At 41.4% G+C, this 453,825-nt stretch overlaps 10 protein-coding genes across 31 annotated transcripts; 3 read left to right on the plus strand and 7 right to left on the minus strand.

Moving 5' to 3' along the window:
* Nucleotides 1–418: 418 nt before the first annotated feature.
* Nucleotides 419–28,695, minus strand: NDNF (neuron derived neurotrophic factor). Of its 3 annotated transcripts, none has more exons than XM_064651432.1 (5): nucleotides 25,361–28,695; nucleotides 21,658–21,811; nucleotides 4,378–4,566; nucleotides 3,308–3,432; nucleotides 419–2,479 (listed from the first exon to the last, which is right to left on the minus strand). In XM_064651432.1, exons 2-5 carry the CDS (start codon nucleotides 21,675–21,677, stop codon nucleotides 1,089–1,091), a joined length of 1,725 nt encoding a protein of 574 aa, XP_064507502.1. In that variant the 5' UTR covers nucleotides 21,678–21,811; nucleotides 25,361–28,695; the 3' UTR covers nucleotides 419–1,088. The 3 variants fall into 3 exon arrangements, with proteins under 3 accessions (XP_064507502.1, XP_064507503.1, XP_064507504.1); XM_064651433.1 differs by lacking the exon at nucleotides 25,361–28,695 and adding an exon at nucleotides 21,935–22,080; XM_064651434.1 differs by lacking the exons at nucleotides 21,658–21,811; nucleotides 25,361–28,695 and adding an exon at nucleotides 20,021–20,398.
* Nucleotides 28,696–36,591: 7,896 nt separating this feature from the next.
* TNIP3 (TNFAIP3 interacting protein 3) lies at nucleotides 36,592–72,281 on the minus strand. The gene is made up of 14 exons (XM_064652475.1): nucleotides 72,277–72,281; nucleotides 71,800–71,869; nucleotides 70,504–70,589; nucleotides 62,793–62,925; nucleotides 57,129–57,215; nucleotides 55,547–55,636; nucleotides 54,533–54,598; nucleotides 53,654–53,785; nucleotides 50,968–51,096; nucleotides 48,632–48,748; nucleotides 46,398–46,523; nucleotides 44,681–44,839; nucleotides 42,075–42,135; nucleotides 36,592–37,404 (listed from the first exon to the last, which is right to left on the minus strand). Exons 1-14 carry the CDS (start codon nucleotides 72,279–72,281, stop codon nucleotides 37,373–37,375), a joined length of 1,293 nt encoding a protein of 430 aa, XP_064508545.1. The 3' UTR covers nucleotides 36,592–37,372.
* Nucleotides 58,249–414,114, plus strand: BLTP1 (bridge-like lipid transfer protein family member 1). Of its 13 annotated transcripts, none has more exons than XM_064651438.1 (87): nucleotides 322,443–322,546; nucleotides 329,849–329,978; nucleotides 332,679–332,795; nucleotides 334,199–334,277; nucleotides 334,955–335,019; nucleotides 338,389–338,575; nucleotides 339,615–339,696; nucleotides 340,230–340,423; nucleotides 342,800–342,879; nucleotides 343,368–343,518; nucleotides 345,116–345,272; nucleotides 346,071–346,149; nucleotides 346,448–346,539; nucleotides 347,369–347,486; nucleotides 347,911–348,066; nucleotides 348,634–348,731; nucleotides 349,709–349,887; nucleotides 350,033–350,139; nucleotides 351,697–351,905; nucleotides 354,248–354,475; nucleotides 355,014–355,151; nucleotides 355,432–355,608; nucleotides 357,330–357,458; nucleotides 357,849–357,968; nucleotides 359,976–360,253; nucleotides 360,366–360,616; nucleotides 361,040–361,298; nucleotides 361,682–362,525; nucleotides 363,339–363,409; nucleotides 363,879–364,052; nucleotides 364,341–364,461; nucleotides 365,299–365,445; nucleotides 365,629–365,756; nucleotides 365,869–366,071; nucleotides 367,711–367,908; nucleotides 368,552–368,763; nucleotides 368,959–369,110; nucleotides 369,954–370,104; nucleotides 370,923–371,075; nucleotides 372,324–372,564; nucleotides 373,623–373,771; nucleotides 374,206–374,425; nucleotides 375,329–375,487; nucleotides 376,352–376,527; nucleotides 376,619–376,794; nucleotides 377,362–378,068; nucleotides 378,822–379,049; nucleotides 379,431–379,524; nucleotides 380,545–380,595; nucleotides 383,223–383,429; nucleotides 383,565–383,803; nucleotides 384,400–384,644; nucleotides 385,643–385,748; nucleotides 387,766–387,863; nucleotides 388,150–388,335; nucleotides 389,095–389,263; nucleotides 389,727–389,938; nucleotides 391,185–391,383; nucleotides 391,971–392,030; nucleotides 393,268–393,494; nucleotides 394,005–394,208; nucleotides 394,414–394,544; nucleotides 395,036–395,159; nucleotides 395,614–395,723; nucleotides 396,536–396,626; nucleotides 397,027–397,089; nucleotides 398,678–398,922; nucleotides 399,573–399,788; nucleotides 400,076–400,256; nucleotides 401,146–401,338; nucleotides 403,326–403,487; nucleotides 403,598–403,737; nucleotides 404,590–404,791; nucleotides 404,976–405,179; nucleotides 405,296–405,475; nucleotides 406,210–406,347; nucleotides 406,831–407,091; nucleotides 407,529–407,679; nucleotides 407,957–408,114; nucleotides 408,630–408,822; nucleotides 408,974–409,191; nucleotides 409,383–409,634; nucleotides 410,191–410,394; nucleotides 411,229–411,423; nucleotides 411,923–412,057; nucleotides 412,512–412,677; nucleotides 413,401–414,114. In XM_064651438.1, exons 2-87 carry the CDS (start codon nucleotides 329,882–329,884, stop codon nucleotides 413,615–413,617), a joined length of 15,264 nt encoding a protein of 5,087 aa, XP_064507508.1. In that variant the 5' UTR covers nucleotides 322,443–322,546; nucleotides 329,849–329,881; the 3' UTR covers nucleotides 413,618–414,114. The 13 variants fall into 13 exon arrangements, with proteins under 13 accessions (XP_064507522.1, XP_064507508.1, XP_064507509.1 ...); XM_064651439.1 differs by having other exon boundaries at nucleotides 406,834–407,091; XM_064651445.1 differs by having other exon boundaries at nucleotides 401,146–401,242.
* On the minus strand, nucleotides 86,626–109,779 carry QRFPR (pyroglutamylated RFamide peptide receptor). Its single transcript, XM_064651464.1, has 6 exons — nucleotides 109,250–109,779; nucleotides 101,580–101,738; nucleotides 100,946–101,007; nucleotides 99,951–100,186; nucleotides 98,398–98,495; nucleotides 86,626–96,523 (listed from the first exon to the last, which is right to left on the minus strand). The coding sequence occupies exons 1-6, from the start codon at nucleotides 109,587–109,589 to the stop codon at nucleotides 96,120–96,122; spliced, it is 1,299 nt and encodes a 432-aa protein (XP_064507534.1). The 5' UTR covers nucleotides 109,590–109,779; the 3' UTR covers nucleotides 86,626–96,119.
* ANXA5 (annexin A5) lies at nucleotides 181,565–212,805 on the minus strand. 2 transcript variants are annotated; one of them, XM_064651466.1, is made up of 14 exons: nucleotides 212,698–212,805; nucleotides 204,031–204,111; nucleotides 200,661–200,702; nucleotides 193,950–194,034; nucleotides 192,833–192,927; nucleotides 192,340–192,453; nucleotides 190,154–190,244; nucleotides 189,137–189,216; nucleotides 188,673–188,729; nucleotides 186,363–186,456; nucleotides 185,936–186,031; nucleotides 185,385–185,443; nucleotides 183,186–183,308; nucleotides 181,565–182,091 (listed from the first exon to the last, which is right to left on the minus strand). In XM_064651466.1, exons 3-14 carry the CDS (start codon nucleotides 200,667–200,669, stop codon nucleotides 182,029–182,031), a joined length of 966 nt encoding a protein of 321 aa, XP_064507536.1. In that variant the 5' UTR covers nucleotides 200,670–200,702; nucleotides 204,031–204,111; nucleotides 212,698–212,805; the 3' UTR covers nucleotides 181,565–182,028. The 2 variants fall into 2 exon arrangements, with proteins under 2 accessions (XP_064507536.1, XP_064507535.1); XM_064651465.1 differs by lacking the exons at nucleotides 204,031–204,111; nucleotides 212,698–212,805 and adding an exon at nucleotides 200,806–200,929.
* On the plus strand, nucleotides 224,209–229,426 carry EXOSC9 (exosome component 9). 3 transcript variants are annotated; one of them, XM_064651462.1, is made up of 13 exons: nucleotides 224,237–224,372; nucleotides 224,649–224,743; nucleotides 225,354–225,473; nucleotides 225,566–225,668; nucleotides 226,107–226,244; nucleotides 226,347–226,429; nucleotides 226,742–226,874; nucleotides 227,325–227,413; nucleotides 227,602–227,748; nucleotides 228,107–228,297; nucleotides 228,602–228,680; nucleotides 228,974–229,075; nucleotides 229,174–229,314. In XM_064651462.1, exons 1-12 carry the CDS (start codon nucleotides 224,307–224,309, stop codon nucleotides 229,050–229,052), a joined length of 1,323 nt encoding a protein of 440 aa, XP_064507532.1. In that variant the 5' UTR covers nucleotides 224,237–224,306; the 3' UTR covers nucleotides 229,053–229,075; nucleotides 229,174–229,314. The 3 variants fall into 3 exon arrangements, with proteins under 3 accessions (XP_064507531.1, XP_064507532.1, XP_064507533.1); XM_064651461.1 differs by lacking the exon at nucleotides 228,974–229,075 and having other exon boundaries at nucleotides 224,209–224,372; nucleotides 229,174–229,426; XM_064651463.1 differs by lacking the exons at nucleotides 224,237–224,372; nucleotides 228,974–229,075 and adding an exon at nucleotides 225,171–225,270 and having other exon boundaries at nucleotides 229,174–229,426.
* On the minus strand, nucleotides 229,791–238,296 carry CCNA2 (cyclin A2). Its single transcript, XM_064651467.1, has 8 exons — nucleotides 237,097–238,296; nucleotides 236,789–237,002; nucleotides 235,761–235,876; nucleotides 235,205–235,428; nucleotides 234,471–234,675; nucleotides 233,630–233,743; nucleotides 233,231–233,364; nucleotides 229,791–232,810 (listed from the first exon to the last, which is right to left on the minus strand). The coding sequence occupies exons 1-8, from the start codon at nucleotides 237,223–237,225 to the stop codon at nucleotides 232,759–232,761; spliced, it is 1,188 nt and encodes a 395-aa protein (XP_064507537.1). The 5' UTR covers nucleotides 237,226–238,296; the 3' UTR covers nucleotides 229,791–232,758.
* On the minus strand, nucleotides 238,394–256,157 carry BBS7 (Bardet-Biedl syndrome 7). Its single transcript, XM_064651456.1, has 19 exons — nucleotides 255,806–256,157; nucleotides 255,589–255,654; nucleotides 254,353–254,415; nucleotides 253,351–253,526; nucleotides 252,608–252,794; nucleotides 251,866–251,938; nucleotides 250,857–250,973; nucleotides 249,802–249,932; nucleotides 248,993–249,077; nucleotides 247,496–247,598; nucleotides 246,745–246,937; nucleotides 245,792–245,866; nucleotides 244,679–244,744; nucleotides 243,293–243,432; nucleotides 242,265–242,429; nucleotides 241,715–241,824; nucleotides 241,507–241,610; nucleotides 239,917–240,040; nucleotides 238,394–239,088 (listed from the first exon to the last, which is right to left on the minus strand). The coding sequence occupies exons 1-19, from the start codon at nucleotides 256,067–256,069 to the stop codon at nucleotides 238,952–238,954; spliced, it is 2,379 nt and encodes a 792-aa protein (XP_064507526.1). The 5' UTR covers nucleotides 256,070–256,157; the 3' UTR covers nucleotides 238,394–238,951.
* On the minus strand, nucleotides 256,533–293,359 carry TRPC3 (transient receptor potential cation channel subfamily C member 3). 2 transcript variants are annotated; one of them, XM_064651453.1, is made up of 12 exons: nucleotides 293,276–293,359; nucleotides 283,252–284,023; nucleotides 273,601–273,786; nucleotides 268,958–269,122; nucleotides 266,680–266,896; nucleotides 265,783–266,016; nucleotides 264,182–264,446; nucleotides 263,270–263,465; nucleotides 261,272–261,481; nucleotides 259,932–260,015; nucleotides 259,387–259,462; nucleotides 256,533–257,095 (listed from the first exon to the last, which is right to left on the minus strand). In XM_064651453.1, the coding sequence occupies exons 2-12, from the start codon at nucleotides 283,990–283,992 to the stop codon at nucleotides 256,953–256,955; spliced, it is 2,517 nt and encodes an 838-aa protein (XP_064507523.1). In that variant the 5' UTR covers nucleotides 283,993–284,023; nucleotides 293,276–293,359; the 3' UTR covers nucleotides 256,533–256,952. The 2 variants fall into 2 exon arrangements, with proteins under 2 accessions (XP_064507523.1, XP_064507524.1); XM_064651454.1 differs by lacking the exon at nucleotides 293,276–293,359 and adding an exon at nucleotides 292,215–292,750.
* A 578-nt stretch (nucleotides 414,115–414,692) lies between the features above and the next one.
* On the plus strand, nucleotides 414,693–424,390 carry ADAD1 (adenosine deaminase domain containing 1). Of its 4 annotated transcripts, none has more exons than XM_064651457.1 (12): nucleotides 414,693–415,304; nucleotides 415,645–415,856; nucleotides 416,766–416,924; nucleotides 417,356–417,523; nucleotides 418,052–418,120; nucleotides 418,630–418,752; nucleotides 418,871–418,994; nucleotides 419,178–419,348; nucleotides 420,297–420,523; nucleotides 421,404–421,641; nucleotides 422,095–422,227; nucleotides 422,786–424,390. In XM_064651457.1, exons 2-12 carry the CDS (start codon nucleotides 415,664–415,666, stop codon nucleotides 422,897–422,899), a joined length of 1,719 nt encoding a protein of 572 aa, XP_064507527.1. In that variant the 5' UTR covers nucleotides 414,693–415,304; nucleotides 415,645–415,663; the 3' UTR covers nucleotides 422,900–424,390. The 4 variants fall into 4 exon arrangements, with proteins under 4 accessions (XP_064507527.1, XP_064507529.1, XP_064507530.1 ...); XM_064651459.1 differs by having other exon boundaries at nucleotides 414,693–415,269; XM_064651460.1 differs by having other exon boundaries at nucleotides 414,693–415,091.
* The last annotated feature ends 29,435 nt before the right edge of the window (nucleotides 424,391–453,825 follow it).

The raw sequence follows: 453,825 nt of genomic DNA on the forward strand, positions 1-453,825 counted from the left end.
GGGGATGTAAGCGCTAAAGCCACAGCAGTGAGATGTTTTAGGGACAGGCACCTAAGGAAGAAACAGAGACCCCCTTTGAATAAAGCCCTGACATGCACTGCCTGGGTGCTGCAGACTGACACATATGATGGGAGCAAGGGAAAAAGTCTGTTACCTGTCCTGAGGCCCTGACCTGTACCTTAATTCTGGGACTGGGGCAGTGTGTATCCTGCTCTGAGCTTCTTGAAATGGGGCTGGGCTAGTTCCTTCTCTGAAGTGTGTTTTCCATTAAGCAGCTCCCTACAAGCTCTTGAGTCAACGAAGGTGGCATGGAAAAACAAACGAGAAAATTCAGAAAATCTGAGATCCAGAAACACAGTATCTTATAGAAATCTACACAAGGGAAATACCAATAGAAAAGGAAAGGAAAGAAACAATATATAATCTAATATTTTTAATTTTATGTACAGGAATATAACGTTATGGCAACTTTGTACATGAAATACATACAGTATTTAAACATGGAAATCAGCTAGGTAAGAATTTACATTAGCAATGAAACTGCTTCATGTGCAGCCCAGTTAATACTTAGTTTAGATCTGTATTTTATTGGGGGGGAGATTTTAATAGTTTACAATCATAGAAACATAAACATTTAAAACAAGACTCTATAAAATAATTTACAGAAACCCTACCGCCTACACTGAGAGAAAGGGTGTACGTCTGTGAGTTCTGTGTGTGAGTAACAGGGTGGACAGATGATGGATCTCAGCCTTATTAAGTATAAAATAATTTAGAAGCAGTTCATGCAATATGGAAGCAAAGGCGTGCCAGTTCCTCCGAGGTCTCCTGCTACCTTGGACATCTACTGAGCATCACATGTGGGCCACTGGACACATGATAATACCCTTGCCAGGTGCTGCCAGAGAGCACCAGCCTCAGTTCCTCCCAACAATTACTTACGTAAACATAAATATACAAGTTGATATCTTTTCTACACAGTACAAATACAGCTCACAACTTCTCAGCTGTGCAAGTAGTCGATCCGTATACTTGGAAGTAGGATAACGCTCAGTCCGGAGTTCCATATATTTCTATGTACAGGGGCACTAACAGAACTTCCTTGTTTTCACCAATTTGCTCTGGTATTTCACAGAGTGCCCCCCGTGCCCTATCACGTAAACATCCAGCAGGTAGGACTTGCCAGGCTGCAGGCCCCTGATTGTCTCTGTGGTCACTGCTTTCTGGATGTTCTGGCTGTGGAAGTATTTACAGAGAACCTTGTCCGATTTCTTCCTCGTGTCTGGACCCAAGCACTGGTTCTGCTCCCTTTTCTTCTGCTCTTCGTTGTAGTTGTCATCCACTTCCCTCTTGTAGATGCAGAACTTGTTCCTCTCCTGCGTGCCCAGCCAGGCCACCGTGACCGACGAGCACGTGCGGAGCTTGTCGAAGGCTTTGATCCGCGTGTCTTCTGGGAGAGAAGGAAAAGACTGCTTGTTGGGCCTCGTTGTAGCCAGGATCTTCAGCATGGAAGCACCTTTCTTGCTCCCTTTCAGCCTAACGAGATACTTCGCTTTCGCTTTTCCCCGAAGCTGGAACTGCCGCACGCCCTCCACGCTTTGAGACAAGAGAAGTTTTCCATCTCTTCTCACTTGGATCTGAACAGCATCCAGGCACGAATGAACGGAGAAGGTGACTTTTTGGTGGGATGAAACGGGGGCAAACCGCAGGAATTTGGCTCCCTTTCTCTTGATGAAAACATCTGTAACTTTGCCGTCCTTCAGCTCAACTGTTTTCTGCTTGGCCTCCTCCTTGGTCCTGGCGAAGGTGCCGACGTACGCGGTGCTCATGTTGGTGTTGGTGTTCACCGCAAACATGTCAAAGTAGTACTGCGTGTCGGGCTTCAGGTCAGACACAGTGAAGATGTTCTTGTTCCCGATACAAACCTTATGCAGGTCAACCCTGGGCTTTGAGGACGTTTGCCGCCCAAACTTGGATGGTTTCAGGAAACCCCGCTCTTTGCCGGAGTTGTTGTCCGCAGGGAAGCCAAAATGGGCAAAGTCAAACGGACTGAAATCCAGGCCTGGTTTTGGAGCCATCATGAAGGCGTCGTCAGAACTGAGCTTGGCTTCCACAGCGCAGAGGCTTTTGAAGTTGTGCTCTTTGTTGATGACTATGCAGTACTGGATTGGCTGTTTCAGTAGGGAGGCAGTGGGACTTGGCTTCCACGCCAGGGTCACCGTTGTACGTCCCAGGGAGGTGACATCGATTCTGGGATCATAAGGTAATTCCGGATAAGGCTGGTCTGACTCTGGAGTGGTGGTTGCATACACCTTAAAATGGGTGTCCTTCTCTGTGGACAGCAGATCTAGTTGGTACAGCCCAGATGGGGAACTAGAGGACACAAAGTACTCCACGTCGTTGCCTTTGTAAGAGAAGAGCTCTGTGCCTTCCTCACTGGTAATCTGCTGTTTCTGTTGCTCAAGAGGCTCTGGGTCACCTGCATTACAAGCAAAGAAAAACATCTGTGTGAATATGAGAAAATGAAACTCTAACAGACACCTACATTTTGCTACATACAATACAAACGTGAGATGAAAAGGAAGGTTTTGTCTTCTGAGGAAGATGTAATCAACACTTCTGTCAAATCAGAGGGGAAAATTGGTTTGGCACCCAGGTTAAAACCAAATGCAACAGAAATTCTACCTGGCCAGTATTAGCAGAGTCTCATGAATGGTAGCTAACACCTTCCATGGGAATATCAGGCACCCCACCTGGAGATGCCCCAGGAAGAACTGACTCACTTGCCTGTTCCTGGACATGGGGCCTTGACTTTGACCCTTTAAGTCAGGCTAAAATTTTGTTGCTAAATACAGTGGGGACCAAGGGTGTGTGTACCCTCCCATGTGGTGTGTATGACAGCTTAGCACTCGTGTTGAGAGGCTCTGGAAGCCGAAGCCCTTTTCTCTCCTGAGCAGCAGTTACACAGCTCCAGGTCTACCCCCTCAAAGGGGTGAGCTCAGCCCTGCTGGAACTCCAGCCCTGTCTCTCCAGTTCTTACCTTGTGTACACAGCTCACAGCAAAGCCCCCAGGAAACCCAGTGCCCTCTGTGACCTCAGCTTTTCCTTTTATTTTTTGTAGCCCTTTTCCCTTTCGTGTTGCTGCCTCCTGCCCGTTTCCTGCACAACAGCAGGACTGGGGCTGAAGATCCAAACAGCAGGAGACCATAAAGTTGGGCCTGCTGCGAGACTCAGTGTTTGAGGAACCTCAAATCCAGGAGAAAAGCAGGTCTGTGTGGCACAGGGAAAATCGTTCGTGGTTTGTTACCTGAACCTTCTCCACTGGCTTCCTCTGGGAGCTCTTGCACACTCAGTTTCCACTCCAGGGGGGCATCACATGGTGTCACAGTCACTGCTAAGGGAGTGTTGTCCTCTTCAACCACAAAGAAATACCTAGAGGAAGGTTAGCAGACCACATGTCAGTAACTCCTGATGGCAGCCAACTGGCAGGGACTGACCTGACGTGATTGAGGATGGTCCTGGCGGGACAATGGAGTCAAAAGTGTTACTGACAGGCAAGTGTGTGCAGAGGGAATGTGGGAAGGCCGGTGGGCGAGAGCTAAGGAGGTGAGGGGAGTCCTCCCACTCAGACACCGGGATACAGTTCACACTTCCTTGTCAAGACACATTTTTTACCTGTACACTAACTGTGTGCACTGTGAATAGTCACAAAGGTATAAATGAGGGAAATGGGATCTCCCACGGAATTTAGGGATATGCTCTTCAAGGCAGGACACACATTTATGCTATGTCCAGGTAAGGGCCCTAGAAGCACATATAGATACAGACACATCCAGCTGCCCTCCCACATCACCACAAGCTCTAAACATCATCTATTGTAAAGTATTTCTCACCGATGAAGGCTGGAGGAGAAATGTGATATGACGGCAATGCTGCTCTTCCCTGAAGTCTTTGGAGCCTCAGGTTCTTCCCCAGTCTAAACTCAGTTTTTTCTGGAAGTGGGGAGTTCAGATCAGACTGCCTTACACTGCTACTTTAAAGTTCAATATGAAATAATGAAGAGAGACAAGTGTGGTCGGCTAAGCCTGTAGTTTCTAATTTCCTTCCCTCTCCCTTTGCCTCCAGACATGGTTAGTGGCCCCACTTCAGGGAAATTCTGTGGTCTGTGGGAGCTCTGGGCTTATCCCAGAAATCAAATAAATTGGACAGGCCCTCAGCTGGGGAGGCCAGATTGGAATGGAAACTCGCATAGTTAGTTACTTCACCAAACAGAACACTGGCATTTGTATTTCTCTGGTTTGGGTCCAACTTTTATTTCAGCAAACAGAGCTACTATCTCCAAAGTACGACCTCCTCCCTTGAGCCAGGCAGAGGTACCTTTTAGGGGTGTCTCGGAACAGGTAGCTGCTGATTTCCGCTCCATCCGGGATGACGGACGTATCGTGAAAAAACGCTTTGTCCCGGATCTGCATTTGGAACAGCTCCTCATCCCTGGTCGGGAACTTCTGGGGCATGGAGCCCAGTGGCAGCAGCAGCAACAGCAGCGGGCAGTGCAGCAGGAGCATCCTATAGCAAAGACAGGGAATCCCACCTCAGGAGGGGGCACCACGTGCAGCTGATTCCCTGCTGAAACGTGGGCGATCCTGTAACAACATCATATGCACTTTTGCAGGCACCTTCCACCTTGAACTGCAGCTGAAAGCAAGCCCATGCACTGCTTTCAAATGTTTATCTCTCCCTGTCACTACCAAAAGCCTTCCACATACTTGGGTAGAGCCACAGCTTGGTGTTTTGCCACAGCAGAGACAGAGCTGGCTGGACTTGGGAGCTAAAGCCAGCACAGAGCAGACGGAGGGGACATCAGCCTCGCTCTCCTTAGGAGATTTCATTTGGGCTTCCAGCAATCCTTTGGAGAGTAAATACTTCCAGGGAAGTTGTTCTTTACAAAAATAGTGAATTAGGAAAACATGTGATATAAACCCACACATATTCAAAGCACATTGGTATTAGCATGCAATTCAGCAGGCCTTAATCCTCAAGCCTGATGGGAATTGCAAAACACAAAAGCGGAGAATCCTTTACAAATTAGGCACAATAATTCATAATCTCAGCCTTTCATTATTATGTCTACAAGTAGGTCAGTAATGACTACCCGAGCACATACAGTGGGACAGGCTGGAAATCTCCTTTCAGTACAGTAGATGATCTCATATATAATGGTTCTGGTATGGGGGGAGTAGGGGGGGGAAACAGTCCATTTTTGGTATGAGTATATCAAGTTTAAATTGCTAAATGATAACTTTTTTTTCAAATTAGGGGGGGGAAAACAAAGGAGGTTTAGGTCTTTACCTCAACTGTGTTAGCACTGGCTTTGGGGAGAAACATGGTAAAAAGCTGAGCTGGCAGGAACAGTTTTATCTTGTCCCTTGGCTGAATGTGCAGTCAAACACTGCTCCTGTAAGGTAACTGTGACTTTATAACAAACCCTTTCTTTTTAACTTTAAGATCAAATCTACTCTTGAGATTGGGGTTTACACACACACACACACACACTTGACCCTTCTCTAATATTTTATGCAAAAATAGCAAACATAAAGCTCCTTGTTCCTTCCATCAATGCCCAGGTCCCCTCAGCTCACCCCTCCTACACACTCCCCTCTCCTGCCCTCCACTGTCTCTGGCCCCATTATCTCAGATGATTCTTGCCCTGCTTTCTACTGTTTTTTCCAGCTCCTGCTGTCCAGCTCAGTCCCTGCCCTCCATCTATTTTCCTATTGAAACTGGTGATGCAAGAGGGAAGAGAAAACATGGAGCAAATTCCAAAGCATCCGTCAGCCATGAATGACGCATCCTAAACATTCCCTCACAGGATGCAATTTTATCTTCCCCTCTTTTCACTCATGCCCTCCTCAGCCTTCTCCCTGCCTGGTCTGACACATATTCCTGTATCTGCAGCCAGATCCTCCCCTCCCTGAGTGGAACACCATGGGAAGATAAAAGCAAAAGCTTTTCCCAGCATCATGTCCCAGGTGGGCAGGGAGAGCCCCCTGCAAGCCCCCGAGTGGTGAGCTACTTATACTTAAATCCAGATTTAGCTTTCCCAGCATTTGTCAGATTTTATCCCAACCAGCTTTTGATGGCAACAGACATATTTCCTCGAATTCAGACTGAAGTGTTGATACTTATCAGAAAACTCAATGGCATTTGACCTTTTGGAGCAAAGACCCAAAATACTTGCTGACTCGAGTCACCAGAGTCAGCAGAAACCTCCTCTCACACAAAGCAGGATGAGTTTCGTGTGCTCTAACATGCTGTTTATTGATTTTTCGAGTGTTATCGTTGGCCAACAGGGAAGAAATTCTTTCCAACTTAATCACAACAGTTAGAGCAGATTATTTGGTTAGGTAAGAAACTCTGACGCTTTCTGCAGACAGCGTCCTCCACGTGAACCCCCTGAAATTGCAACCTTGTGTATTCCCATAGTCAGTCCCACTGCAATGTAACCTCTGTTAAAATAAACCATTCTGATTATAGGCTAAGCTTCACTTCTTAAATAATTTCACCAGTTAATGTGCTTAAAAAACTCCCATAAACAGTGTTTCTGTCCCCATTACCAACCACAGAGCAGCGGTGAGGTACAAATTTGCCTCTGATTCCTTTATCTAATTGTAACAGCATTTTGGCTTAAAAGTAACTGCAAGGAGACACATCAAGGTTAGTTCTGTGATCCCTGCCCATCCCATACCGAAATACCTGGAAATACCCCAGAAAATGCACTTGCTAGATGTGAGCCTGTGAATTCTTGCTCTACCCCCAAGCCCACAGAAACTTCCATCAAATGATTTTCTTGCCTTGGATTTGTTTTTAGAAGCCAGGTACAAGCTGAGGCCCAAGCACTGCACTGCTAAGCCATACAAATTATGTGAAATACGTTGTGTGATTTTTTTTTGCCCTCTAGACTGTGCCACCTCCTTAAATGCCTTTTATTCCCTTTTCTACAAGTTCATCTTGTTTCCTTTTCTTTTAAACTCCGAGTCAATATTTTATTGATATATTCCTGCTGACTGGAGGGATTTGCCTGCTGTTTATCACTGAATTTAAGAGAGTGCCAAAATAAACAGTCCTAAGTGAAATAATAAGCACCGTTTTCCTTCTCCAGGATTGCAAAAGTGCCCTCTAATGGCCCATCTTTACCTCTCGCTTTTTTCCCAAACTCTCTCTCTAAACTGAGCTTTAACTCCAGAGGGAAAAGTCCCACGGATTGACCCACTCTGGGGAGCCAGACTGTGAGCAGGGAGCATCCAGGGGGTCCCCATCTCCTCTCCCAGTGGACAAGGCCACCCAGTGTTGCCTGTAGGCCACTGGGACACGGAACCCAGGGCAGGTGGCCAGGGTTTCCTTGGATTTTCACCTGGAATGCGGCAGTCCTGTCTCCAGGTGAGCAGCTCCTGGGCTACACAAACACTCCAGCAGCAACAGCCACACCTCAGGAGAGGTTTGCTTAATAAACCTGGATGTATTTACCTAAGTAGATCAACAGATGATGAAAAATACATGCTGTACATTGGGATATGAGTTATTTTAAACACTTCAGAATTTACCACCTTGGCAGAGGCTTGTGTTTTTTTTCTTCCTCCCACAAAGAATCAGCCTGGACATTTTATAAATTCCAGTTAGAGGCACATACACATGAAAGTTATTGCTAAATCAGATCACAGGGTTTATGATGATTACAATGAATTCCTATTTTTTAAAAATTTCCACTCAGGCAGTGAGCCTTACCCGACTTTTCCAAAATCCCACCTCCACAAGCCCTACACAGCCCTCTGTCCTGCCTTTAAGACCTCTGCCATAACAAACTTCATCTGCACAAAAGGCCTGCAAATCTCTAGGTAAACTGCAATTATAAGCAGAAGAGGAAGGGATAACGGGATTTGCAGCTGGCTCAGGTTCTGAGTGGAGGGACAAATTAGCCAGAGCCATGGCAGCACCTCACAGGCTTTTCCCACAGGCTGCAGGATCACTGGGGTGGGCACATCCTCAACCAAAGCCAGAAACAGGAGGCCTGGGGGCAAGATTAAATCACCCCATTTTTGATTTCACTGCTCAAGACTACAGTATTTTCTGACTGCCCCAAGCACGACTGTCCCTGAATATACCCACGCTCCATAAAAAGGGAGCAAGAGTACTGGATTCACCACATGCATGACAGTCATCTTCAACTGCCTTGATCTGTGGAAATCATTTGCTTTACCCCTCCACTGTCTGTAGTTCACAGAGACCTGTAAAGGATTTACAACAGCAAAACAAAAAAGATCTGGGTTTACCTGAAGCAAATTCGTCTGGAATAACCAAACCCTCATGTTTAATTACAGAGAGTGGAAAGTGCATGGCTGTAATTTAGTGAGGATAATTTCAAGGCACTGCCTGACACAGTGCTTTTGTGTTGCATTTCTTCTCTTTTTTATTATACGGATGGTTGACTTTTTTCCTCCTTACATCCTATTTTTAAACTCTGGCGTGCTGGGGTGCTGGGTTTTTTTGCTGTTTACATTACCCATGCTGCATCTCATAATAAGCCTGCAGATTTATTGACACCATTTAAGTCCAGCTTTGGAAATAAAAGGGCACTGTGTGACTTCTTTGACTTATTATAGGAATGCTGCAAGTAAAGAGGCAGTGAGCTTTTCCATTATACACTTCATTTCCAGTGATATATAACACAAATACACGCGCCTCAGCACACACAGTTATCACCTGAGAAACAGAGGGGCTGAAAAGCACCTACCAATTTCGATTGTAATACAATTAGTTATTTTTAAAAGTGCAAACAAGAAAAAACAATGCCTTTGCAACCAAAGTATTTACTGGGAGCTGCGCCATTTGTTTGCTTAGGGGGAGACCAGAGGGGAAAAGTGAAGGGCTGCCATTTAATGCTCACTGTTCCCTGAAGGATCTGGAAAACGTTTGGTACGCTTTTCATTTGGGCTTTTTTGTGGTTTGTTTTTTTTTTTTTAAAGCAGCACTTTTGAAAACTTGTTGTCTGGTCCTGCCTCGTGCCTGGGGGAAATCACGGGCCAGGTAGGGCTGTGGGACCTCTCCTGGAGCTCGGGACAAGGAATGCAGCCCTGACAGGGACGCAGGGGTGTATCGCTGTCTCTGTGGATTTTAAAGGCAAATATTTTTGTGAAGTGCCACAGCCAGCTTGACATGGCAGCTCCCGTTGGCAGGACCAGCTGTAACTGGGAGGGCAGGAGCATTTATGGACCTGTAATCCGTGGATTAAAGCTCCCTAAGTCCGCACGGACACGATGGACTATAATGGTGCCTTTGAAGCATTTAGGGTCCACCGTGTCAATAATCTGTGGATTATCCGACTGCCTCTTGCAATTCCAATTCAACCCACGATTTTCCTTTGCTGGGAGTATTGTTTTAGCAAAGCAATCACAGTAGCACAGGAAAAAAAAATCCAAGCACGTGAAAATAAGAAGGTATGAAGAAATAAGGGTACATTTCCACCAAATCTTAATGAACAACAGTGGCAGGGAGCTACAGCTTGGGGGAGAGGTTAACTCAGAAGGGCTATCATTGTAAAATGCAGAGCTGTCTCAAATTAGACATGTTGAAAAGCAAACATACTCAGGGAGATACGGTATCAAAAAATCAAATTTTACATGGACTATTTTGTTTCTAAACCGAGCCTTATTTATTTTTCCACTTTTAGTGGAAACAGATCCAACTCTGATTACATCAAAATCATCACCCTGGAGCTGGTGGTGGCTGGATGCTTCAAACACCAGCTGAGCCAGGAGATACCATTTGGGAGGCTCGAGGAAATGCCTCATAGTTTTCCTTTTTTCAGTCGGAGACCACATACCAGCACTTCTCCCCTTCACAGCCACCTCGACCCAAGGGAGTGTCAAAGGCAAACAAACAGCAGTCCCCGGCAGCCTCTGGTACAATGCTCAGTTGTTCTGTCCCTGCGAGGGATGGCAGTGGCTTGGGAAGAAGGGATGTGCTGGAGCACTGGGTGGCAGCCAGCTGGCAGCCCTCCCCCTGCCCAAATTATACTTCCCTTGGCCACTCCTGTGTCCTTACTGTCATACCTGCTCACCCTCCCAAACCTCTAAGTGGCTGGATGTTGCTCCTGGAGAGGGCAAGCGTCACGGGATGGGTCACTGGTCCCAGCTCTTCCAGAGGAAAATCTCGTGTCAGAGTCAGAGGAATTTTTTCCATAGTCTCAGCAGGGGTTGAACCCAGTTGGAGAAACAAGGCAGAGAAATCTTAGTTTGCACAACTCCAGGCTGTTTAAGATAACCAACCCGGAATGCCACGCAGCCCTACCACAAATCTTTCATCGCAAGAGCTGGAGGTGTTTTATAATGGAGAGTAATTATTATCCCCTTGTTACAAGCAATAAAAGTAGGGCAGAGACTTTCCTTGTTCAAGGAAATCCCAATATAATCCCTTCCTTTAATCATAAAACAATAGCTACTTTCCCCGGCCAAGTCATTCCGCCTTCAGCACAGCTCTCCGGGTGTACGTTGCTCTGTCTCCGTAATGAATTTCAGCAAGGGGATTAGCAGGGAGGAACATACGAACAATTACAAATTACAACCAACACCAGCACATTGGGATTTGGGACAGAGTTTCCCACTGCTTATTTGGAATACTTCAGAACGACACTATGAGCAAGAGCCCTTGCCAAAACCCACGAGGGGCGGGGATGACTGAAATGTCAGGGTGTGACAAAGAGCAGGGACAGAAGTGGTGTCCGTGCATCCCGCTGTCGCATCCTCACACCGCCGGGGCTTACAGCCGGAAATCAGAAGGGCTTTTGGAAAGAGCTTAAAACATAAACCCCAAGTCATTACTGCATTAACTACCGGAGGAGTTAAAGTGGTTTGAGCCATTCCTAGGGCCTGGGGAATGCCACTCGCCTGGAGGCTGCTCATGGACAACAAGGTGTTGGATAAAGTAGAGAAAACAAGGGGCTGGTGCAGGGCAGGGAGCTGTGGGAGAGGCAGGGAGCTGCAGGTCACCAGAGTGACTTGCAGAGCAGGAGCAGGGGGAAGCCAAGCCTCAGGCAGCTCCAGCAACAACCAGAGCACTCACACTTTGTGGAAAGCTGCGCCATGAGCACACTGGAATCACTTGAGCACTTCTTCCCTTCCACTTTTTGGTAGGTGATTAAAAAAGAGGATACTGATGACTACTCTGAAACCCTGTTAAGTGCACAGAGGCTGATTCCCAGAGCTTCCATCAGATACGCAGTTTTCTTCAGGGTCAGGAACACCACCACACACATCCATAGGATTACAAGCCATAGCCAGCCCCAGGGCATTAGTATTCACACCCACCTCCCACCCCTACACACACAGTCTTCCTGCAAGAGCTACTCAGAAATTCTCACTTGCAATGTTGCCATACCTCCCGTTTTAGCACCGAGGATTTCTCAGCGCTCCCGGGCTCACCAGTAACAACCAGCAATGTCTGTGCAACAGTGTGGAGCACAGCAGCAGCAGCTCTCCAGAAAACCCTCTGGCAGCTGGAAGAGCAGAGCAAGGCAGCAGCAGCAACAACCCATGGTGCTCATGCCCAGGAGACAATTCCCCAATCCCTGCAGTAACAGTCGATATCCTGGGGCAAAGACACAGCAATGGGAACTCAAACAGAGACCATAACAGGCATCTGGCACCAAATGCAACTGTAAGGTTGGATTCTGGGTTTTTTCAGTCCAGGAACATTCCTAGTTAACTAAATATGGGACAGGAGAAAATACAATTTATTCTGTTTTCTCCTATATTTTTTCGGTCTTATCCCTGTGTCACTTTCAGTTACACCCGAATCCTGCAATCCAGATCCCCAGCTGACTTCTAAGGAATGATGACTTTTTCCACTGAATTCAGAGTCTAACCCATATGGGAATTAGGTTGGAAAAGCCCCCTAAGACCATTGAGTCCAACCACCAACCCAGCACTGCCACTTAAGCCATGTCCCTTAGCACCACATTGACACATCTTTTAAGTACCCCCAGGGATGGTGACTTCACCGCTGCCCTGGGCAGCTCGTTCCAGTGCTTGACAACCCTTTCCATGAAGAAATTTTTCCTGCTGTCCAATATAAACCTTCTCTGGCACCACTCGAGGCTGTTTCCATTCGTCCTATCAGTTGTTACTTGGGAGGAGAGACCAACACATATTAATTATGACCACAGTAATACATGTTACATTGATAGGCGATCCCTAATCATCATCAGAGTCCAAATTTTTCTGATTGAACTTACTATCCAAAATTTAATTCAGTTTTAATATTATCTGCCTTCAGCTTTCAAGGTATGCAAAGGAAATATTAGGCCCTACAAGTCCTTAATGAACCATTAAGGTGCTCTCTCATGATGATTTGTTACATACACCCGTAATTCACAGATGCTGTGTCTCATTTTCCCTAGTTGGAAAAGGGCTGCTGGAAATATGTAAACATTTGCCAAGTGTTTGGAAATGGAAAGTATCAAATGCGGTGCTGCAGCTATTGATATTTACATAGTTCTACCAGCACGCTGGGTGTTGGAGCTGGCAGATCTCAGCCACAGTTACAGCAGCAAGGACTTGCCGAGATCCAGCACGGATCACTTCCCACCGCCCCCAGAGAAAATCCCAGCCTCCCCCAGCTGCTCGCACAGCATCCCTCAACCTCTCCAGCACTAAGAAGCCATGTGATTGAGCAAGGATTTGCCTCCAAAGGGCAAAATGGACAGGAGGTGGAGAGGCACAAGCATTGGAACTGCTGCCACATGTGAGCCTTGGTCAGAGCTGACACACAGACCTGTCTGGAGAGCTGTAAGACACCACAGCTCGCCAGCCACCAGCCCGTCATACCAAAGCAGGACAGGAGCTTGTTTGGGAGCTGCCAGTCTTCAGCCTTCTTTCTAGCACTTTTTTGGCTTTCTAAGCAGAGGACCTCTGCATGACCCAGCTGGAAAGTCTTTCCCAAGTGCAAAAAGATGAGTGCTCCAAAGGGATGTGCTGCCAGAGCTTCAAACCTGCCAGGGTCAGCTGCAGAGCTGTGGTACGGGATGTGAAAAATCTGTTTTTCAAAAGGGTTGGTTTCAGCTCCACTCCACTGCTGGGCCAGTGTTTATTTGTCCAGGCTGGCAGGCGAAAGGTTAGTCCTTCATCTGGTTACTGCCAACAAAAGCCCGGGGAACACATACGGTGGGGAGGTCACACTGTCATGGGTGAGTGAACATCCAAACAGCCCCAAAACCTTCAGGCCTTCTTATGGCAACCATACATCCTCACTTGACAGCAGGGGAAAGAAGGGGGGAAAAAGAGGAATTTTTGCATTCAGAGATGACTGAAATGCGTGCCAAGGGCATTTCCTTTCCCAAAGGGGGTAAACGTGGTGAGAGCTGTGGCACAGGATCCAGCACTGCCTTCTGGGCACCCTTTTCTGGGAGTGTCCCTTCACTGGGGACTGGAAGCGGCTTACACCAATCTTGGATGAAAGTTACTGCTAACGGACAAAGTGTCATTTCAGCATCACGGTTACTACCTATTGTAAAACCCAAAAAGCTGTACATTCAAAAAAGTATCTGCTCTTTGGTGCTTTTTCACCAAGGCCCACAAACTGGGGTCTGCTCAGCCCCTGGTTGGAGAAAGCCATGATAAGCCCATAGTTCCAGGTGGGACTGGTCACGAACCCCATGAGCAACAGGTCAAGCCAGAGCGTGTTTTGGGCTACTGAAAGTGCATCTCACTAAGATGCATTTTCGAGTTAAAGGCCTAATTGCCTGGGTTTTCTTATAAACACCTTGCAACTGCTTTTTCTTAGATGAGTGGGAATTAGAATGCACTCTGTAAATTACACAGCACATTTCTTTCCCTGAGCCTGCCACTCTGCTATCACACACTTGCAGGAGACGTCTCAGACTCTTGCTTTAAAATTCAAACATTAAATTAAGTTAGACTTGTTCACGTGATGCGAGAGGGTCTTAAAACCTACTTATTTTTCCTTGTATTATTTTTTCCCAACCATTGTACTATAACAGGATTATAAAAGTTTTAATCGACTGACATTAAATCTTCCCTGCAAAATTGTAACTTTAATACCCCCTAGGACTATTAGATTTTTATTCATTATTTCTCATTACTGAAAAATCAGTTTGAGAGCGCCCCTGGGGTCTTCCCCAAATAAGGATAAGATCCTATTAGCCCTACAAATCATACTCAAGTAAGTAATACTTACCCAGGAGAGAAAGCCCCTGGGGAATTAAACACAGATTTAGTAGCCAAAGGAAGGGAAGGAATGGGGACTAGAAACTGTTAGCGCTGCTCACTGATGTTTTCCTTCACATCCAGAGACCAGCTGGCAGCTCCAAGACACTTGGCTTTCCTGCACCACCATCATCCCAATCTGTAAACTGCTTAATTTGCATCAGGTTTCTGGGTTTCAGAACGCTGAGACACGTTTAGACTGTTTGACTATAAACAAATTAGCAGCAAATCTGCTGCAGCTAAACAAAGCAGCAAGTAGGAGAGAGAGCAGGCTCGTTTCTCCACGATATTCTGGCTGCTTTGTAAAAACCTTCCACCCTGTTTAATCATCCCTGCAAACGTGTGTGAAGAACCTGTGATCCCTTTGCAGCAGGAGCAGTGGCTGGTCTAGCACTGCTCCATTTTGGTACTGAGCAGGTCAGAAGGGAGAAAGGTGAAAAGCACCGTTTTTCTCACTCCCCAATAAAGTTTCAACTCCTTCAAACTTACATTTTCTTAAATAATAATAATAATAATAAAAAATAAATTTGCTTAATTAGGCAAACAATGCTTTTCCCCTGGACGTCCCAGGGGAGGTGTGGGCCTTGGAGGTGTGTCCCGCTGTGAGCGTGCGAGGGTCACGCTGGAGGGGCGCTCATATCCTCATATCCGGACCCACCAAGGGGGGGAATGAAGTAGGAAAGATAAATTATTGCCTTCTGGTTTCCAGTTTTCCAGGTGCTCGCAGTAAGTACCCACTGCTTCTTATCTCAGCTGTCACACCAGCAACAAACATCTCTGCAACTACTGAATTTAATTACCCTGAAGCCAGAGCAGCCCCAGTTCAGGCCAAACCCGAACAACCTCGCGTGCTCTGGAGAAATCTGTGAGAAATGCTGCACATGCTGCCATTACCTGCCCAGGTGGGAGGACAGAGCCCACTGAAAGATGCTCAGCACAGGATTTGCCTGCATCCTTCTGGTTAATCAGGTATATTTTTGTTCATTGAAACAGTCATGTACTGGGGCTGGGTTCTCAAACAACTCGTGTTGCTGATTACTCGAAGGGCATTTAAAACCTGCCCTCTAAAATGTCCCCCACCACGTTTTTGGTGAAATCAGAGTATCAGCTACCTCACATATGAACTGAGACCACACTCTGCCTGTTTCTGATGTGTCCTGCACGACCGACACACTCCCTGGGATGCAATCAAAGCCATCTACACAGTCATGGGATTTTCGACTGGTTCCTGTTACAGCTCCATGTTAACATTTATCTTTCTCCTGTTCCAAGAGTGTCCTTGCATACAGCAAATGAGAAAACTAATTTTGAAAGAACAAATTTCTTTTTAATATTTACTCTCTCTCTCTCCTGCTCTTAACGTATTTCTAGCTTTAAGCACATTCTCCTGGAGTTATGATTTATTATCCTGACCTCTTTCCCGATCTAAGGGCAAATACTTCCTCTCCTAATGACATCTTGTTAAAGTTTTCAAACATAACATCTCCTCGGTCTTCAAAGCTCCTTCCATCCATCCATAAGCATTAGGCTTATTTGAGTCATTTTCTCAGGCAGAAACTATCCTTGCTTGATCTAATGAGGATTTTTGTTAAAGTACATCTCAGTCACGATGTAAAACAGAGTGGGGAACGTGGCTTCTGCGCTCTGCCTTTTCTCCAAGGCATTGCTCGCTCACTCACTGCTCCACTCGTGATGTAGCAGAGCTCAAGTAGTACTTAAGTCCCTTCTCACTGTTCTTACCTATGATATTTGACATAATCCTGACTTCTCCTAGTTTATTCCTGCCCATACAGTCAGTGATACCAGCGGCATTCGGTATCACACCAGGTGCTCTGTAAGCAAGGTAAACATCAGTCTCATGGCCTGTCAATACACTCTCACACAAAACTTATATTCCAGACATTTATGTTATTAGCTGAGGTTATCACCCCTGGAGTTGGGCATTCCCACCAGTACATGCACCCTTTCGTAAGGGCTTGAAAACTTGTTTTCTTACATGAAGGAGGAGGCCCTTCCCTCCTTCAGTCAGGTTCACCCTTCTCCTCTGCATTTTATAATCAAACAGGAAAAGAAAGCAAAACCTCCCCCGTTATTTTAGCTCTCACAAGTGGCTGAACTGGTAGCCCAGAGCAGCTCTATCGTCCTCCACATGAACAACATCAGCCCCTCCGAATGCTCTGCACAAGGAATGTGCAGTTTTCATTAGGCTGCCCCTAATGCAGAAAACGTGCACGTTCTGCGGGGTGGGATGGAAACCCGCCGTCCCTGGTGTGTCCATTGGTACAAATTAGTAAATCAGCCTCCTGCCAGAGCAGGCCAGGGGCTGAAAAGGTAAATACCCACTTAGCAAGGCAAAATAAAACCAGCTCTAGAAAGATGCGAGACCCCGAAGGAGGGCTGAAACAGCCCCTTGAAAATAGTGAAGTAATGGGCTTACAGTTTTATTATTCACATAAAGTTTAGTGACTTCAAAATGAACGCGAAGCCAAACAAGACTTGTTATCCCACTAAAATCTGGGCTGTAACTGAAGCCAGTACCCAGATGTTCTGTGGTAAAATCCGCCGCCTCGCTGCATAAAAGCACCACATACCCTGACGTACAGTCCTGGCTTGCCTTTATCCAAACCTACTTAGATTCTGGATTATTTTTCTAGCAATCTTTTAAACTGCCACGGGAAGCATAAAAGGTGGTCTCCTACAAAACCGTTCGGTACCAGCTTGAAATGTAACCATTTGCAGAAATAAATCAGGATTTCTTTTTAATAAACTGTTTATCACCAGCCTCTTGGGATATAAATTGTAGAAGAAAAAGCGGGGTCTGAGTTTAATAAACATCTTGACTTTTTATATATATTAAGGCAGAAGACCCTGGCACACTTCAGAGTGAAACATCCGGCAAACAGGCTCAATCCAGCCCTACTGAAGGCACGGGACAGGGAGCAGAAGGCCACAGCATGGCTGGAGCTACCAGGAAGGGCTTTACCCCTTCATTTTCAGGGAACTTCTAAGGTGGGCAAACCTTCTAAGGAGGACGAAGGGGACTCGAAGACGGTGTTTCTGCCCATACGTGTAGTTTGGATGCATGAGCCAGGATGATCCAGGGGCAGCTTGGGCTCTTGCCAAGCTGGCCAGGAGTAGTGTGGCACTGAAGGATGCTCAGGACTCCCAAGGTGGAGCTACAGCACCAACTGTGTCCCCAGCCCAGCTCACAGGAGCTGGAGAGGGGTGCTGGAAAAGCCGTGGCAGATGGGCCGGAGCTGTGTGCCGGGAGCTTTAAGCGTCAGATGAACACGGAGTACGTGGTGAAGGCATTCGAGCTGAACAGGGAAGGCAGCACAGGCGCTATGTGATTTTGAACAGCTTGCTTGACAGTTTGCACCATATTGTATTTATAAACATTGGGGGAAACCTAAAAGCTTTTCCTCGGCGTTTCCGAAGTCGCCGTCCACAACAACACAGGCGTGCGGGGCGATCCTGCACAGCTCTGCCTCACCTCTGTGACAGCCTTCCTACAATTAAATAAAGGGGCCCATATGAATCTCTGTGGGATCAGCATCCCACACAGTGTTCAAATTCCCTCTGGAACTGTGATATGATCACCAAACCCTGACCTTCCCCGGGGTGACCGGGGCGGGAGGTGACCCGCTGGTCGGCAACACCAGCAGCAAGTTACAGGCGTGCCACCTCCTTCCAGGTGTGGCTCACACCAGGGAGCAGCTGGCTCTGCTCGGGGGTGCCACAAAGCATGGCATGTCCCCACGTGTGTTGTGTCATCTCACTAGCAGGGCTGCCATGACACGCTGAGGTGCCCACCCTACACAGCAGAAACATCAATGGGGTTTCTGTGCAGGGCCGTGCAGGCACAAAGCGTGACGCGCCCGCAACCTCATCACGAAAAGGTGACAAGGCAGAAGGAATTTTTCAGATGTATTACCAAGCCCTTTCAAAATGAAGAGGAGCTCTTTCTGCTGGCACAGAAAGCACACGAGGTATCTCTCTTCTCACCACAGGACAAAACACAGGCACAGGAGCCTGAATACACCCACACAGTCCCCACGCATGATGCACTGCTGCACATTTCAGCTTCATCACATTTTTAATGGTCAGAGTAGAACGTAAAAAGTCCTCTCCTCCTTCAACTATTAATAGGTTTTAAATTCTAAACATTAGGTACTCACAGAGATTTGTAGTGGTACTAGAAAGCTGACTGCAGCAGCTCTCCTCTTCCAGGTACGTATGTGTTTAACTATGAGGTAGGAGAGCGAGGCCGGCAGGATGAGGCATTCCCGACAAGGAGCGATCTGAAATGCCATTCCTAAAATAGCTAAGAATCAGCGATTTTCAAAGTAGGCTGAGCAGAAGCACAAAGTTTTTTCCCCTGCTCTCTCTTACAGCCCAGCCAAGGGTGCTGATGATGTCTAACGCCCGAGCGCTATTTTTACGGAAACCAGGTTATGGACAAGCCAGCAGTGCCTTGCCAGGGTCACTAATGTGATAAATCACTCGCTGTCAACCACCCAGGGAGGAATTCACCCTCCAATCGCTCTCACCTCTTCCAGTTTTACACAGATACAACTCCATCATCTCGACCAAGCACGAAATCAGTGCATCAAGGCTGGAAGCCCATCGTAAGACAGTGCCAGATGGGGCTGCCAGTACTGCCTGACGGTAGGATGCTCCAGTGGAAGCACAGTGCCACACCGGTGTTACTGAATGTCTCCTGACATCTGCTCACAAACAGCCAGCCGGGCCAGGGAGATCCGTGTAATTACGGCAGGGATCCTGCCTCCCCGCTTAGCTCGCCCCATGCAGCTCAGTCAAGGCACCAGAACAACGATACTGTTTAAGTGCTTTAATTAACGATTGTAACTAGATGCTAACCAGATCCTTTGGCGGGGAGGGAAAATCCAAGGGAAGCTACAAGCTTCACAATCCGCTCTCTGAAACCAGCCTTGCAGAGGCTGCCTAAGTCCACGTCGATGTCCACCGGGATGATTTCCAGAACAGCCCTGGGCAGCATGGCACAGACAAGATCACGCTCATCCCTGGCACCAAGCTAACCCATCTGAGGAACCAGGGCACATTACTGCTCAAGTGTTAAATACATCCAGAAAAAAAAAGTCACAGAATCACAGCTTTTCAAAAATCCGCGCCAGCCTTTAACTGTGAAGGTTCAGATACATAAAAGTTATATCTGCAAGTGATTAAACAACGCTTTGTAGCCATTGTCTCTGCTGTCGAAATAAAAGCGCAACCCAGGCTGCACGTAGCAAATCTCCGCACTTACATCCCACCGTAGAGTCTTCTGTCTACTTTTTTTTTTTTTTTTTGGTAGCCACTTTTTTTCCCCCGAAAACAGCGTACGATGCTGGCGAAGCCGGAGCCTCTGCCTGCCTGGCACACACCCGCCCAGCGGCAGCAAGGACGAGCCGGGGGTTCCCGGCAGCCGCCCGGGTTGTGGGGCACCGGCCGCCGCCGGCTGTAAGAGGGCAAAAGCGGGGGGGAAAACCCCAAAGCTCCAAGGCGAGGCGGGGACCCGGGAGGACGCCGAGGTCCCCCCGGCAGCATCCCGCGGCGGAGCGGTGCCGGGACGCGGGGCTCGGCGCTGCCGCCGCAGCGGGAGGGACGGCGCCGGGGTGGCCGCGTCCCGCTCTGGCCGAAGGGTCCCGCACCGGGGTGGGGGCACCGCGACCCCCGCCCGCCCCGGCGGCAGTCGGAGGGGGCTCGCCCGCCCGGTGCCTTACCTTGCGACGTCCGGTCCCGTCCCGTCCCTCCCGCGGAGGGGAGAGGCTTTTTTCTTTTCGGGGGGCGGGTGTTTACCTACTCCCCCCCGCTCTGGCGGGGACGGGCTGCAGCAGCGGGGACTGTGTCACGCACGTCCCTTCGCGCTTTATAGCCCCTTCTCTTCCCCACCCCTCCCAGCGGGGGAAAGGGGGGAAAAAAAAAAAAAAAAAAAAAGAAGAAAAACAATAAAACGCAGGGAAAAGGAGCCGGGAGCTCCCCGGGCACCCGCCGCCGCCCGGGGCGAGGGCACGGCCCCGGCTTCTCCTCCTCCTCCTCCTTCTTCCCGGGAGGAACGGCGGGGCGGCCGGCAAAAGTTTTGGCGGAGGGGCGCGGAGCGGCGGCGCCCGGCGTGTCTCTCGCAGCTGCCGCCGGGCCGGGCCGGGCCGGGCGGGCAGGGGGTGCCCCGGGGCGCGGCCGCCCCGCCCCGACACCGCTCGGCGCAGGGGCGGGCCCGGGGGCAGCCCCGGCACCGGGGGGAGCCCGGCCCGCAGCCCCCCGGCAGAGCCGCGCAGCGCTTTGTGCCGCGCCGCCGGGGGCTACTCAAACATCCATCTTGGAGGGTTGTATCCTGCCCGCAAGCCGGGACGGCGGAATGCGGGGCCGCCTGGCGCGCAGCGCTCTCCCACTCCTCTTTTTCACGCAGCCGCTGCTTGGAGGGGTCGGGGCTGCGGGAGCGCTGCGGAACATCCCGACAGCGATGGAGGCGGGAGAGAGGGCTGGGGAGACCGTCAGGGATGCGTGAGAAATGGGATTTATTAAACCCTCCTGCAATTTAGCAAACGGGTCTTGAAGCTCTACATTCAACCTCTCACCTTCTCCCTCATTACGTTTTTGTCAGAGGCAGCTTTCAGGTTTGGGGAGTCAGGGGCAGTTTTCTTACAATTACCTGGGAGCAGAAGCTATCCTTTGCCATTTAAAAACAAACCTCTCTGGTTTTGTTTCCTTTTTGGCACATCAGTCATAAAACCGTCAAGTGCTACATAAGCATTAAACAAGTTATTACTAATAGCAGCTGATGGGTGATTTCCCTGAAGGTAATCATTCCTTCCTTACTACTTCAACAGATTTGGGAAGCACAAATAAAATAAATTAAAATCTCCTTTTTTTTTTTTTTTTTTTTTTTGCAAGGCAGCTGGGCAAATCCTACAGCAAATCCTCGGCGCGGAGGGATGCAGATTATCACTTTCTGCAGGGTGACAAACAGCTTCACTTTGTGAAGACACAATCCCCAGAGGAGCTCATGTCTTCAGGGACACATAGCTGTCCAGACCTCTGCTAATTGCCATTAGTTACTGCCACTTACCTCCCACACTGTCAACTCACAGAGCAGCCGGGTCGCTCCAGGCAAGGCAGCGAGCACTCTGCCCAAGGGGCTGCTCAAAAGCACAAGTTCACCAAAAGAAACCCAGGATTAAGGAAAAGAGCCCCCCGGGAGCCACTATCCAGTTATCCTTCTGTTTTCATGTCCCTGTTTTGACGTCTTTTACAACTATCCTTATCGTTTTCAAATAAGTTTCAAGGGTGGGAGTTTGGGGAAGGGAGGAAAGGCACAAGTTTAAAATTAAATTAGGCACGTTTAAGGGGAACCAAAAAATACCTGGTGTAGGCACACAGCATCCCGACTTCTCCCTTTCCAGAGGATTGTTCCAACTGCAGCACCTCAACAAAATAATCTCAGCAAAATACACGTGGCTCCTCTTTCTGATGCAGAAGGCGCAGAGGTTTGATCGTCCAAAAATGGGAGAATCTGACTAAATAAGAAAGCCAAAATTAGTAAAGAAAACCCGGTACGTTCCGAGCAGATTTTCCCCAAGCCTTCGGAGTGTGCAGGAGGCAGCAGAGAGGGATGTGCTCAGGTGAAGGCAGGCAGCTACCTTCGGGTCCGATTCATGGCACACCAGGATTTTGTAGAGCCTGCAGAAATGGCTGGCTCGGGTTTGAGGTCATTAGAGGTAAAATATTGCTACCCAGCCAAAGAGCTCTCGAGGCTGCGCTTCACACACAGGCAAAGCGATTATTTTCAACCTGAGGACAGCTTTAGTGCTATTGTTCTTAGGGGGTATTACTGTTTGTGATTTCAGGGGGAGCAGGAAGACATCCCCGGGATATTATTTACAGAGGTATGTGAACACTGCACAGATAACTCTCGTTTTGGATGCCTGCAGCTCCACCTCTATCGCAACTGTAAATCTCTGTCGTGATTTAAAGCTCAGCACGGAGCGACTCCCAGCCAGGGGCACATTAAAAAAACACCTCCACAACTAGATTTGCCGCTCTCAAAAATTTATAAGGTACAAAAAACGTTAAACACAGATACCAGAGGCAGATTTGGGATTCACATGCTGGAAGGTACATGTATGTCTGGAAGGTACTAGGGCAGCCAGTTAAATGGATACCAAATAAACGAAAGCCCCAAATACAGAAAATTCTCCTGTGTAGGTGATTCCTTTAAACCATTAAATAGGGGACTATCCCAGGTATTATCCCAGCACGTAGCAAATTGGCATTGAAGTGCTCCCTCTGAAACCAGAGATGACTCAGGTTTGTACAATCTTTACAGGAACAGGTCCCGGGCATGGAGAGGTGCAACACCCAGGGCAAGAAGTCCTGACTGTAAAGTGCTGTTCCTTATGTTTGTGTGGCAAAACTGAGGAACCAAAGGGGCAGGAGATCAGCAAACCTTCAAATGACTTCTCCCTGGGCATTCATCTTCTCCTCCCACCCTCTCAAAGGCTTCCAAGGAACCGAGCAACATGGCACTAAATACTGATGAGAACCAAATTATTCATTCACGCGCAGTCGCAATCTCTGTCTGTAACTGCGGATCGTTCGCTTGGGGGCTGGAACTGTTTTGATTTCAGTGAGAAAATAAACATCCAAAATTTGGAACATCTGTAATTGGTTCACAAAGAGGACTGTAAACTGTCTGGGTAAAAATGGCACTGCTCACGGTGTCACCACACTGTGAGACCCCGTTGGAGCGGATGGATAGGTGCTACCAGGAAACGAGATGTGTGTTATTATGTGTTACGGAGAGAAAGAGCAGGAAATGTTTAGTAAGATATCCAGTGAATAAATCCTGAATAATAAATCTCTGCGAAACAAAAATGGAAACAGGCAATTGGATATTCTAGGAGGGGAGGAAAGAGGGATAATTCATCATATAAATAATTCATTGCAAATTTTAGCACCCGGCGCTGCTGCGCATTTGGTGTGGAGGACAGATGACACTGTGTGTGCTTGAATGTGTGTTTAATTGCATGTATATATAATTTTTTTGCCCAATTATATGGTTCTCATTGTGGTGCAGATCTGAAGATCTGCTCTCAGTAATCCATTGATTAGCACTTGTCACTAGGGGAAGGGTACTGTTATTTATTAACATCAGAAACTGAGGTGCTAAACCAGACTCGTCAATCGATTATGCCCAATAAACCAGGCTGTGAGGGGTTTTAGTTATGCAGCATCACACAGTGCTCACTGTCTCAGAAGAGGAATGGGCTGGACAGCAGGGGCCTCAGGAGGCATCCAGGAAGCATCTGGCTTGGTAGCTGCTGCTGCCTCCCCCAGAGGAGCAACACATGACTGCCCAGGTGGAGCCCAAGCAGCGACAGCGCGCAGGTAAGCGATAAAACCGAACGGTGTGAGCATAGAGATGATGCTCCTGCTTCCAGCAGGAATGCTGATGTTGCTCACTGGGTCTTGCTTGCCTGCAGCTGAGCCACAGGTTCCACCTGAGGAAGAGGTTTTCCTTCTGCCCACTGGGTTGCTTGAAGCAGAGTGACCTGTGTGAGAGGTGACGGCCCTGTAGGGCTGGGCAGAGCATGACCCTGGGAGAACACCTTCCCCCAGTGCTGCTGCTTCCCTGAGCACAGCCCAGGCAGGCAGGGAGGGAGCACCATACCCTACACACATCGCTGGCTCCCTGCTAGCCCCAATTACGGCTTCTTTTTTCTAATAAGAGCCATTTTCTCTACCCTCTCCTGGGAAAAATCAAAAGCACGTGCAGCAGTTGCTGCTGCATCACTTGAAAGTGCTGGTGGGAGAAGGCTGAAACAACACATCTCAACAGCAGAGCAGTGTTCATACAATTTCATGACACCCCATTACATGCCCTCTAGGCTTTACCCAGATGCAGTGTAGGCTGATGCATTGCCACTGACCCCAAGAAATTACACACTGGGGCTGCCCTCAACTCATTACTCGCCTATTTTATCCAATTATGTTTTATTTATTAAGCTAATCTTGGAACTCTCTTGGCGTTGACTGTTTTACACCTCCAGTGCATTCTTTTTAATCCTACTGTTTTATGAACTGATTAACAAGATGTATTGCTCCAACAGCACAAAAATACAACACAAATTGAAAAGATGGTCCAACTGAATCAAGTCTCCGGCACTGGCGTTTCCCACATCGCCACTGGAAAACACCTGCTGTTAGACACTACTGCAGCACTGGTTTCATTTTGCAAAATTTGATGTAATATCATAAAATCAGATTAAAGATGAATGATTTCACTCTAAAATCCCAGATCTGAAGGTGAAAAATAATGACAAGCAGAGCTTTCATGCGCCAAGTGTTATTTCCTAATCATAACCTTATTCTACTGAGAAAGAAAAATGATGCTACTTTGCATAATTTAAATAATCGAATCTACTTTCCAGATAAAATTGTTAATAAACCATTGATTTAATCTCAAGTGCCCAACAGACCCCTTAAACGCTGATGCAAAGTATCCATTCCTTTAATTAAAACAAGTGAATTTAATAAAGATGAATGGTATGATAATGAGACGTATTAGGAAGTATGGGCTACTTTGATCTAGAACATGCACCCTTTGATTCTTATGTGACTAGGTGTTCCCACAGACACAGCCCAGACCCAGGTTCTTGTAATATTCCTGTCTTCAAAGAATAATTGCTTTAGACACGTCACTGCAAAGTGTTGATACAAGCCACTATTTTTCAACCACACTGTTACATGCTCACACACAATGGAGTGACAAACTCTTTCCTTCCAACAAGAATAGTACTTGAAACTAAGCACTAACTCTTTTTTCTTTTTGCATGTAGTGCTTTTGCTTGTAGTGCCCTAAACTTCAGCTTTACATACAGTTTCATTCTGCTCCTCATAAATCCTCAGTGCAACAGTAGTAAATGCAAATTTTAGGGCATATTTGAGGGGTCCATAAGTACCTCCCTGTGAAACACAAAAGACTGGGACCTATTAGGCAGAAAACTACAACAGATTTAAAAAACAGATTTGGGGTTTATTTTGGCAACTGATTGAGAAGGATTTACCTTTGCACAGGACAGACAAGGGGAGTCTGTAGTGTTCTAGTTCCTTCCAGGCCACTGAAAAATCCATGGCATCAACCTCTTCTACTTCTTCCTCCCTCCAGGTGAAGACCACCCTTTGGTATCCTAAGCTCTCATTCCAAGGCTGAGGCTTCTTCCCTTCTGGTTAACCAGTGATAAGAAGAAAACATAAAATTACAAACTCTACTCAGCAGAAGCACCCAAGTCACCATGATGACAACATTCTTCCCTTTGGGCTTTCCCAGAAGATCCCAAGCTGGGTGTAACACGAGTTCTGAGCATTTTTGTACATCTGTACCACATAACACTGCTGTGTGCAGTAGGTGTGGGCCCTCTCTGGACAGAACAGCCCTGGGTGAGCAGTGACCCATGTCACTGAGTGCATTTAACGAGCAGACACCCAGAGCACTCCTTGGAAATCAGAACATGCCATTTTCTTAACAGACAGAAAACACCAAGAAAGAAAGAGCAAGAGGAAAATTGTCAGTCACTGACCAGTGACAGCATTGCTGGGAGAATCTGAAATACAGCAGCACCAAGATTTGATTCTCTGTAATTACTGATAGGGAGCAATGAGGAAAAGAACGTGTCTCCTCTGTGGAGTCCCAGGTTTCAACTTTATCCATTTTCAAAGTCTGCACTACAGGCTGTAACGACACAAAAAGAGATTAAATTAAGCATGGTGCAACATCTGGCTACTGCAAAACTGCAACTAGCTGCCACGGAGCGCTTAAAGTATACATCCAGCTATGTTAATGCACATATGCTCCTTTTTTCTTCCCCAAGTGTATCCAACAGCACTTGGCAATTAGCAGTGATGTTTTGTGTGCTGGCATGCACATAGACACAGGGGAGGAGAGCTCCAGGCAATCACTGAGTGGGATGGCGAGCTGTGGAATGGTTCTTCTAAAGGCATTACTGAAGGGAAGCTCATCCCGTATGATTTAGAATAAAAGATCATCTGACTGTTTTTTGTCAGAAATCCCATAGTATGAGGCAGTTGGCCTGCTGCATGTTGGCTGAAACCACAGGCTGTTCACTAAGAGCACATTTTTTGGTTGGTTGGTGCAGCTTAGAAATAAATCTGGTAGCAAGTGTGTCACATTCAGCTTTCTGTAACCCCCAGGACACCCCCAGTGCCACCGGGATGGCTTCGTTACAGAGAACACAGGTGGGTTGTGATGACTTTCCTGTCTCATTAGGAGGTGAAATTAGTGATATCCATTTGCTTTGCTTTCCATGAAGAACATGACTTGTCACCACCTCAGGGCCTGAATCTCCTCAGTGCTTGTACCACCCATGTGGAAGATAAGCACGATGTCCTCACAGCCAGAGTGTTTACACTGCTCTCTGATGTATTACTGCAGCAGCTTGGTTACATGAATTACAAATGTGTTTCTAAAAACGTGTTTTTAAAGGCTTTTGAAGCGCAAATCTGAGAGGTGACGTGCACACCAAAACTAGCATGGTCCTGGTGGCAATGACATGGAGCTGCACCTCTGAATCCACAGATTATGTCTTTCAGAAAACTTTGCAGACTAAGACACACTTAATTCTACTTTCTTTGCCACACTCCAAAGTTTTATTAGCTGTCTTTTAGGTAACTAAATTCAAGGTTGAACACTTTCCCTTCTCACTCCCCAAATGTGTATTTTTTTTCCTCTAAACCATTAAGCAAGTTTTCCAGTGCTTTGATTTTATATGGATTTAATAGCTAAGGGGTGTATTTATTATAATCAAATATGGGAAGCATACTAAGGGACAGAGGGAGGGAGTGCTAAAACAGTTCTGCAAAGTCAGACAGCCACAAGAAAATGGAAACATCAATGGAAGCTTCAAGCACTTCTAGCTGCAAAAATACATTTCCTTTTCTGCATCTTTAGCATGGAACATTTCCTCTTACAAGCAAGCACTTGGGAAGCCAGGCTTGCTCAATTCAACTCTGTTGCTGGAACAATCCAATAGAAACAAGGACTATGTCCTATTTTCCCAGCTTCTGCAGCAGCCCGCTGGAGCTTTATCCCTCAAGCACGAGCTCCATCTGGTGGGCTTTCCCAAAACGTCGAAGCATCCTTCCAGTCGTCCTGGAGCCAAATACAGGTGCCCCAACCTGGGAATTTTAGACACAGCTTGGTTCAGGGGATTGGTTTTGGTCCTCAGGGTCAAAGCCAGAGTTACAAAACACCCCAAGGAGAACTGACAGCAATCCAGCACCAGCACTTTGCCGCAGAGTTGGTCTTGCTTTGGTCTGAGCTCAAAGGACAACAAAGTGAAAGCTCCCCCTGCCTGGCTGGTCAGCTCTCGCGGAGGGAAGTCACCGCCACATCTGTGTCCGGGAGGCTCTGAATTCCCGTGCTTTGGAAACAATCAACGCAGCAGTCTTAAATGCATTTTCCAGTGTCAAGCCTTACAATATCCCCGTGCAACCAGTACCATGCTCTTTACTGACGAGAAAACAGGGAAAACGAAAGCTACTTCAAGAAGAGAAGCACCTAAGGCAAACTGAGTCCGGTCACACGGCAAAGCAGTGACAGGAGCCCCAATCCCTCAGCATCTTCTCCAGCTGCTGCACGCAGCCTCATCCATGGGAGACAGCACAGCTCAAGAACGGCAAAGTTCCCAAGTTTGCACTCTAGGGTGTTATCACAATTTTGAATCCTCTCTTATAAAACACAGGGTCCTGCGAAAGACATTTTGCTGTGCCTAAGTAGGACATCTATTTCAAAGATCTATAATTGCTTCCTGTCTCAAGTGTACAGATGATAAAGGCCAAAGCAGAAGATTACAAGTTAACTGTAATAAATTGCATTGGCCAGGAGAGCAGAATCTGAACACACACGAGATCGAAATGATAGAGAACACAATTATGCAAAGCTTAAAAACCCACATCTTATGTAAGAGCAGAAGTTTGTCTCTGCCTCAAGAGCACAGCATGTGGGAACGCACGTAACTTGTTCGCCTTCAGTCCTGGTAGGAGCCTCCCCAAATTGGGCAGGGCAGCAGGATTCATATGGATATGTGGATGGCTCACACACAGCCTCAGACGTGCGTGTGCAGCCAACAAGCCCCAAGTTTGTCTGTTTTTTCATTGTGTTCATGTTGTCAGGAGCAAAAGGCACAACAGAGACGCCTCTATTTACCATCCCCTTGCAGCCATTCAAAAGGAGTTACTGGGGACCCTTGATAAGAGCAAGGACTGCTTGTTAGAAGGTGGGCAATTAACAGGGAAATGCCAGAAGAGAGCTGAATGTCTGTGTGTGGTCCTCAGGGAAGTCCACGGGAGAGTTTGCCTCAAGACATTAGGAAATCTGTGTAGATAAGCTATAAGGACCAAGGAGGAATTGACTGGATACATTTACTTAATTTTTCCTCTCCTTTTCACAACAACAGCTGGAGGAACGCAGGGAATCAACCAAATCTGAGGGTGTGGAAAGAGCCCCCCTGAACTAAGTGGCTGGAAATGCTTCTAGGTATTGCTATTCCAAGTGGAACTGTTTGCTTAAAGATAATTATTTTTCTCAGCACCAGCTTTAAGGTTTTTCATACAAACTGATGAAATATTTTGCAGCCCCAGTTACTTCTCCCACTCCTCCACACAGAACTGGCATTTATTGTCTGTGAACACCCTAGCCTGCTATGCTGGAAGGCTCTGAGGAATGTTATTAGGATCACTGCTTAAAAAACACACTTAATACAAGAAACATGCAAGCAAAAAAACTCACAAGCCCCAAATTTCTTACAGGAATCTGCTTTCTCCTGGGTTCCATGGGTAGCTCTTCTCTTTTAATTCCTCTTTTGCTAATCTTTCTGGGGATAATCAGAATCCAAACTTGGAAAGGGTGGCAAACGTATCCCCCAGGGAGAGGGAAGTGCCCCATCACACCATATAGACAGTGTTTCCACAGTGCTGATCAGCTAACACAGGCAGAGAGGGCAAACTCATGCAATGCCTTCATGTGCAACCAACAGCTGATGATAATAACTGTCCCAAGGACAAGCCCCAAAAAATAAGGCCATCCCCTACATGCCAATATCCCCAATGTTGCTGAGAAAACAGGTCATTCAAAGGGTCAAGGTTCCCTTCTAGGATTTGCAAGTGTTGGCTTAGTAAAGAGAAAGAGAAAGGTAATAGCATTTTAAAACCAGGCAAAAGCAAAATAGGAAACGTGCAGCTTGGAAGTCACTCATTTTCCCCATCACCATCATAATCTTTGAAAGCAGGATAAGATGCAGTACATTTGTTTTCAAATATTTTACTCCTGTTAAGCAAGAAATGGGATGATGGAGAATTAGAGAGAGAGGAGGCATTAGCACCAGCTACAGCTTAGTCACAGCAAGGCAATCCTGCTTCAGTAAAGGTCTGGCACTACGCAGACAAGGCAGTTCCTCAGGTGCTTCCTTAATACATCCCACTTTTCCAGAAAAGATAGTGTGGTTTCTCTGTGAAGCCATCACGATGATAATAGTGACCGTGTCCACAAAAATCCTGTCACCAGATCAAGGGAAGACCAGCATCAAAGCACTTCAGCCTGGCATCAGTAAGGACATTTCAGTGTATTGACTGGATCACCTGCCAGCCCATCACCTCATTTGTCATGCACTAATTCATAACCTTCTCCTGCTTTATTGACAGTATTACAGATTTCCTTGGAATTGGCCTGGATCTGCACTACAAACGTTCTGTAGCTTACACACCCATTCCCTCCAGAGCCAATAGCCAGGCACTGTGGCCCTGGGTCACTGAAGCTGGATCTCCTAGGGACAGGTCTCACCTGCCTGAGGTCCTGTGTGGATTCTCTATCTTATAAGCCCAGAGCACATGCTGAGATTTCCTTGAGATAAAAGGTTCCCCTACCTTCTACCTGCCCACCCTTGAGACCTGCTGGCTTTCTACCAAATTGACTGAAGCTGGCAAATGTGACATTTCGTGGATGATACAGTCACCAGGAAGGTCTGGCAGACAGATGCATGGGCACAGCCAGCACAGCTTCATGAACACTGCTCCATAGGAAACCAGGCAAAAAGCATGGACCACTTCTGCCTGGGTCCCTTCCCCTCCATGCAAGAGAAAGGCTGGGTCATACCTCTGTTTGGGAACTCTGAAAATTAACCTGCTCCCTCTAACAAAGAGCCTGTGCCTTGGGCAACGGAAACCAGCTCCCGTGAGGTGAGGGAATGGCCCGGGAAGCCTTTGGAGAAGTCAGGTATTTTTACTGTACTTTGTCACTCCAAAGGAAATGTGTTTAAATTGCCAGGAATGGTTTTTCATGCTGGTCTAAAATCGTGTAATTTTGGGCAAATGCAGCCTTGCTCTCAGCTATGAGCACTGACCTTCTCCCTCCTGCTGGAACACCACACTGAGGGGTGAAGGAGGCCGAGGACAGGAAGGGTGTCCATTGTCCATTGCCATTCCAGCTCATGGAGGTGCACCACGGGCCTTTCCACATCCTGTGGGCAGAGAGGAGACAGTGGTTTAGCTCAGGAGGGCCTTCATCACGACAGGAAAAACAGCAGCAGAACAACAGTGTGCTTTTGTGAGCAGGACAGAACGCTTTGGAGCCCAATTAAAATCCTCTAGTAAACTTGGAGCACTCTTATAAAAGAGTAAATAAAAACCCATGGAAACACACTTCTCCCTCAGCAATGTGTAAACATAAAGCTGGCACTGATAAAGCAAAGCAGGGTGGCAGGGAGTGGGCTCTGCCAGCCCGGAGTGCAGCATTCCATTAACACAGGCAAAGCTGCTCAGCCTGGGAAGACTGCAAAAATTAGACCCTGGTGAAGGCTGAACTCTGGGTTAAAACGAAATCTTAATTTTCTCTTACTGCTCTGCTCTTCCTGGGGACACAGTATGTTATGTGGCTTGGTTTAAAGTGTTACCAGCCTTGCTAGATTTCTTTCCTAGAAGGACGAGGATGTATATTTATCGTATTTAGCTCTTACACTCCGACCTCCATAGCTGAACACTTATTTTCTGTAACAGAAATACGCAAGTACACGCAGGAGCACCTGCACATACAGTCCCCAGACCATCTGGAAGAACCTGAGTTTTCCACACATGTTTTTTCTATAGAGCAAGGAAAATCTGGGCATTTTAGCAAAGCCAGACTCGGCCTGGGCTCTGCAGAGCCCCACCGGGTTTCTGGGGACTTCAGAGGCAGAATGTCTGCAGAGTTTCAGGGACTAATATGTCAAAGTTTAAAGTAGCCTAAAGAATTTAGTGCAGATTTAGATGCCTGCAACTGAAATGTAATAATTTTGAGAACAATTAACTGAGATGAATGGCATCTGCTTGGTAGCCATGAAACACTGAGCCAGTGTTACACCCACCAGCACACATAAATCGAGGTGCAGTGCCTGGATCATTTTCTTCCCAGATGAAGAAAGGCTTACAGTCTTCATATGATTAAGCTGGTCCAAATAAAACGAAATGAAATACTGCTCATAAACAATAGTGATGTTTACATACAGAAACTAAACAAATTTGGGCAGAATAGGCTGAAAGAATAAGAACAAACAGGAAACTCATAAGGGATATTCCTTCCTTATTAATGTCCTCCCCCTTCCCGGTACTGCTCAGAGGTTTTTTTTGTTTGCATTTCCCACATCCCTTATCTGTGCTTTCAGATACAGAAAGCCACGCAACATGCTATAGCTTGAATGTTTGCATTCATCAAAGTGAAAACTTCTATTAGTAAGAACTCAATTATTTGGAAAAGGTTTCCTGGCGGCACAGCACCACCTTTTTAAGTTCTCTTCCAATGGGAATTTTGCTTTCTGCAAACCTCATCTGACTCGAAAGAAAAAAACAACCAAACAAGTAAATGGTTTGCTGTGACTCCAAAGTAAAGGACTGCAAAGGAATGAGCGTGGAAAGTGGAGCCTGTCACAAGCACCTGTGGAACAGTAGGAAGTTATGGTCAGCTTGTGAATAGTAGCACTAAGACTCCACGTGGGAATACTATTAAATTAACAGCACATTCAGATTAATTGTCCTCTTTTTTTTTTCTTCTGGGGACTTTTTTTTGTTTCAGTTGCCCAACAGGTATCTGGTAATGCAGAACTGTGGTGCTCAGAGGTCACCCTGCAAACGCAGTGGGTTTGATTTGGCGGGGAGGTTTTCTGGTTTTGCAGCTCTTTCTTAGATGTGCTTCAAAGTGCTGCCTTATTAATTTATCAGACAGGGGTAGAAAAGCAGCCCCAGCATTCTGACTCCACCACACCCCAATCCTCAGGGAAGTCAGGTGTCTCTTCATGAGCAGTGAGATGACAACATCACACACAGGCTTTGAATTTTAACTATCACCAGTAAGGATTAGGAGCAATCCCTGTGAACAACCAATTTTGCTGGCGTTACTAAGCCAGACTCGAGGCTGCTTTTAGTTAACTCTAATGCAATATTCATGCCTCAAACCTGATTTTAGCAAGTTCCCTTCCCTTCTAGAGAAAGCACATCACTGGAGGCTCCAAGTCCCCTGTTTGACATCCCCACACTCACTTAACTCTTGACCACAGGAGAATTTTAACAGGGAATAAAGTAATCCCTCTCTTTCTACTGCCAGCATAAGAGAGTATTGTTATCCCAGTTCATAAGAAATCAGCTTTTCTCCTGTACGGCTTTTCTTTCCTACAAGAACCCTGAAAATAAGGGGTGATTCACTGCCCCTCCAAAGCTGTTTTGGTGTCTGAACAGGTCACTTATGCAGAAAGGACTTCATTTGAAATATCCTGCTCTTTGGTGCTGATGACTGTGTTTTTCTGGTATCCTTGCTAATCCCTTCCATTTGGCATAACTAGGATTGTTTCTTCTGACATTATTTCCACAGATTCCATGCTGGGTCATGACTATACAGGATAGGCTGCAAATTTGGCACTGGGGAGAGAAAGGGGAAAAGAATAGGAATTACAAAAAGACCAGCTCTGATTTCAGTCTTCAGAAAAGGGCAGTTTTTCCTAACTTTTAGCACAGGGACATAATCTGACTGGTGCTTTGTGCCTAACTTTGAGTAATAAGTTATAAGTGACTGCTATATTTAGTCACAGATGGCTGGTTTTGTGAACAACTTGCAAAGAAGCAATGCATGTGCCAGCCCTACAGGATAATGCCATTGCCTTAAATGGACTAACTTGGGATTAAGACAACTAAGAGATGAGACACAGGAAGCCTGAACGCAGGAAGGCACAAAATGAAAACTTCCTCCAAGAAAATTAAAACATCTCCCTCTCTTCTCTCAGCTAAAGCAAATAACTCAATGAAAGAAACCAACCAGATGGCAAAAAAAGCAACAAAGGAGTTCTACCATTGGTCAAAGCTGTAACTTTTTTCTTCAGCAGGTCATGCCATACAAACATCCTGCTGTCGCTCCACGAGACTTCCCTTCTCCAAATCCTTTCCCTTGGCCATGGGAAGAGCCTCAGACCCCCCTTGGTCTGGTGTCTCCCCTTAGACCAAGAAAGTTGCAATCCACAGGCTCAGTCTTGCAAGGTCTGAGCTCCTGCAGTGATCACCAGACTGCACGTGGCACTGTGCCCCATCACATTCCTGCCTGCCCTCCTTGCCTCAGCCCTGCTCCCATCACCTCCAGCCCATGGCATGTTTGGAGGCCAGCGTGGACCTTCTGCTCTCCCACCAGCAGCCCTTGGACAGGAAGCACCTGGGTGTTTCCCTTTTATAGGGCAGGTGGAAGCGGGGCTGTTGCTGCTATGAGTGAAAACACAGCATTAACCAGCATCCTGGCTCCTGGTGGGAAAGGGTTTTATTAATCAAAAAAATATTTTCCACCCCCGTGGTGTCTTGCAGGCCTTTAAACTTGCATCTGCACAGATCAGGGGAATTCTTCTGTCATTCTCACAGCGAAGTTAAAATACAGAAACCATTTTTAAATGTCAGGATTTTATTTTTTTTTAAATAAGAGTGAGAACTTCAACCTGATTAGAAATATTCTCTCAGCTCAGCACAGGGTGCTCTGGGCAAGGTAGAATTTTCCATCTCATTACATTTCCAACTCATTGGAGTGGGAAGAATAGGGAGAGCTGGAGCAGCTGAGATTGCTTGAGCAAAATGTATCACCATACACCACCTGCTTTTTCTCATTCTAGACTACAGAAGGAGAGAGAGGGGGATAAGACCAGAAATTTTGGGAATCTCATAATCCTAATTACCCAGAAACGTGTTGTTGCTGTGTTATCCAGCCTTCCCACCACAGGATAGTGTAGGTATTTGGGGCACCCCACGTGCTTTGCCTGCAGCATTGCCATGAACCCAGCTCCTCTTGTACACAGAGTTTCTCAGGCCATTAAAGCAGCTCCCAACTTTATCAGCAACGTCAAAGTAACAATTGTTCCTTCCTAAACCAAATGACAGCCTGAGACCAAGGAGGGATGGTATTCAGTGATTTATAAAGACAGGCAACTCACTTATCACCAATGAAATCTTCCCATCATGCCACACATTATCTAAGAGTGGAAAGAAATAGCTATAAATATAGAATGGAATAAGCATTGACTTGGCTGTCATCAGTAGACCTTCAGGCCTTCAGAAGAAAAAGACAATTTTAAAACAACAAATTTTTGGCAAGGCACAGAACTTAAAATACCTGGGAAGTAAAATAGTGGTCAGTCAAAACAAAAAACTTTAAGTCATGGATATGTTGGTGTCACATCATCACGGAAAAAAAAAAAAAAGGGACAAAACCTCCCAAAAGACACCAGACTTTTAAGGAAGATCTAGGAGTGTTGATATCCATTTTTGGCAAAGCTCAGGGAAGGAAAAAGGCCTGCTAAGAACACGATGGTTGATTTTAACTAAAATAACTCACCCCCTCAAAGCTGCCTGGGTCACTGCAGAAAGCGTATCCTTTGGGGCAGCACCTGCATTTGGGAAACATACATCACTCCAAGAAAACCAAGAGGAAAAGCAACTTACAGGCATTTTATATGCATTTTAAAATATACAAATTATCTGGCATAATAAAAAAAAAAAGGAATCCCCCACACTAAGAGGGGTTAGGATTTGTGTGAGTCGGAGTTTAGTCCTGTGCCCAAGCCTGACAAACATTAAAAGCCTGTGACTGAGCAGAGAAAAAAAAAAAGATAGCCCTGCAAACAAACTATTTTCTTCCTGTGAATAGCCCGTGTTGAATCGTCTGCTCGGGGCAGACAACGCTTGCACAAGCTGTCAGATGATGAGTTAAGCACCACAAACGGCAGGAGCAAACCTGCCTGGTTAGTTGGGGGAAACAGTGGAACTGAATGAACTCCGAGGTTGCTGCCTCCCCCCAGGCACACACAGAAGCTCGTCTGTTCGGGGGATTCACGGCGTCTCTGAGTGTGGGGTGCTCTGCCCACAGCACTGGTCACCTGCTGAGACCTCCCATTGAATTGGGTTACATTATAATTGGATTTTCCGAAGGCACCTCATTAGCATTTTCCATGATCTCACCCTTATTAGCCAAAGCACTAATCAGGAGTAGCGCAGTTACATTGTTTGCTGGTTAAATTATCTGCTGCTGTGGTGTCTGCAGGCCAGCTCCAAAGTCAGGCACGGATAAAAACTCCTCTCTCTCTTACAGAGACCCGGGAGTTTATTCTGTAGCCAGTGTTGCAGTCAAACTCCTAATTTTCAATAGTTCATGGAAAAGCAATTTCCCTCCGGAGTCTGTTCTGCTCAGTGCTTTGCTTGTATTCTCCCCGAGTCCGTACTGTGGGTTAGGAATGTCATTGCTTGGATCCGTGTCGGGGTCGCTCTACAGTGTAAAAGCAGAAAAATCCTTTCCCAGGGACTGTTCCCCATTGAGCCCAAAATCAAATGCTGAACATGTTTAACCCCGTAAGGTTCTTATTTCAGTGCACAGGCTTTTGTACACGGAAGGGAATGGCAATACCTGTTCTAAAAGCAGAAATGACACAGGCAGGCAATCTTGTAGCTGACGACTCTGCACAGCTCCAAAAGCTCTTTGTGTGGGAACTTCAATCGACATTAACTACTCCTGAGCTATCAGGAAAGCAGGCAGGACTCTCATGTGGCTTCACGGTGCAAAAATCTGATGCTTCTTTCAGGTGGGGTCCCAGCAGGTTCAGGTACCTGTCTCCCAGCAGCTGCCTTCTTAAAAGCCTGAAGGGAAGAGGCAATCTTGCAAGTAGATTGTGAAGCAATATTTGCTGAACACCCACACGCCATAGTTTTCTGAAAAAATTTAATCATCTAAATACAATTCCACTTAAAAAGCCACGTTTTATTCTTGGGTTAGAGGGTACACGACGATGTTCAGACTCGTTACAAGAACCATTTGGAAATATAAAGCCATATTCACTGAGAAATTAAACCCATTAAATATTTCTACTAAAATTCTTCTGATACGAATAAGTGCACACAGAAAAAAACCTGTGGTTACTTTTCTCCATGTAATTCTAGAGCCAAAACAAAATGAGAGCTGACCTGGACTCAGAAAGGGGCACCTTTTACTCAGCCTGGCATCACTGGTACCCTGTTTACAGTTCCACAAATGTGTTCAAACAGTGAAGCAGATTTCCTTTTTACCAACCAAGAAAAAGAATTCGAGATGATATATCAACAAATCATTCCCTGGAATCAAGTAAGCCCTCTCTATAATTCTCAAACAACAACAACAAAAATCACAACACTATTGGGTTTATAAGCTCTCGGATTCAAAACAGATGTGACAGTCTGAATCCCCAGCAAGGGCTGCATCTTTTCTCATAAGGCTCTTTAACAGATTCTCAAAGGCAGCATAAACAGCATCTTCAGAACAAAGGGCAGTAACGCTTCCCAGCAGAGTTTAACTGGATCCTGAGGATCACCAGCCTGGATGATCTGCTTTTCTATTGTCCTCGCAGGGATTTCACCACACATAAATCACATGCACTGAAGAGATAAGGAGCTGAGGGCAAAAAAAAACCCAGAAGAAAACAGAATAATGAAGTTGCAAGACTTGCTTGCAGCCTCTGGTTTACACTTCTCCAGGTCTCGGGCTGTCAGTGCTGGGCTCCCTTCTCCGGGGATGAATCTGCATGAGTAAATCCACAGGAATTATTTTGAGACTGAGAAAAACAACTCACTTGTGATTAATTTCCCTCTGTTTTGTAACACTTTCACAGACACACCCCTAAAGCCAGTTCTGTACATCCCTACAAGACTGTAATCAATTCACTACAAGGGGCAGTAGGAGTGAAGAGGCAAAAGAGGGTAGAGATGTCAGAGTGCACTGGTAGTTTCTCTTGACTTTCATCTAGTCCTGATGGTTTATAGAGAGCAAACATCAGGGTCTAATGATCTAAAACTCCCTGTAAAACCTTTGTAGACTTCTAAAAAGCTCAGCTGACATTCAGCAGGGCTCATAGGTGTACCTGGGCACCCAGCAGAGTAGGTAAGTATGACAGAGGGAACAATTAGGTAGCAGTACCTATGGCTAAGCAGGTGTCTGTGGCTCAAAAACCTGTTTGAGAGTAACTCACTCAAGGTAGGAAAAAACAAAACTGAAGAAAGGAAAGATGCTATTGCTGGTGTAACACAAGCTTCCTGAAGTTTCAAAAGATTTTGGAAATGCTGTAACACATCTCTAGTAACACACATGCAAGTGTACACACAGTATTTCACTTACACAAGAAACATTAAGAGCAAAATATTTCCAGCAGGGTTTTGAATTCGCCTGGGAGAGTTGCCCTGCAGCTCTCCCTCACTCACTCACTTCAAACCCACAGGGCTGATGAGATCCAAATGCACACGACAGAAAACCTGGTCCAAAAGGGCCACATTTGTGCAAGGTAGATAAAGCTGATTTTTAAAAGCAATGCCTTTCCAAAACAGGCAACTCGACAGGTTCTGCAGTTAGAAACCACAGGTGTGCTAATGGCCTTTCTGTTACATTGCAGTAGCAGAAATCAAGCTGTACTAGTAAAAATCCTGACAATAATCACATTTTCATTCCCAATGGGGATGGCAAAGCTGCTAATTAAATCTGTCTCGACTACTTGGGAGCACTGGTAATTTCTCATGTAACATATGCACTGAGAACTGGCTAATACCAAAAATGTTTTGGGTCTGTGATTTTTTTTCCAGGAAAATTAAGATGTCAATTAATTGACTTTTTTTTTTTCCCTGTCTGGTTTTCACTGAAGACCTCCACAAATCCATTTTTCAGTTTTTTCATTTTTTTCTCCCTCTCCCTACAGATGTCATTATTTTCAGTGGAAAAACCCCTCCTCTTCTTCCAATTAGCTGTAATTATAACAACATTAGCAGCAAATTAGGTACCTCGAGGGCAAAAATCTGGAAAGCAGCAGAGTGTGGAAAGGGAACAGGAGATGAGATTATAATGAAAGTAAGTGGGCACATCCTGCTGCTTCATGTGCTCATCTGGGCATCCTTAGGGCTTTGCAGGTTGATTTCTGTTTTCCCAAATTATGCCAAGATTAAGCAAAGGGCTATATTTTGGTTTGTCCCTGTGCCTGGCATGACTGGATCCAACATAAAACATACAGCTCAGGTCACAGAAATCCATTACTTATATCTGATGTTCTGAAGGGGTGACTGGGGTCCTTGAATACATGTGCTGTGAATCTTTCTGCCAGGAAAACAAATGCAGTAAGATTAATTTTGAAAGAGGAAAAGGCAGTACATGCCAGCAGTTGTGGCATGCAAAAGGGTTCTTGCTCTGAGTAGGCTTCTGAGCAATAAACCTCTTTCCCAGAGAATTTTGCATTTAAAAATTGGGTTCAGGGAAAATCTCCATAATCAATCTTTTTTTTTTTTTTTCAACTGTCTTTTCAATTTTGCACAGTTGGATAAGGAAGGAAGTCGACACTCCTTGCCAAATGAAGTGACATTGAGTACATTTGCTGGAAGTCTTTCTGCCTTGCTCCTTAAAAATTAAACTCGAATCACTCAAAAAGCCCAAACAGAACCACCCAACCAAGAACAAAAAAGCTCAGGAGCCAGTTCCAGGAACACTGAGCGAGCACGGAGAGACTCGGGAGCTCATGTCCCTCCAAAGGCAGCACTGCTGGTTGAACAAGGATAAGCTGGAAGGATTCAGGCACAGTTTAGGACTAGGCTTCCTGCACAGCAAAGTACCTGGGGAGGGACCAGCCCAGAGGTGGGGAAGAAGAATTATTCTATTGGAAATACATTGTTAATGCAGTAGGAAAATATCTCATTGTCTTCTTCCTTAATCTCTTCCTGTCTCCTATCACTTGCCTTTCCCTCTTTGTTGGGACCTCCAAGGAAACACCTTTGGTTTTTTGGATGATTTCCCCTAATCCTGCTTTGCAGGTGGTTGCCCTGTGAGGACTCCCCGAGGGGTCTTTACCTGGCAGCCCACGGCAGCCCACAGCAGCCCACCTATGGAGCATGGCTGGACACAAAATGTTCTTATCCATCTTTCCCCTGCCTGCTTTCAGATGGAATATTTAATGTTTAGGAAGATATGGAGAAGAAATACTTATGTTCACAGAGAAGATGAACTCTGGTGTGCGTTATCTGAGTTTTTAACCAGTTTTTTGAGGGCAGTTTTTCTTTCTTTTTTCACCCCATTCCTCTCATCCTTCCTATATTCTGATGAAGTTATTTCCAGCTAATTAGAAAGGGCTCAAATCAAAAAGTGCCAGATCCAAACCATCACACCACCCTGAGAGTTCAGTGCTGGACACAACATTGCTCCACAGGCTTGTGCTTAAGTGATCCTCTGCCAACTACCAAAACACATCTCTGGGGACAACAGCAGTCTGGAGAACAAACTTATAAAAAATATGAGTTTCCCAATTAATTTCACTTCTGTTCAGCTCTGAAGTTACAACCTGTGATCTGTATTTTATAATTACTACTTAAGAAAAGATGCCCAGTGTCAAAGAAAAATTTGTTAAGGAAAACTTAAGGCTTTTCCTTAGAAACATCAATCTACTGAAATAGCATTCCTGAAGGAAACTGCTTCATGCCTAAAAGTTGCTGCACTGCTGATTTGTTTTTCTATAATGAAGTCCTAGCTCAGCAGAGATAAGATTTATTGGTCAGTTTATCATCTAATGAGAAAATGAAGGATGAGAAAATGAGATTCAGGAATGCTGCTGCACATACTGGCTCATTTAAACCCCCCCATTGTAATTAGCACTTGCACAAAATAGAACAAAGAAATTGGAACACTGGGATACTTTGTCATCACATATTCTTGGGGTTTCTATCTTTGAAACCTTTCTCAAAATACTTACATGCAGATTTAATAGAGACCTCTATATATAATATATGCACCTATATATAATATATTTAACTGATAGAAGCTGGACTTCTGTGTGATCAATGGCTAATAAAATCATCTTTGTTTTGTCAGCCAAGATAAAACGAGCCCTAAAGATGTTAAAGCAGACATCCAGTGCTATGATGGGACTCATTAAGAAATGAAGGACTGAAGGAAAAAAGGGCAGGGAAAGTCTCCAAGTGTCCTACTCACTGTCCCATTGACAAAGGAGGTATTCGGATGTTCTGGGCAAGGAACAGTAATAGAAAGACAGGGCATGGATTTTTAAAAGGTTTTTTTTTTTTTCAGGGAGCCAAAAGTCAAGTCATAGTCAAGCAGGATAAGAGAAGAACTCTCTTTCCTCAGATCCCCTAAGTGCACTGTCCTGGCCCACGGCTGCAGTTGGTGGCCTTGTTTCATTCCCTGTTACAAATAACCTCCCTGTATCCTCTGGTGCAATAAATCACTTCAAGTCTAAGTGGGAGGAACAGCAAAATTAATCTCCTGTTCTCTCCTGCAGTCACAGCTCTACTTTCCCTGTGACCACATCAGAGCCCTCCACACAGTTGCCATGTAACTCCGGGAAGCTCATCAGCCATTTTGGCAAGCTCCCTTCCCACCCTACCCTCTCTTCTGGGCAAATGTGGACAACAATAAATAACAGAATAGTTCCTCTGTAGCCATCTTCTTCTTCTGGATGTTGCAAAACAGCTTCTGGACTCACCAGTCCCTGCCACCCCATATGGTACCCACTCGCACCATGGAATGGCAGCCTCCCATCCAGAAGAGATTCCTAGTGCTCCCTGGCATCCATCTTTTGAGTGGTCTGAAACAAGTACTTCAAAACAACCAGGAATGGTTTCAAGTCCAGGTACAAATATTAAATACTCCTCCTGGTTTCCAAAAAAAAATTAGTTTGTACTGACACTGTTGCAACTATTTAACTCTGTTCATTTACATGGCTTTTTTTTCAGACCTGGCACCCTGAACTATCAGAGCAGATCAAGAACAGCAATGGGCATTTTGCCCTTAAGGTGAAACGACATCCTAAAGCCTGTACTTTGCTAGCAAGGACTTCTAAACCTATGCTGGCCCCCGGGTTCAGCACATCATCAAATTCAGTCTTAGCTGGAGCAACAGAAGCTCTAAGGAGAATTCTGAGAATATCTTTTCTTTAGGACTATTACCAGGTGTTTAATGGGGCAAATGTGTGATCCTATAACGTGTAATGGAGACGTTTTATGAATTGCAGTGAAGCTGAAAGCTGTAGCATAGGTGGTGTTACATTAGAAACCTCGCCTGTGTTGTTCTTACCCCAACCTCTCCAAGGCAAAGCTGTCACATAAGCACTCGATAGATAAATAGGAAAGTTTGCTCTGCATCCCTCAAAGGCCTCCATTTAAAATAAAAGTACATTTAATATGTGCTCTGAACAGCTGCTGTCTTACCATCTGCCTTGTGCTGCACATCTGGCGGAAGCTGGTCGGGAACATACCACTGATAGTCTGGCTGCACAGAACAATAAAACATTATTGCTGCAATATGGCCTTCACACACACTTCAAACAGAAGAATAGGGACATGATAAAAACATAATTGTGCTGTGAAGCTTTTCATTAGTCTTACAAAAGTAATTTACCAAAAAAATCTTATATTTAGCTTTATGTTTCCACTGATCCAAGTCCCTCAGCTTGCTTCCTTTTCTATGGCACAGGGTTTAGATGCTGCACCTATCAGAAATGTTGGTGTAAACCTTTCTAGATCCCACAAATCAAAAGAAACACTCACAGAACCAAATCAGATTTTAAAAGAGCTGGGGATTGAAGTGTAGAAGATACTAGCAGGCATCTCTGTACTAAAACATCTCAGAGAAACCTGGTACACCTGCCAGGTGAAGCTGCTCCAGTTCAAATACACCTGTAACATGCTTCAGTGGGACAGGAATTAGTCATGGAATGAAGTTCCCTCCTCCCCTCCCTTTCCTCATGCCACTAGCTGTTATCAAATAACTTATTGAAAATATTATGAGGTAGAAAAAATTCCATCTTTCTTATAAGAGGAAGTATTGGGAAGGTTATGTCCATGCAAATACAGTTTTGTCCAGGGAAATCTTGCAAGAAAGAAATAGTGCATTATAGTTTACACCACACACTGTGGTAAATGAGCTGCAAACTACCACTAGAGAAAACAATTTTGGGACCAGACATTTCAGGTTAGGCTGTCTGTGGTGTAAGTAGTACATGCAAGCTTGTCAAATTCCAGGAAATTGCTGCTTCAGATCAGCTAAACTGGAAAAATAATTCTTGTTTTGCAGAAATTACTCTGACAAAATCCTGAGCCATGCCAAGGGGAATCTTACAGATTCCAATCTGTAGGCAACAAATTTCAGAGAATTCTAAAGAAGTTTTGCCTAAATTAAGATGGCAGGATGAAGCTGTAGATACAGAAAACAGATTTAACTTTTCTGTTTTGCTGTCATCCGCACCTGCAGAGCAGTGATCACTCTCATCCTTCAGGAAAGAAGGAGCTGTTGTATTTTCACACCAGTTGTACCATTCATAGGAATTGGTAACTAATTCCGTGCTTATGGGCAAACAACACAGGCTTTGATACAAAGCAAGGCTGCATTGTTTTTAGCACAGGTAGTTTTCCCACCAGTGGCTCAAATTACATTTATTTGCATTGGTTTTTTTGAGTTTCTGGTGGATTTTCTGTTCTCTGGTCAACTCTTCTCTTTCATAACTACTCACACCACACAAACTTGAATGAATTTCAGAAACAAGACTAAACAAAATGTTTCCACTACCAATGTAAAGAGGAAAGAAAAAGTGCAAGATATAAAAAGACCGAAAAAGCAAAAGCACAGACTAAACACCCAGGATTAAGTATCAGGACACTCATTAAATTCTAACACCTTCCTTCATTGCTAACAAATTGCTCGGGGACGTTCCCAAAGCTCAGAGCAGCAAGGCTGCACTGGCCCAGGCACAGCATTTCAAACAAGGGTCAGCATGAAACGGGGAGTTACAAAGCAGCCAGGCAAAGTGACCCCGGCGCTCCGGCAGGAATGGCAGAGCCATAAACCCGGTGATCCCTCACAGAACTAGAAACCCAGATGATGGAAGTTCAGGGAGAAGAGCCAAAATAATCTGGGCCAGTGTCCAAATTGCAGTGAAAAACATTCTGCAATACTTCCAACTTTGATAAATAGGCAGATAAGCACACTCCCGAAGCACAGAAATTACTTGTCCCACCGCAGCCTTTCCATTGGATTTCTGCAGCCTGAAAGCCTTACATGCATTTTTCAAAAGGCTGTAACTTCCCAAATAATGAGCATCTTTCCATATGTGACAGCTTTACAGCCAGAAACAGGCATTGAGTATTTAAAATGACATTCACCATGTTTAAACGCATTCTCACTAGATTGGAACAAGCACAGCCCACTTAGATAATCTGGAGCACTTCGAAAATACCTTTCTTTGAAGCAGTAGATAGATAACTCCCCCTCACATAACCTGCTCCAGTGCAAAGCTATTCTTCCTCGTGCTGAGGAAGACAGGACCCTGTTGTGTGCCAGGAAAAGAGGCACATTTCCCATGGTGTTAGCGACACTCAGACACACCTTCCACTCCTGCTGATTTGTTTTTTATTATCGTATTATTTTATTACTGTAGGTTGAAGGGTCAGAACTGGGCTCCAGAGAGCAGACCCATAATGCTGAATGTGGGTAGCTATACAGTAAGAAAGGGCTCTGAATGAGTGTTGTAAATTTACCTAAGGAATCAGCAAGACTCCAATCCAACAACTTTAATTTTCTAATTAAGGTACAAATGTTCCTTACCACAGAACAACCCCATTTTTCTTCTGAGTGGCATTATAGATAGATAGTGTTTGATGAAGTAAATTTGATATTGATCTGGAACTAACAACAAACTGTGAAACCACAAATTCAGTTGCTGGTGTTGAGGGCACTGTGATAGCACCAGTTACTCTGTGGTCACCATGCTGAGAGAAAAACAGTGTCCTTGACACATGGGAAGTAGTGGGAATCTTACCAAGTGCTGCTGCTGCTCATGTGCCCTGCAAGGCCCTGGTTGTACTCGAGGATCTGCATAGTGAAGAACCATCCCACACCTCCCATAATTCACACAGGGTGAGAGGAAGAGTGGAGGTGGGTAACTGGGCCTCTCAGGTTGTACTGGGAGGTCTTTCGTCTGTCACAAAAATAAAAAGAAATGCATCAGCAGCAGGATACAATGACCAACGGAATAGTCAAGTACAAATTCATCAATGAAAAGCAACGGGGAAGAAACACTCCTCTCTCAGCCCTGGGTCACAATGCTGCTGGTTTAGCCCCTCCTGACCACTTATTGTTTAAAAATTATTTAGGAAAGCACCACAGCAGAGTCCTGGCACTTTTTATGTGAGAAAAATATTGGTTTCAAGATATGACAAGAGCGTTTCTGGGTGTGTTCTATATTCAAGTATTCTATATCTTCATTACACGCAGTTGCTTTTGATAATTTGAAGCAGAACTACATGGACACTTGCATGACAAGAAAAGTAAATAATTTTGGTATAGGACCAAAGTCAATGGCCTCAAGGTTTAGGCCTGCCTTTTCTTTAGGCCCTCTGCATTACAGTAAAGTCAACAGGAATTTGCTTCAGGACAGAGGAAGGAGGGGTAAAAGATGATTAACATTCTGTGATTCTATGAGTCACAACTAAATGTTTCAACTTAAGAAAACAAACTAATAAATATTTTGTATGGCTGCTCTCATCTTTAAAGTCCTTCACAAGCTTTGTTTAACCAAATCCCGAGGCAGGAAGAGACAAACAAGAAGATCTCCAGTGTGAACTGTGGATGCACTGCAGGGACAGACAAGTTGTACATACATGTTACACAGCACCTGTACAGCCCTTCAGGTGTTGGCACTTCTCTTGATCCTACTGGGGAGGAGTGGGAAAGGCCTTTTAGCTCTGTTTTTAGACACCCCCCCTACTCACTGCCTCTGATACTACAGCAAGACCTTACTAGTACTGATGCTTGGGCTGGTTGAGAATAAGTCAATAGTGAAGTTTCTGTTTCACAACAATGTCGGGGAGGACAATAAATCATCACAGAGCATGCTGGTAACTGGCCATTCTTTTAAAACATTGCACAACTTCGTCAAGACAGGAAACCTCGAAATTTCGTCATTTTTTTTAATGGGGATTGAGAAAGCTCAGAGTTTTGCATGCCATGATTTTACTATGGCTTCCTACTGACACTACTTTGAAGAGATAAAAAGGATGTTGCAAGAAAAAATTATTGCGGCGGCTGCTCAGCTCATTTGTATGGAGCCCATTTTGTTCCTCAGTGATATTACCAGCCCTGTAATTCAATTGCAGAGGTCAGGGTTAACTAGAGTAGCTCTTTATTTCAAAAGTTTGTTTGATGTTATAACTCTTATATCAAGTGCCAGTGAAACAATCAAAGTCCTCTGGACTTGTTTTTGGCAATTCCCCCCCCCCCGCCACCATTTTAAGATAAGTTTGAAAAGTTTTTTGCAATAAATACTCCCTTCATCTACTCGTTTTGGAAGCCTTCTCTAATCGTTTCTCATCTTCTTATACTGCATTACTTCAGAATGATTTCATCCCAGGTGGTGACCTCATATAAAATCCAATGTCAATTAATGGAAGCCAGAAAGCTTTGAGTTGCGTGGAAAGTGAGAAAACAAAAATAAAGTGCACATGTGCTGGCAGTGGGAGCTTTCTTTTGCCTCATACCTGAGAGCTGAGTTTATTCAGTTGAGACTGCAGTCTCTCGTTAGCTTTCTGCAGTGCTTCTTTCTCCTCGTTGAGTCTTTCTCGGTCAGATCTCTCCTTTCTGAAGTCTTCCTCATATATTTGAACCTGCAATTGTTAATACCAAGGATGGGAATCTCAGCAGAGCCACTTCATCCACTTTGGTTGTCTGGTGGCTTTTTAAACACTGCCCAAGCCACAGAGTGCATTCCACAGGGATCCCCTCCTCTGGACAATCCTACAGCCAGAAGTTTGCCTTGTCTTTTTTTATGACCAATACAAAATGACAAGTAATGACTGTTCTCCAATGGCACCCGTCAATCAAAACAGTCCACAGCTTCAGTATTTGTAGACCCTTGAAATTTAAAAGGCTGACTGGCAAATATCAGCTTTAAATATTATAAACCAGACAGCAAACACTACTATCAAGCTTTTTAAGGGATTAACAGTAGCAGGACAAAGATTTTACCAACACTTTTTCCAGTTTTCTCTTCCCTCCTGTAGCTCAGGTGCAAGCAATTGGGGAAGAACCTCCCTGCTCCAGTGAAGAAGCAGAGGGGAATGCAACGTACACGATTCAAAATGCAAATACAGATGTTTGACCTGGTTCCTAGAAGATAAGCTTCTGCTGAGGCCTGGAATGGTTTAGCTGTTTTTGTGTCCCCAGGAATCAAAGTGCTTCATCCCACTAAACAAATGTCTGACCACCCCGGGCTCAGGCAGCAAGAAGCGAAGCACAGATCTGTCAATTATTTGGTGTTAAGCTGACTGGCTGAATTCTCCAGCTAATGAATGGGCAGGAATTCACCCGGTGAGGAGCTGGAGGTTGGTGGCACTTCTACTGACAAATAACAGCAAAGGCATGTCTGGGTGGGAACCACCACAAGAACTTTCAGAAGTCCTTTCATGTCCTCTTGGTTGCTCCCTAAAGCTGCTGACAGTCTGTTTCCAAAGGCCTTTCTCACTGTGGCTCATGCCCTGCCCATCAGATAGATCCAGTTTTCCTTTTGCTGGCAGCAGGACTATGACTTCACAGAAGGACTAAAGAAATGTTAATACCTCAGGGGAAGAAAAAAGTCAACACAGGGCGCTATAAATTATTTTCACAACTTGCCTGTTGCAGTTAATTTTTGCAAGGGTTTTTTTGGACCTGGTGGTCCCCACTAGATAGAACCTCCTTCCTGAATAACACCGTGGAAAAGGAACAAAGGCTTTCTGTGTGGCTGTGGGGGGACTCCACTCCACAGCCCATGTGTGGAGAAGGCCTGCACACCCCTGACCCTCCAAGGCAGAGGCAAAGCTGCAATCCCTGTGTCCCTTGTCCAGCTACACACTTCCCCCCTCAGCATTTCTTCACTTCTTCTCTCCCGATTCTGTCCCACCTCCCTCCCTCTCACTCCCCAGCCGCACAACCTGCTGAGGCTGCAAGGGAACCCCTTTGGTACAGAGGGGGACACCTCCCAAGGAAAGAATGCCTTCATCTCTCCTGTCATGACCAGGGATGGGTTGATGACAACCAGGCTCTGGTGAGACCCTACCACCTCACTGGTTGTCCCAGGAGTCCCTTCTCTATACACTTACAGCCTCCTGCTCCACTTTGTGTACGAGCAACTCTGGGCTCACTGTACTGATTTATACAACTAGAAAAATACATTCATAACACGGATACCCCATGAGAATTCTGGAAAAAAAAAATTGGTTTACTCTATTTTATTGTGTAGAATGAAATAAGTTATTACTGTACAATCAAGTGCAGGATTTTGTTCTCCAGCATGTGGCAAGCATTACATTAGAGAGCAAAATCTGGCTCTGCTGTCAAACGTGACAGAAACAAGTATTTTATTCCCATTGAATAAAATTCACATTCTGATCACATCCATTTGTGTGTCAATAACATTAACCCTAACACTGTCCAGACCCAAAATGTAAAATTATCAGAAAACTATAACGTTTTTTAAACAGGTTCTTTCATAAGGAAAGAAAGGCAGTGCGCAAAGCACTTGAGTTGTTCAGAACAAAGATTTAAAAAGAAATAAATATGCCTCTAAAGAGGTTGGGATGTAGGTTATGGATGCAAATGCAACACCAACGTTCTAGTTTTCCAAGACTTCCTTTCAAAAACTCTGTGTAGCAAGTCTGCCAGGCACAATTCTTGGGAGATAAGGCAAAATTATGCTGTGTGAAGTCCATCCAGCCTTAATTCCAGCTGCTCTTACCTGCTGCCTCAGCACTTCAAGTTGGGTTCTCATCTCCTCAATGCTGTTCCTGTCACCCTTTCCCGGGGGAGTCCCAAGGACAGGCGAGTGCTGCTTTTTCAACACATCCAGAAGGGCCTGTAACATCAAACAGCAAAAATACTAAGTAGAGATTCACTACATGAAAAGGAAAAAAATATCCTTTTAAATTCTTAGAAAGAGGTTTTCCCTTCACTTGCATTTGCCTCCGTTATGTACCCTGGATATAAACCCCATGAATAACATATATCCATGACTAGGTCCACACTTTCAAAGATACCACACTACATCCATGAATTTGAGTCAATTTAGGGGACTGTGCTTTTACTTATAACCATATACAATATTTACTTACAGAAATCACAGCTGCAAATCTCATCCATAAACACCATTTCCCTGTGCAAGTTGGAATTTGGGAAAACAGATAGGTGTCTAAACTTAGCTGAGGCCAAAAGCAAGCAAACAGAAAAACCCCAAGAAAATAAAAGCAATATTTTAAATTAAAAATGTGACTAATGGAAAGTCGGACTGAAACATTTTTTGCACTTAAAGTACAGATTTCTTCAACTGGAAGGGAGTAAACTCTCCCGTTTGAGAGGACGTTGTGTAGTCTCGATAGCTTGTCACTAGAGGGAGTTAGGAATACACACAACATTGTACCGCTCTTGCTCAGCTTTATAGTGAAATTCTGCCACAGCTCTTTGTAGATTTTGATTATTTTTAACAGCATTACGTTACACAGCTCTCCCTGGGACTGGAATAATTTTTAATTAATTATCAAAAGGCCAATCAAAACCAAGCCCTTTCCATGGAAGGCATAGAAAAGGAAGGCTTTTTACCTGATGAGCTGCTGTCCCTAAGGATTGTGCAGAAGAGAAATTGCTATAATAATGGCAAAGCTTGTGTTCCATGTCAACACATAAATAAGGCTGAACTTCAACATGGGAGTTTGAAGATACAGATACCTGACCGATTCACTTACTTTTTGTTCCTTTTTAAGACACTTTTTAATATCTTTTTGAGGAGGTTCTACATCTCAGGATTATGGAGGGGAAAAAAAAATAAATATCCAGAAAATTCAATACTCAAGAGGTTAACAGCAGAGAAAAATAAGGTGAAGATTATTTTAAACTGCATTTGAAAGCAATACTGTGATACTTTGTTTTATCATTTCAAATAAAAGAAGAAGAAGTTGTTTGATTTGTCATAACATCAAGTGGCTGAACCTGCAATAGCAGGGGACTAGACTTAGAAAGGTCCCTTCCAGTCTTATGTGCATTCCTGACATGAGATTTGAAGGATGCAGATACACAGATAATCAGTAAATTACTGTTGGGAAAGTGTGCTACATGAATCGATGCTTCATTTAAAACAATCTTCTATTTACCCATCTGTCTTATTCCAAGCACATCATAAGGCAGCAAAAGAAAACATTGAAATAAGTTGTTTCACAAAACAGTGTGAATGAACCTTGAATAAAAGTTACACTGAGGCTTTGAGCAAGTCCTGTCAATGCATTTCAAAAAGAGCTAGAGATCATATGTTCTGACATAATTTTTTTATTATGGCAAACATTATGTTTTTTGGCCTGACTTTTGCACATCATGGCCCTTTAGCTTGTTAAAGCGCTTAAAGTTACACAGCAATGGTTACTGCAGTGCATTTCCTCAGGAAGTGTTTGTGGTTCACCATGAAATAAAAAATTGTTAGAAAACACCCACTGCTTTATGTGATCTTTTGATTAAACAAAATTACATTTATTACTTTCCCTCAGTTAAAAAAAAAAAAAATCCCATTTAGCTATTTAATGGCAATTTCCTCAGTGAGACCTAAGTACACATAATACTTATATGCATGAATATATGTATGTATGGGTACAAACAGTAAGACAGGACTGTGTCTTGTGAAGAGGAGCCATTATTCTCAAACACAGAATACAAGTAAAACAACAGTTTTAAAACTGTGTGACTTCTTTTTAACCACGGTGCACATAAAGTCATCTTTGTGCCATTTCCCTTTTGTTCTAAGGAGGGAGGATGTAGAAGGAGCTTAGAAATGACATGTAGACGGGTTTCACAGGAGAAGCCAAAGATTCCATTAACCTTCCTCTTTGCAACGCAGCCCTACTACCTGCCAGGAACACCTATTAGCTCAGGTTGGGTCTTGCTTGTTTCCCCAATTCCCAAAAGCTGATCATGGTCTGCTACCTTGTTCACCCAGGATTGAAAAGATGGGCATCTGGTAGTGTCACTGCCTGACAAGGGAGCTCCTGCAATCAAAAGAACAGCTCCTGGTCAGCAGCTCACTCCTGCTCCTACCTTGTTGAGACGGCTTATCTCCCCCTCATAGTGCTCTTTCTTTCTAGCCATGGAGGCGTTCTTCTGCTTCAGCAGCTTGTTCTCCTCCCTCATCTCCTGGAGGGCTTCACTGAGGACTTTTGTTTCTTTCTGGGGTGCAAAAACACAGAGAGGTGCTACTGAAGTGCAGATGGAAACGGTTTTCAAGAACAATTTTCAGAGTATCTTCTGCCTGACAGATGTGCTGCATTTTTTGTTGTCCCAAGCACAGCTGGGAAGGGAGGCAACAGGAAGGCAGATCGTTGGAAGCCCAGATATGATAAAGTCCGAAGACATTGTTTTAACCACTCACCACATGATGGGACAGAGACAACACAGCGGACTAAATCCCTGCTCTCTGCAGTCACACAAAGGCATGAGAAAGCTGGCAGGCCAAGCAGGGCAGAATCATACAGACAATTATCCCAGACTTGCACTTCTCTTATGTATCCACAGTACAAGGCCAAGGCTAAATGCTGGAGGAGTCCCAGCCATTCCCAGTGCCATGCAACACTAAAGACAAAACCAGATCTCAGTGTCACGCAGTCTTAAGGCTTTACTCACTACAGGAGAGATAAGACAGGTCTCAGCCCACTCTAGATTCACCATGCAGCCAATCAAGGCTTAAAAATCTACTTTTTTTTGAGCCCATCACAGTTGTTGAATTTCAATCTGACCATTCCTAGTGCATATGCCTGCACTGTTGCCTTCCCAGCAAACTACCAGGAAGATGTCCCTACTTGCAACATGAGCCTTCCAAGATGGTACTATAAGAATTATTAAGGCATGTTTGCCAACCTGTAAGTTTGACTCTCTTATTCTATGGCTTTCACAGTGGCTATTTTCAATTTACAGCAAAGGGAGCTGAGATCCAAATCAGACCCTGAAGCAAATGGCATCCCATAAGCTTCCTTTGCAGGGTAACACATTCCTCACTAGCCCACTCTTGCCAGACTGGTCTTGGAACAAAGCTGTTTGGACATATGAAACACAACAGCTTTTTTACAAAAGAAAAAGAAAGTATTTCAAATATTCTTCTGCAGCTGCTTTATGTGAATAAAAAAATCGAGATCAAACAATCACATACACAGGACACCATATGAATGGTATCTTTTCCCAGCTCCTAGCACACATTCTCCTTCTCAAAGGCTGGCACCTCCAGGAACATGAACATTTACAACAAAGTATCTCCAGTTTCTTCAGGTTTTTGAACCATCTGAATTCTTACACCTTATTGCCCCTTATTCAACACTGAATCTTAGGTGTTCTAACACTGAGATTTTCCAGTGATTAGGCCGGTCTTTAATTCCTGTCTGTGGGCACATAGGGATGCCCAGGGAGAAGAAAAATAAATAATTTTTAAAGAAATTGGTGATCTAAGGCTGAAATTCCATGCAGGTTAACCTGTCCCCATAAGAAATTTTTGGATTACATTGTCATTTATTTCATTTTTCATGTATGTAGTAAAAAATTTTGCAGAGTGTATTCTCATCCTTGTCTTTATAAAAAGACAGTTAGGGGTATTTTTCCCAGATATGGTATATTAAAAGGCAGGCAGTAATATGAAGAGGAAGATGGATTGTCTTACACTGAATCCACACTCAGAGCAAATATAGGAAGTGATTCAGCGAGTACATAATGACTTAGTTTGCTTTAAAACATGTACAGAGTCCCCTTGGTTGGAAATCAAGTACATGCTTGGCTAGCACTAGTTGATAAGCAGGTAGGATGAATGTTCAGCTCATGCAGATACAAGCTGAGGGCTTTGCACTTCTTTTCCTGCAGCAGGTAACTCACATCTCATCTGAGCCTGGCAGTGACACGCTTGCCACTTGTTTGCAGGTTTGCTTCAAGTTACCAAGTGAACAGAGAAGCTCAACCTCAGCCATCAGATCACCATCCAGAAACTCTCATGAGAGGTCACCAAGTACATCATCCCACGGAGCAGAATGAGAACAGGAAGTACCTCTCTGTGGGGCTTGGAAAACGGAGCACAAGGTTTTGTGTGTTTGTCAGGCATAAACATGCTGATCACTCTGACTGGTGGTTTTATTGAGGTGGGAATTCAGCTTAGGAATTTAATTTTAGATGCAAAAGAATACGTAAGAGCCAGTGCCCGAGGAGTCTTGAGAGAGGAGCCCAGCCACTGTCGGGGTGAGGTGAACAGCACTCTAGAGCGGCTGACCAGGCCTAATAACTGCAGTGACTGTACTACTAACATCTGCAGGGAGCTGAAACAGCCTGTATTGCCAACACCAAAATCTGGGTGTCTGGAGATGAATTGTATTTATTGCCAAGCACTGTGTGTAACACCTGCAGTGATGCTCCCGTTCCATTTGAAATAGCTGCAGCATTTTTGTTCACAAAGCACTTCCCCCTGAACTGCACAGCGAGGAGGGAAATCTCTGCAGCGCTTCTATCAATCTGCTCTTTACGCCCCCCACGCACACACTGATGCTGTGCTGTCTGCCAGGTTCTATTGAAATGACTCTCCCTCTGTGCACAGCTCTCTGATGAGGCACATCAGCAGCCACTGACTTGGCTACAACACTCAGCACCACATCTCATCTCGCAGCCCACGCTCGGCCCTGCATGAGCAGAGAACGATGAAAGGCAAGAAAGTGTTGAGCACAGAGCACAAAGGAGGTGACAGAGTGCACCCTCCTACCTTTTCCTGCCACAGCTTCTCTCTGCCCAGCACTCCCGACCTCTCATCCCCTGGCTGCTGCCGATGTCTCTCCTGCTCCAGCTCGCTCACTCTCCTCTCTGACACATCCAGCCTTGCTTTCATCTCTGCCAGCTGAAAAGCAAGGGACAGACCATGGTGGGCTGACTGGAGATTCCCAAAGGCACACCATCTCCAAGGTGCCTACCCAGGGGCATAAAACAGCTCCATTTTAAATGAGGAAGAGCCATTTGAATTCCTCTTCTCTTTGAAGAAAGAAAGAAAAAAAAAGAGACAGTAAATGATTCAGATCTCGGTAAAGCTTGTCAGAAAACGCTGGAGAGAAAATCTTCCTGAGGAGCACATGAGATCATCCTGTAAACTTCCTCCTCATAGCAGGAAGCAATAGATGAGAACTGTCAGTCAATGAACCAACTTGGGTTTGGGAATACCAGGCAAAGTTGTGAGCAGTCAGCTTCCCTAGGCAGCTGATGATAATGGCTGCAGCAGTGATGTCACACAGCCATAAGCAAGGAACAAAAGCTACGTCAACCGGATCTTGGGAGAAAAAAAAAATAAAAAAGAAAGAAAGAAAAAGTATTTCTCTAGAATTCATCTCGACAGTCCCTGCTTACGGGGGGCAACGTTCACAGAGGATTTACCTGAGAGCTCCACCATTACAGCAAGGCCCCAGGGAGCTCCCAGGTTTCCCAAGCCAGGCACGAGAGATGGGACAAGAACCAACAGATATGTGAGGAGGAGGAGCAGGGGCTGGGCACAGTAGGCACTGCAGGCTGATTTTACCATGGCTGTGGCTGGGTGGTATTTGAACACAGACTTAGGTGACATACATATTCCAATAGAAGTCATCAACAGTGTTACCTGCTTTTCATAGAGCTGCTTCATGTTTCTAAATTGATGATCCCATTGCTTGTTCACCTCCAGAAGCTGTAATTACCAGGAAGTCACAGTTAATAACCCTTATTTCAACATTGTCAATAAATCAAAAATAGATTGGCATTCTAATCCTCCAGCTATGATTGTTCACTACCTCCTCATCATCTGGCCAGTTCATTCCAGAAAAAGCAAGTTTAAGGTCTGGCAAGCTTTCCAGCCCATCTGCCAGTGCTTTGGTATTCCAGCTAAAGCACAGGAACACTCAGGAAGCAACATCCAGCAAACATGCAAAGCACCATAAGCTGCAGGTGAATCATTGGCAGCGCTGCACCGATCCCAAGCTGCAGCTCCTAAATGGCCAAGGACTTCCCTGCTAGTTTGCTTTCAGTTCCATAAATAGGGTTCCAATTAGAATTTCTTTGATTCCAAACAAATGAACTGAAGGATATAGGGTCACTCTTTAGGATGCTCAGGAAAAGACCAGCTTCCAGTTTGCTACTACCTGTGACCAAGACACAACTGGCTGCTACTCGCAGTTGTTCCTTGGCCTTTTTAACGGTGATAATTAATAAAATTTGCCCTTTGCACCCCATAAATCTCTGCTCTTCTACATTCATAGCCACGGTACAATAAGTCATCCTCTGTTTTTAGCAACAGTTCTCTAAATATAACTGCCAAGTGTGGTACAGAGAACTAGGAACTCGTTTTAAATGTAATTTTAAACGTAATTTTAAATGTAATTTAAGTGCTTGCACACTTCAAGCTGTGAAGAAACGCAAAGCAGCAAGCATCCACATAGAAATTATCTGACAAGAGCACAGGATGAGACTCTCAGAGGAAGAACACAGGCCTTGCTGGACTGGTGGATAAAACAAACAGCTGCTTAAATACAGTGTAATTAACAGTGATAACACATTCAGTGATTTCCTGCTTCCATTACTGATATTGCAAGGTCTGTCTTGGTCTATCTGTAAAGGTCAGGGGTATATCTAAGGTTACCTCTCGTCTCTGTCTTTCCAGTGAGAGGATGTGTTGTTCCAGAGAACTGGGTGATGAAGTCTTCTTTTTGGTCAGTAACGTGTGCCTTGACTGGAGAAAAGAAATGTTCAAAAATTCATGCTTTTGGCATGATTATTGTGTAAAGCTCCATCCACTCTGGCAGGTGCACGTAAAGGAACTGAAACAGAAACTTTTTCCTGCATTGCATTTGTATTTTGGTACCTTCACACCTACTGAGAGCAGATTCTGAAGTGTACATCTGCCTTAACCTTGCTTAGTCTGTGTTTTAATTGAAGCATTATGCAAACAGCCACTGAAATAAACAAAATCACATCTATTTGTACCATCTGAGACACAGAACACAAAATTGGATTTTAATTATCTTACAGATGGTAATTTAAACAATTAGTACAAGCCACAAAAGTTGAGCATAACTTGAAGTGGGCGTAATTCCCTTCATTTACAAGAACCAGAGTAATTAGTAGCATTGCCCCTGGTAAGTGCTTGCAGGCCCAAGGTAATAAACTTTAGCACAGTGGGCTCAAAGCAAGCAATCCAGAAAACAAATAGGCCATTTGGAGAAATTAGGAAATCAGTCTGCAGTTGTTTTTTGAAGCATGGAGGTTGGCCCATGCAGGACAACAGCAACAACCCTCATTTTTATAATGGCAGTGTCACAGATCATAATTTCCAAGAAGTTTCTGTGGATTGCCATGAAAACAAACATGTGATCTATTAGAGAGGGAGAACTGCACTGGAAAAAAGAGGCATGCTCATAAAAAAAGAACATGCTATGTACAAATGACTGTTCAGGGAGTTGTGTTTCCCTCCCTAAATCCTCAACCAACACATGAAAAACCAGAATAAAAGTGTGATCGCTTTTGAGGGCTTGAATCTCCTGACATAAATTTTCTTCAGCTAGAGAATTTAATGCCAAATACCAATGAGGATCAAAGAAGAGTTTTGTTGTGTCTTTTCACAGGCAAAAATCCTGCCCACATATTTGCCCTGCGGCCAGTCCTGCTGAGCTCAAATGTGGAACCCTTGACTTCCAAGGCAGGAAACATTTAATCCCTCTTCTTGTAGCTCATAGACATGTTTAACTTAAACTATCTGAAGTGATACCTGGCAGCCAAAGGAGTTATTCAGATGCTGAATTGCTTAGGCATATATTTAATTGCATGTTTAAGATTAATATTGATATGAATAAGACAACTCACATGTCTCACAACTATATATACACTTGGCACCAACCAGCCTGAATATTGCTCAAAGAAGTTTTTGGGTTACTAAAACGAATTACTTTGCACCTTTTGTGCAACAACAAATTAAAATGACCAAATACTTCTGGGGGGGTAAAAAAAAAAAATGCTAGGGGAGGTTTTTCTTTCTAAGAATGCCATATCCAAAAATATTTCTATCTGATCTTAAACATTGTAAATCATTCAGAAGAGTCCACTGGAACACAAAAGTGAACCCACAAGTGTCAGTCTACAAAGTCACACACATGATACCTGCACCAGCTCAAGGAGCTCCTGACAATCAGAAAACTCTTCAGAGAACAGCTAAAAAAGTCACTTACTTCCAGAGGGTCTGCTGGGGCTTCCATGTCACTCCCATCTGCCCACGTGCATCCAAGATGGCCTTGAGTGGCTGTCTCACTGTGGACCTTTGGAAGAAGAAGAGCAATGGAACAGAGGTTTTCTGCTGGCTAAAGGAGCAGGGGAATGGCTTTAAGACCCAGGAGATCCACGAGTGCTCCCCGTGGAAGCAGCCAAGGTTCAGAAATAAGGGGTGGAATTCTGATTTTAACCTTTTCCTCCTTCCTGGCTGGGGCTTTCCAGAAAGGATGAAGCACACTGCTTGTGACTAATATGCCGGGCAAGGCAGTTCTTTCTCTGCTCAGAGTGAGTGTAAATCACAGTGGACTGGCCAGATCTCCCCAGAGAGGAAGTTGCAAGGATAAGGGAAGGAAGGGGATATGCTTTTTCAGTAAATAAGAGCACAGGCTTTTCTATCCCTACTTCCAGTTGTGAAAAAGGACTTATGTAAGTACCATTATGAAGTGACACTAGGACAGAGTGTGCCCTGCTCATAAAGGAGCAATAGCCAAGTCTGTTAACAGCCCCATACAAACCTCAAAACGTCTAGGGGAAAACCGTAATTGGAAAATTGATTTATTTCCCTCAAGAAAAGCTGCACAAAGATGAAGAATGACAGGGTTGCTATTCCTCTCCTAGGGACATCTTATCTTCAGTTCTGCTACTTGTCTTACACTTAAGCCAGATCTAAGCTTCAAGCTACTCAAGACTTGAGTACTCAAGGTATCCAATACTCCAAACTTGTGCCTTAGTTTCCCATTTGGGAAAAGAGGTTAACCTTACCAAGTTAAACTTACAGGAGAGGTCAACAAAGAAAAGGCTTCCACAGACTTCACATATGAAGTCAGAACAAAATAGAAAAGTGCAAAATATTGTCACCTTCAGTCTTCTGAATAATAATGGAATTGAGAAGGAAGCATGAAAGAAAAATCATATTCCTTATTGTGCAAAGACCTCTATGTCTAGAGCTTTTTCAGTGGCAGCAGAGGTTGCTTATTTAATTTTCAAGGAATGCAATGAATGCTAGCCTGTGAAATATGACATAAAATAATATAAATCCTTCCTTCTGTTTCCAGAAAAGGATTTAGATAAAGTAAAGCAATCCTGTGAAATGCTGGAATTTAACAACCACATTCCAGATTTCTGGTTCACAATGCATGACTAAGCAACTCCTCTTTTGCAAGATACAAACCCCAATTTGGAAGAAAGCTACTGCTTTATGATATTTGCATATGATATAAATCCTCCTTACCCTGACGCTCTTTTTGGTTTTTCCTGGTTTATGGAGTAACTGGAAAACTTGCGGGTTTTTTAATGTTATTTTAAGGCTATTCTAATGAAGACATTTCAGATTCTCCATAGGAGTCATCCTAGCCATCAAAAAACAAATTAATTTTGTCTGTGCCTATACGAAAACTAGTTTTGGAGCACGTCCCTCCCCGGTGACAACATTGCAGACTATAAACTAAATGCCAGTGAGTAGGGAACAAAAGCTCAAGCTCTTCAGAGGTGGTGGTGTTCTTCCAGCAAAAACTGGGAATGGTTGAAGCAAAATCATTGTCTGTCTTTATAGAAACAGTTAATAGCAATGTAAAGAAACAGAAGGAGGTGACAACATTCATTTTTGTTGGTATTGCAGAGATAAAGACACCACGTTCGTTTAGGTCTATGGCAATACAGTTGAGGACGACTCAGTTGTCCAACAGCACTTCAGAAACCTGAGATATATAAGAAATCCTTGAAAGAGGGGCTCTTGACAACTATCAGACTTCAAAAGTCAAAAAGACAAAAACATTCTAGGGTATTTCTACTTGGTTTGAAGCCATTGAGCCACATACACAGTTTTAAATTGCTCTGACAATTCCGGTTGACCACCAGACTGTAAATGCAGTTGCAAACCTAAATGTCTGCCAGATATGGAAAAAGCTTCCCAGGAAGCAAATGGGACCAGGCAAGATTTGCTGCCCTCTGAAACTCCCTGAGTTAACTCCCAAGTGGCAGCATAAACCCTGCCTCCAAGGGCAAGGGGAGATGAACTGATTAGAAGCCTTTTATTAATTTCTCTTCTATTTCTATAATATTCTGTAATTTCTTTTAGTAGCAGCTTTGACACTGGGCTTTTTTTTACTACTCTGTTTAAAAGTGAGAAATATTTTACTTTGTATTCTAGGAAGAACTGAGCTTTCTGAGAGTAAAAGCCTTTTAGCCATGTTTGGAAAGCTTGCAATGGGACAAAAATGAAAGCCTTGGAGCTGTGGCCAACACTGAATCCTCCAAGCATTGGCACCACAAGAAGATAAAAGCTCTTATTTTCAGAGTGCTGGATTTTAATCTTAATTCTGGAATGCCTTCTGTTACAGTATTACAAAATATCACTCATAAATTAAGATAATGAAAGCCATTTGTCACTTCTGAAAATTTAGTCTGCTCAGTGCAGTGAAACAAAGACCCATTAAAAGGCTTGATGCAAGTAAATGTGAACTTCCCTTGATGATGATAAAATGGCAAAGTAATTTTTTTCCCTGTTTTTTCCCCCTAGCTGATTGTGTATCCACTGTAAGGTTTGTTGGGGAATTTTTTTTTTTAATTTTTATTTTTTACTTATTGTACTCTTCAGTTGCATAATTGGAGAAATTAGATTAACTCTGAGATTACTTGGGTTAAAATTTGATGGCTTCTGGAGAACCTTTTCTTTTGCTTATGTGCTGGCTGAGCTTTGGTTTTGGCTCTGTTCCTGAAGCTGCTGTTACGCCAGCAGTGCTTGCCACAGTATCCATCACAACCCCTTTTCCCATCCTGGTGCACGTGGTGAAATGGTAAGAAGTGAGAGATTCTGGCTGAGGAATAAAATTAGCTCCTAAACCAGAGGAAGAATGTACCTCCTCCTGTCCCAGCCTGGTCCATGTGCTTCACCACAGAAGTGTGCTGGGAAGGGATTGTCCCTTCAGCAACAGTGTCAGCCTCAGCCTTCCGTGCTGCTCAGTTACAAACTCTCCCTGACACGCAAACGTGTGTCTTGATAGGTGGGAACCAACCAGATCAAATTAGAGCAAGATGTGGTTTCTGAGTAAGTAAAACGTAGCACAGCGTTTCCTTTGTTTCAGGAACACGTTTCAGCATTTCCTTTATCCACTGGTTTGCACCAGTGCCAAGGAGACCAGCCACAAGGGCATGGCTACTCAAGCACCCAAGGGTTTGCAAACTCGGGCCTGATGATGAAAATCCCAGTTTCATGGAACAATAACTGGGTGATCATTTGGAACTGGAGCAAACAGGCTATTTCCTAGTTTATAACACAGTGGTTGTGAGCACAGATAGCCCTTGAACGAATTTTTTTTTCTCTCACTTCACACCCAAAACAGTTTAGGTGCTTGAAAGTTTATTGTAGCCTTTTTTTTTTTTTTACCAATGGATCCTATGAAATATGGTATCTCTGCCAATTTACTTTATGTTCACACACTGCCAGTTATCCCTTCCTATTTGACACCTTTATCCACCCTCACCTCCCCCAGAAAACATCCCTCCTGAATTCAAAATCTTAATCAGGCACTAGATATACTCAATACATTCTGCATTAGTACTTTTGGGTAATATTTGTCTTTTGATGCAAATCTTTTCCCTCTCCCAGAGTGGAGAATGCAACATCCTGACAAGCTGCAGTTAAAGTAGTACAGCTGAAGGAATCATAGGCTGAAGGATGTGCTGAGAATGGGTTCATTTTGCAGACCTACATTTTATCTCTCTCAAATATTTGCATTTAAAACCACACTAATATCATAAATTCCTATGAAAAAAATCCTAGTCAGAAGGAGAATCTATTTACAGACATTTTCAGGTAAGTCTTGAAAGTAATTTAAGCCCAGATGGAAATGCCATTTTGCAGAGTGCAATTTGTACTCTTCCCTCCTGGAAAAAGTTAAAGAATGAAAACAACTTGCTGGCTCTGCCAAAAAACTTCCTGATGAATGACCAATGCTACATGGAAGGTCACGATTTGTTTCATTATTAACTTTTACCTACCTCCTAAATATATTATTTTCCCTTTATTTTACGTCCGAATCAGCACCTAATTTCACAAACTGACATTTTCTGGTGTGGTTTTTTTTTTTTTTTTTCAAATACTATTTCATAACCTTCATAACTGAAAGTCTGCTAGGTGTTAAAAATATGACCTCCTTTTCCAAACCACACAGTCTGAGACATGTGCTCCTTAACATCTTATATTGAGGTTGTTGAAGACCATCACTGTTGTCAAGCTGTCACTCACTTGAAGTCCAGCTCAGCAACCAGCCGAGTGAAAAGCTCCTTGACTTAAAAGTATAAATAAAAAATACCCAGCACGTTTCTAGTGCAGAAATATCATAAACCATCCTCCTTTAAGCTGTGAAAACCACACATCTTTCACAGGCAAAAAAAAGTGCCATAAATGTAAAGAGAAAGGCACGACAGATCAAATACTGCCACGGTGTTCTGGGTGAGCACTGAAGCACCCCAGAGAAACAGCTGAGGTAAATCACATCCCTTCTTTTTCCTCCTCAAATCCTTTCCTATTCTCCTTCTGTTGGAGGGAGCCTAACATGGGGAAGCAGGTGTTTCCACAGGTTTCCAAGCTGGATGCTCCTTGACTCTGGGCTGGCTTCTGTTTCACCATGCTAATTCCTCCCCCTGCATCCGGGAATCCCCATCCCTCCCTGTGGCTTCCCTCTCACTGTTTCTAGTCCCACTAGTCTGACCCTGGGGTGTCTCCTTAGGCTCAGCTCGGTTTCGTGCCCCGAGGTCATGACTCATTTTGGAGCTGGCGGTTTGCATGTGAAAGGAGCCCTGTGTAATTTCGGATTTCATCGAAGAGAGTCATCTATCTCTCTTTTACCTCCTCCCCGATTTCCTGCATCATGCCTTGGGGCACAGCCTTCAGAGGTTTCCTTCCCCCAGCCCGTGGGAGTGTCACACAGGCAGGTAAGTGTGTCACCCCTTGCAGGTGGATGGCATTCAGGGCTTAATCACTCCTCCTGCTTCCCAGTTCCAGGAAACAGGGAAATTCATTTTGTCCTTCTACCACATTCACTATTTCAGGGGAGAGGAGAGAAACTGAGAGGGAAACCTGAGAACAAGTTTCTGTCATGCTTGTTAACCGCTGCTTCACTGCAAGCAAAGACAGGGGCCTTGGCAGGTGGCTGACAATTCTCTGTCTGCAATACCACAGGAGTGTGGGTTTGAATCATCAGCATCTTCCTTCTTCTTCCTTCCTATTCACCTAAAAGCCTTTCTGACACTTCCAAAGATCTCTCTCCCACACACCTCTGCTCGTTCTCAGTTAAACCAGAACTACCAAACAACCTAAAGAAATGACAGTGGTTTTGGGGTTATGTAGTTTCAGGGCTCTGTGTTATCCCAAAGGCACATGTGGCTGCAGAGTGGATCATCAGAGTGGTTTAGCTGACCTTTTAAAGCACTGTAAAACGTAACTTCTCAGCCAGTCTTCCTCCTAACAGAAAGTAGCTATATCAGGGAAAAATAAATGTGTAGCAAGTTCATTGCATCATTTCAGAAATCCCAAAGTTTCATGCATAACCAAGTCACCCAGGGAACATCCCCTGAATGCTCCTTCCTGGCAGATAAACATTGCAAAAGCACAGTGCCTTTACCTTAAGGGAACACGAAGTTCTCTGAGGGTTCAGACTGTCTTGTGCAATAGGTTTGGGGTCCTCACACGACTGAGAAGTGTTACTCTTCCCTATCAGGTTCCTTATTTCAACATCCAGCTCTTTACTTTCACACCTGCTTAGAAAGAAAAAGCAACGTTAAACTTGACACCAAAACTTGGAGTAAAGAACAGGTCAATTTTTCAGCTCCCTCCTGACTGTGAGCACATAGACAGCAGAGCTGCTCCTGCACTGAGCTCCTGCTCCCTTCCTTCCTGCTGTGCAAGCAGAGAGCACTAAAACACTGTCACACAAGCACTGTCTCAGTGCTTTTGGGGCAGAAATTAATTTAAAATAGTTACACGAGCTGTCTTTATGAATTTTACTACATTGCACCTACAAAATCCAAAGCGACCGTTTTGAGGATTCTATGAAGACTGCCACGTGTCCTCAACCCCACCCACTCACATGCAGTTCCAAGAATTTTAAATTCAACTTTAAATAAATTGTGATCAAAATAGTTCGATTGGTTTGGAACTGCAAAACTAGTTACTCAGTTATTAACAACAAAATGGTGTTTATTTGGTGGTAAAATTCATTTCTTTCATTGCTCCCTGCTAAGGACATACAGGACTTATGGGCACGTGAGGGCTCCAAATTCAGGGAACTGTCAACTGGGGCTGATTCACTTGGTACAATGTAATGGGGGAATGTGACTTTCAGGAAATGGACTGAGGCATAATTAAAAGGAACCCCCAAATGTCCTAGCTCAACCCAAGTTATCAAGAAATATTCAGCCCTTTTGAAAGCCCAGACCTTCATTTCCTAATCAGCTTAATCCAGTTCTAAATGTAACTAATGCGTGACCTGAAAGCAAACTGCAAGTCTCGAAAGTATCACTAACCTGTTAGAGCAAGATTACTTCTTTATTTAGGCAGAAAATACTCAATTATTCAATTAAGCTACCAGAAAAACTGAAAGCAGTAAGAATTTATTAGTTATGCTGCTTGCAGTTTAGACAAGGATTGCACTGTAGGTTCTGAGGAAACTCTTGAAGCAAAATTGATAAAATTACCCAATACCAATACCAAAACCAAAATTACCCAAACAAACCAATCTATCCTAATGATATGAGTAAATAAGTGTGGTGAATTTCATGCTGGTAGCATAGCAGGATTCATTTTATTCTCAATATTTAAAACACAGAGACTCTAACAGAAATATGTCTACACTAGGCATGGATGCAAAAATCATTTGCAGAGGTTCTACAATGAAACACCAACAGTAGCAAGTAAGGACCAGAAAAACTCAAAAGCTGGGAGGTTTTTTGACTTGCCACTTAGTAGCTGGACAAGCTGGAATTTCATGGCCATAACTGCCTTTCAAAGCCATGAGGATGAAGAGAAAGACCTTCTCCAAGCACATTTCCATGGACTCCATGGTGGTGAAGCTGCTCGGGAGGCTTGTGGTGGTTTCCAAAGCCCCAGCAGTACGTGGGTGGCAGGTGAGCATTGGAAGAAAACTACAGAGGGAAAACAACAAACCTCAGGAAAGGAACCCAGCCCTTCTGTGTCTCGCTAAATATTGCAGAATCTGGATAAACCACGGCAAGTGGTGCTTTTCTTTTCCCAAGCAACTCTGTGCTGAGCTTCCTGGACCTCAGGCAGCAGCAGGACCAAGCACTCCAGTGCACTTACCCGGAAAACAGCATCTCCAGCCCATCCAGGCTCCCATGCCTGACCCAGTGTGAGATTGCTCTGTGTAACAATCAGATATATAACAGTGCAGAGCTCTCAGTGCTTTTGAAGCTGCCCAGAAGAACTGAAAAGCCACAGCACAGAAGCAGTGACTCTCTCCTGCAGTCACCATCCCCAGCTGGCAGCACAACCCGGCTTGGTCAAAGGAAACAACGTTTCATAAACTCTTTTAGGTCAAATAAAACTGCCTAGCCTAAAATAAATATTCAAAATAAAGGAGCAACACCGAGGATAAGACAGTAAAGCTGGGCAGCAATCTGGTAGGAGTGCAGCAGGAAGTATTTAGGCAGGCTGCACTCATCTCTGCTGCTGGCTCAGCCACAGTGAGCGAAGATGAGTGACCACAATCTCCTGAGAGCATGAATCAAGATGAGAAGTACCCCATAAAGATGGAGGTTGGCTTTAGGTATTTCTTTTCAGCCAGAAAAGGTTCATTCTTCTGCTCTCCTCCCCAGAGTTTGATGTTGTGGCTGTAAATGCTGTTCACCTCTGGCTGCTCCCAGCCTGTCTCTCTGCAGTCTCCTTTCTGCACTCAGAAGTGCCTGGGTGAGAGCAGGACCCAGCTGTGCCAGGGTAAAAGAAAGGGAACCACAAAAGGCTCCAATCCCTACAAACCCATTGCTGCTCCATAATATCCACGTGTTTCAAGACCATCACTTCATTGACTGGATTTCTTGGTGCATTTGGTTTCCCCTCAGTTCTTAGACTGAGAAACTGTTACTCCATTTATCTGCATTTTAACATTAGCCCCTTTGATAGCTGGCAGGATATTTATTTGTTGCTAATCTACCCATCTGGTGTGTAGATCCAATTTAGAATCCGGACTTTCAAGCACACAGGTGCTTTGAGTGCTGGAACTCCTGATTAGGAGCTACCCCAGACCAAGACAGTTCCTGCTGATTACCAGAGCTTCCCCCGATGGGCTCTAGAGGGCACACAGGATTCAGCTTCTGCAGAAAACTATTGCCAAAACTGCTTTTGGTTTTGTGAAGTTCACAGGTGCACTTCTGTACCGTTAAAACCTTTCCTGTTCTGTGCTGTTGCCAACATTTTCTAAATATGGGGTGTTTCGGGTTTTAATAATTAAATTATGCAAATAGGCAATATGTTAGAAAAAAAAAACCCTTACAAACGGAAAAGGAAATAATTTCAAATTCGGGAGATACATTTTTTTTAATATTTTGTAAAATCGACCATCAGAGAATATTAAAAGCATTTTCATGTGGTCATATGGGATAAAGTATATCCCTTCTATGTGCAAAAGCTTTCTAAAGAATAGGAAGATATAAAATCTACACAACCCATCCTACTTACATAGCATGGTGTGATTAATGCAGGAGCCAACAAAAGATTAGAATATTACTCCTCTTTGTAACCTTCGAGTTAGTTGCTAAATTTCCTTTTATTTTGGGAAAATTAGGACATTTTATATGGAAGCAGAATTTATAGGTGTATTGAAGAAGGCTGGTCTCCCAGAATAAGTTTTAGCAACTTGCAGGAAAAGGGAAGAGTCCAACCTCACTTGTGATTTCCGTGTCCTATCTGAAAAGTAGCAGCCAATATCCTTCCCCCCATGTCCTCCCAGTGTAAGACATTCCCTTTGGTTTGCCGCTTGCCATATCCATGCAGAACTTGACTATGCACCCCATTAAAGGTGTTTTCATTTCTCCCATGTGTTAATTTCTTCCAGCTGCCTTTAAAGTAGTTTTCACTTTTTTCCGTATGGGACATCTTTGTGCCACTTCAATTTCTAGGCTCCATTGGCCTATTTATAACTATTAACATTATTTATAACATTATAATACATATAATGCTCTAAATAATTAATTTTTTTTAATTTATTAATGGTTGCATACTTTTTTACAGCAATTCCACTTTTAAGCTGGGAGCCAGAACACGATGAGCCAAATATTTTGGGCTTGTAGCAGCACAGATTGAAGGCTGAGAAATATAAGTTTACCAAATAACCAGGTCCAAGCCCTTAAGAGTCTCAGCTTTGCTGCTGGTACCATCTGTGAGCTCTTGGCTCCCCCTGGTTTCCATTGGAAATTGGCATTATTCCTCACTCATAGAAGTAACGAGGTGACAATGGACATACTTACAACACATCCCAAGGCATTTATTGCACAGTATTAATACCCAGGGCATGTAATTCTATTTGAAATATTAATTTCAAGGCTGGTGTGCCCGGGCCATTCTCTTGTGATTGGTGAAAGCACAAATACACACCATAAACAATCGTGAAAAAGGGGTTTAAGCCAGGATTTACAGCCAGACTCCACCACCACAGAGTCAGATTTTGACAGGAAATGAATTCCAGAATCTAAGGGTTAAACATGTGCTTCGTCCCCTTGGGTGGGCACTTGGGATGTAGAAGTCTTGCTTGGCTAAGCCTGGGGAGCAGATTCATGGAAAGAAATAAATTTCTGCATTGAATTATGGAGGATGAACTGGTCTGGGTAAATTAAAAAATGGCAAATTTCAAGACCAACTGTTTCAGCTCATACTTCCCCTATTTATGATAATGCACTTCAGTTCAGAAAAGGGCCTGTAGAATATGGGAGAGTATGAGACTGAATTACAGAATATTTAATCTAACTTGGACTAGAAATAGCAATAAAATTAGGGATATAATTCTTAAAAATGATGGTATATCTATAGAACTAGTCTATTCTCTGAAGTTCCATATGATTTGAAAGGATTTTTACTCTCTTCAAATTCAGTTTTATAGATTTTTTTTTCATGTAAATACATTGGGATTTTTATATTAAAAACTTATCCAGTTAAGACTAAAGAATTTCCGGTTTAATAAGCAATGGGAAGGACAAAATTCTGCCAAGAAGACAGAGAGACTTTTGTTACAGAAAAAAAATTCTACAGCCTCATAATCTCTTAGAGTTTAGCAGATTCTGAGCTGATAAAGAATAGTTACAATGTGGTGCAATTCCCTAAGGGTCAGTGGTGTTATTCCAGTACTCAACACCCAGCAAGAGGGTCTCCATCAAAGTTTAGGCCTGGGAATTTGAGCCAGAACTCTTGAAATTGAGCTCCATGAGTTCTGTATTCCACCTCACATGTACCACTACAAAAAGATTTTATTGGGTTTAAAGCATACCGTGCTGGTACAGACACAGAAAGAACACCAGCCTTTGAGGATTTTGAGTATATACTTAAAAGGAAAGTTGGGGGGGGGGGGAACAAAAAGGCAACACATTATTTCAAATTATTTCCAACCTAAATTTTTAACCTAAGTTTCACCCCCAAAAATTTACCCAGTATTTCAAGGGCATAGGTGGAAAGCCAGCCAGGCAGCAACTGAGATCTCCCTGGCAGAACTGCAGTGTGAGGTGTTCCAGATGCTGCAAAAAAAGCGCTGTTGCTTCGGAGGTAAGCGTGAGATCAGAAACAATCCCACTGCAGCCTCAAGGAGAGAGCTCCAGAAGACAAGGTGTATGATAGGGGTTAAAACATGTACTCACTGTGACTCTAACAGAGAAACCACTTAAACTCTCACTCCAGTCTGATGTAGCCAAAACATCTGCCTATCACCCCATAAACGTCCCTACACTCCTGCTCCCTTTACGACAAAGGAATGGGGCTTTTAAGGCACATTTAATAGCCAGCAGCTGCTTGGCTGTCAAATGCCACATCTGGAGAAGCTGTGGGCTGTTAATGTGAACAGAAACAATTATTCTTTAATAGTTTTGCCTAATTTTAAGAATTATACAAATGACAACCAAAGAGGTGCGTATTCTTAATGAAAACACATCTGGTTTCTCTGAAAATAAGCCAAAAAAAAACCAACACAAAGGGCTCAGTGATTAAGTGAAGCTGCACATCCTGAGTCAGTGAAGAGAGAAGGAAAGGTACTGATATGTAGGCACTCAGTGCCTCTCAGTGTTTGATAACCCCCCTCAGTAACCTGCAACGTGCAAGAAGACCATGAGTAGTTGGTTTGCATTAAATGACATGTTACTGATCCCAGGGTGCTGCTCCCCTCCCTGCCTGGAGGTTCCTGCCCTTTGGGACTGGGTTTCCATGCCACTGCCTCACTTCTGCACCCTGAACAGCTTGTACATCAGGAAAATAGCATCATTCCCTTTTCACTTGGATCTTCTCCTTAATTATCCTACCAACACTGTAACTGAATGTCTTCCTGATGGACAGCATTTGGGCCGAGTTCAAACCTCAGGAAAGCCAATTAATTTATTTCCACCAACTTTCTGAGGCTTTAAATGAGCCATGGGTGAGTTGCAGATGCCTGTTTCTCTGAAGAAGCAGTGAGTGGAGCACTGTCACCCAGACTCATCACCCAGGGCTCACGTAGCTGCGCGTGGATCACCAGTGAAAGGGAACCGAAGTTTTGCCATGAAAATCAGTCATGGAAAGCTGGGCCAGGCAGGGCCACCAAGCAGCATGTGCTTTGTGAGCAGATGGGCTCCCCCACTGAAAAACCACACGCGCAGAAAGCTGGGGAGAGGTGGCAGGAAAGCATTGGAAGAACTGAAAACTGAGAGTTAAAAGACGGAGAAGGAGGACAGATCTATATGTTTTCAAGTGCTGGCTCTTTTTTCTGTGAAGATCAATATCTAGAAAAGCTTGCACCCATTTCAGGACACTTTCCTATCCTCAGTATGTGCTTTTCTGAACTGGTCTCCCTCCCACAGCCCTTTCTGGACTGGCTGTTTGCCCTACACACACAGCTTAAGTACCACAGGTCCATTCATATCTTGTGTGCACTTGTTTCTGCGGAAAACTATGATTCTGATGCACTGCAGTTGCATGGCTGGCATTTTTAACTGGTCTTTTACATCACTACTCTTTCTTTTCGAATCAGGCATCACCACAAACAGCCCATTTCTGCCTCCCACTTCAGCCTTGGCCAGGATGTGGATGCTTCACCAAGGCCTTACTGACCTGGGCTCACAGCTGGGCTGAACCTTTGGAGGAAAACAAGTCCATGATTCATTTTAGGTCTGTGTCTCCCACGCAGACCTGAGATACCTTCAGTGACCTACTGCCAGCGCCAGCAGAATGAACAGATGAAACCATTTGGGAAGACAGCCAGGCAATGTAACACACAGTAGCTGAGGGAGGACAAGCCGCTCTGTTAAGTCAGGCCAACTCCTGGCCCGTGGCAGCTGTGAGGCAGCCGAGCTGTGTGGCAGGGGATGCTGAGAGGCAGAGGAATCTCCCTGCGTGGCTGGCGGTGTCACAGTTCCAGGGCTCGGACTGCCAGCCACCGGCACACGGTTTCACCAGGGATGTCATCAACAGATGGGAACCTGGTGCCCCCCTCCCTTCACAGAAACAGGCTGGAGGCAAACTACACTGGCAACAGCTCACAGTGTCTTGAATAAATGGGAAGTCCCAAGGGATTTTCAATTCAGTTATTTCACAATAAACTAACCTGAGACAAAATGTTTCTTTACAGGAGGAAAGAAGGGTAGGATATTATTCCTTAAGCTTCTCCAAACAATCTGCAGTTACCTTAAAGAAATTTTTCTTTTTCCTCTCTTTCCCAAATCCACACACTGCCCTTAATACTTAGTATCAGTATTATGAATAGAAATATTATTGCTTTGTGAAGCAGCAGGTGCCCAAAGAAGTTGTGAAATCTCCATACTTGGAAGTATTCAAAACTCAGCCAGGCAGGCCCTGAGTTACCTGACCTAACCAGCCCTGCTGGAAGCAGCAGATCAGTCCAGACAATCTCCAAGCTATTCCCTGTAATTTTGCCCGTCTGAGTACAGAAAATTTCCACATTTCACACATTTAAACAGATCTCCACAGTACAGATTAAAGCAGAAAAGAAAAAGCATTAACCTGTGTCTCTGGAAGATACATGGACACACAGGGAACACTCAACTACAGATTTCCAGTAATGCAAAGTAAATTACCTTTCAAGGAATAAAAATAAAAGAAGTCTCTCCATGTAACATTAAGACAGTTAATACCTTTCTATCTCAACACACTGATGGAGGCACAACTCCAGACGATCCTCTGCATCCTTATTCTTCCTTTTGAGCTGCTCACAGTGAATCTATTAAGAACAGGGAGGGAAAAAATCAGACTTTAAGGGGGAAATAAAAAGATTAACAAGCTAAGAAGAAACAGATATCCAGCTACAATGAGAAGAGATAATGGTGTCTCATCGGTATCTCTATTTTATTCTTTATTCATAAATGGTTGTCAAAAAGCCAGGAATATACTTCTTCCTTCCCAGCATCATCCTCTCTTCCATCCAACCACAGTTCTGCAAGGGCAGGAGCAATAACAGTCTCTGTGGGGGCAAATATCTACCCAAGGAACAAACTGCCAGCAGTTGCAGGAACACTGCAAGTGTTGCAAAAAGAGCTTTCATTATTCATCCTAAAAGAATCCATTATCTTAAATACTCTAGAGTTCAAGCATGTCCTCGTATTTTCCAGAATATTCATGGAAGCATCTGGTAAAAGTACTCCAAAATGAAGGGAATTTGAGTAAGGACTCTGATCTAAATCACTTGGAGAGGAAAACAAAGGAGCCATGTGTAAGTTATTGAGCATGAGAGTGTTGTTCAAGCCCTCTACAAGCTCCTAACAAGCTTCCCTCTGGTCAGGACCAGTTACTGTCCAGCACCGAATTTCCAAAGAGAAGGGAGAGAAGGAAAAAAAACCCCAAAAAACAGCCCTCCAATAGAGAAGGACATACATCAGGGTAAGAGCAAACAGTCCACACCAAGATAATCCTTTAGAATGGAGGTTTTGGATTGAAACTCCAAACATGACAAAAGCAGCACCTCTCCATAACAAGTGGGAGAACAGATGGTACCAAGAATGAGCCTCATCCAGAGGAGTCATTTGCTCCCGTGCTGCAGTCTGGGCACAGCCCCGGGGATGTTCCTTCAGGCTGTGTGGGACACCTCTAGTTCATCACAAAAGGAGCCCAGAAGCCTCATTCTTCTCTTTAGATCCAAGTGACAAACAGTATCATTATGACAGTCGCTAGAATTAGAAAACCAACCTCTGGTAAGGGCAGCAACGTGACCACTGAAACAAACTGGGGAGCCATCAAGAGCTAAACCTGCTATTTATTTTTAAGCAAATAAGTTTTCAGCTACAAGTCATTCCTTTATTGGTAACATCAGCTTAATGTGAAACCACAGCTGAACATTTTACAGAAATCATGCCTCCTCATCTATGTGCAGAGCAGAAATCTGAAATGAAAGGTTGCCAGCAGAAGATCTGAGGTGTTTGGCATCCCTCCCCCACTCTTAATTCCAATTCCTGCAGGCATTTCACACGTTTTAAACGCATCTGGTAATCACTAATTACAAGGCTCCTATTAAGGAAAAAAAATGTCCATTCAGTTTCATGTGAAACTTGATTCCAGCTTGTCCAAGTTTTATGAGTGTCTGTTTAATCATAACAAAATCTCGTTGAAGTATGGAAAGCTGTATTTGATTGATTTCAATGGGAGCTGCACACACTGGGGACTAATGAGGATTAAGCCTTATTTTGGAGTGCCTAAACTTGGCTTTCAGGTGTCTAGCTTCAAAATATTAAATTTGAAAAATGTTGCCTTAGAATGAACACTCTGTGCCACCACTGAAACAACAAAAAAAACAAAACAGAACAAAATGACTAAAGAAAATATGGCCATAATTTTTTGAAATAAACAAAAGCAGAAACAAACAAACCAACCAAAAAACACCACAGAATTCATATTCTACTCCAGCTCTGATTTACCCCATCGAGGTTTGACATGTCAGCAGTTTCAGATGGATTTGCCAGGCTGGGCACAGCGCTGCAGCCCCCGTGCCGAAAACCAGGCCACGATAAAGGGATGCAGGTTGGATGTCACTGAAAACGTGACACCAGTGTTGGTAAAAGTCATATAAGAAGAAAATAACATTCTGAAAAACTGGGGAAAAAAATAAATAAATAAAAAAGAAAGCAGTGAAAAACACGGAAAAAAAATATTGATGTGTTAACCATGTCCCTTCTTGGTTCTGGAGAGGCAGTTTCAGGTGCTCTCCCTGGGCCCACACAGTGGCTGCTCCAGGTTTTTCCGTGGCCCTGCTGTGCCGAGCCGGGGAAAAGCACAGAGAGGAGCTGCCAGGGCTGCCAAGTCCCAGAGCCCTGCGTGGCCCACCTGCACAGCCAGCCAGTGTGAACAAGCAGTTCTCCAGAAGCCCTGCTGCTCACACTGCTGGGGTGGGGGATGTTGGACACATCTCCTGACTCTTAGTCATATGCAGATTTTGCAGCTAAATCCAAACCTCCCCTTCTGAACCTGAATAAAGGAGATGCAGCTCAGTTACGGTGCCACGTGCAAGTGTTTGCTATTAGAGCAGCCATAAGTTTTTACAACGACAATATGCAATATAACGCTGTAGGGTTTTATTAGATCAGGCAGATTGAGGCCAAGATGGATAAAATTCAGCTACTTCAAAGAATTAAGGCTGTGTAAAGGAGGGGGTTGTAATGGTCATGTAAAGGATTGCTCAGAATTACATAAATTTTCTGCTTTCTGTCAAGGTTTTTAGGAACAGGAACACCCTGAAGTAAAACAGATTCAGTTCTGCTCACAGATTTATGGGGTTTTGCAATAATTGAAAATGTTTGGTAAAAAGCATGCAAAATTTCCTTGGTGCTTAACCACCAAATTTGTCAGGGCTCCAAGCCCTAATTACTCCCTAGATATACCCAGACAAAGCACTTTCTGGTTGGAGTATTAATTTGCATTAAAAACAAGTTTACCACATAGAAGAAAAAAAGAAAACAGACCACATTTGGAGAGAGAAAAACACATAGTTCAAGAAAGACAACAAGACTTACTAATTCTAATGAAATCTTAATTGTAAAAACAAGCACAGCCAGATAGGCCCTCAGCACACTGGTGTTTCAAAATGTTATGCAAAATGGATTTCACAAGCATGTCTATTGTTAATGTTAAATCCTGCACTGCTCTTGCCCCATTCTCTTTTTCTTTCTCCAAGTCCAGTTCCAGCTTAAGAGCATCCAGTGTTTGCAAACCTTTGCTCATTTTCCCCAAACCTGCTCAGTAATTCACTTGTTCTTCAGCTGTACCAAAGCAATATTTTGTGGGAATGCAACGTAAAATGAATGCCAGAAATGATCCAGCCTAAGGGAGGCAGAGAAGGGAAAGGAGATTTTTGCCTTGGTTGGGTTTTCCTGCCTAGATCAACTCAATGATTCAATTTGACAGACCACCACCATAACCAGACATATCATCCCAGTGGAGGGAGCAGAAAGCACAGCATTCCAAACAGATGGAAGCACGTGCCAACAAATTATACATAAGGAATAAACCCATTAATAAGCTACCTTTTCAGTGATACCCAGCTTTGTATTGTGAAAGATCCAGGGCCTGTCACAGCCAGGCTGAGTAAATCCACCTCGTTTAGGTATTACCCCATATTGCAAAATAGCTCCAAAACAAAGTGGAACATTTATCACCGTCAATGCTGTTGATAAACAAGCCAGCAGGTCAGAAATTATCTGTGTGTGGCTGTTGAGTAGGAGGAGTGGGAGGGAGAAATGCATTATTACTGTAAATGTGATCAAAATGGAACAACCAGAGAAATAAAAGAACATTTGATGAAGGAAAGCCTAAGCAACACTCGCTAAAACTGACCTAAAACAGGAAGAAAGCCCTCAAGACTTTTTTTTTGCTCTGAAGAAATCAAACATATAACATTTCTGTGATGTCCTCCTATCTAAACAGACCCAGGCTTGGTTCTCAGAGCAGCACTGGTGTGCAGTGCCAGCCTTGAACCAGCCTTTGCATTACATGTCTCTCTGCTCTCTGCTGAAAATGCAGCTCCAGTCAGGCAAATGCTGCCCAGAAAGAGCCACAAACATAGCAAGCCCTGCCAGTTCTCTCCTCCCCCTGCTATTTCCTGGTTAAAGCACTGAAAATTCAATCTGAGACATTTTCTAACCAAAACTTAGAATCTGAAGCTTGCTTTTTGCCAAAAATAAAGAGTAGTCGGGCTCCTCAGTTCCGCTGTGCCTAATTTGGTTAAGATAAAACAAAACCAGTACCTGCCCTGTGTGATGCAGGAAGATTTAACACTGAATACTTAAAATTGATCTCATCATTAAGAACAATTCTCCTTGGTCGGGGTAACTGTAGATTCAGAGCAGCAATCACCCCAAAAAAACTTAATTCCCAGATGCCCTCCCACAGAGCTGTGATATCCACAGCTTGATAAACAGCCCAGTCTATGAGTGCTGCTCCTCCACACCAAGTGTGTGAAAGTGCTGCCACTGACACACACAAATCTGTGCAAGTGCTGAGTACAAAACACTGCTTTAGACTACATGACCTTATTCAAAATCAATCCAACACTTTTTTCTTGAATTGAAACTGGGAGAAAATTGTCCCATTTAACAGCTTCTAAACATTGAAGATCTCGAGAATATCCAAAAGTGAGAAAGTTAATCCTTCATAAGTATAAATCCCTTTTTCAAGTAGAAATCAATGGCACAAGTGTTACCAAAAAGCAACCACAGTCATGCTCAGGCTTGGGTGACAGACATAAGTGACCAGAGGAAATCAGAAACATCATCTCATCAAGCCATGACATTCACACACAACATAACTCAAAACACTCTCTGTGCTCCTCTCATTAAAAATGACACTCCTCATTTTTAATGCATTTAGAAGAAATCTTTTCTTCATGGGAAAATGTTTAGTTCAGCTGAAGCCTATTAGTGCACACAGGTCTGGGTGCAAAGTCCATGATACACCATGAACTGTGCACAATCTCCATGGAAGCAAACTCTTGTTGATAGAATACAATTCCAAAAAAAAGTATAAAACATGCTGATAAAATAAAGCCCTCAAAAAATAGTATATTTGATTTGTTTAAAATTCATTTATCAAGCAACCACAGATCTGTCAAATATACAGAAATCTGTACAAATCTACACAAAACCACTTGTAAGACAGGTATATTTTATGGAATAGCACTGCATAAGCTTTTCCAATGGTATTCTCATTATCTGTATCCAACTTTAATTATTTGGAGGTAGGCAAAATGGGAAGGAAGTACTTATATATTTCTTGAATGCCAGCCCTAAATTATGCAGCAAAAAAATCATTCTTTATTATTATTCACTGCCAAAATAGGGATAGGGAACTTTCCAAGAGATAAAATACAGAAATGAAAAGAGAAAATACTGCAGGGTAAAAGATTAATAACTATGATATTCATTGACAGTGCCCAAGATGTTTTTGCTGAACAATTTTTAATAGAGATGTCACTACATGGAAACTGTGACAGGAAAGAAAAAGGACAGAATTTCTTGTGCAATCCAAGCCAAGAGATAAAAGTTAGGATCCATCAGCTCCAATGACTTTGGAATTGAGTCTCTGCAGGATAACAGGGTAGAACAGTAGCAAAAAGATTGCTCCAAGTACAGGGCCCACGCGGCTGGGAAGGAAGCCAGGCTGTGAGAAAAGAATTCAAGCCACAGGCAGACCTACCTACAAAAATCTGTGCACCTACAAGAAGGGCAGAAGGATTGATTTAGATGAGGAATGCAGCTCTGTTCTACTTAAATTTCATGCTCCCCAGCCAAGCTTCAAAATTTAAAAAAAAAAAAAAAAAAGAGAAAGAACCCAAAAAAAGTAGGAAGAACCCAACTAGCCAGTTGCAGAAAAACATTGGCATTGTTTGGCTGGCAGGAACACCAACTCTAAACAACTTGGAAATATATATTACTTTCCATATGTTCCAGTACTCCCACGTTCATGGAAATGTGGCACTGCTACCACTGGAAATTAGGACTGTGCCAGCAGTGTGTCACAGTGTGCTGAGGATCCAGAAGCAAGCCAAGGGAAGATGACCCTTTAAGAAGCTCTCTTTCTCCAGGCTTTGCTGGAAGTATTTTGGAATCCTCACTGGCAATTTGAGAGGAGAGAGGGAGCAGTCTGGAGCTCCTACTGGCTGCCCTGGCACAGTGGCCATGTGCCCTCTGGCAGCAAAAAACACCAGTCCTGAAAAAAGGTTTTAATACTGTGGCTCCAAGTATTCCTTACTCAAGGTGGGAATGTATCAAACCCACTCCTGAGACACAGCATTAACACCAGTTTACAGCAACAAGGCAAGGTGTCACCCAGCCCAGAGACACAGCCCAGCCTCAGATGCCACAGGGATCATAGAGAACAATTTGTAGCAAATGTTCTAATGACAGATCCAGCTAAGGGAATCCTGTGCCTGCTCCAGGCAGGATCAGTAGCACAGGGAACATCTCAGACCCTACAGAACAGGTGAAACCTCCAAAGGTCTCAGAGGAAGCGTAATCCAAGAAAGGAATGTGGGACAAACCCAGTACAGGTGCACTGAATCTTTGTATCATTACACTTAACATCAAAGTAACTGTGTGACAGAGTCCTAATGCTCTGTATGTCAACAAGCCTTTATTACTGCTGTACCTTTTTTTGTCCAAGTTCATGCAGGAAAACCAGGTAAAAGCAAATTCCTGTAGGTATTCTATACAAACAATATGATGAAATAAAAAAGCTATTTAGGAAAAAAAAAGCACACCTTTGAAGTATCAGGTTTTGGATTTGAGGTTTTTTTGGTAGATAAGCAAGGAAAAGAGGTACATGACTTCATTGTGAGGCTGCAAAGAGACCCACTGACACAAGCTCCAAATGAATGCATAGGTTACTCACCATATTTAGGGAAGGTGTCTGCCTCTGTGCTGCTGGGCTAGGACATACTAGTCTCAAATAAAGGCTCTCTGAATCAAATGAGAACTAAGTGGTTTGGAGGCCAAAGTATACGTGTGTATTTATATATATATCTCAAGGTTTAACCTACACCCCAGGCTTAGGGAAACCCCTTTCTTAAAGTCGTTCTACCATTGAGAGCATATTCATCTCTCTCAAACAAACACAGCCCACACAGATATACTTGAAAGCACTGCTTGTAAGAGACCACAGAGGATTCCCTCTCGTTCTTCAGCTCACCATGGAACGGTGACACAACGTCCCGCCCACGGCCCGGCCCGAGCTGCGCGGTGGGAACAGCGGTGCTCTAAGCACGGTGGAAAAGCTGCATCAACCCAAAAGGTAGAGAACACAAATATCAATCCAGAAGTAGAATAATTTACTGTAAGGGGCAAGTAGGTCAGGGACCCATTTCTAGGAATGCTTTTTGATTTGAGTTTATTCTAAAGGTTTCCCTTGCACAATCAGCGCTCGGTTCGAGCAGCTCCAGCCTCCTCATCAGCAGTGACATTCAGCTCTGCCCCGACCAGAAACACTCCAACATCAGATCTGATTTTTGTTCTGAGGAAGAGAGCACAGAGAGGTGAAGCTGCAGAAACGTCGCCCCTTCACCCACACAAGAAGTGATGCAGCATTTTCAAGAGCATGTTGTTCATTTCAGGCTACAGGCCACCGCTCACAGGAGTTGATTAATCAAGTTTCACAGCTGATAAAAATTAACATTAGCATGCTGTCACCTAAAAATGAAAGAGTCATGACAGGCAAGTTCAGAAAATCGTTCATCTCTAAGCCTGACTCTGGTATCAGTTTCGGTTTTGACGACAACAAAACCTGTGCAGTTCTGTACTAAGGAGTAAAAACCACTCTGAGATTTTTAGGAGATTCCTATGGTCTTCTGGGTTGGAAAAACTAGTGATCTAACTGTCCTGGGAGCATTCTCCTCCTCCCAGCAGAGATAATACAGCTGCTCAGTAGAGCAAGGTGGACCTTTTTCTGTCAAAGCATTTACACTCAGCTTCTCAGATGCACACAGAGAGCAATCATTTGCAAATTCGTGTTCAATTCACTGCAGTTTTGTTAAAACAAAATTATTTTGGAGACATTTGCAATTATAACAGAGGAAACAATAGGCCAGGGTCAGGATGTGGGAGACCAAGGTCTAATTCTTTCCCCTGCCTTTCCCTGAAGGGGTGTTTGCACCTCCTGGACAAATGTTTTAGCTGCTGGAGTTGCAGGGTGATTTCCACTACATATGAAGCATTTACTGTCACTTTGTTGGAGAAAATGTCCATGATTTCAGTTTGATGGTTCAGACATCTACCAACAGAGTTCAGATTTACAGGCTGCCTAGTTAAAATAAATTTTTAAAAAAGGTCCCATGGCACCAGCATCTTCCACTCCTCAGAACAGTGTCCTATTCACTCAGCTGCACCTCAGTCACTTTTCCTTACCCTGACCTCCAGTATAATTTTATCTAAGCATTTATAAAAAGCAGAACAGCCTCCACAGGGGAGGTTTGAAACTCACCACCACCAGCCCAGCAGCAAACTGCTGGAGCACTGTCTGGGAGGTGACACAGACTCAAATCCTTCCAGGCAGCAAAGGAAATCAAAGCCCAAAGACACCCCTCTGAGGAGAAACACTGTTCCCACTGGATGATTGAGAAGAGAATAGCATTAAATCTTACTCAGCAATGAGTTCACACAGAGTAGAGCAAATTCAGCCTTCCATGTTTTTGGCTTTCACTGGACTCAAACACAGGTTCAGACTTTGGGCTGACCAATATGCTTAATTTCTGTGGGACTGCAAATAGTTCAGGGAGTGGTTGCTGTTGTTATTTTGTCATCATCTGTCAGCTCTACAATGATGGGGCTAAATTAAAACCTTCCCTGTGTGCAGTTCCTGGCTTTAATTTCCATCACCTGTTCAACTGACCCACCGTGGTTTCTGCCAAGAAGGCCAGGAATCCTCAGTGTCCTCCTCATGGAGGATGAGGCAAAGCCAGGTGCCTTCTTCCCTGGAAGGCTGTGTGCCATCCCAGGAGTCAAGAGAGGGGATGGAAACACGGGCTCTTCCCTTCCTGTTAACAGCAGCTTCACAGCCAGCCTGACTTAAACAATTACAGTGTTTCTTTCCTGACTCCTCCTAATATCGCTGATACAAAACATCGACATTTTCATCACAGCAAAGCAGGCACAACCAAATGTTTTGTGGAGGCAGAGAAAAGCAGTCAATGGAAAAATTGAAGGGGGAACCCCTTCTCTTAAACCTCCAGTGGAAAATTGTGGGGGTACAGCAGAAATCACATGCACCTTTTTACCTGACCTCCCCATTCCCCTCACTCAGAAGAGGAAAATCCCTTTGGCTACTCCACAAACAACTGAATAATAAAAATTTTGTTGTTTCTTAGGCATAGCCAAGCCACTTATCTAGAGAAAGGCCATGCTGGATGGCTGCCATTCAAACTATTTTATTGTCCACTGAAGGACTGCTTGTTTAGGGGCTTTCCATAGGGGAAAAATAAGGAAATGGGTTAGAGAAAATTTAATATAATGCAAGGACAACAGCTTGAAGTACCGGATCCTTGGTGACTTGTAAAGGGCTTAATTGCCATGTAAGTATTATTCAGGAGAGAAAAGACCACTACAAGGAAGTAAAGAGACTGGGGGGGGGGGGGGAAATACAGTTTCAGAAGTGCTCAAAACAGTTTGGGACTCCAATACTCTGGAGAGGAAGCTGAAAACAGATTTGCTGTCCAGAAATTTTCTGAGATTTGGGTTTAATTTATACTTTGATTAGGGCATTAGGGCATTCACTCCGCAGCAACAAGCAGCCTGCTGCTCTCCACACGGGCGTTACTCCCTGGCTGTGTGCAGCTGCCCCCCTCTCTTTGGTGCATAAATGAGAACTGCTCCCACACACTTTGGTTTGTCTCAAGCTGAAACACTCTCCTCTGCTTCACTCAGAAACAGATTGGCTGCTATATTTCCTAAACAGGTTCCCATGTCCCAGGTCAATGGGACTGCCAGTCCCAGCTGTCATGTTTTTGAGGCAAACTAAAGTGAGGGTACATCTATCCACATTTCAGACAGAATTAAAACACACTTTTGTGCTCACAGAAGGAGTGACTTTCTGAGGGAGGAAGATGCTGCCCCCTAGTTCTACCCTCAATTTTAATGAACTGCTTTCATTTTAGTTTGGACTTCCAAAGATTTTGTCTGAGATGTATTAAAAAGTCAAGGCACTTCCCATTCATTTTGTTCCTGCTCCCTGGGTGGCTTTAGTGCTTAGCCGTGAGTGGAAGACCACCCACAACAAATTCTCCTTTCCTCATGGAAAAATTGGAAATGTCACAGCTCCTTTATGAGGTCTTAGATGGCAATTCAATGAATATTGTTACTCACACATACTCTTCTGGTATTTCACTGGATTTCCCTGAAGATGTTCATGAAGTTGATACGACAGCAAGCATGAAAAGAGGTTTTACAGCAGCAGGTTCCAGCAGAACATCACTTCCATCACATTTGTCCATTCCATAAACTTCAAGCACACAGCTTAGTGCCAAAGAAGTTTGACTACAAACCCATTTTTCTGGGCAATAAGACCACCTTGTCCCCCAGGTTTCTACCACTGGTTTCCACCCACTGGTTTCTACCACTACATTTTTGACTGAAACATTGAAGTGTTTAACTCCTGGTCCAAACTGGAATTAAACCTGATTTTAAGTAATGTCTGAATCCTCCAAGAAAGTATTTCTGCACTGACTCCAGAAAGATTTCTTTCCTACCCATACATATTTTCACCTGCTTGCCAATTAACGAGAAAATCAACCCTAAAGCTTTACTAAATTTACTACTCCCTACGTCAGTGAAATCTTAAAGCAGCATTTAGTGGTTTGACAGAAAAGTGACCTTTACCTCATGGAGACAGGGTATTTTTGGATGAGGCAAAGCATTTTCACCCAGGTTCAGTGACTGGCACGAACTGCAAGCTGTAGACACTTTTCTGCCTTGGCTGCTTCTTGGCTGAGCTACAAAAAATAAAATCAGACACAAAGCCCTGAGGACTTACAGAAAATTTTCTCAACAGGATGATCTACCACAAAACTGAGTTCCTGGTCTGTGATTTTGTTCTCTGCAGCAAGGAGTGCAGTGAGCTACTGTGTTCCCCTGGAACAGAGGACAGCTCCACAGAAAGGGCCAAGAACAGAACAAGGTGATACCCAACAACATAAAACACTGTTGTACAGAAAAGCCTCTGCCTTGGACAGTAAAGTTTTGTCAGCTCCCACCACTGTTACAGGTTGACAAGGTACAACTGGGCACAGGAGCTACACAAGTCTGGGTTAAAAATGAAAGGAAAAGGGGAATATTGTAAGTAAGGAAGAAAAGAAGGAATTCTGCTGTACCCCGTGAGAGCTGGTGTTTGCCATCAGTACAGGGGGCTGAATAGAGGATGCCTTCACCTGGGTTTGCAGCTGACCAAAAGGGCAAAGAGGAATGAAGGTATTCCATGGGAGGTATCCTGGTTATTGGCAGACAGGAGGAAAGGCACTTTGGAGGAGAGGAAGGGGGTGAGAGGTGACACGTCTGTGACATTTCAGATGAGAATTGCACTCTTTGCCAGCTTCTCTAGAGGATCTGATGACCTTTTCACAACCACAAGTGTTCATCATAACACTGAAGCAGAAGCTGTTCCCCACCACCATAAAGCATTTGAATCTAATTTTACCTTTTTGTGAAATCAAGAGTAATATCTGCTCACAACTGTGCTATATTGCTGTCCAAGTGTGTGGTAAAGCTAATAACCACACTAGAGAGAGCTCTCCTGTTGTTAGAAGCCAGATCCAAATATTTCTAGGGCAGTTCTCCATCATATAAGATGCAGACACAATCAAATTTATGAAGGCAAAACCTCCTATACATTGTCCCAAAGCAAACAGCCTCAGAGTTGTTTCCTGTTACCAAAAGAAAAGACTATAAAAGTGAAGGAACTCCTGATCTTAGGCTGCTATTTCCACCTCACATGACCTTAATTTTATGGAAACTGTACCCTTGTGTTATTTAGATTTTACTCATAAAACATAGACAGAGGCAGTGTTTAGGCATTGGGGAACAATCAAGAAAAATGTAAAAGGTCTTTGAACAGTAAAGCAAAAAGTTGTTAAAATGATTAATTTTTATAAATGATGTCAGGAAAAGCCATTTGCTGTAGTGGAGATAAGGTCCTTTTTCTTTCTTTTACTTTTTCCATTAAAAAGAAAAAGAAAAAGAAAAAAATGAAAAAAGATAAGTTCTTGGAGTACTGAGATGCTGTAGCAGACAAAGTTTGACCTCTCTTATGTATTTCCCCAGCAATTACAACCTAGAAAAGACATTAAACACTGAGGATTATTTTATAAAGGAGGGATATATATCCACCTATTAATTATAACCCTACTCTAAACTTTTGCAGTATTTCTCTCTGCATCCTACTTTGAAGGAAGCTTTAAACCACAGCAGAGTGCCAGGGAGTTTGATAAATATTCCATGACTACCTTTAGGTCTTCCAAATGTTGGTAAGCATTCAAGTTGAGTTCAACCTAATATCCTAAAAAGCACTTTCAGCATTTGCAAAGTGAAGGTGGACATTAAAGAGTAACTGAATATACACAAGAGGATTATTCAGATGAGATGTTCTACCACGGGAGAAAAATAGTAATGGTCATAGAAATAAATATTAAAAAAAATAATATTAGCAGCTCACAGTTTAATCAAAGTGTCGAGGTGATCTTAATTGACTCTGTAGAGATCTCACTACAAACATCAGGCAATTTAGGGCATTGATACAGGGTTCTAAGTCTTTAGCATTAAATACCTTTAGACACGAAGCCAAAAGGATTTTGGGGGTTGATAGATGGAGTTATCTGTGTCCTCCCATTCAGCACAGACACTTCTGTTAGGAAGTCAGGAAATGATGCCTCCTGAAGTCCCCAGTTCGGAGCAAGGCCCCTTCCAAGCATTCTTCCTAAGGAAATCCCCTCACCTTCAGCTTAGAGTGGTTTTTTAGCTGTTCTTTTACTTACAGCATTAGTCAAAGGCTATGGGAAATCGTACATCTTTGTGGCTTTTATTAACTTGTTTCCTTTACAGCAATATGCTGCAAAACCAGTAGTGAGACTCTTTCTAAACTCGAGTGTTACTGTGGTGCTTTCAGCAACCTCATGGTCCTTTTCAGTGCTCAATAGCCACCATATCAGTATATAACCACAGACCTCCAGATCTAAATATTAAAGACATTGATACAAAAATTGCCTTTAAATGGTGCCTTCTGTGGTTTTGGGGTTTGGTTTGTTGTAGCCTGTAGAACCTCTCAGGTGAACTCTGAAAATAAGAATGGAAATCCAGAGCTGAAAGAGGCTGCAAAGGAAGCGTTCAGGGGATAGACCTGGATTACCTGCATGACCCTGCAGAGGTGAGAAGGCAGGACCAAAGCCTACTTCAAATTGCAACCCCCATGTCCTGTGTGCACACCCACAGATTTGGGAATCCACAAAAACTCCAGCACGAGGGAGAGCTGCAGCAGTTACTTCAGACAAAAGAAAGTGCCAGACGATGGATTCAGAAAACTGCAGCTTAAAGCACCAGGGCTAAACCAACAGCAACACAGAGACGAGGGCAGTCAGATGTATAATGAAAGAAGAAAATTGAAAGCAACCTTCCATGGCCAAAATAAACAGTTTTAAAGCAACTGAATTTTGAATCCATAATGAATATACACAGACATAGACACACACACACACACACACACACAAGAAGAGCTTGAACCAAGCTGTGCTTCTTGCTGAACCAATCTTAATATTCATTGCTGGAAGCACAAACTAGTATGGTTTGAGGGGAGTTTTTTTTGGTTCTTAATGTACAGAACTTGATACACAACTGCTTTTCAGTTAGAGGTCGGTTTTGATCTACCAAACTTCTAAGCTGCTCGCTTGTTACTGGAATTACCATTAATCCCCAATTTCATAAACCAAACCAGCAGCAACACTGCTTGCTTACCCTCCAACTCCCCCAAACTTTTCTCTGTTTTAAGCTACAACCTACGCAATGGAACAGGGTTCTATTTTAGCAATAATACAATTTTATAGTTGGAATCCCCTTCAGTTTGAAGCAAACAGCAGCAGTGACTCATCACAAGGCATTGAAAGAAAGGGGATTTCCTCCTGAAGTAAGGCACCAATGAACATCACAGCAAACAAAAATCAGCTAAGATGACAGCAAAGAGGGAGCCCAAGGATTCACCAGGGAGGTGATATGGTTACAGAAAAAAGAGCCATGCTTCTTATTTCAGCAAGAGGTTCATGATCCAAACTGGATTTTTTATTCTAAAACCGAAACTAGATGAGAGGCCGAAATGTGAGGCTTGGCTCTGAAACCCAGCTGAGCCAAGGCAGGGCTGCTTTCATCAGCCAGCAGTGGGTTTGCAGTTTGCAATTCACTCTAGATTCTGGCAGGGACAGAACCATCATACACACTGCCTACAGTATTGTCCCTGCCACAGAACCAGGCTTTGGTTTAACTGTTGCACAAGACAGTAGAGAAATGTGTTATCAAGCAGCAAGCCCCTCCCCAATACCTGGGCTCCCTCCATGAGTCAGTGCAAAGCCCTCTACTGTTTTCAGTAAATCTGAAGGTCATTTTTGCAATTACTGTTTCTAGTAAGGACAAACTCCCCCACAGAGTGAAAGCAGGAGGGTGGTTACACACTCCGTGGGTTGTTTCATACGTAGGCTGTACATAGGAAGGGGACACATCCTGCCTTGAATACAAATGCCAGCAACTGGGATTTTTAGTAACTGGGATTTTTAGTAACTGGGATTTTTAGTAACTGGGATTTTTAGTAACTGGGATTGCCCAGTGCATGAGGGTCTCACAGAACACTGGCACACCAGTAAGTCTGCAGTGGCATCATGGTATTGAGGGGAAGCTCAGCAGGCAGAGCCTAAAGCTGGGGTGGTTGTGCCACTGAACCACAGTGCTGCCTCAAAGTCACACCATCAGTCTGCTTCCACCCGGGAGCCATATAAAAACTGCACAGCTGGATGGTCCTGCAGTCCCCCAACAAAAGGTGTTACTGCTGACTGAGGAGAGCAGCTTTAGGTGTCATCTCTGTACTGGGTTTGGCTACAGAAGTTCTACTTCTACCAGAAAATCAATCTGTCTTCTGCCTCTGCCCGTGTTATCAGCACGAAAACAAAACCCCACGAAACTGAGCAGCAAGTCGAATATGTCACCTCCAAATGCCAGGCATAGAAACAGAGAGGTAAGCAGGCAGTATCTATGTGCATTAATTAAAAAGAAAGCATATGAGGGGTATCAAACAGCTTCGTTTCTCCACAGCAGCTGCTGGAGGAGAACTGGCCAACACTTCATCACTCTGTTTGTGTAATCTTAGTGACTTTATAAATTAGAAGAGGTCAAACTCACCTCTTTGTAAAACTGTTATTCTTTCATATTGGAAGGTTTTTTTAATAGGACGGGTCCTCTGGATTAACTTCTAGATTCAGGGATTAGAGACCTCTTTTTACTTTCCCCAGGCTCAGGTGGCCCAGTGCTTGCATCTAGACAAGAGACATGGAAACAAGGAAAACTATCAATGGAATCAGGGGCATCAGTTAAAGGATGGTGAAATATTGACTTAAGTTCTCAAAATACCCAGTTTCGAACAGAAAAAAAAAAATTGTTTGAGCTTTTTTTCCCTTCCAGTTTTTCCTCAGAACAGCAAAACTTTACCAAGCAGGGCAATGACCCATGTAGTGAGTCTATCTAAATTGTGGCAGCTGCAACTGATCCACAGCATTCCCATTTCGGAATGTTTCCCTCTAAGGTGAATCAATATATTTATTTTTAAAAGTTAAATTTTATTTCTAGATAATACCATATGTACATCCACACAGGGTGAAGTGTGTAACACTTCAATGGATAAAGGAGGAACAATTTCAACAGTGAGAAAGTATATCTCTATAGCTTATTTTTAACTTCAGGCAAGTGCAGAGATTTAAGTGTATCCCATGTGGAGCATTTGGCAACTTTTTTTCCCAACATTCCTGTTTCTTCCTCAAAAAAAGTTATAGACTATTCTATGAAACTTCCCACAAGGTGTCACTAGAGATGCACCAGCCAAAATACTCCTCAAGCACCCTCCCCTACAGATGCTTCCCCTTCCTAGGAAGCACGTTGAAAACATGAACGGAATGAGTTAGTGCCTGAGCAGGAGCATCCTAGTGCAGCGCCGGCCTTTGAGTGTGCTAAGCAGTAATTTGAACGGTAAATGAACCGAGTACACACAGATCAGTGGGAAATGCAAACGACTTTAGGCATCAACATTTAATGGACTAGCTCGAAAAACTGGTAATGGGTTTTACAAAGTAGATGTGCTGCCCCACTTTTCAGACTACTAATACAGAAAAAGGAACAAAATCAACCATCAGCTCTGCCTCAGCTCCATGCTAATACCAGGAAGGCTGTTTTGTCTCATTTTGGTTTGACCATTCACAGTTTTATACCCACCTTTCACACCCGTCCCTAAGAGACACACAGATGTTTTGCAAATATCTGTTATCAGATATAATGGTGTGGTTATTGCTTAAGGCCCCTTCTATTGAACACAGCATGAATTCAAAACTACCACGTTGGATTAAACAAAATACCTCACAAACCTCCCTTTCTTGAAAAAAATCACATATAACTTAAGGGTTAGTTAACATTTGAAAACCATGCTTGACACAGAACTCACATTCTAATTTCTCACATTCTCTGAAAACTCAGTGTGATTCACAGCCTTAGAAGATGACATATTTACTCCCAGGTGAGCAGTGCAGAGGCACATCACTGCCCCAGCACTCACCTGCTCCAAAAACTCAGGTGCTCCAGGTGTAATGACTGCCTTTGGCTGTTGCCTTGCAGCCAGTGCTGCAGAAATCAGTCAACTCACCCCTGTGCTACACGTCAGCTTCCAAAGAATTCCCTGTGCGATGGCAGCGGCCAAGTCCTTCCTGTGACCCACAGGACTGACCTAAATTGATTCACTTTTAGCTGTTGGGCACTGGCCCTTATTTGACAGAACCCCTTGAATAACCCTTTCCCCTTTATTTCATCATAAGGGTTCTTGTATTTTATGCAGAGGTAATTTCTCAACAGCTCACGTGTCAGACGTGAGTGAGCCAGACTCCAACAACTGCAGCACAGCCTCCAGGAACAAAAGTTTCAGGAGCATTTGGCACCTCTAAAAGGTATTAAAACCCAGGAAGGAATAAGGTGGGTACTGCAAAAGCAGCAGAAGCAAAACAGCATTGCCCATAACCACTGGAACAAGCAACTGTGACAAACTGAAGTATCACTGCTTTCCAAGAATATCTGACCCAAATCCATAACAAAACAAACTCGTGAAACTAAAACTTCCCTTGCTGCTGGCTGTGTTTTGGATCCTCTTCACAGCTGCTGAATGGATTACTTAGGTAATGGATTAATTAATTCAGTTAATTGAAAAAATGGATATATTTTTCTCTTTAATCTCAAAACTCTGTGAGGTTACTTTGGAAAGGAAAATACCACATGCTAAGAAAAGTAATATTTCTTTAGTATGCTCCTTCAAAAAAAAAAAGAAAAAGAATACCAGTGTTTGCCTTGTATTTCACATGATTATCAACTACTTCCATTCAAAATAGATGATTACTATAAACTCAGCAAATTCAGGTCACTTTGCAAACAAACCAACCACTTTTGTGGCTATGGCCTTCTGAGCTCCTCCCACTCATTAGAAAAGTGGGTTTATTCCACTGCAGACTTCATGAACACGCATCAATAACTCATCAAAAAACTTTAGTATTTCATGAGCACAGAGCAAATTTATGACAAAGGATTCTTATGCTCCATTTCCATTCTTCAGTTCAAATAATAATTTGTTCATTTGTCCTTGTATTTGTGGAGCTTTCACTTACATCACTATGGCAAGGCTTGTATTTTACAGCTGACCCTGACAGGTTGCTAATCTTGTTTCCCTGTACAAGGCTATTCTTTGCTTTTTTTAAACTTGAATAGCAATGTTCTTTCACTCCCTTTGAGATTTTAGAGGCTTTTTTTTTCTGGTGCATTAAATGTTTAAATAAGTATCTCTGAAGACTGTAATAAAAACAGATCATTTTTTGAGAACCTTTACATTTTTGAGTTCGCCATTTAGGAACTAAGATTTCTTCTGACTGCTAATAAATAACCCTTTATTGTCTCCCCTTCCCTTTGGCTTCCCTCCATTATATCACCAGATTTGGGAAGCAGGATTCCTACAGCTATGGGCCTTTTAGCACACTCTGGGGAGTCTGGAAATGAGCTGTCTGAAGGATTTCAGAGAGCCTTGGTCTCTTTTTATTTTTTTATGTAGATCCATTTACTAATTTCTGTTTCAAATGCTCAGCTTCAAAACCAGGATAGACCTAAGTGTGGTATTTGTTTATTTTGGAAAACAGAAGTTTTGAAAAGCAAATGGGATGAATTTTAGATGAAAACTTAAAACATCTAAGGAAAGCCTCAAAAAAACCCAAACCAACAAAACCAATTTCCATTGGATTGTTTATACTCTTGATCCTTGGTCACTCATGAGCTCCAGCTCCTTAGCACAGGTTTTCATTCTTTCACTGTGTGAGGCCATGGCCAAGTCCAGTGGACCTCATATTGCACCCTCTCTCCTATCAGAGCAGATCCATTCCCTCTCCTGCCAGGAACATCCTCTTTCTGCAGGGAAAAACATAATTTTAAAAGTTCCAAGAGCAGATTTCAATGTTTAAGCCAATAAAATCAGAAAAGTGTAGGCTTTCAACCTCAGTATCCCCCAAAACACACCATGGCTATAGCAGCTTTGTGAGCAGTATCCCAGAAAACAGCACAGAAACACCAAAGATGAAAACACGGAAATGCTGCAAGAAATTCCTTGTCACATGCAGCTCCCTCTGAGAACCGAAGAGACCCAGTGTTTATTAGCACTGTCAGAGGAAAAGAGCTGTGTAACCAGTGCTTTCCAAAGCACCACCTCACAAAGAAAAAAAATTAAACAATCCAGCACCTCTCTCCTTGTTTCTTCGTGGTGCTAATCCTAGGGAAAGAGGAACTCTTAGCAAACCCGTACCAAACCCTCCCATCAAACACGTGCTTCCAGAAGCCTGCAGGATAACAATTCTCCTCCGAGGGCCGGGAAGGGCGCGGATTTTCCTGTGCAGCAACGATGCCACCTACAGCCTGAGCGAGGCCACAACAACGCACCGAGCCGCAGAGGGTAAAGAGATTTTCTCAGATGTTTTTGCCGCAAATCCGCTCTTCAAAATTCAAGGCTGAGCGAGGAGGCAGCTTTAATAGGATGTTTAGTAGGATATATTTTATGCTCTACCCACGAAGGTGCTATATATCTTCTATTTGTTCTCAGACTGCATGGTCTTTAAGACTCTTTAGCTCTGAAGCCACTAAATAGCTAAACTGGGTGCTTGACAGATGTATCTGTGGAAAACATATGGTAGAGGTAAGAAGCAGAAGAACGTTCCATTTCTGTTGTCCCACACACAAAAGACACCAGACAGTGTGTGTCTTACAGACTCCCAGAAGAAAGTTACTGGACCTTTTTATAAGCTGTCATCTCTACAATGAGGACAGGCATCTGCACTTGTTATTTGTAGCAAGAAAAATCAACTCTCCCAGTGCAGCTTTCTTTCTCTTTTCTTCTCTTTCCTCTTCTCTCTACTTTTCTTTCTTACCAAAAGCAAGCCAAATGTAGCCAGTGGAGTGGGCAAGGTCTTTCCAAGTGTGCCTGAAATAAGGGCTGGAAATGCAGTTCACAGATCTGATAGCCAGCCCTGATGGAATACTAATTCTGAACCAGAGGACTGCTTCACTTCAGCATTAAAATTCATTGCCTGGTTATTGTGATCTGTATAAAAGAGATAAGGGCACAGGGAACTCAAGGAGTTGCTTGAGGAAAAGCAATAGGATTAAAAATAAAGACAAAGTGAAAAAATAAAACAAACTGATGAGATGAGAAAAGAAAAGGAGCGAGGCAAAAGGCAGAAGTCAAAGTTTGACTTCTCACTGAACAAAGTTTGTTTTTAGGAAAGACTGATCTTAAACAAAGCCAACTGCAGAGGTCAGGGATGCTATGAAAGCAGGAGGTTCCCAGGGATGGCAGTGGAATACTGACAAGCAGAGTACAGAAAGTAGCCCTCATACAAATGGAGAACTATAAGCCAGCCTCTTCACTGAGTGCATCCCACAGGCCAGTCAGCAGCTTTTCCACTCTTCACAGCACAGCCTGGGCATGAGGGAAAGACACCTAAAAAAGGTGAGTAAGAAAAAAGCTTTAAAAAAAATAAAATACGTTGACCACCTTTTTTTATAAACAGAAATCTTATTTAGGAAAAAAATATTTTTTTTTCCAAGAATAATTGAACTCTTTTTCCCCTGCAGTGGGATGGATGTGTAGGTCAATGCACTTCTGCTTTATTTAGTCAGTCAACAATTCATTCTTCAGCAGTGGAAAGTACAGGTCAATCCTGAGTAATCTTTGCTTGAGCAAACTTTTGAAGCAGAAAATGAAATTAAAAGATTACTGGAAGATTATGTCTCATGCTGCAACAGTTATATGTACAGACATTGGAATATTTATCAAGGTGGCATAAATCACAAGGAGCAAGGACACCTATTTCAGATGGGAAAATAAAATGGATTTACAAATCAGCTACAAGTGCACGGAAAAAGCCTGAAATCCTCCTATGTATTTCCAAGATATAAAAAGAGAATTACAGAGACCTTGCCTTAAATTTTAAATCATTTAATTAAGGCTTTTCTCAGGAGCAGGGGGGAAAGATGGTGGAAATAAGAGATTGATTTTGATTAAAGCTGTAAGTTTAAGATGTAGGAAAAATCACTTCAAGTCTGTAAACCAGATTTTCCAGTTTATAAGGAGGAATGAAAGTACAAGTTTTCAGTCATACATTGTGAATTCTGTACAAGGAGAAAGTTAAGCATCTGAAGGCACTTTTATTTTGGCAAACAGAGCAAAGATACAGATGCCAGGAAGGATAAATTTTTATTCCATAAGGAATACAAACTGTTAAAGCCTCAGCTGAAAAGCTGCACACAATTTGATCATGTGTGTTTGGAAAAGATGAGAGGAGAAAAGGACCATGTCCAAGGGAACAGTAAACTCACCTGAGGAGAGAGAGCCCAGAGGAACCTTGGTGTGATTAATTTAGAAAAAATGAGTGTTACTATTGAAACAAGCAAATAAAAACTAGAGAGCTCCAAAGAGATTTCAAGCAGAAGCTTAGAAAAAGAGATTTTTTTTTTCCTCCAAGAAAGGAGTGCTGACCTAAAGAAGTCTTTCAAGCACAATATTATGTCATTCTAGGACAGAGTCCCTTTCACAAACTGACCATATGCCACAATATGTTTGGGGCAAGGGGTTTACAATTATTTCTCCAAAGAATAAGAAATAAGCAGAAGTTTCTGCTTTGAGGAAAAAAATGGAAAATATAAGGAAATCAGAGCTTTTCATAGAAGGCTTTGTATTACTCCACAGGAGGTTGATCAGCAAAATTCAACATTTTTCAGGCAGCAGACATTTCTCAAGACTTGGTTTGAGTTTTAAGCACCCTACAGGGCACAGATGCATTTCCAGAAGTTTGTTTGTAACTCCACTAAATTTCTAAGATGCCTTTTACATGTTACAGGTAAATACCCTTAAACCTTCTCAAAACCAACCATGGCTTGTAGGGCAGCCCTTCTACAGCAAAACAGATGGGATCTCAACTTGACTCTCAGGACTGTTAGTCTGTATTTACAGGAGTAACAGGAGCCAGGTTTTACTGCTTTTCTCTGACCATGTTTTGTTTTCTGATGTGGCTGAAGAGTGTGTGGGGGGTTAAACTCTCATAATAAAACAGTCTGTGACCCTTATTCCTCCAGCTGTAGAGGGTTACAGATCAGCTGCTGAATCCAAGGAAAGCACCTGCTTTGTTGTTCAGCCCAATCTGAGGAAACACATAAGCTTCACCTACAGTTGCATCAGGTCAAGGAAGGCCTTAAACACCAGTTTACCCCAATGTGATTTTTTTTTTCCAATGCAAACATCATAAATATTTCAGGATCATTTTTTAAAACAGACATATTCATACCTCTGTAAAATGAAATCTGGATGAGGCAGTTCTGATCACGGCAGCTGCTTACAGATAAGTCAGTAAGACAAAAATTGCCACTTTCGCCCAGACAGAGCAAAACCCAGAAATCCCAGAACAGGAAACAATGTAGGCAGCAGTAACCAAAAGCTGGTAAAGGTAGTACCACATGCTGATAGTAGCACGGAAAATAGTAATTGAAATCAGAATTTATTACAGGGTCAGAGAAATTCTGCCTAACATTTGACCAGGACACATCTTGAGAGTTTTGAGGAACTAGAGCCACTTGTAATGAACTAAATATTAATAACATGGATTCTTTTTCATCTCAAATCACCAGACCTTGTAAAATAACTTCATAATGTACCAAACTTCACTGGAGCTTCGACAGAAGCAGCTAATGATAGCTTGAGTTTCCAGCAATACCCCTGGAAGCCAGTTTTGAGGTGTCAAAGTAGGATTTTGAGTATAGACAGAAATAAACAGTTTATGTGAATGCCTCTGAAGGAGTTTATGCAATTCAAAGTCCTGGGTTTCTGCATTAAATCCACATTTACCTGTCTCCTTCTCAGCTCGGCGAAGCTCCTCCTCCATTCCACTGCTCCCACTTGGAGAGGCACCAAAAGGGCAGCTTTTGCCCTTCCCAGCCTTTGCCCTGTGCATGGAGATGCTGTTCTGTTCCCCAGACTGCTCTCTACACAGTTTCTAAGCTTTCCCAACTTCTGTAACACTCTGATCATCCCATATAGCTATATAAAAACATAGCTTGCCATGATTATCTTCCTATCCCATCTCTTTATGTCAACAGCTCTACCAAATCCTTTCACCTACTTACTCCTTTTCTTTTTTTCCTGAGCAACAATAATCTGGGCCTCATCTTCAATGCTCTTTGTGTAATTTCTCTCATCTCTCAGGTATCCCTTCCCCAGTCCTGGATCCCTTGATTTAACAGCTTCTGCCACACTCAGACACTGCAGGCAGCACATACAACCACTATACTTACATTCCCTTCTACTCACTGTGTTCCTTGTTAATACTCTCTGCTATCAGTTGAGTAAGCTCACACATCTGACACTTGTTCCTGGTCCTTTCAAATTTCCAGTCTCTGCTCAGTTGAATGTGTCCTTTCATTGTCCTGTCTCCATCAGCATGCCAGTTCCTGGCATCATCTCATTGGAACTTTGAGGCTTAGCCCCTTACAGCTGAGAACAAAAGAAGTTTCTCTTTAAACCAAAGAAATTACAAGTAATTCATAACTAAGACAATTTTTCCTCCCAGATCACAAGAGTTTCGATAAATATTCTCATTTTAGGGGAACGAGCGCGGTTATTTTTTCTGTTCTCCAGTAAAATCATCAGCCAGAAATTTTTGTGACCACATGCTCCATGTAATTCTGTTGCTGTAAGATGGGAACAGGTACAGGTAGGCTGGGGGACAGCAGGGCTGTTCCTCCCACAGCAGTGCCAGCTTTCCCTGGCTTGGAGCTCCAAGTTACAGCCACACACATGGGACCAGGAAGAGACAGGCTGCTAGTCTGGACTAACAACTGCCCCAGTTCAACAGACCAACTGGGTTTGTTAGTTAATCAAAGCTGAGGCCCTGACAGATTTAAAAAACAAAAAAACATGGGCAAAATCTTGGTTGTGCTTCAATCAATAATGGTTCTTTTATTCCCTGTGGCTCTGAATTCTCAAAAGATTACGTGGCTCCAAGAAAACCACTGTGTTAGTATTAAGAACAGCACGAGAACTGTCTTCTGTATTTTGGTTTATATTTGATCTAATCATAGCCACATATATCTGTGCTGAAACATTCAGCATGCCCCTTCTACCAAGAGACTGGAAGTTTTTTTCCCCTTTCTCACCTTATTCTGCAAAGCCCTTTAAATCACAGCTCTAAGGGTCACAGTAACAGCTGGCACCTGTAACAGCACTGGAATTTAATCCCTAAAGAGGCACATATAAGCTTACATGAATCTTTAAACAAAGAGAAACTCAAAGAGTGAAGTTTGCAGCAGGTGCTCCCTAGTGCAAAACAGCACCAACAAACCCAAAAAGGAATTTTAATGAAAAAAAAAATTAATACAATACTGAAACAATTATTCATTGACAAAACATTTCATGAGACAAAAGAAGAAACAGGTAAGACAAAACAAAAATATAAAATACCTGGAAGTTTTTGTAAAATACTTGTTAAAACTTGTCACTGAAATTAGCAGTGCAAATAAACAAAAAGCTTAAAATAAATTGATTTTCCATCACAGATTCTGTCCAAGCACATAGTTCTCACTACCAATCAGTTAAATTTTACATCTGCTGAGGAAAACTATGATAAACCACTGTTAAGCCCTATTCTCCAGGGCAGAAAGCCCCAAAAGAATCTTAAATTACTGCAAGGGAGCACCAAGGTCTCATAGGTGAGGCAAGAGATGACAGAGAGCACTGACATTTCACAGGCTGTTAAAGGATCCAACCTAACCTCAGCAGCAGTGGCAAATTCAGTATTTCAAAACTTCGTTTATGGGATTAGATCCAGTGTATGATTCTAGACCACACTTTCCCCCCAGCCCCACACCTTTTACAATTATTCAGTTTGGCCCACAGAGGAAAAATTACCAGAATTTATATGGATTTCAACCCTGTAATTTACTGTGAAGTCTAAAAATAACAGAACACTGGCCCTGTTCTTTGACAGCAATTAATTCCCTTTGAAGATGATGGAGAGACAGAAAGATTTGTGCACGTCTTCAGAGAAGTGTTTGGTCAAAAGAATGAGATATTCAATTCAAAGTCTTCTGTGAAGTCCCAAAAGGATCTGGATCTGACCCTTTTATGCCTCCAAAAAATGGCAACACCACACTTTCAAGCCAACAGCCACATATCCAAGCAAGACTGTGAGTTAAACTCAGTGTTTACAGACCACACCTCCAGCACCTGCACACTCTTGTGCAGCCCTTTTTCCACCACTCCATTTTTCAGCAGAACAGGGAAGTTTCCAGGGCAGTACCCAAGAATTAACCTGTAAAAACAGCACATTAATTTTGCATGCATTGTTAATTACTAATATGCTTCCTATTAATAAAATATGAACATGCATGCAGTGGTTAAATCTCAGTCTCTTCAGAGTCAAATTCTGGCTGTTGGCTCTTTCATATCCCCTTTTTCATTTTTCTGAAACAGAATTGCATCTCAGTCTGCATCTTCCCTGAACTCCCATCTGAAGCTCCCCTGTCCTCACAGTTGCAGAGAGCAGATCTTACAATGTCAGACTCACATCAGATTTCCAGATTGTCCAAATAAAGTGCACACTCTTTCCATAGTTCCTGCCTTCTGGCATGCAGCTGTGTATGGTGCAGACACAGAATAAACAGAGCAAGCAATAGCAGTTTAGGGCAAACAAGTCCCCAACTAGCTTAGGAAAAACAATTTTTATCCCCCACAGGAAATCATACAGCAATATTGTCTTCTGAAGTTTTACTCCTCATCCTTATAAAATAAATATTACATTTTTCTCCACCAGCATTATGATAGTCCACAAAATATTTTCTGCCTTACTTCAGCATGCAAAGTAGAAAAGTGTTCTAAATGGCTTATTGAAAGTTCCCTAAGTTCTGTTCTCAACCCCCCTGTCACGCTACTGTCCGTTTCCCAGCGCAGAGTGCACAGTGAGCTCCGAGCTGAACAAGACCAGGTGCCTTCTCAAATTCCTTTTGGAAGCTGGCTGCTCACAGAACTTCACTTCGATGTTGCCCTCGCTGAACGCCTCCCTCCTGCCTTCATCCGAGTCTGTGGCCTCTCTCTGGGAAACACTTGGCTTTTGCCTCCTCATAGTGATCCCCGAGTTCCCAAGCTGCCTGGCTGGGGAGGCCTTTTCTTTCACAATGCAGAAGCAGATGGCAGACAGAAAATTCTTCTTGAAGTTCTCGTTCATGAAAGCATAAACGATGGGGTTGCAAATGGAGTTGAAGAACCCTATGATCTGGACAATGGCAAAGATCATTTTGACTGTCACATCATCATACTCCTTTTCAAAGTTACCTGGAAAGGAGGAAAGAAATAAGCTGTAAGCACGTAATGGCATAAATGCTTACTACTTAGCCCATTTATATCCTGTCTGGCATTAGAAGCTTTTGTTTAAAATCAACAAAAGACCTTGCTGGAAGCTCTCAATATTAGCAAAAGGGTTTCATCAAGGAGGAAAAATCAAGATGTATCACACAGTCCTGCTTTGTACGTGTAATAACAGAATCAATTGAAAGAGGCAATTTATGAGCCAGAAAACCTGCCCCATGGCCATGCAACATTAAGCCTCCAATTTGCTAAGTGCAGGGTTTGTTCATTCCAGCTACTCTTTTTTGCTCCAAGATTCATGTCCTATTAAATGTGTAAGTACTAGAACACCACTCCCTGTCTTGTCACTGACCACACACAGCTTCTTTCTCTGTGCTGACACAGATCAGTTCAAAGAGGTAAAAATGCATCATCTTGGTCACATCTCCCACTTCTTAATCATTGAGATCACAGAGGACTCAGAATTTCTTGAGTTCAAATACTCAGGGACCAGACTCTGGATAAATACTGCAGAGGTTTATATGGCAAGTAAAACAAAGGCCTTGCAGCACCTGAAATAAATTCCTGAAATTAGCAACAAAAAGAGAGTAAACAGCGTTTATGGAGTGTTATGAACAACCTTAACAGGGGACAATCCAATTTTAATAACCGGAGCTTGTGCAGGTCTGATTCTGCTCAGCCAAACATCATTTAGTTCAGCTGACTGGCTGAACTACTGATTTATCTGCTACCATCTTATTTGGGATAGAAGACACAGAAGCAGCTGCTGCCTTTGGCAAGTAGAGTACAATAACTACTGAAAACTTCCTCTTGCTCCTTACACATAGCCTGCTGCACAGTCCCACATGTCAGCCCAGCATCCATGGAGGACATGGGAGGTGAAGGGAGAACAGGGCAAATAGCAGAAAGCAACCATAACAAGCATTGAGGGCATTTCCAAGATAATTTTCAGTCAAGACCACTGAAAAAGTTCAACTGCATTCATTGGGTATTATCACTACGATGTCCAGAATTTATATTTCCAATATGCCTACCCCATTAAAACCAGGGCAAGTGAAGGCACAAATATTTCATCAGTTTAACTCAAAGCAGTTAAATTAAATTTAAATGAAAGCAGTACTTCAAGAAGGTTTATGCTCAGAAGTAACTTTTACCTTCCAGCCAGGTACTTTTGACCTTTCAGCAAATGAGGGCAGCATAAAAGACATAAAAAACAAAAACAATATGCAGAGATATGCTCACCACCCCAATGGTCTTGGGGTTTTTTTAAGTCTTGTAAGGCCTAGCAAACCTCCTTTTCAGAACTGGATTATTTGCTGCACAAATTCAATGACAACCTCCTTTCTAAAGAGCTTACCTTCTAAAAGAGCAGGTGGAGAGCTTGGGTTCCCTCCCAGCCACCCACCCTGAAAAAAAAGCTCAATGCAAGACAAAGATTGTATTTGTGGTTTGTTTTCTTTTGTTTTTTTGTTTAATTCACAGAGCAAGGAAGAAGAAGCATGACTGAAGCAAGTATACCTCATATAAAAGGGATCTCCCAAAAATATATAAGGTCCTTCCCAACCTAAATGATTTTATGATTCAGTAACAATAGGTTTTTTGAAATACACTCATTTTCCATGAGCACTGCAGGTATGTCTATCACCCACAGGCTTCAGAGTAATTCCTCTGTCACTGGCTATGTATCTCTATTCCAAGAGAGTGATCCAGGATTTATAACCACATCAGCTGAATACTACAGCAGCACTAGCTTGTCACAACCTGTATTTCCATCATAAAAAAAAAAACAACCCAAAAAAACTAAGAAGGCCTTTCTTGTATGACACATGGCAGGTACTCACTGTATTCTATCAGCATGTGAATCACGTGGAAAGGGGCCCAACAGACTGCAAAGAGAAACACCACTGTCACCATCATAACAATTGCCCGTTTCTTCTTCCTGAAATTGCACCAAGACATTCCACACTGAGTCACCAGGCACTGACTGCCAGTTCAGATGTGTCTCCTCAACTTACAGCTGTAACTGTGCTCTGATGGCTGCAGACGCAAACAAACCCCTCGAAGAATGCTCAAAACTCCCTTGGAAACAAAAAATGCAACATCATATAAATCTGGTACATCAATGAGCACCTTTCATTTCTCCCTTTGAGGAAAGCAGTGCACTTTGCAGCTGCAGCAAGACATGACTCGAGTATATCTTGCAAGGCAGTTTAAACTCTATTCAAGCAGATGCAAATAATTCCAAGAGTAAGAGATGGGGGGAAACACACGAAATTCCATTAATTGCACAAGAAACAAGAGTCCCTTCCTAGATCTGGGAGCACTGCAGGAGCTGATCACTCAGAGAATTTGACAGAGAGTGAGTGCAACTGCATTCAGCCTTTGCTGGTAGGTGAAGTTCTAGGAAAAAAAAGCAAGAAACACACTCCCTGCCTCAACTGTAATATTTCACAAACTCAGGGAATACATAACTTTATCCTCATATATAAGCCATACAACTGCATTTAGAGATTCCAAGATGGCTCTCTCACTTGAGCCAGAGGAGCAGCACTTCACTGGTAGCAGTTACAGGTTCTTGGGCCACTGTGTGAAATTAAACTGAGGAGTGACCTGAAGAACCTGTCACCTTAACTCCTGTGAGATTGCACCCTCCTCCAGTTCTCATGTGCAGGTGTCTGCCTCCTTATGCACTTTGTTAAACAAATATCTAAGGAAATCATTTATCTTTAATCTGCTTGTCAGGATTCTCCTTGCAGTCAATACTTAATGCTCAATGAACAGAACTGCTGGGGCTTTGTAGCACATTAGGCAGATCAATTTGCCAAGTGAAAGATAAAAAACATGAGGCCATATTAAAGGCAGCCCATATTTAGTGCTAAACAGCAAAGTTGATAACTATTGATTTTGGTAGCTTTTCACACAGAGCACTCTCATCTGGGCAGTCTCCCATAAACACATCTGAGAACATGCAAACACTTTAGAAACTCTATCAAGTTAAGACGTTGTTCAGAGTCTGAGAATTGTATAAAGAACTTTCCACAGAACACACAGAAATAATGTAGCAGCATTTTCCCCAAATCATCCTCTAACTGATGGCCTCCATCTTTTAAAAACAAGCACTTCACAAAGTATAAATATACTGAGATTTAAGGAAAGGACTTCAGTCCCAAAGTGTGGCTGCACCATGCTTCGAAGAAAACAATCTGGTCAGATTGCCTTGAATTGGGCATCTAAGTGTTAAATGGCTGGTTTTGAAAAACTGGTCTGTACTTGTAGACTTCCCAACAGATAAGGAGATACAGTTTTTGGGTTTTCTGCAGTGGTTTTAGAGAACTTCCAGGAAAGAAAAAGCCTTTCTAGAAGTCAAAGTTCCATGTGTATTTTGCTTACCAACCTTGATATTTTGGACATTTCACTCCCGTGAATGGTTTGAAGAACTGAAGCATCTCCCACTCGTTTCTTAATCCAGAGTTCATAGCCAATTTTTGTGTACAGAAAAAGCATCAACATCAGTGGAAGAAGGAAGAGTATAACGAGAATAAAGGTCGTGTATATCTTCTGATAGATTGGACTGGCCCATTCTTCCAAGCAACAAACATACACTTTTTCATACAGAAAGTCATATTTAACCTGTAACAAGTGCAAAGAAGATGAGTCACTGAAGTGTTTACCCCAAGTGTAAAAGCCAAGCACCTTCAAATATTCCTCGCTCTTAACAGAACAACCACAATTCAAGAGACTTTTCAAAGTGGCAAAAATTCTTCCAAACGCTTTTCCACACCAAGTGTTGGGTCGATCCAAGTTGGCAAAAAAAAAGGTCAGGACATGCTCTGATTTGCACTTCAAAGGAGACCTTGCCTATGCATTTTACAGGTAAAGATGGCATAGAAACCTCAAATATTAGTAACTTAAAAGAAAGACAATCGTTAATGTTCAGACTCACAAGCAGCAGAATCTGCTAAGCCTTTCTTTTAATCTCCAAAAATGTACGGTAACTCATCAGCTATAATGAGTGGCTAACTAACTTTGAACTAAGCATGGGTTTTCCAGATCTTGGGGAACATTTTGCAATTCTGAAACAGTAATCTAAGTCCTACATTGCTGTGTGCCAGTGCACCTGTAAACCAAGAGGAAGCCACAGTGAAAGTCATAGATGTGATTAGAGCTCTTTGACATAACTAGGGAGGGTGGACATGACTAGTCCCTATTCGTATTCCTTCTTCCAGTGCACACAAGTTCTAATCCTCAGCGTTTCTCATGCTAGCACACAAAACAGAAGCTCCATGTCTCTTATTCCCCTCTAATTTCATTGGAGTTGACTCAATTTCATTGCTAAAGGTCCAAAAAGATGCAGTGTAAGACGCAAATTCCCATCTCAAACTGCCATACCTCGAGCCGTTGCACGTGCCACATGGGTGACCCGACAATAAGAGCCAGCAACCAGACTATGCCTGTAAACAAACACAGCTTTTAGTGCTTTGTACAACAAGCAGGGTAAGGTTTGGTATGAACAGTTCTACAGCTTCATCTTTGAAAAGTCAGGTAAGGCAGACAACTGTAATAAAGAAAATCTGTCAGCATCCAGAACAACATCTCTTTTGTTCTCGTGTTTCTGTTTCTCAAACCACCTTCAACTCTTGGCATTCAAGTGGAAAAGCCACTTAATTTGCTTGAGACACGTTGTGTAAGTTCTCTGTGTAACACTGGAAGGACCATTTAGCTGTGACATTGCTTCAGCAGGGTTTGTACATTTTGAAACTTTCCTTAAAAAAAAAAAAAAAAGGAAAAAGAAAAGGCTGCTAAAGGTTTATCAGAGGCTTTGTTAAGGACATTTTTGGTTACAGATGCTAGGCCTGTTGAGAGGGGTTTGGCTTGTTATTACTATACATATAAGCACTATTCTTGAGCTATTTTATAAACATCACAACTTATTAACTGGTCCTGTCAGTGCCTTCTGCCATGCCCTCCACGCTGAAGAATATTTCTTTACATACATGAATACTGGAGATGCTTAAAATCTTACCAAGCATCGTGAAAGCTCTTTTATTGGTGTACTGCCACTTCATTTTTAGTGGATGCACAATTCCCTGGTGCCTTTCCACAGCAATGCAGGTCATTGTAAGAATCTCAGTGACAATGGCAGTGGACTGAACAAATGGTACCATCTTGCAAGCGAAGGCCCCTGCAATGAGCAGAAAGTCAGGTATGCAACTGCTGCACTTCATGAAACAGCTGTTGATACTGAACTCCATGGCTAGAAAGAGCAGACTAAGATTCTCAGATTTATTTTAACATCTAAACTGCTAACTCACCTATTTAAGCTATTCATCAAATGCAGCTTTCAGCAGTCATTCTGTGTTGCTCACACTACACCTGATAAAACCAAGAGTTCTAAGGACATATTCACTGGCTCTGTAGCAGTTGGACATTTATTCCCATTTAGCTTTTGACCACATCTTCCATCAGCTGTTTTCAAACATGCCAAGTTACAGGGATATTCATTAATTTTTTTTTATCTTGGCAGATAACTCTCCAGTTCTATGAAGGCAGAACAGTTTACCCTTTCTGCTGTTGCAAATACATTCCTTATGCTCTTTTAAATAGCACTCTATTTGCACACTTTGGCACTTAATGCATCATCCTGCCAAGTGAGATATGTAGAGGAGTCCTCTAAGAGGCATAACACGAGAGGAAAAATTCAACCTCCTCATCATCTTTCTGTTCTCCCTCTTCCCTAATTAACACATTATGTTAATGACACTGTCCAAATCAAATGCAGCTTCCTGCCTGCATTTTCAAAGTTGCACAGGTTCCCATTGTATTTCTGTATCTTCAGGTTTTATTGCTGCTACAGCTTCCCAAAAGCACATGTTCAATTCTCAACATATTAGTGATCCTCCATCACTCACCCTCAAGTCCCTACCTTCCCAGAAACTGGTATAAATTATTCTCTCAAGAATCTTATGTTAACGCCCTTCCCAATCTGCTTCTCATTTACTCATTTTCTGACCCCGAGATAATTTTTATGTCCACATTCTCACAGTTCCCTCACACTCTTACACTTCAGTATCAGCTACTCATTTCACCAACAGTTATTTTCCTTACCTGATCATCAGCTATACCTTACTCACATATAATCCATAAACTCAAAATAGCCAAGGGAATATCTGATCCAATTTTAAGTCAAGCTTTAGGATGCTACAGACACCTTAAGCAGATGTTAATGAAATGTTTAAGTTCCTATTTCACTAAAGAAAGGAGCTCAAGTTTGAGTGCTGGAGCAGTGGCAAAATCAAAAACAAACAAAAAACCACAAAAGAACCCCCCCCAAAGTTTCACCATATGTTATTTCTTACAGTTTGAAAAAGGTAAGATTAAACAAAGTTATACTGCATTATAAGGATTTTCCTGTGATGCACTGCAGTCCCAGCATTCCCAGATATTCTTAGGAAGCAAAGAAGTATCACTTTATTACTCTACTTAAGTAATAACACAAGACAGTGACTTTCACTGAAGTCACATCAGTCTGGTGAAATTTCCAGTTTGTGCCCAACTATTCAAGGAACAAAGAGAATACCCGAGTTCAGAAGGCAGCAACTCCCCAAACTCCCAGATTTTCACTGCCTTTTACTGGTGTCCCCTCATTTTCTTCCCAGTAACTCCACTGTCAAGGAGCACAGACTACCACTATGCCTTTAGCTGAACTCCCAGGAGGAAAGGCTGCAAAAAGCCCTATTTCATCTCTTCGAAAACAAGCAAACATAAAGTGATCATATATATATATATATATATATATATATATATACTTTTACATATATAAAAGTAACTGTTAAAAAGTAGCAAAAGGAAAAGTCAATTTATCACCTGCAGATTGACCCGACTGAGCTGGACAAGGAGGGACAGAAATGGGAAACAAAAGGATGTTTTTCATTAGACAGAGTTGGCTGAAATATAACATAACTCTTCTTAGCTTTCAAAACTTTCATTGTTTTATTCAAAAATATGTTTATTTATAAATATACACCAGCCACTCCAAACTGCTTAGATAGTTACTAAAGGCTTCCTCCAAGTCTTTTAATACTCTAAAGTATGTTTTCAAACTACAAACATTATCAGCTTTTGTACACATGGAAAAGGAAATATATTGTTAAATAAGGTAACTATAAGAATGATGTGTCAAAGGCACATATTAAAAACACGTCAAGCTATTTTTCACGTTTCACATATTTCTGTTTTTAACACAGAGTAATGGAAGATTTTAAAGGAATATACTGGCTAACATCTTTTTTCTAACCAAGCTGGTAAAAGTGTAGCAGTTTAGAACATTGTTTGGAGATTATGTGGTTGAACAGATAGTATTATTCAAGTCTTCTTTGTGTGCACTAACAGGACTGCTACATATTGTACTTATTTGTATCACGTACTGTGCCCTCGTCATGATACACTCAGCTACAATAAATCAATACTAGATTAAGAATACAGTGAAGTTCCGTATCTCCCAACCAATCTGAAAATAAAAATGGGTTTGCTTTCCTATCTTCATGATAAAGGCACTTGAATTACTTTACTATTTAAGTCTTTTTAAGCAACCCATTGTTCAAAACTTAATTTCAGATCCAACCTAAAGAGGACAATTTGTGATAGAATAACACACAAACATAAAGAACAAAAGTCTGCTTCAGTTGAGTTTCAGTCAGGATTATTTTAAGTTTTCCCATTGCCTAGTTTTAGCACAAAAGGCATCTCAAAATGCTTAATGCACTGGAACTGTGTTCATTTCTGCATTGGAGGCAGTATAGAAAAGTGTTGACTTTTCTGAATAATTTAAATAATAATAATACTTTAATTAATATCCAATATATGTATCAAAATGTTTAACTTTCTACCAGGTAAGCAAACACTTTCAATAGACTGTCAGTCAAGACAGCACTGCAGCATTTAATACTGATCATTTCCAGCTGGGAAAGAAAATTATTTGCAGCAGATTATTGGGAAAGGAAATAACTAATTGCTTTTCTTCTTCAAGAATCTGAGAGGTTCCCAAAAGCATTCCTCATGCACTGCTAAAACTTGCATAGATTATTCAGGCAATGATTAGTTTTCCCCAATGATAACACATTCAGAAGACTGAAAACACAAATGTTACTCCCTTAAACAATGCTTCATGCCTTCATTATAGCATGTTGTGCCTGCAACTGTGATTTATCCATTTCAACAGCCATTTAAAAGATCAGGTTTTTCTTTTATTAGGGTAACAAGGGCAAAATCCTGAAACCATCCTCTGATAAAAGTAGTACAGACAACAAGTAGAACAAGTGTGGGTTTTTTGACAAAGATCTAGATCTCAAGGCAGACTCACTAACAGGGAGCAAAGCAGGACATGGCAAACACATCCCTGAGTCACTTGATGCAAGGCAGAGAATGCCACGTATTTCCACCAAGAAAAAGGACATAATAACCACTCCATATGAAACACTAATCAATCTATCTGCATCCTAAAACTTGTTTTATTTCTTTGTCCGATTAATGCAACAGTAAATATTTCACATCAGTGTGCTTCGTATTTATGCTAGTTACTGATCTGCACAACTTGCAGTAAGAAATTCCCTATGCTCAATATGCAAGTTTCCTTTTGTCAGCATTCTTTTGCTAAAACAAAACACCCTGCCAATATATTACACGTAGAAAAGCCTATTATTTCCTTTACTGAGGCCTTCACTGTATAACCCTTTCTCAAACCACCTTCATACAGAATTTTACTCCTGTCTCTATGCATGAGCAAGTACCCCATAATACACAATATCAGGACATGGAGAAAGGAGGATAAGGTAAATTTCACCGACACAGATAGAACTACAAAAATCACCCTGCTCTTAACAGCAGCAGATCAATCCCAGGGTATAACCTCTTGCAGTGCAGAAGGCAAATGAGGAGTGTTGTTGTGTCCCTGATCTGACTTACAGCAACTCTTAAGACAACTGAAATTGGGAAGTTTGAAAAAAGAAGATTCAAGTAACTCCATGTCTCATGTCCAGCTTCCCTGTCTAGTACTGACCCCTGTGGCATGACAGCAGTTTTGAGTATTTGGAAACTATTCAGCATCAAAGAACACTCCAGAAAACAGAGTGAAGAAGTTTCTAATGTTCCATTGAAGAATACTGAAGTATCCCAGGATATCAGATACAAAAGGCCCAGTGATTTCCATTGCTAAGATGCAGCTCTCATCCCTCAGAAAGGAATGTTTACATGTTACAACACGGGAAAGTTGTAAGTAAGGTAACACACTGCTTGACACAAGACATTTGGCAAAGAGCAGAAAGCACTTCAAAGACTGCACTGGGTAAAAGATGCCACTTATTTTTCAACCAAGTCTTTAGAGAAGAGGGAACTGTCATCTCAAGGAGCACCAGATATGACAGATCCCTACAGAATATCCATCCCTCTGAGTGCCAGCTGGAGGGCAGAAAAGATACAGGAGGGCATCTCAAATGCCCTGTGTTCAGGAGTGCCTCAGGTGACTCACCGCTCCCCAGGAGACAGGGAAAGTCACCCTCTGACACCTGTCAGGAGAATACATATTCTACTTGATAAGACACAAAATCCACAAGAAAGATGGAGCACAGCACCAGCTGTACTATAACCTCAAGTTCTGCCCTTATCTTCTGCCAGGGCTGTTCTGTTATACAACCCCAAAGTGACTCTGCAGTCGCCCCAGACAGTTCTGTAAGGATAGCACTACTGTTCAGATAACTAAGCAGTGTCAGAAAATAAAGCAACTCCCATCATATTTGACCCAGAGACAAAAGCCCAAATTTATCTTTGATAGTGCTGCCACCAGCGTGACGAGACCACTGCTGCTGCCTCCCACCTATGACCATATGAGGGTAAATCCTCAACTGCTCCAGCTTGCACCAAGACATACCATTGCTGAAAGCATCCATCTCCTCTCACTCGAGTTCCCATTTTACCTTTCTTACCCGGTGATCATTTATACCAAAGCCACAATTTTCATTTTCTTCCACACTACAGAGATTAGCTTGCAGGATTTTCATTAAAAGTTCCCCTAGAAATTACAGCCATTTTAGTTGCAGAGTTTAAATTTGGAAATTAAATCATGTACTGCCACGATTACAGTCTCGCACAGCTACAGAGATTATTAAGAGTTCAGAGAGTCAAAAGTAAGGCCAATTCACCTTAGTCAATATGGTGCTGCTTCCAGTTGCTGCCTATATAGAGCTAAAGGGACTGTGTTAATGCTGCATAATAGCCAGGCACAGTGAGGTACACACTCAGTTTTTTAACTGTAGGTGAAGTTAGGGCGCAAATAAATCAAGATATAAAGTGATTGGCTGCTCAGAATCCCAAATATATTTCTAGCATCAACTGTCTCAGGATGCACCACTTCTTTCAGCAAGGATATATTACAAGTCAAATCCCCTTATCTATAACAGAGTTGGAGCTTGCACTACTCAGCAGTGCTGCATTAAGGTGGACGAGAATAAGATTTTTCAGACTACGAAATGAAAGGCAGAAAGCAAAATAAACCAGCAAATCTAGCAAGGACAAGACTCCTCTGGGACTGGCAGGCTCTGATTTGCAGTATAACTGTAATCACCAGTCACGCTTCACAGTGTAAGGCTTGGAATCAGACACCCTTGGGATACCATCAGTTCACGACTCATTTATTTTCCTGAATTTTACATCATCCCCCCTGCCCCCAACAGTGCAAGATTAACACCCATCAATGATGGTACTTATTATGTCCTCCCAATGTCCTCTGTTAGTTAATTATCTTACCAGGACCATCAGTGTCAAAGGGACCTAGGGATTCACTTGGACTGAAGATGCTCTAGCACAGCAAAGAGGGAAGGCAAAAAGCACAGTAAACCCCACAGAGCAATATTTTTTAAGATATTTGTTGCAACTGTGCTACACCTTTTACACTTACTACTGCTAGAGTTTTGTCAAGCATCCTCACGAACAGAAGGGAAATGTAAACACACCTATTTTCTCCATACTCTTCCACCTGCCTGTGCTCTAATCTGCTGTAATTCACCCCACATGGGGGCTTCATCCCACCCAGCTTTACTTGATCCTGGTCAGATGTGTGGTCAAGCTGACAGACCAGAGCTTTCCTTAAGAGAGAGAAGAATCACACTTCTTATTAAGGAAAGCTACTTAATTCAGTCCTCTCTCCCCTGGATGTGAGATCACTTGATGTCATCAGTAATTACTGTGTTCTCCTGGGAGGAAGGAGAACTGGAACTACAGTAGTCACAAGTAAGGCACAGCAGTACAGCTGTCAGTTTATCCCATGATTTTTAGTTACACGTGCTAATTAGTTTTGGGGCTCAACATCTGTACTGTCTTAAACCAAGGTTTACCTCCCCCAAAGAAGCTCATAAGAAAGCAGCACAGCTGTCCTTACTAGCAGTAGCCCCAGGAGTGCTGTATTCATCGCTTCTCTCAGAAAGTTCCTGTTTTTCAGATAAAAATAAAGCCCATTTCTCCCTGGGATAGGTATCAGAGTGCTTCTCAAGTCTCCTCTGACCTGTCAATTCCCATCCTGCATTCCAGTCTGTGGGAGGTACTGGAAGTAAATCTCCATGTTCTGAAGGTAACCTTCACTGTCTCCCAACAACAGGAGCACAGGAAGCCTTGGAAACTGAACCATAAATGTATCACTTTATCAACATCTTTTCTGTTCATGTTGAAATATTCTGAAAAATTTGTGGTTGTGCATGATATTGTCTGCTACTTGCTGCAAAACCATCCCTTTTATTTTTCCACTTATAATTGTCCAATGCTATTTCAAGAAGAAGAAAAAGAAGATAAATACAACGTGCAGTCTTACTGCACCTTTGTTCTTTACTACTTTGGAAATGGGATACGTAGAAGAGAAAAACAAACAAACAAACAAAACACTCTTTCTGGGCATCAGGGAAGCCTTGGCCAAAGGTCCTTCACATCAACAGGAATACAACATATTTCCCAAAAAATAAGAATTGAAAAAAAAAAAAGAAAATAATTATTTCAACAGAAATTCTGCACGTTCTGTCACTCCCCTGTTTCTCCAGGGGCATTCTTTTTCCTCAGAAAAGGTTATGGAGGTCTGTCTCCAAGCTGAGAAACTTGAGCTGAATAAAGACTGATATTTCACTTGCCAGGCAGATTTCATTACTTAGAAAAGACAAAAAGAGACAGCATGGCAAGACCTCCCCGTCAGCACCACACAACGAACCGTTTGCCAAACACACATCGCAACTTTTAAGGAATACAAGCAGGAGAACGCGCTGGGTTTAACATAACGTGAGGGAGGGAAGGAGCGGGGATCCCTCACGGGGGGGGCGGGAATAAGAGGGGATCCCTCACAGACGGTGGGAAGGGGAAGGGGATCCGTCAGGGAAGGAGGGAAGGAGAAGGGGCTCACTCAGGGAAGGAGGGAAGGAGGGAAGGAGAAGTGGGTCCCTCACAGAAGGCGGGAAAGAGAAGGGGATCCGTCAGGGAAGGAGGGAAGGAGAAGGGGCTCACTCAGGGAAGGAGGGAAGGAGAAGTGGGTCCCTCACAGACAGCGGGAACGGCGGTCTCGGTGGTGGCGCTGCCACAAGCGCTGCCCCCTCATCGCCCGCCCCGCCGCCACCTCCCCGCAGCCCGGCCCGGCCCGGGACCGCCCGGCCCGGCCCCGGCACCCACCGCCGAGCCAGTTGGAGGAGATGTTCTGCAGCATGGTGAAGGGGACGCAGAAGAAGGCGATGAGGAGGTCGCTGAGCGCCAGGGAGCAGATGAAGATGTTGGTGACGGTCCTCATGGCTTTGCTGCGGGTCACCACGTAGAGCACCAGGCAGTTGCCGAAGAGCGCCAGGGCGAAGATGAGCACGCAGATGAGGACGAAGGCCACCTTGGTGCGCCCCGGCAGCTCCGGGATGTACACCAGCGGTTGCAGCCCGTAGAGGGTGATGAACTGCTCCCGCGTCACGTTGTTGTCCCGCAGGAGCTGCGCGAACTGCTCCGGGGTGATGTTCAGGGACCGCATCGCGCCCGCTCGGGGACCGACTCCCTCCTCAGCCGCCTCAGCGCCGCCGCCCGCGCCTCGACATCGCCGGACCGCCGCCCTCCGGCGCTCAGCCTGCCCGAACCCGGTGGTGTGCAGGGGAGGTAGGGGCGCGCAGAGCCGGGATCAGCCTGCGGGCGATGGGGCGGCGGCGGCACCGCCGCGGCCACAAACTTCGAGCGGCGCCGCCCGCGGCCACGGCCAGGGCGGGCGGGAGGGGGGCGGCAGCCAATCAGCGCCGAGCGCGCGCCTGCCCCGGCCCCGCCGCCGTGCAGCGAAGACGGGCGCGAGGCGGCTCCGCGCGTGAGGGAGCGCGCGGGGACCCCCTCAAACTGCTCCCTCACGGGGCTGGGACCCACTCAAACTGTTCCCTCACACGGATGGGACCCCACTTACAGGGCGGGGACCCCCTCGCAGAGCTGGGACCCATTCAAACTGTTCCCTCACAGAGCTGGGACCCATTCAAACTGTTCCCTCACGGGGCTGAGACCCCTCTCACAGGGCTGGGACCCCCTCAAGCTGTTCCCTCACAGAGCTGGGACCCCCTCAAACTGTTCCCTCACGGGGCTGAGACCCCTCTCACAGGGCAGGGACCCCCTCACAGGGCTGAGACCCCCTCACAGCGCAGCCCCTCATAGCTGTTCCCTCACAGAGCTGGGACCCTCTCACAGAACTGCCCCTCACAGCTATTCCCTCACAGCGCAGCCCCTCACAGGGCGGGGATCCCCTCACATCGCTGCCCGTCACAGCGCTGCCCCCTCGGCGCCGCTCCCCGCTGGCAGCTGTTCCCTCACAGCGCTGTCCCTCACAGGTGTCTCCCCATCGCAGGCTCGAAACGCCCGAGGGGGGAGCTAAAACTCCCGACCCGGCCTCTCGTCTCACGTTTTGATCAGGCTGAGAGGCAAATGAAGGAGGTTGTTCGGTAGGTACACGGCTCCCTGCGTGAGGGAGGGCTCATGCCACCCCGCAGCAGGTCGCGCTGCGGCTGGTCCGTGCCCAGCCCAAAAGAGGCAGCGCGGGGATTTTATCCGCCCTTCCAGCTCCCTTTGTGCCAAAGCCGCTGCAGGTCCTCGCACGACGACGAGCCAAAGCGCAAATAAAATAGTAATTTTCCGGGCTTTGGCCGCTGAGCTCACTGTGATCACAGGAGGGTCCTGAAGATCCCTTTGCCAGCAGGATAACCACTCTTGCCAGAGGAGATAGGACAGAACCCCACCCCCACACAGCCTGTCTAGGCTACTTAGGTAAGGTTATGTAGGCTACTGAGATGCACTCAGCAAACTGGCTGCAACAGGAGTCAAGATAATGCCACTGCAGCTTAAATGTGGATAATAATGACAGTTAAGGTCTAACAGAAGGATCAAGTTGAAAACATGCATTAATTTGTCTTCTAATCTGATTAAATTGCCCACTATGGCTTTCTCACGCAGGTATATCCCCTTTGTACTGTATAATAATACATTTAATAGCAACAACTGATCAGTCACATAGTGAATTATCAAAAAGAATCCAGAGAAGGCAACAATAACATGGAAAACTGTTCTGACAACACTTACCACCTCCCACAGAGGTACGTGTTCGATAAGGAAAAAACATCACCGGGGAAAATGCTGCAAAATTAGATTTTGTACAGAAGGATGCTCCCTGCCCTAGGTATGTCTTGACCTGCACCAAGAAAATACAGAAAAGAATGAAAAGTCTAGCAAAAGCTGTCTATTTATAAGGTATTTACAAGGTTTCAAGGTTGCCGAGGAAAACTGGGGAGGTAAGAGTTCACCACCAAGTCATTCTCAGCAAAATGAACACGCCCAGCAAGACCAAAGCTATTTTGTGTCATCTTTGAAAAAAAATATTTCTGTTAAGTGGAAATCAACGGAGAGAAATTCCAGTGCCTGCACTGGTATGTGTGTATTCCAACCTGCACAGATCAGTCCTCCAAGTGCTGACAATCCTCTTTCAAGGTGTAGCTCCATGGCACAGATTCTCTTTATTAGCCCGTGGTGAAAGGGCCCTGTCACCTTTCTTTGGTGCAGTACTGCCATGTGTTTTCCACTTGAGAACAATGTGATCGGGCTCCCTCTCTGACAGGCTTTTTAAGCTTGTTCTGGAAGGCAAGTGCTCATCAAACTGACTTAGTTCCTGACATTCAGACAGCCCCTTTCACATTCTCTGAGGTCTGCCTTGTTGGCCGGGAAAGCTTGGTCTTTTAGTCCTATAATGATCCTGCTGAGCCTATGTTCCATATCAGACAGACTTCTTTTGAGTTCCAATTTTGCCAGCACCTTCCCTACATTGACTACAGCAGGTACAGCCTAAAGCCACCTTCATGTGCTGTGTTTATACATCCTTTCCTATACCTCTTTTTCTTTTCCTTTTCCCTCTTCCCCCAAAACCTCGTTTAGCAACTCTTCTATTAACAAACAAGCCAGATGCATTTCAGCAGATTTAATTTCTCTTATAAATAAAGGGCCAAACCTGAAGGCCAGTCTGCCATCCAGGACTGCAGCGTTGTGTTATTCATTGCAGAAAGCATCCAAGTGTTTCAGGAACAAATAAATGGGAATAAGCTCTCACCTAAATACTGCAAATAGTCTGGGCTTACGGAAAACGTGGACATTTGTTTTTCCATATATCCTTATTTTATTACTATGGCTGTTCATTACAAGTAATCAAACAGCATAAAAAATGAACAACATCTGAACAGTTAATCTACAGAATATAAACAAATCTTGAGGCTGTAGGCTATGGAAGTGGGCCATTACATCTGCTGCAGATTTAGCTGGGATTTTGTGTGCAAAAAAAGATTTTCCCGTTAATATTTACCCACACGGAGAAGATAAAGGTAGGATTTACAGAAACTTCCATTTCCTATGAGCATTATCCATTCTCTTAGCTGAAACAATAAGAGCATGGACATCATAAAAGTTATAGGGCAAATCACTAGTAACTCTATTTCCCAGATCCTTGACCTGAATGAAATTGTATTTGCAGTAAAAAGGGTTGAGTTACAAAAGGTGACCTCATCTAAAACCTGCTGAAATTACTGAAATGACTCCTCTGCTTCCCTGGGCTACCAGTAATTGGTAGGTAGTGAAAAGTGTTGTTTACTTTTCAGGGCAGCAACTTGTGTTCTGTCTTATCCTGCACCCCAGGGCTGCTCCCGCTCCTGCTGCTTCCTGCAGCCCACAAAGCAAGGCCACGTGGGGTTGCTCTGACTTTCCCCACACTCATTCAACTCATCAGTAAAACGACCTGCCTGTACATACCTTTATAGACAATAATAAATTACAAGGCATTTTTCTGTTCCTTTGATTATTATTTGTGAAACTGATGCAAATATAAAGCAGTTTGAAAAAACTCAAAGTATTCTAACAAGTAAGTGACTATACAGAGACAATGCATTTTTCATTATTCTTAACTGAAAAAAAAAATGAAGCCTCCTACTAATTAAGTGGCTAGAAATGTTTTACCTCTGCATTAGAATCCCAGTAAAAAACCTTTACAGCTTGAACACAGATCAAGTCTTGGCTTTGCCAGTAACTCTACTTTGGCTTCAAAGAAATTGTATATTCCTTGGTCACAAACCTACAAACTGATAAATGTGAAAATAGGTGAAATACTTGTTGTACCAGGTTGCACTCTGCCAAAACCACTCATTTCTTCATGCCACCACTGTTAATTTTTTTTGCCAAATGAGTCATTTGTGTGACACCTTCTTCTCATTCAAAAGGGACAGTGAGTTTTCTGCAGACTGAAAAATACTGTTAGTCAGTCTGTAACCTCTCTTACAAAGAGGAAAGAAGCTGTAATTGCACTGCTTCCCTTCTAGGAGCAAAAAGATCCATGTGTGCCAGCTGTGGAAAAAAGGCCAACAGCAAGGAATGTGCACAGACAGTGTTGCATAGGGTTTGTCAGCTGAGCATGAAGTTTGTAAAAACTGTGAACAGCACACATTTGGAACGCTGAGAAAGCAACAATCCCCAAACAGAAATTTTAAACCAAATTTTTTTTCCTTCCAAATCTCTACCGATATTGTCTAGTTCAGGCAAAAGAAATAGATAACAAAACTACTAACAAAAAATGCCTTTCCTCCTCCTCCTTCACTCCCTGGACATTTCAAAACACTTAGGAAAGGACAATCCAGATCCATGTCACCAGCTTTTAAACAGCCACTGCAGCTAATAGATATGCTGCGGACGAACTCACCTCTAATCCAGATCAGTACCACAGCTTTTAGGATCATTCTCCAAAGGAATGGAACCTTACCATCATCATTAGGTAATTTTAGGTTAAGTCAGAAATTATGTGGCTGTTAGAATTGCCAAGACAGCTTCTGAAACATAAATTTTGATAGAGCATTTGCTGTTTGTTGAGAACATATGTTTGGAGAGAGCACTGGAGCTAAATCTTCAATTTTAGATTTACATACTTTTATACATTCAGACAAACAAACCATAAATTTTCTTGGGAAAGGGGAAACTTGACACTAATCAGGCCAGAATCTTAGTTGGTAACTAAGGATACAGCTCAAACTTGGTATTTTCAGTGTATACCAATAATTATGAAAAAAAGCATGGATACCTAAAACAGAGTTGCACACACTTGCAAAGTATGTTGGAGAGGCTGAGCAGAAAATAAATTATGTTAACCTAGTGCACAGGCCAACTCCAAAATGTTTTGTCTCCTACTGTGTGACTCTGATGATAAACACTGCTGGCTGATCATCTTTATTCTGGGGAAGCCTTATGTCTCTACATCTCTAGATTTAGTGATCCCCACTGAGTTTTATAACCCAGCCACATCTGTCAGTGATATTAATGTACAGGGTGAGGGAGACAAACCTTCCATCCCCATACAGCTTGTCAGTCATATTTGATACAGCAATTAAATGAGAATTACATGCAGGAACTACTCTTTGTTTCAGCCAGGAGAGCCCAATTTCACTAGTCCTGGATCTTTTAGACATTTTGACTCCTCCTGCCATTTGTCATCCAGGAATGTTCAGTGCAATTGTGGGATCAAAAGTAAGCTGCAGCTAGGAGAATGCTCAAAGAGAAGAATCTAAATTGACTTGTTTTTTCTATTTTCCTTCCTTTCCTCCCCTGCTCTCGCTTCTCTTCCAAATGAAGTTAAAAAGAAAATGGTGAGCAGCGCCACAACTTAAAAAAAAAATTACATATAATGTTTAACTTTTGGGGGTTATGTTTGTTTAGGGTTTTTTTAAGAGTGGATTTAATTAAAATAATTGAGTAGTGATATGTACACAAGTGCAAGTAGCATTTCATACACATGCCAAAATACTAAGCCCTATATTGATTAGGTTTTTAAGTTCCTTCCCTGTGCTTGAGCTGAGAAGTTCATCCAACTTCAATGCACTAAAACTTTTCCCTTTCCAATTCCAATTGTTGTTCTCTTTTATTCACGTACACAGAAAAACCAGCTACTTTTTGCCACCAGTTATCAACTGCCACAGTTTCCCCAGATGTGAAATTGAATTTCCTCATATTCTGATTTAATATCAAGTCTAAACCCTGCTCCAGTCCCATTTGTCAAGAAACAGCTGAAAATCCCTCAGCAAACAGCCACAAATCTCTTTGTGTTCTCAGAGCACTGGGAGACAGTTGGTACAGCACCCTGATGCCAATATCCTCACTCCCTGCAGCCCTCAGGTCATTTGAATTTCTTTCACTGATTTCCAGATGACTTCTATCCAAAAATCAGTGCTAAACCTCCTATAAACCTCATTTACACCTGCAGTGAAAGGTTTGCAGTAGTGCCGTGGTTTGGACCTTGTTTTCCCCCAGAGGCTGAGAGAAGTGGTAGACCCCAAGGGGTGGAAACCCCTAGAAGTTTTGAAATTTTGTCCAATGGGCGCTCCTGCAGAAATGTAAACATATCACAACCAGACCGGAAGAGAAGAGTTGTAGTTTTGGTTGTTGTGGAGTGGTGGCCATGTTGTGAGCCACGAGGTAGGGGCTCTGTGCCCCTTGGGGCCTCTGGCCCCCTCCCAGCCCCGGCTGGGGAGCTGCAGGGACCTGGAACAGCATAAAGCTGGGCTAGGTGCCTGTAGTTATGCCGGGAGAATGTTTTCTCCATGGGCACAGAACAGCAGCCGGGACTGACCAGAGAAACGGTGGCAGAGAGCCAGAGATAAGACCTGAACTGAAGAAGCAGCAGAAACAACATGCAGCACCGGAGAGAAGACTCCTGGAAAGGGAGGAGAAGAAGAGAGCAGCAGAGAGACAGAGTTTGGGGTAAAGCTGTACCAGACCCCCAAAACTCCTTTGAGACCTCCTGGAAGGAGGAAGATGATGGACTCACACTTGGAAGAGCCTTGGAGTGCTACAGCACTTACAGAGAGGAGCTGAGAAGCTCAAAGGCGTCCTGAAGCTGGACCAGGACAGCCAAAGGAATGTGGAGGAGGGCTTCGCCCCCTCCACTGCCTGGAGACAGAGCACGGAGCTCTGCAAACGGGAATTTGAATCCCCTGAGGAAGGGACTTTCACGAAGATGCCCCTGCATTTCGTGATATGCCTGTGGTGATGCGAGTCTTGTCCCTGCTGGCAGTCCACAGGTGAGGCCTTTGCTCGGACCGAAGGAGAGCCGAGGGGCTTGGAGACCCCCTTGTGTATGTTGAACAGAGATCCAGCTACAACAACCCAGTTACTGCTGCATGGAGGACAGAAGAGGAGCTGCTGCTTAAGGACTGGAAGGGATCTGTCCTTCTTTCCCTCCTGGACTTTTATTTGGAGGGGAGAAGAGATCTGATCATTGTAAATACATATGTCATGGTAGAGATAGTTGTGATCGTGTGTATAATGTGATGTTGTATTTATTTGTACAGTCACTGTAATATATTCCCTTTCCCCCACTTTGAGTCTGGTGTGTTTTGTCTGGAAAAACCCATCTCACATTAGGTTGAGATGTGGGAGGGGGGATGGAGCCAGGGAATTGGATTTTGGGGCTATCTCAAACCATGACAAGTAGCAAATGTTTTCTTTCATCTAAAATCTTTCAGCTGTCTGTCTAGCCCCAAATATATTGGAAAACTTGAATGCCTCTTGTTTGTTCTGTCATTTTAGGTCATCATTTTTGTACTAATTTTTAAGACTTTGGTTGACTGTCACACAAAGCCTTATCTAGTTGTAAAAGACCTATTACCTTGCGTAGCTTTTAGCTATTGGCCTTCATTTTAACTTGCACCAGAATTAATTCTCCATCTAAGAGCAGACAGAAAAATCTCCACACTCCCACCCAAGAAATAAAATATCAAAGTAATTTCATTTCCTGATAGTCCAATTCTCCTTTTCTTTCTTTCTATTGGTACTAGTGTTCAGCTTTGTCATTTGCAAGACATTGGATTAAATGTCTGTGCTAGAGTGTCTTCTCTCCTTTGCTTCTCAAGTAAAGAACAACTTATCACAAAACAACAGATTCAGTTCTAGATGCCAAGTTAAAACTGAGGGAATGTTTAGATCCAAGTCTTGCCATGGAAATGCATATGGTGTTACAGGGATTGACAAGGGAAGCTGCACCATTTTGGAAAAAAAGCACTTCTAAGAATTGTCACTAGCATGTTAAATTTAAGTTACAGTCATGATTTGGTGTATTATTACTAAAATACTGTGATATGAAGATTATCACACTGAAATGCATTCAGTCATTTGAAGTGTTTCTATTTATAATCATTAATTTCATGCTGTCAAGTAGAGATTTAAGCTAGTTTGACCTGTAATGACTATGTGACAAAATTGCAGTCTCTCATTTTCACATTTCAAATACACCTCAGGGAAAGTTCTTTCCCAAAGAATATAATGCTGCAGTCCTATATGTCAGGTATTCAGTTACGTGGATAACCCTAAATTGTTTCTGAGAGAGAAATTTCTATAAACTGTTAAAACTCTTAAAAATCATAGTTCCTCTTGGACAAATGCTACCAGTAACAGTTAAACAGAAGTTGCCATGTTCACTTCTATGTAAGCATTTTTTCTGTATAAAACCAGTATTTGCAACCCTTTAAAAATCCTTTGACAAGTTGCAAAGGATTTACAAAGGAAAAAAAATGACCACTTCAGATGCAAAAGAGGGTTGGTGAGAAATGACTTGGGGGAAAAGGCTGATGAATGGAATAAGAAACCTTGGGAGAGAGAGACTGCAACAGAAATAACCAGGGAAGATGAACATAAAAGTATTAGCTAAATAATTCCCTTCCACAAAAGACCTTTCAGAGCAAATCCACAGATAGAGGGAGATGAAGGCTGCCCACAGGGAGATAAAATATTTCTTATCCTTTCTGATGAAATCAGACTCTCAGACGTTTTTCTATCTAAGAGTCTTTCTACTGTGATTAATCTGCACCTTCTCTGAGAAGGAAGTTAAAACAATCACACTTCTGTGGAAGATTTTCAAAAACCATCTGATGACTTAACAAGTACCAGTCCCAGTGAAAGGCACCACTTAGAAAAATCCCAGGAAATGGCTAATCTTGCCCTTTTGGATCTGGGAGTTTGCTGCTTCCCCATGATTTGAGCAGCAGCTGGATTGATCCCTCTCAACTCCAGAACGTTTTACTACATCCAAGCATGTTCTGGTCTGACTGGCAGCAGTTTTCTAATTTACAGATAATCATAATTCTTCAGATAGGAGAAAAAATATCCAGTTCATGAAATACTCTGTGCACCACTCTACTTCACACAATCCACACAGTATTCCAGGAGGGATAAATCCCAGGCCCTTTAATATGGCCCATCGTGGGCAACGTGGGGCTCGTGAATGATAATCCTTGGCTATAAACTTGTGTGTCTTTTAAGTGTTCTTTAATACCATTGTGACTGGTGACCCTGCACCATGATTTAGTTAGGGGTGATTATTTCCACATAACCCTTATCATTCTAAATTAGATCAGCTTGCTCTGAATAATTCCTTCCTTTCAATTAGAATGTTAAATCATCCTTCTTCCTTTTCAATGTTTTGCATGCCATCAGCTAGGAAGGGTGGCATCATGTGCTAAGCAGCAAGAGGCTTGTGCTTGCACACTTCTGTTTGCATTGATGTTACCACCTGCTGTCCCCAAAAATAAAATTTACAGAGGGAGATGTGTCTGCGAACACACAGATTTCAAGGTACAGGCAGATTCATCGTAATCCTGACGAATAAATTGGTTTAGGACATTTAACTGAATGCATATTAAAAATGCCAGGATCAACAGGATACAGAAGCAATTGAATTTTGTGCTTTTAAGGGTTTGGGAGCTGTGTTCAACTTGGCTAAAGATGATGATGGTGATGATCACTCTGGGACTTCCAGTAAATGTATCTCCATGAATCAAGTGTCATGGAACATCACAGAATGTCAACAGTAGGAATAGGTACAATTTGTCACACAGAGTCACAGCAGATGAATGAGATAGTCAGTGGGCTGACAAAAGCTTTGGCAGCTTTTGTGAGTGAGACTGTGGAGATAGAACAGGAGTGGGAAGAGATGGAATCTCAATCTCACTGTTTATTTGCCCCTTCAAGTACCACCTCAGCACTAGGTTATACCTTGCTTTTGAATAACAAGTTAAAAGTGAACCTAGTTCCAAAAGAATTAAAAATATTATTAAATTACTGAATAACCAAATGCCATGATCAACTAGAAAAAGAAATGTAGGATTTTCATTGTTAATAACAGAATTTCAGCCTTAGGCTGAAACAATAAAAAGTTCCCATAGGTAGATGCAATCACCAGAGACCAGAATTTTGGACAATTTTATGCATTGGGGTGGTATTATAGCAATATAAAACAGGAATATAAAAGCTACAGGAAGCTTTTATAGCTACCTACACTGTCAATAAGACAAGTGTTATTTGCAGAAGCAGTAACTTCCTCAGTGTAATTCAAGGATAAAAGAGGTCAAGGAAGTGAGAAAAAGCATTAAATTGTGTAAGAAATTCTGGGAATCTTAAATTACCTGAAGTGCAATGGAACAATCTGATCTTCAAACAGTGTCAGCATCAATAGGCATTTTTGACACCATTCATTTTTCCCATTACAGAAATGTATTCAGAGACACTGTGGTCTTTGTTTTGTAAGAATGTGAGTGGTTTACAAAGTGAACACCATGAAATAAATCTAAGGAGTTTTCTCCCGAATGTAACAGAGGTAAGAAAAATAGAGCCATGAATCAAACCTTTGCCACTTCATATTTTACAGCTACTGTTATACTGCTCACCATGAACTTCTAGATCATTTTATGTGGAAAGAAAATGTTCCAAAAATATTCAGCCTATTAAGGACTCAGTGGCAGAGAACTCTGCTCTTTTCCAAGGAGGGTTTTGACCATGGCTCCATGCATGGCTCCAGCCCTTTATTGGGTACATGAGCGTTTTTTCAACCAAGCCTGAAGATCATCATCCTTCTCCAACTGAATTGGAAGAGCTTGGTCACACCAATGCCTCAGCCTTTGCCAATGTGTTGAACACGAGGAGCACTTCTGATTCCTCTCAGTTTGAAACCAATCAAGCCAAACTGGAGAAGACACAGAGAAGGATGAAAAATGGTACAGAGTTTTTTCTCGTGTGCAAAACCCCTCAGCTTGGGAATGAATGATACAGAGAATGAGAATAGAAGTCTAAGAGAATAACACTGAGTGACAGAAGCTGGTGAAGTGAACATGGTTGTTTCTTAAAAAAAAACCACCAAGCAACCCACAAATTTGCCTGGTTATACTTTCTATTTTCAAGCTGACAATGGTGTAATTAAATACAGTAATAATCAAATCCTTGAGGCAATATTCCTTCTTGCTCCAGCTTTTCGAACTATACTCACAGTTCTGAGAGACAGTGTTTAGTGTTCTAGGTTACTGTTAAGTCCATTGAGTCAAAATATTAAATGCCACAGCAACAAAAAATAGAAATTTGACCCAGATCAGAAAATAGAGATGGTCATTAGCAAACATCATGTCTTGTCATTGACAACTGGTGGGACACGGAGGGGTGGAGGAACATGGGACAGAGGAGAGAGGGAGCAGGAAAGGGTCACTGCACATGGAAGTACCTTTCTCAGTTATCACTGATTTTATATGACACAGCTGAACTTTGCCTGTGTTTAGGATGAAAGTGTCATTTTCTGATTTCTCCGTCTTCCATATCCTCAAGTTAATGACAGCCAAGCTATTTCAGTGCACAGCTGAAAAAGAAAAAGATTGTTTAAGTTATTGCTTTTGAAAAAAAAAAAAATAACCGCAACTTAAATAGTTTTGCCTGAATACATTTTCTACCTAAAATTACATTTGGAACAATTACATTTTAAACATAACTAAGAACTTTTAGAATTTCTTATTAAGCCCCAGCATTGTAAAGAATGAAAACCACTGGATGAGGAAAGTCACCAACTAAGGAATTGGTACTGAAGTTTTTTGATAGCTGTCAAAGTGAACTGCACTGAATTGATTCTGGAGACTTGACTTCCCTGCAAATCAGTTTACCATAGCAGTTATCATTCAGTGCAGGTCAGCTGTTCCCTGTAAACCAATTAAATATGAATGCTAAAGCCAAGTAAATTCAGTTATGAAAACATGGTTCTTTGCCCCTTGCTTTAAATCATACTAGTTTATACCAGTCCTCATTATTTATCCTTATCTTTTTGCCTTTCCCAAAAGTATCATTGAGGACCTTTTCTTATCATTTCCGTGCAAAAACAAAAAATGTATTTTCCAAAAGATTTTATTTTTTTTTTCTCATTCAGAGGCAAAATAAGTACCATGGCAATCAGACACTTGGTATTTAACATTTGATAAAATTAGAGACCTTCAAAGAACCATCCGTCAGATTTTGAGATTCATTTGAGAGGGGCATATCCATCTTTCCTTAGCTTTATAAAACTCTGCTAACTCCAGAAATTACCCACGAACTCCTACAGAAGGGCACTACAGAGGTTATAAATAATATAATTTTTTTCTTGCCATCTCTAAAGATCTCACAGAGCCCTGGACTCTTTTCCATTTTAATATGGTTCAATGGAAACATTGTTAGAGACACAAGCTGAAAGCCCGAAACACCCCAGGCAACCAGGAATCTAAAAAACATTCCAGGAGAAAGTGTTCCCTGTTTCACCTGCTCCTGCCCCACACCAGTTTCCCAGCTTAAACTACCTGCTGGTCTTCTCAAGTGTTCTTTGTGAGCCTGCAAAGAGCTCACTTTCTCAGCCACTGTTTTTTTAGTTATTTGCAGGAAAAATAGGTCTGACGAGAACCTCACGTGTGTCATTTGTCAGCTCTGTTGTGTTCTTATTTAAAGCATGAGTCATTTAGCTGAGGTACACAGCATAAATAAACAACCTGTCAGACAGCAGCGCTCCATGGCTGGGTATCCCTTTCTGCCCTTTCTTCCTGTCACTTAAATCCCAAAAGTTTTGCTCTCTTGTGACCACAGCGCAGCTCTCAACCCTCTGGGAATGAAAAAGCCCTCAGCATTTCCCAGAACAGTAGTCCTTTGGGAATCTGGCACAAATAAGTAGCTGAAGAGCAATTCCTATTCCACTGCCCTTTCCCAGACCTCCCTCAGGTTGTTCCCAGAGCGCAGGCTGAGCCTTCCCTGTCGCAGGGGCTGGCACAGGGCAGGGGCCACGAGAGGAAAAGGTGCCTGAACCTTGAATGAGCTCCTAAGAGCTTTAATGACAAGATAATTAAAACTGTAATATTGTTATGATAGACCAGGCAAATACCTCTGAAAGACAGAGGGTCCTCAATGTCGTCACAGGCTGAGCGTAGTAAAAACGTGTCAAAAACCTGCTCCAGTTAGTGGCATGTGGGAATTGCTTGATATCCTTTTCAGATAGATCCATTCCCCACACTCCTTTTCCAAGTGCTGAATTTATATATATGCTTCAAAAAAATTGTAATATTTTATGCTTAAAATGTTTTCAATGAATTCTTTTGGCTGGGCCTAAACTCAAAGTTGCAACAAGAGCTGTCGAGTTGTTCTCTCTGTTGTGAAACAAGATAATTGGCCCTTGAAAACAGGCCCATGTTGTACATCAAGCTAAAGGAAATTCCTTCCCACCATTCATCTGTTAGATCTTACTAAACTGCTTAGACTGGGACTACAGTAAATAGCTTTAAATTTTGAAGTCTATCATGTGGTAACCCCAAATACCATCATTTACTGATAAAACTGAGTTTTGTGGCAATACAATTTTCATCATACCGAATAAATGCATACTTAGTAGCTTAACTCAAATTGTATTTATGCATGATTCAAAAAAAAACCTCCACCAAACAAACCCTTGAAAATAAATTGTAGGAGGACAAAATGAGCTTCATTTCTTTTCTTGTACACCTGGCCTGCCCTGGGAAAATAATTCTCTAGATTTCTTTTAGCAAACCCATGTAACTATGTGCCAAACTGGGATTTTACTTGGTCAATCAAGATTATGTAACTGGGACTTTTCACTGATTTCTTCGTGCCAAAAAGTGCAGCCTAAAGAATAGGGCTTGTTTCAAGGAGCTGTAGTAGCAGCTTTTCCCTAAATTAGCAAAGTTAATTCAGTCATCTTGTTTGTTATCCCAGAATAATGATGCACAAGTTTCCAGTGCTTTTCAAAACTCTGTCTAAGTTACCATCCTGTAATTGGGGGATCTGGAGAGACAAGAAGCCTTGACAGGCACTCAAGCTTAAAAACAACCTCACAGCATTTGCATTTCATGTGTCAGAAAGATTTGGCAATAACAGGCAATAATTGTTGGTACCGGGGGACAACGGATACCATTTTCCTACTGAGATCCAGTAATGCAGCTGGAGGTGACCAGTGGATAGATGGGCACTGCCAGGTCCCAACAATGAGGATTCTTACAGAGCAGAAGGGATGGGGGTGGCCAGGCTTTTTGATCATCTGTGGCTGGCAGTAAATTCCACAGGAATTCAGGGAGTCTGGCAATTACGATCAGCAATGCTTCAGTCATGCTGGGAAACGAGAAAAAAGGACAAGAGTTTCTGTGCATTTGTCAGCCTCAACACTTGTACAGGTGAAGATGCCATTTCTAACAGGAAACTGGAAAAACTTGCTTTTTACGTGTAAAATCTTTTTATTCCTTTGATAACTTTCCTTTTAAACTTCAAATTATTATTTTAACTAAGAAAAGGCAGCTCAGAATAAATTTTAGAGCAGACATCTACATAACATTTGTCTCTAGAGATAATTACTCCCACTTTGCCACCAGCAGCAACTTAATGAAAACAGCAAGAGTTTGGCAATACCCCACAGGCATCACACAGGCACAGGAGATGTCACCAATCCTGGGAGTCCCAGTAATAGTCAAATCCTTGAGGCAATATTCCCTCTTCCTCTAACTTTTCAAACTTTGGAAAACAGCTGACAAAAATAAATCAATAATAGTGATTTCTGCAGGCATTGCTCGGTTCGTTTTTAGTTGAAATTATTTCCCCAGAAAACAGCACTTGCTTGTATGATCCCAATAGCAACTGGCTGATAGAACTACTTCTAATTCCTATCCTCTTCTCCCCTGGAAGATTTCTTTTCCACAGTGCCCTCACATTTTTACGGGTGCATCTTATCTTAACTTGTTCCCCTTAAAACTGGTTATAGTCAAACATATATAATGTATGGCAACAGAAGAGATACAAGAGGCTGTGTTTAAATTATTAACCAGGGAAGGGCAGCCCTTGCTTTTGGTCTGCTTAATAACTCTGCTGCAAACAACAACCCTCTCAGCATCATGTTTCCATAACCACAGTCAGAGTTTCTAATTTACCCCCACTTCACTGAGTCAAATAAGTTCTGAACTATTAGGCTGGAGTTAAGTCATTTAGCTTTCAGATTTATCCCCAAAAGAAACACACTAATACTTGTATTGGCAAGCAGGGTTCTTCCTAGACCTGACATGGCACAGGACTTCCTACAAAGTCAGGCTTGCTTCTCAGAAGTGTTTCTCTAGAATGGCTCCAAGTAACTCCCTGTCTGACTCATGTCCTTCTGCAGCTCTGCACAGTGACAGGTTACAGAGCCCTCTCCAAGCTGGTGGTGAGATCACCCTGAGCTAACTCATGGTGGTACAGAAAGGCTGCTGAGCTCTGTTACCTGCCCTCTGGGACACCAGCTAGTGACAACTGTTCCCAGGTGGAATTGTGTCCGTCCATGCTTGTGACAGCATTTATTTCCCATCCTGTACATGGACAGGGCACTGCTTGTGTTTTAATACTCCAGGTCAGTGAAGGTGGGAGAGAGAGCAGCAGATCAAACACTGTTTGCTGCCACAGAACTGTGACAAACTAGGAACTGCTGACTCCTGGAGTGATTCTCACCTCTTCAGCAAGCTCATTGCTTTCAGGAAACACTCCTTTTCCCTGAAAAATGCTTTTCATTTAACACTAAGCTCCATTAATTTTGAACCAGGTGCCATCCTCCTTACTGCTGAGTTGAAGAACTACTGCTTTTATTTCTGCCTGAGAATTTGTAGCTGCTGACAGACTCTTTTAATGGGAATCTTCCTCAGATATTTCTCAAAATTTCAGCCACAAGAAGGCACAATCCTTTCTGATCTGTTACAAGAATATATTCCCATGACAATCTAGTGTCTCTTTCTTAAAATAAGAGACAAAGTAATAAGGCTGTCCTGCCTTACAATTACAGGCACCTCTGCGTACTTGAAGTCACCCATAAAGCATTAAGAAATATTTTAAATTGCTGGAAAAACTCCTAGATTTTTGCAAAAAGTTTCTCATTACTGAGTAATACCACAAAAGTCTGTCTCCAAACAACCCTGTGGCAGCAGCAGCTTTGTGCTGTCACCCACATTGAAACCAGGCTGTGTAACGGAGTGATTCCTCTCCGATAGGCACACCAAGGGATTATCTTGGCATTCGACAGCTGCTTAATCTGCAGGAGCAGGTGTTATTTTCTTCCATGAAGGATTGAGAAAAACTGATTGGCAGTAAACTGTGAAAACATTCCACCCTTTCAGTTCTTAGAGAAAAATGCATCAATGCTTTTGCTTTGCCCTGTTTGATACAACCCAGGACTTCCTTGGCTCAGGGACTGCACAACAGCACCAGGATCCAGGCAGCAACACTCCCTGGGGAAGACATTCCTTTTCCAGCTGAGAAAGCCTTCATTACCCAGATGTCACCTTCTCTTGGACCCATATAGTGGCTTTTATAGACATGACTTAGAGGCATCTACCACAAACATCTGATACACAAAATACAAAATAAAAAGTCATGTGGATCTGGACATTTCTAAAATGCGATAATTCTGAGATTCAGCCCTTCCCTACTAATCACTTCAGTCCTTTGAGCATATTTCTTCTTTAGACTTCAGTCCATCTTGTCTAATCAGTAAGGCAGGGATTCACCCTTACTCTTACTTCCAGCTACAAGTTTCCAAAAAACACAGTGTTTCCACACAGGTTATAACACATCCCTGCTTTGTCTCTTGACAGCAATTGTGGGAAAAAAAATATTGGAGAAAGTCCAAGATTCCCTCAAAGACAGGCTCCTATCTGGTCAGATACCACTTCAAAATTAGTTTCAAGCTGTTGAATGGGATTTTCATCCTCAGAAAAGACCCTTGAGGTCAAGTCCAACCACTAAACCAGCACCACCAAGCTCACCATTAAACCACATCCCTAGGTGCCACACCTACCCATTCTCTAAATACCTCCAGGGATGCCACCACTTAGAGCTTAGAATTATATCTTATTGATTGGCTGTTCAATACAGCCCACCTGCTATTTAGGGTTCAACATAAGGACACAAGCTGCCTTTGGAAAAAAGTTCATTGTTTCTGTGGTTTGGTTGTTTGGGGTTTTTTTTAAAATTTTTTCTGCTCCATTTTTCTATTTCAGTTGTATCTTCTCACAAAGTCAAAGGGAAAAGATTCAACTCTCCTTTAGTCTCCCTCTGACTCCCCTACACAAAGCCCAGAGAATTTAGTCTAAAGTGCAGCAGCTATCAGGAGGCATCTGTCTCCCAGAGAGGGAACAAGATAGTTATTCCTGAGGTGGCAGTAGTAGCAAGGAAGTGACTGAGTGACATAAGCCCTGACAGTTCCAGCAGGAAAACCGCTCCCCAGGCTTCAGAGAAAAGTGGAGATCCATCAGATCCCTGTGAGGCAAATTCACTTCCAACTCAAAGATGATGCTCGAAGCTGAGCAGATACATGGAAGCAAAAACGTCAGGCAAAGACCGGAAAAAGGATCCTTTGTGCCACTCCCACAGGAGTCTTGTGTCCCATCTCCAGCTAAGTTCAGCCCCAGTGTGCCAGAGGAAGGCAGGAAAATGGATTGTGTGCCACTCACAGCCGAGGAATGAAGCATTCCCAGCCCTGACAGGAAAGCCATCACAGGGGTTTATCTTAATACAGACCCACAGTGACTGAAGAGAAAAGCAGGCAGGGAAAGCAGCTCCAATTTCCAGAGGTAATCACAATTTTAAATTGCTGAACATAAGAGCTTGACTCAAATTACAAATTCCAGTTGCCTTTTGCATCTGCACTCTATAGCAATTTTCTGTTTCCAATTTTCTCGGAAACCATTGGAATTTGCAAGTAAAATAGGAGCATAAACACTGTATTGAAACCAGTACTACTGTTCCCAAAACAAGAGAAGCTTTAAATACACCCGTGTTAAAGTAGCAGTCATGGAACTTGATACTTATTTACTGCATGATCAGGTGATACTTTGTTTAAAAAGTGCGGGTTTTGTGCCAGTTCCCATTGAAATTTAACTAATATAGGATTTAATGTTTATCACTTTAACCAGCATTACCTCATGACTCTTCTCCATCATTCCTCGTGGGCGTCACAAGAATGCACTAGTCCCTCAAGGTGTCATTTCCTGTTTTCCCAAACTAAGTTGCAACCACTTTGTTAATGGCTGAGCCCACCAGAAAGGAGGATTTGTCTCGTGCCCTGCCTGATCCAAGCACAGAGCAGTTTCCTGGTGTTCCTCTGCACACCAGTTTACAAGTGTCACCCTCAGAGCCACTGCCTCTTCCTGTGCCCTATCCAGGAGACATGATTCCCTAGCAACCTGCTCTTTAAATTTCCTTCCTTGCTCTTGCTTCTAAATGAGCACAGGCTCATTTAGTGTACTCACTCCCAGCCTTCAGCAGCTACAAGGTCACCCAAATTATCTTCTTTTCCTCTACTGAGGGCTGAGGAAATTCAGTTACCTCAGATTTGCCTTCAGCCATGAACACATGCAGTTACCACACTTCCTCTGCTCCCTCATTTATGGCCAGAGTACAAAGTCTTTGCCTTAAAGAAAACATGGTTTATATATTTTTAAACTTTCAATACTTTAAAACAGAACCACTACCCATACTCCAGTTATAACCTATGTATAACTTATATACTCTGCTTGCATACAGACTAGGGATTTCACTGAAGTCTTGGGGAAACTAACAGAGAAACAACTGTCCCAATATGCATTATATTTCACTTGAAAGTACTTTTTTTCCTGTTTTTTTACTAGAATGAATTTCCTCATATAATTATTTTCAAGAAAGTCAATGATGTTTCTTTCCTGCTGATGATCTTTATTTTTCTTTATAGCAAGAAAATGTTAAATATTCACACTTCTGTGATTCCAGAAACTGCTCTGTCTTTGCAGTCTGTGCAAAGAAACTCGCCCTCTACTCTTTTTAAAAGAATGTGCTGTTTGTAAAGCAGATCTAGTCCACAGGCCTCAAAAACCTTTCCACAGGTTGATAGATCGTGACAGCCACACCATGTGATGCCAATTAATTGCTTGGCTTCAGCAAAGAGTACAACTACACATATCACACCAGCCTCTGGCCAGACTGCTCCAAAAAGGCTGGATGCCCATTCCTGGACAGCTCTGGAAACTCAAGGCTTGGGTAAAATTCTTCCATTTTCATCTGCTGGGCTACATCAGTGTTTTCAGTGGCGCTGGCTGTCTGAGTTTATTTATTGGTACATTTGTCTCTGCACTGCTGGGCAGCAATTGCAAATCTAATTACTGCCAAAGTGCCTCCTGGGGCTTGTGCACAGGTGTTTTGCTTAATATTAAATCTAAATAAAAAACTCACTAGCGGGGACCTGTTAATAACAATCTGTGACATGAATGCTCTTGAGGAGAAAAGGCACAGCTTTCAACCCCCTCTCCCCTCCAGCCCTTTAATATTTAATTCTTCAGGCAGTACCAGTGTGCAAATCAGCAATTATCATCACACCATTTCCAGGTAACAGTTTTCCTAGTTGCCAAGTGAGTGTATTCAAGTGGGGCTTTCCCTCTCCAGCACTGCTGGCAACAAACCCCTAATTGATTTGTGAGGCTTTATCTCAACGGGACAGCTTTGTTCATTTGCTTCGTGTTCTCAGTAACATCTATATAGTGCCACAGATGCAACTGTCAAGGCTAATAAATAATTCCACCCAAAAGACATGAGAAGGAATTGAAAGTAAGCCAAAATGCCTCAAAAAGCAATTTAAAATGTGCTTGCTACTCTACAAGGCACACCTTCTCTTCAGTAAATACATAAACACACAAATACAACAGAAGATGCCCTTGTAAGCATATTTTAGTGTTTCTCAGTAACCCCAACAGCATAAAAGCCTTGTAGTCTTGAAATAAATTTAAAACAAGTGCTGTGTTTTTCAGAGCTTGACTCCAAAATTGTGATGCAAAGAGCACAGCTGTGACCAATACACAGCAAAATATTGTAGAAGATGTTGACACTCACTGTTCTTCATCCTGTGCTTCAAGATTTGATATTAAATCTCTGTGCAGGTTAGAGGAGTGTTAAATGAATGATTAGCTCATTTGTTGTCAGCTGGGCTTCTCTAGCTCTCACAGGATTTATGTTACCTGATCAAAAAGTTATGCTGAGAGAGTTATTTAATTAGATTCTCAAGCCTTTGACATTTCAGGGGAATAGGAGTGGAGAAGACAGGAGAAGAATAAAAATATACCACAGTTTCTTTTGCTAACTTCAAAGAAGTTATTGCTTAAATTTTACTTTCTTCAGAGTCTTGGATGTCTTTTACTTATGTTAAATCAGCCAGTGCCAGTCCCCTTCTGGCCCCATCCCTGATTGCTTTGCACTGCTGGTGCTGCTCAGAGGAACAGGGATAACCCTCCAAACAGCCTCCTGTTGTTGTTGCCTTCTACAAGGTAATGAAAAGAAATGCCAAGAGCAGGATTTGTCCCTTTTTCAGTCTAACATGGAAGAAAGGCAAATTTCAAGCTATTTGGCCAGTGGTCACCCATTTTCCAAAGGCTTCTGACTAAGAGACTTAATCAAAATCATTCAAAATCAAAATCAAATTCACTCAATCAAAATCTAAGGTTCACAAGCATTTTTGTTTTACGAAATAGGTCTTTAATTTTTCCTATAAATGAAATCAAACTTGACCAATAATTAGTTAAGATGGCAATTTCATTTTTTAACCAGTGAGCAGGTGGGAGAGGGATTTACTTCAGCCTGTAGATGAATTTATTATCAAGAAAAGAGAGTGTCCCTTCTTTCATGGAATGAGCTTCTCCTGAAATAAGTAGCAAACCAAATCCTTCCAATGTTTTTGTTCTAGAACAATATTTAAAAGCGAAAATCAGGGAGAGGAAACTTTATCTGTGCCATGTCATGGCTTAGATATGACTCCTGATAATCTCAGAAGGTAAAAAAAAAAATGATTCATTTAAAAAAGAGAAAAAGGGCGAAACAAGATGCTGAAAACATCCTGTAAATACCAGTGGTGCTTAAACAGTCTATTTTTAGTGATAGGCTACAGTTGGTTTAGCTGTTTTTTTTAATAATGAATCAACAAAACAACGAGTAGGACTAAGAGTACAGAATAGAATAGCAATTATAGGAGTAAGTATGTTTTCCATGACTATAAAAGCTACAGAAATGCCTTATTTTAGCTCTTGCTGATTAATTATCAAATAGGTCATAATTCAGCAGTGTCAGTCACATTTGTACTGTTATTGCACCAGAGCTATTTCTGCTTCATTACTGTGGCTAGAAAAATGGGTGGGTTAAAACTATAGTAGAAACAGAGAAAAATCTGGTATAATACTTTCTTCCTCAGGGAGGAGGAGGATGTGACTTCTCCAAAATAGTCTTTGCCCACCACAGGTTAGTGAGAACCTGATGCTTTGCTGTTCCCTAACCAAACAGAGAGCTCAGGGATCTGCACCGGGGTGTGCAGAGCTTGCACCTGAGGAGAAGGGATGAAGGGCTGGGGACTCAAAGAAAGGGCTACAATTTCTTCTTGTCATCTTTTCAAGCCCTTCCCACCTGAATGAGAAGCTGAAATGCTGTGTGGTATCTGAAGACAAGAAGGGAGAATTGGGAAAATTCAAACCAGGCAACTGGCAGCAAGATTTGGAACGTATTGGAAGAAGATACAGTGATTAGCCTGAAAGTGTAAGAAATGGCAGCACAAACCCATGGAGAAGATCAAGAGGTTTTCCAGGAAAACACAAAAAGTCAACAAATTTCTAATTCCAACTGAGGCAGGAGGTAATGGTCATTCAGGTTTTTTTGACATTTAAAATCCCAACATTTTTAAAAGGTATAACCAAACTGGTTCTAAATCCTTTTCTAGGGGAAATTAGAAATCAATTCAGTGTCCCACCTAAAAAAATGTACCCAGAGGAATAACTGCTGACAAACACTGGTGTTTATTTGAAATGACTCCATGGCCTTGTTTGAGAAGGACATCCCCTGCACTGCCCAGAGTGATGGCATTCCCAGAAGAATGAAGGGACTTCATGCAGGTCTGAGGAAACAGGACTGGACAAGGTAAGTCAAAAGCACAACAACAGACATGGAAGGAGCCCTTCCATGTGGAGATTCAGTTCAGATTCTGACAAATTATTCCATCAGATATTTCAACATTAAGGTTTTACTTTAGTGCAATTGAGGTGGGTTTGGCAAGTCAAAAACTTGGAGAATTCTTCCACTGACCTGCAGAAGAAAGCCAAAGTGAATCCTTTTCCTATCCCTGGATAGCTGAACTCCTGGCCTACTCCAAACCATTTGTTTTTAACTTTAGAGGATTCCTGGTCCAAACCAATTCAGGATTAAAAACCAAGTGAATTTGATGTGGGCTACTCCTCACCAGTAGTTACAGAACTACTCCCCACCTAGCATCCTTATCTTTGGACCAACTGCAGAGTGAAAGGCAGCCTGAATTTCCCATATCCTTCCCAGGGAGCTCTGAAGCACATAATGTTTTGGTTCTGCTTTTAAAATCCTGTTTCTTTGTACTTTTATGAATTTACAATGCAGGTAACTATCGAAATATGAAAGATACTGTATCTTCTTTACCACAACCAAATACACCAACAGAGTGAAACATTAGCAACTCAATGAAGTATTTCAGTGAATAGTTTGTCCAGCAATGATTTTTATGCATTTTATAGCCCCTTAGCTATTTCATAATAAATTTTAAATATAGAATCTGATAGACAGCTCTCACAGAGACCTTAAAGAGTCAGAGTCTTCACTGACAAATCAGAAATACTGTTCAGCTTGTATAAAAACGTAACAAAAGAAAATCTCTCATACCAAAAGCCTGAAGAACCAGACACTTTATCCATTAAATGGAAAGCACAGCTTTCATTTATTTCAGCAAATATTCATCTTCTGCCAGAAAGGACCTTTCAAGAAGTACTCACCTAATAAAATAGTAAATCCAGCCTACCTAATAAAACAGTAAATCCAGCCTACCTAATATGGAGGCAGGTATAGAGGCAATAGCCAGCATTTTTTGAAAGGCATAAGAATTCTAAACCAGTAGTAGCCACTACACTTGATTTAAGGGAGCTTCAGCTCCCTGGGAGCACACAGCCCTCATGCCTGAAGCAAATTGGCAAGCACACCCCAGCACAGAGCAGGCAGAATACAAACTCCACCACAGTTTGTCTGGTTAGTTTTCTACTTCTCCAGTTAGCAGCTCAGAAACCTGGTTTTTAATAACTCACTGTCTGCATTTTATTTTGGTTGGTGGGATAAATGAGACAAGCTATTTGAGATCTGTGGTTGCTGACATCACAAGCAATTCAGCCATTCTGGATTCCTTGTTTGTTAAGATCAAGCTGCCAAATGCAAGGAGGTGGAGAAAACAGCAGATTTTGGGGAGGGGGCCAGGGATGTGTATATGTGATTCTAGGAAGAGTAGTCTATGTCAAGAGACATTCTGCAGATTAGCTACCTACACTCAGTCTCCTTGTGCTCCTCTGCACCACTGAAGGATTACTTTTCTGGGCCCTGTGGCACCACCAGCTGTGCACATTATTCTTGACATGTATTTCTGCAGCCTGATCTTAAAGACTTCAGAGCCTGACAGATTTCAGTCTTTGCAATCCATGCATCTTTACCTTAGGAAAGTTCTCTGTATTTTCCTCAGTTTAAGGCCATTCTTTCTTGCTTTACCAACAGCAGTCAGGCAGAACAAGCCATTCCCTTCCACACTGCAAATGCCTGTAACCAGGTTCAAAGGATGGATCCTCTCAATCCTCTCTTCAGGCCAAAGAACATTAATTTGCTTCACCTTTTCACAGAGCTCATGTTTTCACACTTTCAACAACTCTCTTTTCCTCTCTACACAGTCCTCAACTGGTGCACAGCATTCTTGGATTTTGGTACCCAGATGGTCTGGGATTTGGTACCTGATCCTCTAGGACAAGCCCTTATAATGCTGAACATCTCACTCACCTCCCACGCAGGCTACAGATCTCAGGCACATCCCCCAAAAGGATGTTTCTTTTGCCAGTCTTCCCCTGGGACTGCCATCCTTTCCTGTACCTTTCCTGAGCCAGCTCTCCCCATGCCATCACTATTCCTGAGCTCTGTGCTTCGCATTGGTACCCCTTGATGAACTTTTATGCTTTTCACATTACACTTCCAGTTTGACAAGATCATTTCAAATCCTGAGCTTTTTGTTCTCCACCATACTCCCACTCCACTTAGTGTCCTCTGAGGATTTAAACAGGCCATTCTCCAGTTCTTTGTCCGAATCATTAACAAAAACACTGACTAGTTTTTACCTCTGTGCTGTCTCCATCCATGCCATGGGCTTTTAGACAGAAACAGCAGCAGCTCTCTGCAGGCTTCCAGAAGAAGCATCAGGGTGCTATACATATGCATAAACAAAGGATAACTGAATGTTGACAACTATCATTATCTATTATATTCTACTTCTAGAAAAATCAGACATGTCTGATACCCAGGAAAATACACATTCAAATCCACCCTGCTGTGCATAATTGGATAGGGAATTTGGAATTTAAATTAAGGCTTTGTTTTGTACATTATAAGTCAACAGCAGTGAGATTTCAGCTCCTCCAGAACTAAACCAATATTGCATTATTAGCATTTCTCTCTCTATTGTTTTATAGTTTCACCTTCTGCTAATTCTTTTTATTCCATTTACTGAGCTGCTGTCCTATTGTATGACTCCCTACCTCTAAAAATTCATCACTGATACAAGGCAGTTACAGTAATAATTGCTGAAAGATAAACACAACAATTTATGTAAACTACCTTCCCACTGACAATGAAGCCCGTTGTTTAAGGGTAAGAAAAGCATCTCCTGGAGATGCTTCTCATCTCAGAGAAAATGTACTTTTTATTTCACCTAAGAGCAATTTGTCAAGAACCTGTTTATTCCTCTAAACCTCTCTCAAGGTTATCTCACAGATGTTCAGAAATTAATTGAAAAAAACAGTGACAAAGCAGAGAAAATTTTGGCTCCTCAAAGTGGTTTTTTAAGTTGCAGTTAACTCCTGCAAGCTCTGTGCACAGCCAGAAACAGGCACAGGCATGGCCCAGAATAACTTAAGCACTTGCAGTACTCCCAGAGACTGAGCTGTATTCAGCCTTGAGAATCCTGCAAAATAAAGGAAAGAACAGAAGGCTTCTCTCAGCAGCTTGGGACAGAAGAGAGCATTTCCAGGACATTACAGCCTGGCTGCTCTCCCTGGCAGTGCCCTTGGGGAAGAGAGCTGACATGGCCATGTCCCAGCCCCACATCACCTGGGAAGCCCACTCACAAAAAACAAGGTCTCAGAGCACCACTTTCAGCTTTTTAGGGCATTTATATCACCCAGGCAATGGTAAAGGCCGCTGAGAAAATCCAAAGTCAGATCAGACACACCCACAGTTTTCTCTGTGACCCCTCTGCTCCTGAGGCAGGGAGCAGCAGCTGTCTGAGAGCACCATTTGGCAACGCTGGCCAGCAGCACAATTTCCCACCTGACTGGGAACAAGGAATTGCCTAGAACAGACAGATCAACCAACCAGACTGAAACTCCCCTCTGTGGCTAAGCAGGGAATCATAAATGAGGCAAAGGAGCTGCTGCTGGAGAGACCCCCCCCCAGGCAGCCCTACAGCCAAGTGACTCACAGGCTGACACTGCAGGGTGTGCAAGGAGGGAGGCAACTCTGAGAGCTTCTCAGGAGGAAAACCAAAGCACCTCTGTATGGAACACCATTTTATTGGGAGAGGAAAAGGTGGGGAGCAGGGCAAAACTGCAGTGGGGAAAATCAGCTTTAAGCTTTCTACCACAGATGCCTAACACGTACCATAGCAATCTATGAGGTTACAGAGGGAAAACATCTGAAAGCAAAGTAACAAAGCTCTGATCTGACCCAGAAAAAGTCCGTAATGATGACGGGAAGGGATGACAACCTCCAGCTGACTGGGTACTGGTGTGATTCCTTTCCTTTTGTCAGCTGCAGAACAACAACTTCAGTTTAAAAGACTTCTCCCCCCTCCTCGTAGATTTGAAGAGCAGCAACTAAATTGAAGCAATTTGCCTTGAACATTTTTTTCCTCTAAATATGATTTGGCTGCTAGTCTGTACAACTGAGTCACTGTCAGTGTAGGTCAATGGTGTAGAGGCTGACTCACAGGGAGTCAGAAGAAACAGCCAGTCCCAGGCAGTTTCTGTTTGAGAGGAATGTTTGGTAAGATCTCACCTTTTATCTGCCACCTAAATATCATCTTACAAGTAATGCTAACTGTTATTCAAACGCCTTTCTTGTATATCAAAATAATGGTCTCTAACTGTTAGGAAGCTGTTTCAAATAAACATTTTAAAATGTTAAAAATACAGAAATAGGTTGGTGCTGATCTGCTGTTTCAGCTACTAAATACCTGTCATTCATTGAACAAGGCTACACAACAAACTATTTTTTTCTTCATCCTCCACAAATCAACTTTCACAGCTAGTGCAACAGGAAAACTTCCTTGGGATGTGGCCAAAACAAGCAAAATGTCTGTAAAACTAGTCCTGTAATCCTGGCTTGCTTTCATTTGAGCTGTTCAGACACTGACAGACTGCTAAGAACAGCTAAGAATTCTAAAACAGGACCGAATTTTTTCATAACAGTCAGCACATCTGCCTGTTGTTAGTTCTCTCCTAATAACTCTTCCTGCCCCATGTTTATTGCTCCTAAATCATGTGTCATAATAAGAAACACAACTCTAAGGTAAGTAAATGTAAAAAACTTCGAGTCAAAGGGAAGCCAAAGTTTTTGATGGCTGACAAGTCAGGAAGCCCCAGAAGTCCAAGCTCAGCTTTACAGCTGCTTTTTATATTCTCCAGGCTGTACTACATGGAGGTAGATTCCCCCTGCACCTCTGGGCACACAGAGCACAGAACAGTTTCATTTTTGCATTACTTTTCCTCCTTTCCTTTTTTCTCCCTCCACCTAATCACAATCCTCAGTGTAATCACTGAGCAGACTTTGTTCTCATCAGCTCGAGGTGCTGTACCCTTCAGAGGTAAAGACAAGCTTCACTCCTCTCACACTCAGCACGATGCTCTTCTGCTGTTCCTTCTTCCTGCCTTAAGCAGGGAGCTGTCTGAGAGGAGAAAAGGTGGTTACAACATTTCCAAAGGCAAAAAAAATCATATTCTGAAGTTTGTCCGAGAATTTTTTTTCTCTAAATGTTCCAGCTGGGTTTTTCAGATCACAGATGTTTGAAATCTTCACAAGCCCCTCTGATGTTGCTCATTGCTAATTGGATTTTGGTATTTCTCATGTGCACTGTTGTTCTGCCCATGTCTTTGGGTCTCCAGCTATTTGTTCTGCCAATCTAGATTCCATACTGGCTGATAACCCCAAGTCTTCTCTGTTTCCACCTGGAAAATCTTTTATCATTCAGAGAGTAATTTCCTGCTTCTTCTGGTTGTCTAAGTTATCCTACTTGCCCACAGTGCTGCTCGTTGTCTGAGCTGTTATCTCTAAAGACAAATAGCAATTGGCTTTGCAAACTTAGCCAGGAGCACACATTTACCCTGTGGCTTTCCTTGCTGTTCTCACCACTCCTCCCCGTCCCACACCATGTACCGACCTGCTCACGCTGCAGGGAGCCACATAAAAAGCTGTTTTCCTTTAGCTGAAGTATAAAAGGAGGAAATCTGTTGGGATCCAATTTGTCTCTTGCTGATGCATAATGTGGACCCGAAGGGAAGACAGAACTGCATCAGGTATTTAGTATCTCAGCACCCTCTACAAAGCAGTTAAGTGCACATCCCTCCAGGACAGCTGCAAAGCTTTTCAGCCCTAACTCTGCTGCTCCCTGGGCCAAATCAGCTCCAGCAGCTGCTGTGTGGGGCAGGTGAGGTGGAACATCCAGCAGTGCCCGAGTTTCGGCACCTCCAGTTGTCAGAGTAACTAATGTTCCACTGGGTGAGGTGCTGCCCGTGACAGCGGGACATGCAGGAAACACAGTCTGTGCCTGCTGGCTGGGGTGGGGTGGTGTAATCTCCGCGATGGAAATAAAGGAATCCACCGGAAATAGCTGCATTTTATAGGCAGGTCCACATGGCACCACAGGAAACATTAAGATTGCTCCAACTTAGCTAACCCAAGGAAAGGGGATTTTATCTCACCCTGTAGTTTGGCTGCTGCTTCAGCCATTGATTTATCTTTTCCAGGCCATGGCAAACTAAGATCTAATTTATTATCCAATCAGTCTGAAAGAAAACCTGATGGCTTTAGAGCATTTAGTACTTTCCAGCCTCAGCACTGTCTTTCAGTCATTGATTTTATTTCCCCAGATATTTTTCTTGTTAGAGATGTACAGTTTATTGCACATCCTCCTAACTGCCAGGAACAAAACTCTCCACAGGCTTAGCAGACTTTTCCCTTCATGTGCTCACAGTAGTATTTCTCTGTACTAATAAAAATAGGCTCTAAAGTGGTCTCTCTGCTTAGAAGCACATAACTGTCCCAAATTCCGTTGTTGTAAGGGGTGGTATGCACAGAAACTCACAGGTAAAGGGTAATGGCCATGCAGCTTTGGATTAAACTCACTAAAGGAACTAAGCTCAGTGATTTTGGGATGTCACATAAGTTTGGCTGAAAAGAAGAAAGCTAACAAATATGTTCTGCATGAAATTGTAAGATGTTGTCAATGACAAGTTCTTGTAATTGAAAACACTGGAGCAGAACAGCGGTAGACCGGCTATAAATTTAATTTAAAGCGTATTCCCAGGGATTTCTGTACATAATTAAATGAAAAATTGGTTTTCAATGATTTCTCAATATTCATCTCAATCTGTGTGTTTCTCTGACCAGAATCTTCTTCTGCTCTGTTATGCCATGAGGGTTTGAATGTTACAGATATAAGTAATTTCCCATCCATCCGACAACTGAACAGAACTAATCAAGAGTAAAAGTGAATTAGAAAGCAGAGACCGTTTTTAACCTTACATTTGTTTTACATATTGCAACTCAAGTTGATTAAAATCCATTATGCAGTAACAGTGAAGCAGGTAAAGTGGCCTTGATCTTTGAGAAAGACATGGGGAAGCCTTTAAACTGACAGCAATTCGTGACATATTTTCTACTAAAAAGGAAAGCAAGCAAGACTTTAAAGAGTAATTAAGAGTGACTAAGTGTTCCCATGTGCCAATACCTGATGGTTGTATCAGCTGGAACAACCTACAGCTCCTGTTGTACAGCCTCTACTGTCAAATGCAAGTCCTTGTACCGCTGGGGCCCCCATCCTTAAAAAATAGCACTGAATCAACAGCTTGATTTTAAAGATTTAATGGTATTTATTCTATTATAAAATATTCTGAAAACAATCCTTTTGATAACTGACAAGTTGCCAGAAACAAGGCTCTCAAGAGTCAGAAGTCCAAGAAAAATACGAATTAAAAATAACTTCTGAAAGATGGTTCCTCATCTATATTTCAAAATCTCACCCAGGATTCAGCTTTATGCAACAGAAGATCCTACTAAGGACTGCTTCTGGACTCTTCTCAGGGATCTATGTTACTTCTAGTAGAAATAATTCTAAGAGCATCAGAAAATGTGCATATATGATTTACAGCAAACTTCAGTGCATGAGCTCAAAAATCATATTTTAAAAGTTTATGACATTAATGTATGTTCTGTAGATGAGCAGATGTGATAAAAATAATGAAAAAGAAATCAATTGCAAGGCAGAGATCAGCCAGCTCAGATTTCAAGTGCCTTAGGTTCCTCTTTACCATTTGAGAAAAGCATCAACTAGATTACAGAGCAACGTATAAATTAGAATCAATTGCACTGATATTTATCCAAAATTGGCATAAGGATGATCAGAAGGATTCTCTGAGTTTGCAAGGAAAAGTGCAGGTACTGATGCTGTAACTGTCTGTGCCAACACCCAAATGAGCCCTGTGAAGACAGGACTGGCTGCTCACAGAAATGCAGCCACCAAAAGCAGTTTTCAAAGGAGAAATGGCTCACTCCTTGCCATTATTACAGCCTATTTCAGCTCTCTCTAAAGTCATGGAAAATTGGCCCATAATCACTAAGGGAGCAGAGAACTTCCTGAGAGGCTTGAGAATAAAAAATAAAATGAAATAAAAAGTAAAACAAACCCCAAAAAACCCTAACCCAAACTACTCCAAAACTTTATTCAGACCCTCACAACTCAGCATTGTTCGTGAGCTGGCACTAAAGGGGATAATTTTTCTAATTCCCACAGAAACCAAAAGTGAAAAACCAATCCATACCCTAAGTATGAGTAGTACATACATGTCAACAGGATGTCAAAAGTGGGATTACCACACCTGCTGCTCAGTGCACAACCAGACGAATTCCACAACTGTTCCAGCACCCCCTTCAAGGGAAGCACACTGTGGAATTGGGTCCCCAGCTCGTTCTTCTGTAGGAATCTGCCTGCAAAATGTACTTCTAGCTGTCAGTGAATACCTCCCCCCTCTGTCAACACCACCTAAAAAACCCTCTTTTCCTAGACTTGCTAGATTTTTCCCTAAATTTAAATTCATGTTCCTTTGTATCATTTACTTATTTTGTCCACTTCTATATAGCCTACTAATCCTACTATTTCAGTCCTAGAGGAGGGAAGAAAAGGACTTATGCTTCAGCAAGAAAAAAACCCAGGCAGACACTCTGAGCTGAGCAGGTAAATCCAAAGGACAAGATAAGTGATCAAACCACACAAAGCACTTTCATGGTTGCTGGGTATTGCTAAAGCCTCCTGGAGAAGAGTTCTTACTAAAGAGTAAAGAGCTCATTAGCACTTGTCACACAAGTGATCTACAGCGAGATCTTTCTGTCTGAAGCACTGAACTGGAGCTGACAGACCGTTTGCACCTCAGTTCTCCTGCACACGTTTCTCTTTATGCCTTATTTCCTAATATGGGTGTCAGAACAATTATTTTAGCACATTACAAGCATGTGGTTGTCAGCTGAGAAAGCGTTATGCTTTTTCATAACCATTTCAGACGCCTTTGCTCAGAGGAAACTGGAGCACAGGTAATCACCATTCATCACATTTTCATCCACTTCTGAATGATCATATGTTCGAAATTTTATGGAATTATAGGAATTAATTACTAAACAAAAACTATTAGTAGTGCATTTAAGTTACCTTAACACATATTTCTTTCTGTCACTGAGGAATTCCATTCTATTGCTATAAGAGGGGGCTGGAGGTGATTTTTTTGGTTCTCTTTGCTGAGAGGGCCACATTTGGGGTTTAATTGAGGGGTTTTTTACTGAGAAGATTCCTTTCAGAGACAGCCTCGGTACTTGCCTATTCACAAATAATTTCTTACTATAATCTGGGCTACCCTGGGCTATGAGAAGGTGTTGCACACTGTTGAGAAACCAGGGACACTTCTCTGTGAAAATCAAGCCTCTTCTTCAAGACCTAGCAGGGCTAAGTGATATTTTTTTATAGTCGTAGGTGAAAATGCAAAAGGAAGCACAGCTGCAGAAATGAGATAAGCTAATCTCAAATCTCAGATACCACTTGCTGAGGAAATCAAGTTTGTGAAGAGAGGAAAAAAGTATTTCTTTGACAATTTAGCTGACAATTACTGAGATAAAACACTGGGGTTTTTTGTGTGTGTTGTGATCCACCCACCACACTCCAGCATTAGAAAATTCATTCTGGTTAATTAGAAAATGACTATCATAACTTTCTGCTCTGATCACACAGGGAGTCATCTTTCCTCCAAGCTCCCCTGTCTGCCAGAGAGCAGTGGCATCCTGGTGACAGGGGCTGTGCCAGCTGGGATGGATGTGCCAAGGCCCTGCTCCAGGGGAATGGCCTGGCTGCTGAGCTGGATCCCCACGGGCCGCCCTGGCAGCCTTGCCTGACCTTCACAGGAGCCACAGTGGCACTTGGGACAGGGAATGGCTGTGATCTGAGCTCTTGAGCTGCCCCTTGAATATCATGGCAAGACCAGTGTGTGCCTCTCCTCCAACACCACCATTTCTGCAAAGAACATGGCTGAAGAGCCTGATAATGTTTCTGAAAACAGGAATTCCAGGGAAACAAGTACTCAGCTCCATCTGGTGAGGAAGAGATAAAACCATGCATTCAATTTCATTTTAAGAAAAGCTGTTATTTGCTTCAATGCCTAAAATTGTAATTTGAAAGCTTACCCATGAGACAAATACATCTCACATTTGCCAGGGACAGCATTTTCTGATCCCCTTTAATCTATTAAGGAAATACAATCTCCCATCTAAGCAATAAGCCATGCATCTATTTCCCATGGCACACACATTTTTCTTCATCAGCCTACAGATCTCTGGCAATGTTAGCAAACATTGTAAGACAGTGCATTCCAAAGGCTGGCACACAAATTATCAGGCTGAACTTTCAAACACTTCTCTTCCAAAGTGTGTCTCAGACCAAGTGTGTGAACACAAGGGAGAGTTTCCATGTGTCTCTCTCAGCTCCCTGGTTCAGTGAGCAGAGGTGATAAATCCACCCAAGTACCATTACAGGTGTACACAAACAGCTGCTGAAGGACAACCACTGTCAGCTGAGGGCAACTAAACAATCACTCTGACCAGGAGAAAGTGGTAAGGAAAATAAGATTCCTGTGGGCAGCTGGTTTTGCCAGAGGTTTTCAGCCCAGCTCAGGCATGAGGTAATGTGTAGGTGCAGGTCACTTATCTAGCACTGCATGACTTTCAGTCACTCACACATCCATGTGGGATTGGGCTGGCAAACACACCAGGCACATCACTCAGTGAGCCACAAGCAGAACCTGATTCAGGCATCTAACTTGGAACCCGGGTCTACTTTCATCAGCTAGAAAGTCAGAGATGTAACATGGGCTGGTTACTACCAAGCTCTTAAGACCCTGCAGTGGTGGTAATTAATATCCTTTGGCAACAAAATTGTGTTAAACTACCTATGGAGGGTGAGGATGTGGTGTCTTTCCTCACCAGTGCCACCAGTTCACCAAAAATCTTAGCCATGAAAGGCAATTTGATTTTCAGGGTTCTTTCAGAGCTGGGCCTCTGCAGTTCTGGTCATCCATACTGGAAAAAAAATGAATCCAAGCTAAAATGCTGAATAGGTGTGGAAAGCAGAGCAGCCACCTCCCCAAGAGGAGAGTTCATGTCTGTTCTGTGCCATCAGCCTGGGACATTAGAGAGGGGGAGGCAGGATGTGACTGCTTCCCACAAACACACTGACACAAAACCTGTGCGGAATAGGTGCTGCTCAAGCTGAAAGACAGTTCCCAAGACATGGGAATACAATGACTGATTTTAAACTGGAAATTAGGAGGATCAGTAGAGCAATGATGTCCTAGGATAGTCAGGACAGAGGGCAATGGAGACAAGTAAGCCCCTTTTAAGATGGAATAGATACATTTGCAAAGGGAATTATGGTGGCTGTGACAGCAGGAAACAGGACTTGGTCACCCAGGATAACTTTTCAATCCCATGTTCATGAATATAGACATAAAACAGGGCAGAAATCTTTTTCCCTCCTGCTTAGAGAAGATACAAATTAAAAAGGTACACAGACAGCTGCTGTAGTGCAAACTCTAGGTGTGGGAGAGCTGCCTTTCAGTGACAGGCTGCAAAGCAATGAATGACTTGGCAAAAAAAGATAAACCCATGCTAATTATCCGGTTTCACTTTCAACATTTCAATCAGTGCAGAAATACCTTCCAGAAATACCAATTAGCTGCATCAGACAGCAAGCAATTTATTCCCATTGATATCCACGTGACACTCCAAGTCTCAATTCACGTTTCATGGGTTTCTCTGCCTCTTCTGCTCTGCTGTGTTTCAGAAATAAACAGCTTTTTAAGCGTCAGGCAGGAAATTACAAAGCCACACCATCGAAATGAGAGACAACTTCAGCTTCCTTTGATTGGAATCGCAGCCACCAGCCCTGGCAGCACCAGTTTCACTGCTCCCATGGTGAAAGTCTGGGAGCAGGACAGTAAATTCCCAGCATTACAGCACAGTTTCTAGCTTACATTCCTCTCATCCTGAAGCACATGTGTATAACACACATGAAAGTCATGCCCTAAACATGCCTATTTCTCAGGGTGATGTGCTCAGGTAAAGCCATTCTGAGTCACACTGGGGTGAAGGACACACACGAGAGCTGACAAGCAACAAGCATCAGTATTGATGGACAAATCTGAAGCAAATGCCTCCCTTGACTAAAACTAAGGGAAAAAAAGAAAGGCCAAGGTGTATAAAGGCAAAAGGAAGGTTTCTTCAGAACTCAGTATAAAAATCTACACAGTGGACAAGGGAAAAAAAAAACACAGGAGAGAAGATGAAACACACTCCCCCTAAAAAAGATAATTGCAAAGAGAACAATGCTACCCATTTAAAAAGTGCCTTTCATTTTTTTATTCCTACCACTGCATTTTCAAGAACAACCAAACATGTTTACAGGAAGCAGCCTGGTCTCATGGCTGGTTTTCTAATGTCTCAGAAGTACCTTTTTCTACCTCTGGTCACTGAATTCTGGACATAGAAACATCAGCCCAGAAACCAGTCACTCCAGCAAATTATTTTCTTCTTTTTTTTTTTTTTTGTAGTTCCGAGTGGATAACTGTCCCTGACTTCGGGCAAACTAAAATTTGAGTATTTAGTTAAAGTGATAACATTGCACAACCATACCATGAAGACAGGGCAAGGAAGTGAAGTTGTGATACACCTTCCTTTAGTGCTAAACGGTTTGGGGTAATACAGAAGGTTTCTACTGGTCTCTAGCTCTGACTGGAGCTCCATTTTTACAGAAAAAGAAACCCAAACACATAACTCCTATACAGTTCCAAGGCTTTTTGAAGCTTTGACAGGATTTTGACTTCCAACTGATGCCAATTTTATGCCCCAAAACAAGGCGCGGAGAAACTGCTCAGAGACAGAATTTCAGTCTATAAGCAGGAGGTATTTATTTCACGGCCGGGGAGCAGCCAGGTCGCCCTGGACAAACTGCTCCAACTCGAGAAACACACAATCCAACTTTTATACACGTTTTGCCAAGCAATTACATCATATATTATGAATATTCATTACATTGCAACATCTACTTTTAATATTCATAACAGGTGGAGTTGAGGCGGAGTTAGAGGCGTGGTCCTTAATTTGGGGAGAACTTCGGTGGGAGTTCCGGTCTTCCTTCATCATGAACCTCGTGTCCTTTTCATCATCATCCTCCTAAACTTTTGAACCTTCCCTAATTTGGGTAGCTTCCTTATGAATTTGGCAGAGAGTTTCGGTATTTGGCACCAATACCTAATTTCTTGGCATGTCCCTCTCTTTATCTCTTTGGTTTCCTCCCCATATGTCTCTTTTTGTGTGTACTAGCATTTTCTGTTCATGTTTATGTTCTCCTGTGTCAGCGCGACCTGTACCTCAGTGAATTTATTGTCTCCGCTTTCATAATGCTGAATTCTATGTGCCTTGCTAAAGCTTGCTTCTACATTTTGTGCTTAACTCTTTATATTGCTTAAGTTCGCTTTTCAGGTGTTACCTGGCTTCATTTCCCCCCTTTTCTTAGAACTTACGAATTCCTTCGTCAAGTTCTAATCCTAAAGGTCGCTGATATGCTTTTATCATTGCCCAGATCATTTGGGTTCTCTTGACCATGGACCTTAACTTACACCACAGGCATATGTTCATGAGGGTTAACAAGAGCATGCCTATAGCTATAATCAATATGGGGTGTACTAGGTAGTGAAAGACTTGAGTTGCTGTTGGAGAGTACCCTGTGAAAATGTCCCACCAGTGATGTTGACCTACTTGTGTAACTTTCGTCAAGATATTCTTTATACCCTCTGAATTATGCTCTACTTGCCACACCATGCGTTGGGTCGTTTGATTCACCTTTTGAGCTAACTTTCTTACCTCAGGATGCATAAGCATTTCTTTGAGAAGCTTAGTATCCATACCTATCTGTAGTTTGGGTACTTCATGATACAAAGTGTACTCAGCTTCGATTAACTGCTGTGTGGTTATGGGTGCAGTATAGCTAAAGTCACAACCTACAATTTTGGTGAAGTTACATATACAAAAGTTAGTATCATTAGTCACTTCAAGACAATTATCTATAACTACATCAACACAAGGGGTTCTAATGCAAGCGCATCCATTTCCTATATAGAATACTTGTGATCGGGTTTTATTGTGCGGAAGCATTTCAAAAGTGCATATACCGTCTTCAGCATCTAAGCATAAGTCTTCAGCTTCTACTATGGCATTTTCGCAAATATAACCTAATTGTCCTTTAGGAATACATGCCTCTGTGCTAATTGATTGCCACTTGTTCTTAGTGTGGTCATAGTTTGCCCAGACATTATGATCTACAGGTCTGACAATGGCATCTTGATGTATAGTTCCTAATGTTAGAATGGGGAAGATAGCTCTCTCTTCTGCAGCGCTGATGGTGAGGACATAGGCCTCAACATGTTCTTGTTGTGGATCATAGGTAAAATTAACTAATTGCCACCAAGCCTGGTGGTCTATTTCAAATCGTGTAGTGGAGCTATCTCTTAATATTGTTTCTCTTACTTCTTGAGGTAGTATACCTGACATCCCTTCTCTCAATATTCCTGCTGCCACTGACTGTATCCATTGTTGTGTTTGAACGCACTGGATAGCAAGTGCAACTTCTTTGCTAATATCTCCAGCGTAATCAGCAATCTTGACAAAATCTTCAGCGGTGTGGTCAGCTATTAGAGCCATCAATTTAACTACTAAGGATTGTGTTTCTGCTAAAGTTAGCATAGATGAGCTTAAAGGTACTTTAAGCTTACCTAGATTGGAAGTGACGGTACTCAACTTATTTAGTATTACCTCTTGGTCTATGGTGTTCATTATACCAAACCCTGTGCCAATCCATCCACTTATATCTCTTTGTGTTCGTTTGTGAAGTGACCTAGTCGCTAACCAGGCATTCCAGCCTTTGAGACTTTGCTTTACAAATGGCTGGCAATCTTCTTGTAAGTGTGTAATGTCTGTTTGAATGTTCATCTGTACCTTCTTTAGAGAATATGTAGGATCTAGTAGTAACTTCAACTCGTTTGACTGTCTTATTACTTGAGGTCCTATCAAAGTGAAATTATGTATTCTTCTACATTCTACTTGTGGAGTGATTCCACGAGATGGGTCTTTAGCTAGTGAAATTCTTTTTATAACGGTGTAACCACCTGGAGAGCTTCCCTCCCTATTACAGGTGAATGTCACTGAGTGATCTAGCTCGAATAGAATTTCACATTGTGCTCTGCCTCCTTCAAAACTATCCCACTGACATGAGATTGGTCCCGGCCGTTGAATCCAAACAATGGGCTGACCTCTTTTTACTTGGCTATAAGTGATTAAATCCTGTTTAGATTCATCTGGCCAGAATTTAATTATCAGTGTTAACCTATCTGTTTTCCCTATTAGTCCCTCAACTTCTCGACACCCTATTTGAAATTGGTCTCCCTTTTGTGCTATGAGATAGCCTTGGTCTGGCGTGTAAGGTTGCTTGTTATGTAAAATATAAACCTCCATTTCTGGGAAATCACCTTCGGAATCACCGAAATGTACTTCCGCGTAAGCATTAGACCACGGTCCTTCAGAGGTAGAATTTTGAGATAAAACTATACTTATCAGAAGTCCAATGATCAATGTTGAAAGAGCCGGATTCATGATGCCAGGTCTTCCTGCTTATCTTCTGGAGCTTTCTTGACTCGAGAGTAGTGAATCCATGTAGGTCGTTCCTTGATCCTAACCGCGGTGAAGGTGGTCAGCAGCACTTGGAAAGGTCCCTCCCACTTTTCTTGTAGGGGTTTTCCTAAAAGATTCTTAACATACACCCAATCACCGGGGTTAAATGGATGCAATTTACAGTCAGGTTGCTTGGGCTGGTGTTCTATTACTACTGCAGCATTTTTATCAAAATGTTTTCCAACAGCAATTACATAATCATATATATATTGATTGCCTATTTGGTCTACAGCATCACTATTTACAACTTGCATAGCATAAGGTCTACCGTACAGAATTTCAAACGGGCTCAACTTTTCTTTCGATCGAGGTTTGACCCTCAATCTAATCAGAGCAATAGGCAGAGCTTGATACCATTGTAAGTTAGTTTCTTGACATATTTTAGCAATTTGTTGTTTAATAAGATGATTCATCTTTTCCACTTGCCCACTGGCTTGTGGCCTGTAGGGCGTATGCAATTGCCATTTAATTTGCAATGCTTTGCTTATTGCTCTCACAACTTTTGCACAGAAATGTGTACCTCTGTCTGAGGATATACTCCTTGGTATTCCAAATCGTGGTATAATTTCGTTTAGCAAAACTTTAGTTACCTCCCTCTCCTTGTTTGTTCTGCAGGGAAATGCTTCAGGCCACCCAGAAAATGTATCAGTTAGTACCAATAGGTACCTATACCCCCCTTTTCTTGGGAGTTCAGAGAAATCAATCTGCCATACTTCACCTGGGAATTTACCTCGATGTATTGCTCCCTGATGTATCTTGGTCCCTGTATTTGGGTTATTCTTCAAGCATCGTTCGCATTGGGTTGTAACTTGTTTTACAGTAGTGAATAATTTTGGTCCTGCTATTCTAGTTTGTAAATACTGATAAAGTGGATCTAAACTCCAATGTGTTTTCTCATGTTCTGTTTTCACAAATTGCCACATTAACTTCTCTGGTATTATTAATTGTCCTGTTTCTAATTGACCCCATCCATTGTCTAATAATTTGCCCTTGTTCTTTTGAATCCATCTATGATCTGAGTCCTGATAATCTGGTTGGAAGTCGGTATTTAGCTCTTCTGGTATTAGAGCTGTTATAACCACTTCCTTGGTTCTTGCAGCAGCTAATTTAGCTTCTGCATCAGCTTTCCTATTTCCTATCTCTGGAACAGTGTTACCTTTTAGGTGTCCTTTGCAATGCATTATGGCCACTTGTGCTGGGAGTTGGACTGCTTCTAACAATCGTAGAATTTCTTCTGCGTGTTTGACTGTTTTCCCTTGGGCGGTTAGCAGTCCCCTTTCTTTCCAAATTGCTCCATGAGCATGTACGACGGAGAAGGCATACTTAGAGTCTGTCCAAATATTAATTCGTATGCCTTCTGCCAATTCCAGGGCTCGGGTAAGAGCTATTAATTCTGCCTTTTGGGCTGAGGTCCCTGCAGGTAAAGGATTTGATTCGATTACCTCTTCCGTTGTGGTTACTGCATAGCCTGCCATTCTTACTCCTTGCTTCACGAAGCTGCTGCCGTCCGAGAACCAGTTGTCTGCATCTTCAAATGGCTCTTCTTTGAGATCCGGGCGACTGGAGTAGACTGCTTCGATGGTTTCTAGGCAGTCATGCTCTATTGGTTCTGCTGACATTCTTCCTTCTAGAAATGAGGCTGGATTCACAATGTTAGTTACTTGAATGGTTACGTCATCTGATTCAGCTAGGATTACTTGGTACTTTAGGAATCTGGAAGGTGACAACCAATGGCCACCTTTCTGTTCTAGTACAGCAGACACAGTGTGGGACACTAACACAGTCATTTTCTGGCCCATCGTGAGTTTTCTGGCCTCTTCTATATTTATGATCACTGCGGCCACCGCTTTCAAACAGCTGGGCCATCCTTTGCTTACTTCATCCAGCTGTTTGAAGAAATAGGCCACAACTCTTTTGTGTGGTCCCAACTGTTGCGCCAAGATTCCTAAAGCCATCCCTTGCCGTTCATGAGAGAACAGCCAGAATGGTTTTGTTACATCAGGGAGGCCCAAAGCCGGGGCTCTCATGAGTTCTTGTTTCAGTCTCTTAAAAGCTCCCTCTGCTTCGGGAGTCCAAACTAGGATACTCTTAGCTTCCTTTAATAAATCATACAATGGCTTGGCGAGTACCCCATATTGGTAGATCCATAAGCGACACCAACCTGTCATTCCCAGAAAGGCTCGTAGATCTCTCACCGTTTCTGGTCTGGGCATCTGGCAAATGGCTTCTTTCCTCGCTGTTCCTAGGGATCGTTGTCCTCTGGAGATCTCATATCCCAGGTATACTACCTTTTCTTGCACCAGTTGCGCTTTCTGTTGAGAGACTCGATATCCACTTAGTCCCAAGAAATTTAACAAAGAAATAGTCCATTTAACACACTCTTCTTCTGATTCAGTTGCTATCAGCAGATCAGCTACGTATTGCAGAAGAGTACCATCCCCCTGTGGCTTTTCCCATTGTTCCAATTCTCTGGCTAATTGATTCCCAAAGATTGTTGGACTGTTTTTGTAGCCTTGAGGTAACACTGTCCAGGTTAATTGGGTCTTTGTTGAATTTTATTACGGCTTCCAAATTTTCCAATAAATCTCTACCCAGTAGAGGTTTTGGAAAATTTGGTAAGTACAGAAACTGATGGATCCCCATTTGTTTTCCAATTTTGTATTTAATAGGTTTTGGGAAATAAGCTTTTTCTGGTTGGCCTGTTGCTCCCACAACTTGTACAAATTCATCGCTCTCGGGTACCAACTCTTGATTTAAAACCGAAAATGTTGCCCCTGTGTCTATCAGAAAATCCAATTCTTTTTCACCTTCCTCTAGCTCCATTTTAACCAGTGGGTCTGCTAGGGAACGACTCACTGGTCCCCTTCAGTCACTGCTCCGTTGTGCAACAGCAGTGTTTGCAAGCCTTTCTCCGAGCTGGGGGCAGTCTCGTCTCCAATGGCCTAACTGAAAGCAATTGGAACATTGATCCGGTCCTACTCTGATGGGTTGGGGTCTGAATCCTCCCCTCCCTCTCATAGGGTAACCACGACCTCTACCCCTGGCACTTGTGTCTTGGAATTTTGTATTTTGGGCTGCCACTGCTACTGCTACGATCCGAGCAACTCTTTTATCTTCCCTCTTTTTCTCTTCTTTTTCTCTGTTGTTGTATACTTCCCAGGCCTCATTCATCAATGTCTCTAGATCTTTATTTGCTGGATGTTTAAGTTTTTGTAGTTTCTTTCTAATATCTGAAGTGCACTGCCCCATTACTAGCCCTAGCAGTTGTTGTCTCCCTTCTTCCGATGCTGGGTCTAAGGGTGTGTATTGTCTCATGGCAGTCCTAAGTCTATCTAGAAATTCTGAGGGACTTTCATCCTTTCCCTGTCTAACATCATACAAAGCTGCCCAGTTAATGGCTTTAGGTATTGCTTTCCGCAGACCTAATGCTATTAGCTTCCTATATTGCACCAGTTTCCCATAAGAATCGGGGTCGTTTGGATCCCACTCCGGATCCCTACTTGGAAATACAACTTCTAACTCTTCAGGCAATACGGCGGCACTATCTCTTCCTGTTTTCAATACTAGCTCTTTTTCCGTTTCTGTTAATTCTGACAGCATTACTTCTATATCACTCCAGTCGATATCTAGGTTCTTTGCAATCAACTCGAACCTCTTAGCCACCCCTTCTGGATTTTTCCTAAAATTCCGGGCTTCTTCTCTCCAGCTGTTCAAATCACTCGTTGTAAATGGCATCTTTACTTTTACTCGTCCCTGCTCTCCTGCGATAGGCATTATCTGTCGGAGGGGAGCTACTGTATAACTTCTCTCGATTCTTTCTTTTGCTTCCTTTCGAGCTATAGACCTGGTGTAGTGTGGGTGGCTAGTTCCTTCTCCAGGGTCGTCTTCTTCTTGGGTTCTAGTGTCTATTCTATTCTTTCTCTTTTCTTTTCTTTTCCCTCGTCTCGGTTCTTCATCCTCACTTCCTGTTCCTTCCCAGTCATCTTCTCCCAACCTTCTGGCATGGTTCACACAGTCTAGCCGCCTCTCTTTCTGGGTTTGGAGGAGACGCTGTCGACGCTCAGCTTGTCCGGGGCTGCTCTCTCCGTCTTCTTCTGTCCCTCTGGTATCTCTCTTATCATCTATTTGAATCACTATGTTTAACTTTTGGGTGTTGTCTTCCTTTTCCCCTTGAATTATAATGCCACTACATCCTACCTTGGGGGAATCGCCCCTTTTTTCGTTACCTCTTAGCCTTGGTGGGCTACTTTCATTCTCATGACTAGCATCTCTTGGTGTACTACTTTCCACTCTGTAGATACTGTCTTCTTTTCTCGGTGTACTGGTATCCCTATTCCTGCTGTCCTTTGGTTTCGATGTGCCACCCTCTTCTCCATAATCTTCTGGTCTCGTGGGGCTACTCTTCTCTTTATCGCTCTCCTCTCTGTAACTTTCGGATCCCTGTGGACTACTCAGTCCCTGCGAGCTGCTTTCTCCTTGGGGACTCTCCGATTTTGATGGGCTACTTTCTTCCCAGCTGTCTTTTGATTTTTGAGGACTAGATCCGGTCCTAGATCTTCCTAGCTCTAGTGAAATATCCCCTAATAGGCTAGTGTCTCCTTCACCTTCTCTCCGCTTTGGTCGTGGTATCCCGTATCCTGGAGCATATGGTTGGTACTCCCATAAACTTATTCTACTTTCTTCTTCACTGTCCCTTCTTTTTAATTTAAGACACTGTTGTCCGATACTACAAGCATCACAACAACGTCCCTTTGGTTTCAAATTTTTCTTATCCTTTTCCAAAGCTAAAACCAAGGGGTCCTGCGGTGCTACATTTACTCCGCATTCTCTCTGCCACTCAGGCTTATTCCTGAGCGTGAAAAACATGTCGCAATACATCACTTCATCCCACTTGCCCAGTCGACGGAGGAACAACATAAGCTGTAAAATAGTGTTGTAATTTGTTGTCCCTTCAGGTGGCCATTTCTCATCATCATCTAGTTTATACAGAGGCCACCATTGCGTGCAGTACTTTAAGAGTGTTTTCTTGCTTATGTTTCCTCCTGGGGCTCCCCCTAGATCTCTCCAATGCTTTAGGATACACCCCAGGGGGGTTTTCATATTTATGTCCTTACTTTGCTGGCTTCCCATTATTATCGTAGGGCCTGGTGATGTAGTAATGGATAAGGTTTTGTGAGAGGTAGGGGCTCACCAGACAAACTTATAGGGTGCTCTTCCAGATTTTTCTACTATCTGTGCGTCAGTAATATACCAGCTAATCTGGGGATCGTGTTCCCAAACGGGTATCCAACCAAGGAACTCTTCCAATACTAGAGGATCGTATCCCAACCTCCCACTCTCCTTTTCTATTTTTCTTATGAATTCCTTTACGTGATATTCTATTATGTCAAGCAATTCTTGTCTCTGAATTCGTGCTTCTATGTCCAATCGGGCTAGGCTTCCACCAATGTGTTCACACTGTGTAGCTTTCGGTATGTCAGTAAATTCTACTTTAAATCGCAATACTTTCCTTATCCTATTCCACCGTCTTAGAGTATTTCTGATTCTGCCCCAATACTTCATGTACGCAATCTCCAATCGCTTCGTCCGTTTCTGGCCTGGCTCCTCGCGGAGAACAGGAACCGCAGAGCGGGACTCCCACTCGCCCCGCAGCAGAGCCGCGTCTCAATCACACTCACATTCAAACTTGCACACTTGATATAGGAGAACTTTCCTACCTTCTGGTTTCTATCTGAGCAATCTGCGTTACCGAGCAAGGTCGCGAGATGGCGCCGCAGACCGAGAGATATGGCTTTGCTGTCGGCTGTCCGATTTATGTTACCACAAACTCACAGGATGTTGCTGCAAACTATAAAACACACTTCTTACAGAAAATGCAACCAAGATGTTACAAATATCTGTCTATGAGTGTGGCAACAATAAAATCTCACCCACTTAGTTTCTGCCAAATCCTGATTTGACCAACAGCGTATACAGTAGAAGGTAAGGGTACGATTGAGCGCTATTTCTTGTGTTCCTCTTGGACCCAGAATATATTTACCACAATTGTTACACAAAGCTCTAACATACAGTGAACAATAACAGAAAGGACAGATTTTAATCCTAGGATTTATACGTGCCGGCAAGAGCTTATTCACTTTTATAGAACTGAGATTGCAATCATTTCCCATATAGAGTTAAAAAGACGTCTTAAGAACTATACCATATATGAAAAACACAACATCTAATTTTTTACAACAGACAAACAAACTGCTGCAAGCAATGAAACAGCTTATTTTAGTTTCGTTTTACTCGTTGACAAAAACCAAAACATTTAGCAAGAGAAACCGCATTCCAAGAATTCTTTGCTAGTACAAGGAGCTTTCTGGGTCCTAAAGCTCCTAGAAACTCTCAAACAGCCTCGGAAGAATTAAAAATGGTTAATTTTCTGAATCGAGCACAGTTTCCAATGCATTACCAGACAATATCTTACACAAAACAAACAAACAAACAAAGAATGATCAGGGTAAATTAGAGCAAGAACATTTGCAAACAAGACACAGAAACATAAAGGGTGAACACAGCATTACAAAGAAAAGACATTTACACTGCAGTGCCGGGACTCTAACCCGTTTAGGGACTCTAACCCTTTCTTGGCAGGACTCTAACCTGCTCTCTTGTTTACACTGCAGTGCCGGGACTCTAACCCGTTTAGGGACTCTAACCCTTTCTTGGCAGGACTCTAACCTGCTCTCTTGTTTACACTGCAGTGCCGGGACTCTAACCCGTTTAGGGACTCTAACCCTTTCTTGGCAGGACTCTAACCTGCTCTCTGTTTACACTGCAGTGCCGGGACTCTAACCCGTTTAGGGACTCTAACCCTTTCTTGGCAGGACTCTAACCTGCAACTTTCAATACCTGGGACTCTAACCCAGCTTTAGGGCTAATGCTGAGGCGTCCCCCAGCTCCCTTTTGGGCGATAGCGTCCTATCCCCACCAACTTAATTACCTTCTTTTATAAACTGCAGTTCAAAACATAAATACCTCTTAATTTGAAGCAGGAGGTTCTTGTCCACCGTTGCGCAGATCCAAGGGGTCTGGGAGACTCTGCCGACAAAAATTCAGTCGGGGGGCCCTGAGAGCGTCCCGGCCCCTTGGGTCCTGGCTCAGGAAGACCCCCGCTCCTGCCTGGCTCGCCAAATTGATGCCAATTTTATGCCCCAAAACAAGGCGCGGAGAAACTGCTCAGAGACAGAATTTCAGTCTATAAGCAGGAGGTATTTATTTCACGGCCGGGGAGCAGCCAGGTCGCCCTGGACAAACTGCTCCAACTCGAGAAACACACAATCCAACTTTTATACACGTTTTGCCAAGCAATTACATCATATATTATGAATATTCATTACATTGCAACATCTACTTTTAATATTCATAACAGGTGGAGTTGAGGCGGAGTTAGAGGCGTGGTCCTTAATTTGGGGAGAACTTCGGTGGGAGTTCCGGTCTTCCTTCATCATGAACCTCGTGTCCTTTTCATCATCATCCTCCTAAACTTTTGAACCTTCCCTAATTTGGGTAGCTTCCTTATGAATTTGGCAGAGAGTTTCGGTATTTGGCACCAATACCTAATTTCTTGGCATGTCCCTCTCTTTATCTCTTTGGTTTCCTCCCCATATGTCTCTTTTTGTGTGTACTAGCATTTTCTGTTCATGTTTATGTTCTCCTGTGTCAGCGCGACCTGTACCTCAGTGAATTTATTGTCTCCGCTTTCATAATGCTGAATTCTATGTGCCTTGCTAAAGCTTGCTTCTACATTTTGTGCTTAACTCTTTATATTGCTTAAGTTCGCTTTTCAGGTGTTACCTGGCTTCACAACTCTGCACTTCAGAGTTGGAACACTTCAATCTCATAAAAGTGCCTTCAGTTTACTATTAAAAAAAATCCAAAGCCTGTACAAAATTGAGACAAGAAGTGGCAGAAATCTATCCTGTATCTGACTGTGTTTTATGGCAACAGACAGTCTGGCTGGAAATCAATTCCTTGAAATTGGATGCTGCATCTGAATTATTACTTATGAATCTCTCGCATAACTTGAAATTGAGAATTTTGTTTTATCTCCTTGCAAACGCTAAAACATGTCAGGAGAATGAGATTTGATTGTACTGAAATGTATAGTTCATCTCACTTTGCACCTTCCTGCTCTTCATTCTCAGAAGCAATGCTAGTTTTTCATGGTACTGAAAGCCTTGTTTGCATTCGCTCCTTACATAGTGCTCCCATCATTCAACACTAATTTTTAGAAAGCAAGAATGAGGTGACTAGACCTGACTGGAGTTAATTCTGGAGATGTATCACTTTATCCAGAGAAAGCAGATGAAATTACGTATATAAAACATGTTTCAGTGGCCATTCCTTAGTTCTTTGGGAAGATGAATCTCTTATTCCTCATTATCTCAGAAGGTAAATGACAAAGCCTGTCATTTCCAAGGTTGCCTTTAAGTGATAAACACAAGGCTGTCAGTAAACAGTAGCTGGGGATGCTCACAGTTACCACAGGCTGCTGCTCACATAGTTATCACAGGCTACTAAATTAATATCAGCAACCTAGAATAATTTCTAATCTATCAGAATTTACATATGATCTTTCTTACTAGAGCTGGACAAAAACTTTTTAAGTGTTCTCCAGTAGGCATAGAGTCTGCATTAAGCTCTTTTTAAGAGATTTTAGGCTAAACAATAACAAACATAAGATACAAACAATTATGCTTAGAAATCTCTCTGGGGCCTGTAAATTAATTTCTGTCTTTTCTTGCATTCCTTCCACTTGGCCCCAAAGCTCAGAGGGAGCAGCAGGTTGCCATCACTCTGCACTCTGAAAATCTTTATGCACTCATGTCCAAGGCACTGGATTGAGTCAGAAGAGCCAATTCCCTCTCCTGCAGCCCACTCAGGACCACATTTGTGCAGATGCACGTTGGGAACACAGTTATTGAGATCCCAATCCCACTCCTTTCGCTGGAAGGGGGCTCACTGCTCACCTCTGCATGGAGCTGAACTGGGCCACCTCAAGGAATCAAGGCATTACCCTGAACCAGGCAGGAAGGAACAGCCAAGAGGTCCTGGTATCACTCCCTCCTGCACCTCCATACCCAAAAAGCCCCAGGAATGCAAGCCCACAGAAAATAATTAGCAACTCCTCTTTATTGTGTAGCACTGGGGATGCTACATCCAGAAGTTACCCTGCTGTGCTGAGCAATGGGGTTTTTCTGTCAGACCACTGTCTCTGCTTGAAATACCAGCCTACGCTGGCAAAAATGACTTTTTAAGACAGGTATCACTTTAATGAACCACCAGGAGACAGGTAACAACATGAAATCAAACCCTGGGAGCCACATAGCCCCTGTTTTCACGGCCTCTGCCAACACCCCCACATTTATCTCCAGGTTTAGCCATAACCCTGCAGCCCACTCACACTGTGGGCGTTTTGCTCTCCAGCTTCCACTCCTCGAAAGCTGCTTCCAGCTTTTGGCAGCACTGGGACTGGGGGCTGCTGGACCCCCCCATGAGCAAAACCTGTGTCAGCCAAGCACACGGTGCACATCCTCTGAAAAGTGGCATCCTGCACTAGGGTGAATCGTTCAGTGTCTTTAAAGCTGAGAGTTAATAATGCAAAACGTAAACTGAGACTAAACCAGCCACCCACAGGGTGTAAACGGGAAATAAAGATATTAACATCAGATTCCTGCACATCTTAGTGACAGAACTACACCAGAGGGGGGGGGGGGAGAGAGCTGTGGGCTGACAAATAGTAATTAGCAAATGAAAACCAGCCATCCCAGGCCCCGGGTGGGACCAGCAGCATTTCCAGCAGCTGGTTCTGTGTGTACACAGAGCAGGCAGAGGTGCCAAGGCCTGGGAGACTGGGGCAGAACTTGCCTCTAAAACTCCCTCAGTGGTTAAACACTCACTTCTGCCCAGCCCAGTGTTCCCACCAATTCCCACTGCCTGTGCATTAACTGTCACAAGAAACCATTTCTCCCTTGGAAACATGTCATCAGAAAATATCTTCCTGCTGAAGACAGTACTTAATTTTCCTGCAAGAAATTAATGCCAGTGAAAAGAACAGGCTACTAGCGTGGAATTACAAAAGCTAAGGGAAAGGAACTTTGTATTTCCAACACCACAGACAAACAGATCACATAGAAAGCACAGAAGAGACTCATCTTACAGAAGATTAGTAGCAAAACTAGAACTGAAAATGGTAATGTTGACCTCAATCATTAAGTATCTAGTTAAATACTTAATGAGTAACTTTCAACATTAATATTGGTTATACTATTATTAATTACTAATATACTATATTAATGCTGGTTATAGTAGGCATTCCAGCCTACTGCTGTTAAATCCTGCAATACTCGCATGTCACTGAAGGCAAAGTCTGGACATGCTGTAAAGAAAAAGCACCACATAACATTAAAACATTTAGGTTGTAAGTATTTTTATATTTTTATATTTGTATTTAAATAGCACACCAGCTATTTATATTTATGCCAAAATTATGGAACCCACTACATATGTATTAGGCAGCATCTTACTGCCTCTTTTTGAAAATATAAACAATTGCATGATGCAAAATGATGGAGAACCAGTAGATGAGACTCCCCAGCCCTTCTGTGTGGCTACAGCTTTTCCAAATAAAATGTTCCAGGTGGAATAAGATATTCTGCTCAGAAAAAAATAATGAGGAGGAGGGGAAAAAAAGGCTCTATACAGAAAACAATCAAGATTTGAAATAGCAAGAAATAAAGACTTTAGCATACAGAGAAAAAACCTGAAAGCAGTGGCAGAGCAGCCCCTGCTGTGCCATGAGGGGACTCTGCTATCCCTCAGCAGTTTTTCACCTCCTGCTAATGGGTTTCACTGCTTTCCTTGCCAAAGCACCTGCTAACCTGGACTTGGCTCTGAGCAAATGGCAGCCCTGGGGAGGGTACTTAACTGTGCCCTTCATGTAGGGGCTTCCAAAGAAATTTCAATTAAAATGTGACTGAGAGGATCCACATGACCCATTTTTAAAAAACATACACCACCATCAAAGCTGAGCTTTGCAATTGATACCTACAATAATCCAAGAGTCTGAACTGGAAGGCCAAGTAAGTAGTTGAGCTGTTTAAAAGGCTTGATCTTCTGCCAGATGGGAAATCCCAATAGCGATTTTTTTCCCTATTTTGAATGAAAATGTCAACAACAGCAGCCAAATAAACAGACAAAAAACTCCATCTCAAAACAAACAAAAAGGAAAAACCCTAGACTTTTTTTCAGAAGTACTGAACTACTAGTTCAGTTCAGAACTGCGAATGGATTTCATTTTACTAGTGAGGAAAAAATGGTTTGTTGAAGTGGATACAAAGTCATTGAAAACTATTTAAGATTAAATAGAATAGAAACAATAAAACAGAAAAAGGCTATTTCAACATAATTTAAATGGGACCAGGTTGTATTAAGCTGCTTCTGAGACTGACAGGTTCCACAAAATATTTTGCTTGTTTTTACAACACTAAGAGTTAGCACAGAATCTGTTCCACTGATTTATTTTTCCATCATGTTTCACTACAAATGCAGGACAAAAAGAAATAAAAGCAGAGACAGAAGTATAGCAATTAAATTCAGAGGAAGACTACAAGTACCAAAGTCTGAGTTAACTATGACAGAGGTGAAAGGTCTTATTCCTACACTCACAAATGTTTCCCTCAGGTTTCTCTCCCTAACTTTGTAGCACCAGCACAGTGGGAGGAAGAACACTCATTATGTACCAGTTCCCCACTGCTCTGTACTCTGTGGAATTACTTCCAAGTGCACAACTACACACCATAAAGAGCTGAGGTATTTTACAGCCACACTGCACAAGTGTAAATCACTGCACAAACTATGGAGAGGTGACTAATGGGGCACAGAGTGATACCCAAGGTACAGAACATGAGAGCTGTATTTTTGGGTGATGTCAGCTCAGAGAGGTAGAGCACTGGGATGCAGCGGTTGCCCAGCTCTCAGCAGGGCACTCAGGGCAGCACTGGTGTGTGCCCTCAGCCAGCACTGCTTCTGCCACCTGCCGAGCTTAACTCTTGCTCCCCTAAAGATATATGGCAGATCCAAGTCTTTAATAATTCTAAAAAGATAAGGAAATTCATAAACTGCAGGCTCTGGAGCAGATCCTGCTCTGTGTCAGTCAAATCCTGACAGATGGTGAGCCATTAGATTCCCTGGAAGTTCAGCAGCCCCTGGAACAAGCCCTGAGTGAGCACCAGAGGCTTTAACTGAACATGCATTCAATACTTTTTATTTAACTGAACGCATTGCTAATGAAGGAACATTTAGGGAATGAGCTAATTTATATGTTTATTGCAGCACTGAGCAGAGCAAAAAGCCCGGGATTTATCACAGCAACCCATGGGTTCATTTGAACTAAGAGACCAAAACCTAAACAGCTGTTCTGAAACCAGGGTAAATCTAACCCCGTGCCTGCTTTCCTGAATGCTCATTAGCTTCCTTTCTTCAGCCAAACACAGTATAGGTAAAGCTTGCTTTCCTCCCCTGCCTCCTGTGTGAAAGCTCTGGAAAAGGAGCTACCTCTCACTTGTAGGGAAATCATATCTGTTCCTGTCTTACTGTAAAACCAGGCTGCTCTGAAATCCCTTGTACATCGCCCACAAAACCCAAATATTCTCTGCCACTTAAGCTGCCATCCTAACTCAGTAGGCAGCCTCGAACACACCCAGAGAGATTTTTGAGGAATTTTTAGCCACTGGAAGAAAACACCCAATTTGTTTCTTTTCACATAAATTATGTATTATTTATCTAAATATTTCAATCACCCACACTCCTAAAACTCCCCCCTTCTTCCAGAGCTCACCATTCCCACTTAAAAATTGGTGATTACATTTTCCTGCTTTAAATTCTCTCCCCGTTCTCAGTGAGCACCATCTCTTGCTTCCCCTTCAAGCACTCTCAGGCAGAATTGTTAATGCCCCATGACAACATCCCATGCCAGAAGCAGCACTGGGGTTTTGTACATATCCCAACACCAGGCTCCATCAGCTTGATGGGAGGATATAACAATTTACAAACTCCCTATAACTAATCAAATCCTGTAAGGCAGATTGAATCCTCTTAGAAATGCTCATCAGGAAGCCCCTCTCCTTCCCGTGTATTTGGCACATCAGTAGGAGGGCTAAACCTGAGGAGGCAAATGAGTGTCATGTAGCTATTTTGCATTCCATATTCAGGCTTCCTGTACACAGGAGATACCCCTGAAGTCCGACCTGAAGGCAGCAGGGGTCACACTTCCCTTTCCCATCCCAGAGCTGGCTTTAGCAGGGTCCATAACCTTTAACACGGGGTCTGTAACTCCAGCACTGACTGAGGGAAATGCTGTTCACCCCACCGTGAGAAAACTCTCTGCTACCTGTCTGAACAGGGTAGAAAAGTGCGGGGACAAAGCTGCATGGCAGGATCCAGGGCAGCTCCAGCCACAGTGTGTCCTTGGGGCTGGGTAAAGTCCTCACATAAGCGGTCTCCGTTAATCCCTTATCAGACTGTTACAGCAATGCTGAAGAAGAGCTCTCTGTGGCTTCCAGAAAAATGCTTTAATTATCTTTGGCTTGTACCTTTGAATGCCTTTTGGGCAATCACTAAAAGATTGCAGCCCCCTTCAGGTGAGGTCCATGTGCCGAACCACGGCAGCCGTCCCTAACCCCCAACAGGGAGAGCTGAGCAGGCTCTCTGCTCATCCTCCCTCAGTATTTACAGCAGAGGGGGCAAAAGGGACACTTGCTCTGTGAGATGCACATTGACACTGAAGGGAAGTTCAAGCCAGGAAAGCTACCCTGTGGAAGCTGGACAGGCAGAAATCCCTGCCTGGTGCAGGCTCCACGCCACAGTGATTCACTCTCTGCACTCCTGTCAGCAGGATGGGATGCCCAAGGCACAACTATGCCCCAGTCAGATCTACCTCTTCCTTCTGTGGCTCATGCAGATCACAAACTGAGCTTAACTATTACAAACTAATGAGCTGTTTCTTTTGCTATATCCGAATCCCTCCACTCTGCTCTGGTGAGACTCTACCTGGAGTGCTGTATCCAGCTCTGGGGTCCCCAGCACAGGAAGGGCACTGACTGTTGGAGTGAGTCCAGAGGAGGGTCATCAAGATAATCAGAGGAGAGGCTGAGAGAATTGGGATTATTCAACCTGGAGAAGTCTCCAGGATGACCCAATTGTGGCCTTCCAGTACCTGAAAGGAACCTACAAGAAAGATGGAGAGAGACTATTTACAAGGGCCCGACTGACAGAACATAGGGGAACGGCCTAAAATTGAAAGAGAGTAGGTTTAGATAGATATTAGGAAGAAATGCTTCCCTGTGAGGATGGTAAGGCCCTGGCACATATTGCCCAGAGAAGCTGTGGCTGCCTCATCCTTGGGAGTGTCCAAGTCCAGGCTGGATGGGACTTCGAGCAACCTGGTCTAGTGGAAGGTGTCCCTGCCCACGGGGGCTGGAACAAGCTGATCTTCAAGGTCTCGACCAACTCAAACCAATCTATGATCAAGTGTATCAAAGATGACATCAGAGAAAAAAACAGAAGAGAGGAACAGACAGGGCAAGAATACCAAATCTATGACTAGAACAGCTGTTTGAAAAAGAAAACCAGAGTTTCACTTTATTTTTAAGTTTGCAAGCTAGTATGCCCACTATTAAATTAAACATGGGACTTGAATTAAAAACACACTTCTTTGAGTGTGTTCCCTCTCAAAAATAGAATATCCCAGAGTAAGTATACAAGTATATAAGTAAGTATACAAGTATATAAGATTATACAAACAGTTTTCTGCAAAACAAAACAAAACAAGTATAACGTATTCAGCAAAATGCTGTAAGATGCAACAGGAGCTATGTTCAGAGATTCCTGGATCTTCCCAAGTGGGGCGAGAAAGGAAAAGGAGAAGTACATAACATCCTAATGACTGCTCACATCACACTCCTGCAGCACTGTGGGAACATCCCAGCTCACAGAACTGAAGAAGAGAGGCTGTTTACATCCTACACCAAGTACAGGCTGATGAATAGTTAGAACAAAGGAAAACATTGCTTTGAGAATAACCCTTCAGCATGCTGGGAACAAAATCCCGGTTTGGAAGGGTTATCACCTCACTCTAGGGCAAAGCTGTTTGTGAGATTCAAGTCAGCTCTGTAAAATTCCATATAATTAAGCATAGGATTGATTTAATTGGTAGAATAGCCACATGTCCCTACCAGCAGAGCTTGCCAGTGGGAAACTTCCCCCATGGCCATGTTCACTGGGTGTTAAACACAGGCTTTCAAGTAACACTATAATGAGCACAATCATGAGTGTGAAGTGAAACCCAGTAACGAGAGAACAAATTTTAATGACAGTCCTTTTTAGAGCTGCATAAAGAAGCTTCACCTGTTGAGATGTCCAGCAGTCCCTGTTAGTTTGGCCTTAGGCTGCTGGCACCTCCCAGGGCTCTTCCTCAGGTGTTCTGGCAGCTCCAGAGCTGTCACTGCTTGTGGTTTTCCTGCTACAGACTTCTCCAAAAAGGAAGTGATGGAGCAATGAAGGAATGAGACTGAAGCAGTAAAGCACTCCTTGTTTAGGCTACTGGAAAGCTCCTCACTGGTCCTAAGCAGGGGAAAGTCCTCACAATGAGGACTCACATTTCTCTCTCTTAACAAAGGTTAGTTTTCTTTATTGTACTTTATCAGCTTTTCATCCCTATGGGTTCTAAAATTGCCCAGCAAAGAGTTCAGTGCTTCCCAGGAATCCATTTACAGAGACAGTAGTTCTCACCATGAGCAAATTTCACCCAAAATGCTGTACCTGGCTTCATTTCATCCCATTATTTTGGCTGTAGCCAAAGAAATCAATCCTTTATCTCTATTCCACTTACTGTTTGTAACACATGGGTTCTTTCATTACCTTCCAATTTGTGTCAGACTCCACCTTGTTTGCCAAAAATCTGTCCTAATGACATCTACAATCCAGTCTTCTAAATTATAAAGATGTATCAGTAGAAAAAGAGCTTATAACTTGTTCCTGTTTAGTAACAAGGATCCCAGACTACTCAGAACAGCTTTTGCTGCTGTTACAAGACACTGCACCTGCCATCTACTCTCCTATCCTTGAGTTTTTATTTTACAACTCTCTGCCCCAAATCAATCTCCTCACTTGGGTCATTTTTTTTCTTTTCACGTGGTAGTTTGCACTTTCCCAAGTCAATGTAAAATTTTCTGACCACATAGCCAGACCTCCAGCCCTGAGCTATTACTCTTGTCTCTAGCAGTGACTCTCTTACACATAAATTAGCTTTGCAAACTGGCAGTCCCCCCAGGGCCACAAGCATATACACATCTCTTATCAGTAAGCAGTAAATTAGATAGTCAAAAGTTTCGTATTTTCAATATCACAAGTAGAGTTTTTTATATTTCACTGAGTCAACCAAATAGAGACGATGATTCTTTCTCATTAAAAAAGTGAAGTACTTCTTGCTGAGACAACGTCTTTTGTTTCAAAGTTCCTCACGTTTCTCTAACACATTAAATGAGACAGTAAAGCAGGATAAGAAGATCCTAACACATAAGGAAATGCTGAATATTGTACATCCCACTGCAATTTAAGCATGTGTGAGTGGGTACTAGAGGATTCCTTACTGCTCCCCAAATCATTCCTCCAAACCAAGAGCACACTCACTCTGACTCAGTGACATGGCAGCAGGCTGCTCTCTAGTCACAAAGGACTTCATTATTTCTTTTCACTAAAGAAAATCCCCCCATTCCATCTGAATTCAGAAAGCCTGGGAGGTCCTGAGGAACCTGTATTTATCCACTCTGATAATCAGAGACGTTTTCTTGCAAGAGCAGAACAGCTGAGGAGAATAAGCTCAATTGTCCCTCCAGCCCCTATGACAGCTGGGAGCCTGAAGTAATTGCTAAACATGATCAAATGCCATTAGATATACAAAACCAAAAGAAAATCCACCAGCCTCCTGCAGCATGATAACAGTAGTGAAAATAAGCTTCTTTACACTTACACCTTACTTCGATGTGCTACACAGTTTATTCATTCTCGGGACACATTAGTTGTCACGTGTGGATATATCAGTCATTTATCATAATCACTGAATTCAGAGATTATGAAAATAATCCTGAAAAAGATCTTATGAAGCCCCAGCTTCAGGGCAGGACCAGCTAAAATGTCTCATTTCTGATATATTTTAAGCTATTGTTAAAAACCCTCCAGTCATGCCGGCCAGGCCCACAACCTTCCTGTCGGTCACATATGCCAGTAGGTTCTCCCTCCCACCACCAGTAGGGTTTAGACAGCCCAGTAAAAAGCAGAACTGGCTTTCTGTTGGAAATGGAGTGAGATCTGCAGCTCAAGGAAACATAAAACACGTTAGGAAAGAAGAGTAACACGCTCTGGTAGAAAGTGTCGGTTCAATTTCTTTGTTGTAAGTCACAGCACAGTGTTCCTTTAAAACACTGTCACTGGGCAGCAAAATAAGCTGTGCTTTGCCCAGCCCTGGCTAAAGCTGTGGATCCTCCAGAAGGACCTGGGATTACACACATGGCTTTTGGTGGGATCTGGGGAAGTACTGGAGGGAAAAGGTTGTAAAGACCAGAACAGGCTGGGAAAGAGACTGAAATCCAGCCAGCAGCACAAGTGGAGCCTGGGAAACAGAGAGGCACACACAGGATCAGGGGTCTGAAGGGACAGAGATTACAGGGAGCTGAAGGGGACTGGGTGGGGTTTGTCAGCAAAAAGGGCTCAGAGCAAGCCCAGAACCGCCACTGTGGTAGGACACAGGGAAGACTGTACCGTAATTCCTGCTCTGCTCTTTTTACCTGCCACTGAACTTTTCCAGGTCTCATTCCACATGCACAAATACAGCCCCACAACCCCAGAGCACACCCTGGTGTGCCAGCACTACATCCAAGCAATTATCCCAGTACGGCAGAACATGGCTGTGAGAAAAGCTGTTTGTTGTGCAGAGCCTGGAACTCCAGGGCTGCACTTGCACTTGAGCAGCAGTGACCACTCAGCTCCCTCCACCCAGATCCTCAGTGTGCCATGCTTGGTTTCCCAAAGGCTGGAGGAAAACTTGCTGTGTTTTCCTATTGTTCTCCAAAGGGATGGCAGCCCAGAGGTCATGAACCAGAATGAAAACCAAAGCCCACTTCAGAGTGTTACACAGGAGAACATCTTGCAGCCCAGCTTCCAGGGTTGCAGAGCTTTCCTGAGGCTCACATATTAGATCCCAAATGCTGCTGAGTGACACTCACCAGAATGCCAAGGGTCGCTGATCCCTGAGCAGCTGCTGGAGGAATGGCAAAGGAGCAGGTTAAAGGATGTGTAGATCATGACAGTCCAACAAACCCCACTTTGGCCAGGCCAGGTAATTCCAGAGCAGACAGCTGCTAGGGATGGCATGGCAACAAGTTACCCAGAGCACATTCATGCCAAGCTCGTTTAAACCTGCACAGGCACAAGAGAGAGAGTGATGCAGATCATAAAGCTGAAAAGGGACCTGCATCTATATTCTGATTGCCACTGTACATGAAAATCTGTAATGTATTTTCTCTTGCTTTGTGGGTATCCCTTAATAGGAGGGGTTACAGGGTATGGCTTTAGTGCCACACTGCCATTCAGGTGGGAGAGAAATCTCACCTCTAACTAAGATACACAGGTAGGAACAGTTGGGATTTTTTTTCTTCATGTAAGCCAGTCTAAAATGGCACCACTGCTTTACACCAACGCACTTTTGCTTCATTGTGCATGACAGCAGATAATTAGAGCCACGGGGCAAGAAACAAAATCTTTGTTTACAATACCAAGCATCTGCAGCTTAGATCACACCCAGGGGACAGTGATTTGTGCAATCATTAGGATTTTGAATGTTGCTCTGACAGATGTTTCAAGGACAATAGTTTGAAAAATCCTAGAAAGATGTTTAAGCAATAAAGCTTATGCCCATTTTTTTCCCACCTTATAATTGTTCCTTGAAGGCATAAGAACTTGTATCCACGAGCCTGGAGTTTGGCCTCTAATTCCACGCTTCACTGACAGGGCCTTTAAAGAGTAAAAAACACGTAAAATACTCCAACATTCAGACTTTCCATTAGGTTAATCTCTCATTAGCCCAAGTTTCATCCTATTTTGCAAAGTTTTATGCTTGGAGTGTTTTTAAACAAGCAATCTCATAACCAACCCTGTGACTTTGTTCTCATTAGGCCATGGATTTTCACCATGCTGGTGTCATTGGGAAAAAGATCTCAGCCAGGATATGACATTCCAAAATGTGCAGAGTTACATTTTTGTATTTCTCCTGGTCTGCACTGTTTTCTCTAAGGCACAGAGCAGTTGAGAACTGCTGTACTAGACCTCTGTAGCACAATACAATTTCTGGTACAAATAATTTCTTAGTTTTGACTGCTTTTGTTCAGATCTTTACTTGTTCTTAATACCTTCAAATACCCCATTTCTCTGCAACATTTCTCACTGTCTCCCAATCCCTTGATCCCCACAAGATTAAACAGAGATCATGCAGGTAACACTGCGAGATTATTCCAGCCAGTGTCCCCAGATTTGGGCCAAGAAGGCCATTTTGCCAGACCCCAGGTGCTTCCATGCAGGGAAGATCAGTCTCCTGGAGCCACCTCACTGAACACAGCAAGCTGACATAATTTTTCCTTTCAGAAACCAGCAGTTCCCACCTATGGACGTCTGCCTGCTTCCAACATTCTGCTCTCCTTTAGAGATTTACTCAGACTGTTCCTGGAGGTAACTGAGCCATGTAAGTCACTTATCGAATTACAGAAGGAGCTCAGGAGTGCTCTGATGCAAATTCCAGGGGCCCACTTAAACTGCAGAGCCACTCTCCTTTCCTTCTGTGGTGCTGACAAACCAGTTGTCTTTGTAGTGTTTGATCACAGCTTTCTAAAGGCTCAGGAAACATCTTCACTTTATAATGCAGCCACAAAATAATTTATTGCAGTCTTATTTTTAACCATATACAAAACAGAGGCCTGCCAGAGATCCAAAAGTCTCTTCTTTCCATATTAGAAAGCACGATTAGGATACAGAAAGCATCTAAATTAGAGAGAGGCAGTTGACTCCCCAGTAGTTTCACACCAGCTGGGGTGACATTTTCAGTAAGCCAGCAAGGCCAACACAATGTGCACTCCAGAAAATCGCTTTGCTTAAATAACTCTGTTCCACATCATCTTTCTTTAAAATCATGCCCCAGAATACAAATGCCAGGGAAAACAAAAACCCCCATGTATATTGGGGTTTGCTGATTAAGAACCAAAGATATGCACACGGTGTGCAGGACTTAAGCCAATGTTGTCTTTGTGCAAAACTGAAAGAGCTTCTACCCAAAGCCTGTGGCAAGGGAGAGGAGCACCAGGGAAAACCTGCACTTCTCCCAGCAGGTGTGAGCACACAGATAACTGCTCAGGCTGCTCCTTGCTCTGGGAAATGTTGGGAGTTTGTGTGACGTCCTTTCACAACATTAAATCCTGCAGATTCCCCCAGACCTCTTCTATTCTCAGCCTGTCCTGTGCCAGCCATCAAATTCCAAAATTAATTCCCTACAGTGTGGTTCCTTAAATGAACCACCAAAACAGCTGCCTTTACACAAAGATGTCTTTGCCTGGAATTTAATTTTGGATTATTCATTACAATCCAGGCAGGAGTTGCCAGCAGCACACCAAGAAAAAGAGAACTGGGCATGGCATGGCATTACATGTTGCTGGGGGACAGCTACAGAAAAGAAAAACAGTGGGTAGGTCTTCTGCAGCTGTCCTTGGAATTTGAGTGATACAGGTTTGAAAGGACAGTTCAAGAAATAACCTGGAATTCCAAAAATTGTTGTTAGGGCACAGTGTCTGTCTGTTAGAGCTGTATGGTGGTTACTGCCCTTACACCCTCCACATTGGCAGCCTGCATTATGATCCCTAAGAATTTGCATCCTCTGGGTTCAGTTTCATTATAGGAATCAGCACAAATCTGTGAAAAGTTGTTTAATGAAATTTGAGTGGAAAAAAATAAAATAAAATGCTCCCTATTATTTGTAATCTGCTTTGGACACACACCAAGCAGGAAGTCATGTCTGCCTATTCATTAGGAAGGCTCACTGAAGCTTGGCTTAGAAATAGTTGTGACATGAAGCAATAGAAACAACTTATTGACATTCATGTGTTTGACATCCTTGTTCACACAGATTAAAATAAAGAGCCAGCCAGGCCTTTTTGAAGATGTCAGACACTGATGATGGTAAAAACCCAGCTTTTTCTGTTCTTACAGTGGGAGGTTTTTCAGAATGCACATTTAATTGTTACCACCATACCTCTCACCACTTTCTCCTACTCTGCCATTACCACAATATTACTCATTCCTTTATGTGGCATCCCTGACACTAAGACAGCTGAGAAACCCAGGGGTAGTTTATAACAGTTAAGAGTATGGAGTGCTTTGTTTTCCTCTAAGCAGTTACAAACCCATATATAAAATCCTCACAGCAGCAGGGAGAACACTGGAGAAATGGGATGGATTCCCTTTTCTTCAGTTTTAAGCTCTCCCTGTTTCCATTCTCTTTCAGAAAGCTTGGAGTCAAAACTGCCTTGAAGACAACTCAAAGCTACCATTCAAAGTGACTTTAGATGTAAATTATATAAAGACTGTGCATCATAACCCAACACAAAGGGCCAGAGATGAGAGCAGTGGAGACAGAGCGTGCAAATGTGAGTGCAGGATGGTACCTCACAGACCTCATCCCAGTTTTACAGCCTCATTTCCTGCTCATTTCCTACTCTTCTTTTCCTTAATCAAATCTATCTGCTTATGCATTTTTAAGCAAAACACTCAGATTGTTTCACTTTTCACTAGAAACAAGCCATTTTTTTTCCGAGCATTTGCTCACAGCCAATGAAGTGTTTTTACATTCTTATTTGTCATTGCATAACAAAGAATCCAAAGTTAGAGCTGGCTCTCCTGCCCTTCATCTGCTTCTGCTTGGAATGTAATCATGGGTTTGGGAGTAAAAGAGATTAATAGTAATTGGCACAAGCTGCAGAGAGGGAATCTTTGACTAGCAATAAGAAAAGGAAATATTTACAGCAACAACAGCTCAGCACTGGGGCAGACTGTTCAGCAAAGCTGTAAGATATTCCTGGAGACACTCAAAACTCAGCTGGACAAGTCCCTAAACAACTGGACCTAACTTTAAAGCTAGTATTGAGTTGGACTATGACCTCCAGTACAATAGTATTTCTAAATGTTTCAAAATGAATACAAACATTGACACACACAGAGCAGTCCCACAGCTGGAAGCAACCAGGGCACACAGTTTGTAGATGGCTCTGCCATCAAACATTTTACATTTCTCTCTCCCTGCCTGAGGGCTCCAGCCCCAATGAAAAGCAGCCATAAAGGGACTGGCAGAGCAGGTCGGCTGCAGCACTGAGGGGAAATGTGAGACCAAGAGGATAAGAGTTTACCTGAGTGTGTCAAAGGAGTCCAAGGGAAAATATGAGGCAGGAGAAGGTGGATTTAGTCCATGTATATATGGATTTGAATCCTCACATGTCAACTTGCTTTACGACTCTCTATGTCTCGGTAAAAGCCTAATATTTTATAAAATAGAAAAAAAAAACACTTTAGAAAGAGCCCTGCCCAATGGAATAAGAAAAACAAATAACTCTGCAATGCACCTATGATCTGTCAGCAGGACAGGTCCCTCCTCATCCTCAGGAGGGTCACACCTGGTGGGCTATTGCTGATTTTCTGTGTGCTCCAGACTGGAGACAGAAATAGTACTTCAAACAAGATGTCTAAAAGGAAATCTTCAGGGTTCCTGCTCCTTCATGAGAGACTCATTCATTCAACAGGGGGCCACAGTGCAGGTCACTGAAACAGCAACTGAAAAGCAGCTCAGGAGCACATTAGAGATGCAAGGAGCACAGACAAGAGGCATTTACTGTGCCTCTGCTTTTAAAGCTCCAAAACCTGAAGTGTTTCTGATGTTGTATCCAACAGCCAATTTTTTTACAGAATATACTGGCAAAATGCAAAAGCTCCAGGAGTCTTTAGCCCACATGTAGCTGCAGGAAGCACTTTCCACAGGAAACAAGAGAGTCCCACATAAATCAAACAGCTGGACCTGTTTCACTGCTGTTGAGAAGAGAGATGCTCTGGGGTTCACACCTTACAAAACAAATATATCTGCACAAACAAGAAACTGGGCAAAGGTTTGCCTTCTGCTGCACAAAATTTTTAAGTACTTCAAGGTCATGTAAATGAGAAATCTTCTTTCAAACAGGGATGTGTCTGGTTTTCAACAAAACTGTGACTGGAGTCCCCACTTGGAAGCGGGGTTCCAAGGTGTGCGTGGTACTTCAGTGGTGAGATGTGGGCAATTTTAGATGCATTTTCTCATGGCTTTTCTGCTTAATTATTCCATTTTCTGCCTTTTGGACTCTCAAATTATAATCTTGTGAACCAGCTGGTATTGAGTATCTCTGCTAAAGGTCATAAAGTCATTTTGCATCTATGCCATTACCACAAGCAAGTTCTTACTGTGCAAAATGATTGCTTGAAGTCTTCTTTTACAGAGACTGTGAGCTCAGCCTTCAGCAAGTGTTAACAACTAATTAACTCGGCATTAGTTTACCATACAGACAGGTCAAAAACATCTAAGAATTGTCCATTCAGATATATGCAAACTAACAAACTAATTTGCTCTGGTCTACTGAGTGCCTAATTTACCAGTTACATTCTGCTTCAGACTAATTTGAGCCAGCAACAGAGTTCTGGTTTTATTTCCATGTGACTTCTATTTGTCTCATCTAAATTGAGGGAAGAAAAAAACATCACCCTCCAACATCCAGCCCCACAAAAAAACCCCACCACTTTCTTTAAGGAATGTAAATTAAGACAGACCAAAAAAATGGCAAACAAAAAAAAGGTCTTTTCTCAAACATCAATAGAAAGAAGAAATTAAATAGCCCAAGGGTACCATGTTCTGTCTTTTTTTAACATTGTGAAAGAAAATTTCAGTTCTTTATTTCCAGGGGCTTTCTTAATATATACTGCATTAATTCATCCAAGTTTAATCACAAAATCTAATTTAATCTCGCTTATTATGCCAGCATGTTAGCATTTCACTTTCTGAGTGTTTGTTTCAGCTGGTTTTATGAAACCATCTAGAAAAACCAATACCTCCTAACATTTTTCTAACACTTCTCATTCAAAACACCATCACATTTCCTTAGTCCCCCACTGAAGTCTCCCTCTCAATTTTCTCTAGACTTATTTATTGAGCCAGGCTAAATATCTGTCACTCATTAAATAATTTTTTTTTTTTTTCAAAGTTCCAGAGGGCTGTGAGCTCAAGAATATAAGTCTCTTGTGGTACCACCAGACAGCCTCATGTATTTCACTGGGACTTGTAGAGATTACTAGGGTGGAAAACATTACAAACATCAAAACAAACAAACAAAAGACAATTTTAATTTATTGCTCCACCATGTCATGTAAATGCATTAAGTTTTTTCTACCTGTTCACCAGAAAGCTTTTTACCTCTGCTCTCAAAATAATTCAACCATCAGCCAAGAAAGGCTTTACTGATTATCTGCATTTACCTTTTCAAGAAAAGCCACCCTTGCATTTCATGGGATTATTTAAATGTAAATTCACCATGATGAGGGTCTCTTGGGCTAAATCATGAGGAACTGCACCTGCTACAGGCTAAATTCCTGCCCTCAGTTACTGTGAGGAAGCCACTGGTGCAGACAGCCACAGATTCACACAGATTTTAAAACTCGTCATCGCGTTTGAGATCGTTTGCCTGGCTGTTCAGTGCTCTGATACCAAAAACCACCCAAAGCAGGGAGTACTGTCCCTGAACTCACAGTAGGCAAAGTAAAATAGAGGGTGCAATTCTGGGCAGAGAGGAAGGTCCCACATATCCTACAGAGCAGAGATGGCTCCAGAGATGGCTCCAGAGTGGGAAGGACAAGGCTGGAAGACTCAGTGCAGCCCTGAAGGAGGAGCCAAGGGGCAGCCCCTTGGTGGGCCTGAGTGGAGGAAGTAGAAGGAAAGCAGCAGTTATTTTTAATTCTGGAACAAAATTCATACCCAAATGGCCACAGTATCTAATGACAGAGTAATTCTAAGATAGTTTGCAAAAAGGCTTTACTGAAGTGGTCTGTTCAAGCCTGTTAGAAGCCACACATTTATCCCACGCGATCCCAAGGTCCCAGCAATCTCCATGCCATTAAAAGGGTGCATAATCTTGTTAGATGGGATCTCTCAGAGTCCACACCTGAACAGGTCCCTGTGTAACACACAGTATTCATATAAGGCATCTGGTGCTCTGTCCAGGTCTGATTTCCAGCTATCAGTGCACAACTAAAATCTCCTGGGAGATCTTCTGGCAATTTCTGAAGCCTGAAAAAGTTAAAGTGCAAGATTTCTTGTTGGACCACACCTGTCTTACAGCTTCAGAGCTCACTATCAATCCCAAGTCCAAGAGAACCTTTACCCTCCATGCAGGCAGTGACCCTGTGGTGGTGCAGGTCCCTGGAAGAGACAAGGAAGGCTCTTCTCTGCCTCTCTGCTATTTCTCCACATTAAGCACAGAGGGACTTTTACCAATCAGCAATTCCCTAAGGAAACTGTCACTATGCCAGTGCCCTGTTTTCAATACCCCCCTCTAACAATGTGAGCATGTACAGAATTTGCTGTTGGGGGATTTGAGTCTATTCAACACTCGGCAAAGATCTCTCTCCAGTTGTACTCAGCTGAGATCCATAAAGCAGAGTATCCATTTAGCTTTATCAAGTACATTACACGGAAGGAGCTAAATTACAGATAATAATAAAGCCAGATGAACTGATGACAAAAGTGAGTCAACAGCTCAATTCGGCTTCATGGAGAAAAATTATCAGTTCATTGTATTTTCCAGCTCAGTAGGTTTGGTTTTTTTCTCAACTATGTATAAGTGTTGCCATTAAAATGATGGATATGACAACAAAACTTTCCAACTCCCATATATCCAATCAGAATTCCCACGTGGCACATGACCTTCAGCAAGTCTCAGGCAATACTGGCATGCCAGGAGTCAGCAATTAACATTCCTGGAGCTCTCTGAGCATTCTGTTGTTTTAACAACATTGATGCCAGAAAAGGGGAAATTGTCACTGACTTGCTGTGTTGAACCTGGGCAAGATATTTCAGCTTTTGCTTCCACTTTCACACCCTCAAAAATGTCAAAATTCAATTTTCATTTGTGAAAGGCTGGCTCATGGGTTATGCAGGTGGATAATGAAGCAGCTCAAAATCTTGGCTGCATATTCCATCTGGGTTTTGGTGGGAGAGCTGACAGAGCTCTGACAGGAGCAGTGCCTTCCTGGGCATGCTTTAACTCAGATATTAAGCACACCAGTAAACCAGTACTTTTCTGAAGGATTGACAGTTGGGAATGGATGTTGTTTCTCCCTGTTGCCATCTGTGAACTTCAATAACATACCCTCTGTTACTGTGACTCATGCTAGGAAAAAAAAAGGATGAGGAAAAAAAATAAGCTTACAGAGTCTGAGACTGAAAGCAAATTTTTTAGGCCAGCCATGGAGTTCTGCAAGGTTTTCATTATATGAGCAATGAATGAGACTGAAAGGCAATCAAAAACTGCTCTGAAAGTGCCACAAAGTCTTGATTTGTTCCCAAGCCCCTGTTCCCAAGGAACTTGCCCACACTGCAGCTTTTAGTGGCTGACTTGACACCCTTTAATGCTAATCACATCTCTCTCCCTGTAAGCTCTTTGCCACAAGGCTTTCCCCAGGACCAACAGCGTGTTTATGGAGTAAAACCCACCTCCCTTCATCTGTCCCAGCTCCCCATGCAAACCAGCAAGGAATGGTCACACTGCTCCCTGGAGTGGAGACATCAGGGAAGGAATGAAATGTCACCAAGCCAGTGTTCCCCAGGATACTTCAGGGCACCACAATACCCTGAATACCCTGATTGCTCTAAGGTCCAAATCAAATCATACCCCTAGAATTTAGAGAGAGATAATCCTTTACTACATATTGCTCTGTTCATTCAACTTCTTACAAATAGCTGGTCAAGCACTGACAGTATTGGAAGTGATGTTCTTTTTATATGTAAGACCTCATCTTCCAGGAAATTTTAGGGGAAAAAAGAGTGTAGTTAAGCATGTTCAAAGGTCCTTTCATGGACAAAGGCCACTTCTGAATCTGCAGAAAAGGTTTAGAGTTTCCTATTACCAGAGGAGCAAAGAGCAAAATTTCTGAAAAGCAAATTGGCAAGTCACTTCTTTCTTGCCTCCCCACCTGTAACTGCTGTGAAAGCCAGTTACACTTGCACTCGGGGAATGCAGAGCCTACAGCTCCCATGGAAAAGAACATCCAGACATTTTCAAATGGAATAAATGTAACAATTACAGTCTCTGTCTGTAGAGGTCGTCAATCGATTGCAGTCGCACTCTGAGTCCCCAGAGCCTCTCTGGCAGAGTGCTCTGACCAAAGCTCAAACTGGTCCATGCCATATGTTTAATCCTAACTACTATTTCTAATATAGGACTCTCTAACAAGGTGCCTTAAAGGCTAAACCACATCCAAGTATTCCAGTGTAGTTCTTGTGTGCTTAAATCCACCAGGACTACAAGCCAGACAGCGTAAGTACAGGTTTTGTGAAAGTTCCCCCAGCCAGTGTTCCTCCTCTTACACAAGTCTCATGTGTGGCAGTTTAATGTCCCCATTTTCAAAAGAACAACTCCTCCAATGAGGCTTGGAAAGCTCTGTGCTGGGGACTATCTGACCTTTCCCTCACTGTTGCTGGGGAAGTTGAGTTGACAAACTTGAAGAAGGGAGTTCAAAGCACAAACTGTTCAATTGTCAGGCCTTCACAAAAAGGAAATTTGTCCCGAGCAAGCAACCTGTGGAGAAAGAAGGGAATGCAGCTGGAGAGGAGGAGTTGCAGCTTTTCACATGTATGGACAGAACTAAATGCAGCTATTCCCATTGGCAGCTGCAAATAGAATTTAGCCTGCTCATTTCTCACCCCAATGTGGTTGGTACAGGCCAGCCCATGAGATGCTGGGCAGGTTCAGTGTTGGGCACTGAGAGCTGTGGGCACCCTGAAATGTATCAACAGGAACAAAGAGACAGACCTTATGTCAGATCTTCGCTGTCCGTCGGCTTGGCATTGCTCCAGGCAAGTGCAAGCCCAGGAAGCCTCTCCCCATCCATCATTTCCAAGACTAGGAACTGGCAGGAATCTGCTGAAAACAAAACTCCTTAAGAACACAGTCTAACAAACCATTGCAAGCACTTACTAGAGAGGTCTTGTTCACCTACACACACACACAAACCTCACGTGAATGAATGAAATGGGAGAGGACCAGGGAAAAACAGGTGCATGTTCCAAATTTTCCTTCATTTTTGTTGATTTGTTTTTCAAATAGCTTTAGGTGAGTCTTCAACTAAAATAGGTTGAGAAACACTGTCCTCTCTTCTCCCCTCCCCAAGGCAGGAACAGCCACATCTCCAACACTCCTTCCAGACTGTTGTCTCCTCTGAATCACTTCAGCTCAGCTCGGAATTCATCAAGGTCACTCCCCAGAGGCTATAAATTAACAACCTTATAATGCAGCACTTTCTTGTGTGGAGAAAGTCTTATAGGAATATTTTAACATTTTTAACACATGACTTAGCAGGCAGTCAAGGGGAAGGTAAATTAATTGCTAGCCAAGCATTAAGAGGGGAAAAATAAAACCTGGTACCTCTCTCAGAGGGTGGGCAATTTAATCCAAGAACTGGTTGTCAGCAGCGACAGCGCTCCCTGCTACATCCCAGAAAAAGCAGCTGGGAACAGTGTGAGCTACACACTGTATCTGCTGTAAAACCCACCAAAGAACCTGTTTGCATGAACTGGTCTTTTTATCTTACCAGTGTCACTTGTAGTCACGGTCTCCATAGTGCCACGTAACAGCAGGGTCTATAATTTAATCACGTCGTGACGCACTTTTCCTTTCATTTTGTTTCCAAGCTTCCTACCTGGCAGTGTTGCTGGGGGGCCCTTCTAGTCTGAGAGCAGTAAATGACTCTCCTCTTCTCCTGGTCATGCATCAATTGCAAGTCTTCTCTCTTCCCTTCTTCCCACCAGTCAACTCCCAGTCCCTGAGCAGCTCACAGGTCACAGTAACATCAGGGGTCTGCCTGCACAAGCACTGAAGCAAACTGTGAGGAGGGACCTTTGGTGTAAATGTGGCGTTAACCTGAGCCATGAGTGCTGCGAGGGCTGCTTGAATCCCACCCTGCAACACAAGAGCCCAGTAAGACAGACTGAGACAAACAGCAAGAGGCTTCAGATAAATACACATCATGATCCATCAGCCTCGAGTGGAGGGGACACAGTGGGTCCTGAGCCAAGGCAAACCACAAAGTAAACGGGTTAAATAATCAGGCAATCATTTTGCCTGGGTTTTGTTTCCTGTAGCCAGAGGATGTCTTTGATGGATGGCAGTGTGTTTTTACCCACTGTAAATGGCACCACAGGGTGGTTGCTGTATTATACCCTTAAGGTTAACAGATGTTTTATACCAGCTGTGTGGGAGAATCACTGTGATGCTCTTCATGGAGCAGCAAGCTACATTACCTGGAGATAAGATTTTAAAACATTTTATAGATCCTGTTAACATAAAGCATGAAGGAAAAGGAGAGGGAGTGTAGGTAAAAAAATCCCACAGGAGCAAAAAAACCAGTCTCATTCTTCCTTCCAAGTCTGTATCATCTGATACCACATCTGTATCATCATTAAAGGAAAATTTTGGCTGCGTCCAGTAAGGAACAACCTGGGAGAGACCTGTTTCAAGTGAAGCCCACATGGGGTCTGCATGTAATATATAATGCAAGCACTGCTACTAAGATGGTGAATACAATAGAAGTGTAAGCTGTGACTGAACACTGGCTCACTTCTTTGTTAGCAGCAGTGGATGGCAATGGTGGAAAGTCAGTTTTAAACACTAAGCTGCCAGTGCTGAAACACACCAAAAATGAATGCACTTCTTTTCCCTTTATTTTAGCATTCATAGTCACTTGGTGCCAGCACAATCATGATCTATAAACTCTTAATTTCCTCCATTCATCCTTATCATCAGAGAATCGTTTTCTGAAAGTAAACATAAAGTGCCAGAAGGATGAGCACGGATAAACAGGCAAAATAACTAATGAAGTTTTAGAGGCATCCAGAGTAAATTCCCTGATTTAATATTTCTGCATACAAAGACAAAGCAGTCAGCACGAAAGAACACAACATGTGCTGAATACACAGAGTAAGGCTTCTAATGATATTTTCACTGGATTTCAGAGGTACTGTTGTGCCTTTTAGGCCTCATTATATGCAGCTTGTAGCCTGTTATTGAAGGAGGCTTTGAGAATAGAAGGGTATGAGGGAAGCACATTTACTGCAAAGTGTGCAGAAATAAAAAGCCAACCAGTGTAGGTGGGACTTTTTTCCTTCATAGATGTGTGTAAAAGAAAGACCAAGACCAGGACCTCTTGTTTTACCATTGTGCTACCTACTGAAATTAAGGCTAGAAGTAGCCAAAAGTTAAAACCATGAGACTACTCTGTGGATGGAATTCTATGTGCATATGCTCTAGATCCAGGAGGATTGATGAGCCCATTTCCCACAGACACCAATGGAAGATTACTTTGGCCCTTTCCTCTTGTAGTAGCAGACTAGATTAGTGTCTTACACCATCCTTCCTCTTTCCTGCTCTCAGTTTGTTATCCCATCATACACAACTGGTTGAAAAAAAAAATTAAAAATATCATCTTTCCTGTCCTTTCTGCTCCATGAGAGTGATGAGTTTTTCCTGCTAATTACTCAGTTACTTCCTAAAATATCAGATCTTCCACAGCCTTTCCATTTCTTTACACAGTGCAGGGCAGTCATGCTGTTGCTTGAATGATATGAAATAACCTCCCAGGCTCACTAAAACATGGTAATAATTCAGGGACTGCAGGTGAGAAATCTCTGTATATGAAATAATACTGGCACAGCAAAATCTGTTCCACTAAACTCACAAGTTGTAAATGTATGAGTTTAACAAAAACAGATTTTCTAATTTTTCCTAACTGAGACTGGGGTGGAATACTGGAGGTTGGCTGTGCTCAGACTGCAGAAGGGAAATGCTTAACATTAATAAAAATGTCATGTGTGTAAACCCAGCTTCTGTTTCCAATAAAGTTCACTAGTCTCTCTCATTTCATAGTGCACAAAAAATTATATTAAAGGATCCTGAAAATATAATAACAAAAAATTCCATTGTCTGACTCATGCTTTAGGTTGAGGAAAGCCATCTGAAAGAGGCACAAAAAAACCCCAAAATATTAAGCAAGTGATTCAAGAGAGAAGTGGAATCTCGAGCAGCACCGTGACAAGGTTATTTGGAACAACAGCACCATCCCCTGCCTGCACAGCGAATGGCACAGGCACTGTCTGGAGAACGTGAGTCCCGTCCCATTTGGGAAATGGGAATTCCACTCACTCTCACTCACCCTATCGACACCCAGAGGAACTCGAGCTGTAACTGCAGACACCAAAAGACTGGAAGCAAATCTCTCCACTCAGCTCTTTTTGCTGATTACAGCAAAGCTTCTTGAAGGCACGACTAGAAAAAACCCTTGCGGTTTATTTGCTTTATTTGCAGCCACTCTGTGAGGTTGCAACGTTTCTGTAGATGCTTCGTTGGACAGGGACAAAACAACCACGTGACTGAAAGCTTTACTGAGACAAAGAGATAAAGTCAGAAATGCAACATCAGGAGCAATGACCTGCAGGTACCTGACAGGTGACTTACCTACAAAGTGCTTTTGAGTCACAAAGTGCATTTTGAGTCACTCCAGGCTCCAGATTCTTTTTCAACAACATCATTTTTTATACCATAGTCTTTCTGAGGAATTTTTTTTAAATTTCAAACTTGCAAGACACGGAAAGGGTTAATTACAGAGGAGAAAGTTGCTATTTCTGATGAAAGCCATCCAGGGCAGCTCCATGTTCTGCACCAGCCACCTCACCTTTCCTTGAATGCCAAATGGAGGCAGATAAAGCCTGCCTGTTACAAATGTATAGCTATGGATACATGTGGATAAGTTGGCTGATGTTTGACTTTTAGATGTATTGAACAGTAAATCAAAAAGGAGTTACTGCTTAGAGCTCCTCATGCATAATATTGCCTTGTTCATAAATTATTGCTTTCAAGACAGGTTTGAGTAAATAAATGCCCACAGCAATTCCAGCTGTCAGTGTGGAAGTGCGATAAAGAAACAATAAGAAAATAGCACTTCTCAGGAATATAAATAAAGCAAAATCATAATTTCATATGCATCAGTAGAAAACTGAGGGAAAAATCAAGTAAAGAAGTTAATAAAGATCACTTTTTCCCCCCAATACACTATGTCTGCAATAGTGCAAAGATAAAGGTGTGATGAAAGCAAATAAAGAGTTTAATATTTCTCATGGTAAAATAGTAGGTCCTAAAACACTTTCTCCTGTGGGAGGAAGAAGGACGAAGGAAGGGCAGCAGGCTCTTCAGGCAAAACAATATTTGATTTACTGAAGTTTGCTTTAAAACAGATTCTTCAAGGATAGCAAGGGCTGATTTCAGTGCTCATGCTCCAATTGGCTCCTGACTTAGCAAAGAGCTTGATAGGATTTCTCAACACAAAGTTGTGCCAGAAACCAATAGAATACAGATTTTCATGAATCAAAATCAGAAGATGGAGAGGGAAAAAAAACCCAAACACACCAATGATTAACTATTGCCAAAGGAAGTAATTAATTCATTGGCAGCTGTAGCTTAAAGCTCTCTTAGGAACGTGCTGTACTGGAAATACCAAATTCTGTATTCATAAAAGGGCGTGACATACTAGATACTAGAAATATTATAATTCAATAACATTCCTTCTATTTTAATTAGACTTCTTAAAGAAAGCTTAATTACTTCAAAAGGGAATTTCAAACACTTCTGCTCATTTGCATCCTAAAACTTTCTGTAGATGTCTGATATGATACTGACCCCAACAACTTCTGTTCAGAGTTACTACTTACAAATTCTGGCAGTAATTTAGATCATTCCATTCAAGCCGCAAGCATCAGGTTTGTGACAATGTTCAACCCTTGTTGGAAGAGCTTCACCAAAATCTATAAGAGGACTGATAACAAATCATGAAGATCAGATGCTACTTTCCTAAGAATTTCAAAGGACCTGAAAGAAGCTGAAAAATTAAATACAGTGTCTAATCTCTGAAGCAGTAGAAAGCAGTGCCTTAGCAAAAATTTCTGTGCATGATTTTGCCTTGGCAAATATTAAATCATCTTAAAAAATTACTAAAAAAAAGTAACCTACAAAACCCCAAATCCGTAAGTCTTAAATTAGGACAAAAAGAAGCAGAGTGGAGAAAGAATGAAAGTGAGAGTGCATGAGCAGGAAAGAGGGAGTGCATGTCTGTGACAGAATGGAAAACAAAGCAAGTTTGAGAGTGGATAAGGCCTTAGTTGACATATTTACTTCTAAAAAGAGCTTTCACATTATACATTGAAAACCAAGTACTTCAGTAGCAGGAGATCATGACAGTACTAATTCAGAATTACAATACAGAAATTAAAACTTTATGTTTATTCAATAGGAAAGTTTTAAAGGCCTTAATAACCTATGAAGAATCAATTTGAACAGGACTATTAGAAAGTGCAGTTTCCACAGCTGATGTATGGGACTAACTGACAAGCTCAGTTTAGAACCAGGGTGTTCAGCCCTTATAAAGCATGAGACAGAAGCCTCTTTCTTCTCCTTCACATGTGTCAATTTAATTTTCAGCGCCAGTCACAGACGATGAACTAAAGCAGAGAATTTAAGGCAGCCCATGTGACAGGCTGATGCTTCTCTGAGCCTGTGCTTTGCTCCCTGCTAACCTGGTGAGAGTGGTGCTGCAGCCATCCTCTTGTCATCTAAGATCCCTGAAGGACTCATCACTATCTTCCCATCTCTTCTTCACTTGCTTCCATCCCAGAAATCTTTGGCTGGTCCTACAACGCAGCATCTGCTCTACTCTGGCACTGTGCAACAGCTTCCCTTCCTTCCCCCAGCTTTGGAGAAGAGAGAGACAAAGCAGCACAAAATGAGAATGCAATGCCCAGCAATCACCAGTAATTTGGTTTCCCAGCTACACTGAACAGCAGCACCACCATATACTAGGCTAGACAGGAAGATGAAGAGTTGCAAAACATCATATATCCTTAGAAGCCTGAAAACCAGTAGGAAATATTTACCAACAATTTGGAGCAGTGATATCATATGAAAGGGAAAATAGATTTAAAACCACATACAACTGTGATAAGAGGGGAAAAATTTATTGGTCCTTTAGATTTCCAATGATTGCTTGTATTATGTTCAGCAAACTCATTCAGACATTACATACAAAGGATATCTTTGCTTTGTTTGTCATGTTAGAACCGGCTTAACATTTGGTGGAAATGTATGCAAAAAAGGATAATCTTCAAACGATTAGTGCAATACATGATTGCTTTTTCCTATTACAGCAAAAACACTTGCAAAGAAATTGGTCGTCAGCATCCATCTTCCATGAAGATGACTCTCATATCACCAAAGGCACTTGAAACTCCTGTAAGTTGGGATGTGGGGAAGAAGGGATCACTTGGCTAACAATATGCTCATTCCTAATAAGTGCAATGCCAGTATAAATTCAAGCAGCCACAAAGCATTAAGGTATAAAAACTTAGGTAGACATGCCAACTATGGGGTGCAAAGCTGGAGTACAAGAGATCCTGGGTGTCCCCGTTACTCATCATCGCCACCACAGAGCAGCAGCAGGGCTTTCCTGTAGTCCCCAGACGTGTCTTTCTGTGAACACACAGAGCAGTCACTGTGAGTCACCAACACACACACCAGCCAAGGAGGGCCCCAGCACAGCACACCCACAGGAAATCCACAGGGATGACTCTCCACTCAGGAATGACACGAGGAAATCCTCTGCCTCTCGTACATTTACACGGACAGACTTTCAGAAACATAAAAACCTCCAAAAGCTTTACTGTGACTGAGCTGCCCAGGGTTTATTCAAATGCATTTATCTGCAGGGAGGAAGTCCAAAGCAGAAGCCTCAAAGCAGCACCAAAAGCAACACATCTGATGAGCAAAGTGCACCTGTCGCGGCTTAGAAAGGCCCCAGCCCTGCTCCCGGCAATTGGGGGGAAGCTCTGATACAAAATCCACAGGGCAGCTGTGTGGGCAGGACTGGCAGTGCCAAAAGCAACTCCACCCAGCCTAATCAAGGGAGCATAATGATAACAGAAAATTGTAAAAAGTAGCATTTAAAAATAAAACAAGAAGAAAATCCTAGGGAAAAAAAGCATTTTGGCTTCAACTGCGCAGCAACAGCTGGCTCTGGATTCCTCGCTGGCTCTTTCCTTTCCTGCTCCTTTCCATCATTCAAAGGAGATTATGATTCAGACTGGTTCCACAGTGAAATGCTTTCCACTTGAAATGGTGTCAAAGGTTCCACACCACAACCCAAGATTTTAACTTCAACCTCACAATAATTCAGACTCCCAGCCCCAATGCCATTTTTCTGGAGCCAGCACCCTCTCTGAAGCACTGACTACAAGGCACCCATGCAAGAAAAAGGAAGTGAAGCAGTAGCTAAAAAGGGTGTATGAATAATTGTCATTTCAGAAACCCACAGCATCTGTCCTAGTGAACACTGGAAGGAAACCTTTAGCTTCCCATAGGAAGTGTCCCCTGCTTAAACAATGTAATGTGGTGCTTGCCAAAAGTGCAGACCCACCACATCACTCTGAGTTCACTCACTCACTCTCTCTCATCCAGCTCTCTCATCCAGCTCTACTCACATCCACCTCCTCCCAAGAAAATACACTGTGACAACAACGCCACCTCAATCACCCCTGTGTTCCCTGACAGCAGAACAATCATTTTACCTGAATCATCTGATACAAGGATTTTGCAAAGTTCTTCCTGAATTCCCGCCTAATATCCAACAGATCGATTTCACTCCTGGAAACCATGACTCTGATCAGGGTGTCATCATCAGTGCCAGCCCCCTGCAGAGAAGAGATTCAAGAAGATTCAAATATGAGTTTGCTCTGGGCAGCTGCAACAAAACAACAATTACAAACAACCAGGGTACAACAAGAAAGCAACAAGTGGCATCTCAAATCAAGCCCGTATTACATTCCAGCTCCAAAACAGTGAATACCGGGACAGTATCACAAGACATTCACACTGCAACGTGGAGAACAGAGGACTGACCCTGCAGGGTGCTCTAATCCCTGCAATTCTGTCAAGTGCCATGTGGTCAGACCTCTCATTTCATGTTTCATCTCACAGGCTTCAACTGTGAACGCCCAGATACATGCCAAATAACCCAGTCCCAAGGTTACACAGCAGGAGAACTGATCACCACAGTCAGCATCACATATAAATCAGCCTTCCAATGTACTCTGAGACTGCAGAACCGCAGCCAGTTCTGCAATGGGGCACAGAAATCCTAACAGTGACTAATACAAAACATGTAGCATCATACAGCAAGACACAGCAGAGCAACTTGTTCCATGGACCATTCAGCTGTTTATTATGAAGGCAAACTTTATAAACCTTTTCCAACCACACAAACATGCTCCACTCTTTTATTCATCTTGATTACTTCAAGCATTTCAAGTTCCTGTGCTGGCAGTCTGGGCAGACTAAATCCTGCCCCCTGTGCTCAGACAAGGCAGACTCCACACAAGCTGAAGCGATACAAATGTCCATGTGCTGACCTGCTCATGCACCTCAGGGAAGGACCTGGCAGAGCCCCCACGATCATCTTCAGGGTCACTCAATCCTTGGACTGGGTGCAATATTCTTGGGTTACACCTAAAAATGCCCTAAGGCTGCTCAGAAGTTATGCCATGAGTCCAGTGGTTTCTGAGTAGGATTTGACATTAGAATCCCGTAAAAGCCGAGCTCTGCCCCACCTAATCATGAAAGCAAACTCTGCTCAGTGCTGAACTTTGTCATGCCAAACCAATAAATTAGAAGTGCAAACTCCTCTGCCAAAGTAATAATTGATGAAGAGCCTTCTTATCTGAAGTGCTTAATGATTTTTATCATTTTAAAAAAATTAATTGGGGATCTCATCAGCAGACGTTCATCAGGCTCCTCATAATAAAAGTGTACAAGAATCTAAATCCTCCAGGAAAATTGCATTCTTTAAAAAATAAAAATTAATAAATAAGAAAAAAGCAATCCTCCTCATACAGCTCAGCATACTGGTATAATAGTTTGTATTTTTCACCTGAACCCTATTTTACATTGGTATCTATAAAAGCAGTAAAGCGACTTTTAAAAATTAAGCCATTTGTGTCTTATCACTAATTCTCATGCTGACACCTCATCAACACAACCATCTGGTTACAAACATACCTCAAGGCTTTCCAGCAAGGGGAAGGGAGGAATTCGTCAGGGGAGCTGGGAACTTGCCTGAAAACAACAGACTACCTACCTTAGCTTTAATTAATATTATCCACTGGGAGTTAAAAATACAGTTTTCCCTGCTTATCTCTTCCCATCCAAGAGAAGGTAAAGCCAACAGAAACACAGATGTGTTCCTAATGTGATTCCCCTGCATAAACTCTTGTAGCTGTTTAAGCCTCTTTCCTTTTCCCTGATGAGTTTTTTTGCCTTCTCAAAACAGGATGGGTAGTAATTAAAACATGTTTCAAAGCTAACTCTGCCTTCAGTCTGTAACTACCTCTGAAACAAAGAGCACTCATTTGCACAGTTTACAGTTTGGGTTTCGGTCGTCTTTACTTCCTCAGTACATCCACCACCTGAAGACATTGTAGTCTTTATTCAGCTGAAAGTGCCCAGTGATGCCACCAGCCATTCTCCAATGTAACAGCACCAAGAAACAGCTGATGAAACCATAAATGATTTACAGTCTGACATACCTATGAAGAATTCAAAGTAAACCTTATGAATTGTTTGTATCCTCTCTCAGATCTGCATGCCCTGAACCTTTTGCAGATACTTAGTTGCCAACAGCATCCTGTTGGCACTTACAGTGAAAGAAGAAGCTAAGAACAAGCAAAAGGGAGAGGAATTGTAGCTGGAGGAGATGGAAAACATGTACATACCTTCATGGAGTAATACAGAGTCTCAGCAAAATAGGCAGGCACACTTCGGATGCATTTCACTGAGAAAAAGGCAAATGATTGAATTACTGACTGTTATTCAATACAGGGCAACCCTCCACTGCCAAGGCAAGGTGTGTGTTACTGGGTCATTCTCTGCAGTGTGGACAATTAAGTGTCCAGTTGTCACCTGCTCTGTTCCTCTGTTACAGCTCTTTGGGTTCTGGGAGTTAGAATATACCATTTATTTCTAATGGAAAAGACACTTTCCTAGTCAAATTCTACTCCCTGATACAAATTACCACCACACTGTCCTAGATGAGCTGCCAGGAACCCTAAATTTTTGTCTGACATGCAATTCACCACCTCCCCTCCAGCCCCCCCTCTGATAAAGGAGGAATAAAGGCCTATTCTCTAGATACCAAAATAGACCCCAGGTGATTAACTTCCAAAAGGAACCATGTTTTCATGCCACTTCCTGTAACAACTGCCATTTAAAGAGGCCTGGCAGTAGGCAAAGAAGGCCAGTTCTAGATCTATTAAGACTTAATTACCAACTGCCAAAAGCAGCTTCTCCAAGTCACCAGAGGTTTCCCGGTCAATGGTCTCTTCAATTTGGAAGCCAGAAATAGTCATGTACTTGTCAAACACTGCAAAACACAAAGTGTCCTCAGTCAGGTGCATGGCCAGCATTCCCCCCTGTCCCTCCCCAGTGCAGGATAATGCCATCTAGGTGTCGTTATCCATCCACTCATTCTTCTCTCTGTCCCAGTTTCCTCCCAGATGGTTAGCACATGACACATCCCTGCACCTTTATTTCCAATGGCCTAAACATCCCAGTCAAACAGACTTATGAATGGATAAGGAGCAGGGGGAAAAAAAAGTATTGTCTCTTCATTAACAGCTAATAGAACTATGCACTTCTACGTGAGCTGGCTTTCAGGCAGAATTTTCCAGGCACACAGGAACCACACCACCTACCCCTCCTGAGGTGGGAAACGCTGCGGGTTCCCAAGATGGTGATGAACTTTTCTTCATCTGTTCCCCATTTCAGCTCCCCAGCTCTAAACAAGACCTGTTGGGAATTCAAGAGATCAAAACAGCAGTATTTGTCATGTGTCCACACACCCTGTGGAAAAGCTCCATTTGTCTCACTCTAAGGAGCATTAAACTTACTAACAAGCTATAGCTGGAGGGGAAAAAAAACAAAATAAAATTGCCAAGCACTGAACTCGTCTTAGAAATAAAAGAAATAATCTGGAATCGACTGTGAAAGCATTTACATGAGTAATGCTGCTTAAGGCCCTCAAACTGACTGCACAAAGCCCTGAAGTTTTCTGGAACTGGCATAATACAGCAGATAAAATCTATTCCCAATACTGCTTTTTCTGCCCTTTTTTTCCTTCCCTTTTTAAATCAGACTAGGAAAACTTAGTCACACATGGACTCTTCAATGGCAGATCCAGGCTAACTTGGCCCAGGAGGAAGTTTTCCAGCACGGAGGGGAAGATGGATTCAGAAACAGATTTGTGGGCTGATAATTCTTAGTCATATGAAGCCAGATTTTTATCATTTAATCATTTTAGCACATTCATTGCTCTGCAGGCAAGTAATTCTTGATGTAAAGACCAACCCTATTCAAACCACATTTGTGACTCTCCATGCTCTTTTTAATACCAATTGTACAGAGTAAAATAGGGTTGGAGGGGGAAAAGCTATTAAAGCCCTCACTGTAAGGATATTTAATTCAAAAAATATATGCTAAGTTCTCTAAATGAATACCAGCACTCTCCATCCAGTAGCAAATGAGCAGTCCCAGCACAGCATTTAGAAATTCCAGGAAAACATTTCTTTAGAGATACTACAAGTTGTAAATGACATTTCATGCGAACTTTAAGTTTTTACCTGCCTTGCCACTGGGCAATACCCAAAGGGTACTTCAACTGCATAACTTTAAAGAAGTGATATTCACAAAATCTTTTCCAAAAAGTTAAACTCTCCTTCAGGCATTCTCAGAAAAGTCCCCCAACTGCTTTGAATTAATATTTATTAATCACAGACTCAAAAAATTAAAAATCATCGCTGAGCTAAAATTTTGCCTTCTAATGTATCAATCCTTTCCAGAATATCACGTGACTCAAGAAAAACACTGAAAAGTCAAAAACAGTCTAACATTTGCACAGTCATGCACCTCAATTCTGACCATCTGTACCTGGCAACAGTAATTATAAAATTACTGAACCTCTTCCAGCTCTGTTGGATAGTAAATGTAAAGTCCATTGACTCAAGATCTCAGATCAAGCCAAATGTACACAGCAAACCACAGAGACCATTTAGAAACCCAGGACTCTTTCAACATTTGGGGTGGTGCTTCCTAAATTTAGATGCTCATTTCAACTCAATTAAAGAGGCCAAAAAGAATCTGCCTCCCAAGACTGACACTTTCATGAAGCCATCTAGTTCATGATTCAAACACTTGCCCCACTAATTTTCAAGCTGCAATTTCCACAGGAAATTAACTCTAATAGCAGGAGAACAATGCTTTCTGAATTTAAGTAACAAAGGACAGGCCTGTGCCAGCAAAACAGATTTTACCAGTCTGTCTCCCCATCTTGCTGTGCTATCAGGGGAATGCTTTATTGATCTGATATTCTGCTTTTCCCCCTTGTCACCTTGAACAACCTGTGTATTTTCTTCCACTTCAGCAGTCAATCTATGAGAGCAAAACGTCCACCCCAGAAATAACCGAGAAGAAACATGTATTAAGAGAGTTGTAACCAAATGGGTGAAATATTGACCATCACTACAACTAACAATAAACCAAGTGGCACCCAGCAAGAGACTGCACCAAGGACACCAATTAGCTGCTGGTGTTCCTTTTCATCCAGAGCACGGGTTTGGAGAGCAGTCACGGACAGTGAATTAAATTCAGAGAGCAGCTCAAGTCAGATATTAAGGAATGAGCTGTTCATGGCTTTGAGTTTTCCAGCAGTGGGTCCCTCAGCATCACAAAACCTCAGCAATTATAACTCTCCCTTTCCAGTGACCTAATCACTGTTTGATTCAGGCATCTCTTTAAATAGTAAGCAGAACAAGACGTGCCAAAAACTTTGATCCCATTGTTTCAGATTTTCACACTTCTTTTATCCAGAACTTATAAAAGCACAGGAAAACATATTAACAAACACACACAGAGAACCTTAATTTGTCTCTCACATTTGAATTCTAGCTGTATACCCTCTTTGCAAGATAACTTGTAGAAATGCCCCAAAACCAAAGTCATTCACCCACCTGAGCATCCTGCTCAACAAGACTCTCATCAACTCCAACATCAGGATCTCTGTTCGCCTGAAGAGAAATTTTAAAAGGTGTTAAATTGAGGAATTGAAAGTTAAGTCAGAAGCACACTTATCTGTTATATTCAGACTGTAAGAGTTACTGTGAGAAGTCAACCCCTAATCCAAAATCACCTTATTTCTCCCTTCTGCTTGCACAAGTCTGTAGGAAATAAATGTTCTCTTCCCATTTTGCCTTCAAAACCCCACGTAGCAGCATCTGCTACACCCCTGGGCATCAGTTCAGTTCTGTGGTATGGAAATGACTCATAACAGAGCTCAAGACTGACCCTGCGAGTCAGAGGAAGTGACTCAGCTCCAACCCTGCCTATCACCAGGCCTATCTAGAACCCAGCTTAGAAAGCACAAAGTGACATGTGTCCACAGAAGTGACAGTCACACACACAGCAAGACACTGACCTGCAGCAGGACCACCAGCATCCTCTGGAAATGGCCTGATGTTTCTCCTGTGATCTTGTCCTCCAGGTTGGCCTCATACTCTGCAAAAGAGCAATACCCATTCACCACCTCACAGGCTTCCTTGCTGTTTTGAGGAGAAAGCAAGGAAAAGCAAAAAGTTCATCTGACTCACAGCTTGTAGAATCATCTATCAGAAACATCTTTAACAGCCAGGACATATTCTGCTTTCACCTACAACCCTACTGTATCAGAGGTGAAAACAGAGCACCTCACCCCTAGTATCAGGAGCAGATTACTCAAAATATTTTAAAGTACAAGGTGACGCATAGATTCAGCTCTTGAGGATACAGATCTGAATTTAGGTCAATATATGGCAGTCTCAACTGCACAAAAACCATGAGCCCAGACAAGTCTAGTACTAATAAATTTTGCCCTCAGAGATTCTGAGTTTGGGCTCAAAATTTGTTAAGCCATGAGAATTTCTTGTGTGGCAGAAATCTGCATAAAGGTAAAAGAAATAAGTTGAATTAAACACTGCCTTAAAAAAAACAACCCCACAAACACAGGGTAAAAGCACTCCCGTGGGCAGCCAAATAGTTGCACCTGCTTTTGCACAAATGCATTTGAATAGAACACTGAGAAAAAGGCAAAAAATCACTTCTGTTTTTTTTATATAATCCCACTTTTCTGGTTTCCAATTACTAAAAATCACCTTTCAGTCAAAAGGATGAAAATAATGGGTAGAAGAAATGCATTTTGAAAGAATTCTAACTATAAAGCACAAAACACCATAACCTGCGCTCATAGCCCTGAAATAAAAACTATTTTAGTTTTACAATTTAATTTCTTTTAGTTTTCTCCTTAGTTTCTTTCAATATGAAGTTCTGCAACACAGCAGGAAGAATTCCCTCTTACTGAACACATCCATCTGTTCACAGACAGAACTTATGTGAAAGATGAGCTAAAATCATATTAGGAGGACTGAAGGGAGACCCTTTATTTTATACAGAAAATTACCTTGCAGATAAACCTGTTTAATCTGCTGCACTTCTGCGGGTGTTCTGGAGGCAAGAATTTCAGTCAACACTTTCTCATTGGTTCCTGCTCCCTGCAGGGGTGCAAGTATCAATCAGTTGATGGAATAGCAAAAGGGAAACACAAGTTTCCTTTGGCAATCAAAAGCAAGTATCAGTTCATGCACTTGGACCAAATAAAGAAAAAATATTTTCTTCTTTCTGGTATATCGTGGGTGTTTTGAAAATAATTTCTTCCAGTTGTGACTTGACTGTTTTCGAAGCCAACCCAACAATTAGCAAAGGCTCCCTGCTGCAGGACTCAGGTGGGCCCTTCCATGTTCAAGCACGGCCTCAGTTCTTTGCTGCCACAGTCAATGAGATCCAGAGAAGTGAGTGAAGAGAGTTAAGTTTCCATCTCAGCTCTAGTTCCTGTGCTGTCTGTCATCAGACATCTGTCATCAGGCAGTACAGATACACACAGAGCCACCCAGCAATGATCCCCACCCTTCTGGGAACTGTGCTGTTAAACAAACCCTCTCTTCCACTGTGAACACACAGAATTGGTAATCCAGATAGTTTAGGCTGCTGCACTCTAATTACAGCAGACACAACAGACACTCTCACTTTTACAAGGATAAAATCCACAAAAGCCAAGCCAATATCTTGTTTCCACAAGTCTGACTCTACTTTGTATGAATAAGCCATTGCTCTTTTGCTTACAAAGGAGTCATTTCACAAAAGCAACACTGAAATGCAATACCGAGCACTTTTTTGCTTCAGTGCATTATTTACAACCTTTCCTGTAAGAAAAGCATCAAATACTAACTGCATGCAAAGATATGTAACTGCACACAAAGCCATCCAAAATGCAAGCCTGCCAGGTTACATGGAATCATTTCCAAAACATAGACTATTTCAAGAATGAGCCTACTCACCAGGTGAGGCAGGCACAGTTACATCAGCTCTAATCTAAGGAGCAGCAGTGAAAATTGATGGTTCAACCTTCAGCACAGAGTTAATGCTCACAGTTATCCTGTACAAAAGTCCTCTGTCACATCTCCTTTTCTGTTATCCCCCCTTCGCTGAACTGCAGCCAATATTGACATCCTTTCCTGTGCAGGCACATTCTCTGTGTGATCCTGTGTTTAATATCTTTTTTTTTGTAAGTGACAAGAACAAAACCACTCTTGTTTCACTATCTCTGTTCTCCCTCCTACGCCCATCTGTTCTGTCATTTCCCTCTCAGTCTTTGACTCCTAGATCAATAAGGGGAACTTGGAAATACAATTTTTTTCCTTTTAATCGACAAGGCCCTTATCGGTTTCTTTGTCAGGTGTCATCCCCCCTTCCCCCAATGCACATAAAGACATCACAGAAATGTCCAGGACTGAAGTTTCTGTTTTCTGAGCTACTATTTGCTGGGTCACAGGTTCATGAGCACTTGCTTGCACAGTTGACTAAGGCCTACATATTAACCAGCTGGGCATCAAGGATCTCTGGAGTTCACGTGGAAGTGTCATTCAACAAAGCACTACCTTACACTAATCAAGTTCAACGGCCTCTACTTAGATTAATTCTGTGAATAATTCATGGACATGCAATTCCTGAAATTCCACAGGCTGATATCATACAGGGGAAAAGAAAAAGAAAAAGCACATGGAAGAAAATTTCTACACATCCATATTGTAAATTGTTTGTTTACCTGGCCTGCACAGAAAGGCACTAAAGGCATTCAGTCAAAGAGAAGTGTTAGAAGGGTAATCCTGACAGGGCTATCAACTCTTCCCTCTCTATTACTGAAGGCAGCTTTTAAAGCACATTCAATACTACAGATAATAACTGCTCACAATTTTGGTGGACACCAGTTTACACAAGTACACTGGCCCATCAATTTTGGAGTTGCACTGCAATCCACTGGGGCAAAACACTCTCTAGCTCTAAACTACCTCTGAGTTATTAGGATGAAAAAGAAACCAGGCCAACCCATGGCATTAGCAGGTGTTAGCATAACTTTCCTATTTTTTTTTAAAAAAGCTACTTCTATTAGCATTCCCCTTAGCAGACAGAAGTTCCTCCCCCAAAAAACCCCACAAACAAACAAACAAAAAAAATAACACCAACCCCCCAAAAAAAACCAGAAGAGCAACAAGCATTCCATGTAACATTAACTCCCCTCCCTCCTCTTACCTTGATGGCATGCTTCAGTGCATGAGCATCAAAAATATATGCTGGTCTCATCAAAGACACCATCAACGTTTCAAATTTGCCAGTAAGTTCCTTTTTCAGGTCATCTACGAGATCCTAGAGCAGAGCAAACAGTGCTGTAATGAAGAAGGACTAACCATTTTAAATGGGTGCACGTCAGTCTGCAAGCTAAGAGACTCTGGAGACACAGCAAAAAAAGCACAAGGGACACATTTTTGTTTTAATTGGTACCTCAACTGAAACAAATAAAGCAGAAGAAAAGGATACATGGGCATAGGGGAAACACAAAACACACTGTGATCCTTTTAAGGATATGGCAGGGTGGAGAAGAAGGGGAGACAGAAGCAAAACTATATTTGCTTTCAAGGAATGTTTTACTGTGTTACACATTCACATGATGAATGTGCCTCACAGCTTTAAGTAATCATCTTAAGCCACAACCAGCTCATTTCCAGAGGTATTTTCTTCATCTTACCCTGCCAAACAAGGTTTTAAAGGCAGATGCAATTTCTTGTCGCTGAGCATTGTTTCTGCTGGTCAGGATCTTTAGTACAGTTTCTTCATCAGTCCCTGAAGTTAAAAAGAACAAAGAGTTACAAACACACTCTAGAAAACAAACAGCAGTGGCACAAACTCCAAAGGCAATGGAAGATGCTGTGAAAGCAACAGCCTTCTGACAAACAGCAGAAGCATTTAAAATAACAAATGCCACCATAACCCAAGCTGAGCCACCAGGTTGAGTGTTCTGCTGTTGCAAAAATATGACTGGAGGACCTATGTGTTGTTTGTTCTCCATTGGTCTCTGTGTCAGATTGTGCTCCAGGCACTAACAGCAACATTTAGTCACAGTCTGTATTCCACACAGAAGCTTTGGGCTCACCAACAATCTGCCAGCTCCCAGCAAAACTCAGTCCAGTAACCCCAAACAGCCCAGAGTACAGAAGTGTGGAGCTATTACCCATTTTATATACAACAGCTTGCAAGGTAGTTCTCACTTTTGCCTGTAGGCTGAGGTGTATCACATGTATTTCCTTCCTTCACTTCCTTCCAGACGTGGCTCCAAAGAAAGCAGCAAATCAGGATTTGTTCTCACAGGGGAGTTTGGGGCCAGAAAGCTACAGTGTGAGTTTACAGACCAGTGGTTAGTCTGCATTCCTGCTGTGTGCTTGTATTCTTTTTCCTGGGATCTGTAATGTGCTCACACACTTCCAGACCGAGGAGGCTGTTGCAGATTTTCCAAGCAGTTTCTACCATACTGCCATAATTCTCCACAGCTGTTGCCTGTAAATCCACAGTCGAGCTACTGTGCTGTAAAACTCTGAGCTGAAAAGCCTACGGAGTATCCATTTTTTAATGGGGAATGTGCAAACCACCTTTTCCCCGCGTCATTCTAAGCTAAAAATAAACATCCTTGAGAGCAGCACAGTCAAAACCAGGACACGCCCAGACCAGTGCACTCCTGGGGTTGTCATTCCATGGCATGTAGACACAGGCCTCACTCTCATTTACTAAGATCAAAAAATGAGTTCAGAAAGGATGTTTGTGGAGGAGAAAGAGCCCTTTCCTTTTTGTAAAATACAAATTATCCTTACCCATTCCCTTCATGGCCTTACGAAGAGCTTCTGCATCAGCTCTGGCATCAAAAGGAGAGAAGGCTGTCACGGTGCCTCTCGTGTACTAGAGGGGGAAAAAGGGGTCAAGGGGGAGAGAGAAAAAGCCATGAAATAAAATATCACATCTTGCAGTTCTCCATACATGAGCTCAGACCAAATCTGAATCCACAGTCCAAAGCTGATAGCATTTTTGTTGCAATTATCTGGTCAAATTGCAGCCTGTGGGTATTTAAACACAGCTCCCTCAAAAGGTCCTACTACAGTTTTGCTCAGCAGTACCCCAGTTAAATTTGGGTATATTTACACGACAGTAGTTTGCAGAATTGGTATTTACAACACTGGAAACTGCGTGCAGGAAAATTACTAAGAAGTTATCATTTGCTGAAGTAGCTTGAAAAATTAGTTGCACAAATCACATATGCTAGGAAAGCTGCACGAAGATCCAAGACAGGTTTGGAAACAAGAACTTCCTGTCCACAAGAAAAACCTACTGGAACTTTCAAGCAGCATCACACTGACTTTTTCCACCACCTTGCAAATGAGACCTACTGAACTCTGCAGTGGCTTTCAATTTTTCATCATGTTGCTTTTGACACAAGCAACTTCTTATACAAGTGACTCAGCCACATTAGTTTACAGCTAAAGAGAAATAACAGTTCAAACATAAGGATCAGCTTGTCCAAACAAAAATAATTCCACTTGGTTTCCATGGAACATGGCTCCTCAGGGATTTTCTCTTTGGATTAAACACAAAAGGATGCTCATCACCCTTATGGAAAAGTTTTGCCTTTACTTAAACATGATAGTTCAGGAACCTATATACCATATGTATGTATATAGCACAGTAGTTAATTTATAAACTATATAGAGTCAGGCAGTGGTCAAAAGGGGAAACAGCTGGGCTTGGGGAACAGGAAGGTTTTTCCAACAGCTGAAGAAGGGAAATCTCCTGTAAGCATTGCTGTCCAAATGTAACAATCAGTACAGGCAGGGCACTTTTCCACTCTCTAGAAAGAGCATGAAAAGAAGTGCCAAGACACCTCCTGAGCCTGGCACTGAGCCACAGGCAGCAGAGCCATGTGGCCTCTGGGCTACAGCCCTTCCTGAAGTCAGCAATTTCAGGCACTCCTTGCCCTGCTCTCCAGTCAATGTACTCAGACAGGTCAGACAGAGGAGCAGAGAGAACAGAGCAGGGAGCACGAACCAGATGCTGCCCCGAGGTGCTCCTGCCTCTCAGGCCACCTCTGTGTCACTGCCAGCAGACTCCCCACCCCTCCCACTGCAGCAGAGTAATGAGTTACCTTTATTTCTGATGTATTTTGGCAGATCAGAACACAAAGTATCACAGTGTTTAACAGCAACAAGCTTCTTTTTGGTAGATGCTTTCCAATACCCAGTTTAACTCAGAGTGCAGCAATCCCACTGAAACATTCTGCTTTTCCCATTACAAGTGCAAGTTTTTAGGCAGCACTTCGAATTTAGGCAGAGCAGTATGTATTAATTGTCATCTTCCTAGCTAATTCCAAAGGCTACCGTGAAAAAAAATCTCAAGGATTTGGGATGCAGTTTTATAAATCGAATTTAATTTGGTAAATCAGCTAAAGACTGAAAAGCCTCTCCCTCCTCCTCCCTTATTACCCCACCAGCCAGCATGGGGTTATTTACAAGTGGATTTCCCACTGTTTTGTTTCATATCATCTTTACATAACTAATATTACAGAACTACCACGATTCTCCTTTGGAAATCACCAATGTCAACAAGCCTCAGAGGATGCAGAGGATCCTTAGCTTAAAGTTTTCCTTTGCTTATCTTGTTCCAAGCAAGTGGAATTCCTCTTCACAATTCCTAAGTCTTGTGACAACGGCCCAACATTCCTCTGTGGTCATTGTAGATGATGTATGTGTGAACACTAAATGCTCCATTAAATCTACCTCTGCACTACTATTCCCAATCCTTCATAATTCTCTTTTCAAAAGCACTGCATGGAAAGCCTCAACACACACCAAGCTTGATAAATAGCTCCTGAAAATCTTCTGGTGCAGCTGAAGTCTGAGAGACTTTCCTTGGTGCCTGAGCACTGTTTGCGTTCCGGGCATTCCCTTCTGATGAACAGCACTCGGCTGATTTTTCCCTACCTGCCACAATCTCCCTCAATCAGAACCTGAGCCATACCCCTCTTGCAAGCCAGAAGTAGTGCTGCAGCTCTGCCATCCAGCATAACAAGAATCCACATCACCTGGGTACCAGGAAGGAAGAGCCGTCTCCTCCTTCCCAAAAGTGGTACTTTTGGGCCAGAGAAAGAGAGGGCAAGCACCTGTTCTACACCATCACTGACTGAACCACTGAAGGCAAATCTGAAACAGGAGCTACAAACCAGACATTTATAGCAAAATAACAGATCCATACAAAAGAGTTTCTGACAAAAGCCAGACACTCATTTATCAAGACAACTCAGCCACAGTTTCAACACTAAGTAGAATATAAACTTTTCTTGAAGCAAACTGGCTCTTGCATATGGATTGCAGCATCACAACTGCTATGTTATCTAACCCAATATGAAAAATGATGAAATGAAAGACAACTATTTAACATTTATTTACAAACTTCATATTTTATTCACCTCTAGAAAAATCTATCTGGTTTTAGTATATCTAAAAATGCTCCTTGCCACCTATGTAAATAGATACACAATAACACTACTGCCTTATAAGTCCCTTTTCCTTTGGTTACCAAGTTTGCCATCCAAAAGAACTCAAAGCACATCAATGAAATGCGGAAAACACAAACAGTCTGATATAAATCCTTTTGTAATCTGGAGCCATCCTTTAATAAATCACAACACCCTACACTGGGCAGTTAAATACAAAGAAAAACACAACACACAAGATCTCCACAGAAAGTGTATCACAAGATTGTAACACCCAAAACTGACCCACATTCTTTTCTGTCTACATTCCCTCATACACTGACTGTTGTTAAGGAATCATGTGTAGTGCAAGTGCAAATTGTGATTTCAAAGTAGAAATCACAGCAGCTTATATGTTCTCCAGACACCTCCCAATGAGACCAACGAAGCCCCTAGACAGACCAAATTAGCATGAAGAGCAAAGGCAGAGGGGGAAAAAAAGAAGGAAAAGAAGACTTCAAAGCAAGAGATGATCTTGCTTTAGAATTTATGCCCGTTCAAATGAGTATATTCACTTTCTCTAGTATTTTTGTTTAATTCTATTCTAGCAAAAGTTTGCAGAAGGAGAAGATACCTCGTCAGGTGAACTGTTTCTAAGGAGCTCAGAGCTAGGTGAACTTCTCCCAAGAGACAATTTGATATGGCCACATAACCTGGCAACAGCATTATCTGCAAGATCAACAATAGCCACTTAACGAGGCTCCTTTTAGTTTTTCTCACCAAGCACACAAAATATTTCCCACCCACAAGATTCCACATTTAGCCACTGTTCAATACAAAGCATTCATATCAGCAAACAAAGGCCATACTTGAACTGATTCAGACTTCTTCCTCTATCCTTGCTCTGTACCCACCACAGCAAGATCTTATCAGTCAGACTTCTCACAGACAAAGAGATATCTCCTTTCACAAGGCTGTTCTGCAGCAACAAAAGCAGCATCTCAAAAATTTGCTGCTGCAAAGCCCAGTGTTCAGTGCAGACAATGTGTTATGAGAGTTTTGTGGGGTTTTTTTAAAGCAGCTCTCTGTTTACAAGATGGCACAGGAAAACTGTGGAATGGCAAGAAAGGAAAGGGAGAATATTTACCAGCACACAGGTTGACAAAGAGAGAAGGTGTGCTATTTTCAGCAGACAGAAGAGCCCACAAGGTCACATGCTAGAAGAAATGGAAGCTTGTCCCAAGATCTCTTGCACAAGAAGAGCCACCTTGCAGATAAACACAACGCAGTGTTCACTGCTGAGCTGAAAGCCTTTGCGGCCATTGGAGACCACACAGAGATCCCAGTTCAATCTGTGCTTTAAAACTCGCATCACAAAAGAAATATCCCATTATTTCATTATATTCTCACCCAAATTTCGAGGGCAGTACAATGCAAATTACATTGTGAGTGGATGCAAATGCACAGCTCTAAAGACATCTCTACAAAACACCTCTCTAAGTCCAGCAATGCTTCAGATTGTCCACTGAAACAGGAGGAGTAAGCTCTGGTCAGCAGACTATACTCACATCTGCCCCACTAAATTTAAACTCCTGAGAAAAAACGTAATTACACAACATCTGTGTTGAACTCTGAGTCAGTACACCATGGAGATACCACAGACAGGGAGGAGGGAAGCCAGAAACAAAAAAGGAAGGCAGGGGGTGGGAGAATGGGAGAAGAGAAGAGCAAGCAGCAGCAAGGTAGGAACCAATGGAGGGACATTTGCAAAATCACTCAAAGAACCTGTCCTCACAAATAACCTCAACAGAGCCAGAGAGCCGCTTAGGGCCCAGAGCTGAAAAAGTGTTTGTACTTTGGAATGTGAGACAATCCCCTGAAGCACTACTGGAGCTGGCAATACTATTCCTGTGCTCCCAAGTCACACGTGCACATTGGCAGAACAGGAACTCCAGATTTAGCACAGAGCGGCCACACCTTCACCAGCAATAAGGGATCCTTTCCTGGCAGTTCACAAATGGATACACAAAATACTCCCAAGACCACAGTCAGGAAAAAAAAATGGGAGTAGCAGACCAAAACAGATCAGCCCCCAGCACGCAAGCAGAAAATACGCTTGTTGCTCTTTTTCCAGATTTCTGAACTAGCAAACACAGGGTAGATTTCCCAGCTTTTCACTGAGCAGGAAGAGATGGTACCATGCTCATCTATACAGTAACAGAGCACTGCACATACAGATGTGAGAGAAAAGGCAGCTTGTTAGTGTTCCTTCAAAGAAAGCAGAAAAACATGGCCATGGAGAGACCAGTCTGTGCAGCACAGCACAGCATGCTGTAGTTTTCCTACAAAATGAATGACCCTTTTTGTTCTGGACATGGAACACACAAAGTTCCTCAGGTCTTCGGGGAAAAAAAAAAAAAAAAAACAACAAAAATCCTCCCAGAACTGAGCAAGAACAAGGACTTCAGTGACCAAGACTCCAAACATAACTCACCTTCTTCAAAGATTTTATTCTTCAGTGATGCATCTGGACTAAATTCGACTTCACTACTCCATGCTGTGCAGCCCTTTGTGAACTCTGAACCTTTAGTTGTGCACATAAAGGGCTTCTGTCAATTGACACTCAACATTTCATGATTAACGGGCATTTTCATTCTTGCCACTATTTCATGACGCAACAACATTTAGAAAGACACCTGCCATGAGGAGTAGAGTTTCCTCTTCACTTTGGTTTTTATAAAATTAGGCTAAAAAGCTTTAACACTCCCAGCCTTTCATGGCTGCCTAACTGCACAGGCAAAGAATACTACTGAAGTAAAAAACATCTCTGAATGTGGAAATTGGAGAACAAGGCCCACCTAGTACAAGACCTCAGGGTTCCAATGACTTTAACCTACCATCATCCACCACAGCTAAAAACCCAGCCTCAGGTGTCACCTCAGGCAATAGGAAATTCTACAATGTGAAGACAAGACTAACTGGTTTGCACTATTGAAGAATGAAATATTCCTTTTTAAAAGATTCAGAGTTAAAGTTGGAGTGTCTGTGGAACAGACAAGAGTATTGCAAATTTTCATACTTTTACTAAAAAGAAGTTACTTTCAAGTCTATAAGCAATGCTACATATTCTGTAATAAAAGGCTTATTGTCCAAGTATATCCATCTGGTCAGATGTCCTGCCCTGGCATGGGTAGGGGTCCCTGTCCTCTTAAGAGGCATCCTACAGACCAAGACTGTTGTTTAAAGAAAGAAAAATCCCTTCTTTGTCCCTCAAAAAAAAAAAAAAAAAATCACCAAAACTAAACTTTAAGGCTTTTTTTCTCTAGCAGTACCCTTTCTTTCTTCAGAACTATATCCAGAGTATGAGTTAACATTCATGGGGGCATTAAAACACCACTAATCACTCCACTCATTAAGTGAAATTACTCTGACCTTTGTGAAAGCACTCACACGCTTTAATTGCTTTCACTTCCTACAGCCCTCCTAAACCCGCAAACAAGCCATTAAACTCCTATTTTACTTTTCAGAGCGTATGCATTTGATGCAACTATAGAAAACAAACACTGGAGTCCGCATCATTTTCCACGCCTTCATCCAGGCTCAAACCACAGCAACGAAAGGAAAAAAATATCAAACGAAGAACTGCACGAGAGTTCCAAGGCTTCCGGAAAAATTAAAGTTAGGTATGGGAAAACTGGGGACGGGAATACCGAGCCCCGAGCCTCCGCTAGGCGCTGCCACGGCAGTATTTTTTTCTCCTTCCTCTTTCAGTGGAAGGAGCCTCCACCCAGGCGCGCTATAAACACAGGGTACCGAAAACTTGGCCAAATTAGTGGAAACTGGCGGAAAAAAAAAAAAAAAAAAAAAAAAAAGTTGTGTCTGACGCGCGCCTCACATGATCCCCGGCCCCCGCCCGCCCGCGTCTGCCCAGCTCGGGGATGGAGAGGTTCAAGGGAGCCCAAAAATTCAATCCGTGAGGAGTAAAAGGAGACGGACAAGACGAGGATGTCCCGGGAGCGGCAGGGCAGGGGCCGCCTTAGCCCGGGGCTGCCGCCCTCCTCACCTTCGCCATCTCTGGGATCCTCCGGGTGGGGCCGATCCGAATCTGCAAAGAGAGATGCGACAGTGAGGGACAGGGAGCGACAGGGAGGGACAGCGAGGGGCAGTGGGTGCCCGCCCGCCTCGCCTCCTCCGCCGGCGCCCCTCACCTCCTGCCGCTGCTTGAGCCGCTCCGAGCCAGCGGGAGCACCGAGTGAAGGAGGAGGGAGCAGGACCCGCTCCAGCCCCGGCTCTTGCCTCACCCGGGGGCCGGGCCAGGCCCCACCCGGGGCGGGAGCCGAGGCACGGCCGCCTCCCCGGGACCGCCTGGAGGCCGGGCAGCGGCACCCTGCACAGCCCCGGGGCTTGCTCCTCCATCCCTGCTGTGCCATGGACGGGTGTAATTACTGCTCTGTTTCTTAGTCGTCATAAACGTTTTAATAGAAAAATTACAATGTGGATAGATAGGCTTCAGCAGGTCCTCGAGGCCCCTCCTGATGAAATGGATATAGAAATGAGTTCCCGTTAATCTGAAGGGGATCATATCCCGGCACTAAAGGGCAACTCTGAAAAGAAGACATTTAGTAAAAAAAGCAGGCATTTCATTAGCTGACCTGGGTTAGCCTCCAAGTGAGCCAGGTTAGCACAACAAGCACAGCGCTGGAACAGAGTGTAAGGGCTGTAGCTCCAGACTATCAGCATGGCAAGAGTTTGGGGTGATGACAAGGTTTACTTTACGTCTTCCAGCAGGACCATTTCACCAACCCAGGTACTGAGAAGACATCCAGTTTGCGAGAGCAAGGAGGATCAGTCTGCATGGCCACTGAATGAGGTGTTTCATCTAAAGCTGCAGATCTGCTCCCTCAGCCATACAAGCACAGTCCAGCTGCGTGTCAGATGAAAGGAGGAAAAGTAACTGCAACGCAAATGGAATTTACTGTCTGTGCCAAAATAAAGCAGGAACATAATCCCGCTGTGTCAGCATTTTAACGTGTAACAGTCACTTCTGTCTTACAGTGAGTTGTGTCTACCTCAGAAAACACCGACAGAAATGCCACAGATCGTGGCATAAATTTAAATATTTTGTCCAGCATTTCTTGTTGTCCCAGAAGTGCACATTCAGTTCAGCAAAACCACAGGATCCACCCAGCTGGCTTCCTTTGCAGGACTGAGAATCAAATGGTTTGCTAAAATGTCCCAATTTATTTATTAAGGTCTGATTTGAATCTAATCCATTGAGGTAGCATTCCACACATGCTCAAAGGTGGATGAAGGGAATAGTGAGCTGCTCATAACATGCATGTGGAAATGCACCTATGGAATAGTGTAGAATAACAATATTAAAGAAAACATTAAGGATTATGCAGTGGTTTTAAAAAAGAGCAGTTGACATTGAAATGGGTTGCTTTTAGTTTAAGCACAATCTTGCTCAGACACACCCACCTCTTTCTGCAAAATGAAGTCTTTTTTTCCCCTTACACATTATATCCAGAGCCAGACACAGGCCACACTGAATCATATTCCAAGCTTTACCATCTAGAAAGGGCACACATAAGGAAATGCAGTGGGATCCAACTCTGCCCTGTTTAACACACTCCAAAATGCTGTCAGCCAGAATGAGGCACATAAACACGGCAATAACAAGGCCTCCAGTGTCACAGGTGTGAGCACAGCCAGCAGAAGCCAAGCCTCCTCAGTGACTCAGATGCCAGATAAGGAAAAGTTATTGGGTAATGTGAAAATTTGAAAAAAGCTGTACCAGTATCGCATGAACAATTAATAAGACTCTAGAAACTAATAAAGCTGTAGTCATTGCCACCTAGAAATAGGTAAATAGAATCTCTACTATAGTAAGTACGTTACTTTTCCTGATACAAACGTATTTATTAAACTGCACAAATGAAACAAACCCTTGCATAATTTGGAAAAAGGTGTCTATTTGTCTAACATTATTTAGCAGCTAGTATGTGACCACAGGGAATGTAACTGTACTGCCTCAGGAAGACAGCAGGCCTACCTCCCTCCCCTCCTTCTCCTTGCTGCAGCAAGCCCCTCCTGGATCCCAGCACTGCAATCCAAGCTTTGAACCCCTGGCTCCCTGTAATACTAAGTATAGTTTAAAGCAGGCACTGCAACACACAATTTCTGCTGTCCCAATGAAAATGCTGCAAGTGTGTCATGTGTATAATAGGACGTTAAGAGGTAAAGGGGAAAAGCTTGTTTTCTCACCACCTCTTCTCATACCTTCTGATTTAGGATGGGTTCTTCTGGATTGTAGGATTTTTGCCTCCAATGCCTTATTTAGTATCCTTTCTATTTTATAGCAACTCTCAAATTTAAGGAAATGGTCAAACAGATGTATTGAATTCCATTTTTCCCTTTAAACTTTGTGTTGGGAGTTGTGGATTTGTAATCAAATTAACACATGCCTTCTATTCCACAGTAAGTGTCCCTGTGTACACTTTGCTTCCCATTTCCAGCGGCAGAAGTCTACCTTATTTCAATTCAAGGTATTTGAAATGGTTTTCCACTCTTCTATCTTTGACCATCTTACACACAATAACTCACCATTTTAATCTCTGTGCACAGTCTTACTCTTAGCCAAGCATGAGGTAATGTTCAGTCAGTGGAAGATAACCTCGGGATTTCTAATCAGTGAAGGACAGAGGATCTTGGATGTGAGAACACAGAATATCTTCCTGCTCTGGAAGGGGTCTGAAACACACAATCCAAGATGAATTGCAACAGTAGGGAAAGGTTAATCAGATCTTCTTGCCAACATATGACGTTAGGAGTAAAAATCTACTCCAGTCAATATAAAATGTTATCAATGTGTGTTTAAGCAAGGAAATATTTGCATAACTTCATGAAACAAGGAGGCCTGAGGGAGCAGGGGGAAATGCTGGAGTGAAATCATGGGAAAGATTTACCAGAGCATTTGGGAAGAGCAGAGGTTTGAAAAGAAAACAAATCTGATCATCATAGCATTTCAGCCTTTGCATCGATTTGAGCACAAAGGGAAGAAGCAGGAGCAGCTCATGAGCAAATCCAGAATGAATCTGAAGACATGAACAAAACTAGAGGGAAATGCATTTTGCACTGACTGCCTTCAGTGGAAACAATTCAAGTTCAGCTAAAACAGTTAGAGATGGTGAGTCATAAGCACCAGATGACACGGTGCAAGTATTTAACCCGACAGCAGCTCTAGTGGTCAAGAGTGTTCAGCCACAAGCCAAAAGTCAGCCTTCTAGATTTAGTATAATTCTTTTTCTCGGTTTTTTTTTAAATGAAAATAAATTTTCACACAAGGAAAAAAAAACCCAAAACATAGCAGTCTTTTCACCTTCCAAGCCCCTCCCTGCTCTTTGTATCTTCAAACACTACTAAAACCATACCAGGATGTAACAGTCCGCTTCCCAGGGCTGCTGCTGGCACAGTGCACTTCCAATTCTTCTGTGACACAGAGCTGCAAACACCTGGAATGAGAAATAGCAATAAAATATGAGAAACAAAGTGGCAGTGCCTTGATGATGTATTTTGCTCTGGCACACACACTGTAACTTTGCAAGTAGGGCCCTGTCAGTTCCCAATCCACTTCAAGGCAAACTTCTTGTCCATACAGAATGAAATTCTGGGGCTGGTCCCAAAGTTACACTTTCAAAGGGAAAGGAAATGCCGAATCCAGGCTGAACAGGCCTGGATTAAGGGAGCAGGAGGTGTTCAGCAACCAGAAAGCTGAAAAGCCCAAAATCCCAAACCTCAGGATATCCCGCACCTCTTGGCCTCGGTTTAAGAGCCTGTGGGCAGGACTGCACGTTACAGAGGACAGAACGAGTGTGCACGTGCTGCCCAAAGCACCATGAGCTCAGCAAACCTTCTCACTGCTGTATGAAATTCAGATATGGGCAAGCAGGTCTAGGCATATTTATTTAAAGTAAACAAGCAAGTAAGTTTTCCCTGAGTGCTGATCATATTAGAGAGTCCAAAATTGCCATCACACAGCAGTTACCCGACACAGTTGTTACAGTTGGAACTGCACAGATATATGAAATAATTAACTTGATCTGGGCTTTCTAATAAGAGGCTGGAAAATGCTTTCAAAGTCTGGCTGTAGCACTAAAACACATCTGTATGTTTTTCCAGAAGCAACGTAAAAGTGTTAGGGGCTGAAAAGTTAGCACAGGAGCAGTCCATTTCAAAAGCATGCCCTCTTGCAGTTGCTGTCAGCAGCAGACTGCCAGATCATGGAAAGACCAATAACTTCAGGGTTTTTTAATAAATAGAGATGGATGGTTTGCGGTATCAAAACAGTCTTCCAGTGGGTGTGCTCGTCTCCTGCCCAAGTGCACCATACATCATGTTGCTATCAATACTATCTCAGAGCCATTATGTGACTCTACATCAGCCACCTTTAAATGCATTACAGAAGAGAATAAAAGAGCAAGGCCCATTTAAAGGCAACTTTGCTCTGCTGAAAAGGGAAAGGTCCTTCAATTTATCTGATAGAGCTGGAGCACAGGAATCGAGTTAGAGCACTCTTCACACGATATAGAAAGGCCAAGGCCTGTTGGTGTCCTACTTAAAATATTTTCTCTTAAAGGAAATCCTACTGCAAAATATTTTAAAAGCCTATTGTAGAGGCACTGAAGTGCAATAGGCTTACTGAGGGAGATTTTCAGGCTTGGGAAATTTCATGGAGCAGACAGTTTCCATATGGAATTATAACTGAAGATCAATCTGAAACGCTTTTCCACACTTTAATGTCTCTTTGGAATTGAAACAGTCAGAACTGCTTGATGAGCCACGAGTCAGAAGCAAAGGTGAAGGAGGGAAAAATAAAGCAATTTCAAGTTCATGCTTTGATTAACACTGACAGAGGAGAAATGGCTTTTGTTCCAGTCTGGTGCCAGTATATGGCAATTTCCCAGTGCCTCGTTTCCCTCTGCTCCTACTCAAGGAGAGCAAACAGTTCAGCACCAATGGAGAGCTTTGTGCTGCACTCCAGCACCTTGAGGGGAAGGTATGAGGAGAACAATAAGCAGTAACACTACTAAAATAAGAGAGGAGAGAGGAGGGTTTTGCTGCTTTACAGGCAGGGTAAAAAGTTCAGATTTTAATGCTGACAGAAAGTTTAGAAAATTCTTTCCATGCTGCACGTTCTGGCATCAGGGGGCTGCTGAAGGACAGGCCAAGAGTACAAAGTAGAAGAAGATTATCTTGTTTGGGGTTTTTTTAAAGCACTTTGAGAGTTGCTTTGGAGACTAAATATTGGTTTATATTCCAGCAAAGACAACTTCCTGTAAGTGATTCATTACTTCTAATCCACAACCCATTACAGAGCAGTGTTCTGTCAGATTCTTGATTTCTCCTGGGACACCAGTACAATGTGGGAAGGTTAATAGCAGGTAAGAGCATTCCTACCAGTTACAGCATCGGGCAGCTGAATTCGTCTTACTGGAAAACAGTGTTATTTTCATTTAGTCAGAGGAGGTGAAGGTTTCTTTGAAATTGTCTTTCGACTAAGACACATCACAAGGATGTCATCAATGCAATAATCTCAATTCAAGCAAAGACAAATCACTTGAGCCAGATTCTAGTCCATGCCTTAGGCCCTGGATGCCAATCTTGATTACAACACTACACTAAGGCAGGGCTTGATCTCCAGGCTGCCTAATCCGGCCTGAGAAACACAATTTACATCCCTAATGACCAGTGATAGGGACTCCTCCTCTGGGGCAAGGGGACAGAAAAAGAGCCAGGGGCTTTGGTTATTTTTCTGCACTTCCAGCTGTTCTGCACCACAGTTTATCTTGAGCACATCACTGAGGGTTTGTGCTCTACACACCTCCACACAGTGATGGTGTATGAGGGCACAGCCCATCAGTAATAGCAGAACACTTGTCCCCCATCCAGGAACTTGTGTGCAGATGTTAAGAGCCATTGCAAACCTTTGGGGGAGCACTAAGTAACTATCCAGAGTAAGAAATGCAAGTTCAGAAAGTAATTTCCTTTAAGCATTAGGCCATTACTTCTATTTAGGAAAGAGGAGCAGAGAGAAAAATAATTGAGTTATGTTAGCTTAATGGAAATTTGAAAAATCTGAGGGAAGAAAATAAAAATCATCCATGAGTGGTTGTCTCCCTCTCTGTGGAGGAGAGAAATAAGAAGTTTAGCTGAAATACTAAATACTAAATTCCTAAAATACTTCTAAGTGAGGTCCTGTAACAAGACCTTTCTCACGAAGGGGCCTCCCATTAGCACCCCCACGAGAGTCTTGAGATACAGGAACACCATTATCTTAATTTCCAAATGGAGAATCCAGGTAAGCTGAGGCTCAGTGGTTTCCCCAAGGTCAGAGCAGGTGCTGGTAACTGAGCCCAGGTTTCAAGTCACAAGCTACTGACTTTGCACTGCTTTGTTCTTTCTCCCTTTCCTTTGCCAAAGGACCTCAGTGTCACTGAAAACTGTCTCCTTGGTTTACATATTGACTGATGAAGAAGAAAAGAACCCATAAATTATTCTAAAGATGCCAGGAGAAGAAGCACCTCCACACTCTGCATGGCTGTTCTTATCTGAAACAGCACAAGGCTTGATTCCCATAAGTAAGAGCAGAATCAGGCCCACAAAATTTGAGTTTGATTATGAGGAAATAACCAAACACAGCCTACATGGACTTGTTTTCTCTTCAGCCTTTCATTAAATTTCTAAAACATGTTGATCTCAACCTTGCAAGCAACTAATTCAGCAAAACCCTGAGTAACAGAGTGCTTTGATTGCAGACTCTGTGGAGCCCACACCACCACCTAGATATCCCAAAGTTTTATCAGGAGGCACTAGTGTCTTACAGAGCTTTAATGATTTGTCTGTGAACATAATTTCATTCTTTCTGTCCATAACTTCCCATATATCCCCCAACATTGGATGCTCAGTGCTCCTGTAAACACAAGAAACACTTCTAGCACTTAGCTTGAGACCTCTAAAGCCCCTTTCCTGGTTTCTATGACATGTTTTGATACCTGAACTAGGACAAATCTACCTAAACTGCCAGCACATGAAATGTGTTTTACTTGCTCCTGATAAGTCACTGCCAATGCACACCCAGACAGAGACATTCCAGATTAAAATTGCTCCATCTCTTTATTTCATTTTGAAACCTTCAAAGGTGAGCAAGCCACTCAAAGGCTTAGGCACGGTCAAAGCCATACGAACATAAGACTTTGGGCATAATCCTGTATAAGGAAAAATTCCACAAACCTTCTCTCACTTGCTGCCACACAAGGTTGAAGGACCTGCCACAGTCTAAACCCCAACCCTGGCCTCAAGAAAATGTTCAGAGACATTTTTAAATAGCATTTCTTAGCATTCTCCTGTTCCTACTTTGATCATTGCCAGGCACGAGGTGTTTTTTTTCCTCCATGGATTGCTGGTCCTACTGTTCAAAAAAAAGGACATTGTCAGTAGTTTCAATTTCTCACTCCCATCATATTTTTAGGAGTTGGCTGTATGTAAAAATATTTGTTTTTCATAAACTAGCTGTTTGCCTGAAAATAAGCTATAAGTTTGGGAGAAATGTCTGTGGTACCGTTCCTCTAAAAAGCCTCTGTATCTTCTCTTTTGGTGGAGCTTTTGTTACCTTGATTCACATTTTCAAGCTTAAAATGACTTACAGCATCCCAAGAACTTTAAGTAGTGGTAATCACAGCAGAGCTTTAGGTGAACTAGAGCCAAGTTAGGGCCCAGGAACACAGCAACAAATGACATCCTGATGCAAACTGCAATTCCATTTACTGAAAGGCATTCCCACTCCCCACCCCCAGCAGTAACTTCTATTTAGCTGTTATTCAGGTATTCATAAAGGAAAATCTGGTTTTCTTGATCATATTGACAGCTTTTTGTAATGCTATTTCTTCCAGAGTAGAGGGATGAATTGATAGTCAGGGGCTGTGGGTCCTTATCAAGATTCACTATTAGGCTGCTATGAAACCCCAAATCTCTTTTGCCAGGAATGATACAGTTTAAATAATACTTACTCTTCATAAAAATGCCTTGATGCAAACCTCTACAGAAGAACTAATAACAAGCAGTAAATCCTACGCTATAGATTGAAATTGCCACATGTCCCCAACCCGTTACCAGACCAAAAACCAGAATGGTTTTTGGCATTCAGATGCAACAAGATAAGCACAACTAGAGACTGCCTGATGTTAAATGTCATTCCCTGCCTCCTGCTTGCATGTCTTCAGCTTGTCTTTTTGTTGTATCTGTTTCCAGTCAGTGGATTGAATGACTTCTCATGGATTGCCTGCTCACTTGACCATATCCCAGGTAACCAGAACACTAAAAATAAAATTTGCTCAAAAAAGACAACACCCAAATGCAAACATGGAGATAAGAAGGAATGAGATGTCACAAGCAAGCCAGTCAAATCATCTTCCCAGAGGGAGAAAAGAGAAATATCCAGACCTCACTATCCCCTGGGATATTTGCCTGCACATGTAGCATCAGATCAGTGAAGCTGAGGTTGGAGAGCACTAAAGTTGTGACACAGCTTTCCTAAACCAAGCAATTCTTGCTCCTCTCTAACTGCACACCTCCCAGTTCTGGACTGGGGAGAGGGAGGAAAAGGGGAGAAATTCCTGCCCTCATCCCTCCAACACTGTTAAAACCTCCAGGCCCTGCAGTGGCAGGATCTGCAGCAGCAGGCTGTAGGAAAAGGTGGCACAGTCACATCTGTGCAATGGCACCTGGCAAACCAGCACTATTAAACTTGGCATCCAAACTACCAGACAGGAGCAGATGCATTTTATTCCTTTAATAGCTATCCTTTTTGCTTTCCAGTGTTCTATTATTTGCTGAAGACAGCTGCAGACTTAAATTACCTTTTCTGCCTTCAGCCAAAATAAATAAATATTTATGGCTAATTAGGACTTCCTTTTCAGGGTTGTGAGTGTTCATCTGGCTGAGCTGCTGCAATAAGAGGCAACACCTCAGGTGCCAGAAGTGATCCCAGCTGCTGTGCCCCCAACACAGGGGGAAACCAGGAAACACAGACTTCACAGCACCACCAGCCTCCATCTGCAGCATCTGTGAGGGCAGGAATCCCATCCTGCCCCACATCATGGCTCTGGGGGGCAGAGCTGCACATACAGCTTCAGCACAAACTACAAGGGCTCTCAGGACAAACTTCCAGGGGCTCTTGGCAAAAGGATCAAGAAACAGTCCTTTGGTTTGTGCTGCCTATTTTTGGAGCCCTAGCGTATATAATCTGCATGAAGGCAGCACTGAGTGTCACCACCTGGTGGTATTTCGCAGCATAATTCCCAAGCCCTCTGCTCAGACCTGCACAGAGATGTGACATACGGCACGATTCAAGCATAGCTTTGCCTCAAAATTATTTTTAAACTAAAGGAACCCACAAAAAAACACTTCATGCCAAATACCTCCCACTGTTAGTAGCTACAGAGCCGAGGGCTTGGGTTTTGTCCAAGGTTTCATTAAGATGTGTATCCCAGTACAGCAGCCGTGCTATACAGCAGTTCAATACCAACTCACCGCAAGTTATTCTGCTGAGTACAGCGACAGAGAAGGATGGATGCCTGCAGTTCGTCAGACTCCCGTTCCCAGTCACCGTAGGAATTTCAGTTAAACCATGTTAAACCAGTCTTAGTAGCAAATTTTTCAAAAAGAGCTACGGTAATAGTCAAAGGGGAAGTGAAAACATAAATAATGTAAATTCTGACTTGCTGAAATCCCGTATTTCAAACACGAAATAGTTCCGGGGACTCTGAAAGCAGTATAAACCTTGTAGAAAAAGGGACATCTAGTGGCATTATCCGGGAATTGCAGGGGGAGAGGCGGGTCAAACACTCCGCGAACACTGTGACAAATCAGAGGGATAACAGTAACTGCACATAAGAGTCCTCCAAAATCCTGACACAGGATACAATTTTAACCCAGGAGTTCATGCGAAAATTACCCTTTCTAAGTAGTTAAAAAATACCATCAAGTGATCAGGCAGGTATTCCACTTGGTGGGTTCTTCTTTTATCCCGCTCTTGCACTTTCTTTCCCTTTTCCCCTCAAAACCAGCCAAAAAGTTTACATTATGCCATCCTGCTGCATCTGAATTATGGATTCACACTTGGAAACACGATGGTTTTGCAATTACTTTTGGTAAGTTAAAGGAGAGAGTTCTGGCATTGGGAAAATTTTTTATTTGATCCCAGAATACTTTTGCTAACTAAGCATTCCCAGCAGCTGGAGGCAGATCCCCCACCAGCTCTGTTCTGTGCAGGATGAAACTGTGAGCAGGTTTCTGCAAGTAGAATGCTCCATACTGATGGATAACCTCATGCCAAGAGTTTGTCTTTAATAGTGAGGAAAGCTCAGCGCTGAGCTGGAATCCAACACAGTTGCAGTAGGATCAATAAGGGGGAAAAAAAAGGTCCTGGAGATTTTTGGGGTTTTTTTGCCATCAATCCTTATTAAGATTTGCATTTAATTTTGGGTTAGGTGTTACTGTTGAGGAAATCAATGTCATGCCCAAGACACTGCAAATCCTACAGTTGTGATGAACAAATAAAGAGAAAAGGGATCAGTCAGATTATTTCAGTGGAACTGCAATCAAAGACATCACAATTCCTAGAAGCATTTCATTTTGTCCTCTATACCAGCACTGAATAGAGTTTCAGTACTTTCTAGTATTCAAATAACTCCTTTCAAAGGAAAGCTGAAAGGGGGAGGATTTTCACAACAGTGAACTATCTGTACAATCAAAGCCGATTTTGGTCAGGCAAACTTTTTTTTTAAAATTTGATATTCAAAAAAGACATCAAGCAAACAGCTTTCAATTGGCAAATGAGAAATCCAGCCAGGCCTTGACTGTGCTCCAAGGATTGGACACAAGTGAAGATATCAGACTTTCAAAAAAGAAAAAAATTACAATTTTTAACATAATTTCTCTTCAAACTAACAGTGCACAGTTCTGTGACTACACATTTACTTTAAAACTTGAAGGGATGATGAATTAGGTAAACAAGATTTTGCCAAAAACAGCTGCCAGGAGAGGAGCAGCAGTGCCCACACCGACCGGGTGCAGCACATCTCCCTCCCAGCTTTGTGAGCCAGGTACAAGGTGACTGATTTCAGCAGAGCTGGAATGAGTTACGTGAATGCAGGACTGGTGTAGAGCAGCGATGAATCATCTTTTCCTTCGTGCCTATTCTGTGCACAATAACGTATTGCAGAGCTCTAATTCCTCTGCTAAACATCCACAGTCTTCTGCCAGCTGATGAGTCTCCAGGGATTACATATTTGAATCAGGACAACTGACACAGACAAGTCCATGAAAGCAGACTTCAGTAACTTCAGAGTTAAAAAATTTAAAGACTTCTAATTCAGCCAAACGGTGGATTTTAACAAAGAAGTGGTTTATATAACTTCAACTACTGACAGATTACCATGTCACTGTTAACAAGATCATTTCATCAGGGGCTTGTGAAAAGACCATAAAGATATATTGTCTTTTTTGCCCAGTTTTAAAGCAGAAGAAAGCACCTGTCCCCAAGACAAGGTACAGCTCCCTCAGGCAAGAGGGTGCCAAGCTGTGCTCACAGACAGACTCTGACACCCCTGAGGAAGTGCTGGGGAGTGTGTTAAGAGAACCCTCCGTGGCTCCCCATGGCTTGGGCTGTCCTTGCTACATACGGGGGTGTCAAGGGCCTCCCTTTCATTCCTGGCACATGGTTACTGATCCCTCTTTGAGGGTCCAGAGGGGAAGATGAAGGCAGCAAGTCCCCTGCGTAGGCCCAGGGTCTGTCTCATGCCCAGCTTTGACAAAGCATGAGAGGTCTCATCATCTACTGCCTTGTCAAATGTCACTGTTCTCCTGGAAAGTATTTGGCTGAAGAAGGCAAAAAAAAGCCCCATAAACACATTTCCTTTCCCTCTGTAGGGAAAGGGCTTCTGTGCTCCTCTTTCCTACACAACAGAAACCAAGTATAGCAAAATACATAAACATGCCATCTACTTTCCTGGGGCCCCCCCATCTCCCTGCTTCCTTACCTGCTTCTCTTGGGACACCCACCAAGTTGCTCCAGAGGGTATTGCTACTGCCCAGGTCAGCAGGCAAGACCTGGGACATCCTTCCCCAGCCCTCACCTCTCTCCAGAAAACCCATGCAGCTGCCTGTCCCACTTCTCTTAACCTCTCTGTTTCCACCCCTCCTGCAAGTAAACCAGGCTCTACTGGCCACACCTGTGTGTTGTTCTGCTCCCTCTCCACCTCCTGCCCACTCCTTGCTCCCCACACAATTCCTGACTGGCAGAATCTGACAGGGCTCACAGAAGCAGCCTGAGTCTATCCCAAAGAATCAGCAAGCCAGCAACACTGTCCTAATATGAAGATCTGAGCTGGATTTGGGGAGGCTTTTATCAAATTCAGTATGGGAATATCAAGTTTTCATCACACGTCCGATGTTATATGGCATTCTCATCATGTGGAAAGAAACTGGTACATCAATCACCCCAAAGGAAGAGAAAACAAAAGAGGAAAAGTATACTCTAGTGATCCTTTCTTGCCAAGCAGAATAGTTAAACTTGTCTTCAGCAATCAATCAAGGCTCCAGCAAAACCAAAGACAGATGATCTTTTGTGAAAGAACAGATACCTCTGAAAACTTCATTACCATTCATTAAGACAAAGAGTTGCCTCTTGACAAGTGTCCTTAATGCAGCATAAATTTTAATAAGGCCTGCACAAACAGCTACAGTGCAGCTCACAGGCTCTGCTGAGCCTTAGGGAAACAGTTCTCTATGGCTCCTTTTCACCTCCTGTCCCAGGCCAGACACACTCTGGGGTCAGAAAAGCTAAAGATGAGAGAAAGACCCTTGGGTGAGACCAGTCCAAAGCACCAAGCAGGTGGTGGGAGACAGGCAATGAAAGAAGCCCTCACCTCGTGCTTACTGTTATTGTCTTTTAACAACCTTTCCAGTTCATATTCTGACTCCTGGATTCACTGTTAAAGTGAAATCAAAGGCAACTGAGTACTTTTCACTCTACATCCTTTTATCCTAAACAGAGCTTTCCTTGCTGACATGGGAACACGATGAGCTTGTGTTTGCAGCAGTCTGGAGAGAAAGGTTGTGTTAGGAGGTATTTCACTAACTGCTCTGGAAAACAAAAGCACAAGGAAAATAATATTTACAGCAAGGAAAGTGAGATTTCGTGCTCAGCAGGAGATGCATGTTAGCACACACCACTTCCCAGGTGTTAAATAGGTGTGAGTTTGCCCTGGTGATCGCAGCAGACTCACAGTTCATTCAGCATTTAAAGATATTGAAAACATTATATGGAATCTTCCCCGAAGAGCAGAAGGGCCACTTACTTAAATAGAATAAGTAAAGCCTTGTGTACAAAGGCTGGAATGAAAATTAATTTGTTTTTCTCTATCATCTGCCATCTCCAGCAAGCAGGGACTTGTCTTTTGCTGAGTGCTGTTTCTGTCAACACAGCTTCAGAAAAAGTACAAAACATTCTAAAAAGAACACCCTAATGACAGAGATAATGAACTAAATGGACTGAGGATGTACATTTTATGCCTGATTATTAAAAGTGATCAAGAAAAAGTGGAATATCATTTGAAGACCATTGCTATTGACATGATCTCTTCTGAAGATGTTTATTTTTCTGAAACCAAAAATAAAGTACATGCATTTCCATAGAAAAGTCACCTGGAGCATATGTTGTGGAATTTCACTAAAAGTCACACTGAAAGCATGGAACATTCTGATTTGTGAGGCTTTCCATAAACAATTCCTCCAATCATTATCTAGGTCTCTCATAGATCTGAATCATACTTCAGTTTTCGTAACTGCATCAAGCAATATATTCCCCATGTTCTAAAACTTTCAGTCACTACCATGTGAGAAGCTAAAATATCAATTTAATAATAAAAAAAAAATTTTCTGCAAGCCCAAATCAGGTGGACCATCATATTCTGCACTGAAAGCTTTGTCAGCTCAGATGTGCCTGTGCATCTGAACAGAAAAACTATTTGGCTGAAGTCCCCCCAAGGCACCTCAAAAGAGATCTTAAACGACTGTCAGAGTTTTGACAGCCCTCCATAGGGGTGGATTTTCAAAGTAAGATTTGAGAGATGGAACAACATTTGAAGGGAACCAAAACAGTAAAGAGTTTCTGGGGAATGCCAAGGAATTAAAGGTACTGAGCAGGTCTTGCACAGCTGTGGCTGTGAGTGGAGCTACACTGTCACTGTGAAAATACTCCAGGTGAACCATGAGGAAAGTAAAATGTTGCTGCATTTGTTTTAGAGTATTTTCAAATGCCCAAGTTAGGACATTTATGGCACAATTCTTTAGGCCTCACTGGAAACTATTCTGGTCCACTGAGCTTTCGTGTCTTTTAACCTGGAGATGGGAAAAGCAGTGATGACATAGTGCCTCTTCACAAAAGCACAGCATTATTCCCTCTCAGGCACTGATTTTCAACATACAAACATTGAGCTTTGTGCATCTTCTTTGGGAGGTTATTTCTTGATTTAACACACCATGTTGTCAAGTACTTTCTCCTGCTTTTCTTTTGACTAGTGTCTGTCTGTACTCTGTAGTTATGCCTAGTTACAGGTTATGCTAAATAAGTCATCTTCTCTCTCAGTGCTTATGTTTTTCAAGTATGGGCAGATAATTGTATTGCCCTATAGCTGCCAGGTAGCGAAAACATACATATTTAACCGTTTTGTTCTTTCCTTCTGAATTCCCCAAAGGCTTTTCACGGCTCTTATCTGAATTCCCTGTGGTTGCCAGCAATGGCCTAGTAATGAGATGTTCTAACAGGTGTCCCAACACCTTAGTGCTGAACAGAAGGAAAACCTCCCAGGAGAGGATACCCTCAGCAACACAGAGGACTCGGGATTAATTGACTACTAATGATTCCATCTTGTATTTCTCTCACCCTGCAGTTTGTTTCGATCTTTCCAAGATGATCCATCTGGCTAATCTTTTAGAGTTTTGGCTTACTTCTGACTGCTTAAAAGAAAGGATGCACATTTTGGGAATTTAGAAACTTCCTAGAAGATCTCTGAACAGTGGGAAGGGCACTCTGCACAAGGGGCCTGCCCTCCTCTGGACAAGGGGCTATTGACGGCATCAATCTTTATTTGGGAAAGCAATCAGATACAACATCAGCACAGAAGAGCCATCTTCATCCATCTCCTTCCACCTTCCTGCCCTGTGACAATACCAGCAGAGGGGAAGGTGCTGCCTTCACAGCTGTGCCCTAAAATACTTATCAAGAAACAGAAATTCATTTGAACAGTGCAGGTGTTTGATGCCACTTGGGGGTGTGATGCCAAAAAACTCCTCTGCTTGTCCTTCAAATCGTGCTGCTGGTGACAGCATTGAAACATGGGACTTACGTAAAAGGAGCACTCATCTTGGTCATTTGGGGTATTTATTCCTACACTGCAGGTCTTTGTGAAATTAGAACATTTGAGATGCATTACTAGTACCAAAACAAGACAAAGAGATTATAATCCTCTGACTTCCAGATATTTCACTGAGTAGCCCCCACAAAACTTTCTATTGTACTGCTGGTGTAAAATGCGTATTATGTCAGAGAAAAATCATGGTTTAGTTTTCATTTTCTAGAGAAAGGTAACTCAGCCTGTCAGTCACGCTTGTAAAGTCATTACAAAAACTGTTCCACACAATAAAGTAAGTATGAAGTGCTTCTGCAAAGCAAGTTATTAAAAGTGCCCCAACCATTCACAAGATTTTAAGCACTTCAGGGCTACTTATCTGTGAAGTCAGCTGGGTCTAAAGATAATCTCTCTGTGCTCATGCAGAATATGCTTCACAGTTTTATGGCTACTTATATTAATTGAGCAAAACCATTAGTCACCTTCTTTCTAATCACCGATGTGAGGCCGAAGTCACTCCCACCGTTTCCACAGAGAAAGAACAAGAAAACCATATAGATAAGAGGCTGATGGGTCGCTGGCAGGGAAACCTGTGCTGTATTGTTCTCTCATCATTTTCCCATGACTTTGAAAACAAACAGCCAAGAGTGCAGAAGGGCAATTGAGGCACCAGGAGGAGGCATGGCAGGACTAGAGAGAATTGGGGCTCTGGCTCTCACCTGCACCCCCACCTTCTGGGAATGTGACAGATACAGTTTCCCTCAACTGAGCTGAATTTGTCCGTGTCACCCTGCACACCGAATTCCCCCCGGTGCAGGAGCTGGCCATGGGGGAGCACAACTGTTCCTGCCTGCATGGCCCAGTTACAGCCCCAGGGTCCAAGAAGAGCTGCCATGGGCAGTGGAAGCCACAGTCCTGACTTCACCAGCTCCTGCCAGCTGGCTACAGACCCGAAATCCTCATGTCCTGAGGTATGTGAGGCAGGATGGCATCAGCTCCAAGACTCCCGTCCGAGTAGCCCAAATGTCCCATGTCTTGCAAATTCCCTGGAAAGCAGGACTGAGTGTTGGGACAGTTTGTATAAGAGATGACCGGGTCTATAATGACCAAATAACAGACTGACACAAATCACAGAGTGTGCACCAATTTCAAAAGCTTGCAATAAAAAGCCACAGTGAGCCATCCATGGGGAGAGGTCAGCCATGGGATGTTGCCATGGCTGTTTCCCCCCACAGGGAGCGAAGCCTGCTTAGCATTTTAGCTATATGAGAGAATAACTACTGCAGAAGAAAACTTAAGATGTGTTAGATGTGAGTTAGATGTGGTTAAAGTTAAGAAAAAAAGAGTTCTTTCAAAAGGTATCTCCTTCTGCACTGGAAAATGCTAAATTTAAAAATGCTCTACTAGTGTCAAATTCAGATCTTTGTATGCTAAAGTAAAGCCAATATAAATCCTCTCGGCAAAGAGGGACTGAGGGGAGTTCATAATACTTTGCTACAGAGTAAAAGCTGCAGGGCGAGCGCATCTTCAAATTTCCCCTGAATTTCTCAAGGCAAAGGTAGCCTCTCTAGAGGGAGCGGGGGACCGGAGCGCGGTCGCGGGCAGCGCTTGAGGGGGATGCTGGCGGAGCACGAGCCGATGCCCTTCCAGGGATAGCCCCCCGGCCCTCCCTACCTCCCGCGGACTCACCTGGAAGCGATGGGCGGCTCAGGGCTCCCGGCTCCCCGCAGGCAGCCCAGGGCTGGCGCGGCGGCGCGGGGCTGCTCCGGGGGCGCTGCCCGCCGAGCCCCGCAGCTGCCGGAGGAGCAGGCGCAGCAGGAGCAGCAGCAGCAGCAGCAGCAGGAGGAACAGCGCCAGGTAGAGGAGCAGGTTGAGCTCCCACTCCATGCCGCCCGCGGCTCGGCTCCCCGCGGACCGCCCGGTGCCGGAGCCGCCGCTGCTCTGGCCGGCCGCAGCCTCCTCCCCTGCGGCAGGGCGGCGGAGAGGGGCACCGGGAGCCCGCGGAGCCAGACCTCCTGCAACCCCCGCCTCTGCCGCACCTCCCGGCCCGGGGCAGCCCCGGCCCGAGCTGGGGCGCATTGGCCGCGCTCCTTGGGCACAGGTGCCTTGTCACAGAGCTGATGCTCCCAGACCACCCGTCACCGCCAAGAGAAGTTCGCCGGGCTCGCTGCGAGACCGAGCCTCCCATCGGAATCGAAGTGCCCATAGAGCGGTACCCACAGGCAGCATGCACCCTCCTGCCTCCCCACCTCACATTTCACACAGGCCAACCAGCTCTGAACTCCATGGGTGCCAGAAAATCTCTCTTCCCTTGAAGACATTTGAGAACCGTCCCCCGGACCAGAAGCGCAAACACTTGCCAGATATTGCCATGGCAACAGAAAAGTTACTTAGGTTTTTGGCCACTTGACTCAGATTTTGGTGAATGATACAACTGTAGTGGACCCACCATGACTTCGACTTTGAAGGGGATGAAAAAACAGACTTTTAAAATCCCAGCTGCCTTTTGTTGTACCACAGCACTCAGATCTGGCTGTCGGTCAGGTAACTGAGCCGAGGGGCACACTGGGGGGGATCTGGCATGGCCTGGTGGCTCCCACAGGTGCCTTTGGAAACACTCTGCTAAATGCATGAGCCTCCAGCCTTAACAGACAGGTTACTGAGAAGCACAGTCATATTTCACACTGTCAGACTATTGCACCTGATCTCCCTGCTCCCCAAAGAGCACTAATGCAATGGGGCTGTGGGAGAGCAGATGAGGTGAAGGGGTGGAGGGATGTCACCTTGCTGCCATCCTCAGGGAAAACTCTGCTTGTACTTTCATCTGTCCACTTGCCCACATGATTTGTCTCTGCTCAAGTCACATCCCAAATGCCTCCATGGATTTATAAGCAAGGGAAGTGAAATTTTACAGAGGAAACACAAGCCATTGATGCATATCTTGCAAATTTTGTCAAAGCCATACAAAGTGTGTTACTTCCTGAAGAAATACACCCAAAAATGCAAAAATTCTACTTCATCAAGCCTCCCAAATTCTTAACATAAGCATCACTGCAAATTTGAGATAAGGACACAACTACATATTGGGTTATTATTTTACACTGAATCTTCTTTCCTTATTGAACCTCTGAATAATGCCTCATAATAATGCTCAGTGTAACAACTGGAGGCAATCTGGGAGAGTGATCATTCACCTTTTCTTGAAGTAATGAAACTGAAATCATTCTGACAACTTCATCAATACTAAGGAAGACATTATCTGGTGGAAAAAGGAAAGGCCAGCATCCATCATTCTCCAGAGCCCACATATTCCATCCTGGTTCTGTGTTCTCTGACACAATAATTGGCACTTTCCTACTTTGCTTGTATTAATATGAGGAATTCAACTCCTCATAACACAGTTTTCTTACAAGCATTTCTTGATAAGGAATGAAGAACTGGGCTCTTTGAGAAATATGGAGAGATTAGCACTTGCATGGGATACACACAGAACTTGTCTCAGAAGCTCCACGGGAGACATATCTGCACGAAATACCGGTGATAAGTCACCTTGTGAGTGGCTGTTGTACACAACAGGAGGCACTTCTAAACCAGGCTTTTAACTTCTAACAATGCCTGTGTTTTAAAATACAACTGTAGATGGGAAATTGCATTTAAAAGCAGCTGAATCAACAAAAAGATACGTTGTTTGGGGGGTTGTTTGTGTTTTTTATGACAGAATTCTGAAATTTCTTAAAGTTGCACAGAAGAGAAATTGTTCATCTTCTTTTATTATTTAAATGTTTTGCTTTATCCTGTAACTAAATAATAAATAATCTTTCCTGTAAATAATGCAAGAAAGAACAATCCACAACCTAAGTAAGCAGGTATCCTAGAATTCCTCCTCAGTCCTTACTCCTCATATCAAGCAGCAGTCAGGCTCCACAGAACAATGTCAATAGAATTACTCAGAAGAGGCATAAGCAGAAATTTTCTAAACTGTATCTCCTGATTTAAAAGAAGCATTTTAGTATCAAGATTTATTAGTCTCAAAAGAGATTGTCCATGCAGAACAACAAAAAGACTTGATTGGAAAAGATTATGACTTTCAGCACTTCAAGGCAGTCAGGATTAATTTCAGCTCTGCAACAGAAGCTTGGAAGCTGAATAAGCTGGAGAAATAATTGAAAAAAGCCATTCAGATTTAATGGTTTAACTCGATTTTCTGTTTTTTATCCTGTTTATCCTGGGGCTGATACCACTTTTGCTGTGCTTGTCTCATGACACACTGCTCTGAGGTGGGGGCAGCAGCTCGTGCTGCACGTGCATAGTCAGCTTTTCCTTGCATGTTTGTAACCAAACACTTGGGTGTCACTCCTGGATTTCCTCTGAGTTGTAGGAGTACCAATATGTGGTATCAGCAAACATATTCTGTCACTTTTTCCAGTAGAAAAAAAATAGATATTCACTTCATTTTCACACTCCTGAGTCCTTGTATCAAGCCAGTATTTAACATGTCCACTAAGTAATATTTAAGACTAGGATATGAGAAAGTGCCTCTTTTTTTTTTACAACAATTTTGGTTTATTTTTGTCTATGCTACATGAAAAGAAGCATAGTTTTTACTCTAACATGGACATTTGTTACTTCTGAAGAGAATTTGAAGATGCTTCTAAAAGGTTTGAAAATCTTAACACTAAAATCTGAACCCAGTTTTGTGTGTTTAGAGCCTTCAACTATAGCTGTAACTATTTTGGCTTAATGTGGCACTTAACTCAGCAACTGGTTGCAATTGATGTAAATGAAATCATGGACACAGTTTGCCTGGAGACAGAGGAACTGCAGGATGTGGAGACAGTGGGGCTCTTGGTTTTTAGCTGTTGTGCTGAGACTCAAAGCTGCAGATTAATTAACTGCAGGGCAGCTCTGGCCAGTTCAGTAGCTCTTGGGAAGACTACAGGGTAAAACAGGCAGCAGCAGCAAAAAAGGAGGGAGTGTCGTTTCTCTCCCCCTGACTTTGTTGCTTGTCTAGAATGCAGCCTTGCAAATACTTCCCACTTGCCCAAAACGATTGCTGAGAGCTGAGACAGTGCTGAATGCAGCACTCCCTACGGGATTAGAACTTTTGGCAGGACTCTTTGGTGCAAAAAACTTGTTTCACAAGAGCAGTAAACACCAAGAGATGATGTGAAGACTAAACATGGGGGGAAACAGCAAGAATATTTTGGGGTTTACTCAGAAATCTTGCCTATGAAAGACGATTAAGAAAACATCCAACAAGTAGATGAAGCGGAAGTTATTACCAACTTTCCTTAAACTGGTGTTTGGATGATTTGCTGGCAGCTCTGGATCCCTTTTTTTGGAATAAAATTATTCGTACATATATGAATATATATGTATATATATATGAGCATATACACACCAGGCAACTACTTTCCTAAATTTTAGCCATGTAAGCTGTGACACCTTTCTTCTAATAAGTAAGGGACAAAGGTGCTTTATCTGTGCTTCAGATAAGCAGCTTGTTTAAGTGCTTCCCTGGATCCAGGCCAGAATACCCTATGCTTCACTACAGCAGTGCCTTGCTTGTGCCAGCAGCATTGCTTCCAAGGATTACCTGCCCTCCCACCCCTGTGGAACTGTACCTGCAAATTATAAATTAGATTATTACACCTATGCAGAGCCTTTCTTCCCAAACAACCTCATAAGCTGAAACACATATAAGTGTAGACATCATGCCACGCAGAGATGTGTAAATGGGTGCACTGGAGGCACCAGAGAGCAGGATGTGCAGCCTAACAGCGAAGGCACATTGCAGTCAAGGCTGCCGTGAAAGGAGGGGGTCCTTTTTTTATTTATTTTTATTAGGCCATAAAACCTGTTTGCTGGAAGGTTGCTGTCAAGATTCTGAGATTCTGATGCAGTTTGGTTTTCTTTTTCAGTCCCCCAATGCGATTTTCCCTCATGTCTCAGTTCGGGAAGATAATCCAATTCAAGCATTTCAGCCTACGGAGCATTCAACTCCAATGAAGAAACACTCCTGTGTGGGCACAATAGATCATTAGGACCTTCCTTCTGACGAGTCCTGCTTTAGCCTAAGTGCCTGTGATTTATTCACTCATTTATTCACTCTGCACTGGACGACAATCACTCCTTCTGAACACACGATTTCCATTATTTGATTACACCTGTAACTCTGCCTCTCACTGTACAGAAACGGAGCAGTTGCTCAACTTCTATTTCGTTAACCTTTCATATTGACCTTCTTTGCCACGTGTCCTCCTCCTACAGATTTCCAGTGCTGTGATTTTGTGCCTCCTTAATTTGTGCATGGAATTCTTTACCCTTCCTGGCACACGTGCACCACACAGAAGCTGCGAAGTAGACTTTGGATCAAAGGACACAGCTGATTTCCAGCCCCAACACACGACTCGGTTCTCCTGGAATCACATCCAGCTCCTCCTGAATTTCACCATCAACTTCTCTGTCTTGAATAGGACCAGTATCAGAAGCAAAAATCCAGACTCTCCAGCAAAAAAGGGTATAATTAACACCTCTGAAAGTGCTTCTGACAGAACATGTGTTAATACAAGAAAACCCTGCACAAATGAATGACAGGACTGTTGGATTTTCTGGCCTAGTTTAAAAAATACGATTCCTTTGAAAGTACTATGTCACCGAAGCAGTTGTAAAACAGTTCACCAGGAGAGCAGGTACAGGAATTTTTCCCAGTCTGTCCCAAGCATAAATCTCAGCATATGCCCAAGATGACATTTTTTGTAATTGTTGGAGACTAACATAGTTTGGAAGGCTCCCACAAACAACACAAACCTTTCCAAGGTTGCTGATTGTAACTGAAGAGTTTCAGAATTCAACTCCAAGGCTTCACTAATAATATTATCACTGAATTTACACAATTAAAAAAATTAAAATTGGACAGAATTTCTACCTAAAGACTGCCAGTAAGACTCCAAGGAAAATATCCAATCCACATATCCACACAGCTGTGATGAGAGAGCATGTTATACCAAATGTTATCCTATTTGTGGCTAAAGTTGCAAGTGTTACATAATTTTGTTTCTTATTGATGCTTCACACTTAGTGTCATTTGGGAAAACTATTTCCTTGTTTTTGTCCCTAGAGGAAGAGGATCTTTTGTAATCTCATCAATACTATTTACACTGAATATTTGTGATTCTATTTATTTATCCCAACCTGAAAATATAAAACCAGCATGGGAAAATCACATGGTGTTTGTCCTCACTTGCACAAAATTGGGAGTTTCCGAAACAGGACTCACTTTTTAGTTCGCACTAGAACTGGAGTGTGTTAGCAAGGTTTAAAAAGGCAGTGTGACACATTTGAAGTTTTGTGTGAAGCAAGTCGGAGTGCCTGGGGTTTAATGCTGGCGAGAAGATACAGTAAACGATCTTTTTAACTTAAAGTAAGCATAAAAGCCACTTGTAAGGGCCTTTTTACTTACGGCAACACCTCAGAACCCCAGGGAGGGGCGTTCTTCTGACAGATTTGACGCCGTAGCTCTGTTTTTGCCTGCACTGATTGTGCACCACGACAGCGTCAACCACGGGATAGGTCTGGGATATGTGTTTGGTTTCTTTTTTAATTAAGCTATTAGAGAGCGTCCAAAGGAGGGCCAAGGGCGTGGTGAAGGGTCTGGAGGGGGAGCCCTGTGAGGAGCGGCTGAGGGGACTTGCTTTGCTCTGCCTGGAGGAGACTGAGGGGAGACTTCATCGAGGTCTTCAACATTCTTGTGAGGGGAAGACGAGGGGCAGGCATTGCTCACTCTCATGACCATCGACAGGACTCAAGGGAACGGCATGAGGCCGAGTCGGGGGAGGTTTAAGTTGGACATGAGGAAAAGGTTCTTCCGACAGGGGACGGTCAGGCACTGGAAGGGGCTCCTCAAGGCAGTGGTCACAGTACCGAGCCTGAGAGCCCAAGAAGCGTGTGGACAACGCTCTCAGGCACACGGTGTGACTCCTGGGGTGTCCTGCGCAGCGCCAGGAGCCGCACTGGATGCTCCCGATGGTTCCCTCCCATCCCGGGACACCCCTTCGCTCCACAGCCCTCCCTGAGGGGGGACCCGCCCGCGCTCGAGCTCCCTGCGCGTGCGCGCTGAGCGCCCGCCGCCGCCGCGCGCCGATGACGCACGGGCGCGGCGCGCGGCACCCACGCTCTCCCCCCCCCGCCCTCTGCGGCCTTTCGGCCCTCACGCGCTGCCCCCTCACGGCGCCGCCATGAAGGCGACGCCGCTCTCCAACTGCGAGCGCCGCTTCCTCCTCCGCGCCATCCAGGAGAGGAAGGTGCGGCGCCGGCACCCCCTGCCCTGGACCTTCCCCCCTCCCCTTTCCCCGCACCCGGGCAGCGGGGACTGGCGTGGCTGTACCCCAGCGCCGCCCCGTCGCATCCCGTCCCATGCCGGGCGCGGCGCGTTAACCCCCTGTGTGTCTGTGTGTCTGTGTGCCTGTCTGTGTCTGTGTGCCTATCTGGTGTGTCTGTGTGTCTGTGTGCCTGTCTGTGTCTGTGTGCCTGTCTCTGTGTGTCTGTGTGTCCATGTGCCTGTCTGTGTGTCCCCGCAGCGCCTGGACGGGCGGCAGTGCTACGACTACCGGAACATCCGCGTGTCCTTCGGCGCCGACCGCGGCTGCTGCATCGTGGAGCTGGGCAAGACCAGGTGGGCGCGGGGGCTCGGCCGGGCCGCGGCTCCCGCGGGGCGATGGAGCCCCGGGTTCCCAAACCTGGCGGGGCGAACGGGGAATGTCCCGCCTGTGAGAGCCCGCGGGGATCGCTGTGCACGGATTTTTAACTCCCGAAGCCCAAAAGTCGTAGTAGTTCAAGGGTAGGGCCGTAGAGGAGTAGTGGTTTCCGTGTTGGTTGTGATTACAAGTAATTTACAAATGGCAGAATTACTCCAGTTTTTCGTCCCCTTATTCGCTGATTTTGCGTTCTTCCGCAAATCAAACGACTCTTTTTTTGCATGTGGAAAAGTGAAATATATCTCCTTATGTAAGTATTTCGTTACAGTTTCTCATGTGTTGGGAGTCAGTTTTTAATCCTAAAGGATAGGACTGTGTTCTAATTCCTACATTTGGTTCTTCCAGTTGTTGACCGGAGTTCAAATATGCATGGAAAGCTTTGAATGAGAAACTGTCAGGACTGAGAATTACAAACTAACACCCTAATTGTGTGCTTTTTTTCCAAGTATGCTATTTTGTTTCTAGTGGTAGGAGATTTTTTTTTTTCTTGGTAAATTCTGTGACCTGATGGTTTATTTACATTTGCAGGGTTCTTGCACAGGTCTCATGTGAACTTGTTTCCCCCAAGCCAAATCGGCCCACAGAAGGTGTGCTCTTCTTTAATCTGGAGCTCTCCCCCATGGCTGCACCCGGGCTGGAGCCTGGCAGGTAGGGAGCTGTCTTAAAATGACTAAACATGGGTGATAGAAGAGCCATTGTTTTGAAGCATGATCATATTCAACTTAATTTTGTTTTAACAGGCAATCTGAGTTACTGGTGTCACTGAACAGACTACTAGAGCGATGCCTGAGAGATTCCAAATGTATAGATACTGAATCTCTCTGTGTTGTTGCTGGTGAAAAGGTAGGAAAACCTACGAATTTGAAGTGTTTTTAAACTAATAGGTGCATGTAGCTCAAGTTTTAGGACGATTTCTGTCTTATTTTGGAAAGTAGAAATGCTGATTTTAGGTTGATGTAAAGTTCCACACACCTGACTTGACAGGTATTTTTAGCTTGCATATCTGCACAGGTTTTCTGAAGTGGTTGGGACCCTGCACACTCTAACATTTCTTTGCAGAATAAGGTGTAAATTGTACTTAAGTGTTCCCTATTTTGTCGCAATTAAATCTGGCCTACTGGGTATCTTGGGATATACCGAGGTTTTTCATCTTCTTAAGCAAAGACCTGAGCAATGTATGCTGGTTCTTTTTTATGGCACAAAAAATGAACTTGTTTTGAAGGACAGCAGCTTCTGTAGAATAATGTCTCGGATTGCCAAGCAGCTCTGTACTTTTCCCAGGTTTGGCAAATTCGCCTGGACATGCACCTGTTAAACCACGATGGGAACATCACTGATGCTGCCAGCATAGCAGGAATTGTAGCTCTGTGCCATTTTCGCAGGCCAGACGTGTCTGTGCAAGGAGAGGAAGTAACCGTGGTAAGTTTTATCTAATTCTTCTCAATATCTTTGTACAGTGTGACCTTTTAAAATTAAATGTGTTTCATAAATAACTGTATTCTGGGCCGATTCCTTTCAAAGTACACTCCTGAGGAACGTGATCCTGTCCCCCTGAGTATCCACCACATGCCCATTTGTGTCACTTTTGCCTTCTTCCATCAAGGGTAAGCTTTTGAAGTCTTTTGACACCAACAGCTTATTGTTAATTAAGCAGAATGTATTGCAAACGTAGAAAAGTCCTTAGAATACTTATATTGACAAGCTGATTTCTTAAAAGATTTTATCTGAGGTGAAATGCCAGGGGGAGATATTTCTTTGTTCTGCACAGTGGAACTAACCAGCAGCTTTCCACAGGTGATGTAGAAAACTTTCAGGGGGAGTATACCCATAGTTACTAATACATAAACCAACTCCTGTGTTTAATCAGTAGCAACTTGCCTCAAACTTTTACTGTTGCCTTCTGTTCCTGATTCTAGGACCTATTTGTTGGTGGATCCCAGTGAACGCGAGGAGCGTGTGATGGATGGGCTCCTCGTGATTGCCATGAACAAACACCGGGAAATTTGTACCATCCAGTCCAGTGGAGTGGTTATGCTGGTGCAAGACCAGGTAAACCTTTGCCTCGAGCAGTTCCTGTGCTGCAGTCTTGATATGGAAATATCCCTGACATTTGGAAGCTGAGAAATCAATCTTTTATTGGAAAAGATGATTTATTTTTAGTCCTAGTGGAAGAGCATAGCACTGTGTACCATGCTGTGGAAGAAGTGTTGAAAAGGCATAGTTTTTGGTCTGAGTTGCATCTTTTTTTTCCCCCCCCCTGTGATTTGGCTGAGGGAATCTGTAAATTTCCCATTGCACTCTGAGGAAAGGCTGCAGGGTGTGTATTAATCTTTTGCATAACTCTTAGTGAATCCAGTCCCTCATGCTGAGGTGCCATATTTTAAAGTGTTTTTAATTCCTGTGATTTAAGTGTTTGTGATTCCTACGATGTTCTACAGTTTTAGTTAAAAACACTTTGCTTTCGTGGTCTTAAACTGTTGTTGTGTGTATGACAAACAGATTCTGAGATGCAGTAAAATAACAGCTGTTAAAGTCGCAGAAATAACAGAACTCATTCAGAAAGCCTTGGAAAACGACCACAAAGCCAGGTGAGTGTTTTGGGAAGGGATGGAAATGGGTATTTTTAAGAAATGCACTAAAAAGTAACCTGTAGTTTGAACACCAAATTGTTTACACTTGCCTTTGATTTAAATAGCAAGTATATTTGAATTTGAAAATCAGAAACCATTTTTAGGTGTGGAACATCCTGAAATAATGCCTGTCCCTGAATGACTAGGAAAGAAGGTGGGAAGTTCGGCTTCGCGGAATCTATCCCGAACCAAAGGATCACTGCCTTCAAAATGGAGAGTGCTGCTGTTGACACCAACAACGTGGAAGAACAAGCAGGAGAGATCATCGCTAAAGCTGACCCTCCTTCTGAAGTGTATCTTTTCTGGGGTATTATCCAGGGGAAAACCAGGCTTCCCATCCTCTGTATTAACACTGCTACAAGCTAAACACACATCTGAGATTCCTCACAGATTCGGGAGCCTTCAGAGGAAACATCCTCAGCATCTTGGGTTTGGTTCTGACTGCTTTTAGGTACCTTAATTCCTTGTATAAAGTGTAAAAATGTGGTCGGAACTGTGATTATTACAATAACTGGAGAAGTGGCACTCTTAACTCCCTGCTAAGGCTGTTCTCCACCAGAGAGAAAAGATACACCTTAAAAATCAAACTGGTTTGTTCTCAGAATACAGAGTTTTACCAGCAAACACCAAGATTTTTCTTGACTCCTGCAGTTTTGCCAATCCAATATTGCACACTCCTGGGACAGCCCAAATTGGGGAAGGAATAGAGAACTCCTGGGGAGACCTTGAAGAATCTGAGAAGGAAGAAGCAGCAGAAGAGGAAGGTGAAAGTGAAGCAGCTGCTTTTGAATGTCAGAAGACAGAAACTGAGGATACAAATATGATGAAGGAAACTAAGGAGGGCAAGTATTTATTGATCTCAATATCAGACATGCCTATTATATCACTTTAAAAGTATAGAATTAAAATGTTAAGATTAAAATGCTAAGAAGTTCTTAGCAAGAAAAAGCCACTTCACACATTTGCTGTTTCTACTTCACCTGGTCACTTCTCTTCAAAGCTTGATTCCTGTAGTATAGGGAGGGCTCCAAATGAATCAGTAAGCCAGTCTGAATGTTTGTTACTTTGAAAGTGGTTATTAGTTACAGAAGTTGTTTGTACAAGACCGATCAGCAGTTTGTTTGATTGGGTTGTTTGTTTTTTTAGATGAACCTATTTTGCTGTCTGACAGCGAGGAGGAAGAAGTTGTCATTCTGGAACCACAGGAAGTACCAAGGAAAACAAGGTAACCATCCTGAGAAATTAGGAGGGAAGAGGAGTTTGTAAGGAGTATTTCCAGGAAGGACAGGATTTCAGCAAGGCCAGGGAAGGTTTCAATTGATCCACGGGACAACAGAGATAGCTGAGAGTGAGGAGGTTTAAATCTGGGCTAGTTCACTCCTGTCTGGGGAGGCCAGAGCCTGGCTGGCCTTCAGCTGCCTGGAATAGTTATAGACAGACTAATCTTAATCATTCCAAAGAGAGACTTCAGGGATTCTACATGCTACACTAGAGCTAAAGTTAAGCTTTATCTCCCAGAAGTGAGGTTTGGTGCTGTGTCCCTGCACTAGCCATGGAAAACCTCGTTGTTGTGTGCAGTGCACTTCCCAGAAATTAACTTAGACCTTGGCTCCAAGCGTGGTGGGTGGCTGCCCAGTTCTGGATGATCATCCTGTGTTCTTTTGAAATAGTAAAACTATTCAGTACATTCCTTTGATACAAATGTTGTTTGCTCACAGAACACAGACCAGCACGAAACCAGAAAATACAAGTAAGAAAGCATTTAACAAAAGGAGAAGAAAGAAGAGAACTTCCCGATAAAGCCGTCATCCCTCCTGCAGAAATGCTGTACAATATGGAATTTGGTGTATTGTTACTGAGATTATTTTTGTAGATAACTTTATTTTCTCCCCCCCATCTCTGGTTCTGCTGTTATGTTTATGTTAAAACTATTGTACACAGCTTTAAATAAAAAATTGCCTGTAACTGAAATTGCATGGTTGGCATCCAGCTGCAGTAAAAACTCTCTAGTTATCTTGAACTAACTTCCACAACCTGAAGATGCATCATTTTCTTAACAAAACAGCCTGTGCACAGTCAGAGTTCAGGTGGTAAAAGGAAAAGTTTCATACCAAGGTAAAGCTTCTCTTAAGGTAGCTATTGCCACTCCTTGGGAGTTTGTCATTCTTCACTGGGGTAGGTGATGTGCTGTGACTGAGATCATCTTGCCCATGTCCCTGCACGTGTTACCTTTTACTCAAACTGCTTTGTATAAAAAGCAATATAAACCCACGTACTTAACAAACTAGCATAGAACTTCTGCAAGGTAATAGAGAAGCAACTCATACTTCAGCAGTGGAGTTTCTTAAAAAGTTTAATTAAATATTACATGCAACAGACAGGAATGCTTCTTGAACTTCTAGGCAAAGAATTATGCTCTGAACTTAGAATTGGGCAAAACAAAGAGATGAGGAAGGTTCCAAAATATCTGATCTGGGCGCTTTGTTTGAAAACAAGTCACACTGGAAACACACACGTATTTACAAGAGCAAAGTAGGGCTATTTTACATGTGACCTCAGTGTTACATGAGCTGTGAACAGAAGTTACTGTTGCAGATGTTGCATTCCCCAAATGAAGTTAAGAATCTAATGTAAAAGAAAATATAAAATTGCTCCCAGCCATGCAAAGCTTTAGTCAAGTTGTGCTCTTTTAGAATGGGACCAACACACAAAACCTTTTCTCTTTCCTTGTTGCTAACCCAGTGCATTTTCTTAGTGTCAGTTCTTCCAACCCAAAGTCACTGTCCTGAGTACAAAAACGGGTGAAGATGCAGTTTCTTCTTAATTCCATGGTACCACTGGACTGTAAACTTCTTCAGAAAAAAGAACAGCCTTTGCACTGCTATTTCTCTCTTCACACACAACATCTCATCGCTACATTCCTTAGAGCCTTCTGTTTGAAAGGACTAGAAGTTAATGATTAGGCTTAACAGTAGTACAGTACAATTTGTTCAAAGCTTAGTAGCAAAAGCTGGAATTGTCCCATATTAACTTCAGAAAATGAGGCAGTGGAAAAAAGATAGTACTCACTGCAGCAGCAAGAGCTGCCAGTGAGGAAGGAGGAACATAGTCATGCTGGGCAGAGGTGCCAGCCCAGGACTAATGCTTTTTTTGTTAGGCTGTAGAGGAAGGCATGTTGGTATGGCAAAAGTAAAGCTGAGGGAGCATGGAAGAATTTTTCTCTGTGTTATCGGAACAGTAACAGAACAACTTCCTTGAAACTAGAGCAAAGGTGTTTCATTAGGCAGTAAATTAACACTGAAACCCCCTGAAGTCCGTTCACCTCAGTACTGCTACTTGCTCTGTTCTGGGGAAAATAATTGACCCTCTTTCCAATGTTGATATTTCTCAGTAGTCTTGGAATACACCACTAAAAGGAAAGGGAAGACAGAACCCAGTTTCTCAGGAAGAGTGCCGTGGCCTGTTGTCTTCAAGTAATAATTGCCAGTCAGCATTGTGAGTTATCTTTCCAAGGTCACGAGCGTGGAAAACACATTCCTGTATATACAAACTCTCACCCCTGCAAGGTTAGAGTGTTTCCAATCCTAAGCACCAGACATGATACACTGTGCAGGCTGCCCCCAGATAGTTTCAGCTTTTACAGTGGCAACCTACTGAAATTAGGCTAAATAAAGGCTAGTGACCAATGAAATACTGTTCTCCCATTAAAAATTAGAACATGCATAAAAGTCCAAGTGCATCTTAAGAAGCTCATATCGGCCAAAAAGGCCTCCTCTGCTGCATATTTTGACAGGATAAGCACCACTCGATAGTTTTGTACCTGAGGTGGTTCAGGAGGGCTCAGACTGCAGGGGTGGGGGCAGAACAGTACGTTTGTAGTTACTGTGAGATGAGACCTGTGAGTTGTCTCACATTAATGTGCTTGCCAGCTTGACAGAGGGCTGATGATTTAAAAAAATTTAAATAGCTCCCACCCTGACAGCTGTTGGACATCTCTGGAGAGTTTATACTGCTCACTACTGGGTGCCCAGATAAGCAGACAGACAGCGTTGAATCAGCTTCAAGTCAGAGGCAAAGGTTTCACCTTGCCAAAAAGCTTTAGAAATGAATGCCAGTTTAAGATGGCAGTACTTCTCCTCAGTGGTTTTAAGGTATTAGCAAGACCACTAACATCAGATACAAGAACTGTTTATTGGCCAACCTGGAAATGGCTTAATTCAACCCCACTTCTGTGCACTCACTGCTTTACATGCAGAGAACAGCAGGTACAGGGCAGCATCACTCCATTTACACAGGCTGAAGGTAAACATCCATTGGATCTAATGCTGATTATGTTTGCTCATGTAACAGAGTTCCAGAACTAAGGAAAAATACAACCAGTTGGTCTACATTTTTGCTGCGGAGGAGCTCTCTCCAAGCACGAGGGGTGTACAGAACCCATACAGTTCTGCACGTAGCCCATCCATGCCAGAAGACATTTCCTCCCCTTGAGGGCACAGAGCAGTAGTTCACCCTCCAGCAGTTTAATCCCTCCACCACCCTTAAAGAGGTACAAGGTAAGCAGACTGAAGACTCTTTTTTTTTTTAGTAGGTATTGATGGGCTTTGGGGACAGCTAACATGTCCCTGGGAACTCCGTGGGTTTATTAGTATCAGTTTTACACATGCACAAGAAAATACCTGTAGCAAGACCATTTTCTATGTAGTGGCAGTGAGAAGTATGAACTGGTGCAGGAGTTTTAACCGTGCAGCCCCTGCAGCAGAGCATTCAGCCTGATGAAGCTCTGGCACTAAATCACAAGGCACATCCTAAGAGAGGCTCACGAGTCCATTCCAGCAAGGTGTTCTCCTCACAGCCATACAGTTTCTTCCGGTATAACAGACATGAAGCCACACTTTGGATCTATGCTAAGTCTCAGTTTAAACTAGACAGTATAAAAATGCTACAAATACTGCTGTGGAGCCCAAGTCTTTCTTACCCAAAGGAGAAAAAGCCCCACTATAATAGTGCACCCCTAATATTAACTTTTAGGCTATAAGTAGTTAGGCAGTCTCAGACCTCACACAGTCTGCATGGTTAATTCTGTGCCTGAAGAAAACATTTGGATAAAAACACGGTTAAAACTCTTTAACAAGATTGCATGTACAAAAGATTTACATTAAACCCTCATAAAACTAACTTCATAATTAAAGTCATCAAAGCCTGTATTCTGAGTGATCACATCTAGAATTCTGAACCATGTTTAAAACTGTACATCATTTCCTGGTAATATACATCTGTTGAAAAGATCAGTCTCTTGATTATTACAATAAGTTTAGTGTGTCTGGCGGGTCAATAAGCGATACTTCATGGTACCTAGAGAGGGAAAGAAAGACGCAGGATGTCACCTTGCTCCAGTGCTGTCTGCCACAAAGAGCAGCACACACACTGCAGCAACATTGCCCACAAGGCTTGAAACACTTTGGGGCTTGTTGGTTGCCGTGCCCACAGAGATTTTTAGGAGCATCAGGTATCACCAACTGTAGGAACATCAAGAAAACTCCTCCAGTTTCCACCTGACGGTTCTGGCAGAGACAGAACACCAAGTATTGCTCAACAAACCACTGTGCAAAAACCTGGGGAAGTCTCATCACCATTTCACTGAAGTGGTGGGTTTGGTGAGCGGAGCCTGCCTGAAGGCTCAAGGTGCACCCCACACCCTGACAAGCAGTTACGTGTTAGCACAACTCAGGTGTAACACCCCTGGCTTCTCCCAGCATCTCTAGAGATACTCACTTTGTACTCTTGTACTTTTCCCTTATGGACTGTTGTGTGTGCTGGGCTGCTTTGAGGTAGGTGTTGTGTAGGTCCATGAGGCAAGGCTTGATGTCTTCAAGGGTGTAGCCAGTTACTTTGCACAGGGATTCAGGCTGAGGGAAAAAGGAAAGGAAGAGGGATATTGGAACAGTTCTGTTCGCTTATGCTGACAACCTCCAGTGGAGTTTTTGGTTTGTTGTTGAAACTATAATACCCCCCATCCCACTTTTCAAATACCAGAGGGAGCAATCCCTAATTAACAGCCCAGGAGCACGGAGGAGCTGCAACTCCTGCAGCCCAGCCTCAGCATTCAGAACCGTGTACAAATACACTAAACACACAGAGGCACATGAGGGCTCACATCTGAGTGCTACATACCCAAGTTCGTCCAGTGAGTGTGTAGTCTGCTAAAAGAAATGCTGCAGCAGCAATAACTGATGGCAAGTATTTCAGGTAAGGATCAGCATCAATTAGACTCAGCTCCCCAAGGTACTGCAAGGGAAACAAGAAAGGGAGTCATCTACTTCCAAAAGGAAGAGGAAGATCATTTAACAGTGGCACCAGAACCCTAATTTAAGCTTTACAATCCTACCATCAGTTGGAGCAACAGCTTTTATTAGTTTCTACTTACTTTCTCATTTATCATCTCCTGCTAAAGTGTTCCCAACACATGCTTTTCCAGCACATTTTATATTTAGGGATATATGAGAACTAGAGGAAAGAACGTAGTCAGGTCTGACCTTTGCACAATGAGACAAAGGCTGCTGTTTTAGGAGCTCTGGTAGCTACCATACAGCTAGGATTTATTAAAACTTTAGCTGAAATGTTATCTGTGCTCTGCTTTAGAAATTACCCTCTGGATTTAGAGCTTGCTGCTTGTTGAGGGGAAAACCAAAACAAAAGCCCTTTTTAGCCAAAGTGGGTGGGTATGTGTGGCAATTTTGGATAAGAGAGAGGGAAACTTCTATCTAGCAGTGAAACAACCCCCAGTTTAAAGTTCTTTAATCTCTGCCTGCTCTGAGTAAGTGTGCACGCTTGAGCCAGGCCAAGTGCCAGCCTCTGATAAGAATGGAGTATCCCAAACAGTAAGTGCAATAGGAGCATTAGCTCCCAGCAGTGTGGCACCACTCCCGGAGGAGCACACTTCCTAATGTATATATATATATCTCTGCAATAGAACACTCTAGTGACATGGGCTGAGCTAGTAATTCTTACTTACCATTGAGAGGCTCTCCATTTTAGCATCTGTCTGCTGATGTAAAAAGTACTGGGTGAGGAACTGGTTGATTGTTGGAGCTGCCAAGTCAAACGACAAAACCTTCAAAATTAAGTGCTCCATCCTTAGAACCTGCTTCTTGGTGTAGGTGTCATCTGTGATGTAGACAAACTCGGCTACTTCGGGAGGGTAGATTTCTTCAAACTTTCTGCCAGGAGAAATAGCTATGAGTAAATAATCGAGTGCTAGAAAACCAGATAACCAGCAACATTTAATGAAAGTGAGCACACTCATTTAAATTCTGACTTGGGAAGTAGCTGGGCAGTGGCACCAAACAAGTTTCCTGCACTTGGTTCAGTAGCTCTTGAATCAGCAGAACTTGAAATTAGAGAGCCACAACAGCCTGATATTTTAGGACTAAGCAGTTTGGGACTTGGAGTTACTGAAATTCCAGAAGAACCCACTAAACTAGTAATTGGTGCAAGCCAAACTTTCTTTTCACATGCCTTATGCATATGCATACTTCAAATACTCTTTAGATGCCTGCTGCTGAAGCTGGAAAGGATGAATCCTCACTCTAAGGCAATCTACAAAGACAACTGCCAAGCTTTTAGGTGCATAACTCCTGATTTTTATTCTAGTGTGAAGCCCTCCTGAGTCAGCCCGGCTATAGGCAGCAGAACAGTGATAGCCACAAGATTTCCAGGTGGAATTTGAAATGAAGTAATTTCACTTACGATGCAAGCAGCATGGCTGCAGTACCCACAAGCTGAAGTTTTCCTCTCAAAACAGACATTGAAGAAAGAAACCTATCAATGTAATTTACAGCTAAGTGCAGGGTTTCATTCTGTAGTTTGTATTCTTCTCCAACTTCCACCAGCCAGTCCACAAGAATAGCCCGCATGCTGTTTGTGATGTCAGGTTGCTTCCTCATGTAGCCTATTTTAGGCTTGCATTTCACCTGTAGATTTAGATGACAGACGAAGCTGAGTTTGGACTAAGCACTGGTAGGGAAGCAACTGTTTAAGCTCAATTTACCACAGTTTAAACAAATCAGAAGTAAACAATGGTACGTTCAGGATCAGTAAGTTATGTTTCTGTAATCTTGCTTTGCAGCTTCCGTTCAGTGCATGGCACAATAAACCGGTCTTATGCCTACAGCATCTTATTTCTTCCTTTCTAGCAAGCTTTAATTTAGTCACTATAGTAGTAACTCATGTTTAGATGCATTTCTCAAAGCCAACCCCCTCCCCCATAAGCTGTAAGCAAATTAGAAAAGAGACAGCAGCTCACCTCCATTTCCCTAAGGTACGTATGGATTTCGCTGATATAGTCTGGCACATTATTAACGTTTGGTTTTGTCTCTTCGGTTTCTGAGGTTATTGAAATATCCATAATACTTGGAGAGTCTAAGCAGAGGATAACAGCCATGTTAAAATGGGCATCATCAGAACACCCCCTCACAGCACAGGGAACCTTGTGCAGGCTCTCTCAAGTAGACTGGGAGCTGAGAAGGCTCTACGGAAGCCAAAATGTTACGGCAACAGGGATTTTTCCCCTTCCCCTTTCTCTTCTTCCCCCTAAGAATAAAGGGATGGAAAACTCTCTTGCAATTACGTAGTGCTCAGTCCATCCCGCGTTACCTTGCTACATAGATGTGGATCCTGCAACCTTAGAGTGTGGCTTAAAACAGGGCTGGAGTCCCAGAGCTTTTTGTAGACTGCAAAGTGGACTACAATGAAGTGACCCCTCAGATATTCACACAAGTCTTACAGAAGATGGATCTGGCAGTTCCTATCCTTTATGTAGTGGGAAGAAATACTTGCACCTCTACAGGGTATTTCCTGGGAGAAAAGTCTATTACACCTCAGGATCTGACTGAGTAAAGTCCCCTTTTAACTCTGTAGCGGTAGCAAAGGGCGAGGCCTTAAGGCCTGCTCTCGCCTTTAATCTGGTTTTCTCTCATGAGGTATTGATAGTTAAATTTACAGTATAAAACTTCCTGGGACAAAAGCGCAGAGGCTCAGGCAATGGACTGAAGAGCTGTTGTACCATGGTGACCAGCTCGAAGGAACCAAACTGGCTCCTGAGGCAAACCAGACCCGTCTGTGTCCCGAACTGCTCCGGGACCTGCAGCCTGTGTCCCGAACTGCTCCGGGACCTGCAGCCCCCCATTTCGCTCTGGAAACCATTTCCCGGGTAAGACCTCGGCACGACCCCCCACGCTTGCCGGGGGCAGGGCGCTGAGGAGAAAGCAGGTGGGAGCGCAGGGCACACCGAGGCAGCGCTGCCCTGCCCCGGGGCCGCGGGATGTCACGTACCGAAGCTCAGCTCCATGGCGTTGCCCAGGGGGGCCAGGGGCCGCCGCTCCCCCAGGACACACACGGCCGCACGCAGCCCCAGCGCCGCGTCCTCCTTGTGCCTCGCGCCCCGCGGCCGCCGCTCCCGCTCCCCATCGGGCTCGTCCACATGGATGGAGAAGGGCTGGTGCCTCCCCGCCGCCGCTCCATGGCCCTCGCAGCCGCCCCGCGCCGCCTGTGGGGAGAGCGGCCGTCACTGCCCGGGCCCTGACACCCCCCGCCGCCCCGGAGCCCCGCTCCCCTCCCTCCTCACATCCCGGCCCCCTCACCTGCAGGGAGAGCCCCGGGCGCTCCTGCGCGCCCCGCAGCACCCCCAGCGCCACGCGGGGGCCGGCGGGCGGCGGCGCCGCTTTGCCGCCCGGCGGGGGGATGTTCTCCTGGTTCTCCTGCTCCAGCATGGCGGCGGCGGCGGCGGGGGGGGCCGGGAGGGGCGTGCGGGGACACAGCGGGGAGAGAGCACGGCGGGGGGAACGCCGCGGCGGGGCCGGGGCCGGGGCGGCGGGGCCGGGACGGGCGCGCCTGGAGCCGCCCGCGCCGTTCAAGTAGCCCGCGACTATTGAACCGGCCAATGGGCGCGCCGGGCGTCACGGCCGCGCCGGATGGGGCGGGAGGGGCCGCGCAGGGAGGGACGGAGGGAAAGAGGGGGAAAAGAAAAAAAAGGGAAGGGAGCGGCCGTGACGGGGGAAGAGCCGGGGCTGAGCCGCTCCCCCGGCCCGCAGGAGAGGGAGGGAGGGAGGGGAGCGCCTCGGGCCTCGGCTCCGGGAAACGTGTGCGGGAAACGTGCGTGTCCAACGAAGGGCGACAAGGCTTGCGAAGGGTGTAGAGGACCGTGTCCCAGGAGGAGCGGCTGAGGGAGCTGGGGGTGTTTAAGCTGGAGAAAAGGGGGCTCGGGGGGGCCTTTTCGCGCTCTCTGCCGTTACCTAAAGGAAGGGTGTAGGGAGGTGCGGGTCGGTGCCCGCCACCGGGCCTGCGGTGAGGGCACAAGGGGAAATGGCCTTGAGCTGAGTCTCCCCGGTCTCAGCTTATCACAGAATCACGGGACGGTTTGGGCTGGAAGGGGACCTTAGAGACCAACCAGTTCCAACCTCCTGCCATGGGCAGGACACCTTCCACTAGCCCTGGTTGCTCCAAGCCCCGTCCAGTCTGGCCTTGGACACTTCCAAGGATGGGGCAGCCACAGCTTCTCTGGGCAACCTGTGCCAGGGCCTCACCACCCTCACATCTTAAAAATTTTCCCTGTTAGGATGGTCAGGCATTGGAATAGGTTGCCCAGAGAGGTAGTGGAGTCTCCGTCCAAGGTGGTGTTTAGCAGGCATCTGGACCTGGCGCTGGGTGACATGGCTTAGGGGTTACAGTGGTAGTGCTGGGTTGATGGTTCGACTTGATCGAGGATCTTAAAGGTCTCTTCCAACTTTGATGATTCTGTGATTCAAGGTCCCTTTAAGGAAGTTGGCCTTTTTTACTTGTGAACAGATCTCCATATTCACAGGCCGGTTCATCTCTTCTAATTTTAAATAAAACCAAGTGAGAAGTAATCGGGAGATTTGAAATGAACCACAGGGATGCTGAAGAAGTACAGAGGAAGTTTAATGCCATCCATTATTAAACAAGACTTAACGTTTGGCTTTAAATGGAGCTGTCTTCAGTCTAAAATTCAGAGTTCTCCCCCCTCTACCTCAGCTACATCAGATCTGGTGAGATCTGAGATTCTCAGGGCAGCAGGCAAATACTACCTATCTTAGGTATAGCTTACACACACAAATTTCTTCCATTCAAGTCTCTGGAAACCAGTTTCTTCATCCATTCTTGCAGCTGGAACAGAGACTACTCCATGTTGTCTTTAACAGTAGTGAAAACATTTTTGCCAAAAGGGTATTTGGTATTTACATCCGATTCTAAGTTTTCTTCAGCTATTAACACTGTACATGGAACCTCTGCGAGCATTTAACATACACAACAGTTTATATGAAATTTACTACTGTATCCAAAATGTAATAAATATGAATAAAAGCTAAGAGCTGACAGTACAACAAAAGCATAAAAGCGCTTTTCTTAAAAAGTGTTTTGGACTTAATATTGAAATGCCTTGATTAAAACCAGAAAAATTACTCTGCTTTTTCCTTGTCAGGCTGCAGCATCAAAAAAAGCAATTAATCCATCTTGATCACAGCCATCCAGAATTTCCAGGAGGAGAGGAACTTTAGTTTTCACATTGGTGCCTTTAAATTTAAATTTATCTATGAAGAGATCTGTGATCATACCTGCAAAGATAAAATTCCAGGAATTACTATTTGCCTTGTTTTCAGTAAGAGATATCCCTACTGTTAACTCATTATTATGTACTAACTATCCTAGTTGTTACAGGACTTCTTTAACTTCATGTTTTAAATAGTGGTTTGATTTTAAACAAACACAAACCACTGTGAGCCTGGATTCCAGATTCATTCCAAAGTGTGTATTTCTGCCTTAGAACTACCCAGAGCTGAAACACCAAAAAGGAAGGAACTATCACAGGACAGGTAACAAGGACTCTGCTTACACTGTACAAGCTTATTAAAGTGGGTGTCTGGCAGACATTCCCTGGGCTGAAAGATGTATGGGAAACAGCAAAGAATGTTACAGAATTTCCTTTACTAAACGAGATCATCTTCTGTGAGTCTCCCTTCCCACTCCTCGTGCATTTTTTTTCCTCTGATGTTTTGCAAAACTTCACCCCTCAGAAATGCTCATTTAACTGGTACCATTCTTAAATGCCATCCTGACTTTGAACGCGCTCCTTAACCACGTCCACAAAGACAAGGATCACCCAAATACAAGCAGCTGTCTATTAAAAATTTAAAAAGTGGACAAGTCAGTTGCAGCTAATCCTGGCATGTTCACTCTCAGCGATATGCTTGTGTGCTCCAAGCCCCACCCTTGAACACCTCCAGGAATGGGGAATCCAAAAAACCTCTTGCTGAAGCTTCCCATGTGTACCCACTCAAAGTATTTAAATTCTGCTAATCCTGACTTCTTAACTATTCCAGCCATGCCCAGCGTGCTCTCTGGACATGAAATTACATTTAAATAAAGTAGAATTATCGACAAACCATAAAGTCTCTCCAGATGTGCAGGTTGTCTCTTGTATTCCTCGAGCAGCTGATCTGCCTCTTCCAAAATGGTGCGGTATTTCGGGAGCAGGAAGTCCACATTCCCTTCGTGAACTTGTAATTCCTCAAAGACATTTTAAAATCGTAAGAACTAACAGCAGATAAGTATCATAAGAGCATAAAAGTAAGAAATTAAGCTTGGGTCTGACAGGAGGAAGTACTTCAAAGGGAACATAATCTCCTTTTACACTAGCAAAAGTTATTTTCAGAGTGCCTCATTTGCTAGTCTTCTAATGAAGTGTCAGATGTTACTTGTCACTTCATAGACTAGATTCTCAAAATCCTGTGTATTACAGCTTCCAGCTCCAAGTCCTGCCAGAACAGGATCACGCCACAGCCCTGCCCCTACAGACTCAAACCTTGACCATATCTTCATTTTCAGAATAAGTGAAGTCCTAAAAAATTGTAGCACATGCTGAAGTCTGAAGGTAAAAGTGGACTCTGAAAGTATCACTCAATCATGACAGCAAAAAGTTTTGAAGATCTGTTCTAAAATGCCTCAGTCTACCATCAGACCAATCTGAGGTGGTCGATAGTATAGATCTTTTTATCCTCCACAGAAAGACTTTTCTAGAGAAAAGTAATTATGTTGTGCACTGTGAGTCTGCTGGGATAACAGCTTTCATCAATCACTAGATTATTTTACTGCCTATCAATAAGTTATCATCCAAAAAAATGAGTGATTAAAAAAGTCGAAGATCTGCTGTCTAAAAAAAGCCTAAAACAATCAAGATATGCAATATCATTATTGCACAAACATAATATGCATTAAGAATAAATTCTCTATTATTGTTTACATCCCTGGTTTGCCAAACCCAGCCCAAGTAAAACACTTTCAGTGATAACAAAGATACACATTATTTTCATTGGTAGTCAGCTTTTCTACTACGTAGAGAGTTGTGACAACAAGTAGTTGATTCCCCCAAAGGACAAGAGAGAATTGGCTGTCCATTTTCATCTCCTCTCCACCTAAATAAAAAATACCCAATTGATCATAGCAAGTTTTTGACAGTAAAGTCCTGGTTGTTGGAAAAAAGTCCAAGAACTGAGACAAGCTAACTGTTGAGGAGGGTATTAAGCAAAAGACTGAAAAGCAGATAATGCAGAAATTATGAGACACTGGGATGAAGTTCCAAAGCAAGGAAGTTGCATCTGGCCTGGACGATCAACCCCAGATCTAAAAAACTTTTAAAGGTTTGTGGAAAGAGACACAGAAGGAACTGGAAAATAACAGCAGGCTAGAAGAGAACATTAGATGATAAAGCTGGCTGCCTTCTACTGTCCCATTTCAGCCTTCTCAACATCAGTCAGTAATCCTACGTGTTAATCACTAGTTATATAACAAAAATGGGAATTTTCCTTGAAAGAAACCTGTCCCCTGGACATTTAAAACACATGATTTAATTTAATTCAGGGGAACAGCAGTGGAACAGATCCCCACACGACACGCATCTGACTTGAGCCACCCAGCTTGGTATCTGACAGCATAATCCCCCATAAAAACCAAACCACGACAGTTCAGGTACTTACTCTCAAAGCATCTATTAAGTGAACCTTCTTGGCCAGCAGCTGCTGATACTCTAATTTAGGGTGGATGAGCTTCAGAGTGTGCCTCACAGATTCTTCACTGACATCTAGCAGAGAGTGAAAAGAACCCCAACAAGCAAATGAATACTCTTTCTTCCACTTACAGGAATATCAAATGAACTCAAGGACTAAACAGAGAAGAAATTTTTACCATACGATATGTTGAGATTAATCTTCCTTTTAGTGGCTTCTTTGGAAAGCACATCTTTGAGGATGGATATTGTAGAAATGTTGTCAGACTTAAAATATCCCTCACCTTTTCTAAAAAGGAAGAAAAACTTCAAATGAACAAACTTATAGATTTGTCCCTATGTTAAAAAATAAGGTCTGTAAATTAATGCCCATTTTTGTTTGCATGAGCATTAAATACCTTTGAAGTTATTTCTGCTCCTCAATACAAACAAATGGAAGTTGGAAAACAATAATATCACTATATTAGCCAGCCTTGCTCTTCATATTCTAAAAACCAAGCCTTTCCTACCTGGTAATTTTGGGTTTTTTGGACTAATTTCAAGAGAAACCATATCCAGGTTACAGATTGCATCATTACTGGATAGCTCTCACCTCTGGTAAAGTCTAAAAATCCTTTTTAAGAAAGATTCCTGCTCTCTTTAGGCGGAGTTTTGAAGGAGCTGAGGGTGGAAGGGTGAACAGCAGGATGAGTGTGAAGTGTCACACTGTGCTTTAGCAGTTGTATATACCTGTAAGTACTTTCAAGCTGCGTTCCCAGGAAGGTGTTCTGAAAATAAAAGGTGATACTGTCCCCAGCAGGAGTCTTTTCAGGCACCTCAGGCAAGCAAAACACAACCCAGGAGTGAATTTCAGCAAAGCTGAACTGGCCTTTGAGCATCAGGGTGTTCATGGGTCTGTGATATTATGAAATTAAAAGAAAAAGAGGACAGTTAATAGTTAAGAAGGAGGGACACTGTCCATATAAAATAGTTCCACGTGGTGTTTCCCTTTTAATCAAGACCTGTAAAATCAGATATCTCACTAAGCAGAGATTCATATTGCAGATTACAGCTACCAAGTTTTTGACAAGTTTCAAGTTGTTAAACCTGAGATTTAGGACAATGGTAAACAACTGACACCACAGCAAATATGACTAAGAGAGAGCCTCAACAGTCTCTCATGCTGTAAACCACCTTTATATCAAGAACAAGGCATAAAGGAACCCATTTGCACACTGAAGACTTTGGTATCTTCCCTTCAGTCTTTCAGGTTTCGTTTGAACAAGCAATTCCTTGGAGACAACACGTGATGTTGACTGAGGGTGGGCAAAAATCAATTAGAAATTGCACGAAATGCAGAATTCCTAACAGAAGGATAAGGGTAAAAAAAGTCTTGGCTCAGTTTGGGGGCCAAGTCAGCTATGAGAAAAATATTAGATGAAAAGGGTGGAGTGGAAAATTAGGCTGAAACTGAAAAGACTGTGGTTACTAAGACAGCAGAGTTTCCTTTCTACCACACCCTCAGGTCGACTAAGACATGGGGCTGCACTATAACCCAGGGAGAAAAATTAAAAATAACCTGAAAACAAGAATCAAGAATGGGAAGGAACCCATTTAATCCACATTTTCTATTAAGAAAGCCATAAAACAGAACTATAGGCTCAAAACTGTAGGTTAGGGGTTCAGAATTACTATTTAAGTTTACAGCGCAAATACTTCAACTGGATTGTGTCCCTTTTTCAAGAGAAAAAAAGGCATTGGATTTTCTTCACAAATACCTGTCATGGTCGATAGAATGAGTTCTCTGATGAAGGGAGAGTGGTTTAATTTGATATTGATGAACCTGACAGGTTTTTGGTTGAATTCTTGGCGTTACGTACGCTTGAAGTGTCCCGTACTGACCTTCGATGGAGCGAACCTGCAGAAAGGCACAACCCACAAAAAAAGGGAAAAGATTAATTCACCACAATTTGGTGAATATTTAACATATATTAAGGAACTGAAGGAATTTAATTAAGGAGTTCAAATACAGGTTTGCTTTATGAGCTGGATTATCTCTCCTATTTTATAGGGTCTCAGAGCTCAAAAAGCAATGTGTTGCAGGAAGACATCCATTTCAATATTTTTAATAAAAAAAAGTTAGTAAAGAGTTCTCTTTGGAAATAAAATCACCAAGACTTACATTGTCTGCATGTGCACAGACAAGATAAAAAAGAGAATAAACCCCAGTGGCAGGTGTAAGTCACTGGAGATCCTGAATGTACTGCAGCAAGGTGGCAGCAGAACCTGTGCAGATCAAATCCACCACACTGGGAGCCAAGTAAGAGTGATAACAGAGTGTTTGGATGACACACAACAGCAAGTTTATAAATGTTTTTGGTGGGAGTAAAAAACCCCTCTTTTTGTCTACTATGAATGCATTTGGTTAATTTTTCCTGTGTTATTTATTCTTTACCTGGTATTTTCAGTATTAAAGGTGGCCAGGGTCGTATCCCTCACCAAAAACCACATAACCACCCCCAACCTTCCTGCATTGGGTGCACCTTATACAGGCTTAAATTTCTGATGATCACCTTTTGACTGAGAGTTTTACACAAACACGTTATCAGATTAGGAGGCTGCAGTGAGAGAGAGAAAACTTAATGCCTGTGTGCACATTGAGGATTTTCCTATTCATGATTTCCTTCCTTATTTCCCCTGGTGGTTGCCATAAAACATGTGAATTTGGTGGATCATTAAAAATAAACTCCAAACCACCCACATGCCTTTAGTATAATAAGCTGGAATGATCGGATTTGCTTCCTCTGCGAAATACAAATCCAGTCTCTATTCCCTGGTTAGTTCCCAGTGGAACTGCCTTCAAACGGAGGATTAGCAGTGCCAGCGCTTTAAGATCTACACACTGCCTCCAGAATCCAGTCCTTTCCTGATCTCTGATGTCCCCACTGCTTCCATCTGAGGGACACTCAAGGAGGACCTTTGAGGTAACATGTTTTTATAAAGAAATATAAACCCTATATTAGAAGGTTCTCATGAAACAACCAGCAGCAGACATTGGACTGATCATTTCCTTAGGCTGAACACTCAGTCCAGGTAGAGAACTCTCCACTCCTAAGCAGGAATAACCATTAATTTATTGTGGAAAATATTTTGGAGCATTTTACCTTAAGTTCAAGTCTTGTGGTGTTTGCTTGGCATCGGTAAGTTGCAAGAAGAAAGTTGCTATTTGGCTGTAAACAGAAAAAAAATAATACAAAATAGGTCTGTGGACTCACAAAATTTCCAACTGGTGTGTTGACTGTAGACTTGTACAGTAAAGTTTTTGATTATGTATGTACAGCTATTTACAACAATTAAATAAAAAAAGTCATCTTTGGTTCCCTTGAATATTTTAATAATTTTAAGTATGGCAGAGTTCAAAAAAAGTTCTCTATATAAGGAGAAAACAACCAAAGCCTTTTATATTCTTTAATATCACCATAAAGATTACCACATATACCTTCCTTTCATCTAAAAAATGCATGTCAGCCTGCCCCTGCAATATCAGTTCAACTTCCAAAAAGTAAAGCAAGATCAGTAAGAAAACACACCAAAAAAAGTGCTAAATTGATCATCATAAATGACCAGAAACTTAAAATTAAAAGTTGATTTCTAAAAACTTCAGGTCACACCAGTGATGGGCAAATTTAGTTCTTAAAACTAAAACAGAGGAATATTACAAGGAAAAAGATTTCACAGAAGATTTTCATAATCCTAAGGTGGTGTCTGGATTTTTTCCCCAGAAAATCCCTCGGCATCATTAGTAATTCTATAACTACTGAAGTCTGTAATTATTATATAAAAAAATGCACTAAACATTTGACTCTCCACACAGAGGAACTTTCACATTCTAAAGAGATTTTCAAGAAATGAACCAAGGAAGAAATATAACATTCTTCACCTAAATTACCCTGAAGTAAATATTTGCTTCGATGACATCCAGAAAAGAGAGCAATAGCGAATGTGTCCCTTATCAGGCTGGAAAAAAAAGCAAGAGGGCAGCTTCTCCTGGATCCTTTTGTACATATTTAGCTGTGCCTTATGTCAGGACCTGCTGCTAACTCCTAATTCTGCAGTATCTCTAAAGAAGCTGAGCTCTCCAAAATTACCAAATGAGTAGTTAAAATCAATATATTTGAAATCACAAAAATATAAATCCAAGTCCTATTTCTACTACTCAATATTAAGAGTTTTCATCAGGTGATCCCCATAAATATCATCTCCTCTGTTTCACTTACCTCAGAATCACAGCTGCTAAAACTAACAACGGCAGAATTTTTATCCACATCCAGCAAGTCTATTGGGACATCACTCTGCAGAGCACAGGGGGAAGGAAAAATAAAGAGCTTAAGTTCCTGAGGAGCTTCTAGTGCATTTATCCTCCAACTGTCACCAATCTTTTTAATAGGCAGAGGCAATGATTGCTTCATCCAAGGGGTAAAAGCCTAACAGACATGCAGCTTACTACTTAATCCTGGAGTAACATCATGATCTTCCTCTTATTTTCTTACAGAGTCCTGAACTCTTGTGAGGTTGGCTTACAACAGTGTCAGTGTAAGGTATGTAACTGTCTTCAGACAGAAAGGGGAGATTAAACAATTTATTTAAATTAATTTATTCTTCACTTAGCTACGGAAACATCAGATAATATAGAGCTGCAAATCAGCTGTAGCTTAGCATTGTTCTGTAACATCCTTAATAAAAGTAAGATTTTTATTAAGAAGTGAAAAATAAAATCCTGCAGTAGTTCTCTCACCTCACAAATTCCTCCTTGTCACATTTTTCTCCCCAAGCACTTCCCAAAAGAAGGTAGTTCAGTACCACAACTCTTTCTGAGTCATCTACCAAAGATAACATTAATTTCAGCTGATGCAGTAGGAGGAACAATTAATTAAGGTTGCTCTACTGGGCAGCAGTATTTATCCCCAGCTGCACACAAATCAGATGCTGTTCCACTCTGAAAGTGCACAGGTGGCCCATAACATTCTAAAATTAATTTTCCACTACAGAGGGTACTTAACTGGCGAATGACGACCTGCACCTCACTGAAGATTTAACTGGTGTTTAAATAAGGACGTGCAAAAGCAAACACAAAGTTGCAAAGAGACCTTCTGGCACAGCAGGCACTTTGGTCTGTTTTGGCAGTGTAATGCTGCTCTGCTCAAGCCACCAAGAAGAAACCCACACCCACCTGCACCAGGACATTATCTATGGCTGTCTGCACCTCCAAGATGAGGCTGTAGCTGGCATCCTCCTTGTTTAATGTGAACTTCTCATTCACACTGAAGGCAGGTACTGAGGAGACAGCAGTGCTGGACTGAGAGGACTGCTGGTATTTCTCCCTTTCCTGAAGTACTTTCATCTGTAAGTGTTCCAGTTCATTCCTAGAAAAGGGAAACAATTCATAATGTCTTTAAAACGGCAGCTAGAAAAGCTACCATAGAAATTATGCAAATTAAGCTTGCAAGGCAATCACGTTTATCTCCTGTCCTCAGGTTTTCAGCCAGAAGTGACTGGTGACTCCCCTTCCACATACTGAACAAAGACAAAATATAAACTATATCACCTGGAAATGTAGGTTCTACAGTTCCTCGTCAAAAGAGATTTCTCTGAGACACAGGAAAGGACAACTTTTTTTTCCTTCAAGAGTGCAATGCATTTTGAATAATATGCTACTTTCCTGCCATCATTTAGGAGCTATAAGGCAGCAGAGAAGAAGGGAATCTTATTTTGCTGATGCTGAGGAAGAAGGCATTAAGACATCATCATCACATTCATGACTGTGAAATGAGGCTGCTATTCATTTCTACTTTGAAAAGGCCTGATTCCACTTCTAGATATATTAATGATACAGAAAATCCAGCGAGATAGGAAGGGAAAAATGACATTTCAGCTTTTAACATTTCAATTCTTCCATTTAAATTTCTTTCTAGTGCAATTACCTTAAGGATGAAATCTTGTTCTGCATTTCTTGGCTTAATTTTAGTTCTTCACCTGATCCACCTTCTCTATGGACAGGTTCTGTAGTCAGTCCTGTCAGCCAGCCTAAACCAATATATGAAATTTATATTCCTTATAAGCTAAAAGGAAATTCTACACTCAGCTATTGTACATGTGGAGCTATGTTTGTTCCAGATATTGGGTGGAGAGAATAGAGCCTAATTTAATCCTTTTTTGGAGGATTAATCTAGACACTGAGCACGATTTTTTATGGGTTTCATTCTTAAAGTGGAAAACATTACTTATTCTTTTTCATTAAGTGCTTTGAGCAATAAATCCCTCTGTGACAGTTTTTAACTGAGCACTTGAATTTTTTCCCACCTCTGGTTTTCTGACAAAACCTCAAATAATTGTCAGGACTACAGCTGGAAACAAAACAAAAGCTGTGCAGCGTGTTTACAGCAAACTGTACCCTGCACAGTGGGCTTAGAGAGATTAAATGCTGCTGGTTGAAGTGAAAAAAATTATCTTTTTGCTCACCAAATTACATTTATTTATAAAAGCAAATGCCAATTGATTACATTCTGACACCTCAGGCATGATATGCAGACTTGAATGGGTGTTTATAGCTCTAGCTACCTGCCAAAATCAGTCTAGTACACATCCTACCAGAGTTTACCTTTGAAAACCTACAGGTGAATATGGGCTTGCCCTTTTTTCTGTCTCCTATGATTCATGAATCTTTATAACATTCCCACTGAAAGAAGCCTCAGATTACTTTGGCCACAGTACTGTTGCAGCCCATCATACCAAAACAATTCATATGAGGTCAGGTAGAAGAGTCTTTTGATCACTCAAAGACCACTTAAAAGAGGCACTTGAACACCATTACTTGGCAATAACAAGCTGAGAATTATATCTTGCCAAAGGACGTGATTTTGAATAGAAGGAGTTTCAGTTGGCTAAATTTTAGCCCTGAAGGTAACCCAAGATAGAGAATTAGCAATATTTTAGCCCCAGCAGTTGACATAGGCAGCTTGTTTACCATGACCTCTGTGACAGTCAGGCCAATGGCTCAAATCCTACAGAGGAGCTGCTGAAGTGCCTCACATGGGGGAGCTTTATTTTCTACTGAAAGCAAAATCAACCCCATTTAAAGCCCTGTGAAACTGCAAAGGAACGAAATTTTGTAAAAGACAGGGTAAAAAAAGAAAGCACATCTATCATTATTTTTAATCTAAAGAACTTATAAACAGTTCCTTTGGACATAACATATTCATTATTTCATCATAGTTAGGCAACAGTCTGCACCAAAACAAATTGCCAGCCAGAACACATGAAGAATATCTTCAAGTGTAAAACCCTCATAGTTTAATATTATTCTGGTTCCAATCAGAACAAAAAATTTCAGAGCTCTGAGCTTCACTAAAAACATAGCCTGCTTCATTTTATCACTTCACCACACATGGAATTTATTGAGTAAATAATATGAAGCTTACCTGAGTATGTGGCTGCTAAAATTTCATCATAGCCATCTTTTCCTACACAGCCACCCTGGATTGAGGCAATGCTCTCCGATAAAGCCTTCAAGTAAACACATTCAGGCAGAGGGAAATATCACTGCACTCAGTTTAGAAGTCTGGAGGGGGGTTTTGTGGGGGTTTTAAGGGTTGTGCTCCTCCTTCTACCTGCATCCCAAAATACTTACAGAGATGCACAATATCTAGACCTACAAAAGAGTGGCTGAAGACTATCACAGCTAAATCTTGGTGTTTTAATAAATACATTCCAATTCTACTCCACTTAAGAAATATATTAGAAAGTTTAAAGCAAAACACTGATAGACAATATTTTTCCATCGGGAATTAGCAATCTGACTGAAGGCTGAAATGATCTCTGTGGATCCAATCTGCTCCTTTAAACAATTGATAACCAAATTCATTATGCTCAGTAAAGTCCTGACAGCTGACATTTATTATTTTGCATGTAAAACAAACTATACACAACATGGGGTTGTTTGTTTTTTCACTGAATACTGTATTAGGTTACACCAGGAGAGACTTCAGCAGTCAGTAGAGCCAGACCTTCAACATACCCTCTACACTATTTTGATTTGTGCTCATATCAGGACTGTTTCACTGTCTGGTTCTTAAGTATTAGAATACTGATTTCGAATTCATACTGTCAACACTTTCAAATTAAAAACAAACCGCATATTTTAGTGGTAATGATCATGTAAATTTTGAAGCACAGATAACACTGTAAAAATGAATTCTTTCCCAGCAGAGTATGAGGAATGTGGGCTCACATAATCATGTCGAAGGACAGGCTCATCCGCGCTCTCAAAGGCATAGATTTCTATCATTCCATCATCTCGCCCAACAAGTAATTCCTTAACTCCATCTCCCAGAATGTCAAAGCTGTCAAGACATAAGATACCTAAAGAAGAAGAAAACGAAGCTGTTTGCTTCATCTTTATTTGTTTAAGATACAGTAACACACAGGCCACGCTCAGTTACACGGAAAGAGACTCTCGGTCGGCTTTTGAGGTGTAATTAAAGATATTTCTGGACGAGTCCTCTAGAGGGCTCAAGTCCCTCACCCGTGCCAGGCTGTACAGTGGATTTTACAGCAACCAATTCCAAATAGAAACTGCTGAATAGACACCCCTTCTGATGTTCAGATCACTTACTTTTGAGAGGTTTAACCCTCCCTCATCAAACATTTCCCCAGACGAACTATTTGTCTGCCCTCACTACCGTAACTTTGCCAGCTGAAGAAGCAAGTATTCTTTATTTCCTAGAATTGACTTGAAGCTATTGGTAAATGGAATATGAATTCTGGGTAAGATGACAGAAAGAGGGTTCTGACTGTGCCAGGCCTGGACTAGGTACTGCTGCTTGACACGTACTCAGTACTTGCACATGTGGAGGCAGCCTATGACAACTAATCATCTCTGGACAGGAAAGAGAGTTAGGGTCTGGAAGAAGGAAAAAGCACTGAGAGAGTCTGTACAAGAATTAATATGAAAATAGAGATGGAATTTAACTTTCAGGACTCCTTCATATTTCATAGGAAGAGTGAGGACATACTAGAAAGCATGAAACTAAGAAACCAAAAACAAAAGCACGCTAAAGTACTGAAAATAAAATGAACACAAAACAGAAAGCAAGACAAACTCATTGGAATAATTTGCAAGAAAATCAGAAGAATGAAAGAGACCTTAGTCATATTAATATCACATGCTGACATAGTTAAGATATTCCTCCAAAGTAACTGTGAATAAGATTTCTTGAGTTTTCTACTTGTAATAAAGCCTCAAATATGCTGGAAAGCTAAAGAGTGAGAGATTGAGATACGTACCTCCTCTCTTTTTTTCATTTCCAATTTCCCACTTGTGTACAGGCTTGGTACCAGTGATCTGGGTAACACCCAGTTTGCCATCAGAAGTTCCATACACAATTTCTTCCCCAGAGTCACCTAAACACAAACTGCACTTAGAATCCACACAATCAAGTACGCCAATTTAAAAAGGCTGTGTAGTTACATTCTACAGTCCAAGGGAAAATACTAAATTAGTGTTGTGTAACAGAACTGTTAGGCTTCCAAACAAAAATCAAATACATGAAAACTGAACCCATTCTGGTAATTTCTTCATGACCATCACTATTCTGCCATGACTGCCCACCCTGCACTGGAATTCTGCCTAAAACCCATTCAGAATCCAATACTTTAAATTTCAGCAAAGGTAGGCTACTCAGTTGTTTTTACAGAAGAGAAACAGAGAGATCCATTGAGAACACACCTCCAATGCTCAGTGTTGTGCCAAAACTTCAGTAATTAAGAACTATTTTCCAAACAGCTCTCAGTGTTGTTGTGACACAATCTAACAAACTAAATTAAGCACCAGATTAACACACTAAAGCGATTTCTATTAGGTTAGAACAGATTAGCAAGAAGGATGATCACACTATTTTAAGCTTGATCCTTCCAGTCTTAGTTCAATATTCCTAGCCATCCATGGATCCCAGCTATGGAATTCCATGTGTTAGAGAAACCCAACCCCAAAATTTTGACAAGGCCCCTGAAAGTCCAGTTTGTATTTACACAATGAGATCACTTTATATGTCACTGCTCTTGTAAATGGCTTTCAATTAAATGTGAATATAATTTAAAACTGTCTAAAACACTTTTGTATGTGTGTGTGTATTTACTTGTCTCTAAGAAATGACTTCACACAGTTAATTTTATGCTGCATTTTTTACATCAGCTTAAAATCGTGACAAAGTAATCCACTAATACAAGCAATAAAAACTTCTAAACGTAGTAAAATAGCATTAGTTAGTTATGTGTGTATTCAAAATCTTGTTACCCCCATTTCCATTGCTCAGAGCAAGAACAGTAGGTGGTCCAGGAACTTCTATTTCATACAGTAAATCAGATCCCTAAAGACAAAGAGAACTATTTTGAATGAATTTGATAAAAAAAAAAACCAAACCAAAACCAAAACTAAGAACAACCCCAAAACACCAACCACAAACCAAACCAAACCTTGCAAGGATAAACTTATTATGGATCATAGTAACATAAGCTTCACCTTTACAATCTCCCAACACCTGTGGGAGAACCATTTCTAAGCCAAAACAGAGTAAAGTTTACAGAAATAAAACCTATGACTCTTGAAATGTGTTGTTATTATTAAAAACAATCCATGAATTTGGCATATAAATTTATCTAAGCACTTAATATCACTCAGACTTGTCACAACAGTAATTTGCGAGAGCAAGAATTTCCAAACTGATAAAGATTTGAGGAAATTAAATGTTTATGTGAGCACGTTTAGTTAGAAGGGACTAATTTGTCATCTACTTCCACCTATGAATTCCAAAGTCTATTTATAGTAGTTTTATCGATCCTCAGGCAGCAAGTTTATAACCATGATTTTCCTTTAAAATAAAAGGCATGTACCAGCATTACAGCCATCAACACTGCCAAGAAAGACACAATACACTTATCCTTCTGGTGTTTAAAACATGCTGATTACTGATTCCCTTAAGAATTAGCAGAATTCTGTAGCATCAGCACATCAAACATAAAGAAACAAGTAAATTAACCTGTAAAACCCTGAGGAGTCTATCCTGACATGCAAGCACGGGTGTAATGCACTTCACTTTGTCCACAGGAAGGCAGAGAACATCATTGATCTTATCTCCTGATAGGAAGTAGTGCTGGTCCTTGCAGTCACAGTAATGGTTATAGATGTAGCTTGCACAGAGGAAGAGATCTGCTCCTGAAATATGCCTGAGGAAAAGAAAACACTTCCTGGAGCATTTTCCCAGTACTCTTACCCTTACTACATGCTTGTAGCTTCAAGGTATTATGGGGCCCTGCAAGCTGTTCCAGTTTCAAAAGTTCCCTGTAAATGTTAAAACCACATGATTTCTGTAGCTCTCAAACTTCCTGTTCTGTCTTCAGGTCTCCTTATAAAAATTTCATCACTGTATTTTTTACATTCATTCTTCCCCAGCTGATTTGTCTGTGGCAGCATCTTACAATGTGATCCAAAGAGAAAAACAAAAACATTGTTCCTGTTCTGCTACAGGAAGGGTATAAGGACATGACACACTGTGGCAATAACCCCAGCCCTGCTCATCTGCATTTGCACTGTGTGAGTGCCTCCAGACCCATCCCAATACCTCTCCCAAGCCCCTCTAAACTTCCTAAACTTCACCATGATTTTCCAAGTTCATTCCTACATCTCAGTGTTACCTACAAGTACACAATACAGTGAGAAATAATTTAATACAATCATAAACTAACAATCTGCTATGAAAAAAAAGCAAAGTATCATACATACATAGCTTTGATGCTTTCAGTAAGGTTAGTTTCAAAGGAAAGAAACTGCTTCCCTCTTTTTGTGAAACCTCTAACTTCAGGTCCTATAGCCACAAAAATTTTCTCCTGTGGTGTGTTAAGAGCTCCTCCCAGCTCCAATCTTGCAATTTTTTGGCCTGGTAGTGTCTTGAACACTGGCTGTAAACAGAAAAGCAATTTTCATCATCATCAAATTGTATTTATGGTAATCTTTTAACACAATGGATAATTAATTTGCTTTACAACTTCTGGAAAAACTAAGATACTATGGATTATGTGCAGAGGAAAAACAATCTGCACAACTGCCTTCGGAATCCCAGAGCAATCAAGCATTTTATAAATCAATAAATATAAAAATCTTTAATAAATTAAGACTTCATTACCTCAGTGTTATTCATCCACATAAAAAAATTCACTGCTGTCAGCTGATTTTGTTTGTGAATCTTGTTTTTTTAAAGAAAAACCTACACACACATTCCCTCTTACATATTGCATTCTTATGCCAGAATACTACACAGATTTATTTGTATGGCTGTATAACCCTTATGAGCTAACCATGAACTTCCTAAAGGAGAAAACAAAACCCATAAAACAAAATAATTTTATTTTTTTTTAAGCTGGGCACAAAAAGCAATCAGTTTGTCAAAATCCCTCATGTGGTTTAATGACTCTCTGCAGGTTTTTGTTCCAGCACAGTAACTGTGTCAGTGTACAGGCCTGAGCCCAACTTAACTGCAGAAGAAAAGGTGTGGAACTGACTTTCTTTGTGATGATCCACACGTAGTGTCTGACTCCAGAACTGTGGATGTGCTTGACCAGCCATGAAATCCTCTTGCCCCCACCACAGTATGAGGGAACAGTCCACAGCTCTACCTCGACACCTTCCACGGGTATCTTATTTGTCACGTCAGTAAAAAGGGACTTTCAAAGTTCACTGGGGAGAATACTTCAAAAATAAAATTTTAAATGGAACATTCCCACTTACCACAGCTTCTCCTTTTTTTATGCCAAAGCATGTAACGACCCCATCCTGATCTCCAACAACCACCTTCAAAAGTATAATATGGAGTTATTTTTTTATTACACACACAACTATGTTCTTAAATAATGCTTTTTCTATATTCACAGAATGCTATGGGTTGGAAAGGAACTTAAAGATCCTCTCATTCTGACCCCCCTGCCCTGGGCAGGACACCTTCCACTATCCCAGGTTGCTCAGAGTCCCATCCAGCCTGGCCTTGAACACTTCCAGGGATGGGGCAGCCACAGCTTCTCTGGACTACCTGTGGCAGTGCCTCCCCACCCTCACAGGGAAGAATTTTTTCCTAGTATCTAATCTGTGCTTTAGCAGTTTGAGGCCATTCCCTCTCGTCCTGTCACTACATGCCCTTGTAAATAATCTATTATAACATTAATGATATTTCCATATACTTAAGGACTTTAAATTCCAGAGTACTTAATTCCACAGCCACAGGGGACTATGCTTTACAAATCTATATGAAGTGCTCTGGATGGGACACTGAAGCCTAAGAACAGTAGTTCAAGTCAAAGCATTTACAATCCTTTTCCTGCTTCTAAGCCAGCAACCACGAGGTGAAGATGCATTGGGGAAGAGCTGTATTTTCACACTGAGACTTTACTATTGAAGCAAAAAAAATGCACTGTTGTTTTTATTGAGTTTTCCTAACCAGGTTTCCTTAATTTGAATTTATGTTAAGGAAAACTTAAAAAGAAATATTTCATAGAATCATCAAGGTTGGAAGAGAACTTTAAAGTCACCAAGTCCAACCACCAACCAAGCACTGCCACGGTAACCCTTAAACCACATCACCCAGCGCCAGATCCAGATGCCTCTTAAACACCTCCAGGGATGGTGACTCCACCACCTCCCTGGGCAACCAATTCCTGACCATCCTAACCGTGAAAAAGTCTTTTCTAGTATCTAATCTCAATCTCCCCTGTCTCAGTTTAAGGCTGTTATAAACACAGAAATAAGAGAAGTATGCAAGAACTCCCTTGTTGTTTCAGCAACGCCTTCCTCATTCCGAAATCTTTCCAAGCACCAACTTAGGTATTTTTTTTCCAAATAAATAAAAGTTTTCCAAAGCTGGGTTCCGCAGTCGTTCCCCAAGGAAACCCGGGGGGATAATTAAGGATATTCTCGGGACGCGCTCCCCAGTCCGAAAAGCCTTGAGCTGGAGCCCGCAGCCCCAGGCGGTACCTTCTGCGTGGCCTTTTTCCCCGAGGCGGGCAGGAGCCTCATGGTCTTCTGGGCCGTGACTCCCACCTGTGGAAGAGACGCTCCTGAGCGGGCACGGCCGGCGCCGGGACCCGGCACCGGGCACCTCGCAGGCCCCGCCGCACGGCTCCCCCTCCCCGCCCAGGCCACCCTCGCTCGCCCGGAGCCCTGCCCGCTGCCGGGAAGATCCCGAGCCCACCTGTAAGTAATCCACGCGCGCCAGGCCCGGCTCCATCGCTCCCGTGGGATGCGGGTCCGCCCGTCCCTCCCGCGGGCACAGCGCGCCCCGCGCCCCGTCACCGCGGCAACCCCCGCGCCCAGCCCGCCTCCCATTGGCTGGGCGGGCGGCCGGGGGGCGGGACCTCGGCCGACCGGGCGCTGCGATTGGCCAGAACGCTCCGGCGTGGGCGGGGCCCAGGCCAAGTGGGCGGAGCGTCTCGCCGGGGAGCGGAGCCGGGATCATATCCGTGCGGATTTTCCAGGCTCCGGGTGCCGAACCACGGAGGGAGCGGTAGAGTAGGAATGTTTTATTTTAACAACGAAGCGTCCTTAGGAACGGTGTAACAAAACGCCAGCCCCGCACGGAGTACCGAGTTATTTGTTGGTTTTGTTTTTGTGGTTTTTTTTTTAAAAATCGTTTCACCCACGTAACGAGGAGCTTTGGACCGAGTTCACGTGAGGTCCACATGGCGGGGTTTGTAAAAAAAAAAAAAGAAAAAAAAAAGTCTAGTCCTTACTCTGCTAAGTAAATACGCTGAGTTAGGAAACGTAGCTGTGGGTACGTGTATATACAGACATGTCGAACAGTGCTGCTACAATTAACATCCGCACTTACCTGGCTTTTATTAACTCCTTGCGGTCATACCACGAGTTCTGGGCTTACACACATTGCTAATAAAGAACAAATATTTCAAGTAATCCTCCACTGATCTCTAGTTGGTTTATTGTATGACGAGAAATTCCTATTTGTACCTGGTCACTGCAAGGAACAGAGTATTACGCTGCATCTGTTAATTTTTTTCTTGCAAATTTAGTGCAAAGAACTCTCCATATGTACTCATAAACCTGTTAAAATATCAGCAAATCGATACCATTATACCTTTTTTTAATGCATAAATGCAAAAAAAAAATATTATGATAGTTCTTGCTTTTAGACAAGTAAAATGAAGAGAGCAATCCTTTTGTGGTGAGTTAATAAAATTTCCTAAGACTAAATTCCATAGAAGCTGTACATAAAGTTATTTAGTGCTAAAAATCTACAATACATTTTTTCAAGTATAAGATACTGAAATATTATTGCCAATAAATAGTTGTGCTGTAGTCAAAGCCACGGTTCCTTTGTCGAATCATTCACATCTCAACATATTAGGGTTTAGTTTCTCACTGAGTTTATGTATTAAAATTGCCAACTCTTCTGTTGCTTGGGATTTATCCTCCAAAAGTTCATAGCGAAGACTAGAGATGTCCTGTTTGATTTCCTTTAATTCACCTGTATTAATAATGGAAAGAAGCATTTGTTAGCAAAGTTTAACATTCATTCAGTACTCTTCTGTTAAGTCCCATCAGCATCTGTTTCAGATTATTATCCCAAAATGTTTGTGAGATCAGATATAAAATGGGGCAGGAGGATTTACCTCTTCTTCATTCTCAATGAGATGTGGGTGTCCCCCCAACCCTAAATAGCACCAAAGGTATTTTAAAAGTCCATTGAACATTAATGTTATGCTCCAGGTGTACACACAACACCAAATATTCACAAAGTGCTGTACACAGGTTAATGAATTAATCACAGCAACACTGCTGAACAGCTGGTAAATATTAGTATCCCCTTTTTAGAGAGAAAAGGCAGAGATTTATTTTTTTTCTGAAGGAATGTGCCAAGATCACACAGGAAAAGTGTGGCAGAGCTGGCAGTGAAACTCACAGCTTCTGAGTCTCTCTCCTCTTCCTTACCAACATCCTTGGAATTAGAAAAAGTCAACCAATTTAAAATTACATTACAAATTTGGCACGAATATAAAAAATACATTTAAAAGAAACCAACTGTCAAGGCCAGGCTCATAACAGCATGTTTTCCATCACAGGGTGTTCAGTTCAAGAGCAGAAGATTTTTAAAACTTTCAAATACCGTTCTTCCAGCAAGAGTGAGGCCTGTGAATTCTCACACAGTATCTGCCTCAGGAAATGATTTGTCATGTGTGAAATAAAAGACTCTGGAAATGCACCTGAATTCTCTAGTGATGCAAACCAGGGGAAAGTCCCTAGATATGTTAAAATAGCTGCAGTACATAACAATTCAGATGTTTCCTATTTAGAATGTAGCAGACTTCAAAAATTGTGTCTTCAAAGGTTGGATCTGTCCTTTGGGTACCAATGAGATGCTCACAACACAGAGCATTAGCTTTGCCGTGCAGCTCAAGAGTGAGGTTCAGGGGTTGCCTGCCTTGCTCAAAGTGGACCTTCCTCTACAAAAATGGGTGACAAAACATGAACCATCATGTCAGTAAACCCTGATTCTTCTGCACTGTCTTCCTTATCTAGACACACATTTATACCCACAGCAAAGTGGCATCAGGGCACTGGAAAGACCTGTTGGGGACAGAACACTCTTTTCATCACTCACTTGGTAGATGATTTCCCACATCACGGAGCAGGAACAGGAGGAAAGCAATGGGAATCAGGAGAAGGGCACACTGAGAGGAAGACACTTTTAGGAGTTTCTCTGCTTTTGTCACTCACAAGCACAGCTCTGTGCAGCCAACACAGGATGGGGACCCATCAGGATAACAGTCTGCACAGTGCTGCCTTTCGAAGGCGCAGAGTGGGATTTAATTGAATCCTTTTTTGCTCCCTGCTTCTCACTGCAGAGAGTAACTAAGAAGCAAAATAGAAGCTGTGCTGTCCTAGCTGAGGGAGCAGCCCATTCAGGTCCCTCACATACAGCTGCCTGATGCTTCCATGTAAAAGCTCTTCTGATCCCACATTGTCCATCACTACATCACTCTATTGCCTGATATTTAGCTAGAGTGCAGAGTAAATACACTCCATGTTGCACACACCTCTTTTATTTTGTTTGGGGAACTGCTTAGAGCACAAGGGTTTCTTTGCTGAACTGTAGGCCTGTATTTAATTCCTGGATGGCTGGAGGAAGGAGGACAGCATTTGTCTTAACCTCATCTCAATGGGAGCTGGGGCTGTGCCTGGAGCACACACCCCTCACAGCCACCAGGGAAGTTGTGCACTGTCAACAGACACCAAGCTCAGATCCATCACTTCTCAAAAGGTCTCTGGTCACACACTAAAAGAGTGGCTACAGGTTTTCCCCACCATGCAGCTGACTATGGAGCTCTGTTTAATGATATGTGGCTTCAGAGGTGACTATTTCTCACAGCTTTATAAAGGAAGGCAAAACAAGTTATTCACAGTGTAAAGTGGTAAATTGTGTGTTCAACTGAAGGAAACAGAGAGAAAGTTGTCCTGCAGCTCTGACTAAAAGTGTGAGTACAGTTAGTGGCTTCCTCACAGATTTCCTCTGTAGCTGTGCATCATGTCTGTGCTCTCAACTTGTACCTGTAAAAGGGGGCCCATAATATTTCTCAGTTCTACTTCTTTGGTCCACCTCTTCCATTTTTTTGACATCACAGGCATCCTTCTACTACTGTCTGAGCTTCAGTGCATGTGAAATAGAAATAATCCCTCTTTTTACTCAAAACCTCCATGCATCACTGTAATACTGCTTCCAAAATTGGCTGTGAATATTGCAAAGAGAGTCTTTCTTACCTTCATTTACTTCATCGTTTTCTTTGTCCACTTGTGCTTTCAGAACGTAACGTTTTATCAGTCTTTTCATTATTTGCTGCCAGATTAAAGCAGTTATATAATCAGGTGAGCATATATAATTAAATACTATTCATTTTTCTTTCTTAACTATCTCTGTCACATCTGTGTAAGTGAAAGAATGAACAGCCCCAGATCAAGCAGTTGCCTCACATGGGCTTTTCTGGTGGGACGCTGAGAAAGAAAGGGAACTAGCCAACACAGTCAGCTTCCACATCCCTTCCCCAGAAACCAGTTTCAGATGTTTCATTCTCATGCTTTCCAAACTGGGACATCGAATTAAGATTTTAAGTAATGGATGGGCTGGTTTTGAAGCACTTCAAATAATGGGGCTTCAACAATAATTGTCTTTTTTTCCAGTAGCACCCTAGAGTTTGTTTTCTACAGGAGGTTTTCTTTATTGGGTGAAGGCAAAACGTACTTGAAACACAAAATTCTGGTAGTACCTTCACACAGTTCTGTTACTCAGAACAGTGATCTGTACTTACCTGATAGCGTGTCGGCTGATTGAGAATGCTGTTAAAACTGTGGGATTCAAAAACTCTGGAGTTGGACTGGGTGAAAAGGTTTAACTGGGAAGAAATAAGACAAAATTAATATATATAATAGATATATATACATAATATTTAATTATCTATTGAAATACATTCTATCTATTATATAATTATATTATAATTCCCAGTTAGAATTCAGCTCCATTTTTTTTCTTTAGACATGTTGGGGATGTTTCTATTGTCACTGTATCAGAATATTATTTTTTAAAATGAGATTGCCTTGAATTATTTCTTGGTTTTGTTTTGTTGGGTATTTTTTTTTTTAGCATTGACAATTTTAGGAAATAGTGAATTTGGAGGCAGGGATGTACATGCCCCAAAGCAGTTCTGCTTAGTTGAAAGGGGTTTTCCAAAGAACCACTTTCAGGAATAGCAATACATTTTTTAAAATGGTTGTACAATGACTCAAGGATGACAAAGCCAAGAAGGTTCAACCTCCTAGTCTGCATCTGTCATCAATCTTCTGTGTGGCCAATTAAAAGTCACTGAATCAGTGACATTTCTGTTAATTTACAGTACAACAAATACAAATTCTTTTCAAAGTATTGCTTTTGGACTTTGTAATACACAGGGCCGTGAGCCTGTCTTATAAAAAAAGCCACATGTGTCCTCTTTAACCCATCTGTGCCCCATTTTGCCATCAGTGAAATGAGGGGAACTGTTATCTAATTCTCACAAGGGCATTGGGACACTGCATGGCATTAATATTTGCAAAAAACACTTAGATACCCAAATTTAGAATGTCATGGAATACTCAAGATTATTATTACCAATCCTGCCTCTTTCCACTTTTCTTCTGCTAAGAACAAGCTTTGACAGCAGCAAGTAAATTATCCTACTGACCACATTTTTCCTTTCCCTAAGACAGGAAAAGGATAAAGTTTTCTCTCTTTAACCCTCCCCCTTTTTTTATCCTGAACTAAAAATTTTTCTACTGAAGGCTTAAAGCATCTTTATTCAAGTAACTGCTTGTGGGAATTATCTGCATCTTTGAATACGCAGTAATTTTTGTTTTATTTGTGGTTTTCCAGTCATTGGATTTTGCTGTCCCAATAAAATTTATAGCTATTTTACACAGTATGTTTAGGCAGTCTGAAATACGGACTAATATTATTATACTAATAATTACATTAATACATATAAAATAATAATATAAATTATTAATTACTGTACTCTCATCAGAAGCACAGATAATACCCTAAAACTTAAAGAAAAGCAGAATGCTGGAATGGACACATAATTCTTCAATGCAATGAAAAGACTTCAGTACCCACCCTAGATTTGGAATTGCCCATTCCCATCTCAATGTCCTTCTGCAGCCGCCTCCTCCTGCACTTAGAAAAGTTAATGATCCTCATGATGAAATAGAAAAAAGATTTGGGGCTTGGTACAAGACTGAAGGGTGGAGGTAACGTTTTTCCATCATCAAAATACGACAACCAGAGTTTAGAACGAGCAAATTTCCACTCCACATCACTGTCATCCTGTGTTAAGAAACAAAACCAGGTATGTGCTTGGTTTTTATGAAATCCCAAACTTTTTTTGCAAATGAAACTTCTTTTAAATATTGACCCTTTCTGGTTTTACATAAGATGTTATTTGCTTGCTAGTAAGACTTGCAGGAGTTCTGCAGAAATGCAACCACTTTATTGAGTTTGTTTTAACCAAATTTCACTTGTCTCTTTATGGCAACATTTCATTGATAATACTTAGTTCAAGCATGTGAAGCATTTAAACAAGCATTATATTTGCACTGAGTGCAAGCCAACATATAAACTCCTTGCTATTTAAAGTGGAACTTTTGGTGGGGTTTAAGGCTTTGTTTTTTTTATTGGAAAGGTCACATGAGTTTGGTACTCACACAAGTGTTGGAGTATTAGATTCAAGGCAGACATGGCTTAAAATGGTTGTACTTACAGCTCTTTACATAACCATGATTAATAACTCTGATTTATAACAGAGCACAGAAAATATAAACTTTGTTGTCATAAAGAAATCATTACATACTGACAAACTTATTTTGTCCTAATAGATTCTTACTGCAGTATTCCAAAGCTGAACCTGGATGATTCCAAAGGTGAAATGTTTGTTTATTATAATATATATATTTATTATCATATATATATTCCTGCTGAAATCTCTGACATTTCCCAGAACTCACTGAAAGTACTGGCAATTATATATCCATTTGTACACTGTGTCTTAGTCCTTTTCCTGTTTGTGTGGGTGTGTGCCTGCATCTGTGTGAATGTAATACTCTTTGAACTCATGGTCTGGAAAGCTGGCTCTATAAATATACTTTTACTTTTATTTCAGCAACTTAATTTAATTTTTAAACCCAAGGACCGTCATTACTTTAAATTTTCTGTTTGTTTGTTTTTTTAATTGGCCTTGGATGCTAAATATACTATTTAATTATCTTTAAAAATGAACATACTTTGTCATCATACTGAAACTCAAAATATATCTCTTTTAATAAGCAATGCAGCCAATAACATTTTGTGAAATTTAAATTATTTGTTCAGCTGAGCCATTTGGCAAATTTGAAGAAATACTGTGGTTTTGAGGCATATGGCAAAGCTCAGTAAATCTTTAAAATCAAGTTTGAATATTGTACCTGAAGTGGAAAAAAGCACATATCACAAAGAAAGTGTGTCAGCATTGAAAAGCATGGCTCAGTCATAACAGTCCTGAAGAGAATCACCTGCATCATACTCCAGGTACAGAGGCATAGAAATGGTCATGAACTACATCCAGTGTATCACTGCTGTACATAAGTGCCTAACTCATTTGAGGATTAGAACTAAACCCCAGATTTCCATTAAAGAACATGTCAAAATACATTTAATCCATAACCTAGTGATCTTTCAAATACTGAAGCACACTCTGTTAAAAGGAAACATGCAATAAGAATTCTAAGGAAATTGGGAATGAACCACCCACGTCTCAAATTTACACCCCAGTTCCTTTGTTTCCTACTTCCCAGCAGCTTTCATTTCAGTATTACTTTAGATTTTAAGATTTCTGGAAGGATGACATCTCCTTAGATGCATATACACAGCACAAGAACTACTTGTTTAGATCCTGTAAGGTTCTGCAGCTTGGCTGGGTTGTTAAAATCAGCCCTGTTTTATATCTCTTCTGATATCCTTTACTGAGGTAATCTCTTCTTTGTACTTTTGCCTATCGAGATGTGCTCATGGAAGTAATTCCTGGTAATTCTACCCCTTTTTCAACATAACGAAAGAGAACAAGTGGAGAACAGAGCCCACCTCAATTTCTTGATAGGAACTATTGATCATAGCAATGAGCATGTTGAGCAGAACTACCACCATTGTCACATTGTATATGCCATAAAGAACGTAACCAATGTTCTCTATGAACTTATGATCGTATTTGAGGACAACAGAGGTGACTTCAGACAAGCCAAATATTGACCAAAATAAGGTCTTGAAACTTTCTTCCACTCTGTAGGGAAAAAAAGAGGAGGAAGGCATTATTACTAACTACACAAATAAATATAAGTTGTGTTTGCAGTGACTGATAAACAACTTCAATTAATTTGTCTGTGAATCAGGTTTGCAGAGCACTGATCAACAAACAGGCAAGGAAGCTTTTTTCCAGTATATTTGATTTCTCCTCTGTGCTTCACCTATCCATCAGAGCTAATCTAGTTGTAACAATACATGCAGAACAACAGGCCAAGAACTAGAAAGGTATTTCATATCTAGGTTTTGAGATGAACCATAATTGCATCTCATTATTTTCCAGTCTAACTCTGCAGGGGCAGACTGTCCCTGTCCTAATAAAGTTAAAATGGGGCTGATGGGAACGAAACCACTGCTCTCCTTTCAAGAGCTTCTGGTTAAACCTTGCATTAGGTCATTCAGAAGATATCAGGTAATATTTTCTTACAATTTGTTGCTCACATCTGTGTGATTAATATAAAGGTAAAATTATTTTAGACTGCAGTGAAAGCTTCCATTATACAAACAGGAAACAACTGGTCTTTTGTATTCTGTTTCTAAGGTTCTGAGACACCTGATTTCCTGCTGACTGCAACTGTCTTCAGTTTTATCTTAGTGCTAGGAGAGAGCATACAGTATCTCACAGACTTTGTCACCTCAGTGAAAAACCTGAAAATCTCATATTGGCTTTTTACTTAAAATAAACTTCAGGCTTACGTTGTAAAGGCCGGGTTTAGTTTAGCTCCAAGGTAGTAGGAATATAGTATGAACATCCCAATCATGAATGCAAGGAAGACCATAATGAAAAGGACCATAAACTTGAAGATGTCCTTAACAGTCCTTCCCAGTGAAATCTGCAGGGGCCCAAAGCTCTCATTTGCAGGCAGGATGTAGGCGATCCGAGAAAAGCTCAGGACGACAGCAATGGCATAAAGGCCTTCAGATATTATCTGAGGATCAGATGGGAGCCATTTATCTCTGGCTGGAAGATACAAAACACAGGGGTTACCCATTTATCACAATGTTGGGAAATAGGTCCTGACAGGATTTTTCCATTAACGTGTCTGAATTTAGTTGAGACAAATATTTGAGGAGTCTGATAGTTGCTATTCTGTTCCTATTTCATTTAAGTCACAAATGATGAAAATAAGTTACATTACCTTCTGCTGGAAGAAAAAGAGACTTGAAGAAACATGACATTCTCTTCTACAGTTTGCATTTTAACTGAACTAAATAACAATAACTGATTCCTTATTGCTTTTCTCAACATGCCTGTATTATTAGCTGTCTTAATAAGCAGTATGCTAACCGGAAATTTATTCCTCTTTGATGTTTTATTGATGGGAAGTTAACATTGTTGGTTGATGAACAATTTCCTTTAATAATCACACCAAGCCTTTGCCATTGTTACAGGTTCAGGATATAACCCTGTTCCCATAGTGATCATAAAGACTTTTGCCAATCACCTCAAAAGAAATTGGATCGTGGGTTTTACACACAATGTGCACAGAAACCACTGAGTTGTGTAGAAATTCCTATATTACTATGTGAATTCATGCACCATCTTAGCAAAATAACACTGTATTAAAATGTGCTTCATATCAAAATACCATGTGTTTCTAAATGTGTGTTTACATATTCACAAATTCAGATTGGTTACAAAGCAATTAAGTTAAATAACAAAACCAAGTCTGCTGTTATAATCTATTGAAGTTCATAAAGCACATGCTAAAATACACTGTCAGCAGCAAATACAGCATTTGCTTGTGTTGCAAATACAGATTCATCACACCTTTAATGACAATTTCTGCACTGCAATAAGTATTTAGCACTTTTATTCTATTTGAGCCGATCTTTACTTGGCCAGCATCCTTCCTTCAGGAGGAAATGCCAGTAGATGTTTATGAATATGAATAACTATCAAACAGCTGAACCAGGAAAAAAAATCACATCCAAATTTTATCTGCTGGGCAATAAGGCAAGAATAAAATGTGACTTGTGAATGTTTAAAATCAAGGGGGGGTCAAGTTTAGCTCTAGGATAAAGAGATACAACAAAATTATGGGCAGCTACATTGGAACCGATTTTCTCCTTATGCCTATTACTTGGATTTAATATTCTAGCAAACTTATTTGTCAAGCTAGCCTCATAAAAACTGTTGTTTAAATATCACAGAAACAAAAATATTGAGGCACAAGAGGTTACACAGTGTCACGAACACAAACCCATACAGATGTTAATCTCCGGGCTTCTAAATGCCAGTGCATCCATCAAGTTTTTCTACGTTCAGATCTGTTTTACAGAAAAGTTAAACTCACCATAAGTGAAATATTCTATTTCTGGAGGCAGTGTGACCTCAGAGAGGTCATTCTCCTCGATGTAGTTGTCCACATACTGCTGTGCTTTCGTGGCCTGCAGGAACGCCAGAAGCCTCGCTGTGAAAGCGGCAATGAAAATGGACAGCATCCCAAAATCCAACACGTTCCATAACTGCAGGATGTATTCCCTGGGTCCTTCCAGCCACAGCTCTTTGCATTCTGACCACATCATACCTGCAACAAGAAGTTAAAAAGCATAGTGATGTTTGCCAAACTCTTTTCGTTTAAATTCTCTGCATTCTCCCATTTCATGAAACTGAGCAAAAATTCGCTCTTTTTTCTTGTCACAGCATCATCATCACCTTGACCTTTGATCAATAGGCTTGATCAAATAGAAAGGTATTAATTGAGAATAATTAGTGGGGATAAAGCTCAGGCACCTCCACAAAGGGTAGCATAGAGCCATGACTTTGCAGTGGAAGTATTATGGCCTAACAACATAACTTCCGTACTTCTAAAGGAGGAAAAATGTAAAATGTGGGAAAAACCCTTCCTCTCACTTTCTCACCATTTACATTCATAAACCACTTCTGAATCAGGTTGAATTTTTCCACAGGGACACAACTACCCAACAACACAGATGAGCAAATATACATGGCACAATTTACACTACTGATTCTCCACTTCACAGAATAAGATGCTTTTCAGCATAGAAAGTGGAATTTGGCTCTGTGTAGTTCAGATTTCTTACTCAAACATCTCCTCAGAAGTTAATTGACATGGATTTAATCCAGATCACAGCCTCACAGAATCTACATTTTTTTATATAATTTATATTTTAGAATTTATATCTGCATGAAAACAATTTATATAAAGATGAAGGGGCCTTATACCTACCGAGTACCCATACCATGATCAGCATTTCTGTCCAGGTGAACTGGGTGGTCTTCACCCTAAAGATCTGCTTGGGGTAATCAGTAACAGTGACATTGGGTAGTGTTGATATACCCTCAAATCTGTCTGAAGCATTGAACACCAGCAGGCCTAGGAAAATAATGAAGGATGCTGCATGTGCCACAAATTTCATAAATGGGCTTCGAAGAATTCTTCCAAGCTGCAAAGGCAGAATGAAAGCAGTCACTCAGTTTTCTCGAAGGAACATCAGGCATTCCAGAAGCATAAACGGGCTCAGGACAGTCAGCAAGCTCATTTTTAAAGGATACTCTTGCAAGTGCACTGAGCTGTGATGCTTCACTGTTTCAAAAGAAAGCCTCCCACAGGGAGCCTCATGGAATATACTGTCCTGTTACTGAGTGTGCATGTCATTCCATACACTCTAGATGGCAGTGTTTGAGGGGAAACACTCCAAGGAATTACAAATGTACAACGGCAGTGACCAGAAGGAGTTCATAAAGCAAGTCCAGGGAAAGATAAATTATTAAAATCTTCAAGTAGCAAAATGTTTTCTCTACCAACAAGAGTGTACTATTAGTTTGTCTGTGACTATAGCTCTAGGAAAAATTACAGTTGTCTGTCTCTGGCTACTGTACTCCATCCTCAGAACATATGTTCAGATATAGAAGTACCAAATAAATACCTGTACCTACTAAAAATAATTAATTGTTCCACAAAATAGACTAAGAAAAATAAGGTCAGAAATATTAATGATTTTCAAATAAATTCAGCAGGTTCAGTTCACATCTGCACCTGGTAAAAGAACAGAGCAGCAGCAGGGGCAGTCTGTCTGTACCAAAGGAGAGGACCTGCAGAATATCAGACTCTTACTTCAAGGAATGGTTTTCCTGGAATTTGGGTCAGATGCTGGGAACTAGGCAGACCAGCACACACTAAACTGCATTTACTACCTGTGCAAACAGTCCCAGGTTCCTTTCCTGCTCCTGACCTTTAGAAAGCATTCTGTAATTGCAGTATCAAACAACTGACCTGAATGTATAGCACTTTATTTGACATGAGCACTAGGAAAAACATCAGGTGTCTCTGGTACTGGAAATTAGAGCTCAAGGACAAATGTCACTTTGCCGTGTTGGACACCAGCTAAAAATATACTAATATGTTTCTATGATATGGAGCTGTGAGTGAGGGATATATTTACTGAAGATATTAATGGAAAGTGACATTTCAGAGAATAATGAGAGTAACAATTACACTATTTCCGTAAAGGTTTATCTTTAAAGCAAATAAATATTTAACCCAGAGAAAAGATCAGGTTCCCTTCAAATATGTAGAAGCAGAGGAAAATTGTATCCTTCCTGAGATGAATTACAAGAGTGAAATATAAATGAAACTCGCATTTCTTTGCTGTACACTTGTTAAGGAAATAAAATCGAAAGACCACATTCAGCACAGAAGTAAATTTACACTAACATTTCAAAAAAAATTTAAGGAACAGATTTACCAAAGATCTACCAAATATACTTCATTTGCAAACAATTCACGTGCCACAGACTACCAGGATTCCAAAGAAACTACTGCTATTACTTTCCTTGGGAGATCATCAGGAAAGCTGAAAGCAGCCTTACACTTTCCCATCATTTTAAGAAGCTAGGAGTTTACACTTATGTTCTTTTATAAATATATCCTATCTCGTGGTTGGAATACTGCATTTAGTTTAATTTCTGCTCTATGGTTCAGCTGGTAAACAGACCTCCTAGGGCAGGAATAACAAATATTTTACTTAAGATTAAGTTCTGCATCAGTGAAGTCAACAGATGTTCTGCTAATGGTTTATGTGGGAACAGCATGAGACCTTAAGATGCCATCAGAGGAGACTTAATAAAGAATCTGAGTGGTGACTTTCAAAAAACCCACGTTACTACTACAGATATAATTACATAGCAGAGACCGTGAGGTGAGCACATTCTGCAGAAATTTAAAAAAGAAAAAAAAAAAAGCTTCCAAAGAAGAGAGAGCTTTTCTTTCTTTAAACTTAACATCAGTTTATTTTCATGCTTCATCGCTGTGGTCCCCCCTCTTCACAGTGCAAATAAAACAAGTAGCATCTTTTGGCTCAAGATTAGAGAACGCTAAAAATATCATCAATTAATTAAAATTTGGAAGCAGCAGAACTGGAGGTGCAATACTGCATGTTAACTGCCAGAAATTGAAAACCAGCTCCCAGAACGTTACAAGAGAGGTAATTTATAAAATTCAGTACCCTGCTACACGGCGCAATCCAATAACCAATGGCTAGGAATGGAAGGCCCAGTGCCACAACCAGCACAACCAGACACTTGATAGCGATGGTCTGCTCCCGTAATCCTGAGAGGTTTTCATACCAGATAGTCAGGAGCTGTTGCTGACAGTTTGGATGGGCCACAAACTGCAAGGAAAAAGAAACAAACCATGTTATCATTAATAAGAAGAGTTACGTAACTCCTACATACACAACCACGATCACCATGCTAGGTGTTACACAGAAAGGATTGGAAAATAATCCTGGCAACACTGATAATTTGGGTTGAGTGAGATTTGATATCAGCTGGTTATACTTTGGAAAAAATACTTAAAATACTGTAAATCTTGGATACCCATTTTATTATCCCTTGTACTCAGTAGAGATCATTATGTACTATACACACTGTTGTTTGCCAGGTCTTGCCTGCAAAACTCCATTAATATTCCAAATCTCATTAAAAAGTGCATAGAGTAGTACAACAGGACCGACTTCTTAAAGAAAATCAAATTAAATCACTGGCAATGAAAACAGGGAACTTTAAAGCTCTCAAGAAGAGAAATCTGAAGCTGTTGCATGAACTTTAAAAAGGGAAGCAATCTTCATACTTTAATCTACTTTGCTCTAAAATTAAAGTCCCTAAGCATTTTGGTGTGTGATTCATTAGCCAGTTCACATATTAATGCGGCTTCTACATAGAGTGGATTGGCCAACAGAAATAAATAAAAAGATTGTAAAAGTCTTTTAAGAAATTAATGTCAACTCAAACTACGTTTCTATTCTTTTTTCCTAGGCTGTCACCTTCGAAGCTTATGCAGCACAAAACCTGCCAGCCTGGCCCATTTGAGAAGAGGAGATTGGTTTTTTGTGTGCTTGTGCATTCTGACATATGCCCCCAGCCTCTTCTTTCAGTAAGATAAATTTCATTGTCAACTCAGGACATCAAAGGGACAAATCCCACAGCAGATTAACTGCGGACAAAGGCAGGAAAGTAAATAATTATTTCAAATTACAAAGACATTTTTAAAATCAGGCTTAAAACCGTAGGGAAGAGGGGAGAAGAAACACCCACATCATTCCTTCTGTTACCAGAGGGAACGGGAAGAAACAGTAAAGGAGCTTTAAGGGAGCTCTGGCATCTCACCCAGAGCTCTGTGCTGGTTTATTCCTCCTGTTCTATCAACATTTGGATCTGACACTAAGAGGAGATCTGCCTGGCTATAATTTTCCACAGAAAAGGGAAGATTTAGTGAATAAGACGCCAAGAGTTATGGGCAAGTTCTTCTCGGGCAGTGAGTCTGAGGGCTCTTGAGAAGATCTCAGCGACTCATTTAACTGTTGGCAACTGCACAACGTGCAGCACTCCCAAGCCCTCGGAGCAAGTTGTGTCACTTCTCAGCCATAAAAGCTCTGAAATTCATCCTTCTTCTCTCTGTGTCTACTGAAATATTTCAATTTATGATTGTGTTGGGTTTATTTTCGGCAACTGTAAACTCTTCCATGCCCATCAGTCTTCTGTGTCTGTGTGTTCCTGTATTATCTGTCTCCCCCCACAGCTTCATCTCCTCCAAGGACAGTAGGTCCCCATCACATTTTAAGGACTTTTTTTACCTATTGATCATCCTACAACCTTTCTGCATTTCTCTTCTCTCGTTTTACTTTCCATGCAGCATCATACTTTTCATTACATATGTTGATCTTATTATCACATTGATCTAATATTTTCAGATCCAGTCCAAACCACCCCAGTGAACAAAAAAGGTGCATGAGGACAGTATCTGGTAACTAAAAGAAATTAAAAAACCCCCAATTTTAATGTAGTTGCTTTTCTGAGCACAATTGACTGTAACATTTCTGATGTTTTCAGTTTCATGACCATGAACCAAGTCATCAGTATGTAAATATTTTTCTCTGTGACTAAGAGTGATTATAATGTTATTTATTCCTACCATCCTAATGGCTGAGTTTAGATGTACCAAGAGCAGATCCTGGCACGCTCTGATACACAAGCACACAAAGAGAATTCTGTATCTTCTTTCTTATCTATCAATTCAAAACTTCAGTGTTTGAAAATTAAATCCTGTGATTTTACTCCAACCTTTATTGATTTCACTCAGAAATTCCATTCTGATTTTTTTATCCTGGCAAGAACTGCAGAACTTGGCCCAGTGTCAGCTCTTCTCTGAAATTTTATTGGCAATCTAAAGACAGAGTTGAGACACAAAACTAAAAGCACTGCTGCAGCAGCAATTCAGCATACAAAGCAAGACTACTTGTTCTAACTCCTTTTTTTTTTCTCTCTCCTTAATTCCCTCAGTCCTTCACTATTGGGTCTGCAGGTTCAGTCTGAACCTTACCTTCAAAATCATATCATGTTTAAAAGATGGGTTAAACTCTGATGCAGTACCTGGGGTATTAAGTGCAAGAGTTTCATTACTAATAGAATTAAAACCTCCATTTCCCTGGCAGCGAACTTCTGAGCACATTTGCTCACTTGTCATATGCTTTTTCCTCCCTCTGAAAAGGGCATATGGCTCATTAACTATTTCATGGACCTGTAGTTCTGTTTGCACAAGGGAACTGACCTTAATGTAGCTGACCCAGAAGCACAGCTAGAAATATGGAAAGCTAAGGAACACAACCACAGCCTTGTCTGCTTCCTACAGTTAGAGGGCTGAAATAATCCCGTGTGGAGTTCCCACATCTGAATCCGTTCTAGTCAGAATATCACTGTCACCTGTCCCATCTGTGATGGAGCAAAGCCCAGCAAATCAAAGGACCACCATGCCAGAGACATTTCCTGGCTCAATCCTTGTCATGCCCTCTGTAATGGCCACTTACAGGGAACATGTATCAATATGGTAACAACTCTGCACCATCTATTTCCTTTCACCAAGATCATTAGTCTTGTAGGTCCTGAACTGTATTTGTCATTTGTCAACACTTTATCTCTTGCAAGAGAAGAGAACAAGTTTGCTATGTGGAATTGTCTTTTTTTTTTTTCCCCCCACTATGCAGATCTTCGTTATTCTTAACAGATCTGTGTGGCCCTTTGCTCAGCAATTAATTTCATCAGTGACAATAACCTCTTAAAAGAAACCCACAGTCTACAGCAAGAAAGCTGAGACACGAGTCTCAACATTTATACACATTAAAATGCAACAGCATAAAGAATTTATGTGATATTTAGACACTTAACATGCTTATGCACTTTGATTTTCCCCCCCATTCCATTCTTTTTAATTAATTTAATGCTTGTATATATTTACCTTGAATTTTGGTAATTAATGTGCATTTATCTGCTGTAGATCAATTCTGCATTGGAAATGGTGATTCGCTGCTTGGGATCTGTGTTGAGAATGTTTGTTACCAATCTTTTGGGGACATGATAAACACCAGCATTTCCCAGTTGTTCTGGCAGGGTGCTCACAACCCATTTTATGTGGCAGATTGGCTCAAGAGGTTGCCACAGAATACAGGGTTATTTACTCTGAGAAACACAAGGCTTCTTGTGGAGATGATGAAACCATAATGGCTGTAAAGAATGGAAATTATGCTAATCATGTAAATAGGTAGCTGTAAATAATATATAGGCACTGCTGTATTTCCTGGGTCCTCTCACAGCAGGACTCAGTATTAACTATTCTCTGCACTAGGGTAGTGTGGGATCTTGAGGAGAACAACATAGCAATACAATAAAAGCTGCTATGGATATGTATTATGTCAAATTTGCAATACACAGCTCCATTTTTCAGTGCATAACATTCATTCACAACATAACTGTTCATTAAAAATTTCTTTGAGAGGGGCATCAACCGAAAACACATTGTACTTTCCAAAACACTAATCAACCCAAGTGCAAAGATGAACTGATTAACCAGCCACAGACATATTCCATACATTTTCAGGGCTGAATTTTAAAATATTTTTAAAGGAACACACAGAGTAAATTTCTCACTACGACTCACATAGTTGCAGATGAGCTGATTTACTGTCATACTTTGAAATGAATTCATAAATAATACACTTAATGTCAACTTAAATGTTCTCTCTCCTTTTTTTGAAGTAGTGAAAGGGAGACTTTTCTTTGAAAAAAAACCAACAAAACAAAAAAAAACCCCATGTGTTGATAGGAACACTATTAGAAGGCTGCAAGACTTCCCAGAATTTTCTTGCTGAATCAAGTTATTTAACGTAGGTAAAAGTAATAAAAATAAATAATGAACAGAACAGATATTTTCATGGGTTTTCACCAACAGTTTCACCTAGACAGTCTTCTCTTTGGATTAGATATTATTACAGAAACTGGCATAAAGACACATCCTTACTTTTTCCTGATGAAAATCTGGCTCCACTGAAATGTCTGCTTTTGGACTGATCGGGAGAAGGATCTGACCAACTGTCACAGCCTTGCCAGCACACCTGATCTATGTCATTAAAACCTCCTGCCACTTCTCAGCTGTGGGAAGTAGATTAAACTGAACTCCTTCATTACAGTCCCCTTCTGCCAGCTCCTGCCTTGTGAGAGTCTTGATTGCACACACCCTGCCTCAGTAAGCGATCCGACCTGCGGAACGACGGGATGGCACCTCTCCTGCAAGCGCCGGCTGCGAGGAGTTAGTTACCTTTTTGACCTCGTACTTGATGGCCAGTTTGACACGGCTCAGGGAGGCTCTGTGCCTCTGCGCTTCCACCGGCTCCGAGTTTAAATCCCCGTTCAGGATGGCCTCCACTTCCTCCGAGTCCCGGCAGAGGTCGAGGACGCCGACCACAAAGTCCTTGCACTGCATGGACAGCTTGCGATAGTCATTCTGAAACGGGAGGGAGACAGAAGACGGCCCGTGACAAACACTTAGGAGCCAGCAGGGAGGAGAGAAGAACCTGTACAAGTCACTGAAAATTAACAGTGCTTGACTTGCACTACGTCAAGTTGGGAGCGCATCACAGAATTTTCATACGGCAGAACCAATTATTCTGTGACACGAGGTGGACACTCGAACAGCAGATGGTGGCAGCTGTTTAACAGAGCATGGGAACACGACACAACAGAGTAATAAAATAAGCTGGATGGGCAACAGGGGAAAGCTGAATGGACAAATAAGTATTGCACAGACAAACCAGGACTTGAAAAAGTAATCTCGCTGTTGCAAAAATTTTGCAGACAACTAACGAAATCATTCTTACAGTGTTGCCTCCCAGGCTATGAATATGTTTTAGCTCTTCCTACGCTGCTGAAATGGCTGCTTACTCTTTACTCTGATGTATCCTGGATTAATTTCCCCCTTTTTTCCCCCCTCTCTCTGCTTCCGACTTACCCTTGGAAAGGCTCACACCCAACAATGTGTACAGTGGGTTACAAAGTAACTGCACAGAACAACTGTGGCATGAATTTGGACACCAGTATTGTGGGCAAAACACCCCAAAATTCCTGTTTAGGCAGTACAGAAACCAGCTTCTTCAAAGGACAGCTCAAAGGTATCAGGCTCCTTGGTCATTCTCTAAGAGACAACCTGTCCTCTGACAACACTGCTGAACTACAGAGACATTTCTGAAAACCTCAACCCTTTTATCTAAGAGCTCTGTCCATCTTTCCCTTCCTCCCCTTCACCTCCCTGTCTATACCTCTCACACATCATTCCTTTTATGACTATTTCTTTAATCTCCATCGTGTTTTCTCTCTCTCCATCAGCTTTTCCTTCCATTACTGCTGGAATCGACAGCTCTTCTTGCACTACCTTCTGAAAGTATATGAAGCCAATACTTGCTTTCTGTTATTAGAAACATCTCCCTCCTCCAGTTCAGAGTCTTTTCATAACCCCTCAGCACTCAACATAGCTTATGTCTCTTTCTTGAGGTGCTACCTTTAAACTCCTCAGTTGCTTCTGTATGGCAACATCACAAAGATTTGCTTCTTTTTCATCTCCTCCCTCTTCTGACACAACATCTGTGGCTCCATTTCAAAATTTTTAGATTAGCTCTGTAAGGCACGTCTGAATCTTTGCTTGCACTTTGGTTTATATCTGTATATGCCTCCCACCATCTCTGTGACATCCCCTATAAGGTCTCATCTGATCTCTACTTCAGCAGAAACCTTGGTCTTCGTTTTTGTGTCCATGTCCTCTCAGACAGATTTCCAGAGCTTCCAGATCTGAGATGCAGCCTCTGATTTCCTCAAGTGAGCTGGAGAAGGAAACTTGACTGAACCTGCCAATTTTACCTTGTTGTATCAAGTGCTTCAGTGCCCAAGTAGAAACAGCACAGCCTTCTTTTTCAATGACTCCACAGTTTTTCTACTCTCTATTTTTTTCCCCACTAGGCCATCAAAACACTAGTTTGAGTCCTCTGTTTCTTCATTTGTGTGTGTTTACTGTTCATTTCCAGACACTGCCTTTTTAAAATCACTTTTTGGGGGTATAGATTTTCCCTTTGAGGTGCCTGTCTTCTAAAAAATGCTTCCTTATTGCTTCCACCCTCATAATTTTCTCATTTAATCTCAATTTTTTTCCTGAAACCCTCACTTTTTCCTCCTTTCCTAAGTAATTTTACTTCCTTCTACTGCTAGTTTTGCTAAATTCTCAACTTTGGATCTATATAATGGGACAAACTAATGTGCTCTCAGTAGTTTCAAATTATTTTGGGAAATGATGGGAAAAGAGACTGCATAGGATAACTGCAAGATTCAACCATCGATCCCATAGGTCAGATTCAGATATGAATCAAAATGAAACACTACTGGAGACAAACAAATACTACTAGGAATTGTGTTATTGCATAAGACTAACATCCCAGATACAGATTTGGAAACAACCAGTCCTAATCATAGACCTAAACAGGAGCCAGTTATTTCCTTTGGTCACAGAGGACAAATTAATTCAGTTGTCAGTGAACCAACAGGATGTAAGGTTATTTTAGATTTGTTTTTGGTAACCGAGGAGAACAGTACAGAAGAGCCAATTATAAAAATAATACTGGGATGCATGATTAAACTCAGGGAAGGGATCCTACGAAGATAAAACACGTGCAAAGGAAGACTCCAGGATGGTGGCTAGAACAGCAGCAGTCATTAAAAAAAAAAAAAAAAGATAAAAGAGGAACAGTCTTTCTTGACAGTCTGGTCAAGGAAGAGTTTCATCACAGGGGCCAAAAATTGTAAGTATGAACTGCTAGAATTCAGGTTAGAGAGGATATTCAGCAAAGCACAAAGAGGTAAGACAATGTAAAAAGAAGATGGGGATTTTCTGAAGCGAAAACAAAGGAGTGACTAAAGTCAATCTAGTAAAGCCAAAACCAAAACCAAGCCTTCAGTTTACTGAAGCCCTGTGTCCTTAAAACTCTTTATATTGTTTTTACAACAGAGTTATTATGTATCTGTGAGAACCTGAACATCCTTAAACATCCAATTTCAAGCAAGAGTTGCTTACACTTTTCACTACAGCTGAAGGCAGAGTTTGTATTTTTACATTTACAGAGATGGCTGAGCAAAAACCATACTAATCATCAGATACAGCTTAACATGAATTCAACAGGAAAAAAACTGGTAATCACATTTTCTTTAACACTGTGAAGTAACTATGCAGTGCATGGGAAGATACACTAATTTTTCACTGATTTCAGTAGTAGTACAATATGGCTAAAAGAGAAACTACATTCTTTCTGCCTGACTTTGCAGGCACCTGTAGCTTTTTTTTTATTTTAAAGTACCTGTTTTGGTGTTATTTCTATCTACCCTACACTTCAAGGTATCTCATTAAAGTTTAATATGGTTTAGTTTAGCTGGTTTTGGATTATTCAAGTGTTTCATAACCAAATTTTGTTCTTGTATGAATGAACATGGACTTGTTCTTGTATGAATGTCCAGTTGCAGGGAGAGGCTTCATTTACACAGTCTTTTCTTAATCCTTTGTTAAATGTGAAGAGAAAGAAGGAGAAATAATGGGCTTCTAATAGTTAGGAAATAACAGTAGTTATTCTTGCTAAAGGTTCACTCATTTTTCTTTACTATTTAACTTTTTTCCTTAAAATAACACAAATGTAAAGCCAAAAGGTACATTACTGAGAAGTTACTTTCTTTCTCAGTTAGTACAGACCAAGCAAGAACATATTTTCACTTGCAATTACAACTGTGAAACCTTGCCTACAAATGGCAAAAGGGGGACGAACTGCAGCTCCAGTAGTATCTCATGAAGACTGTTAATTCAATAGACCACAGATGGTTTCATTTTGCTGTTCTCTCATGGATGGAGACTCATCCCCTCAAGTGTGTCAAAGCTCCTGCCTGATCCTGGCAGAGGGTGCAAAGCTTCTGCTCTCACAGCTCACACTGTGTTAACTGGCATCCCAAAATATACACCCATTCAGTCTAGAATAGCCCTGCTGGTTCCAGAAGGACAGACTGCTTTGCATGGGCTATTTGCCTACAACACAAAGTTACCCACATTTCCACTGAATAACAGTGCTACGTTTTTCTTTGATAGGTGGATGGGCCGCTTGCTTATGAAAGTTATGCTTATTGCCAGATAAGATTAAAGATATGATGGATTAAGTTTTCTTGTATCAAACTTAGGGATTAAATACAGGCTATGTTACTTACAAATGCTGTCATGAGAACTGAAAACCGGTATGTGCATTCCTAATATCCAACTCCGGCTTTGAACCTTATGCTAGGAAAACTTGTCAGATTTCCCTCTCCAGGTCTTTACTTACTTATGTATTAGCAAATCAAATTTATCCCAGTCTATCTGATTGCTTTACAGAATTAAACAGACAAACACTACCCACATTGTGACCGTGGGATCCAATTCTTAAACAATCTTCTACCTCCGGGGTGTTGTGCAAATCTCAGAAACCTGAATCTGTGGTCTCGGTCATACACATCCACTTGTGTTTACTCCTGAGAACATACAAACACAGCCACCAGACCACTCACCTCTTCCATGTCCTAAACAAGGCTACGAGAACTCCCTGTGTGGAGGTGAAAGGACCTGTGCAAGCTGACAGCTAGGTGACGTGAAGCTGATCTTCAGGAGAACACCAAACAGAGTAGGCACCGGTATTATACAGCAGGGCTCTTGGCCTAATTTCCATCATAACACAGGGACTCTGATTCCTTAATCAACAAAGTGCTTCTCCAATTAATTCACAGCCTAACTCAGCTGGTTTTACTACTTATAGCATCTTACATGTTATCTCTCAAAAAAAAATAAAATTAACAGTTACACGAAGATCTTTGTAACCTCAGAAATATCAGCCTACAATCACAGACACTGTGGGTGATATTGGTACGTATAAAGGACAACTGATGATGACTGGGATTGCAGAGCTGTGTCTCATGAGCAATTTTGGAGAACTCTGGCCCACATCAATGTTTGGATCTCAGGCTGCCCAACTCTGCCTGTTCTGTTCTCACTCCTCACATCAAAAACTACCTCCTGAATTCATCTAGAATTTTTACAAAGAACACATCAATGCATGCAAAGAATGAAGGACACGAACAGAAAGCCTTTGGCTGATTTCACCCATAGGATTTTTTAAACTATTCCAAAGAAACTGTACACTGAGCAATCCCATGCAGTCAGATGAGATGTAGAGATGTTTTCTGTTACATTCCTCTAAGCACCACATTTCACAAGTATTCACAACCACATAACTAGTTCACACAGCCATTATAAGCGATCATAAATTTATGCTATTAAATGTACTGTGTATTAAATGGCCACTTGGAGATCACATATATCCTCAGTTTGCACACACAACTGTATATGCAAATCAAGCACGTAACTGCACTGCTCATTATGGATCTGGGCCCTGTCCTTCCAAAAGCTGGACCTGAACGTAGATCAAGCTTGAACATTCTTTGTTAGTTCAGCTGAGATAACACTATGTAAATTTACTTGGAACAGGGACAGATTCCGCTTTTGGATGCACGTCCACATCTTCCGTCGGTTCCAGGAGGAGCTTTTAGCAAAACTGGGAACAGGGATTTATCCTATATAAAGCAGGATTATGATCTTTTTGATCCTTGCTAGAGCAATTCCAGCTGGAGAATCGAGCTTGCTTACACAGGACAGTATTTAGTTGAAAGCTGGTAAAAAGAGATTATCTGTGGCTTTTTAGCTACCTTTTTTCCTGTGGTGACTCCAAAGGAAAGTTCCATCAGCTGTTCTGACTACTAGGAATTCTCCCATCCCTGTGCAGTAACAGTTTTAAAGTTCTCAGGGAAGAGGATAAATATCAATTAACTTTAGTAACCCACAGCAGCCACAGTGGCCAGGGGCTGCTAAAAATAGAAGAACAAGAAAACATAAAAATTGGGAATATTTTGTATTGCAAACTGCTGCTGGGACCAGAAAACACAATCCTCCAACTATGGTAATGAACACTTATTTACATTAAGACAAGATACAGTTCCAGGCTGAGCTTCCCTGGACAGTCTGTCAGGTACAAAGCAATGCACCTCAGAGATCTCCAACCACTCATAAAGACAGATGCCATTAGAACAGCCTTCCATAACTTTCTCTACCTTAAACAGGTATTGTCCTTTTCAATAAAAGAAAGGAATTGGACCAGCAAATTTGATATCCTTGGAAAACACTTTCTGATCAGGCACATTGGTAATAAAAGTCCTTATAAATATCAGAATTGGTGAATGAGCCCAGAGCAAAGCAGAATTCTGGTTTTGCATCTCATGCCCAGAACTTAGTCAACAATGTTGCTTTCTTTCTAATTATGTAGTAGAAACTCAGGTGAGCACTTAGAAGGGAGGCAAGAAAAAGGAAAATCCAGAGAGGGAACAGAATAGAAGAAAGTAAGGGAAAAAGACAAATGGATGCAAAGAACAAAAAGGAGTAAAAGCACCAAGAAGAAACTAAACAAACAAAATACATGAAGAAGAGCAAAAGGACCAACAGCAGCTTGGAACAAGGATTTCACAAACAAGTAGGAAGTAAGGAGGCTTGAAGATGGAAGAAGTGGAGTGCAATTGTCTTTAGGGCTTCAGTTTCCTCATCTATTGTTACTCATTTTCAGTCCTTATTTTTGGCCGCTTGTCTTGTATCTCCCAAGAAAAATGAGTGTTCACTGGTTTCTTTGAATCCTTTCTCCTTTCTTCTGAAGGGAAAATGAAAAAAAAAAACCAAAACAAAATCAGTGTAATTAATCAGGTTTTCTTCAATATTCATAGGGAGCTGACTATCATGAGCGAAGGTTCTAAGCCACCTTCCCACATTTCTAATACTCTTGTGCAAACCCCAGTTTGTTCATTAGAATTTGTCAGTATAAATCATAAGCGACAGAGGCAGACGGGACTTTGCATATGCAAAAGATACAAGGTTCAATTTAACAAGCATTTGCCAGGAAACTTTACCCTCAGGTGTTTTTAAACAGGTTCAACCCATATTCTTTGTCTGTGGGAAAACCACCCAGAACAGTAGTTTTTTGTATGACTGCTCTGAGTCCTGGAAGTGGAGCATGTACAGGAAACTTTGTGGGACTTAACAGACCACAGGTATTAAGAATAAATCATGAATATTATCAAAAGTCCCTTTAAACAGATCTGTCCTTTTTTTTTTTTTTTTTTTTTTGTGGGAGACAAACTGTTCTGCCCATTTTTCTTCACCCTGAAACAAAGGTGCTCAGTGCTGTGCTACAGATCGAATTTGATGGGAATACTTGAGCATTTCCCAGTGATGATCCTAGAGAAGAACACAGCAGAAGTCTGTCAGTCATTCTGCTTCACAGGGAGGGTCAATGTTGGACTAGAAGCCTTCTCCTCTGGGATGGGAGCACGTTCAGATGACATATCTGTGGGAAAGAAAGCCCTGAACACACAGTTACAGATGGGACTCCAGGCAAACAGTCAACTCTCCTGCCAGGCTTGGTAGAAACAGAAAAAAACGCCCTGAGATGTGTAGGAATCAGAAGGGAAAAAGAAGAGACAGATGTGATGTCAATGAGGAGAGTAATTATTTCACTGGAATTTTTTGATGTTGATGAGAAGCTGGAAATTCCATGCTAGCAAGGAGCCAGGAACAACTTCTACTACAGGTGCCTAAAACTGAATTATCTTATACACCTGGCAAGGTCAGCAGCCATGTAAGTGCTATCCAACAATACTGAAAACTGTGAGAATAGTGAATTTCTTGGGGTTTTAGGCATCCCAAAATATCAGGGAATTAACATTTTAAAAACTGAAGTAATTTTTTTTAAGTTCTGGTTTGAAATGAGAAGCCCCATCAAAAAACGTTGCTTTTCCCTCCTCCAAAATTTCAAGCTGATTTATTTTTCTGATGCAACTTCTATTCATGGTATTAGTACTTATGATATGGGAGCCTCCCATGAATTTCTATCTTTACTGAAATTTTTCCATGCAGTTCTAATCATCTGCATCCTCACCTAACAAAAGCATGATGCAGCTTCACTTAATTTAGCTTTTGGTGACAGAGATTGTATTTTAGGTTCCTGGAAAGTTGTATAATGCTTACATTGAATCCCTAAGCCCACCAGTGAGCACAGGTATAATAACAAAATCTGTATGCAGTATCACAGAGATAAAGATGGATGGTAGAGTTTCTGAGGAGCCAATCCAGAAGAAAAGTTCTCTCTAAGAAACTACAGGAGAAAAAGGAGGGGGAAAAAAAAAAAAAAAAGGTTTGTATCCACAACCACCAAAGCATTTTTCAGAAAACCCATAAATCTCCATCTTGGGCATATGATTCTGGAGCCCCTGTGGCTCTCAGGTTGTTGGCCTAGTTGAAAAGGAATCAGTGATAAAGAGACTAAATTACACACATGAGAGATTTAACCCTCTAGAATGCTCTCTAAATGAGGCACATAACTAATTCATTGTGTGCAGCACACAAGCTGACAGGCTCTGTGCACATGATAAAATCCTCTAATTCTTCAGGTTTTTGTTCACAAAGAGCTTGCCCAGATTTCAGTACCTCTTCAGCAGAGGGAAAAAAACCCAGCATTTTTCCTATATCCCTGAATAAATACATAGAGGAAGTACTCAATTAATTTGCCGGATTACACAATACACAGCATGGTATGAGTGGGTTCCTTCAGCAAAGGAAGGAAAGGTTGAAGCTGAATTTTACACTTTATTAGTGCGTGGTATAATACATGAATTCTTCTCACCCCTGAAAACTTTATTTTTAAATTATGTTTTAACTCATTTAGCTATATCTGGAGCTATTCTTTCTCAGGAGTCTAAAATGGTTTCTTCCTCTTCTGGCAGAGTTCACTTGATTAATTTCTGCCTGTTTTTCTCCAGGTTGTTATATATTCCTTCTGAGCACTCCGCAGTGATAACAGTGCTTGCTGTTGTTTGGGAAGGTTATTGGTTATTTTTGCCTCTCTCAGATCGTTTTTGAAGGCACTAAACAAACAAGTGGTACCCAACACTGACCTTGTAGAACCCCGATGAACTCGTTATTAAAACTAGAGGCAATGCTGTTAACATCACCACTCAGTGAGAACAACCTGTCATCCCCTAAGCTGAGCTTTTCTTATAGCACAATCTAGCAGGGTTGGATGTTTTGGTGGGATTTGGTTGGGGGAAGAGGAGGGCAGGCAAGAGGGGAGGTGGGTGTTACTGTACTTTTCAGGGAAAAATCATTAAGAAAAGTACTGTGCAACAGTTAATTAAGTCATTAATTGTCTGATGGAGGAGCTGAAACATATAAAAAAGTCAGGGCACTGAGAAACAAAAGCAGACACAGCTCAAAATGAGGCAACAGGACCTACATCTGTGATTAGTCTAGCAGCTGGTTTTGAAGAAGTGACATTTCTAAAAGGTGTGTCAAAAAAATTACCCACTTTCGGTATTCTTAACAATTTGGAGGCATCAATCACCATCAGTACAAATTAAAAAGAGGGAATAAGGTCAATGCTACAGTTGCTCAAGAAAAGCATAACATTTCTGCTTTTTGGACTTACTTCACTCAGAATTTGTAATTAAAACGAATCCTTGTCTGCTACTGCAACCAAAATTGTTTTCCGTCTGCTGCAAGGTTATCAGAACACACACTTTTTCCAGTTCCCAATTTTCTCTGTACACAGGAAGTGCAAAAGCAATTTCGTTTCATTAAAAATTCTTATTAAAGGTTTATGTATTGAAAACTCAAAATCGAGAATAAAAGAGACAATAAATAACATGAAAGTATTTGTTACTGAAAAAAGTAAAGACATGGGAAATAATTTCAGCATCCAAGGACAGCCTGAAGTAGCAGCAACTTTAAAACAATAACAAAGACAGAGAAACACAAAACCACTCTTACCTTGAATTCTTTTTCAATGTTGGCCAACTTGGCAAGTTCATTGCTGAGTTCTAGAGCAGTGAGTACTGGATCTTCACTGGAGAGGGAGAGATAGGCCGGGCTCGCCAGTCCCTTGTAAGCGTTTATCCTCGACCTAGAGTGACTGAAAGAATCATGTTTTTGCTTCTCTGTACAGTCATTACATTTGCAGAAATAATCGTGAGGTCTCTCTATCCTCGCTCCTTTCATCAACAGCATGTGCACGACTTCGTATTTTTGGCAGTGGGCAGCTAAAATGATGGGAGTGATGTCTGGAGAAAAGCGGGTTCCGTCTTCGTCGTAGGAATAAAAATCATCATCCTGGAGCTCCTGCTCGCAAGGGCTCAGAGTCAGTCGCTTGTTTACTGCAAACCCAGGATGATTCAGGATTGCTTCCACTATCCTGATGTAGCCCTTGCTGATTGCGAGCAGCAGGGCATCTCCGATCCGTGCCAAGTTCTCTTTTTTTAACAGGAGTTCTGTCACCTCCAAATGTTCGTTCCCCACAGCAAGCTGCAAGGCGTTTTGGCCCATGTAGTCAACGCAGTTGACATTCAGGGTTTTGGACTCCTCCAGCATTTTGCGCACCACGGGGATGTTCCCGTACTCGGCCGCGTCCAGGAAACGCTCCTCCTCAGCTGTCAGGCTGGTGCCCCTGTTGTTGAACATGAAGGCCGGGCCTCGGATGGCCTGGCGCCTTCCCTTTTCCCTCATCATGGTCATCCGTCTCAGGGACGGACTTTCCTCAATGTACCTAATTGAAAAACAAACAAACAAACAAAAAGTAACAGAAATTCACTGTGTTGGTTATTTGCAGCTTCCACTTCTCCCGTGGCTAAATCAGTGACAACTAATTTGCCCTTGTCATTTGCCCATCTATTGACAACCAGTGTCCTGTATTGTGATCACTCTGCCTTCACTCTTGCTTGTCTGCAACCTACAGGTTCAACGCCACAGGCTATTTGTGTTTTCTCAGCATGGTCCAAATTTATTAATATTTTTTATTTTATCTAAGATATCACTTCTCTTCAGAAACCCCTCTCACCTCAGTGCATATATAAAATGAAAACACATCTACTACACTACTCTCAGTAGTAATTAAAACTATCCATCACAGGTATTCAAGCTGATGGTATAAGGCAGGTAACATTTGTGCTTACTATATTGTAGATCACACAAAATGGAGGTGAAAACACATTTTCTTCATGATGTCTTGCCAAGCAACACATAATGAAGCTGATCTCACACCTACTGTTACTACTAGAAACATTTAAACCTGGAAGCTTCTACTCACAAGTCAATTTGATCAAACTACAAGCCTTTGAAAAACAACAGTACATACACATCCAGCAGACTTCCTAACTAAACTGCTCACAGATTCCAGACCTCAGGAGTCATCCAGCATAGACTGGGAGTGGCTCTCACTCCACTTAGGACTCCTGCAATGTTGTGGATTTTGTTCGTCCTATTTCTACATCTGCCATTCCAGCAGCTGAAAGAAGAGAGCTAAAATCATTACATGAGTGTATGTATATATATTTTAGTTAGTTATAGAAGTTCCCATGCATTCTTGCAATATAATCAAGAAAAAAGGGAAAGCCAAAGAGCTAATGAATGAAAATGAAAACTGGGGTGAGAGGCTGCACTGGGAAGACAAAACCTGAGTGTAGGAAAGTGAGATTGTTTAGGAAACGACACTGGGAACCAGGGAGCCTGTGAACTCTCTGCAAAAAAATGGTTGCAAAAGCAGAAAGAGGGAGAAAAGAGAAGGGGAACACAAGAAAAGAAAGGGTGAGCAAGCTAATTTGGAAAACACAGAAACTGGAATTATGAACCAGTGAAGGTATTGGCTGGGAGAACAGGCAGATGGGATGTTGAGCTGGATCTAGCTAGGTAAGGAAGCTAGAGACAGGACAGGAGGTTCAGAGCACTGAGACCAGATAGGAATTACAAAGAAAATGGGCTAAAGGATGAGAGGTTGAGGAGCAGACACTGCCTAACTGGAGAAAACAACAGGAGACAACTGCCTGGCAAGGTCCGAAACAACAGAATAAATGGAATCAGGCTAAAGAGGTCACAGCTGGGGGAAGAACAGAAGCATTTACACCTGCCAGAGCAGAGGCCAAAGGCCTGGAAAGGTCCTCAGGATACTGTAACCTTCCTTCACCACCATCTGCAAACAAATGTGGAACCCATCAGCAATCTCCCTTTGCTTTCTAGTGCAGTTCAATAGTGAGAAAGAGTCTCCAGCTGCTATCAGCTAATCCACTGATACAGATCCCTATGAAGGGATAGGATCACTTGAGATGATCTGATGGGCACAGGAACACCAAATGCAGCTGATAAACAATGTAAGAGTTAATGGAAGGTGTGCTTTGAATACACATAACACTATGTATATATATATTTATATGCTACATAGAGACAAACAGGCCTCATAATTACAAATTTGGTCCTTAAGTCCTATATGCCTCTGTTTCTCATCTTTAGAAAAAGAACAGCTGGCTTATATTTTGCAGGAGCATTGTGAAAATTAATTTATTCACTTTGGTGAAAAACTCAGACACAGGAGTAAAAGGCTAGACAGAAAAACCGAAGAGGAAATTAATCCTTCTACCCTCAGTGCATGAGAAGAGATGTGGGTCCGTGTAATGAATGCTGAGGGCAAACCAAAATATTAAACTGCCCTTTTTAAGCAAACCCTGTCAGTCTGAGAAAGGACAGAACCAAGGCAAAAATGCCACATGCACCTTTGGGCACACAAAGATTACCCACTGAAGTGGGCAGAGTGCAATCTGCATGGGCAGCTGCAAAAGCTAAATATCCTGATGACCTCAAGTTCATACTCACAGCCAGAGGAACAGCCTCCTAAAGGCTGTTTGGTTGGTTTTTGTGAGTGTGATCTTTCAATAGCAAGCTCTGCTGTATTAATACCCCACAGAATACACCCCTTGACATCACTGGATGCAGCAATGTCAGCCCTAAGAGTTTTCACTGGGCATAACTAATTCCATCCAGGTTGGGAGAATATGTCTGGCCTCCCAGCTATCTGCATCAGCTGCAATAAATTCAGCAAAATGTAAAATCTTAATCACTTTATCACAGCTACAAATATCCTAAAACCCAGTCAAACAAATGGGCAGCTCCACTGCACACCAAGTGAAGAGATTGTGATGCTCGTTATCAAGGGCAGGTCTCTTGTGGGATGAACCATTTGATTTTTCACATTTTCAGCTGTGAAAATGGTATTTTTGGACTACCTGAAACAGCCCGAGTGGCACTGCAGTACAAGCAATGCTAACTGCTATTTACTTTTTGAAATATGTGGCAAAAGTGCTTTGGCAAACATGACAGGATCCATTTTTCATTTTCTTTCTCTTCTGTACCACTTTCTTTAAATCTATGAAAAAGGCAGCATAACAGAGAGGATTTGGGACTCTTAAACATAGAATTGATTTGGTGTCTTAAAGCTCAGGCATATTTCCAATTTAGGAGTACTCAGACAAAGATTTGAGTGCACATGGTGAACAGCCACATTATGCTATTACCTTATTCCCCAACAAAACCAGAAGTAAAATCACTTTTTTTTCCCTCATAGTTTCCTTTTAAACAAGATCTTATTGCTTGCTATGCTGTTACATTTCTATTCTTCCTCCACAACCAAAACCATATAGGAATAGAAACGTAGCTGTTTACTGTGATGTTATGAAGAAAAAAATTAAAAATGCAAAAAAGACAAATAGACTCATGCTCACTTCTTGATTTAAGGCTCTAAACTGCCACTCCGAATCTCATTTATCTTTCATGAAATACATAACAATAGATTTTCCCCTATATATTCTGTTTAATTTTTCAGCATATTTTGAAATATGACATTTATTTTCATTTTATCTTTCTTTCAAAACCCACTGTCAGACTGAGGTGATTCATCTGACTTCCATAAAGAGAGCTATATCCTTTCCAAAGTGTTGCATCAGAGCATCTTCCCAATAAGGAAGATATCCTTAACTATAAATCTTGTGACAAAAATGATATATTTGAAGTGACTGCAATATCTTCTCAAAATCAAGATGAACGTTGCTTGGTATTTCAATGACTAAAATATTGCCAAGACATCCCCCCCCCCCAAAAAAAAAGTAAAAAGCAAAAAATCTTTTACAGCACCACACAGCCAGAAGGCTTTTAGGTTCATCCACACCTCTCTCCTCTCTTCCTCCACTTTTCCCTCAGCAAATTCAAAGACTTCAAAGCCAGCACAGCTCTGGTCAGAGTACTGTATGCAAGAAGCATCAGGTACAAGGTCTCCTATTCCATTTTCTGCTTTCCTCTTCATCATCTAATATTTTTAAGCTATCTCAAAGCATTAAGAAAATACTTAAAACTTTAACTTTAAGTGTTTAATCATTATCAGAGAATTTTATGTGTAATATTTGCCAACTGAAATAATCAAACCAACAAAATCTCAAGTTGTGTCTCTAAATATCATTAGACTGGCTTAAAAATATGATTAAAATAGAACTAAGTGTGCATTAATTACTCGTGTTCTATTTCCAAAGCCTTTTAAGTTCAGATTGTCAACCCTGTCTCTGTAAAGAGCTGACAAGTGACATTAAAGGAAGGAAGGAGAGATGGAAATCATGATGCTTCTCTTCCCAACTGTTCCAAATAGTTGAAAGAACGCACAAAAAAAAAAAAATACATCTGTAGGATGCATGGCAAAAACCCCACGAAAACACCAAGTAAGAAAAATGCCCAGTTATTCTATTTTAATTATTCAGTAGAGATAAGGAAGGCTGGAATCTGAGATCAGTCATGTTAACTGACCTGTTTCACCACATCTGGACACGTTTTACCTGGATTTATTTCCTAAAGGATCATATCACCTTTCAAGACCTTTACCGAGTGATAAGTGTCACAAGCTCTCAGACAGAGCAACATCACGTACACTCTGAACAACCAACTGGTTCATTACATAGCAGGTAAATAAGACACAAAGAACTATCCTACATTATAACATATTTCTGTTTACCTTAAATATTTCGTACGGGAAATAAAAAATTACTTCAAAGAATTTTCCGCTGAACAAGCGATGCCCCCTCGCCTCTTGTGCTTTGAGCAAATCACATTTACTATGAACTTACATTGCATCATATCATTGCCTACGTACAGGGCAAGATATTTGAGCAACACAGCAACTGCTAAAGGCTGCAGAAAGCCTGATGATCCCTCTGCTTCTTCCATGGGCTGTTTCCATGACAGAATCCTTCTCTGTTCCCTGCCTACCCCTTTTCACGTTCAAACTTCTAGAACTGCAGCAGAACAGAAAAGTGGGACAAATAAATGACACAAGAGTTCCTTACTCCTTATCCTGCTCATTATCTCATCTACAGCAATCCAAAAGATTTATAATCTTGTTTCTAAGTCTATTCTTTGAACACTGCAAACCACATAAGTAATTCTAAAAGAAAAGGAGAGTAGCTGGAGAAACAGGAGGTTTCATTCTGGGCCTTCCCAGATCCATAGAGCAATTTTCTAACGTTTGTGCTGAAGAACAGGCTGTTATTCTCCATGAACTATTAAATGCAATAAAAGATGGCATCAACAATTTAGAAGCAGTTTACCCCACTGCTGAACTACAGTACATTAGTGATCCTGATTCTACTCTGTCTCTGAAAAGGAAATGCAGTCCAGTGATTACAGAAAGATCAGATAAGTCCATCATGCCCACGGCACTTAAAAGCAACACCACCCAAGTCAGCCACAAAGGAGACAAGGATTGTGAGTCTTGGTCTGCTAAAAGTAACCTCTAAGGCCCCAGTTTTAAAATTAAAGATAATTGCCTTAAAAAGTGAGTGCTCAGAGATGCACATACATAAGAGCAGCATTGTAGCTCGTGACATCTGAGATCGCTTAAACTAAGCAACTTCAAAAGTCTTGTTACTATCCCAGGACAAGACTGTGCAGTTCCATGTGAGGAAGCAGCTCCTTGCTCGGTGCAGGGCCACAGGCAGTGTTGGAGGGGCAATCCCCCAGCCTCATTCCCTCTCCCAAACAAAGGCTTTCCCATCCCTCCAAGCTCTGCTACAGCCATGTGCCAGAAGAGGCCGCTGGTTAAATTCGTTTCTTCACCAGTAAAAACGGTGTCACCTTCATCTCTTGTTTTGCATGGAAGCCTGCACTTGTTCCACACAATTTGGGAGTCCCTGCAGCAAATCCAAAATGCATTAAATGAGAGGTTCCTTCTCCCTTCTGTGAACTACTGCCTGGGCTTTCCAGAAGAGGGAGGTGAATTGAGCTAACAGCAGAACATAAATCAGGCCAGCTGCGAGATCTGACTTAGGTCTGTACTCTCCCACTGGTCTGAAACGACACAATCCATCATCCAAAATGCCCTCGTGTCAGCTCGCAGAAGTTCTGGCTCCAAAATGGAAAGAATTAGTCAAAAAACAAATGGAACAAAATACAGTGAGATATCAGGAGGAGGTGTACACACACTTAGTTTGTTCCATCCCCTCCCGCCCCACAAACTATGCAGAGCTTTTTCCTACCATTACTCTTCACTAACTCCTCAAGGGAAAATACCATCCTTCTGAATTCCTGTGGGAAAAGAGGACTAGATCTTGATGACAGGAGGGCATCTATACACACACAGAGCAAGGAAAATACCTCACCAGGAAAGAACCAAGTTAACAGGGCTGCAGCAACAAAGAATTTTAAAGCTCCTTTGGAACTCAGTCCTTTATTTGTGTTCTGTTGTTCCAGTCACAAAACTCTGCTGTGATTTTCAGAGATACTCAGAATATAATTCAGATACTCAGAAAATCAGGCATCTAATGCCTAGAACATTTAATTTACAGTTTTCATCCACTTTTTTCCCACTGGGACATATAGTACCTCATGAAACAAGGAAACAAGTACTACATCCAGTCTGCAATCTTGGTGGGAATCTGAGGTTAATTACTTTTTTCCAGCAATATTTGGCACAGGAGGGAGCCAGTTGTACACTGACAGGTACCTTGCACAGGTTGCAGCTTCCAGAAAGAAGACATTTCAAACACCAACTAAGTCTGTCTGCTTGTGCAAACTACTTCACATCCTCCTGCCTCTTTCCCCTCACACCTTGTACTGAATATTTAGACTACAAATTCTTCCAGAAGGATTCTCACCCTGGCTTTGTGTACACTAAAGCTTTACATGTGTCAGTATGAGTGCATTTTGAGCAAATTCATGCTCAGAAATAAACTCATCTTTATTTCATTAGCATACCCTCTGATTTTAGGCATTAGCACCAAACACAAAATGTTACCCCAGGAGAAAAATCCCAGTGCCATACCGAGGATGACCACGGGCACATAACAGGGAAAATGTTAGTTCTGGGTCTTTACCTCTGTGCCCCAATAGTTCAGTAGACTCCTACTCCATAAATCAATGTCAGCCCTTTTGCCAGTCCATCTGAAGCACTGCCAGACTCCCAGGACAGGACCACAAGAATTATACAGCAGGAAGCAATTCCAAGAGATGGACCTTGCTCCAGGCTCAAATACCTACAACTGTGTGAAGTGAATTCCAGTTTGATCCCTTGGTGGCATAATACCCATTTCTTAAAGAAAGGAACGTGCCAACTATTCTAGAAGGACACTGGGGATCCAGGAGTTTAGGACTCATACCTTATAATTCATCTGAGCTAGCTTCAACTGTCTAAAAATAAAGTGTCCAAGTCTAAACTAATCCTCCAGGCTCTTTTTATGGTGGATAAAGACAGGCACCTCAAAAAAGAAGACAAATGACTATGCTGCCTTTCCCACTGCTATTTCCTCTCCCATTCCATCAACTATAAGGGAGCCTAGACAAGCAACTCAAGCACAACTAACTTTCTGACAGGTAAAGACACGCGAAAGGTCAATTCACTTGAAGTCCAGATTGCTGGGCACAGGGTACTTGTGAAGAATTTCTGCACTGGGATGGTAAAAATCACTTTTATTTGTGATTATCCTATTGTATGCACTATCCTAATTATTTCTGTACTTTACAGTTGTCTCTAGGGTGATTTTAATTAAGGCTTCTTCTATAAATGCTGAATATCTTATCTTAAAACTCAGCGTGTTTGCTATCTGGTAATTAAAGTATTTAATTAAAAACTAAATATTGTCCTGAAAGCATAAAATACTCAAGCAATCCTCAGAGGTATATCTATCTAAACTGCAGCATGCTATAAAAATAAGTGAATAATTCATGGACAACCTACATTTTACAAGTCAAGGAAAAGAAAGTTAACATCCCTACTAGTAAAACTGAATATACCTGTCTTGCAGTAAATCTAATCATGGTCAAGATCTTTATATATATATATATATATCATATATATATATGACTGCATCTTAGAAAATGAACTTAAATTTTGGAAGAGCACATCAAACAGGATAAAACAGGATAAGATGCATCCCAAGAAACAAGGATTTTCTGCACAGGTGTCCTAGATTTCCGTGGGGAATCTGTCTTTACCACAGCATAGACTTGCAACAAATACACAGATCTAAAAGGGATGCATTAGCACCGCGAGTACAAAAGGGTGCAATGGGTTCGCTAGACCTCAGCTGAACCAATAATCAGGCAATTTCTCGGCAGCTACACTTGTATCCGGGGGGGGGAAAGGGAGAAGAGCAAGAGATGGAATCTCTTGTGCCCCGGCACACGGGGCAAAGGCAAAGCCCAGGGGCTGGGGAGGGGCGCCGAGGGCAGGCAGGGAGCGGGCGATGCCCCGAGGGCACTTTTCCCGGTGTCCCGGCGGTCGGACGGCGCGGTCCAGCCCCTCTCCCGGACCGCGGGGCCGGCGGCGCCTCCTGGCCCCGAGCGCCGCAACTTCCCGGGAGCCGCATCCCCGCGGCCGCTCCGGGGAAGTTGCCGGCCGGCACCCTCCGAACAACCCCCCCCCGGGCCCCACTTACATGGTGCTGGCAAAAGGGGGGGGCGGGTAGTAGCCGTAGGGCTCTCGGAGGGTTTTGACAGCCCTTTGGGGTGGCGGAGGGGGCTCCGGCCCCCCATTGACGCCTCTCCAGCCGCGGCGCCGGCGCTGCTGCTCCTCTTCCTCTGCCCCCTCCTCCTCCTCCTCCTGCTGCGGGGGGAAGGTCACTCTCCCCTGCTCCTTGCTCTTCCTGCTCTTGCTCGACATGGTCAGGGGCTCCTCAGGCGGCGGTGCTGGCGGCGGCTTCTCCCGCTCCCGGCCGGCCTCGTCCTGCGGCGTGTGCGGCGGGGAAGGAGGCGGGAGAAAGAGGAGGAGAAGGAGGCAAGCCCTGCCCGGTGGGGGACAGAGCACCTGGAGAGGACAAACTCCTCGCCACAAAGCCGCGGCCGCCCCTCCGCCCTGTGCTCCCGCCGCCCGTCGGGAAGGCGGCGCGATGCGCAGCCCGGCAGCGGGAGCCGGGAAGTGCCGGGGAGGCGAGCGAGACACAGGGCTCCCGGCGGCGGCTCTGCCCCGCTCCTCCTCTCCCTGTCATCATCCCTCGCTAGGACAGCATCGTCACGGAGGCAGCGGGGCCGGGGACGGCACGGCCGCCTCCCGCAGCGGGCGCTCCGGAGAGGAGGGGACGCCCCCACCCCACCTCCATCACGGCTCGGGGGGCGGGAGGGGGAGGCGCGTTATCCCGGGACCGCTACAAATGTCCCTCGGCCGCCCCCGCCTTCCCGCCCACCTGAGGTACATCCTTTTCCCGCCACGCCTGGGCTCCAGGTGTCGGTAGGGATGCCTTAGGATGTTCTCGCTGTCGGAGAGTCCCTGCAAAGCCGGCACCGAATCCTGAGGGAGCCGGGGCTGCTCAGCTCCAGTAACAACGTGAGGCGGTGGGCTGCCGGCAGCAAGGTAATTATTATTAAAATGGCCCGAAAGCTGTGCCCAGCCCGATCAAACCCTCACAAAGCTCGGTCGTTACTTAGAGAAATACTCAGCCCCACAGTGAAAACAGTGAAGTTGAAATTTTCAGGTAAAAAGAGATACTTTTGACTGACTTACCGAGGGTAAAAGCGAGCCAAGGTTCCCAAGGTGTTCCAGATGTCTCTGCCTTAGACTTGACTGATTTGCGTGGTGCCAAGCTGCAAAACAGTGGGAGGATGCTGAGACACCCATGGCATGTAATCAGAACTAATTATGCTCTATAGATACCAGTCACAAAGATTCCTGCTGTACAGAGATGTGCTACCTCTTCTCTTCTTATGAGGGGTTTTTGGTGTGTTATGCCATGGGGAAAATTATTCTGTGACAAGACTTGCAACCCTGTTAAAATCAAGACAGAGCATGTGTGTTTTTATACCCAGAGCACCCAGAACAGTACGTACACACAGACCACATGTGTCAAATTATATATAATAAAGATATTTCTTTGTCTATGCACTACTGAGATGCCATTTTTCTCTTGCTTTAAACTTTTTTGTAGCATTATGTGACTATCAGTATAAATTTGCATCAACCTGGATTCAGATTCTGTATTCAGGTCCTGCTGACATTGATACCTAGATGAGTTTTCCAATAGCTTCAAAGTGGACTTTAAATCCACATATGGCTGCTTAGATGGAATTCTCACCTGCGAGCATCATGAAGTCTCTTAGCATAATTAAATAATAACTCATTAGTTCACACTAGTATCAGTATCATCCATGGTTTTATCTTTGTTGTTTCCCTGTGTATGAAAGTTGTCCTCCTGAGGCACGGGAAAAGCCAAACAAGAGTTTCACGGAGATAATTTGCTCAGCTACAGCTTTGAAGAAAGAATTGGGTTTTGTTGTTATCAGTTTAATTAATTTGCATCTTGAACTGCTTGGGGAAGTGGCTTTTTATGTCTTTTGTCACATGCAAAAGCCCTTTGAGGCCTTTGAGTGGAATTATGTACATAATAGAGCAAATTTTGCTCTCTAAGAAACTAATATATTGTGTAGCTACTGTAACTTTGAAGTGCTTGGGGTTATTCATTTAGGACAGTCTAGGTGTCTAACCTAATTATACACACTGTATCGGTGTTATACATTTCAGAGCAAAGCCATGCAGCAGTCTGCATCAAACCTTGCATTCTTCCAGGGTCTTATGATAGTGCCCATATCCTTTTTTAAAAAAAAAAATCCCCTGTTATTGCAGTGGGCTACAGGAATGGACTTCCAATTGCCTTGAGAATTTCCCTTGAGAACAGAACACAGAAGTCGATGAGAAATGCTCTTGCTTCCCAAATGTATGCTCAGAGCAAGGGTTCCACATATCAAGATTTATTTTCTTTTCGGAAGCAGACAGAAAAGGGGTTTAATATCGGTTCTTTGTTTTAAGAAATTTATGTTTTTGCTTTTTCCACTATGCTTCCCATCAATAGTTTGACTTATGTGTTCTGTGGGCTGTGTTTTTCATAATTTGAGTATTGTGTAAGTAGAGATTAGTTTGCTGTTTCTACAAGGAAAGGTAATGTCCGCTATCTATTCTGTTGTCCAAGTGTCACTGATAACACTTGACTTGGCAGTCATCCTTCCAGAAGCCTTCATGACACATCCCTCCATTTCAAGGGGTAAAATGATGATATATCCCTAAGTAATTACAATGCTATACATTACAGTTTATATTTCATGCCACAGAACATTCACCTAAACTGTTTCTGTATTTTACTTCTGAGAATGCCCTGTGAGACAGTGGCAAAAAACCTTATTCAAGTCATGGTATATATTCCTTCATCCTGCTCTGCCTGCTTTACTTGCAGGAAATTACCAGAGGTCAATTTTGGCCAGCACTTGTTTGCATTTGAACTCTACAGCAAAATAATAGTGGAGAAATTTTCCGGAGCTCCGCCCTGAAAACCAGCCAGGATGGCAACAAAACAATCCATTACAAATCTCAAATGAGCTTTGTGTGGTTACAGTCTTAGACTATTTCATATTTCTAGTTGAAATGGGCAGGGTAACAATCTCAGTCACTGTAAAATGATGTCTAGAAAATTCAGCCCAGTTTGTAGTATCAGGCTGCTACCAAAACACAGGATGGGAACAGGGATTGGAGAATCTTTATGAGATCAAACTTCAGCCATCGCTGCCTTACCTGACAGTAAGAATTTAAAAATCATCGCTAAGGCCAATTTCTAACATGACAATGCTCCAAATCATGACTCTTCTCAAATATATCTAGTGTAATCAAAGTATCAGATAGTTGTCAACATATCTCAGCTGCAGAAAGAGAGGGAGAAAGGATGAGTGGATTGGAAATAGCAAGCAGAGCAATGCAGGCAATCTTGTGCTGGCTGTTGATTCAGGTGGGTAAAGACTTCACAAAGGCTGCCAATCTGGTACATTTTGTGAAAGCTGACTTGACTTTACAGGGTTTGGAAGTGATGTCATTTTAATTTTGAAAACTGCTTCCTGGAAGTTGCTTAGGCAGGAGTAAAATAATGAAAGGAGTACCACTTTGAGGACAGACACTGAACAGAAAGGCCCAAAAGATTTACAGCAAACAGTGAAACATATGGTATTATATTACTGAAGGTACTAGATTATTCATCATACTCTTTGTCTTTTAGAACATGGATTTAATGTCATAACTGTCCTATGTTTGAATTGGAATTGCAGTAAGAATACAATCCCTCTTTTTTTTTTTTTTTCACCAGACTGACTTGACCAAGACAGCATGGAATTAGAGTGGAATAGGGTTTTGTTTATATGGATCAACTACTCTCTGGTAATATTTTTCTGTCCTCCTCAAAATTATGAGAATTATACAATTCAGATTTTAAAATTGCTATTGGCAATATTCTTCAGCTGGAAGGGAGTGATCAAAAAATTGCTTTTCTAAACTGAAATAAAGTCCCTCTTAAGAACCCCCAGCAACAAATTTCCTTGAAATATTGTCAAAAACACGAGTTCTGTATTTCTCTCTCACATTTTTCTTTCAGCATTCAGAATGAATGAAGTAAAGATCTGAAATATGAAAACAAATAGCACAGCTGGCATTCAGTATAAAAAAATATCAGGAAATATATTCAGATTCTCAGACTGAACTAGCACAGCAGTAAGGCCTTCCAGGTCTATGAAGCACCTAAAAGAGTGGATATGCACTTCAGTAAGGCTGGGAAAAGTGATGGGGAAAAAAAATAATTCAGTGAATTGTGCCCTGGGGTTTTCCTTCTCTGAGAGCTACATTAACAGTGTTAATTTGAAAATAAATCTAACCTCCTTGTTGAAAATTGGGTTGTCAACACTAAGACCTTCTGTTGAAGCTAAGTGATTTAGAATTAAGAATGAGCAAGATCCAAGAAACTTCTAGTAACAATTTCCCTTGCAGAACAACTTTGTATGTAATGTATGCCAAATTATTATTTTCCTGCTTTATTTAAAAAAAAAAAAAATCAAAACCAGTAAGAGTATCTTCCCTCAAGAAACAAAACTGGTTTTTATTTGCTTGAAGTGATGGGTGAAGAGAAGCAAAAAGACACTCCTGGTAATGCTAGAAATAGAATCCAGGTCGTGCAGTACATTGAACCCTTCTCTAAGTGTGTGTGCACTACTTTCATAAAAATTGGGAAGTTGGTGGGAATAGCAACAGTGTAATGAAAGCAAAATTGGCCTTCTTTGCCTCATACTGGGAATTTGCCTACTTGACAAGAACCCAGTGTTTTCAAGGACATTTAGCTCCTACATCAAGGACTTCTATGAAAGTCTAAACAGGTTAATCAGCGTGAAGAAAAAAGAAGGAGTGATGTGATGTCAGTGCTCTGTAAGCAGATCTCAGCCTCAGAACTAATATTATGGTTTAAGGCTTTAAAATGAGATGAAAAGACACATTCCTGAGACTCGAGCCTGTAATTCCAGGCACACTGTGCAGCCATTCAGGCCCATGTGAAGTGAGTGGGTACAAAATCACCTGCTGCAAAGCAGGCCCTCAGAGCTGTGTGCTGCACTTGTATTATGTGATCTGCTTTATGGTATTAAAAGGCTACTGAAGTCTCCTGCCAATGAAGCCACTAGATAGACAGCCACATTTTCAAAGGGCTGCAAAATATCTACCAGACAAAATGGACTTAGTCCTCTTTCTTTTGGGCATTAAGTGGCAACTGTATGTACATTTACATACTTGCATCTCTTAGCTCTTTTTTTTTTTTCCTAAGGCAAGACAGGTATGTCTTTAGACAAACCCAATGTCTCTGTGAACATTTGAGCGAATCCACAGGACCCTGAGCCTATTCCAATTAAGTCTTATTCCTTGCTTTTCACTCATACCAGTAGAAATGAGAAGCTAACAAAACTGCTGCTAGGGAAGGGACTACAGAATCCATTCCCTTATCTCTGCGTTGCCCTGGGGATTGTGTGTAGCTCATAACCTTTAAAAATTATACTTTTATAAGATTTGCTTATCACTTATATGTAAGGCTGGATTTTCTTCCTTCAGTTGGTTTCCATATCCCTGTGTCAGTCTATACTCCTTGAAAATGTAAACATGAACCTTCACCTATTGCTGAGTGCTGGGAACCATGTGATAAATAAATTTATTGTCACAAGACACCATCTTTAACAAGTAAGTTTTCTTTTTGACAGTGGTTCAGATATGGGTGGATAAATGCAACGTGCCCTGCTGTCCCCTTGCTGGTTGATAGCAAAAATTATTGCATGGATAATATCCAGTGTTTCAGCTAATGAGCTTGAGAGTTGCAATGGATGTATGGAGTGCAGAGTAGCTCTTATTTTAGAAAGTTATCAATGATTTCCATCCTGTGCAAGTAATTAAGTCTGAGTATTTTTGGACACAGTTTGATCTTTCTTTAATTGGGGGAGCAGGATTTGAGTCACTGTGGGGATCAGAATAGGGGAAGAGGACATAAAAATAATAGCAAGAAGCAAACAGGTCAAGTGATGAATTAAAACAATTCACAGTGAGTTTTAAACCCAGAAACAAGTGGATTTTTCATGTTGTTTTGTGAATTTATACTGTAATATATTTTAATTTGTAGACACATTCTCACTTGTGGCACCTTAGCAGAAAGAAATTTAAACAGCAGCTTACTGGTATAAAAAACAAATCTGAGTGACAAGCACGGCTCCCTGAGGAGGACAAAATCCTTCATCCTGCTTTGCACCATTCAAAGCTCCCTGGTCCAGGATTTCTGGTGATTTTGACTGAAAGTTTGCCTGATTCTGTCATAGTTCAGAGCCTACTTAAATTTTAAATCTTAAATATACATATTCTGTGTGTTACATGTAGGGGGTTTTTAATTATTATTTCATACTTTCCTTGCAATTTTCCTACATTGTATGTAAGAAAAACAGCTTTTCAGAAAAAGGAGTGAGGAAATGCCAATGTCTCTAGCAACTGAGAGGTGTTCAATAACAGAAAGAAAGGAAAACCCCCAAACAAACAGAATATTTCTTTGAAAGACACTATTTCTGTTGCACTTGCTGGTAGCAATCTTCAAAGCAACTGAGAGGGAAGATGAGTAAGTGTGGAAAAAGGGACATGTGACAGTAGTTGTGAATTATTCCCTGCAGGCAATTTAAAATATACTGAAGATACAATATCTTTTGCCATGAAAATTAGAATAACTCTGCTGTTGTCAGTAACAGGTAGATGTGCCATTGAATTAATGTGTGTTTTGGGGAGGAAGGTGGTTGTAGAGGTGAAAGGGTAAAGAACCTCAGCAGTCCTGTCTTTCACCACTCCCTGTGGTACCCTGGCATGTGTGACCAGGTACTGACACAAAGGTGTGGGGGTCACCTTTCCCACTTCACTGTCCAAATTAAGGAAAGCAAGAAAACCTTTAAGGATATTGTCACTTTTTTTTTTTTTTGGTGAGTTCAGGTCAATCCCATCAATCACGTTGCAATCGCTTTCCATGAAGTTTGAGATTCATATTTGGCTTTTGATAAAAACAGGAACCCATGAAAAGCTGGGAGAAATTTTCCCAGGGTTTCAGGACACAGCCAAATCTAGCTGGACTGGTGCCTCAGACAAACTAAGGAGAAAAGGTAAATCTCAGGAGACCCTCATAGGCTGCATTAATTTTTAAAACACCCATGTCCTGGTTTTTAGGAGCAACTACAGCTCCCATTAAAACTCAGAAAATGAGACCAGAGGTGCTTATTCAGCAGAAGGTAAAGTATTTTGTGATAACATGACAGACAGACACAGGGAAATGTCTTTCATGCAGAAAGCATTTCTATGACTATAATAGAGGTATTTCCATCTCCCTCAATATTTTTTCATTACATTGCCACAGCTGCTGAGTGGAAACTGCCTGCAACAATGAAATCTTTGTCCAGGAATCCCACCCCCTCTGCTTTTAGGTTCAGCTAACCTAGGGATTTGATACCAATAGAGAGCACAAAGAAAATTCATCTTAATAAGAAGAGGTAGAATAAGCCCTGAAAACTTGAAATACTGAGAATCAAAATTAGTCTGTAAGGGAAAAGTGATACAAATGGTCTCCTTATCAGATGAAACAGCTGTTGACAGAAATATGTGCCTGCCAAGTTGAGATTTTGGAAAGTTAGGAATCTGCACATTGTGGACTTTGATGTGAGTGTGGAATTAATTTGAAGAGCTCTGAAGGTTATTCAAGGGCTTGTTAAAAACTGGTTTGTAAATATACATCCTGTGTGTAAAACCAGTGTGTTAAAAGACCTACAGAGCCATTTTAAAAAGCTGCAAAAATAAAACTGTGGCCAAAATTGGGTACTCAAATTAATAACATCCCTTTTACATAGGTTATAATCAAAAAATAAGTAACCTGCGGCATTAGATAAAAAAATTTCAAGAGCCTCACACAATTAAACTTTCTGTTTTTGAAATTACATCATAAACCATAGAAGGGGAACCCTTTAACTGCCACTTTAAAACAGGCTATTAGCTTTGGCCATTTTTGAACAGTGCATTTTCAGATTCAGATAGTGCTGGACATAATTCAGCATAATTTCAGCAAACCTTTTAGCAAGAGTGACTCTGTTACACTGCCCATTCTGTCCAACACTCAGAAATGGAGAGGACTGACTGCACGTGACTGTCTGATAGAAATGGGTGTCTCTGTCATACATGAGGGACAGAAATGCAGCTTGAGAGAACTGTTCTTTCCTCTTGACACTTTGTAAGGAAGATCCTTGTATTGGGTAAAATACACCCAGAATTACATGCATTATAGAAAGGGGAGGGTGAAAATTATTTAGAACACAAGCAAAGTTCTGAAAAGGCCAACAGTGATACACTGACTTGTCCCAAACCAGTGAGATAAACAGGAGAAAACTGAAAATATTTCTGAGGTTATTTTTGGCCATCTTCAGAGGTGACATCCCCAGAGAAACGAGGTGTAGATATTGAGGTGGAAGGGAAGGAAGAAAGCACGAGTGCATCAGCATTTTTGTCCTTTTTTCCCTGTGACACCCCCCCAATTACCAAAACATAGCTCATTAGATCCTAAAAGGACTGCCAGACACTTTCCTGAACAGTGTCTCCCTGTAGCCCTATTAAGTTAGATATGCTGAGCCAATTAAATCATCAGCATCCAGTTTTGTGGAATCTAGGAATAAAATCCAGATAAAAGGCACTAGCATGCCCTTGACTTCTGCAGGAACTGAAAGATCCATGTGACAAACTGAGATGTTAGACCTAACTCTACATCCCATGAAGAAAAATAAGCAGGAAATTTTGTGTACCAAGGCACATAAATGTTGCTTGTTCCCATACAAGTTCCCTACTTATATTCCTTTACCTGGCCCATCTTTCCTCTCTTCCCTCTGCTGCCATCCCTGCACAATGGAACAACAACTATCAGAAGTTCTCACTGAGGCATTTGGAGCCAGTTCAGCAGCAAAGCTCTGGCAGAGAGTTACCTGTCACCACCATGGGCTCTGTGAAACTGGGGAAGGAAACTTCGAGAGAAATGTTACCTGGGCATTTTGGATCAATCCCTGCTGCATTTGAGGTACTATTTTACTGGCCTTCAGTCAGAGATTGTTCTCTTTTGTCTTCTCAGCCCTTCTGTGTTCTGCATAAACTTTTTCTTCCATTTGTCTCCTCTACATTTTCTCTCCCTTTTATTTTATTCCTATATTTATTTGCCCTCTTATATTTATTACTCTCTGTCATGCAGTGCAGAAAAACAGAAGCTCTACCCAAATTAGCCCAGATAAGAAAAGAAAAATCTGCATTTTATAATATCCATTGCTTGTCTCTTTTCATGTACTTATTTTAAAAGTTTTTTCCTTCTGATTTTTATATAGATATACAGTCCCTATGTCAGAGAGTCCACTTTCCCGTGTTGCAGGGCACAACAGCACAGAACATACAATATAATCCTAGACTATAAATATATATATATAAAACATACCAGTCACTGTAGTGCTGCTTCTGCCTTTATTTTCCAGTTGTCTCCCACTAGTCTGGCTTTTGAGGCATTTTCTGTGCATTGCCCAGAAAATACTTGGATACTCTTGATGCCCAGGATACTCTTGATGTGGGAGGGTGGGCCTAACCAATGAGCCTGAGGTGGTTTGGCAAACACCTCAGAAAATAAAAGATCCTCCTGTGCAGCAACGGAGTAGGATTCAAATGAAGGAAATTCAGCACCACTGTAATGCTCTGATCAGTGGGTGCTGTTTGTTACACCAAGTAGCTGTTTAATAGAAATATCCTCTAGCATCTATTTAAAATCATAACTGATTTTTTAATACTGACACAAAATTGTGGGGATTTGTGAATGCTATTGATTTATTTGGCTGCTGAATTGAAGGAGAAACAGGAGACATAATGAGAATGAATGTGAGGGGCATTGTGCACAGAAACAATTGACAGCTCAAGAGAAACAGACCCAAGCAGAGCATAAACGCAGCCTTAAATGTTATTAAAACGGTACATTGGGTCATTCATGCCATTTGATTACTTTAACATTTGTAACCACATGGGACAAGGACCTGACATGAAGAATGGACTATTCAAAGTGAAGAATTGGCCAAGTGCATGACGGGCAATTTGCCTTCCTTTGAAGCATCTTGCGTTTGCCAAGCAAAGTGGAGAATATTGGACCTGATGGATCGTTGGCTTAATGGAGCGTGGCAGATCCTATGTTCCTATTAAAACTGACTGGCAGAGGGCATTGTTCCAAACACAGATTTGGGATTAAAAGTAAATGTATATATTCCTCCGACCTTTTCCTATATTAAAAAATTACAAGTTGCATGATTTCTGTTAAAACTTACTAATTGTACGTAGCTTGACTTCTTAGTCCCGCAGTCTGATTTACAGATTTATTTATGAAACATATAATTTATTATTATTATTATTATATTATAATAATGTAAGGTGCAAAAATTTGTGTGGCTGAGAAATGTGGTGGTCTTGTGACAGAAGTATCTCTGGGTAAAACAAAGAGAATAGGCTTGGGAAACCAGAGATACAATCCAGTGATCTCTGCCTTTCTTCCCTTTCAGCCAGTAAAACGCAACAAACCTACTTAGCCCACAGCCATCAAACCTTTTATCAGAATTAACCCAGAATTAAGAAATAAAAAAAAAACAAACCACATTTAAACCTTTTTTACAGGCAAAAGCAGGGCTGGAATGGATAAGTATCTCAGAATTACATCATTCTCTGCTGCCTTCTTTGTGGCAAGTCCACACCCTTAGGAAAAGGGCAAAGCAGGGCATCTACTGTGGTTGCCTGGCTGCCCACTAGTGCTACAAAACCTTCTCCCTAAGTTTAAAGGGACTTGTCTTGAAAGTAATTAGGTGTTTTACCTGCTTCTCTCTTGTCCTTTGCTAGAAAGCTATTGTAGAACCTTTCCACAGTGATAAAGGAAAAGAGCTTTTAAAATCCATCTACCTCCAAGTCGTTTACTTCATAATTATTAAATTACTTCGGGGTGAACATCCTCCAGTGAGCAGTAATAGGAGCAAAGGAGGCTATCACACTATCTAACTTCTAAATTAAGTAATGAATTAAGAGTCTTCCTGGTGTCTTTATGTATCAATGGAGAAAAGGAGCAGCTCTTCCAAACAGTCATTCTAAATGCCTGCATTAGGGAACGTAACAAGGGCTTTCCAATTTAGCCACCTACATTTGGTCCCTAAAGTCAGGTGGTGCCTTGGAGTCAGAAAGGAGAAGCCCTAAAAGGAATTGCTAGGGCAGAGGATATTTTATGTCAGCAACAAAATGGAGATGGGGGAATTCCAGAATTTTGGGAAACACAGAAGAGCCAAGGTTGCTGTATTTTAACATGGATTTTATGTGATGGCAGAACTGGACTGACAGAGGTCATTCAGAACTGCTAACACGCAACTTACAATTGCAACTTGGTCCTTTTACTAACAAATAACATTTTAAAACCTTGAAATAGAGACAGAAATAAAGCCATAACTGAAAGACTGAGGCTATTCTTTAGGTCCAGAGCTCACTTAGCAAACATTTGATTTCTCTTCTCTGAAAACATGATTGGCATTGCTAACCACCTTTTGATTTTTAGCAAGATAAAATGAAGAAACAAATTTCAACAAAATATATATATTACTCTTGAATACTTCCCATTTCCTCTCTGCTTTCCTTTTTTTCTTTCTTTAAAAAAAAGTATATATATGCTTTTTTCACATATATACCACATATGTATAAACTTATGCAGAGGTTTTAAAAGAACAGTTCTGCCTGACAGCCTCTGAACTGCTTCACAACATCCTTGCTGGGATGAGGAGCAATTAAATTTGGTAACTCCTTTTTGGTTTTGGTTTGTTTGTTTGTTGTCAAAATGAGTTGGTGAAGTTTTTATTGAAACTGAAGAGAAGAATTTACAAACATGGAGAGAAAGAGGTGAAAGGCTCTCAGGAGTGAATTAAAAACAGCTACTGCCAGTGGACATGAACTTGCTAAGTCCTACAGAACACAAGAATAGAGGATTTGCTTTACCACCTTTATCTTCTTCTGTATTATCACAGGCACATTACAGGCATGTTAAGCACTTTGAGAAACCAGCTCCACTAGAATCCATTGCTGGAAATGGGCATTTAAGTGCCAAATGGGTTACTGCAACATTTGTTCTGGCTCCTGTCAGATTTGGACACTTCCCTGGGAGAAGGATGCAAGGAAAACACAGGTGGAGGACGTGAGGAAGAAGGTGAAAAGGTCCCAAGTACAAAAGCTATTCTGGCTTTCTATTCAAAGCTTGCAGGGTTCAGCTTCCTCTGTCCTGGTAATCCCACACTTGTCCAGAGAGCTCCACTTGTGAGCAGTGATGTGAACGTGACAACTGGGCATTGCTTTGCAAGGCCATGAGCAAAATTCAAAAAGAAGACCTGATGTTACCTGAATTTTGTGCTTCTTAAAAGTGTTTTCATTTCAGACCTTCCAACATTGTGCAAGTACTCGCTTGGGAATGGTTATGTGGCCGTATGAACAGATGTTTAATGCTCACAGAGTGCTTTATTTTTTCAAAGAGCTTAAAGAACATAAATAATTGCTGTGGTGTAGCCACTACTCGAAAGGTTAAGCAGAATCTAAACTCATAACAAGCTGAGGGCCAGATCATCTGCCTCCACCTCAGGAAAGGCTTGGAAGTGCTTTGCAAAGCAGTCATAGCTGGCAGCTGGAAAGAGGTGATGATAATTTCTTCTCTTTGCAGCAGCCAGAGAAGACACCGAAAAGGCATAAGCTGTCACAAATAACAACTTCCCTGTCACAAGGTTTTGGGAGAGGTGGAAAATGATATGCAAAGCAGTGGCTTTTCACACCCATGACAGCTTGGGCACAAACTGAAATTGTTCCTGAGAGGCCTGAAAGTGGAGATAACAAGGAAGATTGTGGGTAACAACCCAAGACAAGACAGTTACATGCAGAGGTTCCTGGTGTGATGATTCCTGCTGTTTTCTGAAGGTATTTCTTTGGATCATGTAGGCAAACAGTTACATCCCTGGATGCTGAGGATGCCTGCAAATGCCTCCCGGCTTCCAGAACACAGTGAAACCTGAGTTTTACTCCATCTTTCAGGTTGAAGGGATTTATGAGAAGCTTGCCCTCATCTGTGCAGCTCTGTGCAGCCAGGGAATATAAGGTCTCAAGGGATTTCCTTTTTATTAGAACAAACCCATTAGTTTTATGAGCTTTTAAGTAAAGCGTTGGCAAAAAGCAAAAAATAGTAGTTGATATAAAACATGCATACATCTTTATCTGTGCATGAGAAATGAAATAATTTTCATTAATTTTCAAGGATAAAAAATAACTTTGACACACATTTGAAATCAGGACAGGCTGGAGATAAGGAAAATAAAACATTCTGGGTGAGAGCTGCTCTCAAACAACCAAAATGTTGGTTTCTCATTCGCTAAGTCGCAGCTCAGGCAAATATTTTTGGGTCATTGCCCAGCTCCTTTGCCCTGAATTTGGACTGGCCATTTTGCTGCTGTATTAGCAGTCACCGTGCTCTATTCTAGAGAATGCTTCTGGGAATACATCTTTGTGTTGTGATTGCAATAACAGTAAATACAACTGGTCTTTCAGATTATGAAATACTGAATGTGTACAGGTCACTCCACTTAGTCTGGCTGCTTTTTAAGTGCATTTTCTCTCCTGCCTTTTTAGACAGTGAGGTCAATAGGTTGGCCAAATGTGATGAGAGTTTCTTAGTCAGGCTGGGGAAAATGTTTATTAATTTACATCCATTAGAAGTGTACAAAACAACTTATAAATTATGCATTGAGCTTTCTTACCTAAAAAACTATTCAGTGACCAATGTAAGGTATTATTGTGTAGCAGGGGTTGAGTATAGATAATTATAGGATACCACATTTAAATGAAGATCTACTCTGCTCTAACAGAGGTCTCAGAAACCACAGATATGTAGAACTGAGTATAATCCCAGCCATCAATTCCATTCTCTGGGATCAAGTGTATTGGCTCTCACAGATATTTGTATAGCCTGTCCTGAGGCGTGCCCAGCAATGCAGATTCCACGAATTCTGCAAATTATCTCTTTATTGATAAAATGTTGTTAGAAAGTTGTTCCTTTAAATATTTAAAAATTATTTTTCCCTCACCACGAAAGAGTAAATTTAGTTTACAAAATGAGCACTTCATAATTTGTTTTCTTGGTGCACTCAGGGCCCTGGCTCTCACTAGGTTGTTTCCCTCCTCTTCTTTCCCCTTATTATTTTAATTTTTAATTTCATTGTACAATGTATAGCTTGAAAATGGATTCTTTCACTGAAACCATTCTAACCTAATTTGGCCTAGTCTGAGTGCAGCCATGGCACCTTAATATCACAGTTTTCTGGAGTCACAGGCTTCAAGGACAGCTTTGTTACAAAGAGCTCCCACTGTTAGTGCTTATCCATTTATTTCCATAGGCTGGTATATACATAATTACATTCACTCTGGATGGACAATTATACTTTTATTATCCAACTACAGTGATACAGCTTTTACATGTAAAAAAAATTTTTTTTTCATAGAACCACAGTAATTTTCATAGAATTGGGTTGGAAGGGACCTTAAAGATCATCTTGTTCCAACTCCCTGCCATGGGCAGGAACACCTTCCACCAGACCAGGTTGCTCAGAGCCCCATCCAACCTGGCTTTGGACACTGCCAAGGATGTGGCATCCATGTTTAAGCCTCCTTTTTTTCCCCAGATACCTCTTGCCTGCAACTCATCTCCTAAGGAAGGGAAGTGTCAGGCTGCTTCAGTATCTCTAGACAGATACTGCAAACAGAGATGTTGTACGTGTTCTTAAGAACAATGAAACAATTTTTGTAGCCATTAATAATAATAACAATGATGTTGATTTGATAAAAATAGAAGATCTAGCTTATTCAAGCACTATTTTTAAGTGATCACAGTTCTAGCAGCATGGTACTGGACTGCTTTGCTTTTGTATATGGATTTATCAACACTTTTGGAGGTAATATCACTGTTTTAGTAAGAAAAACATTGTGAGTTTTCACTGGCAGGCATGCAACATTTTTTCACTAAAGATGTGAGGACCACATTACCAGGCATGGGGTTCAATGCAGAAACTAAGATTAACAGTACAACTTTACCACCTAATAAAGCTTGCAAGCCCTCATATTCTAACCAGCCAGCTGAAGGAGATGCAAAATACTTGGCCAGATAAATGTGTGCACACCCTTTATAGAAACACATAAAAGAAACTCTTATTAAAACAACATTTCTTCACAATCTGGTGTGGAAGAAGAGATTGCCTCAACAGACTGATAGACAGAAAGAGGGAGGCATGTGAAGTGCTGTCACCTGCTCCACCTTGGCTGAAGTCATCAGTGCCAAAAAGTTTCAAGTGGTTGTTTAATCCTCCACGCAAAACGACCCTGACTTAGGGTATCCACTTCTTCCCATTTCTGAGAAAAAGGCCTTGCTGGGGAATTGCAGCTTTGCCTCATTTTTTCTTCCTGTTCTGCCACAAGTCTTAGGGATGGGCTGGAATAATGTCAGTTGTCCTGATAATGAGAAATGCTTATTTCCTTGCTACTGTGAAATAAAACAATAAGTTGCTTTACGATAATATTTGCCTCTAACCACACTTAGACAATGCTCTGAATTTCCACTGAGAAGCTAAACCAACGCTTTAAACTCAGCTCTGTGGGTTATTTATAGATCTCTGCTGGCTGGTGATAATGATCCTCCTCAGGCTTAAGTCACAGGCAGAATAATCCCCTGAATTGGAGACCTTTTATTAATTGTTCTTGTGTTTTTGCTTTGTGGGAGGAAAGCTCCATCCTACCTGTGTGCTTGGATGCTGTTAACAAAACACCTCAAACAGTGCAATGTTCTTTTGCAAAGGAGTTTTGCCTCAGAGAACAGGGACCTGCAAACATAATCCCAAAGAACTGCACAAGCCATGGGTTTTATCCCGAGAATATGCTTGCCCAGAACCACCATTGCTGCCCTCCACCTGCCCACAGCTGCCACAGCCAAGAGGAGTTGTCCCAAACATACAGTCAAGCAGCTGTGTTGTCCAAGGCATTCAACACTGTGGAATACTAAAATAATTATTTTCCTCCTTTTTTTTTTTTAAATTTTTAATTAATTTGGACTGTAGCAAGCCCTAATCAGATAATAGAAAGGATTGCTCATTATTCAGAAAGAAACAGACACAGAACAAATGCTCCCTCTTCTCTAATATGCCTTTGGGAACAAAGAAGCAGGAAAATCAGTCTCCATAAGGGAGGAATGATGAAGCCTTTCTACAGTTTCTTTTACTGGCCTCACTCATAGAATCATAGAAGGGTTTGGCTTGGAAGGGACTTTAAAGATCATCTTGTCCCAACCCCCTGCCATGGGCAGGGACACTTTACACTAGACCAGGTTGCTCAGAGCCCCATCCAACCTGGCCTTGGAACACCTCCAGGGATGGAGCATCCACAACTTCTCTTGGCATCCTGTTCCAGTGTCTCACCACCCTCGCAGCAAAGAACTTCCTCCTAATATTTAGTCTAAAGCTACTCTCTGTCAGTTTGAAGCCATTCCCCCTTGTCCTGTCACTACATGCTCTTGTAAAAAGTCCCTCTGCATCTTTCCTGTAGGCTCACTCGAGTCTCTTCCATGATGTCCCACTAACAATGCAGGTCCTACACAGGAACCTGGGAGCAGGAGTGGTTAATAAAGTAATTCTCCACTGTTACTCATTCCCCTAAGGCATGTGCAAATCCTAGGAGGAAAAGCCCACGCATGGAAAGAGGATGCTTTCTTTGGGGATTGTTATAATTCTTCACAAGCTTTTATTTCCATGTGAATTCCAGCACATGGGAAAACAGGGATTTTCCCAAGTGATAATTTTTTTTTTTAATCATAATTTTATTTCCTTCACCAGATTTTACCCAGTTCCCTGTGCATAAATGTATGGGAAAAGAAAATTAATTCCATGAAAATTTTGAAAAAGGTAGGAGCACTTGAAAAATCATTGGCATCAGGGATTTCCTACTGGCAATTCCACTTAAGAGTGCAATGAGAAAGCAAATGGCAGATTATTTCCCCTCCCCTTTTAAGCTTTCAAACCTCACTGAGAGTTACAGGTGAGAAGTGATATAATAAAGTCAGTAAAGACAATTCTTATCCTACCCCACAAATTAAGAAGGGTCAAAACGTTGTTAGAGGATGAGGTCCTAAAGGTAGGAAAACACTACAGGGAGGAAACAAAGTATGTTTAATTTAAGGAATTTCTCCACTTGTGAACATCTCAAATTCTGTAATCAGACAATTCATTGGTGGCACACTGGAGTATTACTTGCACCACCAACAGCTGCTGGAATGCAGCTCCATTCAGGAAAATATGTTTTAAATTAATTTCTAATAGACCTTCCCTGCAATACAAGAACAGACAAAAAGTTCTCATGAGATTCCTTCAGAGAAACATCTCAGTAAGGGACCTGGGGAGAAATTTCTCTGGGAAAACTCTTTAAAATTGCTTTTAAAATTAGAATGCTGCATTACCAAGTTTAATAGAATTATACACGGTTGAAAATGGAATTTTCTGATAAGAACTGATGGATATTCTTTATAAAAGTGCTGCTGTTGGTCTTCCAAGTAGCACTTACCTGTCGAGGTGTGTGCACAAATGCACACGTGTTTTTGCCTAAACTAAACACACTTTCTCTTGTTTTAATTCTGCTTCCTGCAGAATGGAAGATGGTGGTTTCCAATGGGAATAACTTTTAAGAGCAGAGAACAGGAGGAATATTTAGAATAACTAAACAAGGGATACTGGTAGTGTGTGAGTAGGTGATCCATTCCAAATATTTTGTATAGACTACACAGTACAGCACTGCACAGAAACGTGCATCAGTTGATCAGACACTTTGCTTAGCAATTCATGTAATAAAAGATAATACAAAAATCATACTTTTAACCACATCTGCTGTATCCATGTTAGTTTGCTGAGGCTCTGCTGGTAAATATGAAAAGGAATCACATAACCAGCCACCTCATTTGATTTCAAAGAATTAAGCCAGTAGCAATACAGTGAACACAAAATGTATTATTTCAGCATAGTTTTGCATAGCATCTGCAAAATAAGTAAATAAATAAAACCTCAGAGATTTTTAAAACATTCTTCAAATGAGCCTACAAAACAACACTTAGCACAGAACTTCATTAAAGAGAACTAATGACATAATCTCTCTATGTGTTTACTTCTTCAGAACAATTACTCGAGGCAGGAAATCTTTAGATAAAAACCTCTAATGATGCTAAGTCTCCTATCTAACCTCCTTCCCGAAAACATTACAGTTAATGATGACAAATTCTTTCCTTTTCTATCATAATAAAATTCAGTCTTTGTATGTGGTTCAATAAGAACGAGAGACAATTTGCCTTCCTTCTTTCTGATTATAGATTTAAACTAGTAATTAACTTATGAGAAGTTTAAAAAGGTGGAAAAATGTTTTTCTTCTCTTGTCACTGTAGCTTGTATTTGTTCTGAACTTGCAATAAATAACAGATGAATTTAAAAAAAGATCAGCAAATTCAGAAGTTCTGAGACAGAATAAATGAGGGACTCTGCATGTGCTCTTCTCTTTCCCAGGCTGCAGAGAAAATAAGATGAACCTACAAGACACAGTCAGATCAGGTTAGAAGGACAAAAGTGCAGCTACAGATGGAAGAAAAACTATGAACTTCTGAGAGTCAGGAGCTACAAGAAGAATTTACAAACCAGTAAAATGGAAGGGAAAACAAAGACTGGAAGTCTAGACTGTGGTATGTAAGTACTGAGGGGGGAGAGCTCATTTCCAGATAATAGTATCTGAGGGCCACATGCTGCTTGGAAGCACAACAGTGCCAGCTGACCTGCTTACCTACTGATACTGCCAAATACATTGTGAGTTTATCACAAGTTTTCAGTTACTGAGCAAAAAATTAAAATTTGGCCAGTTCTGCTTGTATTTACTGAGAAAAGAGTTTTGCAGGAGAAATTCTGGTGATAAGGATTATGCACACGAGTAAGGCTTGCAGTGTTGTTCTTCAGTTTAATCATGACTTTGCATCTGAGTCTACAATAGGGACTATCAGTGGTGTTAATGGCAGTGAGTCCTCTGCTACTTAGAGTAACCTTTTGCCCTTTAAAGTACCCACCATTAGGGACATGAATGTAGAGCAGGCTCTGGAAAATGCTGGTGCAGTGCAACGATTTGAATGAAGTACTCCTGAGAAGATGCTCCTGCTGACAAATAGGAGAGACTTTCTGCATAGATCATGTGAAGGTCGCCTGCCAGTGCTACCTTTGGCAGGCTGGAATCAATACCAGTTGCTGCAAAAACTCCTTATCAGTCTGGATAAAGCCAGAGACTCTGCAGAAACAGCATAAAGCTGATGTTTGAGGCAATGTAGGTGCACTGATACTGGGATTTATTACAAAAGCTCTTACTGAAACAGTCAATGAAATTGTCTGAGAATGCCCCTTAGCACTGCACATGCAAAGGGAAAAGAAGCACATTTAATTCAATATCTCATGTTCTTTTACGGGAACTGGTAACAGGAGGGCATTGACAAAGTTCCAATAAGGTCATCAGGAAGTTGTTATCTGAACAGAAGGTTGTGGTAGTCACTTTGTTACTGGCGCTGAGCCGTGGGGGGGCTGAGGAAGGATTTGCACAGCTCAGAGAATTGCTGATACTTTCTTATAAGTCCAGCACAGAATGTAAAAGAATACATGATAAGTGTAAAAGAATACATGATGATCTTTTGAATTACTTGCAGGAGCTTTCTTATTTCTGAAGTTAAAACACACAGCACTGCAGTTCAAGCAAGAACAAAATAGCACACACAAGAATGGACTCTCTTGCTTGAGTCTAAAATGTAAACAAAGCATACCCACACCCCCCAAACAAATACCCCCCATACCCGACCCTACACAGCACCCCTCCTGAATGTAATGAGTTCTGCTGTTCTCTACAGATATTATCTGTAGCTTTAATTACCTCCTTCTCACACTCAAAAGTAAAGATGAGGCTTAATTTCAGCTCTCAGATCACTGTCTTTCCGAGGCAGAAAGAAAACACCTTTCCCAGAGAGAAACACCCACAGAACTAATTATTGCTCTAAAACACAGGAGCTCTGTTTTAAAGTAATTTCCCATCTCCATGTGGTTTCCTACCCTGTTTGAAAGTGTGGGTGCCAGGGCTGGCCTGAGGCAGAGATGGCCATCAGAGGTGGCTGGGGAAGCAGGAAAGAAGCTGGATGCTCATCTGCTCGCAGTGATTAGGTCTCAACTACGGGATCAAGGGCTCACGGTGATACCCTCAGTTGGGACTGGCAGATCAGAGCTGGAAGTTTTCCCCACGTGCACCTGCTGGGCAGAGCAGGCATCACCTCTAAATCCCAGGCAGACCCAGACTGAGGCAAGTGTGTCCCGAGAGCTGGAAAACTGTTAGTGGCACCAAAAGGCTGTGTCAAGGTCCCAGGCTGGGATTGTTTGTTCGGAAGATAGATCAACAACACAGCTGGAAAACATCCAGGATGCAGCTTCCAAGCCCTTTATGAGCTCCCTGCCCCCATCACAACCCTTCTCATCCTCTCTCTTGGTTCTGCAGAAGATGTATCTGCTTAGCAGTGCTTGGAAGGGGAGCAAGGGCTGCCAGGTCACCCCATCAGAAGGGTTTCATATTTGCAGATAGTTACACCAAATCCATCACTTCTGTCATCACCACCAGAGCCCTGACAGAGCCTGTCCTCACTGGTTTTAGTGGGCTTTGGATTAGATCTGGAATCAATATAAAGTATTAAAAGAGCTGATTAAAAAGCAGTAACAAGTCCAGGAACTCAGCCAGTCAAAAGCCACCTTGGTGCCTGAATGATGCACCTGCTGAGCAGTCAGCTGCATCCCTCCTGGGCTCTTAGTGTTCAGAGGATGTGTCTGTGGTGACAGTGACAAAGGCAAACACACCTAAGGGACACCATCTAATCCAGGGCTGCTCCCTGCCAGCAGGACCTGACTCTGGACTGACAAAGATGCTTGTTCTTAGGTTGAAATACTAAGCTGGCACCTACATTGCAGAAGGCCAAAAGAGAGAAGCCTTGCTTTTTTGTGGAAGTGCTGGTGCTAAAGTAAGCAGTTTTCCTTTTTGCTAAGTCTGCAAAAGCTATGACTATTGTGGCCAAAGTCAAAGGAATACTGTCAGTTTAGCAGAAGCCCTGTTTCTAAAGGTTTTCAAGTTGTACTTGCAAAATTTGGTAAGATCAGAGTTGCTTATATTGCACAGTTAATGCTGAAAACAGTTTCCATAGTAAGTTTGATTTTCAATTTCCTTCCCCATCCCTTGCAAATGTAAATCGAATAATAATAAAATGCAAACACCAGGAACACATTTCAAAGCAAAAACCTAAAATCCTCCCGCATTCCCTAAAACCTCATGGCACATCTTTTCCTCTGATAGCATCCCTAAGGGAAGCTTGCTTTAGTAACTCATCAAACATACAGTGGTTAGGAAATAAATCTGTAGACTTTTGAACAGTTTTCTACCATTTTTTGACTCATGGAAAACAGAGTATTTGTTGGCACTTGTCTGAAAAACCAAAGTTTTCCTTTTTTTGCCTCACAAATTAGTAAAAGCTCTTCTTTAGCCAACTATTGGGCATCTGGGTGAAGATGTGTTAGTGTTTGCCACATGTCTGTCACATTTGGCACAATGCTGTGTTGGCTACAGCTCAAAGAAAATCTCTCTGGAAAGAATATTCTGATTTACTGGTATGCAGGGGCAGGTAGATCTGCTCGTGAGAACTCATAGGTGTTTCTGAGGAATTCTTGGGAAAGAGGAATGCCTAAACACCGGGGAAAGAAAACAACTCACAGATCCCTCTCCTTTTACAAACTCCCTGGGTTGATGCTGTGCCAGGTTCACAAAACATTCTGTGTATTTCTGTGAAAAAAAAGCAGCAATATTTCCTGAAAAGCCTCTTATAACAACACTTCCCAGAGTGTTACTGGCTCTTTCCTTGTTTAAAAAAAGCTTCCTAGTCATCGCAAGGAGGGTGGAAGGGAGGAAGTCTATCAACAAACCCTTTCCTCAGCACGTGGTGAGCCTGGGAAGCAGACTAACCACAGGCTGAAAGGGAAACTGCAGCTCCTTCTGCTACAAGATAGGCAGTGCTTCCCTATCTCCCCCATTTTCCCCACTGCCATAGGAAGCATCCAGCATTTCAGATATCAGCTGATGAAACAGCACAGAAGTGGCAACAAGTTTTCTCTTTTTACCACCAACACTTTCAATAACTTTGACCCTCGATCCAAGGATACTTGCTGGTGTAAACTGTTTTCAAGGGTGGTTCAGGTAGACGGAGAGGACACACTGTGCAAACAGAAAATGTTGAGCTGTTGTTTGCCAGCTACCCATGAGACAGGAGCAATGAAGAGCTGATTTTTTAAAGGCAAAACCCACCTCAGTCTTGCAGAGTGGCAAACAGCAGAACAGAACAGCCAGAATACAATCAGGGGAGCTGTGTGGTTTAACAAATGCAAACGTGATAAATTGCTTTTTTATAAATTACTTACTGCTTGTAAATATAATTTGTGAAGTGTTTAGTAGTTGAATCAGAACCAGCATCAGAATTATATGTCTCCAAGGTTGTGATCTGTGTATTAGCAATGACACACAGATTATTTTTGAATGTTTCCACCAGCCAGTTTTCATCATATTTTATTACCACTAACAATGTACTGCTTTGTGCACTAAGTGTGATCTGCAATGATTACACTGTGAAAGTGTCAGCAGCATTTCCTCTGGGTCTCTCGGGAACATTGAGGCCATGCACCCATGGATATCATGGTCCAAACTTTCAGTAATTTCACTGAGAACAGGACCAAGCCTTGCACATGCTGCTCTCCTCTCTCCTGGCATGATCCCACTGCATCACTCTCCCAGGTGAGGGCTTGAGAGCTTTCCATGGGTCAGAGCTCTATGGTCAGTCTTGACTCCTCATTGATTAATTCCCTGAACACTGTACATCTTGAAGTGATTCCTCTTCTATTTCTACTGCTGCTTGTTACTTTAAGTAACATTTTTAAAGTCACCTTGCTCATCCTTAAGTGTTGTAAGCCAGGAAGGTAAGATGCAGTATCTTTGCAATTTGACACTGTGGCCTTTAGATGTGAGGTATCCACGGTGAATTAAGACACTGTCCTTACAGCTTCGTCAATGCTTCACCTGTATTTCTCTTATTTATCCTGGAAGGCTCTCAGAAGACATGGAAAACATGGATAAAGCAGTTGCTTCACACGCTCGTAGGAGCAGTCACTGCTCTCACTGAGTTTGGTCACCTCTGTAGTAACACTGCCAAGCAGCTCTCCACAAGACTGGGTGACATTACAGATGTGTAACGTGTCAGAGGATCTCCTACACAACTTCCAAAGCCCTTGGTCACGTAGGGCACAAGCATTTCAAGTGCTGAACACAGGTAAGCTGCACTGCACGGTAATTTGCTGCACAGCTGACTATCACCGTTTCCTCTGTTAAATGGTTCTCCACAAGCACAATTTTAATAGCCTTTGGTCTTGTTTTCTGTGCCACAATTATAACCTTTAGATCTCTTCTTTCACCTCTAAGTCATTTTCCTAAAAAACTGCACTTAAGCGGCATTAGTCCCTCAGTTGCACAATTACATCACCCCTTAAAATCCATGTTATATTTGTGCATGAAGAATTCACTGTTGGATTCCTCCACCCTTTTTGCTTTTAAGCAAAAAAATGAACAAGTAATGAAAGGAATAAGCCCCCACAAAGTCTCAGTATTGTCCTGCTACACAGCAGTCATTGAGACACTAAGTGAAAAGTTAGCTTCTCCAACAAAAACGCTGGAGGAGGTTAAAAGAAATGTAGGTGGGTATTTGTTATTACAAAAGGGGTTTTACAGAGCTGGTATTAAACATGGGGTGATATCCCGTGTCTGTCTTTATACACCCAAACTTCAAGACTGTGGGAATTTCCAGAGTGCAAGGAACATAGAGTATAAGCCAGAATTATTTGTAAACATGGGATAGATGGGATTTATATAACAGGCTACTGCAGATTTATGAATCCAGGAAAGGAAATAATTACAAAGGAAATTAAAGTTAAAAATAGTCATGAACCACGAAAAAGACTGTGCTTTCACCTCTTTCTCTGGCAACAGAGTGTTACACCCACTTGCTGTGTGCCAGTTCATTCTTCTAGATAATTAGTAGGGCCGGGAATGGGGTCTCCAGTTTAAAAAAGAAACTTTACTTGGTAAATACTTCTCATTGTATGTTCAAAATAGGTTTTAGATTGCCTAGACAAAAGGCTTATACAATTTGCCTATACATCTAGCACAAAAATTCTTCTAATAGTGCGTTTCTGTACAATGCACTCCTTTTGAGAGCCGGAATAACTAAAAATAAGAGAAATTTTAAAGCCTAAAGCTAACCTACCATCTGATGGCATTTATCAGCAGCAGAACACCACAAAATGTAGTGTGTGAAACATAAGACGTGAACACTGAAGGAATGGGCATAACTGCTTCTAGTTATTCTACAGATAGTTATTTATAGGGCCACAGACACACAGTAAAATCCAGTAGAAATCAATAGTGCAACTAGATAGAAAAAAAAATGGAGAGAAAGAGTCAAGATGGAGCTCTACAATGCTGGATGTTGCTGTTACCTGTGGCACACGCATGTCAGAGAGCAGGGAGGATATCCAGGATCTTTAGGGGCTTCCAAATACTCACCTGAAGCCAAGCACAGGTTTTTAATGGTTTCAGTGAACAGATCATAGGAAAACACAAGAGCAACCATTTTCTTAATAATAAGGAAGTTATAATCCACCCCAAAAAAAATCCATGCCTGAAAAGGAAGCAGTGACACAATGAAGCTTCATGTGTGCACATCCAGCAAGTGATGTGGGGGACAGGTGAGAAAGGTGGGGTTTTAAAATAATAAGTTAAGGATTTTGTGAAAAAACATGTGCAGGTGCAACACAAGGACACTTAAGTGCGTTTTAGTGATTGCCAAAGATACATTGGTGGGATCTCACAAAATCCCTACCTGTTTCTTGTTTTCACCTGTCATTTTCTGAAATTAAAAGTACTACTTTTTCACAGAAATGGGATTTTTAGTGCTGTTTGGAAACATCTTTAATAGATGAATTTTAACAAGCTGCCAGTTAAAGCTTTTGGCATCTACCAGCTAAACCCTGGGCTTGCTGAAATCAACATTCATTTTAAGTGGTTTGATGCCTGTTTCCTCACGGGATCACCTGTATGCAGTAGCTCTGAATGAGATGCACAAGAACATTCCTGTGAATTTGGCTAAACAGCACCTGTTTATAAAACGCAGTTATATTTTCCTTTACATTTTTTTGTAGGGATTTAATGAAAAATAGCTTGATCCTTCTACATTTTTCCTGCATTCACTTAGGGTCCGGGTGTACAGATCCAGACACCAGTAAACTACTTTCAGAGCAAGGAGGATTTCTTCCAGCTCAGAAGGAACCTGTTGGGGAATCAGTTTTTGGGTACACCCTGAGATGGACAATTTCCTTTGAAAGACAGAGAGTGTTCAGTGAAATTCCCTGAATAAATATGCTTTGGAAGGAAAAAAAAGACATTGTGAGAACTGAAAGGTCAAGTATGGAATAAATTAATTCTGTAATTGATAACAAGTGACTTCCAGCTCTGGCAAAATTATGTACTTAATACAAGTTATTAGTATTTGTTTGTTTTCTGAACTGAGTGTCTGTGATTTTATCCTCAGATGAAAAGAACCAAAGAATTTAAGATTTTGCCCCTAAGCTAAAGGACATGGGTGTTTCGACCCAGCAGCTTCTGGCTTATTGTAGTGAGTTTTTGCAGTGCTGTAAATACTTTGCATAAGGAATATTTATATTTATTTATGTCTCAGCTCAGTGTTTGTTTGTTTTTAATGTAATCTAGAATGAACTCTTATAGTAAACACTGATGTTATTTAGAGAAAGAGTAAACCAAGCAGTACTTTCATTGATATAGTCACAGCTCCAGCAACTTCAAACCCCTCACTAAAGCACAGCTGAAGACAGAATTTGTTTTTTTGATACACAGAATGGCAGTAATGTGGGTTTTTCTATTTATTTTTGATTGTTTTCTCTGAGGTGGGAGAAAGAGCGAAATATTTCAAATTCTGAGATGATTACCATGCAGATCTTGATCCATCCAAGCCAGAGCCCAGCCCAAAGTCTGAGACACTCTGCAGCCTCCTGGGATACCCAATGCAGCATCAGGAAAACAATTCCCCAGTGGCATTGTTAGAGAACTCCCTGCAAGAGGATTGCCTGACAAGGGCTTTTCAATCTGATAAGGGCTATGAGAGGGCTCCTCACAGTTTCCTGATTAAATGAATTGTCTCATAAAGTAACTGATGCCGGTGAATCAGCTTCCAGCTTCACGATGGTGAATGTCTGATTCCGCTCACTGGGCTGTCGCAGGATTTTTAGAGGAGTTATGCCCATGAGTATCAGGAATGTCAGTTGGGGCAGTGACTGCTCTGTTCCCCTGGAGAATGCCAGGGCTGCCCTAATGAAGTAAATTTTTTAAGTCCAAGAAGTGAGTATGAATATCCACAATCACGTTTTTGCTTCTATCTTAAATAGTGTCATGTACCCAGCAGCTTCTGGTTCTGTATAAATAAATTCTGGCAGCCTCAACATCAGCTTAACTTTGACCATTGGATGGCATCGACCAGAGGTAAAGCCTATGATCTAAACGACTTGGGAGCTTTTAGTGTTCAGAGAAGCATCTTCCACTGCAAAGCAGAAAAGGGATAAATAATTTAAAGACAGTGCTTTTACTCAACTACTCCTCTTTGCTTACAAAGTAAATCTCAGAGTTCTAGGCGTAAAAATAAATATATATATATATTGCAGTCATTATGTTGCTCTGCTTTTAAGGTACTGAATCTTATTGCAGTGGGTTATAGTTCACCTGCTAATCTTGAGCTGCCTCCAGAATGGCTTGATGTGTTGGGAGAGGCTTTCTCGGTACTTCAGATCTGAATCATCAGCTGGATTACAGAAGACAAAGGTAATTCATCAACTCATTTCTCTTATTACCTGAGCTTTTAGGTTTGCGTGGATAACACATCTTGAAGCTTTGATTATTAGTTTACCCTTCTAAAAGTAGTTTCTACAAATCAGTTTCAAATGTCAAATATATTTTATTTTCTGGCATCGGTGTTCAGAAGGAAGGGCTGAGGACAGCAATCCAGCATCATTCCTTCTTGGTAAGAAAATGAAGGAAAAACTCCTTTAAGAAGAGAGAGAAGGAAAAGAAAGCAGGGGGGAAATATCAGGAGCTTATTTGTAGACACTCCCCCAAAAGGTCATGGGAGGCAATGGAAGGAATGAAAGCGGTGATGGAAATCAGCAACACGGGCAAACATCTCAAAAATGCAATCTTCAAAAAAAGCAGCAGGCAATCAGGCAGGGCTGCTGTGAGAGTCCACAAACCTCACGTCAGCACTAACCTACAGCAACCACCAGCTCCAGTCCCCGGCACACCCATGCGACACCCCTGCCTTCAAGGGGCTGCAGTCATGGGGTCAGAAACTTTGACATAACACCAAGGGCCCACCTAAAAAATAGAAAAGCCTGGCACCCACTCCCCATGGCCCCAGGCTGCGAGGCAGCGACTCATGGCATTGTCCAGGTGCAAGGCTTGGTGAGAGCCTGAGAAGAACTAATTTGTTTAGACCAAGTCAGAGAATGCTGACAAAATAACTCTCAGGTGTAAAACCAGAGATGTCTGAAAACTGAACATATCTAAATCTAAAAATGGTATAAAGCTGTTGCCACTAATTTTTAAAATTACTCTTTGCTGTTGGTTTTGGAAGCAGTTCTTGTTATTGCTGCATTAGCAAAGCAAGGGACCAAGGACATATAAAAGAGCAGTGGTGCTGTCTGTCCCAAGGCAAAGAGAAACTGTTGGATTGCAGGCTACAAATACACACAGGTACTAATATTTTATATAAACACAGCGGCATGTTGGACTTTAGCTGAACTTTAGTTAAAAATACTGCATGGAATAACTGCAGTGTCTGATTTTATCTGTTGCACAAGTAGACTTGAAGTCTCTGCATTTCCTGCCCACCACTGATATTGGGTTAAGACCCAGAATTTCAGCTATCCCAGCTTTTCTATTTCAATCCTGGTAACTTTAAATAGTGGTATTAGACTAAGATTCTCCCTCTGCCTTATTTTGGTTGTTCTGGGACACATTCTGCCCTGTATTGATAAGAGTTTAAAAATAAATCTAGTTTGGCCTTTGGAAACATAAAAATATTTTTGTGAGAAGAGAGTGCACGTTTCTTTTACAGAGTAGGTAAATATTAGTGCCCTTTATGAAACAAATAAGTTCAAAGTCATAGAGGGGTAAATATTTTTCCTTGTGTTAACTCCGTATTTCAATTTTCTAGCCAGGCTTGTATCAGCATTAAAGCTTTCCCTTCCATCTCTTACACCAGGCAAAGGCCCACCTTCCCCAGGCTCTAGTGATGGCTTTGAGCTAAAATTTCTTCACGTGGCTTAGCTGAGTATACCTCATTGAAGCCTTCAGGCACCATGTGGATAAAAACATTTGGAAGAGCCTCCCGAGACCCTGAGCATCCATCCCCTGGGCACAGCAGGTCAGAGCATCGCTGGGCTGCACAGCTCCAGCACCAGCGGGGAAGGAGGTGGGAAGGGGGGGCTTCAATATGAAACCCAGGAATGTTTAAACAATATTTTTCTTACTATGTTTAGTATGACGGGAATGTAATTAGAAAACATGAAGGATAAACCTTTTTAGAAAACACTTGCTTTGATGGTGGTTCGCGTGCTGGGTGGAGGGCGCCTGGAGCTGCTCTGAGCACGGCACTGTCCAGCAGAGCTGCTCAGGACGCCCAGGGGCAGCCGGGGTGAGGGGTCACCTCTGGTTTATGGTGCTGCTCAAGGGATAATCCTGCCTTTCTGTACCAGGTTAAGAGCTCCTGCCCGGCCCCCAGGGGCATCCCTGCCCTTGAGCAGCGAGCGGGTTCGCGCTTCGCTGTTTGCTGATCCAGTGGAAAGTTGGATCTGCAGGGAAAACCATGCGGTGTTCCTGAGGCAATAAGAGGCAAGAGGCAAGAACACTCGGAGAGAGGAGCCACGAGCCCTCTGTTCAGCTGGGCTCAGTTTCACTTTCATCCAGGCAGCTCATAGATAGTTCTCACTGTCAGGATCCTGGCTTAGGGAATCTGTGTTTCTCATCCATGGGATTGATTCCGTAGGTACAAAGTGGCACGAACAGCCTTGTAATCCAGGCTCTCAAGGCTGGGTACCCCTCGCCCTGCTGCTCACTGTCCAGGGAGACGTGGAATACTGCAGCTTCTGGGAGCCTTGAGGGCATCGAGGGAGCGTGGAGCTCAGCACCAGTCTTGTGCAAGGGCCATATGGAAAGAGGTACAGACACACACAGACGCTCATTGCTTTGGTTTTCTCTGATGCTCTGCTGAAGCCTGTAGGATTCACGCCTGGGTGATTTCAAAGCCGTAAAGAAATCCATGTGTTTATCGTATCTGGCTACACCTGGCAGTCAAGCCACGGCCACACGTGCTCAAAAACCGCCCGACGGTTCAGTTCCTATCCGATTTTTGGGGGCGGGTTTTTCTCCACCTGCTTGGGGGGTGGGGAGGAGGGGGGGCGCAAACAACGGGCAGGCAAACGAGCCGCTGCAGGGAAGCAGCGGTTCGGCCAACTAATCTCTCACTCAAGAGCTGCGAGGGCAGGGCAGCGCGAGGGCAGGGCAGCTGCGAGGGCAGGGCAGGTGCTCGGTCCCTCTCCCGGGCGCAACGCTCCGAACGGCCGCGGTCACCGGGCCGAGCCCGGTGCGGGGTCCACTGAACGAGACTACAATTTACGGGCCGCGCCCCCTTCCCCCCCCAGTACAGGGGGGCGGCCACACGCGCGGCCCCGGCCCCTCCGCGCACACCTGGGCGCGGGGCCGCGCACATCTGGCGGGGCCGCGCCCGCCGTGCCCGCGCCTGCGCGCGCCGCCGCCGCCGCCGAGGGGGCGGGAGCGGCGCTGCCCGCGCGCACACACACACAGACACACAGACACACACACAGGGGCAGGCGCCGCCTGCCGCCATTGGCCGAGCGGCCCCTCCGTCCCGCCCCCCCGGAGGGCGGACGGCCCCGCTATTGGCCGGGAGGGCGGGCGGCGCGGCGCGGTTGGCTGCGGGCGGCGCGGGGGGCGGGCCCGCGCCGTGGCCGTGCGGTGCGGGAGGGCCCCAGGCGCCGCCGCCGCCGCCGGTTCCGGGTGCGCGGGGGAGCAGCCGCCGAGGGCGATGGCGTAAGTGCGGGGGGGGACACCGGGGGACGGGGCTGCGCTCCCCTGCCCGCCGGGAGCGGCCCGGAGCGGAGCGGTCGGCCCCGCCGCGCTGCCTGGGCCTGCCGGCAGCAGGGCTCACGCAGCCGCCCCCGCGCCGGGAGGAGCCGGGGAAGGGGCCGGGGGCCGCGCCCGGGGACCCCTGGGGCCTGTCCCGCCGTGCTTCCCGTGGGAGCGGGGCCAGGGGCCGGGGGCAGCCCCCCCGGTGCCGGGGCTTCCCTGCTTTCCCCCTCGGTGCGGGAAGGGTGTGAGCCCGCGGGACGGGAGCTCCGGCGCCTCCCGTGCTGTTCGGCCTGCCGGGGAAGTTTCCCCGTGCTGTTCCCTGAGATGGGGGGAGGCGTTCGGTGCCTGTGGCCCTGAGAGGGTTTAACACACGATAGGGGGGTTTAACACACGATACGGGGGTTTAAGGCCAGGTGCACCTGCTTTCTGGCGTGTCCTAAGCTGTAATGATAATGCTACATAGTGCTGTGTAACGATAACATGATTGCACTTTGCATTAACAATAAAAAACCTGGTGTAATTTATCGATATAACATGCACATAACATATATAATGTCTAACTTAGCACTGTTATGGTGGAGGTGTGTTTTGGAGGTTAGATATGGCCAATATCCCAGTCATAACCTGTGCCTGGATGGGTTTCCCATCTTCAGACACATCTCCACAGCAGCCCTCGCTCAACTTTGTGAGCACTTCCAAAGTTGGGAGTTTGCTGCAACATATTATCAGGTTTAATACTGAAAAGGCCACAGTTGTTTCCATGTGAGTCCTTCTATTGTGTCATTTAATCCATTAATTCTGCTTTTCTGGCAATTTTTTTTTTTTTTTTAATGTTATTGCGGCCGTGCAGGATTTTTGTTTCTACTTTTTTATGTGTAACAATTGGGCCAGAAAGGGGGTAAACTGAGAAGAAAAACTGGAGTGTGGGAGGGAGGAGTATTGCTCTTGTTTGTAAAAGTATGTCAATAGGTTATTCAAACAGTCATTGATAAAACCAGTATTGAGGGAATGGGTGTTCAGGGATGTTTCTTTTAGGATTGCACCATTTGACAGTGGTCAGGAGTAGATGTTGCTCATGGTGGATTGCCTGGGGTCAATTGGGTGGAGGTATGGACATGTTCAGGGGGAGCTCTCATCCTCGTGTGTGGCATGCTGGAGTCACTCACCCTTTTGGGAGTGCTGTTAGAAAACTTTGGCATGTGAAATGTGCATCAGCTGCTCTTTGGTAATTGCTCTTTTGCATAACTTTATCCTGGGGGAAATAGGCGAGAGTTTAGTGCTCTTAGTTGGCAGTGTGCAGAATTATGCTGTGTTTACTGTGAAATGTAATACCTTCTCCTGGTAACTCCTTATCTCCTTACGTAACTGATTATAGCACTTGTTGCAGTGCCAAAATCTTTGTGTTGACTTCAAGCTGGGACAGACACTGATGAAGATCATCCCTTAAGGATGATGGCATACGTAGCCACAAGATTGATTTTTTTTTAGTTTGATTTATGGCAGACTTCCCCTTTCCCCAAATTGTGGTGATATGTCAGGGGAGAAATTTAGAGGAAGTGTAGTTCTGGAAAAATTTATAGGTAAGGAGCAGACGACTCAGTTTCATGGAGTATTTCAGCGGTACAGAGCTGTACTTCAAATCAGCAAGTGGGAGGGAAAAGAAGGCATTGCCTTGGTGTTGAGACCAGCCCCAAAAAGGAGTATTTTTGTTTTTTTCCCTAAGTAGAGGAGTGTGCATAAGGGAAGTTCTGAATTATTTCTACTGTTGTGAGCCTTTAGGTTCTGATGTTTGTGGGTTTTTTTTTTGATTTTGTCCTTTTTCCCTCTGCAGCATCAAAAGCTGGCAATGTAAGCAGGAAAAGAACCCTCTCTCCTGAGCAAACCCGGGAGGTGAAGTTAAACAATATGTATTTAGTTTTTGAAAACTAAAATAAAGTGAAACATCATCCAGGGTTGGATTAGGCACTCCTAGGCTCACAGTGGAGTGATGCAGTGGAGTACTGTGTGTTGGTTGCCGTAGCAGGGGTTTGTTTTTGATGAAAACTCATGTCCTGTACTACTAAAAAAAGATAAAAGATATCACTTTTGCTGTGAAGTTCAGCCTCATTGGGTAGGCTGCTGTGAGAATGGCTTTTATCTTTTATCTCACAGTTCCTTTGGATATACTTTCATTTTGATTTAATTATTTTGGAGCAAAGGTGTTATTTACTAAGCCACTGTAGTGCAAATTTAGTTGAACTCGGGCTGTCCAAGCACCGGTTCAACCAGGTGTGGCTCTGCTGGGCTCTGTTTCCAGCTCAGCTGTTCCCACTGGAACAAGATTTCATTAGTGTAATTAAAGCACTAGTTTAGTTTGTTTACAGTTTACTGCTAGTGTGACTTCAAGCAGCAGAAGACAGGGAGGAAAATAGGCCTTAGGTGTTTTTTTCTTTAAAAAAAGAACTGCTAATCTTTAATTTGGCGTCGGGTATGAAGGCAGTGCCACCTGTCACGTGGCCAAATTGCTGTGCAGGTGCTGTCACTCCACTTGGCTTTGTGTACATGTGTTTTTTGAGAAAGGCTTCCCTTCCCTTCCTTCCTCTTTCACTTGCTTGTTGATTGAAGAGTAGCTGAGCTTCCTAAGCGGTGCTGGGATGGGTTTGAAGTCTTAGGGCCTGCGTGGTGTGTTTTGGGAGAGGTGCCAAGGTTGGCAGCTTTTTGTTTAGTGAGATGTGCCTGATGTGTGTCTGGGTGCTGACAGTGTAAGGACACCCTTCGAGGAAAATTCAGCCCAGTTGTGATACGTTTGTGAGGCTCCTTTATAATATAATTTAAACCAAAGCTAAAGCTTTGATTTCTTAGCAGCTGTTGCTGGAGACCCTTTGAAAGACAGTGATGGAGTGGGTAAAATGCAAATATGGCTTTTATTTTTCCTTTTCTCTACGGAACCACCCTGGATACGGTTTCTTTACTGGGGATGTGAAGTATCCAGGCCTATTATGTATGTTCATTTATTTAGACCACAGGGATTTGCCTCCTCTTGTTTAATGTGTCATTTTGGGTGTAATTGTGACTCCACTGACTTGTAATTGCTGTGAAAGTTTGGAGCTGGGTATCCTTGGAATGGTAGTTAACCTCTAACAATGTCAATTAACATCCACTCAATAAGCACTTGATTTCTGTGAAGATCTGAGGAATATGTCTGACAAATTTAAACTCTTGGTTTATTCCCCACATGGATTCTAGCAATAATAAGGGAATTGTCAGTGTCCATTATGTCCCTCCCTGCTTCGTAACCATATACAAGTATTTCTTCTCAATATGAAATGCTAGTTTTTTCCCACCTTCAGACACTCATTTTATTCAGCTGTTGAGTGTGCCAGGAAAACAGTGTTACAAAGGATGTGATAAACAGACATTTCTTTTTCTCTCTGCTTTTGTTATGCAGCTCAAAACCCATGTTACCCTGATGCTCCCAGGCACTGAGTAAAACGTTTAGCGCCTCTGTCCTGAGCTGTAGGTACAGGACAGGCCTTTTCCAGGTGGGCTGTTCCTCCCCAGGCTGCAGCTGTCTCTGCCAAGCAACTGCACTCTGGTGACCCAGAGCCCGGTGACCGAGCCTCTGGTTTCTTTCCTGCCAGCTCTTACATATATTCATGCCTTCTGTAAATTTTTAATGGCTCAGTTCAAGCAGAGGTTTGTTCTTGGTGTTGTGTTAATTTGCCAGGCTGAGGTTAAAACTAGTTTGCCTGTTTGATGCAATTGAAACGGGTTTATAAAGATTTGGAGCAGCTGCTTGTGAGTATTTGGCTTTTTAGGGATGGAATAGTTGCAGTGAAAATTGGATTGAGTTTGTGATAGTGGAAGCAAGCTGGAAATGAAGTGCATCCCCCCAGGATTATAACTTCCCTTGCATCTTTTTAGTGCTGTGGAGAATGGATTAATGTGTGACACAAGTGATTAAAATTCATTCTAAAAGTTTGTAATGTGTGTCTCTGCTATAGAGGCAGCCTGGCTGACCAGGAGGTGTAACTCTATAGCGCTATTGAACCCTCACATCTTCAATCCAGTGTCTGCTTTGAGCCCACTGAGTGCTCCAAACGTGCACAACCTGAAAAGCAGGCCCTGAGTATTTCAGTCTGGGCATCAAAAATAAAGGATTTGGCCTTTGTCTCTCCTTGCTTCAGGGATTCCCTTGCAGAAAGGCGACTACATGACGCCCTAAGGGATTGCTGATAATAAATATGAGTATTGGGATTCTGTCACCTCAGTGCCACAGAATCTTCCTATTCTCTGTCCCCTTCCCAGGAGAAAGCTTATACATGTTCTATTTATTAATGTGGTGTGTGGTAAATGAGAGCCACAAGTGATGTACTGGATAGTCAAGATGTGCTTAAAAAATAAGGTGGGGGGAAGGCAAATAAATCCAAACATTTGTCATGGTTTTGGACTATATTTCAGCTCTTCATCACAAAATTGATTGAGCTCTTCATCACAAAACAGCAGAGACCTTGGGAAAAGATTATAAATAAATGCAGAGATGTAAATGGGAAATTCTGGGTTTCTCTTCCTCTTTGTTGCATTTTCTTTTGCGTACTAACATGGTTGGTAAGACTCAGTTTCACACCCAGACTTGGCTCTCATCCTTCTAAAAGTAGTTTCCAAAGTATACTGTTACTTCAGAAGAATACAGTAGTACCATGAAAGAAAATTACTGGCTCAGCAACCTATAGGGTCAGTGTTCCTGGAGGGTGGAACAGTTCCTCTTGGGTCTGATTGCAAAGTAAGTTTGCACTCAGGAATAAATGTAACAGACTTGAGGCAGTGAGAGGATTTAAATATGGTTACAGTATATAGGGTATGGAAGATGAAGGCTGGAAAGTGCAGGAGTCTCCACAGAAAGAAATGCTGGTTACTGAAAGTAGCAAATATCTGTCCTGATAAGGCTACATCTCTTCCTCTTAAGCATCATGATGATCCAGATCCTGCCTCTCCATCCTCCAGGCCATAGAAATGCACAGGGACATTATCAACAGTGTGTACTCCTACAGTCCCTGCTTGCATCCCCTTTCTATTACACCAGTTAATGTGGCCAAAATTACCTCATAATCTAAGTGGAGTAAGCACCTACTTCCTCTGAGAGCTCACATCTGGGGCAAGTGTTGCTGCTGCCTGGTTTTGGGTGGTTACACTTTCATTGCCGTCTTCCTCATGTGACTTGATCAAGGGCAAAGACTACCCAAACAAAAAATTAGTGGGGTGGGGTGTTAAAGGATCAGCTGTGAAGCTCTTAATATGATATATTGACACATGATGACTGATGGAGGATTCCTGAGTTTATTTGGATGCAAATAGCAAATGTATTCCTGAAAAAAAATGCAAAGGACGTCCAGCTTATGGTTATGGATAGTGATGACAAAACATGATGAACAGTGTCCTTGTTTAAGTAGCCAAATATCAGAGTCCAATACTTGCAGCCTCTGAGTTGTCTTGCCACAGTCCTATTTAATGATTTTTAAAGTCCTGTCTCAGTATCATGTAACTTTGGGTGATAATTTCTTAGGAAAAAGCCCCAGGTTGCTTCATGGAGGAATTAAATAATGGTGGTGTTTGAGGCAATAGATAGGCAGTCCTCACCTACTGACAGCAGTTCCATGATGGTCTTGATCACAACAGTGACCCTGTTGTCCCTTGGTAAGAAAGGGAGAAAACAAGTTGTTCTTCCTTCTTTCCTTCCTTAATGCTGGAAGTGCTGGTTTGGGTTTCTCCCGTTACCCAGTGATTCACGGGTTAAAGGCTCCCAGAGGCTGCCCACAGAGGCATCATCTGCTCCATAACACAAGCTGACATGTGGCTTTTTTATTAAGGTACTGTGGATGTCTTAAAGCAAATCACAGTGCCATTATGTGATTTAATTTGCTGTTGTTACATCCCTTCTAAAACAACAGCTTCTGTTTTCAAGTCTGTGTACGTGTGTGTGATACTTATTATCCTTCTTTGTCCGGGAGTAAGTAACTTCTTTATCATCACTGCTGGAAGCTGGGGTTGGTTGGGGTTTTGTTGTTGTTTCTTTGCTTCTGTTGACTGCTTTCATGTTCTTTTCTCCCTATTCTACTCCTTCTTACAGAAAGGGTAGTGGACAAATTAATAGCAATTATTCTTGGGACTCGTATTTTAGTTCAAAACACAGGCTCTTGGCTCAAGGTACAACAAGAGAAACAAGTGCATTAAAGGCATTTTTTTTCCAACCTCTTCCACATTTCGTTTTCCAATAATGAGAGTAGTGTGGATATTACAGGAAAAACTGGATAAGTTGTTACTTTTATTGGTAACATTTCTAAATACTGACTATTCCAAAGCTGTTACGCTGCTGAAAAACTAAGGATGTTACTTAGTTTCATGTTCTAGAGCCCTTGATGGAGAGCATCAGAGTCTTGATAAAGGAGGGGAATAAAATCTACTCATATCCTTTGAGGATGGAGTACTGACAGGAAGACAGACTGCCAGGAGCTGGAAGGTGTTAAAAAACCATAACAGAAAAGATAAAGCAGAATTAATGCTTTTCTTCCTGTAAGAAAGCTTGACAAGGGAAAAGAATTCCAATGAAACTAATGCAAGGAAAATACTGCTTTGTAATTATAGATGTTGCTGAGTTGAGCAACACCCTGTTAATCACATTTAATTAATATAACCCAGTTGCAAGGTGATTTATGGGTGGTTTGAATAAGTGTGTGAGATCAGAAGGACTGGTTTTCTGCTCTCTGTAACACAGACACCATGTAGTCACTTTTTATAACAAATCCATCTAAAGAAGAAGAATTAATGGACACAGTAGAGTAGAAGGTTATGGGAATTTTCCATAACTCCTGAAAGTGTCTGCTTTGGCCTTTTCTTGGCAGGAGTTTAGTCTCATATTACATTTTTGCATGTTAGGAGGTTTAACAGAGACTAATTTTCACTTGTATGTTCAGTTATCTTTTGACTTACTGCTATGGCACAACAGTGGTATACATTTATTTGCTTTTATATGCAGTACAGGACATTCATGGTGCTAAATTTGGAGAGCATATTCTGGCATTCTGTTGACCTGTGATTTGTTTTGGGGAGGCATGTGCCTGGAAACTGTTCCAGCAGAGATGAATGGAAGCACTTCTAGAGCAGGAGAAGAGGCAGCTGAGAATCATGAAGGTGTTATGAAAGGACTAAAAGAAGTTAATTCATAATTCTGCACTGTGCTTGTTACTCACTTTGATTTTGATGTGTGGGGTTTTTTTTCTCCTTCAGTTCTATAGGTGCTGGTGCAAAAACAGTGTAGCAATGGATCAAAGAAAAAATGATAGTTTTGTCCCAAGTATCACGCAGCTGGAAGACTTCCTAACAGAACATGACTCCAACGTGGTTTGGCTGTTAGTAGGTAAGGTTAATCTATCCTGTTCTGGTTAATTTTCTTTTGTAATACCATACCAAAGGATTAGCATGACAGACAGATACAAAAACAACGTTTACCAATCTGTACATACTTGCCATTTATTATGGTTTAGTTTGTAAAGTGATCTCAAGACTATTGTGTGTAATGACACAAGCTCAAGACTAATTTGTGTGCCACAAATAGCCTTTAAGCCAAACTATTGTGTAATCAGTTATGAGCTGGGTTTGTAAACATTCCTGATTGGGGTATGCTGAATTTTTTACAACACTAGTGCTGTTGCCTATATTTGTGTAGGTACTTTCATTTTCTGAATCTATGGGTAGGTGGATGAACGACAGCAAAATAAGTGTTAAGTTGTATTTGTGTCCAGGTGAGAGTCCTAAGGTGTGTAATGAATTTAGACTTTTCCAAAGGTAGGTAATGTCTGCTTTTCAGCCTTGACTCTGGGACCTGGAGTGAGGGGCAGCACAGGAAAAATACCTTTGTTTTTTCACTTCCAGCAGGTAAAAGCAGTCTATTGGCTATTGACGTACTGGAATTATTTTTCAGTAGGTCAAACTGAATGAAAAAGACATAGGCCAAAAAAGTTTGGACTCAACATAAAATTCTCAGTGTAATCAAGATGAAAATAAGGGAATTCACTGGTAAAACGTGGAACAAATGTGAACAGATCTGAAAAATTTGTCTCCAGAAGCTTTGACCTGCCTCCTGTTATTATAAGGTTTGGATAGAAATGTATTCAAGTGATGTTTATTAACTGACCTACTTCCAACCAGCCATTCCTCCTTTGCTTTCATCTGCTGACCTATGGCATCCTGTTATAAGAGAACATTAAAAAGACACCAGTAATTTCTTCTCCTGAATGCTGGAACAGCTATTGATCCCAGTAAAAGTGGGGATGAATTCCAGAAATGAACATGTTGTTCAATTCTAGAATAATTTCTGAAAAATCACATGCAGTGCAACTTTCCAGATATAATTTCCAAAACGTGGTTTCAGTAAAGAGGCTTTTAAAATCAAGAATACAGCCATGAAATGAATAGAATTTGTGGGATTTGTCACTTGAGAGTGGAGACTGAATTTGGTGAGGGGAAAAGAAAAGGCAGAGGTAGGTCTAGTGGTAAAGGCAGTGGATCAGAACTGTAGTGCCTGAAAACTGCACTAGTTTGCTGATTTTTCTCAGCATATGTCACCTCAAGAGGGCACCTTCTTGACCCCAGGTGTCTGGTTGACCTTTAATCTGAAATTAAGCTTTATTGCTGGAATGAACCCTCTGAGGGTGAGTCATTCCACCCTTTTCCCTACCCTGATAGAGGCCCTACAGTGAGTTACTCATCTGACAGTGAGGGAGGCAAACACTGTCCTTGGAGTGTGCCTTTCCTGAATGCCAAGAGCAGTTTCTCTCCTGGGATGTAGCTTTAACCCTCCCTGCTTTGTTCCTGTCTAATCACCCCTACAGATTAGTTTTGTTTTGACGAACTGCCCGAGGGTGTGAGCTACTTGAATTTTGGTCACACTTTTCCACTAAGGAAAAGACAAAGTTATTGTGCAAGGCTTTCTCTTCTCCCTTCACCTCATCTTTCAACAAGGCACAGGCATTGTTATGGAGCACTGCAAAAACTTAAGGGGCAGTAAAAGGACAGGTTGTTTTTATAAGTTTTTTGTAAGTTTGCTTGGGGGGTTTTCTTTGAGTGATCATCTGAACTCTCTGCAGAGTGAAGGCATCATACCCATATGCCTTTCTGTACTTCTTATTTCCCATAAAAGTCACAATAAATCTGAGTTTTTCAGCAGGCAGCATACACATAAATGAAAAATTTCTATTACAAAGTTCAGGGTTTTTTCCTACTCTACCTTGGATGAAATGGAATGGTAATTATCAGAAAAGTGAATTAGGACTAGTCCATTCCCTGACAGTGCCACTCCTTTTGGATTTGTCCTTCTGGAAGCTTTGAGAACCCTTGTAGTTAGAAATAGATTACTAGCTCTTAATCAACTAAAGTAAAAATTACTCTGGGGATTAGCAGACCTACTTTTTTCTCTTTTTTTTTTTACATTTTTCTCATTGGATTGCTATTTCCTTTTTTTCCTATCAAATTCCATGCTTGAGCTGCTGACAGATTTCTGCTAACCCAAGGACTGGTATGTTTGTCTCAGGATGCAGCAGCTCAGGAAAAGATTTCAGATGTGATAATATTGTTTCCTGTGATAAGATATGAAAGGCTAGGAGTTTGAGTTACAGTTCACAGTTTGGAGAAGAGTAGAGAAGGAATGTAGTATGACTTTTGTGGTGTTGGGTTTTCTTTTAAGGTGTTTTGAAATCAATGACCACATGGTTCAATCTATAAAACCTGACTTCTTAGATGATGAGTGATATAGTGAAATATGTGGTTTGTAATGATGTAATGAAATCTGCAAGTCCTCTGGGAGGACAGGTTTTTTATATTGGGGAATGGAAGAGCAGTGAAGAATGTATATTTTTCTGGACTTCCAGTTTTCTGTTCCTCCCCCCTGTCTCTTCACACCCTTCTCACACCCTCCCTCTGAAAACACTCATTAAAGGGTCCCATCATTATTTTGGAGATTAGGAAGAACACTGTTGTGCCTGATAGTCTGAATAGGTAAGGTTTTTATCTAGGTCAGTGTACTTTAAAAATGCTTTAATTAATTGTAATCTTTCAACAGCAACAATATTGTCCTGTGGATGGATTATCTACCTAACTTATTATAATTCCCGGAACATTGGACTCATTCTAACGCTGGTTCTTAACAGATTATATAAACATGGCTACATCCATATTGGTAAGTTGTGATTAATGTAGTGCCACTACTTGCATTATCACTGTAAGGCACTGTTTACTGCTTTTTATTATACCTTAACTTGTTAAAAACTTGAGGGAAAAATCAGTGTTCCTTTGTTATAGTCATTTGAAAATGTTCGCTGTGGAGTGGAGTCTCAAGCCTTGAGTCCCTGTTCCAGCACTGTCCTTGCTTTCTAAATAAGCTGTCAGAACAACTAACCATGTTAATCCATACTGGGACTGTGACATGTAGAATTGATACTGGCTAGAACATTTGCATCGAAATCCATTAACGTTTTATTAAAATATTTCAAACATTTTTGTATAAAACAGGTCAGTACAAATCCCTTGGGCACTCACCCACATTACAAAAATATCTGGTGCTGAGTCACAGAGGGCTATAGCCCACAACCTCACTCCAATCACACTTTGAATTTTCTTTCATTTACTCCTCTGCCTTCCTCTGTCTGCTTCACAGAACAGCAGTGACTTTAGTTCTGGACTTTATCTGCAAGGACTGACCATAAATGTAGTGAAAACTTAAAACCAAAAAATCCCACCCACACTTGCCTGCCAAAGACACCCCTGCAATTCATTTGCTTGTATCCTCAAGAGTCTAAGAGCTGTATTCCAAACCATCTTCAAATCCAGCTTTTTGAAGAGCAATATAGATGAAATACTTATTGGCTGCTGCACTTGATCTATAGGCTTTTATTAAAATTTCTCTGTGAAACTGCCATTAAGTAAAGACAGCTGATATAGCTGGCCAAAGATATGGTATTCTTTATAAACTTAATCAGTAAGTAGAACATAACATTAATTAAATGCAATGATTTACTGCTTAGTTTCAGTCGATTAATGTTGATTTTTAATTTTTTTTTTTTTAAATCATGGTTTACTTAACTTTCTGTGGGTGAGGTGAAAAGCCTTAGGAAAAATATGGGCTATTGCATTACCTGCTGGTCTTTTCATGCTTATTAATCCTTCCTGCTGTAAACACAATTTCTCATAATAATTGGACAGAAGTCCTTATAGCCATTTAAAATTTAAAAGATTAGTCTCTCAGGAATCTTTATTTCTCCAATTACAGTCTTGCAAACAGTGGCTTGAAACTATAAATGTTGAAAATAGCTTTTCTAACTCCTTTCACAAGCTTTGCAAGGCACCTGAATGTTTCTGGGTGACTAATGTGTCTCAGGGGGCTGGTTGTATTCTTGGGTAGTGCCAAACCCACCATCTTTTAGTTGTGTACTTTTTGTTCCTGATTTCTGACTTTGCTTCAAAGGGAAAACTCAAAATAACCAGTTAAACCATTTCAGATATTGAATACTTTAGTCTTCCTGCTCAGAATATAAAGGATCAACAGCTTCAGGCTAATGTCTGATAAACTTTTTTCCACATTAGGTTCCTTTTCGTTCTCTGTGCTCTCTGGAAAAGTCATGGTGCGTGAAATCTATTTCATCACAGAAGACATGTCCATCAGGTACAGATTTCCAAGGCAGTCCCTCTTCCAAATAACAATTTTCAATACAGTAAATGTATACATATAAATAACACATATCAAAATACAGCCTTACAAACGAGCAGTATATTTATAAATGTTAAACTGCCTCATTTGGTTATAGTATTTAACATTCCTGGATACTTGTTACTCGTCTGCTGCTTCAGCTTTATCATTTGGAAGTGAATACTGGATAAGATTGTAGTTGTGCTTAATATTTGCAAAAGAAAACACTTTGGAGTAGGAAAGAGAACTGTTTTTTCATTAATGTCTTTGACTCCCCTATGCTCCTGCTTTTCAGTGTGGAAGATACATCTTGGCCAAGTAGTTTGCATTTATTTACTGGAATTCAGAATGATTCGTTCCATGAACTGCACACTAGCAAATAGCTTGTAATTTTGATTCTTGCTGTCAAATTTGGAAAGCCTTGAGAAGGCAATGGAGTACTATACAAGTTTCAGCTAATGCAGTAGCTGTATAATATTACTCTGCATCCTTTATGATGTAACCATTTGTGCTTTAATATTGCTTATACACTTAATATTGCTTAATATTGCAGATCTCTGCACTCTGCATAAGGCAACATGTCATGCAGCTGCACAAAGGATGTTGGATTGTTACTCTCTTAACTTCTGTTTTATCTCATTTATTTGATTTAGGATTCAGGATGGATTTATCATATTTCGCTGGTGGAAGATGTACAACCCTAAGCAGAAACAGCATGGTAGGTTTCCCAAAAAGGTTTCAAAGTTTAAATTTACAGATGGCAAACAGAAAAATACTTTATTTACTCAATCACAAATGTGTAATTGATTTGTTAATATGTACCTAAAGTACATTGAATCATCAGAAGGTTCTTTTAACTGGTTGCAGACTAGAACACCACAATGAAATAAATACAGGATTCATTATCAGGGACATGAACCCTTCTTAAGACAAACCATTAATCTTAATAGCAGCCTTCATTAGCTGTAGTCCAAGCATAATTGCCTCTGTATTGAAGTTTATAACTATGATGAATAGAGACATCTTATGTTCTGGAAGTGATTTTAATTTCTCAGTTTTGATGTTGTACTTTCAGTATTTCAGCAAAAGTATTCTTTAGTATTTGATAAGCCCACTTCTTGATGACATCTGTGGGTGTAGAAGTGGGAAAGTGTGAAAAATTGATTTATTTTTCTTCCTTATCTCTGGCTGAAGAGGGATGATTAACCCCAGATGCAAGAGATTAAGTGTATCTGCAAAAAACACTGTGAGAAAGCATAAGTAGCCTAGGGATGTGCACTTAATCATTTATAGGATTAGAATCTTGTTGAATGAGTCTCGGGTCCTGCCTCTCTTGACTTTTGAAGCCATCACAACTCCATTGCTAATTCAAGGAGGTCCAGAAATGGCAGCTGTCTACAGCTGAGGACATTAGTTGAGAGGGTCATTGAACCTTGGAGGTGTTTTTTTTTTTTTTTGCTATCTTGCCTTTGGAAGTGGCTTCTGATGGTGTGAAGCCTCTTAGACTTGTCAGCAAGCTTGTACAGCTGTTGCTGTGTCAGTACCAACTCAGCAGCGCTGCAATTAATCAGGGGAATGTGAGACACCACTCTTATAGTGATAGGAGTTACTAAGAGCTGCTCACTCCTGTTTATTGAGGCACTACCAACCCTCTGAGGTGATAGGGCACGGTTCAAGTTCTTTATACCGTAAGAAAAATAATTCAAGAAATGGAACCTAGTCTTAGAGTTAATTAGATTTTTCCAACCACAGGTTATTGTCCAACAGGTTTTCATAGAATTGCCTTCATCTGCTAGTTAAAACAGATTTCTCTAGTGGCTCACAGAATGAAGAAATGAATTTAATGCAGTAAAGATAGTTGTGTCTGTCTTCTATGCTGTTATTTTTGCATGGCAATATTGCAAGGCTTTAAAGTTTTCTGATGGTATTTAAGACCACATCCAAGTAACCAAGGAAGTCAGAGGTGTACAGGTCTGACAACAAAGTAACGTGACTAAAATACTCTTCAGTGTTAAGTTAAATCATACTGGGACTGGAGAGTAGGTTTTGTACATACCTAAGAAATGAAAGTGGCTTAGGGACAAAAGCTGGAGGATCAGGTTGTGAATAGGGCACACCCAGATGTCTTGGCTTAGATGCCACAGCACATTATCAATTTTCACATTGTAAGACCCTATAGTGTAGGTCATGTTTTGAAGGGGAAATACTGTTTTTGAGAAGCAGTTGCTCTACTTTTTATTGTCAGGAGTGGCTTTTGTCATGTTCCCATCAGGTTTAATTAATACTTGAGTTGTTTGGGTGGGTATGATACAAACATTTGAATAAATAATAAATAAATAATGCATCTTGATTCAGCTCTGTAGGAGGCAATTTTCAAACCCTTAGTTACATTAGTCACCTGGATCAACAACTGTTGATAAAACTTCAGTATTTTGCTATCAATCTGGTAGTTACTTGTACATAACCTACATATATACTTCTTTGAATCATTCAATAAGATGATATTTAGATTTGCTTGTCTCTTTTTCCTTGCCTTTTTTCTGTTTTTCTTTTCCAAAAGTGTTTTGGGCAAATAGATGTGTGGAGGTCAAATCTCGTTTTTGTTATTAGGAGAAAGAGATATTTGTCTCTTTAAATCTCCTTTAAAGAAATGAATTACTACCTATGATTTCATTTAGTTAATGAAGTCTAATGCTTGTCTCCAGGAATTGAAAAATTATATTTATTTGTGTTCTTGATGATAGTTAGATCTCCCTGGTGAGCTGGTGTGTATCCCAATCCTTGTCCATGACATTCTTTGCCTGTGTTTTATTGATGCAAGTTAACATTGGGAACAAACGGATTTGATGGTGCTCTGATGAAAACAGGAAGGAACTGAAACTGGCTCATTAACTTTTCTCTGTCTCCTGTTCAAGAAAACTGTGATGTCAGTGCTTTCTGGAGATTTATTATACATTTACTTTTTTTTTTATAATGATATGGAAATTTCTGGTACTTTGGCTGCGAGAGGTCAAAGGTGGGTTGCTGTTGTTGGAACAGAGTGTTGTATAGATGTGTCATTTTGGGGGACAGATGAATTTGTTAGCAAAGAGAGTGCATTTAATCAAGCAGGTGTCTCTAAACTTTGGCTCTTGGGCAGCTGCATTCCTTCTCCTGACCCTGATCACAACAGTGTTTGCTCTGACTTTTTAATTTATATTGTCTTTGGGAAGTGTTGCCTTCAGTTTGTACCTCCTGAGTTACAGATTGCTGTGATAACCACACAGTTTCCTAAAGTCTATTTGACTTAGAAAGACCAGATGAGGTTTTTAGAGCAGCTCAGGTCTCTGGAGTGAATGTGTAATGGGCACTCTTTCAAGTGGGTAATTAGGGGGAAATGGTGCGAGCCTTTCCCTCACATTAACTCCATAATTAGGTCATACTATCTGAGGCAAAAGTATGTCGAAGTATGTCCCAACCAGCTCTGTATATGATCAGCAGATGTTAAACTAGGTTTTAAGTATCGGAGAGTCAAGCTGATATTAGTTAGAATTTTAAATTTGTGAAAATGTGGACTGATTGAGCAAAATGGGTATGATCTTGTTAGGTCTGCATATGAATATTTCCTGTTTCTCTGTACAAGAAAGCTTTTTCCCATTTCAGGCATGCTGTACCAGAGAGCTTGGCTAGAAAACCACATGAGTTTTTTAGATGGAATTGATCTCAAGTACTGATATCTGTACTAAAAAGAATTTTGCACTGAGGCTTCTATGTTGTGCATCAAAAGGGATTTTGTTTGTTTTCATAGACTTTGTTTACCATTTTGTGCAGTTCTTGCCTGGATTTATTTTTGGATTGTGACCTAAGGGTGAAATGCCTTTCAGGTTTTATATTTTGTATGCAACTGTCTTATTTGCCAAGTTTTACTGATTTGCTTGGGATGGTGTAATTATTTTGTAGAGTTTTTTACTGCTTTTTAATATTACTTCAGCAGCTTGTTCAGTACTCTGTGGATTGTTTTTGCAAAATGTGCATATGTGAGAAACTGCAAATATTCCAAGGGAATGTTGAAAAAGAATGAGAAACTCTTTTCCTGCTATTTGTTTAGATCCAAAGGCAGAAACACGACTGTATATTATGGTGAATGACTTCGAATTTCATGTGTACAACCGTTCCGAGCTTTACGGACAACTTCAGGAACTGTTTGGCTTGGATCCCACAATAATTCCAGCAAAGAAAGATGATGAAAGAGCACAAGTAAATGGGAGGCAGAGAACACATACCAATCTTGAAAGGTAAATTATTATTCATTTTGCTGTTCTGTTGATGCTTTGTTCTGCAAAGGCCTGAACTAATTGGGTAATGTTTTGTTCAACGTGTGCTCTGGAGGCCAAATGATCGAAGCACAGCAGAGAGAAATTGCACTGACAGGCCTGAAAGTCTAAATCTCTTCCCTTTCCTCAGACTTCCTACCATTATAATTAAAACTCACAACCAACCAAACCAAACACTCCTGTTTAATGATCAGAGACGGGCTGAAAAATCTGTTTGAAATACAGTGTAGAAAGGGAGCGTGTGTTGAAGAGGGTTGTGCTGGCAGAATAATGATGGGTTTGCTCAGTAGAAGTAACAGCTCCTCAAGACACTGAATGGGCAAAATGTGAGGATCTCTGTGGTATTGTGGGTAGCTACACAAACTTTCTTCTGTTAATTCCTCTTTATGGGGTACTCCAGAAAACATGGTGTGGGTACATAAGGAGTTTTTCCATGTGGCTTACGTGTAGTGGAGTCAGATGTTCAGTAGTAAGTCTCTCTCTGAGCAGAATCACACCGGACTGATTTATTGTCAGGAGCAGGGAAGATCTAATGAGACTTGGGTCCTTTCACTGCTGCTGGCCAGTTACTAAATTACCTAGTGGGCAGGTGCAGGATGCTGTGTCAATGCTGAGTTTGAGTAAGGACTGTGCCTCTGAGCCAGTCCCTTTGTGTTTCCATCTTAAGCTGACAGGCACAGGAAGGAGGAGGGAAATGTCCTGGGAAATGAAAAAGCCTCAATAGGAGTATTTAGAACAGACCAAGTTCCCCCGAGGAAGATTTATTTTATTGTTGCTCTGAGTTAACCATGGCAGCTTGCTTTCTACCTGTGCCAGCAGCCAAGGTGTAGCTCTGTGTGCTTCCTCCTGTTCTTCTAGGCTTGGAGGAGTTGGCAAGTAATCTGCTAGGGAAGAAGTGTTCCCCAAGATCTGTGCACTGAAGATCCCTAGAAGAATAATTTGGTTAGTTCTTCTGAAGAAAAGACAAAATAATAACCCCTCCTTTTTTTTTTTTCTTTAGTGTTAAAGTAAAAACAGAATCTCAAGACCCTTCTTCTTCGTGGAGGTCACTTATTCCAGTCATTAAAGTCAATGTGAGCACGGTAAGCGACAAGGTCCTTAAAAATTAAGCTTGCCATTCATTTTTCTTATCCATTCTATTTGAGGCTTTTGTTCTCCTTCGTGCTTTAATAAAGTTTTAAAATTACACCAGCAGCACTCCCCTGACAGAGTCACAAATCCTGCTGGTGCTGGTGGAAATGTGGTAATGTTCTCAGTATTTTGGGAAATACCAGTGCCTTAGACTTGTAAGGATTTCAAGAATATCACCAAGTAATTAAGTTAGGTAATGAATGTTGTTGTAGAAAGTGTGGGATGTTGGGCTTTTTAGAGGTTTTTGGAGTTGGTTTTTTCTTCTCTTTTCTTCCTGTATGTTTTAATAGAGATACTTGGAGAGAATACTGAGAGTTTAATGTACGAGGTAGTACTTTTAGATAATGCACAGATTATGGTCAGGATTTTTGTCCATGGTCTTTATTTGCATGTATCTGATTAAACTTCATTATTATAGGTAAATAGCTACATATATATAAAAGAGGAGTGCATAATGAGAAATTGGGTTTGCTTTTTGCTTTAGGGTCGCTTGGCATTTGGGAATCACTATCAGCCACAAACACTTTGCATTAACTTTGATGATGCCTTTCTGACATACACCACAAAACCACCTTCGAGCCACCTCGATCAGTTTATGCACATTGTGAAAGGAAAACTGGAAAATGTTAGAGTCATGCTGGTTCCAAGTCCAAGATATGTTGGTCTGCAAAACGATGAGTAAGTTTGGGGTATTTTTATATCCATGTTATTTTATTGTTTATTTTAGTACAAAGAAGACAATGTTGGTTGTCTTTCTGTATTTTACTTAGTGTGTTTAGACAGTTGCATTTTTACCACTCTGAAGGTTTTAAATTTTGGGTCTTTGAAACAATTTTATGTGTGGAGAATAGTACTGGTTTTCTGTCTCTATCTGAGTTTTTATTTGTGTGTGTGTGTGTTCTGCTCTGTGATTAAACATAGAATCATGGAGTAGTTTGGGCTGGGAAGGATCTTTAAAGGTCATCTAGTTCAACTCCTCTGCAATAAGTAGGGACATCTCCAACTAGATCAGGTTACTTAGAGCCCTCTCCAACCTGGCCTTGGATGTTTCCAGGGTTGAGGCATCCCACATTCAACTTGTATTTTCCTTCTTTCAGGTGTTACAACTGGTCACAGGCTTTGCCAGTGGTAAATATTCTAGTTGTGGGTTAAATGCAAGGTTTAAGGTCTTGACTTCCGTAAAGCTGATTCACATATGGTTTGGAAAATATTTTAAAAAAAATGGGCAAAAGCTGCATAATACTTGGTGGAGTGGAAATCATGTTATCTGTTGCAGGCAGATGGCTGATCCTTTTACCTCTGTGTATTCTGCATAAGTGGGGTTATGCAGCTTTAACAAGCTGAAGTAAGTCAAACACAAGCAAGAGGGCTTGCATGAAGTAATAAAATAAACTGTACATCATTTGACTGTACCTTAATTGGCTTTTTATCAGCCAAATACTGCTGTCTGTAATATGCCTCTATGTATTTTCCAAAGGGCATTTTGTGGATGTGCACAGAATCTTGCTCTTCCAACATGACGACAAAGGAAATTTCTCTAACTAATATTGAAAACAAACAAGATTAAAACAAAATAGGATTAAGATACTCAAACTATTAGCTTTTTCTCCTGCTTCCTCTAAGTATTTTCTTTTTGTGCTCTTACCATCCCTGCAGCTCCTGATGGCTGAAGGATGCACAAAATGTGCTCTAATTTACTGGGCAGATTCAACAAATTACCTAGTTCACTGGAAATGGAGAGTGTTTAACTCTTTAGACCCTGCCCTCTTATGCTTCTTTGGCTTAAAATTTAAACTGGGTGTTTTAAATTTCAGAATTTCCTGCAGGCAATGCAGGTATGACAAACAGCTGAGTGACTTGGTGAAGTTTGTAAGAGACTGCCTAATCAATACAAACATCAAAACCTCACCTTGAAAACTGTCCTGTTATCTTATAAACGCCCACCTCAGCATCTCCATCGCCCTTTGCAAATAAATCCTCCAAAATCCAAGGAAAAAAAAAAAAAAGAAACTGTGCTAGGAAAAGCAGGTCAAAGCAGAGCAAGTTTGGAGAGCAGCAACTAAGCCAGCAGGCTTGAAGTGGAAGTTCAGGATAGATATTAGGAAATACTTGAAAATGATGATGTAATGTCATTATCGTTCGTTGCCATTATCTAATTGCTGTTAAAGTATTTAGTCTTTCACTCGCAAGGTAAAATTGATTTCAAGGTTCCTGCTCTGTTGCTTTTGAAGAACTTCTGGCAGTGCATGGTCTCTGCATCTGCTGCCTTCTGTGTGTTTTCCAAGCTGTCCTGCCCTTGAAATGAGCTGTGGGGTAATGGGCAATGTGCTTCTTACACTGTGTGTTTCTGTCGTTGGAATTGGCTTTTTTTTTGTTAAGGAGTGACAACTTATGAAAGTGGCTGAAAAGCTGCAAAACCACGTTTTGCAGTAAAACCAGAATTTTCACATTACAATAGTATTACTACTATAGAATATATTAATATGTAAATTAACATGTGGTAGCACTATAAGAAAGGGATTGTAATATATCGATATAATAGTGTTAGGAGAAGTGTTTTGTCTATCAGTTTTATCACATCCTTTTATATTGAGGGAAGTGTTACTGAGGCAGAACAGCTTTTTTTCTCTTTTTTTTTTTTATTAACTAATGGTCTAATTACTGAATGTCTTGTCCCTTTGGTTTAGAGTGCTATTTTAGTAAGAAAACAATTAGCAGGTGAAAGAACAATATAGGACAAGGAGAAAGGAACTCTTGACAGAAAGAAACAATGAAAGTAAAACTTTGATAGTTACTTGTGGTTTATAATATCTGAGAAATGTCTTTGTGGAGAGGAACATGGTATTCTCATGCTTAAAATAACTAAACTTTAAGTTATTTGATGTAATAATTATAATAATAATAATAGCAACATAAGGAACAAGTATTTTTTTTGGCAAATCATTATGCAAATCCATTATACTTAATATGTTGCATTTCAAATTACTTGAATTCATAAAGCTTAATCTGAGCACGTGGATTTTTAACCTTTATCTTTGCACTTTTTCATTACAGACCACCAAGGCTGATGGGTGAAGGTTTTGTTGTGATGCAATCCAATGATGTTGACATCTATTACTATATGGATGAACCAGGTACCTTCTGTTAAATACAAACATAACATTTTAAGGGATTTTTGAAGGCTGCTGGACTTGCTAGACAATTTCTTCTTTGACTTCTTGAATTTTTATGATTAATTTTGGGTCTACTATAGTTAAGTCTTCCTTTTCATTTACTTGCATTGTCTGTAGAAATTATTTTAACCTAATCTTTCTTTCAAGGTTTGTAAGTAGGATTTGGAACTAAATGTGCATGTATTGGTAAAAAGCATCCTTAAAAACTGCTGTGTGTATCACTGACACTGGTGAGCTGTGTTTAAGATAATCCCAAGGATTTTTGGTCATATTTCTTAGCTTTCCACTGGGAGTCTGCACTGAATTATGTCTTTATATTTACATGCTATGGTGATCTCAAATAAAACTGACATCAGGACACTTCAATTGTCTTGTGCTTAGCAAACATTTTTCATGCTAATTTGAAGCAGCTTCCTTTAATAATCTGTTTATTATATTATGTGATATAGGTCTTGTACCAGAGGAGACAGAGGAAAGTAATGATGGAGAAGCCAGCAACGAAGACAGCAAATTGCAAGATCTACCACCCTGTTGGGGTTTGGACATTGTGTGTGGAAAAGGAACAGACTTCAACTACGGTCCTTGGGCTGATAGGCAAAGGTATTACCATCATCTACAGCTTTAGTTTTCATCTTTGATATCTAATATTGGTGAGAAAACATTAATTTCCATCGGGAGATTGCTCAGACTTCTAATTTGTGTGAGTTAGGGTAGACTGGACAGCCTGAAAGAGGAGTCCTGCCCCAGTGGTTTAAGATTAGAAAATTCCTTGCTGTTTATCTTGTTAGCCTTCCTAAATCCCCTCTGTGAATTTTTATTATTAAATTAATAAATTATGGTCCCCTTTTTTTGTGAGCAAAGTAGTTTTATTATTTATCAAGTTTTACATAGTAAGGGTTTAACTTTTTAATTGGTGATCTTTAGATTTATCAAGCTCTGTGGGTGGGAATACACTACATATTGGTGAGGAAATTGTAGAGAAGTAGAAATCTGGCTATGAAAATAATGAGGGGGGAATAATTCATCCCTGCTTAGGATAATCAATTCCTCGATGTGACCCGCAAAGTATTTATTATCTAGTTATTTTAGTGACAAAATATTAGGCCAGAGCTCTACTTCTCTCTTTTGCACATGAGTATTTGTGGTGAGGACAATGGGACTGTTGAGAGAATAAAGGACTATTAAGTAAAAGTGACATCATCAGTGCTTTCTCTCTTTTCCCCTATTAATTACAGGCTGATACTTCTCCTTGGCCTTCACTAATTCTCCTGTGAAACTACTATGATTAACTGTCCCTTAGGAGTGTGAGGATGGCAGACCAAAGAGTAGTCATTTTATATATATATATAAAAATAATCCTAGACGATTTAAGAGAAAATGTCAATTTCTAGAATTTTTTACTAGCAACATGAGGGCAGTGAGTCATTAATGATACTTTAAAGAAGGCCTGCCCTATAACAGTAGGCTTTTTAGAATCTTACCTGGCTTGGCAGAAGGCAGTTTGGTGCCTGTGCAGTGCATGTAGAGTTCAGAGATCCATACTGGGAATTTTTGCATCGTGCCATGGATAGAACATGGAGTTTTGGAAACTTTGAAGCTGCTACAATGGTCAGGTGCTTGGTGCAGGAGACTATTAACCCCCTCTAAAGGCTTTTTTCAATCCTCTTGAGACCTATGTAAGCTCTGCTGTCTGTGCTTCATTGCTGTGCCTTTCCTGTCATGTAATTGCATGTTCCTCTATAAATCTGTAGAAATTTGATTTTCATTCTGAGGTCCTAAAGTTTGTATTTTGTTTATTTCTGGGCATTACATCAATTATTAGTGCACAAACTGAAGCAAAATAGATAACTTCCTACTATGTTTTTGTAGCAGATTTGTAAACTGAGGATTAGAAATAGGAAGAAAAAAATACCTTGTTTGCCTTCTGAATTAAAATATTTCTGTTCTAATCCATTTATGACTTTTGTCCAAAAGTAACTTCTTGTCATTGAAACTTCTGGAAATTTCAGTCATGAATTGGAAGGCTCCCATGATGAAGATTTTAAACAAACATTCTTTCTTATCTCACCCGTTGGTTGTCTAAAAATTCAGCTAGAAGGAAAATAATTAAATGAACCAAACAGATGCATAAATATACATATGTTTTCTTCAGTGAATGAAAGACAACTTTTTTTTTTCTTTTCTTCTTCCCCACTAGGGATTGCTTGTGGAAGTTTTTCTTCCCACCAGACTACCAAGTTATGAAAGTCTCAGAAATTGCTCAACCTGGGAAGCCACGACAGATCCTTGCTTTTGAACTGCGGATGAATATTATTGCAGATGCCACCATTGATTTGCTTTTTACCAAAAATAGGGTAAATAATGAAACCTTATCAAGAAATTAACTTGTCTGCTGTGGTTCCACTCTGCTTTTTGGTTGTGCACAGTTTTACTTGTCTCAGGTGTTTATTGCAGGTTTTAAAAGCTGGGTGATGTTTACCTTAGTCTTCAGTAATTATGAGTAAAGCATTCAAAGAGTAGTATTTTCTGAGAGGCATTAATTTGTTGGCTTATTTAAAGTTTCTTTTAAGCCTTCAAGTTACATCTTAAACCATGCTGGCTCCTACAGTCTTTGGAATTCATGATCTGGACATTTCCTGGGCAGTCTTAAGCTATGATGAAGCTCATCATGATGAAAAGATAATAACTTCTGATATTGAATTTATATCTAATAGTACTGGAGAGGTGATGTTGGGGGAGACAAAACATGTATGTGTAGGGATTTGGATTTTTCTTTCCCCTGTTGCCACTCTTATAAATGGGATGTAGCATAACTTCACTGTATACCTGTTTTGTTCTTTTTTGAGGGACTGAACGGGTTAGAAATGTGATGTTAGAAATACATATTCATCTGCCCTCACATACCTTGGATCAGAGTATCTTATGCTGTTTGTAATAGTGGACCTGAGCATTTTTTAAGCCTAAAAATGGTGTTATTTGGTATCGATGCACACAGGTAGTTCGTCAGGAATTTTTCTAAAAGCAGGAAAGACTTGAATAATCAGGTGCCTTAATCCAGGTGTGGGTAATGAGAGCCAGAGGTATGAAGTACACTGGTTGATGCAGCAAACCTAGAAATAATGTTTGGATCATTTTCCTTTCTTGCAATGCAGGAAACTAATGCTGTACATGTAAATGTTGGTGCAGGATCATATTTGGAAATAAATATTCCCATGACAGTAGGTGAAAACGGTGAGTTAAGGCTAAGCCTGATTTTTTTTTTTCCTAATCTTATTTTCCTGAGCAGTTATCTTAATTCCTGTGTGTGTGAATGTCTCATAGTGTTCTTCCTTTGTGACTTGGAGATGTATATTCTTATGCAAAGGAATAAAAATACTGCCTTGCCCAGTTCACTGCAAGACATTAAGGTGTGAATCCATCAGGATACTTCTTGTTTGTTAGTGGCCTGCTGAAATCTCTGGTGAAGGATGTTTAAATATTGGTGTAACTCTTGTGTCTGAATGATTATTTGATAACTTTTGTTTGCCAGGCTATTCACCCACAATTAAAGGGCAGCTTCTGCACGTTGATGCCACGAGCAGTATGCAGTACAGGACTCTCCTGGAAGCAGAAATGCTGGCTGTAAGTTTGCATTAATAAACATAGAGCTTCAGTCTCTAGAGGATTTTTAATGAAGAATATAATTATTCTTCTATGGAGCAACCTTTAGGTTCTTAAACAGTAGAGAAAAATGCCTTTTGAATGTATTTTGCAAGACCAATATATGAATTTATATATACACACATAACTATGCATGCATGTAACTCCAGTGACTTACATAATTTATATACCAAGTTAGTGTTTTACATTTACAGATCTTGCCTCATTTGCTGTGTAGCCACATGTTCATACAGGCTTTGCCTTAATAAATGATTACACTCACTAGCTCTGCTATAGAATGTGTGCACATAAATACTTTAAAAGTACTTAAATGTGCCTGAACGACTTGAGACAGGTCTAATACTGTATTATTCTTTTGTTTGCCTAATATTTCACTTCTACAATACTATCATTCTGTAGATTACCCTTCTTATTGTTTTTTAAATGACCTTATTAGGGTCATATTTTTTAATGTTTGAATTTGAGAGTTGTATCAGTGGTTGAAAAATATTGTATTCTGAGGGATTTTCTTTGGTGTATTGATGAAAACTTTTATTTATAAATTGCTTGGTACATCTACTACAGCAGATTCATGATATACCATTCCAAATAAATTAATATACTAACACTTGACCTTCAAATGCAGAAAGAGAGATTAAATTATTAAGGAACTGGAGAGGCCTTCTGTTCATCCCAGCAGGAGAACAATTTTAATTATTCAGCAGGGTACATATGTGAAAACTGCTGAGCTACAGGGTCAAGCACTGTCATCTCTTGAGGTAATTCTGGTGCTTTAATATCTTGTTCACAGTTCCATATCAATGCCAGCTATCCCCGGATATGGAACATGCCCCAGACGTGGCAATGTGAGCTTGAGGTTTATAAAGCAACCTATCATTTCATCTTTGCTCAGAAAAGCTTCTTTACAGGTAACCTCTTTACTAAATAAGTTACATATCAAATTAAATATTCTTTCTTTGGGATTTCTTGTCAAATTTTGCTGAGTTGTGCAAGGTCAGGTTGTCTGGTTTCTCATATTTAGGACAACAAATTGTTTCTGAGAACAAAGTTCCTGATGCTTCTATGTGTCTAAGTTCATAATATTCTTACTTTTCAGTAGAGATACACATAATTTAATTTTCTGATATCTGAACTAAATTTGATCTGCATTTATGTTAAGTGATCTTAAATTTGTTTCTTATCAGATCTCTTATCACAGTTATTGATTTGTTTAATGTTGTTTGCTGATGTGTTCAGGGCAATCATGAACTTCTACAACACTAAAATCTTAAAAGAAGAAATCTCTCACTTGACTGCTACTAACTTGCCTTTTATTACTTTGTGTGGGTTTAGATTTGATCCAAGACTGGTCCAGTGATAGTGCACCTGATATTTTTTCATTTGTTCCATATATGTGGAACTTCAAAGTCATGTTTCATCAATTTGAAATGATTTGGGCAGCAAATCAACATAATTGGATTGACTGTTCCACCAAACAACAAGAGAATGGTGAGATCATTTTTTTATTTGGAAGAAGTAGTACATACTGCAAAATTATTACAAAATATACAGTGTATATTTATATATATATATAGAGAGAGTAATAGAATTCAAATATTTCAGTAGTTTACACTGTGCTCAAATCTTATAATTTCAACATAGAAAGAAGATGATTAAAAATCATTAAATTGTGTTCTAGTTACAAATGAGCTCAACAGTTCATCAGAAACCGGAGGAACTTTCAATGTGTGTTTTCTTGTCCAAAGACTGATGTCTGAAGCAATAAAGAAAAGCATCAGATACTACAGATATTTTTGCTGTTTGCCTGCAATTTCATAGTGCTAAGTACAGTGTCTTTCTAGAAAGGACAAGCTGTGGGGAGTAAATAGTTTGAGAATAAGTTATAGCAGTAATTTATTACTGTAAGTACACTGTAGTTAAAATGGCAATTTCCTCTGAGTTCTTTAATATATTTTCATTATTTTTACCTGTGTGTTTGATAACTTGTGTAAGAACAAAATAGGCAGTAATTTTGACAGATTTTTTTTGTTGTTTGTTTTTCCTCTTCTCTCCCAGTTTATCTGGCAGCTTGTGGAGAAACACTGAACATTGTTTTTAGTCTGCCTTTCACTGATTTTGTTCCAACCACATGCAATACTAGATTCTCTTTAAGGGTAAGTTCTTTTTTCTTCTAAATATGAGATAGCTTCTTGAATCAGGACATTTTCAATTCTCTCTTTCCTGAAAGAAAAATACTCTATTTCACTTCATTTAAGTTCATAGAATTTTTCTTTGAGTAACACAGAGGCAAATGGTTTCAGTTTGCTTGTATGAAGCATTTAATCATGGACTGTTTTTATTTATATATATATAAAAATAAAAATCTTTCTTAAAATATATGCAAGCATGTGCTTCACACATACATATATACACACATTTAATATGTGTATTTATTACCTATACTTAGGCTGTTAGTCAGTGTGTGTATTTTATCACTTGAAATTCTGCTTCCTTTCATTTATGAAATGTGAAAATCTAATGTATGTTCAATGATAGAATCAAATACTGGCGCAGGCCCCCCCAAACTGTTTTGCAGAGCCATGTTCCAGATTTTTAAGAGGTTCTGTAGAATAGATAATGATGATAAAGTGTTTTTAACAGACACAGATAATTCTTTGAAAGACTGTACTTCTTGTCTTCCCTGAAATAGAAGCTATCTGCTGCTACTAAAAATAAAAAACTAGTTGATGGGGATGTTGATAATTTTATATAATTTTATAGCAAAGAAAGCACTGATTTATGGTTTTTTTCTTTTTAAAGTGTGATTTAGCTGAGATGTAGGGTAGCCTTGGGCCTGCTACATGACTTTATCAGTATGGTTTGAACAACAAAAGAACAGGAATCACTGAAAGCTGTGCCCCTGTGTTTTACAGATTGTTTGGTGTGTTTTTATGTGTAAGTTACTGGAGTTGTAAGTGTTCAGAACTATAGAGCTCTTGAGTTTGTAGTAGAGATTGGTGGGAAAACAAAGATTTCTTGCCTAACTTTGCCTGTAAAGTGGAGATGATGACACATACATATGCAAATAGCCTGAGCACTGTGCATAAAGTGAATGAAAGTGAACTTCTCTGTTCTTAATGTTTGATTTTAGGGAGAAGATGTTGATCTTCATTTGTACCTACCAGATTGTCATCCTAGTAAATACTCCCTCTTTATGCTGGTGAAAGACTGTCAGCCTAATAAAATAAATTCTGAGTCTTGTATGTCCTCAGAATGTCAAAGTGGTCAGAAAACAGGCAAACCCAAATGGAGGAACATTACTCAAGAAGAGTGAGTTTTTGTTTGGATTTATGTTTATATTGGCTCATCATGTTTGCCTCTTTCATTTGTGATTAAAGCAACTTCATAAGTTCATGAAAGATATTTAATGGAAGTATTGGACTTCAAATAAAAGCGTGCTGTCTCTTTTTGAAAGGGCTGGATGGGTTGAATGCTGGACAGTCCCGAGTGTGATGTTTACAATTGACTACTCATGGCACCCAATTTATCCTCAGAAGGCAGATGAGCAGCTAAAGCAGTCCTGTAAGTGTCACTATCTTTTTCTTGTTAACATGTTTCGTTTTGGAAGCTGCTGTGAGCTTGGATCACATTTGCAGGAATGAATTTGGAACTCCACTGCTGTTGTATGTCTCGTGGGACTGTGCTGATCTTTAGAATGCACCAGGTTTGATTTAAAAACTGACAACATTTCATGCTGCCAAATTTCAGACTGTGTCCCAGTTCCTTGTGGAAAAAAGAGGATACTGTCTGCAGTTCCTTTCTCCTTGTCCTTAACAAAGTGGATCTCTTAAATGGGTTGTTGCTCAAGACAAAATACCACTTGGTATATTAAATATCGGTATATTCAATAGGAAGTACGATATTTTTGGCAATATCACGTTTCTTAGCTTTTCTAAGCTTTTTTTCCCTTCAGATATAGTCATGTTGTCTTAGGATTTAAATGTTTGAACACATTATATATGATATATAATCACTTTGTCTTCCACTTATGGATATGAAACTCTGAGATTTCACTGTAGCCCTGTTGAAGTGAAGAACCATGGCCACCAGATATGAGAGTTAAACTGGTCAGTCTGACACTAATATCAAAGAATTTTCTAAATTTGACTGTCTAAATATTTCTAAATAACAAATATCCTCTAAGCATGTGCTTGCAAAAAAAGTTATAAAACATTAAACACAGATACAAGTAAGTTAATTTAAATGCAGAGGGAGGTATGCAGGAAGTTATGGGGTGACATAAAACTCTTTCAAGTTGAGACGGTAGAAGGAGAACTGATGAAGGAGAGGTATTAGAAGAATAATGAGGGCTAATTTGAATGGGCCTCAATCAGCAGGTGTTAGAAGACATGCTGGAGAGCATTTTTAGGTTTTGAGTTCCAACAATTCACATCTAAAAGAACTGAAATTTTAGAGGACGAAGCAGAAAAAGGTAAGATTGATTTTGCAGATGTTCATTCAGTGCTCTTGTGAGACTGCCAGCTCGTGTCAAATGTGCATTCTTCACATTTTGAAAACATTTACTCAGAATGGTAGCAATTGAAACCTGCACTTGAAAGTTGGTGCATACACAGGTAATTTTGCAGCTTCCTTCACTGAATAATCCAGCACAGTCCAGTTTCCTTCTAATCTGTGCTGCTCATAGAACGTGTTTGTTGTGGTAGCAACATCTGGTTCTGTTTTTTTTGAGTCAATTTTTTAATACAACTTTTGCACTTTTCATGTTTATTCCCTTTTGTTTACTCTGCAGTAGATGTGGGTTGTGGGAAATCTTCTACGCTGCTGAAATAAAAGCATGTCTCTATTTAACTTCAAAAGCAAGATAAATAAATGGAATATTTTTTCAGAACTCGAGGGATTGTTTTTCTCTTGCATAATTAACATGGACTAAAATATTCTATATTTTCTTGCCTTCCCATAGTTACAAGAGATGAGAAACCAGTTCTGTAGCATAGACACGTTCACATAATTGCACAATACAAGCTATATCTTTAATACACATTTATATTCACCGAATTTTGTCCAGCAGAAGCCTGATTTGTGATCTAAATCTGTTTTCTGCTTTATTTTGCTCCAAAGTGTCAGAAATGGAAGAAACAATGTTGTCTGTGCTCAGGCCGTCGCAGAAAACAACCGACAGTGTGATTTCATCTCCCACAGCTTCCACCCGCCTGCCCCTCGACCCCTCCGAGCTGCCCCCGGATAAGCTCCACGTGGAACTGGAACTCTCCCCAGATTCCCAGATAACCCTCTATGGACCCCTGCTCAAAGCCTTTCTGTCCATAAAGGTAGGCACGGGAACACAGTTGTGAATGGCCACACGTAGGAAAGGGAAACGATGAGTTTGAAATGGAAAACTGGAATTCCGCAGAAGACGTGAATTTGGAGGGAAACTTTCTGTAAGCACTAGTTTGGAATGACTTTGATAGGGATGAATTCAATTGGCACAGGCTTATGAGAAAAATTCATATACATATATATATATGTAGACCCACATCAGCATAATTTTCCTTTCAAGGCATAGTGTGTGCTCTGGACATGTGCCGAAAATTTCTTCTTGGAGTTTTGCAGCAGTAAAATAAAACATAAAATCACAATTATAACTAGAGCTTATATAAACAACCCTTTTTATGCCAAGTTATAGCAGAACCCATACTTTTAGTGCATTTTGAGTTCTGCAGAGTGCCCCAATTATCTGTTTGATTTTGTTTTAATTGGATTCTGTGAAGTTTCTGGAGTTGGGATCATGGAGGGGAGTGGGGAAGGCCAGGAGAATAAGCTTAATTTAAAAAGTTACTTCAATAAATAGCGAAGAAGAATGATTCATCCTTTCCTTGATGCAAATCTGTTATTCTTTACAATGTGCTTGTGTTGCTTTTGCTGTGGCCTCTTCCATTCCTGATTTTTTAGGGTGTCTAGAAACAGTTGAATTTCTTCCCACCTCCCTCACCTTCCCTTGTGGTGACAAAAGCAGAGGCAGTTGAACACAACAGTTCTGTTTGAGTACCAGTGAAATACTTGGGGTTTGGTTGATTTTTGTGGTTGTTGGTTTGGGGTTTTTTGTGTGGTTTTGGGGTGTTTTTTTGGTGGGTTTTTGCTTGTTTGTTTTCTCTGGAGGTCTGTTTCAACCTATGCAGATCTAGGCTAAGGTAATGCTCTCCAGGCTGTTATTTTGAGTCAGAGGATGAGGAGTTCTCTGAGACAGGGGATCACTGAAACAGTAATTTTCATGAATTTATATAAGCATTGCATGTAAGCAATGAATAGCAGTTTTTTAGAGTATAGAACTTGCAAATAAGCTCATTATTTTTTCATGTTGTTGATAAAATAAATAAGATTAAAAATAGGCTGGTATTACATCTTGGAAGGCTTGATTTCTCCTGATGCTGAGGAAAAGCCCCCATGTTTGAATTGTTTATTGAGCCCCTTTTTTTGGAGCCCATAATTCATGAGGTAGTTCTGTCTTTCCAAGCAAAGCAGCACTTTTTCAGTGCTCTTTGCCTCTAGAGGTAGATGTAAACAGTGCTACATTAGATCCTTGTTTCTATAATGATTTAATTTTTAGGTGCAGATTTCTCAGATGAAATCTAGCTTTTCTCTTCTAAATCTCAAGGGAAATTTTAGATTAATACCTTGTTTTAAAAATATGCATTTATTGTTCTTTTTATAATTTTTATGGCCCTGTTTTGATCTTTTTGTCCAGCTGTGCTGGGAGCACCTCTTGAAGAATTTCTAAGAGGTTTTTTTTATGTTTGTTTTCCTGATTTGTGGTTGAAATGTTGTTTTCAGTTTGTTTTCATTATCTTTTCTAATACATGCGATAGAGATTCCTGTACATGCATCATTCACCGTTAAGCCTTGTAATCTTGTGAAGTAGTTTTTTGGTGTTGCACACCCTGTTTCTTACTAAGGACTTTCTGGATTTCTTACCACCCTCTGCTGGTTTTGCCTTATAAAAAAATACCCAAAGAAAATTCTTCTGTAGTTTTTTTTTTTTTTTTTTTAAGGGCAAGGGCGTGGCAAATTCTCAGAAATCTGATTCTGATGCATTTAATAAGTAAAATAGAAGAAGGTGTGTTTTGGTTTTTTTTAAATTTTTATTAGTGATAGATTTTCTCTTTCCCAGTAGTATTTGGCAAAATTACTTTGGTTTTAGATAATTGAGGAGGATTTGCTTACAAACAAGGTGGCTTTTAGACCCGAGTGAGAAGTGTTTATGATCTAATATTTTAGAAGCATGTTTAAGACTTCTAAGTTGGAAACAAAATTGGATGAGGCTGACTTCCTGCAGGATGTGTTTCGTGTTCTTACTCTGTTATCTGTCTTTAAAAGAACAAAATCCGTTTAAAAATGTCAATAATAATATTTGTATTACGTTCATCTAAAATACCAGTACTGCAAAAACTACTGAGCCCCTTGATTTCCTATGAGAGCACATGGCCTAAATTTGCTCATTTAAACTATCCAGTTTCCATAAAATTTAAGTATATATGTTTCTTTAGCTGTAGGTTGTTGCTATACCACTTATTTTAGGGAGGACTAACACACAGAAGAAGATTGGATTTGTATTTCAATACACTGTCAACATGTTTTTCATTTGTTTCCTATATGTCATAATTCTTTTTCCTAGGAAAATTACTTCGGCGAAGATGACATGTACACTGATTTTGAGGAGGTTATTTCAAGCCCTGTTTTGTCCCTGTCAACATCCTCAAGCTCTGGCTGGACAGCTGTTGGAGTGGAAAATGATAAAAAAGAGAATGAAGGTTCAGTCAAACCAGTTCACCCTCTCACTTTACGCCCCTGGGATATCACTGTGCTTGTTAATTTGTACAAAGTGCATGGGCGATTACCAGTGGTAAGTGTTTTAAAATCCTAAAATAATTTGCTTTATTTAATTTATTTATTTTTTTAGTTTCTTAATCTGGAGCTAAATTGAATTCCCTGGAATGTTTATTCACTGTGGTGCTTACCAAAGCATGTGTATACTCTCTGCTGAAACCGTGGCTAAGCTGATTTGAGACATCATTTGTTTTGCTTATCTGGGAGGCAGAACTGGATAATTTTTTATATGATTTTTATTCACTGAACTTAATTTGTGTGATATTTTCGATTGACCATTATGGTTTCTCTGCTAATTAGCAAATCTGTCTTCTAATGGTGCACTCTGCTGTGTGCAGCTGTATTCTGAGAGGTCCCCAGGAATAAAAGATTGGATTTGCCCAAATCGTCTTGAATTGCTGTTTATGCAATTGTCGAAAGTTTCACAGGCTTCTTTTTGAGTATCCACTTGAAGGAAAATTATCATGCTTCCTACTCAGAGATTTGCCACTAATCTCAAAATTTCAACCATGTTGTGTATTTTCTGAAACAGATGTGGTTATTTTTTATTTTAGCATTGCAGTCCAGATGGTCCAGAGTGCCCTACAGCTTTCTTGGAAAGGTTGTGTTTCGAGATGAAGAAAGGATTTAGGGAAACAATGCTTCAGCTTGTACTGTCTCCAGTGAATCTGTTTCTTAATGACAACTATCAGGTAGTCAGTAATCTGATTTTTACATGTATGTGTCTGTATTGTGAAAGTCGTGTTGATCGTAAAACTGAATTCCTTTTTGTTAGGAACTTTCCTGTTGGAAAATCCTGTTTTAAAATCTTTATTTCTTTCCAGTTTGTGTTTTAGTGAAATGCACAAAAGACAAGATTGCATTTCCTTAATTGTGCTTAAAAACATTTTGGAGAAGGTTCTCTAGGAAATATTATTTTTAAGAATTTTTTTTTTTTACAAGAATTGCCTTTAACTCCCTTGTCCTTGACAGAGACCTGCAGTGGATGAGGTTCTTCGGGAGGGTCACATCAGCCTGTCAGGGCTGCAGCTGAGGGCTCATGCCATGTTTTCAGCAGAAGGTCTGCCCCTTGGAAGTGATACTTTGGAATATGCATGGCTCATAGATGTCCAGGCTGGGAGCCTTACAGCCAAAGTTACAGCACCACAGGTACCATCTAAAAACTATTTACTTTGAAGTATTACCTTTCTTCTTTCTTCTAGAACTGGTATGGCATGGATTTTTGGAAAACACGTGGTCTTAGCTGGATTTGGATGCATCTGTGCCTTAAGTAACCTTTATAGTTTGAAAATCTAATAATTTCTATAAATGGATAGGAGGTGCCAAATGAAGTATTGTCCAAGTCACATTATAAAGTCAGAGACAGTGCTGCTGCTCACTGCATAAATTCTGCTGCTTGGTCCCATGGGAACACAGTTTGCTTTCCCAGTATTGGATCTTATTAGTTCAGTCTTAGCACTAACTCCTTTTAGTTGTGCCATTTATGATACATTTATTTTTCCAGATAGATGAATAGCTCCAAGTGATGATGGATGATAGATGAATGTATCCAGGCAGATCGCTTTGATTTATTTCTGCTGTGATCTGCCAGTTCTTTAAAGAAGTTTGCTTTGCCAGTGTATTCTGAGGCATGAGAAAAGTACATAAATTCTATTTACTAATTACTGCTTGCTTTGTTTATTTTTAATTTTTTTAAGACACTTCTACATCCTCTTGTTCCTCTAAAAATGGGCAGTTTTCTAGGATTGAACACGTTTCATCATGAGACTTCTGAAGCAAATAAAATCAAAATAAGGCAGGAAATAAACAGGAAACAGGTTCAGTAAATCTAAAGAACAGACTCCAGATACAATTTCATGCTATATGTACAGACATTAGTAGTGATATTTCCCAAAATGCTGCCACTGATTTAAATAATCTGTAGTTTTTACTGCACTGCTTTGTGATTTGAAATTAAACATAGATGATTCAAAGTACTCTAAGGTTAAAGAACATTTCTAAATGCTTAATGGAACCTAAGGATTTTCTTTCCTTATAAAGCCATTCTCAATTGCATGCAGCATCTAGGGTTTTTATTTATTTTTAGTTGTCAGCACTGCTATGGAGCAGAACTTGAATTTGCTGTTTCAGGGTCATTGGCTTTTTTCCTCTCATAGTGTGATGTATTGTAAGAACTTGTGAAGGGACAACACTAAAGGGAGGAGGAGAGGTTTTGTGCAGGACAGTCACAGCTGTATTAAATTCCATTTAAATTACTGCTGATTTTAAGTGCCCTTTCCTTTGGCTAGCCAAAGAAAACCCATTTCCCTCTCACAACAGAGGCAGACAGTCATGAATCATTTCCTTTATGAGCGAGCTAACTCTATAAAAGACTTAAATCAACAATAGGCTAATTAGTAGGTCTAGCAAGAATCAGCTGTGCTCTGTTGAGCCACTTTACATTTGGAAAGCACTCCTCTGCTTTCCAAATGTAACTTGCTTACACATAAGCAAGTTTGACATTTAAATTATGAATGGTAGTAAAGTACTTTGAGGTATTCTTTGTGGTAAAGTGTGGAGACCTCTGTCTTTACAGTGCATTTCTCAGTTTGTAACAGGAAAAGCTGTTGCCTTTTATTAGGAAATAATTTAGGAAATTGTTTCATGTCACAATGTTTTCTGTGAAAACATTTGCGTGTTATGGTGCACACAGGAATAAAAATCAGGAAACAGCCTTTGTGTAAATAGCCAGAATGGTATGGTGGGGTCTTTGTTTTTACCCCTGCCCACCTCCCAGCCTTTGGTGTTGTTCTTTCAGCTCTCCATTGAACACCAAAAGTTCAGTTTGCGTAGGTGCTGTTAGACAATGTGCTGTTGTTGTTTGCTTACAGCTGGCATGTCTTCTGGAGTGGGGGCAGACCTTTGTGTTCCATGTGGTGTGCCGGGAGTTCGAACTGGAAAGGCCCAAATCCGTCATAATTTGCCAGCACGGGATTGATCGTCGGTTCTGTGACTCAAAGGTACCCTTTCATCCCTCTTAATTGCTCACCATATGTGCACGGGTTCTTTGAAACAGTTCAGAAATGGAGCCTTAACATTATCAGGACACGTGGAGTATATAGTCAGATTGAATGTTTCCTTTGATAAATGAGAATTATGTTTTAAAAGAAAAATGGTTCTCTTTGGATTTTCCCCTGGATACACACAGGGGAAGCCAGGAGAGCCAGCTGGGTCCACTGACATTGCTGGCCAGAAACACCCCATCATACCCATGTTGATACTGTAGAATAAATAACTCCTTGTTGCTCTAGTATTAGGCCTCTGTTAAACAGAACATAAATGAAAAGATTGGCACAAATTAACCTAGATGCTTAAATGTATTTTCCTTTTTTTTTTTTCCTTTTTTCCAGATGAATTGTGTGCCTGGGCCATGCCCAACATCTGATGACTTAAAGTACACGATGACACGCTTGGCCATGGATGGAGCAGATCTGTACGTGGTAGAACATGGCTGTGCCACCAATATAAAGGTAAAAATATTTCTCTTAACAGCAATTGAAATGCTTCTTTGTCAATAGAGTTCTTTGCATTTTTTGATAGAATAGGTACCTGAATTAATTGCTTGCTTACATGCAATGGACTAAGCGGAATTTCTGAAATTTGAAGTGATGAAAGGTTGGCTTGGACTGGGCCAGGAGTAGGTCAGTTTGGCTTCTACTCATTAGTTCCCTTAATGATTCTGGAAAATGGTAAGGAGGAGTATTTATCTGCCAAAGTAAGAGTGGAAGCTGCAGGAGTGGTGTAAAAAATTCAGAAAACACTGGGCAATGTAAATCTCAGTGTTTTTACCCGAGAACTACTAAGAACTTGTGCTGTGAGTTGGTAACTCAGCAAACAGAAATGATTGCTATGGATCGTGTACAAGTCAGTGCTTAGGAACACATGATCCTCTGGTGGGATACAGCTCTTTGATTTAAGAGGTATCTTTGATAGAGAAGGGAGAAGTGTTAGTGCCACTGCCTGACTGAATCTTCTGTTCAAAAAGAGCTGTGCAGAGAAGAGCTGAAATTCTTCCATTATCCTGTTGCACAGGAAAAATCTGGAATAATTTACTGAGTGTAGCAAAATATAAGTTTAGAGGTAATTGAGTTATGGCAACAACAGAAAAGAAGAAAACTGCCATGCTGATATAACTGACTAAGAGTTGTGCTGTTAGTTAATAAATTCAGTCTTAAACAGTGGACTTAAAATGTAAGGTTTTGGGCATGGCTTCACATTACAAGCAAGAATCTATGATAATTATTTTAGACATTTTTTTAATGACGTGGTATCTCATCATTTCAATGGCTTGCTGCCCTGTGGCAGTAAAAAAATATATTTGAGCCTCCAAATTCTTTTGAATCCAATATTAAAAAGCACCATCACAAATATTAACTGTGTCTGCAGGCATAAATATGAATGGCAATATTTTCAAAGGCAGCTTAATAACCTGAACCACTCTAGAAAATTATATCCTGAATGTGTTTCATTCAAATTTAAAAAAAAAAGGTTTCCAATGCTTCTTTATAATCTGTGACAGAGATGAGCAGTAATAATTTAATATTAACCCTGTGGGTTGCTCCTCCATGGCTGGGTTATGTTTCAGCTTTTCCTGCTTTCAAGTTGGAAACTTGATCAAGTTGGAAATTTCAGGTGCTCCGTGGTGACTTTTTGGAGTGGACTTAAGCTGTGCAGGAAACTTGGTCCAATGTCTTCAGATTATTTGAATTCTGAAGCATGTGGCAGGGTTATGTTGTGGTTGTTTTAGTGTACACCAGTGTTGGGGAGGATTGATATGGTCTGGGCAGGTGGCTTAGTTTATAGTGACCAGTTTTCCACAGGAGGGCTAAAGCAAGAGCTTTTGGATCATCTTTGATGGGCAACCTCCTTTTTGATTCACCAAAACTACTGGAATTGCATCAAAACAAGAAATAAAGAGTGATCATTAGAAGCTACTATAACACAATTCATATGGATCTCAGTTAAGGTTTAGGATCTGGAATTTCTTGAGTTTTGCAGTGGTTAACATGGTTGTCTCATTGAGGTATTTATTAATTGTACAGCTAATACAGTTTTGTATTCAAAGTAAATAATTGCAGTTTTAGTCTAAGGACATAGCATGATATGTGTAATATCAAACAATCTGATTTTGCAAGTTTTCATTTCTTAGTTTTTTTCATGACAGTGAAGAAGTTAATGATTTTTTTAAAGTTTCATTACAACATCTGTCCAAAGTTGAGCTTTCTTTTTTGATCTGTTTACAAAGACTTCTAAGTAGAGATTTTTTTTATTTTTTAAAAACTGGCGGAAATTAATTTCTAAGCTTGCTTTCTTTTGTGCATGTGCTTGCCTGCATATGAAACTGCTTCTTTGGAGAGAATAATTCACAGAGATCTTTTTGGACTATGTGGTATGTGGTGTGTTAAGTGGTTTAAGGCTACTCTCTCTTTGTTTTACTTGCAAATAAACAGAGTTCATGCTTTAAATCCTGTTTTCAGATGGGTGCCATACGCATTGCCAACTGCAACCTGCACAACCAGTCTGTTGGAGAAGGTGTCAGTGCTGCCATTCAGGACCTTCAGCTGAGACAGTACGTGGAGCAGGTGAACAACTGCAGGACTGGTCTCCAGCCCATATTAAGGAGGGCATATTGGCTGGAAGCTGGCTCTGTCAACCTGGGGCTCATCACTGCTGACATTGCTCTGGCTGCAGATCATCCCTCGAAACACGAGGTGCAGAGACACTTCTTAGAAACACACGACAACCGAACTAAGAGGTGAGAGACACCACTGAAGGAGGTGCATTGGAGAGAGAGAGATCTTTTCATCTTGCTTTTGTTGAATTTAAACGTGGTCATGTTTTTGTTTTCTGTTTTTCTGCCTTTGTAGGTTGTGGTTTTTGTGGCCTGATGATAATTTGAGAAACAAGAGAAGCAAGAACAAGTGTGGCTGTCTCGGTGGTTGTCGATTCTTCGGCGGCACCTTAACAGGACTGGATTTTTTCAAACTTGAGGAGCTGACACCTTCAAGCAGCTCTGCTTTCTCAAGCACAAGTGCAGAATCTGATATGTTTTACGGGCAGTCTCTACTGCAGCCAGGGGAATGGATAATTACTAAAGAGATTCCTAAAATTTTAGATGGTGAGAATGCATTGTACTGTGTTTTTATTTTAATTTGGCCAAACATATAATTTCCTAACTTTTTATAATGTTTACAATTCTGGTTAATAACTACAACTACTTGTGTTCTTGTGGCATGGGCCCTTCTAAGAGCAGACAGAGCTTTAAAGTAGTAAGCAAGCTTTCATATGCTGAATTTTTATATTAACATGCAACTCCTTTCTGAGTAAAACCCTTTCTTTTTGACTTGTCTGTTCTGCTTATGTAGAAAGCAACCTACCAAGACAATCTGATGTTTTGATGCTGTGATGTTATTAATTTTTGTTAGTACAACATGCTAGGATGCTTTTATTTAATAAGGATTTTTATTTCAGTGGGCAAGGAAGAGACCATTGCAGGTGTGTAGTCAGATACTCAATTTTCCTTTTCCGTTTCTGATCCTAGGGAAAGCAAATGGTGTAAAAAGGAAAGATTGGGATTGCAGATCTATGGGTATAGAAATGGAAAGGAAAGCACAACACCTAAGCCTCCAAGTGCCGTTGCGCTCCCACAGCTCCTCATCTTCTTCCGAGGAAACGAGCAGTTCCAGCGCTGCACTGCCCTTGCTGGCAGGGGAGAAGGACAGCCCCTCATCCACCACGGAGGATCACCTGGGACAGAAGGAGTTCTTGTCTGGTGCCAAAAGGGAAGATGGTCATGGAAGGTTGGTACTCTCTGAATATGGAAAATAAGCCCTGGATTTAGCAATTTATAAAGCATTGGTTGTTTTCTGATGGTGCTGCTGAAGTACATTTCCTACTTTGAATGTCAGTTTGGATCCCTGATAGGGGATGATTAGCTGATAATGGTAGAAAATCCAGCATGTAAGACGACAGCACTTGCTGTTAATGTTTGTTTTTACATCCTCTCTATGTAGATAAATGGACTAACAAATGGTAGAATTTAGTGTATAATCAGCATTATGAAACTAATGACCACGCTAATAGAAAGTCGCAGAACCACTGATGCGTCTGACGGCTTCTGTAATGTAAAAAGAGAAGCATTAATAACAATATAAGCAAGTGAACCTGTGATTTCTGTTTCCAGTGTTGCAGTTGAGGCTGCAGAGGGCCGTCCTGCATCCCCTGGCAGCCAGGAGAGGCCGATGGGGCAGTCTCCCATGAGGTCTCCGCTGAAGCGGCAATCGTCCGTGTGCTCCGCCCGGCTCGGGAGCACCAAGAGCCTCACGGCCGCCTTCTACGGAGACAAGCAGCCTGTCCCAGTGGGAGTGCAGTTCAGCAGCGACGTGTCTCGCAGTGACGAGAACGTCCTGGACTCCCCAAAGCAGAGGAGGAGCTTTGGTTCTTTTCCATACACTCCCTCTGCAGATTCCAACTCGTTCCACCAGTATCGCTCCATGGACTCCAGCATGTCGATGGCCGACAGCGAAGCTTATTTTTCTGCAGCAGAGGAGTTTGAGCCAATAAGTAGTGATGAAGGTCCAGGAACATATCCAGGGAGGAAGAAGAGAAAAAAGCAAGCTCAGAAAACTGAATACAGTAGAGGGTCTATTTATCATAGTGTGGAAGGGCCCTTAACAAGCACAATCCATGGAGAAATTAGCCAAGATATTAAAACGTTGCCAATTAAGACTCATCCTTCACAGGCTTCATTTGTTTCAGCTCTGGGAGGAGATGATGAGCATGTTGATAACATGTATGTCATGGACTCTGAGAAGACTGTGGAACGTGAGCAAATAACTTCCCAGCAGCCTGTAATGGCATGTTACCAAAATTATCTTACACAGTTCCAGGTGATCAACTGGTCAGTAAAGCATCCAACTAACAAAAGAACTTCAAAATCCTCATTACATCGCCCTTTAGATCTTGACACACCAACGAGTGAAGAAAGTTCATCCTCTTTTGAGCAACTTTCTGTCCCAACTTTTAAGGTATGGAAGATGGAGGAGTAGAGAAAGGAGTAAGAACTCAAAATAACTTAAAGTTGCTTAGTACACCTGTTGTGTAAATAAGGCTACAAGAAACTTGAAATTTCTTTGCTTTTTGTTGAGGAATAGCTTGAATTTTTTACTTCAGATCATGAGGCTGAGTGGCTGGGAAGTTGTGGACAACAAAAGATGGAGTTGGAATTCAGTGGATGAGATGTGTGTTCTGAATGGTCATTATTGCTCTTAAAAATGTTGCCTGTTGAATGATACACAGCTGAATGATATTTATGTGAGTTTTGTTTAAAATATGTTATACAGAATTTCTATAGGAGTATATTTGATACTGATCAAGTATAATCCTGGCTCTAAGTGCTTTATTTCAGAGTAAATTTGAAACTCAGATTTAGCAAATGATTTTTTTTAAATGACAGAAGCATACGTTCTTAAGGAAGGAGCTGAAACGAAATACATCAAAATTAATGGAAATTACTTGATAAAAAATAGGTGTCTGACCTCTGGAATTCAATTAGTTTTCATTTTGCAGGAAAAGCTTTCTGTTCATGCAAACCTTTTGTAGGTTAGTATTTGAGGTTTTTTTAAAAGCAATGAGTCAATGTTTATCTAAAAACTTCACAGTAATCTCTCAAGTAATTTAAAAAATAAACCTAGGAGTTTCTGTATACTATATTGGAGAATCTGCTTATGAGGGATTCTTTCAAGAAAAAAAACTGCAAATGGAATGTTTGAAGACTCCTTGGTGGTTTTTTTTTCATGTATGGAAGGAAGGTAATAAATTTCTTTGCACTTTTATCTTAGATTGTTAAACAGGGTCTCACAGCTAATTCATTACTGGACAGAGGCATGCAGCTCACAGGATCAACATCTAAGTAAGTTGAATACTGTCTAACATTATTAGCATATTTTTTAAGAGTAGAATTTTCCTGATGCTCTTTTTAAATATTTTGGCTCTTGCTAGCCCATCGAAAATTTGATTTATAGCAGTAGTTTTCAGTACCAGATATATTTTAGAACAGGATATTCTATTATGAAATATTTGGGTTTGGTCAAAGAGAAAATACACATTAAATTATTTCACTTGTATGTTTTCAAGATTAAAAATGGCAATTTAATTTATATTAATTTGGGAGGTGGTAATGGCAAGTGTCCATTGCATGGCCAAAAGCTGAACTTGAATCTAGGGATTGCCTGGGATTATATTTGTGTACTTTCTAAGCTATATAGTAGAAGAAACCTAGTAATTCTAATAAGAATTAAAATGATACCACTACACTTTTGGGGTTTTTTTGTTTTTTTTTTTACAAATCCTGATTATTAATCTGTATTTGTCCTGTTTAGCACACCTTACACTCCTTTGGATAAGAAGTCTGCAGAAAATACAGATGATGAAACAATCACAGAAGAATGGACATTGGATCACCCTGTCTTCCAGACACGGACAACGGCAATAGTAGAAGTGAAAGGAACTGTAGATGTAGTTCTGACTCCTCTGGTAGCAGAGGCACTGGATAGGTAATTAATTTTATTTTACTACTGCAGTCTATGCTAAAAATGGTCTGAAATCAAGGTTTGGGTTAAAAGTATTGAATACCATAGCTGATGGAGCAGGAGGGCCTTGTGCCCAGCGAATGTAATTCTGCATTTCCCAGCTGCAAGAATGTTCTGCTCACCTGGGAAGTGCCCTTTATGTCTGTCAGTGCTTATTTTTTTTCCCCTGTGGTGGTAGTTACACAAGACTGATGGTGTGTCACGTGAAAGTGGAAGCTGAAGTGGTCTGCTGTGGCTTGTTCCCCCTCACAGGTACATCGAGGCGATGGTGCACTGCGCCAGCTCTCGCCACCCGGCAGCCATCGTGGATGATCTGCACTGCAAAGTCCTGAGAGACGCTGTGCAGAACAGCAAAACCAGCTTCTCAGAAAATGTAAGGAAGGGAACAAGGACTTGGAAGAATGAACATGGCTTGAAAGAATACTCTTTTCTGTATTTTACATAGAAAAAGCTTTAATTTAATTCAGTGTTTTGAGATATAGTAGCTAAATGCTATATTAATTTGGAATAAATGCTTATTTTTATCTTGTGCCTAACGTACATGCATTTCTATAATCAACTGTTATATACTGTCAGTGACCAGAAATCTCTCACAGGACTGAAGTTTTTCTGTTTTGGACAGCCTAGTCATAGCTGCAGTAATTTGCATGAGATCAGTGTGCATTCTGTTCTTTGAAATTACTAAAACTGATATTCTCAAGTATTATATTCATATCAGCAAGACTTTATTTATTATTTTACAGTATTAGGGAGAGCTGTGAATGTGCCTGTGGGTTTTTTGCAGTTCACTTGATACCTTAAAAAATTAATGTAGCTTGAAAAGAATTGTATGGTAGTTCTACAGAATTAGGAGTCCTTTCTGTCCAAGGTAATGACCATATTTATATTTTATGATTTCTTAGACTTCACAATGTGGCAGACAGTAATTATTTGCTTCATAATGAGTTGTTTTATACAACTTAGATATGTAGAACTCAAACTTTCAGTTGGAATCTGGTCATTAGAAAGTTTACTGCAGAATAGCATTACTGGCCTTATGGATCTAGACCTACTGTAAGTGCTACAGCCCTTGCTCTGGAAATCATGGTATTGTGATATAAATGAAGTTAGAATCTCTTGCTGCTTCAGTGCTAATAAACTATTCTGTTACTCTTGAGCTTAGTAGCTCTGAGTTTCAGTGCTAACAACTGATTTTTCTCCCCCCTTCAAGTTATCCTCGAAGCAGGATATCAGAGGAACAAAAATAGACACTACCACCACAGGAACAACAAACCAGGGACCAGCACAGACCAATCTCTCCCTTAAGCAAGATAATGTGACAATTAAAGGTCTTCAGGCCAATGTTACGGTACCAAAGGTAACAACTTTTTTTTTAGCTTATTAGTAGACATGTGCCTCAAAAATTACCCTTAGTTTCTATCCCTGTTAGTTCCCCAAAAGCTGAGAAGTACAAGACAAGATGGTATCAGAAATTAGTGATGTCTGCTGTGCCATGTTTTTCTAAATTTCTTTCCTCTTTGGTGGAATTTTTTTTGTCTAGGTGAACCTGTGTTTACTACAAGCATCTGTGGATGAATCCCCAGGGGTTTCTTCCAGCAAAACCGTGACTCACGTTTCGTTGGTAGCTTTATGTTTTGATAGAATTGCCACACAAGTTCGTATGAACAGGTAAGAATAGCACATAGCACTGTTGGTAATAAACTTTAAACAAAAATAATCAAGGGAATTATGTCCAGCTGAGATTTGCTTCATTGTTTTTTTTTCTCCTTTATATTCAAAGGGGTATAGTTGAGGAGGCTTCAAACAATGCAGAAACCGGGAGGAATTCTGTCACATTCGATCGTTACATCCAAACCAGCAAAATGCAGCCCCAGTCTTCTGGCTCACTGAGATCCAATTCTGGGGCAGAAAAAGGAAAAGAAATTGCTGCTAAATTGAACATCCATCGTGTTCATGGACAACTTAGAGGCCTTGATACAACAGGTATTAAACAATTCTTGGTCTCGATCTTGTAATTTGGTTGTGGTGTTTTTATCAACACAGATAAAAAGACTCTTAAACCTGGAGATTTTGCAGATACTTTAAAAAGAAGGTTAGTATGGTAACTGAATTATTTTCTGTTACTCTACAAAGTGCTGGATGTAAATGTATGCAGATTTGAAACTTATCAAGATAAACTTCTAAGCAGTTTGTGTGGCAGATGAGTCGCATTGTAAATATTGACCTGCACTGGTGGAATTTCAGGCCTGAGATCCTTTCCTCTCAGTTCATCTGTTTTCAGTTACCAATTCTTGTCACCTTATGTGGGGAACAAATTATGCTTCATTGCTTTCTTACTTCTTTCTAACACTTTGAAGATAGACATAATGTTCCTGTTGTCCCAGCAATTTCAGCATGACAAACTGTAGGTTTTCAACTATAGTGACTCTAAAACTGAAAATGAGATCTGCCCAATGGACTTCCTTCTTGTTTGTTTTAAGGAACTGCCTTCAAGAAGCTAGGAATTACATTTTGCTATAACTCCTTATCCTGGAAAAACTAAGCAGGAAAAGATGATCAAAAGTAGAGGCAGTTTTTTGTTAGAACTGAGTCAGTTTTGATGCAATCTATACCGGTTGGTGCCATGTTTTACTCTGTCCCATAAAGAATGACAGTCTTTAGGACAGGAGGAAGTAAAGCAAGTGTGATTAAAAAATACACCATAAATAAATAAACAACAGACAGCCCACTGCTGTGCCAAGATGAGTGAGCAAATGGAATTGGAGGAAAACAAAAGCAATAACAGGACATTAAAATGGTGTAACTCCATTTTCACTTGGTGATGGGGAGAATCTCAGCAGCAGTTCCCTGTGTTGGGTATGCTGCAGGCGTTCAAGAAGGCTAATTTTGGAATTCTAACCAAGAAAACTCATCATCTTCTGTTTAGACGGTTTGAGAAGTGCCTTTCTAAGGATCTTAGCATTCGATGTAGACATCAAAAGTGAATATGGTTATAAATTGGAAGCAGAGAGTGAGGATTGGAAGGGATATGAAGTGACTCAGCGTAGTTCTTTTCCTCAGATATTTGGCATTTAGCCCCTGTGTGACTTAATAGGGAGGAGGTATAAAATTATTTAAAATGTTTCATCTGGGAATGTCACTAAAAGAAAGGATTTATACTTAAGCTACATCAGAACATCAAAGAAATGGAGGTGGCATAGTACCCTCCTGGATCTTTGACAGCCAAGTTCTTAATAAATTAAAAACTGCTTGAGTCTGGATTTTCTTGGGAATCAGTGAGACTTAGTGCTTTGCAGACATAGACATGCTTCCAACCACGAAGCAGTCTTTGAATTAAATGTAGAACTTCATTTTTAAATATCCTTCAGTGCGCTATATTATATATTATTATGTTATGCCCATATTAACGTACCAAGAGCAAGGTCTTTTTTCCTCCTTCTATGCTTCTTTTTTCCTTTCCTGTGCTTCAACTTTAATCTTTTTCTGTCTTTTTTTTTTCCCCTTCTATTTGAGGAATACTAAAGGAATAACACTCCCAAAACACTAAACTTCAGAGAGCTGTTTGAAGATGGAAAGTTTTTTTCGTTTTGTAACCAAGTAGTAAATATGTTTATTTTCACAGATATTGGAACTTGTGCAATAACAGCTATTCCTTTTGGGAAATCAAAAGTTCTTTTTACTTTGGAAGAGTTGGATGAGTTTGCTTTTGTGGATGAAACAGATCAACAAGCTGTTCCAGATGTAGCTCGGATTGGTCCTAGTCAAGAGAAGTGGGGTTGGATAATGTTTGAGTGTGGAATAGAAAATTTAACTATAAAAGGTAAAGCTTTATATTATTTTGTCTGATAAAATTGCTAACAAGTCGATTGTTAGATCTTCCAGTTTAGCAATTATTTGATTAGAGATTGTTGAATACAGGTGGTACGAAATAGTACATGTCTGTGGTAAATAAATTAAATTAGATAGGTTATACAGTAAAGGAACTTTTAATAGTAAATACCACTTATAACAGTATATGAAATAATTCCATATAAATTGGTTTGATCCGTTTCTGAACTAAAAATGAAATTGTTGAAATTGATGCTTTCACTGATCACTTAAATCCTGACCTTACCCACACTAAGTGTCTGCACGTGAGGCCAGGCTTTTGCTCTGGGAGGGGAGAACTAGCTTCAAAAAGCAAAAAAAAAAAAACAACAGTATATACACATTGTCTGTCATACGAGTTATTTTTTTCGGGGAATAGTATTTAAAAACAGTTTTTATGTGAGTACTCTTTATCTACTTGGAACAAACTATCAGAAGCTCGAAATTGTAGTGATAAATTCTTGTATAAAATGTTAATGCATCTTGTTTAACCCAAATGGTGTGTATTTCTCCTCTTAAGTGCAGATCTTTTCTATGGGGTATAACTTAGAGATATTTATGCCCTGCAAACCTTTACAGTCTCGGTATTTTTGCAGGAGGAAGACAGTCTGGAGCAGTGTTGTATAATACATTTGGAGTCATGGGGAAATCAAGAGACACAGAGAGAGGTGGATTGCTTGCATCAAATAACTCTTCAGATTCCCCAACTGGTAGTGGTTATAATACTGATGTGTCTGAAGACAACCTCCCTTGTGACAGAATAAGTCCTTCTTCAGATATTAATGGAAATTCAGTTTCAGACGAGCAGGTATGTCTTTCACCTCTTGCAAGATCTCTTGGCTTTGCCTTGGGAGAGTTACTTGACATCATAAGTTCATTTTTCTTTGCCTTAATGCACGTGAAACAATTTTTTTATGAGCATGGTATGGTATGGTAGTGCCTTTCAGTGTAATAATTCTGGAAAACAATTTCACTTTTGACTTCGTGTTTCCTCTTTTTTAAGGATGAAGGCGTTGAATCTGATGATCTAAAAAAAGATATACCCCTGATGCCTCCTCCCCCCGACTCTTGCAGCATGAAGTTAACAATCAAAGAAATTTGGTTCAGCTTTGCAGCCCCAACCAATGTGCGCTCTCCAGCCCATATATATTCAAGGTATACTTCTATCTGGTTTAAAAGAAAAAAAAATGGTACTTCTGCCTTGTTAAATTTCAGTTGTGTTTGCTAGATTCTCAGTGTAATTTCAATAAATTTTGAAGCTTCTTTGGAAATGAAAATTTTGGATTATGTATTTATCACAGTAACTCTTTCTTCAGTTTAATATTGTTGTAATTTATATGGAAGTGTTGCTAGAAAACTTTTAGCTAGATGCAATTAAAAGAAGAAAAGGAAGATTAAAAAACCCAAACCAAACAAAAACCTCTCACTAAAAGCTTCTGGTGAGATGGAAATGTATGAAGGAGAAAGGCAGGGGAGGATATTTCTTTTGCACTATGAATTTCAGTATAAATGTTTGATAAGGTAGTTTTTCATATGGTGTATGTAGAATAAGCCAAATATGTCAATCTGTCAGTAGTTTAAGGTCAGTATTGAGCTATAAATTAGAAAATATTCCGGTAATATTCTTGCCTCAGCCCTTCAGCAACAGTCCTTTATGAGGGGTTGGTAACAGTTAACGTGGGTGTCAGTCAGTGATGGCAATTTCAAGCTGTATGATTTCAGTAGGGAATACCAATGGGAAAAGGGAGGAATAGCAGTAGCAAAAGTGGATGGAATCATGAGTGTGTGAATGACTAAAACAAAAACTGCCTTAGGTACTTGTAATGGTTTTGAGTCTAAACCACCACAGGTACCTTTTGCCAGTTTTCACCTTCAGGGCAATAAATTCTTTGCATCAGTGTTCCACCTGTTTGACTGTCATTCATAACAGCACTGGAAGAATCTTGCTAATTACTGCTGCTGCCTGTGAATCCTAATTCTCTTTATTTTTCCTCATAGGCAGCTGAACCTCCTGAGCACTGCAACACCTGCAGTTGGTGCTTGGCTTGTTCCCATTGACCAGGTGAAATCGTCATTGAACAAACTGGAAACCGAAGGGACCCTGCGGATCTGTGCTGTCATGGGCTGCATTATGACAGAGGCTCTAGAGGTAAACTGTAAAATCCATGGGCTTATCAGGACAGAACAGTGCAATAAGGAATAGATACTGTTTGGAATTCTGGGTATTTTCACTGACAAACTTACAGCACCTCTTGTGAACCCTTAGCTCCAGAACTGGTCACAAGAATTCACTGCACAGTCCCAATAAATTTCAGAACAAAAAACAGTCAGGTGTTACTAGTGAGGAAGCCTTGTGCTTCTTACTCTCCAGAGTAAGAAATATGAAAGTAGTAAGAAATATGGCTGTAGTGCCTGGTATATTTAATGAAATATTTTTGTCTGCTGTTTGTTTGGTTGGCACCATCTAGTGGGAAGCTTTCGAGGTGGTGCCCATCGTTGAGATCCTGTCTTGCACTGAAAAATTGATGTGTGAGGCTAGTTTTCTGCTGTACTCAAAAGTCATCCTTTGCAGCAGTCTCTTATTCCTGCCTCCCTTCCTATTTTTTTCTTACCTTTTTTCTAGCATTAAACCAAATTACAAAAATGCCTGTTTTGTCTTCAACTACAAATAAATGGTTTCTTTGAAAATCTCAGCTAGCTTTGCATATATGTCTGTTAGTCCAGAAGTAACTTTATAAAGTCTGCTATTTGTATCCAGGCTTTTGTTTTATTGCTTCATATAAACAGATAAGCATCAAGTATGATTTTTCACATACACTGTTGAAAGTAAGGTGAGTATCCATGTGGCAAATCTTTGTTTAAAATGGGTTTAGAGTTTGTTGTATCACGGGTGAAATCCTGCCATTCATGCTCATGCTCTCTTTGCAAGGATGTTCCTATGCTGAAAATTGTTTTGTTTTATTCTAGAATAAAAGTGTGCACTTCCCTCTGAGAAGCAAGTACAACAGGCTTACCAAGGTGGCTCGTTTCTTGCAAGAAAATCCTTCTTGTTTACTGTGTAATATATTGCACCATTACCTTCATCAAGCAAATTACTCCATTATTGAGGATGCCACCATGGTGAGTTACCCTGTAAAACTGGAAATAGCTCAGTCTTTTAGTTTCAAATGTACCAATTCTACTGTCTTAAATTTGGTAACAGTTTAAGGAAAGTTAACAGGCAAGGAAATATAACCCAAACTCCTATATATCTTCAAAATGATAAGTAGATATGGCTTCTCTCATGTTGTTTGCTTTCACATCTGCCATTTTTGTTGTGGCCTGTATATATGCATAATGTTCATCAAGCTGTTTTATTAGTAAATACATGACAAATCATAAACCAAACAGGCATGCCTTTAAAATTATTAATGGCCTTTTCTATCAGATTTCATTGCCTCTTTATCAGATTTCACTGACCTTTTTATCAGATTTCATTTTTCATGGTTTTAAAATTGAATAAATCTCAAGTTTGTTAAGGCAAGTGCATGAACCATTTAGCTTATTCCAGATGCTCTCCTTGGAACTAGTTTTCATGTCTTGTAGAAATACTGGGATAATGCAGACAGTTTAAGGAAGGAACTAGAATTGCACAAACTTTAAGGCTTAAGAATCATGATGCCTTTAGAATGTAAATGCCTAGATTGTGGTGGAAAATAGTTGTTTGAACAAACATTAGGCATAAGGAGGAGTGTTTATTCCTGATTTTGTGTCATTTTCATAATCCAATTCCACAGCTGTCAGCTTTAAACACTCTGGTTTTCAACATGATTCTGTGATATTCAGCTGAGAGCCCAGTGATCAGAAATAGCACAGTTTGTGGCAGAAATAGCACTGTTTGAATTACGGTCAAAATAATGAGATTTTTTTTTTCTTTAGGACAATTCAGTGATGTAATCAAAACAATCCCTATTTTTGGCCTCAAATTTATGTTCTTAAAATACTGCTTACCAACAATGGGAGAAACCATCATCTTTTCAATTTCAGTTTTGTTTCTACAGTCAGCCTAGCGTTGCTATGAATTTTAGTCTGTAGTTCAGAGCCTTATAATTACTTAAGTACTTTTATATTAACAAACCTGTTTCCTGTTGTTTATTTTTGGCCCCTCAGGTCACGTAGATAAATGTATCTACTATGTTCAATGAAGCTGTAATTTTTATCTCTCAGCTCTTTGACTTCTTCTATCTGAATTGCTGTGGCGTGGTGCCAGCATATTTGTCATAAATCTCTTGAGCACAAAGACTTAAGGGAGCTTTGACTTTTTTTTTCCCCTCCAAGTTTACTTCAAAATGCTGCGATATAAATTTAAATTTATCTTTTCTTTTTAAGAGTGATGGCCTTCCTGCCTTAGTGACTTTAAAGAAAGGTCTAGTTGCCTTAGCAAGGCAGTGGATGAAGTTCATTGTGGTAACCCCAGCCTTTAAAGGAGTCAGCTTGCACAGACCAACCCAGCCAGTGAAACTGCAGCCAAATGCCTGCCATGAGCATGAGGATGGACTTGGATTAGACAATGGAGGGGGTCTTCAGAGTGACACAAGTGCTGATGGAGCAGAATTTGAATTTGATGCAGGTACTTTTGTGTTCTTCTGCTTCCATAAAAAATTCATGGAGGCAAGCAGATCCTCTCAGAGCATTTGTAATTTCTTTAGTTTTAATGCTTGAATACATTATGTTTTTCATTTTTTAGAATTATCAAGCTTCTTTTTTAAAATCATCTTTATTCTGAAGCTGCTGCTACCAATTATAATTATAGTATTACAATAATTAGTACTTGTTCAGGGAAAAACAAAACAGGGAGACCTCACTTTCTTCACATGCTTTGTCTTGTTATTTCCTGCACAAAACACATCAACTTAATTATCTGCTACCTTGGAATTAGGATTTTTTTGTGCAGGTTCTGACCTTTGTTAAGAGTTGTAAGGTGCAATTCTAATGAATTCTTCCAGGCATAGCTTTAAACCTACCTTCTTATTTGTTCTTTGTGAAGACATTTTCTCTTCTTCTTTTTATCCCCCCCTCATTTTTACTACTTCAATGGTAAATTTCTATTGCCATCTTACAGGTTCCCAATTTGAAATAAGCTGCTGATTTAGCTTTGTTTTTGACTATATCAAAGCATCTATAGCAAAGCATTTAGGTTTGTATTTGATATAGAGCTGGCATAAGACCTGCAGAAAGGAGGGGCATAAATAGATACATGTTGTTTGAGCACTCTTTTTTTGTTGAGTTCACTTAGTTATTTACATTAACTGAGGAAAAAGTAGTTTCAAAAATCAGGAGGAGAATCTGCTTTTAGTTAAAAGCCTGGCAGCAGGCAAAGAGAGCAAACTCAAAGATGTTTCTATGTGAAACTTATATGTAATCATACAATATGATGGAAATTTTTACTCCCTTCTCTAAAATATCTGCTTTGATTCAGCAGAAACACTTGGATCATTAAACCAAATGCAGTAGGCCCATGTCTGAAGTTTTCTCATTTGTCTTAACATTGCCTAGACAGCTGTGTGTAGGTGTGTGTCAGAATTTGGGAGTTCATGACTGCCTGTAAATAAATGTGCCTAAAAATAGATAATCTTGGTTCCCCATATATATATAAAAATGAGGAAAAATGGTTTTGCTTGGTTCCAGCCACTGTCAGTGAGCACACGATGCTCTTGGAAGGAACAGCCAACCGCCCTCCCCCTGCCAGCGGCTCCTCTGGGCCTGTCACTGGTGCTGAGATCATGAGGAAATTATCCAAGACTCACACTCACAGTGATTCTGTTCTGAAAATAAAGGTGAGTTTCTAGCACTGTGCACGGGGGGAAAGTGGTTTGTAGCAGCTCTGTTGGCTGCAGATGAATAATCACATGTCTAAGAGTGTAACACATGGAAGGTATGCTCCTGACCTTATAGAAGTGATGCTCCATCAGTTGACTTATATTCTGCATCTGTTCTTTATTGTTTTTCTTGTCAATTAACGTGAGAGACATGCTTAAAGCAATATATATGTGCATCACTTAAGGGTATGCCTAAACCTTTGTGTGTTTTCACCTATTTAGGGAAGCAGAAACGAGGATTTAACTATCATGGTACCAAACCTAAGATTGACAAAGCTTTCCAATAACTTGTAGTACAGTTACTGTGTTCCACTCTCATATTCAGACCGAATGTCCCTTCCTCTTTGCAGTTTACACAGTGCTTCACTGCTTTCTTTGCTTTCTCCCCAAAGGGCATACATCCATATCATTCCTTGAGTTACACTAGTGGAGACACAGCTACGGATTCCCCGGTGCACGTTGGCCGCTCCGGAATGGCCGTCAAGGAAAGTCCAAGGAAAGAGAGTCTGCTCAGCTACCTGACTGGGAGTTTCCCAAGCCTGCACAACCTTCTGGAAGGGACTCCTCAAAGAAGTACAGCTGCAGTTAAAAGCAGTTCTTTAACAAGAACAGGTATGATGTAGCCCATATAAGCTAAAGGGGGTATTGATTTGATTTTAATGATTTAAAAGAAGTACTATGTTGTCACAATGAAATATCATATTTGTTTAAAATCTCACCTCCTTCCTCCTTTCCCCCAGATAAAAATCATAGTTTTTAATGAGCAGTTCCTAGACATTGCTTCTAGGAAATGGTCTCGTGCAGCAAACAGCAAGTGCATCAGGTTGGAAAAGAAATTATGGCTAACAAAATACATAAAATATTTTCCCTTTCCTTACCTTTAATTTTTGAGTTTATTACATAATTACTTAAGTGAGCCTTTCTGAAGGAATAAAGAAACGTAGTGATCATTCTGTATTTGTAATTTTTTTCTCGATCTTGTAGGTAGCTCAAAAAGTGGACTAAAACTAATATTCCACTAACTTAGTTTGCATTTAATAATTTGCAGATTTTTAGTAATGGTCTTTGGAACAAATGGGTTAGAAGTTCAAAATACATATATTGAAATTATTGTCTTCTGTGTTATTGTTCAGTGTGGTGTTATCTGTTTTTCTTCATATGTAAATTATAAATTTGATACTGTATTTTCTCTAAAACCTCTCTCCTTTGCTGTCAGGGACTGAAATATTGTTCAGAAAAAAAGGTATTTTTGGTTTCTTAATGACACCTTTCCTTTAATTCATGGTAGAGATGAACAAGTGCAAAGACACTTGTAGTGCGACATCCACTAGTGTCATAGTGTAACTTCTGTGGTAGCACCTGTAGTGCTGTCTGACAAGTAACTTAGTGGAATAAACCTTGAGAATTAGGCTTCCTTTTGTAGTAAATAGATGTTGTGAGTAAAATTGTGCCGTGTTCCTTGGTTTTGCTGACTTTGTTACAACAAATTCTAAAGCTCCCGATTTATCCGTGTAGGAAACACCATGGCCACAGACATGTTGTCTGAGCATCCCTTGCTGTCTGAACCATCTTCTGTGAGTTTCTATAACTGGATGTCAAATGCTGTGGGCAACAGAGGAAGTGTGGTGCAGGAAAGTCCTGCCACTAAGTCTGGACACAACAGTCTTCCAACAGGTATTGCTAATTACAGCTGAATTGAAGAGGTGATTTTTTTTAGGGGTTGGCTGGTCCTGTGTTTGCCACACTCTGTTTGAAAGTAACTGAGCAAGTGACTTATGTTCAACAGAACTTAATCATTTCAAAATGCTACTTGTGGGACTTCTCAGCAGAGCAGAAAATGAAAAATTGTGATTTAAGCAAAACTGTTGTTTTCATTTCCCTTGCCCTGCCTCCAAAAATGTCGCTTTTTCTTACATTTGGAACTGTAAGTGTAGCTTCCAAAACCATGTGTAGCTGCCAAAAGCTAAGCCATAAAATCATCATCTGTTGCAGAGTTCCTTGGATTTCGTTGGCTATTTTTAATCTAATTTGCATATGCCTTTTTTTTTTGTAGTTTGTACATTGGAATTCTTGTTCTTTCTCAGTTCAATTTTGAGACCAAACATAAACATTATTTTGAGACTAAACATAAACATTACTGCGAGAGTAATTTAGGAATGGGAATGATTAACTGGTGTAAGGGAATGGAGAGAAAAAAATATTACTGGAAGTCTTATATGTATTAAAGAAACAGATGTGTAACAACTTATTGCAGCTTATTTGTTATTCTTGTAAGCCTGTCATCATTCATAATATTCAAATATGTCTTAATTTTCTTATTCACTAACACTATTAATACTTACTCTTCTTTTTCACTAACACTGTTTCAGCAATATCAGATTGTTTGTTTATCCTAAATGCCACTTCTGTGAGGTTACAGACCTGACTGTGGCTCTGATTTTCTCTGCATATGGCATGTGTTAATCTTGCTGAATTAATGGAGTCGGTAGTGATAAAATTTGCTGTGGTGTTAGTGTTCCATGGGTATTTATTTTTCAGGTGTGGCACCCAATCTTCCTACTATCCCTTCTGCTTCAGACTTCAACACAGTGTTGTCCAGTGACCAGAACACCCTGGATGGCACCCACTCGCAGCACAGCACCAGTCAGGATGACATTGCAGGTGTGGAAGAGGGTAACCAGGGGTTTCCTGCTGTCCAGCTGGCAGATGCACAGGTAACTGGGGTTGCACATCAACAAATGGTGGAGCAAGAATATAGGAATAATCTAGACCGTCGGAACTAAATCAGTGGGTTTTGGTTTGCAGGTTGTTTTCAAACCTCTCCTGAGTTACACGGGAATTCAGTCTCAGGATGCAATGCCCCTCTGCTACAGAATGTACTTCGGAGAGTACCTCTCCTTCTCAGGAACTCTGGACTGCCTCAGAGCAGATATTGTTGATTCAGACACAGCAAAAGAAAGGAAAAGCAAGCGAGCCCGCAGGTATGTTGTGAGATACTTGAAAATATGTATATTGGTTAAAGAACACAAGGTATGTTTTTCGTGATGATACAGAATTCCAAAGCATTTCCCCAGAACAAGGAGCGGCCTTTATTCTTTTAATCTTACATCTTGTCTTCCTTTTAGAATATTTTTCTTAATCTTTCTGTGGAATGGTGTGGGAATTGTAAGCATTGGAACCTCAGCTGCTTTTGAAAATTGGCGATTGGGGAAGGGAGAGCTGATGGGAATAATAGTGGGGGAAATTCCAGTGGCTATTAAATGATGCTTTACAATTAATCCTGTAAATGATGATGTTAGTTTCTGTGTAAATGCTGAATCTTCCCCTAGGCCAATTTTGGGCAAGGCTTTAGGATATGATTTAGGAGTGATTGCATGCCAAACTAAGTTTCACAGAACTGAATGATTGCTATGTCAGTAGCACACAGTATGAAACTGTAAAAGAAGGTGATATTCTAAGGGAAATAAAAGGCTGTGTAAAAAACATATGACTCTCACTCTCATAAAAAGAAACAAAGCAGTAACTTGTACCATTTTTTTTTTCCTTAGGCAAGGAGCTGTCAATCTTCCTCCTCTGGAATTCAAACCAGCTTTGATGTTGGAAACTTTCAGTATTAGTGCTGTTGTGATGGAGAAGTCCATGTGCACACCTCATAACTCCACCAATGCCCTCTCCTTCCACGACTTGAACAAACGCTATTACAACACCTTCCACTGCAATTTCACCATTTCCTGCCAATCCATCAGCCAGCACGTGGACATGGCGCTGGTTCGGCTCATCCACCAGTTCAGCACCATGATTGATGACATCAAAGCCACGCAGACAGACATCAAGCTTAGCAGATACACAGCTGGATCAGCCTCTCCCACCCCTACTTTCAAAACCCGCAAGCACAGAGACTTCCGCTCCTCCGACTTCAGCCGCAGCTCCCGAGGGAGCCTCAACGGGGTCAACAGAGTGAACAACACCAAGAGCAAACGGACAAACAACGAGAACAACAAAAAAGAGTCTCGGAACAAGAATTCCCTGGGGAGGTCAGAACGAAGGACTTCCAAAGTGTCCAGGAAAGGGTCAAAAGATGTAGTTGACCACGTGACTATTCACATGGATGACTCGGACTCTATTACCGTGTCGGAACAGAGCGAACCTTCTGCTGAGTGCTGGCAGAACATGTACAAACTGTTGAACTTCTACTCGCTCATTTCTGATCCAACTGGCATTTTAGAAAAGTCTTCTGAAACTTTTGGGCCAACAGGTAATCCGAGGAATTAAGAGCATGTGCTTTTGCTCAGATGTGTTCTTCTAAAGCTTGATCATAACTTAGTTTTTGGAAGTTGCCCACCCCATCAAACTTGGATCAGAGGGGCTAAAGTGGTGAGGATGAGGGGGAGCTTGTAATTAGTTCACCAAGATGGTGTACAAATGAAAAGTTTTAACTTTTCTCACTAATTGTGTAGTGTGGATTGAGTTTGTTCCTTCCAAGGTGCTGTTTTGTTTTCAAGGGGCTACTGGGAATTAGTGTATTACCATTCTGTGAAAATTTTTGCCTTGAGAATGACTGACAGTAAAAAAAAATAATCTGTGAACCTGGCTGTGAGAGAAGGAAAGGTGAAATACTGATTTTGGTTAAGTCCCACAGAGATTACAGGTGCTTGGGCCATAATTTCACCCAAAGCTTTGAGATCTGGCGTAATCATTGCTCTCTATTTCCGACATATTTTAGCACAGCAGAGTAAATTTGAGAGCTGACAGCATCATTCTTTTTGTTGGTGAACTTGGGCTGCTATAAATATACATAAGAACATGTCTATGAATAGTAATGAAATCACATCACTCATTATTGTCCCCATCGTGCCTTGGATTCGCTTCACTTGGCATGGCATTAGGGTGGAAGGAGCGAGGCACAGGTGATTTGCCTGACACGATCCTCGGTTTCAAACACAAATATAAATCAGCTGTGCCAAGGATTTATGGTGAATAATTCCTTAAATAACTCATGGTGTTGCAGGTGTTCGAAGCCCGACTGACCCCGCCTGCAGAGTGGTGTTTGAGAACGAGCAGGAGAATGGCAGGAAGCGCAGCCTGGTGACGTCGGAGCCGCAGCACGTGACCCTCATAGTCTTTGGGATAGGCATGGTGAACAGGACCCACCTGGAGGCAGACATTGGGGGGCTGACCATGGAGTCTGAACTGAAGAGGATCCATGGCAGTTTCACCCTGAAAGAGAAAATGAAAGGTGGGATGAGCTACAATGTTCTCTGTAATTTAAAACTCACTGCCAGCTTTGCACGTTATGTGTGTGTGTGTAATATGTGTGGTGGTAGTATAATAATATGCAGTAAGTTCTTTTAAAAGCTTAGTAGGATACTGAAGGATTTTAAAAGGATGCAAGATTTTCAGAAAATGCCATGGAGGAAATTCTATTAGAAGATATTAGAAGATAGTCACTCCTTTCATTTTCTCGTCACAATTTAAATTTGATATTACTTAACATGGAAAAACTACTATAACTGTAATTTTTCATTTACTTTCCTGCTACTATGTTTTTGCAAGCAGTAGGCATACCTGGAAGTATTTTACTGAATGAAATGCTGTTAAATACCTTTTTTTCTTAAAGATGTACTACATCAAAAGATGACTGAGACATGTGCCACTGCTCACATAGGAGGTGTCAATATTGTCCTGCTGGAGGGAATTACCCCAAATATCCAGTAAGTAGGAAGCCTGACAATTTAAAATTGTTCAAGTGCAGAGAAGTGAGTTTGTGTAGTGTTTCTCTTAAGCTTCTAATTGTTTTTGAAATTTATAGGTTCAAACCACATAAGATTTTTAGGGAGTAGTTAACTTACTGATGCTGATTATTCGCATTTAAAATCTATAGTGTTTCTTTAACAGATATCTTTTTGAACTCCCATCATGCTCCATTCTTCATGTTATTTTTACATTTCAGATATGCCTTTTCCACCCTTTATATAATTGACACAACTTGGCAGGGGAGGGGGAGAGAATCACTTCTTGTGCATGGATGTCATGAATGACTTGCTCAGCATCCACATTGTTTTGGGTTTGGGGTTTTTTTTGCCAGGCTCACAAGCTCCAACAGGCCACGCATTATTTTTCTTTGTTCCTAGCTGAATTTCTTTCTGTTTGAGTTGCAGAACAGCTGAACCACAACTCTTTGTTGTAGATCATCCTCACACAGTTTGGGTGTTAGCTGGGTAACCCCCAGTATGTGATCTGGTTTTAGAATATGAATGTTGTAGGAAAAGGGCTACATAACATGACCCGAGTCTCTCTCTCTCTCTCTCTCTCCCTTGAATTCCTGGTTAGTTTGGAAGATGCTACAAAGAATGTAAAACATAGAGAATTTTATGATTTCCTCAGCCTAATTGCTTCCAATAAAAGTGTTTCAGAGGCATAAATGAGAGTTTTAATCAGACAGTCATGAAGGGTTTCTGAAGGTGACTGAGGCCCTTCATGTCTGCTTTACATCATCATCTTACTGAGCTTCCATATAGGGAGGGTACAAAAGGAAGGGGGAAATAGTGATACATCTTAAAAGCAACAAGAGCAAACAACAAACCTGAACAAACCCTTCACCTTGGTAAATTTGAAAGTAAATGTCATATTGTGGGTTACAAGTAATTAACTGACTAATTTTGCATGGATGTTTATTCTTTATTTGCTTTTTTTTTTGTTTTTCTTGCTTTCTCTTCAACCTTCATCTGTAGACTGGAGGATTTTCCTACATCTCCTACAAGCACAGCCAAACAAGAGTTTCTGTATGTCATACTATTATATTTAATAGTCTTGCAATTACCTCTGTGTCGTGTAGCTAATGGCTGCATTCCTACTGTGTGTGATTGTGTAGGAAGACGTTGCTTGAATACATTTTAGTTTAGCATTAGTATTACCTAGATAAGCTTTTAATGTAGCCTGCTAAATATCTGTCCAAACAGGCCCTTATAAATGTTAACAATCGAGTTGTGGGGGCTTAAAACTCTGCCTGTGCTTTTACTCCTAATGAAGGTGACCCTCTTCATGTCCCCCAGATCTCTATATGTGGGTGTTGGTCTCCCTCACAAAAGATGCAGTGTCTTCTTTGTATATTCAGTATTGTGATAATACAGGATTAACTTCAAAATGTCCTTATAGAAGGTAGCTCTGGAAGGAGAGGTGATGGACTGTAAAACTGCAAGTGATGTAGAGAAAATATTGGGATCTGTGTTCCTCTTTGTCTGGGAGCAACGTTAAACCAGCAGAGAAGGAAGTACTTTTGTTCTTAATACATCACTGAGCAGTTGAATTCATTGCCTTGTGATGTGGTTAACAAAAGTATAAACGATTCAAAGGATTGCATAAATCCATGGAGGATAGGTCTGGTGGGGAGTCATGAATGCTGGAATTAAGGGAAGAATCACTTTATTCACATCTCAAGTATCTGCTACTGCCTGAGTTTTCAGCTGACTCAGTGTAATAGTTCCTGTGGGTTATGGACCTCCTGCTGACCTTTTTCTCCCTCCCTTCTTATAACATTCCCAAAAATCTTTGAAGTGCTGGCCTTGTAGTCAGTTCTGTAATGGGACAAATACTTTTTTCACGAGTTTGTCTGGAGAGTGATTACTCACGGAATTGATGTGAGAACATAGAATTCTTTCAGAAACCATTGCTGGCACATAACTTAAATACTGATTAATGATTTTAATAATATATAACCAGATCTGTCATAGGCATATCACTGTAGGTAAGCAGATTGTAGATAATTCATGTGCAGTCCTCAATCCAAATAAATGTATATCCAGACAGTCGTTCCACATTTCATTCTGTCATGGAAGTAGTTCCACTGTTGCAGGCAAGCAACAGTGAAATTAATTTGTTGCATGAAATATGGAAATATCTTAGCAGAAAAGCTAAGTTAATCTTGCTGAAGTATTTTTCTCTTGCAACACCTATGTTGGTGTAACTTTTTTTAATTAAGAAAATGTTTTAAAATTGTTTGAATGTAGTAGTATTTTGTGTTATAGATGGGGATGGAAATGTGTTCTTGATTGGCCTCACAATAGTTGAGCCAAAATGGTAGCAGGAAGAGAGCAGGAAATAAGGAAATATGAAGACAGAAATAATTAAAGAGGTGGATTAAAATAAGTTTGGACTTTTCTTAATTAATGTTTATTTGTATAATGTTTTTCTGAAAATAGTTGTGAATTAAGATATGTTTCCTCCTCCATATTTGTGTAAATTCTTCATGTATTTTGAAATCATTTTTACTTGAGTCTGCCCTAAAAAATTATCCATAACCACTTTAGGTTACTTGTAGCCCTTGCATAGCTGTGAAAATCTGAGGCTGTTCCTTGAGCTTCAGTCAATGGATCTGCTGTTGATAGGCCTGTGATTGCCTTATTTCTTTATTATAAGCAGAAGGATGATATCTTTTTCTTTGTTTGTATTTCCACACCTGGGAGTAGAATTCGTAGAATATTGTAGCTTCCACCACGAAACTGAGTTGTCTAGGGAACAATGTAAATTGGGATACAAAAAGTATTTTAGTGATGCTCCTTAAAATATAGTATTTGAGAAACTTGCATGTAATGTTGCAGTTTTATGGACTCTATTTTTCAGCCATCTGAGCTGATGTACTGCATCTTCACAGCTACATGTCCTTCTCTTTGAGGCTGTAATATTGTGTTGGCTGCTTAAAATACTTCCATTGGGTAACCCTCCAGGAATTGACCACAGATGGGAAACATTAATGTGTTACCCCCATAATCTTTTTTAGTAGGACCTTAGTGAATTCTGCTATGCCAAAATTTCATTTTGACAACAAAAGCTGTCAGTTCTGTGCAGTTGTATTTTTATCATGGGTAACCATTGTGAACCATATCCTCCTCAATATTAAAATAAAGTTTAGACAATATATTTTGGAATAGTGTGTTTGAATTAATCAGCAGTATTAATTCACAAATGCATTTATCACTTACTGTGTATTGGATGTTAAGTGAGCATTTCCTCCATTGACCTATTTGGATGCTAAAATCAAATTTTGCTAAGTCTTCTTACGAAAAGGATGATTTGAGAGTATTCCTGAAAAGGAGTTGAAATGGAAGGCTTTTCTTTGTTTCTGTGTGTGCAAATTTGTCTGTCTAGTGTGTATGCACTGAGACCATCTTACTTTGTGCAAAAGTAACAGTTTAACAGGTATTTTGGCAATGCATGACTTGTAGTTCTCTTAAACGTAGCATAGTTGTTTGTGGCATGTAGTGCATCTGTGTGTGTCAAGTGAAAGTAAAAAGAATGTGTATCGAGTTTATAGACAAAATGACTTATGGTAACACTTAAAAACTCATTTTAACCTAAAACTGTAACTGCTTGGAAAGACGTGCAAATAACTCCTCTTCCCTTTTTCCGTTAGGACTGTTGTGAAGTGCAGCATTGCCAAATCCCAGGCCCTCTACAGTGCCCAGAGAGGACTGAAAACAAACAATGCTGCCGTGGTGAAGGTTGGAGCCATCAGCATCAACATCCCCCAGCACCCAGCCACGCTGCACAGCATGATGGTGCGCAGCTCCCACCAGCTCTCCAAGCAGATCTCTGACCTCATCCGCCAGCCCTCCACCGCGTGAGTGCTCCCTGCATGGCACTTCCAAAGCCTGCTGGTGGCCACCCAGTGCTACTTGTGTGGGACAGGCAGGCTGCTCATATATCCCTGATAGCACAACAAAAAGGGTTTTCTGCTCTTTGTCTTGGCAAACAGGCCCCAGCCGACCAAAGAAGACGTCGCGACCCCTTTGCCCTCCGAGAAGACTCCGACGAGTATTAATCAAACGCCGGTCGAAACAAACGAATTCCCACAGCTGCCAGAAGGCTTGGAGAAGAAACCCATAGTGCTCAAGTTCAGTGCCATGATAGATGGTATAGCTATTGGAGCAGCGCTCCTGCCCTCTCTGAAGGCGGAATATAAGATGGGAAGAATGAGGAGTCATGGAATGACAGGTAACAGTTCTCTGAAACTTTAGAAACATTATTGCTTTTAGTTTGCCCTTCCTATAAGCATCCAGGAGCACTCAGTATTTCTGCTGGAATTATAGCTAGAGCTTTGAATCTGTTGCTACCAGCTTATTTTTTTAATGTGGACTTCAGTCGGGGCTATGTAGAGAACTTACATTGTGGTTGTTATACAGAATTGCCAGAGGGATAATGCAAGAGCAGATGAAGATGTGTACATTCCTTTATAGCTTCCTTCCAGGAAGCTTCCCACTGGCTGCTAAAGTCAGTTTATGATCTTTGATTAATTAAATTTTGATTCATAAGTCTAGTTGAGAATACTTTTATAGGCCCTCACTACGCCTGATGTGGTTTGTGTGACTCCCTTCTCCATCTAATTACAGTGAAGTCTTCATTTTCTTTAAAAACAAAGAAAACCCAGAGTCATTTGGGTGGATATTTATAGCTCTTTAGGTCTCTGCACTTCAGTAATATTTTCAATATTTTATTTTTGTATTAATTCCAAAAGTGTTTTTAAATTTAAGGATAAATAAAAGATCCTTTTGCCAGTTCATACCTTTTCTTTCCCCGCCTTCCTGTTACAGGTGCCCAAACCAGATTTAATTTCGAGCTTCCAAACCACAGACTGCGCTTCACTTCCAAAGTCTCTGCCACTGACATGTCAACCATTCCTCCCTCTGCGAGTCTCAACCTCCCCCCTGTCACTATGTCAGGGAAATATGTCATGGAAGAACACGACACTTACTCAGACCAAATTTGGAGCATAGATGAGCTACCTGCTAAGCAAGGCTACTACCTACAGGGGAACTACCTGCGCTGTGTGGCTGAGGTAGATGTTGAAGACATCCTTGATAACTTGTTATTTCCACTCTGTTACACTTCTGTGTGTGCATCTTCATATTATTTTAATAATCTGCCTGCTCCAGAACTCTCACGTTTACAGGTTGAATATAAACACTTGAAAAATTTAAAGAAAATTTTATTTTTTTATAGTTTTATTTTTTCGTGATTAGACAGCTCCATAGATAGAAGCTATAAATAACCTTAGTAAATGATATAAAATTTTCTATTCTATTCACAAGTTCTATTTGTGTACCAATTCTACAGTTAATTTTCACAGGGAGAAAAGTGATGCTGCTTCAAGGCAAGCCTTGTGGGGGGAAAGCAGGGCTTTTTCACTTACTGTGATTCTGTAGTCAGAAAAATAGTCTAGCAATTGAGACTTCTGATGTTTGCATCTTTATTAGAAGTGTAATTAGGTGCTATGTTATTTCCTGGCTGAAGAAAAGCCTTTGGGTCTTTGAATTTGTTCAGCTTGTAAAACTGAAGGGAGGGCCTGCCTAGCCAAGGCAAAAGCCAAGTGCAAGTAGTTTTAGAAAATGTCTGTATTTTAATTTTAGTTAAAAAATCTTAGTGGCAAATTTAAACAATCTTAGACAGACTCCAGTTCTTAGAAATACTCTTTTAGATTAGACTGGACACAGTAAGTTTACCATTGAAGATGCCAGTAAATTTATTCACCTAAAGTGATTAGAATAATGTACTTTTAGAGGCTGGCTGCTAATTTCTGTTTTCTTCTGATAATGGATTTCTAGCTGTAATTAAGTAGCATTTCACATATTCCATGAACCTTAACCAAGTCCTGCATTTTATTGTTTAAATAAACTTAACCAGGAGAATTGACTTTAAAATTGCAATACAAAACTATATAATTGTCTTTTTTTATGCTAATAACAATAGAATTGGACTTGAAAAGATGTGCCTGAAAACCAAAAATCCACTCTTTTGAAAACTTAAGTTTTGTTCTAAAATGTTCTATTTCTGCAGGTTGGCTCCTTTGAACATAATCTCACAACTGACCTTTTAAACCATTTGGTATTTGTGCAAAAAGTGTTCATGAAGGAAGTAAATGAAGTCATACAGAAGGTTTCAGGTAAGCAGAACACTTAAAACCAACTCTAAGTAAGAACCTTAAACCTTGTTTGATGGCAACATGATATAGCTCTCAGGATCAGCTCTTTATTTCAGAGACATCATCATTTCACATCTAGAATTCCAGCAGCAAGAAGCAGAGCTGAAGTGTGAAATAATAACAGAGGCTCTGGAAATTATTCTAGTTCTGTCCTAAACAAGACTTTTTATTGGGAAGCAGGATAATTTGGCATTCTGGACACTAGTCTCTCTGTCTCTGTCCATGACATGACCTTGGCTGGGTTACTTTCTGTATTCACTTTGTTCAGCTTTGTTTGATTGGAACACTTGTTGGGTTACCCTAAAAGGCTGTTACAGAAATACAGCTAATTTTTAGTGGAAAGATTCATCAATAGTTGGAAACATTGTGAGGAAAGAAATGCTAAAAAGTGGTATCTAAGTGAAAGGAGTGTCTATGTGTACATCTACCTACTTTCATATATATTTATGTATGTATTTATATTCATGTATACACATGTAATAAAAAATATGCAGATTTAGATGATGTGCCCTCAAGGCAGTTAAAAGATGCAGTGGAAGAAATGGAAAATGTCAGAGTCCCTGAAGGACAAGAAGAAACAAATTTTAAACACCCTGATATTTGTTTCCTTCAAAATATATTAGTATTGGGTAGTAAGAAAATGCTTAGGGGAAGAATAAACCCTCATCAGCTGTCATTATTCTATTAGAATATTTTTTATGGAGGAACATACAGTGGTAAACCATGAGCCCTATATTAGATTTTACTACATTTCTTAGTCTCTGAAGTTTGATCTCCCCTGTATTTTTATCCTGTGTTTTTATGTGAGGAATTTATTACCATTGCTTGTTCTTCGGTTTTCTGGACTGTAAATTTGTATGGCAAGTAGCAGCCTGATGGTTTTTGAAATGTGACTGTTACCTTCCATGTTGGGGGAACTCACCAGGAATCAGCAATCCATGAGTTGGGTGCTGGATGCAGAACAATGGGGGCAGAAAATAGCTTTGTCCTTCTGCCATGGAGCAAAATAATTGACGTGGCTTGAAAATACCAATTAGTGTAATATACTACAGTGGTGTTTCTAACTCTGGTTTATGTTGCACTAAAATATTGTTTGCATATTATCCTTATATAAAAACTGAATAAGTACCAGTTATTTAAGGTGAAGTTGCACAAACTGAAAGCTAGTTAATGAAAGAGCAGTCCATAGTAATTGCATCTTGAAGTTGAAGGCAGTGTTGATTAAAAGAAGAAAATTATCCAGATAGAAAATTGAGTGATAAAAATTTACTGTTGTTGTTTGGGGGGTTTTTTAATTCATGATTTAACTGCCTATTCTTACCACCAAATAACTGTAATTAAAAGAATTGGCATGTATGGAGAGAATTAATGGCTTGGCTTTTTCCAGCAGCAAGCTCTTCCTATAAACTAAGATGGAATATAGATCACATCTCAGGAAGAATTAAAACCAGGATTCCTCCTTCAAGTTAGGGCCTGTGGGGATACCTAACTTGGGATGAAATGTGCCAGGATGAGGAATTAAACACAAAAATAAAATAACTGCAGAATACTCTTTCCTCCTCTCATTGGAAAACACTGATATAATTTCAGTTCTTCTTTTCATGCAGTTTCCATAGTATTTAGTCAAGTGTTCAATCTTTATTGTCAGATAATTAGGAATACATTGGTGCAGGGGACAGATAATATATTTTTGAAAACTAGGTGTTACTCCTTACAGGCTTTGAGCCTTCCTGTGGAAAGTTTCCCAGGAGGAAGGAACATGACTCTCTCTGCCTTCCTTCTTAGTAGAGAGCTATTAATTGTACGTAAGAAGATGAATCTGCACTGATGTCTTCCATTCAACCTTCATTTGTTTGTACAAATCTTCAATTAATCACTGTTTAAAATGAGGCTTAGTTCACTTTCACCTTTTTGTACCTGTTGGTTTTAAAATGTTTTCTTTGTTAAAACTCTGAAAGTGTATATTTAACATGTACAGGAGGGGAGCAGCCGATACCTCTTTGGAATGAACATGATGGCACAACAGATGGAGACAAACCAAAAATTCTTCTTTACTCCTTGAGCCTACAGTTTAAGGTAATCTTATGATGACAAAACAGTGGCCCTAGATGCTATTAGTGGCTTTTGGGTGTTTATCTCAAAGTTTATTGAATCAGGAATACTCTGCATGAAGAAAAAGACCTAAAGACCTTAAGTTTGGTTCCTGTAATCTTTTCAAATGGGAAAAATTATTATGTCCTCTTTTTACTGCTGCACAGTGGAAAAGGGTTTTTATTGGGTTTGTTGGTGGTTTGTTTTATTTTCCTTCTCTTTATGTCCCTGAACCAGATGCTGATAAGGTTGTACCTTCCTTATTCCTTAGGGAATTCAAGTGACAGCCACAACTCCCTCCATGCGCGCTGTGAGGTTTGAAACTGGACTGATTGAACTTGAGCTCTCAAACAGACTGCAAACCAAAGCAATGCCTGGAAGCAGCAGCTACCTCAAACTGTTTGGGAAGTGCCAGGTGGATTTAAATCTGGCACTAGGACAGATTGTTAAACATCAGGTCAGTGCTCGACATCTTTGCACGTGCTGTTCTTAGTAGTGTGGGATTAAAAAACTACATAACCAAGACAAGAGCTGTTTTACACTGCTGGTTCTTACCTGATCTGGCTGTGGAGTGGGTATCAAATGTGTACATGCATAAAAGGTGGAAGGAGTCAAGTATGGAGGTGTTGTTTTGGTTTTTTCCCCCATACTATTAATATCTTAGAACTTATTAGCCCTTTATAGCAGTAATAACCTTTCTGCTGAGTCCAACTCGAAATTTTTTTTGATATTGTTTTTATTTTTAGGGTATTTGAATGAAATAATAAGATCAGAGAAGACCCAAACATGGCTAGACCTACATTTTGACCTAGTTTGTCTGTCTTGTTTTGACAGTTGTACTTCTTGTATTCCTAAACCTGCTGTTACCTAGAATCACTGGTTCTCTGATATGGAAGTATTTTGCCATGCCTAGAAACAAATAGAAATCTTAAAACCTATAAATCAACTGTCACAGTAGAGGATCTGGATATATAAACAATTATTTTAGTTAACAGTTTATGATAAATAAGGAAAATAACACTGTGATTAGAATTTAATGCAAGAATATTGAATATCCTCAAATATTGAATATCCTCAAATAGCCTTCTCCTGGTTAGAGGAGAAAAAGGGGAAAAGAGAGATCTTAGCTTGCTGTTTTCATTATTTCTTTTTTCCAATTCCCTGTCCCCTCCCTGCTGCAAACCTTTCCCTCATCCCATTTTTTTGAACATTTAAGGTTTATGAAGAAGCTGGCTCAGATTTTCATCAAGTTGCCTATTTCAAGACAAGAATTGGATTAAGAAATGCTCTAAGAGAAGAAATCAGTGGCTCATCAGACAGAGAAGCTGTGCTCATTACTCTGAACAGGCCAATTGTCTTTGCTCAGCCTGTGGCCTTTGATAGAGGTATTGAAGAAACAATTGCTACAGATTTGTCCTCATACTAAAGAAGATGTTTTTTCTTGATTATTCAAAACTCATATTTCATGTTAAGTCAAAGTGTTAAGTAGCTGAGAAGTTTGGGAGATCTACTCTATGTCAACGGGTTGATAATTCCAAACATTAAAAATTCTACTTGCTGAGGTGATTAGTTTGCAGATGGTTTGGAGGTAGTTGTAAATCTTCACAAAGGAATAATGCTTAAAGCAGCAGCACTTTCTGTATTTTAATTTCAGTGGTAAATCATCAGATTTATCCATCTTGTCCTTTGCAGCACGAGCATAATCGCTGCATCCTGAATGAGTGTCTGTCTTAAAGTAATGGAGAAGCTGAAAAAAAATTTAAAACCCCCACAACTTTATTGGTCAATGTGCATTATTTTTTTTCTATGTGTTGATTTCAATGAAGCATTTCTTGTTTCCTCCCCAAGCTGTGCTGTTTTGGCTGAACTACAAGGCTGCTTATGACAACTGGAATGAACAGAGAATGGCTTTACATAAAGATATTCACATGGCCACAAAAGAAGTAGTAGATATGTTGCCTGGAATCCAACAAACCTCTGCACAGGCTTTTGGGACCCTGTTCCTTCAGCTGACTGTCAATGACTTAGGAATTTGCCTGCCCATCACAAACACACCTCAGGTAAGCAAAATTGACCTATCAGAAGTCTGTTAAAATATCTATTTCTATGTGGTACATGGCTTTTATGTCCATAAATGTAATTTTTCTTTACACCAATATAAAAGACATAGACTGATAAATAGGCTAGTGGCATGGCTTGTAATTCTTCTTGTTTATAGAAGAATTAGGTTATGTGTGTTTCAATTGGTTTATGTGCTTTGGGGTAATGTCATGGATTCTTTTTTATACCATATATGAGCTGAGCACTTTGGAAAGTCCTTGAAAATGTTTCAGTGGAATATATTTCTTGAACGCTGCCATTACAAATTCCAATGAATCCTTTCTTTTTCATATGATTATAGATAAAGAAACTCTGAAAACTTTGCTTTAACATGATGTTTTGACTCCTTTGTTTGATTGTTTAATTAAAACAAGGAAAGAGAGTGTGAATAACTATTTGAGATATATATATATATCTGTTTTTAAAACAGTTTTATTTAGGAACTCAGACTGGGTTAGAAAAGATATTTAAAATGCAGTCATTGACAGCAATTGTGTTATTGTAGTACATGGTAAGTCTAATATGTTACACTGGATTATGTATTATTTAGTGTGCAGTTACCTTTAATATAATTTCTCTATTAAAGTAATGGCTACACAGTGCATTGTGCAGTGTGTTAATGCAAATTGTTCTGTAAGGGAACATTGAACTGGGAATATTCTTAATGGGGAGTAATTCCAGAACAGAAATGAATCATTTTAATGATGTAGAGGGAAATGGTCACAATACATAGAAATGTGAAGGAGTAATGAGGCCAAGAACCTGGAAGTCACAATGACATAACGTTTTGATTGTGAATGTTCTATCTGGCAGCTGTGGACAAAGCCAATGGCTCTTTATGCTCTTATGTGTTACAAATGATAGTAAATTATGTAAAATATGTTCTGTCTTACTAATGGATCTTCTTATACAGGACTGGAAAATAATCAGTTAACCTGTGTATTTAAGACTGTATGTAGATATCAAAACAAGCACAAAACAAATCACGTCAAAATTAAATCTACTTTTTGTCATTGTTAATTAGCTCATGTGTGACCCTTCATGGAGAAAAGAATGGATCCTGTGTTCTGTGGTCATGGGCCATATGGAGATACAAACAGGGGATCAGGTTTCCAGTATGGAAAGATAAATGTCATTTAATACATGTGCAGTATCCCTTTGCCATGGCACTGACCAGTGAATTCTCCCTGTGGTTTTCTTTTCCAGTCTAACCACACCGCAGATCTTGACACTGGCTCTGCTTTAGTCCTGACTATTGAGAGCACCTTAATCACTGCCTGCTCCTCAGAGTCTTTAGTTAGCAAAGGTCATTTTAAAAACTTCTGTATCCGCTTTGCTGATGGCTTTGAGACAAGTTGGGACGACTGGAAACCAGAAATAAGAGGAGATCTCGTCATGAATGCATGTAAGTGGGTGTGATTTCATACTGGACAGTACTATTTCAGATATAAATGCACTTTTGCCCTTCCCTTTGACTTTAAAAACTTCTGAACTTTCCCAAAAAAACTTAAAGAAAAGACTTTCTGAAAGCAAAATAATATGGATCTAACATCTTGTATTCCTTTGTTTTCCTTTATTAGTAAACTTTGTTGCTTTATATCTCATTGTAATAATTTAAGTTCTGTCTGAGTGACGTTGGAAGAGTTGGATGTGTTGCTTTTATATAATTTCATAAGATCCCACTAAGTTTTTAATACTTTAATACAGATTATTATAATTTTTTATACATATCTATCTATATTTCATTACAGTGAAAATTCTAGAATTTTTATGCAGTATTAAGTTGGTATAAACTTGGATGTTACCAAGTAGATTCACTTCACTAAATAAGAAAAGTCATTCAGTGGGAATTCAAACTAAATCTCCAATCCAACACCATTCATGCTTTAATTATAGAGGGCAGGAAACTGAAGGTGGGATTTGGAAGGGCTGGTCTAAAACTACTTTTACTGCCTCCCTAACCAGTGTTTCTGCTTTGTATCCTTCATGTAGGTGTTGTGCCGGATGGTACCTATGAGGTATGTTCTAGGACAACAGGACAAGCTGCAGCAGGTAATATGCCTTTTTTAATAAATCAAGTCCTACATAAATAAAACATTCATAAAATATGAAGTTTGAGTCCTTTAACTGTGTTTTAATTTCATTGGTGGTTTGGGGGTTTTTTTGTTTTGTTTTGTTTTGCTTAGTGTCTTGTTTTCCCAGTAAAATCCTCAATGTTTTCATCTGTGTGACCTTTCCAAGCTGTTGTAGGTTTTGAGTCACATCAGCAACACTGGCTTCAGATTTTTACCTGCAGGAAAAGACACAGTGTAGATGTGATTGTTCCTTGGTGGGAGAAAAATCAGCAATAGTTGCAATAACAGGAATGTTGTCCTATTGCTTCCTGTCCTAGAGACTGCTAAATCTTCAGTCCTTCTCGAGCTGAGACTTTGCACCCTGAGCTCCCATTCCTCCCTCACCTCTCCCAGACACGGCCTCTATTTTTCCCAAACTCCCTCTCTTCCCAGTCTGAGTAGTTTGGACATTCTCCAGAGGCCTCAAAAATAGCTGGAAATCTCTATATTGGTCACCATACCTGCTTCTTGTTTCTTTATCTCTTTGCCCAATCTGCAGTGTCTCCTGCCCCTGTAGTTTTTGCTCCTTGTCCCCCACTTGCTTTTTTTGTGCTGAGGGGAAAAAAAAAATGAAACACATGCTCCAGAAATTAAAAAATTACCTCACATGGAGTTGTGAATGATGACAGAGAAGCTGAATCCATTTAGAAAGGAAACCAGTATCTTTTGTAGTTCTGCTTAAAGCAAGTTCTGTATTTTGATGCTGAAAGGTGGTGCCCTTGTTAGAAAAATCCTGGGAAGACAGGATATTCAGCAGGCACATTACACATAAAAAATCTTCCAGCATCGTTGTTCAAGACGTGAATAAATAGGTCAGCATTTGTACATGCAGAAAGGTATCTTTTATGTTTCCTGCTGTTGGAAATTCTGTTTTGGAATAGTAATTTGGCTGCAATACGTTGGAGGTGGTCTCTCCTTGTCATCAGCTTGGCTGAAGGGAATGTATTTTCATTAGTTCTGCCTGTGTATATGTTTCACTTGCTAAAGGAAGACTAACTTCAGAGCTGGGAAGTATTTCCAGCAAGTGTTTTACTTGTGGAATATGTTTTTCTCAGAACAGGCAGAAAAGACAGTTCTTTGTAACTGACAAACACTAATTAATACATAATTTAGTATGCGGGATTTTTTAAAAGAGGAAAAAGTTGTTAATTTTTAAAATTTTTTTTCCCCCCTAGAAAGCAGTAGTGCTGGCACCTGGACACTGAATGTGCTGTGGAAGATGTGTGGTATTGATGTCCACATGGATCCAAACATTGGGAAAAGACTGAACGCTTTGGGCAACACCCTCACGACATTGACAGGAGAGGAGGATATTGATGACATTGCTGACCTCAACTCTGTAAACATAGCTGACCTTTCAGACGAGGACGAGGTTGACACTATGTCTCCCACCATACATGCAGTAAGTGAATCAACCAAAATAAGTGCTACTAATTGGAAAAGGTGTGATGAAGTCTTCGGTCAAATGGAGAGATCTTAGTCTTCCCCCAAGTCTGGCGTGTTACTCCTTGTGGCTCATTTAAGTCTTGTTGCAAATCAAAAATGTGTGTCTGTGTTCTCTTACTCCTTATTTCAAAGGCAAGAAATCACAGATCATGTTTCTGCTGATGTTCTGTGGAAATACTGATCTGGATTTGAAAATACGGAGACACAGCACATAACTTCAGGTGCCTGAATTGCAAAAGCTGTGGCTGGATATAGGTTTTCTTCACAGGAGAGTAAATTACTGACATGAGCAAATTAAAAAAAAATTCTGTTTTGGTACTTGTACACAATATGCTGCTGATCTTGCCTTTTGGTTTCACAACAAAACGTTTAATCAGATATTCCTTAATGTGTATCTTATGTGTCTCTTGCCTGCCAGCAGTGAAAACATCATCCCAGAGCACTAATGTTCCTGTTTGTTGTTTAGAAATCAGGTGGAGGAGGTTCCTTTTGTGGAGAGGCACCCAAGCTAACATTTGGGCAGCGGATTGTAAATCACCTGCTGGGCTTGAGCCCCCCAAACCACCGATACTCTGTTCCTGTAGAATATCTTTTGGGGTCAGCGAAGCGGGATTTCCTCCAGTCTAGCAGATCACATATGAAAGCAGGCAGGTCCTGCTCGTGGGGACATGTATGTAGTAGCTACAGTGTGTCTTAACTGAATGATGGGCTTTGGATCACTGGAAAAAATCCAATCCAATCCTTTGGAGATGAAACTGATTCTTTTGCATGCACTCGTCCAAATTTCGAGGTGTGAAATTCACTTTGCCAATTGTTAAATCGTACTCGTGGCCCATTTTTGATGAAGGTGTTAATTAGACATTTATTTTAAACAGGAGATTGTGGATCACCGACGGCAGGGACCTTCCAGTATCCAGACTGGAGAACAGCGAGGAAGGAAATTCATGAAACGTTTGGTGGATATTAGAGAACTCAATGAGCAAGCTAAAGTTATTGATGACTTAAAGTAAGTTGGTTTTTGCTTCTTTAAACATGCTGTTTTAATCTCCTGTGCTATAATTGAGAAAGCCCTGAAGAAAAAATATTTCAAAGGTCCCAAATTTCACCTGAACTTCTGTGAATTTTATTAATAGTTTTCCACAGGCATGGTTGGTTGGGCTTAGGGTTTTTTTCCCCCTTTCCCCCAGACAGAGTTATTATATATGGATCTGTCTGGGATGAGAATACAGAGCTTGGTCATTACATGTTAAATAATGAAGAGGAGATGTGTTTTACTGCTTGTACTTGTAATGAAATTGCTGTCACCATTCAAAGGGCAGTTGTATCTCAACTTTGTATTTTAGATTAAACATTTATTCTAATACTGCTGCAGCTCTGTTTGACACTGGTCATAAGTAACTGCTGAAATAAATGAGAAAACTGGATAATTCTCAGGGCAAGCATTGCTATAACACAGATTTTTAAATGGCTGGTAAGATAACCATGATTTATGTCCAGAAAATTAGGGGCAAGTGAAGGAACTATAAATCAAGAAATCCAGCGCTATCAGCAGCTGGAGTCGGTGGCTGTGAACGATATCCGCCGGGATGTCCGGAAAAAGCTCCGTAGATCCAGCATGAGGGTGAGCAGGATTAAGTAACTTGAAAAATATTGTAGCCCTTGTGTTGAATGTTTCTTTTTCTGCATGTTGATTAAAGCAAGGAAAATGTTAGTAATGGAAAAGGAAGTTTAAAAGCATCAAATAGTTCAGCACCATCTTTACCTGTAGGAGGGGCAGGGAAAGGTTTTTCTCCCTTATAATAATAGTGACAGGAAAACTGATATTTCACAGATGGTATAATGTAAATGGGCTATTGGAACACTCACAAGAAATAATAAATATGCATTTGAGGATGTCATTTAGTCATTCTCTTAATATATTAACAAATAATTCCTTGCTGGACCAATGAATCCGTTTTAGGGGACAAAACCACCTTTTTACTTTACTGGCACAGCTGTATAAAATAATACTTTAGCTTTCCAGAGTTTTTCTCTTTGTTCTCAGTTGTTGCATTTAAATGTTATTTCTGTTTTAGGCTGCCTCCTTGAAAGACAAGTGGGGTCTCAGCTACAAACCCAGCTACAGCCGGTCTAAGAGTATCTCAGCATCAGGAAGGCCACCTCTGAAGAGAATGGACAGAGCAAGGTGAGCTGCTGGGAATTTGGGATCTGTGATAGCAACAGCAGCATAGGGAACACAGGACTTCAGCTCTAAGAGTCCTTTTACTGTAGGCAGCAGCTGTACTTGGTGGAACTGGATAGGAGAGGTCATTTTGGAAGGCAGGCATGTTGTAAAAAGAGTTTTTTCTCCATTTTTTGAAACCTCTGAGAAGATTCCACTTCTACAACAACTTAGGGTTTCCTACAGAATCCTGCTTTCGAGACATGCTGAGGAAGTGTATATAAGCAAAAATGGTAGAGTGTAATAATTCTGATTTCTACACTTGATTTGCAGGCCTTTAAAAGGCCTGTTTTAATGAGAAGAAGGAAGGGAGATGTTTTTTTGTGTGTGAATGATCATTTTCACTTCATCTCTTCACCTGTGTAACCAGCATTGGTTTTGTTTCATCATTTAATGGCTGCTGAGCCAACTGTAGTTGTATAATGATGTCTCCTAGTAAAGTATTTCTTGCCTCTGCAGATCTAGCTGAAGCAGTCAAAATTTGGAATTAAAAATTGCATTATTAAGTATTAAATATAAAAATATTTGAAAATTAAAAAGGTGGAGAGGTGTACTAGAGTTCTTTGGACTTATGAGAATAGAACTTTCTATAACAGAAATTTGCTTCAAATTGGAATACCTCTGCAGGAGTATTTCACATGCTTTAAGTGCTTCAATTAAAATTTTATACTTTGTTCCATAACAAAATTGTGTTATTTGTGTTGTTAAATGTTTGGATGACCCTAAAATCCTGTAGTAAAACCCAACAAGCTGTTTTGGTTTGGTTTTGCTTACAGCTCTCGACTCGGAGACAGTGAAGACCTCCCAGATATCCGTGTAGATGCTGCATCTCCTGGGCCAAGAGTGACCTTCAACATCCAAGATTCTGTAAGAATTACTTTATATGCCATATAATTATGTTCCCTGTGCCAGTTGGTCACAAGTTCCTGAGATAGGAATATCTAAGGAAACCTGAGTTGCCTGAATGGCTTTGTGTGTGTGTGTTTCCATTAGTGTGTGCCTCAAATTATGGATGTGTTTTTGGAAGACAGACTTGTTTTGTGACAAGACCAGATGTATTTTAGTTTTTTAACTTACAAATTAATTGAATCAGGAGAGTTTTGCTGTGGCCTTACAAGTATATCCTTCTGACTGTTTAAAATGGATTGTTGAATTGTTGATTTTCTTTTTTTGTTGCTATGTTTTCTCATTTTTAAAATGTTGTTTTGCATGGCTGAGTTTATTGTAACTGTTTTAATTTATGTATTTTTTTTCATTTCCAATTAAGTTGAATCAAACAGCTTTGGGGATTGCACAACAATCCAGCTGTCCAGGGGAAGGGTATTTTCAGGTATTTCCGAGAAGAAACAAGTTTTCTTTGCCAGAGAACTAATTTATCTCACAGGGAGCTGCTTTTCAATATTTCATCTCTTTTGCACTCAGCTAAACAGAATGTATCTCAAATTATTTAAGTATGTAAAGTAAGCAGAGGAGCTTACTTTACATATGAGATGAACACCAATCAAAGTGCTTCTCCACCCTTATGTAGACATAAAACTGTTTGTAAAATGAATTATTGGGATTTTGCTTGGACACTGATCAAGGCTGATGTAAAGTGACCTAAGTCAAGCCTTGAAATGTGCTTTAGAAGAGGATTTTAGTGTGTGTGCGCCTTCATCTGTTACGCTGTGTTCCAAGTTTGCAGCAATCAACACCAGTACAAAGTAATTACCAGGTGGGAGGACATCATCTCACACATTTATTTCTGTTGAAATCCCTATATTTAATGCAGAATAAGATATTTTCAAATAATAGGGAGTAGGGAATGTGCCAAAACTTAATACCCTAAGAACAGATGGTAGAATTTTTTAACTGCTTTCAAAAACAGTTTTTTTTGTTCAAGGGAAATAGTAAAGATTTTTTTTTTCCTTTTTAACCAAGCAAACTCCAAACACAAAACAGACCAACGAAGGCAAAACCAAGCCAAAAAAAAAGTAAAAAAAAAACCAAACTGAAGAGACAGTAATGTACTTTTTCTCCCTTCTAACTCACCTCATGGTCCTAGGAAATAAATTCCTGTTTCTGAGAGAGAGGTAGAAATGGAAGCTGGAAATGTGCTTTGCACATTTAAATATATTCACATATAAAAGCTCTCCTACCTGTTGTTATGTATAAGCCCAGTTTGCTTAGTTTTTTTCGACATAGCAAAATGCTGTGAAACACTTAGAAGCATCAAATGCTGAATATTCAAAAAAAAATCTCTTTCTGACAGTATGAGGACAGTTCTTCAGCAGAGCTCTAATTGGCATTTGCAGACAACGACTGCGTAGCTCTATAGTAACATTGTGTAGGTAGTGCTGGTGTTTAACACTCACAGATACTTTTCACAGGCATTTTAAGAATTTAATGTTGGAAAATTGCTTGTGTGGTGCTTTTGGCGTGTTTTATGTGAGAGACAGGAGGAGGCTCCTTTTGGGAATTTGGCCTGAGCGTGCCCGGGAGCGCAGCCCAGAGCTGCAGAGTGGTGCCGTACATTCTGTGTAGCATCCTGCATTCCCACCTCACTAACACTCTGGGATGCATCACCCCTCTGCAAGTCATGATGATTTTGGCTGTCTTTTGTTCTTTTCTGTCAAATATTTGTTAAATTAAATGTTTCCATTCCTTTTGATCCTGTGAATTGATAAGAGCATGATACGTCTTCAGCTGCCAGATCAATCACTAGGCAATGGCAAACATCTCCCCACCAAGCTTTCATTGCTTCCTTTTTCATAATCTGTCTGGCAATTCCTTTACCTACTCTCTCCTTATTATGAGGAACTTGAGAGTGAGAGTTTCTCATAGCACTCTTGCTTCTTTATTTCCAGATCTATCTACTGTGTTCTGAATGGAAATCTTATCTGTGAAAACTTAATATCTTTTTGTCTTTCTATAATCAGTTTCCAGAGGAGACAGAAATGGACCTTTTGTCTGTAACTATTGATGGTCCCTCCCATTACTCATCTGCTAGTGAAGGCTCATGCTCGGTATTTGCTTCACCCAAAACTCCAGTAGGCTTCTCACCCGGCATTCCCTTCCAGCCTGAAGAAGGACGGCGGGATGACAGCTTGTCATCCAGCAGTGAGGACTCTGACAAGGAGGATGACCATGAAAGAGAGAGGACATACTTTTATAAGAAACCACCGTAAGTAACAGCCCTAAGGCAGAACACAGAAGTGAAGAAAATACTTGAGTGTACTTTCAAGACTTTCAAACTTGAAATATTGCATTTAAAGCTACAAAATCTGCTACTGATGAAATACCGAATTTTGCCTTAAGCGTGTATGTGGAAGTCGGGGGAGGTTGTGTTGAGCAGAGGTGACTGTGTGGGAAGGAGGAATTCTGATTGGAAAAGGAGGCAACTGCTAGAAGTTTTTGAGCTTGGAACAGAATAAAAAAAATTTGGGAAGTTCTTTTTTGAGGCACAGAACAGGTTTTATTGGGACCAAATGATAGATTAGTCAAATACAGCATAACTTTCAGTTTTATCCAGTGATTATACCTCCATAAAGTGCATGCACCAATGCAAATATTTACAAATATACAAATTACTGGGTGTATTTTTGTTTCATTTTTTGATTGAGAATTCAAGACAGGCTGTTTTTTGTAACACCCTAAATATTAACAAATGTAACGTGTTAACGGAAGATACGGGTCAGCGTGTTGCTGCTTTATCAGATAAGGCCTTTTCCAGAAAGTTTTTGAAAGCTGATACACTGAGTGTGGGCACAGTTCAAAAAGGTCTCCTACCAGCTGTGCAGGTAGATGTGATGCCCATGTTCTGATCCTGTGCAGGGGCACCTCTCGCAAGAAAACCACGGGCTTTGCTGCGGTCCAGCAGCTCTTCACCGAGCGCTGGCCAACAACACCCACCAACAGGAGCGTGACTGGCACGACCACGGAGAGAAACATCGACTTTGAACTTGACATCAGGGTGGAAATCGATTGTGGGAAGTGTGTGCTGCACCCGACCATGCTCCAGCAAGAGCACGATGACATCAGTTTACGGAGGTACGGAATGTGTTAGTTGCATTATGAGGAACAGGGCGTAAGTACTTTATTCTGCTTTAGCTGTTGAGTTCCTCTGATATTGCCATCATTTAAATTACAGCCACCTGTATGATAATCAATGACACCTAATCACTGACCTGTTTGCAAAACATAGAAATATGCATTAGTTTATTACCATCACTTTATTTGTAGTATTTATCACCTCATAGCAGCATCGTAAGTTGCAATTGTTCTGCCTGTGTACAGCGTGGGAAATTCCTTTAATAACATGAGGATATTTCTTTTAGGAGCTATGATCGGAGTTCCAGAAGTTTGGATCAAGAGTCTCCTTCCAAAAAGAAGAAATTTCAAACTAATTATGCATCTACTACTCACTTACTTGCTGGCAAGAAAGTGCCATCATCTCTACAGACAAAATCGAGTGATGTGGAAACAACAGTGTTTTATATTCCAGGGGTGGATGTAAAGGTAAAAGGAGGGTGTAACTCAGCAGGGAAGCAATGGCAATGTTTTCTCTCAAACACCATCAAACTGTACACTCCCTTGTTTATTCATTCACTGTTTCTAGATCTTAGTAAGAAAGGGTCTCAACAGAAATGTTCTTGTATTTTGTGATTTGAAATCCTGTGGAGTAAAAACAGGAAAAGTCAGTCACTGCTGCATGGAAACTTCATGCAATTCAAACAGAGCATAAATCAAATGCTCTTCACTTGAAATAGCTTGACTTTTAGTCTCTTGATATGGAAAGACTGTGTGTCCATTTTCCAGGATTCCAAGCTGTCTTCAGGGATAACAGTTACACCTCATGTCCTGCCTGTTGCTTTTAGTCAAATTTAGGAAGAATTAAACATTCTCTACAGCTTTTGTTATGTAATGTATTTTCACTGATAATGTATTATGCACAAAGAGGAGGTGTGAACTCTTGAAATATCTTATTATTGTTATTTTTTTAATGCAGATTTCTGTATGCCTGTGTTTAGTAGTGGAACAGTTCCACCATGCAGTAAGACAGAAAGAAAGCTGTGTGCACAGGAACAAATAGTTGGTGGCACAGGATGCATGAGACACAACAGAGCAGAGAAGCAAGCTTTAGACATTGCTCCCAAATAATTACTTTACCCTGTTCTCTGTGTTTCAGTTAATTTTTTTTTTTAGAGTTTAACTGATTTTTTTGTTTTGTACTAAATTTTCAGATATTAATATTTGTAGGACATGAATTGGAATGTGATGTATCTTACAATGGTATTTGTGTAAATAATGAGAACAAATAAATTTTGAAGGGAAGTAGTGACACCAAATGGCTGTATAGAAATTGAGTTCTTTGTGTGAAGTAAATTGATCTTTCTTTGCTTTCCAGCTGCACTACAACTCTAAGACTCTAAAGACTGAATCGCCAAACACTTCCCGAGGATCCTCTTTGCCAAGAACTCTTTCCAAAGAGTCCAAGCTGTATGGTATGAAAGACACTGCCACATCTCCTCCTTTATCTAGCACTATCCACAGCAAGACTAACACCTTACTTCCTCCCCAACCCCCACCCATCCCATCAGGTACTTATAGACAAACTTTCTCAATCTGTCATGGATGTATATCTTTCCTTGGTGTAATCTACTGGCTTTGGATCCGGCTGCACGTTACCTGATGCTCTGTGTTTATCAAGCCTTAACTTTGGCTGCAGAAAGCTGATCCCAGAAACAATAATGCAGTTCATAGAGCTGCATTTTTAGACTTTGTTTGCCAAAGCAGTCTCAGTAATGTTTCTGCCATAATCACCGTATCCCCGTGATGGGCTGTCACTGCCTTCTTCCTGTTCTCATTTAACAAAAGAATGATGCTGGAAAGCAAATTTTAAACATCTGTAAACTCTTGCAGGCCCTTATATAACCATGATTTGGAGGAACTTGAGTTCTAAAACTGAAAAGTTCTGTTTTATCTCCAGTGATTCCTGTTCTCAAGCAGGAGCGTGTCGTTACATCGTGTCAGATCTAGAGCTATGTAGATTGCACCTCCAGTTTCTGAGACATTCACTTTTCTCTCCTTCAACATTTGGATATGGCTTTAAATACAAAGCCGAAAATTTGTCAGAATTCGACGAGCAGGCAAAATTAATAACTGAAAGTTGGTGTTTGGGGGTTTTGTCTTATAAAATCACCAGAATTGCTGGGAGAGAACAGTGAAATGGGGACACCTTCCTCAATTCTCCATGCTGTTAAACCATTAGCTCTTACTCCTCTAAGTGGCCATCTTCTGTATGATTACCAGATGTTGTGTAATGGTTTATACTACTACTCTTCAATTTTGTTCTCTAATTTCCTATCTTCTTTCTAATCTCTGCCTTTGAATTTTTACCATATCATGTCCAGTTACTGAGTCTTGCTGGTTTTATGGCTGTAAGCTCTTCATTTAGTGGGGAGCTTACAGGAATTGCACTTGTATGATAATATAAATGTCTCCCCAAACTAGGGATTGGATTGTAATTACTTTATTTCTTTATGCAATGTATTTCTATAAGTATTTATTAGGTCAGAATTGTTTTGAAACACATTTATTGTTGCTTATACTACTTTTATTAAATAGTGCTTTTCCTCTGGAAACCATTTCTCTGGAATGGAAACCACCTTGTCTTACTGTCTTTGGTTTCCAGTAAAAGCACTGGACAGAATAGTTTTCATAGAATGAAAATTCAGTGCTTGCTTTTTTAACAAATAAAAGGATTTTTAAGCTCCATTTCAGTAGTCTGGATTAGTAGTTTGGATATTTTTCTTGGAGAATTTAAAATCCATATCTTCATTTATATCTATTGATCCTGATAGCTGTATTTCATAGAGACAGTAATGGAGCTGGTACTAATATCTTCTCTGCATATTTATATTTTGGTGAGCATGGATTCAAACCTCTTCCACAGATTTACAAGACAGTAACCTTTTTATTAGTTTATACTCTGGCTAGTTCCAGAGTATAAACTTTTATAAAAGTTTAAAAGTTATAAAAATTATACAATATGAACTATTTAATACTTTTATAGTATAAGCCTTTAAAAATGCTGGTTTAGAATCTTTAGTTATTCTTTGCATAAATATAGTAGAGTTGCCATTTACAGTTTTGGTTTTTGATGTATTTTTCTCTGTTTAAACTGACATTCTTTCCAGACTTGTGCATTTAGTTTTCCTAATTCCACTTTGATTTCCAGTCAGCTGTGGTTACTTTGCATTGGGTATTTGGAGAGGATTTGTGTGTATCAGCTTTCAGTGCTAGTCTTTAAAAAGTGAGGTGGTGACAATGACATCAGAGTGTTTGGTCAAGAACATGAGCAATGGAATTACTACAATTGAGGATTACAGGCTAACAGTTCTTTTTGCACAGCTTTCTTAGTGAAAACTTAATAACCTAATTTTTTCTAACTGATCTGATTTATGTCTCTTCAGATGATAAAGAAAATTAGAGGGAACAGCTGATAGTTATCAAGTTTCTTGTAATGTTTATTAGTTGTTGTTCAGTCGTATTAAATAAGACAAATTTACCTTTTAAATGTTGCAGCCAAAGGGAAAGGAAGTGGTGGAGTGAAAACTGCTAAACTGTATGCGTGGGTTGCACTCCAGTCCCTGCCAGAGGAGATGGTGATCAGCCCCTGCCTACTGGATTTCCTAGAGAAAGCTCTGGAAACCATTCCCATTACACCCATTGAAAGGAATTACACAGGTAAGTTGAGCATTTGTGGTCTCTTTATGTTTTTTTTTATCTCTTGGTGGCACTGAGCTGCTTTTCCCTTTAGATTCCACTTTCTAATGAGTTCTTGTGCTTGTTAAAAGCTGTCAGTTCACAGGATGAAGACATGGGACAATTTGATATACAAGATCCCTTAGAAGAGTCCACAACATCATTAGTATCATCCTCAACATCAGCGTATTCGTCCTTCCCTGTGGATGTGGTGGTTTATGTACGAGTTCAGGTGAGGTTCTAACTCAACATTAAGGCTAGTAACTTCAGTCACAGCTTTTAAAATCATCTATGCTTCTAAGTTTGCTTTTTAAAAAATAAAATACATTTTCAAGTGTCCTTTCTGAGATATTAATGTATAGTGTGATGATAAAATAGGAGTTTTGACATATTTTAGTCCCTTGGAGACCAAAGAAATGAGCTATTTTGAAAAGTCATGAAAGCTCTGAGTACTTTTTGTCACACTTCGTCCTTGTGTTTTGGACTTTTTTTGAAAGTATCTTTCATAGCTACTCTTTCTATCCTTTGTTTACAGGTACCATTGCAAACCAAAATTAATAATTTCAGATTTTCTCAGTTTATGTGGAAAATGTAGGAATATACAGTTAGGATCCACAGGGCATCGTCCATACTGCTTAATATTTGATGTGTCCAGGATTTTTGTATGTGTAAGAGAGAAAAGTGCTACTGTGGAGTTATTCAGAGCACTTGAGCTTGATCTGAACGTTGCTATTTTTCCACTTTGCTCAAACAACATTTTTTCTTGGCATAAACTTGATTATGTTGTCAAATTGAAGAATCTATTCTAACACTTTTTTTTTTTTGCCTGTGAAAATTAGCCACAACAATCTGTACCCTCTCTCAGCTTTTAGCTGGAAACTCATTTGGCCAAGAGTGTTGGTGAAATTAATGTATCTATATCAAGTTGTATGCAATTACCTTACTAATTCTAAAGCCAGTCTGAAAAGGCTGTAATATGCTCAGATTTAAAAATCAATCCACAGCATGTTATAATCCAAGTTTGAGATGTTTTCAGTATTTCACATTTGTTCACTAAATGCTTTCTTTTCTTGCTGTGCTTTAGCCCTCTCAAATCAAGTTCAGTTGCTTGCCAGTATCAAGAGTTGAATGTATGCTGAAGTTGCCTTCCCTGGATCTCGTTTTCTCTTCAAACCGAGGAGAACTGGAAACCTTAGGCACAACATACCCCTCAGAAAGTGTGTCCATTGGTGGCAGTACTTCACAGAGTGGCTCAAAGAACTCACTTAGCAAATCTGGAGCACCAGGTAATATGTGTAGGAATGTTGATTCTCCGCTATGGCTCACATCAATACCCAGAATATTTCAGCTACATTGCTGCTAAAGGGCATAATTTGAAGTGTACTTGGTCTGTTATTGCTGTTAACATTAAGTATTCACATTTGAAAACGCTTTCGAAATCTAATTTTTTGCCAAAAAATATTGACTTAGGTTCCTCACCTGGCCTGGGCAGCCCTCTTGGCAGGACACGGCACAGCAGCAGTCAGTCAGACCTGACGACTTCCAGCAGCAGCTCTTCAGGCCTGAGCTTTACCGCCTGCATGTCCGACTTCTCCCTTTACGTCTTCCACCCCTATGGAGCTGGAAAACAAAAGTCAGCTGTTACCGTGCTAACCCCTGGATCAGGAGCCTTAGGTACACAGCACGGTGTTGTTTGCTTCAACGAACCTTGTTCAACTTCGGCATGCTTTTCTGAGCTGGACATTGCAAAAGCTCACGGGAGGTTAAATTTTTTTCCTTCCTGCTTCTAGGAAACGTGGATGAGGAACCCACTTCGGTCACCGGCCGCAAGGATTCCTTGAGCATTAACCTCGAGTTCGTGAAAGTCAGCCTGTCACGGATAAGGCGCTCAGGAGGTTCCTCCTTTTTTGAGAGTCAGTCTGCGAGCAAAGCTACCAGCAAGATAGATACCACACTGATAAACATATCTGGTAAATAAATGCTGCTTCCATTTTCATCCCATCTATCCGGCTAATTAGGGAACCGCTGTTCCACTGATGGACTTCACCCCGGGCAGCTTTTGTAGCTGTTTGTTGAGAGCCATCTACTTGCAGTTGTGTAGTAAAATTTTTGCTCTTTATGAGTGAGGTAGGGATTGATATATTAAATGTAATGGTGCTTGGAGTATCTGTTTGGCAGGTGTGCCTTTTTAGCCTCCTGATCCATTTAATGTAACTAAATGGACTGGCTCAAACACATCCCTGACATCAGTCCATCCCACTTAATGTGACCCTTGCTACCTGGTGCCTATGAAGCTGCAGTGCGAGCTAGATTCCTGAATACTAAAGGAAGTAAAAATGGGGTTTAAAGACTTATTTACTCATTTTCTGCCCCTGACTTACTGAGCAAACAGCTGAATGGTTGTGATTAATCTGCCACTGAAGCCCTCACGTGAGGAGTCTTAGGCACATCCAAAAGAAGTAGGACTTGACATCATTTATATTCTTAGGTTCCTTTTTGCATTTATGAAATATATTTGTATCTAATATTGGATTTGGAGAAACGGCAAAACCTTAGGAAAACTATTTTTGCATTACAGCAGAGACAACACTGCTGGGTGAAGAAGATTTTTGACTATATTGAATGCCTTTTAATTACATTTGGTTACCAAAACCTGTTACTACAGAGAATTTACAACTGTCTGTATATGCTTTTTCTTTTTCAGCTGTCTGTGATATAGGATCTGCTTCTTTCAAATACGACATGCGCCGACTCAGTGAGATTCTGGCCTTTCCCAGGGCTTGGTACAGGAGAAGCATTGCTAGACGGCTTTTCCTTGGGGATCAAACAATAAATCTGCCAAGTAAGAGACTGCTTATCATGAAAAAAACTTTTTGTGCAATGTGTTATTTATAAGCATTTATTACCTGTGTCTTATCACGTGTGTGACTAGATATAAATGTATCATAAATGGCTTCGTGCACAGTCACTCAAAGAAGTTTAATAGAAAATCCTAGAAGGAAGAATTTAAAAATTTATGAAGTAGGTCATTGAATAATTTAAAGAGCATATTCCAAGGCCAGGTTGGATGGGGCCCTGAGCAACCTAATCTAGTGGATGGCATCCCTGCCTCTGGCAGGCTTGGAACTAGATGATATTTAAGGTCCCTTCCAACCCAAACCATTCTCTGATTCTATAATATATTAATGAAGACAGTAGAAAACCTTTAGTTACATTAAGCTAAATATATTTTAACGCTCTCCAAATGCTTCTAATTATATGGGAGGATATAGTTAGTCAAAAATGAAATAGTTGTTCTGCATTTGACGTGCTGCTTTTCCTCCAGCAGCATCGGGTCCTGGAACACCAGATTCCATTGAAGGAGTAAGCCAGCATCTTTCTCCTGAATCCTCACGGAAAGCCTACTGCAGGACATGGGAGCAGCCCTGCCAGTCTGCTTCCTTTACTCACATGGCACAGTCACCTAATGTTTTTAGTGAACACAGTGCAAGCAGCAGTATGTCACCCGGGACAGCATCTCACAGCCTAAAGTCTCCAGCTGTTACAAGGTCCAGGAGTGTGTCTGACTCCTCAGTGCCTCAGAGAGGTGAGTAGACAATGATTTCTTTAGTTTTTTTGAAGTATTTCTATCAGTTGTATGAAAAAAATTGTCACCACTGCTTTGTAAAAAGCAGTCATAAAATATTCTTTTCCACAGTGCCTGGGAGTGGAGAGTCAATGGCTTAGAGAGAGGAAAATGTCTGAAATGAATGAATTGAAGTGTACTGTGTTAGCTTACTTTCTATAAAATTGCATTATTGGTATCTGTGAAGTGAATCAATATCTGTGACAACTAAAGCAACACATATTGCAAATCCTCTAGTTTTCATTTATCCTTACTCATAGTTTTGTTGTGCTCTTTAAATATGGTGTTTGTCAGTCCTTTCGTGAATATATCCATTCACTATGGATATATTCTGCCAGATTTTCCTAGCATGTGGAATAATGTAAATTTTTGTCTACTTTTTTTTTTTTTTTGTTCAGATGCTCTCTCAAAAACATCAACTCCATTTAATAAGTCAAATAAAGCTGGAAGCCAGCAAGGAACACCATGGGAAACACTGGTTGTTTTTGCTATGAACCTAAAACAATTAAATGTTCAAATGAATATGAGCAACGTAATGGGCAATACTACGTAAGTATAAAACAAGATCAGGCATGTTTTAACAGATGGGGTTGTTTGGGGGGCAAAGGAACATCTTCCCCACAGACTGTTAACAGCCTGTTGTCTTTAGCTTTAAAATCCTAACTTTTTCAGTTTGGAACTGTTAATCCTCTCATGAATACTGTCGATGCTTAATCCTGAAGTCCCACGTGCCTAAACCACATTATTTACTGGTTTCCAATAAATAATATTTCGTCTCTCTTTTGACAGCCTGGATAAGTGTTGTCTATTTTCACCTCTGTTCCAGGTGGACCACCAGTGGTTTGAAAAGTCAGGGTCGTCTATCTGTGGGAAGTAGCCGAGATCGGGAAATTAGCATGTCTGTGGGTTTGGGAAGATCCCAGCTGGATTCCAGAGGGGGAGTGGTTGGAGGTACCATAGATGTTAACACCCTGGAGATGGTGGGTAAGTTGGAAAGCTGCCTGGTTTTAGCATATGCTCCAGTCAACAAATGTGAAAAACTAAAGAATATACACAGTACCTTACTTTGTGAACCTGCTAGTATGGAAAAATCATGGATTCTTACTTGTGCATTCTGACTATGGAACACACTTTGAATTGAAGGGTTAACCTTCTGATCAGGGCTAAGTCAGTCTCAGGGTTGCAGTAAAATTACACTATCTAGTTGTGCAACCCTTCAGCTGTCTGGACAGATGGCAGCTCAAGGATTTGACAGCAGTTCAGCTCCTCCTAAACCTTCACAAGTGCTTATGGTCAGGGAAATGCCACACTGGCTTTGGAAAGGGGCTGGGTGTTCTGGTGCTACACCAGAGTCATGGCCTTCCCATGCATCTGGAAAAAAACCAGTGCTTTCTCAGTCCCCTCTGTATCCTCTGGATGGCATAAAGGTGTTATCATTGGAAAAACTGATTTCCTTACCTCTAATACTGCATTTCTATATTGCTTTGCTTCTATTTCAGCTCATATTTCTGAGCATCCAAACCAGCAGCCCAATCATAAAATTCAAATTACAATGGGTTCTACTGAAGCACGTGTTGACTATATGGGATCCAGTATCCTAATGGGAATCTTCAGTAATGCTGATCTTAAACTGCAGGATGAGTGGAAAATTAATCTGTATAATACTTTGGATTCAAGCATGACTGATAAAAGGTAATAATGTTTCCTATGTTTAAAATGTGTAATGTTTGATAAGGTCAAATGACTTCTGTCCAGTTCATTTTTTGGGGTTGATTTGTAGTTGGTTGGGTCGCCAGTAGGAAATAGATTAACTGCTGATGTTCTTGCTATTTTCAATATCTAGTGAGATCTTTGTCCATGGGGACTTGAAATGGGATATCTTCCAAGTGATGATTTCAAGATCTACGACACCAGATCTAATAAAAATAGGGATGAAACTCCAGGAGTTCTTCACACAGCAGTTTGATACAAGCAAGCGAGCTCTGTCCACCTGGGGACCTGTTCCTTATCTCCCTCCCAAGACAATGGCCAACAACTTGGAGAGAAGTTCACAAGAGCAATGTAAGTGGCACAAAAAAATGACATAATTTCTCATTAGGATGTTTCAATTACAAAAATTCCTCTGAGCAACAGTGTCAATGAAACAGATAAGAAAATATCACTCATAATGCCATGTTTTACTAAAAATATAATTATGGCAGCAATCTTTTCTGCATCTTTCCTGAAGTTTGTTGTTCCTGTTTACTTTCCAGTGTTGGATGCAGCCCATCATCGCCACTGGCCAGGAGTTCTGAAAGTGGTATCTGGGTGCCATATATCCTTGTTTCAGATGCCATTGCCAGAAGATGGAATGCAATTTGGAGGATCCATGAGTTTGCATGGAAACCACATGACACTGGCTTGTTTCCATGGGCCTAATTTCCGCTCAAAATCATGGGCCTTATTTCACCTTGAAGAACCAAATATTGCATTTTGGACAGAAGCCCAGAAAGTTTTGGAAGATGGTAATTTAAACCCTTTCCTCACTTCTCTAAATTCCTTTAAATGAGTTTTTAAAATTTTTTGATATATAAGAAGAAATCAAAGAAAAATTATTTTCTTGAAGTCTGAATCAAGATTATTTCCCACAAATATACCACTTACCTAAAAATAATATCTTTTCTCTCCATCTTTAGCACAATTTACTTTATCTGCAGAATAATGCAAAGTACCTTATCAAATATATTGGATATGTCCCTGATAATATGCCTACAAAGTGAATTGTCTGACATGTTAATTGCTTGTGTGTGTTTATGTAGCCCTTTCTCTCTGTACGATGAGTTTTGACGGTCTTATTGCTTGTATTTGTCTTAAGAAGTTTTACTGTCTGTAGCTACTGAGGATGTAATTATTCTGTTGTTTGCAAGCTTTATGCCAGTTTTTATTCCACTGGCATACTAATTATTTCTGTTAAATACCTATACAAGGAGAGGGAGAGAAAATCCTGCTACCCTCACCAAGCTGCTTTTCCTTTTTTTTTTTTTAATCTCTCACCCTGTGCTGCCCACCCCTTCAATCCAGGTACTAGTGAACACTCCACATACATTGTGCAAACCTTGGACTTCCATTTGGGCCACAACACAATGGTCACCAAACCCTGTGGAGCCCTCGAGAGCCCCATGGCCACAATCACAAAGATAACACGGCGCCGCCACGAAAATCCACCCCATGGAGTTGCCAGTGTGAAAGAGTGGTTCAATTATGTTACAGCCACAAGGAATGAAGGTTAGAGTCATGTTCATTAAGTCTGGGGATTGATCTGCTGGGAGATGTTTCTACTTAAAAACTGCTAAACTTGAAGTGGGCTACAGGGAGAATGGAAGTTTTTTCTTCCTGAGGACCTTATGGTTGGAATGAAGCAGTGGAATATGCTGAAATTCCTCTTTCACTATATGCAAAAAAAGTGTTGTGATCAGTTGTGATCTTGTAATGTAAGGATGTATTTTCACTATATATAAAGGTTTTATGGATTAAGTTGAAGTAGGAATATATTTTAGCCTTCCATCACCACTTACAGCTAACACTTAAATTATTCATCTGCCTAAAGCTTTTCAACCTTGAGCTGTTTCTAGGCCTTAAAACATTTTGAATCATGTCTTTAAATCATTGTTAGTTGGAAAATAAAACCTTCAAGCAGTTAAAATAAATCTGAAAATACAGCTGTTGATTTCAGTCACAAAGTGCAGAGTCACTAGTTGACATTAATAGAACTTCTGTGAAATTTATATGGCATATAGTGAGAAATGAACAGATGATAATTTCTTGGAAAAGTGTTTTTAAATGATTGATATACTATTCTAATATTTATTCCTTTAGAAAGACCCAGCAGGAGGTAGTGGTTGAAGTTCACAAATGGAGGGCCTGTCTATCAGATGTTTTTGTGTAGCTCTGTGAAGGATTTAACTATATAAAAAACATTTGGTTGTTTGACCTTTTCTAGCCATGCTTTTGGAAGCAGGCTCAAAGATATAATCTTCTTAATAATTATACAATTTTACAAGTGACCTTTCTTAACTTTTTTGCCTTGTCACAATTAAACATTTCCCATTGTTCCTGCAGAGTTGAACCTGCTTCGGAATGTTGATGCCAACAACCCAGAGAGCAGCACAACAGTGAAGAGCTCCAGCTTGCTAAGTGGCTTCAGAGGTGGCTCCAGTTACAACCATGAAACTGAAACCATCTTCGCATTGCCAAGGATGCAGCTGGATTTCAAATCTATCCATGTTCAAGAGCCCCAAGAGCCTTCGTTACAAGGTGCAGTAAACATAATTTGTTTTTCTTGGTCTAAAACTATTTCTCACTAATGAGGAGTTAAATACAAGGGTAATGTGCTGGTAAGAGAAGAGGATTTAATCTGAGAATTCCTGTAGATCTGCCAGAAAGGATAAAATTTCATGTGGAGGGACATTTCATTTTATGTTTCTACATAAAACGTAGAGGGAATTCTGTTGAGAGAGTGAAGATCTAGTCCAGAGACCAGTGATTATAGACTAAAACTTAGTGAGAGAATTGATATGAACATTTGAGCTGTGCCTAGGGGGCTAGTTTTCTTATATTTATTAAAATCTTAGAGAAGAGGAGGGCCATTCTCAGAAAGGGAATACGAGATAGGAGCCTAAATTTTATGCTCTTGTTTTTAAAATGGTATCTTCAGACTTCAAATCTTTAAATGATTTGTATTCAGATTCTGTGTACTTTTGCATAGACCGCATGTGCTTGTAAGTGTATTAATACTATTTCTATCTGACTGTAGATACAAGTGTTAAACCAAAGGTGGAATGCAGTGTAGTAACTGAATTTACAGACCACATCTGTGTAACTATGGATGCTGAATTGATCATGTTTCTGCATGACTTGGTGTCTGCTTATCTAAAAGAAAAAGAAAAAGGTGAGTTGTTGTTTTATGAGGTAACAGTTCTCTGACAATCTGCAGTTGTCAGATTATTTGACAGTAAATATAGTCTGTCATAATTTTGCTCCTATTTTGACACCTGGTGTTTAGTTTAACTTTCTCTTTGGTATAGACAAACTGTAAACTGTTTTAGGAAGCTTTATTTTTTTATTGTAATCCTTTCACCAGCGGAGTCCTTTGAAGACATGCATTTTTCTGACCTCAGAATGCTTTATTTTTATACATGAATATGTTCAGTTGCAGCATTCAAATTTGGTGTGTTCATTCTTAAATAATATGTGGTCTGCACCAGAAATTCTGTAAAACTAAAACACAAAGTGGTTCTCTTTTTGTTGAGATTTGTGCCTCTGTTTTATTTCAATTCAAAGAGAATTCAACTGAGCTGCTTGAGACTGACTAGTGTGGGGTTTTTCCTATCTCCACTTTGCAGCAATTTTTCCTCCTCGCATTCTGGCTGCTCGACCAGGGCAGAAGAACTCAGTTGGTGTTCTGGAGGACAGCTCCACTGACAAGGAGGCGGAGGAAAGCATTACTTACACTACAGTCGACTGGAGAGAATTCATGTGCAATACTTGGCATTTGGAACCCACACTCAGGTAATAAGCTGCTTTATCTGCAGTCTCTTTGGCTATGCATGAACTTCTAGATTAGAATTTATGCAGATTAAGGATATTGTTGAAGGCTCTTCAAAAACAGGATACAGGAAACCTAAACTCATTAATTTCACTCTGTCCTACAATAGCCCATTCACTTCCAGCCATGCAGTTTTTCATCCTGAAGTTTTCCATTTTTAGCATTCCAGTTTTAGTTTTTAAACACCTTAAAATAAAAAAAAGGATAATATACTCGTTGCTATATGGCACTTTAAACTTAGCACAAAAGAATAGTGTGAATGGCAGCAACTCACTACTCTCTGTATATAATCACTGAAACTGACTTTTCTCTGTGTGGGTTTTGTTTGGGTTTTTTTAACCTCTTCTGGAGCACCTGAGTGTTCATTCACATGTAAAAACAACACATCAGGCCAAACAAATCTTGACAATTGGCATTTTGTGTTAGCAGTGGTAATAAATCAATTTAAACATGATCTGCAGGCAGCCCAGTCTGGTTTTTCACCTCTTTGAACATTCTCTTCCCTCAAGAGGATGTTCCATTGATCATCTTGAGCTTATCTATATAAATCAAGTTTGAAACAATGCTTGCTGGATTTAAGTTGGTTGTAAGTAACAGTGGGAAAAGTTGATTTTTGTTTATACAAATGCCTTTTGCTATATTTATATATTTGAGATTGACTCCTCTATTTATTTGGGTTTTTTTAGATTAATATCCTGGACTGGGAGAAAAATTGATCCTGTTGGTGTTGACTACATCCTCCAAAAGCTAGGCTTTCACCATGCAAGGACTACTATCCCTAAATGGCTGCAGCGTGGTGTCATGGATCCTTTGGACAAAGTTTTGTCAGTCCTTATAAAGAAACTTGGTACTGCATTACAGGATGAAAAGGAAAAGAAAGGAAAAGACAAAGAAGAATATTAAAAATACAATGTGACAACCGTAACTCCGTTTGATTTTATCAAAGTGTTTTATTATATTTTAAGAACTTAAATATGGTTTAAAGAGAAACCTAACAGCTTTTTGCTACTCTATTTAAAACTTACATTGTGAGTAACTGTTTACTGTGGTACTTGATACCATTCTGTATTTGAAGTTATTGCATGATGATGATGACCAATGTAAATTCTGTGAAGGAATAGCTGGAACACTGTAAATCTGCTCCTCAGCGTCCGTTTTATTATGTGCAATATGATCCTGCATCTTTACAATACTTGCAGATTAACTGTGAATTTTCTTAAAAGTTTTATTTGCCATAACACAAACCCCTTGTTGATGTGACCAGTAATTGATTTGTCAATGTAGACTGGTGTAAATTATATATATATATATACATATATATATAACTTATGAAACTGTGATTGCCTTAGTGCTAAAAATCATGAAGTTTATTACACTTGTAATAAAATTTAACTACTGTACAGGACTTTTTTTTTTTTTTCAGTGAAGAAAGGTGAACAACAAGAAGAAAGTGTTTTAAGTGTAACTGCACAGAGTGTGATTTAAGTGAGGTAAATCTCAATCCTGGCCATGTGCCAGGAGCTTTCTTGGAAAGCAGCCAGGAAGTGTGGCCCCAACCATAAAAAACCCCTCGGATTTGTTTACCCCATGTGCAACAAGCCAATAATTACACACTCAACAGAGACACTGGTTATTTATTTCAGAGGTGCGCAAGCCTGGGTGCTCGGTGGTATTCCATAAATCAATCATGCCAACTATCAAAACTTTTTACTATTTATACATCTTATCAAACAAAGGAATTAGTGTTCATTGGCTACAAGTTACATAGTTCTCTTATTAATTAGTATTCTGTCTTCTGTTGGTTAATTATTCTGTCACCTGTCACACTAATTAGTCCGCATGCTCAGTCTTTCTCTTCTTTTGACTTTTGATTTAATGAGTTTCTTGGTCTGCGAGTCGGTGGTCATGATCTGCCCATGCCGGAATTACCTTTTACCCAGCTGGGGCAGATTTCACCACACTTGCTGATAAATTCTGCATTCTTTGTGCCCATTACCAGTGGTACATCCCTCTCCCCCATCTGTTTACCTCCGCCTAGGTCTGAGACGATCGAAGCATGCCCCGCCCCAAACCTCAATAAGGCAATTCTACCAACAAGTGATTCGTTGTTCTAACACCTGGACATCACTTTTAGCCTGTTAGCTGCTGTTGCACGGACTGCATCCCCGTTCTCGTTGATTAGGCTTGAACGTGTACACAGATCAAACATTAAAGAACACCCTTTATCAAGACAATGTTACATATCCCGCGCTCCCCTCAGCCCCTCCCTCAGCCCTTCGCGCCTCGCCCGCTCCCTGTTGGCAGGAGCTGCCCCTCACGAAATGGCGGGAGAGGGAGCGCGGGAGCGTCCCCGCCTCTAAAGCGCCGCCGGGCAGAGGTGCCGTGAGGGCGGTCTGAGGTGCCGTGAGGGCTCCTGGGCTGGCCGATCCCACCGCCTCAGGCCGGCAGGGACCTCCCTCCCTCCCGCCCCAACCCTCGTTCCGCCTCAGGCGCGCTCCGCCTGCCCGCAGGGTGCGGGCGCTGAGGAACCTCCCACAGCGGGACGAGCCCGGCAGGTGAGGCTGTTCTCCGAGTTAAAGGAGGAGCGCAGGTACAAACCCTTGAACTCGTCCCTGAAGTTTCAGAGGGATATGCTGCTGCATTCGTGGTTTGCCGGTTGAGGATTTGGTGTGTCCTTCCAGCTGGTCGCGTCAGGGAAGGTGGTTAACTAAAGGGTGGCATCCAGCCTGGTGGTGCCGGCTGGGAAGGGAGGGTTTGGAGGGACACACCGGGTCAGGGAAGGAAGGGGTTGGAAGGACACCAGATCTGGGTTCTGCCCCGGCCTGTGGGGCGCAGAGCGCGAGTTGTTTGTAGCGCTCTTGCGAAGCAGCTCAGCTGGGAAAGCTGCACTTTGCGGGGTGCCTTTACCGCTCACGGCTTTACTGTTGAAGTTCCTTAGGTTGGTAGAACATGGCGAGCAGCAATGGCTGGTTTCAGGGTGCTGGGATGCCCGCCTCTGACCCTGCAGCAAAGAGGATTTTGCCACGGGAGGCTGATTTCAGGCAGCCAGTTCGGAAGAAACTCTCGGAGCCCGTGACTCCAGGGCTGAATCCTCCTCCACCTTCTCAGTGGCGCAGGCAACCAGGGGTGATGCAAAATCCAGGTATAGCTTTCACTTACAAGCTGGGATTAGCTGCAAATGGTGTTGCAACCCTGTGCTGCTTTTTCTTATCACTGTGTTTTTTTTAATGACTTCCTTAGCATCTTCTACTTGTTCCTCTTCTTGCTGTGTTTTAGCGCGCTGGAAGTTGGCTACTGATTTGTTGTAGGCTTTTGTAGTTTGTCTATAGTCTGCAGCATTTCATAATTATGAAGTTCAGGTTAGACATTGAAAGTACTGTAGAGGTATAGGCTATGTTTAGGCAATGTTCTGTTGCATGAGTTTTAGTAGATATCGTTGAGAAAACTGCAGTTCCAGATGTCCCAGCGTGTATTTTGAATTCCATCGCTTCGAATAGCTGTATTTGAGATAAAGGCACCTAGTTATGAGACTTGTAAACAGGGATTTATTTTAGTTCTTCTTGGCTGGGAGGTACTTGTGCCTGAGTATATCACACCCCTGAAGCTGGTGATTCTATCCATCTAGTGGCTGGTGAAACTTTTACAGTGCCTTACAGCAGGGAGTTCTGCTGCGTAGTTTAGTGTGAAAAACCGTAGGCTCTGCTGTTTTGAATCTGCCATCAGCAACTTCCGTGTGATCACTGGTTTACAAGAGTGGGGAGAGGGATATAGGTTGTGTTTATTAGTAATACCTGTCTGTATTCAGAGGTTGCTGGATTTACTACTCGGAGGGAAAGCATTGATGCTTTTAAAAGAAGATATGCATACCGTTTCAGAATTGCTGGTGGTGTTAATGTAGGATTCCACACAAAGCAATAGTGCTCTACAGTACATCTTGTTGCTTTTTGTTCTTCTAAGAAGCGTCTGAAAAGCATTTATTGTAACCAGATTTAAGCTGTCAGTGAGTGTGTTCAGTTCTCAATTTTGTTTAATAACCTTTTCTTTTTAAAAGGGGCACACGCATCACCATTGTCAGCACTTCCCTCACAGAATCAGCTAAAGGAGTTGATTGCAAAATATAAAGAGGGAGCAATAAACTCAGTATCTGCCTTGCATCAGTTTGCCCAAATGCATAACATGCAACTTGAATTGAAAGAAACTAGTGTGGCAGGTAAATATTTCTTTTCCTAAATGAAGTATTACCTGCTTATCCTTGAGATTATCTGAATTTCTGCAGTTAGTATTGGTGGCATTAGTACAGATGAATTTTTTTTTTATTGTTGATTGCACTACCCTTCACATACGTTGCTTTCTGGCTGCCCTTTTATTGTCTACACAGCTGTATCTCATCATAAAAGTGCCACAGAATTTGATCAGATGAATTATGTAGAATTCTGGCTGCTACCAGAACTCTGTGAAACGTGCATAACGTGAAAGCCGACGAAATTCTCGTGGAGGTGAAAGATATGAATTGTGTTTCGCCAAAATTGTCTTTTTTTCTCTTGTATTTTTCCTAGGCATTAGTATAAGGGCATAAAGCTATGGATAAATTATCTTAAAATAAATTCAGTAATTGTGGCTGCTTTTTTTCCTCCTTTAAAGGTGATATCATAAGGCCTTATTTTGCCTTTTGTGCTGTGATAAATGGTGTTTCCTACAAGACCGGGCTGGGAAAAAACAAGAAGGAATCTAAATTAAATGCAGCTAAACTGGCTCTTGCTGAGCTGCTTAGCTTGGAGAATACAGGGGCAAACTCATCTGAAGATTCAGGTAAATATTCTAGTAACACCTAATTAGGATTTAAAAAGCTGGCCCTAAAGGTTTCCTATGTAAAACCTCTGTGGGTTTATTAAATACTTGAGCATCAGGGCCTTTGTCAGGTTTTTTGAATCCTTTGGGCAGATGTCTTTTGATTCTGAAACTGGTTTTTTCCTTTGTCATTTGTGTATTATCAGTTGATAGTACAGAACCAAGAATACTGAAGGAATTACTTCTTGTTGTTTCACTTGCTTTGCTACTCAGGAGGTACAGCAACATGAAGTACATCTCAAGTGGTGTTGAATTGTTATGATTATAAGGGTTCCCCACTGATATACTGCTTTAAATAGAATTCAGTTACTGTACTGTTTATCTTCTTTCAAGGTTTGTTGTCTAAAAAGTTGTAAGTTTACAGGGACTTCAGATAGAAAAGGAAATTCTTAGGGAACTAGAAACTTTGACTTGCTGGAAGTTAGTGTGAGGTTCATGTTTAGAAATTAGCAATGTCCATCCCACTTCAAAATTTTGTTAAATTCTTAGATTTTCCTTGTGTTCCTGCCGAGCTCCAAACTTCAGCAAACTCTGCTTGTGTTTCAAGGACCTGTGTTGGTAAGGAATGATCTCGTTGTTCTCTGTTGATTCAAATTATCCAGCAGATCCCTGTTTTAGTTCCTCTTTTAATACATTTAGTGATCTCTATATGGTACTGTTGTTTTAAACACCTTTTCTTCGAAGAAGGCTGTAAGAATTAGTGTCACTAGGTCGGTTCCATAAATGGGAGCTTCATTAAATTGCTTGAATTTAGGTGGTGAACTGATGACAGAAATAAACAGTATAAATAAAAAGTATTTCTGTCCTTACTTGAACTAGTGTGCAATAGGTGATCAAAATTGATCAATATACTGCCTTATTATAACGAATGATAAAAGCATAAAGTGCTTAGGTATTCTTGAACTTATTTTTTAATTCCAATGATGTTCAGAATCCCAAAAGTATGTGTTGGTAGTAGTGCTTACACCATGTGTTCAGGTTTAAAGTTTGTCAAGTGATTGCTCATGTCTGGTTTTTTCCCCTCCCACTTGCGAATTTGTCCCACTGGTTTCTGCTGTTTTATTTAGGAGGATGGTCTATATATCCAAAACTTTCGCAAGCACTGGAAGAAGTATTTACCAGGCTGACTGCCCAACATCCCGAGTACCAAAGCTGTGGGAGCTCACTGGCTGCCTTCATCATCGAAAAAGGCAAGTCTGTTTTACTGTGAGCTTTGGGGAGTGGGAACCCTGGGCTGTTCCCAGAGAGCAGCTTGGTGGGCACATGGCAGCCAGAGCAGGTGAACCTCCCACAATGTCTCTTTTTTAGGTGGGCAGCACGAGGTTGTGGCTCTGGGAACAGGGGAATGTAATTACAGCCGGCGCCTGGAGCCCTGTGGCAGAGTGTTGCACGACAGCCACGCCATCGTCACCGCCAGGCGTTCCCTGCTTAGGTGAGGAGGTGCCTGCAAATAGTGTCCTTGCAGCCAGTTCTTCTCAGTTTTACTTTGGCACTTGCATTTTGTAGCTAGTATCTTATAGATTGTTTTCGAACCATGTGAATTAAATGTGTCTGTGTGTTAGTAAGCAAAGTAGTTTTTTTCACATTTACTGTTACTAAACGCTTTCTTTCGTAGATATTTGTATAGGCATCTCTTGCTGTTCTATAATAAAAATCCAGCAAAGTCGGAGAGATCCATATTTTGTACAGCACCAGGCTCGAAACTGCTCACCCTAAAGCAAAATACAACTTTCTCTCTCTACATGAACCAACTTCCAAAAGGAACTGCTCAGTTAAAGTCAGATGTGTAAGTACCATGGTTTTCTGAGAGGTTGTAGTGGAAGATTCAGGAAGAGCTTTTGTTTATTACAGATAACTATGTGCCCCCTTCTCATACAGTTAAAATACTAATAAATCATGAACTTAACCACTGATAAGTGGATGTGATGACTTAATGTTATCCTTTGCACCACAAGATTAGAGTACAAAAAGGCTTGAGTTGAAACCAAAATCTACTGCTGTGCTTTGTAGATAAAAGGTAATGAGAGAACCCTGATGGGACAAATACAATCCTATGCTTATCTTTACACTTCCAACTTTTGTTAAATTGCTGAAAGTTTGGGATTTTTTGGAATGGTTTTGATATTTAACAGCAGCAATCATTGTTTTACCAAGTTATGGACAACATTATTTTGTGTCTCCTTTTATTGGTAGGGTAATGTCATACTGTTGTAACTTTTTCATACATACATCCAGGTAGTTGCTTTCATGCTGAATTTGGGGGGCTGGGAAGGCAGACTTGTGACCTGGAAGTCACAACCAGTTCGTTGCAGGAGCTCCTTATGTTAGAACTGCAGGAGGTTTTAGGTGACTTTCAGTGTTGTAGCTCCTGCCCAGACTTGGTTGATGAGACTGGATGCATTTGTAAACTACCCTGAAATACTTGATGTGTCACAGGTTCACCACTTTCTCTTTTTGCCCCTTCTGGTTTGTCCTGTCTTGAGACAAACTCGGAGAAGTATTTTCTTCTAATACTGTGGATTGGCTTATGTATAGAGTTATTTAAAGATATTTTTAGGAGGGAGCTACTTGCAAGTAATGCGTTGAGTAGCAAAGTGTGACCGCTTACTAACAGGTGGTATGTTACTTAAGCCAAAAATAAGCATTTGTTCTCTAATAATGTATTAGATATCACTTTACAATAACCTCTAATCAGAGTGCCTTCTCACTGAAAGCCATTCTCATCTTACTGTAGACATCTGGGTCCACAATCTCTGTCTGCTTACGAAGCCAGTGAAGAACTGAGTCTCCATGTCGCTCTGGAAGGCAGGATTTACCTGGCTGTTTGTTGTCCCCCTAAAACTGTCAGAGTGAGCAGCATGTCAGGCAGTGACAAACTGACAAAGTGGGAGGTGGTTGGTCTTCAGGGGGCCTTGCTGAGTCACTTCATTGAACCAGTGTATATCAACAACATTCTTGTGGGTAAGTTTAATGCAAATTTCATTATGTTTTTGTGTTCTGGTTTGATTAACATTTTATAAACCATTAACTAAACCGGATGATTCTCTAAAGAATTACAGTATTTTCCTGAAAAGGGTGTATGTATTTTTTACTCATCTTTGAAATGCCCTAATGTAAAACTCAGACACTGTGGGTTTCTTGTAGCTTGCCAGATTGCCAGCCCTTCCTTTTCTATGTATTTGAGTTACAGAAGAAATTCAGCTTTTTCTAACGAGTTACATTTTTTATTATATTGAGAAAATATCAGATGTGACAAATGCTGTGTCTACTCTTCAGTCAAATGGTGGCTTTAAGGTGGCAGTGTTAGTCATTTCATTACTTGAAAGCAATAGAAAAACTTCTCAAATGCTTACTTAAGTAGTATTCAAAGTAAACATAATAATCTGTAATTACTATTGCCCTTACAACAGAAATGTTGATCCTTCCTTGACATGCAGCGGACCAAAGTATATTTATTTAGTAGGTATTTAGCAGTGCTGTTGGATGTGGTGTAATGTGGGCAAGCTCCCTGGCATATCTTCAGATCTGGAATATCCAAGATCTGTTTTAGTGGTGTCTTCTGCAGGGAACAGAAAAAGAGTTGATGAAAAATAATTGTTCGAAAAAGAAGGCATCCAATGGAAATAATGGTGCCTCTGGCGAAGGAAGTGTGAAATCATTTTTGTTCTGTAAAATTGAATATTGGAACTCATCTGCTGATCTTTCCACACGTTGATTTTATGTCAAAAAATAACTGTAGTGTAGTTTCTAAGAATGCAGAAACCATCTGCATTCTTAGATTTTTTTGGTTTTTTTTCAATTTGATGTACTCGCGTGTGACTGATATTGTTCTGTTTAATAGGAAATGGAAACTGTAAGGATACAAAAGGACTAGAAATAAGTATAAAGAAGCGTCTTGATGATGAACTTGTATCAAAGCTTCCCATGCCTTACCTGGTCAACAGATCTCATATTTACTTGGTGAAAGCTGCACAGCCAGTTCAAACAGATTTAAAACAGTGGTCTCTTAGTCTGAATTGGACATGGACAGACACATCCGTGGAGGTTGTGGATGGGATAACTGGAAAAACCACTGACAGGTTAGGATTTCTCTTCGTGTCATTGGAAATCATGGTTAGCCTAATTGTTCTGTACTGGTTCATTGGGGTATTCAGTTTTTAAGCTATGCACGGAGGGCCACAGCATGAGGGCCACAGCATGAGGACCACAGCATGAGAGACGTTCTCTCCTGTGTTGGCTGAATGCATCCTATGATTTAGATGCAGTTTCAGAGCTCTTGTAACTCCACAGTGGGATACTGAGATAGGAAACAAAACAGTTCTTTGAATGAAGATATTTCCAGTCTGTTATCTCTTGTAGTGCATGTTTTAGTTTTCACAGTACATGAATTAGCATCCTAGTTGAGACAAATTCCGGTTTGTTACTGTTCACAAAGTGTTAAGAGGGAGAAAAAAACCCTGTGATGATCAGAGCAATCTCCCTGTAATGATTTTGTTGCTGAGTGTGACTGTTTTCTCTCCCCGTGGCCGTAGCTCCCCGTTCCGGAGCGGCACCTGCATGGCCAGCCGCCTTTGCAAGGCAGCCATGTTCAGTCGCTTCAGGCTGCTCTGCAGGGAAGCAGGACGGACTGATTTGCTTCAGGTGGCAACATACCACGAGGCCAAGGTGAGCTGCTGCGGGGAGGGGGAGTTGGGCTGAGTCCTGTCTTAGTGTCTGCTCTCAAAGCTGGTGCGATGGCCACGGCTGACTTTGTTTTGCTGTCAGCTTCACCTGAACAGCTTGTAAACAATCTGTATCTTTTTTTCCTCCTGTCAAAATATGCAAGAGACCATTTTTTTAAATGATTCAAAAACTACTTCAGAAAGAAATCGCTTGCTAATTGAGTCTTGATGTGTTTAGATTTGTATTGAATGATAGTGAATGTTTATTTTCTGTATAAAGATAATACTGGAACGGAAAAGACACTGGAAAAAAAGTTTATCAGAACAATTTTCTCATCCCAGTAAATGCCCAAAAATATAAAAGGGATATGTTTTTAGAGTCTAAAACTTCCTCTCATTGTCAGCATTTGAGGGAATTGTAAGATCTGTAGTTACTGTTTTCTGCAGTGTTTGTGCTCGTGCATATTATGTGCTGCTGGTAAAGAACACAGGTTTCTGTAACCATCATCTCTGTAACCATCATTCTTGAGATTTTTCAGGGTCTTCCTTTTTCTTGTTTTAGGTTCAATCTCAATTGTACCAAGAAGCTAAAAGCTTGCTGCAGAGCTACTTAGAGCAGCACAGCTATGGATCCTGGATTGTGAAGTCTCCACATATTGAACAGTTCAGTAACTGACTGTGAGGTGGATTGTGTGTGAAGTCAGTTTGGATGATCTATTTCAGTGAAGTAACGCTCTGATTAGTAAGATGTTTAATTTTAAGTTTGTATTTAGAGGAAGAAAACAATTCCAGAATTGCTTCTCTTCAGTTTAAATGCAGTTGCTAAATCACCTGTAACAGTTCAGTCTTTTCCAGAAGTTGATGTTTTTTCATAGGTCAGGAGTATCCAGCGGCTTTGTAAATCTGTTTTGCTTTGCTCCCCAATGGCAACTCATTTCAACCCCCTCATCCCCACCCAGTGTCACACACTTTCACCTTATGGAGTTACATGGTTTTTTTCTTGATGGTTTCAGGATTTCTCTATCCTGATTTCTCCGTTTTCCCTGCCTTTTTCATATATTTCTTTTAAGAAAGCAAAAAGATCAGTAAAAGCTGGATTTCTTAAAAAAGGCATACCAATGAGAGAATCTTTCTCAGAAACAAAAATGAGCAATCTGTGCCTTATCTGTAGGCATCCATCCTATGCTAGTTCTTTTAAGAGTTTTTTGTTTAGTGTGGATTTGCCAAGTGGCTTGTAGTTTGCCATGTATTGTTTGTGGCAGAAGGGTTAAAAAGTAATTGTGTACTTCCAGTGAACTTCCAATTACCGGCTGTTAATCAACTGTTAAGCGACAATCACTGGTTTTGGTAGCGGATTTAAAGTGTTCTCCAGGTGTCAAAGCTGTAAATAAGAAAATAATGCAATGTGGTACAGAAGTCACCAGAAACAAGGCTCCTTCAGCCTTTGTGGGGCTGCCCCAGAACCCATCAATGTTAGTGCTTGTGGACGAGCTGGACTCCTCCACTCTCAGATGACTTCATCACTGTGCTGATGAGTCCTCACAAAATTGTCTGCATACATAATGATCTGAAAAATGGTGCCTGTCAAGGGGGAAGTTGCTTCCTTGTGAATTCTGGTAAGAATATGGTAGCGTTGGGATAAAGTTGAAAAGGATGTTAAATACCATACTTGGGTTTTGTGTGGTGTTGTGAAATACTAGTGTGTTTAAGCTAGATAATACACTTTTATTATGTTACTTGACTTTTGTGCATCATCCAAGTGTGGAAAGCTGTTATGTAGTGTTCTTTTACACCAACATTAGTGCTGTTGTCATGTTTCAGCTTCTTGTTTTTAAAGGATTCTAAACAAACTCCTCTTTCTAGTATTTTTTTTCTCCTTAATCTGTTTTTGTAGCTAGTATGTAGAATCACTTCTGGGAATGATCTCATGCTGATTTTCAAGTTGTTGAAACTCACTGACTTGTTTTACTGCTTGGTTAACTTGGGAGATTGTGTGATGCTGTTTTGTTTTTTTTGTGGCGCTTGGCTCCACGTGCTATTTGCTCCATGTAATGTTTTCTTTCTAAGGATGCCGGAGAATGGCCATCATATTCAGGCTAGAGTGGAGTGTTACCTTTTTCCAGGGGTGTTAAAAGCTCAATAAATTTCCTTGACAACGTTTTAACTATATCTGCGTACGTATACGTGTCAAATCTGACATATGTGTAACATACCACATGTGTGTTAGTGTTCTGTACATTTCTGGACTGGTTTTCCATACGGGCTTAGACTTTTGCTGATATATCAGCACCAAGCTCTTTCCTCTAGTTAACTTAGAAGCCTTAAATATGTACAAGTACTGAGCTTTTTTTGTGTACTTCAGCCATTTGGTTGAATGAACAGCTAACTGAAACTTCCATGGAACTCAGGTTCTGCCTTAGGAAGAGAGAGGCTTGTGAAAACAGTATGTGGAGCTGGGCATGACAGCTGTATCCTTGAGGAATGAGTTCATGACACCAGCATGGATCCAGTTCTTGTATCTGGATCGTTCTTTGATTAAGTAAAGGCATATGCAGAATGCACTGAGCCAGTAAATGGAAGCATGTAGGTCTTGTATCCAGGTTTTTCCTCAACTACTTCAGTAATTCCAAAGTGTGCGATCCTGCAAGCTTGAGATGGAAGGAGCAGGAGTGCGGCAGTTCCGGTAATGAGGCTGAGGATGGATTCCTGGCAGGTACATGCGGATGTGCATCACACAAATGGTGCTTACACAGGTCTGTGAGCATGAACAGCCCCAGCAGCCACTGAGGCTGAGCTCGGCCTCTCCCTGCCGAAGAAGAACTGAGGTCCAGGGGTGACAGCATGTGCACACGTGTGTATGGGGAAGGGTGGGGTGGTGGTGGGCACTTGTGTGTCCTTTCTGTATGTACACACACATACAGACACACCTGCTGCGCCTGTACACGACTGTACATGACTCACATGTGTTAAGTGACACACCTTGTCATGGCTTAGGAACGCTGCTCCCCAGTTCAGTGCCCCCAGCGAGACTCCAAACCACGCCCTGCTCTCTCTCCCATTTTCCCCTTCCTGCTGCCGGGGGGGATGGAGAGGAGAACTGGAAGCACAAAAGGTCATGGTTTGAGGTAAGAACTATTGATTGGAAACAGCAATGAGGTGAGAAAAGGAACAGAAACAGCACCAATGCTGATGACAGCGGGTACAAGAAAAGAAATTATTCACACAGGGGAAAAACCACGCTAATAGGTAACACTGGACAGCTCCCTCTGCCATGTTTTCTTGACTGGAGGGAACCCCTTCTCCCTGGAAGAGAGTCGCCTTTTCCCCTGCCCCTGGGAATGTGAAGTGGTATAAAATAACCACACTCTGTGTCCTAGCTGTGTCCCCTCTTGGCTACTGCGAAAGTTAACCCTGTCCTGGCCACAGTCAGGGCACATGTCATGTCTGACATACACGTAGCATGGCTCTAACATGCCACACTTGCCAAATCTGACGTCTTTGGCAAATCTGGCATGTCACATAGGTCGCAGGGATCTTGTCACATCTCATGTCACGTCGTGTCATGTCACGTAGGTGTCACGTGTGTAATGTCATGCCACATCTCAGGCTTCACACTGTCGCGTGTCGGATGCATGTCATATAAATGTCACGTAGATGTCATGTCCCAGGTATGTCACATGCCACATACGTGACACCTTTCATGTCACATGCATGTCATACATTTTTGTGTGATAGTAGAGTTGTGCAATCAAGCAGGAGAAAAAAAGCTCAGGAAATCAATTGTTGTTAGTATTTTAAGGGGTTCTGCTGAGATTTTCTTACAACTTCCGGGGAAAAGGTTAAAGTTCTAAAGTTGACCTTCTTAGCCATTTTCAGATGCTTTTAATATAACATCCTTTTTCTCTAAAGACATCTTTTAAAGTTTGGACAATACAGGAGGTGATCACAGAAATGCTATTAAAGTATGTGAACCTGCCTCTGATTTAGGTGTAAATTTGACAGACAAAAGCAACTACAACTAGTGTATCACAAGCATCTTCCTCGCACTCAGCTGTATATATCAGCAGTGGTGTCTTGAAGACCTTACTGGAGTTGCAACTTGGGGAGCAAGCCAGCGTGAAAATGTCTTGAAAGTTCACAGCAGAGCGTGGCTACTGAGCAAAAGTGATGTGTCAGTCCCCAAAACTAGGGCCAGGACAGCCAAAGCCTCCCCTTTCCATGACTGTAAGTCTGCAGCTGTCTCAAATATCGTAGCCCAACTCCAAAGAAGTTCATGCAGACCAAGTGCCAAAATGTTTATATTTTCAGTATATTATTGAACTGCGGTTCTGTTTCCATTCTCTCCCTAATACTGAACAATAGAGTGTAAGTCAGCACCCCTTGGATCAGCTTCCCACTAAACTTTCAGGCACAGAGCTGATGGGGAGGCTAGCAGTTGTGTTCAAGGGAGTGTCTGGATTTGACTCTGCAGGTTAGTGCCAGTGCTAGGCAATCTCGACCTCACTCAGTTCTATTGTTGTGGTCACTTAGGTGTGAGATGTCTTCCAAGGTTCCGCACGCTGAACTCCACAGGTGGCAGTGCTAGCCAGAATTCAATAGCCTTCATACAGTTCATATTCATGCAATATTTACATTCTTACAGATGTTTTGAAGACTAATTTCTGTTTATTTCAGAGGCTCGGTACTTACAGTCTCACTTTCTTTAAAGATTTCATTATTTTTGCAGTCTGCTTTTAAGAATTTATCAAGTAAGAAGGAACGTATGTAAAGAGAAGGATTATTCTACAAAGATTGACAAGGTAGAGTTATTATGAAGACACTTTTTGCCTGTCTTCTGTGTCATACTGTATTCAGGTATTTCTGTTATTGCTGTCATCTGATTTGAGAAAAGGGTGGAGCTTCTCTGTTTGTGGCTGAGGTGACTGACAGTATTTTGCTTTCCTGAGTCCCTGTGGGTGGGGACAGAGCACTCCTTCGCCGTGGGAAGAGAGGAGAAGTAGAGCAGCAGACAGCAGTGCTGTAAGTATTTTCCCAGTTTTGGCAGAAAGCTGTCATTAACGCCTATTTTCTCTTTGCAGCAGGCGAGGAAACTGATGTTCTTTCCACTGTTAGTCTGGTTTGAAGTGTAAGTACTCCATACCGCACCCACCAGGAAAACACATCAAAGACTAAACGATAGGCTGATAACTTGTAGTAGGCTTGCTTTCATCGATTGTAACCTGCCTTGTTAGCATTCAGTTGTGGCTTTTGCATTGTAAAACGTACTCTTACTTGTTTCTTTCTGCATGAAACTACAATGTCACATAACTGACTGCATCTGCGTTTGAAGTAAGCACATTTCTGAGTTTCCACAGAAAGGTTTCTGACAATACCTAAGGCAGTGCACGTTCACATGGAGTTATCACTTCAGTCATCGATTTTACATCAGTTGTGACTGGAAAGAATTGGGTATATAAGTGTTCTGGGACCTCAGTTACCTGCACAGTTATTTCAGTTGTTTTACTGTTTTTGTAATGTTTCCCTGTCTCTGAAGATTTTTGAGAAGTACGTGTTTTGCTTACGCCAGTGAGAAAAACGTGTCCTGCAGAAAGCTTGTGTAGCTGAGGAGTACGGCTCACAGAAGACAGGGGTTTGGTGTTTTTTGGGGGGAAAGCAACTTGATACTGTTACTTCTACACTTCGTGCTGGTGTGCCAGCATAAACTGGTATTTTATGTTGCTTTAAAAAGGATATCTGCGGGGGTCTTGCTTTGAGTTTGGTACCTGTACACTTGATACGCTGCTAAACACTTCATTGGGGTTTTTTAGTGTGTTTTTAAAAAAGTAGAGTAGTAAGTCACCAGTGAAAAAAGACTGTATTGTTTAACAAAGAAGACTCAAGACATTTTTGTATGTTATTGAAATTTATTAAATATAATCCACAAGTAACTTTCAGTAGTTTTTTCAATAAATAGTTGCTTTTCAGTTTATTGACAAGTTTTCCAAAGGACATTTTGAGCCCGTAGGGCTTACAGAAAGGATCAAGCACGGTCTTAGAACAGACTGTCTTATCATCCACACTAAGAACATACAGTGGTCCCAAAATGGACAGCAAGCCAGTTGTATGCCCCAGGGCAAAATATATAAATTAGTCATAATTAAATATTCAAATAAATAATGTAGCAGTAAAAATAAAAAATGGTTATAAGATTTCTTTTAGCATAGATTGCAGAACGGTGAGCAGTTCTTGGTGAAATGCAGGAAACTTTGTCTTGTCATGAGCTTCACACTTCTTGCATCCAGTTCCTGAGGAAGTATTTGCCTGCAATACAGATATTTCTGTTTGTTGGTGATAACTCTTGCTAGCTGATTTTAACTATAATGCATCAACTTAAGACCATTGCCTACCTCAAGACACCTGAGATTCTTTTGGATATTTTGAAGATGTATGCGGTTCTGGCCTTCAGTTTCCTTTTCCAGGAGTGTCAGTTCTCTCTGGTAACAGCGTAGAGTTGTCTGGCCACACTCCTAAAACAGTCAGCAAAATTGTTATGTGTGGAACTATTGCCATTTGAAAAATCCCAATTACCTGTTATTTGTTCCCCTTAAAGTTACGAGATGTTACATGTGGCCTTAGTTCTGTGGTAGATTGTTGTAGCTCTTGAAAAGTGAGTAATCCTTACAGGACACTTGAGGAGTTGGAATATCTCTTGGGAACACAAAGCTGTAATATTTGTTCCTAAACTGACTTTCAGTCCTGGTTGTCATCTGGAAATCTTGTCTTAGCAAACAGGTAGGTGGCCTTTCTTAGAGGCATTTCCAATTAGTGCACTTCAGTTGCTCTGTCTAATATCTGCATCAGACCCGGCTTTTGAACAGGGTAAATAACTCTACACATCACTTTTACAAGCTGTTTCAGGCACTCAGTGACAGTATATTAGTAATCAGCCTCAAACATTTGCATTGAAGCACTGGAGCTCTGAGGTAGTTAGGTCATGTTGCCAGTTCTCTCATATTGCCAGCATGAGAGAAAAGTGATGCAGATAAGGAAGTGGTTGCAGGATCTGACTTTAGATCTCTACTGAAACAAAATCGCTGTTAAGTGAGAATTCTTCTGAATTAAAAAATTATCCGGAGGTTCCAAAGTAGTTAACAGATAACTTCTGTAAAGATTTTAACTACTTCCCAGTTCTAAATAATTGATGCTCTTGTTCACTGGCCTATTTGTAAAGCTGCACTTAGAACACTGTCTGCTCTCTGATGTGCAGTGTTTCACAAAGAAGTGACCACAATGGTATTCTTGTGGAACTAAGTCTCAGGTAGTAACTCAGTCCCATAAAATACGATTTATTGCTTATGTGTTCCAGAAGGGCTTGATAAAGTTTTGTTCCTGAAAAGAATTAGGTAGAGCATAACTGCATTTCATCACTGGAGGGATATAGAAGACATAAAATGTCTTAAACAGAACGTGCTGGTGGCTCTGGATCTAGTTTGGATAAACTGTGGGCATTTTTATATGGATACTGGTTTATTTAATCCATTTCTAAGTCTGATTTCATTCTCAGAATTCTTCTTGTGCTAGAATTAACACAACAGTATTGCCTCTTGCAAGTCTTATACAGTCTTTAAATAATCTATAAACCACGTTTTTCCTGTGAGTTCAGCCATGTACTAAGCAGGATGAATAGGTAGTGTTCATTCTGTATTACATTGCACAAAACAATGAGATAATATTGCATATCAGCCTGTTCATGTTCAAAAATAAAAATGAAAAGCGGAAGTTTCTTTAAGAAACTGCACTCCCTACGTTGACTTCAAACTGCTCAGATTTTTATATCTGACTATCTGCTGAGCATCTTATTTTGATCTAACTCAATAATGTATCATTTTAAAGTAGCCGTACCACCCTAGAGATCCTTCTGAGAACAGAAAATTTCAACTCACCTGCTTGTCGTTTGGTGTGTAAAAGTCAAGATGATCCATCTGTGGAGAAGGGGGAGAAAAGGTTAGTTTTTCTGAAAAACAAAATTACACAGGAAAAAATAAATAGGAAAGAATCTTCAAATAAAAGAAAATCCCCACTTACATCGTCGATGTCTTTCAGAAGTTCTAAATCACTTATTAAAGCTTTAAGAAGGCCCACTTTCTCAGCAGTTGATAGATTTGCTTTACAATCTTCAGCCATAAGAGGTGCTCCATAAGCTGCAGTCATGAGAACTACAGCTGAAATACAGCTAAAGATCAGAACTTTGCACATCATGTCAGTGTTATGTGGGTGCTAATATTAGAGTTGTGATATGTGATGAGAGCTGGTAAGTTGGCATTAGGCTGTTCAGTGTATTTATACTCTTCTTTCTTGGGGGGGGAAAAAGATGGGGGCGTCATGTAGAAGAGGTTTTATTACACATTTTTTCATGTCTTCTACCTGTATGGCAAGAATCATTAGTTTTCTTTTTCCTCCCCTGATGACACTTTGGAATTTTTATCAAGCAAGAGGGATTTTACCTACATTGACTGCTGTAAGAGAAGCCCACACTCACTTTGGGCAGTCTGTCTGTGCTTTCTGCATGAAACACTTTTTCCCTCTTGGGATGTCCCACTCCCCCAGAGAACATGCCATAGAATGAACTACTGCCACAGTACACAAAATGTTGCCCTAAAGATGTATAATCATTCTGTTTGTTTATCTGTATATAACTACCCTTTCACATATCCTGGGGCATTATTTAAGAAGAAAGAAGCCTTCTAATCTTAGTAATTGTTGATTAAACAACAGGAAGAAAGTTGGCTTCCTGTGTGAAGGTGGTTTTACCTGTCATCGTTCGCAAAGACAATGTAAGCTTAGGTGCCCAAATTTGAGATGTTCGTGAAACAAACTCCAGAAGAATTCCTTGCTTTGGGATGTTAAACCATTTTCTCTGTTGCTGTATATCTTAATGCCATTCTTTTCTTCATTGTGTACGACTTTCACTTTTCTCCAGCTTGCAGCGAAAATACACCACTCTAAAGTATTTACAGATTTTCTTCCTGATAAATAACCCACTGCATTTTGTGGTGTGTCTCACAGTACTGAAGTTCAGAGCAGGCACTCATTTGACACTGAACTCTTGCATAGTATTGCTAAATTCTTTTCTGGTTCAGGGGTCTGTTGGCTGATACCTTTGGAATTCATGATTTCCTTCATTTTGGGTGTAGTTCTGAGCCAAATACTCCCCCTGCTGCCCGGCAGTCTCTGACATTATCTGAAACATGGTTCTTTTGCTCAGTGAATTCAGCTGCTGAAGCTGTGTGGAATACATTCTGGGTTTGCACACTGCTGTGGTTTGAAGTTTTGTAGGATTTAGGATGTGCAGGACTTGCAGGGATAACTCTTTCATCCACCATTGCATATAAAGCTCCATGTGCAAACCCACAGTACGTGTTCTGGTCATGTCATCAGAGGGGTAGTGGAGCTGCTGGAAGTTGATTAGAATATGCTTTTGCTTGGATTAAGTCCATTTCTGTAATCCTTTTTATTAGCAATTGTCTGTCTGTTAACCACTAAATTGGTGTCAATTATCAGTGTGATCCAAGCTCCTGGATAAGGTCTTAATTCCCTGGTTTTGAAATAAGTACAAACATTTCACGTGTGTGGTCACACAGAAGTCCTGGTAGCTATTGTAGCTTGCAGTATGTAGTGTATGTGCAGTATGAAACTTTTTCTGGTGCTTTATATTTGTTTCTTCTTTTTTGATAGTAACCAGTTTCTACCAGGAATTATGCCTGCAGAGGTGACCTGCTGAGCACTTGATTGTCACCTTTTCTACAGGGTGTTTATAAAGTTAGGCCATTTTATTCAAGGGGTTTAGATGTTTGATTTAAATTATCGTGTTCTGACTCTGTAGAGCATTAAAAAAATAGCTGGGTACTAAGCACAAGACACATTTTTGTTTGTAGTTGTCCTTACTGTTTTCTTACTGTTTTCAGCACTATTCAGTCTTTTCTGTGTCAGCTCTATAACACTGCAGAAGTTTCTCTCCTTATATTTCATGGAAATACATTTGGAAACACTCGATTTACTGTGTTGTTCAGATTTCAGGAATCACAGTCTGAGCTCACTTATAACTGGGCAAGGAATTACTTGGGATTTTATTCAGAAGTACAGTGATTTAGATAGTTCTCCCAACTTCACCACAGGGTTGATTGCATTTTAACAGGAAATGAAATGCCTCTATGAATGCTGAACTCCCCAAATCCTGCCTTTAAAAAGTATTGGGGGCAGGTAGCAGTGACCATGTCATAACTGTAGTTGTTTTGGTTTTGGTTTTAATGGACTAATATGAAAGGCTAGTTGATTTATATATCATTTAGTTTCTGAATATAATATTATTACGCTAAAACACTGTTAGAAGAAAATGCACCCTACCTGAAAAGCTTTAGGAAACACTTTAAAAGCCTCACCTAAATTTTCAAGGAAGACTTTAAAACACGTATGTTAAAGGGAAAGAAGTACTTGTGGAAAAGGGAGCTGGAAAGGGAGAAGAATGTTTGTGTCCTGCTGTTGTTTTAGTGGATTGTTTATCCTTTTGGTAGTGCTTGTAACTAATAAAAAGAATAAGAGCTCATTCTCTCTTTTAGAAAATGAGTAAAAGTAAATGACACATGCTGACTAAACCCCTGGTCTGTAGAACTTCAAAGCCTGGAAAAGTTTTTACATAGGATCTGACTCCTCTCAGTGTAGACTTATTTTCTGTGTCTTTCTGATCAGAAAGCTTGCATCTCCTTTTTTTTTTACTTTTTTCTCTTTCTCCCCTTGCAAACCTGATGACTGGTGAATTTTGCAGGCAGGTTGTGGTTTCGTTGAGGTATTTGGCATCTTGTTGATCAAGGTGCTTGCCTCTTTTCTCCATCAGCAGAACAAAGCAGTATTCAGCTAGAGTCACTGTGAATGTCTTATTTGGTACTTCAGTTCATGGGCAGGGCTTTTTTTCAGACTCCTACTGTAGTAACATGTTTGTACAAGGTTACTGTCCGCAGAGTCACAGCAACCACAGCAGTGGTTCACGTGTCTCCATGTGTCTCATGAAGGGTAGAATCACTTTTTGGTCATGGTCTGATTTAGCTCTTTCTTGCTGTGTTTTGAAGAATTTTTGAATGACTTCTGCTTGCAGATCTTTCTCTTCAGTCAAGTGTTAGCAGAGGTTCGTGATCCTGCCATCCTTCCCATCTTAAAAAATGGAAACTTCCCAAGTCCCCGTGATTGTAAAACTCAAAATCTCTAACCTGCTAAACAGGAGGATGCTGTGGTTTTTGTTGAGCAAGATCAGCCATGGCAGTATCCGAGTTAAGCCAGTAATCCGTGTCTCCATGTTGCAGTCTGTGGTTCATGGAATCATAGAATGGTTTGGAAAGGACCTTAAAGATCGTCTAGTTCCAGTCCCTCTGCCCTGCACAGGGACACCTTCCACTAGACCAGGTTGCTCAGAGCTGCATTGAACCTGGCCTTGAACACTTCCAGGGAAGTGTTTTATTAATATATTTGTTTGATAGATGCTACAAGTAGAATAGTTTTTCAGATAAATGCAATGGATTCCATAATGTATTAGTATTTAAATATAGGAATGGATAGTGGATTAAACTAGTTGAATGTTGTCCCTGATTAGGGTAAGTACCTCCTGTTTCAAGAGAAAGTGCCAAAAATAACCAATCCCAAAGTGAGTAATTCTTAGAGGGATTTTTTTTTTCCCTGCAAGAACGTCAGTGGGGGTTTTTTTGTGAGAAAGACTTCATTTTGGAGGGTTAACTAAAATGATCTGAAAATGGTTGACAATTGGAAATCTCTTCACAAAACCTGTGTTTGGAGTAATCTTTCATTGAAAGGACTGACATTAAGTGTGAACACTTTAAAAGGAAAAAAAATTCTGATTATAAACTAGCCTGTCCTTGGGGAAAGTCATTTAATGTCTTAGGAACTGACACGAGTTTCATCCTTCTAAAAATCTTGTTAATAATTGTTTAATAGCTGTGGAATAGCTGTGGATTTAGTTAAGCTGTGGGGAGCCTTGGTGTTTCCTTTCACTATATTCTGCTTTTTGTGAACTTCAGAGTCAGGGCTTTTGTTTTATGGTAAAATTTGGGGTGATTGCAAGTCTGAATGACAAAGTGAATTACTGTGAGAGTTATAGCTGAATGTCAAGTTAGGAAGGTTTATTAATAAAGGGGAAGGATTAGGACAGGATGTAACACGTGCTGTATTTACAGAGGAAATAGTTTAATTTTTGCAAGATTTCTGGGTGAACTTGGATGGTTTCTTTTTGTCCAGGTATAATCTGTTTTCGGTAGGTCCAGCATACATTTGCAAGGGTGATTAGTCCTGTATTCTCATGTTTTCCTTTTATATCCACATGGATTTTTTTAGACTGTCTCCTCAGCGAAGCGTTGCCCATATCAAAACTTTAGTTACCAGTTTCCTATTTAGTGCAATGTGCACCAAACCTGCTAAAAGTGTTCGTGGTATGCCCACAAAATAATACAAGTGTTAACCTCTGCTAGTTTTGTTTCACACTTGTTTTTAGATGCAGAACTGTAAAGACCAACCCAAACACAGTGCTGATGAGGCACAGTTCTGTGAGGGAAAGCAAAGTGGAGGTGTCCTGAAGAGAGGAAGTCAAATCAGAGCATCCTGGTCAACCTAATAGACAAAGAGGTGCTTTGTTGTGGCTGGGAAGAAGCTGACGTCTGTCAAATAGTCTGTGTAGGTCAAATTAGAAGAACAATACTTGTTTTAATTTTGAAATGAGAAGTGGACAAAAAGCCCAAAGGCAAAAGATTTCTGCTTTTCATTATTGCTGTTTAGCAGTGGAGAAGAGACTGGCACATACAGTGACAGGCTAGGCTGTTGCCAAACTCTTCTCTCTGTCTGGATTTAAGAAATGTATGGTAAAATGCAAATGGCAATTGCCCTGCTGGGTCAAAAGGCCAGTGTCAGGTTATAAGCGTACAGGAAGTTAACAAACCACAGACAGAGAGTAGTGTTTCACCCTGGTGAGGGCTCTGATAATTCACATGCCAAGCAGATGGCCTAGATTTGTCACTAGATAGGGACAAAAGGTCTTGAGGCACAACCTCAGTGCTGGTTGCCTCAGAATTGGATATGGGCATTGTTATGTCAATGTACCCATTCTCTTCAAGTTCACTTTCTTGATTCCGTTTTCCCTTTGCTCACTTTTCCCATTTGCTTCACATTGGTTGTGTGGAATTCACCGGGGAGGAGCAGGGGCTTCCCCACACGTACTTATTTTGCCTACTGTCATACCCAGGGCCAGCATTGTATTCCTGTACTGCCTTGAGTGTTAAAAGCATTAGTGCAGAAGTGTCTGAGCAAAGGCTGTGTTCCTCTTACTCTGTCCATCTTAGCCAAACCTTCTCTCTGTGGAATGTAGTGGAGTTCTGTTGAAGTGGCAAAGAGTTTGTTTTGACGTAGTCTAAGCAACACTGGGAGGAGAATAGCAGTTTGTTTTTCTTAAATTCTGGAGCTTTGCGTCATCAGCTGAAGAGTCCGTTTAATTTGGATTTTCCTCCAAAGGTAGCCACAATCAGAAACTCAGGGCATATGGTGCTCCTGAGAACTATGCCCAAAGCCAGCTGTTCTCAGCTCAGAGGAATTACTCAGTTGGAAGTGGTTCCTTTGTATTAACTAACCCACAGTGTATGTCCAGGCTCTGCCTTGAACCACTCTTAGATTCACAGCACAAATGGTTTGCAGGTTCCACACATCAACCTACTGCAGCTCTGCGTGTTTTGATCCTGGTTTATTTGATGGTTTTACCTTTTGGTCCTTGTACTGGGAAAGGTGGTGAGTCTTCCTGTCTACCTGTGCTGTGACACTCAAAATTATGTGGAACTTTCTAGGCTTTTTTTCCTGTTCTACTTATTTGCTGTACAAACCAACAAAACAACAGAAATTTGATTTGTTTTGTTGTCCTTGCCTGAGCCCTTTGAATTTCTGCTGTTCATCTTTGGAAATGAGGGCACTGCATCCCTTCCCCTATTTCACCAAAAACAACTAATAGTTGCAACTTACTTCGTTTTCAAGAGTGAGAGTTTTAAGGGATACACCACAGAAATAATGAATACAAATGCAAATTTAATAGTGATTACAAGGGCAAATTTCCATACTAGGGACCTGGCATGATATGAATTTAAACACAAAACTGAAGAAAAGGTATCTTTCCCTAGAAAAATCCTCTGTGGGTGTCAGGGGGATTCAGAGCTAAGGAGTGTTCTGTTTTTTTCATTCACGTTGAAGATGATTTTACTAACACGGATGGAGCAAAGCCATCTTTGGTCCTAACACAAGTGCTCTAGTAGACAAGCTGAATTTCATATGTGTCTGCAATCCTTTGTTACTATTAAAATATTTTTTGCTGTCTGGATAAGTTTTACGAGTTTACTCTGCATTTGTTCATATTAGGCACAGCAGTTCAGTATCCCTAGTTCATTTAAAAAACATAAACTCAACACAAGTGTTTTATGTGTAGAAAAATCACAGTCAGTTGATTGGCCACCATAAGAATGTCAGTACAGTGATCAGAGCTGCTCAAGGTCTCAACAGTGTGTGTGAGCACACAATAAAAATTCCAGATCCCAGTGTGGTAAGAGCACGTTTCATAATGTGGTGATTTCAGGAGAGCAGCTGCCCTAAGATCTACATGTCTTCCCCAGCCACGTCACGACGCCGTGGCCGTGCAGGACCCGTACATGCGTCACCTTCCCTCTGTGCCTTGGTTTTCTCAGAAAGGAAATGCAGTTGCGTGGGCTGGGAGGAGATCTGGGTGTTCTTACTCAGTCGTGATCTGGACCATCAGTGTAGCACCTGTATCAGCTCGTGCCCATCTCTCAGTCTAAATGGGGAACTCAGAAATTACAGTGCAGTTCTTCCCTTTAGTGCCGAAAGAGCATCATGGAATGCTCTGGAAAGATCTGTAGGTATTGGTAGAAACAAGTTTTCCCAACATCTGTGTTGTAATGGGGAGAGTGAATGTCTGTGGTACTTGGCCAGCGAGGAGACTGGAGTATTAAATTCCTAACCAGTGGAGACTGGTTAGGTGACAGAATTGCAGGAGGTGTGAAACCCTTCAGACCTAGAACATGTTTTCAGTTTAAGTGTGTGCACTATTCCTGTTATTCATGTTATAATAACGCCCAGCCATGACAAGTGAAATCCAGATCCTTTCTGTTAACTGTATAAATACGGGAGAGAAGCTGCTCTGTGTTACGCCTAACGTGCTCCTAAGTAGTGATGGGTAATAACAATTCCTAGAAAAGTTGTGTTCAGCAGAGTTAAGCCTTGTGTATCGAAATTTTTTGGAGTTTGGGAAAGAAGCTTTTGCATTTCTGCAGCTCTGGAAGCAGTTCGCAGAAATGCAAGACTGAACAGCACAGTAGCAGAAAGAATAGGACTGATTTTCACAATTGCTCTTCTGAAGCCATGGGTTATAATCTGATGCAAGTGGGCTAAAATATCCAAATACCATAAAGGCATTTGCTCTGTGACCTCATCATATCTATTACCATTAACTTTTGCTCACCAGTAATAAAAAGTGCAGGAAACTGAAACTTCAATCATGTAGTTAGAGGTTTCACAAAGGACCACAGTGATCTGATTAGAGTTTATACTCTTCTTGCTCGATTTTCACCATCTCGATAGCACATGAGAAGCCTATTAAACCACAGAGTGCAAGTTTAAATTACACAATTACACTGTGTAGCCTTGCTCTGGATGATTCTCTGCTTCAACAGGCAGATATGAAGGTCAGTAGAATGTACTGTGGAAAGCGAGGTTGAAATTTTAGTGCTGGTTTGTCACTTGGTCTCTGGACTTTCTTAGTGACAAATTTGGCAGTGGAAGCCAAAGCGATGGAGAAATTTTCGGGGCTATTGGCCTTCCCACCGTTATTCAAATTACTGTACTTTTCATTTTCCATATCTCGCTGCAGGAAAGACTGACAGTGATTTATTGGTGGCAAATGCATCATAGCAACTTCAGTCATAGATTCCATAACCAAATGCATGAGAGAGTAAAGCATTTTGTCCCCCTGCGCTGTTCAGATCCCAGTTTAGTTACATAAAGGAGTTGATGTAATAGGAGCCAAGAAGTCCTTGAACGTGTCATTTTGTGCCCCTTCAAAAAAAAGATTTGGATTTGGCATGTCAGTGGTACAACCATGAGGTAAAGTGGGGAACAGTAAACGTGTGAGCAGTGAAAAGTTCCCTTTTTAACCACAGAGAACACCAGTCACAGATGTGTAAAAACGACTGTGGCTTGTTGGACTGTAATCACCTCATCGTGCTGCTGTCAGTGGAATGACATTTGCATCCAAATGTTAACATGTTGCTTTGGGAATGGCCACACTGCACAGAGGAGAATCAAGGGTGGGAAGGGAGAACAGGATGGACCAAAAAAACCCACATAAAAACAGGTGAACATAAAGGTACTGTCCACCTCTGGACAATGGAAAAGTGAAGGAGTTCAGTGTAATGCAGGATGTGGCCCATTAATACTGTAAATACAAATAGGGTGTAAATATCCTGTACACTTCAGGATTTTAAATAGGGATGGTTACCCTTAGATGCTGAATTTATGTAATATATTCTTTTTATTGCAAATAATTCTTCTTTCAGTTCTTTAATGAGCAGATCTAACACAAGCCATTTTTTCCTAGATTGAGGTGTAAATATTTGAGCCAGGTATTGAAGTAAAGCAGCAGACTTTTGTCATTGGTTCCCAATCCCTACTCTGCAGAAGCCTTTTCTGGTAATTAGCTTTCTGTGCAAAATTGGAGGCTTTGAGCAGCTTTTGAGGACCTCAGAAAAAGCTCTTGATGTTTCCAGAAGGAAATGAAATATTATCACTGTAAAACATCTCCTATTTGAAAGATTTTGTGATTTTGTTTTGGTGTAATATGAATTTTATTTCTTTTTTTTTTTTTCGTATTTTGACATGAAATTACCCTCAGATTTTGATTCCTCCTGTTTTAAATGGACATATAATGCTGATGGTTCTTTCTTGTCCTGTGCAGATAGTGCAATTGGTTACTGAGTGTCAGACTTAGCCATTGTTAGCACAAGCATCTGAAAATTGAAGCTTATTGATATATGGGTTATATTGATTTTTTTTTTCTCTTTCTGGTGAGATGTTTTTAGTTTTGGAATTCTGAGTATTTTGGAATTCAGTAAAACACTTTATGGCTGAAAATTACTTCCCCTGATGACAGAGGCAAGTGATTCTATCCTTTGAAAAAGGGAGATGATATCAGCTGATAATATTGGACATTAAAATCTCTTGAAAATACTGAGAACTCAAGAAAATGAGAAAATTTACTGCTGAATTGAACTGACCAACTGTTTCTTAAAGCAGTAGAGGAAAAAGCAAATGTAATGGAGAGGATGGACTTCTTGGAAAGATGTCACCTCTCAGGATGCCAACATCTAGAGGATGGCAAGAGGATTCTCTGATTCTTTTAATCCAAGAGTCCATTCTGTGTTTTTTTAGGAAGTGTGACAATGAGCCACTGGGGCTACAAAATGTCTTTTCTTCCATTTTTTTTGTAGTGTAATAGCAAAATTCGTACTGCATTTGCTGCCAAAACCATCAGAAGTGACTGTCACATTGGAACCATTGTGCTTTGGCTTTATGTTAAACAGGACTCAACTGCTGTAGAAAATGGAATAGTAAGAGTCTTCATGGGCTTTTCTGAGGCCTTTTGTGACACTGATACAAAAGATCATAGTAGATTTGTTTGTTTGTTTGTCTGTGTGCATTTACTCCCAAACCAAAAATATCACTCCTTAGAAAACACTGGTTGAGGCTTCAAAATTCAGGAGTTCACTGCCTTTCCACTCTTTAAACCTAGACCTGAGCTGTGTTGCCAGATTCATGGAGGAGCCCAGTTATGTTGAGGAATTCTAGTTGATAATGCACAGGGCAGTGGTAATGCAGAAATGGTACGGAGTAGAAATTTGGATCAAATTTTAGATGGAGTTTCTCAGCTTGGACCTTTCTGTACATAAAATTTGGTGCATTTGTCTGTGGAATAAAAGACTGTAGCTTATCTTACACTATTCAATGAGTGTAGTTTCAGGAGGGTCATTTAGAAAGCGGATATGCATATGAGTAGTGTGAGTATGGAGTGCAGCATGCAGGTGAGATGTTTTACCAAGAGAGTGGAGACAAGTTCTTTCATCTCATGGGCTGCATTTTCCAAAGAGAAAAATCACTGCTTTGAATCCTGGCCAGAGCCAGGACAGGTGGAGGCTGGCCTGACTTGGTGTACTGGCTTGCAGGTTTTCTCTGCAGCTGTGTTCATGATTATTATTAAGTAAAACAGTTTCAGAGTCTTTGAGACCCTCTCCTTCACGTTGCAAATACAGCACAACCTAAATTATGTTGGTATTTAGGGACTAAAGGGAGCAGTCGTTCCCGTGGCTCCACAACCACTTGTGTGAGACGGGAAGCAAGACAATGAGAGAAGGACCAAGGGCTTCATTTTGAATACTTACTGTTCCAAATGTTATCTTCCCATGCCCAGACTGATCTCCCAGGTTCTCCCAAACTTGAAGTACAAAGCCTGTGCGATTGAGACATGTTTCTCTTAGAGTGCGAGAAACAGTAGCAATTTTGTCCCCATTTCCTATCTTTTTTTAAGAAAAAGAAAAAAGATCAATGCAGAATACCTTTTGTGGTTTGGGTTATAATTTCATTATTAACAGATGTGATTCATATGTAGAACTCAGGGGTTTCCCCCTATGATGTGTAGTTTGTCATTGTGTGGGGTAATGCATGGTTTTCCCTCTTTACCTGGGTGTACAGTCTTAATTCTCCCTCTTCTCCTAGAAGACTGTATATTAATTTCTCCCTTTCTGTCGAGTCCTGATGTGTTTTTGTGGGATTACCAGGTGTGGGGAAGTGTGACCTTCAACAGGGATGTGGTTTAGAGGCTCCCATGTTGTCATTCTAGCTATGACACTGCCTCCCCCGTTACCTGGGGAAGGTGCTGACTCTGCTTTAAACATCTTCATGAGTAAATGAGAGTGAAATTTCACTGCTACATTTTGCAGGAACTTTGTGCCTCCTTCTGAATAATCCAGTCCTAATCCTGATCTCACAGAAACCAAGAAGTGATTTGCATTGATTTGCATTGAGGAGTTTCTTTGTTTTGATGTACAGCTTTGGAGCACTTACCTTATAAATTCTGTCTCCTGATTTTGTCTCACTTTTTTTCCCCAGTGGAATTAGTGATAAAATAATGCACTTTTTCTTAATAATACAAGTAAGGATGACACGTAGTTCTGAAAAAATACACTCATCTCCAGAGCTTATCTCCCTTCGTTCCCAAAGTCATTTTATTGCTTTATTACAATTAACTCCCGGATTGCTGTGGTCAAAAAGTACCTCATCAGCCAGTTCTATACATCCAGCTTCAGACCATCAGAGGGCTTTTCCAGTCATAATCCAGGGACAGTTACCTTCCCAACTTAGCTCCTGTGTTTATGACATTGCTTTCAGAGCATTTTCTATTATCCCTAATGCTGGTTTCTGTATCCTTGTAAAGTTTTACATGTGGTTACTTGTCTGGTATCTATGAAAGTCTGTACATTTAGATTCTACATTGAGAGAAACTGGAGCAATATTTTATGAGACATATAATATTTTATGAGACATATAGTTTATGACATATCTCATAGAGCAGTATTATTACTGCCTCCGAAACTCTTAGCAATGTGTGGCTAAACAAAAATGTCAAAAGGTTCCATTTAAATGCCTAAGGAAAAAACGAAGAGTGAAACCAAGATCTGTGGGAGAGAAATTTCTGATGTTAAACAGGAAGCACAAATATTCAGCAGAAGTGTTTGCAAAAGCATCAGTAATAACTCTACACATGCTCACGTGTTAATTTTCTCACTCATTTTTCCCCAAGGATGATTATTCTTTTCGTGGGAAACTTAAAGTGATCTAAGCCACCTAATTTAATATTTAAACTGGAAATTATGTGAGTGAAAAGAAATAACAAGAAGAAAAATCTGTGTTTGCCAAACACTTGGTGGGAGGAAAATGACCCAGTCCTGTAGCCAGGTAGCTTAGCCAGTGTTAAATAAGGTATTGTGTTTACTCTTTGACCACTTCAACACTAATATTATCTGAAGTTTGTGTTGTATATGTAGCTTCTTATTCTTGATGTTCTGTAATAATACCCAACTCATGAATAGCAGTGTTAATTGATACATTTTAATGTGTTCTACAAAGACAATTAGTAGTGGTTTTTGTGTTTTCCATGTGTAGAATTTGGACACACAGGTCTAAATAATATTTTTAAATCTGTGTGCCTGGACATTCTCTGCAAATCAGTAGAAGCAGAGAGGGGAAGAAACCAAAGCAAACAGCAAGTTCAAGATCATTGTGTTGGGGAGAACTCCAGATGTACTCTGTGGTGCCCTGAAAATGAAAAGCATTTCCCTTTCTGCTGCAGATAAAAGGGTTGTGTGGGGCCTCTTGCACTGCAGTACTTGTGAGAATCCTGAATTCTAAGTAGAAGTGAAAGGACTTTTACTTGTGTTCAGAAACTAAGTTGATGTTTTTTTCCATCCAGAAGGGAATTGAAAGGTTGTAAGGAGAAAACAACAAAAGAAAAAAAATCAGAATAAGAATATGAGTAGGCCTTGACTCAATGTTTTATTATATTTAAAAAGTACAGGTACATTAGTCATATTCTCTGAAGGATTTCTTGTAAAGGAGCTTTACTGCTTGTAAGCTTTTCCTGTGATTAGTTTTTAATGAAAGTATTTTTTAAATTAAGTGAATTGGTAGTTTGGAAATTGATAACTATGGAAACTGAAACGATCTGCTCCTGACTTTCAGGCTCACTGAGTGGCACGAGCACCGTGCAGAGAGCTGTGCAGAGGAGGCCATTTCTTCTGAGGCTGAGCCGGTGCATGGTTCTCAGGAAACCCCAGGAGAGGGTACAGTACCTGTTGTGAGGCCCCATCTGCTGGTGCCTCCTCCTCTGGCTGCTGCCCCTGGCTGTGTGTCAGGTACAGGGTGTGCTCTGTGTTCTCCTCTGGCAGTTCTGTGGGGACAGATCCCTCTGCTTTCAGTGCAGGGTTGGCATTACCCCTCTTGTATAATCATGTCCTTTGTCTGCTCCACAGCAAAGAAGTGATGGCCGCTGGGTGTTATTTCAGTCTACTAATATATTGCACCAGTAATGCTTTGATGGTTTCTGAGTGAGTTTACAGGAAAGAGGAACAGAAGAATTGACTGTTGTGGCACTTTGGCCTGAGGTTGTTGGTTAATGTTCCATTATTCCACTTCCCAAATACCCCTGTCTCTGCTGTGATCCCTAGCTGAAGAACGACTTGCCAGGCTTTGTCCTGCAAAGTATCACTTCATCTTAGCAGCTTATTGCCTAGTTAGACTTCAACCATAGTGATACAGGCAGGATAAAAAATCATTGCTGCTTGAGGCCATGATTGTAATGAGGTTGTAGTGCCAGGCAGGGAAGTCTGAAACTGTGGAACTTGAAATCCTAAGTCATAAAACTTCAGCTGTCTTGCTTCATATCAGCTTACAGGAGCCAAGAAACATGCACTGCTTCTATACCAGGATACCAGCCTGTCCAGCCTGTCTGTATGTACTAAAATCCAAGGAATTCCTGAACCTAAGAACTTGTGTGTTCTGAATGCTGGGACCATGGCTGTTAGCAGAAACAAGGTACCTTCTGGCACTGAAATATTTTACTGCTGCAGTCTTCAGGCTAGAGATGTGCACAGGAACAGTTGCCCTCAGGCTTCAGTGGGAGATGTTGACAGTGGTTCTTTTGTTTTGCCAGTGAGGACTTACTCTCTCCATTTAAATCTTTCATGATAGAGTAGGAATTAAAGTCCATGCAGTGCAAAATAAGGATAATACAGAGTAACAGGGAAGCTGGTTCCTTATTTGTTCTCTTGCAAAGCAGCTGAACTATATTAAATCTGTGTAAATAATAAAAAGATGGGCCACTTCTGCTATGATTTTGGATATCAAAAATCTGAGATCTAATCACTGTCTGACTCCTGTTAAGGTCATGTGCTAGAACCCATGACCGGTTTTTAGTTGGTTACCATCAACTTGGGTGTGGTGAAGGAGGAATTTAGAACTACATAAACTCAATAATGTCAAAAAGGTGCAAAAAACAAAGTTGGTAAATTAGCACCAAATGTTACAAATATATGAAGCTATCTATCTGTCTTATAGAGTTTAAAATACGTTTGTTGTGCCTATAAAGACATAAGTCATTGTTCTTTAACTTTAAAAACTGAGCGTGAATTATCCAAAGCCATGTGAGTGCTGGTATCTGACTGTTGGTGCAGAGCAGTTTCACTGGAGTGAACTAGTTGTGTTGGTGCTTTGTCTTGATGGAAAATAAAGAGATCTGTGGGGACTGGGAAAGCACCCTAGGTGCCCTTGGTTGTGAAATGGGTTATTGATTGATCAGTCCTCATACAGAAACTTCCAGAGAGGGAGAAGTTTTAAATGACATCACTATCCATCTTTATTCTTCCATTGACTAAAATCATAGAAGCATAGAATCAGCTGGGTTGGAAGGGACCTCTGAGATCATCAAGTCTTGATCCACTACCGCCGTGGTTACTAGACCATGGCACTGAGTGCCACCTCCAGTCTCATCTGGAAAACCTCCAGGGACGGAGAATCCACCACTTCCCTGGGCAGCCCATAACAATGCCAGAAGAACCTACAGTTTCTTTTATTCCCCAAAGGGATTTACAGTTTGCTTTGTACCTCTGCTGCTCTTCGTCTGACCTTTATCACTGCTGCCCACTGAATTGTACTTAAAGCCTAAAAAAGGCATATGTGTCAGACTGGGAAATTGGCCAGAGAATTGTCTCAAAAACTGACATAAATCTTATCCAGAGAACCAGATAGTCCAGCTAGAAAATACTTCCCCGCCTCACACAAGTGTCACTTTTTCAATTTTCACCTTTTTTCCCCCCCATGTCACTCTGAAATGATTTTGAAAGCTTTCAACTCTTTTAATAAAAAATCACTCAAGAAAGAGCATGACTGATCCATAGCCATCAGTAACCTGTTGACTGGACACCTCCCATCCCAAAAGCCCGCTCTCTGCTCTGCTGTTGTGTACATGCTCTTGTTTTTAACAGAAAAAATTCCATCCTGGACCTGAGAAATGGTTTTTGTTTGAAGTTTTGTCAGACTTTCAGTGGAAGTTGTAGAGTTTTGGTTTCACCAGATTGTTGTCCTCCAGTGGAAAAACTTGCACTGAAAAATTCCCAGCCCTGTCTGCTTCTGAGTTTGCCTTGTATAACATCTTTTTAAGGGAAGTCTTCTGATGCAGAACAGTTGCACTTCAGGAGGAAATGTTTTAAAGTTAGTTATTGGTTAAACATGAATAAATCCAGGGGAGGTTCTTGTCTGTGTTTTTGTGGAGTGCTGCAGTGAGCAGCCCACCCTGGTGTTGGTGCCAGCGGTGTCAGGCCAGGGCAGTGGTCTCAACACAGTGGGAGCTCCTTGAGCTGACTGGGCTTATCTTTCTCCTGATGCTTGATCCCTGCTCCCATCCTCTGGCTGCTTCTGTCGTTGTGCAAGTCCATGTGGTGGTGCAGTGCATGTGTCTGGGGCAGAGAACTGACCCAGGGCAAATATAATTTGCATCTTCACCCTTTCCCCCCCAAGAAATGCAACTGGTGGGAACTGGTAGGGGGAAGAAGTGGGAATGTTTCAAGCCAGCCCTGCCCAGTGCAACAGTTGGAAAGGGAGCTTGAGGCAGTAGATTCCCAGTACTTTGATCTTTGTAATAAAATTCTTAATGCCAGGTCAGGTTGTTACCTGGTGTTTGTCCAGGTCTTTGTAGGACCATAGTGTAAAATAGATAATGGAAAGAACTGGTAAAAATAAAATAGAACCACCCCCCCCAGCTGGTTTTAGCCAGAATTACTTCAGGTTGGAAGAGCAGTTGCAGTTACACTTGCCCAGCCAAGATTGTGAACCCAGCGAAGGGTTGGGATTGAGTGAGTTAAAAAGGTGGGGGAGAATGAGGAAAGGAAGAATAATTCTGAAGGCAGTCTCTCCAAACAAAGCTTATTCATGTATGCTTGTCTAAACATATTCCTGTAAAGGTAGGATGGAAAAAACTAGGGTAGCAATGCAGTGCAGCAGCTGACAGAATATGGGGCACCTGAACAGAGTTCAAGCAAAAATATCCACCGGGAAGGGAGGCAGGAAGTTGATAAGGAATGCACCTCTGACATAAGATGGGGCAAGATTTGCCAATGCTTTGTCCTGTCTGGTGTTAATGCAAGAGCTGTAAATGTCAGGCACCATTTAAGTGGCTTATCTAGAGGGGGGAAGGAGGACAGAAGACAGACTGAATGAGGAAGAGTAAATTAAGACTGGGAAAGAACTGAATATGGGAAGAAGAAATAGAGATATATTAAGTAGATGAAGCATTTGAAATGTACCTGTAAAAGAGAACACAACATGCAATCAACAACAGACTTTTAAAACTTTATAACTAGATAGTTTTATGCCTTTTTTTCAGTTTAAGTATATTTGATCTCAAGCTAGTTTTGCTTCAAAATACCAGTTTTCCACAGAATGAAGTCTTACTCAAAAAGACCCCAAAAACCATCGTCACCATGTAGAAAAAATGTTCAGTCTCATCACAGAGTATGTTTGAGTGGTGAAATAAATCATGATGGGTGTTTTGAGTTTCCTGTGTGTGCTTTGCTCACAGAACCCGGGCAAAGAGCCTTTAATGTTCCTGATACTGCTTTTAAAATACAAGCAGGTGAGCCAGATGCTTCTTGCTGTACTGACTTTATTCACTGGTATTTTTATACACTCTGTTTCTTAAGCAACCTTGAAAAGAGGGATCATATGTGTGGGAGGGAGCAAAATATTGTAGAAGCTTCCAGCTTGCTTCCTTACGAATACTGAATTTAAAATTGGCCTTAGCATTAGCAAGTGCACATTGTCTGAGGGGGTGCCCTTGGGAAAAGCATTCCTAAGGCACTAGGAGAGCTGGCAGGAGGATGATGTGTGTGTGCTGGGTCCCATACCTATGTGTCTTCATACAGGTGTGGTGTCACTGAGTTTGGGTCAAGGACAAGTAAATGTTGCCTTTTCCTCTTGGAGTTCACCAAACCCTGAAGTATCTTAGTTTGTATTGAAAAAGTCAACTTTGTAACTCTTGATCATTAGTTCTTTCTCAGGATTGGGAGCATCGTAGGTCTTTTTAGTTAAGCTCCCTATGTTTGAGTGTTGGTGAGATTAATTTTTACAAGCTGGGCGGCGCCAGCAGGAGGACGAGGGAGAGAGGGGAGAAGGTCTGTTTTCCTTTCTCAGCTGCCTGCTGCCCTCTTGTGCAATAATCGGCTCTTTACACCGGCGTGTGTCCTGGCCATCCATAAAGGCTTGGAGTTGCTTCTTCATTTGGTGAAGTGCTGGATTTGGGGTGCCAGCCTCACATGCTCTTCTATATTTCACTCCCTGCAAGTCCTGCCTTCCATTCAGTCCCATCCTCATATCAGCTTGACTCCTTTTTCATTTGTTGTCTCTCCATTAATTTTAAGGATTTGAGGGAGGATGGAGAGAGCTGCTCTGTCACAGTGTTAAAGCATTTGTCTGATCTGTTGTGATACACTTGGTATGAGATGTATTGTATCTTCCACTACGTTTGGTTTATGAGTGGTTCCCTCACTTCTTTGGCTTGAAAATGAAAATCTTTCTGACTTCCTTGTCAGGATGTTCTTCCTGGGATTTAACTTTATGCCACTAGACATTAGCATTATGTTCAACTCTTTTTGCATTTTAATGGAATTCTGCAGCTGATGATTATGCACCATCTAAGTGCCCGAAAATCTTTGAAAACAGAAAGGAAATTGGAGGCAGCATAACAGAAGGAAGAAAGTGAACTGGAGTTGGAAAACAAATGTGGGAAATTGGAAGAATGGGAAGAAGATAGAGAATCAAGTATGAGCATGGAGAGGGGACAGGAAACAGTAGAGAGAGAAGTTTAATATAATAAGGTCATCTTCAAAAAGTGAAAAGAGGTAGAGGTGAGAAGAAGCTGCTGAAGAGCCTAAGTGATGTGGTGAGGGATAGTTTAGTATACACTTCATGGGGTTACAGCAGTAACACAACTGGACAAGAAAAGAATATTGGGAAACCTTCAGCTGTATAAGCAGGAAATGGAAGAACTAAATGGAAAGTAGAGAACTCATTTATTATGTTTGTGGTGTATCTCAGAGCTTACTGTGATGAGCATGATTTTCAACTTACCCATTTGGTGTCTGGAATTGCTTTAAATTTCCGTACAGTTATCAGAAGGTGGCAGCACAGCAATTTAGATCAGCAGCTTGGGCAAAGATGTTTGACTAGGAAATGTTCTTTTTCTCCTTAGCTGCTGTTACAACATGGTTTATCAGCACAAGTGCAAAGCAGAGAACACTATAGGGCAGTTTTGTTTTGTGTTTGCTCCCACAGCTGTTAGGACAATATGCAGGGGGTGTAAAAAAAACCTTATTGAGAGAGCACACAGTACAAATCAGCATATTTGAGATTTGTCTTTTACAGATATACAGACATCTAGCTCAATTTGGGTAAAACTGTGTCTGAACTTCTCAGTAGAGTCATTAGTTGAGTTATTCTAGTGTTGGAATAATTGCCTTTGGTTTGGGAGGCTCTGTGTTCCCTTTTGCATTAGCACTATCCATGCAGTGCACAAAGTACATTGCATGACGTGCTCCAACAAATACGCTAAAAATATTTCTGAAATCTTACTTAATCTGTATTTATGTTTCAGCTTCCTTCCATGTTAAAAGCAAAGAAATGTCTACTCCAAATATTTTCTTTTCCTGTGTTTTCTAACGCGGTTGTAGCTGTAGGTGGAAATACTGAAAAGTGCAAGTAAGAAATAAAAGCAGTGTATCTGTGCAAAATTAAGTGTGTTCTATCAGGAAAGAGAGACTGTGGCGTATTTAGCAGATATGCACATGGAGAAACTGTGTTAGCCAAAGAGAGTACTCTCAACCTTTTGGCTTGCATTTGAATCCTACATAGTTTGAGTGAGATTGATCATATCTAGTAATGGGCTTCCATATGTAGTTATCTGTGTGAGAACTATTCCCTGTGGGTTTTCCAGTCCCCTGCAATACATACCTGGTTTAGAGTGGGGTGCCTTGTTCCTGAGTATTTCTACTTCTCCTCACTGAGTGAAGTCAGATAACTCAGACTTGACTAACAGTTAATTCTGGATGGATCCCAGCAGCCCTGGCTCCCACTGGTTTCTTGTGTGCCAAGATAGGAGGATTAGACCCTATCCTTTTGCTCTTCCTTCCAAAGCCCTTCGCAGGGAGATCTAAGGTTCAGATTCGAGTGTTCACCACCACTGAACTGTTTAGGAGCCAGCAGGAGGCAGCTTGCACATCCAGATCCTTGGGAATGAGTCTGCTGGCTCTTCTTTTGAGTGAGCACATCACCCTCTGTCCTGGATGTAGGAGCAGTTCATGCCTGAAGCCTCCAGTGTTTTATGACACTTCCTCTCTGTTTCCATTTATTTTTTAAGGATTTTTTTTTTTTTAAAGGAAATCAGGCCCAACAAATGGAGTTGTGTGATGGCAGAAAACACAATGAAAGGAGTTACTATTTGAGTCAGTGTTTTCTAAAAAGGAGAGGAATGGCTCTTCAACTGTTTAGTGTTTGTTTTCACTAGAACTTTGTGCTTGTTTGTTGTTGATCCATTTTTGTTACATTTCAGGGAAAAGGCATTTTAATAAAAGATAAAACATAGCTACCATTTTAAACTGTAATACTTATTTTTTGAAATTAGGCACATCCTATTAAATTGGGCTGTATAAAAGGATTGACATTTCAAAGCAAGGAAAAAATAGGATGAGGAGAGAGAAGAGTGAAAAACAGACTGGATAGTTGTTACTTTTATAGTTATGTGTTCATGTGTTTGACTTTTCCTGTTTTGACTCTACACAGAATGTTATCCGATTTTTGTTCATGGCAGTCTAAAGAAATCTGGGTGATGTCATTGAACCTGCCATGAGTATGCCAGAAGGACTTTATTAACCCTGAAAAGCCCATTTTTTTAAAAAAATATTTTCAAGTGAGATGGGAACAATAAAAAGTTAACGACTCCTTCTTAATGGTTATATGAAGAAGATAAACTTTGTATACCATGTCCCTGATCTGATAAATTGATGACAGTATAGGCTAACAAAGTTCACTGATCAGCCACTGTCAGGGTAGGAATGGTTTTCAAAGAAAACCAGGATAGAGTCTGATCCAGGCAATCCCAGTGGGAGCCAGAATTAGCTATTAGTCAGTTCTGAGTCATCTGTTCACTCGGTGAAGAGAAGCAGAAATACTCAGGAACAAGTCACCCCACTCCAAACCAGGTATGTAATTTACGGGATGGAAGACCCCTAACTATTCCCCAGGGAATACTTCTCACTCAGATAACTACAGAAAGAAGTTCTGAAAGAACAGAACAAGAGAAAACTGTGTTAGGTAAAATTATTTAATATCACAGGCATATAAATTAATCAGACCACATAGTCCTTAGTATGAACATTCCCTTTACAGAAATGCAATAAATAATTAAATTAGATGAGTCAGTGGGTATAAAAATAATCTTCTCTGGAAAAGTAAATATTACACAGAATTGTATATACCATGCTAAAACACATCTTGAAGTGCCTGAAAAGTGCACTTATGATCAAAGTCATAAATATACTGTAAAGCCTCCCTGGGAGGTAATGAGCTTTTACGAAAGGCTTACACTCAGTTAATGAAAAATACATTGTTTCTGCAGAGAGTGCAGTTAGTACAAAGAGAGTCCATCTTACACAAGGAAGTAAGTCAAGGCTGTGTACACATCCTGATGTGTGATATGGTCCTTCCTAGGATCACAAGTTCCTCCTGGTGCATCTTAATGTCTTATTCTGAGAACGGTGCTGCAGAACGAGATGATGTCTTCTCGAACGCTGGTTTGTCGTGCACAGATTTCCTGTTCTTCATTCATCCTGTTCTTCAAACAGCACACTGAATAACACCCTCAGCCTTTCATAACTCTGACAAATGGAAGTTAGCACGGAGGCACAGGATCATGTGAATCCAAGCGTGTTTGAAGTGTACAGAGCTGCCCGCTGTGGCTGTGCTGACACTGCCCAGGAGCGTGGTGTAAATGAACGTCAGCTGTGAAAGTTTTGTAATTAATATTCTCTATACATTGCTGGACTGGATTGTCCTATACTTTTGGTTTTCTGCAAGATCTCAGAGCAGTTAACCCTCTGAGTTACATTTGTTGCAGTTTCTCACTAGTTTTTTGAATCCTACAAATGAGCATTTTGAGTTGTCGTTCTGCTGGTACAAGAAATGCCCTCAATTAACAAGCAAGTATATTATGTTTAAAACAAGGAAGAAAACCTCTTTAGCACTATGCTAGGTGTGATAAGACCCATAGTTAAAAGGCTGGAGCAAGTCACTAAACAGAAATAGCTACATTGCTTACTGCATTATGTGCTGTCTCCTGTACAAAACCCAGAAATTGCTGCAGTGTGGGCAGGAGTAACCAGTTAGCTTATGACATTCCTGTAGGGAATTCTTTCCATTCATAAAATATCCATCCCAGATACTAAAGTTCCCTCTCAATGCTTTATAATGATTGCTAATAAATAGGTAACGTACAATGTTGTTTGTGTTAAAATACTAAAAACATTTCATCTGCACAACAAGACTTTTCAGTCTTTTAGAATAGGCCCTTTTAAAATATTGATTTAAGGCATTTAGCAAGTTACTGGAAAAGACATTTACAAATAAAAAATATATACTGTATTCTTTCTAAAAATATAGAGCTCTTTCCCTAAAACTCTGCATATGCAAATATTCCATGGAAGTGAGTGAAAAGTGCTGGTTTATTGGTTGACCTTCTGGGAATCACCAAAAAAGGCACTTAATTCACAGTAAAGGCATTCAGTTAAACTCCTCCATAAAAATATGAATGTCGGTACACTGCAACTGCAGGACTTGCTTTAATATTTTCCCAGTTGTTTTTATCCAAACCTGAAATTAAATTTTCCCCTAACTTTATCTGCTTCTGTAACTTTAAAATGCATTGCAGTCTCAGCAGCAGCCTTGCATATTGCTCACCAATTGGTGGGGAAGGGACTTCATGGGCGGGTGAGTCAGAAGCGGGGATAGAAGGTGCAGAAAGAACATCCTTTACACTTCGTAGCTTGATTATGTACACAGGAGTGGTAGCTCGTGTTTAGAATGTTCATTCTCATGCAGTAATATGGAAACATTGAGGTACGAGATAGAACATTACTCAGAGTCTGAAAAGCGGTTTTTGAAACAGAAAAAAGAAAAAAAAAAAGAAAAGTAGAAGAAAAAGATGCTCTAAATCAAAATGGCCATCGCCAGAAACAAGGAGAGTTCACTGCTGCAGAGACTTGGTTTGTTGTTGCCCTAAGGATCTTCCTTCCTCCTCCTCCATTAGGAAGTTCACATTTCAGGACAGCAAAATGTAGAGGCAGCAAAGCTTTTTGTATTAGTTTTCCTTTAGGCCGACGTTGGTAGGAATGGAAATGTTTTTAATACGCCTCATTATTTGTGGAGGTAGCTAAGCTTGTAACTTTCCATTGTAACACTAGATGTAGTTTTCCAGTTTCCTGTCTATACCACATTTCTACTAAGTAGAGAGAAAAATTACCTGAAAGGTTAATTTTTACTGGAAGGCTTTACCCTCTCTTCCAAGAGCAGTTCCCTCATGTGGGGCTAATATCTCTCTGGGGATAAATTAGCAGTTGCTGCTCAGGTGGATGAGTCCAGAGGTTCAGAATCATTGCAAGCAGAATATGGTGGTATATAATTAAGCTGCTAAAAGTACTTTTAAGTGCTGTGATACTCACTTTTACTTTAAAAAGTTTCAGTGGTATCTCTGGCCGTAGTTCCACAGAAACATTCAGGATTGAGAAGCTGTACAGGCAGGTTTCCACATAACAAAAAACTTGAGAGATTTTAAAGGATAAACTGTAAATAAAGCTTAAACTGATAAAACAAATGAAGAGGAGAGAGAAGGAATAGTGTTAATATAGTACATGAATATGAGTGTAAAATATTGTCCTCTGAGAAAGAGCAATATGCATTTGAGCTGCTTCCCTCTGAATAATCATCAATTACTGTGTTTATTGGACCTTTTGGGGTGGCTGGTCATACCAGCCAGTCATGCCTGTGCTGTATCTATCATGTTATGTTGGGGGAGCCTAGGTGGAATTCCACCTTTTGAACTGTGTTTTTCCACTCAAAATTGTGTCTCTTTACTTAGAGCACATGGGTTACTCCACTCCCTGTTGAAACCTGAGGCAGATGTGCCATTAATCACAGACCCATGCCATACATGCCATGGATTTGTAACATTTGTAAATGTTTTTCCAGTATTTAGAAGGCAGTTAAATGCAGGATATTTTTTTCATAGTTAGCTAAGGTACAGAGCTTATAAATCAAATTGTGTGTGTGTGGTATATTTGTTCATTTTCTTTAAAAAATTTTAGACATCTC

This window comes from Pseudopipra pipra, chromosome 4 (genome assembly GCF_036250125.1).
Source record: "Pseudopipra pipra isolate bDixPip1 chromosome 4, bDixPip1.hap1, whole genome shotgun sequence".
Taxonomy (NCBI): domain Eukaryota; kingdom Metazoa; phylum Chordata; class Aves; order Passeriformes; family Pipridae; genus Pseudopipra; species Pseudopipra pipra.

Excerpts from the sequence above, each read along its gene's own strand:
- QRFPR (XM_064651464.1), bottom strand. The coding sequence starts at position 109,589 with ATGCGGTCCCTGAACATCACCCCGGAGCAGTTCGCGCAGCTCCTGCGG. Across the intron at positions 100,187-100,945 it reads GGCACGTGCAACGGCTCGAG|GTTAAATATGACTTTCTGTA; the intron begins GTATGGCAGTTT and ends CACTTGTTACAG. Across the intron at positions 96,524-98,397 it reads TCACATGCTGATAGAATACA|GTAACTTTGAAAAGGAGTAT; the intron begins GTGAGTACCTGC and ends CCTCCTTTCCAG.
- CCNA2 (XM_064651467.1), bottom strand. The coding sequence starts at position 237,225 with ATGCTGGAGCAGGAGAACCAGGAGAACATCCCCCCGCCGGGCGGCAAA. Across the intron at positions 237,003-237,096 it reads GCCCGGGGCTCTCCCTGCAG|GCGGCGCGGGGCGGCTGCGA; the intron begins GTGAGGGGGCCG and ends CTCTCCCCACAG. Across the intron at positions 235,429-235,760 it reads CGTACCTTAGGGAAATGGAG|GTGAAATGCAAGCCTAAAAT; the intron begins GTGAGCTGCTGT and ends CTAAATCTACAG.
- ADAD1 (XM_064651457.1), top strand. The coding sequence starts at position 415,664 with ATGGCGAGCAGCAATGGCTGGTTTCAGGGTGCTGGGATGCCCGCCTCT. Across the intron at positions 418,753-418,870 it reads TGCCTTCATCATCGAAAAAG|GTGGGCAGCACGAGGTTGTG; the intron begins GCAAGTCTGTTT and ends TCTCTTTTTTAG. Across the intron at positions 420,524-421,403 it reads TATCAACAACATTCTTGTGG|GAAATGGAAACTGTAAGGAT; the intron begins GTAAGTTTAATG and ends TCTGTTTAATAG.
- NDNF (XM_064651432.1), bottom strand. The coding sequence starts at position 21,677 with ATGCTGTGTGCCTACACCAG. Across the intron at positions 4,567-21,657 it reads ATGCTGTGTGCCTACACCAG|GATGCTCCTGCTGCACTGCC; the intron begins GTATTTTTTGGT and ends TCTTTGCTATAG. Across the intron at positions 2,480-3,307 it reads AGCCAGTGGAGAAGGTTCAG|GTGACCCAGAGCCTCTTGAG; the intron begins GTAACAAACCAC and ends CTTGTAATGCAG.
- BLTP1 (XM_064651438.1), top strand. The coding sequence starts at position 329,882 with ATGGATCAAAGAAAAAATGATAGTTTTGTCCCAAGTATCACGCAGCTG. Across the intron at positions 364,462-365,298 it reads AAACCAGCTTCTCAGAAAAT|TTATCCTCGAAGCAGGATAT; the intron begins GTAAGGAAGGGA and ends CCCCCCTTCAAG. Across the intron at positions 400,257-401,145 it reads TTCCAGGGGTGGATGTAAAG|CTGCACTACAACTCTAAGAC; the intron begins GTAAAAGGAGGG and ends TTTGCTTTCCAG.
- EXOSC9 (XM_064651461.1), top strand. The coding sequence starts at position 224,307 with ATGAAGGCGACGCCGCTCTCCAACTGCGAGCGCCGCTTCCTCCTCCGC. Across the intron at positions 225,474-225,565 it reads CCCGGGCTGGAGCCTGGCAG|GCAATCTGAGTTACTGGTGT; the intron begins GTAGGGAGCTGT and ends TTGTTTTAACAG. Across the intron at positions 227,749-228,106 it reads GCTGACCCTCCTTCTGAAGT|TTTTGCCAATCCAATATTGC; the intron begins GTATCTTTTCTG and ends TGACTCCTGCAG.
- BBS7 (XM_064651456.1), bottom strand. The coding sequence starts at position 256,069 with ATGATCCCGGCTCCGCTCCCCGGCGAGACGCTCCGCCCACTTGGCCTG. Across the intron at positions 251,939-252,607 it reads GACTCCTCAGGGTTTTACAG|GGATCTGATTTACTGTATGA; the intron begins GTTAATTTACTT and ends CTTTGTCTTTAG. Across the intron at positions 242,430-243,292 it reads CATTCTATCGACCATGACAG|ACCCATGAACACCCTGATGC; the intron begins GTATTTGTGAAG and ends ATAATATCACAG.
- ANXA5 (XM_064651466.1), bottom strand. Across the intron at positions 192,454-192,832 it reads TTAAAACCTTGTTTGGCAGG|GATCTCGTAGATGACCTGAA; the intron begins GTAAGATGAAGA and ends GCTCTGCTCTAG. Across the intron at positions 189,217-190,153 it reads TAAACAGGTTTATCTGCAAG|AGTATGAGGCCAACCTGGAG; the intron begins GTAATTTTCTGT and ends GCTCTTTTGCAG.
- TRPC3 (XM_064651454.1), bottom strand. The coding sequence starts at position 292,438 with ATGTCGAGCAAGAGCAGGAAGAGCAAGGAGCAGGGGAGAGTGACCTTC. Across the intron at positions 269,123-273,600 it reads TCAAGTACGAGGTCAAAAAG|TTTGTGGCCCATCCAAACTG; the intron begins GTAACTAACTCC and ends TTTTCCTTGCAG. Across the intron at positions 259,463-259,931 it reads ATCAGCCGACACGCTATCAG|CAAATAATGAAAAGACTGAT; the intron begins GTAAGTACAGAT and ends TTAATCTGGCAG.
- TNIP3 (XM_064652475.1), bottom strand. Across the intron at positions 62,926-70,503 it reads CAGTGTGTTGAGATAGAAAG|GTGTGAAAGTAAAGAGCTGG; the intron begins GTATTAACTGTC and ends CTTTCTAAGCAG. Across the intron at positions 46,524-48,631 it reads TTGAAGTGCTGAGGCAGCAG|GTTCAAATATATGAGGAAGA; the intron begins GTAAGAGCAGCT and ends TAACAATTGCAG.